Source organism: Typopeltis vanoorti, chromosome 14, assembly GCF_054136105.1.
Source record: "Typopeltis vanoorti isolate ZY-2024b chromosome 14, IOZ_Tvanoo_1.0, whole genome shotgun sequence".
NCBI classification, from domain to species: Eukaryota; Metazoa; Arthropoda; class Arachnida; order Uropygi; family Thelyphonidae; genus Typopeltis; species Typopeltis vanoorti.
Window position 1 is genome coordinate 84,986,681 of NC_143562.1, and position 547,626 is coordinate 85,534,306.

The 547,626-nt window shown below is 35.1% G+C and overlaps 1 protein-coding gene across 5 annotated transcripts; it reads right to left on the bottom strand.

Annotated features, from left to right (window-relative positions):
• Positions 1-21,363: 21,363 nt before the first annotated feature.
• lig (ubiquitin-associated protein-like lingerer) lies at positions 21,364-486,962 on the bottom strand. Of its 5 annotated transcripts, none has more exons than XM_090403755.1 (26): positions 486,685-486,962; positions 401,901-402,073; positions 385,404-385,490; positions 373,760-373,870; positions 359,672-359,876; positions 343,838-343,921; positions 313,048-313,200; positions 305,891-305,949; positions 286,865-286,953; positions 274,078-274,303; positions 267,925-268,323; positions 262,178-262,317; positions 249,110-249,299; positions 242,744-242,849; positions 224,267-224,587; positions 210,245-210,444; positions 191,704-191,866; positions 174,044-174,085; positions 155,997-156,085; positions 131,952-132,017; positions 130,893-130,971; positions 99,994-100,190; positions 85,901-85,988; positions 63,706-63,789; positions 36,361-36,416; positions 21,364-22,788 (listed from the first exon to the last, which is right to left on the bottom strand). In XM_090403755.1, exons 2-26 carry the CDS (start codon positions 402,033-402,035, stop codon positions 22,507-22,509), a joined length of 3,651 nt encoding a protein of 1,216 aa, XP_090259881.1. In that variant the 5' UTR covers positions 402,036-402,073; positions 486,685-486,962; the 3' UTR covers positions 21,364-22,506. The 5 variants fall into 5 exon arrangements, with proteins under 5 accessions (XP_090259881.1, XP_090259883.1, XP_090259880.1 ...); XM_090403757.1 differs by lacking the exon at positions 486,685-486,962 and adding an exon at positions 438,998-439,016; XM_090403754.1 differs by lacking the exon at positions 486,685-486,962 and adding an exon at positions 438,773-438,960.
• Positions 486,963-547,626: the final 60,664 nt, after the last annotated feature.

Below are 547,626 nucleotides of genomic sequence, written 5' to 3' on the forward strand. Positions count from 1 at the left end.
ATAGTCCATGTGTGGCCTAATCAAAGCCTTATACAATGGAACAAGAATCTCCCTACTTCTACACGTCAGTGTCTTCCTCATCATTCCCAGAAGTCTTTGTGTTGTCTTCACAATTTCGGCTATGTGTCCCCTAAATTTTAGATCCTTATCCACTATCACTCCCAGATCTCTTATTTCCTCTACTTCCAACAATATATTCTCACCAAGCATAAATTCTGCATCCCATCTTTGTTTTCCAAATTTTAAAACCTTACATTTTGCAACATTGAACTCGCATCCCCATTTGCTTGCCCAATCACTCAATTTATTCAAGTCTTCTTGCAAGGCCACAACATCTTCACTACTCTTTATGGTTCGTCCCAACTTTGCATCATCTGCAAACAACTGAATATCTCCATCCAAATCTTCGCCAATATCATTAATATACAAGTTAAATAGTAATGGCCCTAAAACAGATCCCTGAGGCACTCCACTAGTGACTTTCCTTTTCCTGGATATTGCACCCCCATACACAACTTGTTGATACCTATCAGATAGCCAGTCTCCAATCCAATGCACTAATCTAATATCCAACCCCATCTGCTCTAGTTTGACTGTCAACTTATCATGAGGTACTCTATCAAAAGCTTTTGCAAAATCCAAGTATATTACTGTGTATCCTTCTCCTCTGTCCAAGGAAGCAGTCACTTTATTGTAATAAGTAAGTAGATTACTAAAACACGACCTCCCTTTAGCAAATCCATGCTGTCCATCAAAGATTATACCATTGTTGTCAACCCAACTCTGGATCCTAGTTCTCACAAGCTTCTCCAACAACTTAACCACAACACCTGACACGCAGATAGGCCTATAGTTTGATGCTTGAGTTCGATCACCTCCTTTATGAAGTGGCACAATCTTGCCCTCCTTCCACTCTTTAGGGACTTGACCAAGTGCAAGACTCGTATTAAAAAAATATGTCAAGGCAGGTGTCAACTCTCTGGCACATTCCTTCAGAATACGCGGTGATATATTATCAAGTCCCACAGCCTTATTTACATCTAGTTTACTCAACTCCCCAAACACCTCTTGCTCACTTACAGTCAGTCTCTCCTCCCCATCATCAACTGCTCTTAATCTCTCCATGAAGTCACATTCACAAGATTGAAAGATCTTTATGAACTGCTCATTAAGTATCTCCACCACACATTCTGCAACAGCTGTCTTTATACCATTTCCTCCAATCAATGTCATCCTTCCATAATCATTCTTTCTTTTGCTGGCTACATATCGAAAGAACTCCCTAGGATTCTTTTTAGCTTCATTAGCTAACTGCTGTTCATACCTCTCTTTAGCTACTCTCACCAACCAAGTCACTCTCCTTGCCTGGTCTTTGTAGAACTCATGAAATTGGTTACTTCCACTTCTCTTATGCTGCCTCCACAATGCCCTTTTTCTCTGTATTGCATGCTTAATCTCTTTATTCATCCATCTCACACCTAACTTATTTAACCTTCTCACCCGTGGTTATGCAGACTCCTCCAGATAGTCCAAGGACTTATCAAGGAAGACATTTTCACTGAAGATGTGCTCACAACATACAGTGGTGGTCCGTTTCAAGTTATGTGCCATAAGAACTTAGCCTTCATGTAATTCTTAATCACATCTTTATCCAACTTGAAAAGCTGATCCCAAGTCCTTCTGACCATAAGCTGCAAAATATCACTTCTGGCCAGTTTGAAGATCATCATAAGAGGTTCACACTAACCATTATTCACAAAATACCCATCATAGTCATTCCTTAAACCCATTCATTGACAAAGCACATAGTACTGCTCTGATCACCCATTCTACTCAACTAGTCACCACACTGTTGTTAACCACACACTTAACTTCCAGGGATAAACTCCTTGTACTCTCCTGTTAGGTACCAGAACATTTCTTAAGTATCTACTCTACAAAACCCTTTAATATCTTATGTACCTGTCATATTTCTTTGCTTCTGCCAGTAATCTGAACTTTGTAGCCAGCAAGAGTACTTTACAAACCAGTCACCATTTTTAGTAACTCTCTCCAACACTTACACATCCCCCTAAGAAATCCAGGCAACCAAATTTATGCACAGTAGTCCATAACAAGTCTCATAATAAGAAATAATAACCTCATCTCTACTTGTCAACATCCAAACATCCTCTGGGCCCACTTTTGTAGTATGCTTTCTGAACTTCAAATCTCTCACATCTTTAGCCTTGCCAATTTCCTGCAATCCACTTCCGTCGATACAATATACAGCCCTGTAATCTTTTGATATCAAAGTATACAAAGTGCCAAGCCTTATGGCATGGCACTCTTGGATTCTACTCTCTCTCTCTCTCATATATACTACTAACCTTCGATGTCTATCAGCTACCCCCCCCCCACACACACACACCTGTTATCCATGCCACTAGCCACATCCATCCCTATTAACATAATAGAGTTCAGTATTGTACCATTCAAATTCCTTTGCAAAAGACTAGCAGTATCATGATGTAACCATTCTCTTCATCCATCCCCTACCACTAAATTAAAAAATGTAAGTAAATTACTAAGAAAAGACCTATAGTATGCCCACAGATATGAGGCCCTTCAACACTTCTGTGCATGTGAACAGAAGGAGAATCCATTCCGATAACAGGGTAATCAATCTGTATTGTGGGATGAGTTGTTTATTATTGCACGTCGGAAAATTAACTTCTCTTTTATGATCATTGTAATTTCTAAAGTGGTAACTAGTTTGCTTATATAACAGTTGGAAAATTTTACCTATAACCTATAAAGCACGTGATTTCGCATGTTGTTGACCAATTCGTTCATCGACTTATTTCTTTCTCCCCTTCAACATGAATCGACTCTTCTTGGCAGTCTTCCAACGAGAGCTTTCCCTTCTGTGGTCAGACAATACCCACCACAAAGCTGTCTGCTTCCCTACCTTCCCACATAGCATCCTTTTCCTGCCTACTCAATTCTGCCCTTCAGCAACTTTTTCAATACTTTAATCAACACTGATCTATAATTTGCTGCCGCTGACTTAGTACCTCCTTCAGATAATGGAACTATTTTACCTTCTTCCCACTCTCTTGGGACATGACCAGAGCTGAAACAGCTTGGTCAAAGGCAATATTCCATCCAATCACATTGAGATTTTGTGATATCCATTTCCAGTTGATCCACCTGTGCTCTCACATCATTCTTGTAAAGTGATTACTCATCAAATTCAACTACATTTTCTGTTAATTGATGAATAATCACTATAATCCCCCCCCCAAGTTCATGCTTAATTATGCTATTTATCTATTTAACTCCCACCCAATTTTTCTTCCTGCCCTTAGGTATACAATACGTTACTACTTGAGCTCAGGGCTGGTTTTATCATTAGGCAAACCTAGGCAATCGCCTAGGGGCGCTAAGACTTTAAGATGTAATAATTTTCTTGCTATATAGATATTAGGAGTAATCATATATGTATACAAATGTATTGGTTTTGATTAATAAATTTTTTTAATGTTCATAATGATATTATTTTTATAAATATCCACATGTGTAGATGTACATGTGCGTATGACAAAAAATATATAGAGAGACAATGTATAGGGGTGCCTAAATTTTCTTTGCCTAGGGGCATCAGATACTCTCAGACCAGCCCTGCTTGAGCTTGGGAAATGGTCAAACATCTCTTGATAATTTACCATACACTGATAATCTTTCCTCGCAGCTTCTTCTTACTATTATTATTAAGAGAGATCTTCAGGGAGTCAAGAACTGATAAAGGGATGCCACATACTACGTGTAGTATGTGGCCTCCATCTATGAGTTCTCACAGCTATCATACTTGTTCTTGAATTTATTCAGACTGCATGCACACACAACATTCAATGGCCATTCATTCCAATCATGCACAAAATCTAGATCTCACCCCCTTCTTAGCAACATACATTCTCAGCTTCCAAGGATGTCCTTCCCCACTCTCCATAAAATGAAAAATTCCATCAACTGAAATCCTGTATTACCCTTTCAGAAGTTTGTACATCTTAATCATATCGCCCCTCTTTCTCCTGTTTGCTAGTGTCTTCAGTCTACAATTTCTTAATCTGTCTTCATAATCCTAATCAGTATTCCACAATTCTGATATCATTTTTAATGCTCACTCCACTGTATCAGAATCACAATGGAAACCAGGAGATCAAACCTGTGTATAGTAGTCAAAGTGAGGTTTATCAAGGCATTGTAAAGAGGCAAAATGACATCCTCATCTTTACATGTCAAAGTTTGTTTCAGCATTGCAATTAACTTTTGAGTTGTATTTCAAATCTTTGCTATATGGCCCCTGAACTCAACTTTCTATCTACTAACATTCCAAGATCCCTAGCCTGGTCAGTTTCTTCTAGCATAATCCCACCAATATAATATGACATTGGATATCGGATCATGCAAAAGTGCATGACTTTACATTTACTAACATTAAATGACATCCATTTTCCCATGCCCACAATTCCAGCCTATTCATATCATTCTGCAAGTATTGCATATCAGCCACATTCCTGATTACCTTATGTTTGAATCATCAGCAAATAGCTATATAAGCCTGTCAAATCCTTCCCAATGATGCCATTAATGTACAGATTGAATAACAGTGGACCAAGGACTGATCCTTGTGGTACACCACTGGTTACCTTAAATTTTGCAGACTCACATCAGCCATCTTCTTATCTATGTTAATATTTTATAATCCAAACCAATATTCTCCAATTATGCAAATCTTCCATACTGTATTCTTTCAAAAGCCTTAGCAAAATCCAAAAATATCATGTATCCATTCCCTTTGTCTACTTCACCAATTGAGATACTGATTGATCGTTAGTTGGATATACTGGTCTTTGCACCACCCTTGTGCAATGGGATTACCATTCATTCTTTCCACTATTAAGGAATCTTCCGTGTTCTGAGACTCAAATTATATTATATAGTCTGGTTAAAGGAATAGACAGCTCAGCTGAACACTCTTTTAGCACCGGTGCTGATATCCCATCAGCTCCTATTGCTGAACTCTTATTCAGTTTGCAAAAGCTCTAATACCTCCTCTTCATACAATGAAGAGGTAGCAGTGAGCTCAATGTTGCATACCCCAGGTTGATAGCTTTTAGCAAAATGGGCACTCATTAGTTGAACCTCTTCTGCATCTGTTCACTTTCACACCATTTGCATTCAGAAGAGTTATTCTTTCATATTCATTCTTTCTTTTACTTGTAATATATCGACAGAATTCTTCGGGGTTATCTTTAACTTGCAGAGCCAGTTTATTTTCATACTCAGACTTAGCTTTCCATACAACAGCTGTAACTATTCTGTCCTGCTGTTTACAATTTTCATAATGGACATAATCCTTTTCTTACAAATCTCATTTGATAAGATTACACACCCATTTCACTCCTACTCTATTTATTCTTCAAACTCTCGGGACACATTCTGATATTGCATCATTTAAGTATTTTTTAAATGCTTCCCATGCACTGTCGATATTCTTCCTATCCAGCAACTGATAGCATTGCGTTGAACTCAGTTGGTTATAATTTCCTGCTTTGTAGTTCAGTATGTAACCTTTTCTGAATGGAACGTTCATAAACGTAGCCACTTCCCAAGTGAGTACCACATGATCACTTTTGCTTCTTATGCCATGGCATGGCTCCAAGATGTCACCTAACTTGATCACAATCACCAGCTCTGTAGTTCTCCATTCTCATCAATCACTAGCAATGTAGTTTATGGACAAATCTTCTGTTATTGTTGCCAAATCCAGTACTTTGAAACATGAGGTCCATCACGTGGTTACAAGTAATATCTTTTAGCAGCTGCAGAAATTCCATTTCCTTTTTTCTCTCATCCTTCCTATTTATATACCCCACAGGGGAAATCCCTTTTAATAATAATTACTTATCAAGTTTATTTGCTGATGCATTTACTCTGTATCTATCTCTGAAATCTCCCCCCCCCCACCAATCTATAGCAGCAACCCACTGCTATGTTTAGTCTCCATCTCATACCATATGGTCTCAAATGCACTACCTTCCATGTCCTTGCCATTCTTGTGAATATTTATCCTTGCTGGTTGCAAATCTTCTACTATCAGCAATATACCTCCTCTCATTCTGTTCTATCCTCTCTGCAAACACAATAACATTTTATTGTATTTGCATTTTATCCCTATGCCATCCTCAATCAGCCAAGTCTCACTAATTCCAATAATTTTTGGCCTAGCAGAACTAATTAATGTCCAAAATTACTCACACCAATCTTGATATTTCTGACACTAGTGTACATGAAAAGTCTGAGCGGTTAGCCGAGTGGCTATGCACATCACAACCATATGCCTGAGAAAGGAGTGTCCTGGGTTCGATTCCCATCACTGATGTGAGGAGCTTAAGGATCTTTCTCAGACATAGCCAAGTTAGCCGGTCATGGGTGTGGACAGCAGGGTTTTTCTCCAGTTTATCTGGGTTTTTTCATCCCGCAAGCAGGCAAATCAGCTCCATGAACATACGCTTCTACAGACATGGTTCACACCAGGAGGCACAGGGCTAACCACCTTACCATCGAGTTATGGTTGAGGTTGTGAAGTCCAAGAATACTCAGAAAGGTCGTGGGTGCTTGTTAAGTGCCTGTTAGAACCACTGATAGTGTACATGAAAAAGGAATATTCTGTTGCATCCACAGCTACCCTTTCATCTTATATCGTCAAATTCACAAGAAAGAGACCTAAGAAGTTATATTAAGTGTTTTTTTGTTCATTCCTATTCCAATGACACTCAGCTGAAGAGTGCCTGCACACCCACTCTCCTACACCTCCATGGGTATGTGTGTGGCATAATTTATACTGTGAGATCCCCTAACTAGCTTGTATGTTTATAAATCTCTCCCTCCTCCATCTGTTTCTCAAACTTTAAAGACCACATTCCCTCCTGATATTCATAATTTCATTGGCCAGAAACCATATGGGTTTCCTGCTTCTGGATTTCTTCAATCGTCTTCCCACTTCCGCACAGTCCAGATGATTATCACATATTTATACAGAAGACATAAGAAAGAAACAAAATAAAAACAAAAGAGAAAGTGATACATGCTCTGTGAATGACAGTGATCTACTAAATAAGACTGCCCACTTCAGGATAGTATCAAGCATTTTTAAGGGGACACAACAAATATATTTTATTTAAGGTACATTTACAATATCACACTAAACTGTCAGATTTGCTTACTTTACAACATCTAGGGGATCCACCACTTAATGCTCATAAATGGTGGATAATCCTTCATTAAAGGTATAATTAAGGAATAAAGATACTTATCAAACATTATTATCATCTGCAGCCCACCACCTTGTACAAATAAGCAGCTCTCTCCAATTACTAAAATAAAATACTTTTCCTAGAAAAGTATTCAGTGAGGGGAGATAAGTTATTAATACTCATTACTGGTTTTAATGAAATACATCAGACTTAACATCATATTCTTGTTATGTTTTTTGGAACAAATCAAACACTTCTTTTGAATTATTAAAATTGATATAGAATGAGATAAGTTACAGATAGGATAGACCCCTATATTCTACAAGACACCTCACTAATACTGCATTAGATTTTAAATGCAAGGGATAAAGCTGCATACTGTATTGGTGAAGCTGTGCTTCAGGAAGTGGATGAGATTTGGGATCTTGGGGTGATGGATTAAAGTTCTGAGGGCACACTGTGATGCAAAGTGATGCAAAGACTGCACAACATATTGCTGTTATGATGAAAATTACACTGACATGTAGCAAAGGTTGGTCAATTGGTAGAGCCTCTGCTACTAATGGCTCACACAAAAAGTTAAGCAAGTTTGAGCAGGGTTAGTAGTTGGACGGGAATCAATCGTTCGATGCTGTTGGCATACTTTCCCTGGAGGTGTCACATAATAATGAGACACTGTTATCTCTGTATATGTGTGGCATTGGTCATACCACAAAAAGGACTATCGTGTTCAAATTTAACTGCCTAGTTTTTATTATGATGTGGAAGAAGAGGTGCTCCAGAGAAATGGATGAATTTAATTTAATATATATGATAGTTTTTCAGGCCTTCAATAAGCATGGCAATCTCACATAAAGAAATGAAAATGGGATCTATTGCTTTAAAACTTTCCATGCCACTGTGGGCTTCAAACATACAGTTGGAATTATAGCCAAAGTAAACTAAAGTTAAGAGGCTGTCATAATTATACCTTTTTGATGGTCTGTTAATTTCAAACTGAAATATATGGCAGTATATTAAATAAATAATATTTTACCTTGTGTTTTCATGTATATACTGCATGGGAAAAAAACTGTTAGACAAACAGTTGCAAACCTTGGGATAAAGTCTCCACTTTCCTTAGACACATTAGGGACTCCCAGGATCCTCTCTCCTTCCTAGGTGTCTACAGTATCCCATCAATGTGGGATCTAGTACTTTGGACATACAGGTTGGACCACCACAATAAGAAAAAAATAACATAAAAATATTCATCATAAAAGTTATGGAAGCAACTACTGTGTTAGATATTAAACTACTAACATAGTAGTTGTTCCCATAATTTTTATGATGAATTCTGATCACCATGTAACCATGAAGGAAAGATTATTATTATTATTATTCAGGCCTCGATGAAGTCAAGAGACTCATCATGGGAGGTCCTTCTTAGGAAACACAAAGTCTATCATACCACTCCTTGACCATTCTTGCTCTCACCACTCTCTCTCTCTATATATATATTTGATAAGGACAACCAAAAAGCAGACTTGCTCAACATGTCTTGGACAAAGACCATCATTAGATGGAAAAAAGCAAACCTACTATGCAGATCCCGGTTTAAATTGCAGGATTGTTCCTTTGTAAAAGAGGTTTATGTGCTACAGAATGCAGCAAACTATAACAGAAATGGTTTAATTCTACATAAATTTTGGAGCACCATTCCTTTTTTCTCACTTGCAATGATCACAGAACATCACCACAGAGCATCACTTTTGCTGTACCTATATGTGAATGTCCTTGCCTAAGACTCATTTTAATTTTAGCCATCACTAATTGTGTATCTTCAGTGTGGCTTTAATAGTGCCAGCTTAAGCTGGCGAAATGACAGGTTGTATATTTAGTAAATTATCTATTTCATTCTTTTTCTATACAGTTTTTATTCCAGAAGCAAACATGAAATATTTGATTGTAAAATTTATTTTGCTAAACAAAACTCTCCTTAAAGTGGATCATTGCGTGCCAGTGGTACACAGAACCACTGCTGTCATTCACCACTTTTCAAGCAAAAAATCTAGTCCTTACACAATATAGTATCAACAGGACAGAGAGAATCTATTGTTCTCTTTCCATCATTATGTACTAAATTTATTTTGCATCAATTAAATTTATTTTCCCTCTTTATTAACTTATACTATTCAATCACCATTATTTCCTGATATATACCCTTAAGGGGTGTTCAAGGCTACTATGACAGCACTACATACATAAGTATAAGATAGGAGATAATATGTATCGTTATCTCACACCTGACTTTACATTAAACCATCTTCCTATATAATGCTCCTTTTACCCCATATAATTTTAGTGTTTCATAAGGCTTTTCTCTGAGCATCGTATGTTGTGTGCCTTTTCTAGATCTACAAAACTTAAGTACAGATCCTTGTCATTTCCACACAATTTCTAAACTATTTGTTGTAAAGTGAAAATCTGATCCTGACCTCTATTTGGCCTAGATCCACCTTGTTCTTCTCCAATTTTCTCTCCCACAATTTTTCCTCAACTCAACCTCTTTTTAAGTATGCTTGCATAAATCCTACCTGGAACACAGTAGAGAAATTGCTCTAATTCTCATATTGTTTTTTCCCTTCTTCATAAATGGGAAATATGAGAGCTCTATTCCAATTATCTAGAATTTGACCTTCTGACTAATCTCCCTGAATTATGCAGTATAGCCACTGCAAAACTTTTATTATTATACTTCCATCTTTAAGCATTTTCTGGTTGAATATTATCTACACCAGCTATTTTTTGACACTTCCAGTTTGTGCATTCCTCTTGAAAATTTTCTATGATTCTCTCATTGCTTGTTTCATTTAACAGTCTCTCAAAGTAATTACTCCAGACATTTAGGATATCCTTATCTTCTGCTTTCAAGTCACCTTTATCATCTTTGATTCCTTTTACAATATTCTTTCCTCAATTTCTAAGCTTTCTCAATAGCCTTCAGAAGACTTTGTACCTTCCTAATATTTTCTATATTCCTACTAAAGTCTTCCAATGAGTTTTGTTTAGCTACTCTTACATACAACTCGGCTCTCTGCCATTTTTCTCTGCATTCTTTTAGGGCATATGACGAATTGTTTGGTAGGAACTTTTGACATGCTTTCTTTTTTTCCTGGACTGCTTCTTCTTGAGTCAACCATAGCATTCGTATTTTTCTATCCTTGCAGATAACTTCCTCACATGCCTACCTAGCTGAATCAATCAACAAATCTTTCTTTAGAGTTTGCCACTGAGACTCCCAGGTTTGGTTCTTGTTTTTGAACTGATTCATTTTTTTTTTTTTTTTCCAATAATGTTCACATATAGTTGAATCTACAGCTTACCTGTAAAAGCTGCTCAACTTTAATTATTTTTGAAACTTTTTACATACTGTTCTTTTCAATGTGATATTCATTTTTATTTTACTTAAAACTAAGTATTAGTTACTTCCAATTTCAAAGTCTCTGTACACTTTTTTTACCTGAATCAACATGAAGATATTACTATCAACAATAACATAGTCAATGGGGTATTTCTTAATTCTTGTGTCTTCTCTACACATAAACATGTGCACATTTTTATGTTGAAACATGGTGTTAGTAGTAATAACTAGTCCATATCAGTGGCATATTTAGGTATTTCCCACCCCTAGGCCCGCAGAAAGTGCCGGCCCTCATGACCTGCCTACGGGCAGGTCATGATCCTAACCTCCAGTCATTGCTGTAGAATCCCACTTGCTTCACATCGTAACTTTCTTTTGGGTGGTGTCATTTTCAATTTCAGACGAAGTGGAAATTATTTCCTTCCATCCCTCACGAAGACTCCTACAGGTATCATCACGAGCTGACTAACGAGTAGGCGAAGGATGTTTGATTACTTTTGCAGAAGTTTCCACGTACAGAGTGTGGAAACTTCTGCAAAACTGGTGGAGTGTTTTTTCTTAGAACACTCCACCGATGTGTTGAAGATATGAAAAATACGTACAGTTTCTGAAGGACATCAAAAAAATGCAGGAGTACCGACAGGATTCGGCAGCGCAAGTACCAATTATTAGAGACATAGAATATCCAGGGCACGGTGTGAATTCTGCCAATGGATTTCAAGAATTCTTGCTTACAGTCCTGTGTACTTGCCTGACATGTTACTAGCATTATCATATGCCTGCCCTGTCAAAACTGTCTCTTAACTCTTCAGATTTGTAACTTATGTTAGGAATGAAACACTCCACATGAGTTCCATGTTCTTTCACATAACGTACAAGGAAGGAGAGCTGATCAACGTGGGATAAGTCTGGAGTAGAGTCAACACTATGGAATAGTAGTTAGCTATTTTAAGTTCTTCCACAATAAATTTGATTAATTCTCACCCATTATTTTAATAAATTCCTCCTATGTGTCAAAGAAAAGATAGGAAACGAAACCTTTTCTCCTGCTTTTGGCAATGTGCTCGGCAAGAAAGGGATCAAATTCACTAATCCCTATTATCTTTGTGTCAAGTTACCGACAACAATACAGTAGCTTTCCATGCAAGTGTCTCGGTCTGTATAGTTATGCAAAATCTGATTACATGCCAATATGCTTGGAGACTAACTAAAAAAAAAAAAAAAAATGAGGAAAAGAAAAATATTTCTCTACTTGTGAGTAGATGCAGCATATAAGGAACATGTTATAATTACAAAAATGAGAGCCTGGAAATTTCCGCCACCCCTCAAAATTTGCTGCTCTAAGCCTGGGACACCACTGGGCCATATCCTGAACAGAAATGCAGCACATACCATTATTATTATTAGCCTTGCCCTTTTCTTCAAATTTTCCTAGAACAATTCTGTACTTGGTGGGATTCACTTGATACTCTGTTTATTCTATCATGTTCCCTTTTTTCAGTCAATCAACTAAACTCTGCAACCTGCAAACTTTAACATATAAAAAAAATATAAAAACAGAAACCCCCTGACTTCTTTAATGGTGGTATTAATGTACTAAAAGGTTTTATCATTCATGACTGAAAGCTACTTAAAAAGAAAGCATAATTGCATTGATTTGCCAGTTGTTATAACACATTTAGTCTGACTTCTCTGAATTAAATGTATCTAGTCCATATATATATATATATATATCCTAGAATTAAATTTACTCTGGAAGTAAAAAATTAAGAAGTGCCTCCCATTTCTGGACATTCTTATCTTGCAACCTAATCATAATCTACAGATCTCTGCATACAGAAACATAACAAATACTGGAAAGTACAATGTTGATGCATCACATCATCCATCTGAAAGTTAAGTGTTATTAAAACTTAAGTTCATTATGAAGACATTTTAAGTTCCACTGATTCTCTTTTGAATAGTGAACTATCCTGTATCAGTGCCATCTTTTTCTCCAATACCTACAACACCAAACTAACTGACAAAATATTAATAATTATGGCCACATCTAGAAAAAGCTTCTGGAATTTTCATTCCATATAACATGGGATGTATCGGCAAGTCTCAAAAAAAGCCTTGTCAGATTAACCAAGTTTCTTTCTGCCTATTTTCGAAATTAAATTCATTCAAATCTTTAAAAGATAAATATCTCCCACTTTCCTATCCTGAAGTTTATAGAATTCCATGCTCATTTATACTTTTTATGAGTAAATTGGCTGGTCTGCTCAGATTCGTTTAGAACAGTGATCGCCAAAGTGGTCGATATAACATTGTTAGGGGTCGATAGAAAAATATAAGACATCATTGTACGGGTAATATTTAATTCAGTTAACTTGGATTACCTCCATCCTGATTGACAACACAATTAAGAGTGAATCGTGGGAACAGTGACATGAATAGGACCTGTAAGATGGAGCAAGGTCATGAAAATAGTTACGGAAGCCAATCAAGTAGGCCAAAATGATGTATTTACCAATAAACGGATGTCCGTGGTTTCCGCCCGTCCGGCACGGCAGGAGCAAGATTGCAACACATGCACAGTTGCTTATTTACTTATACTTACACGTATTCGATCCCAGTCTCATTTTTGCACATCAACATACAAGTGAGCATTAAAGTTCTAAAATTCATCAACATACATATTATAATTCAATCGCTATTCATTCACGAACTAAACTTCTCTATGTTGAAGAGTTGAGCAGGGCTGGTAGTAATACCAGTAGTAATAGTAATATAATAATATATACTATATTATACATACAATAAACACTGTAACTATAAAATAAACAATCTAAAAACTCCCGTGTCTTTTTCGCTTGTCCTATTATAATTACATAATAGTAAAATAGAGGGGTTCAATAAAACGTCAAGAAATTCTTGAAGGGGTCGACGGTCAAAGAAGTTTGGTGACCCCTGGTTTAGAAGAACATCAAAATTATATTCTACTCCATGAATGACAAGTCAGATTCGGAAAGCCATACATCTACTAACGAGATATCATTGGGATCAAGTTTTACACAAAAGTAATTTATTAGAATCTATAAAAAAAACTGTGAAGCCCACATTGATAGACTGATCCTTAACAAAAATGACCATATAGTTCTCCAAATTTTGGGAAGTTATCCTATGCAAAACTCGCATTTTAACGTCTATTTATTTTTGATAATTGTTTCCTTTAATTTTAGTAATTTATACATGGAGCTCTTCTCCTGCAATTGGCATCATAACACATTTTAATTTCAATTGTTTGTATCTCTTTTTCCCATGTGTGCTGATAATGGCAATAAAATGTAGCCAAAAATTCAGCTGATAATTTTTTCCTCAATGTAATTTAATCTTTACATTACCTTTCACTTGTCAATTTTTTGCACTTTTCAATTTGAACCTATTTCAAACAATTTAACTGATATTGGGTGTTTTATAATAGTTGTAATTTTGCTCTGTTTGGAAATCTAGTGAATTAATAACTCAGTCAATTATTTTGTTTTTCTGGTGGTGTTTATACCGTGAAACATTGCTAAGAATAATCAACACCACATAAACCTTTCATTACATTTATTATCCTCCACAGTTTTGTATCCTGGATAATCATTGGGAAGGAGAAATGTCCAGCAAATTGGGAGATATTGCCCCTAATCCCTTATTATTAAACAAGTTAAACAGCAGTAGTCCACTACAGAAGTTCACTGGTTACTTGCATTCTTCTGAATTTTACTCCACCGTATACTATTCTCTGGTGTCTGCTTGCCATCCAGCTTTATATCCATTCCCGTTTGCTCCAGTTTATGTAATAGATTTCAATATGGTACCCTATCAAATGTTTCTGCAAAGTCCAGCATTATCAGGATATTGGATAAATTGGATAAAGCATTATCATATGATAATGCTTTATCCAATTCAATTCTTGAAATCTACTTATATAAGATATTATGCCATGCCTGTAGATAATAGGATTATAATCAAAATGGTTTGTATAACAGTAATCTCTCAATTATCTGACCTTCAAATGGCCAAACCTTCAGTTCATCCATCTTTGAATGGGTTAGTATGTCAATTTCTAGTAGAGCAAACATGCATTTTCACCTCCAATTATCAAAGCCTTCAATTAAGCTGAAAGATTGCTGTATATGAGAAGGTTCATAAGGACTACACATTATCTATCACAGTTCAACACAGGTCTATAGAAATTACATTTTGTTTCATTCAAGACGGTAAAAATCAGGCCTGTGTAATGTCATTTTCATCAACCTATTCAGAATTGATATACACTCCAGTGAAAATATTATGACCAGTACTGTTCATTTGAATTTGCTGTAACAAGAGTAAGGAATATGACAGACGATTTGAGCATCTGCAGTGATCGCCAATACATGATACCCATGATCTCCTCGGGCCTGAATGGAATGAAATGAAATAGCGCTCGGTCTGCCCGAGCACTGCTTCATTCGCTTTGCGTTCACAGTGGCTGTGAATAGCTATAGGGTATTCCCACCTTATGTAACTAATTCTTCAGTATAGAAATAGAAGACACAACACAACATAAATAAAAAGAAATGAACTTTAATTAGCAAAAGATTTTTGGAAAATTTTCTAGCGTTTTTTTACTTTTTCATTTTTTGGCGTAGCAATGGGGGCCCTGCCCCATTGCCATCAAATTCTCCATTACCAATGGAGAATTTGATGTGTTTCCATCTCTTCATGAATTGCGTGCAAGTTCAAATGAACAAATTGATGTGAAAATTACTATAAGGCAGCATTTACACAGCTTATAAATGAATCTAGAAAAGTATTTCCTGAATTAGACATTAACAATGATTAGATAAGATACCCTTTCAATACCAACAAATCTATGCTAAAGGGCCTGTCGCTAATAGTACAACTTTTAGACCTAGCTTCTGATGGCTTCCTAAAAAAGAAATATGAGAATACGTTATCATTTTGGCTACAAATACAGGTCAATTTCTTGAATTAACAAATAAAGCTCTAAGATTCGTATCTGTGCGAAGTTGGATTTTTGGCCCTTGTAGATATTAAGACAAAGAGGAGGAACCGTATTATAGATGTCGAACTGCATCCGAGATTGAAATTAGCAACTGTATCACACCATAAGAAATTTCACTCCTCTCATTATTTAAATTAAGTAAAAATTTACAGTATCTTTATAATTTTTGTTCTATTAAAAATAAATCTATTTTTTGTTTACATGTACATTTAAATTCAAATAAAATAGACATTTACAATGAAATATACTTTATTTTATATTTATTTATTATTTTGATAAAGGTCATTTTTCAGTAATAATGAAAATTTATTTAAGAAGGGGTACACGGATATCTGAAGTTTGAAAAATACTGCCATAGAACATCTCTGGGATTTGTTGATTGGGCGATGCAGTATTTGAATCCTTTACCCCAAACATTTGCAGATCTGCAGGAAGCAGTCCTGATAATGTGGTACAACATACTTTCTACAATGTTCAGAGGTCTTATAGAGTTCATGCCATAAGACATACACAATACTGGCCACTAAATTAGAAATCTTTATGCAGATGTACATAAACGTGACTTACACTACATATATGTATGCAAAATACTTGGTCATGTGTCAGCATGTGTCCTAAAAAACTGTTAAGAATACTGCTGGTTACAGTAGTGTTGATCACAGTGAGAAAAAACAAAGAATCTTTTGGAGTTCAATAAAGGGTTTATTGTGGTGTTGTCTGGCTGATGCCATGATTTTGAAAATGGAAGAGTTGACTGATATTTCAAAAGGCAAAATATCCTGGGTGTTTAATCAGTAGAAAAATAACCCGCTGCAGTTGTCTAAGAGGCATGTGTAACTGTGGTCCAAAGACAGTCAGTCTGTCAGGAACGAGATTGCCATCATCTTAAAAGGCTTGTATGGACAAACAGAACTTCCTGTGTGTGTAGCAACTGACTGAAGCATTTAGTAAAAGCTGTTCCCAACCCATATCTGATTGAACTATACACTGGGAATGTAAGAAGATGAGTGTTGGCAGTCACTAAAGGAGGTCCAACATGGCATTAAATAAAAGTTTCTAATTCAGCGGCCAGGATGTGTATTAGGATGGTGGTCGCAATATTTTTGAATGGACTGGATATATGTTAGTTTAAGTAAGATAGGTGTTTTAAGAAGTGTACTTAGGCCATAAAAGCATCAGGCTACTTCAAATGATTGCGTTCCTATCTCCAGACTGTGGGAGATACTTCTGCAGAAGTAAATACACAATTTGTGTGAGGTTAGTCACAGCTAGATCTCCCATAAATAATATATATGTGCATGTTTGGTATATGATTTACAATCAACTCTCACTACAGCAAAGCAAACTTATAGGGACCAAATGGATAGTTGATTATAATGAATTTTGTTTAGCATAGCATTGAAGCTGTAGGGATTTGTTCAGGACTTTAATCAGAGCAAGTGTTTGGATCTGGAGGGGGGAAGCAGTCGAGCCATGGAAAAGTTTGTTTTTCTTATCTGAGTTATTGAGAATAGAGATAAAGTGACCCCTACAGTATACTTGAAAGCAGAACAGGTTTAGTAAAAATCTAGAGTATTGGGTGTATAGATAAGGTTTCTGGTATTCTAGTTAGCAGATGGACAATTTGCATTTAATACTCACAGCAAATACTTAAATCTCTTTCAGCACAATCCGTGGAAATGAAAAAAGGGAGCCATCTGGAGTTGTGACTTCATTGCTTGTGCAGTTAGATTATAGGGAAGAACAGGAGGGGCCAACCTTTTACATTCCATATGCCAATTTTTTCATATACTAGTTCAGATGCAACAAACAACTCCCGTACCCTTAAAAACTCCCAGTAAAAATATGTTATAAAGACATATTAATTTAATATAAAAACAAGATTCTCTCTCTGTAACTCAGACCCAAGCATTAGCTTCAGTTTTCCTTCTTTTTCAGTCTGATGTGTCTTATGTCTATTAAGATCATGTCTTTTATTTTGTGAGAAAGTGTTTTCACAAACAATGCACAAAGGTTTTCATGACGGATTTGCTATAAATAAAAACTCATTTTCCCACTGTTCACTGAATTCATGCTTACTATCACCTTCTGTTTTTCTTTTGCACTGTGATGGGTAACTGAATGTAAAAACAAGGCTTAATTTTCGAAAAAGTGCGAAACTGCAAATGTTCATAAAGGATGAACAAAGCACAACGCTATAGCACATGAGTATCAATTGTAAACTGACCAACAAAAATCTGAAATGCACTGCTGTTGCTAACACTTGGCACCTCAGGATTATACAAGTGAATGTGCAAAAGATGAAATCTTTTGCACATTCACTTGTATGAAATACATGAAACAATAAAATTGCTAAAAATAATAACTAAGGTTTTAGCTTTTTTTTTCCTTCTAGAAATTGGTTTTTGGTTAATACCTTTTGCATAAATAGGGCTTATTTTTATTATCATTATCATCATTGGGATCCCAACACGCCACCTTTGGCAACCATGTCATAGGTTGGCCATCCCTAGGGTAGCATATTTTCAATGATAAGAAGTTATGGGGATCAGTGATTTTTAGAATCAGGGATTACACAGAATGGAATAAGGACACTAAGTCAAAAGTAAAAAAGAGGATATTCAAGATTAGGCATTGTCAAGCACGTGTAAGATGAACATGGGAGTATTTTTTTTTTATTTCATAAAGCTTAGCCATATATTTTTTTGCTAGGATTTCTTTTTTTTTTTTTTTTTAAACCACGATTTTTTATGTGGTGTATTAGAAGTTAAATAAGAAGTAGGGAGGATATGTAGTGAGTGAGAGTTACTGGATGCTGCGTATGAGAGAAGATATCTGAAACTCTCACTCACTACATATCCCTACTTCTTATTTAACTTCCAAACTGACCTCAATGGTTTTCTCCAACACACACACACCACACTGCTTGGCCTCCTTGACTCAAGAGTCTGACAGTAAGTGTGCTGAGGCTTAAGTGCTGTGAGGACATCACGTTAGAGGCTTAATGGAATGTATACAGCACTCAGAAAGGATTAAAACTGATTTTAATACTTCCGAACAAGTTACCGAACTCAACCACATACCCAACACCTTCCTCTCCAATGGCTACAGTGATTACAGTATTAAAAAAATAATCAGTTCCTCCCCCATTACCATACCCTACATCTGTGGCACATTAGAAAAAAAATAGTCAAGACCTTAAAGAAGTACAACCTCCACACAGCATTTAAGCCCCACTGCAAATTTGCTACCCTTATCCATTCTACCAAAGATCAGCTCCCTCCTCTCTGTGCCTGTACCCTGCTCCTGCAAGCTGGCATACTTTGGACAGACAGATCAGCAACCATCCCCTTAGAAGAACACAAATCATATATCTCCAACCACGACTATGGTCAATCTGGCCTGGCAGACTATGTTTTGGATACAACCCACAGGATCTCCTGGAAAAAACCACCATGCTCCACCACAGTAAATTCAAAAAAAGAAAGACTATTTTTAGAATCTGCTCCATATTGTGTTGTATTTGAGTGTATATTACATTAGTTTTTTTGTAATCCCTGAAGATGTCTCAGTGACATACGAAATACTGGAAGTATTAAAATAAGTTTTAAACCTTTCCTGTATTCATTCCATTAAGCCTCCAACATGGAAGTCTGGCAGTAAGATTATGTATCTACTGATTGAGAAGATCCTGATGTACCCCATTATGATGCATCAGAAGTGCTTTACTGCAGTATTCTATCATCAAATTCCATTCAAAGATAGGATACTGCAGGGGATTCTAAATTTTTATAGTATGTTTATATGATTAACACATCTTGGTAGGTATCATTCCCACCAAGTGCACGTGTGGGTGGGTGGGATGGGGGAAATAGTGCTGAAATTCCTGCTCTTGAGAACAACCAAGACATCAGCCATTTCAGGCCACCAATAAGTAAGAAAGATGGTAATGGTATTTCATTGAGTAATGAAGGTCAATTTAGTGTCTAGTTGGCATTTCTGCTAACTCAGAAGGTATCTGAGAAATAGCAGTATGACTTTCCTAGATAACTTAGCTTTGACTATCTTCAAGAAATCCTTATACACGAGAACATCCAACAACAGTTTCATACCGTCCACATCAATACAGCATTACTGAAACATTATATAACATGCCAAGCACAATCTTCTTTGATAATAATGTACTTCTCCAAGCACAGTTAAACAAATGGTTTTAGCCCTACAGGATCAATATAATACTTACTTCACCCATACATGCTTATTCCTTTCTAATCTATCCTAAATTGAAGTAATGCCCATCCTATATTTCCAAGAGCACTTCTGAAAGACTCACCAAAATCCTAATAGAACATATCCTCTTGACTACTTGCAGACCACACGATAAACTGACATTCGTTATCTGCTCATCCAAAGATCATTTCAATCTCCTATATCAAACCATTAGTTCAGGGGATAGAGTTCCAGGATTTTCGACTTCATCCCTTTGAATTATTTGTTGTTCATCCAGGAGTGGAGCTGATCTTTGGACGAGCAGGTAAGGAATATCAGCTTATCATGTACATGATAAACTGACATTATCTCTCACGTATATTATTCCTTATTATGTACATTGTTTAATGTAATTATAAATTGACATCGATATTCCAGTTTTCATCAATGTGAACAATGCCTAATTATGCATGAACTCTAAGAATTGAAAAACACAAGAACTGAAAGCCAGTTTACTGTACAGAGGCAAATTTGGGCAGTTTTTGCCTCTAGAGCTGTACTGTTACATGTAGCACTTAAATGCATGTTTTGATGTGTACGGTTCTTTGAAAAAAGAATATTGGAAATAATGGTTTTTAACTGTTTATGTACATTTGACATGCTCACTATAGTGACAATGAAACTAGTTTGTTATAGTGACTTAATATAATTGTGCCTGTACAGCTTTGAATGAGACTTTTCTGCAGTTTATTATAACAGTGTTGTATTCAGTGAGTCAACTGTATCATGTTGTGATTTTCTCTATCTCCTGAAATAGCCAATATATTGAAAGCCAATGTCCGTAACACAAGATTTACAGACAGAGAAATTGAAATTTGTGTTATTTTCTAACTCCTAACAATTCAAAAGCATAAGATGAGAAGAAATACAACATATTTATGAGACTCATTCTTTGAGAGCTCATTCGGTATTCTATTTTTAATATCTTGTTAGGTTTTAAACAGCTGGATGCTGACCAACATATTTTCATCATATCAGTTTGAAATGAATTTTTATACACTTCAGTTTTGAATTAATGACTTACAAGGATTAAACAATCTTTATTACAGTGTATTTCCAACCTATCAGATGAAACAGTGAAGCTTTATTGCAGAATATTAATACATTTGTTGATATTTCTGTTTAAATTCGGATTTACAGATTTAATCTTATCCTCTCTTGCAGACATAACTTACCTTCAAATTAAGATATAAAAAATTGTATTAATTAATTTGAAAACTGAATGCCATGCCAAACAGGAAAATTTACATAATCTTCTTCCCTTCCATCCCCACACCAATATGCATGTATAAATGTACAAAGGGGGAGTGTAAAATTTAAAAAAAAAATCACAAAACTGACACAGATGAACATCATACCAAGTTTACTTTCTTGCTGATTCAACCACAAAGTCAGTTCATGTAGTAACATACTGAATACAATCAAAATCTAATATAAAGGCATTCCCCACACATACACTGGGGTTGCAAATACCATCTTTGGAATATATATACACAGCAACCACTGAAAAATCACAGAACATCATGAGATAGAGAGAAAAGATAGAAAGAGTACTAAGCAGAGAAGGTCTCTGTGAGTGCATCAAACTTAAGAATTATGGAAGAGAAGCAATGTGAGGTGGAAGAAGGTTGTACTTCTATCTATTAACATTTGACAAGATATGCTAATGGTGAGAATGACGAATCTAGAACTGTACAAGGCCATTAAGACAAATGCAATTTTACAGCACAAATCTGTATATGGAAATGTCTGCTGCTACAGCAGATGCAATAACATTTTTTTTTTCAATTTTTATTTTATGAGTAAACAGGTTATTTTGACACAGCATTCATTCATTCATCTGCATTTGAGAGAATGGGCTCTTATTAATATTAAGTCATTTACACATCTACAGACAAAACTATAGCAATTAAAGCATGAACAAATTAAAGTGATTAAAAATTGCTGAGGTGGCAATACTCAGACAGAATGACACAATTGTGCATTATGTATGAAATAAAGAAATACAGAGCCACCATAAATATACCTATTTATACTTTGCTTCATAAACAAGCCCCTAGTAATTACAAAGGCAGCTGAAGGCAGTAAAAAATTAGTCTTAAACTTCCTTAATAAATAAGGTACACTGACTATATTTCGAACCCCGTTTATTTTTTCGTCAGAACTTTAATACCTTCACTGTGCAGTTTTTTTGTTGTTTTTTTGTTTTTGATGTAAACACAAAGTAATCTAAATGTCTGAAAAATACCCATTTATAGGGTTAAAAACTACTACATGACAGAGGGCTTTAGACAGAGGCAACAAATGCCATATTTTGGCATATACATTTCTTGTGTAAGAAGCAAATTAATCCACGGACAAAGTCCTGACATAAGGACCAATACACCATTATACACAAAGTACTTCATCTTGATCTCTCCATCTACTATGAACACACTCCTTACCATTAGAAAGCGAACACTGTGAAACTGCTTACAGCATGCTAATTTCTAATTGCTGCCCCAGTAGGAGAAGTTTTGCTTGTTGGCTCCCTTCTGCTGTCCAAGTGCTTGAGGTCCTCTTTGACCTCCAGTTGGGTTACCACCAGTTTGGGAAGAATCCTGCTGCAAATGATGGTGCAACAGAGTGTTATGATGTTGGCCATGTGCAAGAACAGGAATGAATTGCGCAGCATATGGTGCAGAAGAGGCACCTAAAGGTCCGGCAGTCTGGCTTCCAGGAATATTGAATGGTGGTGGTGTTCCTGTGTGAAATCCAGGCTTGTCATAAGACTTAAAAAAAATAAAAAATAATAAAATTATAATCAGAGATTCAAGAAATAATATTCAAATAATTAAAAAAGTAAGGTAAGGTTTGATAGGAAAATGTCTGAAAACAGTAGATATCTGAAACATGCTGATTTCAAGTCCATTTTTAATATAAAAATTCCCTTCATAACCTGAATAAGCAATTGCATTATGAGGCATATTAGAAAGTATATGAATCTATCATCTGCAATCCACACAACCATTTAATGCCTTACACAAAAAACTTTGCTTACTTGTTTAGGTGCTTCTTTACTTTGTTGAGCACATGCTAAATGTTGCATGACTATATGTAAATAATGCAATGTATGCATTGTAATTTTAAACACCACTCTCAGTACTGTTCAAACTAGTCTAAGGGAGTTACATTAATGCTAAAATATTAGTATCACAAATAATGTACAAAAACAATATTTGCATTTTTAAAAATGCTGTAACCCCCACGCACATATATAAAAAAAAGATATGAAACCTTGTTTGATAGTTGTGATGTCATGTTCCGACAAAAGATAAACAGGTTCACTAACCCAGCTGAATAATGGATTCTAATGTCACTGTAAGTACAAATGTTTGTGATTGTCTTTAGATGGTAGATGAGTTTCATCAACCAGTGCAAGATCACAATCCTGTTTACTGGAAGCCTGAAGTAACATACCTGAAAGAGTTTTGATGTTTGGCCACTAGAGTGGGGTTTTCCTGATTAGTTCTTAGCTGACCTAATACTGACACTATATTGTATTAATGTAGTGTCAGCAACCATTTGTTGATGGGATATCCACATTAAAGGGAAAAAGTTTACTAGGTAATAAAATATGCTGGAAGTTTTTTTTATTTTTAAATTAATACAATATTCATACCATTTTATAATTTTTTTTTAAATTCATCATCACCAACCATTTTCTGACCACTGCTGGACAAAGCCCCCCACTGTTAATAAACAACCCCATTTATTAACTTTACATCTAATATTTCTCTAGTGTAACAATGCTAGTATTGTCAGGGCAAACACAGTGACAGGACAATTAGCTAATAAAAGCTGAAATCAAGTCATTCACATAATTAAGTGAAATTGCAAAAATTTGTGCTGGCTTACCATGCAGGCAAATCAGGTGCAGTTCAGGCAAAGTACCACGATAGCGTGATACATCATAAATGTACGCTCAACCCTGGACTTAGTGAATTTCTAAGCTTTTGTTAATATTATGGCTAATTTTTACCCTGTGTAGCTATACAAAGGTTGAAGCAAATTTGTTAACTATTTATAGGTTAGTGAATTTATCAGTCTTTGTAATGCAAATTAAAAAAAAAACAAAAACATTATCAGATTAAAAATGAGGATATTAGGAAAGAACTTGCTATTGTTAACATTGAGGAATTTTTACTAGAGCTAATCTCAGGTGAGATGGTCACAGAAAGGGAGAGGAAGATTAGCAAAACAAGTGTTCTTTGCCAGGTTGGCAGGAAAAAGACCCAAAGATTAATTGATACAGTAAAAAAAAAATATAAGATCTGATAATATAGGAGTCTTGACAGATAACAGTTTAATATGGAGAAAAATTATTGAAGTTAGTAATGGTATAAAGGTACATATCAGGAATTTGATGATGATAAAAAAAAACTCAAGTGATACGTAGTCATTTATTATTGGTTATTTATTAATGACATGATCATTTTCACACACATTTTCAGTTCTAACCCCTTACTGCTTCACTTTTATGAGGAAAAAAAGAACAAAAATAGTCAAACACTTCTGCCATAAACAAATGTTTAGGATGAAAGCATTTAAAATCATTATTAAACCTCTGAATAGAGAAAAAAACCAAAGATCTACTACATCAGTGGGTTTTCTGAATTCTGGTTGAATTCATCAGTCGTTGTATAGGAATTCTGGTTGAATTCCTATACAATGACTGATGGAAAGAGTCAGTGATATCATTTGATGTGCCAGCAGTGACTAAGGAAACACTCAAAATATTTATGGTATATTTTATACAAAGGCAATTACTGCTGTCTGTTAGGCATCTATTTTAGGTTACTGTATGACAATTAGCTGGTTACTTTATAGTATATCCATCTTTAGAAAATGGTGCATGTATATCCTATCATCTTACTGAATGTATTCATTACAGAAAAATCAGAGAACAACTAAAAACAGGCATTTGTAATGATCGGCATGCCACAACAAGCAATAAGATAAAATATATCTTCTTCTTGGCTTCCAGTATTAGGAAATTGTTTGCCTGTAACATTTTCAAGGGTTTAAAAAATCTTCTGCCCATCTCCTCCTAGGTCTCCCTATTGACCAGTGTCTGTTTGGTTTATATTTCCAGGCAATATTTTGCCATCTGTCCTCATTCATTCTTTCTACATGGTTTATCCAGTTCTCTCTATAGATTGTGATGTCTTCTGTTAATTATGGATAACTGTTTTCTTTTTTCTTCATTTCTTATCTTGTCTATTCTTTTATATCCTGTGTGCCAGAGGATATAAAAGCATCATTGACTATATAACAGTGGATGAAAAACTAAAGATTGTAAGAAATTGCAGAGTATACAGAGGATGCAATATTGACTTAGACCATTATTTATTAAGCAGTATAATACTAAGATCCTGAACCAGAGAAATAGAAACAGTACAAGAACACAAAAACAAAAGCAGGAGCAATTTAAGATAGAACTGTTACAGCAAGATAGTATCAGAGAACTATATCAAGACTTACAAACCATACAAAGAAGATAGATGAAGATACAGATATAGAAAATGAATGGCAAAACATCAAACAAATAGTAAAACAATCAGCATATGAAGCCATAGGATCAAAACTGCAAGGAAAAAATAAAGTACTCAGAACCTCGAACACAGAAATAGAATCTTTAATAAGAAAGAAAACAAAAACGTACCTTAAATGGTTAAACGACAGAACCATACAAAATGAAATAGATACAAATAAAAGAATCAGAGCAATCACAAGAAGAGAAACCAGGAAAATCAGAAGACAAGATTGGGAAAAATTTGTATCAAGATTAGAGCCTGATATAAATGGACCACAAGAGCTATAAAATCAAAAAGACTCAAGAAACAAAGGATAATCTACAATCAGAAGGCCACTCCCCAAAAGAATGGACCAATCACTAACTACACCCAGCTTCTAAACAATAATAATAATCAAATTGAAATAAAACAAGTAATAAGTCAAGAAATAAATGAAGAACCAATACAGTTTAATGATCTAAAAAAATACTGGAAAAACTAAAAAACAGAAAACCTACAGGAGAAGATGGAATAAATTCAGAAGTATACAAATATAGCTCTAACTGAATTAAGATCAATTAAATTCCTAAACAGAAACATCCCACAAGAACGGAAGACAGCAATAGTCAAACATATTCAAAAAAGGAAACAGAAAAGATCGCAAAAACTACAGAGGAATATCCTTATTAAATATGTGCTATAAAATATACTTAGATATAATTAAAAGTAAATTAACACCATGGGCCAAGGAAATTACTGGAAGATCTTGCACAGATCCCACATTTACACTCAAACAAATTATAGAAAAAAAGAAAAGAATTTAACCTGACAACATATATGGTCTTCCTGGATTATGAGAAAGCATACGATCAAATTAACAGATCAAAATTAATTAATATACTGTGTGAATTGAAAGCTCCACTTCAAACCATCAAAGCAATAATAAATACACCTAAACCTCTTTTTATGCGAATTGGGATATCAAAATTTTTTTATTTTTTTTACGCGATTTTTATTCACTTTTACGCGGCCAACCTAAAGTCTAAGTTAGGAAAAAATCCGTAATTCAAGAAAATTCTGAGAATTTTGTAGAATTGCATTCTCGTTTCAATTAAGAAAATTCTCAATTCTTACGAATTTCATTTATTGGGAATTCCCCGAATTACAGTACATAACTGACTGCGCATAAAAAAGCAGTTCTTAGCAGTTTGAATTTGGTGTTTGAGTAGACAACACAGTTACCACATTTTTTGCATTTGCATTTTTTAAGTGAAATCAAAATAAAAATCACGTTATAAAATTAATAATTTTGCCAAGAAATAATAAATGGTAAGCTATATGTAATTTTCAAACTTTCATTTCATTAACTGAAGATTTTAATCCAGCCCTCACATGATGTTGCCAATAACCAAAAAAAAAGGAAAGCTGTTTCCTTGGATATAAAAATTCAAATTTTAGATAGTCTTCAAACTGGGGAAGGTGCGACAGCTGTGGGTAAGCATTTTGGAGTCCGTGAATCAACTGTCAGATCTATAAAGAAAAATGAAGAGGCTATTAGAAAAGTAGTATGTTCTGGTACAAAATCGAGTGCAAAATTATTATCATACACAAGAGATGTTATTCTAGAAAAAGCCGAAAAAGCTTTAGTGATGCGGATAGAAGATAATGTACAAAAAAGAATGCCAATTGACGAAAATTCGATCAAGCAATCAGCATTGAGATTTTATGAACAGATTAAAAAACTGCAGATACTTCATCTCAATCGAGGAAAAAATATGAATTTCATGCAAGCAATGGTTGGCTGGCTAAGTTTATTAAAAGACATAAGGTGAAACGGCTTCTGCTGATAAAACAGCTGCTAAAACATTTCCACAAAAACTTGCTAAAATAATTGAAGATGGAGGTTACACTCGTGAACAAGTTTGGAATATGGATGAAACTGGCCTTTTTTTGGAAAAAAATGCCAAACAGAACTTGCGTATCAAAAATGCAAAAAACTGTTGGTTGGTTCAAAGCAGCAAAGGATCGCATAACACTCCTATTTTGTTCGAACGCTTTAGGAGATTGGATGTTAAAACCACTGCTCATAAATCGATCATTAAGACCACGGGCAATGAAAGGAGTAGATTTTCAAAAATTGTCAGTTCATTGGATGGCCAACAAAAAAGCTTGGGTGGCCACTGATATTTTCACCGAATGGTTCCAGAAATATTTTGTGCCAGAAGTTAGACGCTATTTGAATGACAAGGGTCTCGAATTTAAAGTGTTTTTGATTCTTGATAATGCACCTAGTCATCCTGCCATAGAACCCAAATGTGCAATTTTTTTTTTCTGCCGCCCAATACCACATCATTGCTACAACCACTAGATCAGGGTATAATTGCGACTTTTAAAACATATTATGTCAGACGAACATTTCAGTATGTTGATGATGAAACACTGTCAGTTATGGATGCGTGAAAAAAAAATTTCAATTATGGATTGTATTGATTAGGTTCGATTATCGTTATCTGAATTGAGACCAGAAACTATGAATGCATGCTGGAAAGCTATTTGGCCTGCATGTGTTAAAAGAATGCTCCTGTTCCCTTCAATCATACTGCAGAATACCCCAATATAATAAGTTTGGCATGTGAAATTGGCAGAGAAGGATTCGATGATCTTACGTCAGCAGATATCGAAGAATTATTAATTGACAAACCTCTAAGCGAAGACAAAATAGTGGAGATTGTTTCTGAGACTCCTGAAAGCGAAGAAGTTAATGATAATGGTCAAGATAATCCTACTTTTACTGCTGATATAATTAAAGAAGGTCTTAAACTGGCCAGTAATTTAGGCAATTATTTTGCCCAACATGATCCAAATGAAGAACGTGCTGTGAAGTTTTCACGTAAGCTTAAGTTGTTAATGTCTTCAAACAGAGAATTATATCTCGATTTATCTAAAGCATCAACATAGCGATTAATAACTGAGTTCATGCCTAAAACTACTGAAACAACCAGTGGTACTTTTGTTCAAGACATGACAAGAAGAATTCCACCACAAGTTGAGGGGGAAGTCGATGACGATAATCCCATATCTAGTAGTTCTAGTGATATTACAGTCCCACGAAAACTTTCACGTTTATTGTCAGAAACTGATAGCGAATAACACAATTTTTTTTATAGAATCCTTAGCAAACAACTGAAATGAATGTTTTTTTTAAGTTATTAAAATTCATTATATGTATGTGTGTTCTCCATGAAATGTAAATAAAAATCTTATGATTCTAACGAATTTAATTTTTTTTTTTTTTCATTATTTTGCTTATATTTCAGGTTTGGAACCAATCTTCACTTTTTCTACGGAGTCAGTTAGTTCTTTTTACGCAAATTCTATTTACATGTAATATATATATATATATATATATATATATATAATATATGGAAAAAATTTCAAAAAAGTGGACGAAAAACAAAATCATAGGAATTACAATAAGAAATAAAGAATTAACCAGCCTTTTGTATGCTGATGATCAAGTTATTTTTGTTGAAAGTGAAGATCAATTACAGAAAAATCTACACATATTGAACAAAACAATAGAACAGTATGACATGAAAATTTCAATAAATAAAACAAAATCAATAGCATTTCAAGGTAAAGAAATTAAAAGATGCAAACTAGTCATCTACAACAAAGTAACAGAACAAGTGAACAAATTTAAATATCTAGGAAATAACATAAGCCCCAATGGAGAAATTGACATTGCATATAAAAAGCAAAGTCCTGGCAGTCACTGGAACTTTGAATAGGCACTTCAGTAAACAGATGTCTAGAACAACCCAAATAAAACTATACTAAACAATAGCCAAACCAAGTTATATATATATAAAAGTGGTCCTTGTTGGAGACCTAAACAGAAGAGTAAGATGGAAGTAAGCATTATTTAGTGCTAAGCAGGAGAAAAATATATATCACATTAAAATAACAGTATGTAAGAAAGTTTTAAAAAGAATTAAAGTTGAACAGCTTTTACAAGTAACCTGTAGACTTGACTACTGATACATTGTTCAAGAAAATTTGAAGCAGTTTGAAAACAAGAACCAAATTTCGGAGTTTCGGTGCCAAACTCTGAAGAAGATATTCATTGATTCAGCTAGAGAGATATGTGGTGAGGTTGTCTATAAGGATAGAAAAATAAAATCCCTATGGTGGACACAAGAAGTTAAAGAAGTAATTCTATAAAATAAGAAAACATACCAAAAGTTCCTAGCAAATAAGTCGCAGATGCCCTAAAAGAATACAGAGAAAAATGTAGCGAGCTAAACTGTGTGTAAAAAAGCAGCTAAACCAAAATAATGAGGACACTTGGATAAGAAGATAGAAAATAAATATCAGGAAGGTGGCAAAATGTTCTGGAAGCTAAAAAAAAAAAAAGCCTAGCAATGGAGAAAAGAGTACTGTAAAGGAAATCAAAGATAATAAAGGTAACATGAAAACTGAAGATAAGGATGTAAGTCTGGAATAATTATTTTGAAAGACTTAAATGAAACAAGCAATGATAGAACTGTACTGGAACATTTTAAAAAGGAATGCAAAGAAGAGTACATATCAATACTAAAGGCAGAGAAAGCCATCAAACACTTGAAATGTGGATGATATTCGACAAGAAGTGTTTACATACGGAGGAATAAAAGTTTTGCAGTGGCTATACTGCATAATTCAGAGGCCTGGTCAGAAGGTTGAATTCCAGATGATTGGAGTTGAGCTCTAATAGTTCCCATCTATAAAAAAGGGAATAAAGCTGAATGTGTGAATTACAGAGGAATTTCTCTACTTACTATTCAGGGTAAGCTTTATGCATGCATACTTGCAAAAAAAAAAAGGAGGTTGAGAAAGATTGTGGAAGAGAAACTTGGAGAAGAACAAACTGGGTTCAGGCCAAATAAAGGTTGTTAGGATCAGATTTTCACTTTACAACAATTAGTTGAGAAATCATAGGAATGTGACAAGGATCTATACGTTAGTTTTGTAGATCTGGAAAAGATATGACAAGGTGCCCAGGGAAAAGTTTTCAAAACACTACTATTATATAGGGTAAATGGAACTTTATACAGAGCAATACATAGTCTATATTTACATTTTAAGTCAGCATTTAGAACTGAAGGAAATACAGGAAGATGGTTTGATGTAAATTCAGGCATACATTATCTCCATGTTTATTCATCATCTCTATGGATCATATTATGAATGAAAGTGGCATTAGGCCTGATATTAGAATTGGAGATGTCAAACTTAGCTCTGCTTTATGGAGATGATGATGTACTCCTAAAGAAATCTAGTGCAAATCTCCAGGATTCTCTAACTAAATTAAATAACAGCTGTAACAAATATGGCATGCAAATCAGCAATAAAAAGACCAAAACTATGAAAATAGGCAGAAACATTGAACATCAACTGCATTCTGAATGGAGAGCCTGTAGAACACGTATATATCAACTATTTAGGCACTGTTTTTAGTGAAGATGGCAAGTTAAATCTGGAGATAAACAACAAAATGAGCAAAACCTATGCAAAATAAATCTATGGTGGTTAGCCAGCTGAATAAATTTATATGGAGTAAGGGAGAAATTAGGCACAACACCAAACTAGCAGTATATAAGACAGCGTTTGAACCAGTTTTAAGTTATGCATGTAAGTTTTTTTTTTTTTGAGTTAGAAAAAAAATGCTCGATCAAAGACTGGAGACCACAAATATGAGAGTTCTGAGAAAAATTCGGAGAGTGAACAGATGCCATCAATAGCAGAATCAGATTAAAAATGAAGATATTAGAAAGGAACTTGAGACATTGTTAGTATTCAAGAATGTATAAGCAGAGTTAATCTAAGAGGGTATGGTACCTTGTGTAGAATGGGAGAAGAAAGGTTAACAAAACAGGTATTCGATGCTAAGATGGCAGGAAAGAGACCCAGAGGAAGACCAAGGTCTAGGTCGATTGATTCAGTCAGAAGTATCTTAGAAGCATGCAATGTTAGATATGACATTACTGGAGTGCTGACAAATAATAAGATTAATTTGGAGAAAAATTGTGGATACAAGATTAATAATAATGATGTAAACTTAATCATATGGTGCTGTCATAGTAGCCAGAACATCACTTGAGGGTAGATATCAGGAAATCGATGATGATATATATATATAAAAAACTATTTATGACAAAACATACAGAACTGGCATTGTGTAGTGGTTAGCATATCCACTCTCTATGCAAAAGGCTGCAGATTCAAATCTGCCATGGCCATGGATGTTGGTAATTGTCTGTGAAAATACTAGTGGTGGTGGCAGACAGTAGATAGTGTTGGTGTAGATCAGGGGTTTTCAACCGTTCAGATAGTGCAGGCCGCATTAAAAATTTCAATGAAGCTCGCAGGCCACTAAGCAATACTGCGGCATTGAGAATTGTAAGATGATTTCCAGATTCACAAGGAACGCTGTGCATTTGATACTTTACATAAAATCATATAAAAATAAACAAACTCAGCTTTAAGAGCATACGTAGGAGTCGGGTTCATGATAAGTAAATACAATCAATACTTGAAAAAAGATAATTTAATGAAGAAAACATTTTTTTACAATGTCAATGGGCAAATTGGCAATGCTTTTCCTTGACCAGCTTGTCAATGTTGACATCAATGTTGGAAGGCAGAGCATTCTCGAGATGTTGGTTCGTAATCTGAGTTCTTGTCTTGGACTTCACATGCTTCATTCTGGAAAAGAACTGCTCACATAAGTACGTGCTTCCTAACAAAGTGCACATCTTCAAAGCATGCCGGCGAATATTAGGGAATGCATCCTCAGAAATGTAGTCTTTGTAAAATGTAAGCAAGGGCACATTGAATAATTTTTCTCTCAAAGAAAAATTGTTTTAGAGTTCTAGCAGCTCCATTTCGAGCCTAGGTTTCGGCAGCATTGACACTGAAAATTAATCTAAAGAAGACTGTTGGTTAAGAAAATCACTAAATCTCTCTTCGAACTCACTTTGCAACATGGCTAATTTTGTAGCGTATTCATCAAGAGACCAACAGTTGGACTCAGTGAGAAGCTGAAAATGAGTTAAGTCTTTATTTTTGCAAGTTGTGCCTCCCAAAGTTTGAGCTTGGCCACAAAAGCTTTGATGTGATCAAACAGATGTGTGCACATCAACTGGTGCACACATCAATTTGATGTGTGCACCAGTTGATCTTTGGATTGTAGCCACGTATTTAGCTCATTCATATGCAATAAGATGTCGGTCACAAAGGCAAAGTCTGTTATCCACTTTGGATCGTTGAATTCTGCAATCAGCTTCCACTTGGTTTGCATGAACTGCTGTATTTCGCTCCTTAAGTCAAACTCTTTTAAGAACCTTCCCTCTGCTCAACCAACGCACATCACTATAATAAACCACATTGCCATGATCTGCTTGGCACTCTTGGATTGTGATTGAATGATGATTCAATCCTCTTGCCCTAATAATGTTGATGACAGTCACAATAACTTTCATTACAATCTCAAATCCAATAGTTTTTGTGCACAAATCCTCCTGGTGGATTAAACAGTGGTAATGGATGAACACAACAAACCCTTTGTTCTTTCCCACCATAGCAGGGGCACCATCAGTTACCACACCCTCGAGGTTGGTTAAGCTTAGGTCGAAACACTGGAATGTTGTCTTGGCAGCTTCAAGAATCAGTGCCTTTCGTTTGTTCCCATCATAGGTACGAGCACTATCAGTTCTTCTGTCACACTGAATTGTTGATCAGTGCCACTGACAAAGATAGCCAGTTGTGCTGTATTCTTCACATCTGTGCTCTCACCTAAAGCAAGTGAATATGACATAAATTCAGACGACTGTTTTTTCAAAGTTCCTTCAATGTCATTGGCAAGTTCTTCGACACGTCATGCTACAGTTAGCCCAGACAAACTGTTTTTTAAACACTTCCTTATTATTTGGGCACAGAATATCCCCAGCAGCGATGGGACACTCTTTCACAAACTTGCCGTCCAAGAAGGTGTTTGATTTTATAGGAATTTTTTCAGTTATTACATAACTTACTTTGATGCACGCTTCGCTCTCTTCCCTCTGCCTTTTAAACGTACCCAGCTGGCATTTTAAATCAATTTGGAGATGGGTCACTTTGTTCACATGAAATCGCCCTTGAAGGTGATCGAAATTGGACACATGCTTTGTGTCGTTGTCTCATAGTGTCGTTTTATATTGTATTCTTTTGATACTGACACTGACTGATGACAAATTAAACACACTGGCTTATCGTCAATCGGCACAGAAAAGTACAAATTGGTCTACTTTTCATTAAAAACCCAACAAGAATCACTTAATTTACACTTTTTACTCATAGATGCCATAGTGATGGAAGGTGAACCTAAAAAATGATCCAAATGGCCATGTAATGTTTATTATCCACTGAATATGTCTCACACTAATGAAAAAAAAGTCTGGCAATATAAAACCACAATAGGCTATGGCTGACATGACGAACCTGCGTGCACTTATACACCAATATCACACTGTTCATGACTGAATGTGGATGAGATCCTCTTGAGATGTATCTGGAAGGCACTAGACAGTGCACTTCAACGAACTACTGCTTCAGCCATCTACCAGTGATGTTAGTACTAGTACTTAAGTACCTTGGAAGTTTATTTTCCACTTGGTTAGACTATAATAAATTTAGTTTAATCCTTTACCCAAGTGTAGGCAAACAAAGTTTGCGCCTGAAGTAGTTCAGGACTGAGGCAACTCATAGCAAAGGTGGACCAAACTCTCAATCACTCCTTGTCTCAGTATCTCCCATAATGCAAAGCACATCTCCTTGCAGACATGTATAATGCTATGCTTATGAGAGGTCATAAGTAAATATGACCTCTCCATTGCTTCTGCCTTAGTATCATCACTTCTGGGTCTGCCTCCCACTGACAAGACCTCAATAAAGGCCAAAACCGGTCTGGGTAGTGGCCCATCCATTAATGCATAGCATTATACATGTTTGCAATGAGATGTGCTTTGTATTATGGGAGATACTGAGACAAGGAGTGATCGAGAGCTTGGTCCACCTTTGCTATGAGTTGCCTCAGTCCTGAACTACTTCAGGCGCAAACTTTGTTTGCCTACACTTGGTAAAGGATAAAGGATTAAACTAAATTTATTATACTTAAGTACCACTTGGTGCTGGTAGATGGCTGAAGAAGCATGTCTATTTAATATTTATTTTTATAGTATTTTATGTAAAATATCAAATGCACAATGTTCCTTGTGAATCTGGAAAGCATCTTACAATTCGAAATACTGCAGTATAGCTTTGTGGCCTATGGACTTCATTGAAATTATTTTTTATTTAATCTCGTTTTAATGTTAAGTAGTTATTTTCTCAAAATGGTCGGCAGGCCACAGGTGGCCTGTGTGCCATGCGTTGAAGATTCCTGGTGTAGATGATGCAATTCGCTGTATTTGTTTGTAGTGTGTAGAGTTTGTAGAGTTGTAGAGTGGGTGTCCTCCCCTGATGGTCCTTGGAGGTGTCACGTAATAATATTAATAATAAAAACTGATTCTCTTCTAATTTTTTTTTACTTTTCAACTAAAAATTCTTACCCATTACAGATTAGTACTTTTTCAAAACATGTATATATAAGTGAATAACAAAGCCTGAATAATAAGCTAGGCAACATCAAAACACTTAACAAGATTAGCTATATACTTTTCACAAGGCTAATGAAGCACATATACAGAATGCATTAGTGCTATAAAAGACACACACACAAGGAAATGCAAAATTTGCCTTGGATGCAGCAATTACATTCAGAAGATACCTATTATGATGTGACATCAACACATCTATGGATGGAACTAACATGGAATATGCATCCAAAGGCAAATGAGCTTAGTGAAGAATGAAATTGAAACGCCAGACATACCAAACTTTTTTACTTTTAAAGTATACTTACTGTGTATTTTTAAAATTCTCCACTGATCAGTGGTAGGATCTTCTGAACATGCTGTTCATGTCATAAAGAAATAATCTTGCAGCCATGTCTCAGGAGTTTATCAAATTTCTTGTAATTGCAATTTGTCCTAATCTGGACAAACATGGCAGACCCATTGCAAAAATACATTTCTGAACATCTTATAATGAACTCAAAAACACAAAAAATAAATCTGGCTTTGCTGAATTTGGAATTAACAATATGTCACAAGATTTCATGTAAAGAAGCTTAAATTACTACACAGAAACAATCAGAAATTCAAACATCTCTTCAAACAAGGTGCTGATTTATTTATTTAATCATCCAAACCCAACTCAAGGGTGGAATGTCTATGCTCAAAATTTGGAAAACTGCTATCAATAACTGTATTTGTATATACATGCACACACAATCAACCCTTATCAGATTCTAATAGTATAATATTTACACAGCACTCTTGCAAATGCATGCCAAAAGATACAATTCCCCATGTGTGCATTGTTGTTTTTGAATTTCCTATTATTCACTTTCTAACACTGCAGATCATTTATTAAACATTTCTTATAGTGCATATAAGTTTGTTACCATACTTTCAAAAAAGCCAGACAAAAATATGATAGGCAATATGATAGGAGATAGCATAAATTAACAAATAAACAGTATTTTGTTTAATGTATATCAAGTATTACAGAAAGCAGTTCCCAGAGAAACTATCAACCATATTAGCAACAAATAAAGCACTTCATACTTTTGAGATTTGTAATAACATTATAAGATATGTTACTTACCTTTGCTAGCTGTGCATGAGTCTTGTTATAAACTGATGCTGATAAATCATTCCCTCCTAGGAGAAAATCCAACATTAAATCCCATGATGTGTCAAGTGACAGAACTAATATTTATTAATAAATAATCCCAGTTTATTTTAAATATATACTAATTATGGTTCCAATGGCATATTTGGTTTAACCACGCTACTGGCCAAGACGTCTATAGAAGTCGAGGTTATCATGGATGCAAAATGCATATTAAAATTGATACCATCGATGTTACATTGAAATATATGATGGCTACGAAGCGTATAAAGATGCATATTTTATCCATAATGGCCGGTTAGGTAGTTAATGCATGTCCTAGATTATTGTTTTTATAACTGGAGTAATCCACTAACACAAGTGAATAAGTAAACACAAACTGCGTTGTCAAGAATATTAGACAATATCTATTGACAGAGATACTGCCTAATTAAAATTGATACCATCGATGTTACATTGAAATATATGATGGCTATGAAGCGTATAAAGATGCATATTTTATCCATAATGGCCGGTTAGGTAGTTAATGCATGTCCTAGATTATTGTTTTTATAACTGGAGTAATCCACTAACACAAGTGAATAAGTAAACACAAACTGCGTTGTCAAGAATATTAGACAATATCTATTGACAGAGATACTGCCTAATAATAGTGACGGATGAAACTGAATATTCATGAAGTGAAGGATCCAGCATGCATCCCAGTAATTATTAGTGGAATTATTTTTGCAATATTTAACAACCTTATGGTTTATCCAAGCTCTGAATTAAAAGTACGGCTGCAACAATGCAATTCATACATTTACATTAGGCAACATTTTTCTCATCTTATTCAATGGCACATCTGCAAGATTTCTGTTCAAAACACAGATAAGTCATTAGTAAGTTGTTCCAACAGAAAAATGTCCATCAATTCATGTGGGGGGGGGGGGAGCACATTACTGCCGATGGCATTTTCAGAATGATCCAAAATGCAAGGATATCAAGGGAGCAAAAGTAAATTTAATCTATTTTATTTAATAGCAAAAGTAAATCTGAGAAGTATCAAAGCAGAACAACTTTCAGATGTAAGATACAGACTAGATATAATATGAAAATATGGAAGAACTGAGAGTTTATTGACTACAGTATTCTGGATGGTGCCATTTTCACATTGGTTCAGAGTACAAGAACATACAGTGAAAAACAGTAAAGAATCAAAGTCAAGCAAATTAGAGGCAAACAGAACTAACAAATACCAGGGTGGCTCGCAAGTCATGAAGGGGGTTTAAAATGTGCAGAACTTTTTAACTTTTTCATTTTTATTGTTTTCAGGTATTTTAAGAAACATTTGGGAAATTAATCGTGGAAAAGTTCACAACCCAACAACAAATTAAAATCATGCAATTTTATTTTGAAAATCAGACACTAAGGCACATTTTTGGTGAGTGAATAATTTTGTGAAGATAGGCAATTAACTGGCCATCAGATTCTCTAGATATGATGGCTCCTGACTTCTTCCTATGGGTTACCCGAAGGAGAGCATTTGTGTAGAAATTAAGGCGCTGCAGAAAGATTAACAGCTGTCATGGAACATGCTGTAGAAAGGGAGTCTTTGTGAAGCCAAAAATGGAAGCCATTTATGTATGTGGTTTTTCATAACTAATAAAAAAATCTCCAGGTTCTGTATTACATTATAACAAACAAACAAATAAATTACTTAAATATAAAGAGCCAATAGGCTTCATTTTAGCGATATAAACATTAATCAAATTAAGAGGATATTAAATCCCACATTGTTTTAAAACCGAATAAGAAACTCAAAGATTGGAATCAGAGAGTTTCATGCCGAATATAGTAAACTATAAAAGTATCGGCGGTTTACTAGCGTGAGCTAATGCAAGTAGTCCTAGTACATAGTACAATCTCAGGCAACTCATTGCAAAGGTGGGGAAAGTTCTGATCGCTAATCTTGGTATTTTCCATAATGTAAAAAAACACATTTCCTAGGAAATGTATGCTGTTATTACATTATGGTGGGAGGTCACTACCCAGACCGGTTTCAGCCTTTTTTGAGGTTTCATCAGTGAGTAGCTAGACCAAATAGATACCAAAGGGTATAGCGAGTTGTCAAACAGGTGCAACCATTAAGTTACTTAAATATAAAGAGCCAATAGGCTTCATTTTGGCGATATAAACATTATTAAATTAAGGGGATATTAAATCCCACATTGTTTTAAAACCGAATAAGAAACTCAAAGATTGGAATCAGAGAGTTTCATGCCAAATATAGTAAACTATAAAAGTATCGGCGGTTTACTAGCGTGAGCTAATGCAAGTAGTCCTGGTACGTAGTACAATCTTTTTGCTATACCCTTTGGTATCTATTTGGTCTAGCTACTCACTGATGAAGCCTCAAAAAAGGCTGAAACCGGCCTGGGTAGTGACCTCCCACTACAATGTAATAACAGCACACATTTCCTAGGAAATGTGTTTTTACATTATGGAGAATACCAAGATTAGTGATCAGAACTTTCCCCACCTTTGCAACTAGTTATCTGAGATTGTACTACGTACTAGGACTACTTGCATTAGCTCATGCTAGTAAACCGCTGATACTTTTATAGTTTACTATATTCGGCATGAAACTCTCCGATTCCAATCTTTGAGTTTCTTATTCGGTTTTAGAACAATGTGGGATTTAATATCCCCTTAATTTGAATAAACAAATAAATAATAAATAAGCAAATTATTAAATGTTTAAACCTCTTTGCAACTCATGGGCAACCCTGTAGAAATGTTATTGGAGATAAAAAATAAAAATAAATGTTTGAAAACAAAAATAAAACCTTAAAGATCCAGTGACAAAATGTGAAGAAATCTAACTGATTCAGTCAGTGAGGCAAACCTATTTTTTTTTTCCTTTTTTGGTGCTGCAAACACAAAACACCAGAATTTTGTGGCAAACTCAAGAAGTTAAAGAGGAAGTCCTGGAAAAGAAATCATATTAAAAGTTCCTAGCAAGTTAAGTCAACAGGTGCACTCAAAAAATAAAGGGAGCAATGTAAGAAAGCAAGGATCTATGTAAAAGTAACTAAACAAAAACAAAACGGTGGCAAAAAACAATGCAAGAAGAAAGCAGCCAGAGTCCAATAACAATATCTGAGGTAGAAAAAATAACACATCAGAAAACTTATCATTTTCTGATGTGTTATTTAGGGCTACTAGAATTGATAATATCACACTGAATATACTCAAACATGGAAGCATAAGTTTTATAGTGTAGTAAGTAATTTAGAAGACCTAGTAAGAAGAATAAATTCCAGATAACTGGAAAAGCCATTTTAGAACCTCTACAAAAATAGAAATAAAAACTGAATGTGGGAATTATGGAAGAAATGATAATTACAGAAGATTGTTCCAAGTAGGATTTATGCAAGCATACATGAGAAGAGGCTAAGAAAACTTTGGGGGAAGGATTCAGACAAAATTAAGGAACGCATAAAGAGAGGTTTTTACTATAAGACAAATATTCAAGAAATCATGGTAAGATAACATTTGCCCAGTACAAGTTTTTTGGACTATATAACTAAACTGAATAACTGCTGTAAGAAATTTTGTAGGAAAATTAGTAATAAAAAGACAAACTATGAAAAACACGAACTTCATTCTCAATGTAAGAAATTTCGTAGGAAAATTAGTAATAAAAAGACAAACTATGAAAAACACGAACTTCATTCTCAATGAAGAACCCTAGGATAAGGAACATATTTCAGCTATTTAACCATAATTTTAGTGAAGATTGGAAATTAAATATGGAAACAAAGAACAGACAAAGCTAATATAGTGTAAGTAATCATCATCAAATTCTTGACATGTACTCTTATGGGTGTACAGGATATTATGTAGTACTAAATAAAAAAGTTACACCCTTACTAACTGCTGATCAACAGTTTTCCTCCAAATTAATCCGTTATCTGTCAAGACTCCAACATTATCAGATGTTATACTTATATCTTCTAAGGCATTTGTTACTGTGTCTTACATCTTGGTCTTACTCTGCGTGCGTCGAAGCCTGGACAGAGGGACGAATTTCTGATGATTGGAGTAGAGCTCTAATAGTACCCATATATAAAAAGGGAAATAAAACTGAATGTGAGAATTACAGAGGTATTTCCCTGAGTGTTCTGGGCAAGATCTATGCAAGTATACTTGAGAAACGGTTGAGAAGAATTGTGGAAGAAAAGCTTGATGAAGAACAAGCTGGATTCAGGCCAAATAGAGGCTGTCAGGATCAGATCTTCACTTGATGACAAATAGTTGAGAAAGCATGGGAATATAACAAAGATCTGTATTTAAGTTTTGTCGATCTGGAAAAGGCATATGACGAGGTGCCAAGAGAGAAGCTATTCAATACGCTACAGTTATATGGTGTCAATGGGGCATTATATCAAGCAATACTTAGTCTGTATTTGAGTTGTAAGTCGGCAGTTAGAATTGAAGGAAGTACAGGTAGATGGTTTAATGTTAAATCTGGTGTGAGACAAGGATGTACATTATCCCCTCTCTTATTCATTATCTATACGGATCACATTATGAAGGAAATTGGTATTAAACATGATATCAGAATTGGAGATGTTAATGTCAGTTCTTTGCTTTATGCGGACGATGTTATACTTCTAAATAAATCTGCTACAAGTTTGCAAGAGTCCCTGACTAAATTGAATAACTGTTGTAATAGATATGGTATGAAGGTCAGCATTAAAAAGACAAAGACAACAAAAATAGGTAGAATTGTTGAAAATGTCAATTGTGTTGTGAACGGGGAACCTGTGGAACAAGTAAAACATTTCAGCTACTTAGGCACGATTTGTACTGAAGATGGTAAATTAAATATGGAAATAGACAACAGAATCAACAAAGCTGGTATGGTAGGAAGTCAATTGAATAAATTCATATGGAATAAGAGAGAAATTAGTCAAAACACTAAATTAGCTGCATACAAGACAGTGTTCAAACCAGTTTTAACTTATAGATCTGAGAGCTGGGTCAGAAGTAAAACACTTAACCAAAGACTAGAGACCGCAGATATGAGAGTCCTGAGAAAGATCAGAGGTGTGAACAGATGGCATTAATGTCAATATCATATTAAAAATGAGGATATTAGAAAAGAACTTGACATTGTCGGCATCCAGGAATGCATTAGCAGAGCTAATCTCAGGTGGAATGGTCACTTAAACAGAATGGACGAGGAAAGATTAGCAAAACAAGTGCCAGGTTGGCAGGAAAACGACCCAGAGGAAGACCAAGATATATGTGGATTGATGTGGTACAAAGTGCCTTAGAAGATAGAAATATAAGATCTGATAATGTCGGAGTCTTGACAAGTAACAAACTGATTTGGAGGAAAATTGTAGATAGGAAGTTAGTAATGATGTAATTTTTTTCATGTAGTACTATCATATCCTGTACACCCCATCAGGAATTTGATTATGATGATGATGACCATTTGAGATTAACTCTGCTAACAATGGCAAGTTCTTCCCACATTTTTAATAGTGCAATTGATGACATCTGCTCATTCCACTAATCTTTCTCAGAACGCTCTTATCTTAGTTTTTAGTCTTTGATCGTGTTTTATTTCTAACCCAACTCACAGATCCATAAGTTAAAATTGGTTCGAACACCATCTTGGGTAGAGCTAATTTACTGTTTTGACTAATTTTTTTCTTATTCCGTATAAATTTATTAGCCTTACTAATTCTATTGCCTACTTCCATATTTAATTTGCAAACTTCACTAAAAATTGTGCCTAAATAGCTGAAATGTTTTACTTGTTCTATAGGTTTTCCATTCACGACGCAGTTGATATTTTCAATGTTTCAGCCTATCTACATTTTCATTATCTGATTTTCATACCATATTTATTACAACAGTTATTCAATTTAGTCAGCGAATATTGCAGATTTGTGTTGGACTTATTCAGAAGTATATCATCTGCATGAAATAAAGAGCTAAGATTAACATCAGCAATTCTGATATCAGGTTTAATACTGCTTTCCTTCATAATGTGATCCATATCTGCAGAAGCAGTAAGAGTTAGGCAGGGATGAAAAAAGAAAGAAGCAGGTGATCTGAAAGAATAATAAAGATCAACCAAACAAAGTCCATAACAAGTCTGAAGAGATTCGGACTTGTTATGAACTTGGAAAAAGCAAAGACAATGGTATTTGGTGAGAAAAACATGAAACAAAAGATACAAGTGGATGGAACTGATATAAAATATGTAGAACAGTTCACATATTTGGGAAGTAAAATGACATATGATTTGGACTGTAAAAAATAAAAAAAAATAAAATAAAGATCAGGATTGCAAAGGGAAGAACAAATCTGAAGGCTATGGATAACATCTAGAAAAGTAAAGTGATCAGCCTGCAAACAAAACTAAAAGTACTAGAAACATGCATCTTTAGTGCCATACTGTATGGAACTGAAACATGGGTAATAAATAAGGAATCAAAAAAAAAGAATTTTGACATTTGAAAGAACTTGTTACAGGAAGATTCTAAGAATAGGATGGATACAGAAAATCACAAATGAAGAGCTCTATTGAAAGATACAACCAAAAGAGAATCTAATGCAGAAGATTGTAAAACGGAAGCTGCAATTATTTGGATACATCTGTAGAATGAGTGAGGACCGGAAGATAAAGACATTTATGTTCGATATTGGATGGTTTAAATTTTCTGTATGGTCTACTTCTTGACCATACAGAGAATGGATAGACGACATAAAAGACCGGTGTGGAATGGGTGTATAAAAACTGTGACACTGTGCACTGGACAAAGAAAGGTGGAAGAAAATAGTGAAGGAGGCATCAGAACCAACAGGCAGTGAGCCCATGGTTTGTGATGATGACCGAACAAACAAGAAAAACAAGTTAAGGAGAAAATTATGTATGGATACTCAATAATCAGGGTAGTACTTAAATTGTGTTCCTGAGTGCAAAAATTCACAATATTAGACACGTCATCCAGCAAAAAGGAAAGTCAAAGGAAATTATTGTCTTGGTTGGTACCAATGATTTGAGATGCGAGAAGTATTTTATGAGGGAGGATGTAAAGGAGTTGTTAGAAGAGGCAAAACTGAAGAGCAAGAAGGTGAAGATTTTAAGTCTCCTACCATGCTATGATAGAGACGAAATGAGGAGGCGGGCATTGATAGCCAATGAGTCTATATGTATATTGTGCAAAAGAAATGATGTAGAATTTGTGAATCTGTGGTATCTGTTTGACAGAAAGAAGGATTTGTACAATGCAGATGGACTGCATCTGAATGGTTTTGTATTTGATGTCTGGAGAGAGCTTTGTTCATCAAGCATGCTGATGTACAAATTCAGGGAAACTTAAGCAATCAGGGTGGAAGCAAGTGAGCTTGTGTGAAGGCAACCATGTAGTGAGTGAGTGAGTGTGAGAATGACCAAGTGAGGAATCTAGTCTCTCAAGCAAATATATTGAATTGGTTAGTCAATTCAGAAAGTAAAGGTGGGTGCAGAAATAAAGGGATGTTGCCGTTTTTATATACTAATGCCAGAAGTATCAGGAACAAGAAAGACGAGTTTTTGGTATTGATTAGTGCAACCTCGCCTTGTTATGAACTTGGAAAAAACAAAGACAATGGTATTTGTCAGTTCTATAGTTATAGGTTAGTAATAGTAAGATTTGGCTAACAGCAGATGATGTAGTTACAGGGATTGAATGTGAAGGGTTTAGTATTTTCAGGGAAGAAAGAGAAGACAGGATGGGGGAAGGAGTACTGTTGATGATAGCAGATGAATTGCAATCAAAAAGAATAGGAGACAGGTGGGAGGGTGGCTGTTCATTTGAAGCAATCTGGTGTGGAATTAAGACCGGTAAGAAAATATACAGTTGGTTGTTGCTATAGGCCAGGGAATTCCACAGATGATCTGGAAGACATGCATTGCCAAATTAGTACAAGTGATTATTATGGGGGACTTCAATTATGGAGATATAGATTGGAAGGAAGAAAGATCACATGGGAGAAAGGAACTAGTATTTACACATCTGCTAAGAGATAACCCACTTAAGGCAGCCTGTGATGGATGGGACTAGGGGTGGGAGTATTGGACCTGGTCATAGGATCAAAAGAGCTATCCATAACCAAGCTGACAACATTGCCAGGAATTGGTGAAAGTGACCATATGGTCTTAACTTGGGAAATTGTAAAACATGAGGAATATTCTATCAAGAAGGGGTATTTGTGGAACTACAAGGCATTTGATTATGACATGCTTAGGAAAAAGTTTAAATCTGTACCATTGCATAAAACACTACAGGGTAAGGTTAGCAGTGCATGGGATATAGTTAAGGGTCATCTAGAGGAAGCAGGATTAAATGGTATACCTAGGGTAAGGAGGGTTAATCGGAGTTAGATGGATGAATAATATCATTAAGCACTAGCTGCAGAAGAAGAAAATGCTGTGGAGGGTATATAAAGAGAAAGGTGACTGGCAAACTCATTAACAGTACAAGGCTCAGGCAAGAAAGGGGACCAGCATGGCAAGGAAGGCAAAATCAGATTATGAAAAGAATTCAGCAGAGTAGGCCAAAGGAAATCCCAAAGAGTTCTTTCATTATGTTGCAAGTAAGAGGAAGAATAACTATGGAAGATTAACCTAAGTGAGTGATGATGGTCATGAGAAGACAGAAGTGGATAAAATAGTTGAGTTACTGAGTAACCACTTTAAGAGTATATATATATCGTCCTAGTGAGGTTATTGCTTTAACCTATGTGACAGACACTGATGTGGAAACAGAGGTAAATGAAATGGAGGTCCTTACGATATTGCAGAATCTCAATGTAAATACAGCCATGAAATTAGAGGGGATATCAGCTAGGGTTTTGCGAGAGTGCAAGGGAACTGGCAATGCCTTTGACTAAGCTGTTTATTTTAAGTCTCAGTTCTATTCGAGTTCCAAGGGAGTGGAAAGAGGGCAAAATTATTCCTTTACATAAGGGAGGTTCTAAGATTACAGTAGCAAATTATAGAACAATCAGTATCTCAGGGTGTGGTGGTAAAAGTATTAGAAAAGTTGGTAAAAAAGAGAATTCAAAAATGGGTATATAAAAATATGATACTGTATGAGGATTAACATGGCTTTGTGAATGGTCGGTCATGCGTTGGTAATTTACTAACTTTTTATAATAGAGTAACAGCTCGGTTGGATAAAGGAAATGGCTACACAATTTTGCCAAGGTATTTGACAGAATACCACATGAAACACTGTTACGCAAATTAGAACAAATGGGGATGGATATGACACTGGTTAAGTAGATAAGAGGGTGGCTGCTGGACAGATATCAAAAAGTGGTATATGGAGGGGCAGAATTGAGGTGAAAGCAGGTGACTAGTGGTGTGCCACGCCACGAGGTTCAGTGCTGAGACCATTGATGTTTAATTTATACATAAAAGATATATGAAATATTCAGTTGTTTGCTGATGATGCAAAATTAGGTAGAGTAATAGTTAATCAAGGTGATGTGGAAAGCTTGCAGGATGATTTAAACAAGCTGTCAGTACGGACAAAAGATAATGAGTGTTAGTCATTATCTTAATGTCGAGAAATGTAAATTTATGCACTTTGGGATAAATGGATTACAAGCTGTTTATCACATTGATGGCACTGTAATCCAGGAAATAGATGAAGATAGAGATTTAGAGAAGAGGAAGAATAACCTAAGTGAGTGATGATGGTCATGACGAGACAGAAGTGGATAAAATAGTTTGGTTACTGAGTGACCACTTTACGAGTATATATCATCCTAGTGAGGTTATTGCTTTAACCTATGTGACAGACAGTGATGTGGAAACAGAGGTAAATGAAATGGCATAGCCACTCGGCTATGTGCTTCACAACCATATGCCTGGGAAAATATTGTCCTGGGTTCGATTCCCATAGCTGACATAAGGAGCTTAGGATCTTTCTCAGACATAGCCAAGTTAGCTGGTCTTGGGCACGGACTGCAGGGTTTTTCCTCCTGCAAGCAGGCAAACCAGCCTCGAGAACACAATGCCTCTACAGACATAGGATACAACAGGAGTTATAGGACCAACCACCTTATCCTTGTTTAACAGTTGCAGTGTTATAAGAAATAGAAACCCTTGCCACCATAAAGGTAAAAGAGGGAAAGATTAAGAAAGAAAGGTAGACAGAGAGTTAAAGTTCAGAGGGCATATTGCTAACGTAGATTACTTGGCTAGTGAAGAAGAACACATTAACAAGTGCAGATAAGGAAGTTATATGCCCACATGTGGATTACTGTGCTCAAGTCTGGTCCCCTGGGTTTCTTGGGGGGGGGGGGGATGTGGAAGCAGTGGAGAGGATTCAGATGCGAGTGACCAAGATAGTAAGTGGCCTGTGGAATGTGCCCTATGAGGACAGATTGAAGGTGTGTGGATTGCAGAAGTTGGTTGATAAGAAAAAAAGAGGGGGATATGATAGAAACATTTAAGTTGCTTAAAGGATTTTAAAGCATAGCTGCAGGGGAAATGTTTCAGCATTTGGCTAGAGGGACCAGAACAAGGGATCATCCCTGGAAGTTGAATAAAGGTGTGGTCAGTAGGGGTGTGAGGACTAGATTTTTTGCTTGGAGAGTGGTGAATGAGTGGAATGGGTTGCCAGTGTCGGTTGTGAGTGCTTTTTCTGTTAATGGGTTCCAAGGAGGTATGATAAATTGTGTGGATAGATTGGGTCTCTCGCGATGAGTCTTCAGACTCCATGGAGGTGCCCATATAATAATAATAATATAGATAATGAATAAAAGTGGAAATAATGTGCACCCTTGTTGCATCTGATTTAGCATCAAACCATCTTCTTCTACCTCTTTCAATTCTAGCTGCTGACTTATAGCTTAAATAGAGACTACTGATTGCTTGATATAATGTCCCATTTACACCATATAACTATGGCGTTTTGAAGAGCTTTCCTCTTGGCACGACTTTTCCAGATCTATGAAACTTAAATAAAAATTCTTGTTATATTTTCAAGATTTCTCAACTATTTGCCTCAAGATGAAAATATGATCCTGATAACCTTTAATTTGGCTTGCATCTCAGCTTCATCAATCTTCCCTTCCACAATTTTTCTCAGGCATTTCCTAATTTACATAAGATTTATGCAAGTATACTAGCATAAATCTAATCAGGAACACTCAGCAAAGAAATACTTCTGAAATTCGCACATTCAGTTTTATTTTCCTTTTTTATAGATAGGTACTATGAGAACTCTACTCCAATCATCTGGAATTCGATCCTCTGATCAGGCCTTTTGAATTATATAGTGCAACTACTGTAAAACATTTATAACTCCATATCTGAGCACTTCGGGTTGAATTTCATCTGCTCCACCTGCCTTACCACATTTGAGATTTTTGATGGCTTTTTCTACTTCAAGTGTGAATATGTATTCCTGAATGCATTCTGACTCCCACTATATATTTTATACTGGGAGCCAGATAAACAAATTTATGTGGAAGAAAAGAGAAATGAACCAAAACACTAAATTAGCAGTATACATGAATATTCAAACCAACTTTAACTTATGGATCCAAGAAAAATTTACAAAGTGAACCAATGGCATCAGTGGCAAAATCATGTTAAAAATTAAGAAGAATAACCTGACATGTTAGCATTCAAGAAACAGCTAATTTAAGGTATTGTCTTGTCAGATGTCATCTCCTTCCAGGAAGTTGACTACCATGAGCTTCCACTATTTTTGGTTTTGTGGTTCTCTTTTGCATTCTTCATAGGACAAAAAAGGTCCAGTCCTAAATATTTCCCATCCAATCTGTTCTTTGTCTTCCTCTTTTTCTTTTTCCTTATATCATTCCTTCTAGAAGTGTTTTCTGTAGGAATTCATGCCTTAGTATGTGACCAAGGTAGGTGGATTTCCTTTTCTTAATGGTTTTCAACAGATTCCTATATTTTCCAATCATCTCTGATATTTCTAAATTAGTTTTTTTGGCAGTCCATGGGACTCTAAGAATTCTTCTGAGGATCCACATCTCAAAGGCTTTTAGTTTATTTTCACAATATTTTGATATTGTCCAGGTTTCTACTCCATATAGCAGTGTTGACCATACCTAGCATTTGGACAGCCTAATTCTTATGTGTGAATTTCCCTTGAAGTCAGAATGTTTTTCATGCTAATGAAGGTTGATATAGCAATTTCTATTCTTCTTAATATTTCTTTATCACACTTTCCATTCTCTGTAATTATTTGACCCAAATATACACAACTCTCTACTTGATCTAAAGTATTTCCACTGATCTTAATATTTATATTGGGTATTTTCTCATGTTACCAGCATGGTTTTGGTTTTTTGAAGTTGAAATTAAGTCCATATTTTTTACTAGCTTCAGTGTCTCTTCTAGTAGGTTTTGAAGATCTTTTTTATTTTCAGGTAGCAGTACTGTATCATCTGCATATCTTAAGTTGTTTATATTCCTGCCTCCAATGTCCACTCCTTTAAATTCTTCTAATTGCTGGAATATATTTTCAGTATAGAGGTTAAAAAATATAGGAGAAAGAACACAGCCTTGTCTGAAACCCTTCTTTACTGGGAATTCCTCCGAACTTTCTCCTGACATTTTTATTGAGGCAGTTTGCTCCCAATATACATTTATCAGTAATCTGGTATCTTTACCATCTACTCCTAAATTTCTGATGCATTTGATTAGTTGTTCATGTTGTATATTGTCAAAGGTCTTTGTGTAGTCAATAAAACATGAGTAGACATCTGTCTGCTTCTCCAGATATCTTACTACAATAGTTCTAATGTTGAAGAGTCCTTCTTTAGTTCCTTTATTTTCCTGGAAACCAGATTGTGTTTCATTAATTCCCATTTTGATTTTATGTTTATTTCTTTTTAGGATGATATATAATATAACTTTTGCTATCTGACTGATTGTTCTGCACTCTTAATATTTGATGGTCTTCGATTTTTTAGGTATTGGTAGGAACGTTGAGTGCTTAAAATCTTTTGGCAGGTGTCCAGTTTCGTATATTTTGTTACATATATCAGTCAGTGATCTTATAGCCTTATCATCTAAAGCCTTTAGATATTCTGCCATAATTCCATCCATTCCTGGAGCTTTCCCTGGTTTCAGTTTCCTAATGGCATTTGTTACTTCCCAGGTAAGAATAGTAGGCCCTCCAAATCTTCTTGAATTGGTTTATCTATTCTATCATGATTATAGAGTTCCTTTGAATACTCTACCCATCTATCCCTTATTTTGTCTTTCTCCATTAGGATGTTTCCACTGGTATCTTCAATGATTTGCTAGTTAGCTCCCTAACTTTTTCATGAAGTTCTCTGGTTTTGTGCTTTTTGTCCAGAAGTTCAATTTCCTTGCATTTGTTGTTGAGCCATAGTTCTTTTGCAATCCTACATTTTTTCCTGATCTCCTTGTTTTTAGCTCTTGTATTCAGGACGATTTTTGTGTTTCTTTCTTTCCAACATCATTTTCAGTATCTTGTCATTCATCCAGGGTTTACTCATTTTCTTCTCATATTTGGGAATTGTTTGTTTTACTGCCTTTTTTTATGCCCTCTTTAAATTTCTGCCATCTATCCTCAATCTCATCTTTAGGGTAAGGATACTTGGTGGGATCAGGAACATTAACAGCAGTGGATTATGCCAGTTCCTTTAAAAATTTATCTTGTATTTCTTGATTTTTAAGGAAGCCAAGATCATATTTTTCTATTTTTAGAGGTTTCATTGTTTTCTTTAATTTTATTGCTGCTTTAATGACCACAGGGTTGTGGTCTGATCCAATTTCAGGTCCCTGGGTATGTTTTGGCTTATAAGATGTTATTCTGGAATCTTTTTTTAATCATTATATAGTCAATCTGGTTCCTATAGCTATCTCCAGGACTTTTCCATGCGTAAAGTCTTCTAGGAGGGGGGCTAAATAAAGTATTTGCTATTACTAGATTGTTTTCTTCACAGAACTGTATTAATCTTTCTCCTCTTGGATTTCTATGTCACAGGCCCTGGTTTCCCATGCAGGAAGAATTTTTTCTAAGCCTACTTTAGCATTGTTTAGTGCATTTTGAATGTCTTCATAGAAACATTCTACATCTTCTATATTTGGACAATAAAAATATTAAAAGGTTGAACTGCAAATTTTTAATGCCATTATCCTGTCACTTATGGGCCAAAATCCAAGTAAGGATTGCACAATCTTATTTTTTAGTACAAATGCTACTCCATTCCTGACTGTCTCCACATGAGTATATAATTGAATGGCTCTTTCTGTTTATTTTTCCACTATTAGTCCATTTGACTTCACTGATATCAGCAATGCCAAATTTCATTGTTTCAAGTTCTTGTATAAGGTTATTTAACTTCCCAGCTTCATATAAGGTCCTTATATTCCAAGTTGCAAGCCTTAACAGAAGATTCTTGGTTTTCAGATGTATGAAGGATCAGGAGGTACCCTCACTGAAGGGTTTAAGGTATCTTTGCCATATGCTATTTTCATAGTATCCATCTTACGTTCCTAAGTGTCTTTCTCTTCTTCCCTGTAATGTTTCCAAGAAACAAAAGTTGCAGAGTCCAACCTTGTCTCTATTGCTTAAATCCGACATGGTTTACTACGGAAGGTTACGTGGTAACCTTCCATAGTAAAACCTTCCGTGGTTAAGGTATTACTGTCACTTAAATAAGAGGTATGAAAGTAATGCCTCCTAAACTTTTTTTCTTTCAATTCAAGCATGGCAGAAATCTTTCTGAACCATCAACTGACAGTAGTCTCTAGTTCCACCCAGTGAGCAGTTTTATTATGTTACAAGAGCAGCAGATGAGTAGTTCGAAAGCTGGTGCCAAAGGTCACTGTTGAAGAACGAGGTGGTCTGAAAAGTTCTCGGCCTTGACCACAGACGGCAACACTATTGGCAAGATTTTTTTTTTCCTAAGTTGGTACATCTGTTATAAGCATCCATGTGAAACCGCAAGTCATTCTATCAAGTAGTTTGTTTTATACAGCTGTCTCAAGCAAAAGTGTTGTCTGTATCCCTTGAAATGGATAAAATTGAGTATTGTGCAGTTATAAAATTCTTTGTGAAAGAAGGGTTAACGGCAAAAGAAATTCATTCAAGGTTCATAAAAGTTTATGGGCACTCTTCATCTTCGACAATTAAGAAATGGGTTGCTGAGTTTATACATGGCCATACCATCCTTGAAGATGATCCACGTGAAGGACATCCAAAAAGTTTAACACCACCAGAAATCATTGATCAAGTACATGATATGGAATTGGATGACCAGCAATTCAAAGTGTGTGAAATTCCTAAGACTATAGGCATTTCAAAAAAAGGTGTAGGATATATTGAGCATGAAGAATTGCGCAAGATGGGTGCCATGCTTGCTCACAGCAGATCAAAAACGCACTAGCATGAAAATCTCTGAACAGTGTTTGGAGCGTTTTAACAAGAATAAAACTGATTTTGTGCATCGATTTGTTACTATGGATGAGACTCGGATTCACCATTACACACCAGAATCCAAATTGCAGACAAAACAGTGGGTAAAACAATAACCGGGGAATATTATTCCAATCTTTTAACAAGACTAGACGAGAAATTTGTGAGAAAAGACCCGGTTTGCAGAAGAAAAAAGTCATTTTTCATCAACTCAATGCACCTGCCCAAAAAGGTGTTTTTTGGTAATAGGAAAATTAAGGGATCTGCACTATGAATTGTTCGAACATCCACCCTATTCCCCAGATTTGGCTCTCTCTGACTGCTATCTCTTCTCAAAACTAAAACTCTTCCTCACTGGCCAGCATTTTTCTTCGAATCAAGAGGTGATTGCAGCTATAGAGGGGTATTTTGCAATCTTACTGAGAACCACTATAGGGATGGGATAACGGCACGGGAGCATCACTGGAATAAATGTATTAGTCTTAAGGGAGATTATGTTGAAAACTTAAAATAATTTTGAAATTATAAATTTGTTTTTTCATCGTTAGGCCAAGAACTTTTCAGATCACCATTGTATTCATGTATAGTGTCAATTATCAGAACATATGTATTTGTGTTAACCTAATCAAGTTACGCACACAATGCTGTTATGAGAAATTGCAATGTAAACAAGTTAAATATTCTAGTATAATAATCTGTATATGTTACAAAAAAGATGTTAAACTCTTATGTTAAAGAGTGTCCTTCCTGAACTTATCTCATATACTAATGCTAGTAATTAGATTCTCACTAAAGGAATAAAACCCCTATCATAATCAGGATGCAATCTCTGTGTTCCTTCCAATTTTGCTTATGATTAAGTAGTGCAGGTACCCTCTGAAGGTCATAATACTCACTCCAACACAGGTTTCCAATTTACAGACCAATTAATATTGTCCCAATGTGAACATGTTAAACAACTTCTCCGGTACCTTAACCACTACTGTTGCGATAATTGCTCACCGGAACCTAACCATCTGGCAAAGTGAGCTAAATTACACATCATCAGATGTGCCACTTTTTGTAATGGTTTTTTCAATTGTAACTAATCCTGCATTAAGAAGAGGGGATAGGTGAAAAGGAATGTTCTTTTCAGAATATATTAAAAAAAAATAATTAAAGAGAATGATACATTTGATTATTAGTTACTGTACTTGATTTACTAAAAGATGTAAAGAATAGCAAATATCAGGAAGAGAAAGAATAGGCATGAATAATCCACATCTGAGATATCATATGTTTGCTTGTGTTATAAGTATCTGCAGTGGGATGAAGAATATGTGATCCTATAAACTCTAGACTTTCATATTTGCATTTATGTTGGGTATATATAAAAAAAGACAATTTATGAATAGATGGAAATGGATTTGTTTGCGAAATATAAATTTCTAACAGCCACTATACTGCAGATGTAAGAAAAACAAGTAGTTTCATTGTATCACTGAATAAAGTACAGAGACATTTGAAGTCTATGTAATATATCTGTCAACAAATAGTGCAATTAGAGAGACCACTAGGATGGCACTACCCAATGAAACACATCCCCTACCACAGAAACTATGCTGCATAGACTCAAGCAAAACTGTTTGTTGTAGCGCCAAACACAGCATCCAGCTAAAACCAATTGTCCTAACATTTGACCAAATTTTCAATTACATGAAATAAGTGTTTGTTCAATTACATTTGAAATGTCATTAAGACAGATCACAAATGCTAACTTCAAATAAAATTCTACCAAAAGAGTTGCAATTAACATGTTTCATAAACTTTGTGTCAGTGATACCATCTTAAATTCCCTCTGATCTTCCATTAAAAAGAAACTGAAAAACAATATTCAGAAACTTACTCATCAAAAATGTTTTCTGGCCCCAACAGCCATCTATTCAGTTCTTATGATTTAATATGGAGCAAACCACTTCTTATATCATTTTGCACTCCTGTTATTGGTATTCTTGTGAATCTCTAGGTTTTGAAAGGCCTTAATTATGAATGAATATTTCTTCTTTCCTCTCTAACTTTTTTTTTTTTTTTGTACTTTGCAAAATCCTACCTAAGAAGCAAGAAACTGGTATTGATTCCATGCTTACAAGCACTGGAGCTCTAGAGGAAATTAGAAATAGAAAGAAAACTATAACTAATTGCAAAGAAATAAAGTGTTTATAGCGTCAGCATATGCAGAATATATAATGTACTCAATGTTGGCTACTGTATTAGAAACCTTTAGGCAGATGTATGTACACATCACTTATGCAGCATATATGCAAAATGTAAAATATTTGGACACGCATATCACCACATGTTCTAGGTAACTATGTAGGAATGCTGCTGGTCAACTAATCGTCAATAGTGCTAATCACAGGGAAAATCAAAGGAGCTTTCGAAGTTCGATAATAGGCTTATTGTGGGTGCCCATGTGACTGGACCTATGATTCGGAAAACTGCAGAGCTGACTGGTTTCTCAAAAGGTGAGATATCCTGGGTGTTTAATCAGATGGAAAAATAACCTACATTGCCTGTCTAAGAGGAATAACTGTAGTCCTAAGACTACAGTCATTTCAGGTATGGGAAGGCTTGTATGGACAAACTGAACTTCCTGTGTGTAGCAATTGACTGAAACATTTAACAAAGGCTGTTGTTAACCCACATCTCATCAAATTATGCACAGGGAATTGAAGAGGATCAATATTGACAGTCGCATGCCTATATGGCAACTACTGATTTCTGGGAAGAACTGCAGAGTCATCTACAGTGGCATCAGGAATACACCTTATACTGTGCTGATGGAAGGCAGTGAGTTTGGCAGGAACCCCACAAAGCAATGAACCCAGCTTGGCTTATAAACACAACTCAAGGTTCTGGAGGTGATGTGAAATGTCTGTGGGTATGAAATAGGTCCCCTGATATTGTTGGAAGGTCAGTTGTCCTCCAAGGAATATCTGAACACTGTTGAACAATCAAGTCCATCCTTCAATGTTGACTTTTTATCCAACAAGTGGCAGTTGTTTCATGGATGAGAATGCTACTCTCCATTGTGCAAGAACTGTTCAGCGAGCATGACAGAGACTTCCACCACCTTCCCTAGCCACTGTAAAGCCTGGATCTGAACCCCATTCAGAGCATATGAGACATTTTAAACAAATAGTTCTGGGAGCAAAGTCCTCTTCCATTAAATCTAAGCTAGTTAAAGGACTGTCTGGTGTGAATGCCTGGTATGCTGTAGACAGATTCAATTCAACACCTTATGGAATCTATACCAAACCACATCATCATCAAATTCCTGCCATGTACCCTCAAGGGGTGTACAGGATATGATAGTACATGAAAAAAATTACAGCATTACTAACTTCCTATCTACAATTTCCTCCAAATCAGTCTGTTACTTGTCAAGACTCCAACATTATCAGATCTTATATTTCTATCGTCTAAGGCACTTTGTACCGCATCAATCCACCTATATCTTGATCTTCCTCTGGGTCGTTTTAATGCCAACCTGGAAGAGAACACTTGTTTTGCTAATCTTTCTTCGCCCATTTCTGTTTAAGCGACCACACCAACTGAGATTAGCTCTGCTAACGCATTCCTGGATGCTGACAATGCCAAGTTCTTTCCTAATATCCTCGTTTTTAATATGATATTGCCATTGATGCCATCTGTTCAAACCTATAATCTTTCTCGGTACTCTCATATCTGCGGTCTCTAGTCTTTGGTCAAGTGTTTTACTTCTGACCCAGCTCTCAGATCCATAAATTAAAATTGGTTTGAACACTGTCTTGTTTACAGCTAATTCAGTGTTTTGGCTAATTTTTCTCTTATTCCATATAAATTTATTCAGTTGACTGCCTACCATACCAGCTTTGTTGATTATGTTGTCTATTTCCATATTTAATTTACCATTTTCACTAAAAATCGTGCCTAAGTAGCTGAAATGTTTTACTTGTTCCACAGGTTCTCCATTCACAACACAGTTGACATTTTCAATGATTCTGTCTATTTTCATTGTCTTTGTCTTTTTAATGCTCACCTTCATACCATATCTATTACAACAGTTATTCAATTTAGTCAGAGAATCTTGCAGACTTGTAGTGGATTTATTTAGAAATATAACATCATCTGCATAAAGCAAAGAGTTGAAATTAACATCACCAATTCTGATATCTTGTTAATACCACTTTCTGTCATAATGTGATCCATATAGATAATGAATAAGAGAGGGGGATAATGTACATCCTTGTCTCACACCAGATTTAACATTAAACCGTCTTCCTGTACTTCCTTCAATTCTAACTGCTGACTTACAACTCAAATAAAGACTAAGTATTGCTTGATATATTGCCCCATTGACACCATATAACTGTAGCGTATTGAATAGCTTCTCTCTTGGTACCGTTTCATATGCCTTTTCCAAATCGACAAAACTTAAATATATATCTTTGTTATATTCCCATGCTTTCTCGACTATTTGTTGTAAAGCGAAGATCTGATCCTGACAGCCTTTATTTGGCCTAAATCCAGCTTTTCTTCCACAATTCTTCTCAACCGTTTCTCAAGTATAATTGCATAGATCTTGCCAGGAACGCTCAGTAGGGAAATACCTCTGTAATTCTCACATTCAGTTTTATTTCCCTTTTTATATATGGGTACTATGAAAGCTCTACTCCAATCATTGGGAATTCAACTCTCTGTCCAGGCATTCTGAACTATGCAGTGCAGCCACTGTAAGACTCTTATACCACCATACTTCAGCATTTCTGGTCGAATATCATCTACTCCTGCTGCCTTTCCACATTTCAAGCCTCTGATGGATTTTTCTACTTCAAGTATGGATATGTATTCCTGACTGCATGCCTGGTCAGTGTTTTTTACCACTGTGCTGTCATCACTACTTGTTTCATTTAGCAGTTTTTCAAAGTAATTACTCCATACTTCAAGGATATCTTTTTCTCCCTTTTCATGTCACCTTTATCATCTCTAATTCCTTTTAGAACACTCTTTCCTCCATTCCTAAGCTTCTTCAACAACCTCCAGAATATTTTGCCACCTTCTTGATATTTATTTTCTATATTCTTGCCAAAGTCCTCCCATGACTTTTGTTTAGCTAGTTTTACACAGTGTTTAGCATTCTTGCATTTGTCTCTATATTCTCTAAGAGCACAAGCTGACTTATTTGCCAGGAACTTTTGATATGCTTTCTTCTTTTCCTTCACTGCCTCTTTAACTTCCTGTGTCCACCATGGAGTTCTAATTTTTCTGTCTTTGCAGACAACTTCACCATATGAATCAAACCTTGGAGAAACCCCTGATTGATTCAGCCTCTCCAGCTGAATCAATCAGGGGTTTCTCCAAGGTTTGATTCCTGTTCTCAAACTGTTTCATATTTTTTTCAATAAACTTCGTGTATTTTTGTCTACAGTTCACATCTGAGAGGTGCTCAACTTTTATTCGCTTTAAAACTTTCTTACATGTTATTCTTTTCAATATGAAATTCAATTTTATCCTGCTCAAGACTAAATAGTGATCACTTCCAATTTCAAATCCTCTGTACACTCTGATGTCCTGCACCAGGGAGAAAACATCACTATCAACAATAACATAGTCAATGAGAGTTTTCTTATTCCTTGCCTCTTCCCTCCATGTGAATTTGTGCACATTTTTATGTTGGAACATGGTGTTAGTAATAACTAGTCCATGTCCTGTGCAGAAATCCAGCAAATATTTGCCATTATTATTAACTTTGCTCTTTTCTCCAAATTTTCCCAAAATATTTTTGTATGTCTCACAATCATTTCCTACTCTGCTATTTAGATCCCCAACAAGGACCAACTTGTTGTGTCAGTTGCTTTTTCTAAAGCCTCAAAAAATTCCTCCACTTCTACCTTAGTAGAACCTTCTGTGGGACCATAGGCACAAATAAGTCTCATTGTCCAGTTCCCCATTCTCATATTTGCCCACATTACTCTACTTGAGACTGAGTAATCTTCTTGAATCTGCCATTCAAGAAGATTAGCCTCGTATTTTGTGTTGAATACTATGGCTACTCCTCCTTTTCCTTGAATGTCATTGCCTGAATATAACATTTTGTATTTATTGTCTAGAAATATCACACCAGTTTTGTTTTTTTTTTGTTTCAGTCACCCCTATTATGTCGATCTGGTACTTATAATTCCTCAGCTAGCTCCATTTCTTTGCCATTCAGGCTTCTTATGTTGATAGTACCAATCTTTAACTCTGGTGATGTTGAGTTAATGTGTGTTTTCAGATTTGTTCCAGTAGCTGACTTTTCACTGTTCGCCTTGGTGAAAACAACGGGGACCTTGATTAACAGGGCGATGTCCCAGCCGGCATGAAATTTTGTCATTTTGACCATTTTTTTATTTTGGTTTAACCAATAAGAATATAATTTGGTCGGCTAAATCCCAAATTGCCAGCCCATCCTCGTTCGTTCAGTATCCAAGTAGATACCCAACAGGGTGCAGCACGAGAAGGTGAGGATTGGACATTAGGTCAGAAGCCCTGGTCGGTTCTCCGCATTCCTTTAAAGGCTATGTGGAGGTCTCCTCTTAGTTATGTGCTGTAATTCGTGCTAAAGGAGGTCCAATGTGATATTAAATAAAAGTTTCTAATTCAGTGGCTGGTGTGTGCGTGTGTATGAACTGACCTAATGAATAATGGATTGTATTGTGAGGGATTTTGCTAATGATGCTAACATGGGAAGAGTGATAGTCAGTGAAAGTGATGCAGATCCTGCAAGATGAGTTAAGACTGGCAGTATAGGTAAAGGTAAATGGTTACTAGTTTAATGTGGCCAAGTGTAAGGTGATGCACTTTGGGAAGAAGATCACATGCTGTGTATTACTGATGGAACTGAAATGAAGGAAATTGAGATAGATTGGGAAAGGAATACTGCAAAGGTGGCCAAAACAGCACATCAGAATAATGGTTGTTGAACACTGATAAGCAGGGATAGAGGCGTTCTCCTTTACAAGACCACATCAGGATATCTGGACTGGATGAAGTGGTGGACACGATACAGAATTAATTGACAAAAATTGTGGAACGTCAATGGAATGCTCCCTAATAGATTAAAAAGAAGGTCTACGGAGTTCAAAAACTAGCTAATAGGCAAAGAAGAGGAGCCATGATAGAAGCATAAGTTAATAAAGGTGTTTTAGAGAATTGACACAGATTTTTGTCAGTACATTGCAGCCTTCTACAAGAAGGGAAAAGGGGGATGATAGAGAAGAGGGTCTCTCTAACCACACAATTTCCAGGGGATGAATGCCTCATTCACCCCCTGGAAATTGTGTGGTTAGAGAGAGAAATTAAGACTAGATTTTTTTTTTTTTTTGCTTTGGGGGGGAGGGGAGATGAATGCACAGAATGGTTTGCAAAATGTGGTTATGAGGGCTTTGTCAGTGAATGAGTTTAAGGAGGAGAGGTATGATAGGTATTATGTGCATAATAGGTCTCCTGACTCCATGGAGATACCCACATAATAAATAATAGATTTCATTGCAAAAACCTAATTTCTATAGGAACTTTTCTTTAAAAATGTGTAATCATGAATCTTGTGGGATAGGTTAATTTTTCTTCTCCTTACCATCTTAATACATTACATTCAACTGTCTCAAGCAATGTTCCCTCTAAGCTATGCGTATGTGTGCGCACACACGTTTTACAACTAGCGCACAAAGCAAAAAATATGCGCACATTACATTTTCGAGATGAAATTAAAATTTATTAATTAAAGAAGTTCCACCTAAACATTAACCTATAAATTCTTTAAAAAATATGGTAACTCGGCAACGCTCAAGCCTATAACCTCATTTTTTTTATTACATTCTTGAAGTTGCACAAAACTTATTAACAGTAACCCTATTTGAGGCTAGTGATTTGATGCCAAAGTGAAAGGGGTGTGGCTTAAGTGTGTAATTTTTAAGTAGCATATAGAATTGCGTGCGGTTTGTTTACATCTCAGGCCTGACTCATGGAAAATTCCCAAACGTGATTGGCTGATCAAATTAGTTCAAGATCATGACAAATTAAATCAATGGTTTCATAATTTTAATAAAAATAATTAAATACTTTTAAAAAATTAAATTAGAGTACGATTAAAAATATTGTAGCGTTTCAAAATTCTCTAATTTTTAAAAGGAATTGTAAAATAGTCAACTAAATAATAACATTCTTGTACACCCATTGAGATACAACCAAGTCAATTACATCTAGCCTCTAAGCATATCTTTTAGCTCTTGTGTTGCTCTCGGCAATGTTTAGTGTTGGTTCAGCTTTTGCCTTGCCAAGTTATTCAGTGAATAGTGTACATATGTAAATTTATAAAAACAATAAAAAACATTCTTCAAATAACAAAATTGCAAAAAGCTGATGCACCATGTTCAAATTCAAAGGAAGCAAAAGGTGTGAGGTGAAAATGAACTGCTAGCTGTTTTAAAAGTTAATGGCTGGATGAAATAGTGAAAACTGCTATGCCAAAAGCTCATGAGTTGATAAACATTCAGCTGCGTGAAATATTTATGTATGATGCTACAATTGGTGTTGTTTGTATTTATTGTCGTGATGCAAAGGTTGCTGGGGATTTTGCTAATGGGAAGACGTTTGATGTCACTTGGAAGTTGGACTTTTTGAAATGCCATTTGACAAGTAAAATACATCTGGATTGTGTACACAAACTTAGGCAACAAAATTGTTCATTGCCAGCTACAGGAGTACTGCATATGCTACATTAAAGTTCAGATGACAGATAGAGAAAACGATCAAACCCAGAGCAGATTAAAGTTCTTATTGACAGTGTCTTATTAGTTGTTAAGATGAATAACTCTTTACTTTCAGTTCAACATATTAATGAACATATGGATAAGTATGTTCAACTCCCAGACAGCTGGCGAAGCAAAAATTATGTGTTTGAATTTCTGGAAACAATCAATTTAATTGTTGAAAATGACATGTTTGAGCAAATTGCATCTGCAAATTTCCACACATTAACCACTGATGAAAGCACTGATATAACTGTTAACAAATGTCTCATTCTCTATTTTAAGTTTAGACCTAAAGACTGTAATGAATATAAAACATATTTTGAAGGAATAATTCCCTTGCAGGCATGTGATGCCTCCTCCACTGTGTTAGCTATTAAACAGTTTTATCAAGAAAAGAAACTTGATCTCCAAAAAATAATGTTAACTCTGATGGAGCCGCAATGATGCTGGGCAAAGTTAATGGTGTCGCTGCAAAACTTTAATTAGAAGTTCCACATCTTGTCCAGCAACACTGTGTAGCTCACTATGTGATATGTGGAAGTAAATTAAACTAATCAGAGATATTGATACATTAATAAGAACAGTATACACACTCTTTTCTCGTTCCACAGTGAAAATACATGAATTTAAAGAAATTGTCGAGGCATCTGAAAATGAAGCTATTGCCTTCAGACCACTCAATGAAGTGCAGTGGCTATCCAGACATTTTACATTACAGGCAATAATAAGAAACTATGAGTGACTGATCACATATTTTGAAAAAGACAAATCAAATGATCCCGTGGTTAATTATTGTCACAATAAATTAACTAACGTGACATTCAAAGTAGCTGTTAATGTTTTAAGTGATGTTTTTGAAGAAATGGCTTCCCTGTGCAAAGGAGTAACAAAGGAGTAACCTTACACCACTAGACAGTCATCATTTTGCCAGAGGTAAGATTAACAAAATCAGGAATCAGTATTTAGAAGGTGACGCTTGCTGGAGTGACAGAGTAAATGCTTTACTTAAACAAGAAGAGACTGAACCAGTAGATACTAGGACCCTGTTAAATTTTATAAATTGTTCATGTGCACATTTAGAGGACAGATTCCCTGAAAATGAGATACAAGAATGGTCAGTGTTTGATATCTCTTCTATTTCACATTGTGATTTCTCATTTGGTAGCGAACATGTTAATACCCTTTGTCTTAAATATCATGATTTTCTGGATGATACTACAGAAATAATTAGTCAGTTTAATGATTTCAAATTTTCTGTACAAGAAAAAATGAAATGATATCAAATTTTACACAAATGGTTGTATTTGCTCTTCAAAATGAGCAGTTTTGTGATTTCGCAAAGTTGATGGATATTGGAGGACCTTCCTTGCATCTAGTGCAGACTGTGAGCGAGGTTTTAGTCTAATGAACCAAATAAAAAACCAACTTAGAAACCATTTAGGAGAATGTCATTTGGATATGCAAATGAGAGTTAAAGGTTACCAATTATATGGAAATTCAATTAATTTAGATAGTGTGTATAAAGAGTGGGTGAATGCCAAAGACAGAAGAGAAAAAATAAAGAGATAGAAGCTATAACTAAACAAGATGAGAATTAGTAACAGACTTATTATGAATGTTTAACAAGGTGAGAATTAGTAATGGGAATATTTTATTATGTATGTTTAGAGTTATTTACAAAGTTAGAAAATTTAATTAAAGGCAATCAGTCACTAGTGTTATCTTTTTTTTTTTTACTTTATTTCTTACTTCTAATTAGATCAATATTAAATACATATAAAATATTTGTGCTAGCTCTGTGATTGATGTCACACAACTAACTTGGTGATGGTAATAATACACACACATAGAATCCTATCTAGTATCGGTATCATGTTGGCCTCGCATGCGCGAAGTCCCCGGATCGAGTCCTGCCCAAGGCTTGTGAATAGTGATTTCCGAATGTTTACTGGGGAGGCTACTGACATGTGTGGGGAACACGGTGGGGAGTTGGGGTGACCTGGCTGACGTCCCATTGACACCAGAAGGTAAAGAGTGAACTAAAATCTCTTAACTTTTTTTGCTTAAATGATTAGTATGGTGACTCGTATGGATACGTACATACTTTTCACAAGAAGGCAAATTTTGCACACACGCAACAAATTTCTGCGCACACTCACAGCAAAAAAATTAGAGGGAACATTGGTCTCAAGTCATTAATGCTATGACAGGATAGTTAACATACACAATTTGCTATGTGTCTCAGTTTCATCTGTCTCATGGAATGAATCTATCCTATTATTTCCATATGAGGTGGCCAATTCACCTTCAATGGAATTTGAATTCAGTTGTTTTCAGCCAAAGAATATCATTGCTAATGACTCTCACTATAGACAAGTCTTCTCATAAGTCCCAACTAATGTCCCATAGGCATGGTGCTCTGCTAACAGAAATTCACTATAGCAAACTTTACGGTTTCTATGGGAAGTCAATTGCATCTCCATGACTGAGTGGCTGTGCTACGTACATATCACTTACTTGGGAAAAGCAGCATGATTCAAATCTTTACTAGGCCTTTTGTAGGATTAGGGTAACTGGTTTTAAGTGGAACTATGCTTATCAGAAAACAGACAAGCCAGCCAGGAACAGTGCACACTCAACAGTCTACTGATATAGGGCTGACTATTCTCGCTTGTTAAGAGGTATTATGAGTGTATCAAGATGATGACAAGTCAACATGGCCAGAAGCATATTCTGAATTTTTGATAAATTCAGAGATACACTAGATAACAAACAGTGATATTAGCAAACCACTTTTTATAAGGATTTCAGTTAGAAATACAGCAAAGTTAGTATTTGTGAGGTAGTTTATTATTATTATTTTTTATTCAAACTGCAATTTCATTTTTTTTTTTTTTTTGAAGATGATGAAAGAAGATACTGCATACAAAATATTTAACTGTCAATAGGTTGCAAATGCGTGATAGATGATACATCAAAGAATTTCTCACAAGATGAAAATTAAACACTAACTTCCTTACCTGATACTAGTTTGACCTGATTCTGTGAAGCTACTCCATAAGTACCTTTGGTGAAGTCTTGATTTTGTGTCAGTCCTTCATAACCTATAAGAATAAAAATTCTTCTAAAAAAATTCCACATATGATTCAAGAAAAAGAAATCCCCTCCTGCAAAATGTATTTATATTAGTGTTTACCTCCCCAGAAACATTTTGTCGAATTCTCATTAAATCCACATCTTTAATGCTATTATAATTCAACTGCTGAATCAAAAGCATTAAGCCACAAAACTCATCCTGCTGGCTTTCTTAGAATTTTAATTATCAAAACTCAATGAGGAAATTGCAATTTAAATCAAAAATGAATTCATTATGGAAATATATATTTCCATAATGATAAATGCTGAATTTTCTTTTCATATCTTCCAATTACTTATACTTTGTACTGGATGTTGTTCTAGGATGTTTTACTAACCTATTTTTCTGTATTAAAATCTAAACCTAACAACAGTGCATGGCAGAGCTTCCCAAACTGGGACATGATTCCCTAGGGATCAAGCTAGTAAGAAGCATGTAAATATTTATATGCGGTTTATTTCATAAACTGGGAAGAAAGAACGGTAATGGGGTTTTCAGTTAAATATACCAGTGTGCAACAGAAAAAATTTAAACAAACAAAAAAAATATACATACATATACATGGCAATTCCACAGAGATATTCTTCATCAGCCATTTCTACTAACTGCTAGACGACGACAACAATAACGGCAACCTTCCCCAGATTCCTAAATTCTATCCTGAACTCTTCCATGCCAATAAGTTCCAGCCATCTCTTTAATCTCAATCTCCCAACAGCTCCTCGGTTTTCCCATAGCTCTCTTACCATCTCATATTCAGATATCATATTTGTCAATTTTCAAATGCCACTTCTTGCAATATGACTTTTAATAGCTGTTAGAATCTCTCACGCCCTGGGCTGAGCTCTAACCCAAGGATTATACTTTCAACACTGAATGGTAATATATCAAGCAGTGATTATGGATTAAGTACGTAATTATATGATTGAAGTTCATGTTTCACTTCTCGATGTAATCACTGGAAGTAAATGTAAATTTTTTTAAAGAATTTATAGAAAAAGAAATCACTCATCTGAAATAATCAGATAATGAAAAAGGGATGCTATATCTCCTTTATTGCTATAACGCTTTGTTTTACTTGTATATGATAGCAGTATGGTGGAGGGGGAGGATGTTATTCATCTGAAGTCACATTCATTAGATTTTTGAAAGGATATTTGTGATATTTTTTTTTATTTGTTTGTCTGTAACAAATTTATTTTAATTTTTTTTATGGGGATCCCATCCACAAGTAGTTGGTCACTAGTACTATGGATGGAAAAAAAGGAACTTGTTCACATTTACCTTGAAAAGCTGTGGATTGTATTCCTTAGCAAACACGTAAGATGGCAGACCGTTCCAAAGTGCAGCAGTGGAAGGGATGAAAGAAGAGGAGAAATTTGTTTTGTAAGTTTGGAGATACACTGTGAGAGAGTGTTGATTTGCTGCTACTGCATGAGTCAGAATGGATTTGATAGAGAGTGAGGGTATTATTCATGATAATTGTAATGAACAGTGGCTGTAGAAGTATTTGTAAAAGATGCAAGCAGCAGAAACTGAGCACCTGTGTGAAAGTGAGTGAAGTATATTAGTGAGATTGGGGCGTCTGACAACTCTTTTCTGTAGAGAGTCTAGTATCCTTAGGGAGCTATTATGAGCACCATCTCAGATGTGAGAGCAATATTTAATGGTCAAATGGATTTATAGAAATCCTGCCTTGGCTGTATAGTTTGAAGATAGGAAACCATCCAATATCCCATAAAGCGAGTGTCCAGTCAGAAAACTAGAAGTCCAACTACCGTCAGGGGACAGACAAATGATGGTAGTTTCATAACAGGCCTTTGTGCCAGATCCGTCAAAAGCCTTGGAGATATCAAGGGTAACCACTTGACTCGCCTAACTTTTCCATGGTATTTGTCCAGATATGGGTGGCATAAGTGAGTAGATGGCCTGCTGATTGAAAGTCAAGTCCATATTAGTGGTCATTTATTAGTTGAGGGTCTTCAAGGTATCACGTAGCAGTTGAGTACTGATAGCTCTTCCCATTACTTTGGGAAGAACTGGGATAAGAAAATTTGAATGTTAGTTGAAAGGTATAGATTTGTCACCCTTATTATTTATTGTATGATGGTGAAATACAGTGAGAAACATAACATACCAATGTAACAGATGTATGACAACTAAAAACCACATAAAAGAAAGTTTTACAAAACAATTTTGAATTTATCAAGCCAATTTATAGCTTCATCATGACATTATGTATAGTGCTCTCAAAAGCATATATCTGGAAGTCTAATAAAATATGGTCAATAGTTTGAAAGTGATAACCAAAATCACAAACAGGAGAGTCAACAGGGTAATCCAAATCCAGGTAGTTTAGATATAAGGTTGAATATAGTTAATGTGGGCTTGTTGGAGCCATTCATCTTTCCACCTATCAGTCAAGTTGAAAGATTTGGATATTAATTCTTTTGCTATTCTCCAACTAGGATTTCTTGATTTTAATTTCCTTGTAGGAGGATTTTCCATGTTTTATAGATTAAATTATGGACAAAATTTGTCAATAATTTAGCAAGAGCTGCTTTTCTGTGTAAGTTAGAAGGTGCGATGTTACTTATGATAGGGAGCCAATAATTTGGTGTAGATCTTAAAGTTCTGTTATTGTTCTCATTGTTTGATTAAGTTGGATGTCGACCTTAAAAGTATGAAGACTGTTGAGCCATACTGGGGAGCAGTACTCCACAGTTGAATAAACCAAGTCAAAAGCTAATAGATTAAAGGCTTCAGCATCTACACCCCAAGTTGAACCAGCCAGCTTCTGAATTATATTATGATGTGTTTTTATTTTCTTGATTTTAACTAGGTGTTTTTTGAAGGTGAGTGTCCTATCTAGGGTAACACCTAAATATTTAGATGTACTGTTAAAGTTCAGTAATGTATCTCTGAAAATACAGTAGGTTTGAAATTAGCCTAATGGTTATTAAGATGGAAGGAAGACACTTCAGTTTTTGATAGATTTGGGTTCAGATGTCACCATTTGAAATATGAGTCCAGAATTTTCAAATCACTTGTAATTATTTTTGTCACTCTTTATCATCATCAAATTCTGACATGTACCCTCAAGGAGGATATTATGATATTACTACATGAAGAACTTACATCATTACTAACTTCATAACTGTCAATTTTTAGGGAAAGAATGTATATTGTTATGTTAATTAAAAAACTTTAATACTTCCTATATTTCGATAATGTTACATTACCATCTTCAGGGAACATAAAATTAATGATATGTGCATGCAGGCACTAATACTGAACAAATATGGCTGAAGACAACTGAAGTCAGTGGCAAAAATAATTATCTTCAAAAAGAAGAAAAAATTAGAGAACCAAAAGTGGTATCAAAAGAGAGGATCCTATGTTGTGATGACTTATGATACTGACCTTTGTATTTAAAGTTTATTTCTAAAAAAGGATATATCCAAATTTATCATAACCAGAAATAGTCAGAGGAGGAAGAAAGACATGAGTAGAAAAAAAGGATAACTGTATTGAGAAGCACGGTAGAACAGAAGAACTTGAGATTCTTCAACGTGAACTAAAGTCCATGCGAATTAAATCTTTTGCAAAAACAGTCACTTTTGATTTATATTTAACACTCTCTGACATGATTTAATTTTCAAATGAATTTTAAATGGGAGTTACAGATTTTTAGTGCAATAAACATACAAGAAATATGTTTCTTTCAACATTTGTTTTCTTGATTAATATTCAGTAATAATATCAAACTGAACAGCTGTAATATTAAATTTGGAATGAATCCATAATAAGAAGACTAATATAAAAATGACTGCATTCTTAATAATGAACCAATAGAACAAAGCTCATCTTCAAGGACATAATATTCAGTAATGGAGATAGCAAAGGTAATCATATATGATATTGGTCCTTTAAACAAAACATGCATATAAAGTAAAACAGGGGGGAAAGCATGTAAGAGGAGCAAGATATAGATGGACTGTAATCAGCACTGTCTCTTAGAAGTTCTATCAAACCTCTACCTTTAATTCAAAATGCTATAACATACAAAGAGACATTAAAGTTATTTATAATGTAGGAATTATTTATACACAACACTACTTGAAAACTATCACACAAAGAGAACCATTATGTATAAAAAGAATCACAACAGACCTGACAATAAGGCCATTAGGTTGTAGTGCTAACAAGAGTGGGGGTAAAAAAGCAGTTTAGCTGAAGTAGTGTGCTTGTTAAAAAACAAAAGCACCAATGCTATGGAAAGAAGAATGGTATACATTACCAATTTATGACAAAAAGCTGAAATTAAAAAATGAGACAATCAGTATGATTGTCAGCCAAAACTTATATTCAATCTTCTGAAAGATGACACAGGAAGCAATAAAAATTATCTTAAACTTAGAACAACTCTGGTAATGATTTTAGTTATAGCCCATCAAATCTTAATGATGATCATGTTTGACCAAACCAGATTTATCTGTTTTTTCATATTACAGTGTTCATATTGAATGAAAAGCTGAGATCTACTTAATGAACATAAGATCTAGATGTCCTTCATTAAAGCAGAGAAATCTGGTGTAGCCAACTATGGAAATAATACCAAACACAGAATTCAAAAGATAATCCACTGCAGTCACCTTGAGTTTGAAGGACTCATTTTAAAATCCTGTTACTGTCTTGCAAGATGAAACTGATTGGCTTTTCAACTGTTCAGTTAATATATGTTTTAATTTCTGACATATATAATTAATGTTAACATCTTTCTTACTCAGGTCCAGAAATAGTCAACAATAGATAGAAAAATAACTGGTACAAAAATAATAACATTCAGAATTCAGCAAAACTACCCTTATACAACAGTAAATTGCAGCTAGTTTTATAATTTGCACTCAACCATAATCCAGTCACTTCCTGGTTATTTTATAGGCCAGGTAACACAGGTAATAAGTGAATGGCATCTCTGCTCTCCAAGAGGCTGCAAATTTACATCCCACTGCAGCTATGGATGTTTATGAATATCTTCTGGTACTGGATAAGTTTTGTTTAGCAGCACAAAAAAAAACTACCACTAACAATAACACTGTTTATCAGAGCTATAAAGTGGTGTGGTCAACAGAGCAGTATTTCTGGATGATCAAACCCTGCAATACTACCTATAGGTTTATAAGGTTTTTGTGGTTGGGATTCAAACTAAGAAAACATTGTTACATATCTAAGAATTCCACTAAAGATCTTTTGTTAATTTACATAAAACTTGACTTCCTGAACTATTAAGATTCTGATCAGAAGGAAGTAATACTCCTTTTTCACATATAGATTAACTTGGTAAGTACAGGACATTATGATAGCACTAACATAATTAAATTTGCATTACTAACTTTCTACCAACAATTGTTTCATATATATTATTCTTCTAAAGCACTAACTGTACTACTCCACCAAAATCTCAGTCTTCCTCTATCTTTTTTATCTGCCATTAAACATTTGTTTTATCAACCTTTGCATTCCATTCATGTTTAAATAACTATTAGATTAGCTCTGCTCAAGCATTTTTGAATATTAATTCCACTTGGACAAAGAATTAAACAAGAATATAATTTCTTTGGCATTTTTAATTTAATTTACATGAGGTATTGTTAAGATGAAACGCTTGATGTAACGTGAATATCATGTAATGAAATGATGTAATGTGAATGTATCATAACCTAATTCTGCATGGTTAAAAAACTGATATAACAGAAATACATATGATTTAATACAAGTCCTTAATTTTTGTTGTGCTGGGTAAGGATGCATATCATTTCATATTTTCCGTGAATCTTCATATTTAACTACAACTACTGAAGGATATAAGGTATTTCTAAGCATAGGTTTCTGTGGTTTAGCAGTTCATAAAAAAGATTCCGGTAATTGGACATGTTTATTACGATAAATAACAATTAAAAAAACCATAAGTTTCGTAAGTCGTTTGACTTACATCTTCAGGGGTCAAAAGTAACTAAAAGTTTAAACACAAGAAATGAGAAATTACTCAAAATAGTTCATTTTATGCAGTTGTGGCCATCTAGCTGTTCATTGAATTAAATATCCGAATGCAGATTCAGTGCAATGCAAAGTCTGAACAATGCTGGATGCTGTCACGTTCACATTTGTGGTTTCGCAGTTCATAAGAAAGATTCTGGTAATTAAGACAATAAAAAGAATCCTCAATACACCTCCTACAAGCATCTCACAAAAGCAAGATTTCAAGAACGCAATCAAGCTTCCACACATCAAAAATGTTACAGACAAAATGGCCAAATTACTAAACAAACATAAAATCAAAGTTGGTTTTCTACCTCTGGAAAAAATTTCAAGATTTCTACATCCCCAAAAACCTCCACATCATCCTTTAAAAACACCAGGTGTTTATAAAATTCATTGTTCCTGTGGCATCTGCTACGTAGGCCAGACGGGAAGATCAGGGGAAATTCACATGAACCAACACCAAAAAGAGGGCAAAAAAGAAGAGAACACAAATCAGGTCTAGCATACCATACAACTTCCATTGGCCATAATGTACTCTGGCAAAAAACAAACATGTCTTACATTGAAAAAAATTGTTACATAAGAAAATTTAAAGAAGCTGCAAACATGCTTAGAATTCCAATGCAATGCAACAAAAACCAGGGCCCAATTCTACACCAAGTTTGGTCAGCATTGATAAAAAATATACCCAAGTCAGACCTCGGACAATGTTAACGTGAACAACAGAACGTGACAGCATCAAGCATTGCACTGAATCTGCATTCAGATATTTAATTTAATGAACAGTTAGACGGCCGCAACTGCATAAAATGAACTATTTTGAGTAATTTCTCATTTCTTGTGTTTAAACTTTTAGTTACTTTTGACACCTGAAGATGTAAGTCAAACGACCTTACGAAACTTATGGGTTTTTTTTTTATTGTTATTTATCGTAATAAACATGTGGTCCAATTACCGGAATCTTTCTTATAAGGTATTTCTGTTTCAGATTACCCATGTGGTGTGGAAAGCTTCCAATTTATCACTCCCCCACCAAGACTTTCACATCAGTACTAGATCTTATGTACTCCTGACGTTTTGAAGGATGGATGTGGTAACAGAAGTGACTATAAAAATGTGGAGAGAGAAGATGGATGAAAGTTACTTTGATGTCATAATTTTCCAAATGCAGTATTATTATTATTATTATTAAATAGGACTCTTCTGTAGTTTCTTTTCCTGGCTGTTTGAAACTTCTCTTGGAGATTACTGTAAAATTTTTTAAAGTTCATGCCTGTTTTATGCAAAATGCTGTAGTTACCTATTTTTCTTCTTGGCATCACTTGAAATGTATGCTCTAATGCATAGTGTTCTAATGATTTATTTTTGCTGGTGGGAAGAGGAAAAATGTAGTCTTGTTTTATAATTCAACTATGAAGTGAGATGTATGTAATTTAGGAATGCTGTCAATTCCAAAAGCTGCTTTTTACTGTTCAAATGCTGGAGAACCAATTCTCAGTGATGCATGAGCAATCCTCTAAAACCTGTTTCTCAATGTATTCCCTAAATAACATTGCCAGTTGTAAGGAAGGGAATGAACCCTTTGGGAATGCTGTCTTCTGTTTATAAGTTGTCAATGAATCAGAAAAAAGTTGAAAAGGCACTGTTGAACAGCAGTATCAGAGAGAAGGAGTTTCTCTAAAAGCTGTCAAGTTTTGCCACTGGGGATATTCATAAATAAATTGAATATATCAAGACTAATGAGAAAGTCAGCTGGGTATGTGGTGAAGACATGTTTGAAATTCTTAAAGATAAGGAATTTCGAACTAGTCTTCATTTTTCCAATATAGTGACTTTAACTGTTATTGATTTTTCAATGAATTGAAGGTCCTCATCATCATCAAATTCCTGCCATGTACCCTCAAAGGATGTACAAGATATGATAGTACTACATGAAAAATTTACATCATTACTAACTTCCCATCTACAATTTTCCACAAAATCAGTCTGTTACTTGTCAGGACTCCAACATTATCAGATTTTATATTTCTATCGTCTAAGGCACTTTGTACCCTATTAATCCACCTATATCTTGGTCTTCCTCTGGGTCGTTTTGCTGCCAACCCGGCAGAGAACACTTGTTTTGCTAATCTTTCCTTGGCCATTCTGTTTAAGTGACCATACCACCTGAGATTAGCTCTGCTAACGCATTCCTGGATGCTGACTATGTCAAGTTGTTTCCTAATATCCTCATTTTTAATATGATATTGCCATTGATGCCATCTGTTCACACCTCTAATCCTTCTCAAGACTCTCATATCTGCAGTCTCTAGTCTTTGGTCAAGTGTTTTACTTCTGATCCAGCTCTCAGATTCATAAGTTAAAACTGGTTTGAACACTGTCTTGTATACAGCTAATTTACTGTTCTGGCCAGTTTCTCTCTTATTCCATATGAATTTATTCGACTTCCTACTATACCCACTTTGTTGATTCTGTTGTCTATTTCCATATTTAATTTACCATCTTCACTAAAAATCGTGCCTAAGTAGCTGAAATGTTTTACTTGTTCCACAGGTTCTCCGTTCACAATGCAGTTGACATTTTCAACGATTCTGCCTATTTTCATTGTCTTTTTCTTTTAATTGCTAACCTTCATACCATATCTATTACATCAGTTATTCAATTTAGTCAGGGAATTCGTAGAAAGGCTTAGACATTGGTTATACATGCTTATTAAATTAACATTAAACTTGCATCTATATTCCAATATTTTGGCAAAGTCACGTTGCCATTATCACAGGAACTTAAAATAAACACACATGCACGTGGGGAAAAAAAAAACAGTAACTGAGGACGAAGCAGAAAACTGTTGTTTCTCCTAAAAGTCCTCATGGTGTCCCCTAGCGAGCTATGTATGTATTCTCGGCTGTTGGGCTGAAGGTCTTCTGATGTAAGTCTTCCAAATTTGGAGCAGTCTCATGCAACCAAATTTGTTGAGGTTTGGCATGTTTCTTAGGGCTGAGGCTGATTCCATGAATATTTCAATTTCAAATTTTCATGTTTTTCATGCCTTTCAAATTTGAATTTACTATGGTGTGTTACTGTGGCGAGTATCCAGAGCATGGTCTGCAAGACCAGAGTGGCTGTACTGGTGAAAACATATATAGTCCTTGAGTTCTGAAATTCTGAAGTTCGCTGTCCTGCCTGTTTAGCCAAAGTAGCAAGGGACCTGGTATACACTAGGTAGGTCTAAGGGAGGTGGTTGGTCTTTAGTGGACCAACTTTACTGGTCTTTCAACAGTACAGCTACTCTGGTCTTGCAGACCATGCTCTGGAAACTCGCCACGGTAATACACCGTAGTAAATTCAAATTTGAAAGGCCATTCATGGAATCAGCCTCAGCCCTAAGAAACATGAGAAACCTCAACAAATCTAATGCACGAGACTGCCCCAAATTTGGGAGACTTACTTCAGAAGACCTTCAGCCCAACGTTCAAGAATATGTACATAGCCCCTCTAGAGGGCACCATCAAGACTTTTAGGAGAAACAACAGCTTCCTTCTTCGTCCTGAGTTACTGTGTGTAGTGCCTTCGTGCAAATTTCTTTATTTTAAGTTATTGTGAAAATGGCAACGGGATGTTGCCGAAATAATGGAATATAGATTAAAGTTTAATTTTAATTTATATCATTTGTATGTTATAAATTCCTTAAGTAATTTAATAAGCTTGCAGACTTGTAGCGGATTTATTTAGAAGTATAACATCGTCCACATAAAGCAAAGAGCTGACATTAACATCTCCTGCGTGCACGTGTCTTTATTTTAAGTTCCTGTGAAAATGGTAACATGATGTTGCCGAAATATTGGAATATACATTAAAATTTCATTTTAATTTATATCATTTGTACGTTGTAAATTCCTTAAGTAATTTAATAAACTTGCAGACTTGTAGTGGATTTATTTAGAAGTATAACATCGTCCACATAAAGCAAAAAGCTGACATTAACATCTCCAATTTTGATATCATGTTTAATACCACTTTCCTTCATAATGTGATCCATATAGATAATGAATAACAGATGGGATAATGTACATACTTGTCTCACACCAGGTTTAACATTAAATCATCTTCCTGTACTTCCTTTAATTCTAACTGCTGACTTACAACTCAAATAAAGACTAAGTATTGCTTGGTATAATGCCCCATTGACACCATATAACTGTAGCGTATTGAATAGCTTCTCTCTTGGCACCTTGTCACATGCCTTTTCCAGATCGACAAAACTTAAATACAGATCTTTGTTATATTCCAATGATTTCTCAACTATTTGTTGTAAAGTGAAGATCTGATCCTGACAGCCTCTATTTGGCCTGAATCCAGCTTGTTCTTCACCAAGCTTTTCTTCCACAATTTTTCTCAACTGTTTCTCAAGTATGCTTGCATAGATCTTGCCAAAAACACTCAGTAGGGAAATACCTCTGTAATTCTCACATTCAGTTTTATTTCCCTTTTTATATATGGGTACTATGAAAGCTCTACTCCAATCATTGGGAATTCGACTCTCTGTCCAGGCATTCTGAACTATACAGTGCAGCCACTGTAGGACTTGTATGCCACCATACTTCAGCATTTCTGGTCGAATATCATCTACTCCTGCTGCCTTTCCACATTTCAAGCCTCTGATGGCTTTTTCTACTTCAAGTATGGATATGTATTCCTGACTGCATGCCTGGTCAATGTTTTTTACCATTGTGCTGTCATCACTGCTTGTTTCATTTAGCAGTTTTTCCAAGTAATTACTCCATACTTCAAAAATATCTTTTTCTCCAATTTTTATGTCACTTTTATCATCTCTAACTCCTTTTATAGCACTCTTTTCTCCATTTCTAAGCTTCTTCAACCTCCAGAATATTTTGCCACCTTCTTGATATTCATTTTCTATGTTCCTGCCAAAGTCCTCCCATGACTTTTGTTTAGCTAGTTTTACACAGTGTTTAGCTTTCTTACATTTGTCTCTGTATTCTCTAAGTGCACAAGCTTATTTGCCAAGAACTTTTGATATGCTTTCTTCTTTTCCTTCACTGCCTCTTTAACTTCCTGTGTCCACCATGGAGTTCTAATTTTTCTATCCTTGCAGACCACTTCACCACATGCCTCTCTAGCTGAATCAATCAGGGTTTTCTTCAAGGTTTGCCACTGAATCTCCAAGGTTTGGTTCCTGTTCTCAAACTGTTTCATTTTTTCTTCAATAATCTTTGTGTATTTCAGTCTACAGTTCACATCTGAGAGATGCTCAACTTTTATTCACTTTAAAACTTTCTTACATGTTATTCTTTTCAATATGAAATTCAATTTTATCCTGCTCAAGACTAAATAGTGATCACTTCCAATTTCAAATCCTCTGTACACTCTGGTGTCCTGTACCAGGGAGAAAACATCACTATCAACAATAACGGTAGTCAATGAGACTTTTCTTATTCCTTGCCTCTTCTCTCCATGTGAATTTGTGCACATTTTTATGTTGGAACATGGTGTTAGTAATAACCAGTCCATGTCCTGAGCAGAAATCCAACAGGTATTTGCCATTGTTATTAGCTTTGCTCTTTTCTCCAAATTTTCCCAAAATAGTTTTGTGTCTGACAATCATTTCCTACTCTGCTATTTAAATCCCCAACAAGGACCAACTTTTCCTTTTTCATTGTGTCAGTTGCTTTTTCTAAAGCATCAAAAAATTCCTCTGCTTCTTCTACCTTAGTAGAACCTTCTGTGGGACCATAGGCACAAATAAGTCTCATTGTCCAATTGCCATTCTGATATTAGCCAACAACACTCTACTTGAGACTGACTGCCATTCAAGAAGATTAGCCTCGTATTTTGTGTTGAATATTATGGCTACTCCTTCTTTTCCTTGATTGTCATTGCCTGAATATAACATTTTGTATTTATTGCTCAGAAAGATCTCACCAGTTTTTGTCTTTTTGGTTTCAGTCACCACTATTATGTCGATCTGGTACTTATCTAATTCCTCAGCTTTTTTTGAGGAATTCTTTGCCATTCAGGCTTCTTATGTTGATAGTACTTATCTTTAACTCTGGTGATGTTGAGTTGGGGTGAGTTTTCAGATTTGCTCCAATAGCTGACTTTTCGCTGTTTGCCCTGATTCCCTGGCCAAAATGACAGGGGCCTTGTTTAACTGCGCAACACTCCTGCCGGCATGAAATTTTGTCATGTTGTACCATCATTTTGTATTGGTTTAAGCCAATAAGAATACAATTTGGTCAGCTAAATCCCAAATTGCCAGCCCATCCTAGTTCGTTCAGTATCCAGGTAGATACCCAACAGGGTGCATCACGAGAAGGTGAGGAGTGGACATTAGGTCAGAAGCCCCGGTTCTCTGCATTTCTTTAAAGGCTATGTGGAGGTCTCCTCTCAGTTATACAGATTTGACCCTTGAGCACCCCTAAAATCTGGTCATATCACTTGATTGTTTTATGTTATTCATGATGATGATTATGCTATTACTTTATTCCCTGATTAATGTTGCCTAAATATATCCTTTTATACTTATTTAGAAGGATCTCGCCTGTTTCACTTTTCTCTGCCAGTGACACCACTTATGTCCTAATGGAAAAAAGTCTGCTAGTGCCACCCCTTTTCCACTGATGTTTCATATGCTGATAGCCCTTATCTTCTGCTCTCTTGGAGTTGTTCTAGTAGTTGACTTATCATTTTTCACTAAAGTTCCCTGATGAAAGCAGGCTACTTAACATTGTTTAACCAATTAGAATAAAATCAGAACAAACTGACAAAAGAATTAGAATGAGACCAAAAGGTCAATAAATTAAAAAATATATGAACAAAGAAATTATAAACAGTTAAGAGAAGGAACAGATGATTGAAGAGACAGTAATGAACACGAGGATATGATAAATGTTACAAAACTAATGGAATAAATAAAAATCACATGAAAATAAAAGGAAGAGAAAAAATTAATTAACATTAACAATGACAACAAAAGGGAAGAAAGCCAATACATTATAAGAAACATTCATAATTTCCTATTTGCAATTAAGATAATAAAAAAAGGGACAATAATTATAAAGCACGAAGTTTGATAGATTCATGCTATTGACAAACTAACAAGAACTTTTTATTGAATCAAGAGCCATAAAAGGAATCTTTGCATTCCAATAATAACAGATATAATTTTTGTGCATGCAGCTGATAGTGCACCAAATTTTATTAGGTTTTGGAAGTTTTTTACCTACTTGGTTAGACTATAAATTATATATATATTTAGTTTAATCCTTTATCCAAGTGTAAGCAAACAAACTTTGTTCCTGAAGTATCTTCAGGACTGGGACAACTCGTGGCAAAGGTGGACTAAGTTCTCATCACTTTCTTTAGTATCCCATCCAGTCCTGCAGATACTCCAGGCACAAACTTTGTTTGCTTACACTTGGATAAAGGATTAAACTAAATATATATATAATTTATAGTCTAACCAAGTGGAAAAACACTTCCAACCTCTTTCTCTAATCCAGAGTAATTTAATAATAAAGTGTGACATCTTTTGGTAACTGGCATATGAAAATATGAATTCTGCATTGCTTCAACCTTGGTATCACTTCTGGGTCTGGCTATCACTGAAGAGACCTCAATGAAGGTCGAAACCGGTCTGGGTAGTGACCCTTCCCATAATGCATAGCATTATACATGTCTGCAAGGAGATGTGCTTTGCATTATGGGATACCAAGGAAAGTGAAGAAAACTTAGTCCACCTTTGCCAGAGTCCTGAAGATACTTCAGGTGCAAACTCTGTTTGCTTACACTTGGATAAAGGATTAAACTAAATATAAAATTTTATTAGGCTTTTTTCATAAAACACATTTCATATGGCACCAAGCTTACCGAGCAAGATTTTACATTTGTTGCTTTGCATAGAGTTACATTTCTTTGTTATATGATTTTGATTGTCATAAGAAATGGCGACTTCATGAAAAATAAAATAAGATTTATCTGTATGTGAATGTTTCTGTGATTTGGCAGTTCAGTAATTTTCAGTAATGAAATTACATGTCTCTTAACATAAGGTTTTTAATAAAATAAACAATATAACCCAATTTCATAAGTCATCCAACTAATATTAAAAAGATTAGAAAAAATTTATTACACATAGCAAATGTTATCAGAACTTCATAATTAGTACATACAAACAAGTAACCAGAAAACCTACATAGACAAGATTTCAAGAATGAACATCATATGACCTTACATCAAGAAGATTACAAGCAAAGCTGCAATGCTGTCCTGTGATTACAACATTAAAGTGATTCCCCGCCCAATGTATAAGATCTCAAAGTTATTTGAGATCTTATACATTGATCTTATTACATTCAACAATACCTCCACATCCTCCCATGGAAAAAAAATAACAAAGATTTTACCAGATTCACATGCATTTGCTATGTAGGCCAGAAGGGAAGATTCACATGTCTGAACATGTAAAATACATTGAAAAAAGAAGATAGCAGCACAGATTAGGATTAGCCTTCCATACAACAAACATGGGCCGCCAACTAGTTCAGCAAGAAACAGAAATGCCATATATTGATCATAATCATTTCACAAGAAAGTTCAAACTACAGAAATGCTTCAGGTCCCCACACAATTTACATTGTGTGGGGACCTAACAAAAATTAGCACATCATGCTATAGATTGTGACAGCAGCAACCAGCATTGTTCCAATGCATAGAGAGCAATTAATACAACAGTTTCTTGGTCACTTGTTTGTATGTACTGATTGTGAAGTTCTGATAAGATCTGCTACTATGTGTAATTAATTTTTTCTGGCCTTTTTTTTTTTTAACAAGTTTTGGTACCCTTGAGTTACTAAGGCCAACGACTTACAAAGCTTATTGGATTATATTGTTTATTAAAACTGTTCACAAGCAGTGAAAATTAATTGAACATTTATCTGCATTTTTTGTCATGCAAGTAGTTTTGAAACCAGATATTTCCCACATCTTCCATGCTTGGTTTTCTCAATCTGGAAAATGAGAATATGTAGTAGTAGACTCAGAGCTGCACCTGAGCATGCTAGAATATATATATACATATACAGACATGCGCGCGCACACACAGAGAGAGAGAGAGAGATCCCTTAATTTTCTGACTTCAGTGGAATATCAATTTACTGGTTGGATAATTGGCAACTTAATATATATATACATATATATATATATATTTCCAATCACTACTACTAGAGACCACATGCATGTATTAAACAAAAATTCACTAAACTAATTCCTATTATCAAGGAAGAACATTTTCGTTCTTGTTCAGAGAGATGTTTAGCCTCCCCCTTTTTTTTTTAATATTTCAATCAAAATACCAGGAGAGAATCAGATGGATAAATGAAATTGTTAGATAATGCATTATCACCATTATTATTCGACATGAATAAAAATTAAGTTACAAAAAACTTGTAAACTTCAAAATAATAAAGACAAAAAAAAAAGCACCTATACTGCACATAGGTGCATTGTAGGTGAAATCCTGTCTCAGCACGAAGTATTCAGATAATCTGCATATTCTACATTACTTTGGGTATCTAATTGCTTGAACAGAAGTAATTCTACTTTTATAAAGAATCAAAAAAGAAAAGAAAACAAACAGCACAGTCAGACAAGAATTATTGTATAAAAAGACAATAGAAAAAATTAGAAAACAACAACTGAGATGGTTTGGCCACACTGTATGCATTGACGCAGACAGACTTCCTAACGTCCTAATCAATACTTTTCCAACTGAAAAAAGAAGACCCTGGAAGATCAAGAATTACCTGGCTGAAATGAATAAAAAAACATATTGGCATGCAGAATATATAGGAACTTTTTTGAACAGCAAGGAATAGATTATTCCTTGCTGTTCAAAAAAGACTGGAAGATCCTGCTCAAGAGAAGACTCAACCCATCTTAGACGGAAGAGAAGAAGTTGTGATATTCAACCACTTGCAACACATGATAACAAAAATTATCCTGTTCTGCAAGTATGACAATATCACCATTCATCAACTTAAACGTTTAAAGAAAAGTTCATATTTACAGCAAGTTCTGGCACTTTATCCTGGCAGACAACAACACACTGCTCCCAATGAATGTTATTAAATACATGGGATGTTCTGTAGACATGTAAGAAGCATCAGGATTACCATTGTGCCTGAATCACTCACTTAGGATGTTTTCATTATTGTAACATATTATGTAGTTGCTTATGTTGGATGAGTACAGTTCATTTGGAGAATGCAACTATTTCTCAACTTAATACAGTATTATTTCATGAAGAAACAGTTCTAAAGAAAGAAGTTTCCTCATCTCCCCTTTTTTTTTCATGATATTAATAGCAGATAATAGAAAATAATTATTGAAAGTTCTTTCACTTGGTTATACTATAAATTACAGATGCCAAAAAATTATATTCTTGGTTTCATTCTTTATCTAAGTGTAAGTAAATGTATGCTTAAAGGTAAGCAAGCGTATGGCTCTTCCCATAATGTATAGCAGTATACATGTGTGTAGGAATATGTGCCTTGCATTATGGAATACTACGGCAATTGATGTGAAGTTATTAGAATTTATATACAAGTAGCCCAGTACTGAAGATATTTCTTGTGCAAACATGTTTGCTCACACTTGGATAAAGGATGAAATCAATACAATTTCTTGGCATCTTTAATTTATAATAGAAAATAATATTGCAGGCAGAAAACCTACAAATTGCTATTAATGTTACTTAGCAATGCAGAAGAATATAAAATGAATGTTGTTTTTTAAGGAAAAACAAATAACAGCATATAAAACAATATTGACATATCCTTTCTTTTAGGCTTGCACGGTGATCCGAATGCATTTTTGGAAATTATGGAGACAACTACCGTGTTTGAATAAAAACTTTAGTTTAATATTACTAAAATTTTACAATTCGACGTTTCGACCTTTATGTCAGGGTCATCTTCTGGAGCGTACAAATATACACAAGAAACAAGCTATACTACAATCATACTGGTTCGTTAAAGACACTGACTAACCGCTACCACAATTGTTGGCCTGACCTCTGGTGAAAAAAAAAAAAAAAATATATACATCAACGCTAGAGTCCTATTATTTGTGTTGTCTACTATATACATATATTAACATCATTCCAGCCAGTTGGAGTGGAATGGTTTCTAATAGTAGCAGATTGGCTAGAGGCCTGACTTATGTTGAATCTTTCATATTAGGTTGGCTGAATGTGTGCCATCCAGATCCTTGGAATTTTCATACCATCTTTATTGTTGATATTTGGGTGGTTTATCAGGATTTCGCAGGATTCTTTAAATTTTCTTTTGTACCATCTTTTTGTGCGGTGTAAGGAGCAGGTGCTTTTCCAGTTGATTTGGTGTAAGGTGTTAAGTGCATGGTCTGAGAGGCCTGCTTCACCATAATGGTTATATTTAATGTGTCTAATGTGTTCTTTCTTGCATATAGGGATTGTCCGTCCTGTTTCACCAATGTACGGTAAGTTACAGGTGCAGCGGATGCAATAGACTCCAGGATGTGCTAATGGGAGGAGAGGATCCTTAGAGGAGCTGAATATGGTTTTAAGTTTGGCGGGTGGTTTAAAGGTGGCATTGAGGTTATAATGTTGTAGGATTCTGTTGATTTTTTCTGATAACCCTTTAATGTATGGGATGGCTATGGTTTTACTGTAATCTAGATTCGTTTTTGTTGTGGTTTATAGAGTATTTTATTGACAGAAATCGAAAACCAAAATTCGCTCCCGTTCCTAGACACACTAGTTACACGTCTTCCTTCAGGCAGTCTATCCTTCATGGTCTACCGAAAACCGACACACACACGGGCCAATACATACATGCGAATTCATACCACCACCCAGCACAAAAATATGGAGTCATAAACACCCTTAAAAACAGAGCCATAACTATTTGCTCTAACCAGCAAGCCCTGAAACAAGAACTAAAAATCATTAGTGACACATTCATAAACAATGGCTATAACAAAAATACTGTCAATAAAATACTCTATAAAACCACAACAAAAACGAATCTAGATTACAGTAAAACCATAGCCATCCCATACATTAAAGGGTTATCAGAAAAAATCAACAGAATCCTACAACATTATAACCTCAATGCCACCTTTAAACCACCCACCAAACTATTCAGCTCCTCTAAGGATCCTCTCCTCCCATTAGCACATCCTGGAGTCTATTGCATCCGCTGCACCTGTAACTTACCGTACATTGGTGAAACAGGACGGGCAATCCCTATACGCAAGAAAGAACACATTAGACACATTAAATATAACCATTATGGTGAAGCAGGCCTCTCAGACCATGCACTTAACACCTTACACCAAATCAACTAGAAAAGCACCTGCTCCTTACACCGCACAAAAACATGGTACGAAAGAAAATTTAAAGAATCCTGTGAAATCCTGATAAACCACCCAAATATCAACAATAAAGATGGTATGAAAATTCCAATGATCTGGAAGGCACACATTCAGCCAACCTAATATGAAAGATTCAACATAAGTCAGGATTCTAGCCAATCCGCTAGTATTAGAAACCATTCCACTCCAACTGGCTGGAATGATGTTAATATATGTATATAGTAGACAACACAAATAATAGGACTCTAGCGTTGATGTATATATATTTTTTTTTTTTCACCAGAGGTCAGGCCAACAATTGTGGTAGCGGTTAGTCAGTGTCTTTAACGAACCAGTATGATTGTAGTATAGCTTGTTTCTTGTGTATATTTGTACGCTCCAGAAGATGACCTTGACATAAAGGTTGAAATGTCGAATTGTAAAATTTTAGTAATATTAAACTAAAGTTTTTATTCAAACACGGTAGTTGTCTCCATAATTTCCAAAAATGCAATATTGACATATGAATCGATGAACATTTATCTATGATATAAATCTGATACTGTGATCATCATATTTTGCATAGCCTTCCTTGTTTGACCATAGAAATATGTCACCTCTTTGAATATCCAACTGTTATTCCTGTTCTCTTGTAATCCAAGCCCTGCCCCATTAAACATAACCAAAGCATTGATGAAACCATAAAGTTATTTATTGCACATAAGAGTTAAATAATCATTATTTAAATTAAGAGGATATTTAATCCCACATTATTTCAAAGCCGAATAAGAAAACTCTAAGATATAAATAAATCAAAGAGTTTCATTCTGAATATAGCAAACTATAAAAGTTCGGCGAGTCCAAGCATGAGCAAACACCTGGGTGGTGCAATACCGGGCAACTCGTAGCAAAGGTGGGTAAAGCTAGGATCGCTATTCTTAGTATTTGCCCTAATGTAAAACTAATCCCCTAGGAGATATATGTTGTTTTACATTAAGGGAAATAGGTCACTACCCAGACCAGTTTCAACCTTTATTTAGGTCTCATCAGTGAGTAGGTAGACCAAATAATACCAAGATTGTAGAGATAATAGTGCCAAAAACTAGTCTTTGGTCAAGTGTTTTATTTCTAACCCAGCTCTCAGATCCATAAGTCAACGTTGGTTTGAACACTGCTTTGCACACAGTTAATTTACTGTTTTGACTAATTTCTCTCTTATTCCATATAAATTTATTCAGATTACTTCCTACCATACCAGCTTTGTTGATATTTAATTTACCATCTTCACTAAAAATTGTGCCTAAGTAGGGGAAAGTTTTACTCTTTCTATAGGTTCTCCATTCACGATGCAGTTGATATTTTCAATGTTTCTGCCTATTTTCATTGTCTTCGTGTTGTTATTGCTGACCTCCAAACCATATCTATTACAACAGTTATTCAATTTAGTCAGGGAATCTTGCAGACTTGTAGTGGATTTATTTAAAAGTATAACATCATCTGCATAAAGTAAAGGGCTCAGATTAATATCTCCAATTTTGATATCAAGTTTAATGCCAATTTAGAGTAAAATACTCTCAAAACCTATTTCAAATTTTTATGGAAAAGGGAAATTTTTCTAAGAATTTTCAATGACCTGACACTTGGTAAGTAGGTACAGAAGCTCACTCACAATCTAATATCTTATGGTCTGCCTTTTGCCACACACTTTCCTCATTTATTTTCCCGCCACTGCTAGAATATCATAGAGCTTACTTCTGTTTATCATAAATTAATAGCCTTCTCTCACTAACCACACATCCTTTCATAGTTATGCTGATGACAGAACTATTTATTCCTTCTCTTCATTTGAGAAACTGTAGATTCATCATGATCCAAATTTCAGTATCTTCCACATCTTATGTCTCAAATACTGATCTTCTTGCCATTCTACAGTGAGGTGAGGATGACAAAGAGAACTCTGATGCTACCAAAGCACAGTCCTGTCTTATTTCTGACAGAAAATATCTCACTCCACTTCCATTACCTTCAATAATATTCTTTGGAAGTAAAAACAAGCAGTTTTTCTTCTTGGTTTCACTTAGCCTTTCCTGGTGCAAATACAGCATCTTTATAGCTTCTTCAGCCTTCAAAAAAAGTCTCCCATTCAAGATACTATTTCTCATCTGTAACATTATACAAATCCTAAATCCATCCAATCTTAGAATACTGTTTCATATTGGGATAGTGCAAAAATCTCCCTAAAAAATACTTGATACTCAAAAGAAAGATTTCGGTATTGCGAACATGTTTATTAAGATAAATAAAGATTATCAAATCCGAGAAAGCAAAATCAATACATACGTTAACGCATTTGGTTGATAAACAGTTAGACTGCCATAACAACATCTAATGGACTATTTTGAGTAATTTCTCATTTCTTGTGTTTAAACTTTTAGTTACCTTTAACTCCTGAAGATGTATGTCAAATGACATACGAAACTTGTCATATTTTACAATACCAAAATCTTTCTTTCAAACTGCTAAACCACAGAAACCTACGCCTACAATATTTGATACCATCCAGGAGGGTACTGCGCTTAACACACGATCCCTCCTCACTCATCTAAGTCAACACTTTCTCATAAATATTCCGCTTCTGCCTCACATCTTTTCTAGAAGTATTTAATAGACATAGCTCCAAATTAGTCACCATCATTCATCCTAGCATGTAAAACCACAAATAAAAACACACAAATTGTGTGTTTTTATTTGTGTACACACTCTGTTAACACAGACAGCTAGTTAACAGAGTGTACACATAGCTCCAAATGTACCAACCTTCACAACTTTTTTTTTCATTCCATCTACCTCTGTACTTGGAAACAGCCATTTTTCATGCAGTTTGTCCCAGATTACAATCTTCGGCTGTTCAAAGAAAACATCAATAGATTTCTTCTATCTCTTGTCCACATCACTGATGTGCTACAGATTTTGCAAACTTTTGTTTGTGTATGAGATTCTCTCTATCACACACAACATATAAATTAAATATATTTTATACCAACCTAGAGGCCCCCCCCCCAAAAAAAAATTACACAGAGAAAGGCAAAAATCTTGCAAAACACGTACAAAGAAGTTGGAAACTCATCCAGTTCCCAAAAATACTATAAATTAACTGGCTGGTTTCTATCATTTGGCATTACTATTGTGAAATTCCCCTCCTATCACTTAACATACACACAAAAAACCATTTTCACTAAAAAGGATCTGACATTGCAGTATCATTGGCAAAGTGATCTGCACAAGACAATAGTGAAGATAAGTTACTCTGAAGGATAGTGCCTCTGTGTCAAGACTGAAAGAGCAGCATGCTCTTAGGCTGAAAAAAGCCTTGGATTCAAATCTCATCCCAATGTAATGCATAAATATTTACAAGGGCTTTTTCACAGCTAAAGGCCAATTTTCTACACAGGTGGCAAGGTTACTCAAGAATCTCAGTGCCTTCCACAATGCAGTTAGCTGGTCTGAAAACAATATGCAATTAAGAAATAATAAATGCAATGAATTATAAATGACATTTTCACTTATGCTAAAAAACTTTTCAAACTATCTTCATAATATCAACAAATCAAAATTATTACCTGAGGTATATGAATGAGAACCATATGCAGATGCTTTCTGATACTGTGTATTAGTTGTGGCACCATGTGCATTTGTTGCAGGAGGAACCTAGGCAAATAAAGAATTAAGAAGCAAAATCATTAGGGTCAGAGACAAAATGATTGACTACTATAAGTACACTTTCTGAGTTTTAAAGTTACATAGGAATTTCTCACACAATATTATTATTTGTCCAAAATACAGCTTTGATCTCTATCACTTAATTCTGAGCAAATTACCAATACTCTATCCAAGGTAGTAATACTACAGGTTTAATATTGTTCTTGGGTGGGTTGACATTAAAAGAAACCATTTACTCAAAAGTTGAGTAATACAAAGTGATTCCACCTTTGAGTGATTACCATTATTACATTATTGAAGCCAAGCACAAACATAATGAAGAAGTTTGAACTGTAATAACTATCAGAGATAAATTAAAGGTCTGATATCCTTCGTTGTTTTCCTGGGTTAAATAATATTTGAGGATGATCGCTAGTACTTCCCACTAATGTTTATTTAATAAACCTGCACTGCTTGCATCTAAGGCTGCAGTTAATGTATTGAGTTACTACCATTTATTCATTCATTTTTATTATTAATGTCAGTCTAACCCACAAAAGGTTGGTAACCTACAGTGCATTTAACAGAATGGGCAGGCTAAAGTTAAATAATCTGGGAATCCAGATTATTTTTTTAGTATCTGAAGCAGACTTAAAAAAACCAACTAACTGAAATAAATATGGATCTGTTAAACTCCTCAAAGTGTGGGAAGCAAAAATTCTCAGGCATTCCAATTTACATTTCAGCTTCTTACTAGTCTCCATCCCCAGAGGCCATTCGTAATTAGTTTTAAGTTCCATTCTACTTTGTGGTGCTTGTATGACAGTTACAATTTATATCATGCTCCTGAAGATGTGTCTGTGATAGAAATGAAATACAAAAAGCATTGAACTGTTGGTTAATTCATTCCTTTTACTACTTTCATTCCATTAACATGAATTGGAGAACTCCACTCTTAGAATGTGAAAAAACATGAACTTTTTCTAAGCCATTTCAATAAGCAAATTGCGTCTCAAAGTGGGTAATAAAATTCATTTTCCATCTAGACTTTAACAAATACCTATATCACAGAAGAATTCAAATCCAAAGATAATTGGTGGGTTGGAGAACAGAGATACGATATCCATTCAGTTCATTATTATATATATCAGATGTTATATTTTCAATTTCTGAGATGAGCAAGTACTGTTTAGATTTAAATACTATTTATTACTGTATGTGTCACATTTGTAGTAGGATAGTTCACTGTTGCGGCTACTAAACTGTAATCACTGGTGTAATAACCATTTTTCTATTGCTAAGCTTTAAAAAATAAATAATTAAATAAAAATGCACCAAATGTGTGGTGAACACTGCTTGATGGTTTTCCTGATGAACTAACTTTCATGTCTATAATAAGCTTCATCCTAAAGTTTAAAATAGACATATACCAGTCTACCATAACAGAATACTTAGGAATGTTTTCCATTCTACATACACTTTTGGACACCAAAATGATTGTCACATTCAGATATGCACACACCCACAACATATACCTCTCTTCCTTGCCATAATTATGCAACTTTGATATATAAGAAAATTGTTACAAAATTTTAAATAATTAAAGCAATCATCTGTTAATTTTGATTTTCTCTCTTTTATCCAGTAAATACCACTTTCAGAAAATTGAATAATATATAGAAATCATGTTAAAATAGATACATAACATATAGAATATGCATATATGCATTTCCTTGTAAAAAACAGGAAGCTGAATTAATTAGCTTTCACACCAATGCACCAAATATGTGGTGTTTGTATAAAGAATTAAAAATATTTTGCCCTGATGTATAAGAAACAATGAATTACATAAATGGACTGACAAAATGTATCACCAGTAAAATAAAAAGAAAAAAAAATGCAGAAGGAAATCGATTAGAAAAGTACAAAGAATGGAATGGAGGGGAAAGAGATTCCAAGATTGACATGGATCCTGGAATGAAAAAGAGTAAAGCCTAAACTAACTTGGCAGGTGGAGAGAAGTTGATCTTAGCCTTATGTGACATGGGGCATGAAGAGGATCAGTAAGTGAGAAAGTAATTTTATCAACATAATAAGGACAACAGACACACAGAGAAAGAGAGACAGCAAAATATACATGATATCCCAGAGGAACATGCCACACTTTGATGATTTACAGCAATAAATAAATAAATAAAATTCATAAACGAGAGTCCATTTACTGATGGTTGCAAAGATACAATTATTTTCTGATTTCAACAGTAATGGCAGAAAACCTAACCATGCACATACTCTGACCTAGTTATATATTCAAGTTCTTGAAGCATTCTTGTAGAATGCAAAAAGTATTTCAACCCATGAGTTATCAGGTGAAATGTTGATGATTATGTTTAACTGTTTGCTTTTACTGAAAACACACTTGTTAAGTTTACAAATGAGGAATACATTGCCAGCCACTTCATTAAAATTTTTTGCAACAGTACTGCAATAGCTACTGCTGGGAAATGCCAACAATGACTTCCTGATTGATATATGTACTGCTAACTGTAGATACCTGGATCATATTTGTTGTGTTTGAACATGACGTTCACCACCAAGAATAATGCTTCCTGATTGATATGTGTACTGCTAACTGTAGATACCTGGATCATATTTGTTATGTTTGAACATGACGTTCACCACCAAGTATAATGCAGTCTTGAAACAGTAGTTGGATATAATATAAATTGAAAGCCAAACAGCTATTTTATTCGAAGCAAAGGTGGAGCTTGCTCCACCTTTGCTTTGAGTTGCCTTGGTGTTGTACTACCAAGTAGTCATTTACACTTGGATTCGCACTCTTCTGCTTCAGTATATATGAAACTCATAGATTCGTAGTTCTCGATCTTAGAGTTTTGCTTACTGGCAGTTGAACAACAAGGGATTTGTATCCCCTTAATTATGGATATAATATAATAATGCCTTGGAGTTCCTAAAATATGACTACTGAAAGTGCTAAGTAAAGAGCATGCAAAGATATTGAGAACAACTCATGTTTCATGAAAATATGTACGAAGGTGGACTGAAAAGTTCTTGGCCTCGACCATAGATGGCAACGCTACTGGCAAGATTTTTTTTTTTCTAAGTTGGTACATCTGTCATAAGCATCCAAGTGAAATTGCAAATTTCTATAAAGTAGTTTGTTTTATACAACTGTCTGAAGCAAAAGTGTTGTCTGTATCCCTTGAAATGGATAAAATTGAGTATCGTGTGGTTATAAAATTGTTTGTAAAAGAAGGTTTAAAGCCAAAAGAAATTGATAAAAGTTTATTGGCACTCTTCTCCTTCATTTTCGACAATTAAGAAATGGGCTCTGAGTTTAAACGTGGCCATACCAGCCTTGAAGATAATCCATGCGAAGGGTGTCCAAAAAGTGTAACAACGCCAGAAATCACTGATCTAGTGCACAATATGGTATTAGACGATCGGCGAGTCAAAGTGCACGAAATTGCTGAGACTATAGGCATTTCAAAAGAACATGTAAGATATATTTTGCATGAAGAATTGCAAATGAAAAAGTTTTGTGCATGATGGGTGTCGTGCTTGCTCACAGCAGACCAAAAATGCACTTGTATGAAAATCTCTGAACAGTGCTTGGAGCGTTTTAACAATAATAAAACTGATTTTGTGCATCGATTTATTACTATGGATGAGACTTGGATTCACCATTACACACCAGAATCCAAACAGCAGTCAAAACAGTGCACAGAAGCTGGTTGTTCAATACCAAAGAAGACAAAGTCGATTCCATGTAGGAAAGGTCATGGCATCAGTGTTTTAGGATGCAAAAGGTTTTTTGTTTATTAATTATCTTGAAAGGGTAAAACAATAACCGGGGAATATTATTCTGATCTTTTAACCAGACTAGACAAATAAATTCGTGAGAAAAGACCTGGTTTGCAGAAGAAAAAAATCATCTTTCATCAGGACAATGCACCCACAAAGGTGTTTTGGCAATGGGAAAATTAAGGAATCTGCACTATAAATTGTTGGAACATCCACCCTATTCCGCAGATTTGGCTCCTTCTAACTTCTATCTCTTTCCAAAACAGAAACTCTTCCTCGCTGGTCAGCACTTTTTCTTTGAATCAAGAGGCGATTGCACTGTAGAGGGGTATTTTGCAGATCTTACTGAGAACCACTACAGGGACCGGATAATGGTACTGGAGCATCACTGAAATAAATGTATTAGTCTTAAGAGAGATTATGTTGAAAAATAAAGATAATTTTGAAATTATAAATTCGTTTTCTCATTGTTAGGCTGAGAACTTTTCAGACCACCCTCGTATGTCCATACATGTTTCCATCCTTCATAATCAATCTACTTTCTTCTATGTAGCAACTAAAGATTTCAAGTAAGTATTATAATATTGCAACTGACATTTTCCAAATTAGAGTTTTAACATGATATTAATTCAAAATCACTTAAGGAATTAACTGCTGAAGTTGCAGATTCTTTGTTAGCATCTTGTATATAATGATTCGATAACATGAAGTGCATGTGTAGGGAAACTCATTATTTTTCTCTACCTTTTTTAATTAAAATTAGTTTTACAGAAGAATTGAAAGATTTTCTTCCGAATTTCATTACATAAGCAGAAAGACAACTACCAATAAAATTTGATAAACAGAATGAGGAAAGACACCAAGAAGAAAAATAACTAATTCTTTCATTAGTTATTTTTGAAGTACTGGAATGATACAGTTGAATATCATTGCAGAGAATGCATAGTAATAGTAGTAGAAGTTTTTCCACTTGATTAGAAATTAAACCTGCCAAGAAATTATATTCTTGTTTAATTCTTTATCCAAGTGTAAGCAAATAAAGCTTGTGCATGAAGTATCTTCATGACCAGGCTACTTGTATAGAGATTGGTGACTTCATATCAAATGCCTTGGTACCCAAAATGCAGAGCACACTTCCTTTCAAAAGTGTCTATTGCTATGCATGATGGGAAGGTTCACTACCCAGACGAGAAGAGATACCAAGGCTAAATTAATAGTAGTTACCCTTCCCATAATGAATTCCATCACAGCATAACTCCCATTATGCATCTGAATTTTCGAAATCTGTTTTTCACTTTCATTATTATTATAAAGTTCCTGAGACTTAAAGAAATCACATTTGTGTTTACAGATAAGGTCTTGCCAATTCAAAGTAACTTAAAAATTTCAAACCTATATTACAATATTCATATCAATTATCTTCTCTCAAGCTCAGTAATTGATATGAATTACTGAGAATCTTCTCTCAAGCTCAGTAATTCATATCAATTACTGAGCTTGAGAGAAGATTCTCAGGTTCAGCATATACAGCATCTAACTCCGTTCTACATCAGAAAAACAATTGAGATCCCAATCCTGCATGCAGAGGAAGCCTAACGTATCTGCACTAGCAAGGAATACCTAACATTAGATGATTTTTATAGACTTAGATTTATCTATGTTTGAACTACATTATCTGCCAATTGTCCAGACACACATGCTATTTGAAGTATGGAACATTAAAGGTTTGTTAATAACAGAAAACCGTGTACAGATAATAGGAAGCAGTATTTCATCGTAGCAGTTGAATACAGGTGGTATGGTAACACGACCTGAACTCAGCGCCTTTGAGAGTGGTGTCATCATTGGCTGTCACATTAGTGGCATGTCCATACATGCCATTGCAACTCAACTGGAGCATCCAAAATCAATGGTTAGTGATGTGCAACAAATGGAGATGTTCTGGAATTACTAGTGCAGGAAAACACCCAGGGTGGCTGCCAAAAATGACTGAAGGACAGGAGGATGTTAAAACAGGTGGAAACGCAAAAACCAGCTACAATCAGTATGCACTATTTGTGATGAGTTCCAGAGCACCAGTAACACCATGGTGAGCACTAATACTGTATGACAAGATATCTATTTACTGAGTTTCCAGCAGCACACAAGCAAAATATCACAACAGCAAACAAGGTGGCTAGTCTGGCCTAGTGCAAAGAGCATGTAAAGTAGTAGGACTGTTCATAGCCTATTCGAACTGGTGTCTACCCATTGTCATTCAAAAGAAGTCAAGGTGGAGGTAATTTTCGAGTGGCCTAATAACATCCATCCTTTTCCAAACCTAGGCATAATCCACACCTTTAAGAACTAGATCTCAATTCTAAATATGAAGATAAATTTGAGGAAAAAGTAAAAACCCTTCTCCATTCTTCTACATTTAATGGATATCCCCCACCCAAAAAAATAAATATCATTAAGATATTACATCTACACAAAACTCCTCACCAAAATCAGAATATCCAGAGGAATTAGATTTTCATCCCACAGAAGGATAATTTGAAAGAAGTGAAGAAAGTGCTAGCACCACTGTTTAATCTACACATATATTTGCTGCAAACTAGGTCTAAAAAATTGACATAAGCAGATAACATAGATATAGTGATACAATTAATATCACAGTAATCCCCCTTATCATGGTTTCAGCTACTCATGGTAAACACCAGTCTGAAAATATTAAATGGAAAATTCCAGAAATAAACAATCCACAAGTCTTGAACTCGCACTATTCTAAGTAGCATGATGAGATCGCATCACCCCACCCGGGACGTGAATCATCCCTTTGTCCAGTGTATCCATGCTACCTGCCTGTTAGTCACTTGGTAGCCTTTGATTATCGGATCAACTATCACAGTTTTCAGTGCTTGTGTTCAAGTAACCCTTATTTTACTTAATATAATGGCCGCAAGGCATGAGAGTGGTGATGCTGGTAATTCTGATATGCTGAAGTGAAGCCATAAAGTGCTTCCTTTTAAGTGAAAATTCTCAACTTTAAAAATGTATGCTGAGGTTACTAAAATTTCATTCAGATTCAGATAACTTTCATTACAGTATGTTGTTATAATTGTTCTACATTATTATTAGTTATTGTAGTTAATCTCTTAACCCTCAAGGGGTGTACAGGATATGATAGTACTACATGAAAAGTTTACATCATTACTAACTTCCTATTTACAATTTTACTCCAAATCAGTCTGTTACTTGTCAAGACTCCAACATTATCAGATCTTATATTTCTATCATCTAAGGCACTTTGTACCGTATCAATCCACCTATATCTTGGTCTTCCTCTGGGTCGTTTTCCTTCCATTCCTGGATGCTGACAATGTCAAGTTCTTTCCTAATATCCTCGTTTTTAATCTGATATTGCCATTGATGCCATCTGTTCACGCCTCTAATCTTTCTCAGGATTCTCATAGTTGCTTTCTCTAGTCTTCGGTCAAGTGTTTTACTTCTGACCCAGCTCTCAGATACATAAATTAAAAGTGGTTTGAACACTGTCTTGTATACAGCTAATTTAGGGTTCCGACTAATTTCTCTCTTATTCCATACGAATATATTCAATTGACTTACTACCATACCAGCTTTGTTGATTCTGTTGTCTATTTCCATATTTAATTTACTATCTTCAATAAAAATTGTGCCTAAGTAGCTAAAATGTTTTACTTGTTTCGCAGGTTCTGCTTTCACAACGCAGTTGACATTTCAATGGTTCTGCCTATTTTCATTGTCTTTGTCTTTTAATTGTTGACCTTCATACCATATCCATTACAACAGTTATTCAATTCAGTCAGGGAATCTTGCAGACTTGTAGTAGATTTATTTAGAAGAATAACATCGTCCGCATAAAGCAAAGAGCTGACATTAACATCTCCAATTTTGATATCATGTTTAATACCACTTTCCTTCATAACGTGATCCATATAGATAATTAATAACAGAGGAGATAATGTACATCCTTGTCTCACACCAGATTTAACATTAAACCATCTTCCTGTACTTCCTTCAATTCTAACTGCTGACTTACAACTCAAATAAAGACTAACTTGATATAATGCCCCATTGACACCATATAACTGTAGCGTATTGAATAGCTTCTCTCTTGGCACCTTGTCATATGCCTTTTCCAGATCGACAAAACTTAAATACAGATCTTTGTTATATTCCAATGATTTCTCAACTATTTGTTGTAAAGTGAAGATCTGATCCTGACAGCCTCTATTTGGCCTGAATCCAGCTTGTTCTTCACCAAGCTTTTCTTCCACAATTTTTCTCAACCGTTTCTCAAGTATGCTTGCATAAATCTTATCAGGGACACTCAGTAGGGAAATACCTCTGTAATTCTCACATTCAGTTTTATTTTCCTTTTTATATATGGGTACTATGAGAGCTCTACTCCAATCATCAGGAATTTGTCCCTCTGTCCAGGCCTTCTGAACTATGCAGTGCAGCCATTGTGAGACTTTATGCCACCATACTTTAGTATTTCTGGTTGAATATCATCTACTCCTGCTGCCTTTCCACATTTCAAGCCTTCGATGGCTTTTTCTACTTCAAGTATGGATATGTATTCCTGACTGTATGCCTGTTGAGTGTTTCTTATCACTGTGCTATCACTGCTTGTTTCATTTATCAATTTTTTGAAGTAATTACTCCATACTTCAAGGATATCTTTTTCTTCCATTTTCATGTCACCTTTATCATCTCTAACTCCTTTTACGGCACTCTATCCTCCATTTCTAAGCTTCTTCAACTTCAAACAAGAATATTTTGCCACCTTCTTGATATTTATTTTCTATGTCCTTGCCAAAGTCCTCACATGACTTTTGTTTAGCTAGTTTTACACAGTGTTTCGCTTTCTTACATTTGTCTCTATATTCTCTAAGAGTACATGCTGACTTATTTGCCAGGAACTTTTGATATGCTTTCTTCTTTTCCTTCACTGCCTCTTTAGCTTCTTGTGTTCACCATGGAGTTCTGATTTTTCTATACTTGCAGACAATCTCACCACATGCCTCTCTAGCTGAATCAATAAATAAATATGATTATGTTAAACTTCCCAAGATTTGGAAAACTAATTCTTAGGGCTTGTTGGATAGCCTTACTCCCACATAGGACTTGAGCCTTAAAACAGGTCTTAACTTCTTCCACTGACTATTCTGTGCTTTTGCATATGCTATTACAATTTTGGGTCTGCGACAGAGAAAATATAGGAATGATTAAACCCTTTTTTCAATCACTTCTCAGTGCTGTCTTCATTCCATTAAATTAATTATCAGGGAAGTGATCATCATTTAGTTTTGAGTGCAATAAAACTGACTATTATATTGAAAAGAAAGATGTGTATGAAAGGTGTGCAATTATTCCATACTCCTTGAAGTATGGAGTAATTACTTTGAAAAATTGCTAAATGAAACAACCAGTGATAGCACAGTGGTAAAAAAACACTCAACAGGCATAAAGTCAGGAATACATATCCATACTTGAAGTAGAAAAAGCCATCAAAGGCTTGAAATGTGAAAAGGGAGCAGGAATAGATGATATTTGACCAGAAATGCTGAAGTATGATTGTATAAAGTCTCACAATAGCTGCATAGTTCAGAAGGCCTAGACAGAGGGACGAATGTAAAAATTATTAAAAGGAATCAGAGTGAGACAATTTCGGGGATGAACTGCAGATAGACTCAAATACATCAATATTATTCAAGAAAAAGATGCAAGATTCTGAAAACAAGAACATGGACATGTGGTGAGGTTGATAGAAAGAAATAGAACTCCAAAGTAGACTCAGAACGTTAAAGAGGCAGTGAAAGAAGAGAAGAAACCATACTGAAAGTTCTTGGCAAATAAGTCAACATGTGCTCTGAGAGAATACAGAGAAAATTATAAGAAAGTGAAATAATGTGTAAAAATAGCTAAACAAAACCCAAAGACTTTGAAAAATTAATATTAGGAAGGTGGCAATACAGTGTAGAAAACATTCACGAGGAATGCGATCGGGAATACATATCAATATTTGAAGTACAGTACTTGTACATTTCTACATTTCAAAAACCCCGAAATGTAGAAATGTTTTTGACCTGAGATTCTCAAATATGTAGATATAAAAATCTTATAGTGCTACCACCACATCATTCAGACGGCCCGGTCATAGAGTTAAATTCCATGTTGTTGATGAAGGACCTCCCAGTGCCATCTATAAAAAGAAAAGAAAGAAAATATATACAAGCACACCTGAGAAAAGGCTAAGAAAAATTGTGGAAGAGAAAACTGGAAAAGAACAAACTGGGTTCGAGCCAATAGTCAGATTTTGTTTAAGATATTTGAGAAATCATGGAAATATAACAAAGATCTGTATGAAGTTTTGTAAATCTGGAAAATGTATATAGTAATGTTACTGGAGAAAGGCTCTTTGAAATCTTGCAATTATATGGCATAAATTTTATATTATATCAATCAATATGTAGGCTATATTTAAGTTGTAAGTTAATAGTTTGAACTGAAGGAAGTACAGGAAGATGGTGTGATGTTAAATCAGGAGTGAGACAAGAATACACATTATCTCTGCAATCATCTACTGCATATGGATTATATATGAAGGAAAGCAGCATCGAGGAATGGCATCAGTTTTTTTCTGATACCAAAACTGGGGATATTCAACTCGGCTCTTTACTTTATGCAGATATATACTGATGAATCTAGCACAAGTCTGCAGGATTATGTAACAAAATTGAATAACAGCTGTAATAAATTCAGTATGAAAACCAGCAATAAAAAAACAAAAACCACGAAGGCAGGAACATAGAAAACATCAACTGCATCCTGAATAGAAAACCTGCAGAACAAATAAACAACTCAGCTATTTAGGCAAAATTATTGAAGATGCATAGAAAATATAGAAAGAAATAACACAATGAGGAGAGATGGTATAGTGGGGAACAGTTTAATAAATGTATATGGAATATAAGCTATATACAAGGCAGTGTTCAAACCAAGTTTAGCTTATAGATCTTAAGATTTGAGTTAGAAATAAAACATAAGATTCTATGATGTGATATTGCTATCTTCAAGTCAAATGAGAAATCATACACAAATGCTGCTCTCTTGAACTACAACTCCCCCCCACACACACAAATGATGCATTTTCATGTGTGCAGCTACTTAAGAAAAATAGAGAAAAATTTCACATATTTCAATAAATTTTCAAGGATATCAGCAGTGTGAAATATTCAAACTTTCATCAAGAAAAATAACTGTGAGAAAAATGAAAAAGAATCTTGGCTTAAATGGATTCATTTGATGAAGCCAAGTTGAATTATAATAGTATAAAGAATAAATATTTGTGATTTATATATGAGAACTCAAAGTGAAAATTCATTTTTTGGTTATTAATTATTTATAAATTATTTTATAATTTTAAGAGGTAACAAGTTGAAAATAAACTGGCTGAAAACTAATAAAGTTTATTACTGGAATAAATATAAACTGTTTTGCTATTAGTTCATTGAGGTGAATTGCAGCGATGTTTGTATGCCATTCTGGTAGATGCAATATCTTTCACAGATAATCAATTATCTATATTTAGTTCCTGTAACTCCCTGAGGATACATGTCAGGAATCTGATAATGATAAGCTTTAATCAATTTACTGATATGTACCCCCAAAAACCCCCATTATAACATGAACACCTATTGGTGTTCAGGTTATAATGACAGCACTACATGATTAAGTTTACACTATTATTAATTGTTTATCAACAATTTTCCTCCAAATCAGTCTATTACTTGTGAGCACTCCAATTCTGTCATATCTAACATTTCGTGCTTCTCAGGCACTTCTGATTGAATCCACCTAGACCTTGGTCTTCCTCTGAGTTTCTTTTCTGGCATCTTAGCATCAAAACACCTGTTTTGCTAACCTTTCCACACCCATCCTATTTAAGTGGCCATACCACCTTAGATAAGCTCTGTTGACACATTATTGAATGCTAATAATGTCAAGTTCCTTTCCAATATCTTCATTTTTAATGAGTTTTTGGTATTTCAATAATAGTCATGACAGATTAACCTGGTATTTTGAATTTTATATATTTTGCTATAATTCCATATTAGCTGGTATGCATAAAAAAAATCCTTCTCAGTACATTCAAATTATATTATGCTAATTTTTGATCACCTGTACCCTCAAATGTAGGTGATGGTAGCATCAGGAATAAACAGTGTTTCTGTCAACAGACAAACATACTGTGTTTACCAGTCTTATGTTTTTAAAAATTCATCTTTCAAGAATAACAGCTGCTTTTGAGATTCTGCTGAATAATTTGTGGGAATGTTTTTATCTACATATTCAATGAAAATACTGTGTGTGCATGCAGGTTCTGAAAGAAATACACACAAAAAAGGCAGCACATCTATAACAACTAAAAGTAGTTGCTGTTTATTATTTTGACTTAATATGGTCAATTGTATTTCATAAGAAAATTCTGTTATCATGTAACAAACAAATATTTCAACCTGAAGTAACAGAAAACTGTAATACAAACTTCAATTTGTATTACAAAACAAGTAATTTGGGTGTTAAAATTTGATAAGTTATTTGTAGTTAATGCTGTAAATATTAGACAAAAAAAAATTTTCTCAAGTATAAGCATAATCATTAGTAAAGTAATTATATTTCATCAATATTGTAAAATTAATGTCTCCATTGCATTTATTAATTACATAAAACTACAGTAGTTCCAGGATGGTTGGTTAATATACAGTTCATTGGTGTAAGGATAGAAAAGGTTATACTGTGCCAAATCAAAGGTTAGCACTACACAAGGTATTAATAAATATAATAAATTTAGTTTAATCCTTTATCCAAGTGTGAGCAAACAAAGTTTGCGCCTGAAAGTATCTTCAGGACTGGGTTAAGGTGGTACACACCAGGGCAACTCATTGCAAAGGTGGAGCAAGCTACCAACACTCCTATCCTAGTATCTCCTATAATGCAAAACACATCTCCTTGCGGATATGTCTATTGTTATGCATTAAGGGAAGGGCCACTACCCAGACCGGTTTCGACCTTTATTGAGGTCTCTTCAGTGGGAGCCAGGCCCAAGTCGAGATATCAGGCAGAAGCATTAGCAGGTCATCTCCACCTATAGGAATTGCCAATTGGTGTGCCACCCTTTTTTAATAAATTACTCTGGATTTAGAGAAAGATGTTGAAAGTTTATTTTCCACTTGGTTAGAGTATAATAAATTTAGTTTAATCCTTTATCCAAGTGTGAGCAAACAAAGTTTGTGCCTGAAAGTATCTTCAGGACTGGGTTAAGGTGGTACACACCAGGGCAACTCATTGTGTTTTGCATTATAGGAGATACTAGGATAGGAGTGTTGGTAGCTTGCTCCACCTTTGCAATGAGTTGCCCTGGTGTGTACCACCTTAACCCAGTCCTGAAGATACTTTCAGGCGCAAACTTTGTTTGCTCACACTTGGATAAAGGATTAAACTAAATTTATTATACTCTAACCAAGTGGAAAATAAACTTTCAGTATTAATAAATAGTTGTAAAGAGATATATTAGTGAATAACATGTACATAAAAATTATCAATGAAAAATTAAATTAAACAATGCAGTATCTACATATATTTATAATCAAATAAGATTGCATCAATTCTTTTTAAAAAGTTAAAACTTCATCTCAGAATCAAACAAGACCTAAGCAAATTGCATGGACTTCATGCCTTTGATGATTGTTTTCTCCTCTTTTCCATCCTAGCATATGGTTATTCTTAACATCACCCTAAACATGATAAGAGGAAGTCAAAAACCATGTAGTTCATTGTTGCGAGTCTCAATATTTCACTTAGGGCAACCATGGGAGGGGACAACTATTTACATTAATAAATAAAACTGAGGTTACAAGCTTGTGACTCATTCCACTTTGTAATTCCATACTTTAAGAACTAATACACTTTAAGATTTATTTTCCATAAATCTTGAAGTGTATTTAACTTCTGAGACATGTCTGATAATTTTCTAATATTTCAATTTTCAGAGTGATAAATAACTGTGAAGTTCACATATGAGTGAAGCATATAAGAAATCCTTATTAAAATATTTAAATACACTAAATGACAGCATAAAAGTTCACACAATACTTACAGGAAAAATTGGTGGAGCATAATGATGAATACCACCAGCCATCATTCCTCCTGTAAAGTAATACCCATAACCAGGAGGAAGGGCTGCAGCAGGATTAAGGAATGCCTGGCCATGAGTCTGAGTAGTGGTTTGTCCTTGGGGCATGCTGGTTGCCACAGATGAAGCATCACTATCAGTGCGACTATATTTTCCATCTGCTGTATATCAAAATATACATATATATTTATTTAGTTACGTAATGATTGAGGAAACAGAAAATGCCAAATGATGAAATCAAAACAGTAACTTAAAGTAGTTTGCTATCATTAACCTGTTTAGATTATCTGTAGCCATTAATAAAGAATACTATTCAGCCATTGGAATGTAATATTTTTCAAATTATTTTGATGTCATCAATTTCAAAGGTCTTGCTGAATTATTAACTTGAAAGTTAGACTATTCTGTATCCCAGTGTGGATATGCCATGTGCAATTTTAAAGACTTACAATTCTAGAAAAATCAAAATCTTTAAAAATGTCAGAAAAATCTCAAATTTACTGTGCTCACATGTCACATTATTTTTATCATTATATGTGATTTAAAAATAAATGAAGTGAATGAAAGAAATATTTTGTTTAATAGTGGTATAGCAAAGGCATCAAATTTGGAAGAAGGAACTGACTAATTTTTCATCAACTTAATCAATTGATGAAATTCATCAATTATAAGCTACATCCTAATAAATTTTGTAACTGAGAGAGAGAGAGATGGTAAAGTACAGTAGTCCATTTATGTTTAAAAGCCTTTCACTACAGATAAAAATTATTTTAGAATAAGCAACTGTTTCAATCCTAAGACTTAGATAATATTAAAGGCAACACATATTGGAATAAAAAAAATTTATAACCAATACTATGCCTAACAGCAGGCTACAAACTTCAGGTAATACCAAGCACAAAGGCAAAACAAAACTGGCTGAAACAATCTATTGAAAGTTATATTATGCTTCTGGTGAATGCTTTCAAGACCCTGCCATAGCTGCATATTCATAATACTATCCAGAAACAATACTATTCAAATCATGGATAATTTAGAACAGCTTAAGATTCCATAAATTTTTCTGCTACACAACCTCCCCCCCCCTTTTTTTTAATACTATCGTTTTCTTGCAGAGAACTTTTTATGGCATCAAATGCAAAATGCATAGCCTGCCAAATCATTTTTCTATTGCCTCTTACATGATCATTATCTTGTTCTTATAGTCCTGATTAAACTGGCTAGCCATGGTAGGCTAGTCAGCTTGATCAGAAATTTACATTGAGGAATTTTGCTTGTACCAAAATTATTTTCTAAGTAGAACAGGCACTGTTTATATGTGGAATGGCGATGAATTTAGCTTATTTTCTGCAGAAGAAATAGTGTATTATGCTGTTAACTTACTTTCACATACCCATTGGCTATTAGTGTTTATAGAAGTTTGCAGGAAGGTATCGGTTGAGAGAAATCTACAACTGTGTAAGTTTTTTTATAATTATATATTACTATGCAGTCTAATGGATAATTTTTTGAAATTATGTATGAGTAGGTTTTCTATAATTATACACACACAATTACAGGAAACAAGAGAGACTGCAAAATCTATAAGCACATCAGCACCCTGTGTTGGCTAAAAGAAAGAACAAACTTATTGATATTTCTTGGAGGGAGGGGCAATTGAGGAACACTGTTTCTGAGGAAGTTGATTTGATATTTGAAGATGGATTATGACGAGTAGAGTAGCTGCTGTTGTTGTTATAAACTTAGAGAAAACTAAAGGAATGATGGAGGACAGTTCAGCAGAACTATGCACATGAAAATGAGTACAGAAAAGCCAATGTGAAAGGAAGAGTCATCACAATTAAGTGGACTGTCCTGTTCTGGATATCAAAGAAATTTTTGCAAGGTTTCTGATGCACTATCCTAAATGTAAAAATTATATTGTAAGGCTGGGCTGATTTGGAATTTTCAACTGTTTGCTAAAAACAGAAAATGACCATGTTTTAACAAAACTGAAGAAGCAACTTGTCTCTTTTGCCAGAAAAGTGATATAACTCAGTTGCAAAGATGACTTGCTTGGAGATATACATAATATTAAATTAAAGATGCCAAGAAATTATATTCTTTGTTTAATCCTTTATCCAAGTGTAAGCAGACAAAGTGTGCATAATGCTATGCATTATAGGAATGGTGACTACCCAGACCAGGTTCGACCTTTATTGAGGTCTCATCAGTAGGGGACAGACCCTGAAGAGATACCAAGGTTGAAGTAACGCAGAAGTTACAAGTTGTGAAAAAAATAAAATATATCAAAGGTAAGGAAGTGTGATGAAGAATATTTCTTGAAAGAAAAGAGGTGTGTTTGATTTTGGCAGGATTGAAGTTAATAAGGCTGTTCTCACACTCGCTGGAGATCAGTGTTTAAGGCATTGGTTATGGAAAATCTTAAGTACTACGAATCTTATCAAATGAAAGGATAGAGTGTATACAGGCACCAGTACACCTATGGATAGGAGTGAGATCAGTGAGAGAAAGTCATCTGCATATCAGAGGCAAAATACGAATGCAAAGCCCTGAGCTATTTCAGCACAGAAATGAAGTTATATAGAAATCATTCTATAGATTTCTTACTACATGTAAAGAATGATCTGGTAAGAAATTGGCAACTGTAATTACAAAGAGTACAAAATTAAGTATCTACGCATCCTGTTTATATTATAATACAGACAGATCATCCTGCATTTCCATATAGTCTGAAGACTCATTGCAAAAGGCCCACACTAATGATTATTTCATACAATATCCATCACACCCATTCTTATTTACTGACAAAGCACTATTTACATGCATAGGTTTCTGTGGTTAAGAAGTTCAATAGAAATATTCCGGTTTTGTGACCACGGTTATTAGAGAACTGTTTTTAAAAAATGAAGCAAGTACTAAAAATAACCTGACAAGTTTCGTTAGTCGTAAGACTAAAATCTTCAGGGGTAAAGAGAACTAACAGTTTAAGGCACAAATTATAAGAAATTAAGAAAAACAAGTTCATTTGTTGGTATTATGAACATCAAAAAAGTTCATTAAAAAACCGAATAACAGATCTATACAGTTGTGAATCACAGAACGCGACAACAAATAGTATTGCCTCCTCCAACTAACACGCATTAACGGTTGGATAGATCTGTTATTCATTTTTTTAATGAATTTTTTTGATGTTCAAAAAAGTCTATGTTAAATTTGGTTCAGCATATTAATATCTAAACCTAGAAAAATAAATACTATTAATACAGATTGGAAAAATAAAAAAAAAATGCGATTGTTATTACAGAACAGAAGAGCTCATTAATTTATGTGAGAAGTCAGCATCCATTTCAATTCAACTATTTTCTGAGTGAGAAGTCTCAACAGACAGTTCTTAAATTTTTATGACTGGCACTCATAAATGGATGAAATAGCTACAAGTAATATCATACATGCAAATAATTATCAAAAAAATAATAATATCCACTGCATTAGATCATAATTTAATTTAATTTCAGAATATGTATGGTTGAGGAGTGTTCTCTCAAAGAATCCCAGAAACTTCAGAATGACTTTTTTCTAATTATTTGCAATGAAACAATTACACAAGTCATACATAATTATCTGAAAGAAGTTTTATTTTGTGTGCCCAATTTTTTAACTTGAGTCTAATACCTTTTGAAGCCATTTCAAATTTTTCTGTATGTGAAGTCAAACCCATGAAAGACTGTATACCCATAAAGCATTTGTAATGTGAATTAATTAGATAATTTGCAACCTTGACCTTGATAGCAAAAATGGAACTTTTTTCAACTTCTTCAATAAACACGGTGATAGTTTCGCACAGTGCAATGAAATCACCTAAAAACATCTATGCCTAGCATGGGATCTGAATAACAGGAATTTGATTATAGAAGTGGTTATTTACTTAGCAAATCAAGATAGTTAACAGCATTAACTATCATTTGGGATACAGAATTAAGACTACACATCAGTTGCATAACAATTATGGTTTTTTAAGTGCATCAAATTCTGTACGAAACATGACCTATAATTTCAATTCTTGCTTAGCTTCCTTCATTAAGAGATTGATTTGAGTGAACAGATATTGGAAGTTCTTTTCCCACTTGGTTACACTATAATAAATTTAGTTTAATCCTTTATCCAAGTGTAAGCAAACAAAGTTTGTGCCTGAAGTATCTTCAGGACTGAGGCAACTCATGGTAAAGGTGGACCAAACTCTCACCACTACTTGTTTTAGTATCTCCCATAATGTAAAGTACATCTCCTTGCAAACATGTATAATGCTATGCATTAAGGGAAGGGCCACTACTCAGACTGATTTCGACATTTATTGAGGTCTCATCAGTGGAAGCCAGGCTCAGAGGTGGTGATACTAAGGCGGAAGTAATGGAGAAGTCATATTTACCTATACGAATTGCCAAAAGGTGTCTCACCATAGCCATCTTCTGATGAAATATCAGAATATCTGCTATAATAACTAGACTTAGTTTCCATGGATTTCAATCTCAGAATTATAAAAAATTACCCCCATACTTTTACGAAGTGAGTCAGAAGCCCAATCAAGGAATTGTTACACGTAACAATTCCTTGATTGTACTTTGTGTACTTGTCACCATTGCAGTGATGTTGGTGGAGTTGTGGATCTTTGAAAATTCTTGTTCAAGAAATGCATCATTCAGACACAACTGTCTGGGACACATCTTACACACAAGTTGGACATAAGAATTTGGGAAGGGAAAAACAGGTGTTTGTACTAAGATCTGTGCTGATTTACCAGACCAGCAAAGAATAAAAATCCAGTGTATACCAACCATCAATCATGTTGGCATAATATTTTTTGGATTAGAACTCCACCAAGTGCTACTGTGATATGCTGCACCTAAGTCAGCAAAAAGCATTTTACTACAGGATGGCAGTCATGAGAACAAGCATTTCCTGATGACTCCATTAATCTCTTTCTACTGGTTGTGAATTTGTTGACAAACTGTGAATAACAGCAATGGATTTGTAAATCCCCTTTTAATAAAGGGGATTTACAAATCCATTGTATAGTTGTTCATGGAATATTGAGTACTGTAGATCTTTTATTGGTAGATGTCGATTCTTTAACAGACACATCATGTTGCAGTTATCTACATCATGGATCCTGCTGCTGATGAACAACTTGTATCAGCTCATATCAGCAGTGTTGTTGGTAAACTCTATTTAGTCCATACTGATATGATAGTTTCACTAGTCACAGAATATTCCATGAGTATGTTACAAGTTGTTCCATAACCAGGAATTCAATTGATTATTGCATGTTTCATGGATTTAGAAAAATGGCCACTTTGTATAATCCATAGGAGGTATAGAGACATATATAGCCTTTTTAAACAGTTTAACAGGAAATTATTTCCACTGCTGTTTCCAGCATACTTTAAAATGCACTAGAATTTTCATACCTAAAAAAAAAAAAGGGTAACTTTATCAGAGGTGATAAAGTTAATATAACTTTTTGCTTGGAGTTATTAGGATGGTCATCTACATAAACCTTTTCTATTCAACATATAATCTATATAATCTGAGACAGATTTAACATTCTGCATAAGATTATATAAAAGGATGTATAGTCCTTTCATTTTTCCCATATAGCATTGAATAGTGCAAGGGAGTAAAGATATTAATTCCAATGAAAAATGTTAAACAGGTTCCTTTATTTAATTTGGAATGATGTTTGACCCTGTGATGAATATCATATATTGAAGTATACAGTCATCAGTTATCTTCAATTATTTCAAAGTTTTGGAATAATTGATTATGCTGGCATGAAACACTTGGGACATATATAAGTAAAACAGTATAATAATAAATCTTATTTCATAAGGTATATTCATCAAAATCATAAATGAGAAAATTTCTCAAATTTGTTTAGGTGTGCAAAAAAAACAAAAACAAAAAAAAAAAAAAAAAACTTACAATTTAGCCCAATTCAAAGTCAAATTTGCATTTTTCAGCAAGAAAAAAACTAAAAACAAATACTGCTTATTAAAAACCGAATGCATAACTTGAAAGTGCATTCTTAAACAAACAAATAAATGTTAAGAACTGCCTTCCTTTAGTCATGGTAATAGCACTAAATAAACTAGGCAATCAAACATCTAAAGATGCATTCTGGAAAAATAAAGATCTACTCAGAAGTTCTGTGAGTATCGAGACAAAGAAAAGAATGATAAGAACATTAGTGTGGCCAATTTTCACATATGGAAGTGAGATCTGGATATTCAAGAAGAGAGTAAGGTAACAGATAATGACTTTTGAAATGTGGTACTATAGGAGAGCTCTGAAAATCCCATGGACAGAATGTGTGACAAATACAGATGTCCTACAGAGAATGAGAATACAGAGATCTTTATTACAGGAAATGATCCAGAGAAAGATGAGATTGGCAGGACATGTACTGAGAGGTTCAGCAGGACAGAGGATACTAACAGTTTTAGAAGGAAAACTTATGGGAAAAGGATCAAGAGGTAAAAAACGAAGGACATGGCTTGAAGATATAAGATCATGAACAGGCTCACATGGCTATGCAGAAACAAAAAGAAAAGCTGCCAACAGAGAGAACTGGAAGGACATGGTGCTGCACCCTCTCACTGAGGAAGCTACATGAAGAAGAAGAATCAAACTTTTGATTTTTGCACATAGACCATTTTTTAAATCAAATTTCAGATGCTCCCCTTTCCACTAAATCTGCCATTTACATAGCCAACATCCCAATAATTTAAATTTTTGGTATTTAAAACATTTCAGTAAAACATAACAGTATCTTCAAGTTCATTTTTAAATCAACTTGAATAGCTCTTTTTTGTGAACTATTTTGTAAACCTTCCAATTTTTTCACTGCAATGAGTTGTCAAGAGTATCTTGGATTTGTGTTAACAGTTTTTATTAATATAACAAAGTGCTAACTCATGTTTCTCTGCTGTATTTACACATAACAGAAAACTTCCTTTCCATTAAGAAAGGTTAGAGTCTGATAGTAGCAGTTAATATAAAGCCTTGGTAATACCATCTATAGCTCTTACAAGTTCCAGATCATAATACTGTTTAGATGCCCTAGACCAATGCTGCTATGATAGGAAAAAACAAAACAAAAACAAAACAAGGTTGTTACTTTGACATAAGTTCAAGTGGAGTTAAGGCACTTAAGTGTTTGTCTGTTGCTTACCTAGATAATTAAATCCTTTATGGAATGAAAGAAATTCAATGGAAATGCATGCAAATATCAGATGACATTTGTAGAACTGACTGATTTTTTTTAAAGAACAAATAGTAGTTGAAAAAGTCAGCCATAACGGCAGCCAAATATAAGTTGGTTTGTTTTCATTGATACTGAGTTCTACAGATTAGGATCCTGTCAATTCTGCTTCAAACACTGATAAATTTTCTAACAGATTCATTCTTTTATATAAGAGGATTAGGTTTAAACATGAAATTAATTGACATTATAAACAGTTTTTTTTTTTTTTTTTTAATATTCTAAAAGTCAGCCATAACGGCAGCCAAATATAAGTTGGTTTGTTTTCATTGATACTGAGTTCTACAGATTAGGATCCTGTCAATTCTGCTTCAAACACTGATAAATTTTCTAACAGATTCATTCTTTTATATAAGAGGATTAGGTTTAAACATGAAATTAATTGACATTATAAACAGTTTTTTTTTTTTTTTAATATTCTAGCAAGAGCAAATTCAAAAGAACTAGACTAAAAAAATTCAGAAATTCAAAGAACTAACAAAAAATTAAACAACCAAGCCATATAACATGCACACAACACATGAAGTCTGTGTACTGAGGAGAAAAATATGCAGATTTATTCCCAGCAGTCCTACTGCCATAAACAGAATAAGCCCATGTAGTATGACATGACGGTTCTGCAACATCACACCTTGGAAACTTTCAATTAAGTTATAATTCCTGGCCCATGAACCTTCACAAACATTTCAGTGAAATACTATAGAGATTTCTATTTTTAATATTAAGCTTCAGAACAAGTCAATTTTTTTTTTTTAAAAAAAAAAATCCACTGCAATGCACTACTACAAACTGGTAGCTTCATTAAAAAATATATCACACCACAAAACATTTAACATTCTTTCCATGGAAATGTTTATGTCTAATATTTGAGAAAATCATTTTTTATCCCTGATTTTTGTCTAAGGTTGGGGCTACCTAATTAATACAGCTGACTCCTACAACAGTACTTTGCTTCAATTAATTGAAATGCCAAGTTAGCATTTTAATTAAAAGCAGAACAGAGATAACTTATTTTTTTAATTCATAGAATTTTCACTTGACATGTCTCTTAAGTAGGAGTAATTTAAAAGATGGTGGAATAGCACAAACAAACAACAAAAGAATTAACAATGGAAATATGGTATATTAAGAACTGCAGTGCAGCACCTATCTATAACAACTCTTAGCTAGTTCGGCAATTAGTGATATTCAAAATATATAATATATATCACTCATTAATTAATAGTTCTCACAATGGGGGAGAATGTGGTTTCAGATCTGGATAATGTTCACACACATTTTATGAATCTCAACTGATTTTTATGTCTGGCTTATATATATAGATCAAAATCTCTGTATAACTAGATGCATTTTCAAATGGATGTTCAACTTTCAGTGATCTCGGAAAATAATTGTTTTTGAAATGATCTATGTAACATATAACATTATATTACATTTTGTTCCCGAAGGATGGCAATTGGACTTTGCAAAATATTGGAAGTTATTTTAGTTAATATTATTCTACATTGTAATTTCCTTAAAAAATGCTGTTATGAATAGCCAACATATAAGCCAGATCTGTGTAACATTTTTACAATATGTTCTGCCAAGATGGCCTTCTTCTGTGGAAATAAGAGTGACATAGCATAATATCACTTATTTCCACAAAAGAAGGCCATCTGGCAGATTTAGATGCATTTTAATACTTAGATGTATTATCTATTGAGAATTAGTAATTTTAAAAAACATGGTCTGATTCCTTCTTCACTCCCCAATAAATTTCTGCAACATTAAGATCCTTTGAGAACAGAAAAAGTAAGCAATGCAGGGAACACATATAGAATAATAATAAAAAAAATAAATAAATAAATAAATAAATAAAAATTAAATTATCATGTAATCAAACGAATAAGTTGACATGAATTCGATACCAGACAATCGTCATCATTCCACCAACATTCTTGACCTTCTCTTTACTAGCTCTCACTCCAAATACACTGTGAACGTTTGCTCTCCCCTTGGTAATTCTGATCACAATCTTTTCCAAGTCTCCTTCTCTACAGTTCATCCTCTTCCCAGTCAATCTCAGTGTCATATCCTTTGGCACTATAATTGTGCCAATTGAGATGGCTGCCATAATTTTTATGCTTTTCATGGTCAGATTACTGTTTTCTCTCACCCAATCCAATTACCTGCACTGAACTAATAACTAAAATAATCCTCATTGGAATGAGAACCTTCATTCCCCATTCCACTGCAAACCTCTAAGCCAAGCCCTGGTTCTCAAAAAACCTCTGCAGTCTGTGGTAAAAATGCAGGTTATGACCAGTGGCTTAAATTAAAACTCCAGCTTCTCATTCAATTTACACAACTGTCAGAAACGTGTAAAAAAAGTTAACGATTCCAAAACAGTCTTCATAAGAATTAAATGCAATAAATCTGACTCCTGCTCATGTGACAGGCAAGCTTTCTGGTCCCTTGCTAAGGCTGTTGGGCATAACTTCTGTCCTTCCCTGTTGCTACATCTCTTGCATCCTGATGGCACCTGATGGTAACCTCATTCAAGGAAATGGGAGACTCCTTGGCATCAGTTTCTTTCAACTCCTGCCTGGACTATCAAAGCAAATCATAATTACCACTTAGTACCAAATTGATACTAATAAGGCTCCTGGTCCAGATAGTATTCTTCCAGTTGTGCTCCAGAATTGACACCCATCCTGTATTACCTATAGAAACTATCATATTCTATTGGCATCTATCCAACAGCATGGAACCAGGCTTACACCCAGCCTGTATCCAAAAAGGGAGATAAAATTGAGTCATCTGACTACTGACCCACTTCAGTACTTTCAAAAGTGATGGAGAAAGTTAACCAGCTTCTTCATTACTTGGAGATTCAACAGTTAGAGATCAATGATTTGGATTCTGCCATTCTTGTTCTACAGCCAACCTCCTAGCTAATCTTGCCTATCTTTGGACTCAGGCCTCCTGAACAAGCTGCCATCTTATGGCCTCCCTCTTGCACTCTGTGATTGGTTGCCAGCTACCTATTCACAGCTTTTCCATTGACAATACTCTTCATTCTTCTTCCTCATTCAATAAGCCCTGTAGTACTCAAATGATAGAAGCCTCAAAATCTTCCATAAATAATAATTTAAACACTGATCTTCTCATCATACTCAAATGGGATGAAGAGAACTAATAAATTTCAATGCAAAAAAAAAAAAAACCGAACAAACTCAGATTGCCTTATTAATAACCTACAGGAAATATCCTACCTCACTCCCCAACTTTTCTTGAAAGGAAAATATTGCAGTGTCCTTTCAAGATCAGCTTTCTCATCTTGGGTTGGCTGTCACATCCAGTTGATCCTGGCACAAATATATTGCTTACATAGCCTCTAAAAAGAAGCTTGGTATTCTTTTCCATTCAAAACATTACTTCTCTTCCTCTTTAAGTCCAATCCTAAAACTTTATAAGTCTAGATCCGACCAATCTTGGAGTACTGTTCCTACATTTGGGGTGGAGCACCCAAGACTCTCTTAGAATTGTTGATATTCTATGAAAAGAGGGCAATTCATTTAATAGAGGGCCCTTTCCTCACAGACTCCCTTCAGTCACTTTATCATAGGTGCCCTGCTTCAGCACCATGCCTTTTCTATAGGTACTTTTATGGGTATTGCTCCTCTGAATTGGCTGCTATCATTCCTCCAATTTTTTCTGAGTAAGAACTAGAGCAGCCACTGGCCAAAACCCATATGCTGTCTGGCTCCAAGAAAACCAAACTAACTTCTCACCAGCATCCTTCATTCCATCCATTTCTATTCTTTGGAACAAATTTCCCCAATACTGTTTTTTCCCACTGAGTACAACCTTCCACTCTTTAGGAAACATATCAATAGGAAAACGTTTTCCTTAATCACTTGCCCACACATGGTAATGCAGTGTTATAGGTTTTGTGACACTTCATGTGTGAGGTCATAAACTGGCTACATAAGTCACCATAAATATATATTCCCAATAATTGGTACAATAGACTTTTTAAGCAATCAACTGAAGCAGTCATGACACTTTAATTCGAACAAGAATTTAAAAGTAATGATTAACATATAATGTTACACTACTAAAATTATCTTAAAAACAAAATCATAAAAAGGTTGTCTTGCACTTGAGTAACTCATCATTTGATGCATGTACATAAATCACTCACTATCCACATTAGCCAATAACTTATAAATAACTTATAGCTGAGCTGTGTTTCAAATAACAGGTTGTAATTGTTACAAAATGTTAGTGCACTGTTATTAGTCAGATAATTTAACAGACATTTTAGGTACATTTAAAATGTAACCAAAAAATGTTTAATGTCATTACAGTAAAACATATACTAATATGTAGAGACATAAACGTGACACACAGTTAAAGACTGCTGCAGTATTTCTAAACAAAGCCACAAAAATAATATCCTTGAGATAGATGGATAGAAACAAATCTGGTGAGTACTGAAAGTTTATGAGAACATCATACCAATTAAATCTATAACAGAAGAAACAGGAATGAACAGAAGCTATAGCCAAATACTCAGGTGAGAGATTAAATAGCATAATTACCATCAGAGAATATGCATCAAATGTTTTTCACTTTGAGATTTAACAAATCAGATTCAATATCATTCGTTTGCAGGCATTTTAAACCTTTGAAAGTACATCCAGAAAGTGCTTTCAGTCATTTTTAATATCTTTAATTTTTTATTATGCATTGGTCAGACACTTGTAGGAGAGTAAAAATTTGGATAAACAATGAGAGAGAAATGTAAAATAAGGGAATAATTCAAATAGTGCATTTAGAGCATATACATCTATCAAGAAACAAAAGAGTCCAATCATGGAAGTGCATGAGTACAATTTACAGAGATCGTGCCAAGTGACTTTTTTTTAAATGCTAAATGACAGTGAGAATGACTGGGGAAGGCAGACTATGTGGAGTAGGTTTACAGCAAATTGTAATCAGAACTGTCTACGTAGAAGTGACATCAACAATATAGCAAGAGCAGTTATTTGTGTAAAAAAAGTGTTCCCAGAGTGTTCTTAGAGTGCATAGGAATGATCAAGAATTTTGGTGGTCATGTGTACTATTAGCATAAAATTGCTGCTGGGATCAAAATGCCTTAGTATCTCTTCCACATGGATCTATGAAAGTAGAACAAACTGGCCAATGAGTTGTGTATATGTTGACTGTCATAATGTTAATGATATTTCCAAAATAGATCTTCTATAAATGCATTTTTATATTGGATGATGGCCATATTGCATCATACCAGAAGGTGTCTGGATGGAACCTTCAGGAAATTGATATATCTGGTAGAGGTTCAGCTGCATTACCCTATACTGAAAATCTTTTCTGAACAATATATGATCCTAAAAAAAGCACAATGTAATATATAAAATAAAAATTGTTCATATGTAAGTTCACATTTCTGAAAACCCAGATATCTACAAAACTTGTGATTATGAGACAAACCATACAGACAATTTGAGATGAGAAAAACTGAATATATATATATATGATGTAGAAAATGCAAGGAAAAATCAGAATCAAGCAAAACAGAAAGAAAATCAGGTCAGCTCATATCAGCTGAAAACAGTAATCATTCAACCTTATTTCTACACAAACAGACAATACATTACCTTAAAAATGAAATCCCATTTTAACATGATAAAGGTTTAGAAGGAAAGATCTACATGTTTAACAATCAACATTGCATGTCATAAATAATGCACATGTAACAAACATTATTGCAAGAAAAGGCTATTTAAATATATCTATTTTATTTATTTATTTTTTTATCATTTCCTAATAAAGCTACTTAAAAAAAAAGTGGAGATTGCTAATTTGTCATGAGGAAATGCCTTTTATGTTAGCATGAGCATAATATGGATGTGAAAATAAACAATATAATTTCAAAGGTGATTTCAATCAGTGGAGGGGGGGAGGATGTACTATGTACCAAAATACACTCAAATGGGATGATGCATGAGCATTAATATAAACTGCAAGACAAAAAACCAGCCTTATTGGCTGAGCAGACAGTGTACTCATTTTTCAACTAACAGACTGTGGAGTTGCTAGTCTTTAGCCAGTAGATTGTGGTCACCTGATGTGAGACCACCATCCTGTTTATTAGAAGGAGCATGACATGGATTAAAAAAGTTCTATGTTTGGTGTCTAGGGCAGGGTTTCTGGATTATCTAATCTAAATTCCACTCATAGTACTAATGCACTATAGTTTTGCAACCCATTGACTGGCAAATTCACATACAGCGGGTAGGAGAGGGCAATCATTACTGTGAGGCAGGGCTAGAGTGCAAAATCAGAACTATATTCATTTACCTGTATAACTGAAATGCACACTATCACAGACCCACACAGTGGCACTGTGCCAATAAGAATTTTCATCACTCTTGCTTTTCAATGTCTAATCCTTCTTCACATTTTCTACATATAAATGCATATATGGCAACAATCCAAAGTCATAATCTCGTGTTTGATTCAAAGGGAAAGAATTAGAAGTTCAATAACAGCAAAGGAGTATTTTCCTGACATGAATTCATTTCCATTCCACAAAATGTTGGAGTACCAATAATAATATTCAGTAATCTCAACATTGCTTCCTTTCTCAGAGTTTATGCCCCAAGATTGTTTCTCTCTTGTTATCATGTGCATATGCCGTCACAATAATAATAATTGCATACACATATGCTATAAGTCATACATGCTAGTTCCAAATAAATGTGAATGAAGTAGTCCTCCAAATTACTGGATCTCACAGATCATGTGCAGGATTATTCCAGAACAGCATATCTTCGAGAGAGAGAAGACTGCAAGACTTCTAAGTTCCATGCTCTTGTTAACACCATATCAGATCAAATCCCAACTACTTTACACAAAACATCTTTTTATTATTCTGCAAACACCCACAAACAAAGTATTTGTTCTTTGTCTTAATGTAATGATGATAATAAACATCATGTATAACACTTACTAATTAGAATTTAAATTATCCTTTATAGAAATAAATATCTGGTTCAATAATTGGAAATATACTCAAAGTACTTGAATCTTCTTGAGGTAAGTTAATTGTTATTGGTATGAAATAGTTTGTTATAGTGGAAGTTTTCCATAATGAATTTTATTAGAACAATAATGACATAAGCCTTGGCTGGATCCTCTGAGTAGTGAATGAGTTCACCGTAATAGCAGTCGCATATGAGATTTTTGTTTTAGTTAATACCAGAAATGTTCCTTTAACTGAATAAAAAGACATTCAAATTTGTTTAATGTCCTTAAAGTGTTCTACTAACAAGATCCTCATTTTGTTAAACTTTTGCTAGAATATTTTTTATAGTTCTAGGGAAATGAACAATGGCTTGGCTAACAAGATTATAAAGCACATTAAACTCATTCATCATTATCATAATGACTAATTATTCCCATAAGCCCAATCAAAGTTCTCTTGTTAATATCAAATCCACTATAACAAACCTTCCACTATAAATAACCATTCTTTAGTTCACACAGGTCTGGTATAGAAAGAGGAAATTTGAATGAAAAACATGATTAACATATGCTTAAATAATAAAGAACACATCAGTGTTTATTTCTATACTTGTATATGGGGTAGAACTCATTAGATACACATAACTATATATATATATATATATATAAATTAAAAAATATAGATACAACAGGAAAACAAAGCCAGCTGACCAAATTTCTGCCATTTTACTTCACGCACAAACTTTGTTTGCTTACATTGATTAAACTAATATAATTTCTTGGCATCTTTCATTTATAGTATAACCAAGTGGAAAAACTTTCAACATTATGTCAATCGATACTGGAGAAATATCTAAATGCCACAACTCACTTGAATATTGCTGTGCACAAGAAGCATCCCTTTCTGCAGTTTGTACTTCCAGCAGATTATATGTATATTGTGTATCACTGAATGGTTCCTGGAGTAGGTGTGTAATTACACCATACATCATGCCTATCTGGCTGTTGAATCTTTGAATTTCTATTCAAGTGTGCATCTGCTTTGAATTATGGACACAGCAACCAAGACAAATATGTCTGCAAAACAGGCATACTGGTCATAAGCTTCTCAGAAGAGAAACCTTTGCACTTCTATACAAGATCAAATCACCTTCAGCTGAAAAGCCCTTCTAAAGTTACTCCATGTAATGATAGTCTGCAGGATGTTAGCAACTAACACTTGAGGTCTATATATTATGCAGTGTTTTCTGGCAAGTTTGTTTGTTTTGCCAAATGAAAAACCTGAACATCTAGAAGGGAAAACCCTGCTACTCCCATATCATACTGATTACCTTACCTTCAACTTAACTCTTTCACATCCTAGTTGATCTGAACCCAAGCCTTTCCAACCAAAGCAGAAAAATGCCAAGTTTTAGTACCTTAACAGAAATTATGCTAGCATGTGAGCGAAAATTAAATCAAAAGAGTAGCCAAAGATAATGATGAAGTTACTGAGCATGGAGGCCATCAAAATGGCATCCATGATTAGATTGTTTATGTTATTCTGGAGAATCTGCACTCATGCAGATTCTCCAGCAATAAACAAGTTAGAGGTTACCAAAAAGATATCACAGGAGGATAAGCAGAAGTTACAAAATAAATTTAGATGATATATTTAAGGGAACAGCGTCCACCATCAGCAGCAGTGATGACCTACAGCTGGAAAGACCGAACTTCAGTTGAACTGTATCAAGAATGAGAGAAATCTTTAATACAAGTTGTCCTTCCCAGTAACTAGTTTATCATCCCACAAAGCAGGCAATCTAGCTACATAATGAACTGTCGCACTCAGAAAACTACATAGTAAGGATTAACTAGGCTCGAAACAATACAAAGTGAATTCCTTTTGTTTATCTGAGGCCAACAGCATGGAAATATTAGGACTCATTTGCCAAGTTACTCGGGTCGTGGAAAGACATTAGGCCTAACTTGGTAAAGGGAAAAGTAATATATTTCAGAGGAATCAGTGTAGATACTAGAGAAAATACTCTGACTAGGGATTAATAGCACTGTTTATCTGAGGAAATGACACAACCATGAAAATCAACTGAATTATTAGAGTACAGTTTAGCATCTGCACAATAAAAAAAAAAAAAATTATCGCATGACATTAATTTGGAACATTTACAGTAATCCGAGAGTAGGTTTATTAATTCATATTCTCTTATTAACTAACTTCTTTTTACTGATTAATAATGAATCGGCAAGAATCTACTAAAAATTTAAAAAGAAATTATTTAAGAATTAAGACTGGAAAGAGAAGTAGATGTTTTTTTTTTTTAGTGTTGTTGTATTGGGTCATCAATAAATAATGAAGTATATAAGGAATAATACAATTATGTAGTTATCTCTAAAAAAACTTTTAGATATTTTTAACACAACTTACCTCTGTTTTTGACTGTGACAGAGACATGTGCAGCAGTTGATTATATGAGAGATAAATAGCTATCTATTTTTCTTCAGTAGTCCCCAATTTATTCACATCAACATATTCAATATTATGTTCACTTTTCTTATACACCATTAATTTCTACTCAAGAATACCCCTACCAAGTTTATATTATTCCAGAATTTTAATTTCAATTAATTAAAGTAGTTTCTTTTTTTTTTTTTGTTTTTTATCCTTTAAAATATTGCCACTTGAATTCTTTAAGAAAAAAAGAACAATCTTGAAGTAACTCAGGCATCAGTTTTTATACTTATGTTTCCATTCAGGGTTTACTTATAAGTGCCTTCAACCAGCAATTGAGAAATCATTAACTATTTATTAACTAGATTTTCTTAGATTAAATGCAGTTAAAAATTGTCAAATATTTGAGATAAAAACAGATGATGTAACATCGTTTTAAAAAAGCTGAACAAATACAATGAAAATTTGTAATGTAAGTGAGAAAAATTGCCAATTATATTCTCACAAATATATATGAAAAAATTTATGTATAACATGGTTAAAATCGTGTTCACTGAACTCTAATAATTTTGTATGTTAACAAAAAAAAAAAAAAAAAAAAAAAATCTAGCATTTCTTTTCCGATTCCACATGCAAATTTTTTATTTTATTTTTTATAATGGTGCAATTTAATTAAGCTTTAATATCCAAGTCATTCTTAAAATAGTTGACACTTTTCAAAGCAAAAAAATTCCTTAAAAGTTGTTCATTGCAGATAATGTTGAATTTAACTCATTTAATTAAGCTATAAATAATAAAATCTTTGGGAATTTTAAGTATCTGTTTATATATAAATTCAATTAACAAACATTTTGAAGGTCACACACAATGCATGGAGTCATATAGTTCCACAATTTCTCTGTTAAATTATAAAATTAAGCACTGAATAATATATTTGTATATATTGAATATATTACTGTAGTATGAATTCATGTCTCATGGAAACTTTACATTTCAATAAATCGTACTGCAAAAATAATACTGAATTTATATATTTTAACCTAAAAATAAAGGAAATGTCCTGAAAAATTAAGACTAAGAAAAGTATAAGGCTATCAGAAAATCCCATTTTTTTGGATAATTTCTAATAATCTATTCCAAGAGATGATTTAATCATGATTATTGATGCCAGTCATTAAGTTATATCAGGTTATTTAAAATTATCTTTAAGCAGAGAGTGCTATCAGACAGCTGCCATAGCAAAACTTGTGTTCAAGTATGTTAAAAATGCTTTAATGTAAAACTAAAGTTTTCAAATTGACCTTAGTATGTTGTATGGCACGGAATTTAGTCATATCCTCTACACCTCCCAAAATAATACATTTTTCATCCAATATCTAAACTCATGCATTAAATAATCACTGCAACTAATAGCTATCACTGGTAGAGCTTTTGTCAATTACAAAAATTGCAGCTCCTGGTAAGGTATCTGCTTACACAGTAAATATAGAAATTTCATACACAGGAAGTGGTAAGCTGAATTTTAAGAAAAGTTTGTAATTCAGAGAAAACAAGCTGTTATAACTGCTCATGTGTGGGCTTCATTATTCCCATATTCACCACTAGGTAAGTGCATTGTATATGTGGGATGTAAGCTGCCAGTCAAGCAATTAGTCTTCCCCTCTTTCCCATGCAAATTATAAGGAAATTTATAACTTCTTTCCCAACATTTTAAGCTTTAAAACAGATACAACCATAAGCACCTTTATAAAATAAAAAATTTCTATTATTGGAGAATGTCTTTATGAAAGTTATAGAGAATTTTAAGGACCCCCTCCCCTGCATAATCAAGAACACCATAAAATTAAACATTAAGTTTATCAAATACTGCCATTTGCATTACCAATATAGGGTAGTTGCTTCATTATCAAGGCATCTTGTTCTAACCCAGAAACCCTGCTCAAGAGAAAAAAACATGGAACTCTTTTTCAATCTGCTTCAGGCTTCCAAATAAGCAGGGCTGAAAACTAGTGGATTAAAATCATTGATCCCAAAAGAGATTTACAAACATCCACACCACAGTGTTAGTTGCAGATGGTATCTACGTGGCCAACCAGGACTGTGAACTTGTCTGAGAAGCAAATAGTGACAGTTAAAAAGAGAGCATGCACAATATAAATAAATGGCAGTCAGATGTTTCACCAAGAGAAAAGACACTGCTTGAAGTCTGGTTCAATATATCTAACAGCTCCATTCAGCTACAACAATGATTTGCTGTCGTTTTCCAGTATTACTGTTTGCAAATTTGGTTTTACGGGCTGCTTATCTTATTATAGTCATAAGTTATGACACCTAGAATGCTTAATTTTTTCCCCTTCATTCTGTTTATCCCTAATTTTGGAAAGCTGATTATATTCAACACTTCAAGGTTGGCTACAATAGCAAAAGGAACAAAAGATGACCTTTGAGAGGTGATTACATGGTTGACACTGGGGAGTTCTTTCGCTTGGTTGAACAGCGAGAAGGAGTGATGACAAGAGGCCATCCCTGGAAGTTACGAAAGGAAACTGTGAGCAAGAAGGCGAGTGGTTTCCTTGCATGGAGGATGGTTGAACCATGGAATGCATTGCCTGATGGAGTGGTGAGATCGAGAACGGTCAATGAGTTCAAGGAGTGGTATGATACTTTGCGTTTCTTGGGGGGGGGGGGACCTCCCCTCGAAGAGTCTTGATAGACTTTGTGTTTCTTAGGAAGGACCTCCCACGATGACCCTTTTGACTCCACGGAGGCCTGAATAATAATAATTATTATTTTAACTTTTAGCCAAAATAAATGTGGACAGCTCAAACATCTGATTACAGAGAAGAACTTATCTTGCCACAATTTGTTGACTCCAAAACCAATGACATACTCCACAAAGAATCCATGAATTTTTTTTTTGTCCATCCACATACAAAAAAAGGGAGATGTATCACATTCAGGGGTTCAAAGACAGTCAAGAGACAAACACATGATTTCTATGGTTACCACATTAACAATTACTATTCAATTCATAGCAGATTATATATTGGACTCATTTTCATTTAACTTATACTTTTGTAGTGATGGTTTAATGCTTTTTAAAGGAGCATGTCTTATTAATGATAAGTGACACTAAGGTACATGTTAACTTTGTAACTGCTGAACCACTTTTTTATATGCTTAAAGTTTCATTTGCATGCATTCTTGGCTGTTTTCTTTATAAAAAGTCAGAATTTACAAATTCACAAGTGAATTTCACAATCCAAGTTTGAATGCACTGCATCTTGCACTCTTTTATAGTTGCTAGTTCTCCTTTTCCTTAAGAAGAATCCCTTCTGCTAGAGACTTGATTTTGTACATGTGTGTAGGGGACAAGGAGGAATTTAGCATCAAGATCTAAAATTGTCCTTGTCTTCCCACAAAATATCCAGCTACATCAGTATAAACAGATTATTTCTTTTTTTGCTGATACTGTTGATGTTCCAATAATAGAGAAATCAATATAGAATACAATTCATTTCCATTTCTCTTAATAGTCATTGCTTAAAACTGAATATATTTATCCTGTTTTGTCACATATTCTCACCCAACTTCCAGATATCAGTGCACTGAATTAAGGCTAAATCTGTTGAGTTATATGATGATAAAGAGAAAGAATACTGACATTTGTTTTATACTGAAAATTTTGTTAATTATAGAATATGAAGAAATTTTAATCAGCGTAACCAGATTGCACATATATAATCACAAGCTTAAAGCCATTTTAGGCTCTTTACACCTCAAACAATCTCATTATCTTAAACAATTTTAACTAGGGGTATTCTTCATTGTCAGAATGTTGGCATAATCAGTCACGATATGTACTACCTTCAGGGTGTGTGTGTGGGGGGGGGGGGGGGGGGGGTACTGGAAAAGTTACATCATTACAAACTTCCCATAGACAGTTTTTCTCAAAATACTTTCTCAAATTCTTCACAGAATTAAAAACAAAAATAAAATAAATGAAACAGGCAAAGAAAAATTCACTTTTTTTATGTTTATTTCTTCATCAGACTTGGCCTTTTCATACAGTCATGCTATGTGTTTTAAACTTTTACCTTTACTTTCTCTTTTTATCCACTCCCAATACCAACATACACCACACTCCCATACATACAATATCTTTGATAAAGAAAAGTCTGTCAGTCTTCCTTTATTATAATAGTAGGCAGCTGGGAAATTAAGAAAAATTGAAAGAAATTTTAAGAAATGGATATTTTTCAATTGTCCACTTCTGCCTCAAAATTAAAGTGACCATTCAATACGTAACAAAAACACCAAAGCCAAGAAATAAAATTCCTCATAACATTCATGTTACAAGACTGTTTAGAAATTATCTAAGCTCACACCAATATATGCTTTCTATCTATATGGCTAGTTTGTTGAATAAACAGTATAAACTAGCAAAAATATTTTGAACAATAGATCACATGAAATTTTTAGTTTATCACAAGACATATTAAGACATTTTAGTTTATGTGATGAGATAATAAAAGAAAAATGGTGACGACCAAAATTCTGTCTCAGCACAGCTAGTGTTTGTACTGACTGAGACAGTAAACTAGCAATATTGAGGCATAGAAAAGCTATAGAACCATATCGTAGATATTCCATGAGGTGATTATCATACTGCAGTATGAGCATTAGATTTTTATTTGGAACTAACCCATTATAATAATTAGCAAGGCAAACAAGATATGAATGCCAAATAAAGTGCACTGAACAAATATGAAAAAACATAATAAAACAGAGCTGACAAGATTGTCAACAACAATCATATTTTATAATCATTAATTCTCAAAAATACATTTGGAAAAGATTGTTAAATATTGAGTCACGATGAGTCTGACTCCATGAAGGTCAGATGTTAATAATATTTATTAAAGATGATCCAATGATGTTATATACACTCCTAAGTTTTATTTAGCTTAAGTGAAAAAAAAAACTCCCTTTTTTAAAAAAATAACTAAAAAAATATTGTCATTTTTGTGTAAATACAATTAGCTAAGTGAAATATTAACTTAATATCCAACATCAGCCAGAACTGAACAAAACTTTCAAAAGTCTTATTTCTTTTTTTTACTAATACTGTATCTAAAATAACTATTTATGTAACAATATTCATAGAATACTAAATGGTAGATGAATTATATTGCCATTCTACTTCATGAAGACCTGAAGTGGTGTGAAAATGTCTCATGTTTGGTCACTAGAGCAGAGTTTCCAGACTATGTAAAGAAATAAAACAATATCTAAAAAAATGTTTAAAAAATCCTTGGCCCATCCATTGTACTAATGTACTACAGGTTTATAACCTTTTTGGAACACACATATACACACAAAAAAATTAAAAAAAAATAATAATAACTTATTCAGTCTTATTTTTAATGTTAGTTTTGAGCTACACAGATGATTAATATATACTATATGCAAGTAGCACGCAAACTATACATTCAAGAAGCAGCATCCCCCCCCCCCCCACCTCACTGTACAGATCTATGCATATTGCAGAGCTAAACTGCAGATATGCTTAAAAATTTTTTAAATGAGAAATAACAAACATACAGGTGATAGGTGAATTTATATAAATATTTAATTGCTTAATTGCATATACACTTGAATATGAAAATTCAGCATCTGCACATAGTTCTCGAGATTTACACAGTCTTTGATGCTGTGATTTAGCCTAAACAAAAGTAATTATGATAGTGATTCTGAACAGAAATATTTTTACAACAGACCAACATTTTTGTTTTATGTAGAATATTTGCTAAATATATCTCAACAATGAAAATGAAGTTTACTTTTAATAAACCTCAAGTGTTACAGAGTCCTTTAATGAGAAATATTTGGCATCAGTTAAAGTCATGATATGCAGAATTGAAGAAACACTTGTCCGTTTAACTGCAAGCACGACAAACAGCACAATTTGATCAAAGTATGTATCAGAAAACAACTTCCCAATGATATTTATATAATATTACATATAATTATTACATATTGATTTTTAAAGTGGCACAATATCTCCAAGGGCTTAAGGTTGCTGTCTCAAAGTGGTAAGCATACTTGATGCCAGTCTGACTTAAAATAATGCATTCCTATCAACATATAACAATCCAATAAGACACCTATCAGGATTTTTTTCTCCTCATATAATGCAGAACAGAAAGCAAGTAACTGAGATAACATGATTTAATAGAAAGATGAACATAGTAGAAAAAGATGGTGTGGTACTATTTGTATTGTAATTTACTGCAGTTTACTTGTCTTTGTAACTCAGTATGGTATTATTATTCATGAATGGTACATGTATTTATACTGATAGATGTACAGCATAACTGAAAAGTCAAATGTAACAAAAAAAAAAAAAGTTTTTTAAATCAACATAGAAATTTAAAATAAAAAATATTACATTGTTTTTCTTCTAAGAAGATAAGCGTGTGCTTTGCAAGAGAGAGAGATTAACAAGAATTGCAGCACAGATTCAAGGAGAAACCTTAGCAAAATCTATAATGTATTCCACAACTCTCTGAAATCTCTTTGCATTTATCTGTTCAGTTTTATGGACATGCTTGTATATTAAGTTCAGATATCAATTCCAACCAGTACTAAAATAGAAAACAAACAGCAAATAGGTTAAATTACTAAGGCAACTAAAGCCAAGATAATCTCTGTTAATTCTGTTTTCTAATTAATATATATTATGCATTATTTACCAGTATGTTTTTGAGGATGAATATGTAATTTTTCAATAAACATGTTACACATGTATGACACTAAATAAAAGGAAATTATTGACAGTAGTCAATAACTTCCTTTTATATTTCCTGAAAAAAGGCAAATGTAGATAACTAATTCACTTTTAGTTCAAATCATTACTTATCTGCAATTCTCAAGTCCACAGCTAATGACAAACCTATATGGAGTATTATTTTTTATATACAGATCATGTTGATAACATAAATGATTTTATACATGAAAGACGTTATATTTCTGTTGCAAAAAAGCTATGACAAATTGTTGAATGTTTCTACTGTCATTTCCATTTGTTACTATAATTAATAGTATCAAAACAAAAATTAATATACCATTTTATTTATTATTTTTTGGTTGAATGCCATACAATGAAAATAAACATGATATAAAAGGAAATCAATTCGAGCTATTATAAATACTAATCTTGATTGAAGGCATTATAGTCAAAATTCTGTGCAATTCATGCAGATATAATTAATAAAGAGAAGCACAAATAATTTTCGAAACAAAAAATTTGCTTAAAAATAAAAATGGACTTATATTTTGCAAGAAATCTGTTATAAGAGAAAATGCCCTGAATTCTACTTTATAGTGATGCAAGGTTTTCACTCAGGAGTGCTTAAGGGTCAAAGCTTAACTGAGAGAACACCTTCACATAGCATTTAAAGGAATGTGGAGAACTGACCAGGGATTCTGACCTAATGTCCAATGTTCACCTTCTCATGGTTCACCCTGTTAGGTACCTACCTGGATACTAAATGAACATGGATGGGATGGCAATTTGGGATTTAGCCGACCAAATTGTATTCTTAATGGCTTAAACCAAAACATAAAAAATGATGGTACAACATGAGAGAATTTCATGCCAGCTGGGGCATCGCCCAGTTAAACAATGCCTCCGTTGTTTTCACAAGGGAACCAGGGCAAACAGCGAAAAGTCAGCTACTGGAACAAATCCTAAAACTCACCAGCAACTCAGCATCACCAGGGTTCAAAAATCGGTACTATCAACAAAAGAAGCCGGAATGGCAAAGAAATGAAGCTAGCTGAAGAATTGAATAAGTACCAGATCAACATAATAGGGTTGACTGAAACAAAAAAGGCAAAAACTGGTAGATCTTTCTGAGCAATAAATACAAAATGTTATATTCAGGCAATGACAATCAAGGAAAGGAAGGAGTGGCCATAGTATTCAACACAAAATACGAGGCTAATCTTCTTGAATGGAAGGCAGTCTCAGGTAGAGTGATGTTGGCAGATATCAGAATGGGGAACTGGACAATGAGACTTATTTGTGCCTATGGTCCCACAGAAGGTTCTACTAAGATAGAAGTGGAAGAATTTTTTTGATGCTTTAGAGAAAGCAACTGACACAATGAAAAAGGAAAAGTTGGTCCTTGTTGGAGATCTAAATAGCAGAGTAGGAAATGATTGTCAGACATACATAAATATTTTGGGAAAATTTAGAGAAAAGAGCAAAGCTAATAATAATGGCAAATACCTGTAGGATTTCTGCCTCAGGAGACTGACTGGATATTATTAACACCATGTTCCAATATAAAAATGTGCACAAATTCACATGGAGAGAAGAGGCAAGGAATAAAAAAAGTCTCTAATTGACTATGTTATTGCTGATAGTGATGTTTTCTCACTGGTGCAAGCAGAATAAAATTGAATTTCATATTGAAAAGAAGAACATGTAAGTAAGTGTTAAAGCGAATAAAAGTTGAGCAGCTTTCAGATGTGAACTGTAGACTGAAATACACAAAGATTATTCATGAAAAATGAAAGAGTTTAAGAATAAGAACCAAACCTTGGAGTTTCAATGGCAAGCTCTGAAGAAAACACAGATTGATTCATCCAGAGAGGCATGTAGTGATGTCTGCAAGGAGAGAAAATAAGAACTCCATAGTGGACACAGGAAATTAAAGAGGTAATGAAGGAAAAGAAGAAAGCATATCAAAAGTTCCTGGCAAATAAGTCAGCTTGTGGTCTTAGAGAATACACAGACAAATGTAAGAAAGCTAAACACTGTGTAAAACTAGCTAAACAAAAGTCATGGGAGGACTTCGGCAAGAAAATAAATATCAAGAAATGGCAAAATATTCTGGAGGTTGTTGAAGAAGCTTAGAAATGGAGGAAAGAGTGCTGAAAAGGAGTTAGAGATGATAAAGGTCACATGAAAAAGGAGAAAAAGATATCATTGATGTATGGAGTAATTACTTTGAAAAATTGTTAATAAAACAAGCAGTGATAGCACAGTGGTAAAAAAACACTCAACAGGCATACAGTCAGGAATACATATCCATACTTGAAGTAGAAAAAGCCATCAAAAGCCTGAAATGTGGAAAGGCAGTGGAGTAGATGATGTTTGACCAGAAATGCTTGAGTATGGAGGTATAAAAGTCTTACAGTGGCTGTACTGCATAATTCAAAAGGTCTGGACTGAGGGACGAATTCCAAATGATTGGAGTAGAGCTCTCATAGTACCCATATATAAAAAAGGAAATAAAACTGAATGTGAGAATTACAGGTATTTCTCTACTGAGTGTTCCTGGTAAGATATATGCAAGTATACTTGAGAAATGGTCGAGAAGGATTGTGGAAGGGAAGATTGGTGAAGAACAAGCTGGATTCAGGCCATATAGAAACTGTCAGGATCAGATCTTCACTTTACGAAAAAATAGTGGAGAAATCATGGAAATACAATAAAGATCTCGATTTGAGTTTTGTAGATCTGGAAAAGGCATATGATAAGGTGCCAAGAGAGAAGCTATTCAATACGGTACAGTTATATGGTGTCAATGGGGCATTATATCAAGCAATACTTAGTCTTTATTTGAGTTGTAAGTCAGCAGTTAGAATTGAAGGAAGTACAAGAAGATGGTTTAATGTTAAATCTGGTGTCAGACAAGGATGTACATCATCCCCTCTGTTATTTATTATCTATATAGATCATATTATTATTATTTGACACCTCCAGGAAGTCCAAAAATTCATCTAGGAAGGGCACCTACTCTACAACTCGATCCATCTCTGCCACTCAATCCACCAACTGACTGCAACTATGCCAACCACCGCAACTACTATTCCACAGACAATCACAACATCCATGCCCATGGCGGGATTCGAACCTGCAGTCTTTTGGTCGGAGAGCGGATATGCTAACCACTATATTATGGAGGAAAGTGGCATTAAACCTGATATCAAAATTGGAGATGTTAATCTCAGCTCTTCGCTTTATGCAGATCGTGTTATACGTCTAAATAAATCTGCTACAAGTCTGCAAGATTCCCTGACTAAATTGAATAACTGTTGTAATACATATGTCATGAAGGTTAGCAATAACAAGACAAAGACTACGAAAATAGGGAGAAGCATTGAAAATATCAACTGCATTGTGAATGGAGAATCTATAGAACAAGTGAAACATTTCAGCTATTTAGACACAATTTGAGTGAAGATGGTAAATTAAATATGGAAATAGACAACAGAATCAACAAAGCTGGTATTTTAGGAAGTCATATGAACAAATTAATAGGAATAGGAGAGAAATTAGCCAAAACACTAAATTAGCTATATACAAGACAGTATTCAAGCCAAATTTCATTTATTGATCTGACAGCTGAGTCAGAAGTAAAACACTTGACCAAAGACTAGAGAGCGCAGATATGAGAGTCCTGAGAAAGATTAGGGGCATGAACAGATGGGATCAATGGCAAAATCATATTAAAAACGAGGTTATTAGGAAAGAACTTGATATTGTCAGCATCCAGGAATGCATTAGCAGAGCTAATCTCAGGTGGTATGGGAGAGGAAAGATTAGCAAAACAAGTGTTCTCTGCCAGATTGAGGAAAAAGGCCTAGATATAGGTGGACTGATACAGTAAAAAGATAGAAGATAAAAATGTAAGATCTGATAATGTTGGAGTCTTGACAGGTAACAGACTGATCTGGAGGAAAATAGATAGGAAGTTAGTAATGATGTAAATTTTTCATGTGGTACTATCATATCATGTACACCCCCCCCCCCCCTGAATATCAGGAATTCAATGATGATTTTCATTCAATAAAATTATAGCAAGTGTGGTCTTTGTTTATCAAAATACTGTGAAAACGGTGTTAATTATCATTGTGCTACCACTGTTTCTCCTCCCCCACCACCAACTTAATATTTCATGGTATATTTCAATTATTAGCCTCAATTATGCTTACATACAAACCTTGGACAATGCAACAGTGGAAACTTTTCTCTAAGACTTTGATCAGTTATAGAGTATGTTATGTAAGTAATACTTGCATGCAAAATTTAAATTGGTCATACCAAATGCAAATAATAAGAAACAAAATACAAATGTATGAATTTCATCTGATAACATGTTTGAAGCAACATCCCAGTAAATGCAAGTGCTTCAGTCTCCTGTTGCAGGGCCTAGCGAATGACTCTTGCCTTTCAAGCTTTCAAAAAGCTGACTACTCAAATATTCAACATACTCAATTTATGTTGTATTTAATGTTGAATACTCAAAATATTCAACATTAAATACAGAAAGGCCACATGCATTTAACAAGAAATAAATCATTTGATTCTGTCAGTTTGCTCACCATCCCAGTTATTATTCACATAACTGAAGGACTGCGATCCTTATTATAAACGTTGATCACCATTTATTGAACCAAGGTCTTTTCAACCAAAGCACATCACTGTTACTGATGTATGTGATATGGAGGCCCTGTATATTTTTTCTATTTCTCCTCCTATTCTTATTGCTTTCCTTTGGTTAAAATATGCAGCCTTTTCTAACTGACCTGAGGTTAGAATAATGCCTCTCATCCTATGTGTTTTCCTCTTCTTTTCCCCATAATACATTACAAACACATTTTTGTAGTCTTCAACAACAATTGATCTGTTGGCTAAATTTCCTTAAAAGAAAATTCAAAAATCCGAAAGGACTTAAATCAAAAGAGAGCATGTATACCCAAAGAGAACATTGATGGAAGGATAACAATTTTTAAAATCAGGTTTTAAAGAAGAAGACAGATTTTACATCTATCTTCTTTTTTTCATGCTAGGCTCAATGTCATATCATGGCCAAATAAGTTTGTTTCTTTGAAAACTGATTACTGCTTATGATAGGACTTGCACTGTCTTCTATGCATATTTTTGCAGTATGAAATCCAGAATTTCTGGGAGGTAGCCACCTTTGTATGAGACTGGCTAACTCACATTAACTTGAAAAGGTTCATATTCCAGAAGGGATGGGAATCCAGCTTTGTTGAAATTCACTCAACCATGAGGGCCCATGAAATCAGAATATATAAAAATGGAAATTAATACTGGCAAAAATCATTTATTTTTAATAAGGGATTTTTGATGTGTTTTTTTTAAAAAACTATTTTGCAACACAACAGATGGAGCAACACTTGACCATCTACTAATGGAGTGGAGGAAGAAAAATGACAAGAGATTGGTTAAAAACAATAAACTTCTTAAACAACTTTTGTATTTTACATAGCTAACTAATAACTGGATCAAAAATGTTTGTGATTTGAATTTTAATGTGATAATTTATCATGCTCTGAGCTGCAAAAACTAACAAGATTTATTATAAACTGGACAGTTGGAAATACGTTGAATAGTACCAAAGTAACCACAATACTGTTCTGCACTACAGCTACAATATTACACTGTTTAAAAACAAGACAAAGAAACCATACTAAGATACACAAGAGAAAGAAAGAATAAATGACTTCACATGTTACATTTTATTTCTCTTTCTCAACAGAGAGGGCAATTTTCAATATACTATATGGATTGGTCTTTCTACTATCACTGTAGTACAGGATGAACAAAAATTTTTTGTTTATCCTTATTGCAGATTAAAAGATGAAATTGTCTTCTTGGGGGTTTACAGAGAATAGAAAGTGAAAAAGTTTTAAATTTTCAGTTTCAGTCAGTGTTGTCATTTAGATAGTAATTCCAAATCATATCTTTCTTTCATTCCATACAGCTGCCTTCCAAATATGAAATAAAACTATTACTTAGACTTCCATTTATTTTTTTTAAATTCTCAGTTGCAAAAAACTTGAATGTGTGTTATAATCATGCTAATGTACAGTTGAGTCTTTATTTAGGGAAAGAAAAAAAAAAACTACCTTTCTTACCAAATTCTTATTAAATAAAGCTGCAATGCTATTTCTTCTTCCTGTTTTGTGAAATTGGCTGTTATATCAATGATGTTCCATATTTACTAGTGCTTATAAACTACTACTACTACTACAATAAATACAGCATATGTTTGGTCTCATTTATGTTCTTCATTTTTCTTATAGTGTTGCCTAAGCTTCAATTTTCATTTTCTTGTCATATTTCCCAGTATATTTTTAATCATTCTGCTTCCAAAGTCAACACTGTCTGCTTTGATTAATTCATGCTCAGATCCCTGTTCTGAAATTTAATTTTTAATTCTGCACCTCTAGTTAATAATAGAGGTTTCAAGAGAGTACTGAAAAAACAAGATGAAACCAAGAGCAATTTGCTTTTATACAGCAAACAGATTCTAGATCATCATCTTAAATTTGGTAGACAATATCTGGTTACAATAATGTCTACCAATTTCCAGTTCCCCTCCTTGATGTCAAACACAATTTGCATGGATATGATACTGCTAAACATATGATATTACAAGAATGAAAGAACGAATTTAAAGGAGCGGGATAGTGCAGTTTTCTTAAAAATTACTTACTTTATTAATGTTTCTCTCTCTCCCCCCCCTTTGAAAACATTAGCATTATAATAATTATAATACACTGATATAATTTATGAACAAAACTGAAACAATTCAGCAACAATTAAATTGTGTTTATAAACTGACACTTTGATACAAGGAGTATGTACACATATAGAACCAGATCAAGAATTATGAATGAAAGTTAGAAAGTAATTTGTTTCTCTTCCTAATCCCTTTTTTTTTTGTAAATGGAATCTGTCATATTATTAAGGAAAGTAAAAGATGATATATAGCAAACCTTGCACAATAAAAACATACAAGAAAAGCAGATGGAAATACTTAATTTTTTCCTTGTTTTATTAAAGTTTTTTTCCGTCAAATTCATATAAAGACAGATGATATATAAAGACATTTATTAGTAATAACAAGAATACAAGTCATCCAGCAGTGGCAAAATCAAGAAATGATGTCTCTCGTTATTAGCTTCTAAGCTTGCTTCATGGATAGGCATAGGGATACCAGTAAAACTCACCAGTGTAAGCAACACTTCCCAAACCAGGATCCCTTCCAGTAAGGCTTGTTGCTGCTTGAAACTGCATATCATAATACCCCTTTAAAATTAAAATAAGAAACAATTTGTATTCTATACTAAATATTTCCTTTTCATTATTATACTTATGACATAAAAAACCTCTAAACAAATTATCTATTCATCACTGAATGACATATTTTTAAACTAATGCTTTAAAAGTAATTTTTCAGTTGAAATGCACTGTTTCAAATTCCGTTAAAAACTTCATTGAAAACATGCATAAACAGTGAATGTCTAAACATATAATTTTTAAATGATATAAGAAATAATAAATTTAAAACACACAAGCATCTTCTGATATAAAACTCCTGTCACAACATACACATTTATTTTAGAGATATCAAATACCAATATTTAAAAGTGTATGGCAGATAATTTGCCAGTTTGTGAAGTATTAAATAAAGATTCAGACTTCTCACATTATCTTTAAACTCAGATCACTAACCATATCAGAATAAGAATGGCTTCACTGTCAACATGGTGGTATTTTGAAGTTATGCTTTTTAAATCCATGTCAGTTAAGATTATAATACACCAGAAATTATATTCTTGTTTTATTCCAATACCTAAGCATATGCCAATACAGTCTGTATGTGAAGAATCTTCATGACCAGACTGCTTGTATACAAGGCTGTTAACTTCATACTAATTGCCTTAGTATCCAATAATGCAAAGTGCAATTCCTTTTGGACATGCATATTGGTATGCATTATGGAAAAGGCCACTACTCAGACTCGTTTCAACCATTATTGAGATCTCCTCAGTGGGAGATGGACCCAGAAAGTACTGAGGTTAAATCAATATTTTATAGATTTGAGCAAGTCATTATGCAATTTTTAGGAGAGAAAAAACATTGTATTGTTTAAAATAACAATAGCTGCTTCTGGTATATTAATAAAGTAAATTATTACTCTTAATTTAGTTTTAAATCAAAGTTATTTCATTAGCAAGAAATCTAGACATCAGCTGTAATAAATAAAGTGAATATAACTGACATACCAGTGTTGTTAACTTGGACTGCAACATTTGCATATCCTCATAACTATAAACTGGTTGCTGTAGACCCTAGGAAAAAACAAAGAAAGGACAGCATCAATATTACAATACCGTAAACTTTCATTTATAGAACAATCAACTTTTAAGACAAAGGCCTTATATAGGATTCAGAGTTTACTTATGCTTGCCCAACCCTGATGAAATGATTTGGCAGATATTGTAAATAATTGCTTTCTGAACTAGGAAAATACTGATGTATTATACTTTTGACAAAATCTTTAAATATTTTATGTGTAACCTTTACACAGTGTCTAATGAGTAATTATAAGTGAAACCATAATTTGCAATGTAATATTTTTAAAGGTGTTTATTTCAACCAATTGGGGCTGAATTTGGACACTTGAAATGCTATAGCTTTATTTAAAACCATTTTATATAATAATAATGAGCAATGTTTATTAAAACAATTGTATTTTCCCTTACCATTACAATTTAAGCTAGTGTATCCAAGGAAGTTGCTGTTAATGATCACAGTGAAGTTAATAAAACTGCATGGTGGGTATATTCTGTCTTATAATTGAATGCAAAGTCCAAGATTGTCTGTTTTTTAGGAAATAAAAAGCCAGTTTCCAGGATAAATTCTGCCACATCCATAAGTGTGACTAACTCAAATACCAGATTATACCATTATGATTCTACTCAGACAACAAGCTCATTTGTGTGAATTTGCAGATAAAATTAAGTACTGCAGATGCACAAACATGAAAGTTATTAAAAAACTTTTATATACATCAAAACCATGCATGCATATGAATAAACATTACATCAGTGCATATATAGAAATTTCCTAACACAGTGGAAAACTATTCTACCAATATGGAAAGAAAAGGGAGCAGATATTGACTGGCAGGGCCATGAAAATACTATAGAAGATGCATAATATATGTCTATGAGAGTGGTCATTAGTTAATCATACAGCCTATTCTGGAGCATTAAACATTTTATTGGGAGGTTTCTGGTGCACCAACCCACATATGATTACATTATTCTAAGGTGAATAGATCTTGGATGTACACAGTATTAGATGTTGTAGATGAGAAGCAGTGTCTTAAGGCAAGGAGGAAATGATACCTAGTCTAGAGATGCAAGGTAGCCCAAGAGATGAGATCTGGATCTGAAGGGGGTGGGAAAAAACTTTCTTGCATGAAAATAAAGCAAGACTGGACTGTGTTTTGGTACCAATGAAGTTAAAGTTGTTGTCAAAAATGAAAATGGCAACTGGATCAGGGTTCATGGCATTGGCTATGGAAGACCTTGTTGCTTGGGATATTTTAAAGGTTTATAAAATAATTATAATTTGGTTTTTATGCTTTATCCACGAGTTAGCAAACAAAGTTTGCACCTGAAGTACTTTCAGGACTGGGGCAACTCGTGGTAAAGGTGGTATAAGTTCTCATCACTTGCCTTAGTATCTCCCATAACGCAAAACACATCTCCTTGGGGAGATGTATAATGCTATATGCATTAAGGGAAGGACCACTACCCAGACCAGTTTCAAACCTTTATTGAGGTCTCATCAGTGGGAGCCAGACCCAGAGGTGGCAATACTAAGGTGGAAGTAATGAGAAGTCATATTTGCCTATATGAGTTGCCAAAAGATGTCACACGCTATTATTAAAATTCTCTGGATTAGAGATAAGTCCATGGAAGTTTTTTCGCTTGGCTATGCGACTAATTATAATTGGGTTTTTATCCTTTATTCAAGTGTTAGATAACACTTGGATAAAGGGGGTGACACCCTTTGGCAACTCGTATAGGTAAATATGACTTCTCCGTTACCGCTGATGAGACCTCGATAAAGGTCGAAACCGGTCTGGGTGGTGGCCCTTCCCTTAATGCAAAGCATTATACATATCTGCAGGGAGATGTGCTTTGCATTATGGGAGATACTAAGGCAAGTGATGAGAACTTATACCATCTTTACCACGAGTTTCCCCAGTCTTGGAAGTACTTCAGGTGCAAACTTTGTTTGCTAACACTTGGATGAAGGATAAAAACCCAATTATAATTAGCAGCATAGCCAAGTGAAAAAACTTCCATAAAGTTTGTAAAATAAAAAAGTAGGATGATAAGTATGCAGTAAAACAAAACCATGACAAGATTCAAAGTTTGTGAGAAAAGGTAATTTATGAATAGGAGAAAGAGCATAGGTAAAAATACAGGGTCCTGGGATACTACAGCATTAGTGAAAAAGTGAAGAAAATAAGGTGGTCAGGGATGGTAGCTTGGTGAGCAGGCCTATGGGCCAGTCCTGACTAAATGTCAAGAGCAACTACATGATATCTCAAATCTTTTGCTGAGTTAATTTCAAATCAAACCAAGATGCTGTTTTCAAAAACGTTATTTGCAAAATAACGTTTTTGAAAACAGCACCTTCCTCTTCGTTTTTCCTTTATTTATTAGAGCTCACATTCCATTCGTTACAATATTTATTCTTATTGTAATTTAATCTTTTTGTAAAAAAATTCTCTCTTTCAAATATACAACTTAAGTGTCTTCTTTTCTTTACACCACCTTAGCTCATGGTGTCCCAAAACTTCCTTTAACTATATTCTGTTGTACTAATACTTAATTTTTAATATGAAATCTTGGAGGTTTAGAGAAAATGTAAGTCCAATCATAACTGAATAACAAACAATGTATATTAGAACTAGGTCTGACACACAATATGGTGAATTTCCAATAAGAAACAAAATTTTAATAATCAGAACTCACTGATAACTGAAGCACAATTAGATGGTGTTCTATCAGAAGTTAGATGACATACATGGGTTGGTTAATTTATGGGTTGTTGTTTTGAAGGTTGGATAAATGATAGATTACTGTAAAGGACTAAAAAAAAGGCAAATGTAATTTGACAAAAGAAAATTAATGGTATTTCAGGTATTTCTGAACTGGCTTGGAAATTGATCTCTCTCTGTGGTGGTTCAGGATTGTTGAAAATAGTCTTGTAAAAGTCAGAAACATGTTGTGTAGTTCATTCAGAGAAGCAGTTGGTTGCATAATGTATTGGATGTTTTTCTTGAGAACCTGTTAATTACAACATATACCTTCTTCTAAAGATAAATGATTTCCTGTAGACAAGCACACAGTATATCTGTTGTTTAAAAGATACTTGTGCTATGATGATAACGGTCCACATGTAAATACAAGGATAAACGAAAAAAATAAAAAATAAATTATATATCAACTTTTATTTGCCAGACATTTCAGCCTGAGAATAACAGGTCATCTTCAGTAGCATGTACAAGGTATGTACATGCTACCGAAGCATGTACATTCATTCTATCTTGTACATAGTAGTATGCACAGGGTAGAATGCTAAAAAAAAAGAGCTTCAGCACTTTTTTTTCTTAAATAAGCATTAGAATCTGAAACTGCATCAGTGGAGTAGATGCATTCAAGATTAGAAGATTCTGTGGCATCAGTATTAATCCTATGGTGCACTAGACCCACATTTTCTCCGATTTCTTATTAATGTTGTACGATTGGTGTTCTTACCTTTTCTCACAGAACATCTGGTTTGTCTGAAATGAGAGGTGGCAATCACAGGAAATAATTTATCTTTAGAAGAAGGTATATGTTGTAATTAACAGGTTCTCAAGAAAAACATCCAGCACATTATATAACCAAACTGCGTCTCTGAATGAACTACACAACATGTTTCTGACTTTTACAAGCCTATTTCCAACAATCCCAAACCACTACAGAGAGATTAATTTCCAAGCCAGTTCAGAAATACCTAAAATGACTGCAAGAATCCTGAAAAAAATACAACCTAGTGTCTACATTTTTCCCAATCACAGCTTTCTTGAAGAACGTAGCCATGAGGAAAGATGACAAGAACAGGAATCTAGTCAGCATAGCATAAATACTGACAGAATCTTCTCATCTAGAATGGTCATTCCATCGATGCCACTTCAAATTAAGTGCTAAGCTGAAGCCCTGCTTTGTCATCCTTATTTGAGTCAGAACAACTCTCTCCTTGGCAAAAATCTGAGAGAGAGAGAGTCATTTTTAACAGATTTTGTATTATTATTGTTTTGATTTCAGTAGATAAAGCTTTGGTTTACTGTAGTAAGATGTAAATTAGCTATATTCATGTACTACTAACAATGTGAAGGGAACCAAGCTTCAGTTTTACTCAAACATGCAGGTTTCACAAGTTTTTTTTTTTTTTTTTTTTTTTAAATATAATGAATGCAGAACAATGCAAGAAAGGATTATTCAAGGACAGGGCCTTGAGGCTCGGTCCTATCACTTATTCTTTTTCTCATGTACATTTATGTTCAGGAGAAAAAGAATAATAACCACTAATTGTGATAAGTGGTTATCACAATTATTGTGAGTAACCACTAATCCATCCACAGCCTTGCAGATGACAATACTCTCCACTCATCCTACTCATTTGACAAACCATGAAGTACTAAAATACCAGGCTACAAGATCATCTACAACTAGTGCCTTAAATATTGATGTACATACTATTCTCGAGCAGGGAAAAGACATCCTTATGTTGAATGCTATGAAAACGCAGTCTTGCCCTTTCTCATGCAAAAGAGATCCCAGCTCACATACCCTTACCCTCAAGTAATACAGAAATCACAAGACAAGATCTCTTTGCTTGGACTAACATTTACCTCCGGTCTTTCCTGACATAAACACATCATATCAATAGCCTCCTTAGCATTCTCTTTTCTTCAAGAGCTTATTTTGCACCCAACCAATCTTCACTACATACAAATCCCAAATCCATTCATGTTTATAATACTGCTCACATGCTTGGGGTGGTGCACATAAAACTTCCCTTAAAATCCTTGATACCATTCAGAATCATGCAATTAGGCTCATTGATGATCCCTCTTTTGAAGACCCAATTCATCCACTATCTCGCAGGTGCATTGTTTCAAGCACTGCATCCATTCTACAGGTCACTGCTCCAGTGAATTGGAAACCATCATTCCTCCACTAGAATTCAGTTGCAACAGCTAATACAAGATTTGCAGCTGCACAACACCTCTTTACTGTGCAACTGCAAGCACACTGAACCTGCTTCTATTCATCCTCTTTTATTCTGTCCACCAATGGAACAGCCTTCTTCAAGAAGTATTCCCAAACAACTATAACATTCAACTTAAAAAAAAAAAAAAGGAACTTCTGCCTCAGTCCTTATCTGCATCACACACATGGCATTGATGTGCCTATAGGTCCTTTGACCTCTCTTCTATGGAATTAGTACATTGGTGTCTCGCTAATCCGAACCTCCTTTTATTTTATTATTATTACAGTACAGTATTTTTTTCATACTGTCGATTGTAGGCTTATTTTGATTTATTGTGTGTGTTCATGTTCGCTTTTTTATACTGTATAGTACGTACTGTATTGTCAGCATGAATCACCGAATTTGAAATCAAATTCGGTGATTCATGAGTTAAAAGGTGATGATGACGATAAAGAACTCAAAGAAAAAAAAGTAAAACATGAAGAGGCAGGTGACAGTTTTAATATGCGTATAGAATGGGCTAGGCAGAATGATACACCATTCCACAAAATTTTATTGCTAATGCAGCTCCGAGAAGCATTAGAAAAAATTTTAGATTCCAAGAAGTAAAAGAAAATCAGTGACTTTCTTACAAAGAAATAAAAAAAAAATTTTTTTGTGTCGTGTACAAGAAAGTGATATTTTTTATGCAAATTAAATTATGTACTGAACTACGCAATTTTATTAAATCAGAATCCTCAACAATATAGCTACATAGAAAACTAAATTTTTTACTAAAATAAACTTGTGTACTGTATTATTTTTTAAGTTTTACATAACAGTTCAGTAGCTTTTTTCCCCTATCAGTTACTTCATTTATTTACAGAATTAAATTGATGTACCATTAGAATCTTATTATTTTTGTCTTAAACGCTAGCTATTGTTGTCTCTTGGGGGGAAAATTTGCTAATTCGAACGAGCATGGTTTTTATTAGTTCGGATTAGCGAGATACCACTGTATATATATATATATAAATTGAAATGTAAATGAAGGAGGATGATAACAAGGAGAGCAAGAAAAATACTCATGGAATGATATCCTATTATAGTGAGAGATATAAAAGCAAAGTACTGTACACCAAAGGAATGCGAGACCCTTTGACACTTCTGAGCATGTCAGAAGAAGGAGAATCCATTCTGATAATAGGGTAATCAATCCATCTTGTCAGATGAGTTAATTATACGTCAGAAAATTTGCTTTTCTTTCATGAACATTGTAGTTTTTAAAATGATAACTATTTTGCTTGTATAACAGTTGGAAAATTTTATGTATACGTATAAAGCACGTGATGTCATGTGTTGGTGATCAATTCGGTACATCCTTTATTTCTTTCTCCGCTTCAGCATGAATCGACTATTCTTAGCAGTCTGCCAGACCCAGTTCTATGAAGTGTGGATGGACTATAATTCTAAATATTGTACGATTGCTGTAATTAATGTACATGCATCAAGCAACAATGCAAAAACAGACAAAAATCACGAATTATATTATTATTATTACGTGACACCTCCAAGGAGTCCAAAGACTCATCGAGGGAGGACGGTCTAATTCACAACTCTTCGTCCTCACCATTTAAATCCACCAACTACAGCAAACCTTAACTACCATCACATCTACACCAATGCCATCTATCACCCACCACCACTAGTATTTTTATAGACAATCACAAACATCCATGCCCACAGCGGGATCTGTACCTGCAGCCATTTGGCTGGAGAGCGGATACGCTAACCACACAGCCAACCAGGGTGGCATATTACAAATCTTGCTAATTTTGTCTGTTTGTCAGAAAGATAATGGAGAAAGAAGATACTGGAAGCAGCAAAAATGAGAAATGCTGCTGGTGTTTTTCAAGTGATGAATGAACCTATTTGAGGTGAAAAATATTTCAACAAATAAATGAATATATATATATATATATATATATAAATAAATATCATTAAGTAGTAGGGGAGACAGCGAGAGTAGTAGCATAGTACAGTGCCTATTGCGATGAGTCCTTGGAGGTGTTATGTAATAAACGATAATAAATATCATTAGATGGAAAAAAACAAATGCAGAATGAATGCATGATATAAAAAAAAAAACAGATGAGATATCTCATGGATAGAAGGGCAAATTAAAGATACTGATTTATATATAGACCATGCTTTACTTATCAAAAAAAAAAAAAAAAGAATGATGACAATAAAAGAAGAAAATATAAAAACTACAAAAGTTAAAAATAAAATTTTAATAGTGAAGAAATTAGAGATTCTGTTCTGTTCAACAGAATCAGCAAAGCTGGTATGGTGGGAAGTCAATTGAATAAATTCATATGGAATAAGAGAGAAATTAGTCGGAACACTAAATTAGCTGTATACAAGGCAGTGTTCAAACCAGTTTTAACTTATGGATCTGAGAGCTAGGTCAGAAGTAAAACACTTGACTAAAGACTAGAGACCACAGATATGAGAGTCCTGAGAAAGATTAGAGGCGTGAACAGATGGCATCAATGGCAATATCATATTAAAAATGAGGATATTAGGAAAGAACTTGACATTGTCAGCATCCAGGAATGCATTAGCAGAGCTAATCTCAGTTGGTATGGTCACTTAAATAGAATGGGAGAGGAAAGATTAGCAAAACAAGTGTTCTCTGCCAGGTTGGCAGCAAAACGACCCAGAGGAAGACCAAGATATAGGTGGATTGATACGGTACAAAGTGCCTTAGACGATAGAAATATAAGATCTGATAATGTTGGAGTCTTGACAAGTAACAGACTGATTTGGAGGAAAATTGTAGATAGGAAGTTAGTAATGATGTAATTTTTTCATGTAGTACTGTCATATCCTGTATACCCCTTGAGGGTACATAGCAGGAATTTGATGATGATGATGGAGAAATTAGAGAAGATAAAGTGGGAGGAGAGAAATATTTATCATGAATGCTGAAATATTTGAGATTTTGATCTCTCAATAATTCTTGAGAAGGCTGCTAATAAGCAGATGATATGCAATATAAAGCTATGACCTGTCAATTGTCAACCCTGCCTTTAAATGTATGGCCTATTCCCAAAAATGAAGTTCTGGCTTCTCCAGCAAGCATACCTATGGAAACAAATACTTTCTTAGAGGAAATGCCAACTAGACACACTAGGTAGTAGACGATCTCCATTGCTAGGTGAAAACTCACCACCACCTCGTGGTGACCATCGTGCTTAGCCTTCAGAATAGGTGGTCCCAGTTTCTCCCACCACCCCTTCCCTGCATGCATGTGAGTGATACCATACAAGAGCACAGGTGAAAAAATGGTAGTGCCTCAAGCCAGCTGCTGGATAATTCACAGGCCTGAGCCTGTCAGTATAAGTCAGGAGGAACCAAACAAATGCATAAAATGCTGCTTCGCAATCAGCTGGCACATAATCCATCTGCCAGGTTGTGCCTGAAGGGGTAGGAGGTGTCTGAGAAATGGTATGTGGGATTCTAGGACATGATGCCATACTAGTCGCTCTCTATGGCATCAATGTCCTAAGTATCTTTTTCTCAGTTCATATCTCTACTCTATCCTTTCACCTAACTCCAAATCCAAAATTAAACATACAATGACAGTATCACTGCAATTCAAATAAATCTTATAACAATCTAATTCCACAAAAATACTAAACCAACAGAGCTTTCTTTCACATCTATTAGACCAATATCCATGGAATAAACACCAATATATATATATATATATACACACACACACACACACACACACACCATCACGCACAGTCATCCAAACATCCCACTTTTGAAAGAAACCCAAATTGCAACTATGACAATCAGGCCACCTTCAATGTCCAAATAATAGTGTGATACCTTTCACTACAAGGGTTGTACCTATGCCTTTATTAAACATACAATGACAGTATCACTGCAATTCAAATAAATCTTATAACAATCTAATTCCACAAAAATACTAAACCAACAGAGCTTTCTTTCACATCTATTAGACCAATATCCATGGAATAAACACCAATATATATATATATACACACACACACACACACACACACACACACCATCACGCACAGTCATCCAAACATCCCACTTTTGAAAGAAACCCAAATTGCAACTATGACAATCAGGCCACCTTCAATGTCCAAATAATAGTGTGATACCTTTCACTACAAGGGTTGTACCTATGCCTTTATGAGATCTGATGCTGCATGGCAGAGAATGTCTAATTTAGAATCCCTATCTTATGACCTCCTTGCTCCATTCAGCAGGGTTTATCTGTTGAATTACTGCTCTCAAAATTCAAAAAACACTATGGCCTTTTCATTTATCTAATCCAGGTAGTGAATTCCTACAATTCATCTATCCAAACAGTGAAATCACTTTCAAGATAACCTTAATGACCACAACTCCAGCACCACTGACCAAGGTGGATTGTGGTTGAATGGAATATATGTTTTTTCTAAAGCAACGATGCAATACAAATTATACATACGTGAAATGCAAATTGGCGATCTGTCTGTGTATTTAACATTAGTGTAAAATTGTTGATTTTTGTTTGTTTTATTGTTAACACATGCATCAGTGAAGCTTTGATGTGGGTTCCCTCAATGGAAGGAGCGAAGAGGTTGTAGACTTGATGCAGCAGAGAAAGCTGGTGTTTCTGTATGTGTGCAAGAAACAAAATGGAAGGACAAACAGTATGAGAGACTAAAGAAGGATACAAGTTATTTCATTGTGAGATGAACAGACAGTAGAATGGAGTAGAAATTGTACTCAATCAGGAACTTGAAGAAAATGTGTTAGAAGTGAATAGAATATCAGACTGAATAATTATGGTGATTACAGACCTTGGTGGTGAAATTCTGACTTTAGTTCACAGTACATACACCTCAAGCTGGCTGTGAAGATGAAAAGGAAAATTTTTGGAGATACTAGAATGTATAATAAGCAGATTACAAAGCAGGAACAGATATTTACGTGTTGTGACCTTAATGGTCATGCTAGTGAAAGTAATGAAGATAGGGAGACAATACAAAGAAGAGATGAAATAATGAAAGGAACAATGAAGGCAATAGAATTGCTGATTTGCAATGGCAGGGAATCTTTCTATATTGAACACCTTCTACAGCAAACCACCGAACCACAGGTACACATACAACAGTAGGGATAGGCACTCCCAGGTGGACCATATACTCTGTAGAAGAGACTATATCAAGGAGGTAAATGATTGTAAAGTAATACCAGGAGAGGCAGTGACAGAGCAGCACAGGCTTCTATATGCCAAGTGGAAATAAAAGGGATAAAGGTGGAAGTTGAGAGAAAATGATCTTAGAGAAGAGTTCATCAAGAAGGTAGAAGTAATGATTACTGAAAATGAACCAATGGGAGATGGAAAATGGGCAAACAAAATGGAAACCATCTATAATTATTGGGATAGAGGTGTTGGGCCAGACAACATAAAATATTAAGGTGGACAAGAAAATGTGGTGGTGGAGCGATGCGCTACAAAAATGTATTAAGGAAAAGAAAATGGCCAAGAAGAAGTGGGACAGAGTAGGTGATGAGAATAGCAGAATGGAATATAGAGAAGCAAAGACAAAGGCAAAGAGAGTAGTAGCAAGATCTAAAGCTGAAGATTATGCTAACCTATATGAAAGTCTGGATAATGAAGGTGTCAAAAAGACCCACAGGATAACCAGACAAAAGGAGCAGAAAAGTAAAGATATATATCAAGCTAGGATGATTAAGGGAGATGATGATACCGTTCTGTATGCAGAAATGGATGTATCAGATAAATGGAAAGAATATTTTGAGAAATTAATGCAATAAATAGGGTATACAAAAGGATGTAAGAGATCTGTAAGAATGGAATTGGAGGAAGCACTGAGAAAGATGAAAAACAGGAAAGCAGTTGGACCTGATAGCATCCCTGTAGAAGTATGGAAATATCTAGGTTAGATGGATACCGGAACTCAATAGGAGGATCCAATCAGGGTAGATAAACTGTAAAAATGTTTCAGGTATCTTGTGTGATAGAAAAGTGTCTAGTAAGTTAAAAGGAAGCATCAACAAAATGTAGTAAGACCTGAACTGATGTATTAGCAGTAAGACCTGGCTGATGACCAAGAGATGGAAGAAGAGAATGGATGTAGCTGAAATGAGAATATCAAGACTTGTAAGTGGTGTGACAAGATTGGACAAGATCAAAAACTCACTGATCAAGGGGAACAATGAAGGTAACCTAAATATCTAGAAAAATTAGGGAATCAAGGTTTGGTCATATCATGTGGTGAGATAAAAGCTAAGTGGGAAGGAGGGCAATGGAGCCACTAGGCAAAAGAAGTAAGGGGAGACCTAAACAATAATGACTGAACAGCTTGAGAGGGGACTGCCAAGACCTCGAACTAAAGGAGAAAATGGCCTTGGACAGAACTGAGTGGAAGAGGTTGATCAGCTACAGCAATCCTATTTAAGTGAGAATGAAGATTTTTTTTTAAAAGAAAATTAGTGTTTTACAGTATATGAGTAAATATTCATGTTTTTATAACATTGGGGGGGGGGTTCTGATAACCTAGAACAATATAACAAAAATGGCATTAAAGCAACTCATATAACCACAAGAAAGAACATACAGGTATCTTACAGCCCTTTAACCCCCATGTTTCATCAAACTGTAATTTGTTCTTTTTCTTTTAGAATATATAATTTCCTGAAACAGATGCTCCCAGATCAGTAAGCTCTTCCAAGTGATCACATCTGAAAACATTAATGCAGTGCATGCCATGATCCTTGATGATAGATGAATACCAGACATAAAAGACTCTGGGGATATCCAGGAAAAAAGTTGGGGTCATTACCCACCAACATCTGGACATGCAGAAGCTCTCAGCAAAGTGAGTCCCCAAATGTTAAAGAGAGAATATGTACTGTACTGCCATCTCAAGGGATTTTGGGCCATTATGAGTTCTCCATGGCCAAAAACGTTCTGAACCCAAAAATTCAGCAGGGAAGGTTCATGCCATTGTCTTTTGGGATATGGATGGTGTAATCCTTACCAAGTACCTCAAAAGAGATGAAACTGTTACAGCAGCAGTTTATTCAACAGCTCTGAAGGTAATGAAGGAAACAGCCACAGGAAAATTAGCAGACCAATGCACCTGCTCAGAGTGCTCATGAAACCCTAGAGACAACATAACTCGGGCTTCGATTCTGCCTCACCGACCATATTCGCCAGACCTAGCCCCATCGGACTATTTACTTTTCCCAAATTTAAAGAAACACTTGAAAGGAACAAAATTTACCACAGATGATGAAGGCATATCTGCAGCAGCATTGTAACAAGTATATAACACTCTTCATGGGAAATATGTAGAATAAAGTGTAAGTTACATGGTTTTCTACCCCCTCTATTCCTTCATGGTGATTATTACAACTTTTCAGCAGAACCTTGTATTGCGATATTGCAATATTAAATACAGCTGTAAAATGGTGCCAAAAATGCAAAATAAACAGAATGCTAAGAAGAACAGCAGAGTAGAGCAAATTAAGGATTTTCCTGCTCAAGATGATATTGAAAATAATTTAATATTTGAAATCAAAGATTAAAGCACATTATTAGACAGACAGGAATTACAGAAAGATGAGAGGCCTTTAAAAGAACGTAGGGAGAATAAGAAAGTTAAGCAGCAAAATGGGAAAACAAAAAAGCTTCGACAAGTTAGTGTGTAATGAAACCCAAGTAAGTAAAGTTTATTGTAAAAAAAGAAGGATGTTTTCTGGTATAGCGACTATCATAAAACATGCCATTGATGAGCAAGTCATAATTTCATCTTTTACCAGGGCAAAAATTGAAAATATAGTGAATGCAATTGAAACTCAAAAAAAAGATCACATTTCTAGTAGGTACGGGTATGAACAACTTAACTAGTGATAAATTCAATATGAGAGAGAATGTGAACAGGCTGCTGGAAGAAGAAAGAGTGAAGAGCAAGAATAGTGAAAATTGCAAGTATATATTACCTACATATGATAGGATGAATTAAGGGCTATGATGGCAAATGATTTGATGCATAGGTTGTGTGGAAGCAATGGATGTGTGAAGCGAGTTTGAAGGAAGAATAGATTTGTATTAGAGGGACAGCCCACATGAACACATTTGGTATCAGGAATCTTGAAAAATTATTAATTGGTATGAGACCTAACACAGAGTCAGGGAAACTGAATTATGATAGAAGGAATGGTAAGAATCTTTGTGTAAAAATCACAATGTTATATAACTGTGTGAATGATGGGAATAGGTATTGTCAAGGAAATGATTATGAGGAGAGAACAATTTTGTGCTTGTCTGCTTTGTAGCTGTCAAGCATGTGCAAAGATGTCTGCAAAAGTAAGGCACTAGATAAGAACAGAGATTGCAAGTTGTCCACAGACTATAGACAAGAGTATACATAATGAAAGTAACTTATTATGTAAGTACACAAATGCTAGGAGTATCAGAAACAGTGGGTAGAGTTTGTTGTCTTGCTCAATACCTTGAGACCTCAGGTTGCATGCATTAATGAGATTAGAAACATATTATTATTATTATTAGGAGAGAAAGTTTGTTGCTAATGATATTAGATGACTTGAACCCAGTTAGAGTTACCTATGACAGCAATACTAGTAAGAGTTTTTCATGTAGCATTGAGTTCTGTTGTGTCCTGAATAATCAAAAATTAGGACAAAAGATTATTTTATTCAGGAACAACTATCTTTAATTGTAGGCAGAGAATGTTGTGCTTTGGCAAGGAAATAAAAATGTAAATTATAACTTTAAGGCAAAACTGAAGAAATGTTTAGCATAAGAAATGCAAGATAACCTGTTTGTACAGAGTCAAATAGAGGAATTTATATAAGATTATAATTTAATTAGAGTATCCCATTCTATGTATTGTATGAAAGCAAGTTGAGTGTAAGCTAAAGTCCAAGAGTCACACTTTAGCCGTCCAGTATAACTTAGAGCCTAAGGGAAAGAGAAATTATAAGGAAAGCGAAGCGAGAACGCATTCTCAGAAGAACGCCACGCGCACGTGGATGAGTGCCGTGCGGTAAAAAACGTAGCTAAGCGCGAGAATCTCCGAGAAAAAAGGGGAAGAATATAAGGGTCAAGCTCCCCTCACACGGGGCTTTTTGGTTCCTGTTTCCTGCGCTCCTGGATGTTGGCTTGCACTCTCCACCAACGTGAAGATTCCGGGTCGGCCGTAGAAGACATGAGAGGCCTATCGATGTTTGCGAGGCAAGGCTAGCTATCTCTTCATAACAGAGTAGCTAAGCCATAGTGAGTGACCGGTAACCCAGGTGTGTGCCTGTGGTACCAGAGAAAGTCCAGAGCGGCACATCGCCTTATCGACTCGGGGAACCAGGCCATGCTATCCAGACAAGGCTGATGATAGAACAGAAAGTCATTCCATGGGATGGTAACGTAGAATGTTAAAGTATCTGATTTCCAATTAAAGATTTGAGTGAACTCTATAGGTTAATTTGTGTATGGACATGCTGTAGAGAACTTGAGAAATTATCCCAATTTGGCAGTGACCTGTCCCTGTTTTGAAGAATGTCTCCCTAGAAGGGATCTGTATGTGAGATAACTGAGATATATTGTGAGATATGAGTAGTGATCAGAGAGTGATTGAAGATAATGTTAAATCAAGCCAAAAGTTTGTATGTTTATAGAAAAACTGTGGATCTAGTTATTATGCATGTATTCTTGTGTTAGTAACGATATCAGAATTTTACTAGGAAAGAGATTAAGTTAATCATGTACTTTAATTTTCTCATGTATATCTTTTAAACCTAAATAAACATGCTTTATAGCATTCGCCTGAATCTAGCCTGTCTTATGAATTCAAATAGCCACTCATAAAATTATTATTGAATCTAGCGGGAGGGATATATGAATATAGTTTGATTTTCCAGATCATGACTGCATGCAAAGACAAAGTGAATTGAGATTAGTTGAATTAGTGTTAGAAAGTTCATCACTGTGTAATACTCTGAGAGAGCCACCTTGGATAAGAGTCTCATCTATCCTATGTATTGGCTGGTGCAGCAAAATATAAATTCGTCAATATTTAACTGTCTCAGAGGTTATATTTAAAGCCTTGTCCCGTACTTAGACAAAGTCCTTATGAATGAAAGAATTACACGTGACTAAACTTAAGAGCGGGCTGAATTTTAGTTTGTTTAAGGATAGGAGGGTGATAGCTGATTTGCTCAATTTATTGGAAACTATTACAGAAGCTAGAAGGGAAATAACTGTGTATGAGTGAGTAATAAAACATACAAATATATATATATAATAAAGAGGAAGTAAAGGTATATAACAGTTCGAAGCCATCAGGCGTGAGGTTGAGTCAAACAAGATCAAATACACAGTGGATCAATTGCTAAGGGACGATTAAATGCATTACCAAACAAAGATCATGGGTGAGAAATGAGTAATCATAATCGAGGATTTTAATTATCCAATTAAAATCCTAGATTATGAGGATTTTAATTGGATAAATTCAATTAAAACTCAATTTATTAAGCTGTTGCTAGACAACTTCCTCAAGGCATGTGAGAGAAGAAACAAAAGGTCAAAATAGTGTCAGATCTGATTATAGTGTCTAGTAGGTTATAGTGATCTGATTATAGTAGAGGGGATTTTAGTTAAAGATGTAACTATTCTGCCTCCGGTTAGTGACAGTGATCACGTAGTAATTACTTGGAAAGTGACTAAGTTTTATGAGCGTTCCATTCAGAAAAAGGTATGCTGAGTTCTGCACCATGGCATCGGCTGTTGGATGGGATGGATATTGATAGCACATGGGAACTGTTTAAAAAATATTTAAGTGATGCAATATCAGAATGTGTCCCTAGAATTTGAAGAACAAATAGGTGGGAGTGAAATGGATGTGTAATGTAATTAAACAAGAGATTTGTAAGAAAAAGATTTATGTGGAAGGAATACTGTTCACATAAAGATGTCAGTTATATTAAAATTATAAGCAGAAGGCCACAAGAGCTAACTATTCTATGAAATTCTAAGTATAAAAAGAAACCTGGTTCTGCAAGTTAAAGTGAACCCAAAAGAATTCTATCGTTGTGCTGCAAGTAAAAGAAAGAACGAGTATGAGAGAATAACTACTACATGCAGACGGCATGTGGGTGAGTGATGCAAAAGAGACTATTCAACTAATGAGTGGAAATTTTGGTAAAAACTATCCACCTGCTGTATGCAATATTGAGCTCACTGCTACTTCTTTACTGTATGAAGAAACTCAGGTGTATGAAGAAGTACTAGAGCTGTTGTACAAACTGAATAACAATTCTGCAATATGGACTGATTGGATGGATATCAGCACAGATGCTAAAAGAGTGTTCAGCTGAACTGGCTATTCTTTTGACCAGGCTATACAATTTGAGTCTGAGAACAGAGAAGATTCCACAGGAGTGGAAAGAATGTATGGTAATCCCATTGCACAAGAGTAGTGCAAAGACATATATCCAAATACTGACCTGAATCTCTGGAGTGGTGGTGGTGAAGATTTTGAAAAATTAGTTAGAGCTTGCATACAGAAATGGGTTGATGGAGAAACTATGTAATGAACAGCATGTTTACTAAGGGAGGTTCATGTTTGAGCAACTTGGTTCACATTCTATAAGGATAATGTTAGACAAGGGGAATAGATACACCATGATACTTTTGGATTTTGATAAGGCTTTTAACAAAATACAGCATGAAATACTGTTGCATAAATTGGAGAATATGGGACTGGATTATAAAATATTGGCATGGATGACTGACACATCAAAAAGTGGTATATAAGGGGGGATATGAGATAAGATTTAAGATAACAGTGGTATGCCACAAGGATCAGTCCTTGGTCTAATGTTATTTAATCTATAAAATTAATGACACTGAGAAGGATTTGACAGTGGCATTCAGCTATTTGCAGATGATGTAAACATAGATAAGGTAAGGAGGAGTGTTGCTGATATGCAGTATTTGCAGAAAGATTTAAAATGGCTGGAATTGTGGGAATGTGAAAATGGCTATCAGTTCAATGTTAGTAAATGTAAAGTGGTGGTGTGATTAGATACCCAATGTCATATTAAATTGTTGGGATGATGCTAGAAGAAACTGATCTGGTTAGGGATCTTAAAGTTTTAGTAGGCAGGAAGGTGAAGTTCAAGGGCCACACAGCAAACTTTGCAAATATAACACACAGAATAATTGCAATGCTGAAATGAACCCTGACATACATAAGGAAGTCATTTCACCTCAAGGGTGAACTTGCTGCACTGCAAGTGCACACTTGTCCACCTAACAATCTCTTGCCACCTTCATATTTATTTTCTATGTTCCTACCAAAGTCTTCCAATGGCTTTTGTTTAGCTAGTTTATAGTGTTTAGTTTTCTTATATTTGTCTCTGTATTCTCTATGAGCACAAGCTGACTTATTCAATGAAACTGTTATTTCAAGCCCATTTGGAAATAAATGTTCCAACATTTTTATGTTGGACCATTGTGTTAGTAATAACCAGTCCATGTCCTGAGCAGAAATCCAACAACGGTATTTGCCATTATTATTAGCTTTGCTTTTTTCTCCAAATTTTCCCAAAATATTTTTGTATATTAATTTTCTCCAAATTTTCCCAAAATATTCTGACAATCATTTCTTACTCTATATCTCCAACAAGGACCAACTTCTTATTCATTACATCAGTCGCTTCCTCTAAAGCCTCAAAAAATTCCTCCACTTCTATCTTAATAGAACCTTCTGTGGGACCATAGGCACAAATAAGTCATTATCCATGACTAAACAAACACGTGTAATAACCACAGTAATAAGGTTTAATAAGTAAATATTTCATCCTAAGTATCTTAGGACATCGTCAGTACAGTTAATTCAAACAATACTAGGAATAACATAGTTAGGGCACATGATTAATAAGACCAGGAAAATGGTCTGATGTATGTTTAGGTGTAAAATAAGGGAGTACAATATGTGCACAGTACATTATATCATATGTGCACAGGATCAAATATGATACTTGATATAAAAACTGGAGATGTTAATCTCAGGTCATTACTTTATTCACGATGTTATATTACTCAAACAAATTCGGAATGAAAACTAGCAACAAAAAGATAATAAAAATAGACAGAAACAATGAAGCTGAAACAGTAGAGAGTCAAACTGAATAATTCACATGGAAAAACAGAGAAATTAGTCAAAATAATCAATTAGCTATATGTAAGATAAGTTCGAACCACTTTTTTCTTATGGATCTGAGCTGAGCCAGAAGTAAAATGGTTAATCAAAGATTAGACCACAGGTATATTTTGGAGAGAAATTAGGAGAGAACAGTAGCATCAATGGCAGAAAAAATGGACATATTAGGAAGGAAATAGACAATTTTAGAATTTGGGAATATGTGAGCAGAGCTAATCTCAAGTGATATGGTCGCTTTAACAGGGTCTATACCACCTGAGAGAATGAAGGAGAAAAGGTTAACAAAACTGGTGTAAAATAGCAGGAAAATAAGACTTAGGTTTAGGTAGATTGATACAGTTAGAAGAACAATGTTTCATTTTGGAGAGAAATCAGGAGAGAACAGTAGCATCAATAGCAGAAAAAATGGACATATTAGGAAGGAAATACAATTTTAGAATTTGGGAATACGTGAGCAGAGCTAATCTCAGGTGATATGGTTGCTTTAACTGGATTTATACCACATGAGAGAATGAAGGAGAAAAGGCTCAATATTCCTTTCACTCTTTGAATAAAGAGGATTAAATAAAGAAGGCCTAGGTAGTGCTTGATTCAAAAGATGCAGATGCTAACTAACCACGTCTTTGCCATCTGAGTGTTGATTCCAATTATAAGATTTAGAGTTCAGGTGGTTTGATAGTGGTATCATAATCTAAAGGTCCAGCCTTTTGAGTTTCCTGTGAAACTCAAATTGTCTGGTAGGTTTAAACTCCCATTTGTTTTATAGAGTGAGTGTTCATCATTTCAAGATATCCTTACAGGAACAAAATATGATGGGTACAAGAATGTTCACAAAGGACACACAAGGGGATAGAGAAGCATTGCTAATGATGAACACAGAGAAATTAAATTCTACCAGAGTACAAATTTGAAATGGTGGTGGGCAAGTAGGTTTGTTAACTACCATACCAGGTGTGACATGTACAGTATGGTGAGAGCAAAAAAAAAAGTATCGAATAACTATGATATATGTACATCCACAACTGTTGGTAGATCCTGATCTACAATTGTTAATGCTCTATAAGGTCAGGATCCACCAACAACTATTGGTGGATCCTGAAGTTGATGATGTGCTCGAAATGGGCACCTTGTCTTTCGAGACAAGTTTCATGATCATCTTGAAGAACAATGGTCAGGAAGTCTGTTGGTTATATTGTGTAATTTTATCCCTCAGTTCATCAAGGTTTGAAGACTGTCATGGTGGAATACCCATTCCTTCAACATACCCCAAACAAAGGCATCAAGAAATGTGAGATCAGGAGAATGGGGAACGGGAATTCTGTGAAACTCGAAATGAGCCTCCTAGGAAAGTGTTCTGATAAATAGGCTCTGTCCACATGATGTGTGACAGGTGGCTCCATCCTGCTGGAATATCTGTACATTTACCCATACTCTATAGCAGTATTTCTCAAAGTGTGGTACACGTACCCCTGGGGGTACATGAAAGGTCTTCAGCGGACATGTGGCAATTTTCGGCTATGCATCATTAATGCATGAAATCATTATTAAGAAGAAAAAAAAAATTAACTTAAACATATATATTTCTTAATAAATTATATATATACATATATATAAAATTATATCATGTATGAATTCAACTCAAATTCCGAGTTACCATCGCCCCAACGTTCACATTGGGGCGATAGTAACTTGCTCCCTATGATAAATAACACTCCCTCCGCAACAGCTACTATACTGCAGACACACGAAAAACAATTAGTTTTTGTATGTCCCTGAATAAGGTACAGAGACATTTGTAGGCTGTGTAATATATTTCTGAACAAATAGTGCTATTAGAGACAACTGGGATAAAAACAGCACTAACCAATGAATAACATGTTCTGTCCCACAGAAACTGCTGTATAAACAAAACCATATGTTGCACTGAAAACAAATGGTTTTGTATGACACCATCCCATCATGAACGTGTCAAAACAAAGAAATATATAGTGAATGTGTTTCAGATATTATGGAATATCTGAATGTGTTTCAGATATCATGGAATTCGGTCGAAGAGAATTAGCATTTCAACTCAATTGTTGAAATAAGAGCCAACTCAATTGTCGGCTTGCTTTTGTCTTTGAATCGTGCGATCTTTTGTTAATACCACACCACATGTATGTCTTTATAACTGCTCTATCTCTACTGGCCTACAATTGCTGTCAGTTTCGCACTCTGATTTCACTTCTCATTAGTCATTTGTGAAAGATTGTTCATTACGTATCTCAAGTCTTGTAAATTACTGGTAATTTTTGCTTGAAATAATGGGAAAGAAGATGACTACAACAGAAGTCTTCTTCTAGATAAGTGAGGGAGCTCCTATCCCACTCAATGGTGAGGTTTGTAATCGCGAAATGATGAGCTAGACTTGAATTGTCTGTTCTGTTGTTATTAACATCACCTATATGTTCATTTTTTCAGATTTTGAGGCTTCTCGAAATAGTTTAGGCCACAAGAGCATGGGATGTTGTACACTCCAGCATGTTTGAAGACAGCATTAATGTATTCTGGTGATCTTAAAACATGGCAGACAGTCTTTACAGGTTTGAATGCAACACTGTTGTTGAAAGGCCTATGAAGGCTTGAGTTCTTTTTTGCTACTGTACCTGCATAAGGAATAACTATGGAAGATCTGTACTGAGTGGTGGTAAGTTGTTGTTGTGGGGGATTGCTATGAAGAATCCTGTTAATTAAATTCCTTGGATAGCCATTGTTTATTAATGTCTCTGATATTTGAGTAAATTCATCATAGAAAAATTTTTCTTCTGAGATGATGATGTTAGTGGCTCTATTTTTGAGAATATGTATTATGCTGAGCTTCTGGGAAATATGGTGAGTTGATTTGAAATGAAGGTAGCATCCAGTGTGTGTTGGTTTGCGGTCGACTGTTAGTTTGATTTGTCCACTTGCTAGTTTCTTGATTAGGGCATCCAGAAATGGTAGTTGATTATCTTTTTCCAGTTCCAAAGTGAATTGGATTTTTTGATGGAAAGCATTAATTTTTGTTAAAAAGTTTGTTTTTAACAAAAATTGAAGACATCATCTACATACCTCCAACGATACTAAAGGTCTTGGGTCTAATTTTGAAAGAACATCTGTTTCTAGCTTTTCCATGAACAGATCTGCACAGGGAGGTGAGAGGGGACTACCCATAGCTAAGTCATTTAGTTGTTAATATATATCGTGTCATTCCATTTAAAATAATTAGATTTAAGGCAATGACAAAAAAGGTGAGCCGTATCTTCCAGAAAGAGATTGTACAGAATAATGATGGCTTCTTCTACTGGGATGTTGGTGAATAAACACACCACGTCCAAGCTAGCAAGAATGTCTGTCTTTAAGATCGGGATGCTTTTTAGCTTTTCAATAAAGTGCTTTGTATTCTTAATGCAAGTGTCTGATTTTTTGATATGTCCTTTTAGGGGGCTGGAGAGGTGTTTGGACAATACATATGTAGGAGAATTTCTTCCATCAACAATCGGGCGTAGCGGAACACCACTTCTGTGTACTTTTGGGCCACCATACAATTGTGGCATCAATAGGTGTAATGCCTTCAGATTCCGTTGTAAATCTGTGGACCAACTAGTCATGTTCCATAATAGGTTATTAGTTTCCTTGTGGTTTTTCCATGTTGGGTCCGACTCTAATTTGTGATATGTTGATGAATCTGATAGTAACTCTGCAATCTTGGCAATGTAGTCCCTCGTGTTTAAAATGACCATGGCATTACCTTTACTGCTTTTAAGATTGTTATTTGTTTGTCCTTTTCAAGTTTGAGAGAGCTCTTTTTTCTCAAGGTGTTATGTTTAGGTTCGGAGGTCTTGAAGTTGAAAGGATAATAGCACTTTTTAATCTCAGATCATTTGCTGTTGTTTCAGGAAAGGATGAGTGTGCTTTCTCTATATTACTGATGATATCAATCTTAGGAATATGATCTAGGGTGATGGGAAAATTAAATCTTTTCTTAAGTATGTCGGTTTCTGGTCATATCAGTATATGGTCTGAAAGGTTAAAAATTACTTTTTCATCAGGGAGGTTCGGTCAGGAGTTGTAACAATTTTCATATAGCGAATTGAATTTTTTTTTACTAACTAGAAAAGCCTTGTTGAAACTGTTGTATATTATCTTGTCTAGAATTGTCCATAAGTTGCTCTCTATGTTATTAGAAATAACTTCAAAAAGTTGCAAGTAAGATAGGTTTATTCTGTTAAGTTCAAATCTGACGTGTTATATTCTTTCATGTAGTAGAGCAAGGGATTCCTTTATATATGTATATATATATTCGTTTCATTTTTCTTGAGTGGAATCGTTCTTTAAATTGGTGATAAAGGTGATAAAAACAAAGGCACTCCCCCGGTGGTACGTGAACAACAAACACAAAGATATCCTCTTCAGAGATAAAATTTTCACCACTGAAGAGTCGTTTAAGCACCAAATAATCAGGTACAGCCTTGGATGGTTGCACAGCACACGTGACATAGCACCTAGGATTCAGAAAAGTCATCACCCCTACATCAGTGAGCGTCTGGTGGTGGGGTGGCGAATTGGGGGTTATCCAAGTTGCATTTCTGTGATAAATGGGTCAAAACCTCTGCCAAAAGTATATCAAGACTATGCTGGAGCCTGTGCTATGACTCCTGACACATTTGCCTCTAACAGTGGTTAGAGGCAAATGTGCACGATCCCATATCACTATCTGACTGGCCGCCTGGAAGTCCCGATTTGAATCCGAAAATGGTTGGAGCTTGAGAGCAGCCTGTGAGAAATGACAACACAGCATCCAGCATGATCAGTGTTTCCACTGGATGTTGTGTGTGCTCCCATTGATATGTGACCTCACAGACTTCAGGCATGCATGAAGACAACGATGGACATTTTGAGCATCAGGTACTGCTATATGCATGTCACACACAGTTTATATGTCTGAGAGCTGTAAATGATTTACTGATAGATTAAAGGTTTATATGTTATTCAAGTTGTAACAGCATTTATGGCTAAACTAGGTATATATCATTCTATATCTCTTTCTCTCCCTCGCCCCCATCACTTTTAGATTTTCACTATCAGAAAGAGAAAATCATATGTGCATGTTTAAGTGCTGATTAAATTCATTGCAGATTTCATAGAAAAGTACAGCACACAGACTTAGTTGAACATTTCCAATATTTTGCCTGTTACATATCATCTAGGGTAAAATAAGTCCTGCAACCTGCATGCAAATAACATAAAGTGTAAATATTTAGACTCAGAAGCAAAAGTCTCGAGTAGGGCATCCTCAATGACCAGTAGTCAATGCATTCCACCCAAAGAATCAAATAAAGAGAAAATCAGCACATTTCTGCAGTAAGACATAAGACTTAATGGAACCTGCAGCTGAACCTAACCAAAATGAATATGGAAGTATTTAAGATACGAGAGAGAAATTTAAGGCTTTCCATCCAACACCCATGGTTACTACTGACACAGAGAATGCCCTCAGACTCTAAAACTAGTCAAGTTGATTTCCTGTCTGTATATGCTATGTTCTTGTAATTATGTCTATCAGAGAAAGAGAGATGAAAAATTCATATCATTAACATAACTTAATTTGTCTCTATTGTCCTTCATTTTGATTTAAAAATCTACAGCATGAGAAGAAAAATACTTCAAAAACTAAATGCTTACATAAAATGGCAAACCAGCTTGACCCATAATGTACTGATGATGGCTCAACATAGGAACACCTGGAGGTATATTAGGCACTGCTTTACCGGCTAGGAGGAAAAATAAAGAGGGGGGAGGAGAGAAAAAAATATTGTAATGTCTCAAATAAAGTAGCTCCAAAAACAGAAATGACTTAAATTTAAAAAAAAGTATACTAACTATTGTATTATATCTAAAACAAGATTGCAAATATCAACTAAGTACTTCTCATAAAACTAACTTGGCTGTTGCATTTCTCAGTTCATATTTCTACTTTAAAAAAGAACAGAAGCATAACCTTTCACCATAACAACAATATTCACTTTTTAACATTTCACCCAAAAACCCACCAGATACATTCAAAGCTAGTTAAAAGATAATTTCATTGCTTTTAGGAATAAAAAAAAAAATATCACTTTCAGCACAAGGGCTTAGGACTGGTATTATTAATGTAATTAGATTAAACTTTTATGCTACAAAAGTCAGAAAAATATTCTATAAAAGAAAATAAGTGTGATGCTGCATAGCAAATGGTAAATGTTTTGCAAAAGCTAAAAATACAAAAAAAAAAAAAAAAAATTTATAAACAGGATTTTATAATGTTTAATCAGATTTCATAAACCTGTTTTCATTAAACCATCTGAGCATGACATACAGGCATTATTAATTTTTTTTTTTAAAGTTTCAGTTTCGACACCATGAAAACTGTGCAGCATTTATTTACTTTCAGTAAACACTCCAATATAAATACCAGGATTTATCTGCATTACTTGGGTTGCAATATGCTTTGCTCTTGTGTTAATATTATTTCATCAAATAACATAAAATTGTCAATATCACAGCGTAACTATTTAATGATCAGTATATGTGGGATTCTGTAAGCAATATTAATATAGTGACAGATTTTATATCACCATGCTATTTTGGGAATTATGCAAGTCTACTCAAGTTTTTTTTTTTTTTACTTTATTATTCATTATTGCTGTGTGGGTTCCCATTAATGTTTTTAACCAACAAGCTTAGTTTTTTTTTTTTTACAATGAAATGAAATATTGGGTAAACTTACTATTTGAGATCTAAGTAAACCTGTACACTTTTCTTTTCCTTCTAAGAATATGCATCAATCTAAACTGACTAAAAGACTGATAATCATTATTAGACCTCTAGGGAATCAAGGACTCACTGAATGAGATTACACATTACCCAAACCAGCTGTCATACCTACTCAAACTCATTCACACTAGATGTGCTCACTAGTTACACAAGCAAACTGTTTCACTCACTCACGATTCCATGAGATAAAAATCTAGCTATTATACATTAAAATATCCACATATATGTTAGCCTGTTTATTACCGTAGAATTTTAATAGTCATATAATGGTCCTATGGTATCAGTTACTGAATGAAGAAAATGTCTGCAATGCATGGGAATCATTGAAAAAGTGCCTAAATGGATGTACGAATAATGGCATCTGACTGTATCCCTAGTGTTTGAAGAATAAATAGGTTGGGAGTGAAATGGATGTGCAACCTTATTAAGCAAGAGATCCCACAAGAAAAATCTGATGTGGAAAGAATATCGTGAGAACAAGAGAGGAATTATGAAATATATATAGCTCAGGCCAGAAAAGCAACGAATATTGTGCGGAAAGCTAAATCAGAGTATGAAATGAAATTGGCCATGCATGCTGAAATGTGAAAGAATAACTTTATTGAATGCAGATAGTACTCGAATGTCAGAAGCTAACGAGATTCAGTTAATGGGTGTTCACTTTGCCAAGATATATCAAATAGGTGTATGTAACATGGTGCACAATGCTACTAACATTGGATGTAGAGTTACAGATTCATGAAAATGAGGTTGAAAAGCTGTTGCATAACCTGGATAACACTTTGTCAATAGGGACATATAGAATATAAGCCCGTTTGCTAAAGGAATGTTCAGCTGATTTGGCTAGGCCAAAGAAATAGGCTTTTCACATGTTTGTGTAACTTTAGTCTCAGCTCAGGAATGATACTACAGAAATGTATAATAGTTCCATTGTACAAGGGCGGTGCAAAAACTGATGCGTAACTACCAACCTATCAGTATGTTGAAAGTTTATTTTTCACTTGGTTAGAGTATAATAAAATTAGTTTAATCCTTTATCCAAGTGTGAGCAAACAAAGTTTGCGCCTGAAAGTATCTTCAGGACTGGGGTAAGGTGGTACAACACTAGAGCAACTCGTTGCAAAGGTGGAGCAAGCTACCAACACTCCTATCTCAGTATCTCCCATAATACATCTCCTTTTGTATTATGGGAGATACTGAGATAGGAGTGTTGGTAACTTGCTCCACCTTTGCAACGAGTTGCCCTGGTGTTGTACCACCTTACCCCAGTCCTGAAGATACTTTCAGGCGCAAACTTTGTTTGCTCACACTTGGATAAAGGATTAAACTAATTTTATTATACAACCTATCAGTATCTTTGGTGTGATAGTGAAGATCTTAGAGAAGTTGGTAAGAATTCACATACACAGCTTGTTTGTGTAGACAAACAAGCTATACTCTCAAAGGAGCAGCATGGGTTTACTAAAAGAAGGTAATGTTTTAGGAATTTGCTCATATTTTATAACAATCTTACAGCCCAGTTGGATAAAGGGAATGGATACACTATGATAATGTTAGTTTTTCCAAGGCCTTTGATAGGAACCCACATGAAAGGCTGTTGCATAAACTGGAAAATATGGGATTGGAATATTAAACTCTTGACTTGGATCAGAGGATGGTTGACAGACAGATATCAAAAAGTGGTATACCTAAGGGTTCAGTCATTGGGCCATTATTGTTCAATCTATACATTAATGACATCAGGCAAGGTCTAACATCAGATGTGCAATTGTTTGCAGATGATGCGAAAATAGGCAGGGGAATCAGGGATGCCACTGATATTCAGCACTTATAAAATGATTCAAATAGGCTAGAAATTTGGGTAAACGAAAATGGCTGTCAATTTAATGCTAGTGAAAGTAAAGTTATACACTTTGACATGATGAGATTTCCAGCAGCATATTATATTATTGGAGTTATGCTACAAGAAACTGAGGAGGCAAGGATCTTGATGGACAAGAATTTGAAGTTCAAAGGCCACATAGCAAAAGTTACAAATACAACTCAGAGGATAATTGCCATGTTGAAGCAAACCTTGACATCCAAAGATAAGTAAGTCATTTTGCCTCTTTAGAAGGCTTTGATAAGACCACACCTGGATTATTGTGAGCAGATTTGGTTGCCTGGATTCCAAGGGAATAAAGAAGTTGTGGAAAGGACAAAGAAGAGTTACAAAAATTAAATCCGGATTATGGGATTTACATTATGAGGGCAGATTGCGAGTATGTGGATTATAGACTGGTCAACAGGAGAAAGAGGGGTGATATGATAGAGGTGTATAAACTTTTGAATGAGTGTTACAAGATAACATCTGATGAAATTTTTTGTTATATGGACGGAGGGGATAGAACACGGGGGCATCCATGGAAGTAAGTTCGTTCACAGTCAAGAAAGGGGTAAGAGCTAGGTTTTTCTCTGACAGTGGAATAGCTTGCCTTTAGGGGTAGTGAGTATATCTAGTGTAAATGAATTTAAGGGGAGGTGTGACCACTATTTTGGGTGATTTATAGTCTACCTCGATAAGTCCTTGACTCCCTGGAGGTATCAGATGATAATAATGTTTGGCTTCAAAGTAATTTTCGAGTGGACAAATATCGGAAAAAAGCATGCTGGACTTGTTTTAACATTTGAGTATTAAAATACAGTTGTCAATTTGAAACTATGACTGTCGGATTACATAACAGTGAACAATAGGTATCAAGATGTACAACATGCACCCAACTGCAATTTTTTAATCATGTCTTACAATATATGAATTATACTTATTTCAATGATGGTACAATTATGAATTACTATGCATAATATTTACTGACACAAATTATACTGAAGGTTGAAATTAGTTTAGGCAAAGAATCGGCCGATAAGTGTTTTAATCAGTTATGAAGGTTTTTTAAGCATCATTTAAAGGCAGAAAAGTTATTGACTGACTGTAGACATTACAAAAACTATACTGAAGTTGAAATGATAATGAAAAAACAAATTGTGCAAAAATTTGCTTCGAAAAGTTGCACATGTGCAGCCTATCAGCTAAATACTGATTAGGTGATGTGATCTAACACATATTTCAAACCCACAAAGTAGAATTGCATTCACCCTCATCTAACTACAGCTAATATGGATGGTAGTCCAGCATGTAAAGAGAGAAACAAGTCCCCAATCCAAGCCGTTATTTTAGTTCTCGGAAATCTTCCTTAATTTCACCGATGATATAATTTTTGGTGAAATCTAAATATTAAGAAACTTTTTAAATATTCATTTAAAAATGTGATATCGACTAATTTTCCATACCAAAACTATTTGTTAATATATTAAAAGCATCCATCCTAATTTTCTTTCAGAATACTTTATACAGTACTTGCACAAACAGTTGTACTATAGTTTTAATTTCCAACTTCACTGGAAAAACAGTGATCTCAAAGAAAAGTAAAATTTAAATGTTTGCTATTTTTAAACCAATGATATGGTATCTCAAGGAGATTAAACACAATCTAATTAAATTGTAACTACATTACTTTTACTGTTGAATGTTTTAAATTTGAAGGGAATAAACTATGTTTGAGAGGACAGAAAACAAAAATCCAGCTTGTTTTTAGTATTAAAACAAGGTTGTCTGATAGTAAAAGAATTCACAACCTCTTATTTAATAAAGCACATGAATTCTCAAAATACTTAAGAAACAGAATAGAAACATCTATGTGGTAAACCTTGAAATGGTTTGGATCACCCTATTTTCAAGACAAGTTATTTTAATCCTCGAATATTTATCCATAAAACTAGGTTTCATTTTACTAACTGTTATTTTTATATTTTTTTTTGCCTCGTAATAAAATATAAAATTAAATTTATTTCTTTTTAGCTCGGTATTTTGTTTTTGAAAGTTTCATATGAAAGATCACAACAAATCATCTACATGTGCAGGCTTTTCTAAAACCTCATGTTCACAGTTTAGTAAGTAGGGTGTAAAATATACACCAGTTCAAGAGGAATTTAGTGGTAGAAGACACTTCACAAATTACTGTTGGGACATGCTTTTATGTTCAAATTCTCAAAAAGAATACTAACTTTTAAATTTAAAAGCATGTAAAATTTTGAAATTTTCAGCTTATGGTATTCAGAGAAAAACTGACAATATATAGCTACATGTAAATGTTTTAGGATAATATGTAACATGAAAAGCAATAATTTCATGTGGAGTTGTCATAATTTCTGATATAGCTAGGCAGGAAAAAAAAAGTACTATTTTCATTTATGAATAACAACTACTGTATAAATTAAACATTCATGAGTTATATGTAGGTTAGTTTCTCTCAATAGCTCTCTCTTGCTGCATATGAAAATGATTCTAAATCAGTATAGAACATAAGACTGGTAAATTTAGTGTAGGGAACAAAAAACTGGATATACTAGAGTGGTGGAAAGTCAGTCATCATACTAGCCTATTTACACAAGGAATTTTGACCTTGCCACATTTTTGAAAATATCAATTTCTATTTAGAATTATAGTGAATAGTTACAATTACTGAATATACATATGCTTCAGGGACTCTGGTAAAGACAATGCATAAAATAAATTTTTATAATTTATCAAATGCACAGTGATGGTAATTCACTTATTTAGCAAACAAAAAAATTCCGACATAAAGAGTAACTACAGCACTGAAAGTAATCAAGAACACAAAACAAGAATCATATCCCAGAAAAAGTATTTTTCAATCACAGGATATATTTGTGAGTGACAGGAGGAGCAATATAATTTCACTGATAGTGAAATATGTTTGTTTCACACGGCAATCAAATCAGAAAGTATTATGCAATTCTTTCAATCATGACATACACATCAATCATGCATACCCAGAGAGAAACAGAACAATGTTTTACATTGCCAGTAAAATACCCATCTTGCAGTATATTCCAACAAGAAAAAAATGAAAACATATTTAATGAAATTTCCTTGCCTCAAAACATTCAACATATAAAACAGATATGATCAGAGAATGGTGATATGGAAATAATGACAAGGCTTTACATTTCAAAATTAAATGCAAGAAGTTTGCACTACTGATCTAGTCACTAACATTTTACTATAACCAGCAAATATTTTTGAAGACGTACTTAGGTATTACTATAAAGACTGGGTATTACCTTACCAAAAGATTCATATATTATAGATACAAAGTGCACATATGTAAAAATACAATTTCATGTCCTCTTATGCTGCTCTCTTAAAAATAATTTTAAAAAAATTATAAAAGAATCACAACAAAACGACCATTTAAAGAATGACCATTCTAAATTTAATTCTAGTTGCACACTCGACAAATTTTTTTGACCATTTTCCAGACAGTTCCCAAGTTATTCAAGCTCTTGCTTGGGCTAGTGGATTTTTAATGCCACAATTCAAGAAAATTGCAAAACTCGCAGTATTTTAGACAATACTATATAGTGCTATGGGACTATGAGATGGCAACAGCAGTCTACTGTACTCTTTCCTGGATGCCGTTGGATCATTAAAAGTCATGGGCCAGCTATCAGTGTTAGCCAAGGGTAGAAATGGACTGGCCACTGATCTTCAAAATATAAAGAGCTAAAACAGCCTTGACTACTCCCTTTTAGGGAATAAAAGGTGTCTGTGGATTTTTTTTTTTTTTTTAAAAGCAATTTAACCATTAAACTGCACTAGGTCAGTGACTATTGGCTGCTTCCCTTCTTTAAATGGGAATGGAGCAGCAGTATTCTTTTTTAAATTCATACATTTCCTTTTAATGTATACAATACTATTCCTTCTCATAGCATGGTTGGCTGGATCAGATTTGACATGGTAGATGAAGTGAATGTGACGTATCATTTGGGCAAGCAATGTAGATGCTTAAACTAAAATTTGTAGCATCAATCGGTATTTTTTTTTAGAATAAACATGGTTATTAATTTTTTTTCAGAATATTTATTATTATAATAAAAGTTTGATTTAGACAAAGACAATGAAAATAGGCAGGAACATTGAAAACATTAACTGCATCCTGAATGGAGAACCTACAGAATAAATAAAACACCTCGGCTATTTAGGCACACTTTTTAGTGAAAATGGCGAATTAAATTTGGAAATAGACAGTAGAATTAGCTAAGCTGGTATGGTAGGAAGTCACTGTAAACACTAAACAAGTTGTATACAAGACTGTTCACACCAATTTTAACTTATGGATCTGAGAGCTGAGTTAGAAATAATACACTTCAAGACTGGAGACTGCAGATATGAGTGCTAAGAAAGATTAGGAGACAGAACAGGTGGCAACAATAGCAGTATCACATTAAAAATGGGGATATTAGGAAAGAATATGAAATTGTTAGCATTCAGGAATGTGTGAGCAGAGTTAATCTCAGGTGGTATGATCACTTAAACAGAATGAGAGAGGAAAGATGAGCTAAACAAGACTTTGCCAGGATGGCAGGAAAAAGACCCAGAGGAAGACCAAGATGTAGGTGGATTGATACAATAAAAAGTGCCTCAGAAGACAGAAATATAACATCTGATAGTGTTGCAATGCAATGACAATATTGCAATGACAGATAACAGGCTAATCTGGAGGAAAATTGATGGGCCAAAAAAAAAAGTACTACATGTAATTTTTCATGTAGTACTATCACATAAGATTCTATACATCACCTGAGAGTATATGTCAGGAATTTGATGATGAAGTTTGATTTAAAACACGTATTCAAGTAGTTTTTTTTTTTTTTTTTTTTTACTTCATTGTATCTATATGTCATCAAAACGTATTGAGGAAAAATGTGTTTGGAATTCTAGTATCACAGTCTCAAAGTAAAAATACTGAAATACTGTTATTAAGATTTTGACAAGTATTGTGAGCTTTTTTTTTATTTATTTTTTTTTTATAGAATGAATGAATGCTTCAAACCAGCCTGCTCACTTAAATAATAATCACTACATACTAAACTCTTTCCAAGTTGTAGATACAAAAACAAACTGAGAATTAAAAAAAAAAAAAAAAAAGTGGAGATGTCAATAGCCAATATTCTCCTGCTCAGTGAATTTATATTAAAATTATATTGGTAACATTATTAAAATTACAATGCTATGCTGTGCTTACTGCTGTTTCTGTGTTCACTATTTTTTAACAGTCTACAAAGAGAAAACTTAAGAGGATATTTTATTCTTTTTTATATATCTTCATATTTTGTTATTTCCACTGGGTAATAATATGAAATGATAAGATGTTCTATTATCCCAGATGCTTGCTGCAGTAGATAAACACTATAGTGAACATTACTATAATCAAATAATGCATCATAATGAACTATGGAAAAGATGCAGCTTGAGTTCCGTAGAACAAATGCTATTTTAAGCTGACAATTGCAAACAGTGAAACCACTAACCTTTATAGCAGTGAACTGAACATAAACTGTTGAGAGTAATTCTGGGGGAAGTACTGCATAAAATTTATTTGGAATTTATATTAAATATAGAAAATAAAAGGAGAAATCTTGTAACTAAGAAAATGGCAGGAACAACAAAGTACAGAAGAAGACAACATGATTTTAGACAACATGAAAAAAAAAAAAGTACAGATGCAAACAAAATGTGAGAATAAAAAAGAAAAGAACTAGATAAGTGTGAAATTTTAAAAATGAAAATCCAGAAGTCATGTATTAAATTTTTAAAATCAACTAAATGTGTGTTGTCTGTATCATTAAAATCAGAAATAACCTGAAAACTTGGCAAGCTAATCAACTTTATGATTAGTTACCTCCAACTAAAGAATAAAGGAATGCAGGTGCTAGTCTGCATTAGTAAGCCTAATGTGTAAACAAGTCAGCTACCTAATCGAACTGTGACCTAATGTCCATCTCTAGGTCTCTGTCAAGTTATGAAGCTTGTTCACACTAGCTATGACAATGAAAACTTAATCCCATTAAGCTGACTAATATGTTGGTTTCTGGGAATGGGATCAGTCCCCCCCCCCCCCTACATTTACTAGGTTAAACCATATGCTTTAGCAAGCTCTCAGATCCCAAGGGTATAGCAAGTATCCTCTACTGTATTTATGGTAATTACTTTTGCAAGCATTGTTGGGCTGAGTAGATAGCACTGTTGAAGTGTGTGAATAATCTTTTTGACTCAAACGATGGCTACAAGTTGAAAACATTCTCTCTCTCTCTCTATGATACAGAAACAAAGTATGGCTGCTACATGAGATTTTTGGTAATACAGAGAACTGTACTAATCACTATGTGTGGTGTTGCTTTGACATCATGTGTGCTGTGATGCTTTCCTACAAGATGTTAACAAAGATTCTGTATAATCCAAATCTATACCACTGCTACTTTGATGCCGCACATATATTCTCTTCTATGTATACAAGTTTTCTGCTGCATGAAATTAGGAACTAAGAAAAGCTTAAATCAAAGAAGAAAACAATACAAGGATACAGAGTCAACTAACTAATCTCCATACACGTGTGTGTTGCTATTAGTCCTTGAATAAATAGCAAGAGTAAAAGGAGATGACAAGCAATGTGTTCACTTCTGCAGCACTACAGCATTAAATATAATGCTCAGTGATATATGTTCTGAGCTATGGAAAATCAAATAACCTTGCAATGAAATATGTAATTTCAAAACTATTACAGTAAGAAATAATGTGGAACTGGAGTACTGCCCAGACACAGAACTAATGTTCAACATATTTATCTTTCCTAAGTGGAATTCACATAACATTCTGCCAAACAGTCAAAGTGTATACAAAGTTACAGACCAATCACAATACTGATAATCTGAAAATGGAGTAAAAGGAAAATACAGGACAGGTATTCCCTACAAGTCAAGTTTGATAACAAACAAGTAATTGCAGAACACAGAGTTGATGTTTTAAATTTTGACTAATAAAAACAACCTTGCAGTACACCAGAGAGACTATATTATCACAGATTGATGGAGAGTACAACATAAATTTAAAAATAATCAGTAATACTATATACATTTACACCATATAAATATTACAGCACAGCTTGTAATATTTATATGGTGAAAAATATATTTTTCAGTTGGTTTGAAATAAACAGGTATTAAAATAATTCAAAACAATCATAAAACTGTTTTGCAAAAGTAGTTTCATGCTGCCATCACTCATCACAGCAAATGAATCTAGATGCATTTTTGGTCTATGCACGATTGGTTGCTTATTCACTGTTATTTGCGATGTATTTTATGGCTAAAATGTTTCGATTTAAATCAATGGCTAAGATGACTTACAAATTCAAAAGAGGTCCTAAATATCAAATTTCTTTAAATTCCATTTAGCCAAACCAGATTTAGCACTTTGCATGATTTCAAAATCTTGCCAATGTCTGATTTCAAAATTGAGATAGGAAATTTTTGTAGTGATTCCAAGTAGGAAATTCCAATATGATATCTGTCGAGAAGGGCAAAACAATTCACAATTTTTATAAAGTAAAATTATAAAGATGTCGTGCCAATTTCTTTCATGTATATCATAACAGATATTTTTGCATTAGCTCTAGAAATGGTGCCTTGCTATATTTAGGCATAATTAGCCAAAGTTCTTTATGTTTTATCACAGTGAAATGATTTCCACTATGTGATAATTTATTGTGTGGATCAATATGAGAACAGTAGCAGGAAAATAGTTATAATGAAAGGAATTACACAGAACAGGCATTGAAGTTAATGATTCCTTATAACCATTCAGAAAAAGGCTAAAAAATGTTCTGGATCAGGACTTGAGAATTCTATTAGAAATGGGCTTGTAAACATGGATACCAACTGAATTTTACTGAGCACCCTAAATATTCACAAGAAACAGACAGGATAACCTTTTCATTAATGACGAATTAATGCAAAAAAAAAAAAAAATTGGGTGCAAGAAAATGCTAACTTCAACAATAATCAAGAGGTCCCAAGCTTCTATCTAGTTTTTTCAGTCATGTTCCATTCAACAGAAATATTATCAGAAATGATTAAGATTTTGAGTGAAGATGTATAAGAGAAAGAAATGTGTTAAATGCTTTAAAGCATTACAAACAAGTGTTGAGCAATAAGAAAAAACGGTGACGCAACTGACACTGGACTCACTGCTGTCTACAGATTAGAAAAGGTATGTGAAACTTACTTTCAATAAAAGCTTAAGTCTGAAAAATGTAATTTTGTTATATTTTGGAACCATCCCTATTCTTCACATACTTTTACCTCTGTTAGTGATGGTTCTGTTAATGCAATTTTTCAGAAACATGTAGTATCTATTGTTTCGTAAGGCGTGACTGTAATTTCTCCAATACTAAGGGATTTTTTTTAATTCCGGAAAGTAATTGATCTCTATTTATAAATAAGCGGTTAAATGAAAGCCATAGGAAAATGTTTACAAAGGAAATTTCTATTTATAAAACAACAAAATCAGATATTTTTATATTTCAGAGATACTCTTAGAATTTCCAAAGATTTCCACAGCAATAGCACAATAAATGCAAGCTACTACACTCTCTGTCCAAAAAAGAAACCAAACTTTTCGAAAATAGAAGAAACCAGTGGCGTCACCTGTTGCATCTTTTCGTTGTTGAAAGTGGCAACGTTCATTAGTGTTGTGTCAACTGTTTATGACATTTATTTCATTAGAAGCAGAGTTATAGTGCCAAGAGTGACAGTGTGTTTTGATGAACAGATGGAAAATGAGCTTCAAACAGAGAGCTGCGATTGACTTTTGTGTTAAACTTGGTAAAAGTTTTACCGAAATGCATCAAATGCTTCAAAAAGCATACGGTGATGAATGCTTATCCCATACTCATGTTTACGAGTGGTTTAAGCGATTTCAAAGTGGTTGTGAGAGATGCTCGAGGATGATGAAAAGCCGGGCCATCCAAAAACTGGACTGAGCGAAGTTAACATCCAAAAAGTGCGTGATTTCATCAAAGAAAACCCAAAATCATCCATGAGATTGATTGAAGATGAATTGGGGATTCCAAAATCAACTGTGCACATTTTGACCGAGAGTTTGGGCCTTTGTAAATTGAATTCGTGATTTGTTCCACACAAGTTGACCGATGACCAAAAAATGTATTGAATTGAACACTGGAAGGACCTCATTAAAATCGCTTGTAAGGAGTCAAACTTCCTTGAAACGATCCTTACTGGTGACGAAACATGGTGTTTTTTGAGTATGAGCCCAAAACGAAGCAGCAGAATGCTGAGTGGAGACCACCAGAAGAGGGACATACGAAAAAAAGTCACTTGGAGAAATCAAAAATAAAGACAATGCCGATTTGTTTTTACAATTCCAAGGGCATTATCCACAAAAAATTCGTTCCACCTGGCCAAACGGTCAATGGTAAGTGTTATCTCGAAGTTTTGAAGCGACTGATAGCGAGAATTCGTCATGTACAGCATGAATATCGTGCTGCAGGCAGCTGGTCACTTTTGCACGATAATGTGCCATCTCATCATTCGAACATTGTGAGACAGTGTTTGAGCAATAACCAAGTCTGTGTGTTGGATCACTCACTGTATTCACCTGATTTAGCACACTGCGACTTTTTTCTCTTCCCCTGACTTCATTTGCTGATGAAAGGAAAGTGATACGACACCATTGAAAACGTTCAAGCGGTAGTAACCATGACCCTCAACAGTATCCCAAAAAACCAATATAAAAAACTCATTTAACGAATTAATTGACCGCGCCAAACACTGTATTGAAGCTGGGGAGAGTATATTGATTGAAATAAATGATTTGAATAATTATAATTGGCCCGTGTTTATTTTCTATCAAAGGTTCGGTTTCTTTTTGGACAAAAGGTGTATAATGACTAATACGATAATAAATACTTGCAGTTATTAACACTAATGGCACATGGCACCATTGGTATCAAGGTGAAGGCCAGTGCTTTGAACTGGACTGTGTTAACATCATCTGTTCTCAGTGATGAGAGGGGTATGTATTGTTGGCTACTAGTGAACAAACGGAACTATAATGTTTTAATTGACTAGTAGTTGAGCAAAACAGTTTTGTTTATTAAATAACAAAGCAGGCAGATGCAAATAATGTTCATTATAATTTATTATGAAACAAAAAAAAAAAGAGCAGTTTTCAGTATGTTATTTGTTAAGAATGCAAACCTATATATTTTGACATCTCTGTGCTATGTGAAAAATTAAGCAGTCAGCATGCAAGCCAAAGAATGCATGAAATTGATCGTTATTACTGTTACCTTTAAATGCAATTTATGATATACTTCCTTCAGAATGGTTCTAGTTATCCAAACCCTTCACTATTTATTATTTCAAAAGAAACAAACAATGCATAATTATTTCTATAACATTCCAAAAATTTCATTTTTTCATTACTATTGTTGCTTTTATTTAATTAATTTCTCTTACTCAACCAAGACTCATTTTGAACTATCACTCTTTAATGCCCTAACTCTTGTGTCTCCAATGATACTTTTTTTTTTTTTTGAAATTCAAAGTTATACATTTTAATGACTATCAGTCATCTCATCTCCATCCACTTTTGTCTGTTGCCTATGAAATGGTCAACTGCAATTCCCTTTCACTTTTTTAAAAGGTAAAATCATAACATTACTATTTTATGACAAAGATATGCTATAGCAAAAAAATGACATAAAAAAGTAATGTTATGAATTTGTCCTAACGAAAACAGAAGTTAACCTCTCTCTCTTTCTTTCTTTTTTAGCCATGTGTAAATATATATTATTTGAATATGTTCTATAAATTAGACAAAGTATAATTCATACTTATTTAAATAGGACCATTTGTAAGTTCAGATGACACTGCCAAAGACACATAACCAATAACAAAAGTAGATAATACATGCAATTAAACCTTGACAACAATAAGATAAAGAGAAAATAAGATATTAAAAAATTCCTACTATAGCAATTAATTATTATAAATTTAGAATTACTTTATTTGCATATTATCTTGCCTTCATTAAATAAATTGACATCAAAATGAACAATGTGCTTCATGACTAACATCTAGGCCACATTGTTCAGTTGATTTTCATTCTCTAAAAAAGTTTTTATTAATACTTATTAAAAGTAAACACTTAATAATCAAAAATTCCCCTATGTTGGCTTGCATTTATAATGTTCCTGCAATATTCCCCCACCCCTCAATTCTAAGTAAATATATAATGCTGAATTACCATTCTCTTCCTGATCTTCATTTTCCATTTGAGGACTTTTGTTCAAAATCTACAAGACTGTATTACTCTCTTTATCTCCCTTTCTTTCTCTCTGAGTATCTGATAGGTGAATTTAATGCTGCCATTCTGTAGCAGCATTTATTTTTGTCTGCTGAATTTTGTACATTTAACCAAGGCAAAACAATAACATTAATAGAAAGGGAGAAACACTCTTTAATCTTATATAATGTAAAACTGGAATAAGATATCATACATCCAAACTTCATAAGCAAAATCATCACATCCAAAACAATTAGTTATCCACTCAGACCCTTCAAATAGAAAACAGCTTTAAACTACACACTGTGATTTCATATGTGACCATTATTCCCAAAGTCAGCCGTCATCTAGACTGAACTGCTGAGAAAAAAAAATTCAATCTTTGTGAACAACAGTCAACCAAATGTTATTCTTAATTTTTTGGCAGGATGCTGGTTTTAAGATAAAGGCTAAAAGTAGCAACAGAAGAGGCAGAAATGGGTTAGGATTGAAAAGCCTCAAATCATTGAAGGAAACCACATCACAGAACATTTCAAATTCCAAAAAGCTGACTGTTGTGACAATCTTAAACTTTACATCATCAAATAATCACTGTTTAATAATATACAGCTATTATTAGCATCTGAGTGAAACAAGAGAGTATTGTGTTTAAATGCCCTTAAGACTTCAGCCAGTGTCTACCCTTGTGCAAACTTTATTACTGTATCTTATTTTCTTAGAATATATTTATTTTTACTCTTACAGTTTATTCAGTTTAATAAAAAAATAAAGCTTACATAAGAATTGTCAGTGGTGGTGATAAAATATGGCTCAAAAGGAATTGTCTTTTATAAAAATTTTATTAGTTATAATAGTTTTTGTTTGCATTTCTTCTGAAAATGTTTCCATTGGTCTAGGAGAGTTTCTATTTAAGCACTAACTTGGATGCTGCTGAGAATCATACTCATAAAATTAGGTGCCAATTTTCTTGTCAACTCATTATTTAGTAAGGCTTTAACAAAGTGCTCCTTTCCACCCTAAGCCACCTAAAGAGATCACATGGAAGACCAACTTTATTCCAGAAGTGTATATCCCCCCCCTTTTTTTTTATGTGGCTCACATTTAAGAAAGATGTAAGCCTATAGTACACAGTGCTGTTGGGTTGGCTAAGGATTTATTTTTGTGCATATTTATTTTTTTTATGTAATTCAAAAACACTGCTGAAGAGACCAAACAGCTCTTTTTTATGCCACTTTAGACCTTCAGGAAACAGGGTGTGGTGGTCTCATCTCAGGCGACAAAATTCATCTCCCATCTAAAGACCCGCACCAAAGATGGATTTGAAGCCACAGCTTGTCGGTTAGAGAGCAATTACAACAGCCACTCAGCTAACAAATTCATAAACAGGAAAGTGAATTTCTTCTCCCCCACCCCCCAAGGATAGCTCATCTTATTTATAACTTTATTTCACTTTTTTGTATTTCTTTGAATCTAGAAGAAAAACAAGTATGTCCAATGTGATTTTTACTAGTGATATCTCACTTCTACACAATTACAAGTTTATTTGCTAAGACTGCAGAAACAGCTTTTCTTACTTTTCTTTTTGTAATGAGAGCAAGAGCAAATTTCAAAAACGTTGTTTTTCGTTTATGGTCTTGTCATCCAATAGTTTCATATTCACCTCCTTACATATAATAAATACAAGAACTTCATACTGGTGAAATTTTTAAATACTTAAAAACATTCAGCAGTATCCAAGTTCTGAAATGACAAAGGTTTTGTTCATTATGATGAAAGTTATCAGTTATTTTTACATCTTCTCTCTTTACTATAAAGATAAAATAAATCCAGTTTGATTTCATATCTTTTATTGCTTTATGTAGGAAATAAAAAAATTAACATTCTGCAGTGAAAAAATGAATGTATCATGTGTGCATTTAAAAATAAATTCAGTGCTGTCAACAATAGCCATGGGAGGGAAGGGAAAGTAATTCATATACACTATATTCTTAAACATATTTGGAACATGTCTCTCCTTCAGAAATACAAACAATTTAAGTCAGACATATGCAAAGATATTAAAACTCTTCAAGATGTATGGGAAGAAAGAATCCCAGTAAAGTTAAATGTATCAACAGATGCTGCATAAAACTGTCTATCCTTTCAAAAGACAACAGATGTGAAAAGAAGAATGACCAGGGACTACAATGGTTATTCTGTAATGCAAGGAAAACTTATAGGAAGAGGCACTAATTCAGCTGGTTTAATAGATAGTCAACCTATTTTCAATAACATTAGTTTTCAATGACAAGGTAAAATATTCACAGGCTTTTCTAATTTCAAATTGTGGGTGTTCTAGGTAAGCAGATTCCATTCATTCTTCTAGAGGTCAAATTCAAATATCCAATGAGACAATTGTATTCCTGATGCACAGGAAACTGAACAGCTTTGATTTCAAGATAAAGCTGCAGCTTAGCAGTCTTATGTATATAAAACATAAGCAAATAAATATAATTTGTTACAGTCTTATCTTTCTTGGACTAATGAGATATAGAAATAGACTAATATGGTGTGATCAGAAAAATATTTTATCGAATGAGGATCTATCTAATTATAATTAGGTATGTGTACCACAGCAGAATATTAATATAGTGGATGATAACTCCATGGGACCCAGTTTGAAAATTATACAGAATTTAGCCTTTGTATTAAAATGTAGAAATAACTTTTGCTCATAAAAATAAAGTCCAGCTTATAAGTAACTAACATGAAGAAACAATAGCAGAGTTATTTTAGATGGTCTTGATTCCTATCTGAATAGAAAGTGAGCCCTTGTTTAACAAAAGCTCAGAGTTGTGTATACTCACACTACTGAGATTTTTTAAAATGGTAATTGCGTCAACTAACCTTTAAAAAAAAAATTTACTTGTAATGGAAGAAATAAATTTAGAAAATACTGGATAATGAAAGTAAGCAAATGATATATCATTAAAAAAAAAAAATCTGTCGAAATACTACTCATGCATTCAAAATATACAAATGGAGGAGGAGGAGAATGTTGGCTTTTCACATGTATATCTATAATTACATGACTACAAAAAGTCAGAACTCCATTAGTTTTATGCACGTAACAAAATATCTGACTGACTGAAATCACATATTACAGGAAAAAAATATTTGTGATGCAAGTGTTTAACCAAAATATGATCCTGGTCAATGATGAATTACTGTGTTATATGATTAAAAAGCATATTAATTATTCTGCTGGATAGCAGATTTTAAATAAATTACGTCACTGGTAAACACATTCTGAATACAGAAATATTCAACTATTCTTATCCTGCAGTAAAATACAGTTTTATACTGTTTAAATATGGTGTACACTTAACTATTGAGAAAAACTTACTTTACAATGCTAGTAAATTTGAAAATACAGTAATTCTAGTTCAGTTTAATTCAACCAGTGGAAATTAAAATAAAAAAAAAAGCATTATTCTTTGAGAATTTGAACATAAACACTAAGGCTTTTGTGAAGAAATTTATTCTACCACTCTGCACTTAATGTGTATGTGGCTTGTGACTTATGGTTATGCCTTGCCTTAATGCATTTTTCTACTAATCTGAGAACATGTGGCAATCCAATCGCTGACATGTGTAGTTATTCACGTACCCGTGGCTTGCAATGGTTTGTGTTTCTTGGGTATGAAAGGATCTGAAACAAAGAAGAAATCAATTCAGAGAATGAAGGATAATGAAAGTAAGTAAATGATATGTCGTTTAATTAGCAATAAAGTAAAACAAAATTTAGATTAAATGTACTTTTAAGGCATGGTTCTGAAATCATGAGTTCACGTGTGGTGGAAATGCACCTGAAATAACGTCTTCATTCATTTCTTTAAACTTTATTATTATCTTTTTATTTAATCAATTTGAAACACATAAAACATGAATAGAGAGAGAGTGATGAATATTTTTGTTATGGTTTTCACTACCTGATACAAGAAAATCTACTGCTAGGTAATCTGAAAGTATCCTAAATGGAAGAATATCTGGAATGAGCTGGGGTGGGAGTGAAGGGAAGGGCAAGAGAGAGCATTACTAAAACTGAGGATTTCGATATTTTCTTTCTTTCTGAAAATTAAACTGCTTTCTCTATTATACATTTTTAATGAATTAAAACTAATTTTATATGCAAATGAAAATTTATGGCACACCCAACTCAATTCAGATTTCTATTAAGGATAACTTTTTGAATAAATGCACTACACAAGAAACTGCTATCCTTGCTTCAGATTTCTTTAAGTTCATGCAATTATCCATAAGACAAGCAAAATTTAACCCTACATCCATACCACAATAATTCGTCTTCTACAGGGTGGAATCTTAATATTGTCATCCACATGGGTACACGTGGATGACAATATTACATGAGTCATCCATATGACTACATTGTAATCATGTACTACATTATAGTACATTAGTCACCCATATGACTACATTTCAGTTACACACAGCAGAATAATTTAAAAAAAAAAAAAACATTTAAAGAAACATTACAGGCTCAGACAGCTATCTGAGAACACTAATTCAGCACATAATAGTAGAAAAATATGCATCAACTTTATATAATTCCCCATTATGTAAACAAATAACTGCTACTTTGAGGAAATATTTTGTATGACCTGATAGCAAATTTCAAGAGGAAAAAAAAAATTCATAATTCATAAAAGGCATACACAAAATTTATTGTATACAAACACTGACTTATAACTGGATTGCATGGTGTGAAACTTTTAATCCAAACTGGCTCTTTTCCATGGCAGACCTCAATTTAAAGTTGGTTTATTGATTTGTAATGTGATCTACTTTTGTTTCTTATAATTAAGAGAATGATGTAATCTTCTCAGTCCTGCTGAGTAAAGTGAATGCAGACAGTGCAATATAAATTTGAGTCCATTTTCACAGTGAGACTAAACATTGATGCTGTATCATTTTACTCACACTGTAACATGGGATGGAATGTGATCTCAAGGTTTACATTTCTGAATTCAAACTTCAAAAAATAAATAAACTGATTTTTTTAAAGATGACAAATGCAAACAGGTAATTTTTGTCTTCTCCAAATGTTTTTTGATATGCTTCTTAGTAACAATCTGATACCCAAATCTAAAGCAACTGGTGCAGTTACATGATAAGAATCAATTACCGTCACACAAAAAAGTCACCTCTACTTATATTACATATCAGGAAGTAACTTTCATAAGTGTGCTTTTTAAGCCATTTTAAGGATTTGATTTTGCTGAAAAGCAAACTTGATAATTTACAAAAAGACTGCAATTAGCAAAAATGTTTATTCAAAAATCCAAACAGGTAACAGGTAAAAGAATTTACCTTGTTATTTTGTTGATTCACCTTTCTCTCTAGTTACTGCTATTTCTTAGCATTGATAACATTAAATTTAACTGATATGACTATTTCTTGAATAATAACTGAAACATCAACTTCCACAAATACTTCTAGAAAATTCTCTATGATATTTAAATCTGCACCATTAAAATAAAAATATATATACTTTATTAGTTTGCATTACCATATTCTTTATGACACTGTATTCTGAATAGAAATAAGATACAATGAATTGTTTACTATGTAGTCATATGATATACTGGTTTAAAAAATTGAGTTATGTAGTCTTCACTGAAGGCCAGTCCATGTGTTATTTAGGATTAAATAAGTATTTCTGTTTTGATCCATGAATAATTTCATCACCTTCTGCATCAATGAATACAGTTCATAGAAATTAAGAGGAGGAAACATTCAAACTTATATATCATGAATTTCAATGTGGATGAATTATCACAATTCCAAACAGAGCCAATTTTATTATTATATGTTCTGTATAAGAATTCTGACTGAAATTCTTATATATCATCCACTGTAGTTCAAATACATACACTGATGCAATATTTTATCACATCGACAAAAGCTTGTTTCGCCATCATCAGCTTACAAGTAGGTTCAGTGGAATGTTGTGGCCAAGTAGCTTGGCTTATAGATATCTAATGTTATAAATGACAAGTAATCCTAACTGCATAGTCTGCTATGCCTGCCAATGTGTATTCCTAGGCAAACCTGTTTTTCAGGATGAAAGACTCCGAGGAAAATCCTACTGCCCCTATATAAGACCAGCTAACTTACAGTAAAATGAAATGACCTTATAAGGGTTCCTGTCCTAAACAGGATTCAAACAAAGAACAATGATATCTAACTGAGTTATAGGGAGATGTTGGAAGTTTTTTCACTTGGTTAGACTATAAATTATTCAGTTTAATCCTTTATCGAAGTGTAGGCAAAGAAATTTGCACCTGAAGTATCTTCAGGAGTGGGGCAACTCATGGCAAAGGTTGACTGACTTCACATCACTTGCCTTAGTATCCCATAAAAGCACATCTCCTTGCAGACATGTATAATGCTATGCATTATGGGAAGACATAAAATAATCACAATTAGTCAACCAGCTGCCAGATTTAAGGTAACCAGTGGCGTACCTCAAGGCCTTGGGCCATTATTGTTCAATCTATACATTAATGTTATTGTTGTTTGATGATGATGCAGCAAACAACAATTGTTTGCTGATGATGCAGAGATAGGCAAGGCAATCAGAGATGCTACTAATATTCAGCAATTACAAAATGATTTTAATAGACTGGAAATCTGGGCAAATGAAAATGGCTGTCAGTTTAATGTTAGTAACAGTAAAGTTATGCACTTTGGCATGATTAGAGTTCCAACGGCATATTATATTAGCAGGGTTATGCTACAAGAAACTGAAGAGGCAAGGGATCTTGGTGTATTGGTGAATAAAAATTTAAAGTTCAAATGTCACACAGCAAAAATTACAAATACAACTCAGAGGATAATTGCTATGTTGAAGTGAACCTTGACATGCAAGGATAGGGAAGTAATTTTTCCTCTTTATAAGGCTGTAATAAGACCACACCTGGATTATTGTGCGCAGATTTGGTCTCCCAGGTTTCAAGGGGATAAAGCTGTGGAAAGGGTGCAAAGAAGAGTTACAAAGATTATATCCAGATTATGGGATTTACATTATGAGTATGTGGATTGCAGACTCTGGTTAACAGGAGAAAGAGGGATGATATGATAGAGGTCTATAAACCTCTGAATGGGTGTTATAGCATCTCAAATGATGAAATTTTTCGTTATATGGAAGGCAGGAAGAGAACACGGGGCATCAATGGAAGTTAAGGTTGTTCTCAGTCAAGAAAGGGGTAAGAGCTAGGTTTTTCTCCCAGAGAGCAGTGAGTGAGTGGAATAATTAGGGATAGTGAGTGCATCTAGTGTAAATGAATTTAAGGGAAGGTATGATAGCTGGGTTGGATAATTTACAGCCTTCCTCGATGAGTCCTTGACTCTCTGGAGGCATCAGATAATAATAATAATAATAATATAGTCCCTTGCATTCACACAGAGTAATTCATTAATATGGCATATTCAGTCTTTATAAATGTTTCTAGGACAGAATTGGGAGGGGGGGGGGGGCAAATTCTCTCTTTGTCCACTGAATGGATTTCTTGCAGACTGTGCTGATGTATTCCGGTACTGCCAAAATAGCAGTTCCTACACATGACAAATGGATTCATTTGATATCTGACACTTCAAACATCCAATCCATATATAAATGCCTTTGAAAATAAAGCTCACCTAAACACTTATAAAATGCTTCCTACAAAATTTTCATAATAGGAATATTGAAGGATAGTTTACTAGGAAAAGATATCCATTGTCCATTCTAGATGAGGTCAAAAAACTCCTAGACTCAGTCAGAATAATGCATGTCCAACTATGAAAATAGCTAAGTTTGAATTCTGAGATAAGATAACATATGAGAATAAAAGTTTTGTGTAAGATGGTGTGAACAATTCACATGGGATCACTTAATGTTCCTCTAGGAACATTAAATTATATTATTTTGATGAGTCATGCTGCTTTCAAAATAAAACTAAAATTCAAGCAAGTGTTACAATCACCAAAATGCTACAGCATAGCTATTTCACATCAAACATAAGTCATAAATGACAAATCTCAAAGAATATTTTTCATGCAGACTTCAAAAATGTTTCGTACATGCAGCTACAGTGATCACAAAACATCAAAGACTATAAAAATGATTAATGATGTCCACATGTACTAAACAGATTTAAAGAAACTTCTATTATGAAAAATTCATGTTTCAAACATGATTATAGGAGAGATCTGGATATAAAAATAAAATGAACAGAACAAACAAAAACTTACCTATACATTGCACTATATGCTGTCAAAAATGATAATAATAATAAATAATAATAATAATCCAAATAATTACAAAAGAATATGCCTCACTTCCGATAAAAACTAGATGCTGCTGCATACCCTATATTAATTTTTTTCCCTGTGAGTTTTTCCATTTGTAACATTTTATTATCAGACTTCCCATTAGTTTTATTATATATTAAGAAAATATAGAAAACTAGATGCATATTCCATTGCACTATGATTATGCAATATATAACAAAACTTCACCCAGCTACTCCAAACAGAAACCAATATGCCATTCCAATTCCTTGTTTAGCAGCATTAAACAAGGGCAAATATTAAGGTTATCATGGTAAATTTGATATTTGATTCCTTCAGCATCAGTGTGGCACAGTGCAGAGTTGAGAAACAATTTGTTTGTGCTTGCAACTTTGAGAGCATTGTTAAAAAGTTTTTTATGCACATGGACTACCACAGAAAAAATATGATTGCTATTATTAATGTTATAAATAAAATATTTCAACTGAATAGAAAAGACTTTCTTTGTGAATGTCATTCTTGGCAATCACAAGATCTGCAGTAGTTTTCATTGATTTTTTTTTTTTTTTTTTTTCGTGTGATAAGTGCAATCAGAATTTTTCACCTGCAGCAAGACAAAAAGTCAGTAAGGTGTGTGTGGAAGGGGAGGAGTATCAGAGTCATTATAGGGGATAGCTCTTGCTTTGTGATCCAATCTTTACTTATGCAGTTAGATTATATAATCTATCTTGGTTAGATGATATAGTTGCTTAGGTTACACCAAAGATTATACAATGAATGTAATTATGTCTGTCAACTATGTATTCTCTGGGACTCCCATAGAAAATTAACATATTTGCAGGATGAAAACTCAAAGATACCAAGAAGGAAAACCCTGCCACTTCCATATGAGATTGGCTAATTCACCTGAGGTCACTGAAGGCTCCTTATAAATGTCTTTCTCTCACACTTCAACACCAGTCAAACCTCAGTCTTTGAAACTAAAGGTGTCATTACTGTGAAATGCACTATATCAGAATTCATTTTAGACAAACAAATGAAAAGAATATTCATAATCTTCCATGGCTAAGGAACTACAGAATTATATCCCATAAAAAAAGTAGAAGAAAATTTCGGTTATTGCATGACATTGTCACTGGAAAATCTAATTTTGTCAATGCCAAGAAGGTAAAGAGCAGTAAATGTAGCTCAAGGTGAAGCATACTTCTTTCTTTTTGATACTGGAAACTAACTTTTGAAATGAAACGTTTTATGACAGAACATGAAAGGGAATGGTAGTATCAATCCTTTTACAACAAAGTTTACTCACCACCACTGATCTGATGAAATTGACAATCCTGGTAGTCGCAATTTTCAACATCTTCATATCTCTCAGCTGAAATATACTGGTGCTATTAAGATAAGATTGAAACTTTCCACTAGATAAGTACAAATTATTTAAATGGGGAAAGAAAAAACAAAGAAGAAATAGAAGAAGAAAAGAAAGGGCCAATATTTCTTGGCATGGAAAAGGAAGAATGCATTTTACAAAGGTCAGGAGAAACAGCGAACAAGAACTTCTGCAGCTTAAAATTAATTCTACTGCTGAAAAATCAGTATGGAAGAGCTGATTCTACCTCATTGTCACAGAACAAAATCATGCTACAATTCTAAAACATTACCTATCACAAAGAATTAACTTTTTCTGTAAGCCAGAGAATTCATTTTAGGCAAACAAATGAAAAGAATATTCATAACATCTTCCATGGCTAAGGAACTACAGAATTATATCCCATAAAAAAAGTAGAAGAAAATTTCGGTTATTGCATGACATTGTCACTGGAAAATCTAATTTTGTCAATGCCAAGAAGGTAAAGAGCAGTAAATGTAGCTCAAGGTGAAGCAACAAAACTAACTCATTTTTTCTGCTTGTTTTTTCATATTAATTTGAAATTCTATTTTTTCCTGTATAAATCTTTAAACTTAAGCAGGATTATTTTTTATAACATCATTGTTTTATGATAGAAATTACAGATAAAATAAATTTTACTGTATATATGCATTGCATAACAATAATATATATACAGTATATTTTATCATGTAATAAGATAGTTATCATCTTCATTTCTTTCTTTATTTGTATATGAAATGAAGCAAAAAATGAATAAAAATGCTATTTTCAGGTAATAAATATGATTTCATCAAAAACTGACTTAAGTATCAAAGTTAAGTAGGCAGAAATTCAACTATTTGTGAGAAGTTAAAGAAAGTGTCTCGAAAATCTATTAAAATATGTAAAAATAAAGGGAATCATGATTTAACTCACTAACATCAACATTCAGTAGTACAAAAATATTTTGTTGTATATATAAAGTGAAAAATGTGTGAATAAGGTTAAGAACAAGTTTTCTGCATCAATCTTTTACCATTAGCAAGTGAAACTGCTATAAGTAAATACTTTATAGAAAACTCACTTGCATTAATGAACTACTAAAATGTTAACCATATCTTCAAAATGTCAATTCTATAATAAAGAAAATGAAAATTTGTGCTATTTGCATCATAATTAATATTTTAATAAATTTTTAGTTTTTACAGAAACTGAATAAACTGCTAAATTTCATATATGACTGAGATGGAATGTTAAAAAAAAATTTAAATAAAAACATTCTCCTGAAATGGGATATATCTGAAAGAAAAGCTGTTGCCATGTTTCACTTTTAGTGATGTAATTTCTTGATTGTACTCTTGAATTATAGTAAAGGTTGAAGCTGGATGATCAAAATGGAGGAGATTGTAGGAAGAAGGAGTGGTGATTAAATAGTGTTATAATAATGAAAGAAAGTGGTTTTAGGATGGAAGGGTATCCAAGGTTAGCATGAGGAATATGTATTTTATGTCAGATGCAATTATGGATTAAAAGTAAGGTGGCTATGAGGTCAGTATACAGATTGTTAGTTTTGTGTGTTCTACAGCTGGTCTGTCTGTTTTGCAGGTAGAAAATATTTCCACCTATGTAAGAGAGTAGCTCACTCATCTTTACCTGAAAATCTTTAAAGATTTCTCATGAAGAAGATTTTGTTAAAAAAAAAAAAAAAAAAAGTAAGTAAATGTAGTAACTTTCCTCTAATACCGAATACTGTTCTGACGTCTAATTCTTATCCTTGCTTTCCTGCAATTCATCCCCAAAAGTAAGTGAAGTTATCTTTCTTGGTGAAGATAATGTCCAGAACTCAGACTATCTTTTTCCAATTCTAGCTGACCAAGCTGGAAGAGATGCTGTAGAATTTGTTATAAGCCAACTTTTCATCAAACAACCAGAATACCAATCTTCTCCACTCACTCACTACTGTCTTTTCTTAATCAGTTTTCTTTCTGGACCACTGTTCAAGTCATCTCTATTAATGGTTATTTTCATATTGTCAATACAAGTTTAATTTCATGCAAAATACCCTTCCCTCAGCTATTCTCAAACTCATGGCATTTGGCATTACAACATCAAATGAAAAGACTTCTACTCCTTGCAAAATTACTACTCCCCCTTTCTAGATCTGAAATCCTATCCAATATCCAAGCCATGGTTTTCCAAATGCACCTGTATGAGCTTATATGTTCGTGTATGGGAAGTCCATATTCAGTGTACTAAAAATCAATAAATAAATGAAAAGGTAGCTATTTCAATGCTTCCAAAGCTATCCACCTATTGCTCTCACCTTGTTCTCTACAAAGTAATGCAGAAATCACAAGCAATCAAATTACTCACCTGGAGAAATGCCATGGAAAGGTTTGGAGAAACCTATTCTACACACTCACCATTTTCCAAGAAATTTGATAGAGTTTGGCATACAGAGCTTTTCACCAACTTGTCATTTTACAGTCTGCTTTATAACTTTTGTAATAAGGCTGTTTGCTATATATAATACTGGATGGTGTTCTCTCTATATATCTATACTAATGAAAGTGCAGTGCTTCTCAGGATTATATCATCCACTCCTTCATATATAAACTCATCTCACTGATCTCAAACTTTAGAATGGAGAGTGCAGCTGATGACAGTACTCGCCATTCCTCTTACTCAAATGGCAAACCTTGCAGTTTGAAACATTCCAAACTTCAAGATCTTCTACAACTGGTGCCCTAAACATTCAAATCAAAACTATCCTTCAATGGGATTATGACAACTTGGTCATTTTCAATGCTTCCAAAATGCAGTTCTGTCTTTTTTTCTCACACAAAAAAGATCATTTCTTTTCCACTTACCTATGCTAACACTTGGCTCCACAAAGAAGATTAGATCTTTCATTTTGGACTTTTGCTCTTTTAGCCTTTTTTGGAACAAGCATTACTTCTATACTATTGTTAGCTTCCAAAATAATTGGAATCCCTTTCCTCTTAATGTTACTGTTCACTTCTTCATCTACTATGTACAAATCACAAATACACAATTTACACACCACTCTAAATTTGAAGTGGAATGGCAAACAACCGCTTAAAAATTCCTGTTGCCAGCCAAAATAGCACAGTTCAGCTAGTCGACAAACCCTCTCTCAGAGGCTCTCTCCAGCATTCAAGAAATAGCAATCATTCAATTTCTGCTAAATTTGTACAACAGATAAATATCTTTTTGTACAGATACTTTCATGAGCACTGTTTAGCAAAATGTACATCATTATCAAATTCTTGAAATATATATACCCTCACGGGGTGGGGAGGATCTTACAGTACTATAGAAAAGTAACATCATTACTAACTTCCTATCAACAAATTCCCTCCCGATTAACCTGTTATTTGTCAACATTCTGATATTATCAGATCTTATTTTTCTGTCTTCTAAGCACTTTTTATTGTATCACTCCACCTATTCTACCAATTCAACACAATCTACCTTGGTCTTCCTCTGAGTCTTTGTCCTGCCATCCTGGCAAAGAACAACACTTTAGCTAATCTTTCCTCTCATTCTGTTTAAGTGGCCATACCACCTGAGATTAGCTCTGCTAACACATTTCCTGAATGCTAACAATGCCAACTTCTTTTCTAATATCCCCATTTTAAATATGATACTGTCATCTGTACAGTCTCCTAATCTTTCTCAGGACCCTCATATCTATGGTCTCCAGTCTTTGATCAACTGTTTTATTTCTAACCCAGCTCTCAGATCCATAAATTAAAATTGGTTTGAACATAGCTAGTTTAATGTTTTGACTAATTTCTCTCTGAGGAAAAAGAAAACCAGGACGTCCTCTTAAACGATTCAACGATGACTTCTAAGGCCAGAACAGGCCATACTAGGCCTAAATCCTTGATACGTATGATGATGATGATGACTAATTTCTCTCATATTCCATACAAATTTATTCAGTTGACTTCCTACCATACCAGCTTTGTTGATTCTGTTGTCTATTTCCATATTTAATTTACTGTCTTAACCAAAAATTGTGCCCAAGTAGCTGAAATGTTTTACCTTGTTCTATAGGTTCTGCATTCATAATGCTGTTAATGTTTTCAATGTTTCTGCCTTTTTTCCATTGTCATTATCTCGTTATTGCTGATTTTCATACCAAATTTATTACAACAGTTATTCAATTCAGTCAGTGAATTTTGCAGACTTGTATTGGATGTATTTAAAAGTATAACATTATCTCCATAAAGTAAAGAGCTGTCATTAACATCTGCAATTCTGACATCAGGTTTAATACCACTTTCCTTCATACATACATTTACATTTCAAATCGTTAACTCCCACTGAACCACACATTATTTTATTCCATCTACATTCATGAAGATGGAATAAAGAGACAAATAATGGAGAAAGGCTGATTAATTTGGCAACATCCAAATATTTAATAATATGCATCATTATCTAATTTGGTACATTTAATCAAATAGACCATATCATAATCAGTAAAAGGACATTGGAATTACATTCAGAATATCCAGAGTTTCAGAGGAGCTGAGTGTGATAGTGACCATTTTCTAATATTTTCAGTAAATATTTTTTCAGCACATGCAAATCATCTCAGATACAATATTAAGAAACCATATAAAACATGCTTAGCATGTCTAGGTACACTTGATGAGTAACAGTACCTTCAAAGAAGAATGGTCCTATTAAACCCCTAGATGACAATCCATACAGACATTGGGCCCTGGAAAATTGACTGCCTTGTCCACATGAATGCCCGGATTTTCTTGAACCCAGTAAACACAATTATGCTATTTATATGAAGAGCCAAAGGCTTCAATTCGGCGACATGAACTTATTTAAGTTAAGGGATATTATATCCCATATTGTTTCTTAGCCGAATAGGAAACTCAAAAAAGAGTTTCATGCCGAATATAGAAACTATATTCGGTTTCTATATTCAGGTGTTTTCTATATGTGCAGCACCTGAATAGTTTCTATATTCAGGTGCTGCATCTGGATAGTGCAGCACCTGACCCATTTGGTAGTGCAACCTGAGGCAACTCATAGCCAGGGTGGAGCAAGCTCTGATCACTATTCTTGGTATTTACCCATAATGTGAACTTAGCTCCCAGGAGATGTATTACTGTTCTACATTATGAGAGAAGGTCACTACCCAGACCGGTTTCAACCTTTACTGAGGTCTCGTCAGTGAGTAGGTAGACCTAGTTAATACCAAGTTTGTAGCAAACAGAACTTACATCCCTTCTATGAGAATTGCCAAGAAGGTGTCCTAATAAATTACTAATTATAGGAAGAGCCAAAGGCTTCAATTCGGTGACATGAACTTATTTAAGCTAAGGTTCATGCCGAATATAGTTTCTATATTTGGCACAAAACTCCGAGTTTCTTATCCATTAAGCTTAAATTGTGCTTCATCAGACCAAACCATCTTCCTCACAAACTCCTTATCCTCATCTACCATGTGCTGAAACCACTTGCAATACTGCATTCTTCGATCAGGATTGTCTTCATTCATTGCACATAATAATCGTGGGATGTAAACTTTCCATTTAGCTGCTTTAAGAATGTGCCGTATGCTTGCACTACTAACTCCTGTCTCACGTGCACATTGTGCAGTAGACTTCTGTAGCGGGCGTGTAAACTGTTTCAACACCATAGCCAAGGAAGCAGGACTTGTTGCTGTGCAAGGCCACCCAGATCTTCCCTTGTGCACATCACACGGTATCATGGGTCTCAAACTAATTCCGAATACGAATTGTTAGGTGTGTTACAAACTCACGCCTCCATTGTCATTGAACTTCAATAACATTCTCAAATTTGAAATATCACTTTAAAATGGTCTTGCATTCCTCGAACGACAATCGTGTCTCAGCAATTTTGTTTCACTGTCCTACCAGTCACACGTTGATGCTAGTATTCATGTAACGACATGTTTTGAGAGAAGATCATACTACACGTTGCTACTGTAATTCGATCCTACTTTGAAAAAAGTTCACAGATGACATCTATGATCTTTTAAATCTGTTAAAGTGTGTATACATTTTTTTGATGGACTGTATGTGTGTGTGTGTGTGTGTGTATATATAAACTGGTAAATTTAATATGGGAAAAAGAAGGGATATCCACAGGATTGAAAGAATCACTAATCATTACAATATATAAAAAGGGAAACAAAAATGAATATGAAAATTACAGAGGGATATTGCTCCTGTGAACAGGATACAAAATTGTATCTAATATTCTAAAAGGAACCATACTTTATGCTCAAGAAAAAAAAATGACTATCAAGCAGGATTCCAAAGAAATCTGTTAAGTTTTTTACACTAAAACAGATAGATTAAAAAAAAAAGGAATATAATCAACAGGTCCATATTTTATTTATAGATTTTAGAAAAACATATGATAGCATTCTTAGAGAAGGCTATCAGGAAGTATTAGGTGAACTGCAGTCACATCACAAGATGTGTTTAATCAAAATTTGAACCACTGACAGTGGAAGCACAGTATTGGCTAAAGCAATTAGATTTGAACCTTCTGCCATAGACAAAATTGAAGAAAGGAGACATCCTCAATAGAATCATTCGGTTTTGTGACCACATTTTTATTAAAAAAGACTGTTTTTTAAAACTAAATAAGTAGTACTAAAAAACAAACCAGACAAGTTTCGTTGTCGTCAGACTAACATCTTCAGGGGTAAAGATAACTAATAGTTTAAAGCACAAACTATAAGAAATTACAAAAAAAAAAACAAGTTCATTTATTGGTATTATGAACATCAAAAAAGTTCGTTAAAAAACCAAATAACAGATCTATACAACCGTTAATACGTGTTAGCTGGAAACAATGCTATCCGAAACCTCCACATCACCCAATAAAAAAACTAGGAGTTTATAATATTCACTGTTCCTGTGGCATCTGCTACGTAGGCCAGACGGGGAGATCGGGAGAAATCCGCATGAGCGAACATCAAAAGGACGTACAGAAAAAGAGAGAAAATAAGTCTGGCTTGGCATTTCACACAGCTTCTACTGGTCATGATGTACTCTGAGACAGAACAAACATGTCCTACATTGAAAAAACTGTTTCACAAGAAAATTCAAAGAGGCAGCAAATATGATTTTAAAATTCTTATGCAATGCAACAAAAATCAAGTTTGGTCAGTGTTTATTAAAAATTTACCAAGTTCAGACCTCAAACAGAGTGAAAGTGAACCACAAAATGTGACATCAAATAGCACTGGTTCCAGCTAACACGTATTAACAGTTGTATAGATCTGTTATTCAGTTTTTTAAAGTTCTTTTTTGATGTTCATAATACCAATAAATGAACTTGTTTTTTCGTAATTTCTTATAATTTGTGCTTTAAACTGTTAGTTATCTTTACCCCTGAAGATGTTAGTTTGACGACTAACGAAACTTGTAGGGTTTGTTTTTGAGTACTTGTTTAGTTTTAAAAAACAGTCTTTTTTAATAAAAATGTGGTCACAAAACTGGAATGATTTGATTGAACTTCTTAACCACAGAAACCTCCACATGATTAAGGAGACATCCTTTCACCCATCCTACTTAATTTAGCTTTAAAAAAAATGTATGCAACAAACTGTAAAAGATATCAAAACAGTAATATTAGGATATGCATATGATATAACTTGAGAAAATGCAAAAAGACATTAGAATGACATTCAAAGAACTTGAAATAGAAATACAAGTTAGAATACATGCCTTCAATAGATTTTATCATTCACTACATCATTTACTATCTTCCAAAATTCTGTCAGGCAGAGAATTAAAATAGAAATATCCCATCATTGGACCTATTGTTTTATATGGAGCAGAAAGCATAACATATTAAGATGCAAAAGATTTGCAGATCTTTGAAAACAAAATCCTCAGGAAAGTCTTTGGACGTAAGACAATATAACAGGTGCACAGAGAAGAAGACATAATCAAGGACTATATGAACTCTATATGACCTCTACTTCTGATGAAATCAGAGCTTGCAGATAGAGATGGCTAGAGAGATAGAGACCAGAAAGAATAACTGAAGAGAAAATGGCTAAATACGCATTGAAGAAGACCTGATGGAAAGCAACCTGGGGGGGGGGGGGGGGGGGGGGAGAGACCATGACAGTGCTGGGAGAACAACATCCAAAATGCCTTACCTGAGGGTGAGAATCCTGGACTAGACTAAGAGCTCAAGAAAGAAAGGAATGAAAGAACCTCTCCTGAGCTTTAAAGTCCAGTCCAGGATTTTCCATTTCAACTCTCCGAAACATACCTAACTCTTTGAAATGAAGACCAACAGATTCTCTCTCTCTGCAACTTCTAGGATGTATGTGTGAGGAAGTGATATAAAAGGCATGCATAACGAACATTGGCATACACATTACACGCAGTGATGTCTTACTATGAAATGAAGAATTTAATTTTGAGACAGTTTTATTCTACTATATTCTCATATGGGATTTGTAGTAGGTTTCTTTACAATAGGCCTTAAAAGAAATTTTTACAATAAATAACCACACTGCTTTGATTCTGAAGAGGTTTCTCAGTTGGTGCTTTAAAAAAAAAAAAAGCCCTTTCCAGAGTTTGACTTTCACTCTTCGAAGAAAAAAATTTATGAAGCAAAGTGACATTAATGGCATCTGCTGAATGCAAGTAATTTTACATCTACAGTGTAGATGTCTGTGTTCATGAGGTTGGCTTGAAAATGATGGGAATAAAAACCAGAGTTTGAGCATTAAAAAAAACTCCACCTTCAGATGAGATTGACTAACTCACTTTAAACCCTGTGAAGAACTTTTAAATTCCTTACAGCATAAAAGGGATTTAAACCTAGGTCTTACCAAGCAAAGGGCTTGGTCAAAACCAACTAGGCTAAGAAGCCTCTTGAGTACTACCTTTTTCTTTCTCAAAAAGTTGCTGACATATTTCCTACTCTAACTTCTTCACCCACTCACAATTTTGTTAATAATGAACAATCTTCATATTAATTTTTTCTTGGTGTCCTGAAAATTTTTCCCTGTTGACTTCCCTAATTCAACAATATTATACCTCAAAGGACCACACTGAACAGCTTGCTTTCCTGGAGTCATAATTGACATGAATATTCTTTACACTTCTTCATTATCATGCAATAAATTCAGCCATATATAGATCGGTGTCCCTTAGCTTTGCAAGGTCATAATATATATATATACCCATAATTTCTTCAGTATAGCACAGACTCAGGCCCATAAACTAGAAGTCACTTATTCTAAAAGTCAATATCCATTTTTAATTCTTTTCTGCCATACAAGATGTATAATCTAAAATCAACTGAATGTTTTAGATCTGATAGTTCACTTATTCCTCCAAAAACGTTTGCCCAATTATTTTTGCAGAAAGATGAGAAATTTTAAGGAAAAACATTACTGCAATTTCATTGTGAATTTGTAACCTGTTTGATCTAAGTTTATTTGCATTTATCTAAAAACTTAAAGAAATCAAAAGATTTTATAACATGACAAATTCTAAAAAACAAATGTCTTGTCCACACGAACTCTGGATTTTCTTGAGCCCAGTAAGCACAATTATGCCGATTCGCCGTTTCATTAAGCTTAAATTGTGATTCATCAGACCAATCCAACTTCCTCACAAACTCTTCATCCACCATGTGTTGAAACCACTCACAATACTGCATTCTTCGATCGGGATAGTCTTCATTCATTGCACGTAATAATCTAATAAGCTAATTTATTTATTTTTTTTATTTTTTGGTAACTAATACTGGGCATCAATCTAATCATTTCATAGATTACATTACAATTTTGTTTATCAGTAATTCACTAAATGAGAGTACTCTTAAGGAACAAATATATCATAATTAGTATTACCATGGCATTTAGTGAATGATTTTCAGCTATTTATATGAGAAAACATTTTCGTTGTTTAACTACTGCAAAAGTTTTTCTCTTGTGAATTAAGTTTTGACATGTTCTTTAATGATTTAAGTTTTGCACTAAAAAGTGCAATTTAACAAAAAATTATTTTATAAATACCAATTAAGTGATATGAAACTGAACACTTTTTTTTTGTCCGATTGCTTTATTAACACCAGTATGAGCAATAGCTTTCAGAAAGTTTTATGAGCTTACTAGAACCTCAGTCCCTATGATCACACTAACCATACTAATCAATTCTTATATAATTTTTTACATGGATAGCTATAAAATATTTATGACTTTATGTTGAAACGATGCATGCACTAGGAGATTTTGTCTGCTTTCATATTTTGATCTGTTAACTTGTTAGTGACTTGACTGCACATGCATATATAACATGATAAAAAGCACAAAATTTAACACCATACATAGTTTTTTAAAGATGGATAAAAATCAAAACCAATAGAGTTTTAGTCACTGCTGCTGCGCTGTGCAAGTTGCAATACTATGAAGTATGTGTAAAGGCAATTAACAAAAGTTGGTCAAACTCTCAGTGCAATTAAAGAACATACTACTTCAATTCATTAAATATTTCAGGGTAGAATTTTTTTTGATATGGTGACCACACACCAAAAGCTACCTCCATACAAAATTCCAGCTTCCACGTCTTCATTCAAAGTAGACAACCATTCTGATCTATCAAACACTTAAAATTTTTCTGGCCCATTATAGTAGCTTCACCATCCTTAGCTGAAGTAAATTTTCACAATTATCCATATTACCACATGAATCTGAAACATTGAAAAGGTTTTCAATACAACACCTGTTTGAGAAACATGTGAAATGACCACTTGGTAAAAACATTTTAAATAAAATAAATTACTTACATAAAGAGCAATGCACCAATAATATTAATAATGTCAATTTACATTTCAGTAAAAAGAGAAGTTCACAAATTTGATGTGCATTTTATATAAATAAAAATAAAATGTAAAGTTTCCTGAAATAGGAGTGATTTAAATGTATTTAACGAAAATTTAGCAGGAAGAGAAGTAGAAAACTAGTTAGATCAGCACCCATGTGACGTATGCTACTGTGGCATTAATGATACCTTACAACCATCTACCAATGTAAATAAAGTATTAATGCATGACATACAATTGTACATCATAATATCCATTAGGTATGTTGATATATAATATTGTTATACTGCACATAACACAAATTAGAAAAATAATTCATATTTAAAGGAAACAAAATTTAATTTATACAAGCACGTTGCCATGGCATTTATTGATAACATAAAAGCTAGTTTCTTTTTTATTAAAAAAAACTATAACCTTATCCTCAGTGATAAAACTAATGTTCATAATGGCAAATCTTGTCTATTTTGAGTTGCATTTTGTTGGGAGAAAAAAAAAAATCAATTAGAAAAAATTATTTTATGCAGATAATTTTTGAGATGGAAGTTCCGTCATATTAAAATAAATGTGACCAAGTGCCAAATTTAGATAGATAAAACATATGAAACTGAATCACATGATTCCCTTTATTTTTGACCATTTATTTTTCATGTGTATACATTATATAATAGATACTGTTGCACAAATAAAATGAAAACAAATAAAAACAAAAATTTAAGCCTTACTTGCTGAGAGAGAATTTTTTAGAACTGATGTCGTTGTGGTAGAGGATGATGTAGATACAAGACCCAATACAGAATTCTGATTATTGTGATTTGAAGCGGAGGCCGATGGCAAAGTAGCACTCAAAGCACCACTGCTTGTCGTCATAGTAGACTCGTAAGTAGACTTAAGAGAAAGAAAAGACAATTATTTTGCTATCAAATCCCTATGTTTCATAAAAACGAATTACTAATATGCTATATTTGTATCACTGTTAAAAATATTTATAATACTAAACAGTAACCAAATAACTACAATTGCAAAGATGCATACATCAGGAACTGACATGAAGAACTGTGTGTAAAAAGCACAACCACTAGAGAACTCAGATCTTCATCCAAGTTTTCTATGAAACATACTGCACCCAGTAATCAGTCTTGTATCCTTTAGTATTGTATCTTTAGTATTATAATCAGTCTTGTATCCTTCATCCAAGTTTTCTATGAAACATACTGCACCCAGTGATCAGTCTTGTATCCTTTAGTATTGTATCTTTAGTATTATAATCAGTCTTGTATCCTTTAGTATGATTGAGAGTGATGGAATCCATATTGATGGGCCTCCAGGTGATTAAGAACAGTGTGCAGCTGGGGAATATCATTACTATTTGTCATACTCTTCTAATCCAAACACCTATTCTAACCTAATAATTGAAATCTTGCTGGAATGAGAGCCTCCACACTCCTCACCCAAGCCATCATTTTTCCAACAAATGAAACCAAAGCACTCTTTTATTTAAAATGCCACTGGCAGCTTGAGACAGAAAACTATGCAGCACAGAGCAACTGCAAAATCATCAAATTCAGCTTTGAATGAACCAAATGCAGAAAACATGCATTCTGCTCAAGCAGCATGGCAGACCATTAAGAACACCTGCTCTGCCATGCTTCTTGCAGCAAGATGATATCTTGGTTTGAGAAGTATGGAAGAGCTGCACTTTATCATACAAATATAAGGGCTGGCCTCTTAGCATCATTCTTCTATTGAAGTGATGACTAAACCAAATTATCTCCCCTATTATACTAAGAACAGTTCAGGCATATATGCTTGCTCTATGTCTTTTGCTAGATCATTGTAAGAATCCTAATTAGCTTGAATACCAACATTTTCTAGTCCTGATGATATTCCCCAGCTGCACACTGTTCTTAATCACCTGGAGGCCCATCAATATGGATTCCATCACTCTCAATCAGCAGATCTCCCAGCCAATATTACCTGAGAGATATGACCTACAACAAAATTATGTGGTTGCTTTTACATTTCCAAGACACATGATCAGATATGGTATAGATATTCATTTACCAAACTACCTTATGATCTATTGACCCAGTTACATAGGATTCACCATATGCAACTGGATCACCTCCCTACTCATTTACAATGTGCTGGTAGAGTGTCCCAGGGCATTGTACTTCCACATACTATCCTTCCTCTTAAACAACCTTCTCACCAGCCTAATTTAATCATAGTTTTGTTCATAACTAGTTCTAGTCATCTTTATTTCAATAACATAGTGCTAAAACAATCAAAGCTTCAAGGTCTTCCGTAATCAATATCTACATTAATGCTGATCTCCTCTTCATTCTGCAGTGGGGGATGTCATGTCAACTCAGTGACAGGAAAGAGAAAGAAATAAAGAATTATTGAGGAAAAGCATAAAAGTGCAAGAAACTGGGATAAAAAGAAAGTATTGTATGCCAATTCAATGATAAGAAGTATACTTAAGAGAAAGTGACAAAAGCATGTTTTCCAGGTGTGAAAATAAAGGATGTTAGTGAAGCTGTAAGTTTGAAGAAGAAAGAAGTGAACAAGTTAATTGTTTTAGCAAGCACAAATGATTTGAAACGTAAGAAATATGCAATGAGAGAAGATATGAAAATGTTACTGGAAGAAGCAAAAATGAAGAGTAAGAAAGTAAAGATTGCGAGTCTGCTGTCTTGGTATGACAAGGCAGAATCGAGAAGAAGAGCTATGATTACTAATGAGTCAATGAGAAGATTGTGCAGGAAGAATGGTGTACAATTTATAGATGAGTGAAGTGAATATGTTGGATGAAAGGACCTGTATATGCCTGATGGACTGCACTTGAATGGTTTTGGAGTTAGATGTTTGAAGTTGTGTTGTTCATGAGAGTATGAAAGTGCAAAATCAAGGAAACGAGAGATATTAGGGGAAAGCAATCAAGTGTCTAGCCACCACTGGGACAAATAAATCTCAGTGCAGGTATGATTGTGAAGAGCTGGATGCAGCTTCCAAGGTTTCGAATCTGAATGGGCAGATAATGACATTATGTACGTGGATCCAAGGGGATGTTGAAATGAACAAACATGAATGCCAGAAGTATCAGAAATAAAGGAGAGGAGTCTTTGGCATTTGCCAAAAATTATTGGTATCAGCAAGACCTGATTGGCAGAGAATGATGTAGTTACAGGAATAGTATGTAATGGATATTGTATTTTCAGAGAAAATAAAAGAAATAAGGCATGAATAGGGGTATTATGAAAAGAACCAACAAAAATAGAAGTTAAAGATTGTAGATTAGAGGGAACTAGTTCATTGGAGGCTGTCTGGTGTGAAATAGAGGCCAATAGAACAAAATATATTGTTGGTTGCTGTAAATCTGGGAGTCCAGAAGAAGATGTAAATGACATGCATCAGCAAATTAGTATGCAGGCAGAGTCTCCCAATTATCATGGGAGACTTTACTTATGGGCATACAGATATATATAGAAGCTACATGCAATGAATGTCATTAGCATATGGGAACTGGTTATGGATTATGTGGATGAATAGCAATATAAAGCAGGGGCTACAAAAAAGCTTCGTGGAAGGAATATAAACAAAAAAGTGATCACAACATGCTCATGAGCAATATAAAGCACACACAAAAAGGATAACTAGTATGGTAAGGAATGCTAAATCAGACAGAGAAAATTAACTAAGCAGTAAGTAAAAAAAAAAAAAAAAGATTATGGAAAGATAACTTTACTTGGTGCTGGTGGCAGCAAAGTGACAGAAGAAGAAGAAATAATTCAGTTACTAAGTGATCATTTTGCAAGTCTTTCATCCAGGTGGTAACTTTGAAGTTACTGAAGTTGCACACTGATGCGAGCATTGAGGTAGATGAAAGGGAGGTGCTCAGTATATTGAAAAATATCAATGGGAATACAGCAGTGGACCTGGTATGTCCAAATAGCTCATGCACTATGAGAATGTGCAAGTGAACTGGCAGTGCCTCTGATGAAGTTGTGTAATCCAAGTCTGAACTCTGAAGGTTCCAAGGGAGTGGAAATATAGTTCCATTACATAAAGTTGGCTCCAAGACAGAAATAGAAACTTACAGACCAATTATTATCTATGGAGTGGTGGCTAAAGTATTGAAAAAGATGGTTAAAAGTAAATTTCAGGAATGGGCATAGAGGAATATGATACTCTATATGGGATAACACAGTTTTGTAAAAGGTAGGTCCTGCCTCAGCAATTTATGCTTTATAACAAGGTGACAGCAGAACTGGATAAAGGAAATGGATACTATGATGCTGTTGATACCATGATACAGAATATCACATAGAAAACTGTTACAAAAGTTGGAACAAATAGGAATGGATATAAGGCATGGATAAAGGGGGGGGGTGATAGACATCAGAGGGTGGTGTAGTGGAATCAAGGCAAATGAGGGTGACTAGTGGAGTGCCTTAGGACTTTGTACTAGGACCGCTGCTCTTTTTGTACATTAAGAATATAGCAGAAGATTTGAGAGGGGAGGATATTCAGTTGTTTGCTGATGATGAAAAATTGAGGAGGAAAATAGTTCATAAAGGTGATGCAGATATCTTACAGGATGATTAAATAAATTAGTACTGGGGACAAATGACAATGTTTGTCAATTTAATGTTGCAAAATGAAGAGGTAATGCACTTTGGGATGAAAAGATTACATACTCTGTATCATATTGATATTACTAGATTGTAGGAAATTGATGAGGCTAGGGATCTGGGGGTGATGGTGGAATTCAGAGAACATACTGCAAAGTTTGCCAAAATAGCTCAGAGGATTACTCGGGGTTTGAACACCTGACAAGTAAAGACTGGAAGATTATTAACCATCGTTATAAGACTATGGTTTGGCTACATCTTTAATTACTGTGTGCAGAAAAGGTGGTCACCTGGGTTTCTTGGGGATCAGGAGGTCGTGGAAAGGATTCAGACACATGTGACCAGGCTGGTGACAAGTCTTGGAATGCTTGCTCTGAGATAGGTTAGAGGTGTGTATGCTCAAGTTTAGTTGACAGGCAGAGGAGAGTGGACATGAGAGAAACTTGTAAATTACTTAAGGGAAGGGATTCTATAAGGCTGACACAAATGTTTCAATACATGAGGAGTAGGTGGAGCCCAGGGGGTGAACACTTGGAAGGATGTGTGGACAAGGTTCTTTACTTGCAGAGCAGGAAACGAGTGGAATGGATCACCAGAGGTGGTTGTGAGTACTGCAACAAATAAGTTTAAGAAGATTTAAAAAATACCTTTAAAAAAAAGCATTGCTAATGGATGCTTCCAGTCAGAATGATGTTTGGACCTCCAGAAACCACAAAATTCCAGTTAACCATTTTTTCTCCAAGGTCTTGAACAAGAAGATAATCAGAGCAACTGGATTTCTAATTAGTAATTTTTTTTTTTTTTTTTTTTTTTTTTTTTTTGAGGAATACAAAAATTCATTCTAAAAGAAAATTCTGTGGCAAAAGTTTATTAGTTGATTGATGGGGGATGGCGACATGTTTAACCACCTTATGATACATTCTGATCCTGCAGCAGCAGCAGCTGGCTGCCATTAAAGCAAAGCTATATTCACTTTTGTTAAATATCCTGCTTTGATATTTCAGATTTTCCAGCAAACAGAATTTGATACTTTTTGAATTTACTTTTTTTCTAATACCAGAAATTTGGAATGTAAGAAAATAGTACTGACATTTTGACAAACTCTCCCCAACAGTATCTGCAACTGGCTTTGTGTGAACATTTGTGCCTCCATTCTATTCAGGCTCGTGGAAAGATGAGGGAAATATTGTTGTTCGTTTTCCCATATTTCTCTGTTGTTTGTTGACTCGGTGATAGAAGAAGTCAACTGGATCTAAAAGCCCTTTTGGTATTGGCAGAAAATGTATCATGCTCAAGCATATTTGAAAATAATTAAGTTTTATGTAGTGGAGCTTTCTTGGTTGATGTAGATTTTGAGTTGCACCATGCCTTATGGAAAGGTAGAAACTAACTTGATGTTGGTGGTAGCAACTGAGTGCATTCTCAGAAATATCTGCACTTGGTGACAGATTCATTCAGCATAATGTTATAAAAGAGCTTGTTGAGAGGTTAACAGTAACTGCTTGTGAGTATTAAGTGGGACATTTTGAAAAAACTCCACCTGTGGGCAAATCCATCATCTCCTTCCAAATAGCACGGTATACTGCAATGTAGAATCTTTACTAATTTTTTAATATGTCTCTTGCAGACAGATAAATTGGCTTATGTTTCTACAAGAGGACCTTCACATCTTTAGAAAGTTTGGCAGACTCACAACAGTTGTATATATTGTAGGAAGTTCTTGTTTCCAGTTTTGTGAGGATTTACTTTATTAGTTTCAATAAAAGTAAATCGATCATGCATTGCTCTGACTGTTTCTAGGAGGTTTCAATGATCCACAGAATTAAAATTCTTTTTATCACAAATTCTGGGGATGCTATCATACCCTTCTGGATATGATATCATTTTCTCAACTGGATGTTTATCTGTTGTATGTGAGGAAAGATGGAGTATTTGCAGCTGTTCTAGATGTGTTTTTGCCGTTGGTTGATGTGCAAATAGTTTCTGGATTGTAGAGGATACATGATAATCAGGATGAAAGACTCATTCAAAAAAGGAGGTAGAATTCAATGCCAAAATTCCCAGCCACCCATCATGGAGCCATACATGGAAATGCACTATCCAACAAGAAATGACTATGCTCTGAAGTGGAATGTCTCAGATACTATACCAGCACCACAATAAGTTGTCTCCAGGTTACAGGTAAAAGACATGCAACGCTACTGATACCTCAGGCAAACCCACTAGCTACTTGATTCTGCCAAACCATCCAAGAACAGCCTAAACAGGAGCCAAAATAGCATACTAGAATTCCTCTTTCTCAATGTTCATAAATCACATTGCATGGCAAACCCATCAACAAGGTGTTGGATCTCAGTGTTTATAGGGTCTGGAAAATGGGATAGTAAAAAAAGCAGAAGCAAAGAATATGGGGGGAAAAGGCAAAGATGAAGAAAGGTAGTATCTCTCGCTGGGGGTCACCACAAGTAGGAGTTCCACATGAAGGTGAATGAGGAGAAACTTTAAGATAAGATTATGTAATTATTATGAGTGCTTTGAAATCCAATGTAATAGTGCTGAAATCTGAGACCTGACAAAATAACAAATCACTCTGGAAGAAAATTGTACATAAGGAATGAGTCATGAAATATAAGTTGAATTATCATACCTGGTAATGTTGAACACTAGAAAATTATGACAAAGAATGTTAAATTTTTGAATGTTATAAAGAATGTTATAAAAATTATAACTACTAGACTTCTGGAGAAAGAGATTCATCACAAGGTCCTTATTCTATCACATGCACGCACACACAAAACTGACTAAACTGTGTTTTAAACTCATCCATTGATCCTGTACTGACCACTCTCATGCATCTGATTTCCACTGACCACCAACTCTCCATGCAAGCAAACTATTCTTTACTCCCTTGATCATATGCTCCATTTACCACTTCCAGGGGTGGCTTCTTGTTCTTCCAATCTCTATGCATTCTATAAAAAACATCTTCCACATTCATCTGGTAACAATGCTATTCATGAGGCCATACAAGTGGCATACCCTCAAATCTCCTTAAACCACTATCTCTATGTAACCACATCCCCAAGAAAACCAGATGACTGAGTCTGCATACAATCATCCTTACGCAGCTGATCCTTATGCAACTGGACCATAATCACTTGACATGTGATTGCCACACTTTGTTGTACTTACTGTCCTCTTCTGTCAGGGAAGGGTTGAATCTTCATTGTTTCCACAACAACCTCCAGGAGTCTTGATTTCTTGCATGACTGGTGAACTGACTAGGTTTGTAATCCAGAGTTAACCTTTATTGATGTTATCAATTTAATTCTTGGCTTCCTTTTTTTTCTTTGTTCTTCTAATCTTGTATACAGAGCGAGGTTGGGTATCCTTTTTGGTGGCATTCTCTTGACATGTCCATACCACTAAAGTTGTCTTCTTTTGATCTTTTATATTAATGTGTCTGTATATAGTCTAGGTCTTGTCTTACAGTTTCATTTGTTTTCTTTTCTCTCTATTTTATTTATTTTTCTGAAACATTTCATCTCGAAAGCCTCCAGTTTTTGTATCTATGTCTTCTTGGATGTCCAAGTTTCTGAAGCATAGTGGGTATTATAATTGTATTATATAATTTTATTTTTAGAGGTTTAGAGATTTTCTTATTTTACCAGATTTTACTAGCTTATTAAATGATGACCATGCAGCTGATATTCTACGTTTAACAATGATCATGGTGTTGTTGTAACATCCTCATAATTCTAGCAATGTCGCTCCTAAGTTCAAGGTCCACAATCATACCTAGATTCCTTATTTCCTCGCCTTCTTCAAAATAAGCCTACTACATGTATAATCAAGATCCAGTCCTTGCTGTCCAAATGTCAAACTCTACACTACTTCACTTACTTATCCAGGAACTCTTTTTCAAATTGTCCTGCAAGGCCACAAACACAACTCTTACTCTTTGCAGTTTTCCTGTGGCTTTGTATTAACTAAAACAATATTACATAAGTTAGACAGTAACAAAATTCAATCAAATCCCTACAACACACCATTGATGACTTCTCTCTTCTGGAATACTTTCCTCCATACACAATTTGATATCAGTCAGAAGCTTAATGGTTGGAAAGGAGTTAGATTTCTAACACACCCTATGCATCCCAATTACATGAATAACAATTAGTGGATATAGTTAATAATGCTCAGAAGCTCAGAAATGGAGGAAAGAGTGCTGTAAAAGGAATTAGATATGATAAAGGTGACATGAAAAGTGGAGAAAAAGATATCCTTGAAGTATAATTACTTGGGAAAGTATTTAAATTCTATTTAAGTGATCAATGCCATTCATAATACTTAATAATACATGATGCCCTTTCAGGAAATTGAAAATAGACTAAATAATATATTTGATTTGATTATGGAATCAAACTATGATTGTGTACTTTAACCGATTAAATTTCATTATCTTTTCTTTCAAGACTAACATTACAACTCCAATATGATGGCTTACCTATCTCAAGGTTTTGAAAGTAATCAGAATTAATTGTTTTTAGATTTTGTAATAATGCATGATGGTTATATAACCATGTGTTTGAATTACAAAAACTAACCACTGTTTGCCTGGATCTCTACTACTGTTTTCACCTATTAATTCAGGAGGGGGGGTTGGGAACAGCAACATGTCTGCTGCTGTTCCCAGGTTAAGATTTAAGTATTAAGATCAGAAGACCTAGCTGGACAGTCAATATGTACGATAGTCTCTTCTTGAAGATATTGGTCCATGAACTTCGCTCGACGAGGAGCATTATTTTCTGGTCTTCCACATCGCAAACACATACAAATAAACATACGATGTAAACAGATTGGTGCCTCCCAAACTATCATACTAAATTCAACATAACTGTCTCTTTCATAGATATTACAGGGATGATAATGTGTTCATGATTCCTCTGGATCACAGTATGCCTAGTATCGCTTTATTGCTAGAACAAATTGGGACTTGTTCTGTAAATGATACAAACCCCTCATTAGTTGTGGGTCAAGTTGACATAGGGACAGAGGCACATAGACTAAGTCTCATAGCATACAGACTATCTTTGAGAAACCTTCTGTGCTCAGTGAAAGCAGTTGCCCCTATGTTTCTGTAGCCAACAGAAAGGGAGGGGGGGTCAGATCACAGCTGATTCGAGATAGCAACTCCTGTTTTGACAAGCAGATAATTGGAGTTAATTGTCACCCACTGTCTTCCTTCACTGTATCACTGGGATGCTGTTGGAATGTAGTGTGATGTTCTGTGAACCACAGAATGACTCACATGTAATCATATGACTACCTCTGTCTGAATTTGGCAAGCCACTTGTCTTACAATAGCTAAACATCTGAATTCACATTAAATGATGTCTTGTAGCCACAATCAAGAAATTTTCTATCACAAAATGTCATTTTATGCCATGGTTCACTTGCACATACTGCTGACAATGCTATTCATTTATACATAATGTACCTGACTTATAGATGACCCCCCCCCCCCCCCACACACACACACAAAAATTTCTCTATTTTTCTCTTTGTTCCTTAATTTATGGGAACTAGCATATGTTTATTCTGCTTAGAATATCCATTATTTACTAAATGCTTCTAACTGTAGTTTCTTAACTAATTTATAACCAGAAATCTGAAAGGCACCAGCATATCGGAATTCCAGAGATCATTCATTTGGTGAGTGACCAGCCCACAACAAAACAAGTTTAGCAATTTAAAAACACTTCAACTGAGCATGTTAGCATTTAATATCGATTTGTTTATGGTTCTTTAGCAACAGCGATGCATTTGTTAGCTAATGTTGTGAGAGTTATACCTGAATTAGCTTAGATACCTGTAATAAAGCACTAAGTTTTGTGTTCTGTTGACAGAATATATTTATTGAATTCCAATAATGAAAATTAAAAGACGATATGCAAAATTTTTAATACTATAAAGTTCTACTATTTTATGTCCCTCACAATACCTAATACACTCAGTTTAATATAAAACTTTAATTCTGATATTCAGCTTATATTTCATCACTATCAGACATTTAAGTAACCACATAACCTTAGAGCATTCAATATGTATGCAAATAAACTTGTTTCACTTTTTCATCTTCCAGTGTTTAATGGCAGGTGCACAACTGATTGTAACTGATTTACATGCGTAAACGCAAATTTTGAAAGTCATTAAGCTTAAATTTCAAGCAACACATTATTTATCTCCTATCTCAATAATAAAGAATATCACTGATCATCACTGATTAACATTTTCCCATTCCTCAAGTGCCGAATGTTTGGAATTTTTAAAGGAGACCACAATACTGACCAGAATTGTTATCTGTCAGGTTTTAAATGTTGTAAGATCTTGCATTTTGGTTAAAGCAGTTAACTACTGCATCAATCCTCCAAGACATTCTCTTCCTCTTTTTTTTTCCGTCATCACTTAAATAAAATGAGATACAAAATGTTAACATTTCCTATCTTATTCTATTTAAGTGATCAAAGCCATTCATAATACTTAATAATAAATTATGTTATTTCAGGAAATTGAAAATAGACTAAATAATCACTAAAAATTTACTTAATATTTCCAGAATTTCAACAAAGTTAAATTGGCACCTTCAGGGATTAATATACTTGTATCAACAAGTGCATGCAGGCACACACCTCAGTAATGAGATATATCAGGAAAAATAAAGACTACCTACAGTCCTAAAACTATACCAAGTATTGGCTTTGGTTGGGTGTTCTTGGCTATTGGGCTAATTGTCTGCGGATGTACTGTATGATAGGAAGTTTAATGCAACCATATTTGACTAGGTAGAGATAGTTCATGAGGACTACAGCAGATTTTAGGAAAAGTATCTCAAATTTAAACTTCCTTTGGTAGAGAAAGATGATGTTCCCATTAGATCCTGTGACAGATATCCAGAGCATGGTCTGCCAAATCTGAGCAGTCATAGTGGTGGAAACTGATAATAGTCTTGATGCACTGATATTGGTTGTACTGCCTATCTCACCATAGCATGAATAGTTGCAGATACTAGGTAAATACCGGCAGGTATTTACTTGGTAGAACCCAGGTAAATACAGTGGCTGCAGCTGGTCTTTAGGAGATTAGATAAGGAATGCTAACTTTCGTTATGGGTTGTAAGTAGTCACAAGATTGTGTTTTATTTTTAAGATCTTGGGCTGCTTATCAGAGGCCACAGATATAATGAATGGTGATCATCTGCTGTGATTTATGTTTGAAGGATGGAAGAGATGTGGATATGAGGTATTAATAATCTTGTATCTGGTTGAGGGGAGTATAGTCATTGCTAATAAAAGGTTTTGTGTGTGTGACTGAGTTTGATAGTGAGTGCACTCTCATCAGATCGAAATTCATTTTTCTCTGTGGACTAGTATTTTTATAGTGAATACTGTGGGATGGAGGTGGGGGGGGGGGGGGGGGAAGCGATTGTTGAATGTATTTATACGTGGAATTCTATACATTGCAGGCCAAAAGGTACATCTGACTGTTTTGTAACTAGGGTAACTAGGAAGGACAGATTGTTCTTACTTTCTATTTCTGTTGTGAACTGGATCTTTGGATTTTCGCTATTCAATTAAGAAAAGAAAGTGTTTAAGGTGACCAGGCAATGCAACTAAATAGCAAACACCTAATCTTGGTAGTATGGTCAAATGGCAGGTTTGAGGTGGAAGTAGAGTTTATGGTGTGTTCTTTCCAAATGTCTCTATAAAAATGTTTGCCATGGTGGAGGAGGAGGAGAGGCAGAACCTGTGGCTTTATCATCTATTTGCTTATAGAATTTTCCTGGCAAAAAGGTGTCTTTAAGTGGAACATTCTTGAATAAGGAGGATACATAGAAACTGACGATTATGTCAGTATTGAGAAGGGTGAGATGTTGTATTCCGGGCTTAAAATGAGCCAAGTCATAAACAGTAATATGACAGCAGTTTGACTATTGACTAAATGTTTCACTAGTTTGTAGGTTGGTGAGTCTATACTGCTTACAACTGGGCATAGTGGTACTTCCTCTTTATGGATGCTTGTTAAATCCATATATTCTGTGGGGGGGGGGGGGGGGTTCCTGGATTGTAGGGTTTTAGTTTGTTGGTCACCTCTTGGTGACCTGGTTGGCTGCAATCTGTGTTGGTCGGGTCCAGTCTTTCAGAAGAGTGGAAATATTTTTTTTTTACTCCGCATTGGTAATCAGAATGGTTTTTAATTACAGTTTGAATTGCTCTTATCTGATTCTCAGGATTATTATTATTATTTTTTGTGATTTTTGGCAAAACTTTCCAACAGGGCAAGTTTTGCTTATGACAGCAAGTTGAGTACATCTAGTCTTACACTGTTGCCATCAGTGGAGGGAAGTTCATAGACTCCACATGCAATATGGATAACGAAACCTTTACTCAGCACGTGACTTTGGCACATCCTTCACTAGGCTGGAAAACTTGTTGATGTAACAACTTTTTAGTTTTTGAAATTCCATGTCAGCTGATGCATTGAAGACATCTAAGAGCATCTTCCAGAGGTTGGCATTCAGTGTGGCAGAGAACTCTGGTTGAAGCACATGAATAGCTTTGTTGGTGTTGGCAAGCACAGCACCAATCTATTCCTACACTAGGGCAAGGCTAGTGAGCTTATAAATGCAGAGTGCCTTGCTTGAGTAAAATAGGGGTTTTAACTTTACATGATTGGGGATGACTTTTTATTAATCCTACAATGTTATAGGAAAGCAAGCCTGTTGAATTGCCTCAAAAGCTTCAATTTTAACTTACAAAACTTGTGAAGCTTGCATGCTGTGGAATCTCCATTAATTATAGAAATAAATCTGGGTGTTTAGGCTTATACATTATCATATGTGATGTTCCTTCAGGAAACTGACAATGTTGACTAAATAATGTCTAAAGATTATTATTTTTTTTTTGTCTTATTATTTCCAACATTTTACCAATGTTAAATTCTTATCTTCAGGGCTGAATACACCTGTATCAAGCATAAGGATTAATAATCAATAAACACACTCACTAAATACTCAAAGAAACATTCTTCTGATATAGGACTGTGTAGGAATAGGCAAGAAAATACTTCTGAAATCTACAAGAAATTATAATTGTTATTAGCTTCAAATGCATTTAAGTTGGAAATGAAAGCAGCAAACAGTTGCAGTGGTTTTGAAGCAGTATGGTGTGAGGGGAGCAGAATGAAATATCCAGCTGGGTGTTACTATAGACCTGGCAATATTGAGGGTAGTGAGAAGGAAACGTTCAGACAAATCAGTCTAGGTAATAAAAAAGGGTGATCATTTTGGGTGATTTAAATTATGGTAATATAGAAAGGGAATGAAGAGACAGCATCTAGATCTAAACAGAATGAATTTCTTGGGTTTTTGTGGGACAACTATCTTAAAAAGTATGTAACAGAAACTAAATGTAGATCAATGGTTGTGGATTTGATTATCTCAACAGATGATATTGCTGTAAATGAAGTGTTACATCTTCCTCCAGTTGGTGAAAGTGACCATAAAGTGATCACTTGGGTAGTGAACAGCCATATCATGACTTTTGTGAGAGTTACATGTGGAACTATATGCAGGTGAGTACAAACTCAGGTGCTGGCTTGCAGCAATAGCATGGAATGAGGAATTGTATAGAAGTAAATCAATGCTGCTTGGTCTCTAATCAGGAACTATCTGGCAGAGGCAATGACAGTGTATTCCCAAAGTCAGGAGGCATAGGCAACTGGGGGCAAAGAGAAAAATTTCTTGAGTTTTTGAGGAGCAACTATCTGAAGCAGAAGAGAACAAAGGGTACATGATGATCAAGAGTCCTGAGTTTGATTATCTCTTCAGAGGAAGTTATTGTAAATGAGGTATTACACCGTCTTCTAGATGGTGAAAGTGACTACTTGGGCAGCAGTCAGCAATATGAGGAACTTATATTAAGACAATTCATTATGACAAGTTAACTTGCAGCTAAAGGGTCAAAGCTGTACAACTGAGAGGAGACCTCCACATAGCCTTTAAAGGAATGCAGAGAACTGACCAGGGATTCTGACCTAATTTCGAATCCTCACCTTCTCGTGGTGCATCCTGTTGGGTATCTACCTCGATACTGAACGAACTAGGATGGGCTGGCAATTTGGGATTTAGCTGACCAAATTATATTCTTACTGGCATAAACCAATATACAAAATGATGGTACAACATGACAAAATTTCATGCCGGCAGGGGCGTCACCCAGATAAACAAGGCCCCCGTCATTTTGGCCAGGGAACCAGGGCGAACAGCGAAAAGTCAGCTATTGGAACAAATCTGAAAACTCACCCCAACTCAACATCACCAGAGTTAAAGATAGGTACTATCAACATAAGAAGCCTGAATGGCAAAGAAATGGAGTTAGCTGAAGAATTATATAAGTACCAGATCGACATAATAGGGGTGACTGAAACAAAAAAGACAAAAACTGGTGAGATCTTTCTGAGCAATAAATACAAAATGTTATATTCAGGAAATGACAATCAAGGAAAAGAAGGAGTAGCCATAGTATTCAACACAAAATACAAGGCTAATCTTCTTGAATGGCAATTGGGCAATGAGACTTATTTGTGCCTATGGTCCCACAGAAGGTTCTACTAAGGTAGAAATGGAGGAATTTTTTGATGCTTTAGAAAAAGCAACTGACACAATGAAAAAGGAAAAGTTGATCCTTGTTGAGGATTTAAATAGCCGAATAGGAAATGATTGTCAGACATACAAAAATATTTTGGGAAAATTTGGAGAAAAGAGCAAAGCTAATAATAATGGCAAATACCTGTGGGATTTCTACTCAGGACATGGACTGGTTATTACTAACACCATGTTCCAACATAAAAATGTGCACAAATTCACGAGAGAAGAGGCAAAGAATAAGAAAAGTCTCATTGACTACCGTTATTGTTGATAGTGATGTTTTCTACCTGGTGCAGGACACCAGAGAGTACAGGGGATCTGAAATTTGAGGAAATCACTATTTAGCCTTGAGCAGGATGAAATTGAATTTCATATTGAAAAGAAAAGAATAACATGTAAGAAAGTTTTAAAGTGAATAAAAGTTGAGCAACTCTGAGATGTGAAGTGTAGACTAAAATACACACAGATTATTGAAGGAAAAATGAAAGAATTTGAGAACAGGAACCAAACCTTGGAGATTCAGTGGCAAGCCTTGAAGAAAACCCTGATTGATTCAGCCAGAGAGGAGTGTGGTGAGGTTGTCTGCAAGGATAGAAAAATCAGAATTCCATGGTGCACACAAGAAGTTAAAGGGGTAGTGAAGGAAAAGAAGAAATCAAGAGTTCCTAGCAAATAAGTCAGCTTTGGATCTTAGAGAATACAGAGACAAATGTAAGAAAGCTAAACACTGTGTAAAACTAGCTAAACAAAAGTCATGGGAAGACTTTGGCAAGAACATAGAAATAAATATCAAGAAGATGGTAAGATGTTCTGGAGGTTGTTGAAAAAGCTTAGAAATGGAAGAAGAAGTGCTGTAAAAGGAGTTAGAGATGATAAAGATTTTTGTCGATCTGGAAAAGGCATATGACAAGGTGCCAAGAGAGAAGCTATTCAATACGCTACAGTTATATGGTGTCAATGGGGCATTATATCAAGCGATACTTAGTCTGTATTTGAGTTGTAAGTCAGCAGTTAGAATTGAAGGAAGTACAGGAAGATGGTTTAATGTTAAATCTGGTGTGAGACAAGGATGTACATTATCCCCTCTGTTATTCATCATCTATATGGATTACATTATGAAGGAAAGTGGTATTAAACATGAGATCAGAATTGGAGATGCTAATGTCAGCTCTTTGTTTTATGCGGACGATGTTATACTTCTAAATAAATCTGCTGCAAGTTTGCAAGATTCCCTGACCAAATTGAATAACTGTTGTAATAGATATGGTACGAAGGTCAGCAATAAAAAGACAAAGACAATGAAAATAGGCAGAACCATTGAAAATGTCAACTGCATTGTGAAAGCAGAACCTGTGGAACAAGTAAAACATTTTAGCTACTTAGGCACAATTTTTATTGAAGATAGTAAATTAAATATGGAAATAGACAACAGAATCAACAAAGCTGGCATGTTAGTAAGTCAACTAAATATATTCATATGGAATAAGAAGAAATTAGTCGGAACACTAAATTAGCTGTATACAAGACAGTGTTCAAACCACTTTTAATTTATGTATCTGAGAGCTGGGTCAGAAGTAAAACACTTGACCGAAGACTAGAGAAAGCAACTATGAGAGTCCTGAGAAAGATTATAGGCGTGAACAGATGGCATCAATGGCAATATCATAATAAAAACGAGGATATTAGGAAAGAACTTGACATTGTCAGCATCCAGGAATGCATTAGCAGAGCTGGTCACTTAAACAGAATGGGCAAGGAAAGATTAGCAAAATAAGTGTTCTTTGCCAGGTTGGCTGGAAAACGACCCAGAGGAAAACCAAGATATAGGTGGATTGATACGGTACAAATTGCCTTAGACGATAGAAATATAAGATCTGATAATGTTGGAGTCTTGACAAGTAACAGATTAATTTGGAGGAAAATTGTAGATGAGAAGTTAGTAATGATGTAAATTTTTCATGTAGTACTATCGTATCATGTACACCCCTTGAGGGTACATGTCAGGAATTTGATGATGAACTTGCAGCTATATCATTGAATGAGGAATTGAAAGGAAAGGAAAGGAGATCAATGCTGCTTGGAACCAATTCAGGAACTGTCTCAATGCATTCCAAAAGGTTAAGAGGCCCAAATAAGGTGGGTGTGAAATGAATGAATGAAGAGGGGAAGTATGCAATTTGGAAGAAAGAGGTATTGTGGAGGTGGCACAAGATGAGTGGAAATAATCAGATACAATTCACCTGTTTCATAAAGAGAATGACAAGAATTCGTATTAGAGGTCAATAATACGAATGCTTGTTTGGAGTTGTGTTAAAGGTGTTACAGGGGCTATGAGCACCAAGATTCAGAATCGGATTGATGACAACATTCTCTTTGATGGGTAACATAGGTTTGCAAAAGGAAGATCGTGTTTTAGCTATCTACTCACTCACTACAACAAGGTGATAGGAGCATTGGACAAAGTAGATGCATACATGGAAGTAGATTTCAATTTTTCTAAAGCTTTTCATAGATTGCAACATGACAAGCTGGTAATTAAATTGGAACAAATGTGATTAGATAGCACATTAGTGCACCGGATTGGAGATTGGCTATCTGATGGGTATCATCAAATCATATATGGAGGGAGGGGGGGGGGTAATATCCCAGAATAGAAAAATTGTCTAATAATGTGCCCCATGGGTCTTGTATTGAGGCCATTACCATTTAATCTGTACGTAAATGATATTTGGAAAGGACTTGAATGGTAACATACAACTGTTTGCAGATGATGCAAGAACTATGAAGAGTAGAATGGATGCTGTATAGGACTTGTGTAGACTTGCTGAACAGGACTGCCAGTTCAACTTAGCAAAGTGTAAGGTTTTAAAGTTTGGAAAGCAGAGATGGCATTCACCATATAAGACTGGTGGGGATATCTTAGAAAAGGTGCAGGAGATGAGGGATCTGGGGATTGTGGTGGATAAGGATCTGGAATTTTGGGGACATTTTGCTAAAACTGTGAGAACAGCACAGCGCATTATGGCAATGATGGAGAGGACATTAAGATGTAGGAGTAAGGATGTTATGATTCCCTTCTATAAGGCTTTGATTAGACTGCATATGGATTATATGACAGATTTCGTCACAGGGTTTTCAAAGTGATGACGAGATGTAAAGTGTTTCAGAGACAAGTGACTATGGTGGATTCTGGAATATTGAGCATGAAGACAGATTGAGGGGATGCAAATTGCAGTTTAGTGGAGACACGATCAAGACATAAGTTAATAAAGGGATTAATGTGAATCAGAATTTTCATAGAATGGGTGGAGATGGGGGAGAAGGACAAGAGGGCATTCCCTGAAGCAAGCTGTATAAGGAAGGTGTGAGTCAAGGGGTTAAGGAGTAGGTTTTCTGTGTGGAGAGTTGCAGCTGGTTGGAATACACTGACTGGAAGCATGGAGACGGTGAATATATTGAAGTCAAGTTATGAGGAGCAGTGGGTGTTATGGGGGACCTCCAGCAATGAAGTGTTGACTCCATGGAGGTCTGATGATAATGATTTCCCAGCTGAATTTGGAGTTAAAGAATTCGGATTTTTTTATAAGGATTACTCATATATGAGGCAATTGACAGTGTAACGTGAAGGATATCAGAAAGGATATAAGAAATTTACCAGTTTAATATTCCCTAAATGTTCTAAATTTCAGATATTCTGAAATTCACAAATATGGTATATAACTGAGTGAAAATGATTAAGACGGATATAGAGAAACATGTTGGTGTCAAAATTTAGATACTAAAGGGCAGTTTCTAAAAGACAAGCACTGCTGCATGAAGTTCTACACATGCTATGTATACTGTATTTTTCTATATTTTTTGATGCAACATTTAATTAAATTTTTAATGAAACTACCTTACCAAGTGTATAATAAATTATACCTGTCCTGAGTTTTGTTGGGCATCTAAAATAGAGTCCTTAACTCCATGTTGTAAACTACCTGTTAACTTAGAGGAAGAGGAGGAAGTTGAATGGAGAGTTCCAGGCTGTGTACTCATAACTGATGACCCAGTGTATCCTTGATGGTTGGAATAATTATTATTTCCTGACACATATGCTGCTGTAGTATGGGAATTATAACCTAATTAAAAGAGAAAAATTTTGTGTTTGCTGTGGTCAATATTTGTACATTTTTAAATATCCAAAATAAATATTTTATGCTACTATAAAATGCTGAGAGGAAATGCAAGCATTGGTAAAAAATAAAAAATTTCCTAAACTCACTGAATTCATAGGATTCCTGATTTTTAAAATGAAGAATTTTTTTTTTCTTATTACCTAAAAGTAAATCACTTACCAATAAAATCAGATATTTACAAATTAATTCACACTGAGAATATACAATTCCAATGAATTATTCTACTAGCATTCAAGTTGAAGTTTGCCCCTGCAACATTTTGAAGTGACCAGCAGAAGTTGAAGAGACATTATTTCTGGAATACTTCTGAAAATAAACTAATAAAAAACTGAATACACAATTCAAATGAGCTAGTTCAACATCCTTTCTTGAAATGTGTCCTGGAGAAAAAAGATTTCATTGTGTTCTGAACCATCCTTAAAAAAGCGTCATTTTCATATGTAAAAAATAAATAAATATATAAGAAAAGAGGGGGAGCTACTATATAAATTTACATTGTTTGTTGATGCCAATATTTTGCTACAATCAAAGACTCCTTTCAAGGGAGAAGCTACAAGAAAAAAAGCAAGAACAGCTATCTCCACCACATAAGGCAAATATTGCCATTTATAAGCACATCTTCCCTTGTTGGAGGAAATGCTAACTGGGTCGTTGATGGCTTGTGATGCCTAGTGAAAAATGGCCACCAGCCTTACTAGAGGCAAAATGCGATTACAATTCATGTTTTGATGTGATTAAATGAATTCATAAATCTACATTTATTAACTTGAAAAAACATTTTTTTTTTTTTTTAGTTATTTTACTAGAAAGGTTCAACGCTATATTGATAAATTTCAACACAAAGAGTGATGCAAACACCTTTATCACATGCAATGCATATGTATCCAGAGTGACGACTCAATTTTTGAAGATGCCTTGTGTTTATAATTGGAAAATGTATTGTGTGTAAATGCAATGGATCTGGTTCAGTAGATCTTCCAAATTTATGTGACTTACTTGATTTGCTGTACTATTCAATTAGCTGGTAATTTTCTCATCATTTCAACCCAATGTTTGCATTATAATCTAACACACAAGAAGCCTTTACAATTTTTGCCATAGTTTAGTCAATATTATCTATATTGACAACATGCTTATGAAATGAAAATATGAGCACATATGTCATGCATTTGAATGCTAATGCTAATTTTTTTTTTCCATAAAAATGAAGAATATTTTTTCAATTTACCTGACTTGTCTCACATACAACCTGTTTTCTTCAAGCCAAATATTTGAAAAGATCAGAAATTGTATACCAATTATCAAAAAATGTCCATTATCTAAATATAGCTCCACTGGTGTTTGAACATATACACCGAAGGCACAGTTTATAACTTCTGTGGCAGAACCAGTATAAACAATAACCATTCTTACTGGCACAAAGGAAATCCTGATGCATAAATTACCATGTGTAACCTAGTGTAATTTTTTTTCCTTTCCTTTCCACCTTCCATGTGCTATCCACATCATCAGAGCAAAATGCAATCACAATTTCTGAAATGTAGAGATCATCCATTTTGAAAAACAACACAAAATTCATAACAAAATCATGATGATTATCAGTTTCAGAAGCAGTTTTTTTTGCGAATTCGCTATTAATGCAGTTATCACTAATAGCACATTTACTTTCATCAAAATCCAATTGCTGTTCTACAAAAATGCAATTTATGGGTCCATTCAGTCCTTTTTCTTGGTTTTTGATTGAGGCACTTTGGATTCATCTTTGGAGTTCAGTCAAGTGCTATTAGCTGAATTGCTGACAATTGCATGGTTACTAAAAAAATTTGTGTCACTGAAAATTTCATCATCAAATTGCTGACGTGTACCCTCAAGGGGTGTACAGGATATGATAGTACTACATGAAAAAATTACATCATTACTAACTTCCTATCTACAATTTTCCTCCAAATCAGTCTGTTACCTGTCAAGACTCCAACATTATCAGATCTTATATTTCTATCGTCTAAGGCACTTTGTACCGTATCAATCCACCTATATCTTGGTCTTCCTCTGGGTTGTTTTCCTGCCACCCTGGCAGAGAACACTTGTTTTGCTAATCTTTCCTTGCCCATTCTGTTTAAGTGACCATACTACCTGAGATTAGCTCTGCTAACACATTCCTGTATGCTGACAATATCAAGTTCTTTCCTAATATCCTCATTTTTAATATGATATTGCCATTGATGACATCTGTTCATGCCTCTAATCTTTCTCAGGACTCTCATATCTGCAGTTTCTAGTCTTTGGTCAATTGTTTTACTTCTGACCCAGTTCTCAGATCCATAAGTTAAAACTGGTTTGAACACTGTCTTATATACAGCTAATTCAGTGTTCTGATTAATTTCTCTCTTATTCCATATGAATTTATTCGATTGACTTCCTACCATACCAGCTTTGCTGATTCTGTTGTCTATTTCTATATTTAATTTACCATCTTCAGTAAAAAATCGTGCCTAAGTAGCTGAAATGTTTCACTTGTTCTACAGGTTCTCTGTTCGCAACACACTTGACATTTTCAACGATTCTACCTATTTATTCTCTTTGTCTTTTTAATGCTGACCTTCATACCATATCTATTACAACAGTTATTCAATATAGTCAGGGAATCTTCCAAACTTGTAGCAGATTTATTTAGAAGTATAACATCGTTCACATAAAAGAGAGCTGACATTAACATCTCCAATTCTGATATCATGTTTAATACCACTCTCCTTCATAATGTGATCCATATAGATCATGAATAACAGAGGAGATAATGTACATCCCTGTCTAACACCAGATTTAACATTAAACCATCTTCCTGTATTTCCTTCAACTGCTGACTTACAACTCAAATAAAGACTAAGCATTGCTTGATATAATATCCCATTGACACCATATAACTGTAGCGTATTGACTAGCTTCGCTCTTGGTACCTTGTCATATGCCTTTTCCAGATCTACAAAACTTAAATACAGATCTTTGTCATATTCCATTGCTTTCTCAACTATTTGTCATCAAGTGAAGATCTGGTCCTGACAGCCTCTATTTGGCTTGAATCCAGCTCAGCTTGTTCTTCAACCTTTTCTTCCACAATTCTTCTCAACCGTTTCTCAAGTATACTTGCATAAATCTTGCCAGGAACACTCAGTAGGGAAATACCTCTGTAATTCTCACATTGTTTTATTTCCTTTTTTGTATATGGTACTATAAGAGCTCTACTCCAATTATCAGGAATTCGCCCCTCTGAACTATGCAGTGCAGCCACTGTAAAACTTTATACTACCATATTTCAGCATTTCTGGTAGAATATCATCTACTCCTGCAACCTTTCCACATTTCAAGCCTTTGATGGCTTTTTCTACTTCAAGTATGGATATGTAATACTGACTGTATGCCTGTTGAGTGTTTTTCACTACTGTGCTATCACTGCTTGTTTCATTTAGCAATTTTTCGAAGTAATTACTCCATATTTCAAGGATATCTTTTTCTCCTGTTTTCATGTCAGCTTTATCATCTCTAACTCCTTTTACAGCACTCCTTCCATTTCTAAGCTTCTTCAACAACCTCCAGAATATCTTACCACCTTCTTGATATTTATTTTCTATGTTCTTGCCAAAATCCTCCCATGACTTTTGTTTAGCTAGTTTTACAGTGTTTAGCTTTCTTACATTTGTCTCTGTATTCTCTAAGAGCACAAGCTGGCTTATTTGCCAGGAACTTTTGATATGCTTTCTTCTTTTCCTTCACTGCCTCTAACTTCCTGTGTCTACCATGGAGTTCTGATTTTTCTATCCTTACAGACAACCTCACCAACATGCCTATCTGGCTAAATCAATCACTGTTTTCCATAGGCACAAATAAGTCTCATTGTCCAGTTCCACATTCTCATACTTGCCCACATTACTCTACTTGAGACTGCCTGCCATTCAAGAAGATTAGCCTCGTATTTTGTGTTGAATACTATGGCTACACCTCCTTTTCCTTGATTGTCATTTCCTGAATATAATATTTTGTATTTATTGCCTAGAAATATCACACCAGTTTTTGTCTTTTTTTGTTTCAGTCACCCCTATTATGTCGATCTGGCACTTATCTAATTCCTCAGCTAGCTCCATTTCTTTGCCATTCAGGTTTCTTATGTTGATAATACCGATCTTTAACCCTGGTGATGTTGAGTTGGGGTGTGCTTTCAGATTTGTTCCAGTAACTTTTGCCCGTTTCCCTGGCAAAAACAACGGGGGCCTTGTTTAACCGGGTGATGCCCCCAGTCAGCATGAAATTTTGTCATGTTGTACCATCATTTTGTATATTGGTTTAAGTCAATAAGAATACAATTTGGTCGGCTAAATGCCAAATTGCCAGCCCATCCTCATTCATTCATGTGCATGTTGTCCAGGTAGATACCCAACAGGGTGCACCACGAGAAGGTGAGGATTGGACATTAGGTCAGAATCCCTGGTTGGTTCCCCGCATTCCTTTAAAGGCTACATGGAGGTCTCCTGTCAGTTATACAGCTTTGATCCTTAAGCACCCCCATCAAAATTTCTCATGTCTTCAATGGCAAATGACATTTGGATTAGTGTCTTTCACACCATTTCTGAATGTAAATGATTGGAAAATTGTTCTGTGGAGCAATGAATCACACTACCAAATATTTTACACTGATGGTTGTGTTGGGTCTAGAGATTACCCTGGAAAGGATTCCAGAAGGACTGCATCATTCCAAATGTCAAGTTTGGTGGAAACTCAGTAATGGTATAGGGTGTTTCAACTGGAGAACTATCAATCACATCACTGCATTCAAAATTACTAACTGAAGTGTTTATTTTCCTCTGAACTGGTAGTTATAATTTGACTTAAAGTCCAGCCAAAACATAATTGACTTCCAGTAGCAGCCAAACACTTTCAGCAGGTGACCATCTTTACTAAAGACTTTAAAAGTCTTTAGTAAAGACTTTTAGTAAAGACATAGAAAAGAGGGTAATGTTACTAAGAAATGGCAGCAATATCCCTGCAAAAGAAAATGTAAATTCGTGGTTTACTACAGTACTTAAGACATGTATAAGCCAATACCATTTTTGTGATGGAGCATGATGATTTACATACACTATGTTGACAAAAGTATTTGGACACCTTATGTGCCATGCAAATTTCAGATCCTACCACATCCAAATTTCAGAGAATGTCTGCATAAGTCTGTTAATAAAAGGTCAGATGTGCCACACGTTTAGCAATGTACTAGCTGTCAAGAGGCTGCATTCAAGCTGAACTGACAGACTTCCAATGTGGGAAGGTAGTTGGGTGTCACATCAGTGGTTTCTGTCCATGACATTGCTACCTGTCTCTGTAAACCAAAATCCACTTGCCTATGTCATTTATAGATGGAAAGTTGATGGTATACACCACCATAGCAGGAAAATTCTTGGAGGCTATTGACACTTACTGACTGAGATTGACAAGCTATATCTTGGAATGTTCGAGCATTCCACATCATCAGTGACAAACTTTGTGTTCAACACCAAAACTGTTCTCAGAGAGTTGGATGCCATAGATCATATCTTCAATGGCAAATGACATTTGGATTAGTGTCTTTCACACCATTCCTGAATGCAGATGATGTGAAAGACACCAATCCAAAGGCAACTACCCTTCGGGAGAGGCATTCAACATAATTTCTGATATGTCGCAATAAGAATATTATTCCATTTCTCATGCAAAGTGACCCTCATTGCTGATGATGGTCAGTGTGGTCTGGAGCGAATTTGGTCTTCGAATTCATCCCAAAGAAGTTTGAAAAGGTTGAGATCTGGACTTTGAGCCGGCCACTCCAGCACTTCAATGTTGTTTTGTGGAATGGAAACCAGTCTCAGACATACAGTGCACTATGGCATGGAGCATTGTCATGCTGAAACGTGCAATGATCACTGCCAAATCACTTCCACATGTTTGGAAGCATGAAGTTATGCAACATGTCCAGGTAGCCATCAGACATAATGGTTTTGGGAATGTCCACCAATGGACCAAGTGACATCCAGCTGAAAGACCTCTATACCATTGCTAAGTCTCCACCAAACATGACAGTTGGAATGATGCAGTCCTGATGGAATCTTTTCCTGGGTAATCTCTAGACCCAACACAACCATCACTGTGAAGCACTCCAACTTTCAAGTTTGGTGGAGACTCAGCAATGGTTATAGGGATGTTTCAGCTGGATGTCACTTGGTCCATTGGTGGACATGCCCAAAACCATGATGTCTGATGGCTACCTGGACATCTTGCATAACTTCATGCTTCGAAACATGTGGAAGTGATTTGGCAGTGATCACTGCACGTTCCAGCATGACAATGCTCCATGCCATAGTGCACTGCATGTCTGAGACTGGTTTCCATTCCACAAAACAACATTGAAGTGCTGGAGTGGCCGGCTCAAAGTCCAGATCTCAACCTTTTCAAACTTCTTTGGGATGAATTTGAAGACCAAATTCGCTCCAGATCACAGTGGCCATCATCAGCAATGAAGGTCGCTTTGCATGAGAAATGGAAGAATATTCTTGTTGCGACATATCAGAAATTATGTTGAAAGCCTCTCCCGAATGGGGAAGTTGCTGTCATTCAGGCCCACTCAGTACCAGAAATGTAATTAAAATGCATTTTTTTTTAAACCACAACTAAGTGTTCAAATATTTTTGTGAATGTAATATATATGGCATTAATGCTCATAGGATTTATAAATCAGGGATCCAGCACATTTTCCATCTGTGAGTATGATATTAATGATATTAAACCAGTTTTTGCAGGCTAGCTATAAGATATTACAAGAGACCAAACTTGATGGTACAGCATCTAGAGACTTTTCAATTTGCTGATGGATAATTATGCTGCTGTTTACTTTGCCAGTTTATGCTTGGAAGGAGTCTATAGCAAGTCAAAAGGGAAACACTGTGAAGGACACACTAAAGAGTCTGGGTGCTCCATGGGTGTGTGTGTGGGGGGGAGTTACATGCACAAGTTCGTTGCCTCTGTTGCATGCACTGGCTCATTCACAAAAGATAACCAAAGAAATACTATTTAAAAAAAAAATGCCACAAACAGAATGGAGAAAAATCGCAAATACAAAAAAAACTGCAAAAAATAAAGCATACCCCCCCCCCTCCAAGAGAGCCAAAATAACCAAATTTGCATACAATAAAAAGCACTTGCACAGCCATTTAACTGACATCTAAGGCATGAGTATAAATATTAATGATGTATAGTACTTATTATAAGCATCAAAATCCAATTAACTATTCCTAACAAACCCTAAATGGCATTCTGCATGACAGCAGAATGCTATCCCAACTACATCTTGCATGATACCTTCTAAAAAAAAAGGGGGAGAGACATGCACTTTTTTAAAATCATATATTCCTTGACAAAGGTTCCCCACTTTATATTCAGTTCTGGTTCAAGATTTCTTTATAGCTTTAATTTGTTACCACTCTCCTAATCATGTTGTCCTCTTTGGCTTTTTCTCTTTAAAAGCTAATTTATTTATGCAGTCTAATCAGGCTAACATTCATAACACAAAATAACTCTCCTTCTCTAACTTCAGACATCAAGCCAAATCATTTGCTGTTGATTATTATTTAACACAAATTGTCTAACTCCCAACAAAAATACCAAATAATCATCATTGTTCCAGCACTCTGGACCTTTCCTTGACCAATTCTTTCTCTCCAAATACACTGCAGAAGGTTGCTCTCCTCTTAAGACTCCTATTATTTTATCCACCTTTTCTATGGTGCCAAGTGTGATGACCTCCAGGATTTCTGTGATCTAACTGCATCCTCTTCAGCATGATCACACTGCCATTTTCGCTCTTCTGATCTAAGCATCTGATTCGATCAAATAACCAAAACAATTATTACTGGAATGAGGACTATCATTCCCCAAATCCATGACAACCCTCAAAATCTACCAAGTTTTGGTTCTTTAAAAAATGTGCCTTTTCAGTTATGGTGAAAATAAGCATATATTCAATCACTGAAGTCAGATTCTTCATAAGGTTAAACTACATCCTGAAGGTGTAAATAAATAAATAAAATAAAATAAAAAAATCCAATGCAAACTTCATAGTCCATATGAAGTAAATTCCACCTGGCAGTCTAGCCTTCTGGTTCCTAGCTATGATTGTTGGGTGTTAACTTATGTCTCTTCTTGTCCACCCCTTCTCTCTCACTGCCATCTATATACGAGTTAGAGAAAAATGCTGATGCCCAGAGGTCAGTCTTTTCTTTGGATGATGTTACCAAAGTAACATTAGAAAGAAATCATCTCCTGCAATACTACAAACTGCTTACACTAAACTTTCTATGATGTTTTGATAGAAGATCGGTAAAATCCTCATTACCCTCGATACTACCAAGTCTCGTGGTCCAGGTAGCATCCCTATAATTGTACTCAACACATTCTAAAATTAAGACTCATCCTATATTGTCTATATAAGCTGTCACACTCATCTGCATCTACCCTACAGCTTGGAACCAAGATTTTATCCAGCTTACCATGAGGTCCTACCATGGAAACCCATGTTGTGAGCCATGGTTCTGAATGGCTTGTGCAGATGGTGTTCAAGTCAATGCCCGCATTGTCTGCATTCAACATGTTGGCTGACAATTTTAATTTATGGATCTGATAGCTTGTTTAGAATATGCTTGATCAAAGACTGGAGACTGCAAATATGAGAGTGATGAGAAAGATTAGGAGAGTGAACAGATCATATCAATGACAGTATCATATTAAAAATTAGGATATTATGAAAGAACTTGTCATTTTTAGCATTCAGGAATGTATAATCAAAGCTAATCTCAGATGATATGGTCACTTAACCAGAATGGGAGAGGAAAGGTTAGCAAATCACGTGTTCTTTACCAGGATGGCAGGAAAGAGAAACAGGAAAACAGGAAAGATATAGGTGGACTGATAGAGTAAAGTGTCTTAGAGCTGACAATACTGGATTCTTGAGAGACAACAAGAGTTAATTTGGAGAAAAACTGTCTACAAGAAATTATTAATGATATAAAACCTTTTTAATGTAGTACGATCATAATATCTGTAATATCATGTATCCTCCCCTCCTGAGGATACATGTCAAGAATTTGATGATGATAATGGATATCCTTATCCTCAAATTATTTAGATAAATATTGCACACACAAAGATTAACTTCAGAACAAAAAATTAATTAGGGTTTTACAAAACAAATAAAACAAAGGAAAAAATTCTTTGCTAATCTTTATTTAGAATTAACAAGTTGAGCTTTTCAATCAAATCATACAATATTTCTTGAATGAGAACCTTTTACTCTGATTCAAAGTTAACATTCCTCTAAAAAAAATTCTTTTTCCTTAATCTGGAAGAATTACTTGTACTGGCTCAGTAGACTTTAGTGTAAAAATATTATCAGAAAATTTACCTAGATTGAGAAAATAATATCATTAAGGGGAGAGAGGAGAATAAATCCTAGTGGAGCAAACATTTTTTAAAACAATCTTGCATCTGTATCTGTCTCAAGAATACAGAATTTCCTTATTTTTTCCGATGCACTGCTTGGAAAGAAGTCAATGGGCACCACAGCGTGCATAACCCCAAACAACCATCGCACCCACCTTAATGAGGTGGATGTCCCTTGACCTCATCCAAAGATCCAGTTCATCCCACAGATGTTCAATAGGGTCGAGATCAGGGCTCTGTGGACACCAGTCAAGTGTGGTGTTGTTCATATCCACAAATCTTGCAATCACAGCAGTAGCCTTATGACACAGTGCATTATCTTGCTGAAAAAGACAATGATCAATTCTATAAAACCACCAAGGAAGAAGAATTGCATGGTCCAGAATGTTCAGATACCTCTCAGAGTTCAATGTTCATGGCACCACAGAAGTTGGAGGTCTAACAAGGAAAAACAGGACCACACCATCGTGTTGCCACCTCCAAATTTCATGTTTAGGGTTATGCACTCTGGTAAGAGACATTCACCAGGCATCTGGCACACCCACAACCATCCATCTGCTCAGTAGAGGGGGTGTAGTGCGATTCATTGCTCCATACACAGCTTTCCAAACTTCCACAACCCGGTAATGAGCTTCATATTGAGGTCCTACCATGGAAACACATGTTGTGAGCCATGGTTCTGAATGTTTTTGTGCAGATGGTGTTCAAGTCAATGTCCGCATTGTCTGCATTCAACATGTTGGCTGACAAATAGTGGTTTTTTACATATTATCCTCTGTAATACCCTATGGTTATGTTTAGTGAGTGCGATAGGTCTTCTACTGTGGGTAGCACTTGCAGTTGACTCCCTCCACTTCCATCTCAGTATGCTGACAAATTGGGCCATTCCAGGTCAACAATCAGTTGACCTGGAATGGCCCAATTTGTCAATAATTTGCCAAACAGATAAGCCAGCAACATGGCATCCTATCACAATCCCTCTTTCTAACTCCATTCAGTTCCCTTCTCATGGCCATTTTACCTGGACATAGTTGCAGTGACTTGGGAGCATCATATTCCTCCACTTTATTCTGACTACAAACACGACTCATTACATGGCACGATGCCCCTTGTGGATGTCTGTTCACTTCTTTCCAAGTAATGTAGTATCCAGAGGAATACTATGCAAAAGGAAACAAACTTTACTCTGAAATAAATTAGATGTTCCCTGTTCAATCTAATTTCCTGACTAGAATAACTCAGGTTGAGAAAAACAGTGGTAGATCAAATTAATAAAAGAACTATTTTTTTCTAAACTATACCAGTCTCTATCAGAAGCCTTTAACTTGGACATTCACCATCCAACAGAAAAACTCACATATAATTTGTCTCTGATTCAATACCCAAAACTGTCCACTCTTTTCAAAAAATTTTTTAATATGCAGAAAGCGTATCTGATCTCTATCGTGAAATTGAAGAATGAGATTATTTTTCTCAGCAACACTTTCTTTTTTGTCAGAAAATATCATTCTCTACCCCTTCTGCCTGTTAGAAAGCAATTTTTACAATGTCTTATGCCCAATTTGTGAAGTGTGCTCAGCTGAAGATTCTTATATGCTATAAACAGTACTGCTCTTAAAAGTGCATTGGATTAGTGTCAGATTGCAAAGTGTTCCTGCTGGTGGACCGCAAACCTCAACTGCGTCATTATCAACTGTTAGATCTTGAATGATGGCTCTATCAAGAATAGAACTGCTCCATTCAAGATTTAACAAGAAAACAATATCAAGCAAAAGCACACTTGTACTCTTGGCAAAACAGACATAAAATGTGAAGATGCAGATATTAACTTTGCTTAAAAAAGGAATTAAAATATAAAAGAAGAGGTTGAATCTTAAAATGAAATCGAAGTAGGAAATAAATATTAAATTGTACTATGTCATTTGTCTAAAATAGATGGAATCTTAATTTGTCAAAAACATAAATGTTAAAATATGCCATGTATAAAGTCGTGTATCATCGTGTGAATGAGAGTTCAAAGGTGTTGCAGTTTGACCACCAAAGATGACGTAACAAGATGAGTAGGCATTTGTGGAAGGTGCAAAAAATTTGCGTTCCCCGAAAAAAGCGATGCGCGCTCAACAAGGTGGTGATGTCACTCAGCGACAGCAAATGGGAGAGCGTTGTAGACAAGTTTGGAGTGCACTATAATGGGGTTTAAAATGGATTCACATTGTTGAGAAGAACTTCTTTTTGCTTCCTTTTACGTTTTTTCTCGTGGTTCCTGTGGTGGTCCCCGGTCGTGTGTGTGCTCTCCCCGTGGGTCTCCTGCTCGAAGTTCCCGACAAGACATGTGAAGACGGCAAAGCAGCATCGTGTTTCCTGTTGCTCAGTGACGCAAGTCAAAGAAAATATAGCACGAGATGACGGCAGTGTTCAAGTTTTAGACCATCGGTGTGGATCTAACTGATGAGAAAGCAGCAAAGGGTTCCTTTGAAGGCAATTCGTGTTAGAAACGACAACGCAAAAAGTTTGTAAGCCCGGGAGAAACAAGTGGCGAATTCGGGACAAGCACATGCCTCCCATGTGACAGCAATCCATCGTACAGAGGGACAATCTATAACAAAGAACAGATGGAAGGATCGAGAAATTATCTAACAAGGTGGTAATGTACAAATCTTCTTTTTTATGTGTTATCTATTGGTGACGTAGATGTAAAATGGAAAGAGTTTAGAAAAGAAGAGAGAGAAAATCTCGAGACAATTTCCTGTGTTATGTTAATAGAATTGGACTGGTAGTCTACATTCATAAGTTGTCTAGATCAAGTTTAATGTGAATGGGTTGTTAGTAGCAGTAATCTAGTTTAATACCAACATCCATGTTTGTGATATAGATGAACATAAGATTCTCATAAGTGTGTTTGAATAGCCTGTCTGTTTTGACTATTATTACCCTGCTTTACTTGTATTTTAGTGTTAATCTTGATTTGCTTGATTATGTGTTGTTTAAATTATAATGTTCTTAGATAAATAATAAATGTGTTTTCCCATGTATACCTGAGTTTGTCTAAGGAAGAGATTGAATTTTACCACTCACGAAAATATCGAACCTATGTTTAGAGGAAAAGGGGGATTTAAGATTTGTCAAGGCCATGACTGTATACTGAGTACTCAATCTACCTTACTACTTAATCTATATAAGGCATTACTCGAATTCTGGGAAAGTTTCTTTGGATAAGAATTTCTATTCTACAGTTCTGACTGGCGCAGCATTAACAAATAAATTTCGTCAGAGCTTCAAGAGAGAAATGGCCCCAGAAAGTCAGTTAAGAAGCCAGATCTCAGTAGGCACAAGGAGAATGATAGAGGTAAAATATACAAGGAAACAACGACCTAACAATGGCGCAGCTGACAGGATGTGTTTGATCCAAAGAAATAAAAGAACTGGATCAAATATCGTGAGTTGGTCTTCGGTCTCATACTCAGCAATCAGAACATTTTGGAAATTTTGGAAAAAGAAAAAAGGAGGGAACTTTGAAGTTTAATTTTTATATAGGAGTATAAGCCAAGCGTACAAGAATGTCTCTTCCATCTAGTTCAGATCTGAGCAACCCAGAATTTTTCAATAGCAAGGTCTTAATGGATTTTGTCACCTGGTCTTAACCCAGGTGACAAAATCCATTTCTCACCTAAAGACAATTACCAACATCCACACCCATGGAGAGCGAATAAAGTAAATATTTGGTCAACCAAGACAGCTAATTTCAAATCTATGTGAATAAAATATAATTCAACATTTGTATTAATCATAGCTGATAATTCCCTATTATTTAATCCTTCAAATTAATATCATTGGGAATGTCATTAATAAGATCTCTACAATTTTAGTGACAGCTGAACATTTTTTCTGCATAAGCATTGCATCGCATTCAAAATATTTACTAATCACTCACATTGATTAAACCATACAAGTGCAATGCACAGATGGAACACATATGGGGGAGAGGGGGAATCTCAATGTGAAACCATAACTTTGCAGAATAAGCAAACTGCACTCAGGAAACAATGGAAAGTTAGAGTAAAAAAAGAAAAAAAAAATGGTGAATAATCCTGGTAAACACAGGTAAACCTGGTTCTGTATCTTTACTGCAATTCAGTAGTGTCAGCAGCATGAGTTGATCTGCTGGAAACTATGATTTTTGCATTTAAAATCGCCATTAATTTTTTTTCATAGAAAAAATTTAAATGTTAAAATATTAATAAAGAATACAAACCTGACTGAGATGGGTACGTGCTGCCTGCTGTAGTTGTAGCACCTGAATACACTGACTGTTGAATACCATATGTTGTAGAACCGGAGACATATGATGAATTCTGATTTTGAGAAGATGTGCCATATTTATTCTGAGACTGACTATTTGTAAGGTCACTACTTACAGAAGATAATGAGGAATTTGGATTTGTGTAACTAGTTGTGGTCTGTACAGAAGTTTTTTGCCCTGCATAAGATGCTGAGTAAGAACTATTGTTCTCATGGGAAGAACTACCATAGTTATTTAATGATGTACTCTCTGTCTTGTTGCTTCCTAATGTACCTAAAAATCAATTTTGAAAGAATTAAAAAAATGACAGCTGAACATTTTTTTCTGCATAAGCATTGCATCGCATTCAAAATATTTACTAATCACTCATGTTGAACCATACAAGTGCAATGCACAGATGGAACACATATGGGGGGGGGGGGGGGATCTCAATGTGAAACCCCTTTGCAGAATAAGCAAACTGCACTCAGGAAACAATAAAAAGTTAGAGTAAAAAAATAATAAAAAAAAAGTGAATAATTCTGGTAAACAGGTAAATTTCAACATATTTCAAAATGTTGAAATAAATGTTTATGAAGGACTAACAAAATGAAAAACACATTATTGCCCTACACATAGCCTCTGCTGGTATCCAAGGTGTGACCATTTAATTCCCTGAACGGCCACATAGTGTCGCCTGTGTGGTGATTTGGTTGGCGTCACATGAGTAATTGTCTGTTTTTAACTAATGCATGTGTAAACCTTAAGCTGATAGGGAAATTTGATAATTGGCTATTGCAAAAACAATAGAGATCCGCATGTAAACTTTTGGTGTAAAAACGATTAAAATTTGGAGCAGTGTGTTAACATCAAATTTTGTGTGAAAATCGGCAAAACTGCTTCTGAAATGTTGGAGCTGTTGAAAGTGGTATATGGTGTGGATGCTCTGAAATAGTCAAGTGTCTTTGAGTGGCATAAGAAATTCAAATGCAGGTGAGAAGATGTGAACGACAACCTCAGAAGTGGGAAGCCAAATATAAAAATGATGAGCGCAAATGTGAACAGAGTGCGAGATTTGGTATGGTCTGACAGATGATTAAGTGTATGTTTAATGGTTGATAAATTGCAAATGAATCGAGAAACAGTCTGGGTAATTTTAACCGAAGAATTGAGTATGCGAAAGATTTCTGCAAAGTTCGTGCCTTGGATCATGATGGACGAACAGAAGCAGCAGCCTCATGTTGCAACTGATCTTTCTGCAAATAAGCATGTTTCCAAGAGTAATTACGGGTGACAAACCTGGTGCTTCCAGTACGATCCCAAAAACAAAATGCCGGAGATGCAGTGGAAAACCCCAAGTTTGCCACGTTCAAAAAAAAGTATGCATACTGTGTTCACAGTTCAAGATGTGTGTTTCTTTGATCACAAGGGGGATAGTCCATTATGAATTCATTGAACAGGGACAAACGGTCAACCAACACTGCTATTTAGACGTGTGAAAACATTATGATATTCTGTTTGGAGAAAAAGACCTGAATCATGGCCTGACAAGTGGATTATCCATCATGGCAATGAGCCAAGCCATAGTGTGCTCATCGTGAGATAGTTTCTGGCTAAACAATCGATTACCAAATTAGGTCATCTTGCTTATTCACCAGACTTAGCTCCCTGTGATTTCTGGCTGTTGCCAAAATTAAGGACTGCGCTAAAAGGACAAAGATTTTCTGACATCGCTGATAAAGCTCAAGAGTATTCTGTAAAAAGTGTTCCAGGTTTCCAAAAATGGCAACACCGTCTAAACCACCGTATAAATGCACAAGGGGACTAACTTCAGGGGCAAAAGTAACCACTAACATATGAGGTGGTATCAAAAACTTGAGACTAGGTGTGTAACACGGCAACAGATGGCAGCACAAGGCTGCAGCTGCACACACAATCACGGGAGCACCTACCTTCACAAGCCAGTGTGCCAAAAGACATCGTCCTGTGTACATCGGGAGCTGTGCAACTGATGCTATTCTGACCACCTGCGTTACCACATCTGTGATTTTCATCATGGACAGCAAGTTAGAACAAAGAGAAAACGTGAAATTCGAGAATCAATACTGGTGACAAAACTTGGATGTACAGGTACGACCCTGAGACGAAGCAACAGTCTTCACAGTGGAAGAGCCCATCATCTCCACGACCGAAAAAGGTGAGGCAGGTCCGCAGCTCGACCAAGTGCATGCTAATTTTTTCGACATTCACGGCATTGTGCATCAAGAATTCGTCCTCAGGGGCCAGACCATCAATAGTGAGTTCTATCGCCAGGTTTTAAGGCATCTGAGGGAGGACGTTCGTCAAAAGCGACCAGATTTGTGGAGCACGAAAAACTGGATGCTCCACAATGACAATGCACCCTGTCACCGAGCTCTCCTCACACGAGTTTCTGGCCAGAAACAACATGATCTCACTTCTGCACCCATCCTACTCGTCAGATTTGGCTCCTGCAGACCTCGCCCTCTTCCTGAAGATGAAGATCCAGCTCAAAAGTCACAGTTTTGACACCATTGCAAAGCACGAATCGCAGAAGGTGCTTGACATGCTTCGAAAAGAGGACTTCCAAGACACATTCCAGAAGTGGCAAGAACGCTGGGAGCACTATATTGATATGCAAGGGGACAATTTTGAAGCTGATAGTGTGTAAACGTAGATAAATAAAGAATTCTTGTAAACAGAGCTAGTCTCGAAACTTTTTTATATCACCTCGTATAGTTCTGAATACGGGTTTTTTTTTTTTTTTTAAACAGGTGAAAGGGGGGGGATTAAATTGTCACACCTTGTACAGGGCAAACATCTATCACATTAAGTCAAGTATTCTGTATACACTTCATCCATATATTCTCTCCACTTGTGATGAAGTGTATACAGAATACAATTTGACTTAATGTGATAGGTGTGTTTGCTCTGTACAAGGTGTGACAATTTAATTCCCCTTGCACCTGTAAAAAAACCTGTGTTCAGAACTATATGTTAGTAGTTACTGTTGCCTCCGAAGTTAGTCCCCTCTGAAAAAAAGATGTTATCACAGGTTGCCATCATCAGAGGATGATGGCAACCAGTGATAACATCTGCAACCCCCCCCCCCAAAAAAAAAAAAAAAAACTGTAAGGAACATTACCACCCAGTAGAAATCTGAGTTATTACTGTCTAATAGAAAAGGAATCCACCCCAACCAAAAAACCAAATTACTATAAAGCAGGAATAGACTTTCAATATTTAAAAGTGACAATGCACTAATGTCACGTAGTGTGTACTTGCAACATGGCTTGAGGACAACGATACAGAAAAACTTGACCAACCTACACAGAATCTACTTTTAATCTAACACAGCACCTCTGGGATGAACAATGAGTATGAGTTAGACCAATGCATCCAACAATAGCAGATGATTGGTCGTCAGGTTATAGGAAGATTACCCTAAAATATCTGAATTTTTAAATCTGAAGGGGTATTTAAGTTCCAATGCTATTGATAATTGCTAGTTAGGTTTCTCTGAAATGAACACTTGTCCCAATTATTATTTCAACACAGTATATATTCAAAAATCATTTTGGATTCTAATGCAGAGCACTAGTTATTTGATGTGTGCACATATAGCACTCAAATGTTGTTTTACTTCCAAATTCAAAATGTATAATAATTTTGACTTGAACATGGAACATTTCAAAGTAATGGCCAGCATCTTGTCCACAATACTCCACCATCTCAATTATTCACAAAATAATAGACTACTCGTTAGTCTTAAAACATTAATATGCCTCCTTCTCAAATAAAATTATTTTGTAAACAAACACTCACCTAGCTAACACGTGTATGCAATTTCATTTAAAGACAGCTAAGCAATGACAATGGACATGATTATGTGGAAAAGGTAAATGCTTTACTCTTAATGAAGGCAATCAATAATAGACATTTCTTTTGATCTTTTTTTTCTAGGTTTTACAAAAAAATTATAACTAATATTAAGTAATTCCTCTCCAGCTGTATATTACAGCACACCACACTTTAACAATGCTTTGCAAATGCACATACTTCTTACATGTAATTTATTTATCAGATATTTGTGAATACAGTAACCCCCCGACTTATGTAAATTCGCAGTTACGTAATAAATCTCGAAAATTACAACTACTAGTGTATGAACATGTTTGCGGCTTTGACATCCATTGCAGTATGCAACGACATAATGTTAACTAGACTCTACATTCACAGCAAATGTAACGAATAGTAAGAGGCAGTGACAGGTTTACCGGTAAACGCCGAGAGCAGCAGAGGGCAAGTGCGCAAAAGCCGTAACATTCAAACTGAAACCTACCAATTAGAATTAAGGTCTCCGTAAACTATTCCTCCTTTCCCCAACCCGTCAGTAGTCCATGCCTCGCACGGTTAGTTTAGTCACTTGTTTATCACCGTTAGTGTTTGTTGTTTATTTACCCTTAAAATGGATTTGAAACGTAAAACGGAATGTGCTGGTAATAAATCTAAAAAACAAAGGTCTGCAATTACTTTAGAAGAAAAGTTTAAAATAATTCGTATGTATGAAGACGGGAAAATTATATCAACAATAGCTCGGGATATAAATCGACCTATTTCGACAGTGAATATGATAGTGAAGGATAAATTCGCATTGCTGAAAGCATGAAAGATGCGGTAACGTTGAAGGGCACAATCACTACCAAGAAGAGGCTGGGCCCGATTTTAGAGATGGAGAAATTGTTGTCTCACTGGATCGAGGATCTGACACAGAAGCAGATACCGTCGAGTTTTCTGATTATCCAGGAGAAGGCTAGGTCTTTACATAAAGAATAAAGATTTACAAGAGAAGGCCTGCATCACAGACACAGAGAGTGCATTTAAAGCTAGTACTGATGGTTCAAACGATTCAAGAAGCGTACAAATCTACACAGCATTAAAGTCATGGGTGAGGCAGCAAGTGCAGATACAGATGCGACGAGTAAATTTCCCGAACTTCTGGCAGAAATAATTGAGGAGGGGGAATATTTGCTTGAGCAAATATTTAATGTTGACGAAACGGCTCTGTTTTGGAAGAGGATGCCAACATGGACATTTATTGCAAAAGAGGAAAAATCTATGCCTGGATTCAAGGTTGCAAAAGATCGGATCACTGTTATGATTAGCGGCAACACTTCAGGGGACTAGAAACTTAAACCACTTACAGTGTAATATTCCCAGAGACCATGGGCCTTTAAGAACATTGACCCGAGTAGGCTGCCCATAATCTGGAAATCCAATACCAAGACTTGGGTTACATGTGTGCTGTTTGCAGACCGGTTCAATAACCACTTCATTCCCCAGGTGAAGGAATATTGTGCCAAGAAAGGAATCCCGTTTAAAGTGCTTCTCCTCCTGGAGAATGCTCCCAGCCACACGGAAGAGTTAGATGACTTTCATTCTGATATAAAAGTTGTTTACCTGCCTCCTGGAACCACCACACTGTTGCAACCTATGGATCAATGCACTATTGCGACTTTCAAAGCCTACTATCTTCAGCATACGTTTTCCCAAGCAATCAAGGCCATCGATAGTGGTGAGGGCATTACTCTAAGTGTTTTCTGGAAGAATTATAATTCTTCCAGAAAACAGTTCATCCCATGCCACCCGAAAAACATTGGGGTGGCATGGGATGAAGTTAAGCAGACAACAATGAACACTGTGTGGAAGAAACTCTGCCCAGAAATGGTGCAAAATCGTTTAAAGGAAGGTGAGCAGACAATGACTGATACAGTTGTTGACTTGACACAAGAATTACAGCAAGCGACGGAGACATGTGTGGACTGGCAGAGCAATTAGAGCTGGAAGTGGATAATATTGACGTTAACGAGCTTCTTTTGAGTCACGATGAAGAGCTTACTAATGATGACCTTATTCAGTTGGAGGCATTCTGAAATTCCAAAGAAAATACTATGCCAATTGAACCGCCAACTCCAGACGTTAAGAAATTTACAACAAAGGGACTAGCCGAGGCTTTTAACCTGATAGACATAGAGCTAGCAAAATTAGAATCGATGGATCCGAACACCAAGCGGTTCAAAAATGTTAGCCGCTGTATCCATTCCAATACGTCTAGCTACAAAGCCATCTACAATGACAAAAAGAGTGTGACCACACAATCTACTCTAGACATGTTTGTGAGGATGCTGCTCACAACATGTCAAGATGACAACTCAGACGACCCTGACTACACTCAGCCTTCAACATCGAGAGGGGTAGAAGTTACCAGAGAACAGCATTTCTCTTCACAACTATTCACCAGCAGTGCCAACTCTCCCACTACAGAGCTAAATTAGCTGTCACAAGACATTTTTTTATTTGAAAAGTGTTATTTCAGTTTGATTTTATATTCTTTTATATTTTTTTCATACTTTTATAGTTTATATCCAAGTAAATACTGCTGCATGATGTTTCATTTATAAAATAATACTGTGAAAATAATATACTGTACATATACATCATACATATAATAATAATAAATATAGCAGTTTCTTACGAAGTTACACTTAAGCAATTTAGAAATTCAACTTAGGTAAAATTCAAGTTACGGACTTACATATCTCGGGGGTGGGGGGGGGGGGGGGGGGGGGGTCCTGTATACTGTATTTTATTATTATTATTTTTTTTTTTTTTTGTATGTTTCAAACAAAACTATTAATAGTGGTCCAATCAAAATCTAAATAGATTTGCATCACAGTAACTAATAAAACTGCATTTAACTCACACCTCATATCGAAATAAAATTAACTCACAGCAGTTAAGGTATTTCGAAATAATAGATGCATAATATGCATTGTCAGTGCTGAAAGAATGGGAGAACTTAAAATCAAACGATTGCTACAACCATTTGATTTTGATATACATAGAAATATATAGATATATATATAGATTAGCAGATTTAAAAAGTATTATCACTCATAAAGGAGATATGGAGTAGACCATCACATCTATTTAAGTTAGGAGAATGGACTAATGTTTCACATGCTTCTTTATAAAAACATTCTATGAGGAAATGACTTATGAAAGACTGATTGTCTTGTTCTACTAAACCATGTTTACTGAATTTATACCATGCTCAGAAGATGATTAAAAGCAGATTTTCCAGTTTGTTCAAAATAAGGTAAGTTGCAAGAACAAGGAATCTGATTGACACATGGAAAAACCAAGAGGCAGAAGCTGATCCTAAGGAGAAGTGAGCAAGATAAGATTTCTCTGATGAGGTGCAGACAACAAAAATGGTCAGTAGTTTTAAAATTTTCACTGTGTATTTAGAAATGCCTAAAACAAAAGAGATTGGGATAAAAGTTATTTCTTCTGGATTAGAAGTAGAGTGCATAATTGTTAAATGCTTTTGTTGATGAAAAATCATTAAAATCATTTGATAAGATGGATTTATCATGATCAAATTCCTGACATATACCCCCCCCCCAGGAGATGTACAGAATCTTATGGTAGTATTACATGAAAAGTTACATCATTATTAACTTACTATAAACATTTCTCCAGACTAGCCTGCTATCTGTCAAAATTCCAATATATCAGATCTTATGTCTTCTAAGGCTCTTTTTACTGTATCAATCCACCTACATCTTCTTCCTCCTCTGGGTCTTTTTCCTGCCATTGTGACAATAAACTTTGTTTAGCTAATCTTTTTCTCTCATTTTGTTTTTGGAAGATACAAGATTTCAAACATTCGACAAACTAAACTGATCTTTAGTCCAATCAATCTAACAGATTTGTCACACACTTTCTGAAATATTACATTTGCCTTTTTTTTTTTTAATCACTGTGATGAAAGCATCAGGAGACATATGCTATTTTGTTTCCTTGATCACCATTTGATTTTTTTTCCTCATTTCTTAAAGCAGACATACCACTTGAGATTAGCTCTGCTAACACATTCCTGAATGGTAAAAATGTCATGTTCTTTCCTAATATCCCTGTTTTTAACATAATACTGCCATTGATGGCATCTGTTCAGTCCCCTAATCTTTCTCAGCAGTCTCCAGTCTCTGATCAAGTATATTCTTTCTTTCTCACAGATCCATGTTGAAATTGGTTTGAACATAGCCAGTTTAATCTTTTGAATAATCTCTCTCACTGCATATAAATTTATTCAGTTGACTGCCTACCATACCAGCTTCGCAAATTCTGATGTCTACTTCCAAATTTAATTTTTCATCTTCACTAAAAATTGTGTCTAGCTGAAATATTTTAATTGTTCTATAGGCTCTCTATGTAGGAGGCAGGTCATGTTTTCAATGTTTCTGCCAATTTTCATTGTCTTTGTTTTTTAGTGCTGATTTTCATAAATTTATTACAGAATTTTATTCAATTTGGTCAATGAATCCTACAGACTTGTCCTGAATTTATGTACAAGTATAACATCATCTGTATAAGCAAAGATGCTAAAATTAACATCTCCAATTTTGATATCAGGTTTAATACCACTTCGCTTCATAATGAGATCCATATAGATGATGAATAACAGTGGAAATAATGTACACTCTTGTCACACATCTAACTTAACATCAACCCATCTTCCTATACCTCCTTCAACTACTGATTTACAATTCAAACAGAGACTATGGGGGTGCTTAAGGGTCAAAGCTGTATAACCAAAAGGAATAACACATAGCCTTCAAACGAATTCGGAGAACCGATCAGGGCTTCTGACTTAATGTCCAATCCTCACCTTCTTGTGATGCACCTTGTTAAGTATCAACCTGGATACTGAACGAATGAGGATGGGCTGGCAATTCGGGATTTAGAGGGCCAAATTATACTCCTATTGGCTTAAACCACAAATAAAATAATGGTACAACATGGCAGAATTTCATGCTGGCTGGGGCAACCCCTGGTTGAACAAGGTCCCAGTTTTTCCGCAGGGAACCAGGTCAAACAATGAAAAGTCAGCTACTGGAACAAATCCTGAAACACAGCCCACCCAACTCAACATCACCAGAGTTCAAGATTGGTACTATCAACATACGAAGCCTGAATGGCAAAGAAATCGAGCTGGATGGGGAATTGGATAAGTACCAGATCGACATAATTGGGGTGACTGAATCAAAAAAGACAAACTGGTGAGATCTTTCTAAGGAATAAATACAAAATGTTATATTAAGGCAATACCAATCAGGGAAAAGAAGGAGTAGCTATAGTATTCAATACTAAACAAGAGGCTAACATTCTTGAATGGGAACTGGGCAATGAGACTTATTTGTGCCTATGATCCCCACAGAAGGTAGTAGTGGAGGAATTTTTTCATGTCTTAAAAAAAACAACTGACACAATGAAAAAAGAAAAGTTGGTCCTTGTTGAGGATGTAAATAGAAGAGTAGGAAATAATTGTCATACAAACAGAATTATTTTTATAAAATTTCAAGAAAAGAGCAAAGCTAATAATTTAATTGCAAATACCTGTTGGATTTTTGCTCAGGACATGGACTGGTTATTTCTAACACAAAAATTTGCATAAATTCACATGGAGAGAAGACGCAAGGAATAAGGAAGTCTCATTGAATATGTTATTGTTGATAGTGATGTTTTCTCACTAGTGCAAGACACTACTGTATAGAGGATTTGAAATTCGAAGTGATCACCATTTCGTCTTGAGCAGGATAATTTTGAATTTCAATTGAAAAGAACAAGAAAGAAAGTTTTAAAGCAAATAAAAGTTGAGCAGCTCACATATGAGAACTATACGGTACTGACTACAATACACAAACATTATTCAAGAAAAAATGAACAAGTTTGAGAAAAAGGACCAAACATTGGAGATTCAGTGGAAACCTGAAGAAAACATTGATTGATTCAGCCAGAGGGGCATTTGGTGATGTTGTCTGCAAGGAAAGAAAAATCAGAACTCCAAAGTGGACATAGAAAGTTAAAGAGGCAGTGAAAGAAAAGAAGAAAGCATATCAAAAGTTTCTGGTAAATAAGTCAGCTTGAGCTCTTAGAGAATACAGAGAAAAATGTAAGAAAGCTAAACACTGCGTAAAACTAGCTAAACAAAAGTAATTGGAAGACTTTGGTAAGAACATACAAAATACATATCAGGAAGGTGAGAAAATATTCTGGAGGATTTTGATAAAGCTTAGAAACAGAGGAAAGAGTGATGTAAAAGGAATTAGAGATGATAAAGGTGATATGAAAACTAGAGAAGAAGATATCCTGGATGTATGGAGTAATTATTTATAATTACTCCATACATCCATATTACATCCATACAGTCTTGCAGTGGCTGCATTGCACAGTTCAGAAGGATTGGACAGAGGGAAATCATTGGAATATAACAAAGATCTGTATTTAAGTTTTGTAGACCTGCAAAAGCATATGAAAAAGTGCTAAGAGAAAGGCTATTCAAAATGCTATAGTTTGTATGGTATCAATGGGGCATTATATCAAACAATACTTAGTGTTTATTTGAGTTGTAAGTCAGCAGTTAGAAGGAAGGTTTGATATTAAACCTGGTGTCAGACAAGGATGTACATTAACCCCTCTATTATTCATTATCTATATGGATTGTATTATGAAGCAAATTGGTATTAAACCTGATATCAGAATTGGAGATGTAGGGTGCTTAAGGGTCAAATTTGTATAACTGACAGGAGACCTACACATAGCCTTTAAAGGAATGCGGAGAACTGACCAGGGCTTCAGACCTAATGTCCAATCCTCACCTTCTTGTGGTGCACTATGTTGGGTATATACTTGGATACTGAACGAACGAGGATGGGCTGGCAATTTGGGATTTAAATAACCAAATTGCATTCTTATTGGCTTAAACCAATATACAAAATTATAGTACAACGTGACAAAATTTCATGCCAGCTTGGACGTCGCCCGGTTAAACAAGGCCCCCATTGTTTTCACCAGTGAACCAGGGCAAACAGCGAAAAGTCAGCTACTGCAAAAAATCTGAAAGCACACCCCAACTCAACATCACCAGAGTTAAAGATCAGTACCATCAACATAAGAAGCTTGATCGCAAATAAATAAAGCTAGCTGAGAAATTATATAAGTACCAGATCGACATAATAGGGGTGACTGAAACAAAACAGACAAAAACTGCTGAGATCTTTCTGAGCAATAAATACAAAATATTATATTCAGGTAATGACAATCAAGGAAAAGAAGGAGTAGCCATAGTATTCAACACAAAATACAAGGCTAATCTTCTTGAATGGCAGGCAGTCTCAAGTAGAGTGTTGTTGGCTAATATCAGAATTGGGAATTGGACAATGAGACTTATTTGTGCCCATGGTTCCACAGAAGGATCTACTAGGGTAGAAGTGGAGGAATTTTTTGATGCTTTAGAAAAAGCAACTGACACAATGAAAAAGGAAAAGTTGATCCTTGTTGGGGATCTGAATAGCAGAGTAGGAAATGATTGTCAGACATACAAAAATATTTTGGGAAAATCTGGAGAAAAGAGCAAAGCTAATAACAATGGCAAATACCTGTTGGATTTCTGCTCAGGACATGAACTGGTTATTACTAACACCATGTTCCAACATAAAAATGTGCACAAATTCAGATGGAGAGAAGAGGCAAGGAATAAGAAAAGTCTCATTGACTACCGTTATTGTTGATAGTGATGTTTTATCCCTGGTTCAGGACACCAGAGTGTACAGAGGATTTGAAATTGGAAGTGATCACCATCCAGTGTTGAGCAGAATAAAATTGAATTTCATATTGAAAAGAAGAACATGTAAGAAAGTTTTAAAGCGAATAAAGTTGAGAAGCTCTCAGATGTGAACTGTAGACTAAAATACACAAAGATTATTCAAGAAAAATGAAAGAGTTTAAGAATAAGAACCAAACCTTGGAGTTTCAGTGGCAAGCTCTGAAGAAAACACAGATTGATTCATCCAGAGAAGGATGTAGTGATGTCTGCAAGGAGAGAAAAATAAGAACTCCGTAGTGGACACAGGAAATTAAAGAGGTAGTGAAGAAAGCATATAAAAGTTCTTGGCAAATAAGTCAGCTTGTGCTCTTAGAGAATTACACAGACAAATGTAAGAAAGATAAACACTGTAAAATTAGCTAAGTCATGAGAAGACTTCGGCAAGAAAATAAATATCAAGAAGGTGGCAAAATATTCTGGAGGTTGTTGAAGAAGCTTAGAAATGGAGCGAAGAGTGCTGTAAAAGGAGTTAGAGATGATCAAGGCGACATGAAAACAGGAGAAAAAGATATCATTAATGTATGGAGTAATTACTTCAAAAAATTGCTAAATAAAACAAGAAGTGATAAAAAACACTCGACATGCGTACAGTCAGGAATACATATCCATACTCTAAGTAGAAAAAGTCATCAAAAGCATGAAATGTGGAAAGGCAGCAGGAGTAGATGATATTCGACCAGAAATGCTGAAGTATGGTGGTATAAAAGTCTTACAGTGACTGCACTGAATAGTTCAAAAGGCCTATACAGAGGGACAAATTCCTGATGATTGGAGTAGAGCTCTCATATATAAAAAGGATAAAACTGAATGTGAGAATTACAGAGGTATTTCCCTACTGAGTGTTCCTGGCAAGAGTTATGCAAGTATACTTGAGAAATGGTTGAGAAGAATTGTGGAAGAAAAGCTTGGCGAAGAACAAGCTGGATTCAGGCCAAATAGAGGCTGTCAGGATCAGATCTTCACTTGACATATAGTTGAGAAAGCATGAGAATATAACAAAGATCTGTATTTAAGTTTTGTAGATCTGGAAAAGGCATATGACAAGGTGCCAAGAGAGAAGCTATTCAACACGTTACAGTTATATGGTGTCAACGGGGCATTATATCAAGCAATACTTAGTCTTTATTTGAGTTGTAAATCAGCAGTTAGAATTGAAGGAAGTACAGGAAGATGGTTTAATGTTAAATCTGGTATCAGACAAGGATGTATATTATCCCCCTCTGTTATTCATTATCTATATGGATCACATTATGATAGAAAGTGGTATTAACAAGAGATCAGAAATGGAGATGTTAATGTCAGCTCTTTGCTTTATGCAGACAGGTTATACTTCTAAATAAATCTGCTACAAGTTTGCAAGATTCCCTGACTAAATTGAATAACTGTTGTAATAGATATGGTATGAAGGTGAGCATTAAAAAGACAAAGACTATGAAAATTGGTAGAATTGTTGAAAATGTCAACTGTGTTGTGAACAGGGAACGTATGGAACAAGTAAAACATTTCAGCTACTTAGGCACGATTTTTAGTGAAGATGATAAATTAAATATGGAAATAGAAAACAGAATCAACAAAGCTGGTATGGTAGGAAGTCAATTGAATAAATTCATATGGAATAAGAAAGAAATTAGTCGGAACACTAAATTAGCTGTATACAAGACTGTGTTCAAACCAATTTTAACTTATGGATCTGAGAGCTGGGTCAGAAGTAAAACACTTGACCAAAGACTAGAGACCGCAGATATGAGAGTCCTGAGAAAGATTAGAGGCGTGAACAGATGGCATCAGTGGCAATATCATATTAAAAATGAGGATATTAGGAAAGAACTTGACATTGTCAGCATCCAGGAATGTGTTAGCAGAGCTAATCTCAGATGGTATGGTCACCTAAATAGAATGGGAGAGGAAAGATTAGCAAAACAAGTGTTCTCTGCCAGGTTGGCAGAAAAACGACCCAGAGGAAGACCAAGATATAGGTGGATTGATACAGTACAAAGTGCCTTAGACGATAGAAATATAAGATCTGATAATGTTGGAGTCTTGACAAGTAACAGACTGATTTGGAGTAAAATTGTAGATAGGAACTTAGTAATGATGTAAATTTTTCATGTAGTAATTTGATGATGATCATGATGAATATCATCTGTTTTCGTAATAAATAATAGCTAACTCTGGGTTTATGGGTCGTAATGATTTAATAAACCTGCTAGTTTCATCACTTAAGTTAGTGGCTTAATCTGGATTGTAATGATTAAGGGTTAAATATGACTCATTACATCACTAAAAAACACAGAAGTGTAGGAACCATTAGATATAAGTACAACAAATACAACAGAAACATGTGGATCGTGGATGCTGGCACACAGTCAGCTATTGTTTAGCATGTGAATCCGATAGTTAGCAGAAAAATTAAAGTCTGGCGTGTTTAAAGACCTAATTAGTGACTTTCAAATGTCACGCAAAATCATCCCTTGGTTTCTGTTTAGAATGCCCTGTGAATGGATTACCATTGTGGCCTCTTTGGTGTTGCAGGAGCTCTTATCCCATTCAATGTTGTGGTGAGTGTGGGAGAAATGGAATGCCAAGCCGGAGCTATCTTCTCTGCTTTTGCTATTGACATCTCCAATATGCTCCTTTTGTCTTATTTCTAAACTTCTCAATGTTTGCCCCTATGTAATTGAGGCCACAAGAACATGGAATATTGTAAACTCCAGGTTGTTTGTTCTAAGGGTTGTGGTCCTTGGGAGAGCATAACAGATTTCGTACTGTCATAATGGGTTTAGGTCCACTCTAATGTCGTGAGATTTCAGGAGATTTGCAATTTTTAGTGAAAGTTCACCAACAAAAGGGATGGAAATTGAGGCTCTGTAATGAATGTCATGGATCTGCTGTGGAGAGGGATTAAAGTGTAGGATTCTTTGTGCTTTTTTTTTTTTTTTTAAGGATATCCATTGCTGATCAATAGTTGGAAAATAGAATATAATTCTTCTGTTTGCAGAAGAATTACATTCTATTCATCTTACATTACATTCCTCCATCTCCTATAATAGAGATCGCCCTCTATTTCTGTGTATGTATAAACACCTAATTTTTATGAAATATGATGCAACGAGGAGAAATGGAGATAATGACCTGTATGAGATAGCTTATGATACACACCAAGAGAAATGCCTCCGCTTGCTTTTTTGATAATTAGAATGTCTAGAAACGATAATTTTCCTTCATTTTCTAGTTCTGAAGTGAATTTGATTTTATGGTGGAAGGAGTTAACAGGTGCGAGAAAATCATGTAACTCAGCCACACTATGTTTCCATATTATGAACATGTCGTCTACATATTTCCAACAAAGTGACGATTAGGATTTGTAGATAAGATATTATTTAAATTAAGGGGATATTAAATCCCACATTGTTTTAAAACCGAATAAGAAACTCAAAGATTGGAATCAGTGAATTTCATGCCGAATATAGTAAACTATAAAGTATCGGCGATCACTAGCGTGAGCTAATGCAAGTGACCCTAATAAGTAGTACAATACCGGACAACTTGCAGCAAAAGGTGGTAAAGTTCTGATCGCTATTCTTAGGTATTTTCCATAATGTAAAAACACATTTCCTAGGAAATGTATGCTGTTATTACATTATGGTGGGAGATCACTACCCAGACCGGTTTCAGCCCTTTTTGAGGCTAATATCCCCTTAATTTAAATAATGTTTATATCACCGAAATGAAGTTTATTAGCTCTTTATATTTATGTAGATAAGATATCTTTTTCAAACTTTTCCATGAATAAGTCTGCACAAGGAGAAGATAGAGGGCTTCCCATTGCAATTTTTGAAAGTTATTTGTATAGATTTTACCATTCCATCAGGAAAAAAATCAAGTTGAGACAATGTTTATAGAATTGAGAGATATCCAAGACTAGCTAGAACGTCGATTGGTGAGATAGAAATTACTCCTAGTTTTTCTACAAGTGTTACATATTTTTTGATGAAGCCATGTGGCCAAATAGAGGACCATCCACGTGGCATAGCCAGACAGTCGGTTTTTGTGGGGCTGAGTTTAAGGACTTTTCTTCAAAAGTTTTCATCGAGAGGTTTGCGAGGGCGACTGTACCTTCTGTTTGTAGAATTTTCCCTGCCAAACGAAATAGCCTGAGCTCATGGTGAACTGAAATAGGGCTGAGACATGGGGAGGAAATTTTGTTTGGATGAGATCTTAGGTATCTTATTGAGTGGGACATTTGTGAATAAGGAGGAGTCATCAAAACTGACCATTATCTCAGTGTGTTGGAGTAAGAGGTTCTCTACACTGACTTTAAAGTGGGCTAAGTTTTTTTTTATGTGTGATGGCATGTTGCCACTATAATGTGTGAGCACTTTGGCTAATTTGTGTGTGTGGGGGGGGGGGGGGGGGGGGGTCAATGCCATCCACAATGGCATGTAATATGACACATTCTGTTTATGGATTTTTGCTAGTCACTTCCTCAGGCCAAGAAGTAACCTTCTTAAGGAGACTTTAGAGTGTTCTGATTTGGTAGGTGGTGGGATTATATTCAACGGGGAGGTAGGTAGAATGATCTAACAGTAAAGTTGAAAGCTTACCTGTGTAAAAGTTATTAAAACAGAAATACAATCATCTCTATCTATAAAAACTGAGAAAGCCAAAGGAAAAGTTTATTATAGTGGAAAAAATTCTTAGTGAGTATCCATTAGTGCATTTCTTTATTCATATGGGGTTCCCTCCTCTTTCTTCCCCATCCCTTTAACAGAGGGAGTGGGGGTGAGCCCTCCTAATAAGGATGTGTTTTATGACTAAATCTGCGTGTGTTCACAGAGCCGGTTTGCCTGTTCTGAGTTTCTGGATGAAAAAACATCTACCTCTGTATGAGACCAGCTAACTTACCTTTAGTTGAAAGAAACCAGATAAAGGTTCCCCACGTCATGGACTGGAATCGAAGCCAGGTCTTTCAAACCAAAGGGCTTCTCTATAAAGTCCCAACATCAGGATAAACATAATGCTATCATTATAGAAAGTTTTTCTTTATTGGTTACAAAGTATGTTATACTTGACAACGATAAATATTTGTAAGCAAACAAAGTTTGTGAGTGAAGTGCTTCCATGACTAGTCTACTTGTATATAGAACCTGTTGACTGCATCCATTGCCTCAATATTGCACAATGCAAAACATACTTCCTTTTCAAGCTAATGCATTGATTCAGCCTAAGCATCTTCAAGGTCTAGCATTCACTGATGAGAACTCCATAAAGATTGAAGTCTGTGTAGAGACCTTTCCTGCAATACATAGTAATACATGTCTGAAAAGAAGAGTTTTACATTGTGTTACTGAGGCAACTGAAATGAAGTCAAAACTATATGCAAATAGACTAGTCATGATGATATTTCAGTGCAAACTGTTTATGCTAGGGTAAAGAATTAAAACAAGAAGATAATTTTTTCTCGACAAAGTATTCAAAGAGGCAAATGTGATTTTTGATACCTTGAAAATTTCCACTTCTATCAACCAATTAACCATCCCCATTGGTTGAAGTGCGTGAAATATATAAACTATCCAACAATTTTTCCCAGATAAAAACATGAACAGCTTTTGTCTTTTATCATATAATTACCCTACTCTACACTAATCAATTAATACAATTGTATAGCCATTAATAGCTCATTTAATGGAATGACCTTTGACTCAGCTTGTATTGAAGTGGACTCAGCTACTCCATTACAGTTACTTGGTAAAAACTCAGATATAAACTTTTTAAAACCAAGACAAATGTATCTTCAATAAGCTTCCTCAAGAACAAAAATGAAGGTCACAAGTATAATTAGGCAAAATTAACAGAATGGTTCTGTCATTTGCTTTTCAGGAAGATAGGGCATTTATTTGTAGTAAACGATGAAAATTATTTTCCATACCTATCGATGGAATTTTTTTTTTCAGATAGAAAAAAACATTGTCATGCCATTAACAACAAACTATAATTATACAATAACTGAAATAAACTTCAAAATATATTTATTTTAAGAGCTCTATTTAAAATTATAGTTTGCATGAAAAGGAAGGTCCATGTGGTTCAAATGTATTCAAAAGATCAGCCATGAAGTAGAGTGAGTTCTATGTTTTTATCACACTGGGTACTGATTTGTGGTCTTTGGTGCACCTCCTTGCAGAATTTGCCACTTCCCTGAAAAGGGGATCACTGATGGCTTGAAATTTTTATCCACGTCAGTTCAACTACCATATGCTTCACGATAATTTGGTGGATGTAAAATCAGTTGAAAAGTCGATGTGTTAGGCCAGTAGGACTGTGATGACTAAATTAACTTGAGATAAACTTAATTAATGTTCTGATAGGGGTTAATCCTATCAGTCTTGTCCATTATGCAGAATGAAAAACTAGAATTTCTAAAAAGAAAAAAAAATCTTGACAACTCTATGAGACAGGCTAACGGACCCTCAGGTGAAAAGTCCTTGTGAAAAATCTTCTGCATTCCACATGGGATTTGAACCTAGAACTTTCAATCAAAAGGAACCATCATTACCAAATGAGTTACAAGAGTTGACAGGTCAAAATTATAGACAACAAAACAATTTCATCCTGCTACCATTTTTGCGAAATTTTTACATCACTGTATATAAGCAGTATATAAATAGGTACCATACCATTCTGAAATATAACACACTTACCTTCTAAAGATGTTTGTCCAGCTCTGTGATTACCATAGGCAGTTGGTTCACCAGAAATATTTCTATCAGACTGCGAGGATAAAAGAATAGACTCCTGTGCCGAAACCTAACCAGAAGAAAAATGCATAATATTATGAATAAAACAAAAATCCAAGAAAGGCTCTCACTGAAGAAGCTCACATCGAAGCCCTCGCACTGCAGTATTTCACAGTAGTCATAATGCAATTAATAAAATTTGCATATGTAGCATCTGTGTTTGCACATGAAAAATATTTATGTGAAACTTTGAATATTTAAGGCTAAAGTAATCCTATTATTTTTTTCATTTCATATTTACTTTTATATCTGACAAGAACTATTGATCTCTAAGTTTGCGTTATTTTGGATTCATACTTAAGGATGTCCAGTATCAACCATAGGGAAACATATTAAACTATACCCAGACTAGATTTTCTTGTACCTTTTTAATGGACTTTTTTTCAGGAGAAATATATAAATTTCATGGTAAAAATGAGAGGCAATGAAATCATTCGAAGAGCAGCATAAAAATAAAGTCAATTCTTCCAAGCTTTATACAAACATGTTAGTATCACATGTATACAGTACAATATGATAAAAAGAGTGATGTCCATTATTCGTAGGTCCAAGCGTTTCATTGATTGATTTGGGGCTTTATGGCACAAGGACAGCAAAGGTAATAATGTGCCATGACACAGGTTATAGCAATGAACATGGTTCATAGATAAATAATTATGAGGAGATAAAACAGTGAATAGTACAACAGTATCTACATACATACAAATCTTCAATCAACTGTCTTTGAATAAATTAATGTTTTTCTATAAATTTAAAAATGTCGTGCAATCTTCCTGAGCCTGATAACATCTGGCCTAGTGTACAGGACTCAGCCAGATAAGTAGAAATGTAATTTGTTTCAATGATGAAAGTTGGCATATTGAACAGAATTATAAAACCAGAGGAAAACTCACGTAAATAACTTTATTGGTAGAATTTTCACCATATAAGTATCATAGGCATTGTCAGGAGAAGATCACAGAATGGCAATTATACATTAACAGACAATTCTAAAGCGCACCATCTACGTAGCTAATGTATGATAACTATAAAAAGCGAAGAATTTCCTAACTTATTAAAAAAAAAAAAAATCTATATATATTCAGCCTAAATAAATTTAGGAAAGATTAGCTGATCTAAAAAGTACCATCTCCAGTACTGTCTACAGATGTAGACAATCGTATTTGTTCATATTAGTAAAGTTTTACATGTTTCTTTATAAAGCTGTTCTATGAAGAAGTGACTTTTAGGAAGAACTTTTGTCTTGTTCTAATGAACTACGTTTAGTATCAATAGCATGCTCTGCAAGTCCAAATTGCTCGGGCTCATGGCTCTTTAATATAAGACGTGTGTACTTCTAGCTGAATAAAAGCAGGATTTTCCTGTTTGTCAGAAATAAGATAACCCACATGAGCAAGGATCTGATAAACTCCTGGATAACTGAGAGGTGGAGATTTTTCTGATGGGGTGAAAGGCAAAAAAAAAAAAAAAATTCAGTGGTTTTAAAACTTTTACTATGCATTCACTAATGCCATGCAAATAAGGGATAAGAATATGAGTTACTTCTTCTGTATTTGAAGAGGTAGAGATACCATAACTGTTAAAAAGCTATTTTGATGAAAGAATCCTTAAAACCATTAGATAAAAAGATATAATTAATATCTTGCAATTCTCTCTGTAACAGTTCGTCTGAAAAACAAAGAATGGGCATGATGTACTAATGTTTTAATATAAAACATGCTTTGGATTTTAAAAATTAAATATCTGATCTTCATTTTGACACTTCAGATATTATGAATTTTACAACAACTTTATAAAGAAATGTCTGAAGGCTTCCTTCACTGTCCTAACGTAAACAAATCCAATGGTCTATGTCTATTCTCTTTGTTGGAAATAGTACTTTTTAAATCAGCTAATCTTTAATAATTTTTTTAATCTGAATATATATAATTAATTTTAATAAGTTAGAAAATTATTGACCTTTTATAGTTATCATATATTAGCTACTTAGGTGGCACTTTTTAGAATTGTCTGTTAGAATGTTCAATTGCCATTCTATGATCTAGTACTGCCAGTTACTATGATACTTGAGCATTTATTAGCATAAAAATTCTATGCTAATAGTTATTTATGTGATTTTTCCTCTGGTTTTATTCTTTTCAAAAATATAATTCATCTCTTGTGTGAAGTGCTCACACTACATCAGAACATGACCAATAGTAAGACAGCTGTTGCATTTCCCACACATAAGTGGGTCATCTTCCCTCAGTAAATAAGAATGTGCGAGGACTATGACCTATCTGGAGACTAGCAAGAACACTTCCTCTCTTCTGTTCCTACAATAACTAAACTGCCAGTGTTTAATCTCATGTAATTTGTTTGTCAGTGTTTGCTGCTATGAATAGTGCCGTTGTGTAATTAACTTTGATTTTATAAGCTGTGTGTAGTCAGTATAAGGGACTGGAAAATAGTCGGTCGATAAAGAATGAGCTTATCTAGCAGCTGCAGCTACGATGTCATTTTCCTTAATTCCTATATGGCTGGGAATACAACACGACAACATTGAAATTAAGGATCTTTATTTTGTGCAAGAATTGAAGCACTTTGAGCACTGGATGTAGATTATACAGTGGCAGAGAGGAGATAGCCTATAAAGAACTCAAAGCATCTGTAAAAATTATACTTCTGGTAGGAGTTTTCTTTGATATGCACAAGTGGGAAATTAATGGCATTCAATTTAGCTGTATAGTTATTGCAGTCAGGTGGGATCTAGTTAGAAATTGTAATGTTAGGAAACACAGCAGCAGAGCCAACAGAGATCTCTGATCCTGAACCATCAGCATAGAAGGCAAAGGAATTAGAGTGTGCTGCTCTGTGGGCATCAAACAAATGAATGTGGACAGATGAGGGTGTATGAGACTTCTGTAGCTGACAAAGTGAGAAGTTGCAGGATGGGATACAAGTCTGTCACCGAGGAATGCTGTTTTGTTTGGTATGGGTAATGTTGTCAGCACTTATGCCAATAGCTTCCATAGCCTCTATAACGTGTATACCAAAAGGATGGATAGTAGTTTGGCACGTTATACAGGACCGATGTAGAGAAAAGAGACTAGTCCATGTAGGGTGATCTGAAAGGGGCTTTATTTTTAGGGCATAATTAAGATACGTATATTTTCGTCTAATTGACAAAAGGAGTTCATTTGATTCAACATAAAGGCTCTGAACAAGTGATGAGTGAAAAGCACCAGTAGCTAATTAGATATCTTGATGGATAGGATCCAACCACTCTTCCATGCAGAACTGTAAACTGGTGACCCATAATCAAGGTTGGAATGTACAAATGCATGATAAATGCAGAGCAAGGAACATTGATCAACAATCCATTCAGTACAGGATAAAGTGCAGATGATGTTCAATGCTTTTTTTGCACTTATCCCAACAGATCCATTCCAATCATGCACCACCCTATGAGAGAAAAATCTAGTCCTCACTCCCTTCTTAGCAGCATTCATTCTCAGCTTCTAAGAATGTCCTCTTGTGCTTTATTCACCCTCCATAAATTGAAATATTCCATCAACTGAAATCCTGTGTGACCCTTTCAGAAGTTTTGTAAGTCTCAATCATATCACCCCTTTTTCTCCTGTTTACTAGGAGTGTCTGCAGTCTACAAATTCTCAATCTGTCTACATAATCAGTATTTCGTAATCCTAAAATCACTTTTAACACTCTCCTTTGCACTCTCTCTCCTATATCAGAATCATAATGGAAACCAGGTGACCAGACCTGCACACACAATAGTCCAAGTGAGGTCTTATCAAGGCCTTGTAAAGAGGCAAAATGACATCCTTATCTTTACATGTGAATGATTATCAGCATTGCAATTATCTTCCGAGTTGTATTTGCAATCTTTGCTACATGGCCCATGAACTTCAACTTGCTATCTACTAACACTCCAAACTCCCTAGCCTCATCAATTTCTTCTAGCATAATCCCACCAATATAATATGACATTGGATATCTAATCATGCCGAAGTGAATGACTTGACATTCACCAACATTAAACTGACATCCATTTTCCTATGCATACAATTTGAGCCTATTCAAATCATTCTGCAAGTACTGCATATCAGCAGCATTCCTAATTACCATACCCATCTTTGCATCAGCAAATAGCTGTATGTCGCTTGTCAAATCCTTCCCAATATCATTAATGTACAGAATGAATAACGGTGAACCAACCACTGATTCTTGTGGTACACCACTGGTTACCTTAAATCTTGCAGACTCACAATCCGAATATACCACTTTTTGATATTGTCAGTCAGCCATCCTCTTATCCATGTTATTCTATAATCCAAACCCATATTCTCCAATTTATGCAACAGTCTACCATGCTGTATTCTGTCAAAAGCCTTAGCAAAATTCAAAATCTTCATGGTGTATCCTTTCTCCTTGTCTAGTTCAATGGTAACATTGTTATAGAATGTGAGCAAGTTGCTAAAACATGACCTTCCCTTAGTAATTCCCATGTTACTCATTGCAAAGTAGAGATTCATTGTCAACCCATTTCTGAATGTGAGCCCTAATTTTTCGATAGTTGGATACGTTCGGTCTTTGCACCACTCTTCTGAAATGGAATTACCATATATTCATTCCATTCCTGTGGAATCATCCCTATTCCGAGACTCATTAAACAGCCTAGTCAAATAGCCAGTTGAGCTGAACACTCTTTTGGCACACATCCTGATATCCCATCAGTTCCTATTGCTAAATTCTTATTCAGTTGGTGCAACAGCTCTAATAACTCGTCCTCATTCATCTGAGTTTCTTCATCCAGTGAAGAGGTAACAGTGAGCTTAATGTTGCATACACCGTAAGATGTGATTTAGGTAATTATCTTTTCAGATTTTAAGAAGAGTCACTGTGATTAAAGTTCAGAATATTGTAAATTTCTTGTAATGTATTTTAGATTTATTAAACTTTTTTTTTTTTTTTGCAAACAGAAGTTAATTATTGTTAAAAGTTAAGATAGAATTTTTGAGAATATTAGAGAATTATCATAGCAAATTACATATATCTAGGATTTCAGTATAGAAATCTGAACCACTGGCAGCCTTATATTTACAAAAGGCAAAATTAATGATTTAATAAATAAATTGATTACAATTTTTATAATAAAAATTAGAATTTCTACAATGCCACAGTTTGCAAGATTTAATAGTTTAAAACAATTTCACAAGGTGGTGAAGCAGCCATGACTATGTTAAGTAAATTTATGTCATACCTAAGACAGGAGAGAATACCAAAAAGTTGGAATAATGCTATTCTTATTATAGTTTTTAAAAAGGGAGACAGAAGATATAAAAAATTACTACCCTTTCACAGTCTCCTTTCAATAGTATACAAAATGTTTACAAAAATCATTAGCAACAGAATACAAAATAAACTAGATTTTTGCCCTGATTTTGAAAAGGCATCTGATTCAATCTCTATATTAATAATTTGAGATATGATTTTGTATTGAATCCATGTTGCCTACTTTTTCAAAATAGAAGCTGGACTGAAAACAGTCAAACTGCAGCTAAACCGAGACAAGTGAATATATTTTAGTTTCTCTGGGTTCAGCCTAAGCTATATAGAGATCCAAAATACAAATGTCCATTTAAAAATGAAAGATATGAATTTACTCCATCCAGAACAGTTACTATACAATGTACAAAAGAACTCAACCATTTGTTTTGCAAAATGCACCAAAATGAATTTTTGCACATATGAATGTTTCATATGTGACAGGGGAGAAAAGAAAAAGAAAGAAAGAAGTAGAGTTTGCAAATACAATATCTGAGGCTTACAAAGCAAATAAAAACTGGCTTAAACTAAGACACACACACACAAAAAAAAAGTAAATATCCATGCTAATGCAAAGTTATTGCTTAGATTACTTAAAGATGCCATGACTAAACTTAAGCAAAATCAAGAGCAAGATTTCTTGCTTATCTAATCCCTTGTGCATCCCTGACAACAGGACTTCTTTTCAAACTTTCATTTGTAATACCAATATTAAAATACTTGTAATAATTAAATTTCACTAACTGTGTATTCATTATACATTTAGTGAATGGAACGGTTCTATACTTCTAAATTAAGTGTTTACAATGTCCGATGTATGAAATACTTAATAAAAAAAAAAATATACTGTTATAAAAATATTTATTGATGTAATTTCTAATTCTATTTCAGAGAATAAATGGACATAAAGGTGAAATACTTTTCAATATGAAGATTTTATACCTTCTGTGTTTGTAATGATGGTGATTGTCCTAAATCCTTGCTAGTGGAATCATTAGTACTACTCCCATGACTGCTAACATGGTAACTGGTTTCTTTATTTAATGCTACAGATGATGACAAAGTAGTAGATAGGGAACCTGAACTGGGAGCACTTGGTGTAGAGTGGTGTAATACATGGGTAGATGCAGTACTGAAAATAGAGAAATAAACAAAATTAGGATTAAAAAATAAAATTGTGTGTGTGTAAAAACATTTTTACCTTTTGTGCAAATATTTCAAGATTAATTACAAATCTAAATATCTAATATTCACAAGTATAGCACTTGAAAAGCAATGAATGCATTGGTCAAGGGGAAGTATGGATATCAACTGAAAAGTGGCAAAAGAGAGAAAGGTGGGACATTCAAGCAACAGTAATTACTGCAGCAGTACAAATTTCACCTGTCTTTGTCACAGGTTACAGTTTTTGTAGAAAGGAAAACTATGATAATCCATAAAGGCCATGTATGACTAATTTGCCATTTTTGCCATGCTAGCCCAGTTAAAACAATTATGAAGCTTTATTCGACAATGAATAAATCACAATTTCTATATTAATGTACCATCAAAGCAGAAGGTATGACTGCCTAAGGCAATTTACAATTTCTTATTTGCACTACCAATAATTTAATTTCCATAATTTATGCAGGCATCCACAATTGACGAATGCTATTTCAAAAATGACATGATACCTGCTCACTATAGTTTAGTACTAGCTAATCTGTTGTGTTTTACTGGTACTACTAAATACATGCATCATCATAACATAAAAATTATAAGTTCCTGAGGTCAGTAGTGGATTATGTTCCTTTGAGACCCTAGGTGCAGTTTTGTTATAAGGCCCCTTTATGTAAAAGTGTTCTTTTTAATATAAAAAAAAAAACATAGAAACAATCTTTTAAATCTGCAAATTGATCGATAATGTTAGTATAATTTAACATATTAACTATTTTATTTTCTATAAACTTTACAAATAAATCATTTAAATGATCAAGCCCTAAACTATTTCTTAAATAATTTATTCATTTTAATACCAAAAGAGAATGTTTGCCACTAGCATTGCTTATTGGTAAAGTAAAAAAAAAAGAGTTGAAGATTGTCTCTACGTTTTTAGAAGCATATTATCTTTCTGCCATGTAATTTTTGAGGCCCCTTCGAGACAATAAGGCCCTAGGCACGTGCCTAGTGCACCTATTAGGTAATCCGCCACTGCCTGAGGTTGTTTGTCAAAGTACCAACTGAGTAAACACAAACAGAATAATTATTAATAAATTCATGTACACTCTCTCTCCAGGGTGAGCCAGTGGAGGACGTGGATCCTTGGATGAGTTGAGTAAGTTCTTTAATTTTGCAGGAGGTTTAAAGGTTGAATTTCTGTAGTATTCTGTTTATTTTATCTGATAAAAATCTCTTCCCATGATCTTGTTAGAGTACCCACCATGTTTGATGGTATTTTTTCTACCAGTTCTCTCCACAGATTACTCTGAATAGGGATTTTACTTTGAAACAACCTATGTTAAAAAATTTTATATTAGAGAATTTTCTTCCATCATCATCATCAAATTCCTCCCATGTACCCTCAAGGGGTGTACAGGATATGATAGTACTACATGAAAAAAAATTACATCATTATTAATTTCCTATCTACAATTTTCCTCCAAATCAGTCTGTTACTTGTCAAGACTCCAACATTATCAGATCTTATATTTCTATTGTCTAAAGCACTTTGTACCGTATCAATCCACCTATATCTTGGTCTTCCTCTGGGTCATTTTGCTGCCATTATTCCAACTTTCTGGCATTTTGCTGCCAACACTTGTTTTGCTAATCTTTCCTCGCCCATTCTGTTTAAGTGACCATACCACCTGAGATTAGCTCTGTTAACGCATTCCTGGATGCTGACAATGTCAAGTTCTTTCCTAATATCCTTGTTTTTAATATGATATTGCCATTGATGCTATCTGTTCACGCCTATAATCTTTCTCAGGACTCGCATATCTGTGGTCTCTAGTCTTTGGTCAAGTGTTTTACTTCTGACCCAGCTCTCAGATCCATAAGTTAAAACTGGTTTGAACACAGTCTTGTACACAGCTAATTTAGTGTTCCGACTAATTTCTCTCTTATTCCATATGAATTTATTCAATTGACTTCCTACCATACCAGCTTTGCTGATTCTGTTGTCTATTTCTATATTTAATTTACCATCTTCAGTAAAAATCGTGCCTAAATAGCTGAAATGTTTTACTTGTTCCACAGGTTCTTCATTCAAAACACAGTTGACATTTTCAATGATTCTGCCTATTTTCATTGTCTTTGTCTTTTTATTGCTGACCTTCATACCATATCTATTACAACAGCTATTCAATTTAGTCAGAGAATCTTGCAGACTTGTAGCAGATTTATTTAGAAGTATAACATCATCTGCATAAAGCAAAGAGCTGACATTAACATCTCCAATTTTGATATCATGTTTAATACCACTTTCCTTCATAATGTGATCCATATAGATAATGAATAACAGAGGGGATAATGTACATCCTTGTCTCACACCAGATTTAACATTAAACCATCTTCCTGTACTTCCTTCAATTCTAACTGCTGACTTACAACACAAATAAAGACTAAGTATTGCTTGATATAATGCCCCATTGACACCATATAACTGCAGCATATTGAATAGCTTCTCTCTTGGCACCTTGTCATATGCCTTTTCCAAATCGACAAAAGTTAAATACAGATCTTTGTTATATTCCCATGCTTTCTCGACTATTTGTCGTAAAGTGAAGATCTGATCCTGACAGCCTCTATTTGGCCTGAATCCAGCTTGTTCTTCACCATGCTTTTCTTCCACAATTCTTCTCAACTGTTTCTCAAGTATATTTGCATAGATCTTGCCAGGAACACTCAGTAGGGAAATACCTCTGTAATTCTCACATTCAGTTTTATTTCCCTTTTTATATATGGGTACTATGACAGCTCTACTCCAGTCATCGGGAATTTGTCCCTCTGTCCAGGCTTTCTGAACTATGCAGTGCAGCCACTGTAAGACTCTTATACCACCATACTTCAGCATTTCTGGTCGAATATCATCTACTCCTGCTGCCTTTCCACATTTCAAGCCTTTGATGGCTTTTTCTCCTTCTAGTATGGATATGTATTTCTGACTGCATGCCTGGTCAGTGTTTTTTACCACTGTGCTGTCATCACTGCTTGTTTCATTTAGCAGTTTTTCAAAGTAATTACTCCATACTTCAAGGATATCTTTTTCTCCCGTTTTCATGTCACCTTTATCATCTCTAATTCCTTTTACAGCACTCTTCCCTCCATTCTTAAGCTTCTTCAACAACCTCCAGAATATTTTGCCACCTTCTTGATATTTATTTTCTATATTCTTGCCAAAGTCCTCCCATGACTTTTGTTTAGCTAGTTTTACACACTGTTTAGCTTTCTTACATTTGTCTCTGTATTCTGTAAGAGTAAAAGCTGACTTATTTGAAAAGACCTTTTGATATGCTTTCTTCTTTTCCTTCACTGCCTCTTTAACTTCCTGTGTCCACCAGGGAGTTCTGATTTTTTTTATCCTTGCACACAACCTCACCACATGCCTCTCTGGCAGAATCAATCAATGTTTCCTACAGAGTTTGCCACTGAATCTCCAAGGTTTGATTCCTGTTCTGAAACTCTTTCATTTTCTTTTCAATAATCTTTGTGTATTTTAGCCTACAGTTGACATCTGAGAGCTGCTCAACTTTTATTCGCTTTAAAACTTTTTTACATGTTATTCTTTTCAATATGAAATTCAATTTTATCCTGCTCAAGACTAAATAGTGATCACTTCCAATTTCAAATCCTCTGTACATTCTGGTGTCCTGCACCAGGGAGAAAACATCACTATCAACAATAACATAGTCAATGAGAGACTTTTCTTATTCCTAGCCTCTTCTCTCCATGTGAATTTGTGCACATTTTTATGTTGGAACATGGTGTTAGTAATAACCAGTCCGTGTCCTGAGCAGAAATCCAACAGATATTTGCCATTATTATTAGCTTCGCTCTTTTCTCCAAATTTTCCCAAAATATTTTTGTATGTCTCACAATCATTTCCTACTCTGCTATTTAGATCCCCAACAAGGACCAATTTTTCATTTTTCATTGTGTCAGTTGCTTTTTCTAAAGCCTCAAAAAATTCCTCCACTTCTACCTTAGTAGAACCTTCTGTGGGACCATAGGCACAAATAAGTCTCATTGTCCAGTTCCCCATTCTCATATTTGCCCACATTACTCTACTTGAGACTGACTGCCATTCAAGAAGATTAGCCTCGTATTTTGTGTTGAATGTGGCTACTCCTTCTTTTCCTTGATTGTCATTTCCTGAATATAACATTTTGTATTTATTGCTCAGAAAGATCTCACCAGTTTTGGTCTTTTTTGTTTCAGTCACCCCTATTATGTCGTTCTGGTACTTATCTAATTCCTCAGCTAGCTCCATTTCTTTGCCATTCAGGCTTCTTATGTTGATAGTACCGATCTTTAACTCTGGTGATGTTGAATTGGGGTTTATTTTCAGATTTGTTCCAGTAGCTGACTTTTCGCTATTCGCCCTGGTTCCCTGGCGAAAACAACGGGGGCCTTGTTTAACCGGGCGACGCCCCAGCCGGCATGAAATTTTGTCATGTTGTACCATCATTCTATTTTCTTCCATAAATGATATAAATTTATGGAAGAAAATTCAAAATTCTGTAATATAAATTTTTTTAACACAGGTTGTTTCAAAGTAAAATAAATATAATAAAATATAAATAAGGTGTCTGTTTTATGAAAGGAGCAATGATTGTGATTTTCTGTGTAACGATCGATTTATTTTTGATGACTGAACTGGAAGGAAATAAAAATGGAACTGTTCTTTACATAAACTATATTATCAGTACTAGTATATAAAACTACAACTTCAAAGAATTGATTGGCAATTCAAATACATATTATCAAAGCAATGCTTTATTTAAAAAATAAAATAAATCAATAAATACTTATTTAAAATATAGCTGACAAGTTTATTTAAGAAGAACATGAAAACACAGATCAATATTTCTAGAGATAAGTGTGAGAGGATACATATTGCAATGTTTGCCTTTGGTTTCTACTTTGCCACTAGATATTCGTATGCATACTTCACTTCAAAGGCATTAGCTTTTTAAAAGTTACACTCACAAAAAAACAAGAAAACCAAGAGAACAGTTCTATACTATAAAAATACTTTGTAAATGTTACTTTTAAACAAAAATTCTACCAAAAAAACTTGAATCTGGAATATTATATATATTATTATGAATGTGTAAAATTGTGCCTACCTAATGTGGAAAGTACATATTACATGGCCAAGTAAACTCCCGTCAGATGTGACATTTGTGTGAAACACAGCCTGTCATAAGTGCTAAACAACTGAAATATTATGGCTACCTCTTCTTTTCAATGATTGTTATTGCCTGATTATAACATTTTGGATTTGTTTAAAAGAATCTCACTTGCTTCTCTGTCTTTGTTTCAGTAACATCAATTATGTCAATCAGATACTTATCCAATACTTGTACTTGTTCCAATACTTCTTATGCTGATGGTGGCAATCTTGATCTTTGCTGATGTTGAGTTGGGGTTTATTCCAGTAGCTGACCTTTCACTATTCCCCTATTTCCCTGACAAGAACAGGGGCTATGTTTAATGGGATGATGCCCCAGCCAACACAAAATAATATCACCTTGTAACATTGTTTTATTTTAAGCCAATATGAATACAATTTAGTCAGCTAAACCCAAATTGCTGGATTGAAGTCATTCATTATCCAGGTTAATAGTACTAATGGGGTGCACCTCTAAAAAAATGGACATTGGGTCAGAAGCTCTGGTCACTTCTCTGCATTCCTTAAAAGGGTATGTGGAGATCTGATCCCAGTTATCCAGATTTGGCCCTGAAGCAACACAGCAGTCTTAGTATAACCATAGAAACATTTAAAGCAGCATGAAATTTTAGTTTGGGACTGGGATATACAGCCTAATGGGGCTTCTGAGATACCCTGTTTCGTCTGATATGGGAAGGGAGGGTGAGCTTGCCCACAAAAGTCTGAACTTTTGTGGAAGAGTTACTGCAATTGCTATTCCCCCCCCCCTCCAAATGATAATACATAAGAGTTGTCCAGGTGGTTTCTGAAAGAAAGGATGTTTCACTGAGAATATCTACTTAACAATTTTATTCACCGATTCTAGGGATGCCTGTAAACCCTCCTGGATAAAGAATGGCAACATTTTCTCACTGAATATGGGCTTGCTGAATGAATAACGAGGAAGAATATACTGTTACTAGGTTTCTACAATCATTTCTGTTTATTTTTATTGTCTGTTGATGCTGTAATGGTTTCTCTACTTTGTTGGGGATTGTTGAGGTCTCCTTATAAAAACATGGAGACCAAAAGACTCAACTGATGCAAGCACTAGGCACCAAATAACCACACCTGCCACAGAACTATACGTGGTCGCTCAATATATGGCAAGCAATGACTGTGTTGGGAGGAGGGATGCAATAATGACCCCCTAAGCAAACCTTGGATCTCTCCCCTCCCCCTTTTTTCCCCTCCAGACCATAGAGGAAGTACACTTTTTGAATTGCATTTTCAGAGGCAAGTCTACTAACTGAATGATCCTCTCCAGACGATCAAGGATTACCTATTCTTCAAGGTAGGGACCAGGGTAGCACAAGACTACAAAACATGGCCATTTGCTTTTCTGGATGGCCACATATTAAACCACATGGCAAACAAAGAGGCAGATGTTGGATCCCAATGATGGTTTGGATAATACCACAATAAAAACTCAGGAGTAAAGATTTGGGAAACCTAGAACAAAGAATATGGAAAGAAAAGATACAAAACTGAAAAATTAAAGGGCCAGTAGCATTATTAAGAGGTATCCTCAATCATGAACAAGTTCTCCACATGGAGGGTCCCAAAGCTGTCCAGAGTAGTCTTTCCAAAGACAGCTGATCATCCCCATTCCACTTCCACCACCATCTCACAGTCTGGCTGTTTCAGTTCTTTCCTGGTGTCTCCCAAGGATTCTACTCCACCAAACATCTCTTTAGCAACAACCATTCTAACAAACTGTCAGCTCAGACAGATCAAATATCCCCCCCCCTCAAATTCTGCCTTCATGAATGCTGTAGCAGTTTGGGTTTTGGGTTCCTTCATCAATTTTTCAAGCCAGTTTGCACAATATGCATTATTCAAAGAATTTATTCATATTTATGGAAGAGAATTAACAATAAATTGACAAAAATTGTGGCATAACTAAGGGCATCCATTTCATTCAGCTTGGTGAATGATAGAAGTACAAAAAATAAATCAGGGAATGCAAATCAGTCTAATGTAAGAAAATGTTTACTAATTTTTTAAAAAAAACTTGACAAAAAAAACAGTAAAAAGCTTTCCCAAAATGAATTTCCTAGCAAATGTCGCGGTCAGAAGCCTAAGGAAATAGCAGGAAGAAAATCATGGGAAGAAGAGCCAAAGAAAATGATACAGAGGACAAAAAATTAAGCATCGGCAGGAACTCCACATAAAGTACACAAAAGATGGATAACCAGTACTTAAATATTAGAAAAGATACTTACTTCTGCAGAAAAGTGGGCTTAAAATATTTTATCACTAAAGTGCAAAAAGAAATAATACACAAACACTATCTATTTGGCTCCAAAAATCCTCGACGGCTTGCTGCTCTTAATATGAAAAACGGAAACATTAACACATACAGAAATCTGATTAGACAGTACCTAAATTTTTATGAGAATGTTCGTTTAGAATAATTGTATAAAAAGGGATTAAATAATTTATACCAAGAGAAACTAACTAATACACAGAACATTCAAGTAATTACTGAATTGCATTGTTCTTATTCCATGTACAAATGTGGAATACACAAACACACACACACAGTGGGGGTGGGGGGGGGGGGGCTCAGTCTCCTGGCACCTACGTCGCACTTGATTTATGTCTTTTGTGTACATCTTGATCTAGCACTACTAGATCAAGATGAAAGAAGACACACAAACAGGGGTGGGGGTGGAAAAGGTTGTTCCAAGAGTGACCTTTTTGCATCAAAACATCCTTTAACCAAATCAAAACTTGATAATATATATGATGTACCAGAAGTGATCCCAGACAAAACTGAATATGCAATCAAAAACATGAAACCAAATACAGCTCCTGGAATCAATCAGATGGAAAACTGAGGGCAGTCAACAAAAAGGACCACAACTTTATAAAGTTCAGACCAAAAGATAATACCATCAAAATGGAAGATATCAGAAACAATTCTTCTCTTCAGAAAAGGTAACATAGAAGACATCAAGAATTTTTGGAGGTGTAGGTGAAAGATGGGAGGGCATAGCTGTTGAACATGCTAGTTCTTATTTTGTCTAGATTAGGATCTGCACTTATGAATTTGATACAGTTAAAGGAGGTCCATGCAGCTTTTTCTTTTTGATATTTCTGAAGAAATATCAAGAGTCAATGAAAACAAAACCTGGTAGACATCCAACTAGATGGGAAGATGCTCTAAGCAGAGTGATAGGAAAGAAACAAATGGAGAGGAATCACCCAAGATCGCCATTGCTGGAAAGTTTACGACCTGCATTCGTGGGACACCCAGAATGAAACAACAGGTCCATTAAGGTAATCAAGAGGATGGCTGACCGGCACATTAAAAAGAGGGGTATAGGGATGTCATTCTGCAAGATTTAAGGTGTCCAGTCGCATACCTCAGAGGATCGGTCCATTGTTATTCAATCTATACATTAACAATTTTATAAAGGTTTGATGTCAGGCAACATACAACTATTTGCTAATACAAATATAGGCAGGGGAACTGATATGCTATATTTGCAGAATGATTTCGATAACTTGGAATTGTGGGCATGCATGTCAGTAAAGTTATCCACCTTTGTGTAATGAGATAGATATCCAATGGCATATTACTTTGGTAGGATTATGCTAAAACAAACTGAAAGGCTAGCGATTTTGGAGTTAGATTGTAGATAAGAAGTTCAAGTTCGGGATCCATATAGCAAAGACTGCAAATACCACAGATACAACTCAGAGAATAACTGCAATGCTGAAACAAAGTCATTGCCTTTTTTTTTACTAAGCAGTGATACAATTCCATCTGGACTATTATCAGCAAACCTGATGTAGAGGTTGCAAAGGAGTGTTAAAGATGATATCAGGACTGTGGAATGCAGATTATGAGGACAAACTAAGAATTTGTGGGTCTGCAGATGCTAGCAAACTGGAGAAAGAGGAGTAATGTGATAGACCTATTTCAATAAGAAAATACCATGATTAGGCAAATTTAAATAAATTACAATGCCAGAATAAGCTCAAGTAAAATATTATCGTATTAGTATAAGTTTCACCTACGTATCAAAGGCATCATCAGTACATGTAAAAAGCTAATCAAACAATAACTGAAATAATAACAACAATACATTAGCTACTTAGGTGGTGTCTATTGGAATTATCAGGACTGTGATCCTGATAATTCCAATAGATGTTTGATTAGTTTTTTACATGTACTGAAGATGCCTTTGACACTTAGGCAAAAATTATACTAATAAAATAATATTTTACGTGAGGTTTATTCTGCTATTATAATTTATTTAAATATGACAGACCTACAAACTTCTGAAAGTAATACAAACCAGTAGATAGAATTTACAATTTATGGAGGGTGGAAGAGGATGAGAGGGCATCGATGGAAGAGAGTGAATGCAGTCAAGAAAGGGGTTGAGAGCTAGATTTTAATCTTGTACAGCAGTGTATGTGTGTAACTGGATTGGCTTGCCTTTGAAGGTGAGTGCAAATAGTGTGGAAGAAATGTGGCCTCTCTCTCGGTGAGTCACTGACTCCCTACAGGTCTCTTTTAATAATAATAATAATAATTTAAGCTACTGTAACATTTCAAAATTTAAATTTATTCTGAGGAGGAGCTGAAGGATCTTCCTCAGCCATAGCCAAGTTAGCCAGTCTTGGGGGTGGACAGCAGGGTTTTTTCCCCAGTTTATTCTGGGGTTTTTCATCCCGCAAAGCAGACAAACTGGCTTTGAGAACTTAACACTACAGGCCATAGGATATACCGGGGCATAGGGCTCACCACCTTATCCTGTAAACGGATTGAGGTCCGATGATCAATGGACCCTCGACACCGCAAGGTAAAAGAGGGTATAAAGAAGATGAGATGAGAAATTTATTCTGGATGTTCATTTTTAATATTGTATTATTTTGTTTTTTCTTCCATTATTGTTTGCACTTGTAATTTTTCATGTTGTTAGTTTTGTGAGATTTACATATGATTCATGCCAATCCTTTGTGTTCTGTTATCAATAGGATTGCTACCAATTCTTTTATTCTGTTTCCTATGATTACTATTGTTCTATTTCTTGTGATTTTTTATTTTGCACATTTTCATTCATTCTCTTTCCAAAGATTCCCTTTGTTATGTTTTTCACTATTTCTTTTCTGTTTTTGCGATTTTTCTTTTTAGTTATTTCCCATGATTTCTTTTATTTTTAACAATTTTGTTTTGTTGTTTTCTGTGATCTGTGTCATAGGAATGCAGTGTGGGGATTAATATGTTTATCCCAAACTCATTATAGCAAACAATGCCACTGGTCCTATCCAGCCTCCAAGGCAAGCATGTTTCTTTGATGAAGTTGCTGAATACATAATCACTGAGCCACATGGAATGCTCAGGGTGGATAAACTTTTAGATTATTAGACTGATATTTTTTCAAATTAAAACAACACAAGTGTACGACATATATACTCTTAGACTAAGTATGTACATCACATACACATAAAGTGTGATGATGCATTGACTTCAAAATCAGCATGTTTTTGTGTTTATTCAAAACACAAAAACATGCTGATTTAAAGGTCGAAACTGGTCTGGGGAATGGCCTTTCCCATAATGATTAGCATTATACATGCCTGTAAGGATATGTACCTTGCATTCTGGAATACTGAGGCAAATGATGTGAAGTCATTAATCTTTATGCCATTATGCTACAAGTGGAACATGTAGTATAGTAACTCTTATAGTAGTCAAACCACACAAACAACAATTTTTCGCCTTCTCTTGCATGACAGTCCTAGACAAAAGCATGGTCTGCTGGTTCTGATGCTCAATCTATATGTTCAGCATCCTTTCCATTTTCACAACTGCATGATATTAAGATTTTGTTACTCTAGTCAGGTTGAGATTCGTAGATGATTGAGCATTTTTTGCAAACTGTACCAGCCATTATTACTGTAGAATCACTTAGTCCAATGCTCTTTGAATGCTAATGCTACACTCAGTTCTATCAAACTGATTCAGAATTTCCAACTTTAACACTGAAGAGTGCATTTCCTAGGTCATTTCTACACTTGGTCTTAATTCTCATTCTTCTTTTCAGTTAGTTTCCTTTGTATTTTCTCTTGCCACACATCTTGCTCAAGGGTCAAAAAAGTTTTTTTTTTTTGAATGTAATATAACAATGAAACCGTTATACACAAAATCGCGTATAACAAGAGTTGTGTATGTATATTTAGCACATCTTATCATATAATGAAAGCTAGATATTATTTATGAAATTTTCATTCAGTATATATAATATTGTAAAAAACAAACATCAGTAAATCGTGATTATGAGATTTCTATAATGATGCCATTCTACACTATGCTAATGTGTCCAATCAAAGCACCACTCACCGTGATGTAACCAGGGACTACTACTGTACACGAATGTGGAGTGTACAGTAGTACACTCCACATTCGTGTGTGAAGATTTCTATCAAAACTCTAATTGAAAGAAAAATTACTTTCATGCCATCTTTGTATCTCAATACTGTGGATGGGAAAATGCTAGTTATTCTGGAAACCCTGCTCTATATAACAAAGATGAAACTTTTTCAGCTGCTTCAGCCCCCAATAAGCAGGGTGGTATGTCAATATTCACAGGCATCCATGCCAGCAATCGAACCTAACACTTAATGGTTAGGGAGTGGAAACTTGATGATCCACTTGGCAAACCAGACTGGAAATAATACTCTCATATATAATGTTGTAGAAAAAGAAATTAATCAATTCAAATGGACCAAAATTAGGATTAAAGAAATTTTCTAGTATTAAGACTGAAGTGCTGGTTTAAACTCATGATTAGCTTTAATGTAATGAATAGAGCACAGAAGAACAATAAAAGGGAAGTTTATTGGATCCTATATTTCTTCAGTCACAGACAGTATCAGGGATACCTTGTATAAGCATCCCCCAAAAAAAGACAGCCTGGCCCTATGGGTTGTGTCCTCTGTGGGTGTTCTGAATACCGTTACAAGTTGGGCAGAAGGACTAAGAATTAAAGTTTTCCAAATTGCAGGAAGTTTAACGCAACCAAATATATTAAGATTAGGCAGAACAAATCTGCTACTCATTCTAAGAAAAGTCCTTCAAGTTTATGTTTATGATGGGAAAGAATAGTTTTTTTTTTCTGTGCAAGGTATCCAAAGCTTGGTCAGCTAGAACAGACTGACCATAGTTATGGCAGCAGATATACTTGTGTTCTTCTGGGAAGATGTTGGCACATCTCTTGGTTTGGCCATAATAAGATAATATGCAAGAACAAGGAACCTTGCAAACCCCTGAAACAGTGGTGTGTATGTGAGGGGGAGAATGGGGGGGGGGTCCTTAGCAGAGCAAATAAGGGGCAGGATTTTTGAGTTCTGCGATGTGTTTTTGCTATTATTACTGAATGTAGTATTCCATTTGTTTAAAATAGTAGTCTGTGCAAATGCTAAACTGGATGTGAAAGGAATAAAAAAATATGCCTCTAGAAAACAAAGCGTGTGTGTGTGTGTGTTTTAAACTGCAGTTTTGATTATGACTAGAGAAATTACCGATTCAAATACATAGCTATCCAGCTTGTAACTCTGAATACGTATCAAAAACATACCTAGTTCCCATCTCCTGATAAGATGTTTCAGCTGCAGCAAAGTCAAACGTGGAAGAATCCGTTCCAAATTGCAAAGCTCCAAACTGAACATCTAATGATGTAACTGCATCATCAGGCATCACAACAGCAGATTCTGGAATCTAACAAACAATAAAAACATATTACACTTTGCACAAAGAACTGAAATCATACAAAATTTTCAAAAACACTTATACTGAATGGAAATTACAGAATTACACATTTCTTCATTTTGATAATTAAATATTACCACATGATTAACAATTTATTTAATACTCATACACACAAGAACCATGCCTTGTGTAATGAAATCTTTCATACTTGCAAGAGCAGATTCATCACACTGCTTTGGAATTAAGAAATGATATACAAAAATAAACATTTATTATTTTTTATGTTAATCACAGATATGATAGATCACCAATGACTTTTCCCAGAAACCATGCTAAAGACAAAGACATGGTTTCCCAGAAACAGTGTCTTTATCTATGGGCCTCTCCAATCTGCTGACTATGAGATGGAGAGCAGAGCCATCATCCACTTGGTCAACCAAGCCAGAAAACTCAACATTTACAAGATGATATGGTAGCATTTAACAGATGCTTGTTTCTTTGTCTTTAAAAAAAAAGACCATTTAAAGAAAAATCTTTATTCAAAAAAATAAAATGAAACATGATTAAGTCAACTTTCAATGTTCCTCTCTCCCTACCTGAAAAAAACTCATTTTATGATAAAAATAAACTTAAATAGTTATAGTCATGGAGGTTTTAGTATCTGTTTCTAGTATGACAGATCCCTTGATTTGCAGATCTTCTTTCCAATACTATCCAAAATTTTAAATTAAAAAATAGTTTGTATGAGTAGATTTGTCTTCAAAGGTAACTATGAAGTGGATATTTCATAACAAACATGTCCAGATGTAATGAGACTAAATAAACACGTGTAACAAAAGACAGTCCTTCCCATGATGCCTCCATGAAAAGTTTCTAATTCCATTAAATTTCAAGTATTTTTAAGCATGTCTCCAGGATAAAGAAGTTTTGAACTTATGAAGATTGGAAAACGTTTGAGGTTCCCATCTACCATCAATGATATGCAGCTAGAGGAACAACATGGGTGACACTATAAAAATGATTTTATGTACAAGTATGTAGCCTATGAATACTAGTATAGACAACATAAAATACATATGTTATATCTATGTAGATCCCTAAGGATTATACAATACTACAAAAAGCAAACTGACTGTTCAAATTAGTCTCCTTCATATAGCCACCTAACTACAATGGTAGTTCTGTTAATGCTAATGTATATAATTGCTTGACTAATGCAAATGTATGTGTGTGTGTGTGGCTTCCACCACACACACAAAGGTTTATTTGTGAACCAATAGAACATTTGTACTGATTTAATTTTTTTTCATTTATTTATTAATTTTTTATCAAGATATGGAAGCCCTGCAACAGACACCCAAACATTGAACTTTTACAGGCCACTTCAGGCCTCCAATATGTGGAGAGGTGGTCTCACACCAGATGATGAACTTCATCTCCCATGAAGTTCATCACCTGATGAACACGCATTTGAATCCACGCCCTAAGTAGGATTCAAATGCGTGTCACTGCAAAATCACAAAAAAGTCAGTGGGTACAATCAGAGAATACAGTGAAATATGTAAGAAAGCAAAGTAATGCAGAAAATTAGCTAAGCAAAAGTCATGGAAAGGCTGGTAAGAAGATAGAAAATAAATATTGTTTAGGTGACAAAATATTTTCAAGGCTAATGATCAAAGCTCACAAATGGATTACAGATTACCACACAAGGGGGGTGCTTAAGGGTCAAAGCTGTATAACTCAGAGGAGACCTCCACATAGCCTTTAAAGGAAGGTGGAGAACCAACCAGGGCTTCTGACCTAATGTCCAATCCTCACCTTCTCGTGGTGCACCCTATTGGGTATCTACTTGGATACTGAACGAACGAGGATGGGCTGGCAATTTGGGATTTAGCCGACCCAATTGTATTCTTATTGGTTAAACCAAAAAAAAAAAAAAATGATGGTAGGACATGACAAAATTTTATGCCGGCTGAGGCAATGCCCGGTTAAACAAGGCCATTGTTATTTTCGCCAGGGAACCAGGGCGAACAGCGAAAAGTCAGCTACTGGAACAAATCTGAAAACAAACTCCAACTCAACATCATCAGAGTTAAAGATCGGTACTATCAACATAAGAAGCCTGAATGGCAAAGAAATGGAGCTAGCTGAGGAATTAGATAATTACCAGAACGACATAATAGGGGTGACTGAAACAAAAAAGACAAAAATTGGTGAGATCTTTCTGAGCAATAAATACAAAATGTTATATTCAGGAAATGACAATGAAGGAAAAGAAGGAGTAGCCATAGTATTCAACACAAAATACGAGGCTAATCTTCTTGAATGGCAGGCAGTCTCAAGTAGAGTAATGTGGGAAAATATGAGAATGGGGAACTGGACAATGAGACTTATTTGTGCTTATGGACCCACAGAAGGTTCTACTAAGGTAGAAGTGGAGGAATTTTTTGAGGCTTTAGAAAAAGCAACTGACACAATGAAAAATGAAAAATTGGTCCTTGTTGGGGATCTAAATAGCAGAGTAGGATATGATTGTGAGACATTCAGAAATATTTTGGGAAAATTTGGAGAAAAGAGCAAATCTAATAATAACGGCAAATATCTGTTGGATTTCTGCTCAGGACATCGACTGGTTATTACTAACACCATGTTCCAACATAAAAATGTGCAGAAATTCACATGGAGAGAAGAGGCAAGGAATAAGAAAAGTCTCATTGACTATGTTATTGTTGATAGTGATGTTTTCTCCCTTGTGCAGGACACCAGAGTGTACAGAGGATTTGAAATTAGAAGTGATCTCTATTTAGTCTTGAGCAGGATAAAATTGAATTTCATATTGAAAAGAATAACATGTAAGAAAGAATGTTATTCTTTTCAACATGGTGAGGTTGTCTGCAAGGATAAAAAAATCAGAACTCCCTGGTGGACACAGGAAGTTAAAGAGGCAGTGAAGGAAAAGAAGAAAGCATATCAAAGTTCCTGTCAAATAAGTCAGCTTGTTCTCTTAGAGAATACAGAGACAAATGCAAGAATGCTAAACACTGCGTAAAACTAGCTAAACAAAACTCATGGGAGGACTTTGGCAAGAATATAGAAAATAAATATCAAGAAGGTAGCAAAATATTCTGGAGGTTGTTGAAGAAGCTTAGGAATGGAGGAAAGAGTGCTGTAAAAGGAGTTAGAGATGATAAAGCTGACATGAACACGGGAGAAAAAGATATCCTTGAAGTATGGAGTAATTTTGAAAAACTGCTAAATGAAACAAGCGGTGATGACAGCACAGTGGTAAAAAAACACTGACCAGGCATGCAGTCAGGAATACATATCCATACTTGAAGTAGATCCAAGAAAAAGCCATCAAAGACTTGAAATGTGGAAAGGCAGCAGGAGTAGATGATATTCTACCAGAAATGCTGAAGTATGGTGGTATAAGAGTCTTATAGTGGCTGCACTGCACAGTTCAGAAAGCCTGGACAGAGGGATGAATTCCCAAAGATTGGAGTAGAGCTCTCATAGTACCCACATATAAAACGGGAAATAAAACTGAATGTGAGAATTACAGAGGTATTTCCCTACTGAGTGTTCCTGGCAAGATTTATACAAGTATACTTGAGAAACGGTTGAGAAGAATTGTGGAAGAAAAGCTTCCTGAAGAACAGGATTCAGGACAAATAGAGGCTGTCAGTATCAAATCTTCACTTTACGACAAATAGTCGAGAAAGCATGGGAATATAACCGAGATCTGTATTTAAGTTTTGTCGATTTGGAAAAGGCATATGGCAAGGTGCCAAGAGAGAAGCTATTCAATACGCTATAGTTATATGGTGTCAATGGGGCAATATATCAAGCAATACTTAGTCTTTATTTGAGTTGCAAGTCAGCAGTTAGAATTGAAGGAAGTACAGGAAGATGCTTTAATGTTAAATCTGGTGTCAGACAAGGATGTACATTATCCCCTCTGTTATTCATTATCTATATGGATCACATTATGAAGGAAAGTGGTATTAAACATGATATCAAAATTGGAGATGTTAATGTCAGCTCTTTGCTTTATGTGGATGATGTTATACTTCTAAATAAATCCGCTACAGGTCTGCAAGATTCTCTGACTAAATTGAATAGCTGTTGTAATAGATACGGTATGAAGGTCAGCAATAAAAAGACAAAGACAATGAAAATAGGCAGAATCATTGAAAATGTCAACTGTGTTGTGAATGGAGAACCTGTGGAACAAGTGAAACATTTCAGCTACTTAGGCACGATTTTTTACTGAAGATGGTAAATTAAATATAGAAATAGACAACAGAATCAGCAAAGCTGGTATGGTAGGAAGTCAATTGAATAAATTCATATGGAATAAGAGAGAAATTAGTCAGAACTTAGCTGCTTACAAGACAGTGTTCAAGCCAGTTTTAACTTATGGATCTGAGAGCTGGGTCAGAAGTAAAACACTTGACCAAAGACTAAAGACCACAGATATGAGAGTCCTGAGAAAGATTATAGGCATGAACAGATGGCATCAATGGCAATATCATATTAAAAACGAGGATATTAGGAAAGAACTTGACATTGTCAACATCCAGGAATGCGTTAGCAGAGCTAATCTCAGGTGGTATGGTCACTTAAACAGAATGGGTGAAGAAAGATTAGCAAAACAAGTGTTCTCTGCCAGGTTGGCAGCAAAATGACCCAGAGGAAGACCAAGATATAGGTGGATTGATACGGTACAAAGTGCCTTAGATGATAGAAATATAAGATCTGATAATGTTGGAGTCTTGGCAAGTAACAGACTGATTTTTGGAGGAAAATTGTAGATAGGAAGTAAGTAATGATGTAAATTTTTTTCATGTTGTACTATCATATCCTGTACACCCCTTGAGGGTACATGGCAGGAATTTGATGATGATGATGAAAAACTGGACAATAGTATTTAGTTATATACTGTGTTTACTGGAGCAACATGTGGTTTTGCTCAAGTCTATACATCATAGTTTCTGTGAGAGGTGACATGTAATTCAGTATGCTGTTTTTATCCCAGTTGTCTCTAATTGCACTATTTGTTAAGAAATATATTACACAGACTGTAAATGTTTCTGTACCTTATTTAGTGATACAATAAAACTACTTGCTTTTCTTGTTGGGGAGGGCGTGTTGTTTACTGAGGGAGTTACAATCCCCTCCCCATCCCAATGTGAATATGTTTACACTTTTTTTCATGTGCAAGATATATATAAAACTTTTTAATTTCTTTTCCATAAAGTAAAATCAGGGGCGCGAGTTATACGCAAGGGTGAGTTATATTTGAGTAAATACGGTATTAGCATTTGACCTACCTTGTCAAAAACATTTGGATACCACTCATCCAGACATTACACAAACCGTCTGAAAATGAAATCAATTGACTTACACTATCCAATCAAAAAACATACAAACAATTCATTTCACTTTTATCATGAAATTAATTAAAGCAATGTCAAAATCCAAGACATCTCTTTTTGAATAGTATTATCAAGAATGTTCAAGCACAACTTCTAACATTAACAACTACATTAATGAGCAAAATATATTTGTGCATATGTATAAACATATAATTTCGGATACATGAAATGTACTAACCTTAGAAGGAGGTGGCAACCTTGCTCTTTGAGACTTCGGCCTAGGAGGAAGACCCTGTTGCTGTGGTGTAGGTTTTGTGTGAGAGGCACTGTTTGGTTGCTGGTGTTGAGAAACAGTAGGTTGCTGAGGTTCCCTAGACAGCTGAACATGAGGTTGGCCTGAGACATTGGTACTAGAAAATGCACTCTGAGATACCACAGGCTGTTGAAGTTCTCTTGGTATTTGTACATGTGTTTGTCCGGTTGCTGTACTTGATGTATACCCTTGTGATCCAACATTTTGCTGGAGTTCTCGTGGAAGTTGAACTTGAGCTTGTGCTGTAGCTGTATTTCCCACATAACTTGAATGATAAGTTGCAGTCAAAGATGGAGTAGTTTGTGATGAAAGATTACTCCCCACCTATAAATGCAAATATTGTATATATACATACATACATATACCATTCATGTCAGACATACTGAGAGCTATGTATAAATAATAAACACTTGTAGAAAGTTGATGGCAAAAAAAATAAGTAGAGCATGAATATAGAAGAGGACAAGGATTGCATTTCATATATAAAAGTAATCGACCATTTGTTGTATGGAGTAATTACTTCAAAAAATTGCTAAATGAAACAAACAGTGATGACAGCACAGTGGTATATATTCCTGACTGCATGCCAGATCAGTGTTTTTTTTTTTATCATTGTTCTGTCATCACCACTTGTTTCATTTAGTAATTTTTCGAAGTAATTACTCCATACTTCAAGGTTATCTTTTTCTCCAGTTTTCATATCACCTTTATCATCTCTAATTCCTTTTACAGCACTCTTTCCTCCATTTCTGAGCTTCTTCAACAACCTCAAGAATATCTTGCCACCCCTCTTGATATTTATTTTCTATGTTCGTGCCAAAGTCCTCCCATGACTTTTCTTGAGCCACTTTTACACAGTGTTTAGCTTTCTTACATTTGTCTCTATATTCTCTAAGAGAACAAGCTGACTTATTTGCCAGGAACTTTTGATAAGCTTTCTTCTTTTCCTTCACTGCCTCTTTAACTTCCTGTGTCCACATGGAGTTCTGATTTCTTTTTCCTTGCAGACAACCTTACCACATGCCTCTCTGGTTGAATCAATCAGTGTGTTCTTCAGGGCTAGCCATTGAATCTCCAAGGTTTTGTTCCTGTTCTCAAACTCATTTTTTCTTGAATAATTTGTTTATTTTAATTTAATGTTCATATCTGAGAGCTGCTCAATTTTGATTCGCTTTAAAACTTTTTTACATGTACTTCTTTTCAATATGAAATTCAATTTTATTCTGCTCAAAACTATATGGTGATCACTTCCAATTTCAAATCCTCTGTACACTCTGGTGTCCTGCAATAGTGGGAAAACATCACTATCAACAATATCAACATCACTATCAACACAGTCAATGAGACTTTTCTTAAACCTTGCCTCTTCTCTCAATGTGAACTTGTGCACATTTTTAAGCAGAAATGCTCGAGTATGGAAGTATAAGTCTTACAGTGGCTGCACTGCATAGTTCAAAAGGCCTGGACAGAGGAACAAATTCCAGATGATTGGAATAGAGCTCTCATAGTACCCATATATAAAAAGGGGAATAAAACTGAATGTGAGAATTACAGAGGAATTGCATTACTGAATGTTCCTGGTAATATATGAGGGTGTACTTGATATATGCAAGTATACTTGAGAAATGGTTGAGAAGGATAGTGGAAGAGAAGCTTGGTGAAGAACAAGCTGGATTCAGGCCAAATAGAGGCTGTCAGGATCAGATTTTCACTTTATGACAGATAGCTGAGAAATTATGGGAATATAACAAAGATCTGTAGTTAAGTAGATCTGCAAAAGGCCTATGACAAAGAGCCAAGAGAGAAGGTATTCGAAAGCTACAGTTATATGGTGTTAATGTCGCATTATATTAAGCAATACTGAGTCTTTATATGAGTTGTAAGTCAGCAGTTAGAATTGAAAAAAGTACAGGAAGATGGTTTAATGTTAAATCTGGTGTGAGAAAAGGATGTACATTATATATATGGATCACATTATGATGGAAAGTGGTATTAACAAGATATCAAAATTGGAGATATTAATGTTAGCTCTTTAAATTATGCGGACGATGTTATACTTCTAAATAAATCCGCTACAAGTTTGCAAGATTCCCTGACTAAATTGAATAACTGTTGTAATAGATATGGTATGAAGGTCAGCAATAAAAGACAAAGACAATGAAATAGGTAGAATCGTTGAAAATGTCAACTGCGTTATGAATGGAGAACCTGTGGAATAAGTAAAACATTTCAGCTACTTAAGAACGATTTTTACTGAAGATGATAAATTAAATATAGAAATAGATAACAGAATCAGCAAAGCTGGTATGGTAGGAAGTCAATTGAATAAATTCATATGGAATAAGAGAGAAATTAGTCAGAACTTAGCTGCTTACAAGACAGTGTTCAAACCAGTTTTAACTTATGGATCTGAGAGCTGGGTCAGAAGTAAAACACTTGACCAAAGACTAGAGACCGCAGATATGAGTCCTGAGAAAGATTAAGGCGTGAACAGATGGCATCAATGGCAATATCATATTAAAAACGAGGATATTAGGAAAGAACTTGACATTGTCAACATCCAGGAATGCGTTAGCAGAGCTAATCTCAGGTGGTATGGTCACTTAAACAGAATGGCGAGGAAAGATTAGCAAAACAAGTGTTCTCAGCTAGGTTGGCAGGGAAACGACCCAGAGGAAGACTAAGACATAGGTGGATTGATACGTTACAAAGTGCCTTAGATGATAGAAATATAAGATCTGATAATGTTGGAGTCTTGACAAGTAACAGACTGATTTGGAGAAAAATTGTAAATAGGAAGTTAGTAATGATGTATTTTTTATGTAGTACTATCATATCCTGTACACCCCTTGAGGGTACATGTCAGGAATTTGTGATGAAGTTCATCTGTTCACCTTGTTGATGGTCACCCAGGTCTTCTTGTACCTTTTCATACTTGCCATTCCGTACAAATTTTTGTTCAGTGATTGTCTTTCTGTCTTGCGATATGTCCTGCTCATCTTTATTTTTTTTTTTTATTTCTTTAATGATGTTTAACCCTGTTTTTTTTTCGTGATAGTTATGTTTTTTTACTTTATCTATTCTTTCAATAAAAAACATTCAATGGGAAATGGCTATCGCATCTGGACCAGAGAGACAGAAAAATGTGTAAAAATATGGAGGAGATCATCGTCCAGCAGCAGCAGGCAGGTAAGGATTGATTATGATGATATGAATTCCACCAGAGTAGGTTAAAAAGTAATACTTTTAGTGAGCTGAGGTAGGATAGAGATCATCTGTTCTAATGGACCAAACATTGTACTTCTTCACCCACTGCTGGCTTTCATTAAGGAAAGTGGTTATCTTGGACCAAGTGATGATCTTCTATCACCAAAAATGTTATTCATGCACACTTAAATTTGCATTCATAGATTACCAATTAGTAAATCTATGTAATGCCGTAGATTACGGGATTAGTAAATTTATGTAATTAAGAAAAAAGGTTTTAACTCACGTTACTAAACACTTTATCTGAGAGTATGCAAACTTATTTCTGGACTGTTTACTATTCAGCTCAAATAATTCATTACTGTAGTACTGATGGAAAATATAACATGCATATATGACACGAAATGTCCACTTAAACTGTGCAGGAATTAATGAATGTACATTTCCATTCATGATTAACAATTGATTACATTTCACACATATCGCAAAATATTTGATTCAGATTGCATCTGCAATAAAAAGGAGTAATTGTTTGGAAAATTCCACTCTGTGATCTTCACTAACCTTGCAGGTTTTTCCAACTGGGAATAGCAAAACAACTAATCTCGACAGGCCCATCTGGTGTGATCAAATTTTCTTTCTTTTCAAACATCTCTAATACTTAATAAGGAAATTATTCACATTCTCATAGCTTTGTTTCTCTATACATAAGAATTATGAGTTCTACCTCAACTGTAAAATTTTTATTACTACGGATTTCAGCACCACCTATTCCAAATGACTTTCCACCTTTTGATAGCTTTTATCTCTTGCAGTACAGAAAGCGCAGTATTCCTCCATATATCAACAAACCCTGCTTGCTATAGAGACCAAATATGGAACTTTTTTCAATCTGGGCCTAACAGAGTGGTCTCACACTTAACAAAGAAATTTAATTTACACCTAATGACATTCACAAACATTAATTGTGGAATTCCCAGTAAACCAAACCTGCTGGATGGCGATCGTTATGACATTCTTTGCAGAGTCTTATGACTTGTTTAGCTGCTTTCCACATATCCTACACTTATCTATATTCTTTATAGTATATGCTCACTTGTTCAGAACATTTGATACGATGCTTTTGATGCTATAGTAACCACAGCATTCTGTACTCTCACCCACACTCTTTCTCCTATACGTCAATGCCCTTCTCTAACTTCAAATCCTATTAATAGTTTTGCTGGCGACTCTTCTTCAGTTGAGAAACCACGTACTACTCAAATGATTCAAGCTTCAATATCTTCAACAACCAATGTTTTAAACACTGATCTGCTTACATCAAAGATGCAACTAACAACAATAACATTCAATAAAACATTCATGTCTTGATCAGAAATAGAATCCAGCAGGTGTTATTGTTAAGCTTGCAATTTTCTCTATTTTTTTTCCAGGACATGTCTGCAGGTTTATGATTAATTTCCTATGACGGGTTTCCAACACTATGCTTTTATGTCAGCATACTGCTCTGTCCAGTAACTCAGAACTGCATTACTTCTTCATTACTGATATCTTCAATGAGGTTAAAGGGACAAATAGGCACATAATCTTGTCGGATTAGTTGGCTGAGAAGGTAATATCTCTACCCTCCAATCAATAGGCTGTTGGTATGAATCTTACTGTGTCATGGATATCTGTGACAGATTTTAAGTGACAAATGGGTTCACATGGCAAGCCCTTGTTCCCATAAACAAGGCCTAAAATGACTCAACAAAGTTCTATGTTTAGTCTCTAAAATAGGGTTTCCAGATTATCCAATTCTTTTCCTGATCATTACTGTCATCACCTCTTATAACTTAGTATTTCATCTCTTTTTTTGTCGTCTTTGTTCAGTAGCACCAACTATTATGACAACAGGTTAATGTAAACCTGCTACCACTGCTTCTCATGTTGACAATGCCTATCCTCAATATTCAGTGAGAACTTCTAGCAGCTGATGTTCCCATGTTTATCCGGATTCTCTGATCAACACCAGACTTTGGTATCAGCTTTAAGCAATAAACAGTAAGTTTTTATCATAACCTTTTAAAAATTGAAATAACAAATCATTAGCATTTTGATTACATGGAAAAGAAAAGTAATATCCAAGTATTAAGAGTTATATTTCATTCAATTATCTGATGCTTCAATTATCAGAACTTCCTGTTGTGATTATTGTAGGGTCAGAAAATTGAATTGAAGTACAGTTACATAGTAATCTAGCAGAAGTCAGCTGCCAGGATTAATTGATAGGGGGACATTGTTCTAGAGGTCACATAAATGTTAGATTACTGTACTTACTGAGAGTGCTCCAAGAAAAGAAAGATGCTAATCATGTATAACTGCTTTTATATGTCACATGGTAAAATAATATTGCAGGAAAAAAGAAATTGTTTCAAAACATTGTTAATGAATTTATGATTAAATTTTTAAAGACTCTTTCAATTCATTAATACTCGAACTGCTATTAATACTTGAACTGATATAGTTATACTTTAATTTTAGTATCACTTCTACTTTTCCTTCTTATTACTACAAACTAATTTCATGGAACCATTAAATAAATGGAAAGTTATGTAAGACATCCCATGGTTGTCTTTTTTATATTGTATGTGTATATATATTTTAGGAAGAGGGCTATGGCTCTAAGCTAGTCAATGAAATTTGGTTATGAGAAGAGATGGGGTTACTTTAGAATTCACAGCAATCTACTCATCCAAAATATTATTTAAAAATAAATGGTGCATATACTGAATGAAATATTTGTTTCCTATATAATGAACATTAAAACCACTCAATGCACAAAACAATTTTTGAGTACAACAAAATATACAAAATAAGTAAAATGCTTACTCCAACTGCTGCTTTGATTGACTCAGCAGCTTGTTTTGCAAACTGACTGAAATCAAACTGTGCTTGACTTTGTGCCACAGGCTGCTGAGACACTTGAGATGTCAAAGGCTGTGATCCTAATACAGTATGTTGGGATGTTTGCGAACTAACACCATTAGCGGCTAGGTTGGTTGAGGGAGGGTCAGGACTGGAACGAGCTTTCTGAAGTAATGATGCTAAATCTAAGCTGTGAGAGAATAGAACAGTTCTTATAGCACACATTCTAATCAAGTGAAATAAAATTTTTAAACAAATTTAAATACTTTTGCTTGCAAAAAATCCTAGTTTTAAATGATGAATACATATTTCATTTTCATACAAATTTCATAAGGGTTACATGTTTAAAAGGAATTAAATTCAGCAAGAATTATGCAACAGCTGTTTTCATTGCATCCAATTCATATAATATACAGGATAGCCAACCAAATCTATATATGATAACTGATAAATTTATAAAAAAAATATATCAAGCAAACAATATTACAAATAAAGGCATATGACATGTTTCAACCAATAACCAATAGAAACTTACACAATGTCCCATTGTGATGATGAAAAATAAGCTCTAATATTTTGCAAAATATGAAGATTCATTTGAAATTATGTGATTTTACATTCGAGCATAATTCTGCAGGTTTTTTCTTTCTTTCACTTTTTTTTTTTTAAATAAAAAGGTGGACACCAATAAAATAGTCAACCCTCACTACAACAAACACTATTACTAGTTAGAAAAATGAACTAATGCTCCCCAGGTAGTAATGCTTTATGCTGAACAAAATTCACTACAGCATATTATCCAGTATTACAAACTGCTCTTTGTGGTCCCATGAGTCCGCTATAGTAAAAGTCGAATGAAAGCCATTCTAGCTTTCCCCCTCTCCACACACACACATTTTCACATACAATATGTTTGCACCTTGGCTACTATCTACATAAGCAGCACGGATATACATGCTGACTCAACAAAATACATCTTAATATTCATGTATATATGATGGTTATGTATGAACTTAATAATACTCACATGCATTCCTGTACAAGTACTGTGTTCATTAGATTCTCTGAATAGTTTGGAGAATCTGTGCTATGGAACTTGACATTTGATGGGGATTGGCAGTGAGGGCTTCTCGGCAAACTGCAGCATTATATTTCCATAAATCATACCAAGAACACTCAGTAGGGAAATTCCTCTGTTTCGTTCAGTTTTATTTCCCATTTCATAGATATCAACAATGAAGGATACTCCAATAAGCCAGAATTCGATCTTCGAAGGATTCTGAATTACCATAATTTCTTGAATATAACTCACTTTTTTGTCCAAAATTACATTTTAAAAAAAATCGCAGAGGGAGATATATGCGAGGATGTTCAGAAACCAGTTTTTCAGGACAAAACTAGTTTCTCTAAATTGACGTTTGTAATTAAATCCTCAGTATTCGTTATAATTGCTCACATCATTTATAAAATGAATGTATTTAAATAGGGGTGCTTAAGGGTCAAAGCTGTATAACTGAGAGGAGACCTCCACATAGCCTTTAAAGGAATGCGGAGAACCGACCAGGGCTTCTGACCTAATGTCCAATCCTCACCTTCTCGTGGTGCACCCTGTTGGGTATCTCCTTTGATACTGAACGAACGAGGATGGGCTGGCAATTTGGGATTTAGCCGACCAAATTGTATTCTTATTGGTTAAACCAAAATAAAAAATGATGGTACAACATGACAAAATTTCATGCCGGCTGGGGCGTCGCCCGGTTAAACAAGGCCCCCGTTGTTTTCGCCAGGGAACCAGGGCGAACAGCGAAAAGTCAGCTACTGGAACAAATCTGAAAACAAACCCCAACTCAACATCACCAGAGTTAAAGATCGGTACTATCAACGTAAGAAGCCTGAATGGCAAAGAAATGGAGCTAGCTGAGGAATTAGATAAGTACCAGATCGACATAATAGGGGTGACTGAAACAAAAAAGACCAAAACTGGTGAGATCTTTCTGAGCAATAAATACAAAATGTTATATTCAGGCAATGACAATCAAGGAAAAGAAGGAGTAGCCATAGTATTCAACACAAAATACGAGGCTAATCTTCTTGAATGGCAGTCAGTCTCAAGTAGAGTAATGTGGGCAAATATGAGAATGGGGAACTGGACAATGAGACTTATTTGTGCCTATGGTCCCACAGAAGGTTCTACTAAGGTAGAAGTGGAGGAATTTTTTGAGGCTTTAGAAAAAGCAACTGACACAATGAAAAAGGAAAAGTTGGTCCTTGCTGGGGATCTAAATAGTACAGTAGGCAATGATTGTGAGACATACAAAAATATTTTGGGAAAATTTGGAGAAAAGAGCAAAGCTAATAATAATGGCAAATATCTGTTGGATTTCTGCTCAGGACATGGACTGGTTATTACTAACACCATGTTCCAACATAAAAATGTGCACAAATTCACATGGAGAGAAGAGGCTAGGAATAAGAAAAGTCTCATTGACTATGTTATTGTTGATAGTGATGTTTTCTCCCTGGTGCAGGACACCAGAGTGTACAGAGGATTTGAAATTGGAAGTGATCACTATTTAGTCTTGAGCAGGATAAAATTGAATTTCATATTGAAAAGAATAACATGTAAGAAAGTTTTAAAGCGAATAAAAGTTGAGCAGCTCTCAGATGTGAACTGTAGACTAAAATACAGAAATATTATTGAAAAGAAAATGAAAGAGTTTGAGAACAGGAATCAAACCTTGGAGATTCAGTGGTAAACTCTGAAGGAAACATTGATTGATTCTGCCAGAGAGGCATGTGGTGAGGTTGTGTGCAAGGATAAAAAAATCAGAACTCCCTGGTGGACACAGGAAGTTAAAGAGGCAGTGAAGGAGAAGAAGAAAGCATATCAAAAGGTCTTTTCAAATAAGTCAGCTTTTACTCTTACAGAATACAGAGATAAATGTAAGAGGGCTAAACAGTGTGTAAAACTAGCTAAACAAAAGTCATGGGAGGACTTTGGCAGGAATATAGAAAATAAATATCAAGAAGGTGGCAAAATATTCTGGAGGTTGTTGAAGAAGCTTAGGAATGGAGGAAAGAGTGCTGTAAAAGGAATTAGAGATGATAAAGGTGAAATGAAAACAGGAGAAAAAGATATCCTTGAAGTATGGAGTAATTACTTTGAAAAACTGCTAAATGAAACAAGCAGTGATGACAGCACAGTGATAAAAAAACACTGACCAGGCATGCAGTCAGGAATACATATCCATACTTGAAGGAGAAAAAGCCATCAAAGGCCTAAAATGTGGAAAGGCAGCAGGAGTAGATGATATTCGACCAGAAATGCTGAAGTATGGTGGTATAAGAGTCTTACAGTGGCTGCACTGCATAGTTCAGAAAGCCTGGACAGAGGGACGAATTCCCGATGATTGGAGTAGAGCTCTCATAGTACCCATATATAAAATGGGAAATAAAACTGAATGTGAGAATTACAGAGGTATTTCCCTACTGAGTGTTCCTGGCAAGATCTATGCAAGTATACTTGAGAAACGGTTGAGAAGAATTGTGGAAGAAAAGCTTGGTGAAGAACAAGCTGGATGCAGGCCAAATAGAGGCTGTCAGGATCAGATCTTCACTTTACGACAAATAGTCGAGAAAGCATGGGAATATAACAAAGATCTGTATTTAAGTTTTGTCGATTTGGAAAAGGCATATGACAAGGTGCCAAGAGAGAAGCTATTCAATACATTACAGTTATATGGTGTCAATGGGGCATTATATCAAGCAATACTTAGTCTTTATTTGAGTTGTGAGTCAGCAGTTAGAATTGAAGGAAGTACAGGAAGATGGTTTAATGTTAAATCTGGTGTGAGACAAGGATGTACATTATCCACTCTGTTATTCATTATCTATATGGATCACATTATGATGGAAAGTGGTATTAAACATGATATCAAAATTGGAGATGTTAATGTCGACGCTTTTTTTTTATGCGGAAGATGTTATACTTCTAAAATAAATCTGATACAAGTTCTTAAGAATCTCTGACTAAATTGAATAACTGTTGTAATAGATATGGTATGAAGGTCAGCAATAAAAAGACAAAGATAATGAAAATATGTAGAATCGTTGAAAATGTCAAGTGTGTTGTGAATAGAGAACCTGTAGAGCAAGTGAAACATTTCAGCTACTTAGGCACGATTTTTAGTGAAGATGGTAAATTAAACATGGAAATAGACAACAGAATCAACAAAGCTGGTATGGTAGTAAGTCAATTGAATAAATTCATATTCAATAAGAGAGAAATTAGTCAGAACACTAAATTAGCTGTATATAAGACAGTGTTCAAACCAGTTTTAACTTATGGATCTGAGAACTGGGTCAGAAGTAAAACACTTGACCAAAGACTAGAAACTGCAGATATGAGAGTCCTGAGAAAGATTAGAGGCGTGAACAGATGGCATCAATGGCAATATCATATTAAAAATGAGGATATTAGGAAAGAACTTGACATTGTCAGCATCCAGGAATGCGTTAGCAGAGCTAATCTCAGATGGTATGGTCACTTAAATAGAATGGGAGAGGAAAGATTAGCAAAACAAGTGTTCTCTGCCAGGTTGGCAGGAAAACGACCCAGAGGAAGACCAAGATATAGGTGGATTGATACAGTACAAAGGGCCTTAGACAATAGAAATATAAGATCTGATAATGTTGGAGACTTGACAAGTAACAGACTGATTTGGAGGAAAATTGTAGATAGGAAGTTAGTAATGATGTAATTTTTTCATGTAGTACTGTCATATCCTGTACACCCCTTGAGGGTACATGGCAGGAATTTGATGATGATGTATTTAAATATTAATTATCAACATTATTTAAGCGATTGCTGGGTCAATCGCTTAAACATGATATATTTGAATCTTTAGTGACAATGCTTTTGTAATAAAATTAAAACAAACAGTCATCTACCTAAATAGTATCATCTTTGCTCACATGCAGGGCATTAGCGATGCTGTTTTTAAAAAAAATCTCGGCAATTATCTCTGGTGAAATCATGCCCCAAGCTCTCAAAATCCAGTTGCACAACAGTTCTAACAATAGTCTCTTAATCTTCCTTGCCGTAGACTGATCGTAGCCAACAACCATCCACTCCATGTAGACCCTAAACCTCACCTCATTCACTGCTCCACCCCAGTGCAATCTAAGATTGAGTGGAAGTCAATGTTGTCACTCCCACATTTCCTCTACTGGTTGCTTCCATCTTTATCAATACGACTGTTGCGATATTAACAAAAGATCACGCAACTCAATGACAAAGGCAAACTGACGATTGTGAGTTGAAATGCTAATTCTCTTCAACTGAATTCAAAAATATCTGAAACTGTCATAACATTCACTATTTATTTCTTAAAGTTTTAAACTTTTCATGTGCAAAGTATCTCTGAAAATTTTTAATTTCTTTTTTGCAAAAATTTCTAATGGTTTCTTCTATCTGAAGTACTAATATGTACACCTGAATGTATTCCTCTTGAATATGCAATTGATAACAGAACAGCAGTTGAAATAAAATCTTTAAAAGTAATTACTTCACTCATTGTCTAGAATTCAGTCATGTTCAAATCTTTATGTCACATTATATCTAATTCCTTTTACATTACTCTTTCCTCCATTTCTAAGCTTTCTTAATAGCTGCCATAATATGTTGCCATCTTCCTGATATTTATTTTCTATATTTTTTACCAATCTATCAGTGTCTTTTGTTTAGCTCCGTTTACGCACCTGCTTCACTTCCTTGGAATTTTCTCAAAGCACACACTGACTTAGTTGACAGAAGCATTTAATGGAACTTCCTTCCTGGGAATGCTTCTAACTTTCTGAGTTAGAAGCATTCTCTCTCTCTCTCTCTCTCTCTCTCTCACACACACACACACACACACACACACGCACACACGCGTACGTAACTGTGCGTATATGAGATTTGCAACAATTTGAAAAAACTCGCAGACAAACCGCACAGACTAGAAATATCAAAAAAATTAGGTATGTCATGAATGCATAAAATATACACAAATCTATTATAAAAAGTTGAAATTAATCAAAACGTATGCACATCAACAGTTACAGATCGTACATGGCACCATTCGCATTCAAGGGAAATGTAAACAAATGTAAAGATGCAATTAAATCATAACTGCATAAAATTAAATCATTAACTAATTAGCATAAAATATAAATTTTATAACAATTCACTCATTAGTACATAGCTAGACTACCGTGAAGGTATTGTATCGATTACACTAGGCTACCATAAAGCAATCACATTGCTGCTTCTTCCTTATCAATACATGAATCGTTATACCTGTAAATGGATATAAATTTCTTTTTCACATTATCTTTTAATTTTTGATGTCTAGTGTTAGTAATATGTATAATATCTACAGTGTTTTGTATCATATAAGACAATATAGATATAGGTACTGACAAGGAGACAATCCATCTTGTAAACAGACGATGTAAACCTACAGTATTGATAAATACAGTAAAGTACTGTAAATGTATTTTCTCTTCCTTATGATTTTGTTAATAACATTTACTTTTCTCTAGCTTACTTTATTATAAGAATATAGTATATAACACACAATAGATGTGTTAACTGACTCTTAATTTACAGGTAAGGTTTCCAGTCATCATCATCATCAAATTCCTGCCATGTACCCCCAAGGGGTGTACAGGATATGATAGTACTACATGAAAAAATTATATCATTACTAACTTCCTATCTACAATTTTCCTCCAAATCAGTCTGTTATTTTTTCCAGTCAACAGTAGGCTATTAGTTGTTGTTTTTTAGGAGTCAAAAGTTATATGTGGATTTTCGACTGCATGGAGGGTCTCTAACCCCCGCGCATTGTAGTTCATTTTAAAGCTTTTTTTTTTTTAATTTTGAATCTTTTAAAAGCTTAAAAAATCCTTTTGAAATGTTTCAATTTATTTAATTTTTTACTTTTTTTATTAGTAATTCTTCATTATATTTGTAAGAAACGAAAACTAAAATAATAAAATCAATCAATGATTTATTAAGCTGCAAATATTTTGCTGGATTTCAAAGTATCTTTGAATTACAAAAAATATTTTTCAATTAGTATCTCAGAAGTGGTGGTGAAGATTTTGGAAAAACTGGTCAAGATTTGCATTCAGAAATAGGTTGACAGTGAATCTCTACTTGGAAATGAACAACATGGGTTTACTAATGTAAGGTCATGTTTTAGTAACTTGCTCACATTCTATAACAATGTTGCCATTCAACTAGACAAGGGGTAATGGATACACCATGGTACTTTTGGATTTTGCTAAGGCTTTTGACAGAATACAGCATGGTAGACCGTTGCATAAATTGAAGAATATCAGTTTGGATTATAGAATATTAGCATGGATAAGAGCATGGCTGGCTGACATCAAAAAGTGGTATATGGGGGATGTGCTTCTGCAAGATTTAAGGTAACCAGTGATGTACCACAAGGATCAGTGCTTGGTCCACTGCTATTCATGTACAGCTATTTGCTGATGGTACAAAGATAGGTAGGATAATCAGGAATGCTGCTGATATGCAATACTTGCAGAATGATTTGAATAGGCTGGAATTATGGGCATGGGAACATGGATATCAGTTCAATGTCAGTGAATGTAAAATCATTCACTTTGGCATGATTAGATATCTAATTTCGTATTATATTGGTGGGATTATGCTAGAAGAAATTGATGAGGCTAAGGATCTTGGAATGTTAGTAGATAGGAAATTGAAGTTCAGGGGCCGTGTGGCAAAGATTGCAAATACAACTCGAAAGAAAATTGCAATGCTGAAACGAATGTTCATATGTAAAGATAAGGATGTCATTTTGCCTCTTTTAGAAGGCCTTGATAACACCTCACTTGGAGTATTGTGTGCAGGTCTGGTCTCCTGGTTTCCATTGTGATTCTGATATATTGGAAAAAGAAGACTGTTAAAAATGATATCGGGATTGTGGAATACTGATTATGAAGACAGATTGAGAATTTGTAGACTGCAGACACTAGCAAACAAGAGAAAGAAGGGTGATATGATTGAGATTTATAAACTTCTGAAAGGATCATACAGGATTTCAACTGATGGAATTTTTCAATTTATGGAGCATGGAGAAAGGACAAGAGGGCATCCTTGAAAGCTGAGAATGAAGGGGGCCTAAGAAGGGGGCAAGGTCTAGATTTTTCTCTCATAGGATGGTGCATGACTGGAATGGATTGCCACTGGATGTTGTGAGTGCAAGCGGTGTGATTGAAATCAAGAATAAGTATGATATCTGGTGTGTGTAGTATGTGGCCTCCCTCAAGGTCTCTCTTAATAATAAAATTAATTCATTTAATTTCATCCTACAGAAGGCCTTGATCCACTTCTTTCCATTACAATTATAACGCTTCAATGCTAGCTGATAAACTGCTATTTTTTTTTCTTTTTATTATATTGAAAGTTTTTCACTTGGTTATACTATAAATTAAAGATGCCAAGAAATTATATTCTTGATTTCATTCTTTATCCAAGTGCACATGAAATAACTTTACAACTATACTACTTGTATATAGAGGCTAGTGACTTCATATCAATTGCCTTAGTATCCCTATAATGCAATGCACATATCCTTATGGACATGTATAATGCTATACATTATGGAAAGGGCCACTATCCAGAGCAGTTTTGACCTTTATTGAGATCTCATCAGTGGGAGCCAGACCCAGAAATGATACGAAGGTTGAAGTAATTTATAGTATAACCAAGTGTTGGAAGTTTATTTTGCACCTGGTTAGACTATAATAAATTTAGTTTAATCCTTTATCCAAATGTAAGCAAACAAAGTTTGCACCCTGAAAATATCTTCAGGACTGAGGTAAGGTGGTACGTCCCTTGGCAACTCGCAGCAAAGGTGGACAAAGCTCTAATCACTCCTTTTCTCAGCATCTCCCATAATGCAAAGCACATCTCCTTGCAGACATGTATACTGCTATGCATTAAGGGTAAGGGAAGGGTCACTACCCAGACCGGTTTCGACCTTTATTGGTCTTGTCAGTGAGAGGCAGACCCAGAGTGGTGACACTAAGGCAGAAGCAATGGAGAGGTCATATTTACCTATACGAGTTGCCAACCGGTGTACCACCTTATTATTAAATTACTCTGGATTTAGAGAAAGATGTTGGAAGTTTATTTTGCAGTTGGTTAGACTATAATAAATTTAGTTTAATCCTTTATCCAAGTGTAAGCAAACAAAATTTGCACCTGAAAATATCTTCAGGACTGAGGTAAGGTGGTAACATCCCTTGGCAACTCATAGCAAAGGTGTACCAAGCTCTAATCACTCATTGTCTCAGTATCTCCCATAATGCAAAGCACATCTCCTTCCCTTAATGCATAGCAGTATACATCCACAAGGAGATGAGCTTTGAATTATGGAAGATACTGAGACAAGGAGTGATTAGAGCTTGGTCCACCTTTGCTATGAGTTGCCAAGGGATGTACCACCTTACCTCAGTCCTGAAGATATTTTCAGGCACAAAATTTGTAGAGGAAGTTTTTTTTTTTTTAGCACTGTAGTCAGTCGTTCTGATCTTGTATTTATATTTTGTTTTTCACTTGGAGTCTGAAGCTTAGTTTCCAATATGTTCTGATATGCTGTTCTTAGCCTGTCTTCATTTAGTTTTGAGATGTCTCTAGCTTTTTGGAACTTTCCTTTGTACTTCTGTTTCAGTTTTAGTCTTATATTCGCAATTACTAAGCTGTGGTCCGAATCAATATCAGCTCCTTGGAATGATCTGCACTGTTGAACTGAGGTTCTCCATTTCTGGTCTATTAATATCAGGTCGATCATATTCCTGTGCTTGCCATCGAAGGAGCGCCATGTCCATTTATGATAATCCTTTTGTTCGAATTTGGTATTGCAAATCCTCACGTTGTTGTCTGTGGCAAATTCCAGTAGCATCTCTCCAAGTTCATTTCTTTCTCCATATCCAAATTTTCCCATAACCTTTTCCAATCCTGTGTTATTTTTGCCAATCTTTGCATTCCAGTCTCCTCCAATGATGAGCATATCATGCTTCGGCACCTCATCAATTTCTAGTTGTAGATCCCTGTAAAATCTCTCAATGTTTCCATCTGCACTCTCTGCAGTGAGCACATATATTTGAATGGTCGTGATATTATTTGATTGGGCACTGAATCTTTCAACTATTATTCTTTCACTAAATGGTTTGTATCCTATCACTGCCTGACAAGCCTTGTTGCTTAGCAGGAAACCTATGTCTGCTTCATGCTTACTTTCATTTCGTGACCAGAGCTATAATATTAAATACTAAATACAAGGATAATCTTCATAAATGGCAGGCAATATCAAGTAGAGTGATGCAGGCTAATATCAGAATGGGGAACTGGATAATGAGACTTATTTGTAGTTATGTTCTCACATAAGGTAGAAGTGGAGAAATTTTTCAACATTAGAGAAGGCAGCTGACATAACAAAAACGGAAAAGTTGGTCCTTGTTGGAGATATAAACAGCAGAGTAGGAAATGATTTCCAGACATATAAGAATGTTTGGGGAAAATTTGGAGAAAAAAAGCAAAGCTAATAATAACGGTAAATACCTGCTAGATTTCTGCTCAGGACATGTACCAGTCATTACTAGCACCATGTTCCAACATAAAACAGTGCTCAAATTCACAGGGAATAAGATCAAGAAATGAAAGTCTGCTCGACAGGATCAATTTCACATTGAAAAGAAGGATGTGTAAGAAAGTTTTGAAACAAATCAAAGTTGAACAGCTATCAGATGTGAACTGTAGACTCAAATACTGAAAAATACATTATTCAAGAAAAACAAGGAGTTTGAAAGCAAGAACCAAACCTTGGAGATTCAGTGTCACTAAAGAAAACTGACTGATTCAGCTAGAGGCATGTGGTAAGGTAATCTGCCAGGATAGAAAAATCAGAACTCCATGGTGGACTCAGGAAATTAAAGAGGCAAGGAAAACAAGAATGCATATTAAAAATCCCTGGCAGGTAAGTCAGCTGTGCTCTTAGAGAATACAGAGAAAAAAATAAAGCAAAGCATTATGTAAAATTAGCTGATCAAAAGTCATGGGAAGACTTTGGTAAGAACAGAGAAAATAAATATCAGGAAGGCAATTAAAAAAAGCTCATAAATGGAGGAAAGATTACTGTAAAATGAATTAGAGATGAAAGAGAACATAAATACTGAGGATCTTTATGTATGGAGTAATTTGAAAGATTGCTGAATGAAGCAAGCAGCAATGGCAGAAAACAGGAATGTCATCTGGAATATACATCTGTACTCAAAATAAAAAAATATCAAATTTGGAAAGGCAGCTGCAGTAGATGATATCGACCAGAAAGGCTAAAATATGGAGGTATAAAAGTTTTACAGTGGCTACAATGCATATTTCAGAAGGGCTGGTCAGAGGATCCAATTCCAGATGTGTGGAGCAGAGCACTCATAGTACCAATCTACAAAAAGGGAAATAAAATTGAATGTAGCAATTACAGAGGAATTTCTCCACTGATGGTTCTGATAAGATTTATGCAAGTATTCTTGAGAAATGGCTAAGAAAAATTGTGGAGGAGAACAGGCTGGATTCAGTCCAAAAAGAGGATCCAATTTTCACTTGAACACAAATAGTTGAGAAATCATGGGAATATAACAAGAATCTGTATTTAAGTTTTGTAGATCTTGAAAAAGCATATGACAAGGTGCCAAGAAATGGTACATTATATCAAACAATACACATTCTCTATTTCAGTTGTAAATCAGCAGTTAGAAATGAAGGATGCACAGAAAGATAGTCAGGTGTGTGACAAGGGTATATGTTATCTTCACTTTTATTCATCATCTATATGGATCACATTATGAAGGAAAGCAGTGTTAAATCTGATATCAGAATTAATTTTAGGACTTTACTTTATGCAGATGCCATTCTTCTGAATATATACAGAACAAGTCTACAACATTCTCTGACTAAATTGAATTACTGTTGTAATAAAATTGGTATGAAAATCAGCAATAAAAAGACAAAGACAGTGAAAATAGGTCGAATCACTGAAACCTCAACTGTATCCTGAATGGTGAACCTGAAGGTAAAACATTTCAGTTATTCAGGCACAATATTTAGAAAAGATGGCAAAATAAACAACAGAATTAGTAAAGCTGATATGATAGGAAGTCAACTGAATACATTTATATGGAATAAAAGCGAGATTAGTCAAGACACTAAACTAGCTGTATACAAGACAGTGATGAAACCAATTTTATCTTATGGATCTGAGAGCTGGGTTAGAAATAAAACTCTTGATCAAAAACTGTAAACTAGAGATATCAAAGTCCTGGGAAAGATTAGGGGACTGAAGGTGGTACATCAAGGGGCATATCATATTAAAAATGAGGATATTAGGAAAGAACTTGACATTGTTAACATTCATCTGTGTTACAGAGATAAAAAAATTTAAAAAGTAAATAAAATAAAAGATAAAAAATTTAACACGGAAAGATATCTTTAAAAGCTAATCATGAATATGTTGAGAAAATTCAAGACTATATAATGTGCAGCATCATTAAAAACCATCAGACCAATTGCTCATTTCATAACAATCATTATCAATAAGATAATCGTGAACTTCATGCAAATCAGATTTTCTTACACAAAATACTGTGAAACTATTACTGTAAGATGCCTTACTTTTGCGTCACAGAAGATGAAGCATCAACAGCTGTTATACTACTGGACTGCACGCTGGTACTGGGAGTAAAAACTTTTGTTTCTGTCAGCTGAAATGAAAACAAGTTAGGTCAAATTTTGCATAAAATTTTTCTCTCACACAACTGTTTGAAGAAGAAAAAAAAAAAATATATATATATATATATGTTTGAAGAAGAAGAAAAAAAAAAAAATATATATATATATATATATATATATATGAAAGAATGATCATTAACTCAGTTAACATATTTTTATGAAGAATTGAATAACTAGAACCGAGATTTAAGTAAAAAGGTTTTAATATAAAAACACAACTAGTTTTGGCTTGTAACAGCCTTCATCAGGTGACATTATAAAAGAAAGAAAAAAGAAAAAACACTACACAGTGAAGGTTAAAAAAAAAAAAAAACCTTAATTAAAAACCTTTAGCTAATACAATATCAGAACCTTGTTCACTCCACTTCCAAAGATCCGTTTCTTAATAAGCCACCCAAAACCTTGTCATCATCAACTCAAATACCCTGGTGTATATAAAATATTGTGTGGTTGTGATATTCCTTATTTTGGGCAGACAGACAAATCTGTCAAATTGCGTATGGAAGAACACATGAGGGACACTACTTACAAGAGACAGTGAGCCAGTGCATTATTAAGTCATATCTTTTTCTCGGCTAATCCTAATGATGAAAACCAAAGTCACAAAGTCTGCTGGGAAAAATCTACTAACATCTTCCGTTGCAATGATGAACTAGAGAGAAAAATTGTGGAATCTAGAGAAATCATCTTCAATCCTGTTCATCTAAATAATAACTTCAGCTACAACCTCCCAGATAGTCATTCAGCTGTAATCATGTACTAGTGTTCACGTGATGCTGCAAGCACGCACTCTCCCAACAATGCAACAAACGAAAGAACAGCTTTAAATACAACTACAACGTTTTCATGCTAATTATGTATAGAGACTCTCTATGTTGTTCATAGTCTTTTAACTTTCAGTGTTTAGTGTTTTTTCTTTCTTTTATAATGTCACCTGATGAAGGCTGTTCAGGTCGAAACTAGTAGTATTTTTATATTAAAACCTTTTTACTTAAATCTTGGTTCTAGTCATTCAATTCTTCATAAATATAAATATATATATATAACTTGTCCTCAGCATTTCTTATAGAAGGTAGATGGGAATGCTACATGAAGAAAATGAACAAAAAATGGGGACGTTATCATTATCCATAAGAGACGTCCAGAGAGAGACATCCTGGAAGTCTCTCTCTCATCAAAGGTGGCCACATACTAACTGCACCATCTGTCATAGCTGTTCTTGAATTCATTCGCACTATTTGCACCCACAACATCCAATGGCAATCAATTCCAATCATGCACCACTCTGAGAGAAAAATCTAGCTCTCACTCCCTTCTTGATAGCATCCATTCTCAACTTCCAAGGATGCCCTTTTGTCCTTTCTCCGCCATCCATGAAATGAAAAATTCCATCAACTGAAATCTTGTATGATGCTTTCAAATTTGTAAGTCTCAATCATATCACTCCCTCTTACACCTGTTTCCACACAAATTCTGAATGTCTTCATAATCAGTGTACCATAATCCTGATATCATTTTTTTAACATACAGGGTGTACTATGAAAATAATACATTCTCTTCCACATTGGACCACCCTAGTTTCAACATGTTAATACTACTTCAGTGTATGGACCATGGTGCTGAAATTGTACAATGAGAAGGAACACTCACCAAGATTTTGTAAATAAAATCAATATACTTTCGCATGTACTTCTTTAGTAGCACACAAAATGTCAAGTTGATAGTCTATCTCTGACCAGGTTCTCTGAAGCATGTCAGGGGTAATGGAGGACAGCAGCAGAAATGTGATGTTTCAGGTTCTCTAGGCTGTCCACTTTAGTTGCACAGACTGTTCCCACACACAAGAAAAATTAAGTGGGTTAAGATCAGGTGATTGTGGTGGGCAGGAAATTTGTCCTCGACATCTGATCTACCACTGAGGGAAGATACTGTCAAGAGTTGCAGGAACCTACAGGATGGTACCCCGCCATATTGGCAGAGTACCATCCTGTTGAAAGAGGATGTGTGGTCGCAAGTCTTTGAGTTGTGGAAAGATCAAATTTTCTAGCATGTTGAAGTAAATCATTCCGTTGATACTGCTTTCCAAGGGGAAAAAAAAAAGGGCCAATGATAGCGTTCTGCATTACACCACACCAGACATTTACCTTGGGACTGTCACGCACGTGTTCCATCATCATCAGTGAAGATTTTCACTTACCCATATCCTGACATTGTGCCTGTTCATTTCTGCTGACAAGAAAAGTGGCTTCATCCCAAAAACAAATCTGGGAAAGAAAATCTGGATTGTCGTTGACATGTGTCAGAATTTCAGCTGCAAACATTATCCAGTGGCTTATAGTTTTGCTTGATTTCCTGCAACACCTACACTTTGTATGCATGTAAAATGCAACTTATGATGGATGACCTTGTAAAAGGCCGAGAGTGTCGTACAGTTCACATGACATTGTCTTAACCGATTTTATTGGGCTTCCTGCAAAGCCTCTGTATCTTCTCTTCCAATATTGGCTGCTTCCCACCTCCACTTTGTTTCAAAATGCTTCCTGTCATTAAGAAATTTTCTTTCCACAAACAGAGACCCTTGGGGTTGGGTGCTGCCTTTTGTATACCTGATGGAACTTACGCTGCAGTGCTTTGATTGATTTCAGCTCAGCTAACCACCACACAACTTGCGTTTTTTTTGCCATGTTTAAAACTATGACAGCCTTGTCCAGCAGCAACACCACCATACTGAAACACAGGAAAAAATTCTGGATGAAACTTGTAGTCTCTGGAACATTTGAACATTCTAAACCTTACATATTTCCGTATTTCAGTTTTTTACCATTCTTTGAAACTAGGGAGGTCCAAAGTTGACACACTATACCTCTCTCTGCACTCTCTCCACTAGATCAGAAGCAGCACGAATGTGGAATGAATGGTGGAGGCAGAGAGTTGCAGCATAGGTGCCCTCCCTCGATGAGGCTTTGGACTCCTTGGAGATGTCATGTAGTAATAATAATAATCCATGCATATAATATGAAAATAGATATCTAATAACAGCACAGGGCATGACTTTACATTTATTAACGCTGAGCTGACAGCCATTTTCACATCCTCATAATTCCATCTTATTCAAATACTTCTGGAAGAACTGCATATTGCCTGCATTCCTGATTACCCTGCCTGTTTTTACATCATCAGCAAATGCTGTATTTTGCCTATCAAATCCTTCCCAATGTCATCAATGTACAGATTAATAAACAGTTCAAGGACTGATCCTTGTGGTACACCACTGGTTACCTTAAATCTTGCAGACTCGCATCTCGCATATATCACTTCTTGTTACACATATATCAGTAACCCATCTTCTTATCCATGCCAACATTTTATAATCCAATCCAATGTTCCCTTTAATTTTTTGCTGTGAGTGTGCACAGAAATTTGCATGTATGCAAAATTTGCCTTCTTTTGAAAATTATGTGCGCACCCATACGAGTCACCATACTGACCATTTAAGCAAAAAAAGTTAAAAGATTTTATTTCACTCTTTACCTTCTGATGTCAATGGGACGTCAGTCAGATCACCCCAACTCCCCACCGTGTTTCCACACACGGCAGTAGCCTCCCCCAGTAAACAGTCAGAAATCATGATTCACAAGCCTTGGGCAGGACTCGATCCGGGGACTTCGCACATGCAAGGCCAACACAATACCGACTGTACTAGATATGATTCTAGATGTGTGTATTATTACCATCACCAAGTAAGTTGTGTGACATCAATCACAGAGCTAACATAAATATTTTATATGTATTTAATATTGATCTGATTAGAAGTAAGAAATAAAGTACAAAAAAAAAAAAAAAAAGATAACACTAGTGACTGATTGCCTTTAATTAAATTTCTAACTTTGCAAATAACTCTAAACATACATAATAAAATATTCCCATTACTAATTCTCACCTTGTTAAACATTCATAATAAGTCTGTTACTAAATCTCATCTTGTTTAGTTATACCTTCTGTTTATTTTTTCTCTGTCTTTGGCATTCACCCACTCTTTATACACACAATCTAAATTAATTGAATTTTCATATAATTGGTAACCTTTAACTCTCATTAGCATATCCAAATGACATTCTCCTAAATGGTTTCTAAGTTGGTTTTTTATTTGATTCATTAGACTAAAACCTAGCTCACAGTCTGCACTAAATGCAAGGAAGGTTCCTCCAATATCCATCAACTTTGCAAAATCACAAAATTGCTCATATTGAAGAGCAAATACAACCATTTGTGTAAAATTTGATATCATTTGTTCATTAATATGTTGAACTGAAAGTAAAGAGTTATTCATCTTAACAACTAATAAGACACTGTCAATAAGAACTTTAATCTGCTCTGGGTTTGATCGTTTTCTCTCTCGGTCATCTGAACTTTCGCATAGCATACGCAGTACTCCTGTAGCTGGCAATGAACAATTTTGTTGCCTAAGTTTGTGTACACCATCCGGATGTATTTTACTTGTCAAATGGCGTTTCAAAAAGTCCAACTTCCAAGTGACATCAAACTTCTTCCCATTAGCAAAATCCCCAGCAACCTTTGCCATCACGACAATAAATACAAACAACACCAATTGTAGCATCATACATAAATATTTCACGCAGCTGAATGTTTATCAATTCATGAGCTTTTGGCGTAGCAGTTTTCACTATTTCATCCAGCCATTCACTTTTAAAGCAGCTAGCAGTTCGTTTTCGCTTCACACCTTTTGCTTCCTTTGAATTTGACATGGTGCATCAATTTTTTGCAATTTTGTTATTTGAAGAATGTTTTTTATTGTTTTTATAAATTTACATATGTACACTATTCACTGAATAACTTGGCAAGGCAAAAGCTGAAACAACACTAAACATCGCTGAGGACAACACAAGAGCTAAAAGATATGCTTAGAGGCTAGATTTAATTAACTTGGTTGTATCTCAATGCGTGTACACGAATGTTATTATTTAGTCTACTATTTTAAAATTCCTTTTAAAAATTAGAGAATCTTGAAACGCTACAATATTTTTAATCATACTCTAATTTAAGTTTTTAAAAGTATTTAATTATTTTTATTAAAATTATGAAACCATTGTTTTAATTCATCATGATCTTGAACTAATTTGATCGGCCAATCACGTTTGGGAATTTTCCATGAGTCGGGCCTGAGATGTAAATAAACCGTGCACCATTCTATATGATATTCGATAGCCTCAAATAGGGTTACTGTTAATAATTTATAAGTTTTATGCAACTTCGAGAATGTAATAAAAAAATGCGAGGTTATAGGCTTGAGCATTGCCAAGTTACCGTATTTTTTAAAGAATTTATAGGTTAATGTTCAGGGGGAATTTCTTTAATTAATAAATTTTAATTTCATCTTGAAAATCTAGTGTGCACATATTTTTTGCTTTGTGTGCTAGTTGTAAAACATGTGCACGTGCACATGCGCACAGCTTAGAGGGAACATCGATCCAATTCTATATACTCCAATTTATGCAACAGACTTCCATGCTGTATTCTGTAAAAAGTCTTAGCAAAATCCAAAAGTATCACTGTGTATCCATTCCCCTTCTCTAACTCAACAGTACCATTATTATAGAATTAATGTGCACAAGTTGCTCAAAAATGACCTTCCTTTAGTAAACCCATACTGCTCACTGCAGAGTATAGATTCTGTCAACCCATTCTTATATGCAAGCCCTAACCAACTTTTCTAAAACCTTCACCACCACTCCAGAGGTAGGAATTTCTAGTACTAGAAATAACCTGTTCCCCTTATTGATGCCAATAAGGGGAACAGGTTAGAATGATGTTGGATACATCATTCTTTGCTCCACCCTTGTGCAATGGGATTAGAATATGTTCTTTCCACTCCTGTGAAATCTTCCCTGCTTCAAGACACAAATTATATAGCCTGTTCAACTGAACACTCGTTCAACATCTGTGCTGATATACCATCAGTCTCTACTGCTGAATTCTTATTTAGTTTGTGCAACAGCTCTGGTATCTCCTTTTCAAACACCTGAGTTTCTTCATCCAGTGAAGAGGTACTAGTGTTGCATACATTGGGTTAATAGCTTTTAGCAAAATGGCCATTCAAGAGTAAACTATCTCTTCTGCATTTGTCACCCACATACCATCTGTGTTCAGTAGTTGTGTCTTTTCAATGGAAATTGGTGTTCAATGTTGGCTGCTGAAATGTGCTAAAACATGTCTAACAAATCCCTGTAAAGTGGCCAAATGGAGAAAATGTTAACATAGTGCCATATTGTACGTTTGATAGTTCGAAGTTCAGGACAATTCTTTCAAAATATTCCAAATAAAGATTGACAGATTACCAAGATGCATTGACAAATAAGGGGAACATTTTCTTCGTATTCTAATTAGTTAAAGAAATTTTGTTAATTATTAGCTTTAGACATCTGCTTTTTCAACATAAAAACAAACATGGTTCTTTTTTAATTTGCTTCATGACTCTAATTAAGCATGGTAGTGGTCATGAAACCGGACAACAAATATCATCTACTACCTATATACTTCAACAAACTAATGTGCCAGTGGGGTTAAAAAACCACAGCATGTTTCTTAGAGAACATTGATTATATCTGCCCATGGAAAGTGAGAGCACCTAAGATGAATTCTCAACTTAAACAGAATGGGGGTGGAAAGTAAACAGAATTAAGTGTTTGATGGCAAATGGCAAGAAAAGACTCAGAGGAAGACCAAGATCTAATATAGATGCTGTAATAATTATCTTATATTAATTAGATAATTATATTATCGTATATTTTGGTGTAAAATCACTAAAATATAAGATAGGATAATTTAGCTAATAGGAAAAAGATTAATTTCAGAGAAAACTGTTGGCAGGATGCTATCTCATAGAACCCTTGAGGATACAAATCGGGAAATAATTATCTCTTAAGTAGTACAGACATAACCATATCATGCAGAATTAACATTCCCATGGCTTGTAGTCCATCACATAAAAATGTAAGATTACTAGTTTCATACAACAATACCGTGCACTTCAGATTGATACAATAAACACAAATATAAAAAAAGTATTAACATGGAGATTTCTAAATGAGAAACGGTTATTTCTTTTTTAATTCATACACCATGTGTTAAGTGCAGGAACGGTATATCATGAGCATGGGTCATTGTACTCCAGTACCTGTGCCATACGTTCTTAGCCAACGGCTACAATCCCTACAAAATAGATAAAATACTACATAGGCCCATTACTCTGCCCTCCCCTAATACACAAGAATACAACATGACCATTTCTATTCCCTATATCAGAGGTATATCGGAAAAGATACCCAAAGTATTGTTGAAACATGGCCTTCGCACCACCTTCAAACCTCATGTCAAGCTGGCAACTCTGATCCGCTTGCCAAAGGATAAACTTCACCCTTTAGCACACCCAGGAGTGTATGAAGTTCCATGTGACTGTGACTTGGCCTATTATGGGCAAACAGGAAGATCAGTGAACATCCGCCTGGAAGAACATGAAAGATACATTCGCTACTATTACTATGGCAAGTCGGGACTGGCAGACCACGCTTTGGACACTCCTTCACACAGGATTAGATGGAGGAAAACAAATGTGCTATTTAGGAGTCGTTATAGATCTGAAAGATTATTTTTTGAGTCAGCAATGGCTTTGAAGAATTCTCCCAACCTTAACAAATATGGTTGCATTAATTTGCCAAAAATTTGGGAGACGGTTATCCTAAGAAAAACTCCTGGATAACTGCTTTTTTTTTTTCCCGTTAGAGGGCGCCAAAAATAGAACTTTAGATCTTTTGTCTTTTGCAATTATATTGTTTCACTCACTCACTGTCGTGTTTACATGTGTGTTGTGCTCTGATGATGATGCTGATTTGAAAATCAGCGAAATATTAGCGTTAATAAAACATCCTTGTTGATAAAAGTGTATGTGGTGTTGTTAATACCGTGAAAAATAAGTCATGGACATGATGTGACTCATGTTGACTACAGGCATAACAATATGTGGTGAGGACCCTATCTCTTTCCACATACTGTCGTAAATATTCACACACACTTCTCTATATAAGATATTAATAAATAGTTATGCATACAAATATTAAAAAGTTAACATACTGTAACTTGCATATAACTTGTATATAGATTTTGTTTAATCATAAATGATTAAATAAAATCTATATACAAGGTTTAGTATCGACAATACAGTATCAAAATAAAAACAAATTTATAACTAAATGTGATTGAATAAATTAATTCTTTGTAAAAATTTCAAAATGTAGGGCAATTTGATAACATCTGCCTGAGTGTAGAGGGCTCAGCTGGATAAGTAAAACTATCATTCCTCTCTCGTGTGAATAAGGACTAGATATTATAGTGTACTCTTCCTATCTGAAGTATAGACTTAGAACCATAGTAAAGTTTTTATCTTATCAGTGCTCTGTACAATCGAAAAATAGAACTTCTACCAGCACCCCAGCAGGCAAAAAATAGGGTGAATAGAATGTTCATTGCTTTACAGCACTAGTCCTATAACTGACATATGTGATGGAGAAAAGTCCGTTTACTATCAAATATCAGTCCCAAGAACTTGGCTCATAGTGCAACTGGGATTAATGATTGTGACATGCCTGCAACAGAAAAACCCATTTGAAAGTGCCCATTTTAAGAGATGGTCAATGGCTTGCTACAGCTGTGTTTCTATGACTCATATTACACAAATCACAGAAGATGGTAAATTCATCCATATATAGGGCATTACTTACTGTTGGAGGAAGTTGTTCTGTTATTGAATTGACCCTGATTGCAAAAAGTGTGGCACAACCTTGTTAGAATCACTCTTCTTGGTTATAGGAGAGGAGGAGGGCAGTACCCACCTAGGCTCAAAAGATTTGGTTAGATAAGAAATTTTTTCAGGGAGATTCCCAGTCCAAAATTATGTATCTTTCAGTATTCCAAATCTGCAAGCAGTGTCATATTTTTTCCATGTAGAAAAAAACCAATACTAGATGTTTGCATTTGAGGAAAGCATCTCTCTAATGCAGTGATGGCGAACCTATGACACGCGTGTCAGCACTGACAACTTGAGGGTTCAGGTGACACACCGTGGATGTTGAAAAATATTGGTATTCTGATGAAAAAACTAATTTCAGTAATTTCAGTTTATTAAATTAATTGTATAATATGAATTCATAGATTGTATATCAATGTCCTATTAAATAAATAGCCTAATATGATATGTATACGTCACCATCTATGATTAAGTACAGTAGTATCTCGGTAATCCGAACTAATAAAAACCGTGCTCGTTCAGATTAGCGAAAAGTTCGGATCAGTGAATTTTCGCCCAAGAGACAACAACAACTAGCGTTTAAGACAAAAATTATCAGATTCTTGTGGTACATCAATTTAATTCTGGAAATAAATGAAGTAACTCATAGGAAAAAAAAAAAAGTTACTGTACTGTAATGTAAAACTTAAAAAGTAATATGTTTATTTTAGTAAAAAATTTAATTTGTATATATCTTTATTGTTGAGGATTTTGATTTAATAGAATTGCATAGTTCAGCATATAACTTCATTTGCATAAAAAATATCACTTTCTTGTACACAACACACAAAACAAAGTTTCACAAAATAACACAAAAAAGTTTTTTTTTAATTTCTCTGTAAAAAAAAGTCACTGATTTTCTTTCGCTTCTTGGAAGCTGAACTTTTTTCAAATGCTTCTTATTGCATTAGCAATAAAACTTTGTGGAATAGCCCATTCTATACACATATTAAAACTGTCAACTGCCTCTTCATGTTTTACTTTTTTTTTCTTTGAATTCTTTATCGTCATCATCGTCTGCTAATTCATTCTGTAGCATCATATTTATAATTTAAGCATCTGATTTGATTTCGAATTCACTTTCGGTTCTACCTGTAATCCATTCCGTAACATCTGTTCGTGAAATTTCAACATCTGAATTTATATTTTTAACCAAATTATGCACGTTTTGAATTTCCTCTTTTTGTCTATCACCGTAGTTATCTTCGTAAATTCTAGAAGGTCACAGTTTTCTCCATGATACTCGAATTGCTTCAGGTTTGAGGATTCCCAAGCAACATCAATTAAGAATGCTACATCCTTCAAATTTACATTTTTTATTGATGTGGTAACATCATAATTTTGGGAAATTACATTTAAAAGCATTTAATTACATTTAAAAACATAACATAAAACAGTATTATGTTCTGATCTGTTGGTTGCAACAATAGAGTACAGTTTGGAGGCAAAATAATAGTACACAAAATAATAATATATAATAAATATAATAAAAATAATAAATGAAACTTTTTTTACTTTCAAACCGCAGTTCGGATTACCGGAGGGTTCGGACTAAAGCGGTTCGGATTAGCGAGATACCACTGTAGTTAAATTTATAATGCATGTATGCAAGTGGTACATCAACAACGTTCAATATTTAAAAAAAAAAAAAAAAAAAAAGATGTTTGACACACCTGGGTAAAAAGGTTCGCCATGATGATCAGTAGTACAGTGATATTTTAAGAAGCCAGATAAGTGTTCTGGAGAAATGGTTGTTTCTCTCCAAAAAGTAAAAAAGAAAAGTGTTAACCATTCTTCCAATATCCTGCACAAGGAGCAGGTCAGAGCAACTGGATGGTAGTTATTTGGAAATTTTAGATACTACCCCTGCTTATTACCATCTCAATTGCCATTTCCAGATACTTGGCAAATCCCCTTTTGCCAAGTATCTGGAAATAGAAAATCACAAAAAAATTCTGTTACAAATGTAGTTAAATGTCAAACCTCACAAAAATTATGAAAGATGCAGGTGTGAGTAAAGCAATGCAATTTCCAGTAGCGTTGTATGAATGTAAAAGCTGGATTATTAAGAAGAAAGACAAAAACCATGGTTGATAAGAAGGTTTTAGAGAGTGTATAAAGACAATGCTTCTTAGAGGCAATGATTGCTAAACAGAAGAAATTAATGTACTTTGGACATATTATGTAAGCAGATGAATCACTCGAAAACACAGTTATGCTGAGGAAGATGAGGGCATGAGAAGGAGAGAAAGACCACAAAAAAATTGGATACGGACAGCATAAAAGAACTTATCATCTTGAATTTACAACTGCTGAAAGAAAAGACAAGAGGTCGAGTAAAATTGAGAGCCTTTGTTCACAAGATTACCGAGAGCTGAACACAACCGGATGGCACATAACATATGGGAAAAAATTATACTTTCATATAATTTTTTCCCATATTTAGACCTTAAATATTCTCATACTTGGACTTTGTAAAAAGAAGCAGAGAGGATAATATTGGCTTTGGAAATGAAATACTCCAGAAAAATAATGAACTCATTGGACAGGACATAAAACTAATGCACAAGAGCTGCATGATTTTAACAGCCCTAATTCAACAATTCTTAACATTGTTAAAATGCATGAACTTTGTCGATTTGGCCAGTGCAAATGGAATTGGTCAGACTTCCTCACCTGGTGTTTGGGGCACTATGGAAGGTAGAAGATTGAGAGGAAGACCAAAATTAACTTGCCACAGGGCCCTTAGAACTGCATGGACTTTCAAAGCTGATTGAATATGAAAGAGCTTGCTTTGGACAGAGAAGGCTGGAAGGCTATAATCTATAAGAGATGCAACCCATCTTGAGGAAAGAAGAGAGAAGAATATGGGAAATATGACTGCATTAATTCAATCTTAGTATCTCTTCTGGGTCAGCTCCCACTGATGAGACCTCAACACAGATCAAAACCAGTCTGGGTAGTGACCCTTCCTATAATACATAGCAACATACACAGCGAACCAGAAGTCTGTTTTGCATTATGCGATACTGTCGCAACTGATGTGAAGTCAACAGTCTCTATATACAAGTAGCTTGGTATTGAAGATACTTTGAATGCAAACTTTGCTTACAACTAGCTACAGGATTAGATGAGAATATAATTCTGAGCAATTATATTCAATTCCAAAATTTCATCTAATAGGTAATGTTGAAAAGGCACTTTCAGATTCTAACCTGAATATTGAAGCAACAAGAAGACAGTTTGTCCTATTGAACAGAAACATGTCAGTTCAAATAAGGTATTAAATGAACAACTTTTGAAATCTCAAGGCTAAAAAAATTATTACACAGGCAATACAGAAATCAGAAAAGGATGATAATCGTTTAGAGGCATGAGGACAAAAATGGTCAGCAACTAAATGAGAGACAAAAAAACAGTGAAGTATACAATCTTTAAAGATTGTATGAATAGACCTCTGTCTTCACCTTTGGCAAACTATTTTTTGAACCATCTGGAAGACACCTTGTTCTCATCACATCCCCAACCCTCTCTTCGGTTTTGTTATATAGATGATGTCTTTGCTATTTGGCCATATTCTGAAGAGGAATTTACTACTTTCCTACAACAGATCAATAGCCTTTACCCATGCATTCCAATCTCCATGGAAAAAGAAAAGAATGGTAGTTTACCATTCTTGGACATCCATACATGCACAGCTTCTGGTAATTTATCAACTAGTGTTTATCGAAAACCTACCTTTACTGACAGATACATTCATCAAAAGTCTGCTCATCACACTTCTCAAAAAACTGGTGTTATCAAGTCTTTAATTAATAGAGCACATAAGGTGTGTTCCTATGTTCCAATGCCCCGGGATTCTTCAACAGACCGCAGGATTCCAATCCCTTATATTTCTGGCATCTTGGAACTGATTGGTAGAATTTTGAAGAAGTATCATCAGATTCCCACATATTTTCCGATCAACAAAATTTCTCACCTGTTGCCATCTACAAAAGACAAACTGGTGCCTCTATCATTAGCTGGCATGTACCCAATACCGTGTGAATGTAATCTAACATATTTTGGACAAACAGGCTGTTCTGTGGAAAAAAGAATGTACGAACATCAATGTTATATTGAATACATGAAACCTCAAAAGTCTGGTCTGGCACAACATAGTATTGTCACTAAACCTAATATCCAGTGGGATAAAGCTGAGTCTTCTCGATAGATGCAAGTTTAAATATGAGAGCCTTTTCAAAGAAAGTTGATAAGCCCTTTTACATCAGCCAAATCTGAATTACAACAACTCTCTCTCTCTCTCCCAAAAGTTTGAGAGGTTCTTTCTTATGTAACCATCAAAAAAAATAGTTTTTAAGGATAAAATTAATAGTATTATTTATTAATATTAATTTATAGCACGTGGCAACGGTTTTTAATTGGTAATCACTTGACTGTTATGTACTTTGTATTCCATTCCATCGAATTGCTTGTCTACACTGATGATGTACTGTTAATTTCTGTACGAAATAGATGTACTTTTTTTAAAAAAAAAAAAAAAAAGAAAAGAAAAATAGATGAAATAAAGTACATCTATTTTAAAAAAAATAGATGTACTTTATTTCACGTATTTTAAAATTTCATTAAAGTTAAATTCATTTCATTAAAGTTGAGTTCATTTCTGTGGTTATCATGCAATTTATTATTTATAGTAAAGTATACAAGATATTATAAAATATTAATATCAGAAACACATTTAATAGTTTTATTGTAAAATTTTCGGCTAAATTTCATACCCATTCTCAATAAAGTTATATGAAAACTCAAAAAAAGGGGTGCTTAAGGGTCAAAGCTGTATAACTGAGAGGAGACCTCCACATAGCCTTTAAAGGAATGCGGAGAACCGACCAGGGCTTCTGACCTAATGTCCAATCCTCACCTTCTCGTGGTGCACCCTGTTGGGTATCTACTTTGATACTGAATGAACGAGGATGGGCTGGCAATTTGGGATTTAGCCGACCAAATTGTATTCTTATTGGTTAAACCAAAATAAAAAATGATGGTACAACATGACAAAATTTCATGCCGGCTGGGGCGTCGCCCGGTTAAACAAGGCCCCCGTTGTTTTCGCCAGGGAACCAGGGCGAACAGCGAAAAGTCAGCTACTGGAACAAATCTGAAAACAAACCCCAACTCAACATCACCAGAGTTAAAGATCGGTACTATCAATGTAAGAAGCCTGAATGGCAAAGAAATGGAGCTAGCTGAGGAATTAGATAAGTACCAGATCGACATAATAGGGGTGACTGAAACAAAAAAGACCAAAACTGGTGAGCTCTTTCTGAGCAATAAATACAAAATGTTATATTCAGGCAATAACAATCAAGGAAAAGAAGGAGTAGCCATAGTATTCAACACAAAATACGAGGCTAATCTTCTTGAATGGCAGTCAGTCTCAAGTAGAGTAATGTGGACAAAGATGAGAATGGGGAACTGGACAATGAGACTTATTTGTGCCTATGGTCCCACAGAAGGTTCTACTAAGGTAGAAATGGAGGAATTTTTTGAGGCTTTAGAAAAAGCAACTGACACAATGAAAAAGGAAAAGTTGGTCCTTGTTGGGGATCTAAATAGTAGAGTAGGAAATGATTGTGAAACATACAAAAATATTTTGGGAAAATTTGGAGAAAAGAGCAAAGCTAATAATAATGGCAAATATCTGTTGGATTTCTGCTCAGGACATGGACTGGTTATTACTAACACCATGTTCCAACATAAAAATGTGCACAAATTCACATGGAAAGAAGAGGCTAGGAATAAGAAAAGTCTCATTGACTATGTTATTGTTGATAGTGATGTTTTCTCCCTGGTGCAGGACACCAGAGTGTACAGAGGATTTGAAATTGGAAGTGATCACTATTTAGTCTTGAGCAGGATAAAATTGAATTTCATATTGAAAAGAATAACATGTAAGAAAGTTTTAAAGCGAATAAAAGTTGAGCAGCTCTCAGATGTAAACTGTAGACTAAATTACAGAAATATTATTGAAAAGAAAATCAAAGAGTTTGAGAACAGGAATCAAACCTTAGAGATTCAGTGGCAAACTCTGAAGGAAACATTGATTGATTCTGCCAGAGAGGCATGTGGTGAGGTTGTGTGCAAAGATAAAAAAATCAGAACTCCCTGGTGGACACAGGAAGTTAAAGAGGCAGTGAAGGAAAAGAAGAAAGCATATCAAAAGGTCTTTTCAAATAAGTCAGCTTTTACTCTTACAGAATACAGAGACAAATGTAAGAAAGCTAAACAGTGTGTAAAACTAGCTAAACAAAAGTCATGGGAGGACTTTGGCAAGAATATAGAAAATAAATATCAAGAAGGTGGCAAAATATTCTGGAGGCTGTTGAAGAAGCTTAGGAATGGAGGAAAGAGTGCTGTAAAAGGAATTAGAGATGATAAAGGTGAAATGAAAACAGGAGAAAAAGATATCCTTGAAGTATGGAGTAATTACTTTGAAAAACTGCTAAATGAAACAAGCAGTGATGACAGCACAGTGATAAAAAACACTGACCAGGCATGCAGTCAGGAATACATATCCATACTTGAAGTAGAAAAAGCTATCAAAGGCTTGAAATGTGGAAAGGCAGCAGGAGTAGATGATATTCGACCAGAAATGCTGAAGTATGGTGGTATAAGAGTCTTACAGTGGCTGCACTGCATAGTTCAGAAAGCCTGGACAGAGGGGCGAATTCCCGATGATTGGAGTAGAGCTCTCATAGTACCCATATATAAAAAGGGAAATAAAACTGATTGTGAGAATTACAGAGGTATTTCCCTACTGAGTGTTCCTGGCAAGATCTATGCAAGTATACTTGAGAAACGGTTGAGAAGAATTGTGGAAGAAAAGCTTGGTGAAGAACAAGCTGGATTCAGGCCAAATAGAGGCTGTCAGGACCAGATCTTCACTTTACGACAAATAGTCGAGAAAGCATGGGAATATAACAAAGATCTGTATTTAAGTTTTGTCGATTTGGAAAAGGCATATGACAAGGTGCCAAGAGAGAAGCTATTCAATACGCTGCAGTTATATGGTGTCAATGGGGCATTATATCAAGCAATACTTAGTCTTTATTTGAGTTGTGAGTCAGCAGTTAGAATTGAAGGAAGTACAGGAAGATGGTTTAATGTTAAATCTGGTGTGAGACAAGGATGTACATTATCCCCTCTGTTATTCATTATCTATATGGATCACATTATGAAGGAATGTGGTATTAAACCTGATATCAAAATTGGAGATGTTAATGTCAGCTCTTTGCTTTATGCGGATGATGTTATACTTCTAAATAAATCCGCTACAAGTCTGCAAGATTCTCTGACTAAATTGAATAGCTGTTGTAATAGATATGGTATGAAGGTCAGCAATAAAAAGACAAAGACAATGAAAATAGGCAGAATCATTGAAAATGTCAACTGTGTTGTGAATGGAGAACCTGTAGAACAAGTAAAACATTTCAGCTACTTAGGCACAATTTTTACTGAAGATGGTAAACTAAATATAGAAATAGACAGCAGAATCAGCAAAGCTGGTATCGTGGGAAGTCAATTGAATAAATTCATATGGAATAAGAAAGAAATTAGTCGGAACACTAAATTAGCTGTATACAAGACTGTGTTCAAACCAATTTTAACTTATGGATCTGAGAGCTGGGTCAGAAGTAAAACACTTGACCAAAGACTAGAGACCGCAGATATGAGAGTCCTGAGAAAGATTAGAGGCGTGAACAGATGGCATCAGTGGCAATATCATATTAAAAATGAGGATATTAGGAAAGAACTTGACATTGTCAGCATCCAGGAATGTGTTAGCAGAGCTAATCTCAGATGGTATGGTCACCTAAATAGAATGGGAGAGGAAAGATTAGCAAAACAAGTGTTCTCTGCCAGGTTGGCAGAAAAACGACCCAGAGGAAGACCAAGATATAGGTGGATTGATACAGTACAAAGTGCCTTAGACGATAGAAATATAAGATCTGATAATGTTGGAGTCTTGACAAGTAACAGACTGATTTGGAGGAAAATTGTAGATAGGAAGTTAGTAATGATGTAATTTTTTCATGTAGTACTGTCATATCCTGTACACCCCTTGAGGGTACATGGCAGGAATTTGATGATGAAATGAAATGAAAACTCAAAAAAGAACAATTTAACTGAAAGCAAGTGATATTATGTGCAATAAAGACTTCAGGAGAATAGCCCTATCTGCATTAATAGATATTCAAAATAAATTACAATAAATTTAGATAGTTAATTATTTTTAAATTATAAACAAAATTTAATTACATTAATGGTGAGTATCGGTTATTAACTTCCCAAAATTGAGAAAGTTTTAGGCAATCGTTTTTCTTCAGATTTGGGCTGTGAATATGTGCTTCACGGGTTTCTTTGTAGTCTTTCTAGAAGAAAGTAAGTTTTGAGGAACACTTTGGTTTTGTTTCACTGAATTCTGTGTTTTGTAGATAAAGTGTATAAATATCTGGTTTACTAAACCGAATTTGTTGGTTTCGTTACGAGAAATGCATTCCTGATGAATTTGTGCAGATCGACCAGTTTGCTCATAATAACATAAGTTTTGAGTGCTCTCTACAAATGTGAGATATGGGTAATGATTAAAGACTATTAGATGACTCCTGACATTTAAAAGAATGTGCTATATAAAGGTTCTAGACATGTATGGACGCAAAAGATAATGAATGAAGAACTCGCCAGTAAAGTAAATTAGAAAGAGAATCTAATGCAATAAACAATTATACTCAGCCTTTTTGGACATATCTGTACGATGGATGATAGCAGAAAGACCAAAAGTTGATGTTTATTAGAATTATAGATGGCATAAAAAGAAGACGGCAAAAACAAGTGTGGGTAGATAATTTAAATGAGTGGAGTGGAAGAGTTGAATCACCTTGCAACAGACAGAAGGAAATGGAAGAAAAGAGTGAAAATTGTATCAGACATCAACAGGCACTGATGATAAATTAAACATCAGACAACTAATAAAGCCAAAACAGACTGTAGGATTAATTAAACTAAGCTTTACTTGTAGGAGAAAGCAAGTTACAATACCATTATTCAAGTCTTTATTCAAGCCAATATTGGTTTATGGCTCCCAGCTTTCCTCTTCAGGGGTTGGTTTTTCCTCCAGAAAACAAACCCCTGAATCATAGTCAGGAGTTGGTTTTGTAGATATCTGCATTTACATATACATAAATAAGAATTTGGGGTATTTTGTGGATTTCATGCCATTTCCATCCATGATAGATGCATGTCTCCTAGTAAAAGGCTGAAAAGTATTTTTTGGTGTATGTTGAACACATTCAAACCTTTCAATTTAGAAACCAAATGTTCAGATGTGTTTTTTTTTTTAGGAAGTTGAGATTTCAGACAAGACTTCTTAAATCTATTTGATAAGTCTCTACTGATTACCAAAGTGGTACAAAAAAGTAAATCAATTTATATTGATTTTATATTCGTAAACCAATGATGAGTTTCATCATTGCCATTTACATCACTTTCACTAATATCTAAACATCATGGTTCCAGACGACTTGTGACAAATATTCTCTGTGTAAAACAATATTTTATCTTCCCAATTTATGACTTTATGAATAACAGTAAATTTAAGTTCTGTACCATATTTAGACTTTACGTTAATGTCTAAATATATTTTTAAGCAAATATAATCCAAGAATGATTCCTTAGCTCTCTCTCCACAGAATCAGAATGAATGTTATCTGACACCATTCTTCTGTCAAAGGTATGAAACAGAAGACAGCATATATGAAATGCCTACTACAAAAATTATGAATTTTGTAATAGGTATTTATGGGTTTTTAGAAAGGTAAAATTCTGTCTATTAAAATTAATTAAATTATCACTTGAACTGTCAAATGATGGAGGGCAATAACTGTGAATGATATACAAGGTTAAATGTAGAAGCTTAACTGCTCTTAAAATATTCATACATAAATCCTGTTACGCTAGGGACATACTTCAGACATTTTGAAATAACTTACACTCTCTGTCCAGTCTTCTTCACTCCAGTCTTCATTTGCAGCGAAATCTGACCAATTTCCTAAATTCAGAGAAGGATTATTAGTTGAAAGAGATTACATGTAGCTATAAAATAATTCCACCAATTTGAAAATTTATGAATTGGTCTTATGAATAATAAAATATTATCTAAACTGACTGAAATATGTATAACTTTAAAAGTGCTATAATCATAAGGATATGTGCTCATAAGCCAATATCCAATATTAGACCCCAGTGCATAAAATATCACTAACACATTGTACCCAGATACAATTTATTTCTATTTACTGCATTTTTCTAAATTAAATATTGGTTTTAGAAGCAGCAGAATGTTTTCTAGAGATCTTTCACAGACTACTTTAATCCAGTAATAATCAGGATCCTTGGAACTGAAAAATATGGGCCACCAAAACAGAGGTATGCGTCACAACCAAAGCTGCAGTCAAGAATTAACAACTGCAGAATTATGAGCAGAATAAAATTACAATTTTTATTCTGCTCATAACTTTCACTGTAAATGTTTCAGTATTCAGTACTTTATTTATTTATTCGTGTGGGGTTTCCTCCATTCCTCGACCATCCCTTAGAACGGGTTGAGCCCTCCTAGTGAGGTATTATGTATTTTACTACTGTAGATCCATGTGTGTGTTCACAGGCCAGTTTGCCAGTTCTTAGGGATGAAAAATCCGAGTTTCCGTGCAGAAAAACATTGTACCTCGATATGAGACCAGCTAACTCACCTTTAGTCGAAAGAAACCAGATAAAGGTTCCTCATGTCATGGACGGAAAGCAAACCCAGGTCTTTCCGACCAAAGGGCTTCGTCTATACCGACTGAGCTACAGAGGCTCTATGCACTACTGTTTCAGCTACATAACATACCACTAACATATATACTTCTAGTTTAGTTTGATTAATGTTTCTTATTCTACAGACAAGAAGTTTGGGGACAGCACTTCCATGAAAAACAGATCAAAGAATTAATTTAATCTTTGAGAAGCAGAAATTTCTAGGCCTTCTTCAAGCAAGATTAAGCTAAGCCTTAGGTAGCTATGTAAAATTTTTCTGCCAGCAACTTTGTATTTTTTTCCCTACATTATTTACTAATAAATAAATACATACATTCTACAGATAATCTGAATGACATATGCTACAGCAAACAATGTTGAAACAAATATACTCTCTATTATACACTTCCTAAAAGTCCCAACCAAAGATCCATATATAAATGTTCTAAGAATTCATTTTAGCTAACTGTCTATGATCTCCATATATGAGTATGGTATAATGAAAATCTATAGTATGCACATAGGGTTGAACTTGGCTAACTGTACTTGGAAATATGTTTACTATATCCAAGCACCATATATCCACTTCAAAATTCCTTCCATAATGAACTCATCTCTGGTTACTCTTTTCATTCCAAGCAAATGCAGCATAAGCTGGCTTTGTCACAAAATGTTTCCATTTTGACCATCTGCTCATATGTTGTCACTTTTGATCACTTCTGGAATTTTCATGGCTTGCATGCAAATTCTCAAGTCAACTGAAACAAAGAATTCTGTGTGCTAGAGTCCTTATTGAGTCAGGTGGCATATGTTAATGGCTGGCTCAATAATTGCCATTTATGAGTTTTGTGTAGAGTTTTATTGACTGATTTTTTGCTGCTTTAAGAGAGGAGAAATAAACATAAAACAATTTAGCATTGCTTGAAAGAGGACTAGAAATATCCCATTACAGAAGGGCTCTGAAAATAGATCTCTTATCCAACTACAAGTAAGCTGCTATGCCACAGATAAGACAAAATCCTGTTTTGGGCAGATTATGACTTGACATTCAACTTGAAGAAACAGAATAAGAGCAAGAGCTGATTTAAGTGAAATGAGTATGAAAATCAGCACTAGCTACTCAATTTATAAATTGCTAGCCTGTATATATCCTCAAGTATAAGATGTTCCATATTAAACAACTAAGGAGGCATGGTCTTCTATTTACAATTTAACCCTCTACTTCATGGTGAAAACCTCAGACTTGTGCATCATCATGATCACAATATTAAAAAATGTGCATCACTTGTGATGTACAAATATCTCGGGTTAGCACTGTGCACAAGATGGGCCTTATAAGTATTCTTGGATTTCACAACTGCAACTCCAGGATAAGATGCTTAGCCTTCAACCATGGGTTGCAAAATATTAACTTGAAAAAAAAAAATAATAATAATAATAAATAAAAAAGTAAAAGCATGGTATAAAATAAATAACAGCTATTTAAATGCACCAGGAATGTCAAATTAGATACGCATCCTATAACAATGCACAAGAGCAATGGAAAACATTCGTGCTAGTTTTTAAAAAGAAATTTTTTTCAGACTCTGCAGATATAAGAAATATTGAAGAAAAATTTTGATATAGTCCAATTTATCTCCTTCCATGGTGATAAATCGGAAAGCCTTCAGATTCGTTACTAACTGGTTTGGTCCCATGAACTAATCAGTGTCTGGCCTGCAGAACTGCTTTACTGCTGTACCCTCGGAATAGAGGAGGGTTGTGCCTTCCTCTATTCCGAGTCATGCCTCACAGAGTATGAATATTCTTACCTCAGGCAATTTAACTACATTTCTCATTGGTGCTTCAAGAAGCATCAATCACAAATTCTTTACCAGAGAAAAACAGTTTCTTTTGCTACATTATAAGCAATGCATTAAAGTAGACCTTTCATTGATGCCACATTACAGTATCAGATTTCACCAATTCTGCCACTTGTTCTGATGATATACTGATATCATCAGTGTTCGTGAGATGGAAGATAAAACTTGCCATGTTTGCATTTCTCCAAATGTCAAGACAGAACACTGACTTAAATATCTCCTTTTATTTATTATTCACTTGTTGACAGTCACTTTTCCAGTCTAAGGATTCACCTTGTTAAGATTCCCTTCCCAGAATCATTTATTAATTTATTCTGACTGTCAAGTTTTTGAAAACTTCCTAAAACAATAAAATTTTTTGGTCTGCATTCTAAAATCTCGACTCTCTCCTCTTCATGTTTCTTCCTCTCATTACCCTGGTACCGAACATTCTGTCAGCTGTCAATCACCCACCAACCTCCAGGGTGAGCATGCACACTTGTTCAACTAAATGGAAAGCAAACAGTAAGTAATGGCCAACAAGTTAACATTAGCTAAAAGAGAATACAGTAGTACCTCCCCTTATCCATGGAGGATACCTTCCAAGACCCTCTAGTGGATGCCTGAAGCAACAGATAGTATCCCCCCCACAGTATCTTTTTCTTATATACACATGCCTAGAATAAAGTTTATTTTATAAATTAGGCACAGCGAGAGATTAACAACAATAACCAATAATAAAATAGAACAGTTAGAACAATACACTGTAATAAAAGTTATTTGAATGGGTCTCTCTCTCTCTCTCCAAAAATATCTTATTGTACTGTACCCTTCTGGTGATGATGTGAAATGGTAAAATGACCATGTAATGAAATGAAGTGGGGTGAATGATGTAGACATTGTGACGAAGCATTAGGCTACTACTGACCTTCTGATAATAAGTCAGAAGGAGGATCATCGGGCCATGACAATGTTGATGGCTGGAGATCCTCGATAGTTGCAGGTTTTTTTGTTTGTTTTTTTTTGCAAAATCTTTTGGAAGAACATTGTAATCAGAAATGATCTCTTTCTTTTTAATTCAAGATGTGTTGCTGCATAGGTGTTTTTTTTTTTTTGTTTTGTTTGTTTCGAATTCATTTGATTTTCATCACTTATATCATCATTAGTGTCATTTTTTATCACCTTTGTTGAGCACAGCATCTACAACATCTCTGTAGGAAGGCTAGTGGTTAACATGTCATCAACTTGTACAAATTCACTGATATCATTATTAAAACATAGAACATTAGGTATAGTGGTGAACATTCGTACAATGGCAAGTTGTTTTCTTCATTTCCATCATCTTCATCTACAATCAAAACTTTATTTGAATTTCATTATAACTGCTTGAAGCAATTGGTTATGGCTGTCGAAGTAACATTATTCCAAACTGGAAGTTTATTTTGCAATTGGTTAGACTATAGTAAATTTAGTTTAATCCTTTATCCAAGTGTGAGCAAACAAAGTTTGCGCCTGAAAATACCTTCAGGACTGAAGCAAGGTGGTGCAACTGTTGGCAACTCGGAGCAAAGGTGGACCAAGCTTTTGACACTCCTTGTCTCAGTTCTCCCACCATGCAAAGCATGTCTGCAAGGACATGTATAATACTATACATTGAGGGAAGGGCCACTACCCAGACCGGTTTCGACCTTTATTGAGGTCTCGTCAGTGGGAGGCAGACCCAGAGGTGGTGACACTAAGGCAGAAGCACTGGAGAGGTCATATTTACTGGTGCACCACCTTATTATTAAATTACTCTGGATTTAGAGAAAGATGTTGGAAGTTTATTCTGCACTTGGTTAGACTACAGTAAATTTAGTTTAATCCTTTATCCAAGTGTGAGCAAACAAAGTTTGCACCTGAAAATATCTTCAGGACTGAAGCAAGGTGGTGCAACTTTTGGCAACTCAGAGCAAAGGTGGACCAAGCTCTCAACACTCCTTGTCTCAGTATCTCCCACCATTGAAAGCACATGTCCTTGCAGACAGGTATAATGCAGACATTGAGAGGAGGGCCACTACCCAGACCGGTTTCGAACTTTATTGAGGTCTCGTCAGTGGGAGGCAGACCCAGAGGTGGTGACACTCAGGCAGAAGCACTGGAGAGGTCATATTTACCTATATGCGTTGCCAACTGGTGCACCACCTTATTATTACTCTGGATTTAGAGAAAGATATTGGAAGTTTATTTTGCACTTGGTCCTGGAGATATTTTCAGGCACAAACTTTGTTTGCTCACACTTGGATAAAGGATTAAACTAAATTTACTATAGTCTAACCGAGTGCAAAATAAACTTTTATCATCTTTCTCTAAATCCAGAGTACTTTAATAATAAGGTGGTGCACCGGTTGGCAACTCATATAGGTAAATATGACCTCTCCAGTGCTTCTGCCTTAGTGTCACCACCTCTGGGTCTGCCTCCCACTGACGAGACCTGAATAAAGGTCGAAACCGGTCTGGGTAGTGGCCCTTCCCTCAATGCATAGCATTATACATTCCGCTGTTTGCATGGCGGGAGATACTGAGACAAGCTTGGTCCACCTTTGCTCCGAGTTGCCAACAGTTGCACCACCTTGCTTCAGTCCTGAAGATATTTTCAGGTGCAAACTTTGTTTTCTCACACTTGGATAAAGGATTAAACTAAATTTACTATTGTTCCAAACATCATTCAGCAAATGTATGGCATTCAATATATCAATATTGAATGCTATACAAAGAGAACAGAGCGGTACATTACGGTTCTGTTCTCTTTGATTAGATGTAGAACTACAAATCTTTTATAAATTTGACTACACCATATCCATTGGTTGAAAAACTGATGTTGTTTTAGGTATGTATTCAATATAAAAAATGGTCTACTGCCATCAATGGCATCAAATGGGGGGGGGGGAAATCCAACAAGCGATCAAACATTCCACTTGAAAAACTTCCTGGTTGATTTTACCAAAATCGAGCCCTTAATCATAACATAATTCCACACCATCCAAATGAGATATTATTAATCATCGGATCTCAACTGACATCATGTGCAGCTACATCTCGTGTCAACTTTGCTCATTACAACATGCATTACATCTTTCACAAGGAGGGTAGGACTTAAAATTGGTTAAGTCTGATACCTTATTGCCAAAAAACATCAGGGAAAGGAATTGATATTGCGATAGGCAAGATCTTATATCACCCAAATTGTTTTCTGCTATATTAGCAGTAGTTACTATGCAATTAGCATAAAGAAAAAAAAAATCTCATCACTTACATTTTTCAGATGACATTGTTCTTTTAGCAAAAAAAAAATAAAGAAAAAACACAGGAAATGCTAAATGACCTTGATAGAGAAAGCAAGGGGAAAAAATGGTTCAATTTTAATATATCTAAGACATAACTGATGGAAAATTCAGATAAAACTGAACTAATATTAACAGATAATCATATTGAAGTTGTGGACAACTATACTTGACTTGATATATTAATTAGTTTTAAAGAAAAACAAGATAAAGAAAATAAGTAGGATCATCACACAATGAAACAAAGCATTTTGGCTGTTTAAAATTATCTCTTAGGAGATTTACCTATGCCTAAAAAGAAAGCTCTTCAGTATTTGCATTATTCCAATCTTTTACCTATAGAAGTGAGATATGGGCAATGACTAAACAACAGGAAGGCAGGTTGCATGTGCCACAAAGAACTTTGAAGAGAAGAATGTTCCACATAACAAAAAGGGATAAAATAAGAATACTAGAATTAGAGAGATGACTGGAGTAGAAGATATTGTGAAGTGTTGTAGAGCATGTGTAGAGCATTGTAAGTGGAGCTGTAAATGCAGGCAACCATTCTTTCTCTTGATATCCACTCAGTGCTTATTAGTAAAGGTGGACAAAATTAAGCACTGTGTGGATATCAAGAGAAAGAAAGGTTACTAAAGAACAAGATTGAGGGATGATCCACAAAAGTTGGATGGATGTGGTAATGGAAGACATAAGACAACTGGATGAACGTATTCCAGATGCAGACTAGGAAACAAAAATAAATGGAGACCTGGGAGTGGCAGCATTAACCTAAATGGTGCTTTAAGTCGTTGAAGGAGATAGTAATTTATATGATATAAATAATGTTTTATTACCAGTTTGTTGGAACAGAAATATTATATTTCTATTAAAATAGAAGTTTATATAGAAAAAAGTTTAAAAGACAACAATAAGGAAAACAACTTGATCCTTGAAGAATCATGTAAGACTACAAACTCTCTCTCTCTCCCACACACATCCACAGTGTCTAAACCAAACACTGTTTGTAGTCAACAGAATGACATACATTTGTCAACCATTCATCTAGGGAAAATTAGATTGTAGCATTACAAAAAAAAAACTTCAGGTAGCACATACATGCATGCACGCACATGCTCACAAAAATTAAAATGCTGTAGAATTTTAAAATTAAGCTGCATTCAAGAAGTTAAGAGGTTAAAGACTTACCAACAGTCATTGTAGCATCTCCACTCACACAGGCATCTACCTGCTCTGCTGTGCTATTGGTCCAAGTATCAATGGACTGTGGAAATCCATCATTATTAAAGCCACGGTTTTGAAAAGTCCGACTTCTCCCGCCACCTCTTCCCCTACCACGACCTAAAAAACAAAGTTAAGTTTAGACAAACTTTGTTTATTTACACCTGATTTCGAAGCTAAACAGTAAGTTATACATCTTAAACAGTCCGGCTTTGGGATCCTTAAAATGGAATCTTTAAACAGGATAAGAATAATGATCAAACAGGGATTACAAACAAAACTTGTCAAATAGAGTGTCCATTTGAAAAAGTTACCATACCTAACACTGGATAAGTCACACATGATAAGATTTTGAGACAGCATGTTATTTCATTTTTTTTTTTTAACTACAGTTAATCACTTTCTCCCCCCCCCTTTTCAACTGACAAACAATAGTAAGCAAAAAATTGAGAGAAAATAATTTACTATGAATACATCTGAAGGAAGCATCCAAATGATGGCTAATTCATGATAGGTACCATGGAAATGGGAGAAGGGTACAGGATTTTATGATAGTATGTGAGAACCTTGTATTATTACTAACTTCACATCAACAACAACTTTCTGACATACAAGGTGTGACAATTCCTGGAACAGCCGCATAGTGTTTCCCCATGTAGTGATTTGGGTAGTCATGTGAGTAATCATGTTTGCACATTTTCTAACTAATGCGTGGTTAAACCTCAAGCCGATAGAGCCATTTGCTTTTTGGTTATTACAAAAATAATAGATCTCTCCATGTAAACTTTGATGTAAAAATGTGTGATTGAAATTTGGAGCAGCATGTTAACATCAAATTTTGAGTGAAAATCAACAAAACTGCTACTGAAACATTGGAGTGGTTGATATGCTGTGGCATATGGTGTGGATACTCTGAAAAAGTCAAGTGTCTTTGAGTGGCATAAGAGATTCAAGGTGGACGAGAAGATGGAAACAACAACCCCAGAAGTGGGCAGCCAAAAACAAAGTAATGGATGAGATGTGAACAGACTGGGAGATTTGGTATGGTCTGACAGATGATTATTAAGTGTGTATGATATATGCACGTAAACACAAGAAAGATATTAAAAAAAAATGTGAGGCCAAATAGTAAAATTTAGAAAAAGTCCTCTTCTCATCTATTTTCCCTCAACCATCTTTTTGGGTAAGATATATAGATGACATGTTTACTATTTGGCCTCACAGCAAAAACTCTTTACCTTCTTTTTTAAACAGTCTTAATTCCTTGCATCATCGTATAAATTTTACTATGGAAATAGAAGAAAACAACCAGTTATCTTTTTTAGACGTTCTCCTCATCTGGTCACCTTCAAATATTCTTACAACTACAGTATACAGGAAACCAATGTTCAGAGGTCATTATATTCTTAAAGAATCAGCCCATCATCCATGTCAAAAAACAGGAATTATAAAATGCCTCCTCAGAAGAGCCAAAACTAATTGTTCTACTTTTGATTATCTACAGAAAGAACTTTCTACTATCCAACAACACATGAAACTCGATGGCTTTTCTAAAAAAAGTACTCAACATCTTCTCAATTCTTATAATCCTCCACAAAACAACAAAGTTTCAAAGTTTGAGTGCCTATTCCTTATATCTCCGGTATTTCAGAACCTATCGCAAGAATTTTAAAGAAATATGTTTTAACAACTACGTATTCACCTATTAACAAATTGTCTTCTCATTTTCCTTCTCCTAAAGACAAACACTCAACTTTATCTCTTCCTGGAGTTTATCAAATTCCTTGCAACTATGATCTCTCCTATTTTGGACAGACTGGACGTTCTCTTGAAAAAAGAATCCAAGAACATCAATCCTCCATTCTTCACAACAAACCTGAAAAGTCTGGATTGGCTCAACACGGGATTGAAACTGACCACAGCATCTTTTGGTCCAGGACTCGCCTCTTACATAGATCCCGTTATAGGTTCGAACGTTTGTTCAAGGAAAGCGTGGAGGCCTTGCTCCATCATCCCAACCTGAATCGTAATGACTGTATATCTATATCAAAAATCTGGGAAAGTCTAATCAAGGTTACTCATTAATTTTTTTTTTTTTCCCCCAGTCATGTCTCTACTTCAAAATATTCTATTTTATACTTAATACTTAGTGATATAACATCACGCGATGTGTTCTATTTTTAACGATCTATTGTTAGTATTCTAGCTTGTATTTTTTTTTTAATACTGTTCTTGTAATACCACTGAGGATGGTCTGCTATTTCCAGACCGAAATATTTGGCTAATTAAATATCTTTGTGTTTACGTGCATATATCATTCAGTCTCATGTCACAAGTATCCTTAAAACAGCAAATATTAAGTGTGTGATTAATGGTTCATGAATTGCAAATGAATCAAGAAACAGTCAGTTCGAAGTTTGTGCCTCAGATCTTGACGGACGAACAGATGCAGCGGCAGGTTCAAGTTGCAGCTGATCTTTCTGCAAATAAGCACGTTTCCGAGAGTAATTACAGGACGTTTCCAGTACAATCCTAAAACAAAATGCCAGAGCATGTCGTGGAACACCCCAAGTTTGCCATGTCTGAAAAAGGCATGCATGTCAAGTTCACAGTTCAAGACCATGCTGGCATATTTCTTTGATCACAAGGCGATAGTCCACTATGAATTCATTGAACAGACAAATAGTCAACTAACCCTTTCAGCACCTGTAAATGCTATTTAGAGGTGCTGAAAAGATTACAAGCTTCTGTTTGGAGAAAAAGCCCTGAATTGTGGCCCGACAAGTGGATAGTCCATCATGACAATAGTCCATCATGACATGACATCAATAGTCCATCATGACAATAGTCCATCATGAGCACACCATGGCCAAGCCATGGTGTGCTCATTGTGAGAAAGTTTCTTCCAAAAAAATCAATTACCGAATTAGATCATCCTGCTTATTCACCCAACTTAGCTCTCTGTGATTTCTGGCTCTTTTCAAAATTAAAGACTGCGCTAAAAGGACAAAGAGTTTCTGACATCGCTATATCCAGCATAATGTGATAAAGAACCTCAAGAGTATTCCAGAAAAAGTTCCAGGCCTGTTTCCATAAACGGGAACACCATCTAAACCAATGTATAAACACGCGAGGGGACTACTTCAAAGGCGACAGTAGTTACCTTTGAAGAAGTCTATGTATAGTTCTGAATGTAGGTTTTTTTTACAGGTGCATTCTGGGAATTAAATTGTCACACCTCATATACCTTCAAGGGATGCACATGCTACTATAACACTATGCAAATAAATTTACATTATTAACAATCTGTCATTGATTTTTTCCCCAAATTAGTCACTCCAATATTGTCAGATCTTATATTTTTATCTGCTATTGAACTTGTGACTACATTAAATCATCTGGATCTTGATCCTCCTCAGACTTTTCTTGGCATCAAAGTATCTGACACCCATTGTGCTAACCTTACCTTTCCCGTTTTTTTAAGTGACAATACTACTACAGATTATCACTGAATGCTAACCACCAAGTTCTTACCTAATGCCTTCATTTTTACTATGATTACTCAAATTGATGCCCTCTGTACACTCCCCTGCTTTATCTCAGAACTTCCATGTATGTGGTATGTATTCTATAATCAACTACTTTATTAATCCAACTCTCACATCCTGAAATTAAAAATGAATTCACCATTATCATGTATTATCTCTTGTCTATTTTCATATTTAATTTGCTATCTTCACTAAATATTTTGTCTAAAGATGCAAAATGTTGTACTTATTCTATAGGTACTCTATTCGGGATGCTGTTCTCTACATATTTTCACCATCTTTGTCTTTTAATTGCTCATTTTCATATCAAATTTATTAGAGCAGTAATTTAATTCAGTTAGGGAATCCTGAAGACTGGTAATAGATTCATTTAAGTATAGAACATCATCTGCATAAAGAAAAGAGCTGAATATCAAACCTGATATTTTGATATCAGGTTTGATGCTACTTTTACGCCAAAATGTGATCAACGTAGATGAGTAACAGTGGACATAAATGTGTACCCATGTCTCTCACATCTGATTTAACATCAAACTATCTTCCTATACCTCTGTCAATTCTTAAATGCTACCCTACAACTCAAATACAGATATCTATTGCTTGATATAATGTCCCATTTACACCATATAACTGTAGAGTTTTGAATAGCTTTTCTCTTGGCACCTTGTCACATGCCTTTCTGACAGCTACAAAACTTAAATCCAGATCCTTGTTATATTCCCAGAATTTCTAAACTATTTGTTGTAAAGTGAAAATCTGATCCTGAAAAATTCTATTTCACTTGAACCAAGCCTCTCTAAGTTTCGCTTTGAGAATTTTCCTGTAGCCTTTTCTCGAGTATGCCAGCATAAATCTTACTATACAGAAAAATTCCATTGATTTTTCACTTTCAGTATATTATGTCACATTTTATAAATGGGTATTAACAGTCCTTTGGACAGCAATACGAATTAGGAAGAGTCATAAACATTTATACGAGGGTGGTCTGAAAAGTTCTCAGTCTAACAATGAAAACATGAATTTATAATTTAAAAATTATTTTTATTTTTCAACATAATCTCCCTTAACACTAATACATTTATTCCCCCCTACAGCTGCAATCACCTCTTCGAAGAAAAACGCTGACCAGCGAGGAAGAGTTTTAGTTTTCGGAATTGATATAAGTCAGAGGGAGCCAAATCTGGGGAATAATGTGGATGTTCCAACAATTCATAGTGCAGATCCCTTAATTTTTCCCATTGCCAAAACACCTTTGTTGGTAGGTGCATTGTCCTGATGAAAGATATTTTTCTTCTGCAAACCGGGCCTTTTTTCATGAATTTTTTTCGTCTAGTCTGGTTAAAAGATCGGAATAATATTCCCCAGTTATTTATTGTTTTACCCTTTGAGATAATTAATAAACAAAATGCTTTCAGCATTCCAAAACACCGATGCCATGACCTTTCCTGATGATGGAACCGACTTTGTCTTCTTTGGTGCTGAACAACCAGCTTCTGTCCACTGTTTTGACTGCAGTTTGGATTCTGGTGCGTAATGGTGAATCCAAGTCTCATCCATAATAATAAATTAATATACAAAATCAGTTTTATTCTTGTTAAAATGCTCCAAGCACTGTTCAGAGATTTTCATGCGAGTGCATTTTTGATCTGCTGTGAGCAAGTGTGACACCCATCTTGTGCAAAGCTTTTTCACTTGCAATTCTTCATGCAAAATATATCTTACACATTCTTTTGGAATGCTTATAGTCTCAGCAGTTTCACGCACTTTGACTCGCTGGTCATCCAATACCATATCGAGCATTTGATCAATGATTTCTGGTGTTGTTACATTTTATTGGATGTCCTTCACGTGGATCATCTTCAAAGCTAGTACGGCCACATTTAAACATGGCAGCCCATTTCTTAATTGTCAAAAATGAAGAAGAGTGCTCATAAATTTTTATGAACTTCAAATGAATTTCTTTTGGCATTAAACCTTTTTTTTTATAAAGAATTTTATAATTGCACAATAATACTCCATTGTACCCATTTCAAGGGAATACAGACTACACTTTTGCTTCAGACAGCTGTAAAAAACAAACTACTTGATAGAATGACTTGCAATTTCACATGGATGCTTATAACAGATGTACCAACGTAGAAGAAAAAAAAAATCTTGCCGATAGTATTGCCATTTATGGTCGAGGATGAGAATTTTTCAACCCCCCCCCCCCCCCCCCGTAACTTCATATTTGAGCATTTCTACAGTCAAATATCATACTCAATATGCATTTCAGAGGGGTTTTTTTTTCCCCTACTTCACATACTGATATGTATTCTTGAAAGCATTTTCTACCAGTGTTCTATAACAGAGATAGATATGCAGAAGAACAGTGGTTCTGCATATCTGTCGCTTCAGATATTAGAATATCTTTATTTTCAGCTGATTCCTTTTACTGTACTCTTTCCACCGTTTCTAAACTTTTTCAATAGCATCTAGAATTTCCCACCTTCCTAGTATCTTCCATATTTTTACCCAAACTTCCTGTAACCTTTAAGCTAGTTTTGCACATAGCTCAGCTATCTTACATTTTATCTGTACTCTCACAACATCTGCCAACTTATTTGAAAGACATTTTTGAGACACTTTCTTCTTTCCCAGAACTTCCTCTTTAACTTCTTGAATCCACTATTGAGTTGATTTCCTTTTCTCACTGATATATGAAAATAATAGACAGGAAATGAATTATGTAAATTTATGCACAACTTTATACTGAACATGGTATTATCGATAGATAGTCCATGCCCTGAACAGAAATCCAGCAAAAGTTAAAGCTGCCAAGAAGTTATATTCTTGGTTTCATCCTTTATCCAAGTGTAAACAAAAAAGTTTATACATGAAGTAACTTCATGACAAGGCTACTTGTATATAATTGATAATGACTTCACATTAGTTGCCTTAGTATCCCATAATGCAGCACACATATCCTTACAGGCACTTCGCATAATACTAAGCATTATGGGAAGTGCCAAAACACAATGTGTGTTGCATTATGGGATACTAAGGCAACTGATGTGAAGTCATTAGCCTCTATATACAAGTAGTGTTGTCATGAGTTACTTCATGTAAAAACTTTGCTTGCTTTCACTTGGATGAAGGATGAAACCAAGAATATAACTTCTTGGCAGCTTTAACTTATGCTGGATTTCTGTTCAGGGCATGGACTATCTATCAATAATACCATGTTCAGTATAAAGTTGTGCATAAATTTGCATAATTCATTTCCTGTATATTGTGTATTGTACACGTTCAGTGTTGTTTTGCAATTTATAATTAGAATTCTGTTAATGTCTAGTCTGTAACAAGTTTTGTTAGCTTTAATTCCTATCATCAGTCCTATATCCTGAAGATGCCAAAAGCTCAAAGTTGGTGAAACTAGTTGGTATTAAAATATTTTTTTCTCAGATACTTGATCAACATTTCCCAAATAGTCAATTTTACATAAAGAAGAAAAATGTTTCAAAGATCGAAGCAAAACATAGACATACACAAACTCAACATTAAAAAAGATATTCCAACACGAACTAAACAACAGATTTAAACATCTTATTATAGATAACAATGCTAATCTATCAGAAAGTAATGACATTATTACCCAAAACCTTTTACAATTCTCACTTGAAATAGCTGGTACCACAGAACAGAAACAAGACAAAAATTTTTGAAGAAATGAGAGATATGAACCAATCAATTAACATCTGTTAATTGATTGGTTCATATCATGAAAAAATGAATTGTGCAAAATGATCAGAAAACATATCACAAAAGAAATAAGAAAATTCAATTGTAAATTCATACAACAAACAATTGAAAACAAATGTAGTCTCAAAAAAGCCAAACAGCAATTGATCAACAGATGGTTGCAGTCAAACTACAAGATGGGATCATCACCAAAGATAGATATACTATAGCAAAAAGAGTTGAAGAATTTTACTCAATATTATATCAGGATGATGAATTAAATGAAGAAGACAACTACGAAACAGCTGAAGTACCACAAATTCTACCAGAAGAAGTTATGTGGAGCATCCAAAGCTTGCAAAATGGGAAAACTGAAGTGAGGATGAAATTATAGCTGAACTTCTAAAAACAGGTGGAGAAATAATCTACAAATTCTTAGCAAAACTATTTACTTTATGCTTGAAAAAAAAATGATGTACCAAGAAACATGGAAGAAGGCTACCCTAATTCTGATACATAAAAAAGGTGACTTGACGAACTACTGACCTATCAGTCTACTATCAGTGGTTACAGGTTACAAAGTGTTTACAAAAGTCTTAGATCATAGGCTTTCAAAGGGGGTTTAGTACAATAGACCATATTCAAGTTGTACAGCAGATTATTGAACGGTATAATGAATATCAGTTACCACTATGCCTTGGTTTTATTGACTATGAGAAGGCCTTTGATTCACTTAAAACTTGTGCAATACTTAAAGCATTATGAAACCAACAAGTGGATGAGCCATACATCAGGACAATTCAGGTCAATGGAAACATCTCTACTGTGGAAATACAGAAAGGTATAAAGGCAGAGTGACACAATATCTCCAAAATTATTCGCAGTGTGCCTAGAAGAAATATTCAAACTTCTTGATTGGGAAAGAAAAGGTTCTGAAGATACATGGAAGATATTTATGCCATTTACACTTTGCAGATGACATACTGGATTTACAGAAGAAACATCAACTGGTTGGATGATTTTTTTGGAGACTGATGAGAACTCGCCACAAATGCTTTGGGAAGGAGTTAAGGTGATAATACAGGATACAACGAAGAAGTATCTCAGCCCAATGAGAAGACCAAGAGACCCATGGATATCAGATTCAACATGGGAACTAATCAAAAGAAGGTGGTTGGGAAAAAAAAGAGACACTGGGACTGAAGAATACAAGAGATTAGAGAGAAGTCAGAAGAGCCATCAAGCAGGACAAAGAAAAGTTCTATGCTAATAAATGCGAAAAAATGGAGTTCGAGATGAGGAGACAATTATAAAAGGGTATTTTATTTAGTTCATGACTTAAAGCACAAGTTTAAGCCTAATTTAAATGTCATCAAAGACAGGAATGGAGCATTACTAACAAAACAGTTGGAAAGAATACTGTGAGGAACTGTACAGCACAGTGGATAAAGAAAATGTGCAGCCCTCTCACCAGGAAAATTTTGATTTGATGGTCTACCCCTTCCTCTTTTTCCAGGAACTATGCCTGTTCTGAGAAGTCCCCCTCCACTTAGGCATGAAGTTGAAAGAGCAGTTAAGCAGTTTAACAGCGATAAGGCCCCAGGTGCAGATGAAATCCCAGCAGAGTTAATTAAAGCCACAGGGGACAGAGAGATAAGAGTGTTTCATAGATTGATTACAAGGATATGGGAGACAGTATCGTGGCTTAAAGACTGGAAGAAGTTGGTTTTCATATCACTACATACGAAAGATGATATATAGGCGTGCAAGAATTATAGAACTATTAGTTTAATATCTCATGCAAGCAAAATTAGAGCCATGATCTTCAATAAAATGTCATTTTATTGAAGATCATGCTAAATGGGATTGAGGCCAAAGTTGAGGCCTAAGGAACAAGCAGGTTTCAGGAAAGGCACCAGAGATCAGATCCTTTGTCTTAGACAGATCATAGAAAAATATAAAGAATTCAGACCCCCCTCTAGTAATGTGTTTCTTAGACTACTCTAAGCTTTTGACTGTGTTGAGCATGTGAAACTGTGAGAAGTAATGAAAAGAATGGGTTTTCCTCAACACACTATCAGGTTGATAGCCAACATGTATAGGGAGCAAGAAGCCACAGTAAAAACAGGTGTTGGATTGACTGACTGGCTTCAAGCTGGAAAAGGAATTAGGCAAGGATGTTTACTTTCTCCTTACTTGTTTAGTATATATGTGGAGGACATCATGCGTGAAGCATTGGATGAGCTCAGGACAAGAATTAGGATAAGAGGTAGATTGATCAGTAATCTGAGGTATGCTGATGATACAGTACACTCCTTTGTAATGACATGAAAGAACTAGGAATAATTCTTGACAAACTCAACAAGATCAGTAATAACAGAGGACTTCAACTCAATCCTAGCAAGACAAAGATTATGATTCTCAAAGGAAATACAAACAGAGAAGCTCTTGAGAAACAAGTGTACCTTAATGGAGAAATAATTCAGGAAGTCAGCAAGTTTGAGTACCTGGGATCCATTATTAATGTGAAGAATTGCTGCTCAGAAGACGTCAGAAAAAGGTTAGGAATGGCTAAAACAACAGTCAGAGACCTTTCTAAAATCTGGAAGGATGGATATATCTCCATGGGAACAAAGTTGAGGATTTTGGATGCAATTGTTTTTCCAACAGCGACTTATGGATGCGAGACTTGGAACCTAAAGAAGTCAGATAAGAAATGGATATCTGCTTTTGAGATGTTGTGTTACAGAAGGCTGTTGAGGATATCATATACTGAAAGGTGTACAAATCAATGGGTGTTAGAAAAGATCACTAGCACTTTAAGGCTCCTTAAGGATATTGACAAACTAAAGTTAAAATATTTTGGACATAGAAAGAATGCAAGGAGGACTTCTCAGAACAGTGATAGAAGGCATAGTTCCTGGGAAAAGAGGAAGGGGTAGACCATCAATGAGATGGATGGATGGATGGTGTGTGTGTGGAATAACTGATCTTCAGAGAGTTGAGGCTGCCAGAAAAGCAAACAACAGGACTACATGGCGAAACCTGGTGTGGCACATCACCGAGCATCGAACTGACCATACGGCATCTGTAGATGTCCAGTGAACATAGAGAGAGAGATGACATTGTAATCTTTACTTCAACTGCACATGAATTACAGACTCGTATCCATGAACTCCAAATTGCTAGCAAAACAGCTGTCCTAAAGATAAACCTAAAGAAGACCCAAGTTATGTTCAATAGCTATGTCCAACCAGAAATAATAACAATCACTAATGAGGAAATTAAACAAGTAGATCATTACATGTACTTAGGAAAACATATCAATTGAACAAAATATCATGGATGAAATTAAAAGGTGCACGATGATTGGGTGGAAAGCATTTGGAAATTACATTCAATATTCAAAAGCCAACTACCATTATGCCTGAAGAGAAAAGTTTTTAACCAATGTATTCTTCCTATACTGACATATGGCTGTGAAACATACACTAAATGCAAAGGAAATTCAAAAATTAAGAACAACACAATTTAGTATGAAAAGAAGTATGCTTGGTATCACAAGATTGGATCACAAAGGAATACATGAAAAAGAAATCAAACCAAAGTATCTGACATCATAGGAAGAGTGAAACATCTGAAGTCGCAATGGGCTGGGCATATTGCTCGAAGACAAGATGGACAAAAGAAGTACTGGATTGGATTCCACGAGAGGAAAAACTACCACAACACCAACCTAAATCACAGTGGATTGATGATATCATCAGATTTGTGGCATGGGAAAAGAGAGCCATGGACAGACAGTTTTGGAGTAATCTTAGGAAGTCATCCAGCAGTAGATCGACAATGGCTGATAATGATGATATATTTTATGACTGTAGATCCATGTGTTCAAGAGTCTGGTTTGCCTGTTCTGAGGGAAGAAAAACCAAAGTTTCCAAGTGGAAAAACCCTCTTGCCACATGAGACCAGTTAACTCAGCTTTAGTCGAAAGAGATCGATGGGCACTGAAACCAGGCCTTTTCATCTATACTGACTGAGCTACAGAGGCTCTAGCATGTGCAATGAGTTTCAAAGATTGAATTCTTGTTTTCAATGTTTTTTTTTTTTTTTTTGAATAATTTGAGCTACAGCCACCTCTGACAGGTGCTTGAATGATTGTTTTTTAAAACTTTCTTAAACACTTTTCTTTTCAATACATAATCTATTACGTCTACTCCAAACCTAATGGTGATCACCTACTTTTTCAAATCACCTGTATACCTGTGTCCTGAATAAGCATGAAAATATTGCTCAGTAATGACATAACAAATGTAACATATGCCTTGTATCTTTTCTCCATGTAAATTTGTGCTCATCTTTATGTTGGAACATTGCATTTGTAATAACTAGTCTAAATGCTAAACAGAAATCAAGTAGGTATACATTCCAACATCATCAGATTTGCCTTTTTCTTCAAATTTTCCCAAAATATTATGTTTATAGAAATTAAAGATGGAAACTCAAACTTCCATGGAAGTAAATTTAATCAATGGAAAAATTCCTTAAGTATCAAAGGCATCCTCAGTACATTAACAATGGAATACAAAAAAGAGCCATAAAGTGCAAGTAAGACAGCTGACAGTAAATATTTAATTTTTAAAAAAAATGAATCTAAAATCATCAGGAACTTATAGAAGATCGAGACAAAAATGTTTCTCATAAAGGAGATAAATGAAGGCCATCAGATCAGTTTATATTCAAGTGATATGGAAAAGCCTCAACAGCTCTCTTTGCGTAACAATTCCACAAGGAACCTATCTTTATGTAAGTTTAGTTTTCTTCCAAAGAACCATATGCTTAGTCAGGGTGGCATGTTCTGCAAGGCCTGATAGCTTTTATGTTTGGTATTTGGTTGCTACTCAGCTGTTCAAATTGCCAATAACTTGTCCTTTTTCTTATTGTTGGTCGCATTTTCTAATGATTTGAAAAATTCCATCACTTTTCTTAATATAACCTTCTGTGGGACACTAAGCACAAATAAGTCGATTACTCAACTTGAGGTGTGCCCACATCACTATTGAAATTGCCAGCTATTCAAGATTTTTTTTTTTTTTTGTTTGGTGAGTTGAGTACTGTAATTATTCTTACTTTTCTTGTTCATCATTTTCAGAATATAATGCTTTGTTTTTGTTATTCAGGAGAATCTCACTAGATGCTTGTTTTGGTAATTCCAATTATGGTCATATGGTACTTCTAATTCTTCTGCAAGTTCTTTCTTTTCCATTGATGGTGCTTATCTTAAATTCTGCTGGTATTGTTTGCAACAGTAGCTGACTATGACTTTTCTCTGGTTTAAGCCAATAGCCTGTTAATGGTATAACAAAAACCTAACTAATGCTGTGATAAGGGCATTAATTCAATCTACATAGGTCTCTATGTCTGACCTAGCATGTCTGGCTTTCTGAATGCTCCTCCCCAGAAATGGGGAGGGGGGGGAACCCATGCCAAACTGTTTATGCATGAGACTGGCTGACTCGCTCTTCAACTGAAAAGCCTTTATAAAGATGCTCTAGATATGATTTGAAACTGGATCTTTTCAATGCCATTACTATCAAGTGAGCTAATGAGGTGTTAATAAAGAGGGAACATATCCGATTACTATTTGCACAGAAAGATTTTTAATGCATATTTTTTGGTTTAGATCGAAAACAACAACCACTAAACTACAGATATGTTTGTAGATGTAGGTTCAGCAAAAGGATTTTTATTTTAATTATAAAACACATCCAAGAGCTGATTGGAAAATGGATACTGGAGTTAATAAAAAAATAATTTGTAGACAAGATAATTCATGGAATACAGGCATTTGGAATGAAAGGAGGGAAGCAGGATTAGTATCTATAAAGATAGTACATAAAAGAATATCGAACAGGTTTTGTGAGTCATCAATTTATTATTATGGTTGAAACGTGGATTCACCATGCACACCAGAATCTGGTTGTTCAGTGCCAAAGAAGACAAAGTCTGTTCCATCAGCAGGAAAGATCATAGCACCGGTGTTTTGGGATGCTGAAGGCATTTTGTTCATTAATTATCTCGAAAAGGATAAAACAATAACCGGGGAATATTATTCCTATCTTTTAACCAGACGAGATGAAAAAATTCTTGAAAAAAGTCCCAGTTCGCAGAAGAAAAATATCGTCTTTCATCAAGAGAATGCACCTACCAACAAAGGTGTTTTGGCAATGGGAAAATTAAGGGATCTGCACTATGAATTGTTGGAACATCCACATTATTCCCCAGATTTGGCTTACTCTGACTTCTATTTCTTCCCAAAACTAAAACTCTTCCTCGTTGGTCAGCGTTTTTCTTCGAAGAGGTGATTGCAGCTGTATGGGGGGGGGGGGGGGGGGGTATTTTTCAGATCTTACTGAGAACCACTACAGGAACAGGATAATCTCACCAGAGCATTGCTGGAATAAATGTATTAGCCTTAAGGGAGATTATGTTGAAAAATAACAATAATTTGGAAATTATAAATTTGTTTTTTCATTTTAGGTCGAGAACTTTTCAGACCACCCTCGTATATGTCGATACCGTTATACAGTCATCCCTCGACTTACGTCCTTTCGAAGATATGTCTGTGATCCCATAAGGGAATAAATAACATTTTCGGCTATACTTCTGAACAAGACACAAGCGAGCGCAAGGTAAAGTATGCACAGTGGCAACAATGCTTTCATCAGCGACCTCCCCTCGCAGTAGACACGTCTTCAACAGTTCCTCTGTTGATTTTTGTGTTTCAAAAATGGATTATTTGTGTACTTATCGTTAAATATTTCGCAATGTTTTGTGCAAAATGGCCCCTACACGCACAATCAAAAAATGTAGTGAAGAATCGCAGAAAAACCAGGCAAGCAATTGATTTTGAAATGAAGTTGCAAGTTATAAAGCAACATGAAGCTGGTAAGCCCGTCAATGTGATCGTACATGACTTTGGATGGTCTCATTCTACAGTGATGCCCATTTTGAAAAACAAGGAAAAACAAAAAAAATAAGGATAAAATCATCTATGATTTTATCCTTATTTTTCAAAATGGTCGTCAAATAGGCTGTGAAAGGATCTGCTTCCATTAAATAGGCGATAGTGATGAAGCAATGACAAGGTCCTATCGGTGATATGGAAAAGCTACTTGCATCATGGATAGAGGACCTGAACCAAAAGCGTATACCCCTGAGCACTATGATCATAACCGCTAAGGCACTAAGTCTCTTCAACATGTTGAAGAAGAAAGCAGGACCTGATTACTACTAAAAATTCAAAGCTTCTCCCGGTTGGTTCACGAGATTCAAGCAGTGTTTTGCACCATAATGTGAAAACGTATGGAAATCTGCAAGTGCTGAGAAGGCTGCCAAGGAGTTTGTAGAAAAATTGGATAAAATTATTACAAAGAAAAATTATTTGCCACAGCAAATAATTAATATGGATGAGACCTCCTTGTTTCGGAAAAATGTGCCCAAGCAGACAATTCATCCACAAAATCTAAAATCTATACCTAGTTTCAAAGTTCTTAATGCCTGAATTACGATTCTGTTAAGGGTAATGTGGCTAGATATAAACTGAAACCTATGTGATATAGCACAGTGAGAATCCACGAATCATCAAAAACATTAGGAAGCATACACTCCCAGTTCATTATTGGAGCAATAAGAAGTCGTGGATGATTCAAAAATTGTTTCAGGATGCCTTAATCAACTGTTGATTGCGAGTAAAATAAAAGGCTATTGTGTGAAATAAAATGTAGATAATGCTCTAGGTCATCCGTCTTAATGCAGTGATCTTCACCAACTTCAAGGTCATGTTTCTCCCTGAAACATGACCTTGTTTCAAACACTACTTCATTGATCCAACTGATGGATCAGGTTCTTGCAGTTTTTAAGGCTTATTATCGAGCTTTTTCACAAGCCATTTCTGCTACTAAAGGAAATGACCCGACTCTCGTGCAATTCTGGAAAACATTCAATATTTATCATGCTATTAAAAATATTGCTGTGGCTTGGGACAAAGTGACCTCTAAATGTATGAGTGGCATATGAAAATTACATTAAAAAGATTTGTGCATGATTTTGGAATTTTATAATAGTGGGCCTAACAAACAATCTGAATCTCTAAGTGAATGATGACGACATAATTCGACTCATAGAAAGTTCCCCTGAAGAGTTGACCAACGAAGAATTGGTCGAACTGGAGGAACAACGTGTTGTAGAAGAAGAAAAAGATAAACAGGAAGAGGTAGTTAAACAATTTACAGTGAAGGGTCTTGCAGAAATGTTCTTTGCAGTTAGCGATGTTCTCAAAATGGCTGAAAACATAGACCCCAACGTTGAACGCTACTTAATAATAGAAACGAAACTACATATTGTGTTTGCTTGCTATGAATGAACAAATTTATTATGAAAAGAATAAGAGGAATAAGCAAAGCACATTGGACATTTTCATCAAAAAAACGATCAAACAAAGGTTACACCAGAAGAGCCACAGCCTGATCGTTCGCACAGGGAAGGTAATTAAGATGTGATTGTGGAGGAAGATTTGGGTGATTATTCTCCTGTTTTATGGTTGCAGTAACACAGAGTATAGTTTTATAATAAGGTTTAAAAATTAAAATGACAGTATAATTATTACGGTTAAGTCCCTAAGCTGCATTCAAGAAGTTAAGAGGTTAAAGACTTACCAACAGTCATCAACAGTCAATAACGCTGTTGATTTAATGAATCAACTTAGGTCCTGCCGGATGAAACAGAGCCCGGACGTAAGTCAAGGGATGACTGTATGTATATATACATATATATTATTATTATTATTAAGAGAGACCTCCAGGGAGTCAGAGACTCATCGAAAGAGGCCACATACTATGAGCACCAGGTATCATACTTATTCTTGAATTCATTCACATTGCTTGCACTCACAACATCCAATGGAAATCCATTTCAATCATGCACCATCCTATGAGAGAAAAATCTAGCCATATGCCCCTCTTAGCAGCATTCATTCTCAGCTTCCAAGGATGCCCTCTTGTCCTTTCCCCACCTTCCATAAATTGAAAAATTCCATCAATTCAATCACATGACCCTTTCAGAAGTTCGTAAGTCTCAATCATATTACCCCTCTTTCTCCTGTTTGTTAGTGTTTGCAGCCTACAACTTCTCAATCTGTCTTCATAATCAGTATTCCACTCTCTCCAGTATATGAGATTCACGACAGAAACCAGGAGCCCAGACCTGTACACAATAGTCCAAGTGAAGTCTTATCAAAGCCTTGTAAAGAGTCAAAATAAAATCATTATCTTTACATGTGAAAGTTTGTTTCAGCAATGCAATTATCTTTAGAGTTGTATTTGTAATCTTTGCCACATGGCCTCTGAACTTCAATTTCTTATCTACTAACATTCCAAGATCCCAAGCATCATCAATTTCTTCTAGCATAATCCCACTAAAATAATATGAAATTAGATATCTAATCATGCCAAAGTGAATGACTTTACATTGAACTGACATTCATTTTCTCATGCCCACAATTCCAGCCTATTTAAATCATTCTGCAAGTACTGCATATCAGCAGCATTCCTGCTTACCCTACCTATCTTTGCACTTCAGCAAACAGCTGTATGTCACTTGTCAAATCCTTCCAAATATCATTAATGCACAATAATAACAGTAGACCAAGCACTGATCCTTGTGGTACACCACTGTTTTTTTTTTTTTTTTTTTTAATCTTTGTACTGGTTATGGGCAGTACTAACTTTACATCACGTCCAGACTTCATATATAGGCCTAAGCCTATATCAAGTCTGGACAATAATATATAATGCACAATAATAACAGTAGACCAAGCACTGATCCTTGCGGTACACCTTTTTTTTTTTTTTTATTATTATGAATCTTTGTACTGGTTATGGGTAGTACTATCTTTACATCACGTCCAGACTTGATATAGGCCTAAGCCATTACAAGTGTTTTATCCTATGCCTGTTCTAGTTATCATTGTGGTCATTCTCTGGTGGCAATTCCATGCCACCAGTGCCCTCAAGGAAATAACTTGCATAATAATATCCTTTTGCATAAGCCCACGCTGTTTCTTTAAGTCTTTATAGCTATCTGCGCTCCATATGCCATGTAAAGAGATGGTGGCGCTGGTAAACCTCGGAGTTGTCCCATGCTCCTCCTGTATCTTATTAACTGGATCTTGGTTATTCTTATAATAGTTTACCTTCTTATTATGACTATAGGCTAGTGGGTCCCCTGTTCCCACCACCTATTAATCAACTACCCAAATGTCACATCCCTTTTAATAACTAAGTCTGGCTTAGGCAAACCTACGGAGATCCTATAATGCGGTTCCACTGCAGTCTCCCAACCTCTGTTCTTAAAGCAGTTGTTCAGAATGGAGACCACAGCATCATGCCTCTGCATGAGGACCCCATGGGTGCAGAAGCAACACTACAGTGAGACGATGTCTCGCTGTAGTGGCAGCCAGCCCTACAGTTTGAGTCATCACTACCCGATCGGGTTGTGTGAACTCGAGTGGGTAGGGCATTGATCCTTGTCCTGATAAGGTCAATATACTCAAACCCAGGGAGGAGTCTGGTGCCATCCCTTACCCAATCATCCTGGGGAAGCACCAGATACGACTCTTTTAAAAGGAGCACCATCTACAGAACAGTGCAACAGAGATACCCATCTCTTGTGTTCTGCGGGTGCCAACTCAATTAAGATACCTTACCTTGATAATGGGACCAGCCTTTAGCCTGCCTAAAGTCGTCTTGTATTAATGGGCAATAGAAAGCCTCTCTGCAGATAGGAGAAGAAGATAGTTCTAACTTTGCGATTCTGGACAGCCGCAGGTGTAGGATCAGCCATCTAAGTGATGGAACCCCGAGCCTGCAGTCCTTCACTCTCACGTGGAAATATGCAGTAGGGGTGTCGGGCAGCAGTTGAGCCATGATCTCACAGCTGAATGGATAGCCCTGTCCATTCGGAACAGTACCGAGATATATGTCCTACCAAGCACCAACTAGTGGTAAAAGCGAGGTAAGAGATAGTGGGAAAGAAGAGACAATCTTTGCTGGGACTTGAGAGAAGCTTTCCTCAAAGAAGTGATCCCAGCTATTAGCATAGAAGGAACAGAACACCTTCCCTTTGGGGGTGAACATGATACTGAGGTATCTCCACTCTTCCAGGATAGTCAAAGCAGGGAAAACTCTATAGTCTCGACCTTAAGCTTCTTGTCACGACCAGAGGGGACAAGAACTAAAGAGCAGGACTTCTCTACATTAATGGAAAGGCCTTGAATAGAGAAAAAGTCAACTGCCCGGTCAAGGAGTTCCTGCAAGTCAACATTAGTAGAGGCTACAAGAATAAGATCGTCCACAAAGCCCATAGCATTAACACCCTAACCGGCCAGAACGTATATATACGTCCAGATAAACCTAGATACGATTCTGTAACACCTATTGAATAACATGGATAAGAAGTGCAAGTTGGTCTCACTATTTCATCCACCTCGGCCGGTAGAGAGGCTAAAGGAAGAAGCGCCTAGAGAGTAGCCTATATGGCTAGGAAGAGAGTGAAGAAACTCATCTATGACTCAGTTAAAGAAAGAGATAGATGATCGCCCTGGTGAACACCCTGCACTGCGAGAATAGAAGTCGCACTGGACCATGTAGTGATGGAGCTACCCAAGTATAGCTCCATAAAATAGGAAAGAAAGGGTTCTGGACATCCAGCAATAGACAGCGCTAGAAGGAGAGCAATAGAGGCTTGAGGCGGCAGCAGGAATCAGACAGAAGAGAAGAAAGAAGACATATTCTCGTCATGTCAAAGCATGTTGGACTGCCGAAGAAGAAAAGATCCTCGCCACTCATGAGCTCGAGTTGATGGTTTGAGGGATAAAGAATTTCAACGAGGCTTTATTTAGGGTGTTCCCATTAAGATCTTTGGATGCCATCAAGTGTCATAGATGGAAAGATAGTTACGAATCCTTAGTTCAAGAATTGGCAGTTCATCAGCCACAGGTAGGGACAGGTAATATCTCCATATCTCCTGTCCCTGCCTCTCCATTTTCCAGCCACTATCCTGCTGTTGAAGAAGAGGCTTTGATTCTTAGACTAACATCATCTCTAGATGACCCTCCTATTCCAGAATATAACCATCAAATTCTTAAATCTCTCATCCAGAGTCACCTTCTGGGAATGGGTATCAGAAATCAGTTAAATGACTACCTCCATTCTAAATTTTCTACACGTAAGCATCCATGGGTGCTACCTCTAAGAAAACATCAAGACGCATGCATTCCCAGAATTGGAAAGCCCCGTATGAGGATCGGTGAAGTCACCCAGTCGAGGACGAATCGGAAGGGCAAAAGGAGAGATCAAACTCGGAAAGGTGGTGCTCTTGGGGAGCGTATAACACCTGCAACACAGAATTGAAATCCCCCCGTTTTGTTTGTTCCTGTATTCTCACTGTGTGCTTCGAGTGGTCATCGTGATTCAGTTCTTATCTTTAAGAGCTGATCTCCGAGAAATCCCAGTTTGGCACCGCAACAGAACACGGCAAATCTTGAACGCAGGCCATCGGTAAGGAATAGCATCGACGTAAATCCTTAGTAAAGAAACCGCGCACCCGATCCAAGGAGAGCACATTATTCCCACGTGGCAACAGAACCAAGGCAGCCAGATCTTCATAAGGAAGGAAGGACAGACAAAATCCCGAAAGAACCTAAGATAGTGTAGATAAGTATTTTTACATATTAAGAGAACTTGACTGACAGAAACGGAAGAAAGTGTAACTCGAATTTATGATAAGGATCATCATGAAGAATTATTATGTGTGAATGACCCTATAACTCTGAGAACTGTTAATTTACTGGAGATTCTGTCGTGACCTACTTGAGGGAGATTAATAATGTGCCAATACCTAGCTGGCTCCTATTAAGTTGTAAACTAAATATTTGATAAGTTAAAGGAATAGTATTGTAGAGATTAAGAAATCCACGTTTATCTAAGAATGAGAAAGTGAGAGAAATGTAAGAGTTCTAACCTAGCATAAATATCAATTTTGTCTTTGTATTGTAATTAATTATGAATTCATTAAATTTGTTTGTTACCTTCCATGCTTGCTTCTCTGACCATGTTGATTGACCTAGACCCTTCACAAAAATTATGAACATGGTGAACATATATGTGCATGGGGATATCCTAAGTAGGAAAGGAAAGGGGACATGACTGCAAATAGACAAAAGGGAAAACCTATGGCTTCTGATATCAAGCGAATTATATTAGTAGCATCTGATACTTTATAACCGTCATTAGGCTGAGTTTGACTCTGTCCTTAAAGCTCAGGTTGGTGCTGGAAATAAATTTGTCTGAGCAAATGTGGATGACTTATAGAGATCAGGCAAATAGGTGTTTTCTGGAGGCCCAAAAATTTAGAAATTGTCAGATAAACAGTAAGATCATATACTCAGTGCTAGGCACACGATTTAGGGATATATAAGGGTTAAAGATATCAGACAGAGGCCAACGTATACAATAAAGGAAGGGGTAGTGATCATTAAATCAAGATAGCATTATACAAATCAGAGATAAAAACAGATATAACAATATAATATATAATATTATACAATATTGCAGTTTTCATTAGTTTATTGCACTGAAAACTAAGTATTAAAAAGGTACACAAACCAAAAGAAATTTATTACTGTTTGCAATAGTGAGAGCAGCCTGTAAATAGAATTGTGTGTGTGTGGCTTAGCAACCAGTTTCATAAGGTGACACTTTGATCTCTTGAGAAATTATTTGTCATGAAGCATGATAATCTACTGTGATTTCTACAATTTTTTTGACTACCTGCTATATACAGATTTACAGTTTACTCATACATGCAACATACTGCATTGATCGAACTATTTAAAAATATTATAATATCAGCAAAATGCTTATTCATATTCATCCCTACTGAAACATATGATAATAAAACTGCATGCTAAAAAATAAAATCTCTAACATATTACCAGCCAGTTGAGCTGATGCTGTCATATAATAATCACACAGTGTGAAAGGTTTTTCATCTTACAAACAGGCAAACCAAACAGAACCACACACATACACACAGTTAATAGCACTGCCTCATAGACTTAGTTGCATTGGTCATAATCCTAAATAACAAGTAAACTGTTTGGAATTGATCTTGTGAAAACTATAAGAGACTAGTTCTGTTTTTAATAATAAACACTTTTACCAATTCATTCAAGCGAAATGATTACTATAATAACTACAGAAGAATTTTATTGTTATGATGCAAGTAAAAGAAAAAATGAACGTGGGTTACCAACATACTGGATAAAGAATCAGAAGTGCATGATGAGGAAGTTCAAGGGCCATTGCATAATCTGGATAAGATATCAGCACAAAAGGAATGTTTAGCAGAATTGTCTATGCTCTTCACATAGTTGTATAACTTGAGTGCACTCAGGAAAGAGCCACAGGATGGAAATAATATACAACAATTTCTGTTGTACAAGGGATGTACAAAAACTGATATAACTACCAATCTATAAGAATCTTTGGACTGGTGGTGGTGAAGATTTTGCAGAAACTAGTAAGAAATCACATATAGAAATGAGTTAATAAAGCTAAACTTTGCAAATAACAGCACAGTAATGGCTAAGTAATTTGCACATATTTTACAATGTTATGGCTAATTTTAATAAAGAGAATGGCTACACAACAATATCCTATCAAATACCTCAGTATTTGATAGGATACCACATGAAAGGCTGTTGCTATAAACTGGAGAATATTGAACTGAAATAAATGACTTGGATAAGTATCAGAAAGTGGTATTTGGAGAGGGGGGGGGTGAACTTGACCAGATTCAAAGTGCCTAGCAGTGTATCCCAATGATCAGTCCTTGGACAGCTCTAAGAAGATATTCAATTGTTTCTGATAAATAAAATAAATTCCGTGTGATGATACAGCGTTTCCCCCTTTTTACGGGAGTTCACGGTACCATCTAGTCCCCCCCAAATTTTATTCGGGCTCCGGAACCGGCATAGGCTGGCGAATCAGACCAATGGCTGGGTCAGTATTCCTGACTGTAATCCGTGTGTGTCTTCGGACCAGTTTGCCTGCTTGCGGGATGAAAAACACCAGATAAACTGGCGGGAAAAAACCCTACTGTCCACGACCAAGACCAGCTAACTGGGCTATGGATGAGGAAGATCCTTGAGCTCCTCACGTCGTTGATGGGAATCAAACCTAGGACACTCCTTCCCCAGGCATATGGTTGCAAAGCCAGTAGGCTAACCATGCAGACGTTTTCTGATGATGCATTAGGCAGGGCAATCAGGGATGCTACTGATATACAGTACTTACAGAATGATTTGAAGAGGCTGGAAATGTGGGCAAATGATAATTGCTGTTATAGGTGTAGAGTTATGCACTTTGGTGTGTTAAGATCTAGAGATATAAGAGCTATGGTAAATAGGAATTTGAAGTAGAAAAGATCACACAGAAAAAATTACAAATATAACTCAGAGGATAACTGCAATGCTGATATTAAAATTGACATTTAAGCATTTGCCTCTTTACAAGACCTTGATACAACAGCACCTGGACTACTGTGCAGTGATTTAGTCTCCTGGGCTCAAAGAACAGTAACAAAGATGATATCGAGGTTTTGGAATGTACATTATGAGGACAGATTGAGACTATATGGACTACAGACACTGGTAAACAGGATAAAGAGGGATGATACGATAGAATTCTGTAAACTTCTGGAAAAGATTACAAGCTGTCAACTAAAGAAATTCTCAATGCATGGAAGGAGAGGGAGAGAACAAGGGGCACTGGTGGACAAAGGGACATTGTGCGAAGTTAAGAGAGGTGAAAGAGCTAGATTTTACTCTTATAGGGCAGTTAGTGAGTAGAACAGTTTGTCTGTTGAAACTGGGAGTGTATTTAGTGGAATGAGAAGGTATGAATGGATAATTTATAACAGTCTAATGTTAATTATTACAGCTTGAACATAACAAAATGAGTGAAAAGTAACACTTGTTTTTGAATAAAACCAGAAATCAGAAATCCTATTTTTCCCTTGCAGGTTAGGTTAATAGCCAGTCGCTGTAAAGTAACTTGGCTTCATTGAAACTGGTTTAATGTTTTGGTAGGGGAGGTAATTCATCTACATAGCATATTATGGGTTCAATTATATGTTCATCTGTCTAGTTTATCTTTTTGCAGGATGAAACACTAGGCCAACTCTATATGAGGCCAGCTCTAACTCATCTTTAGTTGAAAATTCCTGATAAAGGGCAAATCAGAAATATATAGCAGAAGAAATCGTCATCAAATTCGTGTCATTTACCCTCAAGGGGTGTATAGGATATGATAGTACTACATGAAAAATTTACATTATTACTTATCTACAATTTTCCTCCAAATCAGTCTGTTACTTGTCAAGACACCAACATTATCAGATCTTATATTTCTATCATCTAAGGCACTTTGTACCATATCAATCGACCTATATCTTGGTCTTCCTAGGGGTCGTTTTTCTGCCAACCTGGAAGAGAACACTTGTTTTGCTAATCTTTCCTCTCCCATTTTGTTTAAGTGACCATATCAGCTAAGATTAGTGCTGCTAATGCATATCTCAATGCTGACAACGTCAATTTCTTTCCTAATATCCTCGTTTTTAATATGATATTGCCATTGATGCCATCTGTTCATGCCTCTGATCTTTCTCAGGACTCTTCTATTTGCGGTCTCAAGTCTTTGGTCAAGTGTTTTACTTCTCACTCAGCTCTCACCTCCATGAGTTAAAATTAGTTTCAACACTCTTGTATACAGCTAATTTAGTGTTCCGACTAATTTCTCTCTTATTCCATATGAATTTATTAAATTGACTTCCTACCATACCACCTTTCTTGATTCTGTTGTCTATTTCCATATTTAATTTAGCAACTTCACTAAAAATCGTGCCTGGACAGAGGGACAAATTCCCGATGATTGGAGTAGAGCTCTCATAGTACCCATATATAAAAAGAGAAATAAAACTGAATGTGAGAATTACAGAGGTATTTCCCTACTAAGTGTTCCTGGTAAGATTTATGCAAGTATACTTGAGAAACGGTTGAGAAGAATTGTGGAAGAAAAGCTTGGTAAAGAACAAGCTGGATTCAGGCCATATAGAGGCTGTCAGGATCAGATCTTCACTTTACGACAAATAGTTGAGAAATCATGGAAATATAACAAAGATCTGTATTTAAGTAGATGAAATGTTTTACTTGTTCCACAGGTTCTGCGTTCACAATGCAGTTGAATTTTCAACAATTCTGCCTACTTTCATTGTCTTTGTCTTTTTAATCCTGACCTTCATACCATATCTATTACAATAGTTATTCAATTTAGTCAGGGAATCTTGCAAACTTGTAGCAGATTTCTTTAGAAGTATAACATCATCCGCATAAAGCAAAGAGCCGACATTGACATCTCCAATTTGATATCATGTTTAATACCACTTTCCATCATAATGTGATCCATATAGATAATGAATAACAGAGGGGATAATGTACATCCTTGTCTCACACCAGATTTAACATTAAACCATCTTCCTATACATCCTTCAATTCTAACTGCCGACATACAACTCAAATACAGACCTCAAGTATTGCTTGATACAATGCCCCATCAACACTATATAACTGTAGTGTATTGAATAGCTTCTCTCTTGGCAGCTTGTCATATGCCTTTTCCAGATCTACAAAACTTAAATATAGATCTTTGTTATATTCCCATGATTTCTCAACTATTCTTCTACTTCAAGTATGGATATGTATTCCTGACTGTATGACTGTTGAGTGTTTTTTTACACTCTGCTATCACTGCTTGTTTCATTTAGCAATTATTCAAAGTAATTACTCCATACTTCAAGGATATCTTTTTCTCATGTTTTCATGTTACCATTATCATTTCTAATTCCTTTTACAGCACCCTTTCCTCCATTTCTAAGCTTCTTCAACAACCTCCAGAATATTTTGCCACCTTCTTGATATTTATTTTCTATCTTCTTGCAAAAGTCCTCCCATGACTTTTGTTTAGCTAGTTTTGCACAGCATTTACATTTGTCTCTGTATTCTCTAAGAGCACAAGTTGACTCATTTGCGAGGAACTTTTGATATACTTTCTTCTTTACCTTAACTTCCTATTTAACTTCCTGTGTCCACCATGGAGTTCTGATTTTTCTATCCTTGCAGAGAACCTCACCACATACCTCTCTGGCTGAATCAATCAGGATTTTCTTGAAGGCTTGCCACTGAATCTCCAAGGTTTGGTTCCTGTTCTCAAACTCTGATTTTTTCATCAATAATCTTTGTGTATTTTAGTCTACAGTTCACTATCTGAAAGCAGCTCCACTTTTATTCGCTTTAAAACTTTCTTACATGTTATTCTTTTCAATATGAAATTCAATTTATCCTGCTCAAGACTAAATAGTGATCACTTCCAATTTCAAATCCTCTGTACACTCTTTAGTCCTGCACCAGGGAGAAAACATTACTATCAACAATAACATAGTCAATGAGACTTTTCTTTTTTCTTGCTTTCTCTCCATGTGAATTTGTGTCATTTTTATGTTAGAACATGGTGTTAGAAATAACAAGTTCGTGTCCTGAGCAGAAATACAACAATTATTTGCCATTATTATTAGCTTTGCTCTTTTCTCCAAATTTTCCTAAAATATTTTTGTATGTCTGACAATCATTTCCTACTCTGCGATTTAGATCCCCAACAAGGACCAACTTTTCCTTTTTTCATTGTATCAGTTTCTTTCTCTAAAGCCTCAAAAAATTACTCCACTTCTACCTTAGTAGAACCTTCTATGGGACCACAGTCTCATTGTTCACCCCATTCTCATAGTTGCCCACATTACTCTACATGAGACTGCATGCCATTCAAGAAGATTAGCCTCGTATTTAGTGTTGAATACTATGGCGCTACTCCTTTTCCTTGATTGTCATTTCCTGAATATAACATTTTGTATTAATTGCTCAGAAAAATCTCACCAGTTTTTGTCTTTTTTGTTTCCGTCACCCCTATTATGTTGATCTGATACTTATCTAATTCCTCAGCTAGCTCCATTTTTTTCCATTCAGGCATCTTATGTTGATAGTACAGATCTTCAACTCTGCTGATGTTGAGTTGGGGTGTATTATCAGATTTGTTCCAGTAGCTGACTTTTCGCTGTTGGTCCTGGTTCCCTGGCAAAAACAATGGGGGTCTTGTTTAACCGGGCGACGTCCCAGCCGGCATGAAATTTTGTCACGTTGTTCCATCATTTTGTATTTTGGTTTAAGCCAATAAGAATACAATTTGGTCACCTAAATCCCAAATTGCCAGTCCATCCTTGTTCGTTCAGTATCCAGGTAGATACCCAACAGGGTGCACCACGAGAAGGCGAGGATTGGACATTAGATCAGAAGCCCTGGTCGGTTCTCCTTTAAAGGCTATGTGGAGGTCTCCTCTCAATTATACAACTTTGACCTTTAAGCAGAAGAAATCATCTATAGTCAATCTTTTATATATCCACAGATACATTTTTTCCACATTGCAAATCAAAATCATTTCAGAAAAACACAACTTCACACTTTTTTCAGTGTGATGTCTTAATAATACCTCATTTAAGTTAACACCTAAACACCATTGGGATACATTAAATTAATTTAGAAAACAGGATAAACAAAAATCACTTGAAGGTAGCCATGCACTACAGACTTCAAGTGGCATGATTCCACCTAACGTGGAAATTTCATGGAGAATGGAAACCAGTATGCCCCCCTTTATCACAGAAATATACTAGGTGTTTTACAACTGATTTAGAAATTTATTTTTTTAAGATGACTAGGAATTCGCTATGAATAATACTTTTAAAAAATGAGGAGGACTATTTGCAGTAAGTCTCTAAAATGATCTAAATGAGTCATCTGTCTCTTAGGGAGGTATGCATAGATATAGATATATATATATAGATTTCAACTATGGTCGCATTGATTGGAGTGAGGAGAGGACACACGGGAGGAAGGAACTGGATTTTATGCGGTTATTAAGGGATAACTATCTGCGACAGCATGTAATGGAAAATACTAGGGATCAGAGAGTGCTTGACCTAGTAATTACATCTGAGGATTTGGCTGTAACAAATATGACCACATTGCCACCAATCGGTGAGAGTGATCGTAGGGTCTTAACTTGGGAGGTGGCTAAAGGTGTAGAATTTTCAATTAAGACAGGGTACATGTGGAATTATCGGCCTGGAAAGTATGACAAGCTTAGGAGTTTAATTGGTTCAGTGCCATGGGATGTACAACTGCAAGGACTAGAAGTTGATAGTGCATGGGAGGTAGTTAAGAAGTGCTTGCATGAAGCAATGGCTGACTGTATACCTAGAGTCCGAATAATAAATCAAGTAAGGGTTAAATGGATGAATAACACCATTAAGCTTGAGTTGCAAAAAAAGAAACAACTATGGAGGGAATTTAAGGAGAACGGTGACCGGCAGGCACATGAACGGTATAAAGCGCAGGCCAGAAGGGTGACGAGTGTGGTAAGAAAAGCAATTACGAAAGAACATTGGCCATGCAGGCTAAAGAGAATCCTAAACAGTTTTTTAGATATGTAGCAAGTAAAAGGAAAAATGTACATGGTAGAATGATTTTAAAGAATGCCGATGGTAGGGAGGTAACTGAATCAGTTGAGATAGTTGAGTTACTGAGTGAGCACTTTGCAAAAGTATATCATCCAGGTGGTGACATTGCAGAAACGAATAAACCAGTAGATTATACGGGAATTATGGTTAATGAAGTGGAGGTGAGTAGTCTATTGCATAACCTCAATGTCAATACATCTGTGGGATTTGGATGGTATACCAGCTCGTGTTGTACGAGAAGCAGCTAAAGAATTGTCAGTACCCTTGACCATTTTGTTTAATTTGAGTCTCAGGTCTGGGTTAGTCCCGAGCAGGTGGAAAGAGGGGAAAATAGTTCCACTGCATAAAGGTGGTTCCAAGACTGCTGTTGTAAATTACCGACCGATTAGCATATCAGGAATCATTGTCAAGGTCTTAGAGAAAATGGTCAAGAGGAAAATACAAGATTGGATAGAAGAAAATGGGATACTGTATCGGGGACAGCATGGTTTTGTGAAGGGTAGGTCATGCCTCAGTAACTTGCTCACGTATTATAACACAGTGACGGCTGAACTGGATAAGGGTAATGGGTTTACGGTGATTCTACTGGACCTTGCCAAGGCCTTTGACAGGATTCCACATGGAATTCTAATCAGTAAATTGCAGCATATGGGAATGGACATAGGGTTGGTGAGATGGATAGGAGGGTGGTTGACGGAGAGATATCAGAGAGTGGTTTACTCGGGAGTAGAGTCCACAAGACGGCCTGTGACTAGTGGTGTGCCACAAGGATCTGTTCTTGGACCACTGCTGTTTAATTTGTTCATAAATGATATAGGAAATGATCTGAGAGGAACAGTTCATTTGTTTGCGGATGATGCGATGTTGGGTAGGGCAATAGTGAATGCAGATGACGTCAAAATTTTGCAGGATGATTTGGATAGATTGGAGGTCTGGGCTAAGGAGAATGGATGTCAGTTTAATGTGGCAAAATGTAAGGTTATGCATTTTGGGGTGAAAAGATTGGCGGCAGTTTACTGCATTGGTGGAACCCTGCTCCAGGAAATTGATGAGGCACGAGATTTAGGAGTGTTGGTAGATAAGGAATTGAAATTAAAGGGACACATTGCAAAAGTGACCAAAACAGCTCATCAAATCACTTGGTTGCTGAAGAATACGTTGACAAGCAGAGACAAGCAGGTTATTATTCCTCTCTATCGAGCCTTGATAAGACCCCATCTAGACTACTGTGCTCAGATTTGGTCACCTAGGTTTCTTCTTGATGGGGAGGAGGTGGAGAGGATCCAGAGGCGAGTGACCAAGATGATAGCAGGTCTGTGGAATGAACCGTATGAGAACAGGTTGAGGATTTGTGGGTTGCAAAAATTGGTTGATAGGCGGAGGAGGGGAGATATGATTGAGACATTCAAATTACTGAAGGGTTTCTATAAAATTAATTCAGAAGATATTTTTGAGAACAGGGCTGGTTGTGGGAGGACTAGGGGACATCCATGGAAACTGGGCAAAAGTGTGGTTAGTAAAGGTGTTAGAGCTGGGTTCTTTACTTTTAGAGTTGTGAATGAGTGGAATGCGCTCCCTGAGTCTGTGGTGGATGCTGTGACAGTGAATGAGTTTAAGGCGAGGTATGATAGATACTGTATGAATGTCAAATAGTTGTGATGAATATGATTTGGGGCCTCCCTCGATGAGTCTAATGACTCCCTGGAGTTGCCCGTAATAATAATAGTAATATATGCAACAAATTTCATATTAGAATGGCCTTCCTATTAAAACTTGAACACTAGTAAAAACACTGAAACCATTCAGTTCTTCAAAAAGAACACAGCAGACTCCTAATGGATCTATTCAAGCTTTCTTATATTTTTTATAATTTAAAAAAAAAAATTTTTTATAATTTTATAAGCTGTGATGTCTGAAAGGATTATCTTCTGAAATATCTTTCACGTTTTTATTTTGTTCACCTATCTTCTGATATTGCTAATATCGATACATTACATGTACTGATTCGTTTTTGATGAATTCCAAAAGGATTTTCTTCCAATTTGTTTACGGAATCAAAAATAACCTATTGCTGCATACATATGTCTAAAATCATTCAAGAAGAAAAAAAACTCATTTATTTTACAGAAAAGAAGTCATTCAGTTTTTTTAACAGCAGCAAAACCAAAGTGTTTACAATACAGTATTTTTTCACTAAAAAAATATATTTTTTGTTTAATAATTTACAAGTTAACCAGGGGGGGCTATGCCCCCCTGTCACCCAATCTCCCGTGTTCTGGACTGGTAGGCATGTTCTGCTTGAATTCTGATGACTCGAATTTTGAAGACTTGACACTCAGAGTAGCCCCTGAGTGTCGAGTCTTCAAAAGGGGGGGGGGCTCTTTCCTCTGGTGCCTATACCCCCCCCCCCCGAGTTCCAGCCTGGTGGGCGGTTCTCCTTGAATAGGGGATTCCATTCCCTATCGCCTAATCCCCAAGTTCCGGACTGGTAGGCTGGTTTTCCTTGAATTCTGATGACTCGACACTCAGGGTAGCCCGAGTTTCAAAACGTTTCAAAAAAAAACATAACATAAAAAGGCTTATCATTATATATATATAGGGTAGATAAATGAAATATGGCAAATAAATATTTTACATTCAATCATGAAAAAAAAAGGGGGGGAGGGTGAGCTTAAACAAAAATAACATCTAAAAATTAGAATTTTATTACAATGGATTCATACGATTAAAATATGTTTTCTTACGCGCTCTGGGCCTGCCATCAGAGCTTCTTTCTCTTCGGCTATCCTGAAGATTTCTTTCATTTTTTTCATTCTCCTTATTACGCCCTAAGAGAGACATTATGAAAGTGTATTTCAAAGTTTCAATTCTATATTCATTACAAGAACTAATTAATTATGTTCAGCACCATTAAATATTTTAACTAGAAATTAACCCTAACATTCTTTTATGAAAATATTCTATACTGCATTCACCATTAGCAAGGAATCAGTCATGTTTCAAACAGAGCCACCAAACAGCATGAGTTTACATTACGAACAGGCAGACTAAATGTGAACATTTAGTAATGCAGTCGGAATGCCACATACTATTCAGTTAGCAACAGCCTTGGTTTGAACCCCATCTGATAGGTGAGAGACATTTATGACAGTCGTTTAAATAACAATGCACATTGCTGTTATAAGTAACTTACAAATTAAACACAGAACCCCACATATTGGTTTTGTTGTCTTTCTTCTGATATTACTATAATATGACTACTTACAAGAGGGTGCCAACCATGCACAAAACACTTATTTCTTAATAGTGAATTCCAGTTAATCATGCATTGTTATATTACAAATATGGAACCCATAGGATTGAATACCTGTAATTTAAAAATACACACATGTATATAAATAAATAAAATTGCATGACACTGCACTTTTAGAGATACTTGTGCCATAGAGTTACTATTAATTATTTACATGATAATAAGAAATATGTAATACTATTTATTTAGATAAAGCCAAATATCTTGGGCTGAAAATACAGGCCATCTTCAGTGGCAATGACTTGATTACAAGATAGAACACCAACAATGGATTGATTTTGAAACAGAAAGAGCTGCATGATGTTATTTACATAAATAACAGTTTTGTGCAAAAAAAGTACACCAAGTTTTTCGGCAGTTGCAGAAGCTATAGTTGAAATGTGTTGTGCAAGAAAATGTCAGATATAGGTCCAAGAAGGGAAATGAACATCACTGAGTTTTAAATACAATAAAAGTGAATATCACACTTAAGAAACATTGCATTGTACAAGATCACCTGTGCCTGTGGGATGTGTTACGTAGGACAGACGGACAGGTCAGGAGAGATCTGCATGTGCGAACACATCAGACATGGAGAGAAAAAAAGAAACACTAATCCAGATTAGCAGCATATACTAAAGAATCCAAACATTAAGTATTGCAACTGAAATGCTATATACAGATTATGCTTCTACTCTGGGGCATTTAAATTAAGAATCATCTGAAATGTTAAAATATCCCCAACAGTGCAACAAGAAACAGGGAATATTACTCCAAGTCTGGTCCTCCCTCATAAAACATTTCAGATACATGGATGCTAAAGCTGCAAGTAATGCCAATAAATCATCCAATGTCCTCATAGCATATGTGCACATTGCACTGTTACTCTTTTTTCTTTCTTTCTTTTTTTTTTTTTGAAATATTTACATTGTGATCTTTAACCTGCTTTTAGTCTAATTTTGTACTCAGACAATGTGAAAAAGAGTTCTTTCATTAAATTAGTTGAGTGCCTGAATAAATATTTTCTACTATAAAGCTATTGTATGTGGTTAAATATCAGCTCTGCCATTCTGATACTCATTGTGCACAGAGATACAAAAAGAACAGACAGAAAACCAATAAAATAATCAGACGACAGAAAAGAAAAGTTTACTGAAGACACTGAAGAAATGCAGAAACAGTCTGTTAAATCAGGAGTGGGCAACCTTTTCAGACCAGTGGGCCACATTTAACTTTTATTTTTAATAATTGAGCCCTGAGCGTTTAAACGAAAATAGTGAGCTAAAAAAATACTTAAGTTATCAATTTTTATTATATCAATTTAAAAAAGACAGAAATATTTAAAGTACAACATCCTCCTAAGGACATTAAAAAAAAAAAAAATCACCTAACCCCTTTTTATTCCTGTATATAGAGAGAGTAGGCAAGGCCATTTTCAGCCCTATCTAACTTTTGGAGACTGAGTGGGCAGTTCAATCTCCACTGGTACCCAATCAGAGATAGCTGGCCCAAGGGCTATCACTAATTAAGTGGCCCGCAGTGAAGAGTGACAGCTGAACAAGTGCTTCCACCTCGTGATCCCTAACACTCATATAATGTCTGAGATAATGTGGGTTCTACGGTCGATTTTCTTGAGTTTACGGGATGAAAAACCAGAGTTTCCGGAAGAAAAAACCCGCTTGCCCGTGCCAGAGATCGACTAACGCGGGAACCGGTCGAAAAAAGGCTTAGAAAATTTCCTCTAGTTGCTACTAGATTCGAAATCAAGTCTTCCTTCATGCAGCCAAGAGCAGTGGTGTGTAAATGCCACATCCACTGAGCTACACAGGCTCGTCGTAATGACATAGGATATTATATTCTTTCATAACAGCAACACTTTTATGACAAATAAGACAAAGGTGCTCACGCCCATTTTCAATGAAGAAGTACTTGCTGTTCCATTATCATCAAATTCCTGACATGTACCCTCAAGGGGTGTGCAGGATATGATAGTACTACATGAAAAATTTACATCATTACTAACTTACTATCTACAATTTTACACCAAATCAGTCTGTTACTTGTCAAGACTTCAACATTATCAGATCTTATAATTCTATTGTCTAAGGCACTTTGTACCATATCAATCGACCTATATCTTGGTCTTCCTCTGGGTCATTTTCCTGCCAACCTAGAAGAGAACACTTGTTTGGCAAATCTTTCCTCTCCCATTCTGTTTAAGTGACCATACCACCTGAGATTAGCTCTGCTAACACATTCCTGTATGCTGACCATATCAAGTACTTTCCTAATATCCTCATTTTTAATATGATATTGCCATTGATGACATGTGTTCATGCCTCTAATCTTTCTCAGGACTCTCATATCTGCAGTTTCTAGTCTTTGGTCAAGTGTTTTACTTCTGACCCAGTTCTCAGATCCATAAGTTAAAACTGGTTTGAACACTGTCTTATATACAGCTAATTTAGTGTTCTGACTAATTTCTCTCTTATTGAATATGAATTTATTCAATTGACTTACTACCATACCAGCTTTGTTGATTCTGTTGTCTATTTCCATGTTTAATTTACCATCTTCACTAAAAATCGTGCCTAAGTAGCTGAAATGTTTCACTTGCTCTACAGGTTCTCTATTCACAACACACTTGACATTTTCAACGATTCTACATATTTTCATTATCTTTGTCTTTTTATTGCTGACCTTCATACCATATCTATTACAACAGTTATTCAATTTAGTCAGAGATTCTTAAGAACTTGTATCAGATTTATTTTAGAAGTATAACATCTTCCGCATAAAAAAAAAGCGTCGACATTAACATCTCCAATTTTGATATCATGTTTAATACCACTTTCCATCATAATGTGATCCATATAGATAATGAATAACAGAGTGGATAATGTACATCCTTGTCTCACACCAGATTTAACATTAAACCATCTTCCTGTACTTCCTTCAATTCTAACTGCTGACTCACAACTCAAATAAAGACTAAGTATTGCTTGATATAATGCCCCATTGACACCATATAACTGTAATGTATTGAATAGCTTCTCTCTTGGCACCTTGTCATATGCCTTTTCCAAATCGACAAAACTTAAATACAAATCTCGGTTATATTCCCATGCTTTCTCGACTATTTGTCGTAAAGTGAAGATTTAATCCTGACAGCCTCTATTTGTCCTGAATCCAGCTTGTTCTTCACGAAGCTTTTCTTCCACAATTCTTCTCAACCGTTTCTCAAGTATACTTGCATAAATCTTACCAGGAACACTCAGTAGGGAAATACCTCTGTAATTCTCACATTCAGTTTTATTTCCCTTTTTATATATGGGTACTATGAGAGCTCTACTCCAATCATCATGAATTCATCCCTCTGAACTATGCAGTGCAGCCACTGTAAGACTTTTATACCACAATACTTCAGCATTTCTGGTCGAATATCATCTACTCCTACTGCCTTTCCACATTTCAAGCCTTTGATGGCTTTTTCTACTTCAAGTATGGATATGTATTCCTGACTGTATGCCTGTTGAGTGTTTTTTACCACTATGCTCCCCCCCCTCTCTCTCTGCCTGGAGTTTACAAAGTACCCTGTTCCTGTAAGCTTGCGTACTTTGGACAGACAGGCAGATCAGCATCCATCCGCCTGGAGGAACACAAGTCGTACATCGTTAAACACAACTATGGCCATTCAGGCTTGGCTGACCATGTTTTGGATGCCACCCACAGAGTATCATGGAAGAAAACCACTATGCTCCACCACAGCAAATTCAAGAAAGAGAGACTTTTCTCAGAAGCAACAGCAGCTCTCAGAAACCAACCAAATCTTAACAAATACGGTTGCATTAAGCTTCCGAAGATTTGGGAAACACTCATCACCAGAGGTCCCACCTTACATTCCAGGCCACCTACTACCGCCCTTAGAGGGCGCTCCACCTAGATAGGACTTTAGGGTCACCCACGTGGTTGGGCTTATTATTGTAAGTTTTTGTGTGCATGTTACATTAATTGTTTGTAATCCCCGTAGATGTCCTAGTGACTAGGACGAAATATAGGAGTATGAAATTCTAATTTAATTCTTTCTGAGTGTTGTAAAAAATCCATTAAACCTCCAACATAATGTCCTCACAGCACTTAAGCCTCTACACAAAAAAGATTTAATTAAAGTATAACATCATCCAAAAGTAAACAGTTGAGATTAACATTTGCAATTTTGAAATATCAGATTTAATACCACTTTCCTTCATAATGTGATCCGTGCAGATAATGAATAACAGAGGAGATAATGTACATCCTTGCCTGACACCAGGTTTAACATCAAACCATTTTCCTGTACTTCGTATAATTCTAACTGCTGACTTATAACTCAAATATAGACTAAATAATGCTTGATATAATGGCCCATTCACACCATACGAGGGTGGTCTGAAAGATTCTCGGCCTCGACCATAGATGGCAATGCTACCGGAAAGATTTTTCCCCCATAAATTGGTACATCCTTCATAAACATCCATGTGAAATTGCAAGTCATTCTATCAAGTAGTTTGTTTTATACAGCTGTCTGAAGCAAGTGTGTTGCCTGTTTCCCTTAAAATGGATAAAACTGATTATCATGTGATTATAAACTTCTTTGTAAAAGAAGGTTTAACGCCAAAAGAAATTCATTCGAAGTTCATAAAACTTCATGGGCACTCTTCTCCTTCGTTTTCAACAATTAAAAAATGGGATGCCGAGTTTAAACATGACTGTACCAGAATTGAAGATGATCCAAGTGAAGGACGTCAATGTAACAACACCAGAAATCATCGATCAAGTGCACGATATGGTATTGGATGACCAGCGAGTCAAAGAGAGTGAAATTGCTGAGACTATAGGGATTTCAAGAGAATGTATAGGATATATTTTGGATGAAGAATTGCAAATGAAAAATCTTTGTGCAAGATGGCTGCAGTGTTTGATCACAGCAGATCAAAAACGTACTTGCATGAAAATCTCTGAACAGCGCTTTGAGCATTTTAACAAGAATAAAACTGATTTTGAGCATAGATTTATAACTATGGAAGAAACCTGGATTCACCATTACACACTAGAATCCAAACAGCAGTCAAAACAGTGGACAGAAGCCGGTTGTTCAGCGCCAAAGAAGACAAAGTCGATTCCATCAGCAGGAAAGGTCATGGCAGCAATATTTTGGAATGCTAAAGGCATTTTGTTTATTATCTTGAAAATGATAAAACAATAACCGGGGAATATTATTCCGATCTTTTAACCAGACTAGCCGAAAAAATTTGAGAAAAACCCCAGTTTGCAGAAGAAAATAAATCATCTTTCCTCAGGACAATGCAACTGCCCACATAGGTGTTTTGGCAAAGGGAAAATTAAGGTTCTGCACTATGAATTGTTGTAACAACTACCCTATTCCACAGATTTGGCTCCCTCTGATCTCTATCTCTTTCCAAAACTAAAATTCTTCCTCGCTGGTCAGCATTTTTCTTCGAATCAAGAAGTGATTGCAGCCGTAAAGGGGTATTTTGCAGATCTTACTGTAAACCACTACAGGGACTAGATAAATGCGCTGGAGCATGACTGGATACTCCAGCACCGTTATCTTAGTCTTAAGGGAGATTATGTTGAAAAATAAAAATTATTTTGAAATTATAAATTCGGTTTTTCATTGTTAGGCCGAAAACTTTTCAGACCACCCTCGTATAACTGTAGCATTTTGAAAGCTTTTCTCTTGGCATTTTTTCATATACCTTTTGCAGCTCTACAAAACTTAAATACAGATCTTTGTTATATTCCCACGATTTCTCAACTATTTGTCGTAAAATAAAAATCTGATCCTGGCAGCTTCTTTTTGGCCTGAATCCAGTTTGTTCTTCACCAAGCTTCCCTTCCACAATCCTTCTCAACCATTTCGCAATATACTTGCATAAATCTTACCAGGAACACTCAGTACGAAAATACCTCTACTTCTAACATTCAGTTTTGTTTCCCTTTTTCTGGAAAGGGAAATAAAACTGAATCATCTGGAATTCGTCCCTCTGTCCAAGCCTTCTGAACTATGCAGTGCAGCCAATGCAAGACTTTTATAAGTAATTACTCCATATCATCCATTACTCCTCCACATGAAGGATATCTTTTTCTCCAGTTTTCATGTCACCTTTATCATCTCTAATTCCTCTTACAGCACTCTTTCCTCTATTTCTGAGCATTTTCAACAGGCTCTAGAATATTTTGACACCTTCTTGACATTTATTTTCTGTGTTCTTACCTAAGTTTTCCAATGAATTTTGTTTAGCTAGTTTTACAGTTGGGGTAAATGTTGGGGTGCTTAAGGGTCAAAGCTGTATAACTGAGAGGAGACCTCCACATAGCCTTTAAAGGAATGCGGAGAACCGACCAGGGCTTCTGACCTAATGTCCAATCCTCACCTTCTCGTGGTGCACCCTGTTGGGTATCTACTTTGATACTGAACGAACGAGGATGGGCTGGCAATTTGGGATTTAGCCGACCAAATTGTATTCTTATTGGTTAAACCAAAATAAAAAATGATGGTACAACATGACAAAATTTCATGCCGGCTGGGGCGTCGCCCGGTTAAACAAGGCCCCTGTTGTTTTCGCCAGGGAACCAGGGCGAATAGCGAAAAGTCAGCTACTGGAACAAATCTGAAAACAAACCCCAACTCAACATCACCAGAGTTAAAGATCGGTACTATCAACGTAAGAAGCCTGAATGGCAAAGAAATGGAGCTAGCTGAGGAATTAGATAAGTACCAGATCGACATAATAGGGGTGACTGAAACAAAAAAGACCAAAACTGGTGAGATCTTTCTGAGCAATAAATACAAAATGTTATATTCAGGCAATGACAATCAAGGAAAAGAAGGAGTAGCCATAGTATTCAACACAAAATACGAGGCTAATCTTCTTGAATGGCAGTCAGTCTCAAGTAGAGTAATGTGGGCAAATATGAGAATGGGGAACTGGACAATGAGACTTATTTGTGCCTATGGTCCCACAGAAGGTTCTACTAAGGTAGAAGTGGAGGAATTTTTTGAGGCTTTAGAAAAAGCAACTGACACAATGAAAAAGGAAAAGTTGGTCCTTGTTGGGGATCTAAATAGTAGAGTAGGAAATGATTGTGAGACATACAAAAATATTTTGGGAAAATTTGGAGAAAAGAGCAAAGCTAATAATAATGGCAAATATCTGTTGGATTTCTGCTCAGGACATGGACTGGTTATTACTAACACCATGTTCCAACATAAAAATGTGCACAAATTCACATGGAGAGAAGAGGCTAGGAATAAGAAAAGTCTCATTGACTATGTTATTGTTGATAGTGATGTTTTCTCCCTGGTGCAGGACACCAGAGTGTACAGAGGATTTGAAATTGGAAGTGATCACTATTTAGTCTTGAGCAGGATAAAATTGAATTTCATATTGAAAAGAATAACATGTAAGAAAGTTTTAAAGCGAATAAAAGTTGAGCAGCTCTCAGATGTGAACTGTAGACTAAAATACAGAAATATTATTGAAAAGAAAATGAAAGAGTTTGAGAACAGGAATCAAACCTTGGAGATTCAGTGGCAAACTCTAAAGGAAACATTGATTGATTCTGCCAGAGGGGCATGTGGTGAGGTTGTCTGTAAGGATAAAAAAATCAGAACTCCCTGGTGGACACAGGAAGTTAAAGAGGCAGTGAAGGAAAAGAAGAAAGCATATCAAAAGTTCCTGGCAAATAAGTCAGCTTTTACTCTTACAGAATACAGAGACAAATGTAAGAAAGCTAAACAGTGTGTAAAACTAGCTAAACAAAAGTCATGGGAGGACTTTGGCAAGAATATAGAAAATAAATATCAAGAAGGTGGCAAAATATTCTGGAGGTTGTTGAAGAAGCTTAGGAATGGAGGAAAGAGTGCTGTAAAAGGAATTAGAGATGATATAGGTGAAATGAAAACAGGAGAAAAAGATATCCTTGAAGTATGGAGTAATTACTTTGAAAAACTGCTAAATGAAACAAGCAGTGATGACAGCACAGTGATAAAAAACACTGACCAGGCATGCAGTCAGGAATACATATCCATACTTGAAGGAGAAAAAGCCATCAAAGGCTTGAAATGTGGAAAGGCAGCAGGAGTAGATGATATTCGACCAGAAATGCTGAAGTATGGTGGTATAAGAGTCTTACAGTGGCTGCACTGCATAGTTCAGAAAGCCTGGACAGAGGGACGAATTCCCGATGATTGGGGTAGAGCTCTCATAGTACCCATATATAAAAAGGGAAATAAAACTGAATGTGAGAATTACAGAGGTATTTCCCTACTGAGTGTTCCTGGCAAGATCTATGCAAGTATACTTGAGAAACGGTTGAGAAGAATTGTGGAAGCTAAGCTTGGTGAAGAACAAGCTGGATTCAGGCCAAATAGAGGCTGTCAGGATCAGATCTTCACTTTACGACAAATAGTCGAGAAAGCATGGGAATATAACAAAGATCTGTATTTAAGTTTTGTCGATTTGGAAAAGGCATATGACAAGGTGCCAAGAGAGAAGCTATTCAATACATTACAGTTATATGGTGTCAATGGGGCATTATATCAAGCAATACTTAGTCTTTATTTGAGTTGTGAATCAGCAGTTAGAATTGAAGGAAGTACAGGAAGATGGTTTAATGTTAAATCTGGTGTGAGACAAGGATGTACATTATCCCCTCTGTTATTCATTATCTATATGGATCACATTATGAAGGAATGTGGTATTAAACATGATATCAAAATTGGAGATGTTAATGTCAGCTCTTTGCTTTATGCGGATGATGTTATACTTCTAAATAAATCTGCTACAAGTCTGCAAGATTCTCTGACTAAATTGAATAGGTGTTGTAATAGATATGGTATGAAGGTCAGCAATAAAAAGACAAAGACAATGAAAATAGGCAGAATCATTGAAAATGTCAACTGTGTTGTGAATGGAGAACCTGTGGAACAAGTAAAACATTTCAGCTACTTAGGCACAATTTTTACTGAAGATGGTAAACTAAATATAGAAATAGACAACAGAATCAGCAAAGCTGGTATCGTGGGAAATCAATTGAATAAATTCATATGGAATAAGAAAGAAATTAGTCGGAACACTAAATTAGCTGTATACAAGACTGTGTTCAAACCAATTTTAACTTATGGATCTGAGAGCTGGGTCAGAAGTAAAACACTTGACCAAAGACTAGAGACCGCAGATATGAGAGTCCTGAGAAAGATTAAAGGCGTGAACAGATGGCATCAATGGCAATATCATATTAAAAATGAGGATATTAGGAAAGAACTTGACATTGTCAGCATCCAGGAATGCTTTAGCAGAGCTAATCTCAGATGGTATGGTCACTCAAATAGAATGGGAGAGGAAAGATTAGCAAAACAAGTGTTCTCTGCCAGGTTGGCAGGAAAACGACCCAGAGGAAGACCAAGATATAGGTGGATTGATACGGTACAAAGTGCCTTAGACGATAGAAATATAAGATCTGATAATGTTGGAGTCTTGACAAATAACAGACTGATTTGGAGGAAAGTTGTAGATAGGACGTCAGTAATGATGTAATTTTTTCATGTAGTACTGTCATATCCTGTACACCCCTTGAGGGTACATGGCAGGAATTTGATGATGATGATGAGTTTTACAGTTTAGCTTTCTTACATTTGTCTCTGTATTCTCTAAGGCACAAGCTGACTTATTCGCCAGAAACTTTCGATATGCTTTCTTCTTTTCCTTAACTACCTGTTTAAGTTCCTGTGCCCACCATGGAGTTCTGATTTTCCTATTTTTGCATCCAACCTCACCACATTTAGCCTCTCTGGCTGAATCAATCAATGTTTTCTTCAGGGCCTGCCACTGAATCTCCAAGGTTTGGTTCCAGTTCTCAAATTCTTTCCTTTTTCTTGAATAACGTTTGCCTATTTTAATCTGCAGTTTACATGTTCTTTTTAGTGTGGAATTCAATTTTATCCTGTTCAAGACTGAATGCTAATCGCTTCCAATTTCAAATCTTCTGACACTAGTCTCCAGCACCATATTTTAATTCTTTGAAAACCAGATGGTAGTTTATAATTTTCTGTTTAAAAAAAAAAAACGTTACTGATCATTATATTCAGTGGTGAGCTATAAGGGGCTCGCGTGAGTGCTTTGTTAAATTTTTCTCAAATTTGTGAGCTTCTTGTTTAATAATCTTGTAGAACTAGAAAATACCATTGCAGAATGTATACATGGTACTATTGCTACTTTAAATTCATATGGATTTTTTGATAACTATTTAAAAAATCATTTCATTGCATTTTTTTCTGAAGAAGCTAGTGTAATGTTAGGAAACATCAGGTTGCAGTCAAACTGCTACAAAGATTTCCCAACATTGCGATTTTGCATTGCGTAGCTCATCATTTACAATTTGCATTAGATAAAAAAAACATTAAAGAAATAAATCATTTTGAAATATTTATGGATAAATTATATGCTTTTTATCACCAATCACCAAAAAATCAACGAGAATTAAATATGATTGCAAAAGACCTTGGTATCGAAATTTTAAAGATTGGCTGTATATTTGGACCACGATGGACAACTTGCAGTTTATGAACGGCTCTTGCTGTGTGGAGAAATTACCCAGCTTTATGCAAGCATTTTGCATCAAACAATTAATATAAGGGCTTTTTAAACCGACTTCTCAATTTAGAACTTTTAAAAGATCTAGTTAATGATTGATATCCTATCGGAATTATCATATCTGTCAGAAGCTCTACAAAGTCGCATTATAAGTATTATACGGGTTAAGTTAGCTTTTTTTTTTTTGCTCAACGATGCGAGCCCTTTGTTAAAATTTCCATAGCCCACCACTGATTATATTCATGCTAATTCTCATCACCATCCTAGTCAAAAGAGTGGGACTATTAAAAACCTGTTACATTGTCCTCATTCTAAAGACCTTTGACTTGGCACCTAATTTTGTTCCATAACAGATTTTCTAATGGCCTCTTCATTTTTTTAACTGTTCTCACGGTAGCTTCGTACCATCCAAAATATTTCCCTAAGAACGTTGAGAAGCTTTTCCAGCTGCTAAACGATCTAAAATTTGAATCTTAGTTTCTAAAGAAATAGCTTTTCTTCTTCTTACTGAATTATCTGACATCGTGATTAATGGGATAATGTTACGAAAATATCCAAAAATAATCAATAATTAATTTTACTAATTTGATATTACCACGTACAAAACTTCAAAATTTAATACAGCCTGTATAACTATTGCACGAACAAAACATGAAAACAATTATAATGAAATTACCCTTTTTAACAGAAGTGAATTCAAACAGAAATTTTAAAAATAAATGCCATTTGAATCGTGTTAAATCAAAATAAACCATGTGAAAATTAGCTGTATATATATTTAGTAGAAACAAGTTATGTAATTTAAATTTTCAATAATAAAAAAAAAAAAACCTAATGAGATGAATGAAATTGTTTCTTTTGGGAAGAAGTTAATTCGATCAAATGTGTGTCTATATTTATTATTTTTAGCTGTAGATTGGGCAATATGAAGAAGACAATTTCATTTTTTATTTTCACACACACAACGAACCAAGGAGATGAATGAATGAATGAATGATGAAACAATTGACAACCATTACAGTTTAAGATACAAATGATGAAGAAATTTAGCAGAGTTCCAACTATGTACTTTGAACTATCTGAATTTAAACTTTTAATACAGAGTTCGAATCACGTGGTTTGAACATGATTGTGCATTTAACCTAATGCCACTCTAATGGAGGTGAATTGATATACAGTACAGGACAGATATTTTTGTTTAAAAATTCCTTTAGATTTTTTAGTTATTGAAAAATTAGTTATAGAATAGACCTGCTTATCTGCAACAAAAAAAAAAAGTAAAATAATAAAATAAAACAAATAAAAGGTAATCAAAATTTAAAAAGTGTCTCGTATCCCATAAAGACCTTTTGCATACCACACTTTGGGAAACACTGATCTAGAATATCATCTTCAGTTTTCATTCCACCTTTCTCATCTGATTCCTTTTACAATACTCTTTCCTCCATTTCTAAGCTTTTTTCAACAGCCACCAGAATATTTTGCCCATTTCCTGTTCTTATTAGTCTTCTCATGCCTTCTGTTTAGCTTATATATATATATTTTTTTTCTCTGTATTCTCTGTGCTGACTTAGTTGTCAGAAAGTTTCAATATACTTTCTTCTTTTTATTGACTGCCTCTAACTTCCTGAGTCCACCAAGGAGTTATGATTTCTCTATCCTAGCAGCAACAACTTTACCATATGCCTCTGGTTGAATCAACTAATATTTTATTCAGGGTCTACCAGTAAATCTAATGTTTGGTTCTTGATTTCACACTTTCATTTTGTCTTCAATCATATTTCTCTCTATAGTTCATCTCTGAAAGCTGCTTGGAATTTGATTATTTTTAAAATTCGAATAAAAATTCAATATACTTTCTTCTTTTTCTTTTCAAACTGATATTCAAGTGAATCCTGTTCAAAACTAAATGATCACTTCCTATTTCAAATCCTTTGCATACCCATACTGGACCGGCATGAAGATATCCATGTGAACTTGTGCATATTTTCATGTTGGACAAAAGTGTTAGTTATGACGTCCATATCTTCAACAGAAATCCAACAGGTACTTACCATTATTATGAACTTTGCTTTTTTCTCCAAATTTCACAAACCATTTTGGAAATTTGTCTATGTCTGGTAATCATTTTCTACTCTGCTGTTTAGATTTCCAATAAGGACCAACTTTTCATTTTTCTTAGTGTCAGGTATCTTCTCTAAAACTCCAAAAAATTCCTCCACTTCTTTCTTAGCAGAACCTGCTTTCTTACCATAGGCACAAATAAGTCTCATTATCAAATTCCCCATTCTGATATCTGCCTACATTATTACTTCCTAATTCCTATCAATCAAGATTATCCTAGTATTTAGCAGGGAATATTTGCCTGAATATAACTTCTTGTAATTGTTACCTTAAAAAAGATTATCCTAGTATTTAGTGGGGAATAGGATAACTACTCCTCCTTGACACTGATTATTATTGCCTGAATATAACTTCTTGTAATTTGTTACCTTAGAAAAATCTAATCTGTTTTCATGTTTTGTTTGGGAAACCTATTATGCTGATCTAGTATTCTTCAGATATCCAACCAGCAAACTGATGTCCTGTTCTGGTTGGATAATTGACAGATTACTGTAGTCGTTTCATTAACTGTAAGTAAAGTTAGTTATGCTTTCAACTTATATATATGTGCATCCAATTAACACATTATCGATTTTTTAAAGTTATCATATATGTAAACAAAACATCATAAGTTATATAGAAATAGTGGATATTAAAGATCCAAAATTATTTCAATTTTGTCATTCGTAAGTTTTCAGTTGCCAGTAGAACATTACAATTAACTATATATAGGTTATTCTAGTTACACATCCTACATTCATGCATTTTTGCTAGTTGAATGATTCCTTAACCCCTTAATATACAAAGACGTCTGTGACACGTTTTTTGTTTATTGCACCAAAATTGATTTTGAATTTTGGTTTCACATATAAATACAACCAAATATAGACACTAGACAATCTTGTGCCTATTTCCTTTCAGCCGAGAAAAGTTGCCAACAGCATGTATCAGCTTTCGTTTGCGTTTGTACAAATTCATCATTATTTTTCAAATAATGATGAATTTGATCTGGTAAATCACCCTCGCCCAAAAAATTGGCAGAAAAATGACCGCTTTTTTTGATTTTTAATTGGTACGTTAAGGGGTTAAATAGCCAATTGCTTAAGTACTCTACATCAAGATCAAAGTGCAGCAGTTGTTGCTAAAATAAACGAACCGCGATGTTAAGCAGTGTAAACAGCATGAATAGATGTCTCTCTGTAAATCATGAAAAAAATTAATACCAAAAAATATAATGAATTATATATAAAGGTTTTCAGAAAATAGGAAGGAGGATGAAAGATTCTGATAATTTACTGGAATAATCAATCTTGCATTATTTTATTTTAATTTTTTTTTTTCAAGTCAGCTATGTCTGTTTTAAAGGTCAAAATCCTATAGCATATTCAGTGCCACAGATAGACTAAAAATTCTGGTTATAGTGATCAAATGTGAACCTTTTTTCAAATTACCACAGACTTCCAATAAGCAAGCAAGAAGTCTCACCAGTTGATTACAAAAATAACTATAAAGACTTATGCATTCTTGCCAATGTGTGATTCAAATTTACCACAGCCTATTGGTACTGGATGGATAGCAAAGACAATTTACCCACTCAGCCAAGTGGTATTATTTTGACTGTTATTTTCATTTAATTATTTTACAGTTTTTTGTGTGTGTGTCTTCATGTTCTTTGCCTCTTTCTTATATGTGTATGTAACAATCACTTTCCCAGAGGGAAAAAATCCAGCTGCCTGCCTGTCTAAGCTAACTTGAGCTCTGTCTGTAAAACACCTGCAAACAGAAACTTCTGTTATACATAAGAACTTAAATCTAGATCTCTTTCCCAAGCAACTGTTATATCACAAAAACCACTTGACTGCCATGGACGTTAAAATATTAATGGAATAAATACATCCATTTACATACCTTCCAAATGATTTTAGTTACAGTAAAATTTATTATTATTACATGACTCCTCCAGGGAGTCCAAAGACTCAGAGGGAGGGCACCTACTCTACAACTATCTGTCTCCACCACACAAAATTTATGTCTAGACGTGTGTCACTAGACACTCGTCCAGTGAAACAGTAGAGTGAACAATCTTTTTCAAGTAATATATTAAAAAGAATATTTAAAAATGATATTTGCCAATAAAATAGAAAAAGTTAAAACACTAAAAATGTCTCCACACTGCTGCTACAAATAATCAGTCAACTATCCTAGGAAAGGGATACTCATCCACTCTACAACTATCTGTCTCCACCACACAAAATTTATGTCTAGACGTGTGTCACTAGACACTCGTCCAGTGAAACAGTAGAGTGAACAATCTTTTTCAAGTAATATATTAAAAAGAATATTTAAAAATGATATTTGCCAATAAAATAGAAAAAGTTAAAACACTAAAAATGTCTCCACACTGCTGCTACAAATAATCAGTCAACTATCCTAGGAAAGGGATACTCATCCAATCGTAATCTTACTTTATGTCAGAAATATATACAACAGTAAATGTAGTATAAGAGAAAAAGAAAAAAGCTTACAGTTTCTACCAGAACCACCTCTGTTCATTCGAGGAGGTCCCCTATACCGTGAACCTTCACGTTTTGGTTCCCATTTGCGATTTCCTTCTACATATTCACGTTCTTCTTTATTTTCAGGAACAGCATCATGTCCATTCACTTCTGTAACTTTCTGTGTCGAAACCTGCCGATTTTTCTTTTTTTTCCCAGACATTTCCCACTCACCCTAAGAAAAATTATTTCAGCATAAACAAGAGACAATCACAAAAAACTTTTTCATTAAACAATTCTTCAAAAAAAATCTCTCTCAATATTTGCATTTTTCCCTCTTCTTTTTAACAAATTTCACTGCTATCAATAGAATATGGTATAGTGTGCAAATTAATAATATATCTAGCAATTAAGTGTTTTAGGATTAATCGTGTACATTTTAATGCAAATCCTACACATGAAATCCTGTAGGATAAAATTCATACTCTATGCACTAGAAAACAAAGCTAATTTTTTTTTTTTTTTTTTTTTTTTTTTTTGATGTACTTCATGCCTCCAATAAGTGGGGTGGTTGGAATTACAACAAAGACTACTAATATTTCTTCCATAACAGATATGAGGGCTTCCATAGCTAAGTTGGTATAGACGAAGCCCTTTGTTTGGAAAGAACTGGGTTCAAATTCCATCTAGGAAGTGCATAACCATTATCAGGGCTTTTCAATCAAAGGTGAGTTAGTCAGTCTCACATGGAGGTGGTAGAATATTTCCTCTTGTAAACTTTGGTTTTTCATCCTGCAAACAAAAAAAAAACAGTCTGAACACACATATCTACATAAAATACCTTTAGAGAGCTGCAGCGGAGGAATAGCAGTCCGACGACTACATTAAATTGCCTAAAATCCATAAAATCAAGAGACTCAATCGATCTCAGATGGATCAGAAATGGTATTAGGTTGCTTAGGGATGAAACCTACGCAACTAGGAATTCTACACATAACTACAAGAATGTGGAAACCAACCTAGGCTTCTGTTTCAATAATCATCTGATGATACACCTATTAGTAAATATCTACCTGGATGCTGAACCCATGAAGATATGCTGGCAATTTGGGACTTAGATACAACCAAATTGTATATTATATCATACTGCCTGAAACTACATACATGAAGACACAATTATATATAAGGCTATACAAATCCCTCCATCTCCTGTCATTTGCGAATCAGGGAGCCTGAGAGAATAGTAAAAAGTTAGCTTCTGGAATAACCACAAAAAAGCTTCATATAAGCACCACTAACATAAGAAACATTAACAGAAATGGTGGAGCTTGCAGAATTATGGGAATGACATTTCAAGATATTACCACATGTTGCCATTTAAACTGTTCTCCTTCAAACAAAACCATAAGAGAAGAGGGGGTGATTGTCTGTTGGTAGTCACAGTTATTAGTCAGTTTTGATGTCTCTGCATTCAATGACAATCTCCCATTCAATGACAATCCTTCGATTACAGGACAAATTCCCTCTCAATATCACAGCACTCTTTGCACATGTACTACGTTCTGGTTATTCTGTGTGGCAAAACACTTTTTACCTACAAAAAGAAGGCACAGTCATGGGCTCACCATTATCTCCCCCTATTGCTAACTTTTACATGGAACATTTTTGAGCAACATGCTCTAGATTCCTCTCCTTTAAAACCCAGAATCAGCCTTAGATATGTTGACGATGTTTTTGCTATCTGGCCCCATGGCCACCAGACACTTTCCTCAGCCACCTAATCAAACAACACAAATGCATACACTTCACAATCGAGATTAAAAAGCAGAACACATTTCCATTTCTAGATACACTTATGACACATCTTCCTTGGGGCAGTCTTTCCTTAACTGTTTACCAGAAACCGACACATCTGGTAAACTTCACTATTTACCAGAAACTGACCAATATATACACAAAAACTCTTACCACCACCCAACACAAAAACTAGGGGTCATTAATACACTTAAAAATAGGATTTTGGAGATTTGCTCAAATGAACAAGCACTTAAAGATGAATTAAAAGTTATCAACAATACCTTCCTAAAAAATGGTTACAGTCAAAATACTATCAACAAAATTCTGTACAAGACCTCACTTAAAAATAAAAACAAACAAGACTACAATAAAACTAACCGTTCAATACATTAAAGGGATGTCAGACAAAATAAACAGAATACTACAAAAATACAATCTTAAAGCCACTTTTAAGCCTCCTGGAAAATTAAAGAATTTACTCAACTCATCCAAGGATCCACTCCCTCCATTGGCCACCCTAGAGTATACCATATTCATTGCACCTGTAATTTGCCCTACACAGGGGAAACAAGAAGCACAATTCCTATCAGAAAAAAGGAACATAAACGAGACATTAAATATAATAACTATGGTCAAGCTGGTCTTTCTGATCATGCCCTGAACACTTTACATAGAACTGACTGGAAAAGCACCTGTTGTGTACATCACACCAAAACATGATATGAACGTAAATTTAGAGAGGCCTGTGTGATTCTTATCAATCACCTTAATCTTAACAATGATGGTCTAAAAATCCCAAGCATATGGAAGGCGCATATTCTATCCACTTAACCTTTCTCTCTAAGAGTTAATTTTAAATCCAGGATTACCTATGGTTCTATCCTAAATTTAATATAACAATTGTCGTGTTAAATTAAAACATCTTTTTCACTATAACAAAACTATCTATATGAAAGAATTTTTCTCTGATGTTGTCTTAAATAGCTTTGATGTAGTTAATTTATTTTATTTCATTTATTTATTGTAATTTTATTTTCACTAGAGGTGAGTCCAGTAGAATAGCCATTGATCAAATCATTGTCTCTTCAGCATAATATGTGAAATATAATTTAGCTTGTCTCTGTATATATGTGTATACTCCAGATAACCTTAATATGAAGGTTGAAACGTTGGGAAATTAAAATAATTATTTATAACATGGTTGTAGAGTCCATAATTTGTGTAAAATGAAGGAAAGAGAGAGAGTGATTTCATTATCAATACTCTGTCCTTGTATTTTTGCATTCAAAGCCCCACAAGTAAAACATTTTTTAAAAACTGGGTATTACTATGTAGCTCAGTGGAAGTGACACTTGTATCCTCTGCACAAGGCTGCTCGAAGGTATTCTTAAGTTCAAGTATAGGAACTTTTTTAAGCCTATCTTTGACTGGTTCCCAAGTTAGTCAATCTCTGGGATGAGCAAGCGGGTGTTTTCCTCCTAGAAATTCAAGTTTTTTTTGTCCCATAAACTCAAGAAAATCGACCGTAGAACCCACATTATTTCAGAATAACATATCCTATTAGGATTAGGTACTAGAGATGGCAGTACTCGTTCGCGCATCTCTTCATTGGTTGCTGCCTATAATTAGTGATAGACATGGGCCAGCTATGTCTGGTTGGCTACTGTATCCTCTTCATCCCCAGGAAACCCAGGTGACCAGACCTAATAACATGTCAATCCAGATGTAGTCATATCAAGAGGAATGACAACTCCCTTATCTGTTTGTTAGGGCATTTGTCAATAACCAAGTAATCCTGCAAGCTGCCCTGGCTACTTTAGTAGTAATGTGCTCTCTAAACTTCAACTCTAATTACTACTACCTTACTACTACCTCCAAATCCCTGGTTTAATCAACTGCATGGAGTACAGTTCCCTCACAATGTGATACACATTGTGAGGGAACTGTACTCCATGCAGTTGATTGTGATCTATCCCAAAATGCATAACCTTACATTTTTATACATTAAACTGATATCCTTTATGTTTAGCCCATACTGTCACAGCCTATTCACAATCATCCTGCAAGCTCTCTACATCACATTGATTAACTATTATCTAATCCAACTTTGCATCATCAGCAAACTGGATATCTCCCTTCAAATTATTTCCTATATCATTTATGTACAATTTAAGCAGCAGTGGCCCAAGCACACCACTGGTCACCTGCCTTCTTCAGGATTCTTCTCCACAATATGTTACTTTTTGGCATCTGTCCAAAAAGTAACATATGGAGATACCATTTTATCCATATTACCAGTTTCATCTCCATTTGTTGCAGTGTGCATAACAGAGTTCCATGTAGCATCTTGTCGAATGCCTTTGCAAATCCAGCACTATCATTATGGAGCCATTCCCTTTATCCAACTCAACTATCACCGCATTATAAAAAGTTAATACTAAAGCATGAGCTATCCTTCACAAAGCCATGCTGCCCCTCAAAGGATCATATTCTTATCCACCCATTCCTGAATTCTCTTTTTGGCCATCTTTTCCAGTACTTTAACCACCACTCCTGAAATACTGATTGGTCTATAATTTGCCACTACTGACTTACATCCTCCTTTATGCAAAGTAATTATTTTGCCCTCCTTCCACTCTCTTGGGACTTTGCCAGAACTGAGATTTAAATTAAACAGTCTAGTCAAAGGCATCACCAGTTCCCCTGCACATTCTCTTAAAACGCAAGCTGCTATCCTATCTAATCCCACAGCTGCATTCAGATTCTGCAATATCCTAAGTACCTCTAATTCTTCAACCTCTGTTCTCAGATCAGTCCCTGTCAACTCTGCCATAACAATATCTTCACACTTGGATGATATACTTTCCTTTCACCTCTTTGGCTAATTTCTTTTCATAATCTGTTTTTGCCTTCCTTACCATGCTGATCCTTGTACTGTTCATGAGTTAGCTTGTTATCTATCTCATTATGTAACCTCCACAAAATTTTCTTATTTTGGAGCTCATGCTTAATGAGACTACTCATCCAGCTCCTACCTGATTTACCCTCCAGAAGTGCACGATATGGTATTGGATGACCGGCGAGTCAAACTGCACGAAATTGCTGAGACTATAGGCATTTCAAAGGAATGTGTAGGATATATTTTGCATGAAGAGTTGCAAATAAAAAAGCTTTGCGCAAGATGGGCAGATCAAAAACTCACTCCTATGAAAATCTCTGAACAGTGCTCGGAGCATTTTAACAAAAATAAACCAATTTTGTGCGTCGATTTATCACTATGGATGAGACTTGGATTCACCATTACACACCAGAATCCAAACAGCAGTCAAAATGGAAGAAGCTGGTTGTTCAGTGTCAAAGTCATTTCCATCAGCAGGAAAGGTCATGCCATCGGTGTTTTGGGATGCTAAAGGCATTTTCTTTGTTAATTATCTTGAAAAGGGTAAAACAATAACCGAGGAATATTATTCTGATCTTTTAACCAGACTAGATGATAAAATCGAAGAAAAGACCCAGTTTGCAGAAGAAGAAAAATCATCTTTCATCAGGACAATACACCTGTCCACAAAGGTGTTTTTGGCAATGGGAAAATTAAGGGATCTGCACTATGAAGTGTTGGAACATCCACCCTATTCCCCAGATCTGGCTCCCTCTGACTTTTATCTCTTCCCAAAACTAAAACTCTTCCTCACTGGTCAAAGTTTTTCTTCGAATCAAGAGGCGATTGCAGCCTTAGAGGGGTATTTTGCAAATCTTGCTGAGAACCACTACAGAGACTGGATAATGGCGCTGAAGCATCACTGGAATAAATGTATTAGTCTTAAGGAAGATTATGTTGAAAAATAAAATATTTTTGAAATTATAAATTTGTTTTTTCATTGTTAGGCCAAGAACTTTTAAGACCACCCTTGTAATTTCCCCCTACCCAAACACAGAAGAGCAAAATGCCACTATGCTATATATATATATATATCCAGGGTATATCCGAAAAGACAACCAAGGTATTAATAAAATATAAGTTTCACACCACATTCAAACCCCATGTCAAATAAGCAATTCCAATTTGCTCTCCTAAACGCTAACTCCATCCTCCGACCTTGCAACTTGTATGAAGTTTTCTGATTTGGCCTACTATGGACAAACAGGAAGATCTATTAGCATCACCTTGATGAACATGAATATATTTGCTACCATTATGGAAATAAGAACTGACAGACCATGCTTTGGTCAACCCTATATACAAAATTAGAGAAGAAAACCAATGTGCTGTACAAAAGCCATCACAGGTTAGAGAGACTATATTTAGAGTAAGCAATAGCAATGAAGCATTCTCCTGTATGGCTGCATTCATCTGTCAAAAAGTTAGGAGAAAGTCATCTTGAAATCAATTTCTATTCAATTGTAACAGCTGCTTTTATACAACATTAGAGGGTGCCAAATTGGGATTATAGATCTTTATCAGTTATTATTTCAATGTTTCACTTACTCACTGTATATAACATGTTTTGCACTGAGGATGCTGGTTTGAAATCTAGTGAAATATAAGCTAGTTAATAAACATCCTCTCATAATTTAATGTCTTGTTTTGGTGTTGTAATACTGTTAAAATGAATTGTGCACAAAATAACAATATAAAAGTTAGATGTGGAAAATCTAAATAAAATTTCTATTTAGATTAATACTGGAATCTTTCTTATGAAATGCCTATATTATCGTCATACTGTATCAGAATAAATGTTCTACCTTCTCCCATTGAAGAATAAGACATCAAAAGATTTCAGACAATCATTAATTACACAAATACCAACATTAATTTAATTCTACCATTCAATTTAAGCTTTTAAACATCAGAAAGGGTTCTACCTAAATTATACAATGATTTTTCATCTTCCCCACCAAAATGTTCAAGAGTAGAATGGACTTCTACTCTATTGGCCCCCGTCACACCTCTGTCATCAATTTCCTAGTATGTGCTATCAAGGAGTGTTCAGACTACTATGGCAGCAATAAATGATTAAGTTTACATTGACGCTATTAATAATCTCCTTTCAACAATTTTCCTCCAACATTTCATGCTTCTAAAGGCACTTCTGACTGAATCAATCCAACTAGCCCTTGGCCTTTCTCTGGGTCTCTTTCCTACCATATTTGCATCAAACACCTGTTTTGCTAATCTTTCCTCACCCATTCTGTTTAAGTGGCCATACCACCTTAAAATTTTTTGCATAAATGTGATATCTGTAGTCTCTAGTCTTTGATTAAGTGCTTTATTTCTAACCCAACTCTCAGATCCATGAGTTAAAATTGATTTGAATACTGTCGTCTATGCTGCTAGGTTTGTGTTTAGTAATTAATATAGAGATGACATGAAAACAGAAGATATTCTAGATGTCTGGAGTGATTACTTTGAAAGTATACTAAATGAAACAAGCAGTGACAGCACAGCAGCACACTAGTAGAAAACATTCAACAGGAATGCAATCAGGATATAAATATGTCATTATTGAAATAGAAAAAGCTATCAAAAACCTGAAGTGTGGAAAACCAACTTGAGTAGATGATATATGACCAGAAATGCTTAAATATGCAGTTATAAAAGATTTAGAGTGGCTACACTGCATAATTCAGAAAGCCTGGGAAGAGGGTTGAATTCCACCAGATTGGAGAAGAAGCACTTATGGTACCCATCTATAAAATGGAAAATAAAACTGAATGGGAAAATTATATATGTATTTATTTGTTAAGGATATTTCATGTGGATTGACTGGAGATCAAATGTTTGCTGATGAACGCAAAGTTAGGTAGAATTATCAGGATTAATGCTGATATTAATTCTCTACAGTGAGATCTGAATAGACTTTCAGCTTGGACAAATGAGTGGGGTTGCAGTTTTAATATTAATAAATGCAAGGTGTTACACTTTAGGATGCAAAGATATTGGGCTATGTACTGTATTGGTGATGCTGTACTTCAGGAAGTGGATGAGATTTGGGATCTTGGAGTGATGGCAGACAGTGGATTTGAAGTTCGACGGCACATCATCACAACTGTTGCAAAGACTGCATATCATATTGCTGCTATTGACATGTAGGGATAAAGAGGTGGTGCTTCCACATAAGACATTGGTCGGAACACATGAAATATTGTGCTCAGATTTTGACACCTGGTTTTCATTGTGATGTGAAAACACTAGAGAGGGTCCAAAGATGAATGGTCAAAGTGATGTCTCGACTATGTTGTGTTGGCTATGAAGAGCATTTGAGGGAATGTGGATTACAGATGCTGATGAATAGGAGAAAAAGAAGAAATATGATCCTTCAAGTTAGTTAAGGAATTTTATCAGATTAATATAGAAGGAATTATAAAAAGAGTGGATGTTAAGATGTGAAAAATGACACGCCATCCATGGAGTTGTATAAAGATATGGTGAAGAAGGGTCAGGAGTAGATTTTTTTGCATAGTTGTTGGTGAGTGGAATGCATCATAAATGCAGGTAGTGTAAATAACTTCAAAGCTCATTACAATAGATGTGTTGCTAGTTGAGTGGGCCTCCCACGACGAGTCTGTTGGATCCATGGAGTTACTACTATTAATAATAACAATTTCCTTGTTGAGTGTTCCTGGTAAGATTAATGGTATCCTTGAAAAACAAGTAAGACAAATTGAAGAGAAAGCTTGGAGACGAACAAGCTGGGTTCAGACCAAACAGAGGTTGTCAGGATCAGATTTACACTTACAAGTAGTAGAGAAATCATGGGAATTAACAAGGATCTATATTTGGAAAAGGCATATGGCCAGGTGTCAAGAGGAAAGCTGTTCAAAACACTTCAGTTATATGGTGTAAATGGGAAACTATATTAAGCAATAGCTAGTCTATATTTGAGTTGTAAGTCAGCAGTTAGAATTGAAGTATAGGAAGAATGTTAAATCAGGTGAGACAAGGGTGAACTTTATCTGCTGTTATTCATCATCTACAGTATATGGATCACATCACGAAGTGGTATTAAACCTGATATCAAAATTGGAGATTTTAATCTCAGCTCTTTTCTTTATGCAGATAATGTTGAACTTCTAAGTGAATCGATGAAAGGTCTGCAGGATTCCCTAACTAAATTGGATAACTGCTATAATAAATTTGGTATGAAAATTGGCATCAAAGAGACAGAGACAATGAAAATGGGCAGAAACACTGAAAAAAAAAAAGAATCCTGAATGGAGAACCTATAAGAACAAGTAAAACTGTTCAGTTATTTATGTACAATTTTTTGTGAAGATTAAATATTGAAACAGACAAAGTCGACTGAATAAATTTATATGGAATAAAAGAAAAACTAGTCAAAACACTAAACTAGCTGTATACAAGACTGTGTTCAAACCACTTATGAATCTGAGAGGTGGGTTAGAAATAAAACTCTTGATCCAGTGTTTCTGCCCATTCCATAGAAACAGATATGAAAGTACCAAGAAAGAAACTGAAAAGATGGCATCTGTGGCAGTATCATAAGAAAAGCAATAATATCAGAAAAAAAACTTGACATTGTTAGCACTGAGCAATGTGGTTAGCAGAGCTAATCTCAGCAGGTATGACCACTTAAACAGAATAGAAGAGAAAAGGTTAGCAAAACAAGTGTTCTTTGCCAGGATGGTAGGAAAGCCAGAGGAAGATCATGATCTAGGCAGATTGATACAGGAAAAAGTGTCCTAGAGGACAGAAATATAAGATCTGATATTGTTGGAATGTTAACAGATATTAGGTTAATTTGGATTAAATTGTCAATAAGAAGTTAGTAATAATGCAACTTTTTCATGTAGTACTATCATAATATCCTCTCACTGGGTTTACGGTATATGTCAGAAATTTGATGACATTTATGACCATCTATAGGAATTGGAGGAAGGTTCTTGATGAAAGTAATTTTTCCTTTAAAACAATGCAGGGGCATGTACAGCAAATGTAGTGGTGGAGGTGCTGCCAGCCACTAATAAAATGCTTATAGATCACCCAAACTACATTGTCCACTGCGTAATTTCTACATGATGCTGAAACATGGTAAATCAAATTTGGTTCAAAAACATAAGCAAAGTAAATTAGTCACACTAACTTACACAAATATCTTACAAATATGAGAAAACTATGATCAAGTCTGAAGAGATCTCACATGCTGAATAATGCAAATAGTCTTACTGCTTGTCAAAAACTCAAAAAAATTTGTGAAAAAAAAAGAAAATATAAAATAAGATCATAGTAGATCTGCTAAGATCACATTTTTATTTCCATCAGCCAACCATGAGATTATGAAATGAAATTCTTGATCACCATATCCAAGACACCTTCTGTAAATGACCACAAGGCATTTAAATTCCTTATCATTAACAAAATTTGCTTATAAAATTCACTTCCAATAAATCAAAATCTGCTGCAAAATGCTTTCCACTCTCACCAAGTCTCTATCGCTTCTTACTGCCTTCGAGAAGCCACCGTGATACAAATTAATATACTGATATAGCCACCACAATTCTCTTTAATGTTACTGTAAAAGCAAGTGAAGCCTGATTTCCAAAGAAATACCCATCAGAAGTTACTATTTATTATTATGTTTTTTTTTTTTTCAATATGCATGTCTTTCCATGTAAAGTTTTTAACCAATTACAAATGAAACCTGAGCCAAGCAGACTCACAAGGAGGGATGATAAGAATAGTTGGAAGTTTATTTTCCACTTCGTTAGATAAAAGATTAAACTAAATTTATTATAGTCTAAGTGTAAGCAAACAAACTTCGCACCTGAAGTATCTTCAGGACTGAGGCAACTCGTGATAAAGGTGGACCAAGCTCTCATCACTCCTTGTCTCAGTATCTCCCATCATGTAAAGCACATTTCCTTGCAGACATGTATAATGCTATGCATTAAGGGAAAGGCCACTACCCTGACCGGTTTCGACCTTTATTCAGGTCTCGTCAGTGGGAGCCAGACCCAGAAGGTGATACCACTTCTGGTGTACCACCTTATAATTAAATTACTCTGGATTTAAAGAAAAGATGTTGGAAGTTTATATGTCCTGATGATACTTCAGGTGCAAACTTTGTTTGCTTACACTTGGATAAAGGATTAAACTAAATTTATTATAGTCTAACCAATGGAAAATAAACTTCCAACAACTTTCTCTAAATCCAGAGTAATTTAATTATAAGGTGGTACACCTTTTGGCAATTCGTATAGATAAATATGACCTCTCCATTGCTCCTGCCTTAGTATCACCACTTCTGGGTCTGACTCCCACTGACGAGACCTGAATAAAGGTTGAAACCGGTCTGGGTAGTGGCCCTTCCCTTAATGCATAGCATTATACATGTCTGCAAGGAAATGTGCTTTGCATTATGGGAGATACTGAGACAAGAAGTGATGAGAGCTTGGTCCACCTTTACCACGAGTTGCCTCAGTCCTGAAGATAATTCAGGTGCAAACTTCGTTTGCTTACACTTGGATAAAGGATTAAACTAATTTATGATAAGAAATAGTAAAACTTATTATAATTAGAGTGGTTTGCTTGGTATTTTCTAGGAAAATAGCATATACAAATAATCTCTGAAAAGCAAATGATACAATTTAGCTAGAGAGAAATCAGTGCTGAGCACACAAACAATGTTAAAACCAAGGTGCTTGTTACTGGAATACATTCCACAAAAACTCAAATTCAATTTTACTTGGTAGATGCATTTTAAAATTTGTAGAAAAATTTAAAACCTGAAAGTATAACACGCATTTTGAAACCTGAATAATATATAGCAAGAACTATGAATGGAATATATATATATATATATATATATAAAAGCAACTGGAAGATTATTATTATGACAAATTAAAATCATAAGAGATCATGATTGCTGCTGCTCTCAGTTCATATTTCACTAAAGTAAGCAGGTAAAAACACTTGATAACAACCATATGTAACTTGTGGAACTTCCTTTTTTCAACCCTGTAGCAAATGTTCATCCCATGCAATGGCATTAAGACAACTCTTTTGTAGGAATATAATGTTAGGACTATCATAAAAATTTTAAATCAATAAAACAACCTTTGGTGGTTAAATGTTCAAGATGATTTTTGGATTTGGAATTCTACCTACATCTTTAGACTGCTTTCCCTATTCTAAAACAAATTACAGTTGACTCTCACACTATAGAAACCTGTAAGGATTGCAGAAATAATTTGTTGACGGACAATTTGATATAATGAATTTCTTTCAGCATAGCATTGTACTCTGTTCAGAATGTTTCAGTAATTTGTTATAGCAGTATGTGCTATTGTGATATCCAACTGTACACTTGCAAAGAATATCAGAACTGCATCCTTAGCCTTTAAATACTTCTGGCAACCTCAACTTCCAAACTGTTTCTTGTTCATGTCCTTTTAATATGCATATATATTTAAAGCACTTCTAGAGAATGCAATAACAATGATGCTCTGCTTTTGGAAAGATCCAAGTTTGAATCCCATCTAGGCTGTAAGGAATGCATTTCAGCATTCCTTGAATCCAACTGAGCTGTCTCTTATCTCATACAGAAATCAGGTTATTTTTTATAATATATAGCAAGAACAATCAGGTGTTCTTGTTATATATTATTCAGGTTTCAAAATGAGTTTTATACTTTCAGGTTTTAAATTTTTCTACAAATTTTAAAATGCATCTATCAAGTCAAACTGAATTTGAGTTTTTGTGGAATGTATTCCAATAACAAGAATCTTGGTTTTAACATTGTGTGCTCAGCACTGATTTCTCTCTAGCTAAATTTGTATCATTTGCTTTCCAGAGATTATTTGTATATGCTATTTTCCTAGACAAATCAGACAGGGAACATGTTCATAGGTAGCCCAGCACACTATGAAAACTGGATTAATCCTAACATTACCAAAATCAGTTTAATAACAAATATTCAGTGTACTTTGCCATAAAAGTATGGAAACCAAGGTTGAAATGACATATGCATTTAAATGCAACCATTTGAAGGTACATACACTATGTTAAGTCAGTACCGAGACAGCACAAAATTAAATTAAAAATTTTTTAAAAATTGAAGATCACTTTTAACTGTGATCATGGTTTCACTCTTCTGGCATACCTGCTACTGGTTTATGACCAGTCAAGTATCTGAATCAATCTTCCTTTAACATGACCAGTATTTTCCAAGTGTTCTGCTGAATTGCGATTAGGGCTTTGTGCATGCTAGGCAAGTTTTTCTACAAAATTTTATTCAAACGTGCAGTAATAGCATTTACAGTAAGACAGCATGGTGTCTTGCTGAAAATTATCCTGGTTACCAGCAGTTGCATATACCTAGAGAAACAGCTCCAAACCATTAACCACCAAACTTAAAAGTAGGAATCATAAACTTGCAAATTAGACATTTCTTCAACAATTTGCTACACACACCTGCAATCACCGATCCGATGGGAAATTAATATGTAATAATTCACTGATGTGTATACAGCATTCCATACAATAGATTTGCAATGCTCTACACTGAATCAACCACGACAAATATCTAGACTCTTGTCATGGTTGATATGGATTTGCACTTCTGTAAAAACTGAGAATATGCAGCTCTATCTAAATCCCTGTAGTCTGAATATCTGGTTGATTATTTGCTGTTTCCTTCAGCTTCCTGGGTCTTCTCTGCAGTGGTTATACCATCATTTACATCAGGTGATGTTGCTTGCCAATCAATTATTATGAATGATGCAATCTTCTATAATGAACAGATAAGGTACTGGCATGGCAACTTATGAAAACTCTTGTGAAATCTATTTCTTTCTCCCACATGCAACTGATAATACACAGATGTAAGATCAACTCTAGGGAATGCATCTGTTGGCCTTCTATATAATTACAGGCCATGTGGAATGACAAAGAATATCATACCAGTACGTTTTATCATAAAAGAGGGAGTATTCCAATATTATTTCAGTAGTGTATATGTAATAGCTATAGTGTATCAAGAAAGATGCCAAAACTTGCGACTGGTAAATACAGTTTTAATATGGCTTCTGACTCATTTTGAATTTGTGTTTTTAATCACATCTCTCCCTGTGATCAGGAGTAGTAAATAGCAGTAAGCAGGGTTACTTGGTGTTCATTCTTTAAAACCTTGTGCAACTTTATGACGGGGTTTTGGAGGAAAAAAAGACTATGCAGGTAGTGATTTATAAAGAAGATACTTTTAGCAGTTTGCATTGCTAAAATGCATTGCAAACTTACTGATCAATTTTTGGTTTTACTATATTTAATCATTGTATAAATACTTTAATATAATACAAACTGACCTCATTCTGATCACCCTCTAGGAGCATGTTGATGGCTCTTTCTGTGTCATTATCACAGTCATGAAGAGCAACAATAACTGCATCACTGGATTTTCCAGTTAGTTCAATAATCTAAAAGAAAAAAAAATTGAATAAGTTATAAATATGTATATGAAGAAATACTTAGCATAACATTGTTTCTATGTTATGTTAAGTATTTCTTCTATAGGTTGAAACAGCAACCTATCTGATGCATTTGAAAATTCTGAGGCTGGCAAGTTAACTGCTGGCAGAACAGCTCTTGTAAAATATTGTATCTGGTTACCTTAATGAAAAAAATATACATATATATAAATTTTGATTTTATGAGAGGAAAAGAGTTGTGTGCTGCACTTATTCTAAACATCAATATGCCTGGAATTTTAGACAAAATTTTTATTCTCTTTGACCAAGAGAAAAAGAGAGAAAAAAATCTTTGTTCTCTCTCTTTTTCATGCCACTCATTTATGTTTCCATAAATTTTCCCACTGTTGACTCTCACCTGAACAATTCCTAATAACTAAGTCATTAATATCCTGACAAACTGCTCACTGAGGATTAACAGTGGGCAAGAGGATATTAGGCCAACCCCCATACTCAATCCAGCCATTGCGAAAAACAATAATGTTGCAATAATCAAAGCATTAGCCAAGCTAAGCCTCAAAACAAATGAGTCTCTCACCATATGTTAGCCTTTTGTTTTTATGTAACAGATAGAAATAAGTTCTATTTAATATTCCAGCACATCTGACTTTGGCTGTCAACCAATGTAAATTTTTAATATAATATAACTATAATAATACTTAAAATAACAAGGATATAACTGCAGAGAATCATAATATGGTGCATGTCATAAATGCATTCATGGATGGTGATACCATTCATTATCATAACTGTACTGTAAACAATTTTGCCTAAAATGGTGGACACTAAAATTTAAATGCCTACATAAACTTTAAGCCTATTCATAACACAGTGACCTTTAAGCTTGATCATACCATATGCAGACTTCCTTATTCTCCAAAGGACTCCCCCCCCCCCCATTCTAAAAATTTTGAGGATCTACAGAATTCATTGATCTTGTGGTCTTCTCTATATAGGCCAGATTTGCAGAAGTTGCGCTTTGACTTATATGAACAGAGAAGGAAAAACGGACTGATTTATCACTCTTCCAACACACTTTGTGATAATGAATAGGCCTAAACATCTAAGCCATATCTTGAATAAATCTTTCTTGCACATCAAATTAAAGAATCTAGCACTGTCAATCATTCACATGGTTCTCTCGACAAAAATCAAGGACTAAATGATATCTGAATATCATAGATTACATCAATTAACCTGACTTCAACTCTTAATCACCTCAAAACAATACAAGAAAACAAACAACTGTGCTTTGACTGAAAATAATATAACAGTTTCACTCATTTTATGAAAATTTGTATTTATCTTATCTTTATAGTTACTCTCTCTCTCTCTCTCTCTGTAGAAGCCACATCCCCCTTGTGGTGAAACCAGTCAGTATTATTTGTATGTTTTTTTAATTGTTAATGAAAAAAAAGTCAATTTTTAAATGTTAGCAAAAAAAAAAAAAAAAATTATTTTCATAACTACTAATGGTTGATAGATAGATAGATAGATTCATGTTGATAAAGTTTACTTTATCAACATGAATTATCAATGTACAAATCAATAGAAAAGGAATAAAACAAGCAAAGGAATAGACATTACTGTGATGTCAAGCATAATAAACGTTAAGCGGTGTGTGAAAAGAAAGCATACCAAAAAGTTTTGGTGCATAAAAACAAAGGTTATGGGGAGATATTGAAAAACATGTAGAAAATAAATCCGTTTAAGTCCATTTCTGTTTAATATTGTGATGGAGGTGATGAGAGAAGATGCACCTTGGATAACGTTGTATGAAGGTGACATCTTGTTGTTTGCAGATTCAAGAGAAGAAGTGGCAGCTAAACTGGAAAGATGGAAGAAAGTACTGGAAGAGAGAGGTATGAGACTGAGCAGAAGTAAGACAGAGTTTATGTGTTGCAAAGTGGATGGCAGCCAGGAGACAGATCTGGAGCTGGAAGGAAATGTCATCAGGAAGGTGAGGGACTTTAGATACTTAGGTTCCACAGTGAAAGAAGATGAAGGGGCTGAGAAGGAAGTGGGATGCAGGATACAAACAGGTTCAAGGAACTGGAGAGAGATGGCTGGAGTGCTATGCGATAAGAGGTTACCAATCAATCTAAAAGGCAAAATCTATAGGACAGTAGTGAGGCCAACTATGATGTATGCTATGGAAACTGTGGCCCTGAGGAAAAATAACATCAGCAGGATGGAGGTAGCAGAGTTGAGAATGCTTAGGTGGATGTGCAGTGTGACCAGAAAGGATCGTCTGAGAAATGACTATGTGAGGGGAACAGTGAAAGTTACGAACTTAGGAGTGAAGATACAGGAGGCAAGGTTGAGATGGTTTGGTCATGTGATAAGGAGGGAGGACGAATATGTGGGAAGAAAGGTCATGCAGATGGGTGTGCAAGGAAGGAGGAAGCATGGGCGTCCAAAGAAGAGATGGAGAGAGCTGGTAGAAGAGGACTTGAGGATGAAGAACTTGGATGTGGAGGAGACTCATCATTAACAGTGACCCCACTTAAGTGGGACAAGCTGCAGAAGAAGAACTGTAGAAAATAAATATTAATATGACAGTTTTGAAGAGTAATAAGAAGCTTCGAAATTGAAGGAATAACACAACGAATTGAGGGTCATGGAAGTAATATAAAAACTGAAGATAAGGATGTGCGGATGTCTCAAATAATTACTTTGAAAAATTAATAAGGTAACAAGTGATACAACGGTTACAGAAGATTCCAATTCTGAAAACCTAAAACATGGAAAGGAAACAGGAGTAAATAATATTTGATCTGAAATACTACTGAAAGTTTAGCAGTTACTACTGTATAATCAGGCTTTATCAGAGAATCTCAGATGACCAGAGTAATTTTTCATCCTAATAATTTATATAGGGAAAATCGGGTATTTTGGATGAATTTTTCTTTTCACTTGACCTGTGAAAAGAAATGACCTGAGTCCATGCATGTGTGTGCATACTCAGGTACATGGGGAGAGCTAGCTTTTCCATTTCATTCTGAAAGATATTGTTTGGTTAAAGATAAGGACTTTACACAGTTCTATCAAGTTTTACCTTGCCATAACAGCAGCTACAACATGACAATGTTCACTCATGTTGAAAGAGACATGGGATCTCTTCTATAAAACTGTCACAATATACACCTCTGAATCAAAAAATGAGAATCAAAGAAAATGTGTTGAATGATTTGCAATTCTAATTATTACCAAATATGAATTAGTATAATCTAAATCTACGCATTTTGTAGATAATATAACCATGTAAACACAAAAATGTAATATAAATTATAAGTGGTGTTTAAGCAAACCACTTCAGATCATTACAACTTATCTACACAACTCCCCAGATTTATCCCACTCAGCCACCCAACAAGAAACGGTGTAATGTTATTAATTGCCCCTTATTTATGATTTACACTTCTTGAACCAATCACAATATTCATTACATCACCTACAAGCTGATATTTGGCTTGAGTTTAACTATCCTTATTTGGGAACTGGGATTGTACAACTCATAGTGGATTTTTATGGGGAAACTGATCCATGAGCAGTTAGTCAAACCTATGGTATGCTAATACCTTGAATGGGCAAGAAGAATTTTGTTCACATTTTAAAAAGCTGTGGATTATATTCCTTGGGAAACATAAGATGGCAGACTAATGAGATTTCCTTATCACTCTTTCATTCATTGTTCACTTAGTGCTTGCTTCTTATGTTTATTAACTGAAGTACTGCCCTCACATGAAAATTTGGTTGATTTTTGGGTGATGAATATTCTTGTCAGGTATATATTAACGTTATTTAGATGTACAGTCTGACTCCAGGGCTATATCCATTTGTTTTATACAAAACATATGCCATGTGATAAAAAGAACATACAAATAAATGTTTCATTCTAAAATAAGGGATGCCCAATATGCTCAACACTAATTCATCTATATGGATCACATTTAAGCAAAATTATAAATCTGATATTCCAATTAGAGATAAGCTCAGGATATTTCCACTATGCAGGTGTTATTCTCTTAAGTAAATAAACCCACTACAAATCTTCAAGTCTTCAGCCAAATGCATCACTACTAACATTCTCAGTAGTGGTGAACTAGAATAACTGCAAATTTTAGCTATTTAATCTCATTACTCAACATCACAAATTAAATAAAGAAATAATAGCATAATTAAGAATGGTATAGAGATGAGAGTTGACTAAATTTATATGGAGCAAGGTAAAAATCAGACAAAAGACAAGTTTAATACATGGATGATAAACATCCATGTGGATGATAAACAAGGGATTACCAAAAACAGGAACCAGAGAAAGTTCTCGGGAAAATTCTGGAGTGACTAAATGGCTTACAATGCCAGCCTATTCTGATGCACATGCATCTCAGCCATTGCTTCTGCAGCTGGCAAAAAAACTTGGACTTTTCTGCTTAAGACACCAGTTCTCACCTGTACAGCTGCTAATTTTGAACAAATCCCAAATCTAGCCACCCAGGGAGTAATGCTCACATAATTAAGGTGGTACACCAAAATCCTGTCTAAGATTAACAGTTAACAAATGATTCCACTCTCACAGAGAGAGAGCTGGTCAATACTCATTTAGAGTCTAGCTGTTACTTACCAACCAAATTCTCTGCCTCCCCTTTCATTCCATCAACCTCTGGCTATCTGAAATAGCCTTCCTCACTCTGTCCCCCCCCACACACACCCAAAATGTCAATATTCCTCTGTTCTTATCCTCTTGGCTGCACTAATGTGCTATAGGTAAGTGAGGATATCAAAAAAACGTGTTTAAATTACGTTGCTAATATCCAGTGGGACGATCATTTGCTTGAATGATGGCAACTACCCTTCATGGCTGCTTTCAACCAATTTTTGATAAATCAACAGGAATATTCTTCCATTCCTCTTGCAAAGCTACCCCCATTGCTGATAATGGCCACTGTGGACTGGAGTGAATTCGGCCCAGGGATATTCAATGGGGTTGATCTGTAACACTTCAATGTTGTTTTGTGGAAACCAGTCTCGGACACACAGTGTGATATGCCATGGAGCACTGTAAAACATGGAAGGGTTATTGCTGAAATACTTCCACAGAATCAGAAGCATGAAGCTGTCCAGGAAGCAATCAGATGTCATGGTTTTAGGCACATTCAACAATGTACCAAGCCCCATCCAACTGTAACACCAAATACCACTACCGACCCTCCACCAAACTTTACAGTTGGAATGCAGTCCTGATGGAAATGTTCGCTGGATAATCTCCAGATCCAAGCACGACAATCAGAGTAAAACATTCAGAAATATAATTTCTCATTCCACAGAATCCTTTTCCAGTCATCTACTGTCCAGGAATGGTGTGAAAGGCAACAGTCTAAATGATGTTTGGGGTTGAGGAAGGGGGGGGGGGGGGAAGAGATGATGTCACTTGTTCACAGTAGCTTTGCCATGATAACCTAAAGCATGCAATTCTCTGCAGACAGTTCTAGTACTAACAAGTGTCATCGTAGCATTTTCCAGGTTAACTGCAAGGGCTGCCACTGATGATGTGCGTGATGCTAAGACATTCCGAGACAGCACTCATTGATCTCAATGAGCGAGTGTCAGTGGCCTCACAGGGCATTTTCCTGCTGTGGTAGCACCATCAACTTTATATCAATGAATGGCATAAGCAACAGTGAGTTTCCATATACTGAGGCAGGTAGCAATGTCAGGGACAGAAAGACCAATGATGTGTCACCAACTGCCATCTCACACTGGAAGTCCTCGTCAGTTCAGATTAATGTGGCATCTTGACATCGAATAAAGTGCAAAGCATGCATCACATCCCACCTTTCGTTACCAGACTTCTGCAAGCACTCCATGAATATTTGCATCGCATGTAATATATCCTATGGGATGCTTAAGGATCAAAGCTATATAACTGAGAGGAGACCTCCACATAGCCTTTAAAGGAATGGAGAACCACCCAGGGATTCTAACTTAATGTACAATACTCACCTTCACGTGATGCACCGTTAGGTATCTACCTGGATACTGAACGAACAAGGATGGGTTGCCAATTTGGGATTTAGCCAACCAAATTTTAGTCTTATTGGCTTAAACCAAAATACAGAATGAGTATAACATAACAGAATTTAATGCAGGCTGGGGCATTGCCCGGTTTTTCACAGACCTATAGCACATTAGTTTGGCCCGGGCATCGCCTGCCGAAAACAAAGGACCCCCGTTGTTTTCGCTAGGGAACCAGGGCAAACAGCAAAAAGTCAGCGACTGGAACAAATCCTAAAATCCACCACAATTCGACATCAGAGTTCAAGATTGGTACTATCAACATAAGAAGCCTGAATGGCAAAGAAATGGAGCTAGCTGAGGAATTGGATAACTACCAGATCGACATAATAGAGGTGACCGAAACAAAAAAGGCAAAAACTGGCGAGATCTTTCTTAGCAATAAATACAAAATGTTATATTCAGGCAATGAAAATCAAGGAAAAGGAGTAGCCATAGTATTCAACACTAAATACGAGGTTAATCTTCTTGAATGGCAGGCAGTCTCAAGTAGAGTAATGTGGGCAAATATGAGAATGGGGAACTGGACAATACAATGAGACTTATTTGTGCCTATGGTCCCACAGAAGTTTCTACTAAGGTAGAAGTGGAGGAATTTTTTTGAGGATTTAGAGAAAGCATCTGACACAATGAAAAAGGAAAAGTTGATCCTTTTTGGGGATCTAAATAGCAGAGTAGGAAACGATTGTCAGACATACAAAAATATTTTAGAAAAATTTGGAGAAAAGAGCAAAACCAATAATAATGGCAAATACCTGTTGGATTTCTGCTCAGGACATGGACTGTTTTTACTAACACAATGTTCCAACATAAAAATGAGCACAAATCCACATGGAGAGAAGAGGCAAGGAATAAGAAAAGTCTCATTGACTACGTTATTGTTGATAGTGATGTTTTCTCCCTTGTGCAGGACACCAGAGTGTACAGAGGATTTGAAATTGGAAGTGATCACCATTTAGTCTTGAGCAGGATAAAATTATATTTCATATTGAAAAGAAGAACATATAAATTTTAAAGCGAATAAAAGTTGAGCAGCTCTCAGATGTGAACTGTAGACTAAAATACACAGAGATTATTGAAGAAAACATGAAAGAATTTCAGAACAGCAACCAAACCTTGGAGATTCAGTGGCAAGCCTTGAAGAAAACATTGACTGACTTAGCCAGAGAGGGATGTGGTGAGGTTGTCTGTAAGGATAGAAAAATCAGAACTCCATGGTGGATACAGGAAGTTAAACACATAATGAAAGAAAAGAAGAAAGCATATCAAAAGTTCCTGGCAAATAAGTCAGCTTGTGCTCTTAGAGAATACAGAGACAAATGTAAGAAAGCTAAACACTATGTAAAACTAGCTAAGCAAAAGTCAGAAATGGAGGAAAGTGCTGTGAAAGGAATTAGAGATAAAGGTGACATGAAAACAGGAGAAAAAGATATCCTTGAAGTATGGAGTAATTACTTCAAACAATTGCTAAATGAAACAAGCAGTGATGACAGCACAGTGGTAAAAAAACACTGACCAGGCATGCAGTCAAGAATATATATCCATGTATTCATTTTGAAGTAGAAAAAGCCATGACGGAAAGTGGTGTTAAACCTGATATCAAAATTGGAGATATTAATCTCAGCTCTTTGCTTTATGTGGATGATGTTATACTTCTAAATAAATCCGCTAGAAGTCTGCAAGATTCTCTGACTAAATTGAATAACTGTTGTAATAGATATGGTATGAAGGTCAGCAATAAAAAGACAAAAACAATGAAAATAGGCAGAATCATTGAAAATATCAACTGTGTTGTGAATGCAGAACCTGTGGAACAAGTAAAACATTTCAGCTTAGGCACGAATTTTAGTGAAGATGGTAAAATAAATATGGAAATAGACAACAGAATCAACAAAGCTGGTATTGTAGGAAATCTACTGAATAAATTTATATTGAATAAGAGAGAAATAAGCCAAAACACTAAATTAGCTATATACAAGACAGTATTCAACCAATATTAGCTTATGGATCTGAGAGCCGGGTCAGAAGTAAAACACTTGACCAAAGACCAGCAACTGCAGATATGAGTCCTGAGAAAGATTAGGGGCATGAACAGATGGCATCAATGGCAATACCATATTAAAAACGAGGATATTAGGAAAGAACTTGACATTGTCAGATCCAGCAATGTGTTAGCAGAACTAATCTAAGGTGGTATGGTATGGAGAGGAAAGATTAGCAAAACAAGTGTTCTTTGCCAGGTTGGCTGGAAAATGACCCAGAGGAAGACCAAGATATAGGTGGATTGATACAGTACAAAGTGCCTTAGACAATAGAATTATAAGATCTGATGATGTTGGAGTCTTGACATTTAACAGACTGATTTGGAGGAAAATTGTAGATAGAAAATTAGTAATGATGTAATTGTTTATGTAGTACTATTATATCTTGTACGCCCCTTGAGGACATATATCAGGAATTTGATGATGTAATATGTCCAAATACTTTTGTCAACATTGTGTATATGTAAAAGTATAAGTGGAAGAACCATACTGAAATTGAAAAGGACAAAAAAGAATTTGTAACACTTAATGTTCATGAGTGTTTAAGCAAACCTAAATCAGTGATGGTATTGCATCTATGGAAGACGAGTTTTATCCCACTGGATATTGTGTTTAGTGTCAATACCATGTTGTGCCAGATCAGACGTTTGAGGTGTCATGTATTCGATATAATAGCGATGTTCATTAATTCTTTTTCCCACAGAACGGCCTGTTTGTCCAAAGTATGTTAAATTACATTCACACGGTATCTGTTAAAAGCCAGCTAATGATAGTGGTGCTACTTTGTCTTTTGTAGATGGCAACAGGTCAGAAATTTTGTTGATCGGAAAATATGTGGGAATGAGATAATACTTCTTCAAAATTCTGCCAATCGGTTCCAAGATGGCAAAAATATAAGGATTGGAACCCTGCGGTTTATTGAAGAATCCTGAGGTGTTGGAACATAAGAGTCAATTATCTGCTGGATTTGATTAGGGTTGTAACCATCGAATTCCATTAACGTTTTGATAATGAAAAGGTCTTGTTGTAAGCTTGAGGGAGAGGAGTACACTTTATGTGCTCTATTAATTAAAGACTTGATAACACCAATTTTTGAGAGGCGTGATGAGCAGACTTTTGATGAATGTATCTGCCAGTAAAGGTAAATTTTCAATAAACACTGGTTGATACATTACCAGAAGCTGTGCATGAAAAAGGATGTCCAAGAATGGTAAAGTACCAGCCTTTTCTTTTTCCATGGTGAACTGAATGCATGGGTGAAGGCTATTTGATAGTTACATATTGATAAATATGATACCATGAAAAAAAAAAGTTAAGAATAATTTTAATAAAATTCTTTATTAATATTAATTTCTAGCACGCTGGAGCAGTTTTTAAATTGGTAATCCACTGACTGTTATATACTTTGTATTCCATTCCTTTGAATTGCTTGTTGTCTATACTGATGATGTACTGTTAATTTCAGCACGAAATATCTGTACTTTTATTTCATTAAAGTTAATTACTGTGGTTAACATGTAATTTATTATTTATAGTTATGCCACAGGTACCTTTAAAGATTAGAGGAAAGTACTGAAAAATTCTTGTAATCAACTGAAAACTTTTGAGGGACTTAAAATGCCAAATTTAAATGATTAAATATACATCGAGTGTTTCATCAAACATGCATAACTGAATAGGAAATCAATAATGAATAGCCATTGCTAGACAAATGACCCTTAAGGGTATACTCTGAAAAATAAAAAACGATAATTAATGTGTATACTTAAACTACAAAATTATGCTTTCTTAAATTTGTATGTTGTTATTGAAAAACTGAAGCATAAAATTCTGACCACTGAAAAGACAAGTATTGTGACCAGTAGTTGCAAAATTTGGGCTTCAAAATCTCAGTGTAAAATTTCAAAATATTCCTTTGCAAGGAGGTAGAGAGTTTTTTTTTTTTAAAATTGTGTAATTGAATAAATCATATCCCAATATCTTGAACTAAATTTGAACTGATCCCAACCTCACCAGTAGTAAAATATTAACTTCAAAATCTTCTGGTGTTTATCAACATGATAAATTGTTGATTATTATGTTGATAATCATGTGAACATGATAATCTGTCAACTTATGATTCATTCACTTAGCAGCATGAGTTTTTTTTTTTTAAAATTGTGTAATTGAATAAATCATATCCCAATATCTTGAACTAAATTTGAACTGATCCCAACCTCACCAGTAGTAAAATATTAACTTCAAAATCTTCTGGTGTTTATCAACATGATAAATTGTTGATTATTATGTTGATAATCATGTGAACATGATAATCTGTCAACTTATGATTCATTCACTTAGCAGCATGATTATAGATGGTTTCCACAAAAGAATGCTGGTATTTTAAATGCAAATATTTATTGAAAAATTAAAAGCAAAAACTTTTTCTTTGTGATGGTTGGATAAATAAGTAATGTAGTCCTACACATTTTCCAAGTAACTACATTGCAAATTCTGCCTAACCTCATCAGTAGAGTCAATTTTAATGTGCACACTTTTCCTTTAAGAATATATATAAAAATCATAGAAAATCCTGGACACCTCAAGTTAAAGAGGGAAAAGGGAAGAAGAAGAATATAAAAATCTGAGGAGTAAAGGTCTCAGGACAGTCAGGTGACAAGGAAGTTAATCCTTTTCAAGAAATGAGCAGTTTTTCAATATTGCTAATTTTGATAAAATATAAAATAATACCCTGGAAATCAAAGGCTTCATATTTAAATAACTCAGTTATTTGAGATAAAAGCAACTGCCACTATCTCATGTTTGTTCTCATCTTTGCTGCGTGAGTTTTAAGACCCAAACTGAGTTGTGAGGTTAAAAATCTGAATTTCTAGGAGAAAAGGAACCCTACTTTCTTGTGGCAACTGCCTAGAATAAAAAAAAAACTCCTTTTTTCAGGAACTAGAAGTGAGCACATAGCTGTTTTTCATCTGCCTATCTAGCATTTTGAAGTTATGACCTATACAGGGCACCTCTGCTGTTATTGATTATACAACTGCTCAGTACATTTATCAAGTGAATTTGAAGTACATATATATCATACAACTCACTTAGCTTTTTTGTTGAACTATTTTCACCCTTGATACATACTGATATGTGTACAAAACAATAAACAAGTTGACAACCCATCTTAACTATATCAACAGTTAGTTTTGAAAAATATTTTAAGTTTTAATACTGACATGCATTTAAAGTATGAATGATTATATTTAGCTATTAAACATCCTTAGAAGATATCTTATGATTTACACTATAAAATATACAACTTTTTTTTATATTTAATTAGTTATAAAATTATCCAACAAAAAAAACAAGACACAAACCTGGTCCACTTTCTGTTTCAGGTCTGGATCATCTGATTTATTTGCATCGTTGATTATTTGGGCTATTCGCAACTGCTCTGCTGTAGGCTGAAGCAAGTAGTAAGAAATCGATTAGATAAAAATCCTTCCAAAATCGATGAATGAAAATTGATTTTCACAGATATAAGATAACGAAATATAAAAAATCCAAGTGTATAAAGACAAAGGATAACATCAATCTTTTAAGACTAAACTGTTTTGTTTGGTTGTAATTCGAGAAACTCCAATCGACCAACCTTTGCCAGAAAAGGTTGGTCAATTGGTAGAGCCTCTGCTACTAATGACTCGCAAAAAGTTAAGCTAGTTTGAGCGCAGTTAGTAGTTGGAAGGGGCCCAATCATTCAATGCTGGTGGCACACTCTCCCTCGATGAGTCTTTGGACTCCCTGAAGGTGTCACTTAATAATAATAATAAATACAGCCACACAATACACAGCCTCATAGCCTAAAGCCATGAATGTCTGCAAAATGAAAAACTCCAGTTACTTCCATCAGGGTGGTTAACTCAAAATGGAATGAAAGAATTTATAAATGTTCTTCACATTATAGACAGAATTCAACCGTAGATCTCTTCAATCTGAAGGTAAATGCTCCAATGTCCTTGTGGTTGTACTAAGGTAGTGCAAGGAAACTATGCAGGCATTTATATACAGCTGTTGAAAAGCACTGTTAGTTTCATAATAAATAGCCAGATTAGATTGCACCCTGAGGAAAATAATTAAATATCGCCTCTGATGGATTATAAGACAAAAATATAAGAAAATCTTCAATTGCTATTTTGTTTTTATTACAAGAGCAACATTAATGCCAAACGATTACATAATATTAATTAAATGTTTGCTCTATGGGGATATCACACAACAAAACTGTTTATAAGCTCTTCTAAATTTGAATTATAAGTTATGTCCACCTCTATTGCTATAGTTGCTAGACCAACCAATCTTTCTTGGGTCATTGCTTTTCGAAAATAATTTTTAATCAGTTTAAGCTTGGAAAAAATTCTTTCCATACTTGCTATGCTAACAGGAATTGTTAGCATAGCGACGGCACCTACCGCAATATGGCTGAAACAGCACTCTTATTAAGCTGCGCAGTGAGGCAAATTGCCTCTATGCTACACCCTGTCGACGGTAGATAGAATACAATGAATTATCTGCTCGTTTTTTTGGTTCAGTTCTATTAAGTACTTTATTGAAATTTTAAGAACATTAATGAAAAACTTGCTTTTTTAAAGATAATTTTTTTTTTCAATATAATGCTGTCTACTACTCTTAAAAGCAGTGAGCAGGTGTCTTGTCCTGAAAAAGCAACACACCTCTACTGAGTTTACCATGGCCTTTTTCCTTCAATACCTCGTTCAAATTCCTTTAAAGCTGGTGAAATAAACTGCTGCTGTAACAGTTTCACCTTTTTTGAAGTACTTGATAAAGATTACATCATCCATATCCCAAAAGACAAAGCCAAGAAAGAACCTTCGAATACAGCCACTCGAGACTTTGCTGACCATGCTTTGGACACCCACCACAGAATACACTGGAATAAGGCCACTTTATTACACTGCAGCAATTACAAGTACAAAAGACTATTCCTTGAATCTGCCTCAGCTTTGAAAAACTTTCCAAGACTCAACAAATTTAGGTGCGTTAGACTGCCCGAAATTTGGGAAGCATACATACATTCATAAGATCGTCAGCTGAATGTCCAAGACAACCCAATTTAACCCATTGGGGAGCACCTTTAGGACTCTAGGATCAACTTCTGTTGTTGCCTTCCTTCAGTCTCATTTGCTTAGTGTGAGTGCATGCATGCACATATTGTTTTGAGATCCCTGAAGATGGCAATGTAGCAATGCCCAAAATATAAGTAGTTAAAGTTTTTATAATTAATAATCTTTTTTTTATAATTAATTTACGTTTGTAAACTGCATTATTGTATGATGGCTTGATAGCTTATAAAAATTACACGCCATCAATACTCAGTAGTGAAAGTCCTTTATTCTCACATTGCTTTATTTCCCTTTTTATAGACAGGTACCATAAAAGCACTACTCCAATCATCTGGAATTTGACCTGACCAGACCTCTAAATTATACAGTGACCCATTGTAAAACTTTTATAGCTCCATATGTGAATATTTATGGTAGAACGTCATCCACCCAAGCTACCTTTCCACATTTAAGGTCTCCGAGGGCTTTTTTTACTTCAAGTATTGATATACATTTCTGATATTGCAGATTGCATTCTTATTGGTGTTTTCTACCGCCATGATGTCATGTTTGTTTCATTTTGCAATCTTTCAAAATAATCGCTCCAGTCATTTGGAATATCTTTATCTTCAGTTTTCATGTCATCATTATCTTTTATTTCTTTTACAGTACTCTTTCAATAGCATCCAAAACATTTTACCATCTTCTTAATATTTATTTTCTAAGGTTTTCCCAAGACTTTTGTTTAGCTAGTTTTACACAGTACTTTGCTTTCTTACATTTTTCTCTGTATTCTCTAAGAACACAAGCTGGCTTACTTTCCAGAAGTTTTTGATAAGTTTCTGTTTTTCTTTACCATGACTATCTCTAACTTCCTGAGTCCACTATGGAGTTCTGACTTTTTGTCTTTCCAGACCTCATTGCATGCCTCTCTAGCTGAATCAATAAATTTTTTGGGGGGGGTTTTCCAGTGAATCTTCAAAGTTTAGTTCTTGTTTCCAAAGTAATGTTTTCTTAAATAATGTTTGTGTACTTGAGTTTTCAGTTCACCTCTAAGAGCTGCTCAACTTTGATTTATTTTAAAACTTTCTTACACACACACTTCTTTTCAAGCTTTTATCTTCATGTTGGTTTAGGATACTCCCATTAACAATAACAATGAATGAGACTTTTCCTATTTCTTGCCTTTCCACTCATGTGAGTGTGTACATCTTTATGTTGGAACATGTCAGTAATAACTAATTAATGTCCTGATTAGAAAGCTAATAGGCCCTTAGCATTTTATTATTATCAGTTTTTATCTTTGCTAAAAATTTCCCCAAAATATTTCTATATGTATGATATGATATAGCATCATCGTTTACCAATGTTCCCCCTTCGATGCTTCACTTCAGCTGATGCCACAAATCTTTCCTTTTGATATTGTGGACGTGTGGAGTGAGTTCGATGGGCGAAAGGATCTATATAACATGGATGGCTTGCATTTGAATGGTTACGGTGTAAGAAGACTTGAGAAAGTGTTGCTGAATGTGAGGATGTGCAAATTCAGGGAAACTAGATTTATTAAGGGGGGGGAGTAGATATACAGTCCTTAGGGAGGCAGTTGAATGTAAGAATGAATATAATATGCCCGAGCAAATAAGGACAACAAATCAGAGTGGGATAGTTAATATAAGGCATCAAGGTAGGGTTGGGGCTAATGGGGGGGGGGTCTTAAATTCATGTACACTAATGCTAGGAGTATTAGGAACAAGAAGGAAGAGTTTTTGCCCATGGTTAGCACTTCCAGACCACAGGTTATTGGTATTAGTGAAACATGGCTGACTGTAGATGATATAGCTAGTGGGATTGAATGTGATGGGTATAGTGTGTTCAGGAATGACAGGGAGAATAAAATGGGGGGGGGGAGTATTGTTGATGATAGCTGATGAGCTGCAGCCAAGGAGAATAGAAGTTGAATTGCAGGATAGAGAAAAGAGCACATTTGAGGCAATTTGGTGTGAGATTGTGGCTAGCAGAACTAAATATACAATTGGGTGCTGCTATAGACCAGGTGATGGAAAAGATGGTGGTGACAGTGTCGCACTGATTGGAGTGAGAAGAGGACACACGGGAGGAAGGAATTGGATTTTATGCGGTTATTAAGGGATAACTATCTGCGACAGCATGTAATGGAAAATACTAGGGGTCAGAGAGTGCTTGACCTAGTAATTACATCTGAGGATTTGGCTGTAACAAATATGACCACATTCCCACCAATCGGTGAGAGTGATCATAGGGTCTTGACTTGGGAGGTGGCTAAAGGTGTAGAATTTTCAATTAACACAGGGTACATGTGGAATTATCGGGCTGGAAAGTATGACAAGCTTAGGAGTTTGATTGGTTCAGAGCCATGGCATGTACAACTGCAAGGACTAGAAGTCGATAGTGCATGGGAGGTAGTTAAGAAGTGTTTGCATGAAGCAATGGGCTGACTGTATACCTAGAGTTCGAATGATAAATCAACTAGGGGTTAAATGGATGAATAACATTATTAAGCTTGAGCTGCAAAAAAAGAAACAACTATGGAGGGAATTTAAGGAGAAAGGTAACCGGCAGGCACACGAACGGTATAAAGCGCAGGCCAGAAGGGTAACGAGTGTGGTAAGAAAAGCAATTACGAAAGAACATTGGCCATGCAGGCTAAAGAGAATCCTAAACAGTTTTTTAGATATGTAGCAAGTAAAAGGAAAAATGTACATGGCAGAATGATTTTAAAGAATGCCGATGGTAAGGAGGTAACTGAATCAGTTGATATAGTTGAGTTACTGAGTGAGCACTTTGCAAGAATATATCATCCAGGTGGTGACATTGCAGAAATGAATGTACCAGTACATTATACGGGAATTGTGGTTAATGAATTGGAGGTGAGTAGTCTATTGCATAACCTCAATGTCAATACATCTGTGGGATAGGATGGTATACCAGCTCGTGTTGTACGAGAAGCAGCTAAAGAATTGTCAGTACCCTTGACCATTTTGTTTCATTTGAGTCGCGGGTCTGGGTTAGTCCCGAGGGGGTGGAAAGAGGGGAAAATAGTTCCACTGCATAAAGGTGGTTCCAAGACTGCTGTTGTAAATTACCGACTGATTAGCATATCAGGAATCATTGTCAAGGTCTTAGAGAAATTAGTCAAGAAAAGAATACAGGATTGGATAGATGAAAAATGGGATATTGTATGGGGGACAACATGGTTTTGTGAAGGGTAGATCATGCCTCAGTAACTTGCTCACGTTTTATAACACAGTGACGGCTGAACTGGATAGGGGTAATGGGTTTACAGTAATACTACTGGACCTTGCCAAGACTTTTGATAGGATACCACATAGAACCCTAATCAGTAAACTGGAGCAGATGGGGATAGATATAGGGTTGGTGAGATGGATAGGAGGGTGGTTGAAGGAGAGACACCAGAGAGTGGTTTATTCAGGAGTGGTTTATTCAAGTCTAAAAGACGGCTTGTGACTAGTGGAGTGCCACAGGGCTCTGTTCTTGGACCACTGCTTTTCAATTTGTTCATCAATGATATAGGAAAGGATTTGAGAGGAAGTGTTCACGTGTTTGCTGATGATGCAAAGTTAGGTAGAGCGATTATGAGTGCACAGGATGTCAAAATTTTACAGGATGATTTGGATAGTTTGGAGGACTGGGCTAGGAAAAATGGATGTCAATTTAATGTGCCAAAGTGTAAGGGTATGTACTTTGGGGTGAAAAGAATAGCAGCAGTATATCGCATTGGTGGAACCGTACTCCAGGAGATTGATGAGGCCAGGGATTTGGGAGTGTTGGTGGATAGGGAATTGAAGTTTAGGGGGCACATTGCAAAAGCGACTAAAACAGCTCACCAAATCACTTGGCTTCTGAAAAATACTTTAACATGCAGAGACAAACAAGTTGTTGTTCCTCTGTATCGAGCCTTGATAAGACCCCATCTGGACTACTGTGCCCAGTTATGGGCACCAGGGTTTCTTCGTGATGGGGAGGAAGTGGAGAGGAACCAGAGACGAGTGACCAAGATGATAGCAGGTCTGTGGAATGAACCTTATGAGAATAGGTTAAAGATTTGTGGGTTGCAGAAATTGGTCGATAGGCAAAGGAGGGGTGATATGATTGAGACATTCAAATTACTGAATGGTTTCTTTAAGATTGATCCAGAAGATATTTTTGAAAATATGACTGGTGGTGGGAGGACTAGGGGGCCATGAATGGAAGCTGGGCAAGAGCGTGGTTGACAAGGGTGTTAGAGCTAGGTTTTTTACTTGGAGAGTAGTGAATGAGTGGAATAAGCTTCCAGAGTCTGTTGTGGGTGCTACGACCATGAATGAGTTCAAGGCAAGGTATGATAGATACTGTGTGAATGTCGAATAGTTGTTCTTGACATGATGTTAGGGCCTCCCTCAATGAGTCTGTCGACTCCTTGGAGTTGCCTGGAACAATAATAATAATAATAATAATAATAATATTATGAAACTCTGATTTTGTAAGTCACTCTAGCTAATTCAAGGCAGTTACAAAAATAAACTCTTCAAACAAATAGAAGGAATTCCAATCATCAGTCCACTTTTTCCTACATTAACTAATTTCTAGCTGGAACATTGTGAGAAAACTGTTTAAAGTGAAACATATGTAATATATATATGCTTAGTGTTTTTGCTTACCTGTACCTAAAAATAAAAATTTTTAAAAATCAGTTAGGCTGATACCATGAATATTAATTAAATATTCTGATTTCTTACCAATATATATATTTACTTGAAAACAATATCAGTTTCCACAAACTTTTAAAATCTCATATATTACTTTCACTTAAGTTAGTTTTATAAACAAGACAAGAAAACTGTAATACAAAGACTGTTTAATTTATGTAAAAAATACTCAAATATAATTATTTACATAAACTTCATTTAAAAAGATTCCACAAAAGATATGCTTTCTCTCTCACACTCGTACCAATTTAAATTTAATTAAGAAATTTTTAAAAAATTATCTAACCACAAAAAAAAAAAAAAAAAAAAAAAAAAATCATTTGTAAATCCTTTCTAGGATTTAACAACTTTGGCCTTCCAATACACTCACTCCCATTATTTTCCTATCTCAGTAGACTTCAGTGTAAACAATTATCAGAAAAGTTACCTTGCTTCAGAAAGTTGTCCATGAAGATAAAACACTTAGAGTAAACTGTTGGCTTTACAGTTCTTTAAACAATTCATGATGATTCAGTTTCTTTATCTGAATAATACAGTTTTGCTTCTTGTTTTCAGTATTCTGTAATACATAGAAAAAAGCAACTTCCTGCTTGAAACTAAATGTTCTGTCTTCAAGTTCATCTGTTGACAGGAACAAATGCAGGGTTAAATAAACAATAACCCAAAAATCTAGTACTGGAATTGCTCTTTCCAAATTTGAGCTACTGTTTATTCTTTGAAAACAAGAACATCTGAGGCCTTCCAGATGTTTATTTTCTGGTGGTCATCTCATCGACCATTTGATAGAATAAATACTTTTAGATAAATCTGTAGGTCTCCAAATACATTCTTCTACTCTCTAAACAGGAACCCCTATTCTCATTCCTTTCTACAAGCAACATAAGAAACAGCTGCTCCTTAACTACACTGATGCCATGTCTGCACTTGCACGAGTATGACAAAACATGTAAAATAAACTTTCAAGTAAAAAAGACAGTTGTTATATAATTTCATTCTATTAAAGTAAAATAGTGATAGTTTCTTGATATCCATTAGCTGAAACGTAGTGCAGTTGTTGAACCTGAAAATTATCAACTCCATGCATTGTCTCGATCACCATTACAATAAGTTGCCAAAGTTTAGTTTATGTTATAAAGTATGATACATAATTTTTATATTCTTCGTAGAAACAAAGACAAATGCTAAATTAAATTTTGTGACAGAGTATTAATAAGGAAACTATTACATATTACAGAAAACAAAGGGCTGAGGTGTGGAAGAAACATTTATCCTTTTATTTTTCTTCTTTTTAATATTGCTTAATAAAAGTTACCTAATTATATATATAGTGTAACTGAATGAAAGTCATCAGATACTCCACAAAACACTTATGTGACACCTCCAAGGGGACTCTCAATTAGGGAAGGAATGAGCTCTTCTCTAGAACTCTCTCTCCCACTTAATCCACCGACTACATGATACACCACCATCAACATATGATGTCATCTACTGCCCACCACCACCAGTAGAATTTGTCTGTAAACTGCATCTGTTCTAAAGGCTGATATTCATGATAAATAATCTGGCCTCATCACATCCCCTCCCTGTGTTCCTAGAAAAGACAGTGTTTCCTTATGTAAAATTCGCCATGTAAATTGAAAATAGTAAAATGGCTTATTTGAGCATTTTACTTATTCTTCTAATATTCTTCTGAATGTAATACACTTTTGTATAAAAACCAACCTTCACTTGCTGATACATACATAATTAAGCTCATCATCCTATGATTCATCCACATACCACGTAGCCAAATATTGGTGCTCTCACAATACACACTCTTTCAAATGCACAAAAGACTCAGCCCACCTTTAAAGGCAGTAGAGAAAACCTCATTCTCCAACATACTGATATAGTGGTCAGTTGTGATGTCTCCTCTTTGTTCATTAATGTCCCACTTAAAGACACCTTAGATCCAAGCTGTATTTCCTCTTGATATCTCAGCTATGTTTCAGTTCAGCATGAACTCTGGCTATTTTGTTTGGAAAAGAAAATTCTACACAGATACAGAGGGATAGCCATGGGCTTCCCCACCAGTCAACTACTTTTATTATTATTATTGTGCAGGCACCTCCATGGATTCCAAAGACTCATTGCTGGAGACCCAAACTATCAACACAATCCATCATACCTCTCCTTGAACCCATTAATAGACGAAGTGCTCACAATTAACACTGGCAACCCATTCCATTCATTCACCACTCTCCAAGCAAAAAATCTAGTCTGCGCATCTCTACTAACCATGCCTTTATTCAACTTTCAGAGATGACCTCTTGTTTTGCACTCTCTAGCTAAGGTCTGAAACATTTCCCCTGCATAAATCCTATAAAACCCTTTCTCTTCTTTCTCATTCATCAGATGACAGATATGGATGCTGGGCATGCCCAGCAAGCTAGAAGGCAAATGCAGCAGAGGAGTGGCAAACTGGCTGCATTAAAATTGCCAAAACTCCTTATGAATACAGATTCATAAAATCTTTAAGTAACTTAAAATGTTGCTATCGTATCCCCTCTTTTTTCACCTATCAACCAACCTCTGCAATTCATACACCCTCAATCTATCCTCATCGTGAACATTCCACAGACCACTCACCATCTTGGTGACTTGACACTAACTCCTCTCCGTGAGTTCCTCATCCCCAAGAAACCCAGGAGACCAGACCTGAGCACAGTAATCCAGATGTGGATGTATCAAGGTCTTTTAAAGGGGGAGACCTTTGAAGAGGAAGTCTTAAACTCTGCCCCATATAAATCTTCTGTTTTGCTATGCTATCCAGATGTGTTCTCCATTTGACCACATCTGGAAACTCAACATTTTCTTAACACGTTTAAACAACCAACATCTCAGGATCCAGTTCATCTTAGAAAAGGAAAACAACAATAGTCTCCCCTTCCTAGACACTTTGATTACATGCCAGTCTGACGGATCCATGGCATTTTCTGTTTACAGAAAACCCACACATATTAGTTGACACATTCATCAGTAGTCAACACCACACCCCTCCCAAGAATGTGGGATTATAAAAACTATATAACAGAGCATAATCAATCACTTCCGATAACAGCACCCTAACCACTGAACTTGATGACATTCTCAACACTTTCTGATCCAATGGCTACAATCACGCCAAATCAAAAAAATATTAAATCCCACAATCGTAAACATCCCCATTCCTCCAAAACACAGACTACACAAAATTTATCACTATTCCATATATCTGCACCTGCATCTGGAAACTTAATGACAAGCCATTCTGCTTAGACCTGCAAAGGTGGCTATTAGGTTCTTTGTAGTTGTGAACCATACTACTGAGAATTTCCGAATACAAGGACTGCATTCGGTTCCACTACTGCAAATGCCCTGGATTCACTGACCATGCTTTGGACACCCACCACAAGATATGCAAGAATCCAATCCACTTAACTACAGGAAATACAAAGATGAGAGGAATTGCCTCAGGTTTAAGAAACTTTCTGACCTCAACAAATTTGGATGCACAAAACTGCCCTAAATTTGGGAAGCACTCATGTTCAGATCTTCAGCCCATCCATTTTAGCACATTAGAAGACACTTTATGATTTTAGGAGCAAATTTAGTTCCCTTGCTTAAGACTTATTTACCCAGTGTTAGTGCCTGCATGCACCTATCATATTATACTGTGTTCCCTGTTGATGGCGACAGAAGTATTAATTAAAAGTTATTGTAATTAATATTCAGTATAAGTTGTAATTTTCTCAAAAAGCAGTTATCCTCTGATTTATATTTGCAATCTTTCCTATATGGCCATGAACGCCAACTTCTTACCTACTAAAATTCCCAGATCCCGAACTTGGTTTCTTCAAGCATAATCCCACCAATATAATACATACCGGATATAGCATTATAAAATGCATACCTTTACATTTACTAACAGTAAACTGACAGCCATATCCATAAGCCCATAATTTCAGATTCAAATTGTTCTGCATGTACTGCATGTCAAATCACATTCCTGATTACCTTGCCTATTTTTCATTGTCAGCATATAGCTGTCTCCTCCTATCAAATCTTTCCCAATGTCATTAACGTAAAGACTGAATAACAATGCACCACTGGTCACCTTAAATCTTGCAGACACACAAACCCCATACATCACTTTTTGATATCTGCAACTAAAGGAGTACACTTCCACATGTACTCCTTTAGTAGGACGCACAATGTCGTCAGTAGTCTATCTCTGACCAGGTTCTCTGAAGTATGTCAGGGGTAATGGAGGACACATTAACAGAAATGCGATGTTTCAGGTTCTTTAGGCTGTCCATTTGAGTTGCAGGGGTACATGAAGGACAGCACCCCCCCACACACAAGAAAAAATCAAGTGGGGTAAGATTCGGCATTCGTGGTGGCCACGGAATCAGTCCTCCACGTCCAATATCCACTGCCGAGGGAAGATCCTGTCAAGAATTGTAGGAACCTCCAAATGCCAGTGTGGTAGAACATCCTGTTGAAAGAGGATGTGCAGTTGCATGTCTTCAAAATTGTTTTGAAGAAGCATGGTAAAATGCTTCTGTCTTTAGGAAATTTTCTTTTCACAAACAGATACTCTTGGGTTTGGGTGCTGTCTTTTTGTACACCTGATGGAACTTATAGTACACTGCTTTGATTGATTTCAGTTCAGCTAACCACTACACAACTTTGCTTTCTCCACCCCTGATTTATGACAGAACAATCCAAACCTTACATATTTCAGCATTTCGATTTTTTACCATTCTTTCAAACTAGGACACCCTGTATAGGAGGTGTGAAAACTTAATTCCCCGAACAGTTGCGTAGTGTCGCCCGTGTGGTGATTTGGTTGGAATCATGTTTGTAATTGTCTTTGTACATGTTTTAACTAATGCATGCATAAACCTCAAGCCGATAGAGTAGTTTGCTAGTTGGCTATTGCAAAAACAACAGATATCTGCATGTAAACTGTGACATAAAAATGTGTGATCGAAATTTGGAGAAGTGTGCTAACATCAAATTTTGTGTGAAAAGCAAAACTGCTACTGAAACGTTGGAGATGTTGAAAGTGGCATATGGTGTGGATGCTCTGAAAACGTCAAGTGTTTTTGAATGGCATAAGAAATTCAAAGGTGGGCGAGAAGATGTAAACAACGACCCCAGAAATGGGCAGCCAAAAACAAAAATGACAGACGCAAATGAAACAGAGTGTGAGATTTGGTAAATCTGACAGATGATTAAGTGTGTGATTAAGGGCTGATGAATTGCAAATCAATCGAAAAACAGTCGGGGTAAATTTAACTGAAGAACTGTATATGTGAAAGATTTCTGTGAAGTTTGTGCCTCGGATCTTCATGGACGAACAGAAGCAGTGCTGGCTTCAAGTTACGACTAATCTTTCTGCAAATAAGCACGTTTTTGAGAGTAATTACAGGTGACAAAATCTGGTGCTTTGCTTCCGGTACGATCCCGAAACAAAATGCCAGAGCATGCAGTAGAAAACTCTGAGTTTGCCACATCCGTAAAAAGCATGCATATCAGTCACGTTCGCAGCTCAAGACCAAGCTGGTGTGTTTCTTTGATCACAAGGGAATAGTCCAATATGAATTCATTGAACAGGGACAAACAGTCAACCAACAATGGTATTTAGAGGTGCTGAAAAGATTACAAGATTCTGTTGGGAGAAAAAGACATGAACTGACCTGAGTCTGACAAGTGGATCATCCATCACGAGAATGCGCCAAGCCATGGTGCACTTATCGTGAGAGTTTCTGCCCAAAAAATTGATTACTGAATTAGGTCATCCTACTTATTCACCCGATTTAGCTCTCTGTGATTTCTGGTTCTTTCCAAAATTAAAGACTGCGCTAAAAGGATGAAGATTTTCTGATATCGCCGATATCCAGCAAAATGTGATAAAGAACCTCAAGAGTATTCCAGAAAGAATTCCGGGCCTGTTTTCAAAAATGGGAACACCATCTAAACCAGTACGAATGCACAAGGGGACTGCTTCAAATGCAACAGTAGTTCTGAATGTACTACTGATTTTTCACAGGTGCATTTCTGGAATTAAATCGTCGCACCATGTGTGTATGTGTGTACACAAAAATCAATAATAAAAAAAATCCTTAACTCACCCATGGTATGAATGTACTATAGGTTTATAGAAGCCTTTTGTGGGTGGGAGCTACATAAAAAAAAAATAATAATAATAATTTTTCTGGACACGTTATACCAAATACATTGAAGTGTAAGCAGTCCAACTTATATAAATCCCTTCTTCCTTTAAACTCGCTCTACACGATCAAAAACTCAACATTTTCTACACATCCTATATGTGGAATCGTTTGCCATCATAACCCTTCTTAATTCTGTGTTATCATATCTATGTAATATGCTACTTTCACTTTCTTACTGTTTACGCTTGCTTCTTGTAGCAATCTTTTCATATCCTTTCTCATATTGAATTATCACCAGATAAATCATTGTTCTTACCAGAACTATCATCTCTTCTACTTTTCTTTTTCTGCTTTCAAATTGCATTCATTAGATTTTTGATTTTAGTACCTGGAAAACGATGCCGAAACATGGTCTTCAATTGCATTTTTTATAAACTGAATTACTATACTATATAATTTCCTTCTTTTCTATAACTGATTTTATCTACTGGATTATCATTACGCAATTTCTTACCTGATTCAGTGTTTTTTTGCTTTTGCTTCATCATTTTGCTTTTGTATCTTCTATCACTTTTTAACTTTTTCCAATTCTCTTGTCATTCAAATAATTTTCTTTAGTATCAATATTGCCAAAAATAATTCATAGTTGATATCCTTGTTATTTTCTAAAAATGGCAAGATACTGTTCATTAACACAAGCTACTCTGTTAACAATTTCACCTGTATTTCTCTTTTTTACTGCTCTCTTGTTCTTGCGAGGTTCTGCACCATTTCACAGAAATTTACCACTTTAATATTACAGTATACCAAAAGAATATCAAGAAATATATCAAATATTATAAATACAAAAATGTCAGCAGCAATAATGCTATAAAAAAACAAAAATAATAAAATAAATGAAATCACTAATTTCACAAGAATATTATATACACCAATCATTCATTATATAAAATTAATAAAAATAGAAAAAAAATTACACCCATGGTACTAATGTACTTTTAAAGTGCTCCTTATTTTCAAAATTCAGATTTTTCTATGCGAAACCTTTTCTTTGTTCTAAATAATATGTAAAAACATTCAGTATAAATGTTAACAAATTTATTGAATGTTTAGAGGTCATGACAGCGTGTCAGAGTACGCATATTAAAACAGTATAATAAGTAAACTACAATGTGCATATTCACAAGTCGAATATGTTTTAACATATCTACTCTTGAATTTTCAAGTCGCTTCTCTCTATGTATATTCATGTAATCATAATGTTGTTAAAGCATCTTCAGCTGCATTATAAAAATGGCAAGCATATCAGTAGCAACATTACCACCTGGAAGACAAAATATGGAATACTGGATAGACGTCAGCCACACTGCCTCACTCAAAATTCCCTTCCACAAAAGAAATCATAGCATTGTTTCCTCATTACAAAAAGGCAATTAAACAAAGAAGGAAGGCAACTCAATCCATAGCCCAGGATATTTTGGTGATCTGGGAAAAGGCAAGAATACCTACGAAGTTAAAAAAGCATGTCAGGGACAAAGTAGAGGGCATAGAGAATGGGAAAAATCTTGAAAAGAGCAAGAACAAGGTAAAGAATTTGGAGAGGTTAATGAAAAAAGAAAACAACTGGAGAGTCTAAAATATCTCCAAAATAGTTTATACCTATGCCTTGGAGATGATAAAAATTCCAGAATAGAAGAAATTCCATTAGGCACAGAGAGAAAAAAAAAAGTCAGAGAGGAGAAATGAGAAGTACAGAAAGTGCACTTGCAAAGAAAGAAAGAAAACATTAACCTCTTTCAACAGGCCACGTTTGACATCTTCATCATTTAAAAGTGAAGGAAACGATTCTTGCAATGGAATAAGTCAAGCAATCAACTTTGGGATCATGATCAAAAAGTGGAGATACACTTATTGTTGATGATAGTTTGGTAGCTAGCCTTGATGTTGCCAAATTTAGTGAGTGAAAATCACAATGATACTAATCCTGTCAATTAAGCACCTAGGCCAAGATCCAGCAGAATACAACATTAGTCCCACCTTCAAAAGCTTAAAAGTTAAATTTAAAGCTGATGTTCTTTTAACCATTCAATGAGATGGTAAAATTTCTTTCCCTGCAATATCCTCCATGATATTGCAGGGAAAGAAAGGAACTGATCAACTGCTTGGTGTTTCGAAACCCCCTAAAAGAACAGGTGAACAAATAGCACAGTAAGTTTTTAATGCAGCAGTTGAATGAGATCTCGGTGACAGGGTTAAATACATGTGCTACAACACCAGCTCCACTAACACTAGGTCGATAAATGGAGCCTGCATCCAATTTGAAGGAAATATGAATAAAGTTCTGGAATCATCAGTACTGCTCTCAACTGGACCTCCCACAGGCACAGAAATACTTCAGTTCAACAGGTTTCAAAAATCATAGACAGCCTTGGATAATTCCAACTTCCAGTGTGATGAATGAAAAAGCCACAGAAAAAGCTAATTGCCATTGTCAAAGAGAGAGATATATGACTGCCTCTGCTGAGAAAGTATCCTTTTCCTTTAGTGTTACATGGTGATTAGCATTCATTTCAGACAAATTATGGAGATTACAACCATGTTAGAAATAATTATTTTAATTTCACGACGTCTCGACCTTCATATTAAGATTATCATCTGGAGTACACACACACAGACAAGCTATATTACATTTCACATAGTATGCTAGATTTAAATCTGAAAATATATTAGATTTAAATCGTAAAAAAAAATCTAATTAACAATTCTTGTGTTAAATTAGGACATCACTTTTGCTGTAATAAAACTGTGAAATAAATGTTTCTCTGATGTTGTCTTAAAAAGAATATAGCTTTGATGTAGTTATTTTATTTAATTTCATTTATCTATTTTTTTTCCCACTAAGGTCAGGCCAGTAGAATAACTGTTGATCAAATCATCGTCTCTTTAGCATACTGTGTGAAATGTTACATAGCTTGTATATATATGTGTATACTCCAAATGATGACCTTAATATGAAGGTCGAAACATTGGGAAATTAAAATAATTATTTTAATTTCTCAATGGAAATTAACTACAACCGTGTTAGAAATAATTATTTCTAACACGATTTATCTCCATAATTTATCTGAAATCAATGCTTAGAAAACCCCTAAATTGTTTTAAGTTTTCAAAGTTTGTTCTTATTACTCTGAAAACAATAAGCAAGTGCCTCACAAAAGGCAAAACATTTAAAATTTGCTATATTTAAGAAGTGCATTAATTTAAATGGCCAATTAATATGAGATGTTTGTCACTACTCAGCTAACAGTAGTTATGGCAGACCAATATACTGGCTAGCCAACCACCAAACAAAATTATTACAAGAAACAGCCTCCAACATCAACTCAGCAGATTTATCCTATGAAAACATATATCAGAGAGAGAGAGAGTAGTAGTAAACAAGGATTTAATACCGAATCTTACATTAGAAGATATATATATATATATATGTATCTTTTAATGAAAAACTAAATGAAATTCATTTTTAATATGGGTTCTGTTATTAGTCAATGAATTTTCTTTAGACCACTTAATCAACAATTCTTAGTGACAGTATTCTAATCGATTCTCAAATTTAAATGTAAATATTGGTCAGAACACTTCAGACAACTTCGAATCATTATACAGTATCAAAAGAGTTCAAAATTAACCTTTATAAAGGATATCAGCTGTTACAAAATATTATATATCAAAGAGAATGCTGCACAGCAAAACTAAGAATTCCAACTATGTTTCAAGAGGAAATAAAGAAAGAAAACTATCATAATTACCTGTATCTTAGGAACAAGACCATCTGGAGCCTTTGTTCCATCTGTTATACCCTTTGTGGTCAGTTGGGTATTAAGGGATTTGTTGCCTCTGTCTCTTGTTACCCTCCCTGTTCTTTGTGTACCGGTTGAACTCATGATTTACAGTATATACAAAACAGGGTATGTACAAAAAACTGAAAGAAAACGTTTTATATTCAATTTTCATATATGAAGAAAATTATTTATATGCATTAACAAGTAATTGTAAAAATACACAAAGGCTTGAAGGTTTTATATAAATATTTTTTTTTCAAGATGATGTCTCACTATTATATACATGAGACACCACCGGGTATAAATCTACATAAATATTGATGACATTATAAATCAGTACACTGAGAATTCTATATGAATTACAACCATGAAAGGTTGCATAACCTGTAGTATATAACAACCATGGAGATTGTGTGTGTGTGTGTGTGTGTGTGTGTGTGTGTGTGTGTGTGTGTGTGTGTGTGTGTGTGTGTGTGTGTGTGTGTGTGTGTGTGTGTGTGTTATATAACAACCATGGAGATGTGTGTGTGTGTTATATAACAACCATGGAGATGTGTGTGTACACGCACTACACGCTCTGCACTCGAGACTGAACACAGAATTTTTTTCAAGGCACTTCAGAACTTGAATAATTGAGCTGTGATGGTCTAACCCAAGGTGAAAATATATCCAGAGACATTCATAAACACCCAAGCGGGATTTAAACAGCCAGGGTGGATGGAGAGAGAGAGGTGATAACCACTATCAGCCAAACTAACAAATGATCTCAAAAAATAAGGTAAATACTCTTCTATTAAACCTTTGTTTAAACAGATACATATGACACATAAGTTAATGGCGATACACATTGCTTTTCACAAAAATCACCAATGGCTTTCATTTAATTTTTCCATCATGGCAACAAGACTAAACTCGGCATCGAACAAATCATTGTGTAGTTCTTTCCCCAGGGAACAGTGTACAGCATGCTATTGCTAGTTGCATAGTACCTACAAACCTACTGGTTCAGAGCATCCTAGTTTATTACCATAAGCACTTCAAAGTGTGCATGTCATTAGATAGCATTATCAGAGATGCATATATTTAGGCTTAGGTGTACTCATAATACAATGTAATGGAATAATTATAACACAAAGAGAAATAATTAAACAGGAGGTTTAATCACTTCAATATTTTGTCTCTGTCACAGAGAAATCTTCAGGAGTACAATGTCAAAATTGTAATAACACACACAAAAAAACAAACAAGAAACAATAAGTGGAAGAAATGAAATTAGACTATAAAACAACTGACATCTTATGAGTGGTGCCCTCTATGTGTGCTGTTGGCTACCTTAGGTGCTATGTGGGAGGCTTAAGAATTAAAGCTTTCCAAATCTTGGGAAGTTTAACGACCATATTTATTAACATTAGACTTTTTTTCTTTCTTTTAAATCTGCTACTGTTTCTGAAAAGAGTATTTCAAGTTTGTACTTACTGATGGAGCATAATAGTTTCCTTCCATCTGATTCTGTACAAGGTATCCAAAGCATGGTCATCTAGATCTAACTGACCATAGCTGTGGCAGCAGATGTTTTTTTTTTTGTGTGTGTTTATCTAGGCAGATGTTAGCACATCTCAATCTGACTGTAATATAAGTTGCAAGAACAAGGAATGTTGTAAACATCTGAAACAGAAAGGGAAGAAAGTGGATCTAGGAGAGTAGAGAAGGGAAGCCAGCTTCAGATTATCAGAGATAACTTAGTATAGCATTCATGCTGTCATCCTGGTTCTTTACTGACCACATTGCTTTGAACGTTTCGGCAAAGGAAGTAGAGCTATGTCTGGCTCACACAATTATACCAACCAGCAATAATATTCTGTTAATGGTCAAGATGCACACCACTGATTGTTTCCAGCTATCTTGACATCTTACAATAGTGCAGCTATACAACACCTAGGTCTGAGGTTCCTTAACTTTCTTAGTTTATGGCATCCTCAGTGTATGAGTATTTTTTTCAAAGTACCCTTAGGCCAAGTGAAATACCTAACAGTTCCATTTAGTTATAAACAGTTAAATTCACTAAACTTTACTAGACCTCAGAGACATTCGATCAAAACACCCTTCAGTTAATTTGATGGATTAGAAGAGTTGACAAGTATTTACATACAAAATGTAAGAAACGATAAAGTTCAAGAGGTTACTGGTGGAGCTGAAAGTACAAGCCAACAAAAGCATTTCAAACATCCAAGATCATCAAAAGGAATGTAGCGCCATCTAATGTTTAAACTATTACGCTGAGCTGGTAGCCTGCACGATGTCCAACAGATATGCAGAATACAGGTGACCAGTGGCATGCTGCAGGCCTCTGTGTCCAGACCACTGCTTTTTAATTTGTACATAAAATGATATAGGAAATAATTTGAAAGGAGATATTCAGTTGTTTGCTGACAATGCAAAGTTGGGCAGGGTAATAGTTAAAGTGATGTAGAGAGTTTGCAGGATAATTTGAAGAGGCTGACAGTATGGGCAAAACATAATGAGTATCAATTTAATATGGAAAAGTGTCAAGTTATGTATTTTGGGATACAAAGATTACAAGCTGTGTACCACATTGAGGAAAATGTACTCCAGAAAATAGATAAAGCCAGAGATTTGGGGGTTGTAGTAAGGGTTGAATGTTAGAGGACATATTGCTAAAGTAGTTCACAGGATTACTTGGGTATTGAAGAACACACTAATAAGCAGAGATAAGGAGTCATCACTGCTCTTTATAAAGATGAATGGAATTTGTTGTCTGAGTCAGTTGTGACTCATCTGTTAATGGTTTCAAGGAAAGGTACCATAGATATTGTGTTGATAGTTTGGGTTTCCCATAGTCTTAGGACTCCAAGGAGCTGCTGGTGAAATATTGTGATAGTTTGGGTTTCCCACAGTCTTAGGACTAAAGGAGTTGCTGGTGAAATAATCATGTTGAATATCTTTCTTTCCCTTGAAAATTAAAAAACATTCTGTGGTGCCCCTGTGAGTTTGCTACGACACCCTGGTGCACAGTTTGAAAACCACTGACCTAATGACTGAAGTAATGCATTCTCATGGTCATGTGAAGAAGTATTGTTAAAGAAATTCTTTGCATTCCTTCTCCACATGCATGAATGATGAAATTTCATGCACAATTTGTTGTTAATCCCACTTTGGATGGGAAAGGAAAGTAATCCTGTGGTATACAGTTCTGAGATAGGATTATTCATACACCAACATCTTTACGAGAGTAGTAACTTTATCCCCCCCCTTCTAAAACCATTCAGTAGTAGTAACAGAGATGCATATCCGAAATCCTAATGCTGTATGCTGACCAATCTGGGGATTCTCATACCATGAAAATTTGAATATGGGGTTTTGTCATTTGTTTCCTCATATTTGAACTTGCTTTCAAACCAGAATTTGTTTTATAAATAGAGTATGACCACTTCTGATCTTTCTCTAAGTTTGAGCTGAGGGTATAATGTAAGCAGCTTGATTCTTAAAATTATGTAGCCGATGTGCTTTTTTTCAAGCTTTCTGATATTCTACATAAAATATTAAAGGTTGCATGAACACTTAATTCAATATATAACTGAATGTGTAAATGGAGGGAATCACTCACTAAGCTGGAATAGTAGTGAATTTTAGCACACAGGATTTTCTTAGCAGGTCTTCTGTTGTATGGTAGACATAGTGAAACTCAGTACTATGTCTGATATAATGATCTGCTTGTTAACTGCTGAAGAAGACTTATGATTATTGGTAAAGGCATGATTCAATGATCAGAATTTGCCTGGTTGAGCAGACAGATGTGGTTTTTTTGTAAACTATGGTGACAATGTATAAATAGTTTATGCTGGATTTTAGTAAGAACAAGCAGCCTGAGAAAATTAAAAAATGTTAGGCTTGTCTATTTTTATATTGCATTACATTATTCTGTACTGCTTGTTCTTCAAGCAATAAAGAAGATTGCGATTGCTAAATAAGGTGTTCAGAAGTGATCCGCTGTGACGTCAGATTAGAAATCATGTGTACTCTTGCAAAACAGATTATCTGCTCAATCCAAGAAGCAGTAGCTAAAGATCATCAATATGATGAACTTTTTAGTGATGTAAATATAAACAACTCCAAATGGTTTTAATTTTTCCAATTCCACTGACTAACCTGGAAGAGATGTTAAAGTATTTGTTCTAAGCAATCCTATCTTCCCCTTTTGTGTTAGATTCAAAGGCCTGTCACAGCCAAGCAAGTATACTATGATACTGCTTATGATAAGACGGTTAATCCTATTGGCAATGATGTCTTCTGACCAGTCTGTGTTTTACAGAATAAAAAAAAAACTTATGTTTCAAGGCTAACTTACCTTCTGTTGAAAAGTCCAAATAAAGTCTTTATGTCCCAGATGAGATTCAAACACAGGTCTTTCAAACCAAAAGGCTTTTTGTCTATACTGACAATACATGGTTTTGCAGACGACAGCACACTACACTCTTCGCTTGCATTTGATAAGCCTTACCCTACACAACTCACCTCAACCTACAGAACATCAACCACCGCGACCCTCAACTCTAATCTCCAAACCATCCCCAATGAGGTTCAGATAACCTCATAAATTTCAATGCCTATAAAACCTATTTCCCATAAAAAAGAACCATTTTTTCTAAATATCCTTTTCAATGATACCCAAATCTCCAGACAGTTTGAGATCTCACTCCTTGGAATCATCCTCACATCAAACCTCTCCTGGCATAAACATACCTCAAACATTGCATCCTCAACCTCAAAAAAACTAGGATTTCTCTTTTGCTCAAGATGTTACTTCACCCCCGAACAGCCATTAACATTATACAAGTCACAAATCTGCCCAACTATTGAATACTGCTCTCACATAGGGTGTGGCCCCAAAAAGCTCTCTCAAAATGCTCGACTCAATACAGAGGAGAGCAATTAGACTTATCAATGATCCATCCCTTACCAACTCCCTCCCCCCTCTTTCACACAGACGTATGGTCTACTACAAATATTTCCATGGGAAATACTCATTGGAAATATCATCAATAATTCCTCCACTCAGTACTAAACTCACTGGAACACGTACAGCTGCTGCACAACATCCCTTCACAGTTCACCTAGAAACAAACAGAACAAGTTTCTTTTCTTCTTCCTTCATCCCTGCAACTCCCACCTGCTGTGTTTCCCAAGGAATACAATTTAAAGTCATTCAAATCAAATGTAAACAAATTCCTCCTTTCCCAACCCACCACCCATACACAGTACTAATTACTATAGGTTGACCAAAACCAACCTCCTGTGTATGGGCAATCTAGAAACCTGAATACCAGATTACCCTCTCCATTCTCCCTGTGCCCTTTATCTTGTCTTCACCAGTACTTATTTCTGCTTTTTTTTGGAATGGGCTTGAATATAGGCTTACTCCCATATGCAGTGGAGTAGATGTCGGGCGATTATGAAGCGTATATAGACAATGCAAGATGGACATTATCTCTGGAGCACAATTTTACGTACAAACTGGGAGCTATGTCAAGATCAGAAGACTGTTATCTAGGTTATTCAAGATTCGTTCAAGGAATTGTTTTTCTGAAAGGATCATTTGTTGGAAGAAAAGAATACACACAGAGGTCACCTCTCTTCTTGCCAGCATGGTTGGCCAAGTGGTTAGTGTATCCACTCTCCAGCCAAGAGACTATGGATTCAAATCCCAGCAAGGGCATGGATGTTTGTGATTGACCTAATGACCTAATAACAAATTACCATATGCACTGCTGTGACCTGTGTCCTGGCACAGTATGACCTTTGATGTCTTTGTGCAATAAAACTCTCCTCTCAGTAACTCACCATTATCAAGTGCTAGTTTCTTGCTAACAGAATTCCAATCACACACAACTCTGAGCCTAATGTCCTTCAAAACATTTGTAATGACCTCTGGAACTTTCTTCCTTTCCATAATAAGCTGCTGTCTCTTCTCTCCTGATCTGAAGGAGTAATCAAAGTTATTCTTACTGGAATGAAAGCCATTTTTCTCCACTACAAATTTAACTAGATGATAGATCAGCTAGCATTCAAAATTTAATTCCACACATTAACCAAAGCTCATCTGTCAAGATAGTCTTAAAAGAAATCAGCACACACTACAAACAGATTAATACAATCCCAGTCTCATGCTCAGTATGCATTGAAGGAAACAAATACAAAACAACCATCATTAGATCCAGATGTGTTTGCCTTAAAACAGTCAAACACATAAAACTTGCTTCTTGTACAAATGGCTGTTATACCTTCTAATCCCTAACAAAGGTTGTCAGACATAACTTCTGCTAATCTGTGTTTCCATCTTCTCACTAGATGGCAGCAATCTGAAAACACTTGAAGATTAAATAAATTAGCATCATTCTTTTTTTCCAATTTCTGCAAAGATGATCCTTTCAGAAAGACAATGGAAGAATCTTGAATAACCTAGATAACAGTCTTCTGGTCCTGACATAGCTCCCAATTTAATAAAATAGTACTAATAATAAAATTTAATAAAATGGTAAAATAGTACTCCAGGGGTAGCGTCCATCTTCTGTTGTCTATATACGCTTTATAATCAGCTGGCATCTACTCCATTGTACATGGAAATAAGCCTATATTCAAGCCCATTCCAAAAAAGCAGAAATAAATTTACTGTCAAGCTACTAGTTCATGCCCACACTCTAGTCCTCTTTACATTAAAGGACTTCATCAACAGTGAACTTATTCATTGGGCCCACCACCTTAATTAATAACTGCCAGTACAGATGATTCTGCCACTAAATATACAGATATATATCCTCCTAGCTTATACCATCCACCTCTAAACATGCTATGGAAGATTTGGAGAAATCAGTTAGGTTGATCTTAACAATGCCCAAGCATTTGATCAAGTCAAACAGATAGCCAGATTTTTATCTCTGTCTGTTCATAGCTTACTGGATGGCTTCCATTCCACACTGATGCATTAGTGTAAGGGATCTGCTCTATTAACTACTCTTTCTGCAGTTACTAACTGTAGAATTTCCAAATCTGCTCACTCTTATCATTTAGGATTGCACCAAATATCCTCCCCAAAGAGTCAATCTACCAGTTCATAAACTGTGCGTTTGCTGAGCAATACATTCGTTTTCCAATTATAATCACTAATATTGACCACAGTAAAATTACCCTTATTGGCTCTAGTAATTATTTTGTTGTCTTTGCATAAGTTATGGAGAGTATAAAATTGGCTATTAGGGAGGACAGTCAGCTCCACACTTCCTGGAAACATTAATTCTTAGGCCTTCCACCCAACAGTACCCATAGAAGGCATCCCCCCCCCCTCATAGGATAGTATGCTTCTAACTCACTCGAATTATTTTTTGTGCGCGCGAGTGCATTATTAGTTTTAATATCGTATCCCTGAAGATGTTTTGTTTAAATCCTGCTTAATTTCCTGTGTTGTATTCGTTCCATTAAACCCAATGAGTGCAAAACCAGTACATAATTCTAAAATATTTGACTCTTCATAAATATGCTTTAAAATTACCATTTAAAATGTTATATTTAAAAACAAACATAAAAATTCTGAATTTATTACTTTCAAGTAATGTTTAAACAGGCTAGAAGAACACATGCAGATAGAAGTAATTACCCTACCGTAAGCATTAATAATGTCTGCAAGAAGCCAAGTTACCTGGCTGTGACAGGTCACCGAGACTAAGCATGAAAGGCGAGATAGGATGTATATTGTTATTAATTCATTTTATTTTCACATTGAATACGTTTGTTTTCCCATGTTTAGCATACGTGTATGTCATGTGATTCAGTGTGAGGTTATTTGATCCAACCATAGTTCTGAGAGGCCAGCAAAGCTTGGGAATACGGATCTTGCTCCTTTAGTCAGTTTCAGTAACTTCTGCTTTGCACTATCACAGATTTCACCCTCTTCCACTTATTGGATTTTGAACCCCCTTAGCTGTCAGTAACAATGATGCTCTTCAGTTGCAAAAACCTTTATTGTTTCGAGTTTCGACCTTTATTGAGGTCTCTTCAGTGGGAGCCAGGCCCAGACGTGGAGATACCAGGCAGAAGCAATAGCAAGGTCATCTCTACCTATAGGAGTTGCCAAACGGTGTGCCACCTTTTTATTAAATTACTCTGGATTTAGAAAAAGATGATGAAAGTTTATTTTTCACTTGGTTAGACAATAATAAATTTAGTTTAATTCTTTATCCAAGTGTGAGCAAACAAAGTTTACACCTGAAAGTATCTTCAGGACTGGAGGTAGTACAACACTGGGCAACTAGTTGCAAAGGTGGAGCAAGCTAACATCACTCCTATCTCAGTATCTCCCAACATGCAAAACACATCCCACACCCAATATGGAAGGCAGGGAAAGAACATGGGAGCATTATTGGAAGTCAAGTTTGTTCACAGTTAAGAAATTAGTAAAAGCTAAATTTTTCTCTCATGTAGCAGTGAGTGAGCAAGTGCAGTTTAGCTCTTGAACAGTTGAGTGCATTTAGCATGAATGAGTTTAAGAGAAGCTATGACAGCTGGTTTGGATGATGTATAACCTCCTAGAGGTCTCAGATGATGATAATTTGTGAACTTGCTCCAATCCCTAGTGCAAGACAAGTTTGTAGTTTAAGCTGTTGAGGTATGTGGTCAAGTCTCTCAGTTCTTTGGTTGTAGGGGATAGTATTATCAAAATAACATATTTTTTGGTTTTGTGTGACAACACTTCATGGTTCTATTTTCAAAAGATTTGATATAAACCTCTCTGCTGAAAGAAATCATTTTTTCGATGCTGAATCACCGACAGACCTAAACTCTATACCTTGCTTTCTCAATTCTAACTCAGGTTTAGGTCTTCTTGTCACTGACTATGAGACAGTGGAGCCAAATATTCATCATGAGTGACTTTAGAAAGAATGATATGCATTAAAGACAATTTAGCTTTTTCCTTGAAATTAATACACAAAATTAGCTATTTCAAGACAAATGCATATTGAATTAACTTCCACAAATAGTTGAAAGATGATTATATTAAGCATAACTAATTAAAGCCATCTACTCCACTGATGCCCAATTATCTGGAGGGATCAAATGAGAACATACTGTGGCAAGTCAGGACTGCCAGACCATGCTTTGGACACCCTTTCATACAGAATTAGATGGAAGAAAACTAATGTGCTATTTAGAAGTCATTACAGATCCAAAAGATTATTTTTTTTGAGTCAGTCATGGCTATGAAGAATTCTCTGAACCTGAACAAATCTGGTCGCATTAATTTGCCAAAAATTTGGGAGAACTGTTATCTTAAAAGCAACTTCCACATAGCTGTAATATATATATATATATATTAAACATTAGAGGGTGCCAAAATAGGACTTTAGATCTTTTGTCCAGTACAATCGTGTTGTTTCACTCACTGTTGTGTATACATACTGTGTTGTACTCTGATGACAATTTGAAATTCAGCAAAACATAAGTTAATAAAATATCTTTTTATAAAATAGCTTGTTTGATGTTGTTAATACCATTAAAAATAAGTCATGAGTTCTCAATTTCAGAAACTTACAATGCACATGAGTTCAAATATCTACAACAGACATTCCTTGAAGTGCTGATCAGCATTCTATGTTACTATAGAGGATCAATAAGCAAAATGAAATCATTCCAAATGTTCCATTTTATGGAACTACTTGGATCATTTTAAATAGTTATATAAAATAAAGTCAGGTTGCATTAAATTTGAAATATTACACAGAGCATATGTAACTACACTATGTTTCATTCTGTCAAGATTATGTTTCTGTTATCACAATTTGCATGTTTATACCCAGGCTCTTTCCCTTACTACTAATAGCTGCTATGCAGATAAATTCCTATTTCTATTTCAATACTGAGCTTTGAAAAATGTTTCCTATAATCATATTTCAACCAAAAAATACTTTTAGATTAGGTAGGAGCTGTCAGTAGTTCATATATAACAGTTTATAACACCCACCACAGATTTAATACTAATGTAATTTTTTTTTATTTCACATACATTTTTGCACTAGTATCAAAAGACATCTTCAGTATGACTTTCACATTAAATGAGTAGAAAAGAAACCAGAAGGCTCAATGAAAATGATTGAGCAACAGGTTGACCACAGAGTGGCAGTCTAAAATACATTCAAGCTTGAAATAATCTCATGCAACACTTACAAAGAAAGTTGTGCACCTTCACTTCACCATCTAAATTTGAACATAAACAACAAAATGAAATTATTCCTACTATGGGAAACAATACTTGTCCAGACTTTTTTGTTCTTTTTTTTTCTTGTTTAATTTTTTATAGTACTTTACTAATATCAACTATTTCATCCTTCAAATTAACTGCTGATGTGCAGCTTACTAAAAATTTAGGCATCATTCCATTATAAAGTTCCATTTAGATTAGGCAATTCTCTTGGTACAGAAAAAATCCAATACATGCCAAAACTATTTGTATTTAGATTCAGTTAAAAAAAACAGTTAATGTATTACTAGTAAAACTTTTGTATCGTTAATTTTAAGTTTTAATTCACAACCCAATAATAAGGAGAGAATTAATATTTATTTAAATTATTTGGTGATATTTCACTAGCATTATATCCAGCACACATACTGGAAGATATTTGCATAAACAATTACAGCTCAACAATATGACCCTAAAAACACTAACTCAGAGCCAGCTATCTGTTCTGATGATAACGCTCTTACCAATGAACTGATTTACTGTGCTATACTTTTTTTAGCCAGTGGCTATAATCCCCCAAAAACAGAAAACATACTAAATGCTGCTTCGTCACCTAAGACGAGACCACAGCAAAGCTATTACCACCCCATACATTTAAGGGACATAAGAAAAGATATCCAGAGTGCTTAATAAATATCAGCTCCTCACCATATTTATACAATATATCAAATTCACAACCCTTATCCATTCACCTAAGGATAAACTCTCTCCTTTATCACATCCAGGAGTGTATGAAGTGCCCTATACTAAAGCCAGCTTACCATGGACAGACAGGAAGAACTGTTGACAGACCTTGAAGAACATAAATACATTTGGCTCCATCATTATGGCAAGTCAGGACTAGCAGACCATCACTTGGATACCCCTTCACGCAGGACACAAAAGTGCTACACAGAGGTCATAAGTCACAGACTGTTTTTGGAATCACCAGCAGATTTAAAACATTCCCCAAATCTCAACAAGTATGACTGTATCAATTTACCAATTACAAATTAACAAGTATTCTTAAAATAACTACCTGGAAGACTCATTTTAAGAATACTTGTTAAGGAATTGCCCTGTATTAAAGCTGGCTTACAATGGACAGACAGGAAGAACACTCTCTCTCTCTTTTTCCAACAATAAATGGCTCCAATTAGATCTTTAGTTCCTTGTACTGTCCATTACAATTTTTAAACTGGTCCTACAGTTATATAACTATTGCTGTTCGCACATTGTGACAAAAACTGTTCTTTCTCTCTGAAGATGCTGGGTATAACACCAATGAAATATTAGCAAATAAGTTAAATATGTATTAATTATTTCCTTATGTGTTTTGAACGAATACCATTAAATCTAATAAACTGTAACATGTAATGTGCTCTGAAGATGCTGGTTTGAAATCCAGCGAAATATGAGCCAGTTGATAAACATCATTTATTTCGTCTGGAATGTAATACCGTTAAAATATGTAAAACCATTAAAATTAACAAAACATGAAATGCCAACGCATAAATAAGCCTTTCTACCTGTTACTAGTAAAACAATTCTTTCAAGGAATGTTTTATTTTATTTCACAAATGTAAATCATGATATTGAGTGACTGCTTAATTGTAATAATCTTATTTTAAAAGAAAATAAATGTAAAATACTATTCATATATATAAAAAAAAAATTATATTACTCATTGAACTTTTCATCTTGAAGTGAATAAACAAACACTACTGTGGCCTCTCATTCCTCACACATGAAAGGCAAATGACCAATAAATGCATGCTTGATTTGTCGAGAATACTAAAATTAGACAACACATGTTTCATCTCTAGAGGAAGTTTCCATCCTACCTTTTCTGCAACATGCAGTGTGAGCAAGAGTACTCTGTTCATGCTCACCATGCTGTATTTATTTGGTACATGGTACAGAAGTAAAGTTTCCACAGGCTGGCTGCCAGCTAAGACAGAATCTGTTGGTAACTCTTTGGGAGGCTTTCTGATCAACTGGCAAATAATCCCACTGCTTACTTTTCCAACTTGTGTCTAGATGGAGTTTGAGTGTAGCAGCTGCAGGAGACACTGCTTGAGGCCACACTTTCCACACAGGGAGAGTCCAGACTCTCTCGGTGTAGAAATAGTGATCACTGAGTCTATTACCCTTGGTGCATGTTCCTTGTCTTTAAATTTTTACATTGTTTACTAGCAACCATGATAGACAACATAAGATTTCAGTCACTGCAGGTAGCAAAAAAAGAAAAAAAAAACTCCCACAAAAATCACCAAAAAAAAAAAAAACTTTTAAAATATCAAAAATGCACTAAAAAATTACAAAAAGAATATGCTCCCACAAAAAAAAAAAAAAAAAAACGCAACAAAATTCTATGGAACAGAAATACTTCCAAATTGAGTTTGCTAACACTGAGGTCTTAGTTCTAACATCAATGACGTTAGAATAACTCATGATTTTTACCAATGAACCTCAAACTGACATTTGAAATCACCTCAATTTTCCTCTTCACATCTTCCACGATGCCTTTTGTAAGGAGGACTTGAATATTCATCAAGTCTGATATCCAATGCCAAAAGGCTATCAGATCTGGAAACCCTTTTGTATTATCTGCTTCACCTTATGATTTTCTTACCTCACTTTCTTACCTTCATTTGTCCCTTCTATTGTTCTCTTAATTCTGATCACTTGATTTCAAGCTCCATAATTCTGACTGACTTCTCTGCCCTAACTTTATACATCTGGCTGGAAAAGAAGCCAAACTATTTGCAATTAGCAGTGATTTGACACAAATACTGATAATTCTCACTGTACTCCCAACAAACTGAACATTTTATTAACCAGCTCTCCCTCCAAATGCACCATAGATGTGAGCTCTTTGCCAGATCCTTCGGACAAGGTTATGGTCAGGCAAGTCTGACCATACCCTTGTCCATCTTCTACAGATCGCCATATATTGGGTGTTCCTCTGAGTTCTGTACTTTCTCTTATACAGCTGCTTAATTCCTGACACTTAACAAAACTCATATTCATCCAACCTTAGACTACTGTTCTCACATTTAGGCTAGTGTACCAGCCTAAATGCCCAATGTGAGCAGGTGGGTTGTTCTGCAAAAGTGACATGCCTCTGCTCAGTTTCACGTGGCATTTTTCCTTCAGTACTCCCTTCAATTCCTTAAGAGCTGTTGAATAAACTGAGTGGCAATGCCGATGAGATTCCTGAGTGCTGATGCATCGGCACTCAGGAATCAACCTAATTTAAACAAATACGGTTGCATTAAACTTCCCAAAATTTAGGAAACATTAATTATTAGAGATCCCTCTTTACATCCTAGGCCACCTGTAAATGACCATAGAGAGTGCATAAATGCCCTAGATAGGACTTTAGTTTCACTCACTACCGTACTGCTTTTGTATGTTGTTACAAAAAGTTTTTTGTAATCCCTGAAGATATCTCTGTGACAGAGACAAAATATTGGAAGTATTAAAATTATTTTTAATCCTCTCTGTGCTGATAATTATTCCATTAAACCTCCAACATTAATTCTGCACAGCACTTAAGCCTCAACACACGGATTCTTCTAACACCTTTACCTGAAAAGGTGCACAATTGTAACATAGTACTGTCTTAATCTTATTTTCACAACTCACAAAGTGAGTTAGCTTACTGTAATGAAATACAAAAAAAAAACATTTTATATAATGAGAATGCTTTTTTTAATACTGTCATTAAAAAATTATAATACTCTTGCAAATACAAGTCGAAGTTTGTTGTGCCTCAGTGTATCATGTATTTGGCTTTACAGTGACAGTATTACCTACTTTCTGGTTTTTGTGAACTTCATTGTCTCTTTCCTATTAAATTATTGTTTATGATAATTTATGTAAATTGACCTTTCATTATGAACAATAAACTAAAGAAGAACTAAGTTGTGTTGTGGTGTAAGTTCTAAATCTATATTAAAAGAAAGCATATTTCTGTCTAATTACCTGTAGTGTATAGTGAGAATTAAAGAATGTATTATTTTGTTTATAATCAGGAGATTTAGTTTTTTTTTAAAAAAAAAAAAAAATCACCTATAATAATACTTTTATAAACCAGGCTGATTTCTGATCTGGGTGAGTAAAATTTTTTTGTGGCTAATAAACTTAAAGTACATTTCTGGAAACATAATTTTTAAAAAAATCCTTATCCAAGCATAAGTCAAAGTTTGTACATTAAGTATATTCATAAGTGAACTATTGGCATATAAAGACTGTTGTCTTAACACCAATTGCCTTAGTATTTCATAATGTAAAGCATACTTCCTTTCACACACGTATAGTTAATAAGATCTTGGAGAAAGTATTGAAGGACCGTATACAGCATTGAGCAGATGAGGGTAATGTTATCTGTGAGAGTCAACATGGATTTGTGAAGGGGTGCTCTTGTTTTAGCAATATGCTAGCCTTGTATGATAAAGTTACAAGAGCATTAGATGAGGGAAAAGCATATACTGCCATTTTCTTAGACGTAGCGAAGGCATTTGACAGGGTGCCACATGATAAGCTGATATTTAAGTTGCAGCACATACGTCTGGATGTCAGATTGGTCAACTGGATTCAAGATTGGCTCTGATAGGTATCAGAGAGTTGCGTATGGTGGGGCAGTTTCAAGGAAGCAGAGGGTTACAAGTGGGGTCTCACAGGGCTCAGTACTGGGACCTATATTGTTTAACCTTTATATCAATGACATTGTCAGTGGATTGCAAGGGGATATTCAGTTGTTTGCAGATGATGCGAAGCTGGGAAGGATTGTTAGTAATAGTGCAGGTGCGGCAGCCCTGCAAGAGGATTTGAATAAGCTAGATGGTTGGGCAAATGCATGGGGATGTCAGTTTAATGCAGCAAAATGTAAGGTCTTGAGGTTTGGGTAACATCGATGGGACACTGCATACTCTATGGGAGGAGTTATACTGGAGGAAGTAGGGGAGACAAGAGATCTGGGGTTGATGATTAATAGAAACCTGAAATTTAGAGGACATATTGCAAAGGTGGTGAAGGTAACACAGAGGATTGCTGCAATAATGAGAAGGACACCGACCTGCAGAGATAAAACAGTTATCATTCTGTTGTATAAGACCCTGATCAGACCACACTTGGACTATTGTTCTCAGATTTGGTCTTGTTTTGAAGAGAATAAATTTGGATTTGAAGGGGATAAATTAACTGTGGAAAGGTTACAAAGGAGGATAACAAAGATGGGTTCAGGACTGTACAATGATAGTTATGAGGATCGGCTGAGGGAATGTGGACTACAGAGTTTGGTGGATAGAAGGAGAGGTGATATGATTGAGACTTTTAAACTGTTGAGAGGTGGTTACAGGGTTGACACTGAGGAGTTCTTTCGCTTGGTTGAACAGCGAGGAGTGATGACAAAAGGCCATTCCTGGAAGTTACGAAAGGAAACTGTGAGCAAGAGGGTGAGGAATGGTTTCTTTGCATGGAGGGCGGTTGAACCATGGAATGCATTTCCTGATGGAATGGTGAGATCGAGAACAGTCAATGAGTTCAAGGAGTGGTATGATACTTTGTGTTTCTTGGGGGGGGGGGACATCCCCTCGAAGAGTCTTGATACACTTTGTGTTTCTTAGGAAGGACCTCCCACGATGACCCTTTTGACTCCATGGAGGCCTGAATAATAATAATAATATTGCTATGCATTATGGAAAGGGTCATTACTCAGAGGTTGACCTTTATTGATTAAAACAAGAATTTCTTGTCAAGTATAATATACTAACAAACAAGTGAAAAAACTTTCTACAAGTTTCTCTGATGATGATACACCATTTCACAAATTGTATATGGAAAATTTGACGACTATATTAAATTCAACCTTGGTTATCTTCATGAGCCTGGCTCTGGCTGAAGACATTAACAATGTTCATCCTTGCGCGTGCTTCCTGAGAGTAGAACATTTCTGCTTGTAAGTTTTTGCCTATCACTAAAGGGAGTCACTATGATTGTCCTGTTCAGGAGTTATTAGCAGTTGTGATGAGTTTAATGATCTTTATTTGGATCACCCAGTGTGATTTAGATTGATTATTTAGATCACTCAGTTTTTGGAGAGGTGCCTCCACACCTTAACAGTACTTCAAATGTCAAAACCAGCCTTGGATAGTGACTCTTCCCATAATAATAGCAACATACATTACCATAAGGAAGTGTGCTTTATGTTATGGGAGATATGAAAACGACTCATACTACAAGACTATTGATAAGACAATTTAATTTCTTGTCAAGTATATTATACTTTACAGCCAATGGGAAGAGACTTCTTACAACTTAGATTCCATTGCAGAATCTGTACTTTCATTACTAAAATGAAAAGAAATATATATACAGGGTGTTCGGGATAAATTTGACATATTTATAATTAATTATATTTTTCCGTAAGTTACATGTATTAACACACACTTCTCTTCATTTAAAAGTTTGGACCCTTCTTCATTCATATACAAGATGTCAGAAAGGATGGATAGCTGGAACCCACCTGAATCATGGAAGAGAATAACTTGTATCATGATGATTCGTGCCCGCCATCAAAATAAGGATATTACGACTGCTGCCCAATGCTCCCTGAATACAGTAAAAACAATCAGGCATGAACTAGAGACTTGCAATGGTGACTACGAGGATGTAGCAAGAAGAAAGATCCCTAGCAGACGATCTGATTGCGTTCGTACAGCAGAATTCCTCGCAAATCTGCAGGAACAGGTGTTGAAGAACCCTGGCATTGGAATTCGGGCTTTGTTCGTGGAGTTGCTAACTGTAGTCAAGCCCTGGATAACAAGGGTAGCCAATGGTAGGCCGTATGTATGGCAGCAGGATTCGGCCCCTTGCCACACCTCGGGAAAAGTCAAAAATGGTTGTCTGAAAATTTCTACGACTTCACCAGTCCAAATGTTTGGCCTCCAAACTCCCCAGACCTTAACCCCATGGATTATTTTGTATGGGGTGCAGTTGAAAAAGACACCAATCGCACTTCCAGTAATACAAAAGCCCAGTTAATGGATAAAATTAAAACAGTTTTTGCGGCCCTTCCCAGGGAGACTGTAGCATCAGCTTGTTCGAGGTTCCGAAGCAGAATTGAAGCTGTGATCAATGCTAATGGTGGTTATTTTGAGTAAATCTTGTTGATAGTATTGTAATTAACTCTGCCTGTAATGTTTTTTTGTCAATTCATTAAATTTAATAGATACAAAGAAGATTTTCTTTTTCCTTACGAAACTGTCAAATTTATCCCGAACACCCCACCCTGTATATACTAGGGAGCTCCTCCCCTTAATGTCCCCCGAGTTCCGGACAGGTAGGCCAGTTCTCCTTGAATTCTGATTACTCGAATTTTGAAGACTCGAAAGGGGGTTCCCCTGGTGCCTACGGCACCCAATCCCCCGAGTTCCGGACTGGTAGGCTGGTTCTCCTTGAATTCTGATGACTTAAATTTTGAAAACTCGAAAGGGGGTTCTGCTCCCTGGCGCCCAACTCCCTGAGATCCGGACTGGTAGGCCAGTTCTCCTTGAATTCTGATTACTCGAGGGGGAGGGGTCCACCCCCTCGAGTCATGTTTGATTGCTCCGCATCGTTATAGGCAAAGAATTCATTTTTATGGATGACAATGTCACACCACGTTGTACACAAACAGTAGAGATTAACTGAATCGAGTGGCCAGAATGCTCCCCAGATCTCAACCCTATAGAACACATTTGGGACACAACAGGGAGACATATTACAGCTCAAAATTCTCCTCTGGAAAACAAAGCCTTATCCTTGCTCTGAAGGAGGAGTGGCTAGTTTGCCCCAAGAACTCCTGAATCACTTGGTGCTGAGCATGATATGATATGAAAGCTGCATCACAGTTCAGGGTGGACATATTCTATACTGAAATCTCTCTCTCTCTCTCTCTCTCTCTCTATATATATATATATATATATATATAGTTTTCTGTAAGTACTCTACATTAATTCCTTAACTACGTCCTTAGGAAATGTGTAACATTTGCCAAAAGTGTATTGCAATTTAATTTATATGTATAACACACGTTTGTGTAATTTATTAGTATGCTATCTAAACCAATTGTACAATTAGGATCTTTGGGGACAAGGGACCTTTACTTCAAGGTACTTCAAGGCCTTCAAAAAACAGGGTAGTACTGGTCTTCTCACAAAGAGATCAAAATCATCTAACACTTAATGATAAAAGACAGTGATATCACTCCTAGTGGACAAAAGGTAGAGGAAATAATGCCATAGGATAGTTAACATTCAGTGGGAAAATGAGGTCATGCATGGAAAGTGAAGTCATATGAATAAAGACATGAAGTAGCAGATTTCTGCATAGAGAATGGATCACAAATGAAAATGTGTTTGCAAAAGTATGGTATATATATATATATTGTGGTCCACAGAATGTGGCCTCCAAGCAATGAGATGTCACTGAAGAGTGATAATCTCACACCAAGCAATGAAAATCATCTATTACCTTGAGAATGGAGAGATTTCAGCTTCTATAGTACATCAGTAATGCACATTGAGTGATTAAGGAGAAAAACATTCTAATGCACTTCTAGCTGACAGGCTGCAGTCATTGGGGAAAACAATTATTCCAGAGAACAGAGGTAGATAGAATGAAAAGAGAACAAGAAGCAGGTGAATGGATGTTTAACCAGTAGTTGCATATCTGATAAGCTTAGAATAAGATGGGTGAAGAATGAAACTAATTAATCAGGAATAAAACATGAAAATACATATGACAGACAGAGGACAATCTATGAGCAAAGCAAGTGAGTGGAGTAAGTCTGCAAGAGAAGGATCATTATTAACCAGACTACCTTTTCTAGATATCATCAGGAATCAGAAGTTTCTGATGCATCATTCCTAAATGTGCAAACAGTCTGAGATTTGGATAGGATACATTACAATACAGGTGGGAAGAAGTGTCTTGAAAAGACACCAAGTTTTTTGGAAGCTGATGAGGTCACGGATGTGATGTGTTAATGCTATGAAAGGATAAATCTATCCCAATGGCTTTAACAGGTCTTTAAGGCCCACAACCTTCCAAGCATGCTTGGATTTCGTAACCGAAATACGAGGATAGAATGGTCACTCCTATGCCTCAATGAAAGGATAAATGTTGGCCCAAAAAGAAAAATCTAATCTCATCTGGAGATTTGGGTATTATCAATGGTAAAAGAAGACAAAGTGAGATCTTTTTGCATACTGACAGGTCCAGGTGTCCAGAAATCGACTCAGGCAAGTTATCAGAGACAAGTAGCAAGTGAATTTTCAGCCTCGTTCTAAATGCATCAAAATATTAATTTCTTTGCATAATTTACATTCCCCTCCCCCATTTTAAAACATCTCATTTACTGCCAAGTTATACGATCAGGAGCAATTACCAACAAATTCATTAACCACGTCACAGTCAATATGGATAAAATATCTCACTCCTCTACACTTCGTATCCATCATATATTTCAATATCAATGGTATTACAATTCTAATATGCACTTTGCATCCATGGTAACCTGAACGTATATATATATGTCTTGGCCGGTTGGGTGATTAAAGAAGTTGTATTTCCAACAAGGAAATAGTATCTTATGAAAGAACTTATTAAATTAGCCATTACCAAAATGATGTGTCAGTTACTGCTGATGTTATTAAACAAGAATTAGTTAAGGAAATCAAAGACTCCAGTAGAGTTAGGCTTTTACAAATATTTCAGATGAGAATGAACTTGTCCATTATATGAAATAGATATATATAAACTTTAAACTGAAAGATGTATTTATTACTACAATTCCTCCTGCTACTGCAAGGTACTTTGATATATTAGAGTTTTAAATAAGCATGTTCTTCTCGCCTCAATAGCCCATAATGTGCAGCACACTCCCTTTCAGGCCAGGAAACAGTCTTCACACGAAGTATCTAATACATAAAGGCTACTGATGTGAAGCAATTTTTGTGAATTCAACAATCTACATAAAATTATGTCTAGTCATGAAGATGTGTTAAATTTTGTTTGCTTAGAACTTGTAATTGGTTAGTAGGAACTGGAACGGATGGAACAGGTAACATACTGGGAAAAGTAATAATGGGCTAGTTGGAAAAATTATAGACATGCCATATCCTATATCAACACAATGTATTGCACATACTTTAAAACTGGGAACATACTTTAAAACAAAGGGAACATGTTTAATAGAATTTAAACATGTTTCCTTTGTTGCTGAAATTGAAACAGCAGTAAAAAATTATATACTTTTTACCAGAATTCATCAAATAAGATGGAAAGAATTGGGAAAAGTGGCAGTTATGTTACAAACAAAAATCCTGAAGTTCAAGTACCAGCATTCAGTAAGGTAGGTGTGTCTCATTAGAGCAGGATGCTGGCTGCACTTGTTAGCTACTCTGGAGCAAATACATTTAGAGGAAACAGTCCATGGAAAAGGGGATGATAGTGTAGCATCAAAAAGGCTTGTTAAAGAAAATGAAGACGTAATATCCAGATAATGCACACAAAGTTATTCTAATGTTGAAATAAAAAAATTGAATACATAAAGGACTAATATATTTGAAAGTTATCTCAGATTCACCTGCCTGAAGATTTTGGATAAATATTTTGATGATAATAAAGAAAGTTTCAGTAAATTTGATGAGCAAGTGGTAATGAGTTCAAAACTCATGTGGGGAAACATTTAAACATAAAAGATTTCTCTAGAAGAGCAATGAGTAATAAGCACAGGTTTCCATTTCTCTCAAAACTGTTTGAAATTGTAGTCATTATACCAGCAAGTATATCATATTTTTATGGGATACTCCATGGAGTATGACTCCATCGAGGGAGGACCTAAACATCATGACAATTTCTATACACCATTCGTGCAGTATCATACTTTGCTTTGAACTCATTCACAGTAATGGCACCCACAACACCCTCTGGCAACTTATTCCACTCATTATTACGTGACACTTCCAGGGAACCCAAAGACTCATTGAGGGAGGGCACCAACTCTACAACTCTGTCTCCACTACTCAATTCACCAACTACAACAAACCATAACTATACCAATGCCATTTACTGCCAATCACCAACACTAGTAATTTCACAGACAATCACAAACATCCATGCGCACGGTGGGATTTGAACCCGCAGCCTTTCTGGAGAGCGGATATACTAACCCTTGTCAAACCAGGCTGGCATTTACCACTCTCCAAGCAAAACATCTAGTCGTGAAACCCCTGTTAACTACACTCTTGTTCAGTTTCCAAGGATGGCACCTAGTTCTTCCACCATCAGTCCTGTCCTGAAAAATTTCCTCTATTAATCTTGTAAAAATCTTCAGTAATTTGTATGTTTCAAACCAATCATCCCTTTTCCACCTGTCAATCAATTTCTATAACCAACAAATCTTCAACCTGTCCTCATAAGATTCATTTTATAGACATGATACCATCTCGGTAACTTACCTCTGGATACTCTCCATCTCTTCCTCATTCCCAAGAAACCCAAGTGACCATATCTGTGTGCTGTAGTCAAAATGGGGTCTTACCAAGGCTCTATAAAGAGGTATAATAACCTGATTGTCTCTGCTCATCAGGATATTCTTCAGTAAACCAAGTAATCTTCTGAGCTGCTTTTGCAACATGCCCTCTAAACTTTACCCTCTAAACTCTAACCACTAACATCCCTTAATCCCTGGCTTCATCAATTTCCTGGAGTACAGTTCCATCAATGTGGAACATAGTTGCTAATCTTTACATCCCAAAATGCATAACCTTACACTTTGCCATATAAGATTGACATCCATTCTCCTCTGACCAGACTGCCAGTCTATACAAATGATCTTGCAAAATTTTAACATTTTTATTAACTATTACCCAATTTTGCATCATCTACAAACAACTGAACAGTTCCTCTCAGATCCTTTCCCATATTGTTAATGTAAAAATGAAATAGAAGCCCAGAACCCTGTGGCACACCACTAGTCACAAGCCGTCTACTAGACTATTCCTGAATAAACTACTCTCTGATCTCTCCATCAACCACTCTTATCCCCTTCAATTTCATATCCATTCTTATGTCCTGCAATTTATTAATTAGAATTCTATAAAATCCTTTGCAAAGTCCAGCAGTATCCCTGCAAACCCAACTCTTTAATCAACTCAGCTGTCACTGTATTATATACAAAACATGAGCAAGTTACTGAGACATGACCTACCCTTTGCATGACATTAAAGTGTTAGTCAAGTGAATGTAATAAAAGAGAAGTTGAGGTCATCAATGAATCCCTTTACCTTGAACGATTCATTGTTTATATATATATATATATATATATATATATATATATATATATATATTCTTGATAACATTTAGGAATGGTAACAACAGTTCACAAATTGACTACATTTTGACTAGAAGAAAACATCTTAAAGGTTGTGGCAAATTGTAAAGTAATTCCAACAGATCAAGTGGCACAGCAACACCGACTGCTGTGCGCAGACTTTAAAATAAGATCAAAGATAAGAACCTCTGGAAGTCATGGGATGAAGACAATTAAGTGGTTTCGCTTAAAAGAAGAGTGTGAGGAATCGTTTTAGGGAGAGGGTGTTAGAGAGGATTCCGGATGGACTGGAAAGTGTACAAGATTGGTGGAAACATAATTCAAAAGTAATCCTGAGCTGTGTAATCGAGGTGCTTGGTGAGACATCTAGAAAGATTAGAGAGCAGAAGGACAGTTGGTGGTGGAATAATAACGTACAAGTGGCAGTGACAGCTAAGAGGAAGGCAAAGCAGAAATAGGATGAGTCAAGAATGGAAGAGAACAGAGAGGTGTACAGAGAGAGAAAGCAAGAAGCCAAGAGAGTTGTGGCACAGGTGAAAGCCATGGCATATCAAGATCTGTATGATCAATTAGAAACAAAGGAAGGACAAAGAAAAATTTACCAACTAGCGAAATGTAGAAATAAAGCAGCAAAGGACATCTTACATGTGAGGCAGATCAAAGATGCTGAAGGTAGAGTATTATGGAGGGATGTGGACATAAGAAACAGATGGAGAATATACTTTGAGGGACTTTTGAATGAGGAAAATGCAAGGACTCACAGAGAAGATGGGCAGCCTTCTGAGGGGATGGTGCAGAACATCAGTAGAGTGGAAGTGACGGAGGCCATGAAGAGGATGAGGAATGGAAAATCGGTGGGCTCCGACAGGATTCCAGTGGAGGCATGGAAGGCACTGGGGGAAGAGGGAATTGACCTGCTGTGGGACCTGTTCATGAAAGTTTGCAACAGGAAAATATACCCGAGGAATGGAGGGAGAGTACTCTTGTCCCTATCTACAAGGGTAAAGGGGATGCACAAGACTGTAAAAATTACAGGAGGAATAAAGTTGATGTCCCACACAATGAAAATCCTAGAAAGGGTTCTTGATGGAAGATTGAGGAAGGAGATAGAGATTGCAAAGGAACAATTTGGCTTCATGCCTGGTAGATCAACAACAGATGCTATCTTTGGGTTACAGCAGATGATGGAAAAGTTTCGAGAGAAACAATGGGAGCTACATCTGGCATTTATTGATCTGGAGAAAGCATACGATAGAGTGCCAAGGCAAGAAGTCTGGAGGTGTCTGAGGGAGAAGAAGGTTCTGGAGAAATATGTCAGGTTGGTGCGGGAGATGTACAGAAATGTGAAGACAAGTGTTCAGACCTGTCTGGGACAGACAAAGTTTTCAAGTAACAGTTGGCTTGCATCAAGGGTCAGCATTAAGTCCGTTTCTGTTTAACATTGTGATGGAGGTGGTGACGGAGGAGGAGAGAGAAGATGCACCTTGGACAATATTGTATGCAGATGACATCTTGCTGTGTGCAGATTCAAGAGAAGAAGCAGAAACTACACTGGAAAGATGGAAAAAAGTACTGGAAAAGAGAGGTATGAGACTGAGCAGAAGTAAGACAGAGTATATGTGTTGCACAGTGGGCGGCGGCCAGGAGACAGATCTGGAGCTGGAAGGAAATGTCATCAGGAAGGTGAGACTTTAGATACTTAGGTTCAACAGTGGAAGAAGATGGAGGGGCTGAGAAGGAAGTGGGATGCAGGATACAAACGGGTTGGAGGAACTGGAGAGAGAGAGACAGCTGGAGTGCTATGCAATAAGAGGGTGCCGATCAATCTGAAAGGCAAAAATCTATAGGACAGTAGTGAGACCAGCTATGACGTATGCTATGGAAACTGTGGCCCTGAGGAAAAATAACATCAGCAGAATGGAGGTAGCAGAGTTGAGAATGCTTAGGTGGATGTGCAGTGTGACCAGAAAGGATCATCTGAGAAATGACTATGTGAGGGGAACAGTGAAAGTTACGAACTTAGGAGTGAAGATACAGGAGGCAAGGTTGAGATGGTTTGGTCATGTGATGAGGAGGGAGGACGAATATGTGGGAAGAAAGATCATGCAGATGGATGTGCAAGGAAGGAGGAAGCATGGGTGTCCAAAGAAGAGATGGAGGGGAGCTGGTAGAAGAGGACTTGAGGATGAAGAACTTGGATGTGGTGACAGCCCACGACAGGAGGATGTGGAGGAGACTCATCATCAACAGTGATCCCACTTAAGTGGGAGAAGCTGCAGAAGAAGAAGATCTTCTACTCGGTTATAATGACACATTTTAAAGAATAAATTTTAAATGACTTTAAACCAAGATAAAATATTAAATTTTAATGATACAACTAGTTTCAGCCTTTTACAGCCTTCTTCGGGTATCCACTAAAAGTAGAACACAGTAATAAAAAAATCGAATTACAAAAAACTGAGAATTACAGGCAAAAAATGCAATACATAATTGACACAAAAACGTATTTTTCAAGTCGTTCTATCTAACGTGCTATTGTTTGTTGTATGCGTGCTTGCAGATTCTCGTGAGCGCCAGTATTGAACAACTGCAGTATGGCTATCAGTATTGAGGAGCATAAGAGAGACATCTCCTATAAAAGATCACATGCATCTGCACTATCCAGTCATGTTCTTTTCTCAAACAATCCTCATGATGATCTCGAAAGTCACTCAGTTTGCTGGGATAAATCTGAAAACATTTTTCGCTGTAGTGATGAGTTTGAAAAGAAAATCGTGGAGTCCAGAGAAATCCAAATCCTCCTTAATCTTGAACATTTGAACAGCAATTTGAGTTATAACATCCCTGATTGCCATAGTGCAGTTGTTCAATACTGGCACTCACAAGAACCTGCAAGCACGCATACAACAAACAATAGCACGTTAGATAGAACGACTTGAAAAATACAACGTTTTGTGTCAATTATGTATTGCATTTTTTGCCTGTAATTCTCAGTTTCTTGTAACTTCAATTTTTTTATTACTGTGTTCTACCTTTAGTGAATACCTGAAGAAGGCTGCAAAAGGCTGAAACTAGTTGTATCATTAAAATTTAATATTTTATCTCGGTCATTTAAAATTTATTCTTTAAAAAAAAATAAAAAATAATATATATATATATGTATATGAATGGCCCCTCTTTGCAGGACTTGATTCAACAAATTCAACTGGAGGGCATTCAAACCCCTTACGTAAATAAGCAGTAAGTGCTAGTGGAATACGTTTTAGACACAGAATGAAAGGAAAGGATATTTCTGCACAATTGTGTGTAGTAACGTATAGTAAGAATTAAATAATGTATTACTTTGTTTTTGTTACCATAATACTTAGTTTTTTAAACCATCACTTCTTTCACTACGCGTTATTCCCGCTTCCTATGCAGGGTCCATGTGTTACTTAGATGCGACTTCTTGTTAATACCACTCCCAACCGACCTGTCGCTTAGTCTGCCGCTGGGGGGATATATTTTTGACTGTAGAAGCGTATATTAATGGGATGGTTTGCCTGCTTGCAGGATGAAAAACCCCAAATAAACTGGCGGAAAAAATACCCAAGACCAGCTAACTTGGCTATGCCTGAGGAAGATCCTGAAATTCCTCACGTCTTCGACGGGAATCGAACCTGGGACACACCTTCCCCAGGCACATGGTTGCGATGCGCAAAGCCTACCATCACTCATAACAATATTTATATAAAAGACTGATATTTTGGGTAAGTACTTTTTTTGTGAGTAGTAGATTTCAGTTATATTTCTAGCTCTGGACAGAACTATGATTATAGACTACAAGATATTAGTTATGGAACATTTTTAAGTTTGGAATGTTTGAGTACTAAAAGGTTTAACAAATAACATCGACAAAGAATAAACAGGATTTGAGGTTAGGTAGTTACTATTAACAACAAACCTCAATGGAGTCACTGATTGCAGGAAGTCTCAATCAACTAATAACATGTTGAACCCAAACTCATTCACATTTCTAGCATTAACACATTCTACTTGGAAGTGATCGGATTTTTTATGTGTCCTTCTCCACACCTTTATATTTTATTTACACCAAAGTATGAAGACCTGGGTTAATTCAGAATTGAATTAACCCAATTCCTCCCTACAGAGCATATCTGTAGGGAGAAAAATACAGTGTATGCCAGAAAGGAAGCTAGAGACTGCAGAGAGTGGAATATTATTATACCTCCAGGGAGTCCAAAGACTCATCGAGGGAAGGCACCTCTTCTACAACTCTGTCTCCACCACTCAATCCACCAACTGACTGCAACTATACGAGCGCCATCTACCGCCGACCACCACCACTAGTATTTCCATAGACGATCACAAACATCCATGCCCAGGGTGGGATTCGAACCCGCAGCCTTTCGGCTGGAGAGCAGATACGCGAACCACTCGGCCAGCCAGGCTGGCCGAGTGGTTAGCTCCATTCTTCTTAAATTCTAAAGAAACTAAGAAATGTATCAAACCTGAACCTAAGAAATGTATCAAAATAATTATTTCAAATATTAACAAAATATTTGTGGGTTTTCTAACACAAGAATATAAAGTTTAAAATTCACTTAATTCTTTCAATCTAATGATTTTTCCAAATATTATGGCCCCCAATCTTTAAGGCTAGATTGAGTTTATATAAGAAATTTGGTGAAACATTCTCTGCTCATCACTACACACACACACACACACACATATATATATATGAGAGAGAAAATAAAATGCTGACTTTTAAACTAAATTTTGCTATTATTCTTATTCTGCAACATGAATTTTTTCTTCCACTCACAATGCTTATAGAATTTTAGAATTTTCACAGAAGTGTGGAACAGGAAAGATTGATTATTGTTTTTTTGATCTCCCAATGTTATACAAATTTCAAAAATAAAGTTAAAATCTGGCAGTCTCATTCAGTCAAGTTATGATTGACAACTTATACAGAGTCAGGCAATGTGAAGATGTCTCACTGAATCCACAACCTGTTTATTATAATGAACGTTAAATTCATTTATACTCCTAGCATCATAATCCACTAAGGTAATATTATAAAGGTAATACGACTTTCATGTGCAAGAAATCTTATCCTCACTTTTTTCTTCACCACTGTGTATAATCCTTTCAGTATTAATCATACAAAATCATCTCATCAACATAAATGAAAATTTCAACTTCTTTTCTGTGATCATTACTTAATCCTCATACTGACTTAGTCACATATCTGAAAGCCACTTAACCAGAATTTCATCAAAATTGAAACCAAGTGAACAAAATTTGAGCTCAAGTGCTTGTACAATAATAATACCTGGATTTATGCTACAGTTTAAAAAATGGTAGATAAATATAAATGGAAATTAATGTCAATTTATAAAATTTGAATTAAATTAGAAATGAGAAAACCTATCATTCTACTAATCTTAAGAATGCTATAATATTTCTTATTGCAGCAAACCTGATAAAGAATTTACTTTAATGTAACATACTGGTAATGATGATGCTGCTTGAATTAAAACACTGATAAAATATTCTGTCATGCTATACTGTCATTTTACATTGCTGAATAAATTTATATGGAATAAGAAAGAAATTAGTCAAAACACTAAATTAGCTATATACGAGACAATGTTCAAACCAGTTTTAACTTATGGATCTGCGAGATGTGTTAGAAATGAAACACTTGATCAAAGACTGCAGACCTCTGATATGCGAGTTCTGGGAAAGATTAGAAGTAAACAAGTGGTAGTATCACATTAAAAATGAGGATATTAAGAAAGAACTTGCCATTATTAGCATTCAGGAATGTGTTAGCAAAGCTAATCTCAGGTGGTATGGTCACTTAAATAGAAAGGGAGCAGAAAGATTAGCAAAACAAGTGTTCTTTGCCAGGTTGGCAGGAAAAAAGACCCAGATGTAGATGGATTAATACAGTAAAAAGTGCCTTGAAATACAGAAATATAAGGTCTGATAACATTGGAGTCTTGACAGATAACAGATTAATTTGGAGGAAAATCGTTGCTCGGAAGTTAGTAATGGTGCAACTATTTCATGTAGTACTATCATAATCCTGTACACTGCCCCCCCCCCCCAAGGGTACATATCAGCAATTTGATGAAAAATAAAATAATAATAATGAACTAAAATAATATCAACAGAAAAAACAGAAAGATAAACCTAAGCTAATTTAATATAATAAAAATTCTAAGACATAAGTTGAAATGTGTTCAATTCAAAAATCCCAACTGGATGCTATCTTAAAGCATAATTATTGACTTTCTCTCTCAGGATTACCAATATTATTGCATATTCTGCTTATGACTCCTCTATAGATATTTTAACAAGCGTCATTCTGCTGAATTGGCTGTCACCATTCCTCTGCTTTCTCTTAAGCCTGTAAAAACACATTATACATGTAAATGACTGTCAATATGCATTTGTTGTCCAGCTTCAAATGCACCAAAACTTATCTTCTTTCATTCCATATACCTTTGAAATTGAATCTTCCTACAGATTTTAAGCTGTTCAAGAGGTTCACATCTACAGCAAGCAGTGACATGTTATAGGTTTTGTAATCTCTCGTGCAAGGTTCATTATTATTATTATTATGTGATCCCTCCAGGGAGTCCAAAGGCTCATCGAGGAGGGCACCTACTCTACAGCTATCCATCTCCACCACTCAAATCCATCAACTACAACATCAACTACCATCATCATCTACACCAACGCCATCCGCTACCACTTGTATTTTCACAGACAATCAAAAACATCCATGCCCACAGCAGGATTCAAACTCTTAGCCTTTTGGCGAGAGCAGATATGCTAACCACTCGGCCAACCAGGTTGGAAAAAAATTCCTCTAGTCTGTGACTAGACTTGAGCCTAGGTCTATCTTTCAGCAGTTTGGCACTGAGGAATGCAAACACCACTCCCACCGAGCTACACAGGCTCCCATGTATTTTACTAGTGAAACAACTTTAATTTCAATTTTATTTCATTAAATAATTCATGAAGTTATAATTATGTAGAAAACTGAAACCATTCAACGCATAAAAAATTAAAAAAAAAAAAGTTTTAATGAGTAATGGTTAGTAATTTAATAATATATAAGAAAAATTTGTATATAGAGATATACACAGAGAAAGAAACATTCTTTATAACTAAACTACACATTACCTCATGCAATATTCAATAGTCAACATTTTGTGAAAGAAAAACAATATATACCCAAGACAATGTCTGCTAACTGCATGTTATTAGGTATATATTTTGCATGAGAAAAAACCTGCAACTTATGACATAACCTAACACACATTAGTCTAATGACTGAACCTGAAGCTTTCCTACAAATTTAGTTGCAAGGTGAAAATATGACTCCTCTATAGATATTTTAATAAGTGTCATTCTGCTGAAAGATTGGCAAAACAAGTGTTTTGCTAATCTTTTCAATTTATATTACAATTAACAAGTAATTATATTCTTATTTTAATCCTTTACCCAAGCATAAGCAAACAAAGTTTGCATGCAAAGTATCTTCACAGACTACTTGTATATCGGGACTTCACATGCCTTAGCATATAATGCAAGAACATTATGTGAATGGCCACTTCCATGATGGATTTTAACATTGACTGATGTCTCATGAGTGGGAGTCAAAAAAAAACAACTAAAGGTTGAATCAATGCATCAGTCTCATGTTTTCTATATACAAGTAGTAAAACAGTATTCACAATATTTTTAAGTACTCGATATTGAACATTGAAACCTATCTGGGTAGTAGCACTTCCCATAATGTTTTTGCATTATGGGATACTGAAGCAAATGACGTAAAGTCAATAGCTTCTATATATAAGTTGACTAGTCATGAATAAAACTCATGAGCAAACTGTCTGTAAACCTGGGCAAAGGATTAAAACAAGAATATAATTTTCTTATCAAGTATAATATAAACTGTACTTTCTACAAAATTTTTATTTTTTATAAAAAGCATCGTCATTCTAATTACAATGTATTAGACTTATTTCTTCAAACTACGGAAAAATAGCAAAAATAAATGAAAAACAGTGAGATTTCCAAATTGAGAAATGAAATTTTTTAAAACATTAATAAAACTTCTTAAAATTCAAATTACCAAATGCGCACACACATACACAAACAAAATAGGGCTCTACACACCCCCCAACATTCAATTTAAACTGAAAACGTTTAGAGCAGCAGAATTTAAATCTGCATTCACTCCTTTCTCTTGCACAGTTGAATGTGTCTAAGAACAAAAGGCTCTTGCTTCAAATGCCATTTAGATATAATATAAACATTATTTGTTCTGACTTGAATATTCATACAAAAACAATGAAACATGCTCACAAACCCATGAAGAACAAACAAGGTGGAAAGAACTCAAACTCTAAAATACTTTTAAATTACTTGGAAACTTGAACCAAAAATGCACTTTTCCACCTTGATAGGTGGAATTTGCTATTTTTAAAATCAGAAAATGCAGCCTCTGCCATGTATTATTAATCATCACTGGTTTTGAGGAAGGGGAGAGACTTTAAAAATTATGCTGGTGGAGCAAGAAAGGCTACACATTATGTCTGGCTGGTTTGTATTGCAGGATGAAAACCCTTTCACCAATGTTTGAGACTAACTTACCTTCAAGTAGCGGCAGGTTTTTTTCGTGCAGAGTTGTAAATGATTGGAATGCCTTGCCTGAGAGTGCGGTGTCTGCAGGGAGTTTGAATGTGTTTAAGACGTGGTATGATGAGCTGTGTGTGTGATAAAAGGACCTCCCAGATGAGTCTTTGACTCCATGAGGTATTATGGTAATAATAATAATAATAATAATAATAATAATAATTGGAGGGGGGGGGAACCTTATAACAATTCTTTGAATTCTAATTGAATTTCGGACAAGTCTTTCCAGCCAAAGGGCTTTGTAGATACCAAATGAGCTATTGCAAAGTTTCAGTTATACTGATATTAGATGACCCAATCCTTTCTTATCTATGATTCACACTGCTTTCATAAGCTGACAGAAAATAGATGTAAAAATGACTTATTTTAGTAACTTTGAATAGCAATTAGCAGTGGTATCATATTTGCATTACATTTATTTTCAAGATAAGCAAATCTAAACTTTTATTGCTAACACTCAAGTGGACAGTTCTTACCTTATGAACATCTTAGCCACTAAACATGTATCAAGGTTCAAGTGTGAATTGGTCCAATTCTATAAACTTGGGCAAAATATAATGAAATGTATCCAAACCACTAAAATCGTAGTGAGGAGCCTTTTCTTCTCTTGTAGAGAAATTGTAACTGTTCAGCAAGATTTTAACAGTCTACTTTCATTTCAGACTAGAAATGAAAGTAGCAGCAATATCAACTGAATGTAACTAAATGAAGTTTTGCATTTGGAATTTAGTTGTCTGGAATTACAATTGATATAACTAAGTTAACAAAGTTAGTATATTATGTCTATTAGTTTCATGTTATAGGTCACAGGAAGACTATATACAGAACTAGGCAAAAAAAAAAAGTAGTAAGAGTACTTCTGAAACCAGTACTCCTAAGTATCTGAGACATAACTGCCTACAAAGGACACTTCTTGAAGGAACTGTTGAGGGAAAGATAAAGAGAGGAAGACAAAGACAGTGGATGAAAAATAGAAGACTGGACCTATCTCTCATATGAGGAATGCAGTAGGAGAGGCACAGAATAGGACATGGTGGAGACACATGATAGTCAATCTCCTGGAGGGAGAAGACAACTGACAGGACAGGATCCAGCTCTATTATAAGAAGCAGAAAAGGGAATAAAATAAAGAGCAGTTCAAAGAATAAGGTCACATTGCAAAAGCAACAAGAATGGTATAACAGAATGCAACAATAGTAAGAACCGATAAGTACAGACAAAGTCCCAATTCCACTGTACAAAGCTTGATCAAGAATATCTCGACTTCTGTGCAGGGATCATCACCTGAATTTCATGCATCTGAAAAGTTAATAATGGGCTGGAATATTAACTATGTGAACAGAATGAGTATAGCGTGAGAGAGAATGATATGTGATAGAAAGCTTACTAGACTTATGTTAGGTATTTTTTCAAAGCAAGAGTAGAGAAAACAAAAGATTACTTATTGGCAGAAAGACTAAACTGCATACAGCAAATTGACAGTATATAATACACAGTAATACAGAAGACCTTCCATAAACCTGACTTGGGCTTTAGAAGATTGAGTAATAATAGCTGTTTAAAAAGCTGAAAGAATAAATCACTGCCATACAATCAATGCTACTGTGGGTTACAAAGACTAGTAATAGATGACTTATCTGGTATCATTCTCCCTTCCACACATGCTTAATGGAAAATGTTCATCACAAGCCAAAGGCCCCCAGCTTATCTAACCCCTACTACGAGTACTATTGTTATTGTATATGTAAATCATAATCTGGTTTTCATCTGTATTTTATGCTATAATAAACAAAGTTTGTTCACTATCTTCACAACTGTACTATTTATATACAGGCAGCCGACTTCACCTAGTTACTCTTCATATTATTCTGTAATACATAGCACACTACACAACATGTGCATGATGCCATACATTTTGTGAGTAGGATTACAAGTAATAACAAAATTAGATTTTTTATATTATAAATTAAAGATGCCATGAAATTATATACTTGGTTTAATCCATTATCCAAGCATTAGCAAACAAAGCTTGTGCCTGAAGTATGTTTCAGGACTGTGGCAAAGGTGGTATAAGTTCTCATCACTTGCTTCAGTATTATTGTTATTGTATATGTAAATCATAATCTGGTTTTCATCTGTATTTTATGCTATAATAAACAAACAAAGTTTGTTCACTATCTTCACAACTGTACTTTTATTTCCTTTTCATTATTAACAAGTACTCCCTTATTAAATAATAAATAAATAAAGTACATTTCATTGTAAATGCCTATTTTATTTGAATTTATATGTTCATGTAAACAAAAAATATGATTTATTTTTAATAGAACAAAATTTGGAATAGGTTCCTCTTCATTTCCCATCCATGAAAATCCACATTTCAAGTAATTCATATCATACTTATGAAGTTTTTCATCTTCTTCCCAGTTGGGAAGAAGATGAAAAACCCTTATCAATTTCACAAAACACCCTTATCAATTTCATTTGATCCAGATGCAATATCAACGTTTTCTTGTTGCTTTTTACAGCTACTTGTATTTGCTACATTGCTCTCTTTTGTGGGTTTTATAAATCCAATCTTTAACCAATGATCCACTCAAGAATTTGAAATATAAAAAAATTACCGTATTTACTCGACTATAATTCTTACTTTTTTTCCCAAAATTAAAGCAAAAAAATCATGGCGCAAGATATATGCGGGGATTTTCGGAAACTAAAGTTTTCAGAAAAAAACTTTAAATGGTGCGACTTAATCAAGAAGTTCCTATTTGCTATCGCTACTTTAGGCATCGAGAACAGTTTCCTTATGTGCATCGTCAAAGTCATCTACCCAAATAGCTTCATCTTCTTTCCCATTATTTCAAGCAAAAATTACCAGTAATTTACACGACTTGAGATAATATGTAGAGCAGCTATGAAGAAGTGCATATGATTGGTGTGGTATTAAGAAAAGATCGTGCAAACCAAAGACAAATTAGCATTTCAACAGTTGAGTTGAAATGCTAATTCTCTTCAACCGAATTCCATAATATCTGAAACACATTCACTATATATTTCTTAGTTTTAACACGTTCACGACGGGGTGGTGTCAAGCAAAACCATATGTTGCAGTGGCAACATATGGTTTTGCTTGGGTCTATACAGCAGTTTCTGTTGGAGCTGAGATGCGATTCATTAGTCAGCACCGTTTTTTTATCCCAGTTGTCTCTAATTGCACTATTTATTGAGAAATATGATTCCATGCGTTAATGATGCACAGCTGAAAACTGCCAAGTAACCCCCTGAAGACCCCTGGGGGTACGTGTACCACACTTTGAGAAGCATTGCATTAAGGGAAGGGTCACTAGCCTGACTGGTTGTGACTTTTATTGAGGTCTCATCAGTAGGAACCAGGCCCAGAAGTGGTGATACTGAGGTGGAAGTAATGGAGAAATCATATCTCCATATACCAGTTGCCAAAAGGTATACTTTAAACCTTATTAAAAATACTCTGGATTAGAGATAGTTGTTGAAAAATTTTCACTTGGTTATATTATATTATTCTAAATTAAAGATACCAAGAGATTTTAGCTAGTTACAGCAGCAATATCAAGAAAGCATTTAAAACAAGTTCTTCCCACACAATTTTAAATGACAATGAACTTGTTAACACATGCTGATGCAACCTTGGTAGTTAAAATGTGAAATTCACTAAACATACATACTTAAAGGCAGAAGCATAACTAGGTTTCTAGTGCCACTCACAAAATCAAAGCTAAGTACCTTTTTATAATGTTACAGTTTCGATAATTCGTAAAATATCCTGTCAATGCCATCCTCATCGATTGTCCCAATATCACTGTTAACAGAAATAAAAGTTTACAAATTCCTCATAGCTTCCTTTAAGTTGCTATAGGGCTTATAGCAAACGACATTATACATTTTTTAAAGGTTTATCTGATTAAAATTTTATCAGCCTGTTCTGGCTCAGTAATAGTGTATACTCACAATCCGACCATCAGATTGTGAATTCAAATCCCATGGTTGGCTTGGATGTTAGATGAATTTCAGTGCTTGGCATAAGACCACCATGCTTAATGAAGACATGAAGTGGCTTGAAAATGTCCATATTTAATCAGTAGAGCAGGATTTCTCAATTATCTAAATTCATCCACCCTTGGTACTAATATATACCAGGTTTCAACATTTCAGGGTGGGAGTCCCATTAAAAATAAAAAGACTTAATGCAATCAGACGAGAAGTGAAAGTTTTCAGATGTAACATGATTTATTTAATGTTCCCACAAATTTCCTTCCCACTTCAAACTTTGCAGAGGGCTGGGGAGAATTGACTCCTGTCTGTCTATTTACTATTAAGACTTTAAAAAAAAAAAAAAAATCAATGTGGTGGCATTTGGAAATTTTCAAAAATGTCGCCCATAATACAGAAAAACGCGATTCAGACTTTATTCAATCATTTCTGAACATTATGTAAACCAACGCTATGAAACTAAGATAACTGTAGACACTGAAGGAAAAGAAATGCGCTATAGTATACATAACATTAAAAAATAAAAATTAGCTCTACATACATACTTGGCAAAATAAGCATCCTTCTTAATTTACAATACGTAACTTTTATTAACTTAAGAGGAAGGTTTCATCTCACTGAATTATATCAAAATTGCATTTAAATGGCAACACGTGTAAACTAATGATCATTTTAGACACATACTCATCCATTTACTCTCAATAAGCTTAAACTTAGAAAGAAAAAATATATATATATATATATATATATATATTTTTACGCATTACATGAAGCATCAGCTTCGTTCATATTAATATTCAAACTCCCAAGCTCATAAGGGTCAAATACCTAAAACAATGAATTGTAAGGCTTGTGGGATAAATTAAACAACTGATTACACATGATAGTCCGAATTTTCTTGTTTCTGCTGCAAGCGAAATATATAATTTGTAATTCTTCTCACATTATACCTTTCTACATAAAAACATCTGAAATTGTTCTACTCTTCATATAATCGACGTAAAAACACAGAGCGTTGCCATCGGAGCCCTGACTGGTTGCTCTTTTGAATTACTTACGAAACTGAAACAATAGATACGAAATTTAAGCCTGAGTTTTCTCTTTAATATTTCGAAACAAAAATCGTTTCATTTCCTTATACATCAAACATTTCATAGTTATTTATTTTTTAAAAAATCCTATAAACATAATATGAACTAGAGGAATAACAAGCTTTTGGTTCGCTACATAAGTTTTAAGACTAACAATGCTTATCATCGTGTCTTCAGCAATCCCATTAAGTGTGCATTTACAACAGATGATATTAGAGATAAAACTGAATCATATCGAAAGACACATATAAACATCTTCCATAGTAAAATGTATCACTATCTAAACATACATATATATATATTTAAACGAAAGATACTTCATACTAACTTGAACACAGCATTACAAAGCCTAAATTTGAATGATGGACTACCAGCGCTACAAAAACGAAGGATAATATCACACACAGACAAAAAAAAATGTGCACCTAGAGTATAAAATATTTTGGTATTAAATGACTTTCAGCAAAACATTAAAAGATTTTTAAACAAAGAAAATGCATTACTTAAAAATAGATTAATGTAACTTAAATTCCACCATCTATTTCTATTTTACCTGGGAAATGCACTCACAAAAACTTCATTGGTCACGTGATCACGGGTGATCGCGCCGCCATTAGATATATGACATCACGGTTGTGACGCCTGAACCATTAATGGGATGCGCCATGTTTAATCAATATATAAAGGAGAATTAATTTTCAATGCCATAGGCCAACACGGCTCATATCTGTCAATTTAGATGATTTTTGGATATCAAAATACATATGTGCAGTGTAATTTACTTCTCGACGTTAATCGTTTTATTTAAAACAGCCTCATTGCATAACTTAGAATTAACGGTTTTTGCATAAAAACACTATTTTGTATTTCAGTAAAGTATTTGAATAAATACCGCATATCAAGAGAGGTTTAAAACAACAGAGTAATATCTATTTACTCTTATTAACACCATAAGACGTTATCAAAGGCATTCTGAATATCAGAAAGAAAAAGTTCAATACCAAAGGCGATAACATTCATGAGGAAAATGGGTAATGGCATTGACGATTAGAATTAATAAAACAAATTCATATTCAATGATGTCATGCCAAAATTGTCAAATCTGAAAAGTGACATGGATGCTGATGAGATAACATTACCAAAACAACTGATAGGATTTGAGGTTGTTGAAACAAGCTCGTTGATGTATAATTTGGGAACTGTGTGTGCGAAAGCACAAAACTATGGTATCCTGGCACTGAAAAAAGTAATCTCAAGAGAAGTAACCACCAATAAGGATACCCAATGACCGAAAAGAGAAAAGTCGCAACCTAATGCATAGGACTGAGAACATATACACTCTGAAGTTATAAATGATGCCATTTGCTTCCCTTTGTTGCTTATAATTTAATTCTGTAATATAGGATTCCATAATTTCAATTAAAGGTTTCAGTTTTAATCATAAAATGATATCGCAAAGATGTCTGGGTGCAACCTTGCGACAACATGTGTGATTCCATAATACTAGATTGCTAGAAAACAAATACCACTATTTATTAAGTAATAATGGCCTATAAAAAGATTCATCAAGTCGTTGTCTACTAGAATTTTTAGACCTTATTTTCAACTTTCTTGAGTCATTGGAGGTTAGGAAAAGGCATGTAAAGTTGTCCTCTCCTCTAGGAAACGCGAGTTTTAAATCGATTGAGAAATATTGGCCGCTGAACACATTATTTCAGACAGCAATACTAGTTAGCCTTTACGCAGAGGCGTAGCTAGGGGAGGGCAGAGGGGGAGGTCCACCCAGGCTGCACTTTGAATCTTTTTGAACTTTTGCAGTTAATTCTAAAATACAGTCTCGAGAACTCAGTTCTAAATATCGTAATACTACTGCGAATTTTTCTTACAACTGCTGTAAGTGTTGCTAGTTGTGAGAGGAGATTTTCTAAATAAAATTGATTAAGAATTACCTACATTACTATGAAATAGACTTCGACAATGTCATCGACGATTTTGCTAACAGAAAAGCAAGAAAAATAACATTTTCGAATGTTGAAATTAAAGTTTTACTTCAAAAATAAACATAATCTTTTAATTTGTTTCCCTATACGTCGTTTTGACTTTTTGTAGTATTTTTGGTGTGTATTGAAATGGGTGGCAAACTCAGGGACAGCCCCCGGTGGCAAAAGCTCTAGCTATACCACTGCCTTTACGATGATGATACAGTAGCAATTTTCTGCCATACTCATTTTAAATCTTCGAAATCATCATTAGTCCCGAACATGACTATCAGAGAAAAACTAAAAGTTGTAGTCTCCGAAATAAACAAATAAAATCATTTAAAGGCACGTGCAGACCTGTAGAATTACAATTGCATCCACAGAACTTGGCTGTGGAAGTAAAGGCTATTAGAAGATCGATAGTATTCGCTGATTAAACTTGTTTTCTTTTTTTTTAGCTTTTCTTTGGATCATTTCTTGAGTTAGATGGTTTCTGGCATTAATAAATGGATTTTTCTTCCAAGAAACTAAAGAAAATAGACCTTCGAACTTACACTATTTAGGGGTAAAGAGATAACGGCAGCTATCTGCTTTTCATTCCTCACCAAATACCAATTAATCCCTAAGAGTATTGGAATAATATTCTGTGATGGCTAAGGAGGCTGCTCACTAGTCTTCAATTGTTAACTAGGACAAAAGAGCCTCGACTATCTCCTTTGGAGAAATAAAAATTGTAATGGGATTTATATAAACGATAAATAAAGAAAAAAAAATAACCTAATATCTTTTATTCCCAAAGGCGAGACCGTCTAGCCCTAAGTCTGAAAACAATGGGAAGTCAGTCTCCTTCCTTAGCCAAACGGAAATAGTTGGTCCAAGGCTACCAATCATTTTAATCATCTTACTCTCTTCATAGGATGATTAGGACAGGCAACAGCCGCCATTTCGTAAATCCTAAGATTATATACTATTTACTATTGTCAATTAGTGTGAACTGTACGGCCGATTTTTTTTTAGTTGCTAGATTAAAAACGAGGATTTCTGATAGAGAAAAAAAAATTACTTTCTCATGACAGTGATTGGCAACTCCAGAACCAGTTCAGGAAAGGCTTAGCAAAAAGATCCTGTAGATGGCCACTAGAATCGAACTAAAAATAGTCTTTCTTTGGTAGCCATGCACTATAGATTATATATATGTAAATGGAAATAGGAGAGATCCCTAATTTATATAAACAAACGTGAAAACGTCCCACATCTGGTTATTTCTGATAGCTTAAGCTATCAGTACTTTTCTCATCTTTTTTCCCATAAAATTCTCGCGAAACAGTACTATTCCATATAAAATTATTGTAGTTGGGAGACAGTATTGGAGGCCAACACAATAAATCCTTTTTTAGCATCTCCTTGAATATTGTTATAGTTTTCAGGGTGATCATAGCTGTTGCTGTTTAGTTTTATCTCAACTTCTTATTAGTTTCACGAATATAGTAATTCCTTTCAATTTATTCTGCCAAAGCCAAAAATATTTACAATAACAACACAGAAGTAATGTTTCATTCATCAGCCCCTAGAACCATGTTATTGAGATCCTCATGAACGAACTGAGATGGAAATATCATCGTTCTCAAGTATCAATCATCTGCAATTAATTCAGCATCTCCAGCCAAAATATGAACGAAAGTGAGAATAGAAAATGGATGCACAGTAGTCCCAGAACTGAGCTTTTCATTGTATCATTTGTAGTGCTTTATTGGAAACACCAGTATCCTTTTACACACATCACTAATAATTACCAGCCAACCATTTCCATACTCAAGTCTATAATCCGTTTTTGTTAGTATCATCGTTTCAGAATCAATTTGTCGTGTGGGATTTTTGCTGTATATCCTCTCCAACACAATTCTCCCGATTATAAAATGTAGCACCATACTGCCGTCCATTAAAAAACATCTGTTAATCTTCACACTATTTTCATCAAAACAGTTCAATTATAAATAACCTTTCTTATATATTTATCATCTTGGTCGCTTGAAGTCAGACTTAAGTTCAAGTCTAGTCGCTGACTGGAGGAACATTTTCTAAGCCTTTCTTCGACCGATTCCCGAGTTAGTCGATCTCTGGCACGGGCAAGCGGGTTTTTCCTCCCGGAAACTCTGGTTTTTCGTCCCGTAAACTCAAGAAAATCGACCGTACAACCCACATTATTTCAGACATTAAATATATTGTGTTAGGGATAGGGGCCACGAGATGGCGGCACATTTGAGCCGTCTCTCTTCACTGTGTACCGCTTAATTAGTGATAGCCTTGGGCCATCAATCTCTGATTGGTACCAGTGGAGATTGAACTGCCCAATAGGGCTAAATGGCCTCGCCTACTCCCGTATACGGGAATAAAAAGGCGTTAGCTGATTTTTTTTATGATATATTTATCATTATTCCTGAATATTCAAAATTATAAATATTTCTATAGCACAGCTTTGCATCGCGTTTTATGCAGTATAACTTCTCTGTATTAATGCTATAGTATCCCAAATGGGTTTTTTCACCCGGAAACTAGTGTTTATCTTCCCCCAGAACAGGAAAACCGGCCCAGTGTGTTCACAGGCGGAAAACGGCCTACTTCATCAGCTATATGCAGGTCCCAAGCCCAGATAAAATAGAGGGGGGGTTGAGAAAAACAATGGTGAACCGCCCATAAAAAATCTCATCAGAAACGCTTTGTGGGAAGAACACTCACCTACTGAGTAACCAAGCATCGGACACAACTGAAGGATTAAATCATCAATTGGTGTCCCTAATGAATTGGAAGAGAGTAAGATATGTACAGTTGTAAATGTATGTATTCATGTAGAGCTCGAGAGAAACTTAGGGTGCAGGATACTATAAAATGTAAATATACAGATTAACATGAAAATCATGTGAATCGTTTTAAGATTATGTAGTGCAAACGGTATCTTGAATAATGCAGGCGTTGAATTGTGTAGTGTTGGGGTGTAAAAGTGCCTTCCAGCAATGAGTCATAGGATATCATTGAGGCTTTTGTCCACGCGGTTAGCCTAGTGGCTATGCGCTTTGCAACTGTATATCTGGGAAAGGAGTGTTCTGGGCTCGATTCCCGTCGCCGACGGGAGGAGCTTAAGGATCTTCCTCAGACATAGCCAAGTTAGCCGGTCTTGTGCATGGACAGCAGGGGTTTTTTCCCCAGTATCTGGGGATTTTCATCCTGCAAGCAGGCAAACCGGCCCCGTGAACACACGGATCTACAGCCATAAATACTTAATCCCACATAAGGGGGCTCAACTCTACCCAATAGGAACGGGGGAGAAAAGGGAGGAAACTCCATATGAATAAATAAAATAAATTGAGGCGCTGGGTATTATTTTTTTTCAATCAATCAAACTTTATTATTATTCACACATAATATTTACAATACATACTAGCACACTAATCTGCATACAGTTATTTACGCGTGCTGCTAACATATTCTTTTAAAAAATATATATAATAATTTCTTTTTTTGTATACAACTACATTCGGTATATATCCATACACATTTACATTATTATTATTATTATTATTTGACACCTCCAGGGAGTCCAAAGACAGCATCGAACGATTGGTCCCCTTCCAACTACTATCCGCGTTCAAACTTACTTAACCTGTATGGTTAGGAAAGCCAAAGCTAATTATGAGAGGAAGCTAGCTGATGAATTCAAAAGAAACCCTAAAGAGTTCTTTCGCTATGTGGCTAGTAAAAGGAAGAATATCCATGGAAAGATTACTTTAAAAAGTGTTGATGGTAGGGAAATTACTGAAGCTAATCAAATAGTAGAGTTGCTTAGTGATCATTTCGCAAAAGTGTACCATCTTCTTAGTGATAGTGCAGTGTCAGATGTGCCATTGACTGATGAGAGTATAGAAATAGATGAAATTGAGGTGCTTAATATATTAAAGAAACTTAATGTTAACACTACCATTGGGTTAGATGGCATATCGGCCCATGTGTTACGAGAATATGCAAGAGAATTAGCAACTCTTCTAACCAGAATGTTTAATTTAAGCCTCAGTTCTGGTAAAGTGCCAATAGAGTGGAAAGAGGGGAAAATAGTTCCATTGCACAAGGGAGGCTCTAAGACTGAGGTTGCAAATTATAGACCAATCAATATATCTGGAGTGGTGGTTAAGACTTTGGAGAAATTGGTTAAAATTAGAATTCAGGACTGGGTGGATAGCAATATGATACTTAATAAGGGGCAACATGGTTTTGTGAAGGGTAGGTCTTGCCTAAGTAATTTGCTTACTTTCTATAATAAAGTAACAGTGGAGTTGGATAAAGGAAATCCGTACTCAGTGATACTGCTTGACAAAGGCTTTTGACAGGATTCCACATGGAACTCTGTTACATAAATTAGAGCAAATGGGTTTGGATCCGAAGATGGTGATTTGGATTAAAGGATGGCTGGTGGACAGATATCAAAGAGTGGTTTACGGAGGAGCTGAGTCCAGGAAAAGGCAAGTGACTAGTGGTGTACCTCAGGGCTCAGTTCTTGGTCCTCTATTATTTAATATGTACATCAATGATATTGGAAATACCTTGAATGGAAATATCCACTTGTTTGCTGATGATGCAAAATTGAGAAGAGCGATAATCAATTCAAATGATGTGGATATTTTACAGGATGACTTAAATAGGCTGACGGTATGGACTGAGGTAAATGGCTGTCAGTTCAACGTGGCTAAGTGTAAGGCGATGCACTTCGGGAGGATGACATGCTGTTTACTATATTAATGGAACTGAACTGCAGGAAGTTGATGAGACAAGAGACTTGGGAGTTATTATGGACAGAGAACTTGCGTTTAAAGGGCATATTGCAAAGATTGCCAAAACATCACATCAAATAACATGGTTGTTGAGGAACACACTAACAAGCAGAGATAGGGAAGTTATTGTTCCACTCTATAAGGCATTAATAAGGCCGCATTTGGACTATTGTGCACAGATCTGGTCGCCAGGATTTATTGGTGATGCGGAAGTGGTGGAGAGGATTCAGAGGCGGGTTACAAAGATTGTTGCAGGTCCGTGGAATGTTCCCTATGAGGATAGATTGAAGATCTGTGGGCTCCAAAAACTAGCTGATAGACGTAGGAGAGGAGATATGATAAAGGTGTTTAAATTGTTAAAGGGATTTTACAGGAATGATACTGCTGATATTCTTAAGACCAGTGCAGGATGTGAGAGAACGAGGGGCCATCCCTGGAGATTGTGTAAGAGTGTGGTTAACAAGGGTGTTAGGACTAGATTTTTTACTTGGAGGGTTGTGAATGGGTGGAATGCTTTGCCAGAGGTGATAGTGAATGCTTCAACTGTGAATGAATTTAAGGAGAGGTATGACAGGTATTGTGTAAATAATGGTTAGTGTGTCAATGTCCGGTCTCCCGCGATTAGTCTTTTGACTCCATGGAGACACCGTTAAGATAATAATAATAATAGGCTTAGAAAAAGTTCCTCCAGTCAGGGACTAGACTAGAACCTAGGTCTAACTTCAAGCTAACTTCAAGTCTAACTCTGAAGGTCTAACTTCAGAGGATGTAAGCACCATTTCCACTGAGCTACACAGGCCTAATATATATATATATATATATATATATATATATATATATATATATATATATATATATATATATATATAAGTAAGAGCCTGTGTAGCTCAGTGGATGTGGCGTTTGCACATCACCCTAAGCCTTTTTTCCACCGGTTCCCGAGTTAGTCGATCTCTGGCACGGGCAAGCGGGTTTTACGTCCCGCAAACTCAAGAAAATCGACCGTAGAACCCACATTATTTTCAGACATTAAATATATTGTGTTAAGGTTAGGGACCACGAGATGGCGGCACATTTGAGCCGTCTCTCTTCACTGTGTACCGCTTAATTAGTGATAGCCTTGGGCCATCTATCTCTGATTGGTACCAGTAGAGATTGAACTGCCCACTCAGTCTCCAAAAGTTAGATAGGGCTAAATGGCCTCGCCTACTCCCGTATACGGGAATAAAAAAGGCGTTATCTGATTTATTTTAGCTGATATCGTAATATTATTATGATACTACATTTTACACAGTAATATTATGAGGATTAGTTGATAATACAATGACGTATACTGAATACTGTATATCCACACACATTTACATTCCACACGCCTATACACCTCGTACCTATATATTTAATATACGTACACATTACATATACATATATATATATAGTAAGTACAGTAACTTTACCAGTATATTAAATAGATGTGTAATCTTATTTAGCAAGATATTCGTAAGAAAAGGACGATGTGGAAGGAATACGTTTGCATAAGGATGACGCTCATTATGAACGTTATAAGCAGTAGGCTAGAATAGTTACAACACTTTGAAACTTGTACGGAAAGCAAAGTCCGAGTACGCAAAGAAACTGGCTATGCGTGCGAAAGACAATCCAAAAGAATTCTATCGATATGCTGCAAGTAAAAGAAAGAAAGAATATGAAAGAATCACTCTTATAAATCAAGATGGCGTGAGGGTTACAGATGCAGAAGAGATTGTTTAGTTGATGAGTGCCCATTTTGTTAAAAGCTATCAACCTAGTGAAAGCAACATTAAGCTCACTGTTACCTCTTCACTAGATGAAGAAAGGCAGGTGTGTGAGGCCGAGGTTTTAGAGCTGTTGTACAACTTGAATAAGAATTCAGCAATAGGGAGTGATGGAATATCAGCACGTGTACTAAAAGTGTCTTCAGCTGAACTGGCCATTCCTTTGACCAGGCTGGTCTCAGAACAGGGAAGATTCCTCAGGAATGGAAGGAATGTATGGTAATTCCATTACACATGGGTGGTGCAAAGACCGATGTATCCAACTATCAACCAATTAGTATCTCAGGAGTGGTGGTGAAAATTTTAGAAAAATTGATTAGAGCTCGCATTCAGAAATCGGTTGACAGTGAATCTCTACTTTGAAATGAACAACATGGGTTTACTAAGGGAAGGTCATGTCATAGCAACTTGCTCACATTATATAACAATGTTACCATTGAACTAGACAAGGGGAATAGATACACCATGAAAATTTTGAATTTTGCTAAGGTTTTTGACAGAATACAGCATGATAGACTGTTGCATAAATTGGAGAATATGGTTTTGGATTATACAATATTAGCTTTAAGAGGATGGCTGAATGACAGATATCAAAAAGTGGTATACGGGAAAATCTGAGTCTGCATGATTTATGGTAACAAGTTGTGTACCACAAGGATTAGTGCTTGGTCCACTGTTATTCAATCTGCACATTAATGATATTGGGAAGGATTTGACAAGGGACATACAGCTATTTGCAGATGACGCAGTGATAGGCAGGGTAATCAGGAATGCCGCTGATATGCAGTCTTTGCAGAATATTTTGATTAGGCTGGAATTGTGGGCATGGAGAAACGGGTGTCAGCTCAAAGTGAGTAAATGTAAAGTCATTCACTTCGGCATGATTAGATATCCAATGTCGTATTATAGTGGTGGGATTAGGCTAGGGATCTTGGAGTGTTAATAGATAGGAAGTTGAAGTACAGGGGCCATGTGGCAAAAATTGCAAATACAACTCAAAAGATAATTGTAATTATTATTATTTGACACCTCCATGGAGTCCAAAGACTCTTCGAGGGAGAGTGTGCCAACAGCATCGAACGATGGATCTCCTTCCAACTACTAACGCACTCAAACTTACTTAACTGAGCCATTAGTAGAAGAGGCGCTACCAATCGACCAACAATGCTGAAACAAACGTTCACATGTAAAAATAAGAATGTTATTTTGCCTCTTTACAAAGCCTTGATATAACCTCACTTCGACTATTTTGCGCAGGTCTGGTCTCCTGATTTCCGTTGTGATTCTAATATATTAGTGAGAATACAAAGGAGAGTGTTAAAAATGATATCAGGATTGTGGAATACTAATTATGAAGACAGATTGAGAATTTGTAGACTGCAGACACTGGCAAACAGAGGAAGAGGGATGGTATGATTGAGACTTACAAACTTCTGAAAGGGTTATACAGGATTTCGATTGATGGAATTTTTTAATTTATGAAAGGTTGGGAAAGAATGAGAAGGCATCCTTTTGGAAGCTGAGAATGAAAGACGACAAGAAGGGTGTGAAGGTTAGATTTTTCTCTAAGAGGGGGTGCGTGATTGGAATGGATTGCCTTTGGATGTTGTGAGTGCAAGCAGTGCGAATGAATTCAAGAATAAGTATGATAGCTTGTGTGTGTAGTAAGTGGCCTCCCTCGATGAGTCTCTGACTCCCTGGAGGTCTTTTTTTTTATGTGTCTATATATATTCTCTGTTGTTTCAATAGGTGATGTTGAAGTAATTCCTTATTAATGTCATGTAGTGTTTCAAGTTTTTAATGCTCAGGATTCTGTGTATCACCATGTGCTAGTCGGATATTGGCTGTTGTGTATAAGGTGTCCAAATCACTGCTGACACAAGTTTCATATGTAATTATTCTAATTTTGGTAGGTGGCTGTTTGATGTGTTTGCATAGACTGTTATAGCCTATCTAAGTAGGGATTCGCTGATACCGTGATATATGAGTTTTTTTTTATATTAGATGGAATAATGTCTTTTACTTGGAAGAGTTTCGCTGCGATGATGCGAAGTTTGCTATGTAGGTAGTCTATATGTTTTGTCCATTTAAGATGGCAATCTATGTAAAGACTAAGGTATTTTGTATGTGTTACAGGTTTGATTTCGGGACGTCGGCAGGTTTATTTGTTCTTAATGAAGAGATCATGTGTGGTGTGACAGTGTATCGATAGTAGTGCGGGACGCATGATTCTCGGGTTGTGGATTATTGACATCTGTGTTTTGGTGCAGTTGATTACAAGTGCATTTTGGTAAAAGTATGTTGTGATTTCATTAGGTCTTGTGCTTTGCAGAGAGCCGTGTTGATGTCTAGGTGGATTGCTAGTAGTGCGGTGTCATCTGCATACTGAAATATTTGATTTCTTATGGCCAGGTTATGAACATCGTTAATGTATATGTTGAATAGAGTAGGTGATAATATGAAGGACACCGTGTTTTATTTGTATACCCCCGATTACAAGTACCTGTGACATGTACCTATTTTTCTTACTTGCTTTCTGTTTGAGAGATAGTTTCTGAACCAGATATGCAGTGTTCCCCTTATACCTACTGAGTATAGTTTGGTGAGGTAGTATTTCATGATCAAGTGTATCAAATGCTTTGGTTAAGTCAAGCAGTATAAGGTCGGAAGTACTTGTTTTTAGCGAGAATTTTGTTTATTGAGTCGGCGAAGTCTTTTAATAAAGTGATTGTGCTTTTTGTTTTCTGAATGCTTTATTGGTTTTGTGAGATGATGTTGTACTTCTGTGAATAGTTCTGTAGTCTGGTGTGTGTTATTTATTCTACAATTTTGAAATGATTGTAGGGTAGTTATTGGTCAGTAGTTCTGAGTATCGTTTCTTTTACTATATTTGTAAATTGGCGTAATTATTGCAGTTTTTAGTTGTTGTGGAATAATGCTAGTGTCGAATATTATGTTCACGAGTCTCAAAAGTATTGGATTTATTTGTTCAAAGTGTGTTAAAAGGTCCGTGAATCTTAGTGTGTCAATTCCTGGAGTGGTCTTTGGTTTTAGCTGTAAAAGTGTTTCTTTCAGTTCCTGTTTTGTTACAGGTGGAAAATACATAGTATGTTGTTAACTTTGTGCCAATAGTTTTTTGTTGATCGTTGGTAGAGTGTGTTTATTTAGTTGTGCGATATTGTTTGTGAAGGCATGGTTGAATGAGTTTGATAGTTCACGTTGGTGGTTTATATCCTAACCGAAAACTTTTGCAATAGAATCTTGTGCTGAAAATTTCTTTTTTGAGTTACTAATTCGTTAAGTGTAGCCCATGTTTGCTTCATGTTGTCATTATATTCCATGAATTTATGGAAGTAGTAGTGTCTTTTTGCACTACGAATTTTTGTTGTTAGTTCATTTCTTGTTTTTTTTTTTTTTTTTTTTTTTGTATAATGCTTGTAAATGTGTGTTACTGGGTGACTTTTTTAGATTTTCCACAGATTATCTTTTACAGTAATATTATTTAGTATGTCGCTATTCATCCCTGGATTATTGTCTGTTTGTCACCTCATTTTTGTAAGCCTTGTTGATTTTTTCTGTATTTCTGTCAACTTTAGTTGGAAATTCTCATATAATGTTATAGGATCATTTATTTTAAGTAGGCAATTCCTGTCTGTATTTTTTACGAGGTTGTCGACAATGCTCTTTAATATGATCGAGTTTTGTCGACGTTTGTGGTGGTGGGGGAGGGGGGGTAAGTAACGTAGTAAAACGAAATTGAGACAAAGTAATGATCGGCAATTTTGACGTTAATTACTGATGATGTATATGTATAGATGGGAGCCCATATGTTGATATGATCAATGCATGATTGCGTTAGTGAGTTATTGAGTATTTCTTCTCTTGTTTGTTGCTGAGTTAATAGTAGGGTTTATGTTGTACCGACTTAGTATATCAAGATATGTGTTAGTGGTTGAAGAATGTCTCCTATTAGGATGAGCCTATGTGTTGTACTAGGTTCGATGTCGCTTAGCCATGCTTCTAACTCATGCAGAAAGCTGAGTAGATTATTATCTGGGGATCTGTATATTATGTTTATTGTGTATTTGATACTATTTTGTCGCTATTTGCGATTTCCAGAATTAGTGTTTCTGCATGTTCGAATTGAGTTTGTTCTTCAGTCACATTGTATATTTCTTTGATAAATGCACAATGCCACCTCCTCTTTTGTTTGGTCTGCATAAGTTGTAGCTTTGGTGTCGTTTATTGCAACTTCGGTCAGTATTAGCGCATCTATGTTTGTCAACATGTAGTTGAGCAGGGTTATCAATGTAAGCCAGTGTTTTTTTAATACTTCTTAGTATGATAATGAAGTCGGCATTGGTGGACATGTTGTCTGACCATTTCTTCAGTGACCTTGAAGTTTATATTGTCTGACTGGATATGTTCGCCTATATTTGAGATCTCCATTATATAATTTTTAAGTGATTTTTAATCTTGTTCTTAAGGATTTTATATTTGTAGGCTGTGTAGGTCGGATTCTCTTGCAATTATATAAACTAGTGTGTTTTCATTCTTTCTCTTAAATATTTGTGAATCCTTAGTCCACAAGAACTTGTAGTTTTTCTCTGTTTTTGTCTTCCTTGCTTGGTATAAAAGATTTTTAAAGTATGGAGTCCAGTGTTCAGATATATAGATTGGTGTTGGGAGTCTCTTGTCAGTTAGGATCGATGTTGTCGGCCTTATTTTCTTGCTTGCTGCAAGAATGGATTCTCCCAGACTCCATTTTACTTCTGCTGGTAAAACGAGCGATGATTGGTGGCGGTCTCCCTCTCTTTTTTGTGGGCCTCGGTTAATAGAGGCGATGTCTGTGGTTGCGACTTGAACGCTAATTTTGCTGCTGATCAGTTGCACTATGTTGCTTAATTCTTCTGTCTTTTCTTCTGGTATTCCCTCAAGTTGAAGTTTTTTTTTCTTTCTTTTTGTAGCATGCTCTCCATTTGACACTTGAGTGTGTTTACCTGTTTCCGCAATTTTTTATTTTCGCGCTTGAGTGTTTCTTGCGTTTCTATCGCTACCGTTAATTTTATCTCTATTTCTCGCACGGTTCCTAACATTTGTTCAACCGGCATATTATTGTACTGTACTGTATGTATGTAATGTTCATACTCCTCGAATTTTTTGTTAATTTGTGGCATGTGTGTATTGAGCAAATCTTTAACCATAAGTTTGAATGAATCTAATTTGTCTGTAATATTAGGATCAGGAAGGGACTCAATAATAATAATAATATTATTAATAATTTTTTTTACATTTTTCATTTACATTTTAATTTTACAATTCATTTTTATGCACATTAACGATTACGTTTTTATTAACATGCAATAGATAATGTCATATGCATTCATTTCACTTATCACAATAATAATTAAAATTAAAAAATCGAGAGCAACAATTTACAATAAAAGTTTTCAATTTTACAACTTTACTAATCATGTTTAATAATCATGTCTAATAATAAAAAAATAATAAAATAAAATAAAATAATAATAATAATAATAATAATAATAATAATAATAATAATAATAATAATAATAATAATATAATTCTTTTAACATTTTATTATGTCTCAGATAAATTACATATACCTTACCGGCCATTATGGATCAAATACGCATCCTCATACACTTTGTATCCATCATATATTTCAATGGTATTACAATTTTAATATACACTTCGCAGCCTGGACCTAGCATCATAGTATCATCATCTAGCATATACCTAGCATCATCTTGACGTATATATACGTATTGGCCGGTAGCGTGGTTAACATTTTATTGTCTCAAATAAATTACATACATGCATATTTTTATTTCATTTTATTTTATTGATTGCTAAAATATTTATACATACAATAAACATCTTGTGTGACATTGCACCTTATAATATTACAGAGTTCAGCACAATGCTGCAATTCCTACATTGGATTTCAATTAAAATTTTTAATAATACTTTTTTCGCTTTATATTATGTATTTACAACACATGTTCTTCTAATATTAACAATGAAGATTATACAGAATTTTTTGTATAATTTTTTATTTTTTATTTTATTTTATTTTTTTTTTAAAGTTTGAGAAAGAGTGATTATACACACAAATTCCTGCATTTGCTTATAAAGATTACTTGTAGATGAGTAAGGCAAGTTAATCCCACCTACTTCGAAGCTTGGGTTAGCTTTTATGAAGAGAGTGGGAATTAGCCTTCACTATTTGTGTTGTTGCTACTGTTTATGTATGGGATGTAGCCATTGGATACTAATGATTTGTGATGTGTATATTAGTGTTAATGGTTTCTTAACTTTGTTGGTAGATTTTTCAGAGTTCGTTTTTTAATGTTCTGTAGTTATCTACGTGTTTTAACTTTCTTGGTAGGTTGTTGAATTGCGTGGATATCTGATGTGATCTCACAAAAGACCCGTATGAGTTGTTGAAGGGTGTGGGGATGTAGAGAGTTGTTGTAGGTCGTGTTATACGATATGTGTCTCTGTTGTTTCGATAGGTGATGTTGAAGTAATTCCTTGTTAATGTCATGTAGTGTTTCAGGTTTTTAATGCTCAGAATTCTGTGTATCGCTATGTGCTTGTCGGATATTGATTGTTGCGTGTAAGGTGTCCAGATCACTGTTGACACGATTTTCCTGTGTTGTGTTTCTAATTTTGTTAGGTGGCTGTTTGATGTATTTGCATAGACTGTTATGCCGTATCTGAGTAGGGATTCACAGATACCATGATATAGGAGTTTTTTTATGTTGGGTGGAATAATGTCTTTAACTTGGAAGAGTTTTGCTGCGATGATCCGGAGTTTGGTGTGTAGGTATTCTATATGTTTTGCCCACTTAAAGTGAGAATCTATATAGAGACCGAGGTATTTTGCGTATGTGACAGGTTTGATTTCGGAACATTGGCAGGTATTTTTGTTGTTATTGCAGCGGTATGTGTGACAATGTATCGATAGTGTTGCGGGGCATATGATTCTTGGATTGTTTATTATCAACATCTGTGTTTCGGTGCCTTGATTAGAATTGCGTTTTGGTGGAAGCATGTTGTGATTTCGTTTAGGTCATGTTGTGCTTTGCAGAGAGCTGTGTTAATGTCTGTGGATTGCTAGTAGTGCAGTGTCATCTGCGTATTGAAATATTTGACTTCTTATGGATATGTTATGAACATCGTTAATGTATATGTTGAATAGAGTGGGTGATAATATGGCACCTGTGCTAATAATAATAATAATAATTTTTGAACACTTTATTGTCTTGCATACATATAATAATTACATTATAAAATCATAGAAATTACAAAATTTAAAAATTACATACATATAATAATAATAATAGTAAAAAAAAATTGATTTATTTTAGAGCTGTAACTGCAGAACTTCGATGTAATAAATAATTTTTTTTCTTTCTGTTGATCTCGTTTGAGATGTAATGTCTCTGCTTGAATCTTCAAAGCTTTTGAATAAGCTTATCTGAGGATGACACCGTTTACATATTTTTTAATTAATTTGATTTCTGTGTTGGAAGTAGACTGATGTTTGAGAGGTCAAATGAATGATCTGGAAGGTCTGGAAATTTTCGATATATTCTGGTGTTATTGCATCTGTCTTGATAATTCACATTCATTTTTATTGTGGTCTTCTTTCTGAACTAATTAGGAGACTTTTTTTCACTGTGGCAGTCTTTCTATATCTTCTGAGGTTTTGATTTTTATCGTCTTTGAGGTTTCTGACTTCCTCAAGAATATCTTGGCATTTCTGATCCACGAAAATTGGTAATTTGTTTCCTGTATTTGCTTTTCTTGCTTGGTACAACAGATTCTGGTTGAATGGTGTTAAATATTCGGATAGGAAGATTGGTGTATTGTCTTGCAATGCGTTCAAGTCCTTGGCAACTGTTTTTTTCTGTCTGCTGGCTTTTATGAGATTGGCTCTTGTGGACTTGCTTGTAAGACAAACTATAACTGGTGCAAGTCGTGGAAAGCCTGCCTTGTTTTTTGCTCTTCCTAGGAATCCGATTTACGATCTGAATGTCGTTAAGCTGTAGGGGGATATCAATTACATGGTCTAATTTTAAAACTACGTATCTGGGGTTCTGTAGGTGCGGTTTCAGGAAGATGGTTTATGACAAACTTTTCTTCATGTTGTTGCTGATTAAAAGGTTCATATTGTAATTTTAGGGAATCAAGTTCTTGATGGAGTGCAAATGTCTCTTTCATTAAATTGTGTTGCCTGTCAGTTAGTATGTTAATGCTGATTTCAATGTCTTTTACCATTTGCAACACTTCTATCACTGCTGAATGATTAAGTTTGACCAAATCTTCATATTCGTGAGATTTTTTTATTTGTTCGTTCTGTTTGTCAAAGAGTTCTTGCACAAGAACTACTAAGCTGGCTTTTATAGTCTCTAGACTGTTTTCTATTAGTATATTTAAGGAGTTCAAATTATAGGACTCACCTGTATTTTTTTTTTGTCTGTTCGGTTCGTCGTCTGATTTTGCCTCCGGTATAATCGGCTTCTTCGTAGGTGGCTGCCTTAGATGCATTTCTTTGTTCTTCCCTGCAGAATAGGCATTTCCATTCCTTGCATGTTGCATTGGATTTACGTTGCCAGGTTGTTTCTAAAAGGCTGGCTCATGTAAAGTGTGGAATCCTACTGCATTTCCTACAGGTTATATGATTTCCGTCGGACGATAAATTCTTCAGGCATTTGATGCACTTCATGACTCACCTTTCTTCCCTTGAGCACTATAGTGTGATTGTAAAGATGGCGACGTCCTTTGTTCTTCACTCATTGTTGACCATGGTCCTCTCTGTTCATTTTCAGCAGTTCATCTTCAAAATTTGGTTTCTTCTTAGCCGATTTCAGTGAATTTTATGACTGTCTTCGGCATGACAAGTAGATTTACTTGGGAACACTTTGAAATTAAAAACTGGAGTTGGAACCACTTTAAAACTATAAAAAACAGGAGCACGATATCACTGCGCCCTGTTCGCATGATGATGATGATGATGATGATAATAATTCGTTTATTGATCTCTCAAACATTTACATATATACAATGATCATCTTGAGTAACATTCAGTATATTATTTTACAAGGTTCAGCAATAACTGCTACATATAATGAGATTTCAATAATAATGATGATAAAATAGTTTTTTTGTTATTTTTTAAAATAACAATAAAAAAATTAAAAAAATCTGCTAACGCCTTTTTATTCCCGTATACGGGAGTAGGCGAGGCCATTTAGCCCTATCTAACTTTTGGAGACTGAGTGAGCAGTTCAATCTCCACTGGTACCAATCAGAGATAGATGGCCCAAGGCTATCGCTAATTAAGCGGTACACAGTGAAGAGAGACGGCTGAAATGTGCCGCCATCTCGTGGTCACTAACCCTAACACAATATATTTAATGTCTGAAATAATGTGGGTTCTACGGTCGATTTTCTTGAGTTTCCGGGAGGAAAAACCCCCTTGCCCGTGCCAGAGATCGACTAACTCGGGAACCGGTCGAAGAAAGGCTTAGAAAAATTTCCTCTAGTCGCCGACTAGACTCGAAACCAAGTCTTCCTTCGTGCGGCCAAGCGCCGTGGTATGCAAACGCCACAACCAGTGAGCTACACAGGCTCTAAAATAACAATCACAGTAATAATTTAAAATTATATAGTTCAGCAAGTTATATAATATTACATGTTGTAGTTTACTATTTTTTTCCCCCACAGTTTGAGAAAGTGTGATTATACAACAGTATTTAACATATGGAATTATAATGTTATATTTCCTAATTCTCGTAAACACAGAATGTAAACTCATTATTTACATAATTTTTAAATAATAAGAATAATTTATTACATTATTTTTTCATGTTACATACTAATATTATATTAATGATATTATCACATAATAATCAGTATTTTCAGTATCTTCTTTATTGTTATATACTTTACTGACTGTTTTCTTACATAATCTGAATTCTTTGATTTTAAGGATTACGTGGACATGAGTGAGGTGAATTAATCCCACCTACTTCAAAGCTTGGGTTACCTTTTATGAAGAGAGTGGGATTTAGCGTTTACTATTTATGTTGTTGTCACTGTTTATGCATGAGATGTAGCCATTGGATGCTGGTGATTTGTGATGTGTATATTAGTGTTAATGGTATATTAACTTTGTTGGTATATTTTCCAGAGTTTTATTGTTCTGTAGTTGTCTATGTGTTTTAAATTTCTTGGTAGGTTGTTGAGTTGCGTGGGTATCTGAACCGTATGAGTTGTTGAAGGGTGTAGGGATGTAGAGAATTTTTGTAAGCGTGTTATACGATATGTGTCTCTGTTGTTTCGATAAGTGATGTTGAAGTAATTCCCTGATAATGTCATGTAGTGTTTCAGGTTTATAATGCTCAGGATTCTGTGTGTCGCCATCTGCTGGTCGGATATTGGTTGTTGCGTGTAAGGTGTCCAAATCACTGTTGACACAATTTTCCTATGTAATTATTCTAATTTTGTTAGGTGGCTGTTTGATGTGTTTGCATAGACTGTTATACCATATCTGAGTAGGGATTCGCAGATACCGTGATATAAGAGTTTTTTTATGTTAGATGGAATAATGTCTTTTACTTGGAAGAGTTTTGCTGCGATGATCCGGAGTTTGGTATATAGGTATTCTATATGTTTTGTCCATTTAAGGTGGAAATGTATGTAGAGACCAAGGTATTTTGCATGTGTTACAGTTTTGATTTCGGGACATTGGCAGGTAACACTCCTATAACACTCCCATGTCAATTTCCTGGAGTACAGTCCCACCAATGTGGTATTATAGCTGGTAATCGTCTCACCCCAAAATGGATAACTTCACACTTTGCAACATTAAACTGACATTCATTCTCCTTTGCCCAGTCTGCCAAGTAATCCAAATCATCCTGCAAAATTTTCACATTATATGTACAAACTATTGCTCTACCCAACTGTGCATCATCGGTAAATAACTGAACAGTTCCTCTCAGATCCTTTCCTATATCGTTAATAAACAAATTAAACAGTAGCGGTCCAAGAACAGAACCCTGGGGCATGCCGCGAGTCACAGGCCTTCTTCTGGAATCTACTACTAAATAAACTAGTCTCTGATATTTCTCCAAGAACCGCCCTCCTATCCATCTCACCAACCCTATATCCATCCCCATGTATTGCAGTTTACTGATTAGAATTCCATGTAGTATCCTGTCAAAAGCCTTTGTAAAGTCCAGCAGTATCACTGTAAATCCATTATCTTTATCTATCTCAGCTGTCACTGTATTATAAAACGTGAGCACGTTACTGAGACATAACGCATCCTTCACAAACCCAATCCCCCCCCCACATACAATATCCCATTTCCATCTATTTATTCCTGTATTTTGCTCTTGACTGACTTCTCCAATACTTTGACAACAACTCCTGATATTCTGATCGATCAGTAATGTGCTAATGTCGTGGAGCCTCATTAATAGAATGGAATTACTTCCCTCTCTTTCCACCCTCCGGACTAAACCAGAGCCTAGACTTACATTGAAGAATATGGTCAAGGGGGCCTGACAATTCCCTTGCTGTTTCACTTAAAACTCGAATTGGTATGCTATCCAATCCAGCAGCTGTATTTTCATTAAGGTTCTGTAGTATGCTATGCATCTCCATTTCATTTACCTCAGTTCCCATATAAGTCTGTGGCGCTCTCATTCCTGCAATATCACCACCTGGATGATATACTCTTGCAAAGTGTTCACTTGGTAATTCTACTATTTCGACTGATTCAGTTACCTCCCTAATATCAGCATTCCTTAAAATCATTCTATCAGATACATTCTTTCTTTTACTTGCAGCATATCGAAAGAAGTGTTTGGGATTCTCTTTAGCCTGCATTGCTAACTTCGTTTCATAATCTTCTTTTGCTTATTTTACCACATTAATTACTCTATTGGCCTCTGCCTTGTACTGTTCCTCCACAATCGTTTCTTTTTTTCAGCTCCAGCTTGATGATGATATTCACACATTTAACTCCCACTTGATTTATTACTCTCCTGACTAGGTATGCAGTCTGCCATTAACTCCCTCAAACACTCCTTTACCACTTCCCATTAACTATCAACATCCAGCCCTTACAGTTTTACATCTCATGGCACCGATCCAAGCAATCTCCTATGTCATAGTTACCAGCCCTGTAATTCCACATATACCAAATCTTAACTAAAAATTCCACGCATTTAGCCACTTCCCCGTTGCCACCAATTGGTGATCACTCTCACCAATTGGTGGCAACGTGGTCATATTTTCGTTATAGACAAATTCTGAGATAAATTATTAGATCGAGCACTCTCGAACCCTTAGTATATTCCATTATATATACTGTCTCAGATAATTATCCCTTAGTAACGGTATAAAATCCATTTCCTTCCTCCTATGTGCCCTCTCCTCCTTCCGATTTATGTTCCTATAGTTGAAAAACCTCATAATAATTACTTGTCCTCCACTCACTGAGTCTATTTGCAAATGCATACCATCTCCATCATCTTTTCCATCCCCTAGTCTATAACAGCATCCAACTGCATATTTCTCTGAGCTGTAGCTCAGTCGGTATAGACGAAGCCCTTTGGTCAGAAACACCTGAGATCGATTCCGGCCCATGACGTGAGGAATCTTTATTGGTCTCTTTCTAAAGGTGATTTTGTTGGTCTCGTGCGGAGGTAGAGGATTTTTTCACCCGAAACTCGGGGTTTTCTTCTGTCAAGACAGGCAAATCGGTCCGTGAACAAACACTGATCTACAGTCATAAAGTACATACTTAATTCCTCTCAGGAGAGCTCAACCAGCCCTGGAACGGTTAAGGAAAGGGGGGGAACCCCACAAGAATAAATAACTACATATTTTGTTCTTCTGCTGAGTTCAATCTCACGCCAGATAGCCTTAAATGTGCTATTTTCTCTGGTTTGCAGTTGTGCTTCTTGGGTTCAGTTCATCGGCTATCATCAATAACTTTACTCCCCAATTGTATTCTCTCTATACTCCCTGAACACACTCCCTTCACATTCTATCCAACAAACTATATCATCTTCTGTTAGCCATGTCTCACTAATGCGAATAATCTTTGGCCAGGATGAGCAAACTAATGCCAAAAATTCCTCCTGCTTGTTCCGAGTTATCCTGGTATTCGTGTACATAAAGTGCAAAAGCCGCTTAGCCACACCGTTATCCTTACACTTTATACCAATTGTCCCATTCTGGTTTCTTACTAGTGGTACTAACTTAGGCATATTATACAGATTCTTACACTCTACTACTTCACTGATGTCTGCATATTTAATCAACAGCCTACTCCCCCCCCCCCTAAAAGCTCTAGATTCCCTGATTCTGAACATCCACTTTCAATTTTCAACGACACTTTTTCCAGTTTCCGAACATAGAATCCATTCAGATGCAAGCCATTCTTCTTGTATAAGTCCTTTCGCCCATCAAACTCATTCCTCACATCAACAAACACCACACCACTCATCCTGCATAAGCTACGCATCGAGTCATTCGCTATTACGCCCCTTCTTCTCAGCTCTGCTCTATCATACCGCAGCAACAGACTCAATATCTTTGTCATTCTTTACTTTTGCACCTTTGAGTAATTCTTTCATGTCCTGTTTCATGCCATACTTTTCTCCTTTTAAGTCAATCGTTTCAGCCAATACAATTATTTCTTTCACATTACCCTTTTGTGCTCTAATAGACTCACTAACATAATTAATTTTCTCACCAGGAAAGCACGATTTTGTCAGTCTCATCCATCACCTTTTATGACTGAATCGCCGTACAACACTCGCTCTTTGATTTTTCATTATCTCTGGGTTAAACCCTCATTTTTCTTATCTTGCAATTCTTTCTTACTGTTATCAACTGATCCACACGCCCGACTTTTTTGCATTCGCTCAAGCTCTCGCTTCGCCCAATGTATCACTCCGCGCAACCGAACTATCTCATTCATTGCAGCCAACTCTTCATTCTTTACATCAGTCATACTATTCTTTCGTTCAACACTTTTACCCTCGTTTCACATTTAATCTCACTCTCAATGCTGTCTGACGTTACATTCTCGCAACCTGAGACACACTTTTGATTGTCACTATCGTAGCATTTTCTGCGCACTTTGCCACTAAGATCGCTTTCAAACCAAATTCTAGCTGCTTCGGTAATGCATACATTTCGCAGACATTGCAGTGCACGAAATCCCTTTATTTAAATTCTTTAACTAATAATAAACTCGGAAGCCATTGTGCTGTTCTGCATCGGTGCCATGTGCTACGCTACGTAAGTTGCCGTCCAAAAGACTAAATTAACAATATTTAAAACAAAATGCTTTAACCTAAACTAATTAAATCAAGAATACAGTCTAATTCTAATAATTTTTTTTAACTGATAAGGCTATTTTTTAGAAGTAAACAACTTAGCTTTCGGATTTGTGATGAGATGGATAGGTGGGTGGTTGATGGAGAGTTATCAGAGAGTAGTTTATTCAGGAGTAGAGTCCAAAAGACGGCTTGTGACTAGTAATGTGCCGCAGGGTTCTGTTCTTGGACCACTGCTGTTTAATTTGTTCATTAACGATATAGGGAAGGATCTAAGAGGAACAGTTCATTTGTTCGCTGATGATGCAAAGTTGGGTAGGGCAATAGTGAATGCAGAAGATGTCAAAATCTTGCAGGATGATTTGGATAGATTGGAGTTCTGGGCTAAGGAGAATAGATGTCAATTTAATGTGACAAAATGTAAGGTTATGCATTTTGGGGTGAAAAGATTAGCAGCAGAATACCACATTAATGGAACTGTACTCCAGGAGATTGATGAGGCCAGGGACTAGGGAGTGTTGGTGGATAGGGAGATGAAGTTTAGGGACACATTGCAAAAGTGGCTAAATCAGCTCATCAACTCACTTGGTTGTTGAAAAATACTTTGACGAGCAGAGACAAGCAAGTTATTATTGACCTCTGTACCGAGCCGTGATAAGACCTCATCTCTACTACTGTGCCCAGATTTCGTCACCTAGTTTTCTTCTTGATGGGGAGGAGGTGGAGAGGATCCAGAGGCGAGTGACCAAGATGATAGCAGGTCTATGGAATCAACCTTATGAGAACAGGTTGAAGATTTTTGGGTTGCAGAAATTGGTTGATAGGCGGAAAAGGGGAGATATGATTGAGACATTCAAATCGCTGATCTTTTTCAAGATCTAGAGTGAATTTAATTGTATTGTGTAATGAGTTGATTTTGTTTAGAAAATCAAACAGGTCCTTTATTTGTGTGGTTCCAAACAATGAATATATCGTCTACGTATCTCCACCATACTGTGGGTTTAGGGTCTACTTGAGATAAAATTTTACTTCCAAGATTCTCCATAAAAAGATCAGCACAAGATAGTGAGAGAGGGCTACCCATTGCAAGGCCAGTCAATTGCTGATATATGGTTTTATTCCGTAAGAAAAAGTTTGATGTTAAACAATGACGGAACAGGGAAGTGATATCTTGCAGAAACAAACTTCCTAAAATGTTGATAACTTCTTCCACAAAGATGTTAGTGAATAGAGATGTAACATCTAGGCTTGCAGGTAGGTCCGTACTAGATATGGAGATGTTGTTTAATTTCTCTACAAAATGTTGCGAATTTCGTATGTAAGCATCCGAATTATGGATGTGTTGTTTGAGGAGGCTTGCAAGGTATTTAGATATACACCATACAATCAAATTGACTCTAGATCTTGAAAACGATAATCAATTATCATTTTGGACATCCTAATTAAGAAGCAAACGAATGGTCGTCTCAGCCTCTTAGTTTACCGAAAACCCACAAATACAGGACGCTATTTGCACTTTAGCCCCTCCCACCACATTTCTCAGAAACTTAGCATTGTACACATGCTAAAAAAGCGAGCTTTCCGTATTACAACAGATCAACAAGATCTCGAAGATGAATTATCACTGATATCTAACAACCTCACCATGAATGGCTACCCTCAGAGACTCGTCCACAAGATACTTTTCTCTACCCCCCCCCCACACACAAAGACAACGAGACGACACACAGTACATTTCTACAATCATCATTCCATATGTGAGGACAGTTTCTAATAAGATTGCAAGACTCCTCAAACCCCATAGAATAAGAGTGACTTTTAAACCTACAGAAACGATTAGGCAACTCTTAAGATCTCCAAAAGATAGCCATCCTTTTTTCAAATATGCTGGAGTTTACAACATACCCTGCTCGTGCGGTTTAAATTACATCGGTCAGACTTCAATAAGCCTTGAGATTAGAAACAGGGAGCACATTGGAGACGTTAATAACAATAAAGAAGAAAAATCGGGTTTATCCTTTCATTTCTCAAGAAGTAACCATATCATAGAGTGGGATAAAAGCTCCATTCCTTACATAAAGGAAGATTTCCACTCCCTAATTATTAAAGAAGCCACACGATTTGGCCGTTCTGTACAAAACCTTAACAGGAACCAAGGATTAATCGTCCCCGAGATCTGGAAGACCCTTATTAGATCTGTAAACATACGAAAACTGAATTATAGTGCCAATTATAGAACGTTCCTAAATAACAACAAGTGGGATCATACACGGGCTATGCATGTATTGTACGCGTTCTGTTTTGTCAAATATAATTGGAAATCTATCTGTTTCTTACGGAACACTTTAACAACACAGTCGCATATGTCTTCACCTGTCGTGTTTTGAGGTAAATTTTCTAACTTTATCAATTCCTCGTGCATAGAATCACCGTGAACTGCCTTGCAATAATAGCCAATCGAGCTGATGACGTAATATCTGTAGTTTCGTCGAGACATATAAAAAAACAATGGCATGAGTTCAAATCTTGTTGTATTTGATTTTCTATACTAGCATTCATTGATATAATTCTGTCTTTAATAGTATTCCAACTTAATGGTAACTCTTTCATGCGCTTTACAATAGCTTACTTATTATGAAAGTCCTCAAATAAAAATGGTGCACACTTTACGAAAGCTTCTTTAATATAATCACCATCACTAAGTGGTTTCCCATGTTCAACAACAGTATGTGAAATACTGTAACTTGCGGCTACTAAATTTGAAGGTCCTGAAACAAATTTAATTAAAGTCCCTGATTGTGATTCTGCCAGTTTTAGATGTTGTGTTATGTATTCTTTGCGTTCTTCAACAGTTTTTTCTAGGAGCCATTTGTGCTTAGTTTCAAAATGTATTCTTACATTCCGAATTCTACTCACAGATAGCTCACCATACAATTTACAGAGAATTTTATCGCCTCTTTGCAATGTAAACTGAAACCTTCCAAAATTCCGGTGGAAAATGGTGGTGGAAGACTCCCAGGTGGAGTGAAGAGGATTAAGTAAGTAAATAAGTTATCGCCTCTGTCAATAACACCATATTGTTCAATCCAGGCATCTTGGAAATTTCTTCCACTTCCTTTCTGTGATAATTTTAGTTTTTTATTAGTGCTAGCCGCCATTTTAAAAGGGTTCACAAATTAAAAAAGAGCACAATTATATACAGCGGTAATTAAGCAGTAATAATTAATAAGAACTAACAATTATTTGAAATGAATTATACACCAGCAACTCAAATTACTTAAGTGGCAGATGCAAGACTACCACTACTTCTTTCAGCAGGGTTGCCAGATTTATTACCAGTACGTTCGTAGCAACCTTGTTAAGTTTTACTCGCTATCATGCTACTAAATAGCAGCTATTTAGTGGGTTTTGTTGCGACGTATCGTAAGTTGTTACTATTTGCATTATTTAACAAAATTTACGTGAATTTATTGCAACTATAAAAATGTTTTCATTATTTACTCAGATAAATTCAATATTTAATGCTGCGATTTATATTTTCTGTTAAAGTGGTTTAAAAATGTGGTTTTAAATAAATATAATAAATCTAGAACTTGTATTACACAGTCGAAAGACTTGGAATGCATGCATGAACGAATTTCACACAGAAGTCAAATGAAAACTTTATAAGTTTTCATTATAAACATATATTATAAACTTTACAAGTTTATAATACATAAAGCACGTATTTATAGGTGTGTATCGTATAATATTGATAATAATTTTTTTATTAGTTTTTATAATATCATATGACTATGCAGAAATGATAACGATTAAGAAAGAAAACGTAAACTTAAAACGCTCGTTGTTTATAGGCTAGTTACAAAATAAAATAGAAATAAGCTAACTGCAAAACAAAATAGAAATAGGCTAACTATAAAATATAATTCTTTCAATAAACCGAAACCTACTTTCGCCTTAACTGAGAGCGATCTTACACGATTTATCGCAGTTTTTTCATCAGAATACCAATATTTTTCAACATCCAAGGTGTGTCACCTGAAACCCTCAAGTGTGTCAGTGCTGTGCTGTCACGCGTGTCATAGGTTCGCCATCACTGCTATAGGGGATAACAGGTGTTAGTTGATTTTTTTTTAGATAGAATGGAAGACATTAAGTTTAACCCTTGGGTGCAGAGTTTTTAATCCTAGTTTATGAATTGTATTTTTCTTTGAAATATAGTAATGGTAAAATCGTCTGGAATGATTTAAACGAAGGTATGATTTTAACTGTACATGTTTGGCTGGAACGGAACACGTGCTTTATATTATAGACTAGGGTTGTAATAGAGTGGTAGCAGATATGGAAAATTAGCGAATCAGACTACATTTTGGAACTGGGTAGACAATCCCTTCATGTTTAAAGTGTCTCTAAATAATTCAATATTTCCATTGATGAAATAAATCAAGATCATGTTTGAGTAATTTGCTCATATTTTATTACAAGTTGTCTGTAATGTTATAAAAAGGAGGAGAATACATACAATCTGATATTCTCAGATTTTTCAGAGGCATTTGAAAGATAATACACAAAACAACAAAGATATACACAAAACCTATCAGACCTTTTCGTAAACTCATTCGTTGTCAATCTGGCAGTCCCCTCCATGCATTCACCACACTCCAAGCAAAATATAGTTTTAACACTGTTACTAGCTACACACTTACAGAACTTTCAGAGATGGCACTTACTTTTCTCTCTCTCTCTCTCTCTCTCTCTCTCTCTCTCTCTCTCTCTCTCTCTCTCTCTCTCTCTCTCTCCATCATGTATTGAAATAATTCTTTTTGATCGCTCTTCTAGCTCCCATTAATAAATTCTAAGTGTTTATCATGTTCCTGCTTTTCCTCGTTTCAACCTATCCTGATAGTGAGGAATCCAAAATCCTGTCATCTGCTCAGTCACTGGTTTCTGAATCTTATCCACCATCTCCTGATCCCCAAGAAACGAGATGCAGTAGTCAAGGTGTGGCCAAATCATAATCTTAGAAAGAGGGATAATAATCTCCCTATCGTTACTTGTTAAGGAGTTTTTCAACATTATAATAATCTTTTGATCTATTATACAAACTTTTCCAATATGCCCTGTAAACTTCAACTGTCTTCCAATATTTCCCTCAAGTCCCTAGTCTCATTAATTTCTTACAGTCCGCCAGTCTTAGTCTACACAGTATTTAATCTTTTCAATTCGAATTGCATAACTTTACATGTTGCAACATTGAATTGACAACCATTATTCTTTGCCAAGAATCTCAATTTGTTTAAAGCAACCTGCAGGGTATCTACATCTACTTTTATGAACTCTTGTTCTCTTCAGTCTTGCGTCATCAGCAAATAACTGAATATCTTCCCTTAAATAATTCCCTATATCATTAATATAAAAATTAAAGAGAACCCGCCCTAGTATAGAAACACGAGGCGCTACACTAGTCATCTCATTTTCCTGTCTTCTACTCAACCATATACTACTCTCTTGTGTATGTCAATTAACTTCGTATCTATTCCCATTTATTCCAACTTTCCTAATAGTTTTCTATAGGGTATTTTGTGAAATGGCTTTGCAAACTCTATTAGTATTCATAGTATAGCCATTTCCTTTATCTAATTCTGTTATCACTCTATTTTAAAACGAATTAATTATCCTTTCTGTTTAATTAACTTTTCCAATAATTTTTCCACCAAAGTAAAAATTAAATAAATAAATATAATAATAATAATAATAATAATAATAATCAGCTAATGCCTTTTATACACTTATACGGAATGGGCGAGGACGTTTTAGCCCTGTCTATCTTCTGAACTCTGAGGGGTCAATTCGATCTTCACCGGAAGCAATCAGAAATAGCTGGCCCAAGTATTGTAATTATAAATGGCATCCGATGAAGAAACGACTAATAAGTGCTACCATCTATTGCTCCCTAATACAATATATCTGTCTGAAATGGTGTGAATTCTACGGTCGATGTTTTTGAGATTACGAAACGAAAAACACTAGTTTCTGGGAGGAAAAACCCGCTTGTTCGGGAAAGAGCCTAACTCGGAAACCGGTCTAAGAAAGGGTTAGATAAAATTCTTCTAGTCGGTGACCAGAATCGTACGAATCCTTGTGCAGTGGATGCAAACGCAACTTCCACTGAGCTATAAACCTTTGCTCAGATATTTATTTGCTACAATTTGCTACTTCTCACTTGGTGCTATCTTTATATATTGGAATAGTCATCCTCTTTCCACTCCCAGGGAATATGGCCAGAGCTGAGACATAGATAACTCTGTCTCAAGCACTGCTAATTCTCTTGTACATTCTTGTTGCATCTAGGACAAACTGTATAGCCTCAGTGCTGCATTCATGTAGATATATATTTTAATATATATATCTACACGAATGATAATTTTCTTTTCATTAATTCTATCTGAATTCTCAGATCAGCAACCCCAAAATCCCAGACTGCAAGGGTGTATCATCCCCTGGATGGTACATTATTCTAAAATGATTATTCAGTAATTCTGCTATTTCTTCTACTTCCCACCATCACAATTGGTTAAAGCCATCCTTTCATAATCATTCTTTCTTTTACTCCCATGCATATATGTTCTTTTACTCGCATTTATAAATTGGTAAAAAATCTTTGGGATTTACTTTGGTGTGAAGAGCTAATTTTCTCTCATAATTTGATTTGACCTTTCTAACTAGGTTATCCACTCTTCTTGCAGGCACTTTGTGTTGCACATGAGTATGCTGATCATCCATTCTTTATGTTCCCTCCACAATGTTTTCTTTTTAGCAGCTCCTGCTTTATATCTCTTCTTATCCACTCAACCCCACTTGGTATATCCTCCTTACTGTGAGTATGCAGCTTGACGTGGGAACTCTCTGATAATCTTTGACCACTTCTCATGCACTAGTGACATTTTTCTCTTGTAGCTTCTTATGCCATGGAATTTCTCCAAGCCACCTTCTCAGTTTTGTCATAATTACCATTATGACACTTTATACTTCAATATATTCTTTCTTACCAAAGAATTCCAAACCTTAAGCAACCTTCCAGAACAAAATTACATGGTCGATTTCGCTAGTGGAGCTAGCATGTCTATACCTTGGCTATAGATAAATATTGTGATGCTATTACTAGATCCAGCACTCTGAAACCGCTGATCCTCTTCCATGACGTGCGGTTTGAGGTAATTATCCATTAGAGCTGCATAAATTCTCATTCCATCCTGTCATGCCCCTTTTCTTTCCTCCGATTTAGTTTTGGATTGTTGAAATCACCAATCATTAATGGAGATTTCAACTATGGAGAAATCTCCAATAATTATTGCTTGTTTGTGATATTGCTCTCATTCATACTAATCTGCTAATGCATGGCCCTACATCTTATATTTTTCTGTGGATCTCTAGTCTATAGGACCAAACTACAATATATTTTGCTCTACTGGTTTCTATCTTGCATCAGAAAGTTTCAAAACAATCATATCCCCAGACCTAAACTTCAGAAGTACCCTTCCTCCTGTCCTATTCCCTGTATCTTCCATGAAAATACAATACCTCTACATTGTATCCCTGTAACTGTAACATTTTCTATCAACCAGGTCCCACTGATGCTTGTCATTATTGGCCAAGTCGAGATGATCAAAACGAAAAGCTCCTCTCCTTTATTTCTGATGCTTATGATATTCATGAACATGCATTCCAACATCCCCTTGGCACACAGTTACCTTGGTGTAATGCCTTTACCAAACTATTCAATTTGAAAGCTCTGAAACTGCATTCAACATTGCATAATCGCTTCCATATACACATTCCATACAACAGACTTAAAAGCTTTACTTTCACTATTTTTTTCACTTGTATCAGACCTCTCTTTGCAACCTCAAAGCTTCACAACGTACTTGATATTCGCACCTGGGTAACATGCTTTTATATAATTTTTCATTGAGGCGTTTGAAGGCATGGGTAGATGATTTCAGCGAAAAAAAAAAATTAGTACCAAAAGTCGCCAAGGGGAAATTTTGGCGCTGGAGGAGCCGAAAACAAGCGGATAATTACATTAAATGCAGATAAAATGGAATAATAACATTTCGACGGTGAAGCGACAGCCGCGTCACTCATTCCAGCTGGATATGTGGCACGTTACAATGATAATAAGAATAAGAATAATTAAACTAAAACAACAACTTGCAAGAGACACAGAAATTAGTGTAGTGATTGAACTCACAGGAAATAATGTTTTATTCATTCAAACTTCTTAATCTTAGCTCTCAGTGCTACAGCTGACATAGGACCTGTACACAGGTTATGAAGCCTTCTAAAGGGCCGCTACGGCATTGCACTGTTTAAGTTAAAACAACTTAACAAGTAAAGCACACTGAGGCAAGGTAAGACGCATATTGAGCATAATTCGTCAGTCATTCGAATAGCTTTCTGAACGTTCCCAATCCCTTTTTAAGTGGAATTGGTGGTGCTGCTGTCACGTACGCACAGTAAAATTTGCATAATCCTTTTTACCTGCGTTTACTGCAAATAGTTGACTGCTTTCGGCTTCGCCAGTGCCAAAATTTCCCTTATCGGCGACGTTTGGTACTAAATCTTTCTTTTCCGCGGAATTCATCTCTCCGTGCCTTCGAAAGTCTCAATATAAAATGTGGTCTCATTCCGTGTAGGAGTTTTAGCTACAGATACCTCCAAAGAGGGAAAGTTAATTTATGGCCACCCTGTATATTGTCTTCTCATTTCTCCCAGTTTCTCCCAATTTTATACTTTTCCTATTCATTTATTCTTTCATTCTTCCTCCTGATGTACCATATATCAATCATTACTCCAGCATCTCTAGCTCAGGATGTTTAGTAAGTTCGCTATATCTCTTCTGTTTCTCCGTACGATCTCATTGCCACTTCATCATCCACATTACCTTCAGTCATTTACTTCATAGTCATCCTTTTGTGGGGAAAAGTGGAATAAACTAGCACTGTGGACAATTGAAGATGCTACACATACTCGCCCCTAAATTAGAAACCTTGCAAAAGGTAAACTTCCAAGATCCTGAACGATTTCACCACAAAGAAATTGAGGAAAGTGAATGTTTAAAGTTTTGTTTCTTTATTAAAATTAAAAATTCCTTACTCTTTGTTTAATAATATTGTGTAATATTGTTTAATAATATTTAATAATTATTGTTTAATAACATAATATGTTTATTTGTTTATTAACATTAATAATTGTTAATGTTTGTTTTGTGTAATAAAATTGGTTATTAAAATTGTTGGTTGGTAAAATTAACAATGTATTAGGAGATAATTTGCGAGGGGGCCCCGAAATTTCGACTGCCTAGGGGCCTCCACAAGATTTTTTCCGACACTGCTGGCCGGCTCTGTGTCCAGACCTCAATCCCATCGAACCTCTTTGGGTGAATTAGAAAACTGATTTGCTCAAGAATATAGCGGCCCCTCATCAGTGTGAGCAGTTTGCAAAAGGAATGGTAGAATATTCTTTGAGAGGTATCGGAAATTGGTTGAAAGCATTTTTGACCACAACTACGTGTCCAAATATTTTTGTCAACATAGTGTACATTATTTATACCGGAATTCTTATTATAAGCATCATGAACTTTATTTCAAATCTGAGAAGAGCATCTACTATTTATTTTTTTCATATTCACATGTTCCACTGTCCCATGGTCACTATTTCTTTTAATATTCCGCGATTGTTCTGTCTCACTGCAATATATATAAAAAAATAAATACTTTAATATCTTCTATTCTCAAAAGGAGTAGCTTTTCTTTATGCTTAAGAAATTTCTTTGCAGAACATAACTGTCCTAAAGTCCTGTTCAATTCGCACCAGAAACCATATTTTCAAGTCATGTAATGTGTGACTCCTACCTAGAAAATCTTTTCATAAACCTATAATAAGTAGATGGTGTTGGTGTAGATGATGTGGTAGTTGCGCTTCGTTGTAGTTGGTGGATTGTAAATGATAGAGACAGGAAGTTGTGGAGTAGGTGGCCTCCCTCGATGAGTCTTTGGGCTCCATGGAGGTCTCAGGTAATAATAATAAGAAGAATAACGTTAGTACGTGTAAAGGTATGCACTTTGGCGTGAGTAGATTTCCAGTGGCATATTATATTAGCAGGGTTATGCTACAAGAAACTGAGGAGGCAAGAGATCTTGGCGTATTGGTGGATAGGAATTTGAATTTCGAAGTTAGCGCAGCTTTGTGCCTATTAACCTTTTGAGTGTTATCACGTGACCACTTTATGCTGAATTCAAACATTTGAGTGTGTACCCTTCAAACTGTCATTTATACAAACTACCAAATAGCAAAAGTTACAAATACAACTCAGAGGATAATTGCAATGTTGAAGCGAACCTCGGCAGGTAAGGATAAGGAAATCATTTTGCTTCTTTATAAGGCTTTGATAAGACCCACCTGAATTATTGTGCGCATGTTTGGTGTCCCAGGTTACAAGCGGATAAAGAAGTTGTGGAAAGGGTGCAAAGAAGAGTTACAAAGATTAATCCTGATTATGGGATTTATATTATGAGGATAGATTGCGGGTATATGGATTGTAATCTGGCTAACAGAAGAAAGAGGGGTGATATGATAGAGATCTATAAACTTTGAATGGGTGTTATAGGATTGGTTCTGTTGAAATTTTCCGCTATATGGAAGGTGGAGAGAGAATGCAGGGGCATCCATGGAAATTAAATTTGTTCACAGTCAAGAAAGGGATAAGAGCTAGGTTGTTCTCCCAGAGCAGCGAGTGAGTGGAATAATTTGCCTTTAGGAGTAGTCAGTGCATCTAGTGTTAATGAATTTAAGGGAAGATATCACAGCTGGTTTGGGTGATTTATAGCCTCCCTCGATGAGTCTTTGACTCCCTTGAGGTCTGAGATGATGATGATGATGATAATAATAATAATAAATTGAACTGTTCCCTCAGTCTCCAAAAGTTAGATAGCGCTAATACAGCCTCGCCTATTTCTTATAGGGGAATCAATGGTTAGCTGATTTTTTATGAAGACAAAAAGACGTGAATGTGCCAAAAATCAACGAATTACAGAACAGCTACTGAATAAAAGTCTGTTTTGCTGGTTGGTGACTAGAATCAAACTTCTATTGATTTTTCTTTCAGACTTCTATTATCATCGAAGTTATGACAAGGCTAAATACATCAATATGTATAAAGCCCCCGTTTTTTTGTATTCAGTACAATATCCAATTAATAGAAATGACTATTACATGCTCTGCTTTTGGTTGAATGCTAGGCTGGCAAAAGAAAGACCTTCCTAAATTCGATTCTACTCGACTATAGAAATTTTCGTCTAAAATTTTTTTAAGCATTTCAGGAATTAAGTGGTCTGTGGGTTCTCTCCCAAGTAGCTAAGATTTTTAACTTTGCATCTCAGAAAAAATGATCGTAGACTCATACTGTGGTAGACAATGCATGGTGTTTAGGATCACATGATTGCAATACTGGTACTTTGAAGGGGCTTGAAAAAGGATTGTAGAATGGCTGGATTATCAAAGGAGCTTGATTAATGGCTAGAACAGGTGATATTCTCATAAAATGAATAAATCAGTTCAGTAATAACAAATTGGAGAGATAACTTTCTGTTTTATTATTACTGAAGCAACTTTCTGATTGGCTAGCTATGTTTTAGCATACTAAAATTTAAAGGCAGAGTAATTAAAACGTAATGTCCGTAGACATTTATGTCCCAAAAAGGAGTAGGCAAACTGTAGTTGTAATTAACTTTCAGGAACAGTTAGGCATTTGTTGCCTAACTATTCCCCATTCCTGGTGATCATTCGTAGTCAAAATCAAGGCTTATCGACGATGGAGACCTAGAATTCTTAAACCCAAGTGATATATTATTGTTCGAAATAATGTGAATTCTAAGGTCGATTTTTCAGTTGAGTTAAAATCCCTATTATTTGGATGGAGGAAACTATCTACATGCATCAAAGATCGACTAACTCGGAAGTGGATGAAAAAATGGCTTATTAAAGTTCCTATAGTTGGTGATGGAAATGGAACTTATCTTTCTTTTTTCTTGAGGTTTAACATTGTGGATGCAGATGCTTTACCACAAGGCCAAGCAAGCAGCAGGCAGAAGAAACTCCTGTTAAATAACCTTAAAAGAAAAATATCGGAAACATTTTTTTTAAATTTTATTTTGGTAACTTTATTTTATTCAGTGGTAGTTATAAAAATAATATCAAGTTATTAGGTGGGCCACAGGGAATTGCAATTCACAATGCCCTGTGAATTGCGATCGTCATAATAAAAAAAAAACTACAACGGAAATCAAACTTGCATGCCTCACTTTGAGAATAAAGAATGAAAGTGAACATTTCTACATATATAGTTGAACGAAAAACATTTCTAGTAAAAAGATAGTAGGATCTTCTAAAATCTATTTAAAAAAAGATATATGTAGGTGGCACGGAATGATCCGTAACTATAGACAGTTGATTATAAATATGTATAAATAAATCAAAATTAATATTCTAACACGTTTTTATTCTCTGGTGTTTGTAGTGAGTATTTCCTTTTTTTGGGGGGGGGAGGGGGAGGCTCCAACGTTTTAAAACTCGGTTGGCAACCGTAATTCACATTCGTCCTTGTAGAGATTATAGAGGACAACTGCTGCCATCTCTTGTTCCTAATCCTAATTACTATAGTATTATTATTATCATGTATGTTCTACAGAGTCAAGTTTTTCTGATTTTCTTTTTTGTAGAAAATAAGCCTATTTACTTTTTTTTTTTTTTTTCAATATGAATTACGCCCAGGAAATTTGGAAATCTATAGTACAGGCTGGCCCATAAATCAAAAGTTTAAAATGCAAATAACTTTTTGAATTATTAATATTTTCATTAATTTTTTTCCCCAGAAATTCTTAAAAAACATTTGAAAAATTAATCATGAAAAAGTCTCCCAACCCAACAATGAACCAAAATCGTGCAATTTTATTTTGAAAAGCAGGCACTATGGAGCATTTTTAGCAAGCGAATAATTTTGCGAAGATCTGCAATTAATTAGTCTTCACGTTCTCCAGATTTGACGGCTCTCGCCATCTTCCTATGGGGTTACCTGAAAGAAAAGGTAATCCCATATGCGAACGAGCCCCACGCATGTATGCGAACGAGTCCCACGCATTCTCACAGCTGAAGGAGAAGATTTCTGCAGAAATTATGGTGCTGCAGCCAGAAATATTAACAGCAGTTGGAACATGCCTTAGAAAGGGGCCCGTCTTTGTGAAGCTGAAAATGGAAGACATTTACGTGATATGGTGTTTCATAACTAATAAAAAAAAATGTCCAGGTTCTGTATCTCCTTATAAAAATAAAATAAAAATAATAATAAATAAATAATACCTTAAACAATCATTTAAATATTGTAATAATAATTTGTACTCAATAAAATTTAATACCCTTAATTAATTAATTGATAGTATTTATATATATATATATATATATATATATATATATATATATATATATATATTTTTTTTTTTTTTTTTTTTTTTTCTTCACTACTTGTCATCATTTTAACATTTATTGCAAGGCTAGATTTCCCTTGATGGCAACACTGAAGTAAAATTTTTAAACGTGGTGTGCATTATTATTATTATTATTAAAACGCGAATTTGTTCAGATGGCTGGTTATTTTTTTACGAAATTGTGCTATGACTTTACTGAAGAAAGCGGTCAGTTACATGCTGTTCCCATGACAACCATTGTTCTACGTGTTTAGGTTCTGAAGACAGCGAACACTGTATGGAGTAAACACTGTATGGAATTAATAGAATATAAATCTAAACCGAAATTTAAATCACTAGTCCAGTATTTTAAAGCAAATTGAAATATCATGTGAATAGCAATTAAGCATATTTGTGACAAACCTTGAAAAACAGCTATGATTTCAAAGAGACAATAAAAATTGCATCACCTGGCGACCGCCCAGCAACTACATTTATTTATATTTTTTCTGCTCATGCACATAAAAATGTATTTAAATCACGACTTGCGAGTCAGATGCTAAACCACACTGCAGTCGCCCACTCAGATAGATGAAGGTAGAGCTGAAAAAAAAAAAAAAAAAAAAAAGAGCTGGGAAAATATTTCCAGAAATTAAACAGAATATTTAACTTATCCTGTCGTATTGCGTTTGTGAAAAATGAACAAGCCACTATCAGTAACTTCATTTATTGAATAATTAATTTAAAGGATGTTCAAATATCCCTTTCAACAAATTCTGGCCAAAAAAAAATGTAGCTGCGTTGTACGCACGGCTTACCACTGGTAGCTCATGACGCATGACAAATACATCTTAAATAGATTACAGTGAAAAATGAAATGTAAAGGTGAACTTTACATGTTATTTAAACTGCCTCTGGAAGGCTTAACAATAATAAATAGTGCGCATGTGTTGGAAGAGTGGGGCTCATGTATAAATGCAGACAGGGAGGGAAGTCAAAGGCTTCTCCGTGGCACCAGTGTTCAGCGATATTCTAAGAAACAGATGTGAGATGATTACCAGCCATTGTACAGCAGTAGCATATCACAACGGAAGTTGTCATGCAAATACATATCAGCTTCAAACTTGCCATATTGTGCAATTGCAGACAACCACAAATATGCTGCCATTTGCCAAAGGAAATTATATTGCTGGAGCTCGTATTACACTAGTCCAGTCTGATTCAAGGTTGGCTTCCGTTATTTGTTTTATGTTTTAGGCCGAAATATTTCAGCTATTCCGGTACTTATTTTACTCATTTATCTTTTTAAGTCCGATAAACTGTATACTATGATGATCGTGTCAACTATTTGGGAAAGTGTCCGGCAATAGCCATTCTCACCGAAGGGTAGAACTGTTATTCATCAACGCCTGTTAACGTTTCCGTTCATCTCTCTCGCCTCTCCCCCCCCCTCTTCCTTGTGCAGTTACATAAGCTGGGTTGGTTGGAATTATAGCCAAAGGAATTAAGACTATGAAACTAAGTGTAAAATAATATTAGCTATAATTTATTTTTATTATTAGCTTACATCTTTGATGTGCTAATATGGTCTTAAGCTAAGCTGTATCACTTGGTATTTTATTTTAACTTTCATTGCCTTGTTTCGTTGACTTCGGTATTGCTTATTTGTGTTCTGTTCTTCAGGACGGTTTGCCTGTTTGGAGGATGAAATTACAAGTTTCCAAGAAGAGAAATTTTACCATCCTATGAGACCGAATAAGTAAACAGAAGCCGACCAGCAAGATTATATTAGACTACTTCAAGTGGGAGGGTTTCAACACAAATAATTATTGGCTAAACGCAGATCCGTCGATAGGGTGCAACATAGAGGCAGCCTGCCTCACTGCGCGGCTTAATAAGAGCGCTCGTTCAGCCATATTGCGGTAGGCGCGGTAGCTATGCTAACAAATTCCTGTTAGCGTAGTAAGTGCTGAAAGATGTTTTTTTCCCCAAGCTAAAACTGATTAACAATTATTTGCGAACAGCAATGACTCAAGAATGATTGGTTGGTCTAGCAACTATATCAATAGAGGAGGACATAGCTTATAATTTAAATTTAGAAGAGTTTATAAACAGTTTTATTGTGCGATATCCCCGTAGAGCAAAGATTTAATTAGTATTAGTATGTAATCGTTTTGCATTAATGTTTCTCTTGTAATAAAAAAAAAATTCTTATATTTTTGTCTTATAATCAATCAGGGTGATACTTAATTGTTTGCTTCGATCTAATCTGGCGACGGCCCTGGCTAAACGTACTGCAATATTTTATAAAAGGGGGTGGGTTCAAGTAGTGTTATTTCAGGATAGCACCGTTTATTCAGTTGGATAGGGGTTAGAGAATTCGATTCCCCTGTTCAGGAAAGTGTGTTTATTTCCTGTACGACCTTTTCGTGCGACTTCAAACCTCTATTAAGAAGGCAATGGTCTCCCACATGGAACGATTGATGAAATTCGCCTACTAGCCAAAGATATTCGAAAACATCCATGCCCTAACGCCCCCTAAGATTAGAGAATGTTTCTTCTCACTACTTGAACTGCTTGAGATGTAAATACCGAAGAAGAGAAATGCAATTAGGTTCGAATTTCATATGTTGACAACCTCAAACTGCTGGATGATCCGGCTCCAACACCTGTTACTGAATATTACACTGTAAAAATGTGAGCGTGTTAAATATGATTCATGACTGTTAAGCAGAAATATGTATCGATATATCGAAAATTTTTGTAAGGCTAAAAAATTATAATCTCGTAGTTATTTATCTCTTAGTTGTTATATATCTTAGTGTTATATATCTCTTAGTTATTGAAACGGTTTATTAGCAAATACTTAATCACATTTTTCATCACTTGTTTTTCAAGTCAAACAAGTTTAATAAGCAATTAGAGGACGAATTTAATGCCCCTCTAAAGGAGCAAATTACACGCTTAAGGCAACTATCCGAGATCTTGGAAAGCCAAACACCAACACTATTCAGATACAAAATAAGACACATTGGCTCCTTCATAACACAAAAAGATTTGGATACGGTTATTTAAAAAATCAACTTTTAAGCATCCCCTGGATTTGATCCGAAAAACGACTAAGAAAACTAAATAAACGACATCAAAATGCACTACTTATCTTTATCGCCATTATACTCAAATTGCTGAACCTAATTTTCAACAAATGCAAAATACCATTAGACTTAAAACATCAATGATAACTCCACTAAATAAAGGATAATCCGATAAAATTAACATTTGGTTGGCCGATTCGGCAGCATATCTGATCTCCAGCCTAAAGGCTGCGGGTTCGAATCCTGCCGTGAGCATGGGTGTTTGTGATTTTCTTTGAAAATATTAGTGGTGATGGTGGCGGTGGAGGCAGAGTGTTGAAGAGTAGGCCCTCCCTCGATGAGTCTTTGGACTCCCTGGAGGTGTAACATAATAATAATAATTTGTAAGCTTATATCCTCGCTGTCAATAATAGAAAAATCATGGAAAAAGTAGTTAATGAAAAATATCCAGATATCTAGAGAAATTCAAATATAATATCCCACATTCATTATCCAGACACAAACACCCATTAACAGGCTTTTAATATTAACAGACTTAAACATAATCACTGATTGACTCATGCTTAATTCTATCGTAATAAACAGCAATAAATTTCCACTCATCATCTTTAGAAACCCTCCGATGGCTATAGATCTATCACACACATAATACTTAGGCATGCACTTTGATTACAATATGCGATGGAACCAGTGGCGCACCCAGGGGGGAAAGGACTCTGCCCCCCCCCCCCCCAAAGTAAAAAAAAAACACTTGAAAAATTTCAAAAAATCTTTTCCTAATTAAAATTCATTTTTTTATTTATGTTGTGTCGTGTCTTCTATTTCTATACTACTTATAAATTAGCAGTCACATAAGGTAGGAATACCCTATAGCTCTCGGGAATCACGGCCGCTGTGAATGCAAGATGAACGAATAGTGCTCGGGAGGACCGAGCGCTACTTCGTTTACCCAAGCCGGGCTACAGGAGATCACGGGTACCATGTATTGGCGATCACTGCAGATGCTCAGTCAGAGGTGGTAGTGTCTATTCTCAAATCGTCCACTCAACTCGGGTGTTCCCTCAACTTGGAGTTCCATCCAGTGGCACACTCAGGATTAAATCCTGAGTGTGCCACTGGATGGAATTCCAAATACTGGGAAAACCATCTACAAGTACCTAGAGATCTTGCTATGGTTCTGCATCGCAATACTTAATGAAAACATTAAACTCATAACAAAACAAGTTGATGGCAACAACAGCTAAGGGGCGCCTAAATAGTATTCCTCTGTTCCATCAACACATATCAACAGTCGACTGCTAAATATAAAAAAATCTTAGGCATTACACTACCACGCTAAAATACTACTTTTCCAGAAAATATCGAAAAACAGTAACAATTCCATATAAATAAAATCAGACCTCAGCATGTAACATATGTTACAAGCAATTACGATAATACATATGAAAAAGCAATCCATCAAATTCTAATTACCGGACATTAAATAAATTTGTATACAACATAAAGAGCCTAACTTCATATGCTGCTCCAAAGAGAGCTCTGGGTATCTGTACTCAGCACCAGTAATAACAATACCCGATATTAAAGACACATGCAGGGAGAAAAAAACAGTCATCATATTGGAGTGGAGAAAAAAACAGTCATCATATTGGAGTGGAGAAAAAAACAGTCATCATATTGGAGTGGAGAAAAAAACAGTCATCACATTGGAGTGGAGAAATTACCGTTTATAAAGAGTATCTACTATAAAAATAAATAAATAAAAAACTATTGGTACTCTAATGGCACTTAAAACATATAAGCAGAGATAGACTTCGAAAGATGTGAACTAATTAATAAATAGACTGCAAAAATATTGCACTCGCTACTACTGTTATTATAATGGCTTAAAAAATGAATACCCTTGGCACTGTGTGCAATAAATGAATCAGAAATGTAATAATTACAATATTTTTATTATACCTATATTAATACTCTGCACACATAATAAAAATAATTAATAATACTATTTAATATAATCAGCATCTAAACTAAAAAGTATCTAATAATGGTATACCTAAAACATCTTCATCATATAAGCCAACCATTGGCTACAAAAGATGTGAACAAAATAAACGTTGAATATGCTGCTAAGATTACTGTACTTACTATATGTAATGTATATATATTAGATATAGTCATAAAACGTGAGATGTCCCATCTTAACTCCAGAAAACTCACTAAAAGTGCAGTTTTCTGGAGTTAAGATGGTGTTATATCTAGGAGGCCCAACTTTTTCAGATGTTTCATAAAAGTTCTTGGTCACTTTTTTCATGCACTTTTTCTTCTACTCTACTGTCCCCTGGTAGTGCTTCATTAAACCGCACATGTTGTTGTTTGAGTACAGTGATATCTGGCATATTATGCTCAAGATGTCTATCCGTCTGAATTTTTTAACGTCCCATAATATCTTCGCATTTTCATTTTCAATAACTTTTTCAACTGTGTGTTCCCGAAGGTATTTTGCAAGTTGAGAAACCATATTTTCTACACAAGCTTCAGTGTACAGCTTTTGCTACCCGATCATGCTTTCGTTTATAGTCTGTATGGGCAATCTTGATGCAAGAACTAAGTCGATTTTAGTCTTCGATTAGAAAAAATTTTCCATGCCTTTATATCACACATAAGATATTGTAGTTAGGGTTTAAGGCCGCAAGCGCTTGTTTGTCATAATCATTTCTCTCTAGAAAATAAAACTTTTTTCAATTGAAAATCAGTTAATCTGACTTATGTCTTATATTCCTTCCGCAACTTGGTTTTTAATTCCGTAAAACAGGCAAACCGAACAGAAGAGTAAACGGAATTCCTAGACTTAAGGAACTTACCTTATGATCTTCGTTACACTGGCAATAATCCAAAAAACATCTCCTCCATTCGATATGCATGCACAATTTTCCCTCTTCACTGCAAGTTGTACATGATTCAATTGACCATGAGATGTACATAAGTGTACTCAATTAAACAATGAAGATGTATTATTTCTTGCTAACTGCACTGATGTTATTATAATACGCTTATCACTGTTTTTTTTTAAAAGTTTTGTTAATATTTCTCAGATGAAGTAAAAAAGAAAAATGTAATTTGGTGACGTTGAAGAGTGAAAGTTCTCTTGTTAGACTAGTTTTGTGAATTATAACGGATCCGTGAAACTTGAAAATGATTATATTCCCGTTTTAATCCTTTACCCAAGCGTAAGCAACTAAAAGGTTGCACGTGAAATAATTCACAACTACTTGTTGTGAATTATTCACACCGCTTGTAAACAGAGGTTGGTGACTTCCATTCAATTGCCCATAATGCAATTCTAAAATTCTATAATGCACAGCACACTTCCTTTTGGAAGTATATATTGCTATGCATGATGGTAAGGTGATCACTAACTAGGCCAGATTCGACCTTTACAGAGATCTCAAGTATGGGGTTACACACACATGAAGAGGTACTGTGCTTGGGACTTTTCAGCAGATTGTTATGTTGAATGAATGTGCAGTTAATCTCGAATCCAATGGAACAAGAATATATATGATGGAGAGCGGAATACTTTGTAAACATCCAATAGAAATTTCTTAAAACATTTTTTTTTTTCAAAGTAGTGGGGAGGAAAAATACTATTAGCTAATTCTGTGATTATATCAAAATGCAGTCCTGTGGAAAGGCTTCTAGAACCATGATATTAAACAGATGAAATACTCGTAAAAGTTCCACAGTTCTATGGTGTTTTTACAACCGGTTTAAACAGATTTCTGGCAAAGAAAAGTCGTTTTTTTCCCCACCAGGATACTTTGGTTTCTAACCCTGCATTTTTTAGATTAATCGACCACAGAATCAGTGGCGGCTCGTGGCTTGAAATCGTGCGGGTGCTGCAACTTTCGAAATATACATACCCACTGTAAGCACAGTGTATATGTGGATAAAATATCAAAATTATGGTAAAAATTAAAAAAAAATTAAACATGAAAAAAATATTGTTTATTGTCGATAAAATTATACAGTTTGGTATAATTCAAAATTACTTAAAAATAAAATCCATTCCTTTAATTGTAATTAAAGGAATCGTTTTACAATTTTTGGACATTACAATTAAATCCTTTAATCGTAATGTCCAAATATTTAAAGAGACGGAGTAAACACGATAAGCACTATGAACACTCTACTACTGGCATGGCATGGACAGTGCCACATTATGCTAATAGCTCGCATCTCACTATGACGTGCATATGCTTGCGCGCATAGCAATATAACACTGTGATAAATACAGTGCTGCTAGCGTCCTTCGCTCTTCTAAGTGCTACAAGATGGATTTTTATTATTTTTTATACAAAATAAGAGACGTATAGGATTGTTGATGATAAAATTATATATTACAAGCAAATATAAATAAATTAATAAATATATTTATATATCAAGAAAAATTGGGGGTGCTGCAGTTCCGCAGTGCCTATGCACGAGCCACCCCTGCACGGAATTCACACTGTTACAGACAATACGAGTCCAGGATCGAGAGATGTCGAAAGCAGTCTACCATAATCTTGTCCCAATACCTCTGAAGTCATCAAAAGCGAATGATTGTTTTTCAGTGGCAGCTTAGGGTGGAGCAGGCTACCCCCAATTTTCAATATTATAATAGCTTATGTTAAAAAATTTATTTATTATCTTTCTTAAGGTGTTTTGGTTTTTTTAGAATATCCACGATTTTTTTTCCTATAAATTCTTGTAATTTTATTGTTAAATTAAAAAATAATAATAATAATCTCCTTCATGTTTAGGGATGTCTCTTGTATTTCTAGTGCCATTTCCATTACTTTTCAATTTTGAATCAAAATAAAAACGAAAGATTATGAAATTATTTTCTGTAAAGAAACACTGGTGTTTCTTTAGCACCTACAGCTCAACAACTTCGACCATAGAATGCGCAGAACATACAAATAGATAGTATTCTAGTAAAGACGAGGAACATCTCGTTTCAACTAGCACAACTGAAGAATGTGATGATGATAAAAAAAAAAAAAAAAATATCTGCTACCTACTAATTTCTGAAATTCTGGGCTAAAAGAGAACTGCCTACTTCTATGGAGGAACGAAACAGCATGAGAGATTTATCTTCGATTAATTGAAAATGACAAAACATATATCTGAAAAAAAATAAACAGATGGCAGTCTGTTCTGTTCTATATCAATCCATAGTCCATTTTTTTTTAAAATAATCCTTAAAATACTTTGACATTCCACAATTATTTATACTTTTTGATATTATTATTATTATTATTATTATTATACACCTCCAGGGAGTCCAAAGACTCATCGAATGAAATATATTCGAATGAAATATCTTTTAGATGAAATATATTGCATATATTTCATCTAAAAGGCCCATGTTTAGATGTTTGGCTGTTTATAAATAAATAAATATACAAATCTTCTAGAAACACATTAAAAAAGGAAATCGAATTCATATATGTAAAATAAATAAATATTTTATTTTACTGATTTTTTTTATTCTCCAAAAGGACTAGGCTATTTGCTCATCCATCACTAGTAGCTGAGCTCATGGCTCTCAATGATTTTCAATGCACTGCAGTAAAAACTCAATCATAGCTGATTTAAGTCATCAGCAATAGTAACCAATAATTTAAAGAAATCAGGATAAGGGTAGTGCAGAAAATTGCTACCATTTTCAGATCATTGTTTGTAATCGTTTTTTGAAATAGTTTATGGGAGAAAACCCTACTTCCCTGTGCCAGCCAGAACTTGTGAATCGGCTGAAAAAGTAACCTAGAAAAGTGATATCATAATAATTATAGCAATTACTGTGCAACTTCCTTGCCAGTGCTGCAGTCCCACAAAAATGGTATTTGCATCTATAGTGCTGAGTTGCCCAAACAAGGATCTAAGTTCAATTCTAGTTGATGACTAGAGGAACTACTTCTAAGCCTTTCTTCGACCGGTTCCCGAGTTAGTCGATCTCTGGCACCAGCAAGCGATTTTTTATCTCGAAAACTCGGGATTTTTATCCCACAACTGAGGAAAAGCGATCGCATAACTTACACAATTTCAGACAATAACACATGGTCTTAAGGTCAAAGACAGACCACGAGCTGGTGGTAATTGTCTCATGGATTCTGTTCTCAGATGCCAATTAAAATCATTAAAATTAAAAAAAAATGAAGTTTTTATTTATAACTTCTTGCGGTAGGCATTTGCCTACGTTGTCTAAGGCAATTGCATTGTATGTTTATCGAGTATATAATTATGGTACTTCACTAGTGTTGTCCACTTTATTTGAAGATATGTGGATTTATTTATGTTGTCTACAAGATAGGCCCGAGCCTTCTTTAAACACCAGTCGCCATGGCATTATGCACTGGTAGTATGAGAACTCCTTCTGCTAAATGTATATTCCATGGCTCAGTTTAAATTATTAGTGTTCGTTATACTATTTCGTGCACGATATTTGATAAAAGTTATTGACAATAGTTTTTATTATATACAGTATTTGTAATATAACTGTTTTTAACATTATTATAAATTTAAAACTGCGAAATAAGATGCCTTATTTCCTATCCAAAATTATTTATATTTGAACTATTTTTTATTTCTAATTACGTTTAATGTTTTTTTTTCTATTTCCATTCCCCACCCTCCCCAATTAACTTGAATTTTTAACATTATTACACCAAATGATACATCGAAAGAGGCCATCTTTCACTTTCAACTTGATTGTACCTAAAAGATTAAGTATGGAAACAATATTGATATATTGTTTCCATATTTGCACTATCGTGCACGATATTTGATAAAAGTTATTGACAATAGTTTTTATTATATACAGTATTTGTAATATAACTGTTTTTAACATTATTATAAATTTAAAACTGCGAAATAAGATGCCTTATTTCCTATCCAAAATTATTTATATTTGAACTATTTTTTATTTCTAATTACGTTTAATGTTTTTTTTTTCTATTTCCATTCCCCACCCTCCCCAATTAACTTGAATTTTTAACATTATTACACCAAATGATACATCGAAAGAGGCCATCTTTCACTTTCAACTTGATTGTACCTAAAAGATTAAGTATGGAAACAAAGAGTTCAAGTATGTCAATCAACCAGCCAACCAATAACGGAAACCTTAAAAGGATCACGCTGTGAAAGTTAGCCAACTCATATCACTTAATTGTTCTTAATCGCCAAATAACAGGAAGAGTTTGCAGGAAAAATATAATAGAAACACATGACTCCGTGAACGAGATTAAACTCAATATATGTCATCGTGTAGTTTGTCCAGAGTCAATACCAAACGACCTTTGGCAGAAAATAAAAATTCCCGACGAGAAACAACCTAGCAGAAATGAGTGAAACGTTACGCACAAGTAAAAATACAACAAAAGCGACAATTATTTGAGTGCATTTTGAAATATTTGTGGCTGAATGCACTCTAAGTTAGTGCACTTATTAATTTTTTTTTACTTGAAAATCCCCCCCCCCACCCTTTACTTCAAAATTAAGTATATTTTAAATGCAAATTAAATATTTATCAACACTCTTTAAAATAATAATAATGGTAAAGTATTCGACCTCCAGAAAAAGCATTATATTGTTCATTGCTCAGTTGTTGCAGATTAGCATATCATATTTGTTTTTATAAGACATTTATATTTATTTATTATTTGTGTACAGTGCAAATATTATTTATTGCTTAACATTGTCTGCATGAGTTAAATCATTGTAATTCGCGATGTTATAGCTTTCTGATCACATATACTTATCTATTTCAAAGTTTATAAACGGCTGAACTGATTTTTTTTTTTTTGAAAAAATTATCTTTCGTAGTTGTTTCATTAAAAGGACAGATATTACGCAGCTTAAAGATGGCTCTCTCAAATAGCAATTTAGAAATGAAGGCATTAAAATGTAATTATTATTTTCCAACTACTATTGTTATTATTATTAAACTAAATTAAATTAAAATTTAATTATTATTATTCAAGTACATTAAATGACAGTCATACTATGAATGATTTGAATTTTTTTAAAAAGTAAACACCACTTAAGAAAGAATTATTTCATTATTTTTATTTATTTATTTTTTCAAAAAAATACCAATAAAAAAAAGAAATTAAAATGCGACTCATTTTTCATCATTACATTAAGAAAATGTTAACATGTAAATAGGCATCGTTTACTCGTTTTTGTTTCAAAATTTCACTCCGCTCCTTTATTCACGAGGTCATCGTCTCCTCCCTCTTTACACTAATGACGTAGCGGAATAACCCGCTCATACCCTTTCTCGGACAAGTGGCGTTGCGGAATGGCCCGCAATGCAGAGATATCAAGGGGAGAGAGAGATAAAGAGGGAGGCTGCAAAATTTGGCGAACATGTGATGAAAACTATTGCACAGATGTCACTGTAGTAAATGCATTTTCAATGTTATATTTATATACTTCATATCTTCCCATGGCACGAATGAAAAATCGAAGTAACGTTATAAGGCTTCTTTCTTCCGTGCATCAAAGCGCTACCGTTTCTTTTAAGTTTAAATTTTCCTTCGTAAAAAATTTTAAAATCTAAAAACTAACCCAAGCAAACATCCTATCCTGAGCTCCACCGTTAAAATACTAGTAAACAATTTTTGAAATGAAGTTGGTTTAGGATTACGTAGTTTTCATTGCATACAATTCAAGTATAGTTTCAAGTAAGTATAATGGAACTTTTTAAAAAAAAAAATCTCCGTCACGAAGGTTATTAACCTATAGCATATTCAATACAAGTTAGTAGACGAAGATAATTCCTGAATCCGACTCTACAGACCAAACCTGATACTTTTTTAAGCCACTTCATACTGCCAATAAATCACGTGGTGGTTTCACAATTAGCAATGAAAGTAAAGACACATTCTCATAATGGATTCTCACTCACGGACTGTTAGAGAAATGAGTCATAATTCATTCAGCCAAACAAGTCGATCATATTATCGCTTTCTTCAATGTATTTTATACTTTAAAAGGAAATAAAGTTAAGTAGTCAAATACAGTAATTAATATGTAGTCAAATTACTTTTAGAAATTTCGATTTAACTAAATAATAACATCACTTTTTGAAGAAAGCGCTGCTGTTATTTTATTAAATATATTATTATCATGACAACAGAGTAATAATATTAACCGATAGATGGCAGCACATATTGGGCATTCAAAACGAAATGGCAACGAACTGAGTAATATTGTATATCAATGTGGCCAAATAAACAACTGAAAGTAAATTAAAATGTTTCATATGGACGACTTTTCAAATTAAAGAGCTGCTGAATTCTTGTGCTGCTTTTCTGTTTATAAAGGATTATGTGGAGTGAAAACATGAACACATTAAACAGATTTCAATATAAAGAATGTATTCGAAATTTAAGTATTATTATTATTATTTGTCATCTCCAGGGAGTCCAAAGACTCATCAAGGGAGGGCATCCACTCTACAACTCTCTCTCTCCGCCACTCACAATCCACCAACTGACCGCAACTACACTAACGCCATCTATCGCCGACTACCACTACTAATATTTCCACAGACAATCATAAACATCCATGCCCATGGCGGGATTCAAACCCGCAGCCTTTTGGCTGGGGATCGGATAAGGTAACCACTCGGCCAGCCAGGCTGGTATAGGCTACATATATTATTATTACGGGAAACCCCAAGGAGTCCTTAGACTCATCGAGGAAGGCCCTAAACATCATGTCAAGAACAACTATTCATTATCCACACAGTATCTATCATACTTTGCCTTGAACTCATTTACAGTCATGGCATCCACAACAGACTCTGGAAGCTTATTCCACTCATTCACCACTCTACAAGTAAAAAACCTAGTTCTAACATCCTTGCTAACCACACTCTTGCCCAGTTTCTATGGATGGCCCATAGTCCTCCCATCACCAGTCCTGTTCTGAAAAATATCCTCTGAATTAATCTTATAGAAACCCTTCAGTAATTTGAATGTCTCAATCATATCACCCCTTTTCTGCTTATCAACCAATTTCTGCAGCCCACAAATATTATATATATACACACATACATCAACAGAATCATCACTTGCTGCTGATGTGTACCTTCAAGCAGTGTACAGGATACTATAATCTTCTTCTTATGGCTTTACAACCAAAATCAAGCTTGACCTCCAGGATTTTTTTTTTTTGTCTCCAACCCATGGTTGCCACTTTTTGGTAAGTCTAAAGAGGGACACACTTATTGAATATAAAAGTCTTCCTCTCCCCTCAATGCATAAAATGAAAAAGCCAAAGTTGAATATGTAATTCTAACCTTATAAAAAATAAAATATTGAATGCATTGGCACCATATTAGTGATTTAATAATATTTGTATTTTAAACTTTAATTTGTATGATTTTACCTTAAAAATGAACAAAATTCACTATAATATAACTTGAAACACTTTTAATGGGGAGAAAATACTGAGGAGCACAAGTCTACCTGTTCTTGAAATTCAAGGTTTGAAACTGTACTTCTTATTTGATTTGGCTGCTTGTAAAAGCTGTCTGTTTTGTTTCACTCTCACAAAATAGTCCTTGCATGTATCTGTGACATTTTTTGAAATGATGATTTCACTTTTTATGAGGTGAGCTGAGCACTTGTTTCTTGAGTCTGTCCATCTTAAGTTCATAAGAGAGAACACCCTTTCTACAAAGGCATTACTATCAGGAATGCTTAAAACAAACCGTATGAGCTTATAGAGATTGGGAATGATTTTTTTTGCCAATATTCTGAATAATCTCCTTCCATTTCATACCTAAGGTCTCGCCTGCTGTGTAGTCCACTTTAGTGGTATTTATTTTGTCACAACCCAGGCTAATGTCGGATTCTAGATTAAGTGCCTTCACAGTCTCTTTGAGATGCTTGAGAGACAATTCACTTTGGAGGTTTAAGTTCATCAGCAGACTAAAAAGATTGTTTTCTGTGAAGTCAAATGATTTCTCCAAATGGCTTAAAGCTTTCTCATAGAACTTAAGAAAGTCTGACTTGCACTGATTGCTTTCTTGAGGGGATCATAGCTTCTAATACTCTTCAATGGTATTTTCAAAGAACCTGCCCTCTTGTCTTTTAAGTTTGTTTCGTAAAACACTGACTACTTCAAATGCCTCTGATGCACTCAAATCTTCTTTTTCTAGGAGTTTCATACATTCTTCAAAAATGGTTGAAAGATTTGAAAAAAATAAAAAGTAGAGTTTGGCTTGCTGGATGGCCTTCTTGTCATCAAATATTTTCTTCAAAAAAACAGGACATTCTTCAATGCTTTTAAAGTAGCTCTCAATAGCATCCCAGTTAAGTAAAAGTCTATCAGCTGCAGGTTTTAAAGAAAGTCATCTAGTACAAACATGCCTCAGAACCTCTTGCCATTCTAAATCAACAAATTCAAAATAACTCTGCAACTCTTCTCTCCTTTTGGTAGAACAAGAAAAGTGGTTGTAAACTTTGAGAACAACTGTTTCTATATCTATATTTAGTGCATCACATGTTTGCTTGCACGTGTTATGTATAATGTGGGCTGAACAATTGGCTTTTATTATTTTGTTATTTGCCTTAGATAATAACTGATACGCTGAATGTTTCTTACCAAAATTAACACTGGCATTGTCTGCGCTGTGGCTTTTGACGTTATCTAGGCTCAGGGAATGCCTAGGCTCTTGAAGCCTAGGCATTCCCTCAGCCTAGATAAAGCCTTTGATATTTAAAAAAACTGAATCTGGATATTCATAAAAATCAAGACCCTCACATTCAATGCCCTTTTCAGCTGTGAAATATCTTATACACAGAGGTCACAGCCTTCTGTTACTTGCATCAGTAGCTACAGAAAAGTAACCTACTTTTTTTTAGATCTATGGTAACTTTGGAGACTGATTCAGGGACCATTACATTGCAGACAAGCATTTCAGCCTTTGTCCTGCCACATTGAACCTTTAAAGCAATTTCGGAGTCATTAAATATAACAGAACACATTTTATTGGCACAATCCATACTTGAATATGATAAATTATGCTTCACTGTGTGATAAACCAAACTTAATTCTGCAGCTGTTACTGATTTTCTTTCCGTTTCGGATGATACAGGAAAAACTTTCTAATTTCATTCTCTGTTTTCTACTGTTCTCTTTCTTTGTGTGGATATCACTGTTAGAATGTTTTTTAATGTCTCCACCTTTGCAATACTGAATTCACGGAAGCAAATATTACAGAATGCTTTAAAAGAGTTTGTTCCACATGCAACAAACTCTTTTTTTTTTTCCTTCTCTTTTCACTGTCACTTGAGGAACTAGACATCGTGAAACTAATATTGTGCAATATTTCAGTTCACTATCGGTGGCTAATGTTGTGCGGAAAGCAATTCTGAAAAAAAAACAAAAAAACAATAGCAGTATCTCACAAAACTTAAGAACATGCTACCTCTCAATCATCGATCATAATAATAACTACCTCTTCCTCTGAAAAAAATGCCACAACTTCTCTTTTAAATAATGAAAATTCAAGTCAAACTGGATGTAAAAAACAACCAATTCATAGCATTCTTTTGTTGACATTGAGCAAAGCCATATGAGTCATACGTATCTAGATTCTAGAAGGCTATGATAATATATAACATCACTAGCAGTGATTTCACTGCTGCCAACATAACATCCAATAATTATGGTGATAAATCACATAAACACATTACATAGGCTAAACGTCTTATTTCATATTACAAGTAAAGATTATAAGTTAATGGAATCACAACGAGTATTACAATCTATGTTCTGAGTAGAATTTGACCAATGAGAACCCCTAAAACACAGATATTTTTGCATGGTACACATTATGGATACAAATTTACAAATGTTGCTAATACTCACTAAAAATTTCTTTTGCATATTTTGCAAGTCTTTGGGATAATTTGGCATCTCGCCATATAAGTTGTCCCCTTAGGTGTAATTCGGGATGCTGAAAATTTTCTTAAAATTCGGGACAGGTGGCAACCCTATTCCAACTCTGTCAGCCGAAAACTTTACTTGTCTAGTGTCGGGAGTTTTTCCACTTGGTTATAGTATAAATTAAAGATGCTAAGAAATTATATTATTAGTTTAATCCTTTATCCAAGTGTAAGCAAACAAAGTTTGTGTGTGAAGTAACTTCATGACTGGGCAACTTGCCTCAGTATCCCATAATGCAAAGCACATCTCCTTACAGACATGCATAATGCTATGCATTATGGGAAGGAAGTGTTTGCTTCCACTTGAATAAAGGATTAAACTAAGAATGTAATTTCTTGCCATCTTTAATTTATTTTACTTGTCCAGTTTGGACACCAGTATGATGTTGCTATCTTGACTAATGGTGTCTATCCATCTTTTTCTATGTTTCCTTTTGGTCTATTATCAATAATTTTACTATTGATTGTCTTTATAAAAAGAATACTGTTGTTTTAATATATATATATATATATATATATATAAAAACATGTCCTACCCACTGTAACTTTATAATTAAGGAATTTTAAAGTATAATAAATATTACTTTAGTACACTATTGCTATGAACAACTTTTCTTCTGCTTTATGCTTCCAGGTTTCCAACACTTGAAGATTTTACATTTTAGTCTTCTAAGGCACTACTAAGTAACTTACAGCATCAGTGTACCTACACTTTGGTCTTTTCTGGCTCTGTTTTCCTGCTATATTGACACAAAAAACATCTGTTTTGCTAATAGTTCTTTTCCCATTATCTTTAAGTGACCACTTTACCTTAGATTACTTCAGTTCTCACATTCCTTAATGCTATTAATGTCAATTTCCTTCCAAATATCTTCATGATTAATGTGATTCTGCCAATGATGTCATTCATTAACTTTTTTTTTATCATAAATAATTTATTTGTGATCACTAGTAACTGATCGATTATTTCATATCTATCAAAGCTTTCAGATCCATAAGAAAAATTGGGTTAAACATTGTCTTGCATATTGCTAGTTTTGTCTTAGGGTAAGGGGAGAACTATGGTCATATATTGAGCTGAACATTAATATCAGTTGCATCAATATTCTTAATTTTGTGGTGATATTCTTAATTTAACTTTCCGTGGAATACCATGAAAAAGTATAGAATTTTCTGGAGACCACAAAAAAATTCTTGGAATTCTGAGATTACAGTAGTTATGCTACTGAGATACAGCATCTTCTCTGCTATAGGGATTGGAGAATTGCCTTACCATGATAAATCACATACAATAACAAATGACCATATGCAAAAAGAGAAAGTAGTTTTAGTGTGTTTGAAGAATTTTTTTGAATTTAAAAATTCTTCAAGATGGCTTCTTTTGCTTTGGTGAGATATTCCTTCAAGATTCACCTTTCTTTCCTTGTTCAGGAAGTACCCTTCTACAGTTTAGGACTTCTCCATAAATTATATAAAGAAAGGACATGGCTTTGCACTCATAAATTAACCATAAACCATACAATTCAATCCAATTGTTCAAAGAACAAAATTAATAACTTAAATTACTTACATATGTAATTCAGTAATTTAGGTTTAATTACCAAACTTTCAATAGTAAATCTCTCTCTCTCTCTCTCTGTATGTGTGTGTATGTGTGTGTGTGTGTGTGTGTGTATATATATATATAGCCAATAAATTATGTTATATATATATGCAACATAATTTATTGACAATATTATCATTCAGACATGGCATTGCAAAAACATGAATGGATTATTTGTAAAAGAACTTATTGTTGCTCTTAAAACTGGAAGCAAGACGTCAAATCCATTTTACGTTACGCTCATCTTAATTCTTAATCAAATAAATCATGTTATTATATATATATATATATATATATCGAGAGAGAGGGAGAGAATATCTAGGTTGACAATTTTCAAACTATATAATTAGTAGTTTAGTAATTAGTCGAGAGATGGCACCACAATAGCATTTCATTAATGTACCCGATGTCATATGCTGTTTGAATGTAGATTTATTAGGGGAGGAGGGAGGGAGACTGGAAAGTTCTGATAAACTATCTATCTCCTATCCTTCTCATCCGTCTAGGACGGGTTGAGTCCCCTCCTAATGTGGGGTTACTGGCGTATTAATGCAGCCACCTAGAACAAAAATGATATTAAAGCAACTGATATAACCACAAGAAAGGACATGCTTGGACTCGCCGAAAGTTCTTCGGCATGAAACTCTTAGATTTCGTATCCGGCTTTAAAATATGGGGGATTTATTATCCCCTTAATTTAAGAAAGAACATAATTTACCTTTATAACTCTACTACTAGTATGTTCTATCTGATGGTTATATCGGTTACTTTAATATCATTTTTATTCTAGGTATTTATTAGAACTTTCCGGTTCTCCCTCCTCCCCTCGTACACTGCAATTTGTCCTATGGTCGCGATTAGGGTATATTTATGTATTTATATTGATGCATAGATGACAGAATCTTGAGGAATTTGATAAATTCAGCGCTCGATGCCTGCCAATAATAAAAATATAATAAGTAATTATATTTAAATAGCAATAACAACGTATACAGAAATGCGAAACAATTGCACTTAGACATCCACTCGAGTCAACATCAAGAGAGGCACATGTAATAAGCGGAAACCATAGCGCATCCGCTTATTCATGTTCGAGATCCTCTACTTGTAATGACAAAAATAAAATAAAATAAATGAATGAATGTTGAAGGAAAGAATTTTGAAAATTACTGTTACCTTAGAGGATGACTAATCTGTATTGTAATAATAATGAGAATAATTTTATATTATTATTCAGACAAAAATTTAAACAAATATTATTATTGTCACATGCCAGAGAGCATGCACTTTACTTGCTCTGAGAGGTTACTGTCAGAGGCTACTTTGGGATCAAAGTCCAAAACGTAGGTTAGTGGCGATGTAACATTTGCTGAAGCAAAATGAAGTCGACCCGTACAATGGGTATACATAAGACACACAAGATAACAGCTCAAATAATGTAAATAAAGTACCAGACGCAGTTAAACTAAATTTTGATTTTACGTAGAAAAAAAAGATGACTTAAAATGTAGACGATTTTCAAGTACGTTATGAAAGAGATTACAAAATAATAATAATAATAATAATAATAATTATAAAGATTCCATTTTTCATACGACAATGATATCGTTGAAGCAGTTCTTGAGATTGTTAAGGCATCAAGAACAATTATAATAATTTAAAAAAATATTATTATTATTATTATCGCAAACTAAATTTCCTAAAGAAAAATAAGTACTTCGTAATGGAACTGAATATTTTATGATTTGAAATAGAGTAAGTAAAGCAGAAAAAAGAAATCTTAACTCCAATCTACAAAACAGATGGCACATTAGATAAAAGAACAGAAAACTTACCAGAAACATAAGACAGCTAAATGGCGGATTAAAAACTAAGAATAACGAGGCGCTTTACGAAATACAGGAAATTTAAAAACAAGTAATTGTCCTTCGCCAGTAATAATAAAGTTTACCAACAAGCAAGCTATAAATAAAATACTTACAGTAAGTTGCAACACAACTGCGATTATTAATACGGCCAGCCAGCCAGCCAGAAAGACCGATATTCATCTCAAACTATTTGATTCCATATTTGAGAGATTTCTGTTTTCAATCACAGAAAGTTAAAAAAGAAAAATCAGTTTTTATGGTACAAGGATACAAAATTGCTCATAAGGAAACAAGTTAACACCACATTATATGTGATCAGAAATCAAACAGACCTCAATTAAACGCCTTAAAGGAAAAAAGTCTTGCACATATAAAATTTTACGTATAGTTATGCAAAATCTTGCAGACGACATTCATTCTAGTAATATAAAGCACGAAACGTCAGACTTCCAAGAATTTAAATCAAACCTTTATTCAGAAAAGGGCACCAACATATTTCAATATTTGAAATATTAAAAGGTATACTGGCTACTAAACCTGCAGGCCTATAACCACAATATTATGGAACAATTAATGTAAATACCTCACTAGTATTTACACGAATTGTAATATTACGATCTGCGAATAATTTTTAATATGCATAGTATTGTTGACTAAATTTTGCAGTATATGAAGAGATAGATAAAATGATTTTATTTATTTATTTTTATTATTATTTTCTACCACTTTTCTGCTAAGTGCTGTTAATGATATAATTTCAACGATGCAGTTATTGAGCCACCGTAGCAATAGACGAATTCCTGTGGTCGGAAAGACCTGGGTTCGATTCCCGTCAGTGACGTGAGGAACCTTTATCTGGTCTCTTTCGACTAAAGGTGAGTTAACTCGTCTCATACGGAGGTAGATTGTTTTTTTTACTCGAAAACTCGGATTTTTAGTCCCCCAGAAAGGCAAACTGGCCTCATGGATTACAGTCATGAATACGTCTCAGCCATATGCCGATACCGAACCCGGATAAAACTTGGGAGATTTGGGGAAAGCAATGGTGAACTACCCTTGTAAAAATATCACCAGGAATACCTTGTGGAAAATGCTTACAAAGTCACCTACGGTTGGAAACGACAGAAAGAGAAAACAAGAGAGAGATGTAGTTATTGATGTTACCAATTTTAATACTTTTGTTTGCATTAAAAAGGCATTTTTCATAAATTTCGATAAATATCAATCGTTATTCGGTTCGCTTCGTTAGTAGTTTAATTTGCTTATTTATAGAGCTATACTCATTCCTTTTGACTTTTGTCAAAGTGTTTATTATTATTACGTGACACCGCCAGGGAATTCAAGGACGCCTCGAGGCACCTACTCTACAACTCTCCGTCTACACCACTCAGTCCACCAACTACAACTACCATCATGATCACATCTACACCAATGCCATCTACCTCCCACTACCACCACTAGTATTTTCACAGACAATCACAAACAGCCATGCCAATAGCGGGATTCAAACCCACTGCCTTTTGGTTGGAGAGCGGATACGCTAACCACTCGGCCAACTAGGCCGGCAAGAGGATGCAACACCGTTGTCACGATGTTTTTTTTTTTTTCAATTTATCTCTGTTATTTAATGTATTTATTGCTAACAAGTATCAGTAGCTCAGCTAATATCACTTATTCATATTTAGTGGATAGATATTTCGTTGGTAATATACATTCTTATATTCAATATACAGTAGTTAATCTGCGTTCCGATCTTGAATATTATTAAATCTACTGTTTTACTTTCTCTAAATGAAACGATAAAAATTTACTTTTTTATATTATTACTAGGGGGGCGTAGCCCCCCCCTCCCCCGTGTTCCAGACTGATAGGCCGGTTCTCCTTGAGTTCTGATGACTCGATACTCAAAAAAACTTTCAAAAAAGATTTCAAAAAACGTGACATAAAAAGACATATTATATATATATATATATATATATATATATATATATATATATATATATATATATATATATATATACATATCACGTTAAAGTCAATGCACATGCGCACTGTTCTAACGAGCTTATCATTGTTACAGTGTTGCCATCACTCGCCTTGAGAAAATAACAACGCGTCGACAGTTCCCTGTAATGACGGAGAGCGATGCTTGTAATAGAATAGAAATTGTAACTCATCGATTTTGTTATTCAGTCTTAAACTCTAAAATACAGGACAAAAAGCTGTCCCGAAGAGTTTTCTCGGGACAACAGGACGATCCCGTATACTATGCGACGTCCGGGATCCCTAGCGAAGACTCATCGCGGGAGAGGACACCTATTGTACAACTCTCCGTCTTCACCACTACTCCGAACCTCTACTACCAATCATCATCAGCGCCATCTACTGACCATCACCACCACAGCCAGTTTTTTTTTTTTGTTTTGTTTTTTGTCTGTAAATTGCGTGTGTTCTGAAGGGATAATGTTGTAAGCATTGTTATTATTTATAAACACAACCAAAATTAAACTTTTTCATTTTTTTCCCCTTGGGGGTGCTGCAGTGTTGCAGTGCTTATGTACAAGCCGCCACTGTGTTTGGTCATGCTCAATCTTCGGTCAAGAATGGGTATTTGTGGAATTATAAATCTGGTGATTTTGTAAAGCTTAGAATTACAACTTGGAATAGTGCCATGGCATAATATACTGTAAGGAAAGGGTGTTAGTGATGCATGGGAAATAATTCAAAGGTATTTGAAGATAGCGGTATCAGACTGCATACGTAGAGTGAGAAGAATAAAACAAAGGTCGGGGTTAAATGGATAAGTAGTACAATCAGGCACGAACTGCGAAAGTTGTTGTGGATAGTTTATAAGCTGAGACGTGACCAACAAGGGAATTAGCCTTACCTTTGACCAGGCTTTTTAATTTAAGTCTCAGTTTAGGCAGAGTTCCTAGAGAATGGAAGGAAAGTATGATACTTCCACTGCATAAAGGTGGGACTTAAAGATTAAAAATTACAGACCCGTTACTATCTCAGGAGTGATAGTTAAAGTTTTCGAAAAGTTGGTGAAAGCCAGAATTCAAGATTGGGTGGATAAAAACTTGATTCTTTTTTAGAGGTCAGCATGGCTTTGATAAGGGGAGATCTTTCTTTAGAAATTGACTTTGTTTCTATAATAAAGTAATGCCAAAGTTGAAAAAGATAATGGTTATACTGTGATATTATTGGACTTTGCAAAAGCATTTCACAGAATCTGTCAAATGCATTCGAATCTGTTAAGTCAGCTGAAGCAAATGGGAATGGATATTGGATTGATGAGATGCATAAATTGGTGGTTGTTCGACAGGTATCAAGGGTAGTGTATGGTGGAGCGGAGTCAACGATTAGAAAAGTGACCAGTGGTGTGCCACATGGCTCTGTTCTAGGTCTATATATATTAATGATATTGGAGATCATTTGAAGAGTGATATTCGGTTGTTTGCTGGTGATGCTAAGCTGGGAAGAGCTACAGTAAATAAAGGCAATATAAAGATTGTGCAGGATGATTTGAATAAGCTGTCAGTGTGGTCAAAGTATAATGGTTTTTCTTTTAATATGGCTAAATGCAAAGATATTCACTTTGGATTGAAAACGTTTCAGTCAATGTATTTGTTGATGCGGTTTTATTGCTGGAAATTGATGAGGCCAGGGATCTTAGTGTTATGGTTAATAGAGAACTGAAGTCATATTGCAAAAATTAGCAAAACAGTTCAGAAGATCACCTGGATGCCCAAAAATGCGTTGATTGGTGGGAACAAAAAGTCATTCCTCTTTATAAGTCTCTGAGACGGCCCCATTTGGACTATTGTACTCAGATTTGCTCGCCTGGATTTCTTGGTGATGTACAAGTTACTAAAGAAATTATTCACTATATGACAGGTGGGGGTAGAAGAAGAGGTCATCATTAGGAGATGAATAAACCTTTAATTAGAAAAAATGCGAAGTCTAGATTATTTTTTGCTACCAGGGTGGTGACGGAGTGTTTTGAATGAAAGGTTGCCTTCGGTTGTCGTTAGTTATTCGTCAGTTTAAAGAGAAACGAAAAATTTTTTAAAGAAAACTTTGAATTTTTCTAATGATTTACAATTAAAAGTACAATAAGAAAACTTTTCGTGGCAGAAACAACATAAAAAAATAGACTTAGCACTGATATACTACAGGATCTGCAATCTTTCGGGTGTTGGTTATACAGGATGGCCCGTAAGTCAAGAAGGGGGTTTAAAATATGAATAACTTTTTTTTGATTATTTATTTTTTTAGATATTCTAGGGAACGTTTAGTAAATTAATCCTGGAAAAGTTCACAACCCAATAATGAACCAATAAGGGTGAACTCGTGCAAATTTTATTTTGAAAAACAGGCGTATTTTGGACGAGCTAAAAGGCGTAGGTGAATGAACAAGCCCCAGACAATCCAACAGCTGAAGGAGAACATTCATACAGAAATTAGGGCGCTACAGTAGAAAGGGTCCTACTTTGTGAAGCCGAAAGTGGACGAAGGCATTTGAGTGATGTAGTTTTTCATAACTAATAAAAAATCTTCAGGTTCTGTATTTCATTATAACAAGAAAATAATGAAAATAATTAATAAATAAAAAAGGTAATATATAAAACGTAATTTACTGATGGAAGGGAAATAATTTTAAGGGAAAAAAAGTGTAATATATTTTTATAAATTACACTCTTCCCCTATTATAATCCCCTATGCTGAACTAAAAACACACTACACAGACGGCAGCAGTATGAAAAGGAGGTTTTAACCAAAGACAAATTAGGTATTGAATAAATGACAAAATGAAGTAATCGCCCTAACCGTATTTCCTGCCGTTGGTGTAATTTCGGGAGATGAGGAGGAAAAGATGGATAAGCGTAAATTTGTTTTCTGGGAATTAGCTCAGTCTCCTCACTGCAAAGTAATGCCCTATTTTAGTCAAGGCCTCACGTGCTTTGTAAATGTGACATGTAGTTAGGAGTAATGCATATAAATTTATATTAAGGCGTAACAATATATATATATATATATATATATATATATATATATATATATATATATATATATATATATATATATATATATATATATATATATATATATATATAATTTTGTCGAAAGAAGTACTATTTTCAATATTAATTGACGCATTATCAACATAATTATAAAATAGATTTCTTACAACTGATGCTAGATGGCGCCACATCACCAAGTAACATCGTTTGGTGTCTTAATTCTCGATCAACTCTCACTAGAAAACGATAGAGGCCACTTCATACAATATTTCTTTGCCTCAAAATTTTTCTCGTTGAAAAAAATAATAAAATGAAAAGCCTAGCTCCTCAATAGTGCATTTACTATACATATCCTCGAGAATAACAAAAGCATATTAATTTATTAAAGTACAGAGTCGAAAGTTAAATAGTGTATTTATTTTATAACAAAATAACTTTTCTATCACGTTATAATAAAAATTTGTGGTTGTTGAAAATGAAATGTAATTTTTTAAAGGATAATATTGTTGTTAAAAAAACTGGTTGCTTAAAAAGATCAATCAGAGAGGCTCGGATTAATCTCGACAAAATACTAGTTTAAATGTTAATTAATTTTAATTTTTATGAAATAATACAATAATATCAAGAAAAGAAATATGACAGTTTACAATGATAATAATTATATTTAGAAATAAAATTTCTTATTCTAGTAGGTAACCAGTAAACTTCACAAAGACAAGAGGGGAGAGGGATCTTCAGTGAATAAGTCATTCCTGGAAATTTGTTTATATAATTTTGTATTCATACTAGAACTTAGTCATAAGCACCACTCTAAATTGTAACATCATATTAATATGTGTGTGTGTGTGTGTGTTGTTCTCTTCTGGTTGAGTTCGATCTGGACAGGACTAGAATCCTAGATTTAGTTGAGATCTTAATCTCAACTCAGCTCTGAAGAAAAAAAAATATACGCAGACCCATTCCTGGAACATTGCAATGGCGCTTCAAGCATAAATCAGCCATAGACCACACCTGATTTACACTACCGCCTACCAATTAGTTATTTTTTATTTTATTATTTAACTATATATTCATTAAGTTATCCTCAAAGAAAATATTTATGACCACATGAAATAGTTTATAATATATATGTTCCAGCTAATGATACCCAGTTTAAAATTTTAAAAAAAGAAAGTCACAAATGCCCCTTACACCTCCACTAGCGACATCAAACTACATAAAAGGGCAACTTGATAGTCACTTATGATCTAACCATAGAAGGAAAGTTTATCTTTATAGGCTTGATATTTACGAGGTTAGTACAGTGTGTTCTATTTAATTTTTATATTGACAGGCTTTATATTACAAATAATGCATCATATTTATTATATGAAATATTAGTGCTCATTGTTTTATGCAATAAGATTCCTAGAAAAATATTAGTTATCTTTTAGGCCTACTTAAATTACTCGTTTCGTTTGGATTGCTACAAATTTGCATCATCTGTTGGCGCCAATGTCTGCTAGATATTTGTTTAATGAGCATTTATGACTTCACTTGTGGCACATTCTCATATATTTATAATTTATTCAATTCTCTTATACATTCCAACAATTTTGCAGTATTTTCCTGAACGTGTTTATTTGAAGGTTATTTTTCATTTACGAAACCGACTTGAAATAGTAATTTTTATTAAAACTAACGTCTTGTCCTCGTCACGGATCATCGCCAATATTCCATGATAAGGTTTCCGTCGCCTTGCAACCTAACTAGTTTGCAAAGTATTTCGTATTCTTTTTCATTCCATGCGAATGCCGCTTCAGTAGTAATCTGTTCATACCCGAGAAAATAATAATGAACACGATAAAGAAGATAAATATATATAAATTAGCTGATATTTTTAGTTTTTATATTCCTTGAGATCTTTGCACGTCCATCGTCAAGGTAACAACCTTAAATTTGTGATTAAATCACTATAGCGTAACTAAGTAGATAAAACACAGAAGAAAACGAGATAACAAAAAAACTAAAAGCAATAGACAGAAGAGGGGAATAATCGACCATCTATAGCATCAAATTCCTTTACGTATCTCTAGTTACTAAAGAAACGAGCAATTAAAACAGTCCACCAACTGCAGGTGACCACCTGTAACGAAACCTGTATAGGTGAAGCATTATAATGTCATCCACTCCTCGTTCGTGAGTTAAAGGGAAAAAAAAAAAAGACTAAATTCTCAAAAGACGAGTAAAAGTGCAAGAAGGCAGCGGACTGGATAAGGGTATTCACCTCTGCAACAAAGCGGTAGAGAAGTACAAAAGATATCGCCTCTTAATCATGGTGCTAATACCCTTTCACAATATACACCTCATTGAGCAGATTTTTGTAAACGATAATTAGTGAATCATTTTGAGTAGGCGCATATCATATAGTTTAGTTTAGGTAGTAAAGTTGTATACGATCCATTCTATTAATTACTTACATAATACAGTACGCAAAATTTAATTACAATCTCATTTGATAATTGGTGAACCCGATGAATAAATTACATTTGGCCGCAATAATGTAGCTACCGACACTTTGCTGTTTTTGTGTTTCGAAAATGAGAGATAAAAATATCGACCTTTAAAAGCTTAAATAGTTATCTCATGTCGTCATACTTGTAACTATAGCAACAGGAAATAAAATGTAACATCACGCGACTTATTATTGCTTTTTTATGAGAAATAAACACTTGAGAGTAATGCAAGTTGCTTTAAATTATATGCATACTGTTACGTATTTTTAGTTTACAGTAAAAATTCGAAGAAAATTTAATCTATTACATATTTTTGTCTAAGATTTGTCAGTAGTTGGAAGAGTTTTATTTTTTGGAATCATTGCCATTTCTTGAAATTTTGAAAACATTTTACTTGAAATCCTAATAAAAAAAGAGAATAATTTTTATCTGCGTTAATTCTATTTATTATTATTATTATTATTATTTTATTTATTTATTTATTATTATTATTTTATTTATTTATTTATTATTATTATTTTTTACTTTGTAACGCTATATGATTCGCTTTTGCCATTCTATTATGTCGACTTGGATAAGCAATATTGCTTATCCAAGTCGACTTATTCAATTGTAACTGTCAAAATAATTTTGTTGACATTTCTGGATAGTCACAAAATGTAATTTAGTGATTGTCCAAAACATTAGTCAACTTTCATTTATCTGATACTATGATATTAATTGTAATTAGTTAAGAATTGCTACTGAAACTAGTAGTTCATATAACCTAATTGCAACAAATACTTGCCGATATAACCTAGACACGTATTGAATATTATGTACTATAAAATACCTGCAGTGGAATTATATTCATATATACACGTTTATCAAAACAACTGCACACATTAGCAAAGTGAATTAACTAATATATTATAAATTAACATTGTAACGGAGATAGAAAATTTTATAAGATTTAAAAATATATATTTTGCTTTATTTAAATTTCTATTCTTTTCTCTTTTTTTTTTTTTTTTTCTTAAAAGGATTTTCCTCTACCACGTTTGTGTAATAACAATTAACCTACTGTCTTAAGAAAAAGCCAGACATGAATAAGTCAATTATGTTAGAGGAAAGTCAATAGTCATATAAAATCCCAAGACCAGTTTTTTTTTTCTTAAATTGGTTTGCGTTGGTAACGTCTTGTGTGTCTGATTGTGGTAGACACTGGCTACGTGTCAAATTTTTTTTAATTTTTTTTTTTTTTTAATTATTGAATAGGACTCTGTTAAAGTGTCTGTTTTTGTAATTAATTAGGCCCGTCACTTTCTCAGAGAATACTTTAATGATTTTTTATTTATTTATTTATTTTTTAAGCCTTTATAAAAGATGAACAACATGTCCAGTGGCTTGACAGTTTATCAAAACCATCAGAGTATTATTCATGGCCTTGTTAAAGATAATTCACACATGTGTTGTGATACAAAATAAATAAGATTAAGTTAAATGGCAATTTTGAACTTAGATGGAAAATGCTCACTGTGAACCTATTTATAATATTTATAGTATTTTTTTTATAAAAGAAAAATGTAGATAATAAAATGCTAACCACTCGCCCGAACCTGGTTGGCCGAGTGGTTAACATACCCTCTCTCCCACCAAAAGGTTTCGAACCCACAAGCTATACAAGCTCATCCAGAGTTTGTACTTCTTCAGTTATAAAGTTTTAAAAAAATATAAGTTCAATAGCAGCCGAAATGAAATTTCTGAATAAAACAGAGAAATGTTCTCTGTTTGATCATTCAAGAAATAATGAAAGAATTAAACCCAGAACCATTAATAGAGAAAATAAATAAACAGAGTGAATGTGTTCATGTGAAAAGAATGCAAACAGAAAGAGCCTAAAACAGAAGATTAGCTATTTAGTTTCTAAGGCCGAATTGGATATAACAGGCTCAACCCTGGCAATGAACGAAGGATGATGGTGGCGGTGATAATGATCAGAACTGTAAATTTCCTTGCGTTTATTGACGATTTTTCACTGACCACTTTCTTTCTGCCGTTCAAACCTGTTAGGCAACGTCGCACCGAAAAAAAAAAAAAAAAAAAAATTATTTCTGTTGTGAATATATTTGTCATCACATTTTGAACCAGAAAAGCGCTTTCAGTTATAGATTGTTAGAACTCCAGCGCATTTAACTACAGAGTCTGCAGGGTTTTTTTTAATTTTGTTTTATTATTATTTTTTTAATGGTAGTGTGCACCATTATTTTATACTCGTGACGAGCAGAGCAATTTAATCATTTCCGGTTTTTGAGTGGCTTGTTGTTTCATCATGTCAGAGAGAAGGTAGAATTGCATAGTAAATGATAAGAGATTGTGCACTGAATTAAAAAAAAAAAAAAAAAAAAAAAAAACCCTTCACAGATGTACCCATTTCCCCTAAGGGAAAAACCTCTTCAGCAAAATTACGCAACTTTTCACCACGTATTGTAATAGTGACTCATGCTTTAATATCTGGGTAATTTCATGGAATATCAGAATGAAAAATTTATATTTATACATGTACATTATTCCGATTGTCCTGAAGTGTGAATTATCCAGAAGTATATAATTCGTATCAATTGGATCAAAACAATAAGTTTTCAGACCATAGTCAATGATCTGGCACCATATATAAATCAAAGTAGAACGGAGTTCTTTAACATCGAACTCAGTATACTGTGCTGTTGTTATATTTAAAATTTTTGAACATACTTGAGAAAAAAAAACATATATGTCCGAGAGATGGCGCCACAGTCATATTTATGAAATGCAGTATATCGTGTTTCAAAATGATATTCGATATAATACAGTATCCAGATTTTTTAAATATAAATAAACAAAATAAACAATTCGCCCAGATATTGGCTTGTAAGTACTGCTCTAATAAACACAGCTATTCATGTGTCGTTCATTAGACTTGGTTTCGAAGAAAACCGAGTTTGTTTTAACGAAAATGAGAAACTTGTACCGTTTCCTTGGTTGATACCATCAAGGCCTCAACTATGAATGTGGAAGGGAGGGTATAGTCCCTCCCCCTCTGTTAAGCGCTCGGGAGAAGAAAGGCTAACCGTGAAATGAAAAGTGATCTATACCAGCATTTTTTCAGTGGGAGAAGTGCTCGCAAGTTACTGACTATGGACCCCACAGGCAAGTTTAACGGGGCCATGAATTCCTATTTGGATTCCGGATATGACGCTGTAATGAAGAAAGAAGTGATCGGTGGTTTCTAAGCTATATTTTTCCTGTTTATCTAATTAGGGGAATAACAGAAAATTCATAGTGGAACCGACGGAGACAAGCGGGAAAAAACAAAACAAAAGAAAAACCAATAACAAACAAACAACAACAACAACAACAAGAAAGCAATGCGTTTGTTATCAAGCTCTACTGAACAGGGACTGTGAAGAAATGAGTCATTCTTTTGGGTGTGGCGATAGTACATTTGGATGCATATTTTATATGCATATGCGTGTGTGTGAGATTTAATTTTTTATATGCAGTGCTGTCTTCTATAGAAATCATATACCAATTGTTTTGAACTTATCAAAGGTGAATTTGGGAGGAAGAGAGAGAAAGATGTTTTTAGTGTTTTTGGTAGTAGTCGAAAACAGGGCATCATTTATAAAATTTGTTCAATAGCACTTTTTCATTAACTTCACGGATCGTGTAGCGTCTCGTACCAAATGTACAATTTCTTGATGGTACATATTTTGTTTAATTCGAGGCTTCAGCGTCGATATGTATAGTTGCTGATAATTGCTGCTTTATCTTGGTATTTCCCTGTGCTGTGTGACAGAAAAGTACTAACGTTGTTATCAAGTTGCATTAGAGATATCAGTGGGTTTTTAGATGAGTTTATTTATCTCTCAGTGTGAGACTACCGTCCCGCATTTTGGAGGTTTGAAGTGGATTGAAAATGATCCACTTTTTGTTTCTAAAGCAGGGTTTAAACCATATTTATGTCGGGACGATGTTATTAGCTAAATGTCTTTTCCATCGAACAATAATCTGACAAAAATCTTTCAATCAAGGCACATATACACTTATGTAAAAAAATTAACTAAATAATATGTCTGGAAATGTTAAATAAACATACCAAACTATAACATCTTTGTCAAATCTTCTTTGGAATTTTTCTAATTTTTTTTTAATGCGGCTCCCACACACGAAATATTATAATGAGTTTTTTTTTTGTATTTTTATTTATTTTTTTATACTCTAGAAATCGTGCTCTAGAGACCAACGTTGAGCTTTTTCAAGCCACTTCAGCTCTTCATTAGGCTGTATAGTGATTTCCGACCGGGCAATGAAATTATCTCCCACCTAAAGGCAATCCCAAACTCCCACAAATTACGGTTACATTACCCACAGCACTAACAACGCTCATAATAATCTGCAATGAGAACACATTGCGATCTTGTACAATTATTAGTACTTTGCAAAACTCGCTAATAGAATTTTATTCATTTTTGGAAGCGATTTATTCATTACTGGCGTCGTTGGTTGACTGGATAACATCTCCGCTATAAATTAAAGAGGTCAAGAAATTATCTTGGTTTCATCCTTTAGTGAAGTGTAACTTCACTAAAGTAACTTCACGACTGGGCTACTTGTATATAGAGGCTAATGACTTCACACACTTAGTATCCCATAATGCAACGCATATATCCTTACGGACACGCATAATGCTATGCATTATGGGAAGGGCCACTACCCAGACTGGTTTCGATCTTTGTTGAGGTCTCATCAATGGAAGGTAGACCCAGAAGTGATACCAAGGTTGAAGTAATGCAGAAGTCATATTTCCATATAAGAAGTAGTCAAAAGGTTTATAGTATAATTAAGTGAAAAAACTTTCAACATCTCTGCTCTCTAGTCTACAGGCAGTGGGTTGGAATCCTACTTTGATAGGGAGTTTGTTAAATTTGTCAGGTGTTAGACAATTTTTATTCTTCGATGTGAGAACCCTACCTTGCTTATTAGCGCCCTAAAATGATGGAAAAGCACCTCATTTGGTCGCTATTGTGATTATCCACCTGTTAATCTAAAATAACCCACGGTGCTAAATAAATAAATCCAGTAATGTCTTTTATTCTCCAGAGTGAGTAGGCGAGACTATTTAGTCCTAACTTTTTGAAGAATGGTATGCAGCCATTCTCCATCCTTAGCAAGGCTATCCTATGAAAATCATTGATATCCTTGGACTATTCGGGAAGGAGAGTACGGCAGACAATCGCGACCATCTCGTGGTCCCTGACCCTATATATTATTGGCTGTAATCGTGAGTTCTATTATTACTTCGCTTGAGGTACAAGGTTAAAAATCGAGTTTTCTGGAAGCGACTGGAAAGAAAAGCAGTCAATATTTATATCATGACTGTATGAGAAAATTAAAGGGAACAATATGGTAATATATATTATCGCAGGTTGTAGGTAGGATCTTCCCCTCCCAGAATCTTTGGTTTTTCATCTCGCATAACCAGGCAGAAGACATACAGTTAACGTCAGTAACAGCAGGCGATGGGAATAAGGATTAGCCATCTTATTTGGATTTCGCTTTGAATGCAGCATTACGATACAATTACTTTCAAACAAAAGAATGACATCGTAGTCAGTTAATGCCCTGGATTCGATTAATAATCGTGTTATTGTCGCAATATATACAAGGTTTATTTGGTTAACTGATATCAATTCTTCAATCAACGATTAAAACAAATTTTTACAATAAAATATAAATAATAACTGCATCCATGTTTTGTAATTATATTTTTCGTCATTTTTAAAATGAATTTAAAAAAAAGAAAAAAAAAAGAAATGGCTAGCATTTTTTCTTTTTACAAGTTGTCTACTGCGACAAATGATTATTAAAATTGTAATATGCTCAACTTTTTTTAAAATCAAAATACAATTTATAATAATAATAATAATAATGACGCAGTGTGCCTCTTTAGACGAAACAGTCGAATGTAATAGATATTTTGCGATTGCAATCGAATACTCTTGGAGTCTATGTGGCTTCTTCTGCTCCATAAATCGCTAACCAGTCTGAATTTAGTCACTAGAGTAAAATGATCAAAATCGCTAGTATTAATCTAGTAGTTGACGAAGATTTTGTTGATTTCGATTTTAAAATAAACCAGTAAAACACCAGCTGAATTAATTTTTTTCTTTTTCTGGTGAACAAACCTATGACTATTTGTTCTAGGTGTAGGGCACATGATCACAAATACGATTCCCTCAAAGTGACTACAGTAGTTCGTTCTTCATTCCTTCCTTTGAACGCCCTTTGCCTGCGATTATTAGGATGTGTTAAACCAAGCAGTGGCGTTAAATTCAACCTTCGTAGGTTCCTATAGCGAACACGGACATCAACAAAAAGATCCTGTGTTCCTTTGTCACAGGGGAAGACTCTTTCCCCGAATCTGTCTCTTTCCTTGAGGTTCCGACCGACGAAATGGCGACAGAGAAAGTCCACGCTAATCAGACCAACTATGTGACTCAGCGTCTCTTTACCGACGTTACATTTCCCCTGAGGGTGGGCGAAAGTAGAACGCCGTATACTAGGATTAGGTCAGACTACTGCGGCTGTAATAGTCTTCTCGACTGAATCATTGCTTGATAACGTCAAAACTGCCACGTGTGCTTGACCGCCTATGAACAACTTCGTCGACATACAAGAATTCTCCGGTCTGGTCAGTTTAACGGCAGATGTTCGGATGTTAACGGCGTGAAGAGAAGACGCCATGTACTGAGATAATTAACCTCAATGCGTGAAAGGTTTTAAGAAGTCCCTATTGGGCTGGGGATCGAGAAATGACAGACGGATGCGAAATGCGAATAGTGATCTATGAACTCTTCTTATTCGTTTGTATTCTCGCCTACTCTCTGTTCATTTCGTTACTGTTTAGCTTGTTTTGTGACCTTTCTAAAAACCAGCAGGAAAATACATACTTATTTCGAAGCACTTAACGAGAATTGGGAAAATACTTAACACAGCTACACACACACACACACACACACACACACACACACACACACACACACACACACACACACACACACACACACACACACACACACACACACAATTATTCAATGTTTTCTGAACATTGAATAATTCATAAACCCAGTTAAACCTCAGTATTATGTCCACCAAAGTCATTATGGTAAACAATATACCAAAAAGTCTTATCTAATAATCAACACACAGATGTTTATTCAATAAATATTTACGAAATAATTTTTATCGCACTGATAATGAATTTATTTATGCAAATATTCGACAACGTTCTGAATGTAAACAGTATTTTAAACCGATTTTATACGTTATTTTTACTCTTTATTTTAATTTAACAATTTATTCATCTGTACAATAATGAATATGTACGCTACATAAACCAGTTAAATAAATAAAATGCAATCAAAGTGAAATTAAAGTAAGAAATAAATTATTAATTTAAATGTTATGATTTTTATTATTCAAAAACCTATTATTTACTATTTTATCTATTTTAACGTATATTGGTTAATTTTTATTACCGGATGTTTTGCACATTCCGCCCCGCCCTCTAACGAACGGGGATTTATTATTTCTTTTGGCTGGGTGAAAAATCGTCTGCTATGATGAATTGCTGTAAATAATAACGTTTTAAATATTCATAATAGTTCAAGTTATAACGGATACATTTGTTTAAATAGGCCCCAGTAAGTATACTACGAAATAATTGTGATTTACTAGTTGAAGCATGACTAATTAGAACTAAAATTGTCTAAAACAGGACTTGGTATCGGTATCATACGACTTCGTTGCCTTGCTTACGCAAGCAGCGAAGTTATTTGAATTCAAACTACAGTACAGTACTTTTAATTTGAAAGTATTTTTTCTCCTTAATGCAAGGAAGGGAACAAACTAATTGTGATTAATTATGAATAACTGTGTGTGTTGTTTATGTTCTCTTGTACTTTTAATGCGAATTATGTGCAAACAATTATACATAGTAAAGGTTTATTACAAATTGATGACTGATTTTGTAACTGTATGTTGCTCTTTCTTTCTTTCTTTCTTTTTTTCTTTTTTTGTTCATTAGTCGTTCGTCCATTTATCGGTACACATTCTATTATCTTATATATATATGATTAAAAATGGACGGGGGAGTTGGGTTCGATATTGCAAGTTGATATTTTGCTGGCTGGAGATTAGCTGCAAAATGAACTTTCTACTGTTCGCACTACTATTCTTCCTTTCTTTCAAACAGACTGTATATATATGGGGGGGGGGGGGTTGAACGAGTATATTTTGTTCTTAGCGAGTAGCATTTTGCATAATTTGTCATAATTTTTAAATAGACTTTAGTATGTGTACTACAAAATAATTGTGATATACAGAGCCGGCGCTAGGGTCTTTGCCGCTGCATGCAATGTCTATCTAAGCGCCCTTGTAACGATCCAGGCGTGTGTGGTTCTTTTACGATAATAAAAATTTAAATTATTTGAAATTCTTAAATAAATTTTGACAGAACAACAACACACGTTGGTTCGCTAAATGTAACGAACCGGGGGTGTTGACTAGGCAGGATAATTATTAAAAACCCGAATATTCAAAAATTTCTCAAAAGTTAAAGCAAATTTTGATAAAGCCACTTCACTTTAATCGTTGAATATAATGTAATGATACAGTAACGTAATGATACAGGGATTATAGCCTTTTCACCGATCCGAATCGCTAACAAAATTAAAATGAATTTTAATTAAAGTTAAAATTTATTTGAACTAAAGTTTAAAAAATTCTTGCATTTTACTAAATTCTTAGTAAGTTGTAAAATTTTTTTAATAATTTTTATAAGTGGAACTATCTTTAAGGAAAATAAAAGAAACTCAAGATAGATGAGAAAATAAGAAAAGAATTCAGAAATAATAATTAGAACATTTTATTAATATTAATATAAGTATTCAAAAAAATAAAATCTTTACAGAATAACAGAAAATAAATTAAATTACATAAATATACTCGAAATTTTTTAATTAAAATTTTAGGGTTCTTGATTTCATATTCACCAAATTAGAAATAATGGTCTTAACGTCTAATTCCGCACATACATCATTTTCAATAGCTATTAACGCAAACTAACAAGCCTTTTTTTTTTTTTTTTTGTGACATACTTGTTCTTAAGTAGGTTTTAATCAATTTCAACTTGGAAAAGGAACGTTCACCGCTCGCTACACTAACAGGTAAGGTTAATAGTATTCTTAAAGCAATTGAAAAGTTAGAGAAAGATAAATTATTGGACACAATAAAATTAAGAATATCGAAAGGGGTTTGAATATTTAAATTATCCTTTCGAAAAATATCCCGAAAAGTACATAACTCGTCATATAGTTCTATTGCATTTACGTCTTTATTGTCGCCGTCAATCAAGAGAATCTCTAAATCGTCACAATTTTTTCGTAAATCTTCGTTATTAATTTGTAGTAATCTATACAAGAAATTGAAATTATCATAATATATTTTTAGTTGTTCAAAACGTTCTATTAACGAACACATTGCAACGTCTAGAAGTGTATAAAACACATTCACTCTAAATTTATCTTCTGGCGATTGTGGCGTTTCGTCATGAAGCTCGTAGTGAAATTGTCGTGTCTTCTTTCGTCGTCGAACTTCCGTACCAGTTTTAAATTCTTGTTCTCCATCTACCTCTTCACTCAGTTCTTTTGCCGTTTTTAGAACTTCTTTAAAATTTGTATCTGATAGATACTCTTGTAAGAAAATTTTTAAGTGTTCGATAGATTCTAAAGCAAGTGTAATGTTCCTATTTTTATCTTGAAGCATGTTACTCACAGGGTTTATTCTGTTAAGTAAATCATGCCAAATTATAAGAGAAGGAATAAATTTGTAGTCCTTCATTTTAGCACATAATGTTTGTGCTTCATGCTGAGTTTCTTTATTAAAATTTTCATTATTTAAAATTTCAAAAAGTGCATCGTAAATTTCTCCTAACTGATATCATAGAGGGCGGATTGCATTAATTTTACTTTCCCATCGCGTTTCTGATGACTGTTTCAATGTTACATTTTTTACGAACTTTAAAAGGATTGCCCAACATTTGTAAGAGAATGAAAAGAAATTATATATTTCTTGAACAAAGAAACTAATTGTATCTGCATTCACTTTGGCTGCATCATTAATGATTAAATTTAGAGTATGAGCAGCACATGGCACGTAAAAATCTCGAGGATTTTTGTTCAAAAGAAAATTTTGGAACCCATATTTTTTCCCTTTCATATTTGTCCCATTGTCATACCCTTGACCTTGCATTTCTTCAATGGGAATATTCCATTTTTCCAGTTGTTCCACTATTGTTGCACATAAACCATGTCCTGTGGAATCTGATATATCTGCAAAACCTAAAAAGTTTTCCCTGATCTTGACAATTCCATTGCCACAGGAAACAAAGCGAATAATAATGGTCATTTGTTCTGTTTTACTTGCATCAGGTGTGCAGTCTAAAATTATGGAATAATATTTAGATTTTCGAATTGATAATAAAATTGTATCCCTGATTGCGTTACTTAAGGTTTCCAATATTTCCTTTTGACTGTCTTTACTCAAATAGTGTACTCTATTGTTTCGTTGTAGGGTCCTTTCAACATGATTTTCCATAACGGGATCAAACTTCGCAAACAGTTCGACAAATTTTAAAAAATTGCCGTTATTCCTTTCATATAATTTATCAGATGATCAGCGAAAAGCTAAATTTTGGCTACCAAGGAATTTTATAATTTCAATCAAGCGTTCTAAAACACTCATCCGATGTTTCTTTTCCATTGAGTCTCTCAATCAATAGTAGTTTCGTTTTTTAAATTTTTATCAACTTCCTTCCATTTTAAGAAATTTTTCATGTGAGTTAAACTAGTCTCATGTATATGCAAAGTTGTACTTACATTCCTCCAATCGTTATAACCTTCTACAAGACTACTTGATTCAGTAAGTGCGAAAGATTTGCAACAAAAGCAAAAAACAGAATTTAAAGTTTCGGAATAAATGAGCCATGTTCTTGGCACGAGCTCCCCGTTTTCCATTTTTCTATTATAATACGTGTTGCCAAATTTACGACCATATGTATCTCTGGGATATATTATATTTTTCTTTTGAACAGGCCCCATTTCAATTAAAACAACTCGTAATTTTTCATCAATATTTCCCCATTCACCTGGATCTTCTAAATTTACAGAGACTAACAATGTGTTATCCTGCGTCTTGTTATCTTGTTCAACAGTTGTAATAGTACTTTCATTCAAACTGAATGATGTGCACGGTTCGTCAACTCTGATTTCTGATGTATCGAGTTGGTTACAATCTGCATCAGAATATTTTAATATTTTAACAAATTTATTAAGAGCCCCAGTTTGTTTCTTAATATCTGCTTCTTTCGCAGCATGACGCTTACGATTTTGTGCACCAGATAACTTTTTTTAATTTTTTATTCCATTTCTATTTTATATACCCACAAGAAATTATTACACAACACGACACAGAGACGAAACAATAGTCCACACTGCGCTAATGTCAGTAGCCTATTGAGATGCGTACTGTTATAAATCTACTGTTGCTATCCTGTCATTACTGCGATATTGTAAAATTTTATTATTATTTTAACTTTGTATACTTGTAATTTCTATTAATTACTTGTGATGTCTTTTTTCTTTACTTTATACTTTATTCTCCATTATTCTAATGTAGCTGTGCGCGCTTTCTCTCTCTCAGAATCTCTCTTGTTTATATTATTACGTGCTATGTTTACAATAAAGTCAAATAACATTTATTTACATTACTATAAAATACGAATTTAAACATTAGGGAGATTGCTTTCTCTATCCTTCTATAAAAACCCTTTAGCAAAATTTAGAACCTTTTTTTCAACTTTAAAATACTTTCTTTAACACAAAATGCTATCTGCTCTCAGTTTACAAATTTTACTTATTAAACTCCAAGCTTACTCGCAAAGAGGTTACCTAAATCTCTCTGTTAAGTTATGTTTACAAATTTGATATCAACTTCTAACATGCCAATTGATTCTATTAAGGACACTTCTTAACCTTATTAAACATTAAACATATATCTTAAAAGTCTTTCTAATACAACTATAAGAGGAATTATATAAAAGTTTTGAACTTACAAAGGCTCTGTATCTCACAATTAGTCAAACGTCTTTCACTAAAAGTTCTATGGCAATTCTTTCATCTCAGATCTTCATCTGGAATTTTGGCTTCGGCTATATCAATTGGGAATGTAGCGGGAAATACTCGTACAGTTCCGGAAAAATGTTATTCTCCCACGGCGAAAAGAAAAACTTACGAGCGAAGGTACTTCGGAGAAATTTGCTTCGCCTTTTCTCCTCTACTTCGGCTCGCCGAAAATGCCTGGACGACTGCCGTCTCAAGTAGCTTGAATTGCCGCTTCTAAGAAACTGAAAATGCTGCCTCCAAGAAAAATGAAACTGTTGTCAACGAAATGAAGTCCCAAACTGGCATTTGGGACTTCATTTCGGCAATTTGAAAGCCCTGTCTGTGGCCTAGAAGTCGTTTCTCTCTAGCGACGTCTCGAACCGAGAAGCTCCTTTCTGGAAAACTCCTCTCTCAACCAATGTCTGGATCTGGGATGCTCTCTGGCGATGTCTGGAGCCGAGCAGCTCTGTCTCTCTTCGGCAACGTCTGGGACCGGGCAGCTTTTGCAATGTCTGGAACCGAGCTGCCTACTCTTTGACAGCGTCTGGAACCGGGCAGCCTCTCATGTCTCTCTGTGGACGTCTCTGGAACTGGGTCCCCTCTACTTCTGCAGCAATCTCTGGATCCGTGCAGCCCCTTCTGTTTGCTTCAGTCCCTTTTTATTATACCTCCTCTGAGACTTTGCATGAAGTTTGGCAACCCCCAAAGAATCAGTGTGATTCTTTCATCTTACGTTTCAAGTTTGGCACGCCTTTTGTTCTCCTCCGCTTTCTTTTAATTGTAAGTTGCCGGTCATCGGACAGTTGTTTGAACCTTTCTGACTGCCTTAGCAGATGTTTACACTTAGAGCCTGCAAGTCTTTCTCATACAAACAAATTTTAATAACAATCTTTTTAATGCCGCCATGTAGATCTATTACATGCAGCTTCGGCGATATAAACATCGCCTTTGTTTTTAACACTCTAACATATTCTTATTAAAGCAGTATATATAGTTAACTTCCAGAGTGTTATTTACAATAACATCTAAAACAAACTATACAGAGACAAACAAAGTTTATTTTTACAATATTCACATGGGACTTAACCTAAGTAAACAATCGAATGTGCTTTGGAATATTTAAGCTACAATCGAGTTTTTACAGTACCATATGACTGGTTACGTAGCAACAAATGTTTTGTACGAAAATTCGTTTCTGCAAACCGTTCACCGTTTCACTTTAGATTCTGGAGGCAAGCATTTAGCCTGCTCTCCCTGCAAAATTGTAAACAGCCTGCAATATACAATTTTTTTAAAATTTTTATTCGGTGTATCCGGCCTTATTTATTTTAATATTGATCATTCTAAGAATTTTTTGTTTTTATGAAAAAAATTTTGTTTCTTAAAAATGAACTTATGACCCGTACCCCAGCGCCCCCTTCGTAGCGGCGCCCGCATGCACCGCATGCGCGCTTCCGCCAGCCCTACAAGTATATATAGATGTGTTTGTCTAAAAAAATCAGAAAATATCAAGTTAATATACAAGAAATATATTTTTAATGAAAATATGATTGTTACAAAAGTCTGCATACAAAGGAAAGACAATTAGAAATATGCTTGATTCATACCTCTAAAATAAATTAATATCATGTAAGCCATCCTTGGGAGTCAGTGACCGCTTGTAATCTCCTGGGCATTGACAGCACAAGAGATATTGTGGTATCCGGTGTAATTTCAACACCATTATTATTATTATTATTATTATTATTATTATTACCACGGGCTACTCCAGGAGTCCTTAGACTCATCGAGGGAGGCCCTAAACATCATGTTCACGCAGCTGTTCAACATTCTCACAGTATCTATCATACCTTGCCTTGAACTCGCTCACTGTCATAGCACCCACAACAGACTCTGGCAGCTTATTCCACTCATTACCACTCTAAAAGTAAAGAACCCAGCTCTAACACCCCTGCTAACCACGCTCTTGCCCAGTTTCCATGGGTGTCCCCTAGTTCTCCCACCACCAGTCCTGATCTCAAAAATATCATCTGAATTAATCCTATAGAATCCTTTTAGCAATTTGAATGTCTCAATCATGTCTCCCCTTTTCCGCCTATCAACTAGTTTATGCAACCCACAAATCTTCAACCTGTTCTCATATGGTTCATTCCATAGACCTGCTATCATCTTAGTCACTCGCCTCTGGATCCTCTCAACCTCCTCCCCATCAAGAAGGAACCGAGGTGACCAAATCTGGGCACAGTAGTCGAGATGGGGTCTTATCAGGGCTCGGTACAGAGGTACAATAACTTGTTTTTCTCTGCTCGTCAAGGTATTTTTCAACAACCAAGTGAGTTGATGAGCTGATTTAGCTACTTTCTCAATGTGCCCCCTAAACTTCATCTCCCTATCCACCAACACTCCCAAGTCCCTGGCCTCATCAATCTCTTGGAGTACAGTTCCACCAATGTGGTATACTGCTGCTAATCTTTTCACTCCGAAATGCATAACCTTACATTTTGTCACATTAAATTGACATCCATTCTCCTTAGTCCAGAACTCCAATCTATCTAAGTCATCTTGCAAGACTTTGACATCTTCTGCATTCACTATCGCCCTACCCAACTTTGCATCATTAATGAACTGTCCCACTTAGACCCTTCCCTATATCGTTAATGAACAGATTAAACAGCAGCATTAACCATGCCTGTGTTAATGTTTCTTTGAAGGATTCCCGATTAGAGATAGTGTATTTTCGAATTCTTCTCTCTAGTTCATTCCATAGATGTTCAATCGGATTTAAGTCCAGTGACTGGGGAGCTGAATGGAGCTATTCAGGTACCTTATAAAGCATCAACTCCTTGACAATTTTGACTGTGTGCTTAGGATCGTTATCCTGCTGAAAGGCCCATCGGCTTCCAAGTCCTAAGCTGTCGACAGATGTCTGTAAATTGGTCTGCAATATCTCCAAGTATTGTAGGCGGTCCATTGTACCCTCGATGAAAACTAATTTCCTAACCCCATCCGCCGCCATAGAACCCCAAACCATTACATCGCCTCCATCATCCTGAGATCTGCTAATTCACCTTCAACTGAAAACGCCCACTATGGGAACCAAATTCTCCATGTCAGAGAATTCTATTCTTCATAAATAAACTCTCGGTTGGTGCATAAGTACTAAATTATAGATCCTATAAAGGAGTTTTTACTCCAGGTTTCTGTCTGGTCTCTGAACTAACAGTTCGAAACAGCTTTCAGACCAATGAAATTTTATGAATGAGTTAATAAAAGGCGATGATATGGGCTCCTGGGCAGAGTCCAAGTCTTTTAAGTAGTGCAAGCCAAAGCAATTGTTATTATTATATGTGACCAGTGGCGCATCCAGGGAGGGGGGCCAAGGGGCCTGGCCCGCCAAAAGAAAAAGGAAATAACCACTAGAAAATTTTCCAAAAATCTTTTCCTAATTAAAATTAATTTTTTTATTTATGTTGTGTCTTCTATTTCTATTCTACTTATCATGTATCACTGCAGATGCTCAGTCATAGATCGTATGACTGAGCGAATACACACTATGCAATGCGTGGTGTGTATTCGTAAATCGTCTACTCAACTCGGTCCCCCCCTCAAGATTAAATACTGAGTGCGCCACTGTATGTGACACCTCCAAGGAGTCCAACTACCATCAACACCATCTACCGTTCATTAACAACAACAATAGTATTTTTTTTGTCTGTACATCGCTTGTGTTCTGATGGCTGACTTGCGGAATGAAAAACTCGCATTTCTGGGTGGAAAAATCCAGCTATTTCCGTATGAGATTGGATAACTCACCTTCAATTGAAAACGCCCACGTAAAGATTCCTCTCGTCACGACGAGAATCGAACTTTTCCAGTTCAGCAATTCCTATGCTGAAGGTTGATTCTCATAAACTCTCCGGTAAAATTCGAAACTTTATGTTCCATGGTTGGTTTCTGAGCTAAGTACTTGGATTGTCTAACCCCTTAGCATACCAAACATTCTGATGTATTATAGGTCTGCAGTCTTTTTTTTTTTTGGGGGGGGGGGGATGAGATTCTTAAAAAATGAAAAAACAAAACATGCACTCTGTTTCACTGACATTTCTTTCTCTACCGAAATAATTTTTGGTTAGTTCTCCCCCCCCCCTCACAAATATTTACGTTGTGTGTTTATCGTCACCAATCAAATAACTATTATGGACAAAATATTTTGGATTGAAACTGTGGAGGATTTAATATTTCATTAAAACTTGATTTAAATAATTCTGCTTAATTATGCATTATATTTTAGAATTTTATTGCTCTTTGATAATTTTACAGGATTGCGTGAAAATGAAGAACACTTGACTGAAAGGCTTGACATTTGAAGAAAGAATACTGCTTGTATACTGGTAGGATTTCTAGATTTCTTTTTAATCTAGATTTTATGCATGTTTTGATTTATGCTAATACATTTGTATTCAGAAGCAGCTTCCCTTTATCTCTTAATAATACTACACATGTATGATATGCCTTTCCTCACTTGCACTTTCTCATTTCAGAAACTTTCCACAAAAAAAAAAAAAAATAGAATTGCGTTTCTTCTCGCTCGCATAAAATAATTCTTCATTTCTTTTAACAATATTCTGGTTGGTGTAGATCTGCGAGATTATAAATCTACTCGCTGCTGACCATCATTAAGTTTAACCTTCTCTTTGAGATATTTCTGGATATCTGCCCCTTCCTCTTAAATATTGTCAGATTTATTATTTAACATAACTGTTAGGTTTTCTTGGCATTATGAGTATCGAATGTATGGGCATGTTTGGATTTTGGTGCTATAGATGATGGATCATAGTTAGTATTTGGAACCCTTAATAAAAATTTGTTAAAGTATTCTAAGTTTAATAGAATTTAATATAATGCGGTATTTGCAATATTTGCAAATTATTCTAACTAATAATGACAATTCCATACTCACCAGGTTGAATCAAATGAAATTTGGCATTTAGGATCTCCATTTAAATTGATCGAAACATTTCAAGTTTGGTTTTTAATCGAATTATTTGAAATGGTAAAGTTCAACCAAACAGAATTATATGTTCAGAGTGCTTATGCCCAAAACCGATCGATCTCTTATAAACGACCTTATAACGTTTGGCACACTCGTCGTATTTTAACAAAAGTATAAGCACGCGATAAAGTTCTTTGACAGGCAAATTCATCTAAGATGTCATGATAGTTCGCACAAAAAAAAAAAAAAAAAAAAAAAAAAAAAAAAAATATGTTCTGTATTGCACATAAACAATTATCTTAAGTTTTTAAGCCTAATGTGTGGCATTGTTTGCCGCGTTGTTGCTAGAGGAATGAATTGCTCGATGTATGTTTGTCTTTATTCCGTTTTTGTTAGCAAAACTAGAAAAAATAGTGTAAGATATAATAAGTACATCATATCATTGTAAGATGATTTATATATACTTGTTTTGAATCTAGGCTTTATATATTTTTGGAGGTAAGTATGCAAAATATTTCTTGAAATCATTTTTTTTTTACATGGTAGTAGTACACTAAGCGAGTTGTTTTCTCATACCTTAGGTCAATGTTCTGTTTGTTATTCAGTGTTTATTTATATGAAAAAATACCGGTATTTTGCATTAGTAGATCTGTAATAGATTCCAAAAGTAGAAGTTATGATGTAATTGTATGCTTCAAAATATTTCGTCACTTCGATGCTAGTTTGTAAATTTTTTTTTGTGAAAGGTAATTAGATTGTGTCGATTTATTTTGTAGCCTCTTCCTCAATTGCATATTCCATATACTACTATACTTTGTGAGTAGACAAAAGAGTAACATTGCTGCACCTAAATTTTCCTGTATAGCTTGTTTCAAATAATAATATCAGTATCAGACATATGTTATCTTTTTCCTTTCTTTTTTGTTAATATATTTGTACAAGTCGTCCATTTCAATTACTAATTCCCAAACCCCACAGGTACTTGTAAGAATTAACAGGTACCCTACCCAGTCTGTGTTTAGACACCACGATCTAGTTATCAGTAGGTCAGATTCATTTATATCATAAAGCTGGCCATCACCGTCTTCTAATGCTAAATTATCTATGAAACAAGTCAGAGAACCGTGCGACTTTAAACTACAAACGTTATTTATAATACTAAAAATAACATTAGTCCCAGCACTGATCCTCGAAGGACTCCTGTGAACACAATTTAATTATTAAATGTCTCCTTGTAGAAAACAAAGTATTGATATTGGCCTGTCACCGACTAATTTTTGTTTCCTATTTTAAAAATTGGTTTAACAACATCGAATTTTAAGCTGTAATAAACTTTTCGATTTTCTAAAGGTCGCATGCACCAATGTTAGACTGTCAAATCTTGGGCTTTTTTTTATTTTATTTTTTTAATGCGACCCTAGCTAAGATTAGAAAAAGTAGTCTGTCAGATCATATGACATGACAGTTTCAGATTGAATTTTGTTCACGTTTTTAATAAATGCATCATTCAACCAACTAGATGCCTCTTGTTACTCCCACATAAGTCGTTCATGTTTATGATATCCTTTAAGAAGCCAGTTTTCAAATTACTTACAAAAAATGAATTTCCTTGGGTGATTCATTAACATGGTTTTCGTCTTTGTAGAACAAATTATTTCTTCAGCACTTTTCATACAGAATTTTTTTGCTGAAATTGAAATATACTATATTTTTTGGCAAATATTGCAACCCCCCCCCTCGATTTCCCGAGATCTCTGCATTTAAAGAACAGTTGTTATAGTATAACTCAGTTTTATCTTCTTTAACCCAAGCTGTAGAAAGTAAAATTAAGTCCAATTTCTCTTTCATTAAATTAGGCTTAATCAACAGTTTGCAGTTACACCGAAAAATTCCTGTGTGATTATGCAACATTCTTCTTTCATGTTTCTTCCTCAAGTCATCTGACATCGCATTTTTCTCCACTTATAATTGAACCATTTTAATTGGCAGAACTATTTGAAATTATAATAATAATTTCTTCCTAGCTTCATAGGATTTAATGAACTATGGTATTTCTCGTAAACTTTTCATTTGGGCCATTTTAACCCTAAAATTATGTAAAACGAATTTATGTTTAAAGTACATATGCCAAAACGGCTCTAGATTTTTCATTATTGTAATAATAAATGCATTCACTATACAGGAATGTTATTGAGAAACGCACCTTTTTTTTTTTTTTTTTTTTTGTCTGCAATCATTTCCTTGTTTCCCCTCGTCTAAAAGTGTTTACAATCATAGCTTAGTGACTAGATCATGCCGGGAACTGTTTAGATATTTAAAGCCTACTTAATCGTATCTCGATTTCAGTGTCATCCATAAGTTAGATTTCTTCAGCACATTGCTACTGTGAACTTCAGGTTATTAATTTGTGTGCAGTAGACATATGTTCGTGGTCGCTTCCATTTACCTGCAATAGGAAGCATGCTCTGTGACTTCCTATGACAATAGGAAGCATGCTCTATGTTTACTGATACACTGAGGACAGTGTATCAGTAAACATGGATTTCTTGGCATGTCATTTCAGTAAATTATGTCATTGAATTTATTTGATGCTTATTGCTACTCAGGCAATTAAATCCTTTAAATAAGATTAAAAAAAAAAAACTGTTAGTGAATAGACAAACCAAACAATAGTCATCATGTATTCACTGGCCTGATTGACCGAGTGGTTAGCGTATCCGCTCTCCTGCCAAAAGGCTACGGGTTTGAATCCCGCCGTGGGCATGGATGTTTGTGATAGTCTGTGAAAATAGCAGTGGTGGTGGCAGGCTTTAGATGGCGTTGGTGTAGATGATGATGGTAGTTACGATTCGTTGTAGTTGGTCGATGAGTCCCTTGGACTCCCTGGAGGTGTCACGTAATAATAATATTAAACATTAACTAATTGTATGAAGAGCCAAAGGCGTCAATTCGGCGACATGAACTTATTTAAGTTAAGGGATATTACATTCCATATTGTTTCTTAGCAAAGAGTTTCGGCATGAAACTCTTTGAGTTTCTTATTCGGCTAAGAAACAATATGGGATGTAATATCCCTTAACTTAAATATTAATCATATTTTGAGACGCAATGATAAGAACTTTCACCATTCAGGACGAGATAAATGTGAATATAGCTTGATGAAACAGGCAATAACAGAGGACATGCCGATACTTTCGCAATTTTTCTACCATAAGTGACCAAGAAGCATTTCACCATATAATATACTATTTTAGTATTAGCAAAGTTCGACTGATTCGAAAAGACAGTCAGTCGAACAAAGTTTGACTGACTGTCTTTTCGACGATGTCATTTTTATGTTGCCCAGAGTGATGAAATAGTTAAGTAAACTAAAATAGATTTTAGTTTACTTAAAATCTTTAAAGATCTTTCTCTCCCGAAAGGATGTGAAAGTAATATGAGCACACAGTACGTGAGACGTAGTTTTTTCTTGCCTTCGATGGAGGATCTGATCGTGTGAAAAATTCACGGCGCTACTCTGACACATGCAAACACCCCTTAAAACGCTTTAGTATGGAATGCATGTAAAACGCCTAACACCCAAATTTCAATAAAGGCGTGTGCATGTGCACTCCGTTCTCCTCATTTGAAATCCTGTTTTTAGAGGTTAACGCATAGTGACCCATTGCATCGTTCGCATTTTCAAATAGCTCTTTGTCAGAGAGGGACAATGAAGGAATCGTAGCGCATCACTCTTAACATTCATAGCGCTTCGGGTCAGTCTCGTCTCCATAATGTTTCCTAGCAGCTTTCCAAAAGGCGTTGCTCTCAGTACGTGTCAAATGTACACTCTTTATATGAAACATGTTTGATTATTAATTATTTTTGTTTTTAGATATCATTCACATTTTTATTTTCTTTTAATAGCAACTATCAGAAATATGCAACACGAGTGGTATTTTGGGACACAATTGTATACAGGCGGTATTACAATTAAAAATCTTGAATCCGATGATAGATAGCGGTTTCTCTTCCCCACACACAATAGAAGTCAAACAAACCTCTGAGTTTAAAACCCACTCCCCACCGTCTTAATTGTTTTGGCACATCCAATCCAATTTAAACAGCAAAAATCTGTTAAAAATTAATAATTTTTAACAGATTTAAATTTAAATTAATTTAATTAATTAATTAAATTAAATTAATTTAAACAGCAAAAATCTGTTAAAAATTAATAAACAAATGGCTCTAAAAACGACTTAGGACCATTGCTGATTGGAACCTCACATGGTATATACTTATTTCCTTAAAACAGCTTCGAGTTACGACAGATGATATTGTCTCATTAGTTGTAACACATTATTTGGTATAATTTGCCGGCCTGGTTGGCTGAGTGGTTAGCGTATCCGCTCTCCAGCCAAAAGTTGCAGGTTCGAATCCCGCCGTGGGTAGGGAGGGATGTTTGTGATTGTCTGTGAAAAGAGTGGTGGTGGTAGATGGCACTGGTGTGGATGATGAAGGTTGGGGTTAGTGAAGTAGCGGCGATGGAGATTTGTAGAGCAGGTACCCTCCCTCGATGAGTCTTTGGACTCCCTGGAGGAGTTATGCAATAATAATAAATAAAAGTATTAGATTCTTGTAAATGTGTTTTGATAATTGCTTTTTACCAGTCTTGGCATGGGTCGGTGTTTTCCAAATTGCGGGAGATGATTATGTCTAGTGAGGACCGAAACAATGTCCTCAGTTATACTATTTGTAACCCAGTTCAGTGCAATCACACTATAATGCATATATGTATTTGCTTGTTAAAAATATACTGAAAATGAAAAACCGCTCTAAAATAGCTTGATATATTTTTAACGCATCGTCACATATTTTTAACATGATAAAAAGATGACGAATCTTACCGTTACTTTCTTCGAAATACGTGATTAATTCATTTTTATGTATCGGTCTTATTCATATCTTTATAAAATCTTGGTCCATAAGGTATTAATTTGTTGAATTTAGTAATTCACGTATTATATCGTTCCTTTTGTGAAAATTATGTATCGTTATATAAATTCAGTCAACCATTGATGGAAAGCAAATGGTTTTCCAACGAACCGGAAAACTATCTTGGGTTTCAGTTCTCGAACTATACATTATTACTGCTACTTAGTCCTCTACTTTGAGCTTTTTCCTAACGTGGAACAGCGGCGGATTTCATGTTTATGCAGAATACACAGTGTCAGGTATACCTCTATATGATCATGGTGACGTGTCAGGTACTTGATTTTTTTAAAAAAGAATGTTTCCACATTCGCGCTGTCCTTTGCCTGACACACACACACACACACACACACACACGGCTTAAGGAAACTTACAGAATTTTGGCACGTACAACGTAATCGGTTGCCCTGGAAACAAGGCCTACTGGGGGTATCGCTATGCGTGATCAATAGGAGTAATAACGGTCGCAGTTCTAGTAATGGCACCAACCGTATTACACATGTGGCAACATTCTCATCTATATGCCCGGATGAGTTGTCTGGGTGACGTCTGCTTTTTTCTCTTTTGGCCATCGTAAGAGATGCGCTATTCTATTAGTGGAGCCGCAAGGCATCCTGGGAATCTTTTGCACCTTGCTGCAGGTATCGAGTTTTTTTTTTTTGACTAACACCAGCTTATAGACTTTTTCTCTTTCGAAGTGCGCATATTCCACTCAGCCGCGTGTGTTTGTTGATTATAGCGATTAACGGAACGACTTCTTGTTGAATGTATCTGGTCTCAACAATTTTCTTTCTTTTTTTTTTGTTTCATTTAATCCTTGTTTTTTTCTACCTGTCCACTAAACACCCCCTTTGTGTTTATGCTTCTAGAGAAATGATTCTTGACCTTAACGTCCCCCATCACGCCCTATTCACAATCGTTTTCTACCGCTCCCTTGATTTTTATCAACTACGAATTTAATTATAGTTTCTACAATGACTACAAAAATGGGGGGAAAAGTAACAATAATATCATATAATAATATATGTTTGAAATCTTGCCACCAGATATTTTACGATTAGGTGATAAATTTTTCTGAAAAAAAAAATAGAAAAGGAAACATTATAATAATAAAGAAATGCATGAAAATTCTAAAAACAAAACATTAAGCTTTTATAAATTTTATTTATTTATTTACATGCTTTCCCTCACATCAGTGTAACAAACCAAACGTTCCCTAGGGAAGACTGTGATGCAGGAATCTAAATAGAGAGCCGCGACTATATTAAGAGATTGCTGTGTTGTTTTGTGTGGGGGGAAAGGTTTATTTATCTGGAGAGAAGCTTATATAATTGGTATAAGCACTGAGGTTAAAACAGCATCTGTTTTAACCTCATTCGCTGTACAGTGCGAATAACAAAATTTCGATTGGACATTCAAGACCTACTAAATTAACACTTGAATTGAAGAGTTTAGAAAATGCATACAAATCACAATTATTATGCTCTTTATTTTAATTCAAGCCTTTTTAGCTCTATCAGTGTTTGTGCTTTTCGCACAATATTCAGCGCTAGATTTTTTAATCTGTTTTAAGCCTTGTTTTAATCTTACAACTAAAGGTCAAACTGGGATCTCATTTTTGCTGATGCACCAACAAGTGCTGATATACTTAAGGATTGAAATGATTCATTATTGTATAATTATCACAATAGTGTATAACTCCTCCAAGAGAAAAGAATTGGAGAATTTGTTTGGCCGAATTCTTTTCTCAAGAGTGAAGAGTGAGCGAGACTAAAATCAACATCCCCCCCCCCACTACTTTAAGCAACTTCCATCTCGATGACATTATATGTTAACAAAGTCGGATTAAAACAAGAGAAGTTGTAATCCATGTCCAGTTTAAAAGACTCACAGTAACAAAAAAATAATAAATGGAATTTAGAAGTCCCCATATAGCGAATTTCTAAGTAGCAACTTCCCTAGCTTCAGTGTAAATCTGATTTTTTTTTTAATGTGGTATAATTATTTACTGAAACTTTCCTTAGCGGTAAAATTAGTCATACACACACTGTGTTTCGGTCGCTTGTGCCATATTTGTGATTTTCAGAAAACAGGACGGAGAAGAAACACCCTCGAGATAAAGTAATCGAGGCCAGTGTGGAACACTCGTTGAAACAAGAATCATGAGTAAGTTGAAACTTCCTGGAAACAACTATAGTGCCCAGCAGACTTAGGATATTGATCTGCACATGCATTAGGTGAACACTCAGGTCGATGGTTGATGGAGTATTCTCAGCTGGTTATCAAGGAGTAGTTGCTGTTCAAGTCGCATAGTCTGAATGTGAGTCACACCTGTCTGGCAGAAGCTGCCTGGACGTTGTACGGCATCGCGTGTAAACAGCTGAAGGATAGATAACGAAATTTGCATTCCGTTCGCACTGAAAATGTCGTGTTTAACAACAGCATTGGAATAATAACAAAGCAGGGTTAGCGACTGCACATCCATTTGTATGTCTGTTTCGGTAACGCATAGTAACTGGAGCTAAACAATTAAATTAAAGTCTACAGGAAACTTTTAGGTGCAACTTCAAGTCCTGCTTAGCTTTAAAATCTGGCATTCAAGGTGACTTCTTTTAAATTAAATTCACTTTTTTTTTTCAATAAGAAACGAAAAATGTCGAGTATAAATATATTCTTTGGGTATTAACTTAATAACTGGAGATTTTTTTGCCGAGTTCTTTTCTCAAGAGTGAAGCAAGGCTAAAATCAACATTTTTCCCCACTAATAACATCTTATAAATAACTAATAACTTGATGTTATTAATCTTGCTGTTCCCCACTAATAACATCAAGATTAACTTATTAAATCTGAAAATTCGCTCATCCTTAAAATATTATCATAGAATGTTTCATTTTACTGATATAATTACAGAATGAAAAACAATCTTTGGTTTCATAGAAATCGAATTATCTACATAATGCTCATCATACAATTTTATATATAAAATACTTAGCTGAAGTGCTGCTGGCTTGGTTTGGTTGGGATTATAAAATCAGGAATTAAGGCCATGATACCTTTTATACTATTTTTTTTATTAATCGGTATATTCTCTGACTGGTTTGTTGTTTTTACCGTGGTTATGGAAAAACAGTGGTATTGTGCATAATACGTCTGGAGGGATGATATATTCACTCTCATGCGCATCTATGTACAATACAATCTTGCCAGATTCTTAGCGATTCAACAAATCTGACATTTAGCGTATAGAGTGTTGTACAATTGACATCTTGTGTATGTGGTGTTTAACATGTGGAATAAACTAGGGAATAATAGGTATTTTATACATAAAGTTATGACACAAAAGCAAACCGCAATCTTTGCCAACATTTTTTTTTTATTTGACACACGGCATTGTTTTTGAATATATATCGGAATATGCAGATAAAAGGGGAATCAAACCGTTTGAGAAATGTTGATCAGCAAGGTTCTTCAGACATCGCGCCAGAAAGATGGAAGTTGGCTAAGCCAGGACTGTAACAAGGACGATGGGCTACTACCCTAGCGAATGAGGTGTGCTGTTGAAACAGATTGACTCTGTGAGTGACTGGGATTGTCATGATGCAAGAACTTCCTTGCAGCAGATCAGAGACGTAGCTAGGGAAGAGCGGTCCGCCCTGGGCGACACTTTGGAACTTTTGCAGTTAATTCTAAAATACAGTCTCGAGAACTCATTTCCAAAGATTGTAATACTACTGCGAATTTTTCTCACAATTGTTGCTAGTTGTGAGAGGAGTTTTTCTAAATAAAATAAATTAAGAATTACCCACATTATTATGAAATAGATTCGCCAATGTCATCGACGATTTTGCTAACAGAAAAGCAAGAAAAATAACATTTTAACATTTTATTTAGAAAGTTGAAATTAAAGTTTTACTTCAAAAATAAACAGTGTTTTAATTTATTTCCCTATACGTCGTTTTGACTTCTTGTAGTATTTTTGGTGTATATTGAGAGGATAGGCAAACTCAGGAACCGCCTCGGGCGGCAAAAGCTCTAGCTACACCACTGTAGCAGATGTAGACATTTCTTTTAGATGGCCACACGCGAACATTACAATGTATGTGTGTATCCATTATAATTCGGTATTGACAAAACCTTGTTATGTAAAATGGTAGTCCAAATTGTTCGATATGAATTAAAATTGAATATGATTCAATAATTGTTTGTAATAATGCTAACATGCGCTATTAAAGAAACAGTAGTATTGCAATAAAGAGCGTCACCTTACTAAATTACAGAAAATTTCTTTAATATGGGGAGGAACTTTTTCTTTTCTATTTTATTTTGTCCTGGTCAAACAATGATAAAGCGCTTTTATTTTGCAAATATTTGTTTAGCGAAAAGCTGCAACTTAATGCTAAAACTTTTAGGAAATTGTAAAGTTGTCATTTGTACGCTTTTTTCCAAATTGATACCAGGAAGGCAATTTAATTTCTCTAGCGAGTTCCACTCATATAAGCCGTGTACTTAACCTTGTGCACCTTCTGTTCATCTTGTCTCAAGCATTGTGAATTTCATCAATAATCAAAAAAGCCATCATGCCAACATTCATGTACAAACCAACTGGGGAAAAGAAGGGAGGGAGGAAGACACACACACGTAGAGAGAGAGAGCTACTAAACCGAAAATCTTCTAATAGTTTGATACTGAATTGTGCTGTCATATATCAGACCGTACTCCCTGGTTCGAGCGAAACCTTGAAATTTGGCGAAGCACTCGACATGCCCGGCGACGTGGAAATTATGGGATCGCTCGCGAAAAGTCTCTTAACTAGCACTCTAAACAACCGGAAGGGCTTTTATGCATTCTACGGCACACAGATCAGCAGATGCTCGTAATGACTTGGCGAACTTCCGGCATCGTAATAACTTTCGTCCAGCAGCTGTACGAGTGGAGAACCGACATTCGTTTCCTTTCTTGTTGCTCTTAGACAGCCAAAAGAACCCTTATTTGTTTAGGGGGTTGTGCGAAGACATTATCCAGTGTCTGTGGACTTCCTGCTTCGCTCACGTTTAGATAAACAGAACAAAAAGTGTAAATACATGCAGGTATGTAGCCCGTTCCTTTCACGTAGCTCTCCGCCATCGCAACCGGAGAGTCCAGGATTAAATTGCATTTTATAATATCCCCATTTTCGATACTGTAATTGTTCATTTAGAATTAATTTAACTATTTTTCTTTTCTGAATCTTCGACCATCAGAATAATTGACTCATGCTTCTATTCCTGATGTTCTCTAATTCGGGGAATTAGAGAACAGTAGGAATAAAAACTCTAGTTGTTAACGTTCTCTAGAATATACTTGAAACTTAATTAACCTAGAGTCACTCACCAGATGGAGTAATTTCTAAGAAACTAATCACTATGGATTAGGTGGAACTGTGTTAATAATAACTCCATCTGACAATAAATTACTGATACTGGAAGTGTATAATTTTAACCCCATCTAATAATAAATTGCTGAAAACGCATATAATGTGTATATTATATTTTTATGTTTGCTTGTGCACAAGCCAACTTACAGAACAATGAAATGTAATGTCTTGTTTGTCACGATGCTTTATACCGATGGAACCATAAATCCCCCGCATCACACCACGTAGAATCCATTATGCTATTTCTTCGAATATCTACTCAAAGAGAAGGATGGTAATTAAAACATTTGAAATTAAAAGATGGGAAAAAATGAAAATATTAGTTGTTTGATTCTTTCTATGTAATCGGAAAAAGAACACGTGGCCTTTGGCGAGAAAGGCCTGGGTGCGAATCTTATCTAGGATCTGAGTATGGAGATAGCCATTTTCACCCCCTGGAAACCTGGGTTTTTATTTTCAAAAATCGGACAAATTGGCGAGAGCGAACTCGGTTAACAGACATGATATAATTGCCTCAAAATACCCTTAGTTAGTTTGGTATCCTGAAAAAATGACACTCTCCTTCGGACTGCTTGAAGTCTTTTTTTTTTTTTTCTTTTTAAACATGCCTGGATGTGTGTTTTCTGGCGGCATTGTATGACAACGTTATTATGAAAAATAATTTGCTGCTCTTTCTTTATAGAAGAACTGCGACTAGAATTTCTCAGACACAATCTACTAACAGAGGGATGGAAAAAAAGAAGACATCAGTCAAAGTGGACGATTCGAGCAGCATCCCAACTGTTTCCCAGAATTAAAAATGTCTCAATCTATTTACGTTTGTGTGATCGATCTCCCCTCTGCCTCTGTTCGCTGGCAGACATACGAACGCCGTAATATCCCGGCTCCCTGGCGATGTTTATATTCTATACCGTAATAAGGCTCCACCAGACTAAATGTGAGGGTGTGCGTTCCTACGGACGTTGGTCGATCGCCTTCACGTGCCACCTGGTACTTTCCCAACCATTCCCCCCATCGTCCTTCCCCATTTCTGCTGCCACTTGTAACGCTGCGTAATGTGCGACCGCAATCTAATAACTGGATTTCTTTCTGAGTTTTATTTTTTGTAGATGGCGCTGGTTGTGCGCCTAATTCTCCTTGCAGTCTATTGCCAGATGGATTCAATACATTACTTAATGACGTGTTCGAAGCATCAACACTCTCCCTTCATTTCCTAACACATGTTGCTGTTTTTCCCCTCTTTTTTTTTTTTTTTTTTCAAACCGATATTGACATTTATTCGGAAGTATAAAACGTTTCACTGGATTTTGCGAAGGGATAGCAAGATCCCCCTTGCAATGTGCAAGTTACGAAATACAGCACGTCAATGGATCCAAATCTGCTCACGACACCCAGGCTGATTCCTGATAACAGCTTATTTGATTACTAGTTCCAGATTAAGAACGGCAAAACGCGACCTTTCACATTGTGTTCATCCCATTGAAATACATAAATTAGTTGTCAACATGGTAGATTAGCGAAGCTGCTGCAATACTTCTTTTTGTGAAAACAGTATTTGATTGTTTGAATTGATCTATGAATGGTTGTAGTTGCATTATCTTTATAGTTCAGAGGAGCAGACTTCTAAGGACCACCGTTGATATCATACCAGAGCATAGGATTGAGTAATTTTGACTGAGATATTTGTAGCACCACTGATATTATCTGAAATACGACTTACAACTTTTAGAATCTCCAAATTATATGTACAATCAATGCCTGTACATGGAGTCAATTCCTAAAACAGATTTGCGTTGTTCATTTCAAGTTAGAAATGTGTAATTATGCCTTGTCACCTATCTCCTTCTAACCACACTGCTATTCACACCATTGTGACACTAATAGACTTTAATTTTTAAGGACCATATTTTCTCTTTCTCTCCTTAAAATAAGAACAAATTCTGTAAATCTTTACACGAAGCAGAACCAAACCTGTTTCTAAAGAGTAAACGGTGTCTTAACAGACAAAACGCAAATACAAACTGCACTTTCAAGAGATTATTCTCAAGGAAGTAATGCCCGTAAAAATTTATCTCGGTCTAAATCACACCTACGCCTCGAGCTTTGAGCAGAAAGAAATAAGGAAATTATTCGAAATTTTCTTATCTGATATAGCGTAGCCCATGTATTGCATCTCTCTAATAGACAAGAAGCAATAATGTGGCGTTAGACTTGTTTTGAAATTCGGGGAATTACTTCGAACAGTATCTCCAGTACTTAGCAAATTATAAGTGATAGGCCGAGATGATATATAAACACAGATATTACATATCACCTATTTGCCATAACGTTTAATTTAAATAGTTTTAACGCTGTTCGCATAGAGTATGCACAATGTTATTTAGATACAATGAAGATAAAGATTCCAAAGGGTTTTTCATTTTTGTTAAAACTCGTATGTGGGCTTAAAACGGGCTAACTGTAGTTTTCCTATCAGAAACTGTCAGACCATATCCTTGTTTGCTGAACTTGTTCCAAATTCTTTTATGTTGATATCTACAAAGTATCCAACGTCTTGTTCTTTAAGTTGGGATTGATCCTTTGGGTGCAGATCTAGCAGGAAACTGCGATGAATGGTGATACACTGTCTATTTTAGTTTTACCTGACAACTTCAGTCAAGCGGTATCATAAACGGGTGATAATATCTCCATTCTGTCCTTAAGTATGGTGAGTGCTGCATGAAGAATTTAGTGAAGACAATTCTTGCATTGGATGACTACTAATGCCACTAGCTTTCATGAAGGAAGGAAAAGGAACTGACCAAGAAACTGATCTTCTCCAGATCGCTGGAAATTAGTTCTTTTAAGAGCTTGATACAGTCTTAAATGAAATATAACCCAACGAATTTTGTTACGTAGAAAAATCGCATAGTTCTGAATAGGTACATCTAAAGAGCGAGAACACGAATGTGACGAAAAAATATTTGCAAACACGTGGTTTATATATATGACCTTACTTTCACTAAGGGGGTGTCGATTCCAGAAACCCAGCAGGTTGGTTTTCTGTTTCTTTAATCTATAAAATGGAATTCGAATTAATGCGACTGAATTCATCAAGACAGCTGAATTATAAAACCGGTGATGATTTCGATTTCATAATATAGTTATTTTCTGAGATCATTTGCGCTCATATAAGTGATCATAGATGGCACAAGGCCTCCACGTGAGCCTTCATCCTGTGATGATTGTCCCCGTAAAGCAGTCGCAAGACGACGTGACGTTTGCCTCTCAGCTGGAAAGATCCTGAGTTCGAAACCCTTCCAGAACGGAGGAACCTTTATAAGGGCTTTTTAACTGAAAGTGAATTAGCCAGTTCGGACATTCGCGTTTTTCATCTCGCAAAAACAAAGTACATGCAGTTAACAGAACAACACAATGACTTCATTGTCTTTGTTACTTCAGTCATAATTATATCCAAACCAATCATTGTCATATGTTATTAATAAGAGTTTCGATATGGACCGTTGATTTGCTTTGAGTAAGGGATTCGTTTTCGCAGGAAAAAGTTAATGGCAATTGAAAAAGAGCCAGAGTGGATACTAGTTTAATTGCTCAGGTGTTCAATAGCTCCATACCGAAATGATCAGCTTTGGGAAGTGTATTCCGAGTTATATTTTTGAACTACAGAGGAAGCTGTTTCCTCTCAGTGCTGTCAAAGGATTTTTGAGGTGCAGTATTTTGAAAGGCATATCTTTATTATTTTTGTTGATGACGCCCACCATGATAGTCAGTGGATTGACTACTCTGAGGTTATATAATTTTGATGTTTGTCTGTTATGGTCAAGTTCGGAGGAAGGACTTTGTCTTTTAATGTTAAGGTAAATTAGCTACGTTTGAGGTAGTGTTAAAGCATTAATGTATTTATTAATTTTATGCCACTGACACAAGGAGAGCAGGTGATTCATTGTAGCTGGTATATGGAGAAATCGCAAGAGAACTAATTACTCACCAAACGGCCTAAAACTCGAAAGAAGTTTGTGTTAGTGCGAACATGAAACTATCTTTTACCAAACAGTAATCATTGAGTGAACACAACGAGGGAGAGCACTGTTTATGCATTCAGTTTCTATAAGCAACAGTGTATGTTGCTTATGTAAATATTTAATTGAACGGTCTATTTTTAGACATGCATGTCTTAACGAGAAGCATCCTCTAGGCAGGTAACAGTGTCACGCGATGTTATTATCTGCAATCACGCTGCTTCATAGAAAAGAAAATACAGCTATTATCTCAGGTAGGCACCTACTTTAAGACTGTCAAACGTTTGCTCTAAGCAGTGTCGCTGCTTGGTTGCCATCTTGATCTGATAATCAAGATCTGTGAATTTTCCCCGTGCCTGATATTAAAAAATGAATCATATAAAGCTCTGCTTTTTATTATTATTTATTTATTTGCATTTATTTCCTAGTGAATAAATGATGTTGTATTTAAAAGCAGCTGAGTCATAGCCACTTTAATCAAAGAATTTCGATGGGATATTCGAATCGTATAATCGCTGTACTTCGACCCACGCATGATAGTTCTGTTGACGTTCATCATTTAACCTTGGTCTGTCCTATGTTAACTTTGCTGTGAATACTTTTCTTGAAAACTCAGGTGTGTGTGTGTGTGTGTGTGTGTGTGTGTGTGTGTGTGTGTGTGTGTGTGTGTGTGTGTGTGCACATTTAGGTGGGGAAAGGGAAGGTAATCTAAATAGGCACTAAAGGATGATCACAGAATTCGTTTGGACATCAACCATCGTCAGCTAGCGATTATTTTGATCTTCATGTTTCAATCTCAGGTTACTAAGAGCTTTGGGAATATCATTAAACTCTGATGATGTAGCGGTGTTTAAACTATTGCGTTAGCAGGACAATACGGGTACTGCTCTCTCTCTCTCTCCACGTGTCTAGACGACGCACGTTTCAAAACTGCATCCTGCCAATTCCTTGAGCGATGTTCGCTATTCTTTCCTGCAAATCCGACCACAGACGCCCGCAGCAAAGGAATTAGCTCATCAAATTATCTGGCAGCATACGGATGGTTTAAATTACTTTGCGGGTTCATCGCCCGTTTTAGACTCAAGGTTTGAGGTCTTTTTCTTAAACAGAAAAAGAAGTCACAAGCCAGTGCACTTGCCCTGCACGTGTCGACAAGGTCACACGTTGTCTTCTCGCTTTGTGAGCGTCTGCCATCTCGCGTATGGAAGCCTTACAGGATCGTGATCCCCGTCTGGCAAAGGCCTGAGAAACGCACTCGCGTTTACGTGTTCTATCAGAGTCGCACATCTCGCGAATGCCAGAAGACAATCAGCCATATGGCCTGACTATCGTGTAGGGCAAAGTGGCGGCCTTCTGCATGCTAGAGACGAAGCGGTTTATTTCCGGTTTTGAATCTCGAGTGTTGCCTTAGGTTTACATCCTGATTCCCTGAGCTAACGCACTCGGCTTCATTTGCTCTACATGAAACCACAACTTTGCTTAATAGGTGTTTGAAATGTAATAGGTTGTACGAGAAATATGTATGCTCATGAGGCTACGTCACATGTGCGTGTATGAGAGTACAGCTCCTATCCGGAAATATTCTTCTCTCGTATTTTTTAAAAATTTAACTTTAGATAAGAAATGGCCAGGTGCATTTCCTTTGGCTATTTGTTATAAGAGTAGGCAAAAGAAAGCAGCTGTCTTGGACGGCAACATTTATTTCCCCACCTTCAAAAGGAAATCTTTTTGTTCTTCCTGTGATGTTTTATTGCTACTGTTTTTCACTGAAATTCATATCATCTTTAGGTATACAGTTCTCCAATGAATATGGTTTTAATTACTGTAAACGATGCACACGCAATATTGCTTTGTGGAAAGCAATTATATTGTACACGGTGTGGTGTTGGGAATTTTCTATCATTCCATTCTTCTTAAGCTGACAGCCACTGAGCTGAGCAGACCGCTGTCAAAGATGGAAAAATCCAACATTTGCTTTAGTGTAAATGACAAAGGATTTTTTTTTCTGTTCTTTTTACAGCCAGTTCTCATAATCGTTTAAAACATCTCTTAAACGTTACATCTAAATTTAGCATGGGATTTTATAAACAGAAAGAAAAAAAAACTAGAAAAGGAATTTAACTCGAGAAGGGAAAGGGGCGATAATGATGATGATGATAATAATAATAAATGACTGCTGGATTTATGTTCAGGACCGTACAAATTCATATGGGGAGAGAAATCACAAGACAAAAAGCCTTATTGACTATACTATAGTTGACAATGATATCTTCATACGTTCAGGATACAAGGAGAAACTGGAAGCGATCATAATTTAATTTTACGCAGGATAAAAATGAATAACATACTGAAAAGAAAAATATGTAAGAAAGTTTTCAAATGAATTGAAGTTGAGTAGCTTTTAAAGGTGAAATGTGGACTAAATTATACAAATATCATTCAAGAAAAATAAAAATGAAAGAATGTGAAAACAAGAACCAAACCTTGGAGTCTCATTGACAAACTCTGCAGTAAACATTGATTCGGCAGAGGAGACGTGCGGTGAAGTTGTCTGCAAGGATAAAAATAATCAAAATTTCTTGGTAGGTGTAAGACGTTGATAAGGCAGTCCTTGAATAGAAAGCATACCAAAGGTTCCTGGCAAATAAGTCGGCAGATATCCTAAGAAAATACAAAAAAAAATGTAAGAGAGCTAAGTTATATATAAAAGTAAATAAGCAAAGGTAATGGAAGACTTCGATAAAAATATAGAAGATAAATATCAGGAAGACGGTAAAATGTTCTAGAAGCTATTGAAAAAAGCTTAGAAGTGAAGGAAAGAGTACTGTAAAGGTATCAAAGATGATAAAAATGACATGAAAACTGAATATGAGGATATTCTAGATGTCTGGAGTACTTACTTTGAAAGACTGTTAAATGAAACAAGTAGTGACAAAACAGTGGTAGAAATTATTCAAGTAGAATGCAATCAGGAGTATATATTAATACTTCAGACAGAACAACCTGGAAAAGCACTGGAGTAGGCAATATTCGACATATTAAAATATTAATACTCAATTATGGCGTTGCAGCAGTTTACATTTGCTGCACTGCACAATTCAGAAGGCCTAGATTGAATTCGGACGATTAGATTAGGGCTATCATAGTTCCTATCTATAAAAATTTGACATAAAACTGAATTAGAGAATAACAGAGGAATTTCTTAGTTGTACGTATTCCAGGTAATATTTATGAAACTATACTAGAGAAGAAACTAGGAATAATTGTGGAAGAGAAACTTGGAGAAGAACAAACTTGATTCAAGCCAAACGGAGGTTGACAACATCATATTTTCACTTTACGACAAATAATTGAGAAATACTAGGACTATAGCAATATTTAAGTTTTGTAGATCTAGAAAAGGCATACGACAAGGTGCCAAAATAAAAGCTGTTCAGTACGCTACAGTAATATGGGATAAATGAAACAATATACAAAGCAGTATATAATCTGTTAAGTTGTAAGTCAACAACTTAATTGTTGACTTACAACTGAAGAAAGTACTGGAAGGTAGTTTGATGTAAATTCAGGTAAGACAAAGATGCACAATCTTCACCCTTATTCATCATCTGTACAGATCACATTATAAAAGAAAGTGGAATTAAATCTGGTATTGAATTGTAGATGTCGAACTTAGCACTTTGCTGTAAGCAGATAATGATGTACCTCTAAACAAATCCAGTGCAACTTTTCGGAATCCTTTAACTACATCATATAACAGCTGTAAGAAATTTGGCATAAAAATTTAGCATTAAAAAGACCAAAACTATGAAATAGCAGGAAATGGAAAGTTTCAAATGCAATCTCAATGAAGAACCTATAGAACAGCAAAATTTCAGTTATTTAGGCATAATTTCTAGTGGCAAAGATAAATTGAATATGGAAATGATAATAGAATAAACAAAACTGGTGTGGGCGAGGAGTCAACTGAATTAATTTATATCGGATAAGAAAAAAATTAGTCAAAACACTAAACTAGTAGCGTAGAAAGCAATGTTTAAGTCAGTTTTAATTTATAGATCTGAGAGCTGGGTTAAAAAAATAAAATAGTTGAGAGTACAGATCTAAGAGGTCTGAAAAAATCAGAGGGAACAGATGGGATCAGTGACAGAATTATATTAAAAATGAAGATATTAAGAAGAAAATTTACATTGTTGGCATTCAAAATGCGCGTGAATAGAGTTAATCTAACGTGGTATGGTCACTTAGACAGAATGGGAAAAGAAAGCATAGCAAAAAGGTGTTTGATGCGGTATTACAGAGAAAAAATGTGCAATACTGGAAGAAGAAGACCACGATCTAGGTGGATTAATGTAGTCAGTAGCCTTACAAGGCAGAAATACAAGATTTGACAATATTGGAGTGCTATATATAGTGATATATATATATATATATATATATATATATATATATATATATATATTTATTTATTTATTTATTTATTTATTTATTTACATATATACATATATGTATATATGTAGAAAGTTTTTTTTATCTTGGGTATAATATATGTTAAAGATACCAAGTTATTTTAAATATAAACCTGGTTTTTTACTCCATTTCCCAAGTAAGCAAACAGACAAGTCAGTCAATATGTAGACAAGTCAGACAAGCAGACAAGTCAATATATATATATATATATATATATATCACGAAATTGATGATGAAGAAGCAGGAGAGCCACTGCGTAAGCGATGGCTTCTCAGAATTGTAACTGTTTGAGTTTATTGCAATTTTAATATTTAATTATTTGTTGCTTTAATTACCCTTTTTTTTTCATGGCTTCCACCCACGGAAGATTGTAAACCTATAATACGTTAATGGATGGGCTAAGGATTTTTTTTATTATTATTTTATATATTTTTAGACATATAAAATTATTTTTTGGAAAACTTTTTCAGACTACTTCAGGCCTACAATTAATTAGCGGGCTGTGGTTTCATACTGGGCAACGAAATCCATCTGCTACCCATACGTCCATGAATATCTATTCCGAAGACTGGGTATGAACGGCGAAGCCTGTTGATTGGAGTACTTTAACCAATCAGCCAAGCAGGCTAACAGAATTAATGCATTTAAAGCTATAGCAGAGCTTGTGTAATCATATAATATAAATACTTAAAACCAAATTAAGGCGAATTAATTGTTAAATATTAAAACTGTACTAAATTCAAAGAGCGCTGCCTGGAAACTCATTATATACGTCACTTTATGCTTATTCCCCTTCTCCATTTCAATGGACGAATTCCAACGTCTTCCATTTCAACGACTGGATCAATTAGAAGTAAGCCGGCAAAATAAAAATTGCGCCCACTATTTCCAGCGACCCAGTCGTTGAAATAGAAGACGTTGGAATTTGTCCATTGAAATGGAGAAGGGGAATAAGCATAAAGTGACGTATATAATGAGTTTCCAGGCAGCGCTCTTTGAATTTAGTACAGTTTTAATATTTAACAATTAATTCGCCTTAATTTGGTTTTAAGTATTTATATTATAATTACACAAGCTCTGCTATAGCTTTAAATGCATTAATTCTGTTAGCCTGCTTGGCTGATTGGTTAAAGTACTCCAATCAACAGGCTTTGCGCCTGGAAATAGTTTCTCGTCAGCTGTGTTCAGACTTTGAGATGTCATTGCTGCTGTGTTTCCTTAAATACAAAACATACTTCTATAAACTGAAAGTTAGTTGGTTATTTAGATTACACTTAAGCAATGGCTATGATGCGACTCTATTATGACTGTAAATTGCGTATATTTTCTGGCTGGTTTGCGTGTTATCAGAGAAGAAAAAGAAATACGATTCGGTAGAGATACATATCAGAGACGAATCCAGTACAAGTCATCTGGAATCACAACTTCGTTTTGTGCAGTGTCTTAGTAGATTATACTCTAGTGAAAGTGAGACAAAGAAAAATTATAAAATCTGAGATGAACCAGAAAATAGTATCAAGCAGGGGTGGCTCGTGCATAGGTACTACGGAACTGCAGCACCCCCAATTTTTCTCGATATATAAATATATTTATTAATTTATTTATATTTGCTTGTAATATTTAATTTTATCATCAACTATCCTATACAAATCTCTTATTTTGTACAAAAAATAATAAAAATCCATCTTGTAGCACTTAGGAGGGCGAAGGAAGCTAGCAGCACTGTGTTTACCACAGTGTCATATTGCTACACGCGCAAGCATATGCACGTCATAGTGAGATGTGAGCTATTAGCGTAATGCAGCACTGTCCGTCGCGCAGTTCCACTGTTGTTAAATGCAGTTTGCGCTAGTAGTAGAGTGTTCGTAGTGCTTATCGTGTTTACTCCGTCTCTTTAAATATTTGGACATTACAATTAAAGACATAACATTTGTTATAGTTTTTATTTTATTGGGGCTATGATAATGGATTTTATTTTTAAGTAATTTTGAATTATACCAAACTATAATTTTATTCATAATAAAGAATATTTTTCATGTTTATTTATTTATTTTTTTAAAAATTTTTTACCATAATTTTGATATTTTATCCAAACACGTATACACTGTGCTTACAGTGTGTATGTATATTTTAAAAGTTGCAGCACCCCCACGATTTCAAGACACGAACCGCCACTGGTATCAAGTAATCGTGTTCATTATTATATATAAATATATTAAAAAAAAAAAAAACTTCCTTCTTTCATCAATGGTGAGACTATCTACGAAAGGCGAATTAAGTAGTTATTTAAAACAATACCCTTTGAAAGGAATTTTCATCGAAACCAACCGCATACCTACAAGAGTAACTTTTAAGACTTTATGATATTTATTTTATTATAAAGTCTTAAAAGTCAATTATATTTATTTTATATTTCTTGTGAGTCAGATATATTTCTAAGCTTTGTACCCAGAAACATTGCTCACACCATTTACTTCGCAATGAAAATGCATAAGATCCAATAAAAATATTTTTTTTTTATTCTTATAAAAATAATTTTAACCTCTGTTTCTTTATTGTGTATTGTCCTTATCACATGCACTCTTCTTTCGATCCTTTTGTAATTTAAATCATTCCTAATTCGGTATTCTAGATATAACCTTACAATATCTATGAAAGCGCATTTTCCCCCCTTCAAAATCTGCTCTTTATTCATGCATATCGCGAAATACAAAACTGAAACAAACAAACAAACAAAAAAATGGCTTGTTTTTCTGAAGGTTGTCTTAAGGAACCTGATAAAAACGTGCGTGTTCGATTAACCAGGTGACATTTCGCTGATTACATACGTTTGAAGCATAATTTTGGAGTTAAACAGAACGCTACCTTAACTTCTCTAAAACATCGTAACCTCCGGCGATTTCTAAATGAAGGCAACTCTAGTAATAAACACGAAAAAAAAAAAAAAGACTGAAAAATTCTACTCATTTTAATTTGCTCTTTCCAGGATCTCGTAAAAGCGACACATTTCTTCCTCCGTTCTCTTATCCTTCCTTTTTTATTGACTCAGTCACTCCAATACTAGTAGCCACGCTGCACGTGCAACCGCATCGCAGACGTGTCAGACATACTTAACACTTCTAGCGCATGGACGATGCCGAAGTGCCAGAAGCCATTTTTATGGGCGTGGTTGAGATAATAATAGAAGAGGAAGAGACTTCGTAAATGGTGGGTGCTGTGATAGTAATTGTGCGAGTTTGTGTGGTCAAGAAAGTACGTTTAGGATTGTTCTAAAGCACAGTAATTAAAATAGGTTCAAATTGTCTTTTACAGATGGGTCTCGCAACGATTAGATTTAAAGGTAGACAAGTGAATAATTAGAATTCATTTGACATACACGTTAATAAACACGGCATTGCTATTAAATACCGAAATCTGGCTTAGGGCAATTGATAAAGCGTACGCTTTTCAAACAATAATGCGGAAATAAAATGCAATGTAGCAGTAATCTGTTAACTGACCGTGAAAATAATTGTGTATTGCAAAATCAATTTTTCTGAATCAAACAAACCTCGTTAAATTCAACAACAGTTTGTTCAAAGCAGGCGAATATGCTGTTTGTTGTCATGCCTAACTAAATATAATAACATACCAAAATCCTGCGCGTTGTGTCATTGTTGCCAGCCCGGAAATAAAAATATTCAACACCGATAATGTATAAGTATAGGGATTTAATGAATAATACTTCATGGCGAAATGTGTGTATTTTTTATTTTTTATTTAAAAAAAAAATTTTTTTTTTCGTGGCAACTCCATAAACAAGAAGTTACAAAGCATCGGTGCCGTGTGTCATCTAAATGCAAGTGATGAAATTCAGAACACTGAAGAGACGATTTGTCTTTGTCTTTCTTCTTGGGAAGGTTTTGATGGCTGTTACATTCTCATTGGAATGTAGAGGCAGTCACCACCGAATGCAAAGCAAGTGTCTCACTGTAGAAGTAAAGCAGTATTATGAGACGTAGCCAAGTCAGGAAAAAAAGTTATCTTTATTTTTAAATTTTGTTAATAAACGACATAATTAAATTCGATAATAAGGTAAAAAATCGCGTGCAGTGTTACTATGAACTCTTAGAATTTAATTGTACTATATAAACGGGTATAATTTATATAGTACAATTATTAATTGTACTATATCATTTGGCTATTACCGAGTTTGTGTGTGATGATTTAAATATTTACACACGATTGATTGCTGTGTGTGTGGGATCAACAGAATGTGTAATACACAGGCATTGTGGAGAATAAAAACAGGAAGATTTACTTAGTGGTACGATATATTTGATATGCGGGAGCTGTTTGAAGTGGAAGCGCGCCACTGGCAGTACGGAAAAGGAGATGAGGAATATATTTATAGTAGTCCCACCTATAAAAGTTTGACAGTTAATAATTATACTTAGTATCGTGAGCAGAATAAGAGCTGGAAAAACAAGAAAAAAATCTTTCGCATTTGTCTGGAGTAAATGCAGATTCTCAGATCTTGTGGGGGGTTTTAGCCCAGAAGATAAAAGCAGTAGGTACGATTGAAGAAGAGTGTTTAATATGGTGAGTTCGAAGTTAGACTACGAAATAGATGGGAGAGTTTCTGATCGTACTTGAAGTGTTCAGAGGAAATGTGTATATCCATTTAGCGGAGCAGTGAATGCAGGATTATTACCGAGGGGAAAGGAGTTAGAGAGGGAGAGAAAAATCAAGATTAAGCTCATTACTCTCGGTTGAAAATGCAATTTTTAATAGCATTACAGGATAAATAACTTTACCTTCAGGCGTGAATAGGATTTCATAGGTGAAGTTTATATAAATGAAAAACAGCTGTTTGGGTAAAACCATGAACGGAATAGAATTCTTTTAATAGCTTTTTTTTTAGACATAGATCATGAGGAAAATCAATGGAGGCTTTTGCTTAAGATGCCTTTGAATCGAATCCATTTAAAACATTTGAACATGTCAGTATGACATCTACAAACATTTTGCATGTTTACCCACATAACACTTATCTAAAGCTGGGTGATGATAATGATGGCGATATGTTGTGAAAGGAGCGTGACAGAAAGCTCGCGATTCGTTAATTACGTGAAAATCTTCGAACTCATGGTCAATTTCCTAGATGTATTAAGAGATTTCTCATTATTTCGACAAAGTTCGAGGTCAAAGCAGTTGGCATACTGGCAGGGGAGGCTCGTGCATAGCCACTACGGAACTGCAGCACCCACAATTCTTCTCGATATATAAATATATTTATTAATTTATTTATATTTGCTTGTAATATTTAATTTTATCATCAACTATCCTATACAATTCTCTTATTTTGTATAAAGGTTACGCGCGCAAGCATATGCACGTCATAGTGAGATGCGAGCTATTAACGTAATGCGACATCCGTCGCGCAGTTCCACTGTCGTTTATATGCAGTTTGCGCCAGTAGTAGATTGTTCGTAGTACTTATCGTGTCCGCGCGGTTAGCCTAGTGGCTGTGCGCTTCGCAACCATATGACTGGGGAAGGAGTGTCCAGGTTCGATTCCCGTCGAAGACGTGAGGAATTTAAGGATCTGCCATAGCCAAGTTAGCAGGTCTTGGGCGCAGGCAGTAGGGTTTATCCGCCAGTTTATCTGGCATTTTTTCATCCCGCAAACAGACAAACCGGCCCCGTGAACACCCACGGATCTACAGCCATAAATACTTAACCCCCCATAAGGGGGCTCAACTCTACCCAATAGGAACGGGGGAGAAAAGGGAGGAAACTCCTTACGAATAAATAAACTGCTTATCTCTGTCTCTTTAAATATTTGAACATTACAATTAAATACAACATTTGTTATGGTTTTTATTTTAGAACATTATTGGGGTTATGATAATAGATTTTATTTTTAAGTAATTTTGAATGACTAAACTGTATAATTTTATCGATAATAAACAATATTTTTTCATGTTTAATTTTTTTTTTTAATTTTTACCACAATTTTGATATTTTATTCAAACACGTACACTGTACTTACTGTGTGTATGAATATTTCGAAAGTTGCAGCACCCCCACGCTTTCAAGCGACGAGCCGCCACTGCATACTGGTATATGTCTTTTTCGGAGGGGTTGGGCGGGTATGTTGAACTAATGGACCAGTTTTTTGTAATGAAAATGTGGAGATGTTCCTTAGTCATCGATGAAGAAGTTAAAGAAGAAATAGAAAGGTGGGTATTCTGAAGGTTGAGATAATAAACATAGAAAACTTACATTTTTTTTTAAATCGTCAGTTGCGGTTTTTTTTTTTAATTTGTTAGGGAACTAATAATTACATAACGGATAAGAAATCGAAATAGAATCAGTGTTAGAATGCTTCTGTTGTTGGGAATAATTTTGGAAATGTATTCTGAGTGAGTGTTGGGAACAAACGACTGAGAACAATACAGACAAGGCGGCATGCAAATAGGGAAGAGAAATTGACTTTTCTTTGTGGACACTCGTGGTTGAGATGTCACGATAGTGATCGAAGAACATTAGTTTCTTCATACTCCCCCTCCCCCCAAGTGTTTATAATAATTTAACTTTTTTTTCTTTAGAAAGAAAAAAGTGAAATAAAAATAAATTTTAATTAATTAAATTAATTTTTTAAACAAGAAGCTAACGCAATCGAATTCTGAACTGAAGTACGTCAGAAAAAATGCAGAAAAGCTGAATTTCAGTTAATAAAAAGTTTAGCATTAAAAGAAAGAAAATATTTTTATACAGAATTTCTACACACACTGGTATTTTAAATGCAAGCATTTTTTCAAACCAAATGTTAATAACTTTGTGTTTACTCATTTTTGTGCGCATAATGTGCCCATCCCATCCTAATCATCATACAACACACACACACACACACACACACGACTTATGTCATGCTCAAAGTTTGAGTCAGTATTTTATGTACAATGAGAATATATGAGACTAATCTACTTGATAAATGTCTTAAGCGGTGGTATAATAATCAATTTAAAGAAGCTGGCAGTAATGACGACAGTGTACACGATGCCAGGACTCAAACTTTTCAGTTCATTAAAAGAGTTAGAACAAAATCAGAGAAGCAGAGATATAGCTGCATACAGAATGGACGTATGCCGAGCTGCACGTGAACTTCACAATATTTAACTGGTTTATTCCAATTAATATCAATAAAACTTCGCAGTCCGCAATATTCACAGTATTTGTTAATACTGGCGTTAATTTCATCGATATTTGCATTCGAAACACTGGCATTATTTTTAGTGTATTATTCCTCATTTAGTGTACAATTAATACAGTAGTATTTATTGTATACTAAATGATGAATAATACACTATAATAAACCCCTCGGCACAAAAATTTTAGGTGCCGAGGGGTTCATAAACTCCGCTAAACTGTTAGCTACATTCACGATGCCCACTCCTCTGTATACTTGCCGTTAATAGTTAACGATTCTCTGCTGGACTAGTTAATTTTTACACGTCCATTTCTTCAAATCATGTCGTCACTGCCGTGATATTATGACATGATTCATTCTGTTTTTGCCGAATTGGGTCGTTTCCATAGAGCTACAACGGCGTAGGCAACATAGAATTGTCCAGAATGTTAAGCTAATGTTCGATATTCATTATCCTTGCATTATGGCAAGGATTCTAGCCCAAACCCTGAGAAGCATCCGCCTTCCATAAAACCATGCATTTAACATATAAGATATAAGATAATGTCATGTAATATTTTCTGGCAGCAAGCCCTACCCAAAAAGATCCATGTTTGGTCTTTAGAACGGAAGAATTTTTTGATTATTTAATCCTTAGCCTATCCACATTACTAAACGTGCTATACACTACCAAACTCTCGTGGGTGGATTCTTATTTTTGTAACTAAACGTTTCCATTGTTTAAGAATATAAGCGTGATTCATCACTCCCGACAGCAGCTTTTCAACAGTCTGACGTCACCTCTGCACGATGTAGGACGAACTATGTATTATTTTGGGTGATGCGGTTTATACGTAGGCTTTGGGATTCAGTACGTAATGTTCTCACACAAACCTCTAAAAAATTGGATTCCCTGTTAATTAAGTAATTAGGTTTTTAATGTACGAAGGGATCAACGACTTTTTTCAAGACTTTTTTTTATCGATTCTTTTTTGCTGTTACATATCCATCGTTTAATGATATCGGATATATTTGATTTCTCGGATGCTTCAAACATATGAATAAATTGAAGACTAATATGTCTGGCTATGAAAAACTTGCTTTTGGTAACTGAACTATGCCTTATTTCGAGTATACATAGTTATATTCATTTACTGTGCGTGTTATCCTTCTTTCTACATTGCTGTACTTGCTGTTTTTCACTGATAATCAGTATTTGAGAAGAAATAAAAAGGACATATATTTTGTAACAGCGTCTCTCTCTCTCTCTCTCTCTCTCTCTCTGTGTGTGTGTGTGGGGGGTATAGTAATTCGTAGACAGAACGGAAGTCTCTAATTATCGTTAGTGCAGCTAGTAAATGTTAGGAAGAGAAGAAAATTATTGATGTTACTTTTTAAAATAATTACACAGCGGTTAATGGAAAACTAAAGTCCTATCTACGGAGGATGAGACAACAGGCAGGAACATTTTGTGGCGCATTTGTACCGTATTTGTCCTTAGAAAAACATGATTCCAAATTCCATCGAAAATATCAAGAATATATTCCAGAGCGTGTCTATTGAATTTCTGGTCTCAGAAGTGGTCGGATTTTTGCGCTCTGAATCGAAAAAAAAGGATAGAAAAAGACGGCTAAGTTAATAGAGAAGGCTTTTGCCTTGTGGCCTTAAGCTGCTTGGACATTAACTCTTAGCAACTAACCCAAACAGTAAAGATGAATGATGAGAAATAGTGAGGCGAATTCGAACCTGAACTAAAAATGGATAGTGTCTGGTTTCTACCGAAGTTTTCATAAGTGCTGAGGAGAGTGACCGAATTATATACAAGCTCCGATGAACAGTGTCCACAAAAGTATCTATAGAAATAACAGAGTAGGGATTGCTATACGAGCTATGGAGTAAAACAGGAAGTTCATTAATCTCTCTGATTGCCATCTGTTGAACGGCATTTAATATTTCATTGCCGAGAGAAACTACCGGCCTGGTTGGCTGAGTGGTTAGCGTATTTGCTCTCCAGTCAAGAGGCTGCGGGTTCGAATCCCACCTAGCGCATAGATGTTTGTGAGTGTTCCTCCCCCAACGTCAGGCTGTGCGAGAAGCTGGTTGGGGCCCCAAAAAATCATCTCTGACTGGTTTTAAATTTGGTTTTGTTTGAGCTACGATCAAAGTAACAAATGCTTTGAGGCGTGTCTTCTTCCAGCTACCTCACTTTCAGTTGGAAAATCATTAGGAAGATTTTTCGCATCGTAGACCAGATTTGAACCTGGGCCTTTGTG

Coding starts and splice junctions, on each gene's coding strand:
- lig (XM_090403755.1), bottom strand. CDS start 402,035: ATGAGTTCAACCGGTACACAAAGAACAGGGAGGGTAACAAGAGACAGA. Junction 313,201..343,837: donor TGATGGCAGGCCCAGAGCGC/GTAAGAAAACAT, acceptor TTTGTTTTTTAG/GTCGTGGTAGGGGAAGAGGT. Junction 130,972..131,951: donor AGTCCAAGTTAACAACACTG/GTATGTCAGTTA, acceptor TTAATTTTAAAG/GGGTATTATGATATGCAGTT.